The sequence below is a fragment of the Mustela nivalis genome (assembly GCF_964662115.1).
Source record: "Mustela nivalis genome assembly, chromosome: 13".
Taxonomy (NCBI): Eukaryota; Metazoa; Chordata; class Mammalia; order Carnivora; family Mustelidae; genus Mustela; species Mustela nivalis.
In genome coordinates, this window is record NC_139032.1 from 63,844,330 (window position 1) to 64,304,734 (window position 460,405).

Here is a 460,405-nt window from a genome sequence, read left to right on the forward strand (position 1 = left end):
AACTGGCATGTTCCTGAATCACATGTTTTAGATCTCTGCAAGCTTTACAGAATGCAAAGTGTGTGTTACCTAGCGCATAATCTATACAATCACTAAAACAAACAAACAAACAAACAAACAAACAAAAAACCTTAAAAGTGTAGTGTAGTTTCTAAAGGAAACATTCCCCAAATGTGGAGAATTTCAGGTGGCATCCACGTTCTTTGATAATCTCTGAGATATTCATCATATAGAGGACTTCATTAGTTTCAGAGTGTTAGCTGGAAATAATTCATAAACATAGTATTTTCTATCACAGTCTTATTTTTATATTGGTATTTCCATTATCTACTTGCTGTTTTCCTTGGTCAGAATCCTCCTTAATGTTGACTAATGGCACCAAAGGGGCAGAAAATGGAGACATTGAAAGAGCATGTATATATTTTCAGCTATAAAATTCTCACCAAAAGAGTTGAATGTTTGAAATAGAGCGCAAATATAATTGGATGCTTAAAGCCGAACACAAGCATAATTAGTGCTAGAGTGGATTTGGTTCCCAATAAAAATGTAAATGATTTAGTTTAAAATATTTGGGATAAAAATTCTAATTCTAGGTTGTGAATTTAAGAATGTATTTGATAACAACTATTGAACAGATAAAAGTATAGTTCACATAAGGTGTAAATATTCTATATGTGTGCTTAAAAGCAAGTAGTTTTGGTAATGTTTAATATTTGTGTTACAATTCAAATTAACCAAGAAATGTATCACATTTTTTATGAAATACATGAAACTACTATGGTTTTAAAATTAACTAGAGTTTAATGGCAAAATTTAGTAACAATTATAATTGTGAGTTAGACTTAAAATATGAAAATAATATATTTACTGGACATGAACCTAAGTAATTTTGAGAATCACCTAGCCCTTGAGCATCTAGCAGAGGTAGAGATGCTGATAGCATTTGATAAGGACTTGATGAATAAGTAAATATTTAAATATATATGTTTTCAGATTATTTTTCTTATATCTGAAATCTTTCTTTCCAAAGAACCCCAAACAAACCTAATTAAGGGATGTTCCTTTTCCCCCACTTACACATTTTCCCCCCATAAATCAAGTTGAGTTCTGCATATTGATAGCAAAGAAGATTATGACCATTTTTATTTTAGAAATTCAAGACACACGTTTCTGGATGCCAGAAAGAGGAAATAGTTAGATAAAAGGGGTAGAGCTTTGTGAACAAAATATATTTATTAAGCACAACTGGGAGTAGTTGCTTTGTGCCAGAGACTACTCTTAGCTGTCTGAATTATACTAATAATTTCCCATGTAACCAGCAACCTGCATTCTAATAATTTGAAAAAAAAAACACTCTCTAGCCGTAAACATGCATAAGACTTAAAATTTAACAAATTTGAATCATTATATCTTTAAAATTACTTTATATCTCATAGTTGGGTGAAAACAATCATTGTTCTGGTTGAGTAGATCAATGAAATAGAACAGAGATCCCAGAAATAGATGCACATAAATATAGCTGACTGATCCTTGACAAAGGAACAAAGGAAATGCAATGGAGCCAAGATAGTCTTTTCAACAAATGGTGCTGGAACATCCAAACACAAGAAAATGAATCTAGACTCAGACTTTATGCCCTTCACAGAAATTAGCTCAAAATGGATCTCAGAACTAAATGTAAATTTCAAAACTCTAAGACCCCTAGACAGTAGGGGCCTTGGGTTTGGTGATGACATTTTAGATAAACCACCAAAAGCTTGATTCATGAAAGAATGAACTGTTACATAAGCTAGACTTCATTAAAATTAGAAACTTCTGCTCTGTGAAAGATAACATCAAGGGATGGACAAGACAAGACACAATCTGGGAGAAAATATTTGCAAAATATTTGATAAATATTTGATAAATAACTGTTACCCAAAATATACAAAGAACTCTTAAAACTCCACAATAAGAAAACAAACCCCCAAATGGACCAAAGACCTTAACAGACACCTTGCCAAAGAAGATACATAGATGGAAAATAAGCATATGAAAAGATGCTTCACCTTATATGTCATCAAGGTAATGTAAATTAAAACAAGATACCACTACACATTTATTAGAATGGCCAAAATCTGGAACACTGACATTACCAGATGCTGGTGAAAATATGAAGCGACAGAAACTCTCATGTATTGCTGGTGAGAAGGGAAAATGGTATAGCCAATTTGGAAGAGTTTGGTGGTTACAAAACTAAACATATTCTTACCATACAGTTCCAGTAATCATGTTCCTTGGTATCTATCCAAAAGAGTTGAAAATTTATGTTCATACAAAAACTGGCACATGGGGGCACTCATCCCAATGTTTGTAGCAGCTATGTCCACAATAGCCAAACTACGGAAAGAGCCCAGATGTCTATCAACAACTGAATGGATAAAGAAGTTGTGGTATATATACAATGGAATACCATGCAGCCATCAAAAATGAAATCTTGCCATTTGCAATGACATGGATGGAAATAGGGGGTATTATACTGAGCAAAATAAATCAGAGGAAGATAAATACTCTATGGTTTCACTCATATGTGGAATTTAAGAAACAAAACAGATGAACATAGGGGATGGGAAGGAAAAATAAAATAAGATGAAAATAGAGAGTGAGGAAAACCACAAGAGACTCTTAACTCTGGGAAACAAACTGAGGGTTTCTTGGGTGGGGTGGGAGGCAGGTGGACATTAAGGAGGGCATATGATGTAATGAGCACTGGGTGTTATATAAGACTGATGAATCACTGACCTCTACTCTGAAACCAATAACACACTATATGTTAATTAATTGAATTTAAATTTTAAAAAGAGTAGTACACATTGGAAAAAAAACCTGCACATGGACGTTTGTAGAAGCTTTATTCATAATTTTAAATACTTGGAAGCAACAAAGGTGCCCTTCATTAGGTGAATGGATAAATAAAATGTTACATCCAGACAATGAAATACTATTTGGTGCCAAAAAGAAATGAACTCTCATGCTATGAAAAGACACTAAAGAATCTTAAATGCACATTACTAAGTGGAAGGAGACAAACCATAAGTGACTCTTAATCTCACAAAACAAACTGAGGGTTGCTGGGGGGAGGGGGTTTGGGAGAAAGGGGTGGGATTATGGACATTGGGGAGGGTGTGTGCTTTGGTGAGTGCTGTGAAGTGTGTAAACCTGGTGATTCACAGACCTGTACCCCTGGGGATAAAAATATATGCTTATAAAAAATTAAAAATTAAAAAAAAGAAACCAATTTAAAGGCTGTATAATGTATTATTCCAACTATATGACATGCTAGAAAAGGCAAAACTATGGAGACAGGGAAAAAAAAAATCACTGGTTGCCAGGGATTGGGAGTTGGGGAGGGGTATGTAGGTAGAATACAGAGGACTTTTAGAGGACTCCATTTGATACTGTAAGGATGGATAGATGTCATTATGCATTTGGCCAAACCCATAGAATGTACAACAGCCAAGAGTGAACCCTAAGGTAAACTATGGATTTGGGTAATTATGATGTGTCAGTATTTGTCCATGAGTTGTAACAAGTGTACCATTCTGGTTGGGAATATTGATAACGGGGGAAGTATGCAAGTGTGCAGGCAGGTGGATATGGGGAATCTCTGTATATTCTTCCTAATTTTGCTGTGAACCTAAAACTGCTCTAAAAAACAAAGTTAAAAAAAAAAACCATTATAATCTTATTCCTACTGTCCTCCCCATATTCTGGTTTTCTGCTCCCCATCACCCCCAGTCAGTATCTTTACTATGACAAAAGAATTATGGCTTTTTCTTAAAAGTAATTGTTCTATAAGATGTTACTCTATATTATATCACAGCAAAAAATATATTCTTCAGGTGTCTTATGGCCAGTACATACAATTTTCTGACTCAGATTTGCAGTGTAAAAAGGTGAGAATGTCCTGAAATTTTTGTATGTGATTCGATGTTTGCTCCATGAATTCTTCTAAAGTCCAAATGCAGAAGGAATGCAGCACAGTCATTCTCAGATCTCATCTGGTATCTCACACAAATACACTGCTTTATGTGACACATTGCGTTCTAGAGGATTTGGTCAGTAGAGCATTAGAACAATAACTGTGTTTACCATGTCAAGATATCATTTCAAGTATGTAAAGTATCTAAGTGGCCTACATAAGTTAACTCAGAATGACTTAATAGGGAAGAGACTATTACAGCTATTTTCCTCTCTGTTTTAAAGATGAATAAATGGAGGCACAGCAAAGTTAAATAGATGTCTCCGGATCAGAAAACTACCAAGAGCAACATGCAAAAAAAAAAAAAACAACATGCAGAATGCTAAACGGAGGTAGTCTAGATCCTGAGTGGGGGCTTCATCTGCCCAGCGGCCTGCACCCCAGGACTCCATCGGTGACAGACACTGGAGGTAGGTGGGCATCTGTATTGTTAGCCAGCTCTGTAGTTGATTTTGATGGATATTTCTGAGTCAGATAAACTAGGGTTTGAATTCTGGCTCCCATATTTATTGGCTGTATGAAGTTGGGCAAGTTTTTTAATCTTTCTGAGTCTCAATTTCCTTACAAATAAAATGGGAAGTTATTTACTTTAGAGTTATGGGTGAATTAAATGAGTTATCATATGTGAAGCCCTAATACAGAATACATTTTTAGGCAAGAGAAGGTATTGTTATTGTTCTGGAGAGTTTACCAGATCTTTTTATGCTCAAGTAATATTCTTTAAGAAGCATTCTTTGGCATGAATAGAGCAGGTATTTTATCTATAGTTTTTTGTTTAGGGCCTACTTTCAAATTATGCTTTTTCATTAAGTCAAGAAGAAATAGATTTACTGTCCATGTTTTGTCATAACTTCCAAGAAGCACTTTGACATATTTCAGAAGAACTCTTAAAACAGTGTCTCACAGAAATATATTGCTTAATGGGACACATTGTGTTATAGAGGAACTGGCTCCATGCCAGTGAGTATCCTGGCTTTCTTTGGGTCCCTTGATGAATGGGAAGCAGCTGCTTAGTATATGGGACAAGTCCTTGGGCATAAAAGATAAAAATCCAAACAAGACCACATTATTTGGGCCTGTCATCTCTTAGGAAAGACACCAGAGAGCACTGACTGATGTAAGGAGATAATATATTGGAATATGCCAGTGCCCTTATGTTTTATACACCACCTTTTCCCATTTCAGCTGAAGACACTCATGACTTTAAGAATGATTGGATTATTATAAAAGAGAAACTGTTTAATTTTTGTCTTCTAAATTTAGCAGCCCAATTCAGAGAAATACTTGTGAAAGCCAACTCTTCTGATGTGCAAGATCTAGGCTGTTTGAGAGGAGAAAAGCATTTCAGAAATCCAAAGGTAAAACCCTGAGGGAGCAGTGCATAAAGTTAATTGATACACAATAGAACTTAAGAGGCTGGGTGACCCGTCAGAAGTCCCCAGGCTGGGATTGACAGTGAAGAAAGGACGGACCCTGGGGAAGAAGCCAGTGGGCTCCGGCTTGGAGAGTCTTCATTGTAGGAGAAGGTCTGATGGAAAGCCCAGTCTCTGCTGAAATGAGCACTTTCCAAGGCCAGAGCCATGAGGTTGTGGGGTATCAGCTTTACCAGCAGACTGTTCATCACAGTTTGAGGAGTGGCAACTGCAACAGTTCCAGCAGGAGTAATTCTCTCTGTGCCCTGACATTTCACTTGGCCCATCTAAAGGAACTTATGTGGCTAATCTACTTTGACAGCACAGAACACTCATAGCCCCTATGAACAAAAGAGTAGAGCCCCAGATTTATCACTGGAAATGTGCAGTGAAGGGCCTTCCCAACATTTGGATCTAAGCAGCTGAACAGAAACAACTTTGTTTTTCCCCAGTTGGGAAAATAGCCAAACATAGTATTACACAAAAACAAAGTTTTTGAATGTACAAATTATAACCATCATACCCGGTGAAGAACAGACATAATGTACTTTGTAAGAATGATTTATGTCCTGTTTTTGACAGTAAAGTTAGTCGCCTTATTAGCTTACGAGTAAATAGTAGGAAAACGGTTGAGCAGCAGAGTAAGAGGCAGCTGACTCTTAAGTGAGAGGAAAAGCAAAGGTAATAATGGGTGCATTATTTGATTTTCCACTGCAGAAATCATTTTGTGGCAAATTCTGCCTGCAGGGAGATCATCCTTCCTATTTAACTTGTAGGAGATCATTTAGAAGGTTTGCTGGACTTGGCTGTATGGATCCTTCAGCTCCCAAGTACTTTTACAGGTATTGTTCCATTTCTTCCTCCTTATACCCTCATGAAGAAGAAAGCAGATATTTGTAAATCCTACATTACAAAGGCTGAAGAGTAATTTGTAGGGTAGGGAAACTGAGGAGCAGAGGAACTAAATGGCCTTGGCAAAAGCTATTGCCATGGATCCCTTTTGACACCAAAAAGGAGGTATTTATAATCATTTGATAAATGCATGTATGAAGAATGTAGATTGTTCTGAAATCAATGGCTTTGAAGTTCTCTGAGAATGTTGCCGAATTTGAATTTCTCCAGGAAATCAAATATACTATTCCCATGCAATTTAGGGATTTTGGAAGGAAAACAGCAGCTTTGATTTTATAATAAAATTATTAGTTACTCATTTTTCTTGGAGGGGACTTCAGTTGGAATTTGAAGGGCTTTTATGCCTAAGTCAAAGCTACTGGGGTAAATAATTCTTACTTAACACTTCCAAGCAATAGTCAGTCACTGCTTCAGTCCTTTCTGTCTTTTGAACTTTTTATCATCACCTTTCTTGGCATAGACATGTAAGACTTAAGTAACTTTATAGTTGTCTGATTTGCTGATGCTGGATTCTTAGAAGGGTCTTGGCACAAAAAGGTAATGAAAGCCAGGATCCCTCTTGAGACTTTTATATGTTCTCTGTCATGTGATGAATGAAGAAGATAGGACATAGATCAGGACAAACGTCTCTGATTTGGGAGTGAAGATTGCATGAGTAGACATATTCCTCCAGTAAGTAGCCCCAGTGTTTGTCACAGGTTTTGAGTGGTTATGGTGATGTGGGTAGAGGTGAATGGCAGACTAAAAAGGGTTTTAGTGGATGATGTGATTTTGTGACACACGTAAATCTATGTAAAAAAGGTATCCTTTGAGTCTTATAGTATTATATGAAATAAGTAGGGAAGGTATTATTTCTATTTTATGAAGAAACTGTGGCTCAGGAAGGTAAAATGACTTGCCCAATGTCATACACCCAACCATCCATATTTCTCCTTGTTGGAAAAAAATATAACATGGGATTCAATATGAGAATTCTCCAAGAGAAAGTTGAAGGTTTTCATAACACTTATCTGTAACTCAATTCATTGCATGGTTATGGGGGAGGCAATACTCAAGGGTTCCTTTAATTGCTGGGGCAATGGGAGTCTCCAGTGATATTTTGGACTATGAGTTCAATTGGGAAGGCACCTCAAACTCAAGGTTAAAGCCCAGTGTTGTAACTAACATTAACAGTAAATGGCCTGGGTAGGAGATATCAGCTGGTGCATTTTCATGTTGACATAAACAGCTAGAAAAGACTCACTGAATCAGCTGTGGTCCAAGAGAGATGGGGCACAATGAACTCAGCAATCTCTGAGAATTTGTAGAAAAGTCAACTCAGCAGGATTTCAGGTAGAATTAAGCAGAGGAAGTCCTCAGGTCTGAGGGCCATTTTTCATCCCTCCCCTTGCCAGGCTGCCAAAATACCTCCTTTGCAAACACTCCTGAAATTATTTCAGCAGCATTTATCTCTTTGATTTCGGGAGAGGGTCTGTGCCTGGAGTTGGCAAACACGGCTGTGGGCCAGATGTAACCCACTGCCCGCTATTGTAAGTGCAGTTTTTTTTTTTTTAAGATTTTATTTATTTATTTGACAAAGACACAAGCAGGGGGAGTGGGAGAGGGAGAAGCAGGCTTCCCACTGAGCAGGCTTCCCACTGAGCAGGGAACTCGATCCTAGGACCCTGGGATCATGACCTGAGAAGGGAGACGCCCAGTGACTGAGCCACCCAGGCACCCCTGTAAGTGCAGTTTCATTGGAACACAGCCACTCCCGTTTGTTTACATACCGTCTGTGGTTGCTTTCATACTGGGAAGGCAAAGCGGAGAATCTGCAACAGAGACCATATGGCACAAAAATTTTAAAAACATATATGTATATATATATTCACTCTGGCTCATTATGGAAAAATGTGCTGATCTTTGTCCTGTACTATTACTGGCAAAATGCCTTAATCTCAATGTTAGTTCTGATTACACAGGAGCCTGAACTACTGTGTTGAAAACTCTGAAACCATTTCTCTGGCCAATGAGAAAGAGTGCTCAATCAATGAGTAGGATCTGGTGTAGAAGCGGAAGTCGGGATTGATGGCCCTTGTGCCAAGTTTTTGCCATTCCCTACTGTAGGCTTTCAGCTCCCCGCACTGCTGACAGACCACCCTCAGCCAAGAAAGTCCCCGATGCCTTGAGGGTTGTTTTTCATAAAAGGCAGAGGCAGGTGACTTCTAATGCAAGGCAAGTCCAGCATCTTGCCAAATAGATGAGTTAAGATAACTAATCACATATATGATTTAAACGCCATTAACTTCATTCCGTGATTTATAAGTGCTACCTTATCTGTTCCTACAGATCTGGGGAGATACTTGTTTTATTTTGTGGCAAAGGAAATGAACTTAAGGAAAGTTTGGCTCTTTCTAGTATTTAACCCAAATATGGTTCCAAAGCCAGTAATTTTCTAGGTCTGCTGGTTTAATTAATTTTGAGAGGAATCATAATGTCATTATCAGCCTTTCTCACTACATAAAATTTAACAATCAGAAATTAAAACTGTAGATCTAAGAGAAATATCTCTGGGAGGCTTAAACTATGGGGCATTCATACTTCAGTGTGTATGTAATACCTTAATAAGATCACTTTCTCTCATAAGAGAGAACTCTAGTTTTGAACATTGTATAAATATAATAGGAAGTAATTTAGTGGATTTTTTTGGCTTGATTTTTGTTTTAGCAAAGCAAGTTAGGAAAGCAATGTTGGAGCATGATGTTCGTATGGGAAACCAGTATATTCAGAGATCTAATGTTAGCAAAGGAGAGGATTTCAAACATATCTGGGGTCCAATAGGTAGATATGAGACAAATTATGTCTGGCTGGTGTTTCATTCTATGTTGTTTTGAATGCAACTAAAAGAAATTTTTCAGCAATAATTTATGTTGAGGGGTATTTTGTTCAAAAAATGGATGTTTTTCTTATGGAACTGAAGGACAGAACAGTATCGCTATCTTCAAAAGGAGCTTGTTCTAACTGGGAATTCCCTCTTTCTTTCTCTCTCTCTCTCTCTCTCTCTCACACACACACACACACACACACACACACCCATAACTACCTACTTCATTCTTCCATTTCTGTTTCTCTACATTTGTGTTGGAAAAATTATATCCCCAGATAAGCAGCATTACCTTTCAGAATCGATCACAGATTTAGCATGAAGAATTACATAATAGGTCAGGACTTTAATTTTCAAAACATGATCAAAGATAAGAAGGGCCAGCAACTTATTCAAAGCAGTTTTAAATAGTCCCATGTCCCTCTGAAGGGGAACAATTTCTATGGAATCTGAGACGGGACTAAAATTTTTTTAAAAAACAATTCTTTGGGGCTCAACATTTTGAAAGTGAGTTCAGTGTCTTGGAGTTGGTGAGGGAATGAGGATTAGTGTGGCAAGAGCCAACCTTTTCACAGATCTGCCTAATCAAGTCTTGCTGGTTCCTTCCTGAGATAAAGGGAGAAGTTTCTTGTATTACCTATCTTAGGAGAAATGAAGAACTTAGTTTCTTAGGCTTAGTTTCCTTTGCTAGATCAAAGCTTCTTTGGGACTCAGAAATTTACTTCCAGTTATTCTCTGCTTCACACAGTCCTGAGATTAAAGGGTAATATAAAAGCTATTATTCCAGCCAACAAGTCAAGATCCTCAGGATGGATAATATGAAAAACAAAATAGAGGCAGACTGGCCAGTGACTTGTTCACGGAAACATTTTTACTTTTTTCTCTTAAGGTGTTTTTGTTTTTGTTTTTGTTCCTTTTTGGTGGGGGGAGGTGGTGAAATAAGTTTTATTATTTTTCTTTTATTTGTTATTTTTTAAGATTCTAGTATAATTAACATACAGTGTTATATTAGTTTTAGGTGTACAATATAGTGATTGAACAATTCTGGACATTACTCAGTGCTCATGGTGATAAGTATACTCTTAATCCAGCTCACTTATTTCACTCGTCCCCCGGTGACCTACCTATGGCCAAGGAATGCAGGAAAAGATGCTCAATGGCACGGATCATCAGGGAAATGCCAACCTAAACTACAATGAGGTATCACTCATACCTGTCAGAACAGCTAAATTCAAAAACACAAGAAACAGCCAGTGCCAGCAAGGATGTGAAGAAAAGGAACCCCTGACCTACCTCCCCTATGGTAACCATCAGTTTGTTCTCTATAGTTAAGTGTCTGGTTTATGGTTTGTCTCTTTTTAAAAATTCATTTGTTTTGTTTCTTAAATTCTACATATGAGGGGCATCATATGGTGTTTGTCTTTCTCTGACTGACTTATTTTACTTAGCCTTGTATCGTCTAGCTCTGTTCATGGTATTGCAAATGGCAAGATTTGGTTCTTTTTTTATAACTTTTTTAATAATACTCCATTGTGTGTGTACACACACACACACACACACACACACACACACACACACACACATATACACACACCACTCTTCTTTATCCATTCATTTGTCAAAAGATATTGGGCTGCTTATATTTGGCTATTGTAAATAAGGCTGCAATGAACATAAGTGTGCATATATCCTTTTCTTTTAAAAGATTTACTTATTTGAGAGAGAGGGAGAGTGAGAGAGTACAGGTGAGGGACAGAAGGAAAGAGAGAGAGAGAACCTCCAGCATCCTCCCCGCTGACCCCAGAGCTCCAGCTCACAGCCACAAGATCACGACCTGAGCCAAAATCAAGAGTCAGACACTTAACTGATGGAGCGCCTCAGGTGCCCCACATATAGCCTTTTTAATTAATGTTCTTGTTTTCTTTGGATAAATACCCAGAAGTAGAATTGCTAGATCATATGGTGGATCTACGTTCAATTTTTTGAGGAGTCTCTGCACTGTTTTCCACAGTGGCTACCCCAGTTTGTGTTCCCACCAGCAGTGCGAAAGGGTTCCTTTTCTTCACATCCTTGCTGGCACTGGCTGTTTCTTGTGTTTTTGAATTTAGCTGTTCTGACAGGTATGAGTGATAACCTCATTGTAGTTTCAGTTGGCATTTCCCTGATGATCCGTGCCATTGAGCATCTTTTCCTGCATTCCTTGGCCATCTGCATGTCTTCTTTGGAGTGTCTGTTCATGTCTTCTGCCCATTTTTAATTGGTATATTTGGGGGGTTTCTTGGTATTGAGTTGTACAAATTCTTTGTGTATTTTGAATACTAACCCTTTATTGGGTATGTCATTTGCAAATATCTTCTTCCATGCTGTAGATTGTCTTTTAGTTTTGCTGGTTGTTTCCTTAGCTATGCAGGACATTTTTATTTTGATGTTTTCCCAATAATTTATTTTTGCTTTTGTTTCCCTTGCCTCAGGAGACATATCTAGAAAAATATTGCTGTGGTTGTTGTTAGAGAAATTACTGCCTGTGCTCTCTTCTAAGATATTTATGCTTTCAGGTCTTGCACTTAGGTAGTCTATTTTGAGTTTATTTTTATGTATGATGTAACAAAGTAGTCCAGTTTCATTCTTTTGCATGTAGTTGTCAAGTTTTCCCAACATTTTTTATTGAAGAGACTGTCTTTTTCCTATTGCATATTCTTGTCTCCTTTGTTGAAGATTAATTGACCACATAATCTTGGGTTTATTTCTGGCTTCTCTATTCTGTTCCATTAATCTATGTTTCTGTTTTTGTGCCAGTACCATACTGTTTTGATTACTGCAGTTTTGTACTCTATCTTGAAATCTGGGATTGTGATATCTTTGTTTTTGTTTTTCTTGTTTAAGATTGCTTTGGCTATTCAGTGTCTTTTATGGTTCCATACACATTTTAGGATTGTTTGTTCTGGCTCTGTGAAAAATGCTATTGATATTTTGATAAGGATTGCACAAATCCATAGATTGCTTTTGTTGGTATGGACATTTTTACAATATTTGTTCTTCCAGTCCATGAACAAGGAGTATCTTTCCATTTGTTTGTGTCATCTTTAATATCTTTTATCAATGTTTTATAGTTTTGAAAATACATGTCTTTTATCTTTTGATTAAGTTTATTCCTAGGCATTTTATTATTTTTGGCATAATTATAAATGGGATTTGTAATTTCTATTCTGTTGATTCATTATTAGTGGATAGAAAGGTAACAGATTTCTACACGTTTTTGTATCCCGCAACTTTACTGAAATCATTTATCAGTTCTAGTAGTTTTTTTGATGGAATCTTCTGGGTTTTCTTTCTTTCTTTTTTTTTTAAATTTATCTTACATGGTGTTGTATTGTATGTATGTTTGAATTTATGTTATATAAATTCAAGTTAGTTAACATATATTGTAATATTGTTTCAAAAGTATAATTTAGTGATTCATTACTTACATATAACAGCCAGTGCCCATCCCAACAAATGTCCTCTTTAATGCCCATCAACCATTTAGCCTGCCCCCACCCACCTCCTCTATAGTACCCTCAGTTTGTTCCCTTATAGATTGCCTCCCTCTCTGTTTTTATCTTATTTTTTAAGGTTAATTATGGATCTCTTATGGATTGGCTTCTTCTCTGTTTTTATCTTATTTTATTTTTCCTTCCCTTCCCCTATGTTCATTTGTTTTGTTTCTAAATTCCACATATGAGTGAAATCATATGATATTTGGCTTTCTCTGACTGATTTATTTTGCTTTGCATAACACCCTTTAGGTCCATCCATGTCGCAAATGGCAAGATTTTGTTATTTTTGATGGTTGAGTAATATTCCATTATCCATATATGTCATATTTGCTTTATGCATTCCTCAGTCAATGGACAGTTGGATTCTTTACATAATTTGTCTATTGTTGATAGTGCTGCTCTAAACATTGGAGTATGTGTGCCCCTTTGAATTAGCACTTTAGTATCCTTTGGATAAATACCTAGTAGTACAATTGCTGGGTCATAGGGTAGTTCATTTTTAACTTTTTAAGGCACCTCCATACTGTTTTCCAGAGTGACTATACCAGTTTGCATTCCCATCAACAATGCAGTAGGGTTCCCCTTTTTCTGCATCCTATCCAATGTGTTGTTTCCTGAATTGTGAATTTTTGCCATTCTTTCTTGTGTGAGGTAGTATCTTACTGTGATTTTGATTTGTATTTCTTTGATGATGAGTGATACTGAGCATTTTTTCATGTGTCTGTTAGTCATTTGTAAGTTCTTTATTGATTCTGGATACTAGACCTTTATCCAATATATCATTTGCAAATATCTTCTCCCATTCTGTTGGTTGCCTTTTAGTTTTGTTGATTGTTTCCTTCATTGTTCAGATGAAGTCCCAGTAGTTCATTTTTTGCTTTTGTTTCCCTTGCCTCCATAGACATGTCTAGTAAGAAGTTTCTGCAACTGAGGTCAAAGAAGTTTTTTCCTGTTTTCTCCTCTAGTATTTTGATGGTTTCCTGTTTTGCATTTAGGTCCTTTATCCATTTTGAATTTATTTTTTTGTATGGTGTAAGAAGGTTGTCCTGTTTCATTCTTCTGCACATCACTGTCCATTTTTCCAACACTATTTGTTGAAGAGAGTGTATTTTCCTCTTGGATATTCTTTCCTGCTTTTTTGAAGATTAATTGACCATATAGCTGTGGATCCATTTCTGGGTTCTCTGCTCTGTTTCATTGATCTATGTGTCTGTTTTTGTGGTAGTACCATACCGTCCTGATGATTACAGCTTTGTAATACAGCTTGAAGTCTGGGATTGTGATGCTTCCCGCTTTGCTTTTCTTTGTCAACATTACTTTGACTATTTGACTATTCAGGGTCTTTCCTGGTTCCATAAAAATTTTAGGATTATTTCTCCTAGTTCTATGAAAAATCCTGGTGTTATTTGGGTAGGGATTACATTGAATGCATAGATTGCTTTAGGTAGTATAGACATTTTGACAATATTTGTTCTTCTAATCCATGAGCATGAAATGTTTTCCCATTTCTTTGTGTCTTCAGTTTCTTCCATAAGTGTTCTATAGTTTTCAGCTTATAGATCTTTTACTTATCTGGTTAGGTTTATTCCTAGGTATCATTTGCTTTTTGGTGCAATTGTAAATGGGATCAATTCCTTGATTTCTCTTTCTGTTCCTTCATTATTGGAGTATAGAAATGCAACAGATTTAAGCAAGTTGATTTTATATCCTGCAACTTTGCCAAATTCATGTATCAGTTCTAGGAATTTTTTTTTTGTGGAGTCTTTGGGTTTTCTACATAGAATATCATGTCATCTGTGAAGAGTAAAAGTTTGACTTCTTCTTTGCTGATTTGGATGCCTTTTATTTCTTTTTGTTGTCTGAATCCTGAGGCTAGGACTGTGTGAACAACAGTGGTGAGACTTGTTCCTGATCTTAGGAGAAAAGCTCTCAGTTTTTTCCCATTGAGGATGATATTAGCTATAGGTTCTTGATACATATCCTTTATAATGTTGAGGTATGTTTCTTCTATTCCTGTTTTCTTGAGAGTTTTTAAAAATTTTTTATTTCTTTTCAGCGTAATAGTATTCATTGTTTTTGCACCACACCCAGCGCTCCATGCAATCCGTGCCCTCTATAATACCCACCACCTGGTTTCCCCAACCTCCTACCCCCTGCCCCTTCAAAACCCTCAGATTGTTTTTCAGAGTCCATAGTCTCTCATGGTTCATCTCCCCTTCCAATTTCCTTCAACTCCCTTCTCCTCTCTATCTCCCCTTGTCCTCCATGCTATTTGTTATGCTCCACAAATAAGTGAAACCATATGATAATTGACTCTCTCTGCTTGACTTATTTCACTCAGCATAATCTCTTCCAGTCCTGTCCATGTTGCTACAAAAGTTGGGTATTCATCCTTTCTGATGGAGGCATAATACTCCATAGTGTATATGGACCACATCTTCCTTATCCATTCGTCTTGAGAGTTTTTAATCAAGAAAGGTTGTTGTATTTTGTCAAATGCTTTTTCTGCATCTATTGAGAGGATCATATGCTTCTTATCCTTTCTTTTATTAATGTGATGTGTCACGTAGATTGATTTGTGGATATTGAACCACCCCTGCATCCCAGGAATAAATCCCACTTGATCGTTGTGAATAACCCTTTTAATATACTATTGGACCTTATTGGCTAGTATCTTGGTGAGAACTTTGGCATCCATATTTATCAGGGATAGTGGTCTGTAATTCTCCTTTTTGGTGGGGTCTTTGGTTTTTGGAATCAAGGTAATTCTGGCCTCAAAGAATGAGTTTAGAGGTTTTCTGTCCATTTCTATTTTTTTGGAACAGCTTCAGAAGAATAGGTACTAATTCTTCTTTAAATGTCTGGTAGAATTCCGCTGTGAAGCCATCCAGCCCTGGACTCTTATTTGTTGGAAGATTTTTGATTGCCAGTTTAATTTCTTTGCTGGTTATGGATCTGTTCAAATTTTTATTTCTTTCTGTTTCAGATTTGGTAGTTTATATGTTTCTAGGAATTTATCTATTTCTTCCAGATTGCTCAATTTGTTGGCATATAATTGCTTGTAATATTTTCTTTTTTTAAGATTTTATTTATTTATTTGACAGATAGAGATCACAAGTAGGCAGAGAGGCAGACAGAGAGAGAGGAAGGGAAGCAGACTCCTAGCTGAACAGAGAGCCCAATGTGGGGCTCGATCCCAGGACCCTGGGATCATGAGCCGAGCCGAAGGCAGAGGCTTTAAACCACTGAGCCACCCAGGTGCCCCAATATTTTCTTATAATTGTTTGGATTTCTGTGATGTTGGTTGTGCAATATACCCTCTTTCAGATGTACTCTAGGAAGGGGAGCATTCTCCCCCAGTACAACCTAGGGGATCCCCATACCATGATATTTTGTGCAAACCCTACCATGCTGCTTCCTCCCTCTCTCCCTGATTTCTCTTCATGAAAAGGGCTCCCTCCCCTTCTTGGCACTGCAGCTTTTCTCTCCCCCAGTTTACATCTCTGAACCTCACATCTGTCATGTTCTCTCCCTACAAGTATGCAGATTGTTTTCTTAACCATCAGATTGATTTCCTGGTCATTCAAAATGATTTGATGTTGATCTAGCTGTGTTTGAAGGGTGAGACAAGCTCAGAGTCCCCCTACTATCCATCTTAATTCCTCCTCAATGTTCACAAAATTTTAAGTAAAAAGAGAAAATTGTTAAATGAAACTGAATATACAATATGACCAAATTTTGTAAAATATATATATGGGTAGATGTATATATAGACAAAATTTAAAATATTGATTAAGCAACAGTTATTTCCAGATATTAAGATTATGATTATTTTTCTCTTGTTATATTCTTCTATACTTTATAATTATTTTAAATCTTTACCATATATACTTTGGTGTCCTAGAGAACTATTCAGTAACAAATAACAAAAAATAAAAATGGTTAACAGTAAGGATTTCTCAACAGTAATCATTTTATTTGAAGGCTGAAATGCGTATTCCATGTGTACATGATGAAATTTACGAGGTAATAGAGGAATCAGAAGTTTTTATTGCTAATTGTCATAACTATAACACTCCAGCTAAGCAAGCTTATAACCACAAATGCTAGTAAAAACTGAGTAAAGATTTACAAATCTTTTTCTAATTAAAGACAATTTCTCACACTTTTTGACAGAATGGGGTTACACTACATTTCAAAAGAGCATATTATAAATGAATTTATATTTGAAACAATCCACTTACTATGAATTTCACAATGCTATGAGAAGAAATCAATGCAGTCCCCTTCAGTTTTGATGCCATCAAACCATACAACAGCAGCTCTTTCAGGACTACCCTCCTCCCTTTTTTCAGTGTATGCATATTATCGAAGTTTTGCTCCTGAGTCAATGATATTTCTTTCTGACAGACATTCAGAAAAATCTCTAATTCTAGCAAACTAATCTTCCTGTGTAGTCTGTTCTGCTGTTTTACAAGGAACTGTATTTTCAGAGTTGAGTCTTTTTCCTTGGCAGTAAGAATGTATGTTTCCAATTCTCCCATAGGGAGGAAAAAAGAAAGAAAGAAAGAAATCCCTGACATACCATGAGGCCTAGCATGAAATTCCCTTGAATACAACTGAAAGTGAAAATCTGAAATTGATTTCTTATGGTATTGTTCTTGGTAGATTTTGTTTTTTCCTGTTTGTATTTTGGTTTTTTGTTTTTAACCTTAATATCTTGGTCTGAGCTTCCTCCGAGTTGCTTGAAGAATCAGAATGGACCTAATACACCTGAGAGATATGCTTGCTGTTGTCAGATATGTCACTAGGGGAGGGGAGGATGCATTTACCTTTAAAAATTGAACTAGCTTGGGGCTCTTGGGTGGCTCAGTCTTTTAAGCATCTGACTCTTGTATGAAGTCACAATCTCAGGGTTGGGAGATTGAGCCCCGTATCAGGCTAGGTGTAGAACCTGCTTAAGATATTCTCTTTTTCCTTCTTCTTCTGCCCATCCACTAAAAAAAACAAAAACTAAAACAAACAAAAAAACAAACAAACACCAAAACAAACAAAACTTAAACTAGCTTTATCATTCCTAGGCTGTTTACCCTGGAACACTTGTCATCATATAGAAAATAAACATAGATTTTCTATGTCAATCTTGGGGTGAGTGAACAATTAGAGATTAACAGGAATATTTGTTATTCAGATTTAACCTTCATTCTGAAATAGTTTAAACAATGAGTATAACTTAAACAGGTCTTAATAACATACTAAGTTCTTCCACATCTTACCTCAACTCATTTTCTTAATGAACAAGTGAAGTAGGTATCATTACCATCATTCCTATTTTATGAAAGAGGAGAGGTTCAGAGATAGGTACATTGCTCAAGGTCAAACAGTTGAGTTCTCCAAGAAAGGATTCAAATCCAGATCTTCACTGTTTATTTCTTAGACACCAAATATCCAAATGCAATTGCTTAAAGCAGAAAATGTCCACTGTGACTTTTTTGTAACTCATTATTAGTTCTTGTAAAAGAAGAAGAAATCATTGACTATTCCAAATCCCTTAATACTCAAACTATGGAAAGAGCCAAGATGCCCTTCAACAGACAAATGGACAAAGAAGGTATGGTCCATATATACAATGGAGTATGATCTCTCCATCAGAAAGGATGAATACCAAACTTTTGTAGCAATGTGGACAGGACTGGAGGAGATTATGCTGAGTGAAATAAGTCAAGCAGAGAGAGTCAATTATCATATGATTTCACTTACTGCTGGAACATAAGGAATAACATGGAGGACATTAGGAGAAGGAAAGCAAAAGTGGGGGAAATTGGAGGGGGAGATGAAACATGAGATACTGTGGACTCTGAGAAAAAACTTTAGGGTTTTAGAGGGGAGGGGGTAGGGGGATAGGTGAGACTGCCTGGTGGGTATTAAGGAGGGCACATATTGCATGGAGCACTGAGTGTGGTGCATAAACAATGAATCTTGGAACACTGAAAAAATTAAATTAAATTAAAAAAAAACAAACTAAAAAAAAATCCCTTAATAGCAAATTACAAATCAGTAATTTTTAAGAAAAAGCCCAATTTATGCCAAGTAATTATGTTGATATCAATTTGTATTTTGTGACTTATTTTATAAGCCATTTCATCCTTATGAATCTGGAAAGCCTAAGAAGAATATTTATGAAAATATGTATCTGTGCAGAATCAAAAGAATGGTCCAGCCCCTGGATAACTGCTGGATTCAATTCTGCAGAACTGTTACTGGTAGTAGACTGACCTTTAATTCACAGTTCTCAAATATAGGATCCCAAAATAGGAATATGAATATAAAAAATAACTTTTAAGGCAATAACAAAAACTAAGATTCTTGAGGAATGTAGTACAGGAATATGAGGGAAAGCTCCTCTAAGGAAGACAGAGCAGATTGGAGAAAGAGCTTATTTAGGCTTCACCTCTTGAAACAGATCCAATCTGAGAAGTTAAGAAAGAACTTTGCACTTCTCCTTCTATCTGTCTCCTAAACTAGAGGACCAGCAACTATACCAGTGAAATGGGAAACTTACCAGTTGTTCTGATATAGATGCTTCCCATGAGATGGTTAAGATACCCTACCTCACTTTTGTGTATTCAGAAAAAAATAACTTGATAAATATAAGAAGTGAACTTTAATTGCAGTAAATGCTCTAAAAGGAATTTTTAAAGAATTCTTTCAGTTCAGAATAAGTAACAATGAAACAGTAGGGATAGAGTATTTCGTATGAACAGAACAAAGATGCATCAGAAGATAGAAGAAACTGCTGGAAAATTTGACCGTGGAGTGCAAATTATGCATCAATGTGCCCTCTAGTTGAGGACAAACCTAATTAGCAGATTATTTGTTTATCTGAGATACAGGGTTAAGAGCAACCAATTTACTGTCAAGTCTGGATAGAATATACCTGGTTGGATGATAAATAAAGAGATAGAAACAAAACTAAACAATAGAGGGCTGTAGTAAATTAATACAAAACAAGGGGAAGGGATATTATTCTGAAGGGTCAAGGATAAATTTGTTCAAGAAAGTAATTAGCTGTAGGATTCAGAAAAATGTTTCATAAAACCTGACTTCTTTATCAGAAAGGAAGAAGCAGGGCGCCTGGGTGGCTCAGTGGGTTAAGCTGCTGCCTTCGGCTCAGGTCATGATCTCAGGGTCCTGGGATCAAGTCCCGCATCAGGCTCTCTGCTCAGCAGGAGCCTGCTTCCTCCTCTCTCTCTCTCTCTGCCTGCCTCTCTGCCTACTCGTGATCTCTCTCTGTCAAATAAATAAATAAAATATTAAAAAAAAAAAAGAAAGCAAGAAGCAAAATCCTTAAGAGACAGAGTACTATAAGAAAGCTATAAAGAAACTATAAGCTATAAAGAAATCACAAACTAAACACAAAAGAAAACAGAACAAAATGTAAAGGAATATGGATAATACAACAAAGATTTGGAGGCAACAAAAATGCAATAATGGCACTAAAAATATCCTCTGGTAATGGTGGACCAGATTACTTGGATTGATTTCCTTACCGAAAACAACTAGGAAAGCTGGACAAAACATAAACAATATTTCTTTGAAGGCACTAGAGAGCTACTAACATAGAAGACATTTGCAAGAAACAAGATGCAGGAAAAGAAACAAATCTTACATATGACACTGCTTTTCTCTTCAAGAAAGCTGCTGATTCTGAATGTGTCAACCTAGAGGTTGAGAAATTAGTCAGAATTTATGGCTGACTAAACAGGGCCAGTGGTGTGACAAATGAAGTTGAGTCCACCAAAGTAGGGAAGCTATAGTTCACATACTTGGCTTTCAGGAGGAACCATGAAAGGCTATGAACTAGGAGTAAGAATACAGCAGAGGGAGGAAGAGAGCAGCCATCTATATTGTGGTTCAGCAAACTTCTTTTCAGGGCCAGATGATAAATATTTTAGACTCTTTCAGGCCATACAGTCTCTGTTGTAACTATTTAACTCTGCTGTTGTGGCATGAGAACAGATACAGACAATAAGTAAATGCATGGGCATGACTGTGTATTCCAGTAAAATTGTATTCACAAAAACTGGCCTAGAATCCTGTTCTTCATTAGCATCTGGGATTAGTGAGTAGATACTGGTCATGATGCCAGGGCCAAACAGGCAATCAGAGCGATAGACACTGGCTTCCTGAATGGGAGGGAAAGACAAGGTGGGATTCAGAAAATCTCTGTTGCAGTTTGGGATTACTCTGTGTAGTAGACAGAATAATGCTCCGTGCAAAGGTGTCACAGTTCTAATCCCTGGAATCTGGGAATGTGTTAGCTTACATGGCAAAGGGGAATTAAGGTTGTGATGGAATTAAGGTTGCTAACCAGCTGATCTGAAGATAAGTAGAGTATCTTGAATTACTCAGGACAGCCCAGTGTAATCACAAGGGTCTTTAAAAGTGGAAGCAGACAGGCAGGAGAGTCAGAGTGAGAGAAGGGGATGTGACTATGGAAGCAGAAATCTATAATTATGATATAAGAAAGATTTGATGGGTCCTTTTGGCTTTGAAGCTCGTAGATAGCCATGAGATAAGGAAGAAGGCAGCTTCTAGAAGTGGAAGATGCAAGAAAATGGATTTTCCCTTAGGTCTTCCAGACAGGAATATAGCCTTGATTTTACCCATTGAGACCAATTTTGGACTTCTGACCTTTAGGCTTATAAAAGAATAAATTTGTGTTGTTTTAAGTCACTGATTTTATGGAAATTAGTAACCGCAGCAATAGGAAATGAATACACTCCTTGTACCTGGGAGTGGGGCTGACAGAGCATGGGGGTGAAGCACCCCTATGCACCAGGAGATTCAGTGCAGAGTTAGAGAATGAGGCTGAGGCTAGCCAATCGCTTTCTTTGTAGTTGAGCTATGCAAACTAACGAGGTATCAGTTCTCTAAGCTCCATACTCTGGGAATTAAGATCAGGAACAATTACCCAGCTATTCATAATCCTTCATGATTTAATGTTTCTTTAAAATGAGCAAGTCCATAATTAACTCAGTTATTTATTTATCCAGCCCTTTTATTTCCATCCCTGCTGTTTGTTTGATTAGAGCACAACTGATGAGATTGTGACTTAGAAAATTCACAAATGAATATTGCTTTTTATGAAAAAAGACCTTTCTCTGCATGACCTGAAGCTAAATAAGTCTCATTACATATAAATTCATAAAAGACAATAGTGGTAGGATTTTATCTTTGTGGGTACAAAATGGTGACATGAAGGACAAGAGGGAGAAAGATGAAGGTTAACCCATAAAGTTCTAATTTAAAAAATAGGATATAAACATGGGATGTCTTAGCTTTTGATCAAGACTTAAAGGTAGAAGATAGCATGTTCCAAAGTGAGTGGTTTTATAGAGCTAAACAACTCACACATATTGAGACTAGACAAGGGTAAGTTTATTGGAGACCAGAAAGGATTTTGTGAAAATGTCTTCATATAGAGCTACATTCTCTAATGCCTAACCCATTCAAGGAGTGTGGGCAGCATGGGAGGAATGTACTTCCTTTGCCTCAGTTCCAGTGAAGGGGGGAAGATTTCTCTCCTAGCATTTGGCAGACAGTTGATTGATGGCTGATTCATGCCTGAGAGTACCGAAGAGGGAGATGCTATCTGAAGCTGCTCATGGAAGCAGAGGAAGCTGCATCTGGAGAGCGGTGCATTTCCTTCCAACAGTGGGCCAAAGGTACCTCGGTCCTGAGGAACAAGCATGGAATTCATGTCCATCATAAGAATGTTGGCCTGGGGTCACTTAAAAAGACATTCTGATCATTCTGCTCTGACAGAGGGTAATTACAGTGGAGAAGTTGATGGTGAACCATGGAGTACAAAAAATGAAGAATATTTGTGATGGCCTGCTAAAGGAGAACCCCCACATGGCCAAGAAATGTGTGGTCAGGAAAATGCAGCAGGAAATAATCAATAGAGCAGAAAAGGACCCCAAGAGTTGGAGTCATTTTTAAACATCTGCCAGGTCCTAGACAGGATTGTATCAGCAGTTAATAAGACCTTAACTACCTTCTTCTCACCCTGTCCCCAGACTGCTTCTTTTTCCTCTCCCTGCTCTGAACTCAGAAGGCCAGGAAAAGGAGTAGTGGCTGCTCCTTAAGTCTTCTGAGAGAGTCTTCAGAGGGACAGTCAGCCCTATATGGTTCCTTGTCTGAGTAATGTAAAGGTGAGAGGCTATGTCTATTGGTCTGAAACAGGAGAAGGAGAGGGAGAAGATAAAAGGCTGGGATGAAGATGGAATTATGTATTTGAAGGTCATGGGACATAGCTGAATGCATGGGACTGTGCAAAATTCCCCAGGGAAACTTCTCCCTACCCGCCAAAATAGGAATATGGAGAATGAATCTGTGAGAAACACCATCAGTTAAGCGGTGGGAAGTAGAGTAGGAGTTTGTTTTAAAAACTAAGAACAGCTCTTCATCTAGCTCTTCTTTTGGTCAAAGGCCCCCATTTATGAGATGTTTTCCATCAGGGCTTCAGTCTGTGATGTAAAAGGTCATGAGTAAAAGGTCACCTAGGAATTAAATCCATAAGCTTGATGTTACCAGTCTGTAGAAGTAATGAATGGAGCCATTTAGCCAGAGATGTAAAAGGGAATAGAACTACTATGGAATGAACTTGGGGTTATTTATTAGTCCTTTGAATCACACTCTTATTTGCTTTTATATATGAATAATAATACTGCCAGTAGTGTCTTCTAGAATGCAACTAAATGATAATAACTTTAGTAGCAATAACTGCGATTTACTGAGCTACACTCTTCCAGGCCCTGACTTATATTGCACAATATTGTTAATCTTCCCTGGAACAAAGACGGGAAATTGTATTGACCAAGGACACGAATTAGGTCATGATAGAGAATTCTTATTTCCCATGCATAGCATCAGTGAATGGTTTGTTCCAGTCTATTAATTATTTAAATAGTTATTATCTATGTTTGTCCTTCTTGCTTGAAATGAAAACTGCTGATCTAAGCTTATCTGCGTAACATCTTGTAGCAATACAGAGAGTGTGTGTAGCATCTTTTTTTAGCAGAGAAAAAAGAGAAGGAGGAATTTCACTATGAGCCAGTCAGCATTCCAGTCATTTTTACAGACATTATCTCATTTCATTATGACAACAAACTTGTGAAATAGGTAGTTTACCTTCCCTTTATAAATGAAAAGTCCAGGTCACTAAGTTAATAAGCAGCTGAGTTCAGGTTATAGTCCCAGTGTCTGATTCCAGAGCCTAGAAGGTAGAATTAGGCCCTTATTCTTTCCATAATATCATTCAGAAAGTTATTTTATGTCATATTTAATTCTGTTTCTCTACATGCCCTTGAAGTAGGCAAAAATGAAATGATACGATGCTGATTTTACAGACTGAACATTTGTAGAACTGAGCGTAAGAACCAGACTAGGTAATCTAATGAGTCAATGTGTTTTATGCTGGAGAGCCTGCTATTTTCAACTATGATTGCCTTGTGATGGTAAGCTGAAAAAAAATGCCCTCCCCCTAAAAAAAAAATAGATTCTAATTCTAAATTAGATAAATAAATAATTCTAATTCTAAAAAAGGTTCTAATTTTCAGAACCTTTGAATATCACCTTATTGGGCAGATTGACTATTACCTCATGTGGCAAAAGATATAATTAAGTGAAGGACATTGACAGACAAGAGTTTATCCTGGATCACCTGGGCCCTGAATACAATCACAAATATTATTTTTTAAAAAAATATATTGATTTATCTTAGAGAAAGTGCATGTAGGTGTGCACATGAGCAGGGGTAAGGGGGTGGGGAGGGGAAGGAGCAGAGGGAGAGGAAAAAAAGCAGGAGAGAAGCAGACTCCCCACTAAGTGTGGACCTCTACAGGCTCAATCCCATGACCCCAAGATCATGACCTGAGCTAAAATCGAGCTGGATTTTTAACTGACTGAGCCACCCAGGCAAACTGAGTCATATACAGTTTTACAAAAGAGAGGCAGAGGGAGATTTGAGACAGAATGTAGAAGAGACTTATGCACAGAGAAGGTGATATGAAGATGGACCAGAGATAGATGCTACTATAAGCTAAGGAATGTCAACAGCATTGGAAGATGAAAGGAATAGATTCTATCCTAGAGCCTAAGGGATTGCAGCCCTGCTCACACTTTGATTTCTGATTTCCAATCTATGGAAATATGAGAGAGTAAATTTCCATTCTCTTAATCCACTGAATTCATGGTAATTTTTTTAAGGCAGCCTTAGGAACCCAATACACACCTGTTATTCACTCTTACTTGGGAGATAATATATTCAGTAAGTAGTTTTCCTAAATCCTTGGACGATGCTGGGAGGAAAAATAGTATTGTGATTATATGTTTCTGAAATCATAAAAATATTGGTTTAAATTCAAACTTTATCACTTATGATCTTGGGTAATATATTCAATGCTTCTCAGTATCATTTTCCTTATTTATAAAATTGGGAGGCTTATAATATCTACAAAGTAGAATGGTTTAAAGAATTAAATGAGATAATGCAATAATAATGTAAAGTACTTAGCACAACACTTGATATAGGAAAAATATTCAGTAAATGCTAAAAATAACAAGAAGAATATGAACCCAAGGGACATTTTTGAAAATATAAAAAGTAAGAAAATTATCTTGATATGTTATACTTGTAAGATAGAGTTACAAGAAAATGCAGAAAAATAAAAATAAAAATAAAAAGGAATGATTCTTCTGAAACCTTATTTAGGTGATTTTGAGTTTTCTAAATTAACATTTACCATGAATATAGATGAAAAAAATAATAAAATGCTAGTAAATTCAATCTGGAAATACTTTTAAGAAGATAATATATCATGAGATTGCGGTACTTATTCCAGTAATGCAAAGTTGGTCTTATATTAAAAATTCAACCAATGTAATATGCCACATGAAAAGAATAAAAGATAAAAAAAGATAAAGATAAATAAAAGATGCCTTAAAATTAGCTTAGTAGATACAAAAGAAAAACTATTTTACCAAATTTAACACTCTACAGGCTAAAATTCTTAGTGAACTAGGAATGGAAGAAATTCTTAAGCTGATAAAGAGTATCTTAGAACATGTCTACAGATAACAGTGTACTTAATTGTGAAACATTAAACCTTAATTTCTTTTAAAATTTGAAACAAGAAAAGGATGTTCACTCTAACCACATCTATTCAGCATTGTATAAGAGCTCCTAGACAATGCAATAAGGCAATTAAAAGAAATGAATGGTATAAATATAAAGAAAGAAATTAAACTGTTGTTTGTAGAAAAACAACTAACTAAAACTAATAAATTTAGCATGGTTACAGAATACAATTTCAAGATGAAGAGAGTATATTTCTACAACTCAGAAGTAAAAAATTGGAGCTTTTATTACTTGACTTTAAGACTTATCATTACCAGAAATTTAGACTAATTAAGACAACATGATATTGGTATAAAAAGAGTTAGAGTCTAAAAATAACCTTACACAAAGATAGTTCATTGATTTTTGACCAAGGTGTCAAGTCAATTCAGTGGAAATTATTTATTCATTTAAAAGTAAAAACCAGAGTGCTAAATCTTCTAAAAGAAAGCACAAGAGAATATAATTGCAAGGTAGGCAAAATTTTTTGAAAAAAAAATCATAAAAACACTGATATTACAAAACTTTGATCAATTTGATTTTGCTTAATCAAAAATTTTTGTTCATCAAAAGATACATTAAGGGGGGTACTTGGGTGGCTCAGTTGGTTAAGCATCTGACTCTTGATTTAGGCTCAGGTTATGATCTCAGGGTTGTGATATCAAGCCCCAAGTTGGGCTCCATGATGGGCATGGAGCCTACTTACGATTCTCTGTCTTCCTCCCCCTCTCCTTGCTTTCTCTCTCTCTCTTAAAAAAGAAAAAAAGATACCATTAAGGAAATAAATATACAAACAATTAATTGGGAAAAAATACAGTATATATGTCCAACAAAGGGGTTGTATCTAGTATATATATATAAAGAACTCCTATATATCAAAAATAACTAGATGAACAACCCAATTAGGAAGGCTTGAGCAGATACTCCCCAAAAGAAGATATATAATAGCCAATAATGAAAATGGCCATGAGAAAAGGACTTTAATATCATTAGTTGCCACACAAATGCAAATTAAAAATACAACAAAACATCATTCACACCCACTGTAATGACTAAAATATGAAGAACTGACAACTTCAAATGTTGGTGACAATGTAGAGCACTGAAATATTTGCTAGTAAGAACATAAAGTGGTAGAAACAATTTTGGAGACTTGTTGGGCATTTTCTAGTGAAACTAAACATATATATCTTCTAGGATTCAGCAACTTCATTTGTAGGAATTTACTTAAGAGAAATGAAAATAAATGTTCACAAAAGACCTATACAAGATTGTCTATAGAAATAAATTTTTTGACAGCTCCAGACCAGACACGAACCAACTGTCCATCTAAGAAAGTGGATAAATACATTACAATATATTTACTTAATTGACTTATATTCAGCAATTAAAAATAAACTATAAGACATTCAATTATTTGGATAAATTCCCAAATCATTATATTAAGCAAAAGAAGTCAGTCACATAAAAGTACATAATGATTCCATTTATATGACATCTAAAAACTGGTGAAACTAATCTGTAGAAGTGGGATGGGGGTTTGGGGTAGATTGCAAAAGGCCATAAGGAATGTCCTGAGGATTATGGAAATATATCTGATTTGGGGTGATGATTATGTGGGTGTAAGAAGTTGTCAAAATTTATTGAACTAAACCTATAATATCTATGCATTTTTATTTTAATTACACCTAAATAAAAATACAAAAACCAAATATTTACTGGGCTTCGTATTTTAAAAATTTCACAGAAATGTAACTATTCCAGTTTGCTATGCTTTCACTAAGAGAAGGGCAGAATATTTAAGAAATACATATTGAAGCACACAGATTCTTTTTCATTCTGTAATAGAAATGTAGTCTGCATCTATTGCTGTAGTGTGAAGGGACAATTCAAAACCAGTATACAAAAATAAAAGTGGATGTTTAATTCCCTTAGATGTTGGAATTTTAATTTGCCAGTATTCCATTGTCAGATCTATTGTGTGGGTAGAACAGTCAGGATCACTAAAAGATAGGTTTCTGGGGACCTACACCATGAAACTGGACTAAGCTCAGGCACAGGTATATATTCCCTACCCAAAACTATAGAATAATTGAAATGGATGTTTAAAAAATAATAATAAATCCACAGAATGCTAACAAACAGGAAAATGTGTCACTAGACTAGAGATAATTAATAAGAAAATACGGTTCTGAATTGATGGAGAAAGTGCAGCTCAAAACACACAAGAGAAGGAAGACTTGTGTGCTTCTGGGGGTACTCCAAACTTAGAAACAATGGGCAAAAGGAATTGGAGGACTCCTGGGTGACTGGGGAACAGTGTTCAGAGCTCCCTAGCAAGCTGGTCTTTGTCCAACTTCCAATTTAAGGTTGAGCAAGGGAAGCAGATGTATTTATCTACCCGTTCAATTAGAAAATGTGGATAGCTGGGCTAGTGACAGAGCATCACCCCAGTAGCTAGGGAAACCCAGAAGAAATGCTGTTGACACATTGCATCCTGAAGTATATTTTTCCCCTTCAACATCATTACAAGAAGCAGGCACTATACATGAAGAATAGCCATAAATGAAAGAGTAAAGATGATAAATTATGTAGAAATCACACAACCAAGAATCACTAAATATTTGAGAAAAACAATACCATAAAAGATACACATTAAATTCAACCAAAGAAAAATACCAAAGAAATAAGAACAATGGAGAAAATACTTTTACATATGTATAATTAATATTTTCATAAAGATACTTATAAGAACAGGTAATTTAAAATGACCCAATTAGAGATTTTAAAAATGAGTAACATGATCAAAATTAAAAAAGTAAAGTCAACCAAAAATTAAAATCAATGGACTAGGAGAATGGATTTAGCTAGAATGAATCAGCTAGATCTGAATGTATTAGCTGAGAAATTCTCCTAGAGTTTTTTTTATCAAATTAGAAAGCATGAGAAAGTTAACTGAAGGGGAATATTACATAGAATTTCTAATCTGTACCTATATGAGGCAATAGAATAGAGATCAATTAATAAAAGAAAGATTAAAGAGCATGCTATATAGCTGAACAAAAACAAAATTTTAAGTAGAAAAATCTCTAAGAGAGATAAGTAGTATTAAAAACAAAAGAACAACTTGTTTCAGGACAATAATTTTTAAAAAAGTTTAATTTCAGGGGCACCTGGGTGGCTCAGTTGGTTAAGCCGCTGCCTTCGGCTCAGGTCATGATCTCAGGGTCCTGGGATCGAGTCCCACATCGGCTCTCTGCTCAGCAGGGGGCCTGCTTCCCTTCCTCTCTCTGTGATCTCTTCCCTTCCTCTCTCCTACTGTGATCTCTCTCTGTCAAATAAATAAATAAAATCTTTAAAAAAAAAGTTTAATTTCATTTAATAGTAAATATATTTCCTACAGAGGCATAACAATTGGATTTATACCAGACTATTCTAGATTCCAGAAGCCAGTGAAGCAAGCCTTAAAAATTCTTAGATAACATTATTTTGAGCCATGAATTAAGATAATACGGACACTTTAACGTCAATAAATTTGAAATTTCAGTGAAATAAAAATTCAACATAAAAATTCAACTTAGCTAAAACTGACACAATAAGAAGTAGAAAGCATAAATTGTCTTTTTATTGCTTTCTTTAGGGGTAATGTTTAGAAATGAATTATCAGACATTCTCTCCTTTATCTATGCATATAGCAGCTCCATGAGGGGACTATTTCTATGAAACCCAGTATGGTTCTGTACAGTGAAAAATTGAAGATCCTTTCCCTTCCCTTTCCTTTCAGACTACATTTAAGAAACTTTCCCATCATGCCTGTTACACCTGTACATAATGTGGACATTAACTGCTCCTTGCCACCTATCCTATATAAATAGATGCTGATGGCAGTCTGGGTCCAGGCAGAGTTATATAAGCCTTGGCTGGAACAAGAGAGTGGGAACATTCCTCCATATAAATACTTAAATAGATCTTATTCTTCCTATTTTCCACAGATTGGTGCTAAGGCAAAGTGGTAACTTTTTAAGCATTATCACAGAAGGAGATCATGGTGATAATTTGTTTAAAACAAATTAATTTCTGATTCTATATGCTAACACTGTATATAAAATATATTTTGCCTAGGGGAGGATGGGTGAAATAAGTGGAGGGACTAAGAGTATACTTACTGTGATGAGCACTGGGAATGCATAGAATTGGTAAGTCATTGTATTGTACACCTGAAACTAATATAGCAGTGTATGTTAACTATACTGAAATTAAAATTAAAAAAATAATAAAATACGTACCAGTTAAAAAGAAAATAAATGTATTTTGTGTACATTTTTAGGTATTTGTATTAATTTAAGAATCAAGTTAATTAAATGAATATTGTCAAAACTGAACAGACAGTTAAGTAGGACAGATTCATGGATTATAAAAGTTCACTGAGAAATAGCTAAGTGGGCAGAAGGTCCTCATAGGTTATACATGGGATTAAGTATATAATCCACAGTGGGATTTCTTTACTAAAAAATGGCATGAGCTATGCTTTACCTAGTAAGTAAAAACTACTGCTTGGTTCTTTATTTTTAGTGCTCATCTAATCATTTTGGTAATAGAAGTAATAGTAATAAATTATAAAATAATGAAATATCAACTAAAAAAACCCTTGTGTTTCTGAGAAACTGGTAAACTTTCTTTTTTCTGTAGTGTGATTCTTCCATGTTCTGCATTTTGCTTAGGCTGTGAGAAAGCACCCAGAGTGCACCCGGGTGGCTCCGTTGGTTAAATGTCTGCTTTCAGCTCCGATCATGATCCCAGGATCCTGAGAGGAGCCCTGCATCAGGCTCCCTGCCCACTGGGGAGCCTGCTTCTCCCTCTGCCTGCTGCTCCCCCAGCTTATGCTCTCTCTCTCTCAACAAATAAATAAATAAAATCTTAATTAAAAAAAAAAAAAGAAAAAAGAAAGCACCCAGGAAAGTTGGAGACTCAGTTGCATAAATTCCATTAATCCATGTGGGTAGTATATGACCTTCTTTCTATCTTCTATGATATTGGTGTTCTCTTTCCATTTGTATTTTATTAACATTTTTATGATTGTCTTTCAACATGAATGTATATATATAAATGTATAACAAAATGATACAAATTATGGCATTATGGGAGAAACTTTATGGGTAGTCTCAAGTAACTTCTTTTATTTACCCAATTTCCCATTGTGTTCCCTTGGTCAAAATCTAATCTAATTGGTTTATTGATGTATTAGTTTGCTAGAGCTGTCATAACAAAGTACCACAAACTGAATGGCTTAGAACAACAGAAATTTATTGTCTTAAGAGTTCTAAGGCTAGAGGTCTGAAATCAAGATGTTATAGGTCCATATTCCTGAGGGCACTAAAGAAGGATCTGTTTCAGACTTCTCTCCTAGCTTCTGGTACCTCCTTGGCTTGTTACAGCATAATACCAGTCTTCATACGGTGTTCCATCTGTGTGGGCTTCTCTGAATCTAAATTTCCTCATTGCATAAGGACATCAGTCATACTGAATAGAGGCTCACTCTACCCCAGTATGACCTTATCTTAGCTAATTAATTCTGCAATGACCCTATTTCCAAATGAAGTCACCTTCTGAGGTACTGGAAATTAGAACTTCCATGTATGAACTTTCAATTTAATCAATAACATTCAGTTTCTACCTATCCTCCAAAGAAGCCTTCCATTACTATGTTCAATTGTAAGTTGTATCCCCTAGAATGGAAAGCTAAATTTCAATATTTGTCAAAACTTAGATGGGAAGAAATCTATTATTTCATTCCCCAAAATATGTCTTTTCATTGACAACTCCTATAGTTCTTGGCACAGTCATCCAGATGTCTGCAGTGAGGTGATAAGAAATGAGCACCTTATCAAATGTTGCCTATTAGGCTAGTTCATTCCCCTTGATGAATACATAGGGCTGGTGGCCATAAGGAATTGTCTCTTGTTTTAATTTTTATTTGCAGACATTTATGTGTGTTGCCCATTTTAAGATAGCTCATCTATATACACCAGTCATTCAGGTAGACCAGCGTTAAAGATTGACAGGAAATATGAGTAAATGCACATTGAAATTGACAGGTGGATAGGCTGACAAATTCAGAGCTGCTCCAAAGCAGCTTCCGTCTACTCAGCTGGAGCCAATCAGACCCCAGATACACATCAGAATCCTTTAGAAAATGTCATTAAGTGTTTGTTTCTACATTTTTACAAAGATCTTGTTCAGACAGTGGGGAAGTTTCTACATTTTTACAAAGATCTTGTTCAGACAGTGGGGATGATAAAAAATGGTGATAGCCTAATTTTTCTGCTGAATTTTGCACTATGGAAAGGACTTAGTTATTGGCAAAAGGCTCTGCTACTGAAGAGCTACCTGCTGCTCCTCACTCCCACCCAGTGGAGAATGATGAGAGAAGGTGCAGGAGGCAAAAGTACAACTGAATTTTCCAAACTACTCTTCTCAGATTCCAATGACCTTTTCTTTGTTAGCAATGTGCAAAGCCCATGGAACCAACCACCACAGATAACATTTGTGAGGGTACAACACTTTGAGTCTGTTAAGTGGTATGAAGTGTATATTAAAGGGAAAGTCTATGTCTGCATGGGGCTTACCTTCAATAATAATAATAATAATAATAATGGAATATACTATCTGCTAGACACTATGCCAGCTGCCTAACATATATCTTTGAATCCTCTGAATTTCTTACAAAGAGAGAGGATTATTTTCATCACTACTTTAACAGATGAGAAAGCCAAGCTAAGTGAATTGCTGTTATTAGGGAGTCTGTTTCCTAGCACAATGCTCTTTCCATTCTCTATTGAGTTCATTGCATATGTTTTTATGTATATAATCCATCTAGATCTCATCTTTTGGTGTGTGTGTGTGTGTGTGTGTGTGTATGTGTGTGTGTGCGTGTGTACATGCTTCTGAACTCATTGAGCTTCATAGGAAAGATTTTACCCCCTCACTCGCCTTACTGCCCCTGCTTCATAAGAAATCAAACCGTACAACATCACTGCTCCTTTCCTATAGGTCATAATGTACCTCATAGTTTCCTGGTGACTGTAGCATAATTGAGTCATTACATGCTCTAGGATGTGCTTTTGTGTAGCCTATGACCCCTGGTAAAGTAAGAAATCTCTGAAGAGGGACAGAAAAGTTCTAGGTTGGAAGATGCACACTGGCTGACCAAGGATTGAAACCTGCTCACAGAGGTCATTTCTTGGTCAACACAGGATTTCATTGTTTGTATTTCCAAAGAGGTTTCAACTTTAAAAAAATCAAAGATGCCATGTAAAACTGGATTTGCTGCTTCCCTTGAAAATCAGAGAAATTAATTAATCAATTAATTAATTTTTAAAAAGGGGTGGGGTGCGTGGGTGGTTTAGTCATTAGGCATCTGCCTTCAGCTCAGGTCATGATCCCAGGGTCCTGGGATCCAGCCCCACATCAGCTCCTGGCTCAGTGGGAAACCTGTTTCTCCCTCTCCTACCTCCCTGCTTGTGTTCCCTCTTTTGCTCTCTCTCTCTGTCAAATAAATAAATGAAATCTTTTAAAAAAGCAAAATAAAGAAAACCAGAAAACTGATAACACTTTGCCCCTTTCCTGTATGACAACCCCTTTCCTGTCCTTTAGAAGGACACACTCTGATCCACCCCAGGGATGTCCACTAGGAGTCTTGGGACTGCAACCATGCTCAGATTTCCTCAACTACTCTTATTGGTTACTTGACAGACTCTTTGAGTTTGCCAAGTACTGTTTTACTTAAATCATGACTACCGGCACTGCTAGCAAGGCATCTGTTGAGGACTAACTAGCTAAGACTGCCCCTTTTCGTTGATGGTGGGTTTCGAAGCTGTGTGTGGCTTTTATTTAGTAGTCCTTAATCGTGCTGACTGCCTCCATCACTCACAACGAGAAAAATTTTCTGCTGCTAAGCAGTCAAGGGAGAATCCAACTAACCCCTCCCTGCAGCTTCGTCACCCTCCTTCCTCAGGGTGCATGAAGCAGAGCTCTGTGGGACTGTGGGAACCTCTGAGGAGATCCAGGAACTGTGACTGCTGCTTCAGGAATTTGAGGGCATCTTTTTCATGGACATGAAGACTCAGATCCTCTATATTTCTCCCACCCAGCTACAAACCATCTAGAGATTTCACTCCCTTCCTTCAAACTGAGGAGAATGACATGAAGTGGAGAAAGTAAGGATTTATCAATTTATCCTGGCAACATTTTAGTGCTGTGTTCAGAGCTAGAGCTAGCTCTCTTGTATTTTGATTCGACACATATTTCCCGAGCAGCTTCTGTGTTGAAAGCACCATGCTGGGCAGAGTGGCTGCTGGTCCCACTCCACTTTTACAGAGCACTGACACACATGATCTTATCTAACCCAATGGGTGGGGGGAGGACTTTATTGTGCCTGTTTTTTCTTTAGATGATATAACCCTGAGGCTGAGGAGGACCTTATCCAATGCCAGTGTGAAAAATAAATGAAGAGCACAATCAAGACTTGAACTCAGGGTTTCAGAGTCCATTCCAATGTCGTCCATAGACTCTGTAATGTTAATTTAGGCCATGCCATTTTAGAGGAAATGGTCTCATTGAAACAAACTGTGTTCCTCTGGCTTCTTTCTGTTTACTAAGGTTTATCAAATGGGATCACAAGTGTAGATAAAAAGATCTTCTCCTCTACCATATAGAAGCGACCATTTTCCTATTTAATTCTGGCTCCTGGCAAAGGAAAACTGTTATACTAGAAGAGGGAGCCATCATTGCAAATGCTGCTGATGTCCACCATTATTGGCACAGATGCTGATCTTTAGGACAAAACCAACATACCGAGCCAACATTGCAGGTGGCGTGGAAGTCCACTGCCCACGCTACTGCTAATACTCATTAACGTAGGCATGAGGGGGCACAGCAGCCACTGGACATTTGAGGGTATAGGCACCACTGATGTGCCAAAACAGAGCTGTGTTCCTATGTGCACACCCATGATATACTGCTGTTTGAGGAGTGGACACAGAGCTAAAAGTGATTTAGTTCAGTGGAAGTGGTGATGGGATGCCCCAGAGCCAAGAGTTCCTTTTCTATTAGACCTAGTAACAAGTGGAGAAAAAGTGGTGAGAGTCCTGCTTTCTTGGTGTCCAGGCAAGCACAGTCCACATTCACTTTGAATCAGGCACTCTGATGGGTGAGCAGAAGAAGGCAGTAACATTTTTCCTGGGATGAGACATCCTTAAGAATCGCATTTACTGTCACATTTTATGCCCCGATTCTAGTAGGAAAGCACAGGTAGTCACATGCCATTTATTAATTCAACAAACATAAACTAAGCACCCATCATATGCCAGGCAAAAGACCTACCTCCTTCATCTTCAGATCGCTCCCAGGTTAGAAAGAGGGTCACAAGATAAATGTCATTACAATGCAGTATGGTGAGTGCAGGCTAGAGATAAACCACAGGCACTATGAGAACATAGAGGAGGATCCTTGGCACACTTAGCACACTGGGAATGGAATGGCGGAGACAAGGTTTGGGTGGGTTGTGCTAAGATTTGGGCCTGATCTATATGAAGTCTTTGTCAAGCTCATGAAGGACCTTAAGGATCAGGCCAGGGAAAAGGTTAAACCAGTGAGTGACATGGTCAGATTGCATTTTAGATAACTTCTAGATTCAGAGCAAAAATTGGACTGGGGAGGGGAACAAATAAGAACATTCCACATTCTCTGGGAAGGCAACGCTTGTGAACTGAACAACTTTGGGCGCTGTATGGAAGGCGGGAACACCCACCACGCCAGTCAGATCAGCCTGGCAGTCAGAGGGGTGACAGCTGTTCCAGACAGTTTCCCTGACCACCCTGTGGTGCAGGAGCCTCTTGGGGCGGGAGGGCAGCTTCATCCTGCCTCACCGCCAATGGACACCTGTCTGACCACACAACACAGTGCTTGGCACGTGTACCCACTAGACCTTGGCAAAGCAAGGAGCTTCCAACACCACTCTCATCTTCAGGAGCCTAGAGAAGCTGACAGTAAGGAGACCTCAGACCAGCCTTAGTTGGATATTGACAGCAGCGGTGGTTATAGAGTAGGGCTGGGCCTGAGGCCAAATGAGTTGGCAGGGTCTGCCTGGCCTCTGCCTTGCCCCCTTCAGCTCCATCTGTCTAATAGTGGATGTCAGCCTTGAAGGGTGCCAGCCTTTGAATCTGGCAATTGAGAAAAGGAGAAGAGGACATACAAGATGTATGCTTATGGGTGGAAGACTGCCTATAACGTTCAGAGGTAGGAATCAGTCACAGTGTGACCAGAGATATCTTTAAACCCTGTTCCCATCCTTTGCTAGTTTCCCCTTTTGTCTGCCATTATCATTCTTAAAGAGATTCCCAAATCAGTGTATCCCTAAAGACATTTGCGACAGGGGCCAGGGAATGAAAACCTAATTCAAAACGACTTAAAAGATGAATTATTTGCTCAAGTTACTGAAAAATCCTTGAAAAATGATACCTTAAGGTATGGCTAGGTTCAAGGGTTCAAAATCATGCAAAGGCCTCTCTCCTGGCATTCGTATGCTTAGAGCATTTTAAATGCTTAGAATGCCAGGAAAAGGAGGTATTTTCTTTCCTATGAATAAAAGTCCTGGGTTTTAATTTACTTTTCCTGGTTTGGATCTTCTTCCATCTCTGAGACACCACAAGGCTAGGGCGATGGGAGTTTCTGATTAACTAGGCTGGGTCTATGCCCATGCTTGGAAGTGGGAGAGATTTTATATCCCCAAAATACAAGGATTAGTGGTTGAAGAATGGTGGTGTGTTAGAGGAAATATAGATACCATTACTGGTCAAAGAGAGAAAACTGCAAGCCAAAATAACAGAGGCTAACCTCATTAAATCTTTGGCTTACCAAGATGTGTAGACTAAGGGCAAATAATTCTGATGAAGATTATCTGCTGATGATAATGATGGTGATGTTAATTATTATTGGTATTTTATGAAAAGATAACATAGTATAGTTATATAGTTTGGTATATAGTTCAGTAATTTTCCTGGTTTTCCTAGTCAGAAGAGTGGTTCAGGCATTTTGCTGAGTTAACATACCACTTACTGGTTTTAAGGGCTATGGAATGAACCAACATCTAGGAGGCATACTCTTCAAAAGTTTCCTTGAGCCTCATGTCACAAGTCTAACCAACATCAAAATTAGATGGTTAAAATAAAATTTCCGTGATTATACTATTCCAGTAACACCTTAAGGTTGTTTTTAATAAGCCCTCAAGACATTTCTCTTATACCTTTCATGGAACTGTTATTTTATCAAATACATTTATAAATTAAAAAGAACATGAGTACACACTCAGAATATTAGACATAAGTTCCTCAGAGTCCTATCTGGAATTCTTGATATCAAATTCTCCAATTACATTGGCACCAAATATTTAACACATATTGGCTAAATAGAAGAAAGACTGAATGAATGACTTCTTACCTGATATGTTACCCAGCTATCCATAGCTGGGTATGCATAGCTGGGTATGCATAGCTGGGTAACATACCTAGCTATGGATAACTAGGATAGATAACTCAGGATAACATACCTAGATATAGCCCTAAAGGTGGAATTGCTGGATCATATGGTCATTTTATTTTTAATTTTTTGTGGACCTGCCATACCGTTTTCCATCATGGCTGCGCCATTTTACATTCCCACCAGTAGTGTACAGGGCTCTAATTTTTCCACATCCAGAGTGCCTGGGTGGCTCAGTGGGTTAAAGCCTGTGCCTTTGGCTCAGGTCATCGTCCCAGGATCCTGGGATCAAGCCCTGCATTGGGCTCTCTGCTCAGGAGGGACACTGCTTCCTCTCCTCTCTCTCTTTCTGCCTGCCTCTCTGCCTACTTGAGATCTCTGTCAAATAAATAAATAAGATTTTTTTTTTTTAAAAAAGGATACTCAAAAATACTCAAAAAAGGATAATATGGGCACCTGGGTGGCTCAGTGTGTTAAGCCTCTGCCTCAGGTCGCGATCCCAGGGTCCTGGGGTCGAGCCCCGTGTCGGGCTCTCTGCTCTGCAGGGAGTCTGCTTCCCTCTCTCTCTCTGCCTGTCTCTCTGCCTACTTGTGATCGTTGTCTGTCAAATAAATTAATAAACTCTTTAATTTCTCCACACCATGTCTGTGGCCCTAGCAAACTAATACAGGGAGGAATTACACTGAATTTGTAAGTTGCGTTGAGGGAGGGACATTTTTAGATAGGCTGAATTTTGTAACTTTAGGCTGAATGTATAAAAATGCTCAGCCAGCAGCCAAATGTATACGAGTTCAAGTTAGTAGAGGCATTGCTCCTATATTGGGATCTATGTAAAAATGTGTTCTTTTTTTATTGGAATTGAGTTTATCTTTAGAGTGGCAGTTTTCTTACAATGCTGGTTATAATTAGAATATATTTACCTGCCCTACTTTAACATGGAGGAATATTGTGCTCACACTATTTTTTTCCATTTTCCTTTAAAATATTCCTCTCATTAAACTTCTAGGGCTGTACAAGTCAGTTTTAGGCTAAAAATAGTATTGTTGCTATTGCTGCCACAATTCATGTGGAAAAAAACATAGCCAACTTTTTTACAGGAAAGGAAAAAATAATTTCCTGAAAAATAATTTTTTTGAATTCTTAAGAAAGCATGAAAGCCACACTGACAAGGAGTTCCTAAACTGGCAATGGATTAAGATTTCCTGCACCAATTTAATGGTTTTTATTATTTTCCTATAGGCAGTACAGAAGGCAGGATTCTTCAGTTTCTTTCTAACAAACGCATTGCTGGGGACAGAGGTGAAGAACAGAAAATGAAGAATTAGACTCATGGTTGGGAAATGACAACTAGTGGGCCAAATCCAGCACACGACCTGTTTTTGTAAAAGAGAAAGAAATTGGAACACAGCCATTCTCTTTCTTTTATGCATTGTCTGTGGCGACAGAGTTGAGTAGCTGTGACAGAGACCGCATGGTCCACAAAGCCTAAAATAGATGCTATTATGAAATAGCTTGTTGATCTTTACAAAATCAGCTTGTTGATCCCAGAGCTAGACTCTTAATAAGTGGTGACGGAGTAATTTAAAAGTAATTTTAAAGATGAGAAAAATGAGAACATTAATATTATTGAGAGCAAAGGGTTCCATGTTGGCAGCACGGGACAGACTGAAGAAGAGAAATAGATGGGCTCTGGCAGACTAGCCTTTCCTGGATTCTGTAGAGTCAGCAGACAGAAGATCCTAGCCATGGAATGTTTACAACATGTGACGTACGAGGCAGGCAGAATCATGATTCTCACAATTCCTGGTGATGTCTCCAAGAAAAGGTAAGAATAGCACCAGAGGTGAAACCAAACAGTAGGGGAGTCAATGATAGGTGTCTGGGTCTCACTTGTGGGGTTGTGGAGCGCTAGGTGGGATTTCCAGCAACAAATATGCATGGATCCTGGGGGCTGGGCCCTAGGAGGTAGTCACCTAGAATACAAATCATGGTATGTGGGGGAACCCAGGAATCAGAGCAGATGCAATAGCAACCAGCATTTAGTTTCGTGTGAGTGAGACGAGTCCATAAATAAGAAAAGATTCTTGAAAATTTCTATCAGTCAGGGTCCCAGGAAGAAACACAGGGCACCCTCAAATGAAGATAACCTGAAAAGGGCACCAGGGCTGGTCTGTGTGACTGATAGAATGTGGCAGAAGTGATGGCATGTTACTTTAACATGTTTAACATGTTACATGTTAGTTTACAAAGGACTGCAGCTTCTGTCTTGGGATCTCTCCTTCTCCCTCTCTGTGATCATTCCTAAGAAACTCTTTTACTGTGTGCATGAATGAAAGAGGAGACATAATCTTGACACCAATCACCTGGTCCTTCCATTCTCCCGCCCTGGCCTCAGGGTGGTTGTGATTGGAGCTGAGACCTTTTATAGTTTAATCTACCTCTCCCTCCTATTCCCCATCCCCAAATTCCTATCCATGAATGCAACACAGTTGCATTATCACCCAACACAGTAATAATAGAAGTGTTGTAAGTGAAATTGTGGGGGTGGTCCTTTTCACTTTTTGAATGATTTCTTTTGAAGAGAAAAGAAGTTCTAACCATTATTGCCTTAACTATTCATCCTACTTATGGGGAAGTTAAATAAATTAGAACATTATCATTATTCTGGCTGGATTAGGAAACTGCCCTTTGAATAATACTGTACTTTGAGCCAAAGTGCATTCTCTTTCTGAACCAGAAACATTAGAATGGGCTTGATTTATGTTTTCAAAGGGGTAAAAGGTATCTGCAGAACCCTGTTTTGCCTTTCTCAGTCAATGTCCAGTTTTAGATAATTACATACACAAAACCTTAAAAAACAGTGCCTCGTGTCATGATAGAGTACCAAGTGTCATGATATTTGGGAGACTTTTTCAGAGGAGATCGGGCACGTTCAGGGTGGTATGGCCGTAGACTGGGAGACTTTTTCAAAGTGAACATGTCACCAGGGGAAATTTATTTTTGGCTATGTATTTATTCATTCAGTCTTTAAACATTTACTGAACATATAGCACTTGCTAAATTTCATGAGGTACCAGGACCATAAAAAAGAAATAAACCTCTGCCCTTGAATGGCTCACAACCAGCCTAAGTGGGGTTTAGTCAGAAGTAAAAAGAGGGTTTACTGTGTTGGGAAGATTATGGAGATATTTTTATAATTGTTTTTTAACCTTAAACATATACAACTTTCATTTGTTAATTATACACCAATAAAGCTAAAAAATTTTTCTTTTTTTTTTTTTTTTTTTTTTTTGCATATGGTTGTCACACACTGTTATATTAGTTTCAGGTGTACCATATATATATAATGGAATATTTCTCAGCCATGAAAAATAATGAGTGCTTGCCCTTTGTGATGACATGGATTGTCCTAGAGGGTATTATGCTAAGTGAAATAAGTAAGATAGATAAAGACAAATACCATATGATTCATTTGTATGTAGAATCTAAAAGGTAAAGCAAATGAATAAACAAACAAAAAGCAGAAATAAATGCATAAATACAGAGAACAAATGGATGGTTGCCAGAAGGACTAGAGTGGGGGGTAGGCAAAATGGGTGGAGGGGAGTGGGAGATACAGGCTTCCAGTTATGGAATGAACAAGTCACGGGAATAAAAGGTATAGCCTAGGGAATATAATCAATGGTTACATAACAGTGTTGTATGGTGACAGACAGTAGCTATACTTGTGGTGAGCAGAGCATAATGTATAAACTTGTTGAGTCCCTAAGTTTGTAACGGTTTTTAGCATTCATAGGAATGTTTTTATCCTTTTTAATAATAAATTGCTAGTTTAGGGGCACCTGGGTGGCTCAGTGGGTTAAGCCTCTGCCTTCGGCTGGGGTCATGATCTCAGGGTCCTGGGATCGAGCCCCGCATCTGGCTCTCTGCTCTGCAAGGAGCCTGCTTTCCCCTCTCTCTTTTCCTGCCTTTGCCTACTTGTGCTCTGTCATATAAATAAATAAAATCTAAAAAAATTTAAATAAATTGCTAGTTTAGCCCTTATCTGAAAAATTTTTGGCATTTTTACCAAACAAGAAAAGATGGTCATATATATGAAATGTCTACAAGAAGAAAACATTATAAATCTATTTGTCTCATTAGGGTGGTATTTGAAAATAATAAAAATTATAGGTAGAACAATTCAAATGGAAATAGTGTGTTTCGTAATTATTATAAAATATTAGAGAATTTATGCATATACTGCATCACCACAGAGTTGTTATATTATTTCAGCATATATAACCTAATGGAATTGTTTTCATATAATTTTTTAAGAACTGAGACATCACTATAACGTCTCTAACTTTGGAGAGTTTTATGTTCAAACATTGTATCTACTAATGGTTTTTATTGATTCTAAAATTTTTTTGTATTGAAACTATGCTTTGAACAGCTAGTTCTATTTAAAATTTAATAACTAGGTCTTCTTAAAAAATATAAATTCCTATACAGTTGGGCGACAATACTGGGTTTTGCTGATATACAAGGTGAGGCAATTAGATGTGTTTATTTGTGGGTGGAGAGAGGTGCAAAGTTTAGGGATTGTCCACTAGGTAAGGGGATGAATTCTAAGTCTGAAATCTGAATTTAAGGGACATTGAAAATACCTGAATACATGAGCCCCTGGAAATCTTAGCATTAATTTCTCTCAAAACCATCTGCAGATGTGTGCATATTAATTGGCTTCGGGCATTCTGTTACCTAGGAGGAGTAACACATTAGATTGCTAAAATTAGAAGGAAGGCAAAAAAAAAAAGTGAAAATGCAAAGCTTGATGAGCCAATGTAGGTGGGGTGATGCAACAAGAGACCCTGACTGCTAAGTGGGAAGGGTCCTTAATCTCAGAGAGATGGGAGTGCCAAAAAGTGCTTGAGGCTTTTACTGGAAAACAATGCTACCCCACGCTTAAGTCTAGTTCAGAGTGTGGAGGGGTGAGGCTTGGGGTTAGTCCCCATTCACACCATTCACACCATCCACACATTTTTTACAGCGTGCTTTTCATTTCATGGATTTGAATACATCAGTGATGTGTGAGGGGGCGATGGAGGAAGCCAGAAGGAAAATTGGAAGGCAGTTGGCTTTCATCTGTTTTATTTGTTTAAGCTTAGGGGAAAAAATATTCTCAGCCTTTTTTGAAAAAAAAAAAAAAAAAAGAAATCACAAGAATGAAAATGTTAAAACCACAATAATAAAAGAGCTGTAAGTTACAGAGAGCTCATTGTACACTCAGCACTATTAAGTGTTTTATGTGCGTCATCTCATTTAATGTCCCCTGTACTTCCCCTTCTTTCCTCAAACAGTAAAACGCTCTTCCAGAACTTCTAGTTGAGCCTCTCCTAGCTGCACCATAAAAGGATTCCATTTTATTTGCAATCCAAATTTGTAAAGTCTCCTTCACCCTTGACCTTGTTGGAGCTTTGAGATTGTGAACGGGGTATCCCTGAGCAGCAAAGGGAGTAGTATCCCTTGCCTCCTTATCCAAGGCCAGCCTCAGACAAAACAGTGTGTGTTTCTTGGCCAGGCAGCCCTGGACACTTATCATTGTAGAAAATATTGTCTCAGAACCATCCCTATTGATAGAACTGCCACGTTGAGACCTGCAACTACCCCAGCCCTGCCTGTAGGCTCCAGGTCCTACCTACTTACTGGATTCAGAGCCCTCACTCACCTGGTGCTTATGTGTACAGTGCCAGGGCAGGGAGAATGGCTTTCCTGCCTCAGGGCCCTGCCAGTGCTAACATCCTGGAATTCAAGTGAACGCTATTCATTGCTCTGGGGGAATCATCTATCTTAGATGTCTTCCAAGAAGCCTGGTGCTAAGGGGAAGACCTGAGAAAAGAGGCAAAGAAGGAAGGGGCCCCAAATATTGTGAGTGGTGCATTATAAAGACTTTGCTGCTTCTTGGGAGAACCCCTGATCTCCTCCCCCTCCCTGGTGGATAGAGACTCAGACACACTTTAGCAAAGAGATGCTGCAGTTCTATTCCCCTCAAAGAGCTACTGAGAGAATGAAGCAGCCACTAACAGTGCACTTTTGCTTTTAAAGAGCTTTCTCTTTCTCTTGTCCCCTCCCTTCCTTCCTTCGTGTCTTTTCTCCTAAACTTTGCTTTTGTTGGTGGTATCTTGACATGCTGTTTTCTCTCCTCCGGGTGTGCTCTAGGGTTAGGTCTAATTGTCCTGCTGTTCTAGTGTCACTTGGCATTATTATGGGGAAGATGAATGGGATAGGGGTCAGAGTTCAGCAAGTAGGCATCTGCTCGCTCGCACTGCATAGAAATGCTCAGAGGTGATCTTTAATGAAAGCTTGGAAAAGATTTGCACAGAGTAGACTGTCTTCTGTCTCTCCAGAGCTGGGATGATCAAGAGGCAGTCCTTCTCTGGAGGGACCAAAAACGAATAAACAGAACATAATAATATATTTACAAGGAGTTCCCGACTTGGGATGTCTTTTCTTCTGTTGGAGAGGAAATGGAGGGGAAAACAGGGTGAAACAGAAAGGAGGTTGCAGATAGAGGCTCTTCAATGGGTCCTAACCACTGGCTTGTTTTGCTCTTAGAACAATCTCACCAAAGAGTTTCCACTCCACTGGTGAAGCCTCTCAGCTAGCCTCTCCTGCGGCCTCAGGTTACTGTGTCATCGCCAATGCGGGCTCAGGTTCTCCCACTGGACTCTCTTCGTCTTGACAGTTCTTCCACTCTACCAAGCAGCCAGAATCCCCACTCAGGAAGAACTGCTTTGGCACTGTAGGCAAGGGGGACAATGGATCTATTGTTCTTTTGGCCTTCTTGAATAGGGCAAATGTCTCCCCCATCTAACCTTGTCATCAAAAGAGGCTGAATATGGAGCCCTAGGAGACTCCTCTTCCTTCTACTCCTGCTTTGTTCTTTGAAAGAGGGGTTCTGTGTACCTTCCCCGCCCTCGCCCCATCAAACCTGTTTTGGGACTCAAATAGACAGTTGCCTTTTTCAGCTCTTCACAGAGTGGAAGTTGAGAGGGGAAGAAAGAGGCACAGACCAGGAAACTCATTTCAGTTTAAGTACGACCTGCTGCCTGTGATTCCTTCCGGACCGGGGGAGACCACCACGGGCCCCCGCAGCACAGAGGCAAGAGATCGCGGCCAGGAATCCCGGCGCAAGCGCTACAAATACACCCAGAGGAGAACCCGGCGTTACCCAGACTCGCAGCCGAAGCGGTCTCCTAGCATGGGTCGGGATCCCATCACCGGCTTCCCGCACCGCAGGCGCAGGGAGTCCCCGCGCAGGGCGCACCTTTGCGGGTGGGTCTCCCTGCTGCCTTCCGGGAACCCGGCCGAACCCCTTGCTACTGGGTGGGCGCAGTCTTGCCAGCCTCAACCCGCAGCTCGCCCTCCTCCCTCTGCCAGCGCTCCGGAGTGAGCGCTCGGTGTCCCTCTCTGAGCATGCGCAGCCTGGCGCTCTCCCCGCCTCCCCCCCCCCCGCTCCCCCCTCCCCGCCAGCCTTTTGCTCCTTCCTTTCATTAAACAAACAGGAGCTCCTGAAACCTGGACCCTGTGCTAGCGGCAGCGCGAAGAGGAGGCGGAGGAGCAGCCAGAGCGCGGGATGTGCGCCGACAGGGATCTGTGATCCCGCGCCTCCCCCCGCACCCGCCCCACGCGCGCGCGCGCACACACACTCACACACACCCGCACTCACATATACACACACTCGCACAAACACACTCTCGTACACGCCCGCGCCGCGCGCTCGCCGGCTCGCTCTCCCACGCAGGCGGAATGCAGCAGAGCCTGGGGAGCGAGTCTCCGGCCGCCGCGTGAATGCACCTCGCCCCCGGCAGCCCGACGACCCAGTAGGGCGCGCGGGAGGACGCTCCGCCACCAGAGGTGAGTGGGGCTCCCGCAACCGCGGGCGGCTCCGGGACACCCGGGCAGCTGGAGGGGTGGGCAGGCTCTCGGCCGGACGCGGCGGAGCAGGTGGCCCAAACCCAGCTTGCGGGTTTCCAGGTGCAGATGAAGGCGGCGCCCGGGCGATGCAGGGGGAGAGGGCGATCCCAGGGAGGGTCGCCTCCTGCGAGGTGTCAGATGGACCCAGCAGAAAGCTACACCCTCCCTGCTCGTAAACTTTCCTTCCCTGTCATTTGGGAAACGTGGAGACAAAGGGGGCGTGGAGGCTCCCTCCGTCCGGTTCCACCCTCCTGGCTGCATTCGGGGCTGCGACGGGAGCCGGCGTGCGGGCGGGGGCGCCCTGCAGGTAGCTGGTGCCAAGTCCTCCCGCCCGGGCAGGGGTTTGGGATTCTCACCCGGGCTGAAAGCGTCGCCTTTGATTTCCCCTCAGGCGTGGGCACCTGTCATCCCGCCCCAACTGCACACCCTAGGCGCGTCGTAGTGTGTGTGTGTGTGTGTGTGTGTGTGTGTGTGTGTGTGTGTCTGGGGGGTGTCACCTGGAGAATTGGAAGGGCAGCTTTTGGCTTTCTCATTCAGCGCTAGTGCCTGAGGCGTCGGGGTGAGGCTCGGGTCAGTGCGGGGATGAATGATGAGTTACTGAAAGGCTTCCCATAATCACCTCCTGGAAACGTTGGGCGCCGGGATCTCTCCTCCCCCGAGAAGGTGCTGTCTTCCCGCACACCAAGGCGGCAGCACTGGGAGCTGGGTTGGGGCTGCTGTGGCGGTGGCTGCAGCTGGGAGAAGCTGGGGCTTTATTTTTGCCCTGGGGTTTTATGACACACACAGGTGGAATATGTGGAGGATTCTGGGTTATTTTTCTTTGTGGGGATATTGTTTTCCCTTTTAACCTCTTTCGCGGGAGGGACTCTTTGCATCTAGGTATCTAGGTGGTGGGCAGGCACCGTTCTGAATATCTCCTAGGTCCCAGGGAAGAGGTCCCCAGGAAAGGATTTCCTAAAATGCCAGCCCCATTGGGGCGGGGCCTCAGAGTGCGGAGCGCCTCCCGGCACCTGGGAATCGCCTCGAATCTAATGGCTCTTTGAAACAGCAGAGACTGAGTCAACGTTTGAGGAGTCCAGGACTGGGACAAAGGGGACTGGAAGAGGGACAGACGGTGGCCATTTAGGATAGGAGTGACTAGAAGCTGATTAGGCAGGAGGAGGTTGAGTGTGAGGCAAAGTACCCTGCAGGTTTCACTGAATTCATATACCCCTTCTACTTCTGTGTGGTGGCTTTTATTCGTGGATGGGACTCTAATATGGAGATTTCTGGAATGTCACATCTGGGGTAGAAAAGACTTGATTATTCCTGGGCTAACCTTTAATACAGTTACAAATTAGTTCTTTAACTCTAGAGAGTGCCATGTGCCAAAGTTTCTCCATCTTGACCGTTTTGTTCTCTGGGATGTGCAGACAGGTATATCTTTGGCTTTTCTGTATCTCAGGACCTTGGAAGAGGGGAGTGTGGGGAACCTGGAAACCAAGCTGATGCTGACGGAAGAAAACACTAGAAGCTCAGATCCAGAACTTGTGGCTATGGGTTGTCAGAGCGTTTCCTTCATTTTAAGATGATAGGTAGAGAACCTCTCTTTGCTGCTCTGGGGACCTTTTTAAATTTTAATTTTTAACATTTTGTAACCTCTTTGAGGCGGGAAAGAGCATAATATACATGAAGCTAATTGAGAAAGGTCACAGATAAAGAAGACTTTGACTCACAAGTCAACATAGCCAAAGGTGAAAAAGTTTTTGGGAAAGAAAAAAAAAAAAAAAAAAAAAAAGAAGGGGAGGAGGACTGGGAAAGGAATGCGTATTATTAAAACAGCTTAATTTATATGATTTTTTAAAGTTTTTATTCAAATTCCAGTTAGTTAACACACAGCATAATATTAGTTTTGGATGTATAATATAGTACACTCCATAATACAGTTTTTATTCTTTTTAAAAGCATCTAGTAAGATAGAAATCTGAAAGGTTTTTTTCTTTTTTAAAAAAACTAGTGAAGACCTTTCCACATATATTTTCAAGTTGATATTGGTATGAGGGGGCTTAAATATAATTATCAGCGTTTGTCCTTTTTATTTCATGGTGAAATTCTCATCATTTGTTTTGTAAAACTTAACAAGGAAAGATTTTATTTTATTTTATTTTATTTTTTTGCTTTTTAGTAGAACTCTGTTTTCTCTCTTTATGACATATTTCCTCTTCCTACATTTGCATTATGTTCAGAGTCTATTTACTGAGTATTTAAGTATTTAAGTATTTATCCCACAGTTAGCATTGGAAGTCATATAAAAATAGGTAACATAGTTCTGGGCCTCAAAGATTTTATGATCTAGTTGTAGATACAAGATTAACACACAGGAAATAATTAGAGAGTAGGATAGCTCTGTACTGCACAGTGAGTTTATAACATGTATTCTATATACTCCAACGTCTTTCTTGGCTTTTCTCAACATTCAGAAAACACACATCAGCACTTATTATGTGTTGGAGGCTGGGGGAGAACAACAACAACAAAAAACCCATAAGTAAGTGGCTTTCAAGGTGGGGGAAATGGGTATTTACCTAACTATGGTGCAGTCTGTTTAACTGTTATAATTATAGGTTAAATCAAAGGTCAGTAGTACAAACATGGTTTGTGTGTTTTTCTTCCCCTGGGGCTTTGAGATACTCTTGAAAAATGAATAGTCTTTTACCAGGTAGGGAAGGATAGAAAGGACAGTCCAAGCAGAGGAAATGTGTGAAAGTGTTCAATGAGGTAGGGTAAGCCATCCCGTGTGGCTAGAACACAGGGTGCTGGAGTATAGATACAGAGGTGAACAGCAACTGGGTAACATTAATTGACAACTAATATTGTGGAGTTTGCATTTGCATAGAGATATGCCCAGGATGCTGTAAAAGCATGAAGGGAGGGCATCCACCTAAAGGAGGGTGAGAAGATCAAGAAGCTTTCTTAGGGAGGTTGAGGTGAGAGGAGTCTTGAAGGACAAGGAGAAGAGGAGGGCTTTCCAGCCAAAAAAACAAAACAAAACAAAAACAAAACAAAACAAAAAAACAACTGCATAAGAACTGGAAGCAGTTTTGTGTGGCTACAGTGAGAAAAGTAGGTTCTTAGCCCCATGGAATAACTAACTATCATGGCAGAGGTCAAGTGTGAATGGAAATATCCCAAGCAAAAGAGCTTTATCCAGAAGACTTGGAAAGAGTTTGAATGAAAGTTTGAGACATGATCAGATTTGCATTCAAGAAAGATGACTGCGACCCCAGTGTGGACGATGGATTGGAGGTGGGGAGAAGGAAGGCAGGGAGCTTATTGTGGAAATGTAGGTGTGAAATGATGAGGATGGTGGCAGTAGCATGGAGAGGAAGAGATGTGTCTGGGAAACGAGGGGAAAAAGGAAAGCCTGCTCATCTAAGAAGGGCCTCCTGCCTGTGCCCCATCCTACCTCCTTCTTCCTCAGCATTCACTTGTGTGGTTCTACTTCCTGTATTTTGAAGCTGAATCTCCAGCCTTCATCATGGTCTTGGTACAGAGCAGGAACTCAATAGATATTTGTTGAATCAAAGACTAAATCAGTGATTGGGAAATCCAGTCACGAGGTGACGATCTCTCCGCTAGAATAGTAGGAGCTAAATCATGACTTCATTTCTCCAGGGTGATCACCCTTGGGAGGTCAGTGATGAAATGATCCAGGGGGAACTACCTCTATGAAGAGCTTTCCTATGAAGTGCCAATAAGAAGCATCATTGTGGCATCACACTTTTTATATTTAAAAATTATCATCAGCCCATTGTGGAAGCAACAGCACTTAGCACGGTTCCTGATTGATAGCAGGCTGGCAATAAATGTGAATTCCTCTTTCTTTCCCCCTCGTCAGAATATCCTGATTTCATGTGCTTTGCTCAAACTTTCAAGAGAGTCTGGAGGTAGGGAGTTTGTAAGCCACAGCGTCTCATTTGAAGAGCTCATGGTATCTTGGCATCCTGGAATGAGGGCCAGACAACCCATGTTCCAACCACGCAGTCCTGGGAACTGGGTTCCTTACTGAACCAAACCAAATCAGTTCCAATCTGAAAACTTCCAAGCAGTTCCCATCTTGAGTTCCAGTCTTAAAATCCCACAGGAGATGTCAGAACAGATAAGAAACATGAGAATTTCTTTTCAGGTTGACTACAGAAGATGAAAGAGACCAAGTGTCAAAGATAGCATTTTGGGTTTGACCTTTGGATGGGTGGCAGCAGAGCAGCGGGGAGGAAAGTTAGCTCAGAAAAGTGAAAGGCTCAACACCATGTTGTGGACATTGATTCTGAGGTGACAACTGACTCGTTTTGGAAAGCGCATAGTACAGATCCCAGGGTGGAGTGGTTTCACAGTAAATGGCAACTATTGCTCTTATTAAGGGGAGATGGAGAGAGCAGGAGTTCACAGAGCAAAAAACTAAATCTCAGCATTTAGCAAAATTTTGGGATGTGGGAGAGCAACATGTATCAAAGAAAGTTCCAATAGCTTGTCTCAAGTTAGCAAGACAGTAAGTGGCAGAATCAGATCTCAATTTTAATAATCCTGTCAACTGTCTCTCCTTGTCAAGTGTGTAGATTACCAGGTTGATTTTAAATACGGAGAAGTTGAAAAGATTGAAAATAGGGCACTGAAAAAAGACAGTGAAAAGGGGTTCACTGTGACCATTAGGAAAGCAGCGTTTGTACAGCAGTTTGCTCAGAAGCCGTATTTCCAGGGGTTGAGTGGGAAATGGGAGGTAAGAAAATCCAGGCAAGGCGAACCCATCAATCATTTATGAAGTCTGGTGGGGGAAGAGTTACGGGGCCATAGGGAGAAGAAGGTACAGTGAAACTCCTAACAGTTTTTATCAAGGGGGAGCTGGTGGAGAGAGCACGTGTCTCAGGGGAACAAAAGGTGTGGGAATTGAGAGCAAGAGAGAGGAGACAGAGGCGGACGGACACCTCTTTGCAAGAGCATAAAAGGGTGGATTTGAGAAAAGATGTGGAGTGTGCTCCTCTTTCCCATAACTAAATAACTAAGGTGCTTGCTACAGCCAGATCCTTGAGTGTCCTGGAAATTCAAGGAGCCTCTGAGTGCCGTACTCTAAGGGTGTCACTTGGGCATACAGGATGATGAACCTTGTTCAGACAGTATGGTGGCCAAGAGCACAGACTCTGGAGTGACACAGACTGTATTTGAATTTTGGCTCCACCACTCAGCTGTGCAACTTTGGGCACATGGTTTACTTCTCTCTGCTTCAAATTACTCTTGGCTGTAATAAGGTGATAACCATCTTATCCCATCAGCTAGACCTGTGACAACTGGTTAATATATGGAAAGCTCAGCACAGAGTAAGTGCTCATTATATGGTAGGTATTCTGTGTGACAACAGTGAGGTCCCAGACAGAAAGTTCTGACGTTATGCTCAGGACCCCCATGATTGTGTGCTTTGGTGTTCATTTAAAAAAATTAATTTGGTTGGTTATAAAAAGCTGGCTCTCATCCTGTCTTCCCAACTGTAGGAATTAAATCAGCACACAAATATGGCAGGGGCAAAGCGGCACCACCATCATACGCCTAAGTGGCGTGGCTAAGTGCTGGGTGTGTCTGCTTAACACATTTGCCTTGTTGCCTCCTTCTCGTGCCTTTCTGGGGAAGGTGCAAGTTTGTTTGCCTGAGGCTGGTCCTGGCATTCTCCAGGCTCATAGGTGTCACAGAGCAGCTACTTAGCTGTTGAGCAAATTGTTTGCAGGGAAGTGACTACGTGTATTAATTATAGCACATCTCCAGTACTGAAGGACATAAACTCTCAGTATCTCAGATGTGAGATTTGCAATACTTCTTGGGAAGTGAGAGCCTTCCATCTTATTGGCTAAGTGTGCGGTATGTTCTAAAATCACATTCCAGTGGAAATGGAAGCCCTACCATCTAGCTAATTGGCAACAGAGTAGTGAGTGGAACCCAGGTCTGACCATGACCCAGTGCTCTTTGCCTTATACTCTCCAAATACTTTCGTTACTGTTCTGTAATCAAAGACTGGTTTTGCTTGTTTGTTTCATCTACCCCACTTATACTAAGTACCGCCCATACTACACTTACTGAGGTTCCCAACTGAGAATTTTGTTGCCTCTGGGTCTTTGGTCATGCTGTTCTCCATTTGTGGAACTCCATTCTTGCCTTCCCTGACTCCTTTAGTCCTTTAGGCCAAAGTGTCTTCCTGGGGAAGATTGTCCTGGCCTTTTAACTAGGGTTGGCTTTTCTTTCTGTGTGTTTCTGTAGTCCTTAACTTTGTATTTTCAACACCTCACAGAACAATTGTCACATAGTAACTTCTCAGTAAACACCGTGTGTTGAATGGTTGGCTCAGTGAATGAATCTTGTCCTTTTGAGTCATCACTGATGTTCTAATAATGCAGCTTCACATTGTAGAAAATCATAGACTTTGCAAGTGCACAGGGTGGCTGGAAGATTTCTAATAAGACTTCTAACTGAAGCAAGATGTGGAGACTGAGAACCAGAAAGGTTCAGTGACTCATCTGAGAGCATGTAACCAAGTAATGTGAGGACTGGGACCAGATGCCAGTTACTGATTTCAGATGTAGGCTCTACCCAAGGCCTGGATCAGGGTGAGCTGAAGGAGGAAGGGTTATGCAAACACATGGTTAATTCCCCTCTTTGTTTAAAATGTTGACATTTTGTTCATCATGGATTTTTGGCAATAATTTTGATTTTTTAAAAAAATTTACATTAAAATATTGTTTATCTTGATTGCTGAATTTCTTTTGGCTCCTTTCTCAATTTGCCTCCAATGCAAGTGCCCCATTGGCCTCACTCTGGTTCCAGCTGTGCCCTTCCGCAAAGTAAGAGGGAGAATATTTCATAGCCTCCCAACACTAGTGTAAGAATGCAGTTACACTACGTATGACATAGACCCAAATTAGAAATATCAAAGGAAACACCATTCAACATAGTGGTGGGAGCTGTTAATAAATATTTCATTACCTGGCTGCTCTGCTAATTAGTTATCATTACATTCACAGTATAAAGCAAGGCCAAAAGAAAAAAACGAAGTTGAATAAAAGCTCTGTCTACCTATAATCTATCTATCTCAGGTCTAAGGACAGTGTAAAGATAATCTTCATCTGTAAATTTTTATGTCTGTATATTTGAGTTTTTTGAAGACCTAAGATGGAAAAAAGAGAAAATTATTCTACCCACCAACTTGGCTGGTTTGGACTTGTGTTACTGCTGGCCTGTTTTGAAGATTTGTGGCCAGAAATTTAAAACAAACAAACAAAAAAACCTTGGCTATTTCTACCAAAAAATTAGGAAAGGAAGGAAAAGGACTGTTAATAGAGATGAGAAGAAAAGTAAAAGGGAGGGAATTTTGAGGGGGCATCTACTACACACCATCCACAGCATTATTATGGAGTGTAGAAGAGGCTTGCATATTATTTCCTTAATTTCTCCAGCATGTGGGAACAGACATTAATATCTCATTCGACAGCTGAACAAAGGTCAGTTAGCTCTCCCAAGCTTTCAAAGCTAGAGCTGGATTCCCACCTCGGTCTGAGTTCAAGGCCTGTGCTCATCCCCCTTCATCCTTCTGACTCTCAAAGGATAGGGGTGACAGATCACCCCATCACCTTCTGATGCCCTCAGAGCCCTAGGTACAGGGTGTCAGCAGCTTGTCTGAGTCCACTAGATGGAAAGTCAGCAGTCAGCCCCCCTCCCTGCCATTATTCCCACCTTCTTTGCTTCATTTATCTTTTCCCATTCATCAATAACAGCAGAAAGCAGAGAAGCATACACATAGGAAATAAATACCCCTCTTTGTGTGAATGTCATAAATTTTTCCATGACGTGAAAGCACATATTTTATCTTGCCTCCATTATGTCAGAAAGGGCTTTTTCTTTGGGCATTATGGCATCAAGTGTTCTAGAAATGCTCACAGACACAGACTGAAGAAAAGGTGATCATAATTACTGGAGCAAATCCATCACAATGAGGGGTAATGGATTTGCACGGCTGATGGTCAAGGGTTTCCGGGTGCTCTTTTTATGGATGTTTCTGATGAATAGCAGGGAGAAGTGACCCCCCACTCCCAACCTTTTAAATTCAATGAAATCCATAATCAAGTGAAATCGGATCTAATTAACAAGAAATAAAATCTGGTCGAGAGCAATGCTGTTGAGCCCAGAGCTCTAGCAGCTGAGCAGGCTTTATCATTAGTCCCATCTTCAGCCTTTGCGAGCTGTTGCTTCCAGGCAAACCCACACACTCAAATGCTCTAATAACCAGCCCACAGCCTTCTCTCCTGGGGGTCACAGAAACTGAAAGAAAAAAAAAAAAGTAAGACCATTTCATTCACACTTGTATTAACTGGAGAAAACATTATCTCTGTGTGGTTCCCCCTTGCCCCTGCAGTGTAAAAAGCAAGGCAGTATCTTTAGGTTTGAGAAAATCTTTTGGGTTTCGTTTTTTTATATATAGGCTGACAGGTAACATGTCAGACAAGCAATTCCTGGCCAGACTAGTTTGGAACAATTAGAGTATTTTAGCCATCAAACCCCTCAACAATGGTATAGGTACCACAGTGTGATAGAAAATGCATGTAATGAAGTACGGGGAGTAGAAAGTAAAAGTCAGTCCTGTTTCTGCTCCAAACTCTTCCGTAGAAAACCACTGTCAATTGCTTTGTGTATGAGCCTCCGACCTTTTTGGTTCATTAACATTTACATATGTTGTTCTTTTTTTCTTTTTCATGGTGAGATTATACTTTACATACTATCTTACCATTTACTTTGAGTTACAATTTCAAATGAAAGCGATTTTTAGGGTAATAAGCGTCTGGTAAATATTACTGTTGTATGAGAAGGGTGAGAGCTGCTTTCTATCCTAAAATAGGGCTCCGCTGACATATGCTACGGTTCTTTGGCCATTTGTCCCCATGTATATTTTGTAGATATGGTCAATGAGCACATATTTTCTGAGCTTCTTCCAGGGACCACCTACCACCATGTGTTTTCCAGGAGCTTACCTTCTATCTAACAAGAGATAAAATAATTAGGTGACTTAATTCGAACTTAATGAATGGCAACAGCTGTAAATTCTCCTTGACTCACACAATTGCTGGAAGGGAGAGTCTAGTCAATTGTCTTATTTCTTTTAGATGAGAAAAGGGTCCATTGAGGTTAACTGACTTCTCCAGGGTCCCCCAGTGATTGGAGACGCTGGGATGACAGGCTGGTTTCCAGCTTTGGAAGGCAACGCTGCTTCCAACCTGGGAAGACAAGGCTACAGCCTCGGAGGGCACCACCAAACAGCCCTCACATCTGGAAGAGGAATCAAGGGTACTCACTTCACAAACACTGGTTTGAGCAACGAATCCCTAGCAAATTGAGACTCATGCTTTATGTAAATATTCCCACCACAAGCTGCTGCTGAGACTGTCTCCCCATCCTTACTCCCCTCCCTGCCTTTCTAACCACTCCCCAAGGTCTACCTTCTCCTCCCTGGCCTGATACTGTCCCACTTTACTAAGACTCTGAAGTTAAGCAATAGCCTGACCCTAACGTTGAGATGAGAGGGTGCCTTCCTTACCCAGGGAGGGTGTTTTTCTGTAAACAGACTGGCAGCGATTCATTTTTTAGTTTCCCTTCTAGCCATCTTGAACCTTAAGAAATGAGTACCAAAATAGCTGAATTTTACCTGCCAACTTCAATCAAGGCAGGAGCTCTTTTTTTATATTAACTGATGATTTTTTTCTTCGTGGTGAGAGCATAAGCAATGCTCTGATTCCTAAATGCTCTAATTATCTTTCACTGCTATGCAGGCGAGATCCTGTGGTGGGCTAATGGCTTGGGCTGTGGAGACAGATGGAGCTGGGTTCTAGCCCCAGCTCTGCCTTTCACTGGCATTGCAATGTCAGGCCGGGCCCTTTGCTGTTTGAAGACTCAGCTCTCTCATCTGGGAGACGGAGATAATAAAAGTATCTTCCTTCCCTGGAAGAGGTTTTGTAAGGAATAAATAAATTACTTGCCATTAATAGAGAGTTTAGAACATAATAAGGACTAAGGACATTGTAGCTACTATTACTCACTATTTATTACACATATATGATGAGCAGCCCTCAGAACAACTTAAATGTCAAGCTTTTAAATGCCCAGTTGTCACATTTTCTTCCATAAAACTTTAACACTTTTTGTTTGTTTTTTGTTTTTTGTGTTTTTTTTTTTTTTTTTTTGGAAATTAAGACTTAAAGCAGGAAGCTGAAAATATGCATCGTTAACTTTGGTAACCCCAAAACTTTGTCAGGTCTATGTCAGAATATCACCATCAGCTAGTCCTAATGCATGAGCCATGGAATTCAGAAGCTTGGCCGGGGTGGGAAAATAGAGGGGTTTTTCAGTACATCAAAGCTCTGCTTTAAGAGTAAATCTCAGCCCTCATCCTTTGCTTCTTTCTACTTGGATGGACTTGCTTGGGAATTGATGAAAATGTATGCCTTTCTCAAATATGAAGACAACCTTATGAAACACTCCTGGTGAAATACGTACCATAGCTCCAATTTTCCTTAGTTTACTGGTAGGTTATCCAGTCACTCATTCAGTGCTCAGGTCTCCCCTTTTGCTCCAGGTAACGAGAAGCTATCCAGCTTCTCCTTTCCAGCCTTTCTTCTTGTGGGTGGTCATAATGGATGTACCCAACATTGAGGCTTACCGGATCTGAGCTGTCATTGGCCAGGATCCAGAGAGCTGGGATAGAGAATGTTACCTTGATGTGCATCAAAAATGCAAACATTCTTTTACCTCAGGACTTCCCACTTGCTGTCAGCACAGTCTAGGAGTCCTGCTTTGCAAAATGCTACATCTTTCATGCTCTTACCACTGTATACATCATGTCTTCATCAGACAGAGAGCTCTTCTCTGGTCACTCACCCAGCCCATTCATCTTTTCTCTACTCTTTTCTTTTCTCTTCTTCCTTCCTCCCTCTTTCCCTCCCTCCCTTCCTTTCTTTTCCAGAGAGAGTGGGAACAGGGGGAGGGGAGAGGGGCAGAGAAAGAGGGAGACAGAGAAACAATCTTAAGAGGGCTCCGTGCCCAGCACAGAACCTGATGCGGGCTCCATCTCATGACCTGAGCCAAAATCAAGAGTCAGACTGAGCCACCCAGATGCCCCATCTTAAGCTCTTTACTCTGCTTTACATTTCTTCATTAATATTGACTACCACCTTACTTTCCATATATATGCTTATTATCTATTTGTGACCTGTCTCCTCCTACTAAAATGTAAAAAAGATGACAGACTCTATATGTCTTGTCCCTTTTTACATCCCTAAGACCTAGAAGAGTGCCTGTTACATTTTGTAACTTTAATTGAAATTTATTGAATAAATGAATTAAAATGTAAAAATAATTGTAGGAAACCAGTAGAAATCACTTAATATAAAAGACTGAAGATGAGACAACATCTAAAAATGTGAGATAGCTCCAGAGTTCTGCTCAGCAGATCTGGGAATGCAGACTGGGAATGAGGCCCAAGGTAGGACATGGTCACAGAGGATTGCTTGAAATGAGCCAGAAGGTCTCAGTTAAGCGGCTGTCACATGGGGTGCTGGTGGGTGGTGCACATGCCAGCAAACTTATTTTTGTATAAGAATCCATTTTACTGTGTACAACTTGAAACATTAAAATATTCTTCCTGATTGAGCCAAATTATCCTCTCTCTAGCCTCATGGGGTCAGATGACCAGATTTAGGGGTGCAACTTGCATGAAGAAGGTAAAATTAAATGGTGCCCAAAGAAATAAAATTTTATTTTATAAAAAGACTCCTTTATATAGTGCTCCAATAAAATGAGCTAATAGGGCACAGATTAATAACTCATTAATTAATCACAGATTAATTAGCAGATTAATCACACATTAATTAACTCACAGATTAATAACTTTGGAAAACTAAAAACACTTAGCATGCATACCGTCTTATCTTTGTATGTCACCCACAATTAAAGAAATGTATATTTGTACAGGAAATCTAGCTATCATGGGATCTTTAAATATGAGGTTATACCTGGTTTCTAGGTTTGGCTTGGGGTGCAGTGTTGACAGGTGTTCCGTGTGGTTTGTTGCTTTTTTGTGATCAGGGACACAGCAACTGGAGGCAGCTCTGTGAAGGGCTGGACTGCCCCACAGTTGTCCCAGAGTTTCTCCTGGAGGAGCTGTACAAGGCGTGGCAGCCTTGCCTGAACACTTGAACCTGAGTCTTGATCTCTGTGAATTTCCTTGGAGAACAGTTATTAGTTTTTTTTCTAAAGATTTACTTATTTATTTGAGACATAGAGTATGTGATGTGGGAGGCCCTCAGGCCATGGGGGGCGTGAAGGGGAAGGGCAGAGGGAAAGGAGAGTGAGAAGCCTCAAGGGACTCCCACTGAGTGTGGAGCCCAACACGGGACTCGATCCCAAGACCCTGAGATCATGACCTGAGCCAATTGAGCCACCCAGGTGCCCCTAGTTATTAGATTTTTTTTTTTTTATGGTTCTTTTGCTTTGAGCAAAAGGTTCCACTCTCTTAAACATCAGCTACACAGAAGAAACTTACCAAAACTCATCGAAGGGAAATGTAAAAATTTTGGAGGTTAGCTATGTTAAAAAGAGAATATGGTATAGTTGTTCTTAGTCAGCCTTCCTAAGAGTCATCAGGAAAAGCCAGTCTGGCAAGTGATGAAAAACTAAGCTAAATCTTTATACATGAAGAGAACAGAATTTATAGGAAAAGAACTGAAAGAAATCTAAACATTCAGAACTGGTGAATTGATTGCCTAGTGTTACTGGAAGGATGAAATCACTAGAGAATAAATCAGAATTTATCAGTTCATAAATACCTTTTCCAATAAGGCATCTGGCAGATACAATGTCCTATAATCTTTCACCAGAGGGTGATCCCCAAGAGGGGCTCTTCCTCCTCTCTTCCTCCCAGATCTCAGTTTTGCTATAAACCTTTGTTCTTCTTCCTTTTCCTCAAATTCAAGATCATTTGTTGTTAGGGGACAATTCGTGGAACGAGGGTTTCTTTTTTCTCTTGTTTCTCCAGAAAGCCTGTGGGGACCATCCCAAGGATACTTATTGTCAAGATTTTTTCCGGCTTTTTAGTAGCAAAGAGAAATATCTACCCACCTACAGTTTCTCTCATGTTCCCCTCCCAGGTGCTAGATTCCCGCCCCTCCTCCCGACCTGTTTCCTAAAAATAATGCTAAGTTGCCTTGAAGGTAGATTCAACATCCAAGTAAACCTGTTTCTGAAAATGCAGAACCACAGGAAGAAGCTTGAGGACTTTTCTTTGTCTTCAAAAGTGATTTTGATTCATTTCTTGATTTGAGTTTAGGAAATGGCTGTAACTTAAGAGATTATATTTTGGATCAAAAGGAAATTTTAGGGACGCCTGGGTGGCTCAGTTGGTTAAGCAGCTGCCTTCGGCTCAGGTCATGATCCCAGCGTCCTGGGATCGAGTCCCACATCGGGCTCCTTGCTCGGCAGGGAGCCTGCTTCTCCCTCTGCCTCTGCCTGCCATTTTGTCTGCCTGTGCTTGCTCTCTCGCCCTCTCTCTCTGATAAATAAATAAAATCTTAAAAAAAAAAAAGGAAATTTTATTGAATTCTAATTCCCTGGATGATACTTTACAAATGAAGATGATTTAAATATTATTAAATTGTGAATTAAAAAGAATAATTGTTCCATTATTATAGGAGATAAAACACATTGTTCACCTAAACAATTTTTCTGTATGAGCTTCACCCAGTATAATTTATCCTCTGGTATTTTCCCCAGTCTTAAACCCCTTTTCTTTTCTTAAAGAGTTAAGAAACATTTTTCTTTTTTTAAAGATTTTATTTATTCATTTGACAGACAGAGATCACAAGTAGGCAAGAGAGGCAGGCAGAGAGAGAGGAAGGGAAGAAGACTCCCTGCCAAGCAGAGAGCCTGACATGGGGCTCGATCCCAGAACCCTGGGATCATAACCTGAGCCGAAGGCAGAGGCCTTAACCCACTGAGCCACCCAGGTACCGCTTAAGGAACTTTTTAAAAAATATATATTTTATTTTTTTGAGAGAGAGCACAAGAGGAGGGAGGGTCAGAGGGAGAAGCAGTATAATTTCTCCTCTGATATTTTCCCAGTCTTCAACCCCTTTTCTTTTCTCTCTTTTCTTTCCTTTCCTTTTTTAAAAGAGTTAATGAACTTTTTTTTTAAGAGTTAATGAACTTTTTAAAAAGATTTTATTTATTGAGTTTTTTTTTAAAAGAGTTAATGAACTTTTTAAAAAGATTTTATTTATTTTTTTTTGAGAATGAGCACAAGAGTGGGGAGGGTCAGAGGGAGAAGCAGGCTCCCCACTGGGCAGGGAGCCTGATTCAGGACTCAATCCTGGGACTCCAGGATCGTGACTTGAGCCAAAGGCAGACGTTTAACCAACTGAGCCACCTAGGCACCCTTCAAACCCTTTTCTACAGAGCTACCTATTCCTTGCATTTGTCTTTGTCTATGCTTTTACCCATTTTATTTTATTTTATTTTAAGATTGTGTGTGTGTGTGTGTGTGTGTGTGTGTGGGCACAGGTGCACACATGAGCATGTGCTTGGGGGAAGGGCAGAGGGAGAGGAAGAGAGAAAGAACCCCCAGCGGTCTCCACACTGAGCATGGAGCCCAGCCAGCAGGGACTGGTCCCAGGACCCCAAATCACAACTTGAGCCCAAACCAAAAGTTGGCTGCTTAGCCAACTGAGCCACCCAGGCGCCCACTCCTGCCCATTTTAGACAACTCTTGCTGCTAATCCTTAATGTATGACTCCCATCCCTTCCCCCCTGACAACTTTGCAGCCCATACCCATCCCAGCCCCTGAAAGAGAACATAAAGATCACTTGGAAGTGGTGCTGTGTAGGGAAAAGTATGAGATTTCCATCAAAAGATCTGAGTTTGAGCCTTGATACAACTGAGGTTGAGCCTTTTCTCAACCTCTCTAGATTTCATTGCTTCATTTATAAAACGAAGACAAGGGTAACTCATAAAGAATTGTTTTGAAAATGATGAATGAGAGGGTAAACTGAACAATTCTACAGAAGTGTTCATTTATTCATATAATATTACTAATTCAGCACCATCATTTTATAGAGAATGGAGAAGAGGTAACTCTTCCAGAAATGCAAGGCTCGCACTTTCACTGTTCATTTGGCATTTGAAACCAAATCATGTAGTATGAATCAGAGGGAAGTATATGTGTTGGCTGAGGATATAAATCACCCAAGGATCAGATGTGTTTCTCTTTAATATGACTTGGAGGTGTTCTGTGGTAAACAGAGTTTATGTTTGGCATTTATACAGGGGACCACTTTACCCAAAACTTCTTTTGTTTTGCCCAAAACTTCTTACCTAAAGCTATTAAATTTTTTGCTTACTGTGTTCCCATTTTAATATGATGTGTGTCAGAGGGGTTGGGAAGATAATCATCCTTGTTTTAAAACCTGTAGGTAGGGGGTGCCTGGGTGGCTCAGTTGTTAAGCGTCTGCCTTCGGCTCGAGTCATAATCCCAGGATCCTAGGATCAAGCCCCACATCAGGCTCCCTGTTCAGTGGAGAGTCTGCTTCTCCCTCTCCCACTCCCCCTGCTTGTGCACTCTCTCCCTCTCTCTCTCGCTCTCTCTTTCTCACTGTGTGTCTCTCTCTCTGTCAAATAAATAAATACAATCCTTTTAAAAAAACTGTAGGGGGGGGGGTGTTGCTTACAGAAGAAGAAAATGGAGAGGACAGAGAGAGGGAGGGTGACTCCAGAAGGAGGCAACTATTTCAGATGAACCTAAACTAAAAGCAGAAGCCTTACCAGATAGGGCTGTGGGGACTGAACGCATCAACTGCAGTAACAAGGGTCTCATGTCCTTAACCTCTGTAGAGCTGGAGAAAACAAAACTCTTGTGATGAAAATCATCAGGAAGAGTCAGCTGCATGAGTAGGCAGGTAGATTGAAGTTTTAATGACAAGCTAAAGTTGAAACTGGACACATTCCTTTGATTATTAGAAATCTGAGTTATGTGGTAAATGTTTGTTGAATAGGTGAATAAACGAAGAGCAGTGGATAAGTAAGTGAACCCAAAGAGTCATGAATGAATGGGATTCTGATGCCAACTTCATGCTAGATGCCCAGTGGAGCAACTTAGTTGGGCAATGGATAGGGAGAGTGTGAGCCAAAAATGTTCTGGGTTAGAGCTTCCCAATGCCTTCTCCTTTCCTTACTGTTGGACAAAATATCAGCAAAACCTTCAGATACAGACACGCTAAAAATAAAATTTAGAATCATATTAACTAACAAACACTGGTTTTCTCCTACAAAATCCAGTGTATACATTCCTTTTTTTTTTTTTTAAAGATTTTATTTATTTATTTGACAGACAGAGATCACAAGTAGGCAGAGAGGCAGGCAGAGAGACAGGGGGAGGCAGGCTCCCTGCTGAGCAGAGAGCCCAATGTGATCCCAGGACCCTGAGATCATGACCTGAGCGGAAGTCAGAAACTTAACCCACTGAGCCACCTAGGCGCCCCCAGTGTATATATTCTTAAGCGAGTTTGTGTCTATAAGTGCCCTACACCGAGGGGCTGCTAAACACAAACTTCACTTTCTCAGTTGTTCCATGGGGACTTTACCAAAGATAGTTGCTTTTGTGACCTTTTCCTGGTTTCCTGCCCTATTCTCTGAGCTCCCTTTCCCTTGCATGTCTTTTTTTTAAAATTTTTTATTTTTTATAAACATATATTTTTATCCCCAGGGGTATAGGTCTGTGAATCACCAGGTTTACACACTTCACAGCACTCACCCAAGCACATTCCCTCCCCAATGTCCATAATCCCACCCCTTTCTCCCAAACCCCCTCCCCCCAGCAACCCTCAGTTTGTTTTGTGAGATTAAGAGTCACTTATGGTTTGTCTCCCTCCCAATACCATCTTGTTTCATTGATTCTTCTCCTACCCACTTAAGCCCCCATGTTGCATCACCACTTCCTCATATCAGGGAGATCATATGATAGTTGTCTTTCTCTGCTTGACTTATTTCGCTAAGCATGATACACTCTAGTTCCATCCATGTTGTCGCAAATGGCAAGATTTCATTTCTTTTGATGGCTGCATAGTATTCCATTGTGTATATATACCACATCTTCTTGATCCATTCATCTGTTGATGGACATCTAGGTTCTTTTCATAGTTTGGCTATTGTGGACATTGCTGCTATAAACATTCGGGTGCACGTGCCCCTTTGGATCACTACGTTTGTATCTTTAGGGTAAATACCCAATAGTGCAATTGCTGGGTCATAGGGCAGTTCTATTTTCAACATTTTGAGGAACCTCCATGCTGTTTTCCAGAGTGGCTGCACCAGCTTGCATTCCCACCAACAGTGTAGGAGGGTTCCCCTTTCTCCGCATCCTCGCCAGCATCTGTCACTTCCTGACTTGTTAATTTTAGCCATTCTGACTGGTGTGAGGTGATATCTCATTGTGGTTTTGATTTGTATTTCCCTGATGCCGAGTGATATGGAGCACTTTTTCATGTGTCTGTTGGCCATCTGGATGTCTTCTTTGCAGAAATGTCTGTTCATGTCCTCTGCCCATTTCTTGATTGGATTATTTGTTCTTTGGGTGTTGAGTTTGCTAAGTTCTTTATAGATTCTGGACACTAGTCCTTTATCTGATATGTCGTTTGCAAATATCTTCTCCCATTCTGTCAGTTGTCTTTTGATTTTGTTAACTGTTTCCTTTGCTGTGCAAAAGCTTTTGATCTTGATGAAATCCCAATAGTTCATTTTTTCCCTTGCTTCCCTTGCCTTTGGCGTTGTTCCTAGGAAGATGTTGCTGCGGCAGAGGTCGAAGAGGTTGCTGCCTGTGTTCTCCTCAAGGATTTTGATGGATTCCTTTCGCACATTGAGGTCCTTCATCCATTTTGAGTCTATTTTTGTGTGTGGTGTAAGGAAATGGTCCAATTTCATTTTTCTGCATGTGGCTGTCCAATTTTCCCAGCACCATTTATTGAAGAGGCTGTCTTTTTTCCATTGGACATTCTTTCCTGCTTTGTCGAAGATTAGTTGACCGTAGAGTTGAGGGTCTATTTCTGGGCTCTCTATTCTGTTCCATTGATCTATGTGTCTGTTTTTGTGCCAGTACCATGCTGTCTTGATGATGACAGCTTTGTAATAGAGCTTGAAGTCCGGAATTGTGATGCCACCAACGTTGGCTTTCTTTTACAATATCCCTTTGGCTATTCGAGGTCTTTTCTGGTTCCATATAAATTTTAGAATTATTTGTTCCATTTCTTTGAAAAAGATGGATGGTCCTTTGATAGGAATCCTTGCATGTCTTTTGATCTATGCTCTTGACCATTGTAGAAAGCCTTTGTTGCTGATCCCTAATGAATGACTCCCATCCCCTTCCTCAGACAACTCTAAAGTCCAGACTTCCTCCCAGGGCAGCAGGGGAATTACCACGTTCCACGTTTTTCTTTTCCAGCATCTACCCTGATTCATCGCGTCTCTTATTCTTTACCAATGTCAGTGCCCCCGTTTCATCGTTTAACTTTTTCTCAACCATTAATTCCTTTCATTTATTCTTTGTGTTACCATCCTCTCAAATCTTGCATGTGTTTTAACGTCTTTATCTTCTTTTTATGTCCCTATTAGTATATAGTGTTTATAGCGAAGCTTACTGAAATCCAACCTCATGTAGTCACACTGGTCTTTCTAGATAACTTAACTTTCCTTCCCCAGCGGAGTTGTTGATACCTTTCCCCAGTTATACTTTTACCCTTGAGACTCCTCCCACATGACACCAAGCACTTTTAACCCTTTCTAGAATTTTAGATTAGGGAGTTCTGTTCCTTTATTCCCCGGAGTTCTTAAAATACTCCTTGGCTATCATGAGCTCGCACATTCCTGTTTCCCTCATTCTGCATTACTATCGCTGAGAATAAGTTACAGCCTAGTCTACCTAATGACCTCATCCGCTCTGAGAAATGATATCACAAAACAATGTTAGGTCTGTGCCTGAGCGCCGGGTCAGTCAAGTTCTGTTTTAGCCAGTAGGTGAATATTTGTCTTTTATTCCTGATCTTCCTCACTGTGGTGTCAGTTCTGTCATTTGCGTCAGGAACACACCATTCCTTTCCTTGATTAGTCCAGAGGTCTCCACGGCACTCCTACAGTGGTGTCACTTCAGTTTCTCGTCCCTTTCATTTCTAACCTCCAGTGTAGATTGTAACTGGTGTGAATCCATCCTCAGGTCTGAACCATGTGGTTTCCTCACCATCTGATGCTCTTTGTTTGTAAATTGAAACTATATGTTTATCATGGTCATGGTATAGGTTATTTCTTCCTCCAAATACACCTGTGACTAGTTTATTTTGAGTAGTATCCCATCTTTGAGCAGCCCTTTCATTTCTTTTACTTGTTGGCCCATTTGATTATGGTCATGTGTTTCTTTTTCTGAGGCTGCTGATTTTGTCTAAGATCTTACTAAGAATTTTAGGAAGTGAATCTTTATTGCTGGTGGAGGTGTTTTAGCTTAGTGAAGTACGTCTTGTCATTTTCCTCAAATTGTACCATACTGGTAGGTGGGCACCCAGCCTGTTCCATAGAAGAGGCTCAATTAATATTTGTCAGTTGACTGACTGAGTGAATCATCTGCTTCTTTATCCAATCTGCCATGCTCAGGAGCTGTTTGGCCCTACTTCATTCCTTTTTTCTCTGTGTCTTAAGAACTATGTCAAGAGAACTGTGTCAGAAAAACAGGTCCATAAATAGATCATTACTTACAGGGAGAAATTCCAAATAGCCTTGTTCTGTGTCCAAGAAAACATCAGGGCTCCTGAAAAGCAATGCAAAAAATCACAACTAAGCTCACTATATCATTGGGAAGACAAAAGACACAGACATGAGACAGCGTGATCCTTGATCTACTGAGTGTTCGAGGTAAGATGCACCAGGCCTTCCATGAACTGATTAAAAACCACAGAGATCCTAGAGCCCTTAGTGTAATCTTGGTACCAAGTCTCATATATTCCTGTAAAGTAGGAGAGAAGAACACAGTGTTTGGGGATGCAAGACCGTCCCAGAGAAATGGGGCTCCCAGTGAGTTAGTAAATGAACCAGACATTCCTTTTCAGGAAGAGGTTTATTTTTTTAAGGTAAAGTATGAAGATTGATGTGATGCTGTCTCACTTCAGGGAGATTCTTAGAAGCATTGATTTTATAATAGGAAACATGCGCATCTCCTAATGCATCTGCATTGAATGCTCATGCTTCAATAGCCACAAATCCTCAGAGGCCAGGAAAAATTCTGTTTCAGAGCCATTGGCTAAAGAGTGGCTATTCACTGATACACAGACGAGAACTTGAAAGGTAGGGGAAAATACTAGCGGTACATATGGCATGTAATAGGTTAATGAACATACTATCAAAGAGCACCACAAAATGATAAGAAATAGACAATAGTAAAATGAGCAAATGTACAAACAAGAAACTCATAAAAGGTAAAATGCAAATGTCCATTAATTACATCAAATTTATTAATATTCAGAGAAAAGCAAATAAAGACTCTAAATACCATTTTGCTACCATTAGATTATTAAAAAAATTTGTAAATATTGTTTTTATTCAGTGGTGACAGGTATGTGCATATGTATGTATATGTGAAACAGACACTTTATAGACTGCTAATGGTTGTGTGAATTATTACAACAGTTTTAGCACTTAATTGGCAAATATTTTCAAAACTGAAAATGCACATACCTTTTCACTCAGTACTCTGATGTTGGGGGAAGATATCCTGAGGAAATGAGATATCCATGAGTTTTTAAGGATATATATATAGATAGATACTGATATAGATATAGATATAGATATATATCTCTACTAATGCAGCATTTAGTCATAAAATATGGAAAAATATCTGAATAGTTTATTAGTAGGGCACTGAATAAATTATGGAATACTAAATAAATTGTTATATTGTGCCATTTTGAAAAATGTGACTTAATGTTTACTTACCTGGAGGGATGTCTGTTATTCTTTGGGAAATGGAAAAAGAAAATTAATAATAGTAATGTGTGTGTGTGTGTGTGTGTGTGTGTGTGCACGTGTGTGTGTATGGCTTACCATGTGCCTGGTAACTATTCTAAGTTGCATATATTACTATATTACTTCATTTAAATATTATAGTAGCAATTTACAATTGAGAAAATAAAGCAGAGAGGCCAAATGACTTCCAAGTCCACACAAATGCTTAGTGATAGAATTTCAACCCTATGGATTGGCTCCAAAGTTACATTCGTTTTTGGTTTTTTTTTTTAATGCAAATGCCATTTTATTTTTATTGAGTGAAAGTAGCTATTGCATTTTAATGAAAAAAACCTCAGTAATAACATAGATTTGGAAATTGTGTCTTCTAAATACATTAATCAGTTTTCAATTCCCAAGCGAATTATTTACTCGGTATCTATACAGAAATAAAATTTAAGAAGACCAAACTCTTTCGTCAAAATTATAACAAAAATTGTTTCTAAAACTTTACAGTTATAACTTAAGAAAATACACAATGAATTAAACTCATCCCAAATGCTGTGTTTTATTAGATGTAATTTACCTTTGTAAAATTATAGATTGTCAATAAAATGGCTAAATGGTATAGCAGAAACAAATATCAAATGCCAGAAGTAAATAAGAAATTTACATACATTTAAAATAATATGGCATATCTATAAGTGATCATAACCCCGTATCTGACACTCTAAGTCCTGTTACTATTCAGCGCTATCTTTGGGGATCATAGCTTACGATACTTCTTTTAAAGTGTGTGTGTCCAAAATTGCAGAAGTGCCTCTTTATAAGGGAGATAAGATCTACAGTGCTACATAAGCCAATCAAAACTGACCAAAAAAAAGGTGAAATGTACTAATCACAACCATAGGTTATAGTGTAGAATGCAAATCATGAAAATAAAAATGGTAGGTAAGGAAAGAGAAATCTTTAGTGTCGTATTCCTTTCTGCTTTTTACATTTCTACTTTCTTAGGTCTTCTCTACTCTTCTTAGTGAAGTTTTTTTCCTATTTGTTTTCTTCTAAAAACAAATCAAAACTTAATCTGTTTTTCCCTCCTACCTTCTTCCTTCCATCCTGCCTTTCCTCCCTCCCTCCTGTCTGTTTAGATGTTTCTCCGTAGAATCAGTCTGCCGAAGGGACTGACGTTTGTATCTCCATGAAAATAACAGGTTGGGGGTAAATATTGTCTTATATAATAAGCAGAGTACAATGTGTTAGTTAAATAATACATTGCCAAAACAAAAGAGTAAATAAACGTTAAGTAAGTGGATTGGGTTTTTATATCATGCTACATAATATTGTGTCATGTAATTAATGAATAGAAATAATTATTCTCCTTGTAGCTTTAAAATTGAAATTATATGGCTGCCTATATTTTTCATTTCCTGACCACATTATAATGATAAGACTTTCTTCTTCTTCTTCTTTCTTTTACTCTTCATTTGTATTTCTGACTTTATTAAAAATCCATTACTTATGGTGATCCAAGCAAAAATTGCCTTCTGAATCCTTCATCTCATTTGTAATTTGTAGCCACTATCTGAGGGAAGTCCTCTCTTAGTTTGGTTTTCAGTCTCTTCGGATCTGTCTTTCCTAGTTTGGGAGGCTAGAAATCCAAGATCAAGACCCCAACAGATTTAGTGTATGGTGAAGACACTTCCTGGTTCACAGATGATCAACTTCGTCCTCAATGCTGAAAGGGCCAAAGTTGGCACTCTCATGACCACAGAGTACTTTGTCCTAAATGATAGTATCATAAGATACTTTTTTGTGTTAAAAAAAACAAATAATCATATATATGTACATATCTATGCATATGTATGTTAAAAAGTGATGCTTCTAATAAGAGACTTATTTTAAAAAACAAGTTGCCTAATCTATAACATAGAGCTATTAATAACATCTGCTTCACAGGCTTACAGTAAGGATTAAATGACATAACCCACATAAAATATTTATCATAGTACATATGACATAATAAGCATATAATTAATGGTATTTGCTATTCTTATAAACACTATACCTTGAATATGATGATGAGTATGGGCTAGACTAGTGGTTCTCAAATGGTGGTGATTTTGTCTCCCAGTCCCAGGGCACATGTGGCAATGTCTGGAGACATTTTCGGCTAACACAATGTAGGAGAGACAGAGCTATTGGCATCTAATGGGTGGAGGCTAGAGCTCCTGCTAGACATCTTGCAATGCACAAGATAACCTTCCACAGTAAAGAATGGTTTCATCCCAGATGTCAATACTGGCAAGTTTCAGAAACCATGATCTAGGGTGTTCAAGGCCTCAGTTGGTGCAGCTGAGGTGGCTGAGATGACAGGGTGATTGTGGCTTCTTTCTACACTTTCTCCCTGTAGGAAGCTAGGCTGGGCTTGTTCACAGGATGGTGTAAGGTTTCCCAGCAATAAAGGAGGGCAAACCCCAATGGGTAAATACTCTGTAGTCCTTTTTAGTCATGTTTTCTAATGTCCCATTGACCAAACAAGTTCTGTAGCCAAGCTCAGATTCCAGGGGTAGAAAAGCAGTCTCAACTTTTTGATGGGAGGAGCTGCAAACCACTGTGGCTTTTTTTTTTTTTTTCTTCTTTTTTTAATCTACCACTGAAGGGAGGCACTTTTAACTGAGACTCATTCTGCTAAACTGCCCTCCAGGAAGACTGTACCAATTTACTCACCCAACAGTTGCCTGTATTTCATTATCTCACAAACACTTCTAAGTCGGTGTTAAAAAGATATTAGCACTTAGAGTCTTTGATCAGTCAGGTGAAAGTAAAAGGGCAAAATAGAAATAGAACAAAATAGAAACTTTATATTAATTCTTTTTTGATGTTTCCACTCAGAAGAGACCAGATTCACATGTTAAAGAAGCTAATAGCATCTCAACTTGGATGTCAGATAGTACCTAAGCCAGGAGACATGAAAGGATTTATTTTCTCTCACACACCTGCTTCTCCTACACTTTCCATTTCAGTTAACGATACCACCATAATCCAGTCACTTGAGGCAGAAACCCAGGTCTCCTCTGGCTACCTCCCTCTTCCTCACATATATTTCAGTCAGTCACCTGGGCTTCTATCACTTTACCTCCTACATGTCTCCCATGTAATTCCATGTTTCCCCATTCCCATCACCATAAGGTTAGTTTATACTCTTATTATACCTTGCTTGGATCATTGCAATATCCTCTGTGTCCACTATCAATTCCCACACCACACCCCACCTACTCTAATGCCTCCAGAGTTATCTTTCCAAAACAAAAATCAGACCAAGTTAATCCATGACAGATATCCCTCTAATCTCCATGTACTTTGTGGAATTTTCATGTCCACTAAGAATTAAGTTCAGATGCCTTAGTAGAGCATTCACATCCCTGCTCTAGGAAAAATGATCATACTCTACCCATCTCACAAGGTTGTTTAGATAAATAAATGAGATGCTTAATGTATGTATGTTGGATGAATGAATGAGTATGTGAATCAACAAATGAGTCAGTAGATAAAAGGGAAGTACTTTTTGTGTGGCTAGAGTAAAGGATTTGGAAGTTGTAGGGAAGAGATGTAGCTTGAAGGGTAGTCTGGCACTGGATTATAAATGGCCTTGCATATCAGGCTTATAAGACAGAGTTTTATTGTTTAAGAAACCAGAGCACATGATAATCTTGGCTACTTCAAATATTCTCTAGAAAGGGAAATATCAAACCCTTTTAATAGTGTATCTCAATGTCAAAAATTATTAGTTTGAATGTTCTTGTCCATATTGAATCACAATTTCCTGATGAAGTGCAATCCTCTTTGGTAGCCTAAATTCTATAACCTGACTTTTGCCAAGTCTTCCAATTCACAAGATAATTTCCAGATCTTCTTTTATGCATTCACTTCTTTGGATACAACCTTTGACCTATATCAGAAAATAATCCCAACCACATTTCTGAAGTATGTGTATGACAGTCAATTGGAACAGAATCCAAAATGGCTTTGGTATACTGGAGCCAAGGTATAATATTTCTGTTAGGCTCTCCCACCTGTTTTTCCCTGTGCTTTGCACAAACCCAGTAGCTCTCTTTCAGATAGAATTATTATTCAGTACCTTGTGATCTCTGAGGTTACTGACAATTGATTTCTTCTAGTGCCTGTCCCTGGTGTCAGTCACTGAAATCCTTGATCATCAATGGATGGTCAGAATTGCAGACAAATAAATGAATAAGGAAAAAATAAATTAATTGAAGGACACTTCTTTGTCTCCAGTCTCTGACTCTTGCCATGCTGCAAACCTCTTCTGTATGCATTTGCTGTGTCAGCCCAAAGTGAAGCAGACAGAATGGGAATTGAGGAAGGCCATTAGGAGCTGAACCAGCAGGAACCCGATAAGGAGAGCCCCTGGCCCTGCTTCGAGGATGAAGGCAGGCATGGTCTGTGGCAGGAGTGGAATGGAAGCACTTTTTTCTGTGCTCCTTGGTAACAGCATGGCCATTTGATAAACAAAAGGCTCCATGTGGACTGCTTAACCTGAGCTCATCAGTTCAGTGTCTAGGACTGGGAGTCCCTTTTACTTGAAGCTGGTGACTGGATAAAGAGCCTATCAATGAAATGGGGTTTTTGCAGTTTTAATAAGATCAAGTTCTATTTCCCTTGGAGGATCTGTGTTCTGTATAGAATCCTCTGTAACATTAATTTGTTTTTGAATTCTTATGCTAACAATGAACAACATCTACCTTTATTAGTCCTTTCCTGTGCTGATCCAAGAAGCATCCTTTTGTTGATACACATCTAATAAAGACAATCTCTAAAACCAAATAATAGACTGAAATGTGTCATTTCATTCAAGACTGGGCTCACCTTTAATTCACCAGCAGAGACTATTGTATTTGTCTTTGTGAAAGCAATTTCGTAAGTGTTCAAGTAAATCAAAAGATCAGCTAATTAATTCCTTATAGAATTGGATTAGATGCTCACATTTCGAATGGCAGCTTTATGCTTACTCATTGTCTTGAGTAACCTTAAATATTGTTGCTATCTTCCTGTTCCATTATTTATGTAATCACTAGCCCTTGGTATTCTGCTTCAGGTCATATAAAATCACTTACAGATATTTTCAACATATAACATACACACAGAGACCCTTTATGTCATAATCCGATTTGTTGGGTTTTTTTTCCCCCCTGCATGACCTCATGTGGGAATTCTTGCTTAAACTTTATTGATCTGTCTGTTTTATTGTGCTAGGCTATCTAGTTCCACATCACATGGGTCAGATGGAGAGGTACAGTGAACAGACATACGTATTTTGAATCTTCTCTTGCTAGTGGGCACAATTAACTTCATCTCTTTTGAGCTGAGCTGTCCATTTAAAGTCATTGTTTGCTTAGAATGCATTTGCTTAGAAACAAACATAGTTTACATGATATAAATTCCCAAAGCTAACTATCTTCTCCATCTGTATTTGGCAGTTTCTACTTCATGCTGGTTAGTAACACAAAAGCAGTAGCACAAAAAGCTTCCATTTATTGAGTCTTCTTAACCGTCAGATTCTGTGTAAGTGCTTTTCTTTTTTTTTTTTTTTTTTTTTTTTACATTATGTCATTAATCCTTCAATATTTCAGGGAAGTGTGCCCTATTATTATCCATAGTCTTTAGGTGAGAAACAAGAGACCCAAAGAAGCTGAGTAACAATGAGTGTATATTAAACATCAGGATTCAGATCCAGTTTTCTGACTCTCAAACCTATGCTCTTAATCTTTTTATTGTATAGGCTCCAAAGGTAATCTGTTCCATCTTTCAGTTGTTAAATGTTTTATTTTGAATGTCTTTGAAATATATCTTCCCATAGCTTCTACTTGTTGGTCTTATTTTGACAGTTTTGGCTAAGTGAAGTGGCTTTCACTTCTCTCCGTGCAGTATTTTTTATAGGAGAAACATAACTAATTCCCTCCAGAGATATGTATTGGGCACTTGACCTAAAGGATTATATATCAGCATGAAAGTGTCATTCATTCCTCAGGAACGCATATAACTTTTATAGAGACTATTCTCAATGTCCCTTTTTCATCTTGGTATTTCAGGAACCCCGTCTTGGGTGTTTTCTGTCCCCTGGTTCCTTTTTCTGGTCACACATCTATATCATATCTGGACCATGCTGCACCCACAACATCCTCTCCTACTAAGACAAAGACACCTTCAAGTTTCAACCATTCCCAGGTCTTCTGCAGATTCTGAGGTCATTTTATGGGTCTGCACAACTCAGTGAAGAGGAAAGGGATCCAGTTTCATTCACGAAATCAGGTCCCCTCACTGTTAAATGGAGCCAAGATCTTATACCTACCTCATAACACACCTACACATCCCAACCAGGATTAAATTAACATCAAATCAAGAGTTTCAGTCCTTGGCCCTAAGGACTACCTAAATGTAACCCATAATACCAAAAAAAAAAAAAAAAAAAAAAAAAAGTCCACCTTCCACATACTGTGATAGATTCTTATATGTCTCTAGTCTCCTTTTGAGTTTGAAGATTTCTAAGGCTGGTAAAATTTTATTTTGACAGATAGCTTGGGATCCATTAAAATCTCTTAGTGCAGTCATGAACGGCCATTTGTCTCTTGGTGAGGTGATTCAGTACCCAGCTGCAGAAGCCACAGACAACGATGCTGTCCTCTATTACTTTCTGGGCTCAGTTACCCCTAGGATTTGTTGTCAGTTAAAGGAAACAGCTAAAGATTTTATTTATTTATTTGACAGAGAGAAATCACAAGTAGACAGAGAGGCAGGCAGAGAGAGAGAGGAGGAAGCAGGCTCCCTGCCGAGCAGAGAGCCCGATGCGGGACTCGATCCCAGGACCCTGAGATCGTGACCTGAGCCGAAGGCAGCGGCTTAACCACTGAGCCACCCAGGCGCCCTTAATCAGATATATTTTAAAAGATTTTATTTATTTATTTATTTGAGAGCGAGAGAGTATGTGTGTGCCTGTGAGTAGGGGTGGGGAGGAGCAGAGCAGAAGGGACAGACTCCATGGTGAGCACAAAGCCCACTGTGGGGCTCTATCCCAGGACCCTAAGATCAGGACCTGAGCTGAAATCAAGAGCTGGTCGCTTAACCAACTGAACCACCCAGGTGCCCCCAACTTTATAATCATATTAATAATGACAACTAATTAAGTCTCAGGTACTAAGCTAAGAAAGTTACGGGTCCTCTCTTATTTAATTCCTAAAATTGCTTTCTGAAATGGGTATTGTTATTGTTATTATTGGTGAATAAATGAAGGTTCAAACAAGTCAAGTAATTCCCTCAAAGTCATAGAGCTAAGGAATAGCTGAGTCAGGGTTAAATCAAATCCTACCCCCCCACCGCGGCCCCAACCACCCTGCCTCAAAGTCCACGCTCCTAGCCATTTGCAGGGAGACACTCCTACTTTGTGATTAACCACGAAATAGCCTTTCTGTCTGTTTTACCTGCAAGGGAGTTTTTCATTATTGTAAAGTAAATACCCTCTCAAATAACGTGTGTGTGTGTGTGAGCTTTTCATTAATATGCATCAAATGGAAGCATATGATTTTCAGATGGATTCATTTCTCGTTTTGACTGCTTTTATTAATTTGAATATCAAAGCACTTGCTTGTTTATACACATTGAAGAATGAGCACTCTAAAAAGAGACAAAAGCAACTCTCTGAAAAGGTTTTGGCATGTTTTTATGAGTAAAAAATAGTTTGTATGAATCACTCAGGGTTTGTGTGTATTATGCACAATAAACCAAATGAGTGTAACAAGTTAAATTTATGAATTAAAGATCTGGTAATTCATCAACCACCTGTCTGCGAAAGACTTTGGAATTCAGTGTATATAAAATGTTTCCTATGATCGCATGGAGGGAGTGTGCAGTATCACTACAGAGTAATGAGATTTAACATATACAAGAATTTAGATAATCCTTATCACATATTTTCTTTAAAATGCATTAAAAATAACATATTGAGAGCAAGCTCGCCACTCTATAGCAACCTTGGAGGGACTTTATATATCTCAGTGTATGTTTTCCTCCCTAAAGTTCTTATTTTAGAGGGTATGTATATATACTTATTCCAATAATACTGTCATTTCTTGAAACACTTTTAAAAATTCCCTGGGTAAAGAATTTCCCCCAGAGCCAGTTTATAAGGTGTTGAAAAGTAATTTGCTTCAATTTATAACCTCCCTCCCTTCTTTAACAAAATGTGGTGATTCTTCATCCTGTAATCCATCTGATTTATCAAACCAAGCTCTGAACTGTTTTTGACTGTTTCTCAAAATGAAGCCCACTGTCCCAGTTTTGCCACTGAAGAAATCGAAAGCACTATGGAGGAAGTCCCCAAAATGCTGGAAATAATTTAGTTACCTCCCCAAGGTAGATAATACCCTGACTGGGTCTACATATCTTCGGGTGGACCGATTCAGGTCTGCCCTTAAAAAAAAAAAAATCACATTGCTCTGAACACATTTGTACATTTTTAGCTCTGTGATCTCATTTTGCCATTCCAATGTCTTGAATCTTCAATGAAACTAGAAGCAAATTTCTAGCCATTGTGAGGCAATCTTTTGACCTCTTCTTCCAATTAACTTTCATTTATGGTATCTTTTTTTTTTTTTAATAACATGTTAGTCAGGATATAACTTGCAAGACACTTTACAGTTTTTTCTGAGGGAGGCTTTCAATAATTTAAGAACTTGACTGTGGGATATACTTCCCAACACCTGATTAAAAAACAGCTCAGCCAGACATTTGATTATAAAGCACAAGTTACTCTTTTTTTTTTTTTTTTTTTTTTCTGTTTTTGCTTTTGGTACCTTGTTTTTGTTTAGTGAGATAGAAATAAATACCACTGAAATACATATAAGCAATTACACAATTTTTCTTATACTGTGCCTTTTATTACTGTGACTTATTATTCTGTAATAGGAAGCCTGTATCTAAATACCATTGACTTTTAAAAGTATTCATAATCGTCAGCATGCTAAGCGACATGGAGAAAAGGAGGAGTTGTTTTGTCCTGTAAAGAGGGAGCATATGTAGGGTCCTCAATACAGTAGTGTAAGTGTCCCATAATGAAGACTCCTTACTGTTGTGGAACAGACAAATGGATGATTGGCCAGGGTCTCTAGAATCAGTCGGAAATACTTTAGAGTGATAACCCAAAATCAGAGCAAAGTCTTCTGGGTGAGAAAAATCAAGAAATACTGTATGTCTGGCTTGAGTCTAGACTCTTCAGAAGAGACAAGAACTGTCATGCCCTTTGGGAATCACTTTGAGTATTTGTAAATAGCTATATTTTTGTCCTTCAGGTCATGTAATTGCATGGGTCAAACTGAAAGTAGATAAAAACTAGAAATTGTTAATGGGTACAGTTTCTATCTTTCAATCAAATTTTGCCTTCTTCAAGTATTTCTGGGGCATTCACAGTTAGGACAAGTTTTGATGTGTGTGTTGGGTATGATTTCCCTCATAAAACATGAGGATTTCATGGAGATAAAATAGACCATATTAAAAAGCACTCACCACCACAATACAGCAACAAAAACTTCAGGCTGATAGATATTCTCTGAAAGAAGACAATTAAATATATATATATGTATTTTCTAGAGAATAAATGTGCTGATACCTGGATGTATTTCAGTTAGCATTCCTGAGGCCATTTATAGGCTTCTCTTCCTTTAATATTGGTAGCCCTGAGTTTTGCAGAATAAGATGCCTTTTGATAGACTTTATATTTAAACATAAAAAAGCTACAAACACCCTTATAGTGTTAGATTGTAGGCATAAATATTTTATGTATTTTAGACTCTATTGTTTCAGATTTAACCCATTGCATTTTGGGGAACATGTCTAGAATATCTTTTAACAAAATGTAACAGGGCATTGAAAATATTAACTCATGGAAGATGACTAAAATTGCCTGAACTTCGTGTTTAGCTAAAGATTCTTTCTCAGAAAAGACTCTCTAATGAAAGTTAGATTAGTAGGTAACAATTGCAAGATAAAGCAAAGAAATAACAGACCCTATATTATCCTATGACATAACGCTGCTGCTTCTTTTTCCTTTTTTCTTTTCTTTTCTTTTTTTTTTCTTTTTAGTGGGCAGCAAAGCAAGGTTATTGAATGATAGCAAAGTGATAATACAGAGTTCCTGAGGAGGGAGGGGACCAGAGAGGGTTGCCATCTGAATTGCTAAGTCAAGGAGTTTTTATGGGTGTGGTGGTGGACTGTTTTCATCTGACCAACCCAACCAATCCAATCAGGGTTTTCTCATATGCCATAATGCTTCTTTCCTGGATAAACTTGTGCTCGAACACCTCATCCTCTGACTGTACCCACCTACCTCCCACAATTATACACCGTTCTGGGCAGGGAAAGTGTTGTGTCTCCTGTATTCCCCCGGGTTTGTGTTTGGCAGGGTGGTTTGCTTTGGACTAGTTCCTCATTGTGTCCACCTGAGTTCTTTAATCCTAACGGTGATAATATCTTAATTTGCTATAGAGTCTCAGGTCCTGCTCAGAGCTTGGTTTTTGAAGCAGGAAGATGGTGCTCGCCTTAATACAGCTCACACTGCCTTTGTAGGATTTCAGCCAACTGTTTTACATGTATCTCAAGTGGTGAGAAACTTGATGTAAACTTTCCTTGACATAGCTAGGGTGAGGTGATATATACGTTAGATTATGTTTTCTAAAACATATGAAGTGTTTATTAAGAGTTTCAGAAAATCTAAAAGCTACCGGATAATATACATTTCACTCTCTTGAACCAGGTGATTATTCCTTTTCATTTAAAAGAAACTCTGATTCTGTGAACTTTGCTTTTCTGGACCAAGCTGCAAGTCCCCAGTTGACAGACCATAGGACTTCCATTCCTTTACTTCATGTTGACCCTTTGTAATAATCCAACATGATACCTTTACTCTTTCACTTTCCAATCCCATCTCTACAGAGACCATAGTGATCTTGAAATGTCAATCAGATCATCTCACTTCTCTGCCTGCAATAATGGGTTCTCAGTGCTCTTAGAGTAAAAATCAAATTTCTTACCATTTGATCCAGCCCCTCATTATAAATTCCAGCAGAATCTTGTCTCTCTCTCCCTTGTTTCAATTAAGGTAATACGAACTGCTATAAAAGCTTAGCTCTGAAATCTCATGGCCTAACACCCATGGAGGTTTTTTTCTTACTCACGTTGCTGGGAAGAAGAAGGGAGCCTGGGCCTTTGCTTCATGTGGTCATCTGGGGGCTTCGATGTGACAGTTTAGCCTGCCACTCCCACCCCCATTCTTTTGGCCAGGATTCAGTCACATGACTATGCTTGTATGCAGAGGGTAGGGTGAGAAATAAAATCTTTTATTGGAAAACCATCTCCCCCAAACAACACTCTAACACTGAAGGGGCATTCTTTGTTGGAACTGCTTCTTCCCCATGACCCTGACACATGGACCTTCAGCCACATGAGTTTCACTGTGGCGTATTTCTACCTCCAGGGCCTTTGCCCATGTTCTTACTCTTCCAGGAACATTTCTGCTGCTCTTTTTTTTTTTTTTTTTAAAGATTTTATTTATTTATTTGACAGAGAGAGATCACAAGTAGGCAGAGAGGCAGGCAGAGAGAGAGGAGGAAGCAGGCTCCCTGCCGAGCAGAGAGCCCGATGTGGGACCCGATCCCAGGACCTGAGATCATGACCCGAGCCGAAGGCAGCAGCTTAACCCACTGAGCCACCCAGGCACCCCCATTTCTGCTGCTCTTAACATGAGGGGTTATTCCTTCACTTTTTGCTCCTGTCTTAAGCGTCATCTTCTCAGAGATACCCTGCTTGCTTACTGTCTTATATTCTGAAATGTTTTCTATATTTATTTCTCAATTTATATTCATTGAAGTTTAGTTGACATAGTGTCGTATTAATTTCAGGTGTATAATGTGGTAATTTGACAATTCTATACATTAGGCTCACTATAGTAAGGATAGCTTCCAGTAGTCTGTTACCATGCAGTCTTTCTTAACCACCTGTCAAAAGTAAGATGTTTCCAAGCAGCTTGTGGGTTTCCATTATGGCACTTATCATAATTAATGATCATTTGAATTGTTTATTTGTTTTTGTCTGTTTCTCCTACTAGAGTGTAAGCGCCACGAAACTAAAGATCTATTTGTCTTTTATAGCATTGAATTCCTAATGCCTGTCCTGGTGCCTTACACATAGTAGATGCTTAGTAATGTTTGTTTTCTAAATTAAGGTAGAAATAAAATAAGACTAAAATAAAATACTGGGGCGCCTGGGTGGCTCAGTGGGTTAAGCCGCTGCCTTCGGCTCAGGTCATGATCTCGGAGTCCTGGGATCGAGTCCCGCATCGGGCTCTCTGCTCAGCGGAGAGCCTGCTTCCCTCTCTCTCTCTCTGCCTGCCTCTCCATCTACTTGTGATTTCTCTCTGTCAAATAAATAAATAAAATCTTTAAAAAAAAATACTGTAGGGGCGCCTCCCTGCTTGTGCTCTCTCTTTCTCTGTCTCAAATAAATAGATAAAATCTTATTTTTAAAAGATTTTATTTATATATTTGACAGAAATCACAAGTAGGCAGAGAGGCAGGCAGAGAGAGAGGAAGAGAAGCAGGCTCCCTGCTGAGCAGAGAGCCTGATGCGGGGCTCGATCCCAGGACCCTGGGTTCATGGGTTCATGATCTGAGCCGAAGGCAGAGGCTTTAACCCACTGAGCCACCCACGTGCCCCAATAAATAAAATCTTTTTAAAAATACTACTACTTACCATTAATATGAATTTACAAATTTATGGTTCTATGACCAGGTTTAACACAGTACAGTCAACAAATCGTGATACTGTGTACTGACACTTCATGTTAGCCCAGCATTTTTTTGAACAATCATAAACTGACTATTCCACTTAGCTCTTGTTGCACAATACCTCACCTCAAAATTTAGTGAATTAAAATAGCAATAATATGCACCTAAAACTGATGTAGCATTGTGTGTCAACTATATGTTAATAAACAAAACAAAAACAAACTTAACAAATCAAATTCCCATCAAAAGATGGCTAATGTAACTTTTATTTTTTTTTAAAGGTTTTATTTATTTATTTATTTGTCAGAGAGAGGGAGAGAGAGAGCACAACCAGAGGAAGCAGCAGGCAAAGGGAGAGGGGGAAGCAGGCTCTCCATGGAGCAGGGAGTCCAAAGTGGGTCTCGATTCCAGGACCCTGGGATCATGACCTGAAAAGAAGGCAGGCACTTAACTGAATGAGCCACCCAGGCACTCTATATTGCAACTTTAAAAATATAATTATTTTTTTAAAATTTAAATTCAATTAGCCAATGTATAGTATACCATTAGCTTTTAATATAATGTTCTGGGGTGCCTGGGTGGCTCAGTGGTTTAAAGCCTCTGCTTCGGCGTGGGTCATGATCCCAGGGTCCTGGGATTGAGCCCCACATTGGGCTCTCTGCTCAGCAGGGAGCCTGCTTCTCCCTCTCTCTCTGCCTGCCTCTCTGCCTACTTGTGATCTCTCTCTCTGTCAAATAAATAAATAAAATCTTTTAAAAAAAGATATAATGTTCAATGATTCATTAGTTGCATATAACACCCAGTGCTCATCACATCGCATGCTAATGCAACTTTTAAAAAAGAAAATAAGTCTGCTGGAAACAGAATTCGTACATACACATGGAATCGATGATGAGGAAACACTATTTTAAAAAAACAACAACAATAATTTTACCATCTCCCAAAGATTTTCGTGGGTCAAGAATTCAGTCAGTATTTGACTCAGATAAGTGTTGGCTTATTCAATAAGTATTCAATAAGCATTTGGCTCAGAGATTTTCACGTGGTATGGTCAAACAGTGGCCAGTTCTCGACCAACAATGGGGCCAGAGTAGACACAGAGGCTAGAGGTTTCCAGACCAATTATTCCTGTGAGCAAAGCAGAAGCACATGCATTTTTATGACCTACCTTTGGAAGCATTATTTCACATCTGCTCTGTGCTGTTGGTTGAAGTCTACAGTTTCAAGTGTACAGGACATAGCATTGGATAGGAGGCGTGTCAGAGGATTTGTGGACAAATTTTTAAATTATCACATTGACCAGTAAGGAAGGAATCCTTGAATTTTGCTAAGTGTTTGAAGGAATTGTTACTAGGAGCCTTTTTCTCTCCCCTATTTTTTATATACTGCACCAAGGAATTCCATGACATTTTTTATTTTTTAATATTTAATTTATTTATTTGACAGAGATCATAAGTAGGCAGAGAGGCAGGCAGAGAGAGGAGGAAGCAGGCTCCCTGCTGAGCAGAGAGCCCGATGCGGGGCTCGAACCCAGAACGCTGGGATCATGACCTGAGCCGAAGGCAGAGGCCTTAATCCACTGAGCCACCCAGGTGCCCCAAATTCCATGACATTTAACTTTGTCCCTGCACAAACGTCTTTAAGTAGCCCACATATGTATGTATTCAGGACTTCCTATTTGAAAAGTGCCTCCTCTGCAGGGTACTGTAGATATCATATCATGAGCAACCTGACCTTGAACTGAGTGCTCTCTCCTTTTCGTACCATTGGAATGAGGCTGCACTGATCCTTAATGTCGCTTTGGCACATTTGTGGAAACGAGCTTTTTGCAGCCTAATGAATTTGGATTCCCAGCCTTAATATCCTACATAACACTTTCTCTGTTTTCATTAAAGTAGGGTTTTGTTATTGTTGTTGTTGTCTTGTTTTTTTTTTTTTTTTAAACAATGGCACAAATATTCGTTACTCTGGTCAGAGTTTCAGAGGAAGACTTTACCACCAATTCTGGGATCCTGCTGTATAACCATTTTATATTTAATGAGGTGTTTTAGAAGGTGGATAATTTGGTTTAGAAAACTCACAAATGGCCATAATGTTCCAAGCTCCAAAATGCACGTTAATCAGTGCAGTCCTCTGGGGTTTGCTTTGTTTGTTTTGTTTGTTTGTTTGTTTGTTTACTGAAATGTTATAGTTAGACATATTATACTATTCCAAGTATGACCTTGAACAAGGATTCAGTGACTTTTAAAAAAGGACACTTTCTCTTTAAGAAGAGTTTTTTGTATTTACAGAAAAGTGGCAAGAATGTTAGAAAGTTCTTGTGTAATTTGTGCTGTTTCCCATATCAATAACATTACTGTGCTACATTTGTCAAAATTGAGGAACCATCTGAGGGTTTTGAAGGGGCAGGGGGTGGGAGGTTGGGGGAACCAGGTGGTGGGTATTAGAGAAGGCACGGATTGCATGGAGCACTGGGTATGGTGCAAAAACAATGAATACTGTTAAGCTGAAAAGAAAATAAAAGCTGAAATGAATACTGTTAAGCTGAAATAAAAAATTAAAAAAAATTAAGGAACCAATACTGACACATTATTATTATTAACCAACTTTGTTTAGATTCCTTCAGTTTTAACCTAACGTTTGTTTTCTGTTCCAAGATCCCACAAGGACACCACATTACATTTAGTTGTCATGTCTCCTTAGACTCTTCTAGACTGTTATGAACTTTACTTGTCTCTGACCACCTTGACAGTTTTGAGTTGCAAACAGCAAAAATGGATAGGGAGGACCAACATTATATTGTTCCATTAGGAAGTTGAATATCAAGACTGCGAGAGCAAATTAAGGGCAAAGTAGCTGTGTGTTTGAATCCTGGCGGTAGCATTTCTAAGCTGTGTGACTTCAACTCAGTTCCTTAACCTAGCTGAGCTTCCGTTTCTTTATTGTTCAGGCAAGAAATAATAGTACGATCTTTATAGAGCTGTTGTGAATTAACTGAGCTAAAGTATATATTGCACTTAGCATAATACTTAATGCTTAGATGACCCTCAACTGTTATTAAAAAGTGTCTAAAAGGGCTCTTGGGTGGCTCAGTGGGTTAAGCCGCTGCCTTTGGCTCAGGTCATGATCTCAGGGTCCTGGGATCGAGTCCCGCATTGGGCTCTCTGCTCAGCAGGGAGCCTGCTTCCTCCTATCTCTCTCTGCCTACTTGTAATCTCTCTCTGTCAAATAAATAAATAAAATCTTAAAAAAAAAAAGTGTCTAAAATATAGGCCGGTCCTCAAGATTATTTCAAGTATAAGACAGCTGACCTTGTATTATAATGGCAGTGATAGCAATTATCTTAGTGCCACTTGTTGGGCACCTACCATGTACCAGTCACTATTCCGAGCTCTCTTCATGTATTAACTGAATTAATTGTACTGAAAACATTACTAAATCCAACCAATCTTAATAACTTATTTCTAGGAAAAATGGCGTCTGAAATTTTAGATGTACAAGAAAAGAAAGAGGAGAGTCCAGTGTAATAAATTCATGAGACTAGGGTAGAAATGTAAGTCAGCATATTGATGAAAGCTGGGGGAAATGAGCAGAGCCGAGGTCTGGGTGTGGGTTTTAAACAGAGGTATCTTGGAGCAGGGTTTTCAACCATCCTTGAATTTATGATAAAATTTTCCATATCTTCTTTCTGAGGACTTGCTAGCCAGGCTTGGGGGTGCGGTGGTGGGGAAGGGGCAGGATTTGAGGCCTGTCCTAATGCTCAAATATTTGGTGTGGGTGAAAACTCACTATCAAAAAAGTATGGAAAATGCTCTCACTTCTCAGGGTGCCAGTGGCTTAGAAGAAATGGAAACCTGGCCTCACTGGTTCCATGATCCCTTCCCAAATACCCAGAGACAAACGTGCGTGTGGCTTACTAATTAGGTGGAACCACCCTAATGATTTGATTGCTGTTGTGGCTTCTACCAAGAGAGTGTTTGATTCATGTAAAGCAATCAGAACTATAGCCCAGTACTAGCAAGTGAAGACTGGCAAGAATGTCAGTGCCAGGGAGTACATCCCCTTTGCTCACTGTGTACAGGGGTGATCAGGATAGGAAGGAGGGTCTGTTGGCCAAAAGACTGCTTAGAATTACTGTCTATTATTGTGGGCAAATGTTTCATAAAGTAAAACAGTGACTTCCTCCCAGGATAGCTTTGGGAGCTGAGGACAGAGGAGGAAATTAACTATTGAAAAGAGTTCCCTTGATGGTGCTTAAGCTGATCCAGGCTTCCCTAGGGGCTGTTGTTACTTTCCATGTGGATGCTCTTCAGGAGGAAAGAGAGAGAACAGGTAAGCATCTTTGTTTAAACAACAACAACAAACAACAACAACAACAACAAAAGCAGCAATGCTGCAAAATCCCATACTTAATTTCAACAGCAGCCTCAAATTGGTGGCTATCAGCAAAGTGCTGGGTGTAATTACTTTTTTAAAATTCTTAAATAGACAAAATGTTAGATATAATGATTTAATACTAGAGATGAAATTGAGGCTGAGGAAGGTAAAGCAACCTGCCCAAAGTTCAGCAATGGGATGTGACCCCATTCCTGTCATTTCTACAATCTGTGATTAGAGCCATTGTGCTGTAGCTCTGAGTCCTGAATACCATGGCAGGCCCAAGCAGTGTCGAGGACGTTCTTTCTGTGTGGAAAGGCCTGGCCATCCCAGTGACAGCTTCCTGACTTAGAAGAGACTGTAGAGACGCCACAGGTTCTCAGCCTGCCTGCACAGTGAAATCACCTGGAGACTTGAAAACATACTGATGCCTGAACCCCACTCTCAGAACCTCTGATTTCACTGGGCTGATGTAGCATTGTTGTGGAGATGGGAGGTATTTATAAGGTTCCCCAGTGGTTCCAGGATGATCCGAGGCTGAGCACCACTGACCTAGATCAGCTCTGACTGCCTACTCTTGTGACCCACAGACTAGCCAGGCTCAGCATCCCCTGGGAGTTTGTTAGAAATGTAGACTGCTAGGACCCACCGCCCATGATCTTTCTGCATACTAAGGTTTAAGAGTGGCAGTGCCCAGCTGAAGGATGGAGGAGTTACACAGCAAACGAAGGAAGGGAAGGGTGTTCTGGATAGATGGGTTAATATGCAAATGCTCAGAAGAGAATTATTCAGGAACTAGAAATAGGTCTTTGTGACTGAAGCACGGATTACTGAAGGATTATAGGATCCAACTTCGCATGCAGGCTAGACGTGCTTCTGCCCCAGGACTTCGCACTGCTTACTCCCTCTGTCTGCAGGGTTCCTTCTCTGTCACCTCAAATGATATCTTCTTGATAAGGTCCTACCCTGATGACCTCCTTTAAATTGTAAACTTTCCTCCAAATCTTCACTCCCAGATTCCATTCTCTGCTCAGTTTTATACAAAACTTGTTACCTTCTAACATGCTAAATGATGTACCATTTCGTCTTCATCGTCGTCGTCGTCGTCTTCTTCTTCTTCTTCTTTTTTTTTTTTTTTTTTTTGGTCTCTGCATGTCTAAGAGGGAAGCTCAGCGAATGCTCAGATTTGGTTTGATTTTCTTGCATGCAGTCTCCAGCGCTGAGAGCAGCACCTGGCATTTAGAAAGGATGCTTACTATATATTCGTTGTGTTAATGAATTAAGTTATGAAGAGCTAAGGAAGAGGTCATGCTTAATTTACCTAGAACTTGATTATGAAGCCCTTCAAGAGCCTCTTCAGGACTTCAAGTGAATAAAGAACAAGAAGAGATATGCGTTTGATTTTAGGAAGTCCGTCTGGCTGCCATTTAGCTACTGGACTTCAGGTGTGGGCAAATTAAGAGACAGACAAAAGGCAGAAAAGCCTGCTGGGTGACAGTCGCAGCCCCAGGCGAGGGGCTGGAAAAGCTGCAATGCAGTAGGGGCCCCTTAGGGGGCAGCATCAGTGGGGGCTGGGGAAGCGGGGGAAGAGGAGAGAAAAGTCATCCAGGGTTTCTGCTTTAGGCAACTAGAGGGATGGAAAGCCATCACTGAGCTGAAGAGGGTTGAGGAAGAACGGATATGTGGAGAGGAAAAGTAAAGCTACTTCCATGTATGAAACTCTAAACAGATAGAACCTGAAGGGAACTTGAATTTCACATTCTTTAAGCAACAATATATATTTAACGGCTGACCCTGTGGTAAGTCCCAATGAGTAAGTGATATTGGTTCCGAAAAGTAACTACTATGGGCTAGAGATACAATGTGAACAGGGCAGATAGGGAGCCATTGGTCTGCACTTGAAGAATTCATAAAGGGAAATCAAATGTTGTGGGAATCAGAGCAAGAATGAGAGAGACCAAAAGAGAGATTACTTTCAGCTGGGAGTCAAGGAAATGAAACTTTCTGGTAATGGTAGCATTTACATGGCAGCTTCAAGGAAATGTCAGGTTTAGAAACATTGAGAAGACAGAGGAATCAAGGGCACAAAGGCCAAAAAAAATCTAAATCATACGTCAGGAATAGCAAGTAACCTAGCCTGTCAGGAATTTAGACATGGGGTAAGGGTGTGCAATGAGAGGCAAACACAGAGATCCCAGAAAGCCAGGTACAAAATTGTCAACTATAAGATTCTCTAAAAAATTAGCCCCAAACCTAATAAGTGATCAGTAGGTGTCCATTTAGTAGGTCTGTGGATCATTTTTTAATGGGAGTGATGGTTCCAAAGTGCTGTTTTAGGAAGATAAAAAGATTTCAGTAAAGATGGATTCGTCATTAAGTTAAGGCAAAAAGCTGGGCAACAAGGATATTTTAGTAGTATACTAGTCAGATAGGCTATCTACTGTCAAATAATCCTTCTATTTTAGTGTCAGCACCATAAAAGTATCCCTCTGGCTTTTCCAGCAGTCCACTGCAGGGGTTCCTGGTCGGGCGGCTCCTAGAGACACACAGCTCTCCTCCAAATTGCAACTCAAGCCTCAGCCTCCTTCTATGTTTGGCTTAGTCATCCTTTAGTTCTATGGAGTCTACTCCACTCAGCTCATAGAATGCAGAGGAGAAAGAGAAGGTGAGCAAACACGCACACCCATTCCATTAGCTAGAATGCAGTCACATGGCTGGGACATCATCCCATGGGATCATCCCATGGGACATGTCCCATGGATGGGACAGCCATCTCCCATGGCTGGGAGGCTGGGACATCATCTAGCTGTGTGCCCAGAGAAAAAGGGAACCGGTAGTGTGTAAACTGGTCAGGCTCCGCGACAGTCATGAAGGTGAAAGATAATGAAAATGAACTGAAGGAATAGAGAAGAAGATATGTGTTCAGTAAATATGAGGAAAGTAGAATTGGCAGTAAATTGCTACTGAATAATTGGGCAGGAGAGGGGAGGGTGGGCAAATGACACTGTTTGCAAATGTAATTCCCATCAAAAAGAGATGTTTACATCACAGGCCATTGAAATTATAGGTAAATATCTCTCCGATGCTTTCTATTTGAGAGAGTGACAATATTGTAGCAACTCACGGGAAGATTCCCAGGGACGTTTACAAGCTCTTGCGTCAATATGGAAGCTTTTAGTTCTATGTTTGTTTGTTTTTAAAAGAAAGTAACTTCACTGTTCATGTGTTCTATTAGTTAAAAGTTTAAGAAAGCATGAATCCACATTTGTGAGGCTTAGGAATACTTTCTGCTTTGCTAAGGGATAAACAATGAATGAACACAATGGGAAAAACCTGGTATTTGCTTTATGTATCTACCTTGACGGATTGTTCTGAGGATTGTGCAGGCAATATAGGTAACATAACTAGCATAATGTTTAGCTCCTAGAAAATAAAAAGTAGCTACTATTATTGTGTGGATATAACAAAGACAATTATGGAGGAATGGGTCTAGGTTAGGTGAGCTAGCCACTAAGTCATAAATCATGGCATGTTTACGTAGCATGCTGATACTTTAAAAGTCTAATTTTGCTGGGTTATTTCTCAAAGGAACGTCCAATTCAATAGCAGCTCCCCAATACAGAGTTCTCAGCTGAAATTTGTTTTGCAGCAGCTCTATTGCACAAATTGAGGCAGCTGTGCACAGCATGTGTTTCATTTCAATGACTATATAGTGAAGGGTGTTATGCAAAAGGCCACTAATCAGGGAAAAGGCTCTCTTCAATTGGCAACTTCTCAGGGCCACATGCAAAGGGAAATTTGCATGTTTCATTAAGAAAGAACCACCCTATTGGTTTGTGTACAACGTGGATCATTTACATTTTCTGTTTTTAAAAAAATGCTTAGATGGTTATTTCCAATCCCATGCCTTCCCTCAGTTCATTAGCCTGAATAAACTAAGTTCCCTTGGTGGAGAAATTGATTGTAGAACCGTGGGTTTCTCGGGGCTGGTTTTTGCTGCATACCCAGATAACCTTAATAAGATTAGCCTTGTCTTTTCCTATGGGCATTGATGATGGCAATCTACCATATTCTCCAATTAAAATCTTTGTCACACTTGACTTTTGTTTTGCTTAATTTTTACATTGTGTTCAGCTTGAAGAATAAAAGTAGATTGATCTGTTTTACTTCTTCTGAGTTAAGTGGTTCCTTGCACAGATTTCCATACCCTGGCTCATGTTTGTGAATCTGCACTGAAGCAGACGGTGCTAATCTATATGAATCTATTTTATGGAGAAAGAGGATGAAACCATGAATATTAATATCCTATTATCATGTGATGATATTCTAAACACATACAACCATAAAAAATTCTCAAAATATGAAAGGAAAGGATCACGGGGTCACCTGTATAATTTCTGTCCCAAAGAAACAAAGCTAGGAAAGAACATGAAAACAAAATGTGATTCCAAGCTTTGCCATAGTAACAAACTCGTTCTGAGGCTTCAATTCTTAGTTAAAGGGTGAAGTCCTAGGTGGTGCCAGAAAAGTAAACATGGCATCCTATGTGGTTTTGGATCAATAAGATGCAAAACATTCACTTGATGAGTTTGTGAATGTTCACATATATTTTAGTTTAGGTGATAAGCTATTAGAGAAATCAAGTATGGGGTTGGGATGTAGCATTTTTTCTTTTCCCTGGGAGGAGTTCTTAGAAATGGCTCCAGGATTTGAGCATGGAATTTTGGATTTCGTTAATCATGTTAACTCCCTAATTTTTCTCCAAAAGTAAGGTCCAGAGAGAGGAAACTGCTTGCCTAAGAAACTGCTTGGCCCCATCATAGGTAGGCCATATTTGTAATAATAGGACCACACATGCTCCTCTCTTTGAATAAACATCAAGGCTCTGCTTATTCTTAAAGAAAATATTTTCTCAGAGGTCATGGGGCAGTACAGACCATGGTACAAACAGGTTTCCTTTCTTTAGATGTGACTTCATCTCCTAATCTCTTTGTTTGCTATATTGGTCATTCATTCACTGCTGAACATCTCTATGTGGTAGGTTTTCTGCCAGATTTAACAGGACAGACAGCAAAAAGGGTGAGGGAAGCTCACCGAGTATTGGGCCAATTACCAAGTGATTTTTCCCGGAAAACAGTCTGTATAGTAGAAATGCATTTGGTACAATGACTGTGTGGGTGGAGAATTATAGATACAAGTTTATGAAGTGCCATTAAAACCCTCCAGCAGTGATCTGATTCTAACATGCAGTGTTTACTTCCCTTCCCAACCCAAAGAAATTAAGGAGATCACTTACTGTGAGCCACAGAATAGGAACCAAACATTAAGCATTTCCTGAAAATAAACTCTCTTGGCCAACAATTGTGAGAAACCACTCAAATGAATACTGAAAAAATGAAGATTTTTGTAAGAGCTGGAGAACAGACAGTTGTTAAATAACCCAGTGTCTAAGAGAAGTGATTTTTAAATGTTGACGCTTAGTTTCAAAACCAAGTTATTTAAAGGGCTCTAACAACACATTAAAAAAATCTTGAAAATCAGCATTTTCTTTTACAGATTTGCAGTTTTGGTGCTTTATCAAGGGCAGATGCCCGAGATCATAGATGGGATCACAACTTTACATCAAAATAAATTTTAATCTGCTTAATTTTGAAATAGTTTGCTTACAACATCAATCCCCCTCTTTTTTTTTTTTTTAATAAAATAGCTTGATTTTCTTTGTTAGAACAGGCTAATATTACTCTATCCCTGCATAGCAGAACTGACATTCCACCAACTTTGTACGAAATTATACCTCCTGGTCTAATTTTCTAATTACAAATGACATGTGGAATAAATTTTCTAATTACAGTTGACATGGGGAACAAAAGGTTCTTGGATGAGAGTCCGGGAAAGAGACCAGTTAATGTAGAGCTGCTAGGTGCCTGTCTGGCTAGCGATGGAAGTCCTCTCGTGACTAGAAAACTCAAGCCACAGATCTGGTCTCCACAGAGTTGTTTGTTCATCCAAAAATTATTTATGATTTGCCTCCCAGAACTACGAATAAACCAGAGAGGCAGAGGAAGTCCCTGCGAAGGGAAGTTATTCTCTGTAGGGGAGACAAGGAATGAGCAAATCATTACAGCATACCTTCAGACAGAGTAAATGCTGGTGATAGGAAAATGACATAGGACAATGGTATAACCTGGAAGTGGTACCGGTCCCCTTAGTGAGGGTGGTTAAGAAGGCCCTTCTGAGAAATTGAAGATCAAGGGGAGAACAGATTTAGGCAGAGGGAACCATAAATGCAAAGCCTGACTTGGAGCAAGCATGAGGCACGGAGGGTCAGAAAGGCGGCCAGTGAGGTTAAGTATATTGAGTAAGAAGGTAAGTATTAGGGTATGAAGGTAGAGATTTGATAGGGGCCTGAGCAGGAAGAGTAGGAGTTCTCCAAGAGGAGTCCCTAGACCAGCAGAGGCAGCAGCAGCATCCCTAGGGTATATGCAAATGATGTACATTCTCGGGCCCCATCCTAGACCTCTGAATCAGAGGCTCAGGAGAGTGGCCTGGCAGTCTAAATTTTAACCAGCCCTCTCAGTGATGTGTACCTCGAGACCCACTGAGCTACATATAGACTTGTTTGCCATGATAGGGAATTTGAGTCTTAGTCTTCACTGGAGAGTTGTAAGCAGAAAAGTGAAAAAATGTGATTTAGAGGTCGAGAAGGTAACTTTGGCCTTTGTGAGAAGACTGGACAGATTGGCACTTCGTCTTTTATGTATGTATTCTGAGTAAAAATTATAGCTCAGTAGGAAAGAACAATTAGCAGATTCATGCCGAGCTCTGTTTACTTTTATTGTGAGGAATAATTGTGTTCAATCTCATGCCTGAATTCCAGATGTCAGTACCTGAAAATGCAAATAGTAATTCCCTACTGTGCCATGTCAGATAACTGAAATTCAAACACACTTGTGGAAATGCAAACCCATTATCAATTGGTTTTGGGTACTAATGTCTTAAGTGAGGCAGATTTTCTAATTGAAACAAACAATTGACTTTAGCAATGAAATGTAATTAGGACAGTTATAAATTAATAAGTTAGTTGTCCATTTTAATCTGAATATCAGCCCAAATTTGGAAGGGTGTGTGTGTGTGTGTGTGTGTGTGTGTGTGTGTGTGTGTAAAATGTGCTTCCTAGACTGGGAACTTACCTTCCTACCATAAAATTCTTCTGGATATTTATGGAGTCTCCAAGGGATGATACTAGAGTGTTCTAGAACAGATCTTCTCAACCACCCCTTATTATCTGCCATTTTCCCTTTGCTTCTTCTCCACTTCCTTCACTTCCTATAATATGCCTAGTAAGGTTAAATGAGGGTATGTTATTTGTGCCTTAACTACCACAGGTATACTTACAGCACCTCCCCTTACTAGAAGTGCTGCCTTTTGTTGTATGTCCTCTACCTCTGTGCCAAAATCCCAGTAGGCTAATGCTAAGGCATTGAAGAGGGAAATCCTGCACACCCTGCTGGTGCAACAGAAAGATGAAGCCTAAGGAAGTGCTGCCTCTGCTTCTCCAGATCTTACATTGTGAGACAGACCTACTCTTTCTATTCCTGCCTGTGCCCCTGTTCTCCGTGGGACTCCAACAGGATGCCTGCCACTTCTGCTTCCTCAAACACATCCACTTTATGTGCTTTGGAGTAAATTTCCTCTCAGTACTTTCTCATTTGGCAAGCTTTACATCTTATGCTCTTGTAAAATCTAGAGTCTTGTGACCTACTGCAGTCTGGTCTGGTGACCGTGTAGGCAGATATTTTATCCCACTGTCATTGCTCATTCTCATCCTGAGTATTCTCTTCTCTGTTTCCTTTGTAAGATCTTCTGTTTCCCGAATTTCAGGAGACTTGAATTTTGGCCACTCCTTGCTTTTGTGGGTGGGGAGTTGAATTTGAAAGGACAGCACTGATACAATACATACAGTCCTTATTTTGGCCACGGCTTTCTAATCTTGTGTTTCTAGAGGCAGTGTTCACAAGAGTAAAGAGTATGAGAGTGAGACACACCGGGGACCACGTGTGTGAGTGACTTTGATCAAGTTCTTCTCTCTCTAGCTTTGCTCCTTTGTTTTGCTGGAGCACATCCTTCATTTCCCAAGAAATGGTGCATGAGAGGTAAGGTTAATTTTTTTAGAATTTTTTTTTTTTAGAATTTTCATGTCTGAAATTATCTTTCTCTTATTCTCACATTAAATAATGATATTTGGAAATATAAAGCCCTTCAGCTTAAAAACCACATTTTCCTTAACATATTTAAGGCATTGTTCCATTGTCTTTTCATTTCCAGTGCCATTCAGATTCTTCATTCTTTGTGTGAAATCATTCTCCCCACTCTGGAAGTCTCTTGCAGCTTTCCTTTCTCCCTAGGATTTTGAGATTTCCCTGTGAAATGCCTTGGTGTGGGTTTATTTTTACCCATTTTGTCAAACGATCATGCTGGTCAGACTTGAAATCTGAGATTCATGGTTCACATATAGGAAATTTTCTCTAATTATTTTAAGGACGGTTCCTTCTCTGTTTTCTCTATCTCGTTGCTCAAAAAAATTTTTTTAATGTGACACAATTTGAAATCTCTGGGTACTAGAGGTTTGTTGACTCTGGTCTTCTCTGTAGGGTGATTGGATGGATTCTGTTCTTGGGAAACTTATGGCATCAATATCCTTAGAATTTTCTTTTTGTTTACAGTCCCCAGATAAGACTCTTCTAACTGTCTGCTTGACTGCCAACTTCTGGAAGCTGAATGGATGTGGAAAAAAGCTGAGGTCGGAACATTCAGTCTATAAATGCTCTATAATTACATTTTTCTCGGTGTGGGGCCCACCTCACAACTGTGCCTGGTGTCTCCCAGTTCAGAGATCCTCTGTTTCCTTTCCCCAGAATAAAGCTCCAAGCTCCTGCCAAGATGGAGCAAGAATAAGGGGGAAAGACTTTGTGGGAGCCAACTGCTTCTTAAGCATTCCTTCTACAGATCTTGCAATTGTGAGCTGCATCTTCTCTACCCCTTCTAGAAGTATTTGGTGCCATTGATTTTTGAGCCTGCTGGGAGTTCTGCAACATAAAGCAGATTGCTTCTTGCCTTTCCCTGCTGCTGGTTTAGAAGTTTGCCTTCTGAGCCTACAAAGTTACTCACCACCCATCTATCTACTTTCTAGCCCGCAACCTTTTGGTTTATTGTCTTCCCCTCCCATTTTGGCCTGTAAGTTCATGCAATTAAAAAAAAAAATAGCTTACTTGAAATTTAATGGGGTTTGAGAGAGAACAGGATTAAATGCACGTGTTTAATTCACCCTTTGAAATCAGAAGTGCTTTCGAACTTATTTCCTCCCCTCTAGTCTCTGAATTGGGTTGGAAGGAATGGAGAGTTTTATGAATTATGGCATCTCTATCCCTACACTTCCCCATTAGAAAGCAGAAATAGCTACAGTAAGTTTTGATTTAATTTTTTCCCCTCTGTGTTAACGTATGGACATGGTCCAATTCTATTTCTGTGTAAGATAAGATGAGCAGGATGTATTTAAATTTAAGAAAGAGGAATGGAGATTAGGTAATGGCAGAAATCTCCTGACTGTGGGATGTTGAAGTGCGTTATCAGGGGAATCCGCTGAAGCTTGTGAGTAGCTGAACTGACAAAGAGCTTAGAGCAGAGGCAGGGATTTTAACTTGGCTGGCGTTGCCTTTTAAGTGAGGCGCGGCAATTAGCACAGGAGCAGGGACACTCTTCTCTTTGTCTGGATTAAGAAATATCTGCAGTTTTAAGCAAATGCAATGCTCATTGATGGCTGTTTGCATATTGCGGAGTTGTCCCCAAGATCAAGTCCCTCATATCCAATTAGGGCCTGGGCATCATTTCTGAGAGGGGTGGGACTAGTGCTGGCAGATGGGCAGTGACTCCGTGAGGGTGTTGGAGGGATGGAGGGGGGTCCAGCAGCTGCTATGAAAAACACTGAGCATGTAACCACCTACCCATTACTAGTATACCTTCCAATTTCTTGTCAGAGAAGTGGCAGCTGATTACTCCTCTGCTTCTACAGAGTCCTTATGTTTACCTGCTCTCCCTTCTATTTTTCTTCTCTGTTATTTGTCATGTCTAGTTGCAACATAATTTCATCTGGAGGTGTTTTTTGTTGTGGTGGGGTTTTTTTGTTTTGTTTTGTTTTGTTTTGGTGGCTTTTTTCTTTCTTATGTTGAGGGCTGGGGTGTTGGGGTGAGCAAGAAAGCTTTTGTTTTTTTCAAGGAGGGGATTACGATTCTTTTAGTGTGGTTCACCATGAGCTTCCTTTAATTGTGCGTCTGCTCCCTCCTATCCTGAGGCCGGTGCTGCCGGGAGAGCACTGTCCTTGCTGTGCCAGGAAATCGGGTTGGATTTATGGTTAACTGCAAAATCAAACTCAAGGAAATAAAATTGGCGTTGACTTCTCTGCACCCGAAGCCTGGACACCCCTTCCTTGCCTTTTTGGGTTTTGATTTGGAAAGACAGCACACTTATTTCTTCATCGTCTTCATCATCATCATCAACAACAAACAGGCAGTTTCTTCCTTCTGCATATGCAGCCTTGTCAAACGGGTACCACACTCTGCCTACGCTACAAAATGTATACATACAGTGTACCAAGTACAAAATGGGAGCCATTGAAAAGAGCTTAATAACCACTTCTAGGAGAGAGTCAAGTCTGGAGTACTGATGGATCTTTGAAGAGATTTAGAAACAACAGAGAAACTCAAACGTAGTAAAACGTAGTAAAATGTTTTACTTGGGAAGGTCAAACAGGGAACTTTTTATGTGCTACTAAAGGGTTTTCTAAGTTGCTTCAAGGTTACTTTCTTTCTGCTATTATCTTTAAATATTGCAAAGTATTGTGACAGGTCTCACAGACATAGGTAAGATAAAATGCTTACTTGGGGTGCCTGGGTGGCTCAGTTGTTAAGCATCTGCCTTCGGCGCAGGTCATGATCCCAGGGTCTTGGGATCGAGCCCTGCATGGAGCCCTGCATTGGGCTCTCTGCTCAGCAGGAAGCCTGCTTCTCCCTCTCTCACTCCCTCTGCTTGTGTTCCCTCTCTCTTTACCAAATAAATAAATAAAATCTTTAAAAGAATAAAAATTAAAATGCTTACTTATTTGGCCAGGGTTTTCAAATCCCACTAGAGGCAGTGTGGCACAGGACTACAGAGCATGCGTTTTGGAGGAAGATAGGCCTGGGGCCAAATGCGTGTGAGCGATTTTGATCAAACTGTGAAACTCTCTAAATTTCAGGCTCCTTATTTGTAGACTGGGAATGCTGTTAGTGCTTCTCTAAGGATTGTGGTGAAGCTGAAATGAACAAATAAAAGGAAACTGCCCAGGATGTATCAATGTGGGGCTGCTACTGTCATCAATGTGACTGGTAGTGGAGTTATTATTATTCAAACAGCAGGATTGTTGGCATAGGGAAAAGGAGGGAGGAGGCACTAGAGAAGTGGTTTGGGTGTGAGCAAAGATGAGTGAGCCCAGCCTGCTTCTCCTGTAGGATTTGGTGGAATATCTGTATAAACTTGGTCCCAAGGTACAGACTAGAAAATGATGGAATTTGTACTAGTTCTCCCTAGAATTTCTTGTATTACATGCCAGACCTCCTTGATAGGTATAGCTGTTAGTCTCATTCACAAGAGCATGTCTTCCTTATCTGTATCTAATCTCAACTGGTCTGCAGACTCAACCAGCAGTGAACATTGATACTGTGGAGAGAATTCCAACAGAACAATAAAAAGCATGAAACATATTGTTTTAAACTAAACTATTTTATTTATTTATTTTTTAAAGATTTTATTTATTTTTGCGAGAGAGAGAGACAGAGAGCAAGCACAAGTATGAACAGGGGGAGAGGCAGAGGGAGAAGCAGGCTCCGCACTGAGCAGGGAGCCCAATGCAGGGCTCAGTTCCAAGACCCTGGGATCATGACCTGAGCCAAATGCAGCTGCTTAACTGACTGAGCTACTCAGACACCCTAAGTAAACTATTTTAAAATGTCCCAATATTCAGAAGAATAGTTGGAGAAAGTAATAAGGACAAGGAAAATTATCAGAATTTTCATACCTTCTAGCTGATAACATTTTTTAAACCTGGAGAGAGTATTTAAAAAAAAAAAAAAGTTAAGCTAAGAAAATAAACAGGATTTAAAGGATCGGTGATTCACAACTGGGTTTCTGGGATTTAAAACAAACAAACAAAAAAGGTAATGCACAATCGGCGGTGAAGAGAATTAACACTTAGTAAATGAAGCCTTTTCTTTTTCCTATGTGTCAAATCGAGTGTATTTCATAAAGGAGCAGAACCTCTTCAAATAGATGCAATGAAGCCTCCTATAAGCATTTCCTCCAGGGACTAACAAAAATCAATTGCCTACTCAAGGTAGATCTTTAATAAAAGATTGAATCAAAATGGTATTGAAAACTGCATCAGCTATAAAGGAGTGTCCCTTAAGACAGGTGATTTCCCACCATACATACTCTTCCCGACAGGTTCCATTATCTACTTAAAAGGAGAAAGTTTGATTGAGGAATGCCATGTTGAATACAAAGATCTATTCTTTCATCTGTTTACTTATTAATGGTCAGATACATTATCTTAAATAACAAAGAAAGGATATCTCTAAGCCTTGTAATAAGAGTGAATATATTTATGTGTGTATCTCAAGAGAATTCCACTTGGCTGATGATGCCTAATTAATCTTTATAGTTTGTTTGTAAGGAGGATGCAGTTTTAATGTCCTCTAATCTGTAGATCTAATAACTGAGGAGCATAGAAGATAAATTGTGTCTGCCTTGACTGGATGGCTTTAAAGGGGTTCTCTACAGTCTAAATAATGGAGCCCATGCTAAGCTTTGTCCATGAGGAGATTTTGACTCACGGCTTCATGTGTGGTCAGACCAGAAGCTGCTTAAATAGGGAAAAATCTATGAGAAATGTTCAGGTGGTCCCACTTCTTGGAGGAACAAACAATTTGTGCTATCCCTTTGGGACCTACTATTTGGGGCCTATCCTCTTTTCTAAATCCTAGGATCTGGATGGGTTGGGGATGCTGTGCCCAGCAAGGCACATGGTGACAATTCTTCCCAATGGGACAGAGGACTAAAATTTGTTATATGGCACTAGATCCCATGTGGTTGGGGTGTATGAAGAGTGAAAGCAGAGTGGCAATGATGACGATGACAATGGTGACTTATTTTATTGACTGTCACTCTGTGCCAAGTGTTCTATTTGCTTTATTTAATCAACATAGTAATCTGTTAGGTTAGTGTCATTACTATACCCAGTTTAAAGGGCAGTAAGTAAAGCATATGACTTTTATTAGTAAAGAAAAAAGTGGAAAATCCGAGGTTCAGAGGGATTATTTATTTTTTTTCTAATGCAGGATAAGGCAGTTCACCCTACAAGGCTCCTTTGGCCTTCTTACAATTCAATTTTTGACTCAAGGATTTCTTTGAAACACTGCATGCAGGTATTGGACTAGATAATGCAGGGAAATGAAAATGGCCAGCTGTCTGTCTTTAAGAAATTCAGTCTGGTTTGGGCTACAAACTCAGATACCTTCAGGGACAGCCATGAAGCACAACATCAGTGAGCATGAGAGGGTGAGGGCCCAATGGAGAAGACATATCCTATCTAAGATGGTCTGATTATACAGCATTAACACCAAGAATCCCTACCACAAAGGCAGAACTCTCTGGGCTAGATTAGGTCTGGAATTACTCTGCATTTCATGCAGATTAGGTATTCTGATTTCTTGGCCAATAAGATGTTTTCTCTGTGATTTTTCATATTTAAATAAAAATGTAGGATCTTTACTTCTGGGATATGGAAACCTTGATATGGAGACTTAGGAACTTGCGATGGCCATCAACTCCTGCTTTGAAGGAAGCCCCTGTAAGTGAGAATGGAATAGGCTCATGGAGAGAAGCAGAGATAAGAGATGGGGTGAGCAAAAGTCTAAATGGCATTCATAGCCCCAGTCCCAGTTGTTGTTAAGGCTCAACAGTACCTTTCCTACAGTAGCTCTTCAACTATTTCTTCAGTAACAGAAAATGATACTCTAGAATATCCTTTTAGGATATTTCTCTTTCTCTTTTATTTCAGCCAAACTAGCTTAAATTGCATTTCTGCCACTTGTAAAATGGCTTGATTAATTCCCAGGGCTGTCTATGAGTCCAGTTAAGAAGATGGGAGACAGAGGAGAGGATGGGATCCGCCCACAAAGCAGAGGGCCATATGGAGCCATCCATGTCTCTAAACCTAAATAGAGAGGCATGTGTACTCAAAACCAAACAGTTGGGGTCAAAATGAGAAGACAAAAGGAGACTTCAATTCCTGTTGGAAGTGACACCAAAACCATAAATAATGAACCTTTGCCAGAAAGCTGCATGGAATGGGATTCTGATATGCTGCCGTAGATCAAAGACAGGACCCTTAAAGGAGGGGGTGCTGGGACTACTTTTCAGAAGGAGGAAGTGATACTGGGGTACTGGGACAATATGTAAAGTGGACTCACTCCTTTAGATTGCCCTCAGGACTTACTCTGGTCTCTTAGGATCCTCTTCTCTTACTATAGGTGGACCAGGATAGCTCCCCTGGTCCATCTTAATCTGGATATGAACTCTGAAAGTATCACTACTTTTCTTGGTGTCTGGGAACATATAATGCATCCTACACATATTTTGTGAACATATTCCATGCTTTACAGAACCAGCTCTGTTTAAAAAACAAACAAAAACAGCTACATTGTGATATAATTCAGATGCCAGACGTATAAAGTATATAAAAAGTGACTTTCAGTGTATTCACAGAGTTGTGCAGCCATCACAATATATCGTAGAACATTATCACCAACCCCAAAAGAATCCATGTCCCCTTGAGCAGTTACTTCTTGTGTTTTCCCCAATTGTCCCACTCAGCCCTGGTAAGCTCTGACCTGGTTCTCTTTCGAATTGCCTATTCTGGTCATTTCACACAAATAACATCCTATAATATGTGTCTTTTGTGACTGGCTTTCACTTAGGAAAATGTCTTCAAGGACCATTTATATTGTAGATATATGAATACTTCATTTCTCTTTATTGCCCAATAATAGGCATTATGTGGATATACCACATTTTATTTTTCCATTCACTGAGTGATGGACGTTTGGATTATTTTTAGTTTTTTGGCTATTATGAATAATGGTGCTATGAACATTTTTTGTGTAAATATGATTTCATTTCTTTTGCATATATACCGAGGAATGGGATTGTTGGGTCACATGGAAACTTTTTATTCAACCTTTTGAGGAACCTTCAATGTGTTTTCCAAAGAAGTCACACCACTTTACATTTCCAGTAGCAAAGTAGGAAGATTCCAATTTCTCTGTCTCCTCACTAATACTTGTTTTATTAAATGTTTTGTGACTGTAGGCATCTAATGGTTATGAAGGTGTATCTTATTTGGGTTGTAATTGGCATTTCCTTAATGGCTAATAACATTTTGTATCTTTTCTTGTGCTTATTGGCCATTTGTTTATTTTTTTGTGATGATATCTATTCAGATCATTTGTCTGTTTTTAAATTAAGTAGTATTTTTATTAAATGTTTTTATATGCTCTAAGCACAAGTTCCTTATAAGTTACATGATTTATAAATATTTTCTCCCATTCACTGAGTTGTCTTTTCATTTTCTCATTCTTGAAAGGACAATCTTATCATTTTGGAGGTGCCCAATTTATTTTTTCTTCTGATGCTTGTGTTTTTGGTGTTTTATCTAAGAAAAGATTGCCAAATCCAAGATCATGAAGATGAAGAATACTCCATATTCTCTTCTAAAAAGTTTTAGAAATTTATCTCTTGCATTTAGGTCTATGATTCATCTTCATGAATTAATTAATTTTTGGTATTATGTGAAGAAGGGCACTAACTAGTCTTTGTGTGTGGATTTTGAGTTGCCCCAGCACCATTTGTTGAAAACACTATTCTGTTTTCATTGAACAGTCTTAGCACTCTTGTTCACAATCAACTGATCATAAATGTAAGGGCTTATTATCTGGACTCTTCATTTTATTCTTCTGATCTATGGGTTCATCCTTATGCCATTACCATGCTATCTTGATTTCTGTATCTTTGTAGTAAGTTTTAAAATCAGGAAGTCTGTGTATCCTCCAACATATTTTTTTTTTCCTTTTTGAAGATTGTTCTGGATAATTCTCTGTGTCCTTTACATTTTTTATTTGAATCTTAAGATCAGCTTGTACATTTCTGTGAAGAAGCCACCTGGGATTTTGGGAGTGATTGCATTGAATTATTTTGCTTAGTGATTAAATTTTGATAGTATTTGATAAAGACTGCATTAAATCAGTTTGGGGAGTATTGCCATCTTAACAAGATGATTGATAAATATGGTTGATAAATAGAGGAATATCTTTCCATTCATTTAGGTCTTCCTTAATTTCTTTCAATAATATTTTTTAGTTTCCAGATTATAAATTTCTCACTTATTTTGTTAAATTTATTCTTTTTTAAAAAAGATTTATTTTACAGAAAGTGCAGGCACAAGTAGGGGGAGGAGCAAAGGGAGAGGAAGAAAGAATCTTAAGCAGACTTCCCGTTGACTGCAGAACCCAACATGGGGCTCGATTTCACAACCCTGAGATCATGACTTGAACTAAAATCAAGAGTAGGACACTTAAAGACTGAGCCACCCATGTGCCCCTTAAATTTATTCTTAAATATATTATTGATTCTACTGAAAATTGAATTGTTTTCTTAATTATAATTTTGGATAGTTCATTTCTAATATATAGAAACAGTATATTTTTGTATATTGCTCTTGTACTCTGCAACCTTGTTGAATTTATTGATTAGTAGTTACGATAGTATTTTTGTGGATCCCTTAGGATTTTCTGTGTACAAGACCCTGTCATCTGCCCATAGAGTTTTACTCCTTTCTAACTTCAGTGCCTTTATTTCATTTTCTTTTCTTTTTTCTTTTTTTCAGATTTATTTATTTATTTGAGAGAGAGAAAGAGTGTGTGTGAGCAGGGGGCAGAGGGAGAGGGAGAGAGAAAATCTCCAGCAGACTCCCTGCTGAGAGCACAGTCAGACTGGGGGCTCTATCTCACCATCCAGAGATCACACCTGAGCTGAAATCAAGATTCAGATGCTCAACTGACTGAGCCACCCAGGTGCCCCTTCATTTTCTTTTCTAATTATCCTGGCTAGAACCTTCCAATACAATGTTAAATAAAAGCAGTTAGACTAGACATCTTTGTCTTGTTCCTGATCTAAGGGAGAAAACTTCGTCACCATTGAATATGATGTCACTCAGTGATTGAGTTGAGGAAATTCATTTCTATTTCTGTTTTCTTGAGTGTGTTTATTATGAAACGGTTGGTTTTTTGGAAACTCTGATCATGTAGCTTTTGTGTTTTAATCAATTAATATGATATATTAATTTGTTTACTTTTTTATTAGAGCTTTCTTGCTATCTGAAAATATTTACTTTTACCTACTCAACCTATGTCATCACTTAGGTTCTCTGGAAACAGACATTAAGAAAGATTGGGAGCCACCAAATTGTTCCCTGTATTTATGAGTCAATTTCTGTTTTATGGTTTTGGGTGGTTGCCAAAGGGTTGTAGGGCAGGCCAGTGGGTGAAATAGGTGAAGAGGATTATGAGGTACAAATTTCTAATTGTAAAATAAGTAAGTCTTGGGTACGAAAAGTACAGAATAGCAAATATAGCCAATAATATTGTAATAACTTTTTATGGTGACAGATGGTAATTACATTTATTATGGTGAACATTTTGTAATGTATCTAATTGCTGGATCACTATGTTATACACCTGAAGTGAATATAATATTGTAGATCAACTATATTTCAATTTAAAAAGATAGAATTTGAGGTATAAGATGTTTATTAGGGATCAACACCTACGAAAGTGTTGAGAGAAAGCAAGATTGGGCAGAGGAGAAAGTCAGACTGCCATATATATCTGACAAAGTCTTAACCAATCCTGTAGGGAGCTCTTAGACAGGTATGTCTCATCAAGTCATCCTATGGCAGGTCAAAATAGCCAGGCCTTTTTGCCCTATCTTGGTCAGTATCCAGATGTGGGCTACTTCATGAAAGGTAAACCTCAGAGCCAGGTAGCTTTCTATAGCTAAAGCAACCCTAGAGATGCTTACAACTGAAGATTGCCTGCGGATCCCTTGGGCAATAAACCCACCCCTTGAAGGGTGATCTGGGCCATGCATCAGCCTGTCAGCCACACTGTCTCTTACAGAAATCTTAGACTCTGATTCAGGGTTTGCTGCTGTTATCTAAAGGTTGAGTTACAGAGTAGAACAGAAGTGTGTGGTTAGCCCTCATACTCTTTGTTCAGAGTCACACACACAAGGCCAATAGCCACAAAACCACAATCAGAGTACTATACTTTTTCTTGGACTACTTAGCATCTCAAAAAAGTCTAACCTATAGTGTAAAGGAGATTTGGTGACTCATCTAAATATTATCTCATGAGAAATAGGGCTTCCTCAAATCAAAAGCCATTCAAGAATAGGTTCTTATTATTTATGATGACAAATAATACCTATAAACTATAAGGTTTCACTGATACTTCTTTCATTTGAGAACAGGAAGTTGTTTGCGAAGGCGTTTTAATATGCCTATTCTGTGTTTATTCATTCTGCTAGTCTTTTCTCATTCTTGTGTCCATTTTCCTACCAAAAGTCTCCATACATGTAAGTCAGGAGGTCCAATAACCATATAAACCATGAGAAAGAAAGAAAAAGAGATTAAAAAGTCACATCTATTTCTATCAAAAGAAGTGCTGCTTGTAAATTTAGAATATGTATTTGTTTTAATCCAGGTTTCACTTTTTATTTACTCTGGCTTTGTTACCCTTGTCTCACTTCAGTGGCCCTCTTAAATCAACTTAGACTGGGTTGAACTGAATTGTTTTTTGTTTTGAGAAAATGTGGTATAACGAACAGTAAACCATATTTATACTCATGTGGAGTGTCAATACATTTTATGTAAATAATTCTCTCTGGTCTTACATACTAGATTATCTGGGAAGTGGGGAGGAGAAAATTAACTCATTCAATGTTCCAAAACAGTGACTCTGATCTATTCTGAAGGTGAGAGTAACCATTTGATACTATTTTCATCAGAACTATCTAGTTATTGTTCTTTGAGGCAAATGGTTCTTCCATAAATGAAATAACTTGTCACTCCTGTAATCTGGAATTTGAATCATCAATAACATGTGTCTGATTCATCTCTGTCTCTCTGAAATGCCAGCACTAAGAAGAGAGAACAGTGCATGGCAGAGGCTTTGTCAACCCTGAATGAATAAAATGCTTAGGCTTTTTCAAGGAAAAATTAGAAGAGGACCCTTACTAATAAAATTTGGAATGAGAGTAGAAACATCCAAGTTTCCTCTACCTTCTATTCTACCATCCCAATCCCCATGGAAGGAACTGAGAGACTTTAGGGACAGCAAGGAACTTCAAAGACTTTGTGCTAGAATACCATGTGCAGCCAGTTCAAGAAGATGACTTTGAGGACCAATAAAGTGTTTATTTGCTTGTGAAATTACTGTCTGCTCTCTACTTGCAGGAGTCAGGCCACAGTTTAGGCAAGTGAAATGAGCAGAAGGATAGAGTAGAAGTGAAAGTAACCCAAATATCCACTTCTTGTGTTTTATCCCTCTACCCCCTTTTTACTAAAACATCGCATTTTGGTCTAAAACATTGAACGACTGCTAATTTTCACAATGATTGTATCAGACCATCTTAAGTAATCAGCAATGCAATTTACCATCATTGAGCTCTATATGAAAAGAAGACATTTTGCATTGCACTCACCCTGTAAAATGCTTTGAGGAAATTAAAGCCGGGGTTACAATAGGAAATGGTTGCAATGATATTTCTGCTGTCATTTATCTTACTGTAATCAAATAATTTTAACCTGCTTAGCCTTTTATTATTCCTTCTCTAGGAATTTCTTTATACTGAAATTATAACTTTTATAGAAAATCATAGTAGGAACACAAAAGAGCTGCTCGAATTTGCTGTGCTGGATCACTGATCCCTGAATGTTAGCACTCAGATAATTAAATAAATATTTTGACACCTTACAGTAATTCCAAATGGTGAACATGTAAAACCCACAGGGATCTGTGGCTAGCAAGCTGGCCTGGATCTCTGATTCCTCATACACTAATCTTAAGAGACAAACATGTAACTTTCATTGACTGTTTAGTATTTGCCAAGCATTGTGCTAATATGTATGATATCAAAGATCTCTTCAATCCTCACAACACCCAAATGAGAAAGGTTTTTTTTTTTTTTTTTTAAGTTTTATTTAAGTTCTTATTAGATAACATACAGTGCATTATTGGTTCAGGAGTAAAATTCATTGATTCATTGCACCTAGTGCTCATCAAAACAAGTGCCCTCAGAAAATTGTTAGTCCTATTTTATAGATCATTTTATAGAGGCTTAAAAAGTCAAGGGACTTGCCCAAGAACACATAGTAAGTCATGGAGCTGAAAGACAGATAGAAGGAATATTATTACTAACCAAATTGTTATTAATGAAGTTAGCTTAATTTTATATATATATATATATATATATATAAAGTTAGTATTTTCATGATTATGTTTACTGCACAATAATCAGAAAAACAAACATTAAAATGAAAACAAAAATCACCAATGTTCCTGTAGGGGAGGAAAAATATTTTCTCTCTACTTTTCTAAGTTGTTGGCTGAGTCTCCCTATCCTCCTACCCCATAACACAAGACAGATTAGCAGTAGAGAAAGCAAACGGAAATTGAGTGAATGATAACCCAGGAAAACTGAGTAACTCCCTGAAATGGTCCAAACCACCACCTTAAATACCATCTTCAGCTAATGACAAAAGAAAACTGTTGGGGTGGAGGAAAGCCTGCTAATGGGAGGTTACCAGGAAAAGCACACTAAACAAGGGAGGTTGCTATGCAGATCAAAGTCATTGTCTTTTCCATTGAGAAGAGTTTCCAGAGACTTAGTCATCCTGCTCTTCCTGGTACAGAGAGGGACACGTCCTTACAAATGGGAATTTTCCTTATAGATGGAAGAGTGTCTTCCGAAAGGGTAACTTCTACTCAGTTTTCTTAATTTTCCCAGCTGTTTCTTAAAAATAACCAGTCTAAAATAATCCTCATGTGGAGAAGGCACATATCAGGGTGAAAAAGTCTGCTCCCCTTCACTGTCCTCTAATCCTTGCCAAGATCATTTATATACATGAAGTACCAAGTTGGAATAGTATTGTACCAAATGTAATGTGAACATTATTTCCACATCATTAGTTTCCTTCTAAAAGATCACTTTAATAGTGTTTAATCCATGGCCTCCTATTCCACGTTATAAACCCATGCTTTAGTCAGCTAAATTCTTATTTTTGATTAATTTGTCACTAATTTTCCCTTATTAATGTCTATTGCAATGAACTTTCCTGTTTAAACAGTCTCTTGTTATTTTATTTGTAAAATTACTAGCAACTGAGTCAAAAATCAGTATTTTTAAGGTATTTGATACATATTTCTAAAGTTCCCTTGGAGAAGGTTGTTGCAAATGTATTAGTTTGCTAGAGATACTATAATTAAGTACAAGAAACTTTTTTTAGAACAAGAGAAATGTATCATCACAGTCTGGAGGCTAATCAGGGTGTTGGCAGGGCCATGCTCCCTCTGAAACCTGTAGAAGAAGGATCCTTCCTTGACTCTTTTGGCTTCTAGTACCCCAAGACATTCCTTCATTTGTACCTGCCTAATTCCAGTCCGTACATGGCGTTCTCCCATAGTCTTCCTGTATGTCTGTGTGCAGACTTCCTCTTTTCATAAGGACACCAGTCATTGGATTAGAGCCCATCCTAATGCCTTCATATTAACTTGGTGAAATCTGCAAAGACCCTGTTACTAGATAAGATCACATTCTGAGGAACTGGGGGTTAAGACCTCAACTTACCTTTTTTTGTAGAGGGCACAACTCAACACATAATGCAGGGTGTACAATATTCTAAACCACTTCCAAACTTCTTTCATCCTCCTTCAACACAGGGTACTCTTTCTTACCTCTGGGCCTGCATACCTGCTCCTTAAAACTAGAATGTACTTTGTTTCAATGTTAGCTAGAGTTTACTTCTCTTTCAGGTCTCACTTTAAATGTCACTTTCTTTTGGAAGACTTTGCTGATCTCCATCCTCTAGAATGTTAGATGTCCCTCTGTCCCTACGTTAGCACTTAGTATTTTGCACTGTGATTTGTTTAACTGTTTTTCTAATTCTCTTGACTCTAAATTCCATGAACACCAAGAGTCCTGTCTGTCTTCCTTACCATCCATGGTATATTTTTGGTGCCTAGCTGGTGCTTGAGTAAATTCTCAGTATAAATTTGTTGAATAAGAGAAAGGATCTTTACAGTTGAAACCCTTTATCAAATAAAGTGGCCCAGCTTGGTACAACCCTGCTTACTCTTGAGTTTCACCCTCCCTCTGTGTCACTTTTCTCCTCGTGCTCTGGACACACTGGCCTCTCAGTGCTGCCAAGAACCCCTTTTCCCTCATGCTCTAGGAGCATTGTCCATGTTGTACCCCCTCTCTGGAATGAATTTCTGTGCTCATACTCATACCTATCCTTCAGATCTCAGCTCAGAATTCACGTCTTCTTCTTCTTCTTCTTTTTTTTTTTTTTTTAAGATTTTATTTATTTATTTAACTGAGAGAAAGAGGGAGAGAGAACACAAGCAGGGAGAGTGGGAAGCAGAGGGAGAGGGAGAAGCAGGCTCTCCATTGAGTAGAAAGCCCAGTGTGGGGGCTCAAACCCAGGACCCTGGGATCATGACCTGAGCTGAAGGCAGATGCTTAACTGACTGGGCAACCCCCAGGGCTCACTTCTCTCGGGAAACTTTCCTTGGCTCTCCCCCTGTTATGGGATGAAAGATTGTGTCATCCACCACCCAACCCCGTCCTACCCCCACTCCACTGCTGCAAAATTCCTGTGTTGAAGCCCTAAACTATAATGTGATGATACATGAAGATTGGGACTTTGGGAGGTAATTAGGTTTGGGTGAGTTCATGAGGGTGGAGCCCCATGATGGCATTTAGTGACCTTATAGGAAGCGGAAGAGATCAGAGCCCTCAATCTCTTTCTCCATGTGAAGACAGAGAAAGCAGCCATCTGCAGTTAGGAAGAGGGCTCTACCAGACAGTGAATTGGCCGGTACTTTGATCTTGGACTTCCCAGCCTCCAGGATGGTGAGAAATAAATGTCTGTTGTTTGAGCCACCTAGTCTATGGTACTTTATTATGGCAGCCTGAGGTGACTAAGACACACCCCATCCCCTTTCCCAGTCAAGCTCTCTTGTTATATATTTTTCAGAAACACTTGTCTTAGGGTCATTATCTCAGTTGGCATTTATGCATTCATTAAAGGGGATATTAATTAATATTTGTCTTGCTAATAGATGGTAAGTTCCATGAGAACAGAACTATCTAATTTGACCACAAGTAAGTAGTTGTTGAATTAAAAAAAAAAGAATGAGAAATAAATGAATTAGTTTCCTTTTATCCTGTCGTTCCCCCCCCCCCCCCTTTCTATCCCTTCTTCCTTTCCTCCACTTTCCACTGTGCTAGCTAGGGCAACTCATCAAAAACACATGAGCTCAGGAAGCTGGAGAGGATGTCTACAGTGGAATAGTTATGGTAAGGATCAGGAGATCTTCTGGGCCAATCCCCATACCAGGCAGAAGTTCATTCAACAGTCCTGAGGCTTGAGCAGACAACTCAGGAACTTTTTCAGTCACTGGAAGCTCATGATATGCCGACTCAATACCCTTTGGAGTAGTTCCAATGGTTTGAAAACTCCCTTTACCAGACCAACAACCATCTCCTTAAATGCCTTCTATTTATCTGGTCCCTCAAACCTAACAACTCTCAGCCCTCTGTAGCCGTACAAGCTAGAAGTATTTTCTCTTTTACAGGACCCCCTTCTAGTATTTAAAGTTGTTATTAGCGACCTTTCTTCCTCGAACAAGATTCTGTTCCTAGTTCCATTCCTTTCAATAATTACTATCCTCTGTGTTTTGGGGTTCATGTCTTGCTCGTCTACCTATCTCCTTCCCTCTCTTCCTCCTTCTTCCCTCTTCTCATTTTCTATCTTCTTTCTTTCCTCCCTTTCTCCTCCTTCCTGTTCACATCATTTTTGTTTGTTTCCCTCTGCCCTTTCCTTCCCATCTTTCCTTCCCTTTCCCTGATTAGTTTTCCCAAGAACATAAATCAACTAGAGGACCTTTCGCTCTTATTTTCTTTTTAAAGATCAGACCCGCCCTGAACATCACAGAAGTTGGCGAAGGAGGAAGAGAAGGATATCACCAGCTTTGAGTCATTTGGATCTTAGAATGACAGTTGTACTTTTTTTTAAATTTTATTTTTTCAATTTTTCAATTTTTATTTTTTTTAATTTTTTATTTTTTATAAACATAAATTTTTATCCCCAGGGGTACAGGTCTGTGAATCACCAGGTTTACACACTTCACAGCACTCACCAAAGCACATACCCTCCCCAATGTCCATAATCCCACCCCCCTTCTCCCAACCCCCCTCCCCCCAGCAACCCTCAGTTTGTTTTGTGAGATTAAGAGTCACTTATGGTTTGTCTCCCTCCCAATTCCATCTTGTTTCATTGATTCTTCTCCTACCCACTTAAGCCCCCATGTTGCATCACCACTTCCTCATATCAGGGAGATCATATGATAGTTGTCTTTCTCTGCTTGACTTATTTTGCTAAGCATGATACGCTCTAGTTCCATCCATCCAAACCTTAGACAAAAGTGCTGAACAGGATCGAGCTGTTTACAGAAACCTGGGAAGGCTACGAAAACTCCCCATCAAGTTAATACTGATCCATTAATCAGCATGCTCAGTTATTAATATGCCATCACCAAGCTCCTGTGGAAGAGGTGAACGATAATGTAATCACCAGGGAATCATGAAAGCTAGATTTAATATTTCAGAGAAACCCATTCATTTATTCACTCAATTGAGTGCCCACTTAATATGTAACCCTGACATTTTTAACTGAATATTTTGGTTGAGGCAGCGGTAATAGAGCTTTGAATTTCAGAATGTCAAACTTCTGTCCATTCAGAAGTCATATAATTAGTTTCCTGTCTATTTTGATGCATCCAGCAAATATACCATAGCTGCTGACCAATTTTGCATTCAATCAGTCCTTCTGTTTTAACTTTAGAATTCCCATTCATTGGCTCAGCTGACACAGAAGTGCATCGCTATGGCAGCTGCTTCTGCCTTCTTTGCTAAATGAAATGGAGATTGTGACTATCTCTTTTCATTAGATCAGCTACACTGCTTTATCATTCCAGAAGAAGCAGTCAAGGCCCCAGAATGCATGACCGACCAGTATCCATGAATCATTGCCAGGATTCTTTGATCCTTCACCAAGGGAGTGGCCCTGTATGAGAGCCAGATATCAGAGCAAATCATGGTTCCCAGCTCTGCTGGGATACATGGCTTAAAATGTGCAGTTTTTCTGAAGGTAGGATAGAACATATTTCTCTCTCTCTCTCTCCAACCCCTTGTTCAAGTGATGGACAAATCCTGTCATTTCTACCTCTCACCTCTCTCTGGAGTTTTTCCTCCCATCTTCATTTTTTCCTGTAACTACTTCATCCAGACCATCATCATCTTCCATCTGAATTATAGCCAGAATGCCATTCTAGCAGGGCTCCTGTTTTACTGCCTTGCCTTTCTCCACATACTATTCACACTGTAGCCAGAGTGATGTTCCTAAAAGATAAATCAACTCAAATCATTTCCTGCTCAGAAAACTTTGGTGGCTCCCTTTTGCCTATAGATATAGGCCTATGAGGATATTTAAGGCCATTTGTGATTTTTTTTGTCTAACCTTCCTCCATAGCCTGACCCATCCCATTCCCTGTGTATTACCCTTGGTTCCCTCCATTTCCCTGAATGTATTACCTTATTATGTCTTTGTCCTTGCTGGTCTGTCTCAATAACCCCCTTTCTCTGTCTTCTTGCCCAATATTCCAGTCCATTCGAATACATCAGAGAAGCTCTCTGGGATACCCTTGCCTCACCACACCCAGGAAGAATTAGACATTCTTTTCTTATGTTGTTGTGATTATTTGAATTAGATTATAGAAACATGTTATTGATCCCTTGAGGTTAGGGATTTTGATTTTACTTTTCTTTATTCTTGACTACTAAAACACAGCAGGTGCAGATTATATAGTTGCCGAATTAATTAATAAATATGATTACACTAGGAAACATTTGGTCCTTATTCTATGTCAGGGCACTGTTCTAAGCACTCCACATATGCTACCTATCTAACATACAGCCAGATGACCCTTCTAGTTAGTAGGCACTGCTCTGTGCCTTCAATGTCCCAGAAATGTGAAACCAACTCTAACAGTCACTCTGTCACCAACCCACACCTCTATTTCCTTGCTTCTGCATTTTTCGCTTACTAATGACATCCCTGCAAGCTTCAGTCTATCTCAGTTCTACACACAATATTCTCTTAAGGAGTTTCAGGAAACCTCAGCCCTTCACCCTGGTTAGTGGTGGTGTCAAGTCCAAGTGCTGACCACAGGTTCCAGTCTCTGTTGTTAGTGGCCGGGCAGCCTGTCAGACAGGGAGTGTAGTGTCTGAGCAGTGACCCTATATTTTGTGTTTAGCTAGTTCTCCATCCCTTTCTTAGGCCTTAAAATCACCCATTCATGAATTGTCTACTTGTGCCCAGTTTTCTGAGCTCAATATTCCTTCTTCCTCTCTCCTCATGCACTTCGATCAGTAGTACTAGACTTCTGGCATAAGCCCCATTCCAAGATTTTATTTTAGTAACACTTGAGATTTTGGGGACTCTTGCATTTCCCACTGTTCCTCTGTTCCTCCTGGGGGTTGCCTAATACCTATGGGTGGATTCATAGTAGCTGATGGTTTGCTTGGATGCTGGGACCTCAGAGCATTGTCTTGACTTGTATCTTGTGGGTCCTTGGTCTGGATCTTTCTTGAGACTGTAATGGGTTTGCCTGTGTAGTAGAGCTTGCCTCTCAATCCCAACCTTACTTACAAGTGTTGTGGAATCTCCAATGTGAGAAAAAATAATTCTTGCCTTTATTTGACTTATAATACAGTTTTTCTAAAAGCTAGCTTACCCTGATCACATGCTGTGTGCCAGACATAAAACTTTCACATAAAAGCTGCAGGGTAAACGTCATTATTCCCATTATACAGTTGAGGAAACTATGCCTATGAAATAGTAAATGATTCTCTCAAGGTCATCTGGCCAGTAAGTGATAAAACCAAGATTCAAATTAGTATCAGTCTGCCTCTAAAAATCTAGCTTCTTCTCTGCAAATTACAGGAGGAAACAACTGGGACAAGCAGAAAGTATTTCTGGCCCCTGAAGAGGTTGAGTTCATAATAAGTGCTCAGTCAATACTCTTTGCTTTGATGTTGACCCAGTATCACTGTACAAGCCTCTCTTATTGATTGTGGCCAAGGCAATTGTAGAATTATGAAGTAGAGCCAATCAAAAGTGTCCCTGAAATGAATGAATATGGAGTGCCTCAGAGGTATATAACTGTGGGTTGCCAAAGATGACAGAAGATGTGGTTAAAAGCACATTCAGACACAGTGAAAGGCTTATAGTTGCTGCAACAGCTTTCCCCAAGCAGATGAGGGTATTTTAATTTGGCAAACTGATATAAATTCTGTGTAAACAATGGCATTCTTGGGCTACCCCAAAGATCACAAAAAGCAGTGAGGCAGCTGGTGGGCCAGCACATTCTGCAAAAAGAGTGATACACCAACAGCATCTGGAGAGGCCAGGTGCCATAGAAGACCAAACAGAGAGAGGCCTTTCTAAAGAGAACACCACAGTCAAGATGGGAAATAGCCAGAGCAGTAGATGCCCCTTCATCTTTAGCAAAGGTTGGTTAACAGTACATATAGGGTATGGAATGTTATATCTGAGCAAAGGAGCATGTAGCTGACTAATCCCATGGATGTCTAGTTCAGGGTGTGTGATCTGGATAAGCACACATAACATCAGAGTGGGTTTGTGAAACACCTGTGGGTGCTCTGAGACACATACGAACATGTGAAGATCCAAGTGGGCATGAGCATTTTCTGAAAAAGGATGAGTCACGTCTAACACACATGGCTGTGGAAGAGCAAAGTAAATGGATAACATACATAAGATGTAAGTAAACATTTTCAACAACCCGGGGAATGTGAGTCATCTCAGCGTGCATGTGTATTGTCTGATGAGGGTTTGTGATGTTTCAAGTGCGACTCTTGAATAAGCACAAGCACACCTAAATATCGGTGTGTAATGTTTGAACTGCTTACTATCTAAGGGAATACACTTTTTCAAAAAAGCGAATATGTGTCACATTTTAGTGAACATGTGTATCACCTGCATTAGGAAGGATGTGATGATCTGAGCCAACAGGTAAAACATCTGAATGAGTACATGTAACATTTAAGTCCGTCAATCTCAAACTTGACCCTGTCTCATAATCACCCACAGGATTTGTTAAAACACAGATTGTTGGGAGCTTACCCCAGAGTTTCTGAATCAGAAGATCTGGGGTCAAGCTTAAGAATATGGCATTCTCGTGATATTGATGTTACTACTCTGGGAGCCACATCTTGAGATCGACTGTTTTAAGTATGAGTAAAAACTGTGTGTAACAGTTAAGTGCCCTGATTAACATATACATGAACACATATGTGATCTCTAAGTGAATACATGTAACATTTAAGGGGCACTTAACATCAACCGAATAAATATTATGACCTCTACACAAGTATATATAGCATTGACTGATGTGTGTAGGATGTCAGTGAATCGGATCTTTGTGAAAATAACTGAACAAGCATGCATAAAATCTGAGGGTATGTGGAATTGCTGAATGAGTGTGAGCACCACCTGAGCAGATAAAACATCTAAAAGATGTGTATGTGTTTTATACCTAAAGGGACTCATTGTCTATAGGACTACATAGACATCTATACAAATAATTACCATACATTGTGGGATACAAAGAAATGAGTGTACAAGGAACAAGGATGCACAAGCAACAATAGTGCATCAGGAACAGAAGAGAGGCTCCCAGAGGAGGACATGTGGATGGAAGAGATGATGTGTGAGGTCTGTTTGAAAGCTGTTGAGGAGCATTCTGGGATGACAGGAAGAGGTCGATGGAGGATGTATTTCTATAAGAGGATCCAGAATAGGCAAAAACATAAAATATTAAATGGTTTGACATGTTTGGAGAACCACAAGTAGTTTGGGATTTCTAGAATAGAATATGAAGTGGGAGCAGAGGGTTGAGGCTGGAGTGTTCTGAGAGAGCAAGATCGTGGTGACGCTTCTGGGCCATGATACAGAACACGGTGGTGCTTTTCGTTTTTTTCCTCTCTCTCCCAGTCAGGATAGAGAATCAATACATGGTTTAAAGCAGGGAATGAATGTGATCAGTGTATATTTAGAGATATCCCTCTGAAGACTGAGTGGAAGATAGGTCACAAATGGAGCAGAAGTCTACTGCAGCATCTGTGCATGACTGCTATGGTGGTATCTATGTATCTGTGTATCTATGTATGTAGATCTATGTATGACTAGATCTATGTCATACTATGTAGTATGTCATCTCTGACCCAGGTGTGGTAACACTGGGCATTACCTAGTATATGACTATCTATGTATACATAGGTCTATGTATATGTAGATCTATGTATCTATGTATGATCTATGTATGACTATCTATGTATGACATAGTATACATAGTTATATCTATGTATGACATAGTATGACATAGTATGACATACATAAGCTATGTATGACATAGTCATACGTAGTCATACATCTATGACTATCTATGTACGTATGTATGACTATGATAGGCATATCTATGTATGACTAGATACATACTATGTACATAGATACATAGTATGTATCTAGTCATACATAGTCATATGTATCTAGTCATACATAGATACATACATAGATACATAATCATACATATCTATGTATGACCGATGGTGAGATCTTATACCGTAACAAATGCAGTGGAAAGTAAGGGACAAACAGAAGCTATTTGAGGGGATAAATACCGACAGGACTTGTGGACCTGTGCACTGGTAGGTCATGAGCATCAGATGGAACGACTGCGAGAGACTGGGTAGAAGAGGAGGAAGGATTAAGAGGAAGAACTTGGTATTGGACACCATCCGTTTAGGCACTCCCTAAACATTCAGAAGGGGATTGTTGTATTTGGGTCTGGAGCTCTAGGGACAGTTCAAACCTCAGACAGAAATTTGGAGATGACTGGTCAGTGATTACTACACTCAAGGTAATGAGGCAGATTTGGGTGAGAAGAGGGATGAGCACAGAGGTTAAGGAGGAAGAACCCCAGGGATCAACATTTGAGAAATGGGCAGAAGAAGAGACTCAAACGAAGGGCAGTTAGGTGGAACCATCAGAAAGGGAGGGGGATACAGAAGCACGAGACCTCAGGACACCGCGCGTCCCTTCTAAAGTAGGGGAAAATCAACTTAACTTGAATGATTAACAGATGGTCCTGAATGGAGTGTGATTCAAGAGGGAGTCCTGCGTTCCATCCTGGCTGTGCCACTGGGTACTTCTGTGGCCTTGGCTCATGAACTTGAGTCTCTAGGCAGTTTTTAAATATGAGACAGGAGAAGACAATCTTGATGATGAGACAACAGAAGTTTGGTAGTTTCTGTTTTGCCTGTGAATGAGGGTTTAAAAACCTTCTTGACCATACTTGCTCCAAGGCAGAATCTGCATTTCTCGGCCATGGGTTAAAACCCTAAAGGCATTGTTCACTAGTTCTTTGGCCCTGGGCAAATTACTTAATTTCTCCAAGCCTCAGTTTCCTATAAAATGAGTCTAACAGTAGTAGCTTTGGGATTTCTTGTAAGTATTAAAAGAGATAAGCCGCAGAGTGCTTAACATAATGCGTAGGACAGAGTAGGTAGTCAAACAAACGGAAAACCTTTAACAGCAACAGTCAAACCCCTGTGAAAACTATCATGAGGAGGAAGTTGAATTAGATCCTCTGAAGTCCCTCCCAGACTGATGCCCTTTGCATTCGCTTCTCTTTTTGTCTGTGACCTTGTGATGGGCTGCTAAGTAGACATTTATGGCCTAAATATTGACTAAGAATAAGGATTTGGTTTTCTGATTTCTGACATATATTACACAGTCAAGAGAAAGTAGTTCTGATGGGGGGGAAAAATGAAGCAGCAATAAATGCAAATACCCAGAAAGTACCCCCCTCCCCCATTTCCCTTGACACAGTTGCAGAGCCTGGGTGCACAGAATAGAACGAGCATCTCCCACTCATGACCCATAATAAATTGTTTCTTTGACCCAGTCACTGGGACTGGTGATTATTTCTTTCTCAGAACAGTGCAGGAAAATAAGAGAGTTACGCTGGGGAAAATGTGGCTGATGCCTCCTCTCCCTGTTACCACACCTGGGCAGAGTGCCTCTTTCCTTCCTTTACAACAGTCACATTGTAGGTATTTTTCATATGTGCAATATCTAAAAATAGATTTGCAAAAAGTGGGTTATTAAATGGATCGCTGAAGAAATTGAGGACCCAGCAAGGTAGAAAGGTAAAGAAATCCAGCTTCATGCACGGTGCGCATGGAAAGTGAGGTGAGATCTCACCTCTGTGGTGACAGTGACCGTTTTGCAGTGCAAAACCATTCTCACCTCCAAACCATGGCAGGCTAAGGGGACCAGGAAGGATGAAGGCGGGACCTAAGAAGGGAATAAAAATTAGGTTTACCTTTTAATCACTTATTTTCTTTTTATTTGTGGGAAAAAAAAAAAAAAACCCAGGATGGCATTTTCTAGGTAGTATTTGAACTGCTCACCCTGTAGAAATTTTCCACTCTCAACTCTTCACGCTCCACTCAGCTCATCGGGTTGAAATACTTCATTACTTCCAATCCCCAGAAATACTACGATTATTATGGGAATGAATTTGGAGCACGCATTTTTATATGCTAGCATTAAGGAATTTTAAGGAGTTATATTCCAATAATCTATGGGATAAATGCTAAGACAGATTGTTAGAAATAATTTACTCTGTTCTCTGTGTGTGTGTGTGTGGTTGTAATGGTAGCTCACGTTTATTGAGCACTTTGAATAGTAGATGCTTTTCTAAGTTCTTTATCATTTAACCCTTAGAATTAGAATCACACTATTAGGACTACAGGGACACTGCTAAAGCCCAGTGAAGACCATTATTTCCCCATTTTATAGCCAAGAGTATTGTGTTTAGTGATGCAAAGTAATTCACCCAAATTTAGCCAATTCACATGGCTAAATAGTGGTAAAGGAAGATTTAAACACAGGTCTGCCTGATCCTCAAACCTGTATTTTGAGGCCCTATGCAATACTGTGTGTACAAAAAAATACATTGAAGTAAGCGAAACCTTAAGAAATACACATTCTCTTATCCATCACCACTTGTGTCTTGCCTTGCTTGCAGCTGGAACTTCATGCATTCCTTTATTATAATAGTTACTGATTTGTGTTATAGTTGTGTGTGTGTGTGTGTGTGTGTGTGTGTGTGTGTTTAATTCTTTACCAATGGTTCTTGACTTTTTTTTTTTTGTATGGTGTGAGATGGTGATGGCAGTCATGAACTCCTTTGAAGATTTATCAAAGTTAAGACTCTTCTGAGGAAAAATGTGCATGCATTTAGATTGGGTTAATGCTTCAGTGATTACTTCTATAATGTCATGCATCTCTCCCATCAAAATATAATTTGAGGGGCACCTGGGTAGCTTAGTTAGTTAGGTGTCCTACCCTTGATTTTGGCTCAGGTCATGATTTCAGAGTCCTGAGATAAAGCCTCACCATGGGTTCTGCATTCATCAGGGAGTCTACTTGGGAGTCTCTCTTTCTCTGCCCCTCCTCTCTCTCTCTCTGTGTCTCAAATAAATAAATCATATATATATATATATATATATATATATATATATATATATTTAGTATATAATTAATAATCATTATAATATAATAATTATATTTTTATATATTTATAAAATTTGAGTATCCTTAGATTTTTCAGACCCGTGAGATCACTCTTTTATGTAGTATCTTAATACTAAGTATTTCCTAAAGGAAACTCAGGGCCCCTCTGCAAACATCTGACTGCTAGGGGCGCCTGGGTGGCTCAGTGGGTTAAAGCCTCTGCCTTCAGCTCAGGTCATGATCTCAGGGTCCTGGGATCAAGCCCCGCATCGGGCTCTCTGCTCAGCAGGGAGCCTGCTTCCCTTCCTCTCTCTGCCTGCATCTCTGCCTACTTGTGATCTCTCTCTGTCAAATAAATAAATAAAATCTTAAAAAACAAAAACAAAACAAAAAAAATCTGACTGCTATAAATACTTCTGAGTCTGTGTTGCCATATGTTACCTCTGAGTCCAGATGCAGATTCAAACCCAGCCCTGGACAGTGGTTGACATACTTAGTGAGGATCTGAGGATAACTTGATGTAATTCAAGAGGGAGAAAGGGAAAAAAACAAAACAAAACAAAACAAACACTAACAATTGGGCATCAGATGTAACTTTTCTTAAAGTTTCCTGTTAGACATTTACCCAGTGTGTGACTATCTTGTTGAATAAGCAGATGAATGAAAGAATAAATCTGTAGACCCTTTAGGTATTCATCAACCAGGTAGCTTAAACCCTACACAAGACTGTAAGCTCATTATGGGCAAAGATTTCTTTTTGCATCCTTCACCATTCTATATCTAGAGGCTGATGCTCAATAACCATTTCTTGGGATATATTTAAAGAATAAATCCATGAACCCAAGAAAGACAACCCTTATACAAAGGTACACTACAACGAATAGCTCCTCTTTTTTAAAACTTCCATTAAAGCCAGGCTAGAATCCCTATAAAAAGTATTTCTAGGGGCGCCTGGGTGACTCAGAGGGTTTAAAGCCTCTGCCTTTGGCTCAGGTCATGGCTCCAGGGTCCTGGGATTGAGCCCCGCACCCGGCTCTCTGCTCAGCAGGGAGCCTGCTTCTTCCTCTCTCCTTGCCTGCCTCTCTGCCTACTTGTGATCTCTGTCAAATGAATAAATAAAATCTTTAAAGAAAAAAAGTATTTCTAAATACAACAGCAATATTCTCCCAAAAGAGAATTCTACCATCACCTCTTCAGGGCTGTTTACAGAATACTACGCTTTCCCATTTACCACATTTCTAGTTATTTTCATGTAATTGTCTATCTTTTCCATTAGTCTCAAAACTTCTAAACTTCATGAAGGTAGGAACCGTTTTCATCTACATAGCACGGTATTCCCAGGTTTTAGGTGAAGCTAATAAACTTTGTTAAAGAAGACCAGTTGCTTCAATGAATGAATGATTAATTCAATTGATTGTTCCATTCATGGATTATGGGTTGCCTTAGATTGTAAATATCTTGCAAGGGTCTTTCCCACTTTGTAGTCCTGACCTATAACATAGATTCTGGTACACGGTAGGTGTTCAGTAGGTGGTTGTTGAGTGACATAAAGACACATGTAAATGATGGTCTTGGATAAATAGTGTGATTAATTTATTGTCCAATTTGGGCCTCTTTGACTGGGAAGGCAGGCACGATTAGTAATTATGGCAGAATAGCAGGAATAGACCAGAACTGCCAGGGACAGAGTGGGAAATTTGATCAGCCTTCAGATAAAGATGACACCAAAAGAAGTAGTTCTTTGTTTAGGGAAAATAAAAGCCAAGGTCATTGTAATGCAGTTTCCCCTAACACTTTTTTTTTTTTTAATCTTACCCATGCTATAAATTAACTCTAAATAATTAAGCATACCTGTTATTTACTTTGGAGACCCCAAGGTCCTTTCTGTCTCTGAAAGGTCCTAAAATCTGGGAGACAGGCTCAAAATATCCCAGAGACAATTGCACATTTGTCTGTTAGCCTGAGAAATAAACTGTTGTAATGATATGCGTTTCTGTTTCTTTGACATAGGGAAAGAGAATCAGGACCTCCGGGGAATACTGCCCTAACACTCATGCTTACTGAAAATGTTCCCAGATGGCTTTGGTCTAAAGATTGTTCTCAGGGCTTCTCTGGGTCAGAGTGCAGCCTTCCCCACTATGCACCACAGGACTAGATCTACGTATTTAGCTCTGATGAGAACTAGTGGGTCTCCTGAGCCAGTGGTGTTGGAAGAGAACTGGGACTGTCATTGCTTCCAGTGTAAGGGCCTCATCCCCTATTTGTGGATGGCAAATCCCTTTGTCAAACTAAGATTCTGGCAGCTTAGTAAAGGGGACTTCAGAGTTAGAAGACAGAGTCTGAAGGATACTCAGCCACTCAGATGGCTCTGTGAGCCTGATTCATGTCACGTTTCTAGCCTCTTGTTAGTCATCTATAAAGAGGTATGATGTTGTGAAGATCACTTCATGTAAAGGTACTTTATAAACTGTAAGGGACAGTACAGAAACTATGAAGAACTGAACAGACAAGCATCTTGTAGCTGCTCTGGACATCATTAATGATGGCCAACATTAGGATGCTACCAGGTTTAAGCCACTGTTTGTCCTTTCTTTAGAAAAGGATTAATGTCAGTGAAGTCCAATAGCCATAAACTAATTTTACCTGTGTTTGAACTTGATATAAATGGAATTATATTCTACATATTTTTAGATTTTATTTCTTCTGACTGTGGTGTTCCTGTAATTTTCTTATGCTCCATATTGCTCTGTATAGCTAACATTCACCCCGTCTTCAATGCTATTTATTATTCCATTGCTTTGCTTTCATTTTTTTTTTAAGATTTTATTTATTTATTTGAGAGAGAGAGAGAGAGCACACAAGCAGGGGGAGCAGCAGGCAGAGGGAGAGAGAGAAGCAGGCTCCCTGCTCATCAGGGAGCCCGATGTGGGACTCAACCCCTGTTTTCATTTCTTTGTTATTATAAACATTTCTGTGTACGTGTGTTCTTATGTAAACGTGAAAGAGTTTAAGGGAAGATTTTAAGTTATAAGTAATTTATATCTTCAGTTTTATATCTTATGTCTATTGTCTTCAGTGGATAAAATGAATTTATATACCCACTAGGAGCATGTGAGTTTTCTGATTGCATTTCCTGGCCAACATTTGATATGGTTAACCTTTTAAATATTTGCCAGTCTGGTGGTTGTAAAATGGTATTATGCTATGGTTTAGATTTGAGTTTTCCCGCATTTACAAAAGATTAAATTATTATTTAATATACTTTCCTACTATTTGGATTCCCCACTCTGAAGTGCCCAGTCATGTCTTTTGCCTATTTTTCAACTTGATTGTTTTTTTTCTTATTGTTTTCTTAGTATTCTTTAAAGTATCTGGATACTAATGAATTGTGTTATATGTGTGGCAAATATCCTCTCCCAAGTTACAATCTGAGTTTCTGTGTTTGTTTATGTTGGAAGAAGTTTTTGTTTTTACTGTGGGCAAATGTAATAATTTCCTTTGATGGTTAACTGTTTTTGTGTCTTATTTAAGAAGTAATTTACTACCCTGGGCTCACAAAATGTCCTCCTATATTGTCTTCTAAAAGCTATAGAATGTTGCCATTTGTGTTTTAGTTTGTAATCTACTTGAAATTAGTTTTGGTGTATGAGAGGAGATGGAGCAAATTTGTTTTTTCTAGGGATAATCAGCTGTCCCTATGCCAGTTTGGGGAAAGGCCATCCTTTCCTGTTGATCTGTAGTGTTAGCTCAGTCATGCATCAAATTCCCTTGTATCTGTGTTGTGTGGCTCTGTATTCCAAGAAACATTTTAAAATGAGAACCATCATTATCATTCTTGCAACATTCATTTATAGAGAACTTAGTTTAAGCTAGGAACTATGCTAAAAAAAAAATCTTTTTTTTTAATAAAGATTTTATTTATTTATTTTGACAGACAGAGATCACAAGCAGGCAGAGAGGCAGGCGGAGAGAGAGGAAGGGAAGCAGGCTCCTCACTGAGCGGAGAGACTGATGCAGGGCTCCATCCCAGGACCCTGGGATCATGACCTGAGCCGAAGGCAGAGGCTTTAATCCACTGAGCCACCCCGGCGCCCCTATGCTCAAAAATTTTCATGTATTGTTTAATTAACCCTCAAATAGTCCTGTTGAGGTTGGTGGGTGCTATTCATTTTACCCCCATTTTACTGATGAGTAAACTGAATCAAATATATAAATTAGATAGATAAAGTAAGTATTGTTTTTCCTTTTTTTTTTTTTTTAAAGATTTTATTTATTAATTTGACAGAGAGAAATCACAAGTAGACAGAGAGGCAGCCAAAGAGAGAGAGAGAGGGAAGCAGGCTCTCCACTGAGCAGAGAGCCCGATGCGGGACTTGATCCCAGGACTCTGAGATCATGACCTGAGCCGAAGGCAGCGGCTTAACCCACTGAGCCACCCAGGCGCCCCAGTATTGTTTTTCCTAATAAAAGGTAGAGACTGGCAATGAACTCTATGTCAAAGATGTGTTTATTCTGCAAGACATCATTTTGGCTTAAGAAATCAGAATGTATCTTTAAAGCCTGGAGCTTTTTAAATGCCTTTTTAAAGCTTTAAAGTTTATTTCAAATATACTGTCCGTTGGGAAAATGGATATAAGCATACTTCCTGCCCCCTTTCTGCCCTTGCCATGTCACATATGAAAGCTTTTTATAGAGTATTTTGTTAGAATCTACTTATTTAATACGGATTAATGAGTTCATCCCACTGTGTAAACAGACAGTTCTCTGATGTAAATTCATATAAGAAATGAAGTAAAACTCACTATTATTAATCACAGATGCATTAAATGAATGTGCTTCTTCATACCTGCATTTGGGTTATGTAGTCAGTTTTTTAGGGCCTTCCTGTTATTTTTTTTAAATTTTTTTAAATTTATTTTCAGCATAACAGTATTCATTATTTTGCACCACACCCAGTGCTCCATGCAATCCGTGCTCTCTCTAATATCCACTACCTGGTTCCCCCAACCTCCCCCCCCCCCGCCACTTCCTGTTATTTTTAACCTAGGCAAAGATCAGGAAATATAAAATGTATTCATTTCAACCTATCGCTAATATATTCAATTTTACCCATGTCTAAAAACCCTCCTAGAGACTAGAATTCCTTTATTAGAAATTCCAGCCATAAAGGAAATACCAGAACACTAGGATCATTTGCTAGTCTAGAGGGAGAGCTCACCTTTTTATGAAATGACTAAATGTGCACTATAAATAAAACCCAAATATTCATATTTCTATACACATGCATACACACATGTGCATACATACACAGACACGCACACAAAAAATTCATGCCTCTAGTTCAAATATTAGGTCTAATGAAAATTTTCTTCTGCCTTTTATACACCCTATCCCACCCATGGAAACATGTCGAATAAAACTAAATCTTACTTGGCCACTAAACTGGAGATTTGTCACCTATGCAAAAATAAAATAATATGTCTGATAAATTGAAAATAAGAATTCTCTGAGAAACTTATGAGTTCTTGAAACTTCCAAAGTGATGTTTCTATGCAATCTAATGACACAAATGAATTCCTGCTAAGAAATTTTTTTTTTAAAGAAATTCTTTTAAATCTTAAAATCGTTGTTTAAATTTTCTTTTTCTCATGGAAGGCCAGAACAAATTCTGGCAGTCCAAAGCTTAGAGAACTCTTTCCTATTTCTGCTATGTCTTCCCTGTTAGACATTCGTTTGCTGTGTTCTTTTGTGTTTTCCATTCTGGTATGATTTTTTTTTTTTTAGTGGAGAGAATCAGACATTCATAACATGTCAGAATTGAATGAGACCTTAGATATCATGTAGTTTAGAGAGAACTTCCAAGTGTAGTTCATGGATCTGTAAGACTATTGCAAAATTATTTTCATAGTAATACTAAGAAGATAGCTTTCTCGTCATTCTTCCTTTCTCACTTGTGTACAGTGAGTTTCCCAGAGGGTATGCAACATGTGTTACTGCAACAGATTGAATGTAGAAGTAGACAGGAAAATCCAGCTGTCTTCTATTTACTAGACATGATAAAGATAGGCAAAGTGTAAGAACGCTACTCTTTTTATAATTGCTATCTGTTTTAGAAAATACTGTTATTTTTCATAAAGTGGTTTTTTTGATGTTAGCCTGCAGTGGGTTTAGTAATGTTGTCCTTGAATTAATAAATATTTTTAAAATGTCTCAGTTTATGACTAATACAGTAAAGATTGATTGATACAACCCATATAAGCAAACACTCTTCTGGGTGATCAGTGACTTTTAAGGGTATAATTAGATCCTGAAACAAAAAAGTTAGAGAACTTCTCATCTGCTTGAGTTTAACTCCCATCATTCTGCAGTTAAGAAACTAAGACTTACACTTCCCCAGGGAGATGGTCGTTGCATTAACTTCTCTTCTCTTTCCGGCATTGCCAGTCATTTTTTGTGTACCTCCAAAACTGTGGGATCCGAGAGAGCCAGGGCAGTGCCCTATACCTCTGTCTTGAGCACATTCTTACTGGCCTAGAAAGTAGCCAAATACACTCTATGACTGAATAGTTATTATTGTTATGAATTTTACAAAATCATCCTAGTATGTTTTCCAGGGGATATAGGTAGCAGGTAGCACAAAGCACTTGGTGTAGATTTTATACCATTCCCACAGAAAAAAAAAAAAGGCAAGATAATTTGGTAATCTGCAATCCTACTACTTAGAGATAATACTGTTGATGTTTTTGGCTATATTCTAATTTTTTAAAAATATGGTTTTGAAAATTTGAGTACTACTCTATATTTTAATGAATTTTAATCATAATTAATGAACCATATGTAATATCTGCCACTACGTGGTTTATTCATGACTCAGCACATTCAAAGTTATTTTGAATTCTTGGCACATACAAGTAGCTCATTATGTGGCTCTGAGTGACTGACTCTGCTTTGGGTGGGAAAGGTGGGAAGACTTTACATTCAATAATGATCCTGGGGGCACCTGAGTGGCTCAGTGGGTTAAGCCTCTGCCTTCGGCTCAAGTCATGGTCTCAGGGTCCTGGGATCGAGCCCCGCATCGGGCTCCCTGCTCAGCAGGGAGACTTCTTCCCTTCCTCTCTCTCTCTCTCTGCCTGCCTCTCTGCGTACTTGTGATTTCTGTCTGTCAAATAAATAAATAAAATCTTAAAAAAAAAAAATGATCCCAGTAAAGTATCCCAAACATGTAAATAGCCTGGCCATGGTTAATAACACCAAAGCAGAACAGCTCTTGCTAATGTTTTAAATTTTCGTCTATAAAAGCAAGAGAATATAAATGTGACATGAAGGCTATAAATCACAAAATGGATTTTTACTTAGTAAATCAGTTGAAGAGTAACAGGGGTAAGATTTCCCCCAGTCTTCAGAATTTATATGATGATTCACTTGAAGATTTGAATTTGAATTGAGTAGGTGATTAGACTCACTCATTATAAAAGAAATACAAATAAAAATAACAAAAAGAATACAATGTTTAAATTTCATAGTGTCAAGGATTAAAAAGTTACATACTACCCTGGTTAAGAAATACAAATAAATGTAACCACTTAGAATACAATATGGTAATATCTAACAAAATTAAAAGGCATATATCCATTTACTTAGCATATTCCCTTTATACCAATATGTTTATGGAAGTTTGAAAAACATGTAGAACATTATATCATTGTTTATAATATCAAAAATGGGTGAAACCTACAATCCAGCAATAGTAGGCCATTTGCATAAGTTCTGATATATGCACACAATCGAATCTACTTAAATAATTTAAAACATTGGGATAGAGATAGATGTACTGATGTTGAAGAATCTCCAAGATATATTGTTGAGATATAGCATGCTGGCACTTGTATAAATGTGCAGGATACATATATAAATTGCATATATGCCTGTCTATGCATAGAAAACTTCCAGAAGAATAAAAAAGGTATTATTAACAGGGGTCACATATAAAGACTGGACTTTAAGCTGAGGTAGAGGTAGAAGGAAAAAGAGACTTACTTTTTAAAAAATTTTTAATTAATCATTTTTATTAACATATAATGTGTCATTTGCCCTTTTTTATAGACTATGCTTATGAGTTACTTCTGTGATTAAAAATGTTTTATTTACTTATTTTTTGTTATAATTTTTATTATTATGTTATGTTAGTCACCATACAGTACCTCATTAGTTTTTGATACAGTGTTCCATGATTCCTTGTTTGCACATAATACCCAGTGCTCCATGCAATCTGTCCCCTCCTTAATACCCATCACTGGACTCACCCAATATTAGAGCACCTAAATATACTAGAAAATTATTAAAGATCTAAAGGCAGAACTGCAATAAAGATAACAATGCCAAAAAAAAAAGATCTAAATGTGATATATAAGTGATCAGCCTCAGAAAGTGGGGTAGACACCCATCACTCCCCAAAACCCTCAGTTTGATGCCCAGAGCTCATAGTCTCAGTTTGTCTCTCCATCTGATTTCTCCCCATTCATTTTCCCCTTCCTTTCCTAAAAAACAAAAAACAACAAACAAACAAACAAACAAAAAAACCTTTAAAATCCGTATGCTTTTTGATCCAACAATAAAGCTGAATTAATTTTATGGAAATAATTATGTATATCTGAAAAGCCTTGGTCTTAAGATGTTCTTTTGGTATTGTTAACAATTGTGAAGATCTAAATGTGATATATAAGTGATCAGCCTCAGAAGGTGGGGTAGACAAATTCCAGTGCACTAGTAAAAATCATGTGAAGAGAGAATATTCGTGCTATATTGTTAAGTGGTGCCTCCCCAAAAGTGTGTGTAGCGTGACTCAAATATCTGAAGTGTGCTATAATGATGGGATAATAGATGAATTTTATTTTCTCCTTTTTAAAATCTGTATTTCCTGAATGCTCTTCAAAGAACAGGTATCACTGTTACTTAAAATGAATGAATGAGGGGTACCTGGGTGGCTCAGTCAGTTAAGCGACTACCTCTTCGTTTCAACTCAGGTTATGATCTCAGCCTCGTGGAAATAGCCCTGTGCCAGGCTCTGTGCTTGGAGTCTGCTTCAGATTCTCTTTCCCTCTCTCTCTGCTGCTCATATTCTCTCTCTCTTTCTCTCTCTTAAATAAAAAATAAAATAAAATCTTCTTTAAAAAAGAACATCTGATACAATAGTTTTGTAACTCAGTTTTTCTATTTTCTTGGTTCAGTAATGCTACTAATTCTTGGCTTATACATACTAGATCTCCTGTATAATTGATGCATTTATAAGAACCTGTATTGAGCAGTCAGTGCTTTTAATAAAAACTATTTTTGAGATTGTACGAAAATTTGGAGGACAATATTTTTCTGCTAATACCTGGTTTTATACCCAAATAATGATAAATTATCAATGTAATTTGATATAGTTTGACAATATTCTGTTGGTGCTAGTCTGGCATTTTGTAGATTTTACTTATTTTGATAAAATAGATGAAACTGAAGCAATGTCAATTACTTAGTGAAACTTTCAGATATCAGGTGGTAAAACCTTAATTGCACAATTGTAAAGACTGTACAGTATGGTTTTCTGACTCTCACCACAGAGCATTGCTGATGTATGAGTCTCTGCAACCATGTCATCGGAGGCATTCACCACCCTGACCTACCACTGTTAAGGAGACATTTAGAAGGGCATCCAAATATTCGAAAGCCTTTATAGTAGAGAAATGGAATTTATTCTCTCACATACCAATACTTCAAAATAAATACAGCTTGGCTTCATAGCTTCTCCCTCCCCAGCTTCCAAATGTGTACTTTATTTAAACAGATTTGAGCTCACAGGATCATTTAGCATTTCTCTTCCCTGCACATGCTATCAGCAGGCACTCATGTTGATGGATAATCGCACTTGAAGACAATGCAGTTTTCCAGTCCTATTTCAACCCCCTTCCTGTTTGTTAAGCTTAATGCTGAGTTTATCCATCATACCCCAGAAGCATTCAGGCTGGTAAGGACAACTTTTCAGATGCTGTCATTTTTGTATTATGCTGTGAAACATATACATAAATGTCTTTATATAGATTTAACTCCACACTTAGACTTAACTCCACACACAGACTTCAAAAGGGAATAGACACTGAAGTAAAAGCCTGCCTTCATCAATAACACATGTAGCCGTGATTGCTCATTTATACAGTTCTTTTTTAAAAAGATTTTATTTATTTAACAGAGACACAGTGACAGAGGGAACAGAACACAAGCAGGGGGAGTGGGAGACAGAGAGGGAGAAGCAGGCTCCCTGCTGAGCAGAGAGCCTGATCCCAGCTCGATCCCAGGACCCTGGCATCATGACCTGAGCCAAAGACGCTTAACTGACTGAGCCACTCAGGCGCCCCATTTATGCTGCTCTTACCCACTTCTTATTGGGTTCATATTCCCAGAGATGCGATCTTGGATTTAGAGTCTGGCTGCAGTTCCCATCTAAAAATAGCCCAGATCAACAGCTTCAAATGCGAACAGTGTGGTTAGCAGCGATTTGAGTGCATTAGGACAGATACCCTCTTCCTGCCCTGAATCATTGCCTCTCTCTGGTGTGTGGAACCTGCGAATCGCTACCTGGTCCCTGAGCAGTGCAGAGTTTCCCTAGGGTGCTGCACACTGCGGGGGGCGGGGAGTGGGAGCAAGGAATGCCAAGGTGGCACTTCTCTTCTTCCTCATGGAGGCAGGAAGAGGTGCCAGCAGCTGCCTGACGGTGGAACATCTGAGTGGGAGTGTGAACACTTCCTCCTCTCCCTAGTCCATGCCAGGTGCTGGCACATGCTTATTTATTTATCTTTCTTGTTGAAATAAACTCAGCAGAAACAAGTCCATGTTGGTTCACATGGGACGATGCAGAGAACTGACCTTGCCATTCAGACGTCTGCCTCAAATATTTAGGTATCTGCAGTGAACCCAGTTTGGGGCTTGGAAGATGGATGATTTTCTCTAGATTTTTTCTTCTTCTTCTGGGAGCTGATAAATCCAGAGAGTGAAGACTAAATATTTGTTGGGACAGTTATGTATGTCTGGGAACCTCAAGCTTGACGGTCTTTTAGATAGAGACATTCAAGTTCAGGAGATGCTAGAGTGAGAGTCGGAAGTAGGAAAGGAGGTGATAAGGATTTTATTCTTTTGCTGAAACCGTAAGCATTTTACGGTTTGCTCCTTTCTGTGGAGAATATTTTAATAGCCTCTGGTGAGAATCCTGAGTTTTGGTTCTGATTTACTCAAAACTGTACTTACAAAACCAAACCTGAACAAAACATAAAGAAACCAGGTCACTGTTTTTGTACATTTTTGCCTCCATATTCTAGAAGTGATGTTGGATCTTTAGAGAAAGCACAAGAAAGTGAATGAGTAAGGGATGTGTGACTATTATTAATGTTTTTAATTTTTCTGTAGGAAATGGATCACTCACTTTCCTTTAAGATGAACTAATAAATTTATGATCCCAAGATCTTTACAAATCAGAATTCAAATGTATCTATGGGACCCCAATTTGCATTCCTCGAGGGAATTTTTTATAACTTCTCATATATGCCAGTATTCAGTATGCTTGGGGGGAAATTTGGTGCTGTTAAGAAAGAACAGCAAAAAATCAGACTCCAACTTTATGCTGACACCAAAGCTTTTTTTTATAGGCAAAAAAAGAAAAAAGCAAAACGAAAAAAAAAAAAAAAAGAAAAAAGAATATAAAACCAGTCAAACGCTGTTGACAGACAAATGCCTTTTTAAAAAAAACTTTTATAAAAGTAATTTGCATATTTCTGCAGAAACTCCAGCGTCTCTGGCCCTTTGTTTCTGTGGCAGAATTGCAGAGAGGTCTCTGCCCAGCGACAGTAGAAGGCAGATACAGAGGGATGAGCTTCCGAGGCTTTGGAAGAGAGCAGGTCCTGGAACCTGGGGGAGATCTCTTAAGAAGGGGGGACGAGGCCCAGCTGGAGGAGAAGGGAGAGGTAGGCAGCAGGGGAGGGAAGAGAAATGACAGACATAGGGGGCTGTTTGGGTGGCCACCACAGGGGGTCAGATAAGGAGCAATGGAGGTGTCCTAAGAAGTGGACAGGTGTCTGAAAATAGGAATTTTGATAAAATCAGCATGGCAAACAGCAGCATCGAAACCCGGGGTTCAGAATCTGACAATGGCTTTCTATGCACACATGATAAAATCTAAATCCTTACCAAGGCCTGCAGAGTCCTGCAAAATCTGGCTCTAGCTTTCCCCTTTTGCCCCATCCCTCTGTATACTTCTCATTGCTTGCTACACTCCAGCAAATTCACCTGCCTCTGGTTCTTCCAATATTCCAAACATTTTTCTGACTCAGAGCCCTTCTATATGCTGTTTCCTCTGCCTGGAATCCTATCTTCCCACCCCTGATCCCTGCTACCTCCTATCCACTGGCCCCAGATCCTAATTCCCCTTCAAGTTTCAGCTCTAATGTAAACTTCAGAGAGGCTTTTCTTGGCTTTCTAATTTATCTGAGCGTAACCTCTGGCCAGTTACACTTTTCATAGTCTTCTTGGACCCTCTGTACCCATGTGACCTAGTTCCCACCATCATCTCCAACATAAACAGCAGTCTGAGACGCAGAGAGGTAAAGTAACTGGCCCAGGTCACACATGAATAAAGGGTGTATTGGTTGGGACACATAAACAGGGATCAATAGTGTGCTTGGTATTAAACCCGAAGATCCAGGAAAGAAGCAGGAACTTTGTGAAGAGGGACACCTGTAAAAGACTGAAACCTTTGGGTAAGGCATGTAGCTGGACCACGATGACCCAGGGAGAGGGACCAGACCACACTCTCCTTTCTCCCTCAGTCTCCTGCTAGTGCTCCCCATCAGGAAGCAGGAAGGGAAGGGAGACAGTTGATGTGGTCCCCACAGATCAGCCCAAAGGGCACCAAGCAGGGTGAGACAGGTAGATCTGGGGCAAGCCGCAGTGGAACAGGGATTTGAACTTAATTTGGTTCCGGCACAGAATATTAACAAGGATACATGTCTGCCTCTCTAGTACAAAGTGCTTAGCTAGGGCTGGTTCCTATTTAAAGAAGAGCTGATGGCCAGTAAGGGGTTACTGTTTCTCCTGTGCTTGCTAGAAAGCCTCGTAGGTGGCAGGTGCTAAACATGTTTCTCCGTAGAGGAGCGCTAAGGACGATTTATTAACTTACTCAATACTTTCGAGAGGTGATGGAGAAGACTTTTTATTTTACTACTTCTTGTAACTAATTATGTTTTCCAGAATAGTCTGAGCCTTGCAGCTGCTGGAGGTGACTCCCCAGGGAACCTAGCATCACATGCGGGGCCCGCCTGTGTTGTATCCTGCTGCCTTGTCATTGCCTTCTGTCCAATTTCAGCAGCACAGAAAGGCCCTTGCCTGAGACAGGACACCTCAGTGCATCCTTAGACCAGAGCCCCAGTGAAATGAAGTGCCCTATGCACTCCTAGAAGGTGGTTTTCTTCTTCCCAAATGAAGCTTCAGGAGCCTAAACATTTACATATATCCAGGCTGCAAGGCTGATTCACACAGAGAATCAGCAATCCACATACATTTAGCCTACGAGGGCGGGTGTGACAGTTGTGGGAATGGTGACTGATTTCACTTATGCAATTATTTATCAAGTGCTTTTCCATGGGCCAAATATTTGGGGCTACAGTGATAAACAAAATAGACATGGTCTCATCCTACTTGCACATTTTACTGTTCAAAAAAATTGTCCATTGAGGTTGAAGGATGTATCTTTTCCTCCCTTAGAAATAAAAGACAGGGCAAAGAATCCAAATTAGAAAAATCATAGATGCAAGAGACATAGAAAAAAATATTGCATAAGAGCCTTTTTAACAACCATCGCTTAAGACCCAATGGTGAGATATGCATTTATGCCATATGGTATGCGTACATTAGGCTTCTTATCATAGATGGTGGATGTACACTTAGCTGCATCTCATCTTAAAGAGAGGGATTTCTTGCTTCCTTTATGCTTGTAGAATTCCCTCAGATTTAGCTAGGAGAGATAATAACAGTGACAATAACAGTAAGTCATTCTGGTAAGGATGTTCACTTTTTGCTGAGTTCCTCTTACTACTTACCAAGACTCTTGGACTTTATTCAAGTCCTTCCAGTCTTCCAGAGAACAAGAAGGAAGTTTCCGCAGAAGCATTCAACTTTGAAGATTGTCGAGGAATGAGCACAAACCCCAATGTGGCTTTGTGGCTATATGTCAGTATTATCTAGACAATCCAATAGAAAGCTCTGGAACACTTCCTATCTGTAAGGCAGGCAGGCAAGAAGAAACGTGTTTAAGAGTGCAGACTCTGAAAGGAGATGCGTGAAAACATTAGGCAGGTTATTTAATCTCTAAAGCGTCAGTTTCCTTTTCTTTAAGTGGAGATGATATGAACACCCAGTTCCATAGTTTGTTGTGAGGATCAAAAGGCGTCACGTACCTGCACGGAACCTCGTCCATCATGAGCACTCAATAAACATGACCTAATCTTACAAGAATTCTCACTCTCATATTAGTAGTGTCTGAGTCCCTCTTCTTAAGTAAGTGGGGCCCTAGAATATTGGGGTTCTCCTGCTCAAAGGCTGTTTGTCCACTGCTGTCGAGACCAATGTTATGTCAGCAGTGGTTTCCATGGGGAATTTTTGAAAAGCAATCTAGATGGCAGCCAACGGGCAAAAGATCAAATGTTCAGAGTACAAGGTAGAAGCTCATCCAGAGAAATTACCTAAGTAATTTCACAATGCAGCTCTAACAGTTTTGATCTGTTACTAACATTGTAGGACATAGATGGGCAAGAAGCCAGGAAAGGCAAGCACGACCTGCCCTGGGCACTAGCATTCAAGAATCTCAACTGCTGCTTCACAGATGGGACAAAGGTGCTCCTGGTTGGGTTCTGGGGATCCGGGTTTAGTGGGGCTGATATGAAGATGCTAAAGAGGAAGAATATAACTGTCTGAGATAGAATGTGGCTGATGTCACACTTTAGAGGCCAAATTGGCTTTCCTGGAAGCAGGGTTGAAAAGGGAAGCTGACTAAATGGTACAAGAGATGAAGAAAAGTTGAGGAGAGCAAAGCATAGCCCGTGAACTGGGAACTGCATAGCCTGGAACTGTCTCCTGTGGAGTCTGCCTATATAGTCTTTGAGATAAAGATGCTCCTTCTGCTGGACCAGCGGATGACTGAGAGCAATGAGCAAGGTTGTGAGGAAAGTAAGGGAAAGGCCATGAAGCCCGCTCCAGACCAGGTAAAGGGATTCAAGCCTACAGACAATGGAAAGCCATAAAACTCTTATTCTCTTTAAGTAAGCAAGCATCATGGTGAGACTTCTGTCTCAAGAAGATCACCCTTCAAAGCTGATTTTTGTCCCCCCAGTCTTAATTAATTTCTTCCCCTTCATCCCCACACAGCTTGGCTCTCGTCACATCACTATATTAATTTTTTCTGTTACTGTCTTCACCTTCCAATTGTGAAATCCCTGGAAGACAGACCCTATGTCTTAGACTTTGCCTTCAAAAAAGAAAAAAAAAAAAAGAGGGTAAGGACATGAATATAAAGTGCAGATTTGGATGACATCCCATGAAAAGTTTGTTTCCAGAAACTCCTGAAGGGGCTGGGCGCTCAGGTATTGAGTTACTTCTCTTCGTCTGCATTAGAACAGTGCCCCCCCTCACCCCGCACCCAGGAAAGGGTCAGCTGTAATTTGCCATGAAGTACCAGAAGCCTCCTGAGAGTCCTTTTTTCTGAGCTTTCTCATCTCTGTCTTTCCAGGCTTGCCGTGTGCTTGTACATAACACCTAGCATGCGCTTAGTTTAAAAAAAAGTCTGGTACCTCTTTTTTGAAGGATGACCTTAGGTGAGGCATTCAGAGTGGTGCTTTCCTCGTATTATGTATCTTTGGTGGTATGGGCTTTGGCAATGTGGAAACCCACCTGGTCTCCAGGGAGATGTTTATAGTAAAACTGTTTCCTATTGCAACTGCCCAGAGCTGAAGAGCAAGCCCTGGCCAGCAGAGGGTAGCAGAGGGCTGCAGAGCCAGGTCAGCTTCTCCTAAAGGAACTTCCTTCTGGAGGTCATTGAGCTACGAGATGTTTCTGGAAGAACTTAAGAGTACAGGGTTGACAGGGAGAGTTCATAGGCAACCAAGAGCCAGTAGCCCCTTGGGGAAAGGTTGGGCTGTAGAGAAATTGAGGAGCTGACCCCCAGACAGGCCTGACATAGTTTGGGGACCACCAGTAGGAAACTAGGAACTTTGGCTGAGGGTATGGAGAAAGGACCAGCCTAGCACCATGACACAATCCCTTTGCTTTCTGCAGAACACCAGAGTTTTTGATGAGCTGGATGAGACATGGTTTCTAGAGGATCTCAAGGTAAACCCCAGACAGTCTCTAAGACTTAAACTTGCTAGAGAATATGGTGGCCCTGGGTTCTGGAAAAAGCCCTTGTTCATCCTCTTTTCCACATCCGTTTCCATGTAAATCAACCATTTTTGTCTCAGCTGTTTGTTCTACAATCAGCTGTGGAGGTAAAGACTCAGGTTGTCACTGATGACGCAGTAGTCTCACTGTGGCCATCCAGCCTCATTTTACTATCATGACTAACGGAATTTAAGAGTTATCCCTCCCTACTTTGAGCCTTTGCTTTATTGAGTTTTCACTTAGTGGCTAAGAGAGCTCTCTGAGGTCTTCCTGGTGACAAATTTAAGTCCCACCTCTTCACATCTAAGGTAGAAGTCCAGCCTCCTCTTATATGGCTTCCCAGGACAAAAGGATATCTTTACACATATGATAATAAAAATAATTGTTTGCAAAGTATGAGAAAGAGATGTGGAATGAGATGTACTCAATCTCTCACAATTTCCCTTTTTTTTTTTTTCCACCCTACCTATAATAACCAATGGAATCAATTGTTGTGAGTTCCTAGTGTTGGCCTTGGTGGTTAGGATTACTGGCAGAATTTGTTGACTTATTTAAAAGAGAGAATGTTTGGATGTTCTATTTATTTTTCCCCAAGTTAATTGACCAGTGTATCTTATCAATGTCTTTGTGTTTTTATCATCGAAGTGTACTGTTCCTCAAAGAAACACCATGAATATCCTTATTGGCTAGAACCTCATTGTCTGGTACGTTGTCTTCCTAAATGACTTACCCTTGACCTTCTTTCCAAAGTCAGTCAGCGGCACGTGCTAATAAATGAAGGGAGGGGCGAATGCCTATTACGTAATCAGCACCATCCCTTCTTTTATCCTAGGACCACTCCATTTCTTCAGCTGAACCAAGGAAATAGTTACCATCCTATTCCCTCTTTCACTAGTTGTAAGTGTGGGATCATCACCGAAGGAAAGGTTTGAGGATCAATTAGAGCTCAACAACCAAGCCACGTTGGCTTCAGAATCTCTGAGCCCTGGAAGAGACTATGACCCAACGAGGCCCTCCCTGTTCTGTCATATACAGGACTTAGTGGCTCTTTCATCTCATCATCCCAATCACATCCCTGGTGTTGGGCACACTGGAATTATTCTCGGTGGCTTAGAGGACAGAATCGGAATCCCTCCGTTGGTGATTATTACAGTGGGACACCATTTGGGCTCCATTTAAAGAGGCATTTTCTAAGACAGATGAGGTAGATTCGCAAGGGGAGAACTCCAGTCAATGAGGTTTAGGTGAGAGGCTGGAAAGCCACTCGTCAACACTGGTTCTCTCTGATACTCAGGTTGTTTTTTAAAGTCTTGTATAGCATTCGGGATATGATGATTGTGACCTTCTAGAATGGGATTCTTACAAGTCCTCGGTGATGTCTGAGCTTTAGCCAGAGGAATAGTGCAATACATCTTAGAAACAGTATTTAGCTTCGTTTTATCTGATGAAGAATAAATTTGCACTTATACTGAACTCCCGTATGCCAGATTCTGGGCCAGGCATTCTGTGTCCTTTTAATTCTCACAACAACCCCACCAGGCAAGGTGTATTCTTCTTATTCCACAGGTAAGGCAGCTGAAACTCAGAGGGCTTAAGTCACCTGTCTAAGTTCACATCATAGCTGAGCCCAAATTTAGAGCCAGATCTGTCTGAAGCTCTGTCTTTTCAACATACCAAGCCACCTTTAATAAAGAAAGCTGAACTTACCAGGGCTCTGTCCTTCTGACTATACCATGCATTTCAGTCACAAGTAACAACATTTACAACAGTAATTTGTGATCAAAGAACAGTTTGTCATTTTTTTTTAATGCATGACGACAGGGTACACATAGCTCAGCTTCATTTTCCATTCACCTCGGGACATGTGTTCAGCCTGTGTCAGCAAGTGGAATGAATGGGGTGCTCAGGGAAGGTGAAATATAATAGACTATCTCAGATTTATGGGAGTCACAAGATTTGTATAACTGGTTAGGCTGTGAGGATTGAGAATGGGCCAATGCAAACAGTCAGTTCTTCTAGTAGGTAGCCGCTCATACCCTTGCTAATACTAGCAAAGTCTATCTCTTCTTTAGATACAGGATAATACACACTAGGCAAGCTATTTGAAGAATGATCGCAAATGCGACCATCACAGTGTGGCTAAATAATTCCACTAATTTGTACTTTGAAGAGCCAAGAGCCCAGAGTCATCCCAAGGAACATGGACATAGCATTTCCCAGTGCTATCTGAAAAGCTGGAGTGAATCCAAACAGTCAGCCTTTTGATATTTATTGCCTTTATATAAAAACAGACATTGGAACTTGCTTTATATTCATTTGTTTTCCAGGTTAGCTCTTGCAATTTGCTTTGAATGTGCATGGAGGGATTTTTCAGAAGTAGCATCTGAGCCATAACAAGGAATCTTATCTGGCAGTCTTCCCTGTTCTGTCACCAAAGGCTAATCTCACCCCAGGAACACTGTCGTACATCATAAAGATGTACACCCTTTCCAGGCATTTTAAAACCTGTTCGTCTTCTCTTTGTTGTACAAACACCGACATTGTCTACAACTGTTAGTTTTCATAATATTACTAGCAATCAGTTCATTGCACTCCCTGTATGCCCAGCACTGTTCTAAGAGCTTTTCATCTCAAAACAACTTTGCGATGATTCTCATTTCACAGAGGTAGAAACTACATCAAGTTCATTTTTCCTTCCTTTATAGGCTAGGGAAAAAAATGACAAGTCGAAATAAATATACCTGCAAGCTTGAAAGTGAATATTCAATTTAAAACACAACACAAACAGGGGTACCTGGGTGGCTCAGTCAGTTAGCATCTGACTCTTGATTTCAGCCCAGTTCATGATCTCAGGGTCATGAGATCAAGCTCTGTACTGGGTGTGAGGCCTGCTTGGGATTCTCTCTCTCTCACTCTCCCTCAGTTCCTACCCCTTCCCCTATGCGTGTGTGCCTGCCAGCTCTCTCTCTAAAAAATTAAATAAATAAAAAAAAAACAACACGACAAAACAGTTTCGAGGAAATATATTCTAGAAGTTATTTGTAGGGTCCTGTCTTCTATTCACCATAGTTTCAATCTTGTTTAATAATTTCTGTAGCTAATCAGAACAAACAGATCCAGGGTACCTGGGTGGCTCAGTGGGTTAAGTGTCTGCCTTTGAGTCAGGTCATCATCCTGGGATAGAGCCCTGCATCGGGCTGTCTGCTATGCGGGGAGCCTGCTTCCCCCCCACCCCCGCCTGCCTTTCTGCCTACTTGTGATATCCGTCTGTCAAATAAATAAATAAAATCTTAAAAAAAAAAAAAGAACAGATCCTCTTAATTAAATATATTATGAGACAGTCAGTGTCCCCATGAAAAAATAACCTGTTTGAGAACTGACCCAGGGTAAAGTCTGAATTGGAGTTGCTGCCTTTTGTGTGCTCCTTCCATCCTCATGAACCCCTAGCCCCTGTTCATTTTAGTACCTAGTTAGCACATGGTTACCCTCAAAGACTGCTGGCTTTCAGGTCTGTCTGTAGATGCTGCACCAGTATTTCCTATATCTGTTTCTAGAATTGCAGATAGTGACATTTAATATAATTGGCTTTGTCTTAAGTGCAGTTTTTTTGGCCTCGTAATAGCATTCTTTCCCATAAACCTGAATTTAGCTTTGGTATGGTAGATTCACCTGGGCTTATGTCAAGGAATTGGTGTTCTTGAAGCCCCTCAAAGACTATGTTACAGCTGGTTCCCTCTGTGAGTCCTATAAGCAAAATGAATGTATCTGTATATTTCCAAAACTCTAAATAGGTTTCCATGCTCTAAAACCAAGGCCAAACATTATAAATCTGAAAGTCCTTCCAATGAGGAATGCTTAAGTTGGTTGGTTCTAAGACCCTAAGAAGTAGAACATCTTTACAGTGAGGCTTCCAAGATTTGAGATCAGACAGCCTCGGTCTGGTCTTGCTAATAAGGGCAGATGTGGTTTGCCATCAATGTCGCATGCCCAGTGATAGCCGGGTGCTCAGGGAAAAGCGGGGAGTCCTCGGGGAGGGGTGGGTATGAGTGGAGAGATTTCAAATCGATAGTTGAAGGATCATTTCAAGATGGTCAGCAAAAAGTAGGGAGAGAAAGAAGAATGGAGCCACATCAGACATGTTGCAGGGGATCCTGTGCTGGGGTGCAGATAGTGATTAAGGTTGGCAGAATGTCTAGAAAGAGTAGTTCAGGGATTTTTATAGGGATCTAGAAAAGATAAGCACTTCAGGATAGTGAGACGTTTCTCTGAGAACCTGGGGGCTGTGTCAGGAGATACATTTAAAGAAAACCTGGGACTTCTAGTATTGAAGAACAGAAAGGTCTGTGGCTTACACGGAGCAACAATCAGAATATCCAGTTGTAGAGAAAGTCCAAAGAAGAAAAACCTCGCTGGAATCACAATTCTTGCCAGCCTATCCTTACAGCTTTTTGTTTATAAAGTCAGAGAAGCTCTTTTTTTTTTTTTTTTGAATGCTTTAAGTGAATAGAAATCATTTTTCCTTTAAGATCTAATTACGATCTTAGCTACTCTTTCCAAATCCTTGTATCATCTGAGTCGATCTGTGGTAGACAGTTTACTAAGTGCCAAACTCTGTTTCCAGAAATTGCAGCTCTGAAGGCACGGTAAACCTACACTTCCTTAAAAGCAGCAATTGGATATTGCATTTGGCACTCAGTGGAGTCCAAGGCTGGCATTTGCTCTGTTGATATGCCCAAATTAATAGGGGCAAATCTTCAAAATATGTAGGTAATTTCATTTATTTAACTCAATCCATACCATTTAGAGTGTTGATATACTTCTCTGATGAAAACCTGGGGAGGAGATGATTTCATGGAACTCTACCTTATGGTTGGATGTGACCATTGACATTATTACCCCCGTTATGAGGAACAGAGAGCTACATAACTGACCCAAATCAATCCAGTCAAGAGAAGGCTCTGAAACACCATCTCTTTTCTTCTAACAACACAGATCCTATTGTTCTTTCAAGGTTGCTATAAAATTTATCTGTTCCCAGAAGCTAAATCTGACTATACTTAATGCTATATTCTTATAGTACCCCTTTAACTCATTTTTATCCTACTTAGGAATCTTAGCCTATCTTACCATATGAATCCTTCTTATATTTTCCTATTTCATAGGTACAGATCTGCAGCTGTACTGGGGTAACTACTATACTAAGCCGTAACTACTTCACTGGTTTCCACAGGGAAACTTAGATCTCTGCAGCCTAGAGACCCTCATCCTCCAAGTCTTCAATGTCCCATGCCCTTTTGCACAGTGTACAACATGCTGTAGGGGCCCAAGAAATCTTTGTTGCAAATTAAAAAGACGGACTATATTAAATGTTGCCCAAGACGTGGAGCAGCTGGAACTCTCATTTGTTGCTGGCGAGAATATAAAATGGTTTCATGGAAGAAAACAGTTTGGAAGTTTTTTTAAAAAAAATTTTAAGTTAAACATACATCTAGCATTTGATCCAACCATTCCATTCCTAGTTATTTATCCAAGAGAAATGAAAAGCATATCTTCACACAAAGACTTGTACACAAATGTTCATAGCAACTTTATTTGTAATAGCCCAGAACTTTGAAACAACCCAAATATTTACAGGCAAATTGATAAGTAAATCATGGTATAGCCATATAATGGAGTACCACTTGCCATTAAAAAGAACAAACTATGGATAAAAGCAATGAATAAATTTCAAAATAATTATACTGAATGCAAAGCCAGACCAAAAAAGGAGTACCTACTGTATAGTTCCACTTATATAAAATTCTAGGAAATATAAACTCATGTATAGTGACAACATATCATGTAGCTGCCTAAGGATGGGAAGGCAAGAGAGGTAGGTTTTAAAAGCCACGAGGAAACTGTTTGGAGTGATGGAGATGCTCATTATTTTGATTATGGTGATGGTTTCATGGGTATATACATGTCTAAAGTCATCAAATTTGCATTTTAGATATGTTCCATTTATTGTCGATTATACATCACAAAGCTGAAAAAATAACAAAAAAATACTGAAATTATTCTGTTAGGTCAGTTATTAAACGAAACGAGACTGAGACAAAGTGAAAGTTACTTAAAGCTTTATTTTATGATAAGTATTAGAAGTTAGACTGATTGGCCAGGGGAACGAGACTGAGACAAGGTGAAAGTTATGCAAAGCTCTATTCTATGCTAAGCATTATAAGTCAGACTGACCAGCCAGGGCCATCTCCGAAGAGAGTGACCCCTCCCAATCTTACAGGCTACCTTTTATTGGGTGAAAGTGCAACCCGTATCTTGGTATCTCAACCCACCAGGTTTGTGTGTCTCTTGTCTATTGGCTAGTTTCATCCGGTCTGGTGACCGTGTTATTCAAGATTACTCCATACTAGGACAGTTACAAACAGTACTTTCTGGGAAGGCTTAGTCAGTTAACATATTCATTGTGAATAATAAGATCGTTGTCCTTCCCAAGATGGAGTCATTTAGGTTTGGGCAAGACCTTCTCACTGTTACAAACAGTACTTCGTACTGATTAGATGTCTCCATCTGGCCTGACTCGTCCTTGTTTTCTGGGCTCTGCTATCAGGAACTAGCCGACTACATATTACTGCTTTCCCAGACTTGTTTCTAGGTAAGTTTCTCTGTGCTGGGAGAGTCAATTTAAGTTTACTGCACAAACAACAAAGTGGCTGTTTGCCCAAGATGGAGTCGCTCTGGCTAAATATGTCCTTACACTACATACACCATTTTCCCTTCAGTATCCCACTGCCTCCATGTTTCCATGGCGAGAAGCTTCCTCTCTGAGATCAGCATGCAGGACCCTGCGCAGACAAGGAGCACTTACTTTAGGCAGAGCTGATGTGATTCAAGCTACTTAGCAGCTACATAACCCTTGGGCACGTTTCTCTGTGTCCCTATACCTTAGTTTCCTCTTCTATAAAATGGAACTAATAATATACCAACCTCATGGGAATGTTATAAAAATTAAATTAGATAAAAGATTGGCATAATTGTAGACGTTATAGGTTCCATATTGTTAAGGACCTTTTGTTTTGCTTTGTTTTAATGAGATGGGCACACATTTATTGAGAATTTTCAGGGCTTGGTTTAATTCTTGCTAATTCTCAACCAATTACTGAGAATAAAGCAATTAGCAAAGAGAGAGCAGACTATGCTTGAAAATATAAATAATACAAAATCACTTCTGGGCATCTATCCACTTAATTCTCCATCATTTGTGCTCAACTGAATTAATAGCATATGTGTGTGCTGAGATGTTCTAAGTGGAGAATAGGATAATACAGAGCACGTATATCGGGGGCAAAGTGGGAATTGATATTGAACAGCACTGAAAAGTACTTGAAAGTGTGAGTTTCGGTTTAGACAGTCTGACTTTAAATGGGAGTTTAGCCACATATTGTTTATACGTGAAGCCCTGGATGTGTTAAACTTCTAAAGTCCTCTGTTTATATATCTACAAAATGTAGGTGCCTGGGTGGCTCAGTAGGTTAAAGCCTCTGCCTTTGGCTCAGGTCATGATCTCAGGGTCCTAGAGTCGAGCCCCTGATCATGCTCTCTGCTCAGTGGGGAGCCTGCTTCCTCCTCTCTCTCTCTCTGCCTGTCTCTCTGCGTACTTGTGATCTCTGTCAAATAAATGTTTTTAAATGTAGATAACACTTCATGCATCATAAGTTTATTGTGACACATATTCATATTAATTTTGGAAATAATTTCAAGGATTACTACACAGGTAATGGCTCCCATTCTCCTTCTTATCTCGGGTAAGACCAACTGTGTGTGTGCTAATGATAAACACATTATTTGACCAGAACCTCATGGTATTAAAAAAAAAAAAAAACGATTGAAATGCTCTTGTAAACTCATTCTGGAATAACTGTGTGTTTCTGTATGTGAGACGATCTGATCTCTCCAATCCTTCCATTGGTATTTCAAGGAGAATATTTTGTCACATTGAAAACTAAGTGCAGGAAGACAGTTAAAGCAATAACCTTGCTTCAGAGCAATGAAAGCAGGTGTGGAAACCCAGCTTCTAATTCCTAAGGCAAGCACTGGCCCCTGGCCCCAGTGTATCTGTTCAGGGCCACAAGCTTTTAAAGGGACCACCTGAAGGGTACGGGACTCAGAAGCTCTGGTAGAAAGGGGAGGGCCGAGGGCCGGCCAGAGGGAGCAAGGCTGGGGCCTCTTCTCTAGACGGAGAAGCCACTTCACCAGTTCTGTTAAATGTTCTTTCTGTTTCTCTCTCTCTGATGCTGCCATCAGCTCGTGGCTATGAAAGCTTTGCTGCTGCTTGCCTTCTTTTGCTTTGCTCACTTTCCATGGAGTCTTGCAAGTCTGAGAAAGGCACACATTCTAAGCTGATTTTGTAGATGGGGAACCGAGCCCTAGAGAAACAGGTAGTGAAGAACTGGCTTTGAAAGAAACTTTTAGCAAAGAGACTAAAGCTATGGACTCGATACTCAGATTATCCGGGCTCCAGCTTTATCTCTGCCACTTACTAGCTGTGTGATCTGGGACACTTAACCTCACTTTATGTTAGTTTCCCCATTATAAAATGCTGATAAGAATAGTACCTTCTGGGGCACCTGGGTGGCTCAGTGGGTTAAGCCTCTGCCTTCGGTTCAGGTCATGATCTCAGGGTCCTGGGATCGAGCCCCACATTGGGCTCTCTGCTCAGCGGGGAGCCTGCTTCCCCATCTCTCTCTCTGTCTACTTGTTACCTCGGTTAAGCATGTAAATAAATAAATAAATAAATAAATAAATAAATAAATAAAAGCCAGTACCTACCTCATAGGGTTGTTGACAGAATGCTGAGTTAAAGCAAAGTGCTCAGAACAGAACCTTGCTGATAAGAAGTACTATGCCTATGTTGATTATTGGTTTTGAACCTTTACCTGGAAGGTTTCATAAGAAAATATTTAGCATAATGAGATTATTCTGACTCTCCATAACCATATCCCTTCTAGACTATTTGGCTAGTAGTGTCTTATGCCCTTGTAATGGCTTTTAAAACAGATAAAGGTTAATCAACACTGCCCTAAATGCGACCAGGACACAAGTTTCTAAAGGATGCACCAGAGAATTCTAGTACTTAGAGGTGGTTTGGGGTCCTTCCCCAAAGTCTGTAACTGTCTTAAGTCTCGAATGATTAAGCAAGGATTATGGTACATGTTACTTCCTGTCTCTAAGTTTGGCCACCAGATAGACGCAAACATACTACAAATTATACAGCTGAACTCGAGTTCGGCTGTGATGTAAATCCCTTGGGGTCAGGCCTCAATTAGAAAACCTCTAGAAAGATAAGCTTGAGTTACAGTCTTAGCAGTGACAAGAGTTTTTCTTTCTTATCAGTTTTTCTTCACGCTTTGATCCACTTCTGAACTCCCTTCGCTGCACATGGAAACTGTCCCCTTATACAGGCTTTTGAAATCTCTCTTACGCTTTAATACCATTTTCCTTTTAATAAGTATAGTATTCAACTGCTGGGTAGAACAGACTTAATTCTTTCCCCCTGAGTTTTTCCATTATAAAAGAGCATTTGCTAATAATTAAATCATATAAGCACTGTAATAGTATGAGAAGGCAGGATAGCATGTATGCTGAGTGTGGCTTCCAGTATAAGATGAAACCGAATTTGAATGCTAGGTTCACCACTTAAAAACTTTTCACTTTGGATAAATTATTTAACTTAAGCTCCAATCACTTTATCTGTTTGTGTGTGTTTTTTTTTAAGGAATAACTGGTATGTATATGATATTTACATGACTAATTTTAGGCAGTCATGAGGATGAAATGCTCTAACATATGCAGATGCTTACATTAGTGCCAGACGTAGGGTGACCACTAAATAAACATTAAACTCTTGTTTAATGTTTCTGCTTAAAAATTATGGAGTTTTCATACTAGAAGAAGGATGCCTGTGTTGTATGACCGCTATCCTTGGCTTTATCCCTGTAGGGAAGTGAAGGGAACCACAGCAAAGTTAGGCCATATGACCATACTTAAGTCCGATAGTAGGATCGTATGATAGTTATAACCAAGGCTCTGAATTTGGACAACCTGAGTTCAAGTCCCAGCTCTCCCTTTTACGCTGCGAGCTTGAATAAGCTGTGAACCTGACTGGGCCTACATTTTCTACATCTGCAACATGGGGTCAATGATACCATCCACTGGGGAGCGGTGAGAATTAAGAGAGCTCATACTTCTAAGGCACCTGGAACATAAAATGGCACATTAAATCATTCAAGTATTTGAATTGCTAATAGGCAACAACAGTCAAGGAAATTGCAGATTATAAACAAGAATTTAACCCAAGTTTCGGTTTTGAGTTCTAGGAAATGCATCGTTTTGTTCTCTACATAAATGAGGTCGACATCCTTAATAGTCTCTACTTGTCCTCAAACCAAATAGACTACATTTCTATGCATTAAGCCTTTAGTGACTGTTGAGGCACCATACAGAATATACATGTTTAAGACTTAAGGGGTTTGCTTTTAAGTCAAAGAGACCAGCCTTAGTCATAGAAAATAATTTGACTGGGGCGCCTGGGTGGCTCAGTGGGTTAAGCCTCTACCTTCGGCTCAGGTCATGGTCTCAGGGTCCTGGGATGGAGCCCCAATCGGGCTCTCTGCTCAGCAGGGAAACTGCTTTCTCTCTCTCTCTCTCTCTCTCTCTCTCTGCCTGCCTCTCTGCCTACTTGTAATCTCTGTCAAATAAAGAAATAAAATTAAAAAAAATTATTTGACAACAGGATTAGTTCATACGGTCAAGTTCTAAGGGATATGTTGTCATCTATAAGAAAAGAAATGGCAAAAAAATGATGAGACTCATGAGCTGGTAGTACCTTATCGACAGTATAGGATACAACTAAGAGTTTTTGGAGGGAGCAAGAGTGGATTCAAGCTCTGGTTCAAGAGACCAAGAAAAGCAAAGGGGAGGTAGTAGGACTAGACATGGTGTTTGTGGAGGAAAGCAGCAGAGGAATGATAAACCCCAGGATTTATCAGAGGGTATTTTGAGCAGATAATGGGAATTGAGACTCTGAATGGCACACAAGGTAACAGAAGACCTCTGAAGAGTCAAGTTTATGGCTTAACTCACATCTCATTTTATAGATGAGGGGATAAGCATAAAGAATTACTTCCAAGTCGCACTTACACTGCAAGACCCCATCAGCCCTGGCTCCTTGGCCAGTGAATTTTGTGGGGTCAGATCACAGAGAACACGGATTAGAAAAATTCCTTTGCCTCCCACATGGTCATGATTTAAATCTTATAGATCACTCAATGCTCTCTTTTATCCATACTGAAATAAACAAATATTGATTCATAGGCTACTCAGAGAAGGGCCTCATCAGCCCCCACTTGGGAGCACCCAGCCCCTGGTAGGTAGCTTGATTACTGGAGCACTGGCTTAGAACCCAGCTCTCATTCCCAGGGCAAAGCGTTCCCACTGCAGCACACCACCCCCACTTATTTACTGTGATTTCAAACTCTTCCCTGAAGGATCTTCCGCCTCTCCTTGCCAGGCTCACAGACTCCGGCTTTTTCCCCCTACGGTGTGTGTGTGTTTGTTCTTTTTTTTTTTAAGATTTATTTATTTGACAGAGAGAAATCACAAGTAGACAGAGAGGCAGCCAGAGAGAGAGAGAGAGAGGGAAGCAAGCTCCCTGCTGAGCAGAGAGCCCGACGCGGGACCCGATCCCAGGACCCTGAGATCATGACCCAAGCCGAAGGCAGCGGCTTAATCCACTGAGCCACCCAGGCGCCCCGGTGTGTGTTTCTTCTTATCTCTCACTTTTACCAACTCCCTCAGGATCAATGAAAGGGTATCGTCCGCTTAAATGCAGCTTCCAGGATTGCTCTCCCTGTGACTCCCAAAGATCTGTCAATCTGGAGTTTTTGTCTGATTCTGTCGGACTGTGCTCCGGAATCAATGGAAGTCGTTAGATGACAAAGGTCTATCTGTCCCTCCTACCCTGGGTCCCCTCTGGCTTACAGGTCCCAGACCCTGTAACCTGAGCCCTTTCTTGATAAAAGCCAGACCCTCGCATCCTCTGGAGATCCCCGTGTGCCCTTAACCTTCTGGGGCAGTTGTTCTCACCTTCACGTTTTTCCGTTTTCCCCTCCTGCCACTGTGTGCCGACAGGTTCTCGGTGAGGAAGGGAGCAGCAGGGGAGTCTGGGAAAGCCTGTGCATTAGCACAGCCGTGGGTCATTTCAGCAGCTGTGCTGGGAAGAGCAGGCAGGCCAGAAACTGCGGCGAAACGTGCGAAAGCACACAGCAGGCGCTTGACTGAGGTGGCAGGGATTTCTTGACGGTTCTCTGTTTTATCCCATCAGCTTTGACTCTTCTTCTTCACCCGTGAGTGGGTGTCAGTGACTCCAGCGTTCCTTCCCCACCCTCGCCTCCTCCTCCTCCTCTTCCCTCTGCTTCCCCTCACAGCCCTCAGTGGCAGCCGAATCAGAATTAGGAGGGCAGTAATGATCCAATGATCCCACCGTTCCCTCTTCACCATTTATCACCAGCCCACTTCCCTTTCAAACCGGAGACACTGCTTGCGTATGGCGAGGTGCCCAGCAGACCCTGAAGAAACCTTGCTGCCAGGGCTGGCAGCGTTAGGGTTGAGAGAATTAGCACAGGGTCGTCATCCGGCCAGAGACAGTACGTTGGATGGGTTGAACTCCAGTAACAAAATAGACTTCTGCATTCTCCTTTGCTTGATGTTGTCCAGCATGGGTTGCAGGACAGTGTTCCCTTTTCCTCCAGCTTACGTTGTTTCCATTTCACCACCTTTACTTGTTATAACTGAATATTTCATGAATCTTCTCCTCCTCCTTCAATGTCCCATCATCAAGGCGTATGTGTCTTTACAAATTGCACTTATCCTGTTATGCTGCTTGCTTTTAAGGGCCTTATGTGATTTTGTGTCTAAATACGTTGCACGGGGACTCGAAACCATACCTGCGTGGTGGGCCCTTGCTTGCGGTTCCATGGTTTGTTAGTGACAGCACCTGGCTCCTCCGATGTATGGTCCAGCAGGAACTTTGAGACATAAGGGCAACCTGAGAGGTGACCTTCTTTGGCAGACTGCGTGGCAGGTCTGGATGGAAGGATGTTCTGCACATCGGGCTTGGGAAGTACACACAGGCAAGAAAAGAGACAGCTGGCAGGGAGAGGTACCATGTTGGTCTGAACAAGCTGTTGGAAAAGCTGCCAGGTGAGAAGAATCAAGGAGAGGCAAGAGGAGAACAAGCCAGAAGGAATGGAAGTGTAAGAGATAAGAATGAGGGGCACCTGGGTGGTTCAGTCACCCTTCGGCTCAGGTGAGGATTTCCAGGTCCTGGGATCAAGCCCCATGTTGGGCTCCCAGCTCAGCGAACAGTCTGTTTCTCCCTGTGCCTCTCCCTCTGCTTGTGCTCACTCTGTCTCTCTCTCAAATGAATAAATAAAATCTTTTAAAAAAGAAGACTTAACTAAACAGAAATAGATGGTAGAAGATTAAAGAAGCGCACAAAGTATAATTAGGGACATTCCTAGCCTGTACTCTGCCTTTGGACAAATTAGAAAAACATGCCAGTTTCTCTGGGCGGGCGGGGGGGGGGATGTGATGTGGGGAGGCGGTCCTGTGTTTGGGCGCACAGCTTGGTGCACAGGAAGTAGGCTCCTGTCTGCTTCCCTGGTTGGTGCCCTTCCGTGAGGCCCAGCCTGCGTGCTGTGCACGTTGGCTGTGTGTGTGTACCGACCGAGAATATGCTCTGAAGAGCAGTGGCCCAACTTTTAGTATGTCTTACCTCTGGGAAAAAAGCCTGCCTCCAAAATGTTCATATTATAGCATTCCTTTCCATAATGTAGTAGGCTTTACGGAGTTCCTAAGCGTCCAGGCCTGTTTGATTCCCCCAAGAGGTCCTGTGAGTGCACTGTTATGCCCAATGTGTAGATGAACAGACAAGTTCAAGAGATCAAGTTGTTCACAGAGGACACAGGAGATCAACTGAGTGGCAGGCGTGATTTAAATCTAGATCCTCCGGCTGGAAGCCCTGAGCTTTTCTGCTGTATCAGTCTACCCACAGTGACAGTACACAGAGAATAAATGAGGCTGTGTTTGTGAATTGCCATTACCACTCCTCATGCATATGCATAATTAAGTTATGCATATGTGATAATTAAGACAACTGTGTCATCTTGTCTGTACCAGCATAACGGGTGGGTTTCTGCCACCAAGACCATTTGGAGAAATGAATTTCTGCGCCTCTTCCTCCCAGGTAAACAGTGGTCAGTGATATCGTCCTCATAACTCATTGTTAATAATCATCCTATTTCTGAATATTAAACTCCACAGGACAGGGCTTCTGTTTCCTATATCACAGCTCCAAAAACAAGAACAATACTTGGCACAAGCAGCGGCTCATACATATTTGTCGAATGTTTACTGCACGCTGAGTGCCAGGCTAAGAACTTTACACACGTTATTTCATTTATTCCTCACCACAGAGCTGCAGGCTGGGTGCAAGAACCTCCATTTTAAGGTTGAGGAAATCAAGAGCCAGAGAGGGAAGTAACTCAGCAGAGGTCACACAGCTAGTAGGAGGCAGGGCTGGCATTCAAACGCAAGGTGGATCCTAAAGCTTATTCTCTTAGGAGCTAGAATTGTCGCAAGGGTTAAATAAAATTAAGTACAGGGCCCAGCACCGCATGTAGCACAGAGATGTTTGATTAATGAGGATCTCTCTGCCCATAAATCCAAAATTCATGATCACTTTTAAAATGTCATAAGATTAAACAAATACAGATGTCTTTGCTGATAAATAACTAGAAGCTTGATTTCTGAACACGGAGTAGCCAGATTTTTCTCTCCCCATCAGGCTTCCTACGATGACAATTTCTTGGGGTACCAACTGATGACTTCTTCTCCTTTAAACACATACCCCTCATTAGCTCCAACAATGCATGTTCTCACGGGTCTCACAGCCCAGGCGACAATGACACTGGCTTCTGTCCAGGGATGTAGAGGAGAAGCCAAAAGTGACTAACGTCCCATATGGTGATAAACACAGTTCTGTCTTTATAATGTATTCATCTCCAGAGGCCTCACGGCAAAGCAATTAATACTGCGGTTGGGAGGGTTCCCCTACCCACCCCCCCCCCCGCATCTATTTGTTGTGAAATAAACTATATTTCTTCACCTTTTGAAAACGGAGGAAAAAATGACACTTAGAAAACATTCAGTAAATAGTTACGATGAAGTCTGATAAAAACAGTTGCTGGAGCATACCTCCCCTCCCCCACCTTAATATGCAAGATGACCCAGTACGGGCGATAGAATGGGCCCACGGAAGGGGCTGCTGTTCCTAGAGAGCCACCGGATATTACCAAACTCCATCTGCGGAGATAACCTGGGAAATAGGAACTTTGAAATCAAAATAAATACTTGGGTTTGGATCCTAGCTCTGCCTCCTCCTAGTTTTGCCATTCTTTTTTTTTTTTCTTTTTTAAATATTTTATTTATTTGAGAGAGAGAGACAGTGAGGGAGAGTATGAGTGAGAAGAAGGTCAGAGGGAGAAGCAGACTCCCTGTGGAGCTGGGAGCCTGATGCAGGACTCGATCCTGGGACTCCAGGATCATGACCTGAACTAAAGGCAGTTGCTTAACCAACTGAGCTACCCAGGCACCCCTAGTTTTGCCATTCTAAATGAGCTCTTCTCCTGTGCTGTAGCCGCCCTCTCTCTTATGAGGATGATCATGCCTGCTTCGAAGCCACCCTGCTAGGACTCCGATGTAGCCGACCTAGGGAGTCCCCGGCCCCAGGGGAGCTCCCTGTGCCTGTTTCCTTCAGGGCTGACAGTGTGGAAGGCTGAGCCATAAGGGGCAGGAGAAGGCTGAGCGATGAGGGGCAGGAGGTGACTGCAAAGAGAATGCACAGTCCATGTGCTGCACTCCTGGCAGGAGGAGGGTCATTTTGACAGGAAATGTAAGACAACAGTGACATACAATTCTTACTGGTCAATAGATTGGCCATTTTGAAGGAAAAGATGCAAAAGACTGTGGGGCCAGCGTCAAGGGCTGAGGGCCCAGCATTGATCCACACGGCTTCAGAGCTTTTCCCTACTCTGTGCCTCAACAGCTCCCTGAAAATGTAAACCTCTACCACACCTGTGCCACTTGATAGGATTAGTGAGATGAAACTTGTAAATCTGTAGTATCTTCAAAAGAGGAGATGATGGGAATTCAAAAGCAGCTAGGAAGCCTCAGCCACCCCCCCTCTCCCACTCCCCTCCTTTAGGGCTATGGCTGTGCCAGCGTTCTCCTAAAAATGACTGTTGATGAATGGGTTTGGCTTTTCCTGGAGACACAGAAAACAAATTAAATAAGTAAGAAAAAATACATTTCCTTCATGGACTGAAGCAAAGTTTAAATTTCATTTATTCAAGTGTTTGTTGAGGTCTACTCTCCCTTTCCTTCTCTCTCTCTCTCTCTGTGTGTGTATATATATTATATATAAAATCTTATAATCTGTGATTGGTATTGCCCAGGAAAGAACACCCTACATATTTACCGAATAGCCTCTTTCTCCAGGGACTTTCCGCATTTAAATAGCTCCCCATTCTCTCATCTGTTGTACAAGGATGAATGGCCCCTTCTAGAGGGTACAATATGGCAGCTGTTTAATGACACATAATAACATGATGTAATAGAAGAAGCCAACAAAACCCCTTAGAAACAGTGAGGGAGAAGGCAGTAAGAAGTTAGTAGCCAATTACCTGTAGTAGAATTTGCCTGTTGTGTTGTGGGAAGGATTGTTTTGGTGGAATGTGTAGTAAGACGTCTAGAACTCCCACCATTTGTGATATGTACTCTGCCTAGCTAACAAGAATAACATTACAGAGTTTAGGACGAAAGACTAAAATAGGTAACAGCAACAAGACACAAGGCAGAAGTGAGAAAGAGGTGGAGAGTGTGTTCCACAGATGAATGACCTCAAGGTCGTAGGTAACACTGTCTGCTTAGCGGTATCACAGGGACACCTGGCAGGAATCTCATGAGAAAAGGATCCAAATATGCAAGTTTCAGTCTGAAAGAAAATGACATTCCTGTATCCCTGCATAGGACTGTCCTGAGGAATGAAGAATTCTTTGAATAGAAAATAAGCATTACCAACTACAAAAGACATGGCATTCTCTTAGATATTGTGAAGAAACATGGGTCTCCTAGGAAAACCTATGGGAATTTGCTCAAGCAACAGATTCTAGTCTGAAAGGATTGGCTCTTCTGTCTCATGTTATTGAAATAATTAGCATCATCAGTTCTTAGGCACTGTGGGGGTTGATAAAACCAATACAGTCGTCATGTATTGATGATCTACTCTATGCCAATCACTGGGGTAAACCTTTTGTGTGAGTTACCTTATTTAATTCTCATGATTTATGAAGTAGATATTAACGCCAGTTTTCAGATTAGAAAATTGAGGATCAGAGAGATTAAGTACCTGCCAAAAATGACACTAAGTGACAAATCTCACTACTTCTTGTTAGACAGAACTGAACTCAGGTCAAAGTCTAAGTTCTTAACCATGATGGGTTTTTCATAGCACAGAGTGAGCAAGAGGATTGCAGGTTGCATACGGATGAATATTTCTTTAAAGATTTTATTTTAGAGAGCGATAGAGAGTGTCCATGAGCAGTGGTTGGGGCAGTGGTAAGTTGGGGAGAGGGAGAGGCAGACTCCCAGCTAAGCAGGGAGCCCGATGCGGGGCTCCATCCCAGGATGCTGAGATCATGACCTGAGCTGAAAGTAGATATTTAACTGACTGAGACACCCAGGCAACCCCATGGATGAGCATTTAAAAACTTAATATCTATTGAATGAGGATTAGACAAGAATAAAGAACTTTGTAGCAAGGGGATGGAAGTGGGACAGCCACAAATAAGTATGTAAATACCCGAAATTGGGAAATTACATCAGGACACATATGCTTACATGATTCTTGAGCTTCTGTCACCAGCACGCTCTGTTGCTATGCTCTCTGGAATTTTAGTCCCTTTGCCCACTTAGTGGTGCCACACACCAAATCAGTCCCATTGTTGACTTTCTCTGTTGCTATTCCTTTGATGCCTAATAGTGTGGGGGAAGGAGCACAGTCCTGCTAATTGGCCACATCGCTACACATTGATAATTCCCAGCCCTAATTTGGTTCTCCCTATTGGTCAGCATTTCTATTCCCTATCCCGCAGTGGCTGTTCTAAACCCTTACCATTCTCTCAATCCGATTCTATCCGAACATCTCTCTCATTAGAGGATCCAGGCTTCCTCTTTAACCAATAAAACACCTCATTAGAGATTCTCATATATATAAGTAAACTGAAGCACAGAAAAGCTGAAGTAACTTGTCCAAAGTCTCCCTGCTAATAATGGTAGAACTGGGATTGAAACCTTGTCAATCAGGCTATAGACTTTGCCCTATTAACCACGATGCCATATTGCCTCTCTGGTCAAACATTTTGAATGAGTTAACCATTGGATGGGTTAAAGAAAGACTGGAATTTGAAACTTGGGATGCCCCTGACCCAGCTCAACTCTGCTTATACTTCTGAAGCTAGTGACAAAGTTAACTCCTATATTAGGACCCACAAAATGGAGGCTCCCCCAGTGGCCCAGCACAGGTCACAAAAGTAAACCTAAATCAGCCAGCACTTAGGTTTCTTTGGCAAGAGTTCTCCATAACATACACCAATCCCGATCTTCCAACTCCCTTTAGCTAGTTCACCTTACCCTAGAAAATAGGACCCGCGAGCCCTCTAAGGAACTCTACCTCCTAGCCAATCATGCTCTGTTTCTGTGTTGCCCCTTCTAACATTTTATAAAACCCACTCTTGCCCAAAACCTCTTGGGTAGAGTGTTGCACTGCTTCTGAGGCACTGTGATCCCCTAATCCATAGCTTGCTCTCCTTTGCCTACGGGACATCACCTTACTGAGTTTTTTTGGTTTTGTCATTTGACACTAGGCTTGTCCTTGTATGTGGCCCTAATCCACATGCTTTAGGACTTGGCTTTACTTGATTGGTTCCTTCCCCAGAGTCCACAGGAACTTGCTCCATGACTTAGTTTTCCCTTTGCATCCACCAGAATAGTTGATCCACCAACCCTTCCCTAGCTCCAGCGAGCTTTTCTATAAACCCTCTTTTTTTTTTTTTTTTTTTTAACCCTCTTGTTCTTAAGAACAGTCTCCCAGATCAGAGTCCAAGAATAGTCTAAAATCCTCCCCATCCTCTCCCAAAACTTTGTCTCTTGAATCTGTCTATTTTCTCATTTACTATTGTCACTTCCTTAATTCCTTCATATAGGACATTTTTTGGCATTAAGAATTCAGTGAGAAACAAAACCAGAACCCTGTCCTCCAACTCCCATTGGAAGGAAGGAGACAGGCTCTAACTGAGATCCAGATTATCCTACCTGAAGAGAATCAAACATAAATGGGAAAAGCAAACCTGAGTTTGGGGGGGTATAGTGGGGTGACCTGACAGTATAGAACGCTTCTGCGAAGTGGGTACTCATGAGTTTATTAAGAAAACAGAGATCACTCAAACTAGTTGGGTGATGTGTGTGTGTGTATGTGTGTGTAACTTTTGCTGGATTAGATAAGGCAAGGAAAAAGTAGGTGGATGACTTTCTGCATTTCCTCATTAACTCTTTTTTTTTTTAAAAGATTTTTATTTTTATTTATTTGACAGAGATCACAGGTAGACAGAGAGGCAGGCAGAGAGAAAGAAGGAAGCAGGCTCCCTGCTGAGCAGAGAGCCCGATGTGGGACTCAATCCCAGGACCCTGGGATCATGACCTGAGCCGAAGGCAGAGGTTTTAACCCACTGAGCCACCCAGGTGCCCCTCCTCATTAACTCTTATACAGGTCACTGCAAAAGCCAAGTAAGTGGTCCCCTTACCTTCAGTACCCACCTTTTTACCACTCCATATCGATGGAGTTCTCTGTAAGACACAGTTGTGTTATACTGTTGCTCTGCCTAGATACCTCTAATGCCTTCCTTGCCTGCAGCAGTGGTTCTCAAACCTTAGTATATCAAAATCACCTGAAGAGGGGCACCTGGGTGGCTCAATCATTAAATGTCTGCCTTCAGCTGAGGTCATGATCCCAGGGTCCTGAAATCGAGCCCCGCATCGGGCTCCTTGCTCTGCAGGAAGCCTGCTTCTCCCTCTCCCACTTCCCCTGCTTGTGTTCTCTTTCTTCCTGTCTCTCTGTCAAATAAATGAAATCTTTTTTTTTTTAATCACCTGGAGAGATTACCAAACTGCTGTTCCTTCCCTCATTCTCCTCAACTCACTACCCCTACTTTCTGATGCAGTCGGTCAGGGGTGGAGCCTGAGAATCTGCATTTCTAACAAGTTTCCTGTTGATGCCCATGGTCTGGAGACCACACTTTGAGAACCCTGCTCTGATGAACACTGTGCTAACTCCTTCATAAACTGAGCCAGCCTATTTCCAATTTCACTTGTCCACCCTCTCATAAAGCACTTACAGAAACAGTGTGCTAGCCAATCCACCCACCTGTAGCATTTTCAACATGCCAAGTACCTTCTCATCAGTTACCTCTGCTCAGGCCCTTTCCCTTGTCATGAATACCCTTCCTTTCTCTCCCGCAGTGACATCCTTTCCCTTTGAGCCCCTGCCTGAACAACCACCTCTGGCAATCCTTCCTTCAACCCACCATTTGGGAAAAATTAATTACTGCTTCCTCTGGGCTCCCAAAGCACTTTATACCTCTTGATTTCTCACAGCATAACATAATTCTTTGTCCCTTGCTTTGAGGAAATATGATTTATTCATCTCTGTACCCCCCAGTGACCAGCACAGGCCGTGGTGCCTAACAGATGCTCGATAAATGTTTATTGACCCATGACTAGTTAGGTACCTGGATGCTAATGATAGTCAGAGAAGGCCCCTCGGGGCAGTCAGGAATAAAGGAGTAGAAAGAATACCTGATAATGTGTCTTGTTGGACAGGAGTCCCTGGGGCAGAAAGCGGAAGTCCCTCAGAAGAACTGCCCACCTACACTGTCCACCAACCCAGACCGATTTTAGAGATCTGTTCATTTTGCAGAAAGGGAGAAGTCTTGAAACTCTGGGTGTTCTATATCCTGACTTCTCTTGGATCACCTGAGAATTTCAGAAACCAGAAAAGCATTGTCAGTAAAACCGTATCTAAATAACCTGGTGAAATTTTCCAAGTGTGAGGCTCAGAGTTCTTTTAAACCATTACCAAAATGATCTCTCCCTAATCTTTCCCTCCTCAAAACGAGCATATTGTGAGCTCTGAGCGCCCAGTGATGACAGACCTAGGGTCACCAGGAAATATCCCTCCCTCCAAAATGCTGCCAAAACACATGTTATTAGCATGTGCTTTGTTTGTTGACATTGATATTTTGTGATTTTTTTTTCCCCAAGCCTTGTTTCATCTCCACCTGGCATTAAGAATTTTTCAAAAGACTTCTGTTTCTGATTTACATTCTTGAGAAATGACTGGATATTGTAAGATCATGTTGGACAAAACCCCTGCTCAGCAGTTCTGACACTGTGGTCACGGCCCAGCCACCTGATACCTTTAGAACTAAATGGGAGCTGCCCAGGGAGCTGGGAGTCGCTTCAAGCCTCACCCCACAAAAGAGGTGCTGGGCTTGGAATTACCTACCAGTCGGTTTAATGACCTCATGTGAACTTCTCTCAAAAGTTGTTCTCTGTGTGTCCAAGCAGAATCTTACCCAGTGCCTAGTGGTCTAGTATATTTCCAATGTCTGTATATTTATAGTTTGTGAGGAATGTCTTTTATTCCTCCACAGTGAGGGCTTTCTGTGGGAATTACCATGGTTTTCTGTCTCTGGGCGGGCTTTAGAGTAATAGTCACTTTTGGCACCCATTTCTTCATCATACGAGGGTGAAATATTCAGGGCTGCTCTACAGATCAAGAAGGAGTTTTGTCCTAAGTGCCTTTTTGCCTCCATCTGAGTCATTTTCCTTCTAACTCCTGAAGAGGGAGGAGCAGAATAGGAATAGGAAAAAGCATAAAGAGAATGACACTTGATGACAACAAGGAATGAAAAGCAAAATTTACAAGAGCCTGAGTTCCCAGGAAGCAGGACAAAGAGGAGCTCCAGGGAAGGAAGGGTTGAGAAAGGAGGATATAGAGCGAACAGACAGAAGATGTAGCTTCGGAAACTGGAGGTGATTTTGCAGGAAACCAGCAGCTGGGACAGCAGGTACAGTGGGAGTGTGGGGTGAGGGCCACCAGGTACCCCATTGGCTGAGCGTTTGTGTCACAGGCGCTTTGTTATCCACTTTACTCACTACCTTGTGAAATCCCCACCAGAACCGTGTGAGACATGAATATCCAAGCCTAGCTCAGGGAAGTTACATCCCTTGCTTAGTGTCACTCGATAAGTGACAGAAATGGAATTCAAGCCCAGATATGTTTTGACCCCAAAGCCCATTCTTTCTTTCTTTCTTTCTTTTTTTCTTTATTTATTTATTTATTTATTTATTTATTTATTTGACAGAGAGAAATCACAAGTAGATGGAGAGGCAGGCAGAGAGAGAGAGAGAGGGAAGCAGACTCCCTGCTGAGCAGAGAGCCCTGCGGGACTCGATCCCAGGACCCTGAGATCATGACCTGAGCCGAAGGCAGCGGCCTAACCCACTGAGCCACCCAGGCGCCCCCAAAGCCCATTCTTAAGATGGCCAAATCTGAGCCACCAGCTTTTTCTTGGCTCAGAACATTCTGCAGTCAGGTTGGGAGGCCTATTAAGCCGGCAGTGGGTATTAAGAGAGGGTTCTACACCTGTGTGACAACCCACCTTGAAATCTCTAAGTGACCTCTGCTTGGAGTGTACGGGACAGAGTCTGAGGTTCCCAGGGTCCCACCTTTGGTATAACTATGAAGAGGGTAGTGTGTCTTCCATTCTCACCAGGGACTTCCCTTGGGCCCTCAGTCAGTAAAGGCCTCTGCTCTTTTCTCCTCTCCTGTATTTCATTGCCCGAGGACTCTGCTGTAGATTAGGAGATTCTCAGGAGCTCTTGGTTGTCTGACCTTCAGCCTTTCCCTGGGTTCATTTTCCTCATTAATGAAACGATTTGCATGTACAGTGCTAAAAAGCATTTAAAGAATGAGGAAACTGCCAGTAACAACCAACTAACCACCTGAAGTTAGGATTCTACCCCTCCACCCCCACTTTCTCTCCTTATTTTCATTTTTAGCCATTTGCCAAAGTCCGTTCTCTATTGCGTCTCCCCCAGGAATGGATTCTCCAATTCCCCTTTTCTACTTCCATTATGTCAGGCCAAGCCCTGCCAGGCTTTTGCTAAACCCTTTATTCACCTTGTAAATGGTACCCTTCCTGCGGCCCATACTCTTCTTAAAGATTTTCTGCCAGATTAATCTTCCCTAAGCACAATGCTGATTTTGCTCTATGCTGACTAAATAACACCTCACTGATCACAGAATAAAACTCCACCTCCTTATTCTTACCGGCCATGGGTCCCACAGAGACTCCTCCTACCCTACTTTCTAGATGCCCTACCCAACATTCTCTATTCCAGGACACATCCAGAACTTTACCCACTTCTGTGCTTCCTCCCTACAAGTCCCCCTGCGTGGCATGCATTCTCTCTTCATCCCCAAATGTCCAAGTCTATCTGTAACTCAAAGCCTGGCTCAAGTGCCAGTTACCACAGAGGACTTTTTTTTTAATCTTTGGAGTTCCACTTCACCAGTACTTTATTAGGTGTTCTTAGGAAAGGGTATGTCTTTTTTACCTGCAGTTTCAAATCTTTAATCCAGGATTGTTTTCTTCTGTTATATCTTTGACTATTTTTACTCTGGGTTGTTTTTGTTTTGTTTTGTTTTGTTTTTTCGTTCCTGTTCCCTCTTTCAGGAACATCAGTTGTAGGTATGGCAGATGTCCTTTGCCTTTATCTCTCATCTTCCTTATAATCATGTTAATATCTTTGTCCTTTCTGACCTTGTCTTATGTCATTTCAAGCCTCTCCACTATATCTGTCTCTTTTTTCAGCTGTATTTATTTTATATTTTTGCTTTTAATAAGGCTTTAGTTTGTCAAGATTTTATTTTTCTTTTGCATTTCTTTGAGTGCTGCCAACTTTTTTTTACCTCCGGTGGTCTCAATAATAATTGCCTATTTAAAATCCTATATCTCCTCTTCAAGCTCTTTCTACAGCTGTCTGTGATATTTGCACATCTACTGAGATTTGTCCAAATCCTTCCTTTTTTATTGGGTTGTTCTCTTCCTATTACATGTTGTTGATCTAATTTTTTTCTTTTGTGGGGTTTGGATTTTTGGTTTTATAGCTCTTATGCTATAAAAGGCCAGTGGGTGACTTTTTGATTATCAGTTATCCTTGATTTGGGCTGCTAGTTTCAGAAGATTATTTGAGTGGACTGAAAGGCTGTGAATTGGGAACATTACACAGTTTTGGTTGAGCTTTGTTGTCTTAAACACATTTCCACACAATCTGTTGTTTTGTGTTTATCTTGCAAATCAAGCACCTGACTTCAGTTTTTGTTATCCAGAAAGCTGGTATGGTTCTCAGCAAAATATAAGTCAAAGGTTGTTGGAGTCATGATCTGAGGATCGCTGGTTCTTATCCATCCATCACCTGTTCTTTTTATTTTTTTTTTAATTTTTTAAAAAGATTATTTATTTATATATTTGACAGACAGAGATCACAAGTAGGCAGAGAAGCAGGGAGAGAGAGGGGGAAGCAGGCTCCCCACTGAGCAGAAAGCCTGATGTGGGGCTCGATCCCAGGACCCCGAGATCATGACCTGAGCCAAAGCAGAGGCTCAACCCACTGAGCCACCCAGGCGCCCCCATCACCCTATTCTTTTGACCGTTTCTATCAACTTGATGGTTGTGTTGTGGACCATAGCAAGAACCACTAAACTTTAGTTCCTTTTCAGATCCCCATGCTTGCAGATCTGTAGGGACATCCTTGCTTTCTTTTTTCTTTTTTTTTTTTTTTAAGATTTTATTTATTTATTTGACAGAGAGAGATCACAAGTAGGCAGAGAGGCAGGCAGAGAGAGGGGGAAGCAGGCTCCCTGCTGAGCAGAGAGCCCAATGTGGGACTTGATCCCAGGACCCTGAGATCATGACCTGAGCCCAAGGCAGAGGCTTTAACCCACTTAGCCACCCAGGCGCCCCCATCCCTGCTTTCTTTATGACCTGCCTGTGCCCCCATATCTCATTGCCTCAAACACAGTAACTTTTCAATAGACCTTCAGGGCAGTGGCTCCTGCTTTTGGTAAAATCTGCCTCCCACGTGAGTTCTGAGGATTTCACTGTACTGGTGACCTGGTGCTTCATAGTTGGCTCAGTATTGCCATTTCCAACTAAATGGAATTTTTCTTCTTTAATAGGTTTGTGTGTGTGTGTGTGTGTGTAGTATTTGAGAGAATAGAGTAAAATGGAAACACCTTTACATTTTAAGCAAAGGTTCAGATGGTATATTTTGAAAGGTCAAATTAGATGAAAAGGAAGCCACGTGTGGCTAATAGAAAATATTCTATGAATTAGATAACACCAAGGTAATAGGTATTTGTTACTATTATGAGTTGGTTGTGTAATTCTGGAACAATGTGGAACAATGGATGTGAAATAATTTTAAGAATATAAGACTGCAGAGTGCCTGGGTGGCTAAGTCAGTAAACCTCTGCCTTTGGCTCAGGTCATGATCCCAGGATCCTGGGATTGAGCCCTCATTGGGCTTCCTACTCAGCGGGAAGTCTGCTTCTCTCTCTCCCACTCCCCCAGTTATGCTTCCTCTCTCGCTGTCTCTCTCTCTGTGTCAAATAAATAGATGAGTCTTAAAAAAAAAAATAAAAAGAATATAAGACCATATTTAAATGTCAGGTGGTAATATTCACTACAGAACAGAATTTACATGAATCTGAGTCATCCTAAAAAACTTACTGGCTGGAATACCCAAAAGCCTTTTTATTTATTTGGTTTCAAATGTTTTTACTCCTTTTAAAAGGAAAAGTATGTTCATGTTCTTTAATCAGAGGAAGATATTAACTGTTGGAGAAATAAGAGTTAAGGACTTGTTGCTTTAAAATATTCTACAGTCAGACCATCTAGCAGAGCAACGTTCTAATAAGTAATCAGCTAACTGTCAGGTTCCCAGACACTGTGGATGAGTGTTTGACCATGTAAGAGGGAGGCCTTTTGTGTGACTGTACTATTTGTCAGCTCCCTGCTTGGTTTACAAAGGAATGGCAACTATGTAGCACATATGCTGCTATTCCTTCCTTGCTGAGTCCATGATTGAGTGCTAATTCATCTTTGTATATTTTATGGTGAAATCACACATGGCCTCAGAATCTTTCCCAAAATAAAACTTAAAGCATCTACTGTAAATGTACTGAAGATGGCACGACTAAAACAATCTGCTTGCCAACCCTGATTTAACTCACCACTGGATTTCTTGATTTAATGATATGTCCAAAATAATGATAAACAGGAAGAAATGCAAAATTATGTTAAGATGAGATTTTCTAACTGTCAGAAAGTACTCTATTTGCTTATTTTCTATGCTGTTTGGCAAGGCAACTGGCATTCAGATCAACATTTATTGGTATCTCTTCTGGGCACTGTTATGAACTAGGGTAAGAAGATGACTAAAACGAGGACTCTGTCTTCAAAGAGTAAGCAAGTTAGTCCAAAAATATTAAATACTTCTGACAGACACAATGTTTGGTACTGGGGTTCTAGCAGTGAACAAAAGGACACTGACCTTGACCTCCTGGGACAGATAGTCTAGAAGGGAACGTAGGATTTCAAAACATAATGGTCACTAATGAAAAGCACATAAAGTATTTCAAAATTGTAAATAGGCCCTACTATTAGCATTTTGATGAGAGCTCTGAGTTTGTTGTGGGTGGACAGGTTTGCTATCCGTAACAGAGATAGCCATAGAAATAAGATAGAGTGAACAAGAACTTGGTATGACACACACATGCAAAAGAGGGGTTATGTACAAGAAACGTAAGTAGTGCCAAAGACTTAATGATTAATTCTGTCTTTCAGAGTCTGGGAAGCACACACAGGGAACACCGAATGGAAGTTTCATTGAATGAATAGGCTGTCAGTGGGCAGATAAGGAGAGAGTAAGGCTTTCCAGACAGACCAACAGCTGGAGTTCAAAAAACAAAAGAGAACCACTGCCTAGTATTAGCAGACAACTGACAGTGACTCTGAATGGCAAGCAATAGCCTTTAAGATAATAAGGGTCCCTTAGAGACAACTAAAGAAGCTTAAACTGTTGTTTGCACTGATGAGCCTGATGTTATTGACATGGTCCCACTTACTACAGAAAGATCACTTGGTGGCAGTCTTAAGGATGGATTGATGGGTAAAATAAAGCCTGGAGATAAGGAGCCCAATGATAAAATAAAATGCCAAAATTTAACTACCTAATCCAATCCACACTTTTGGTCCTCACCTTACTTGATTTTTTTTTTTCCTGTGATAATGGAGAAGGAAAGGAGAGAATGTATTTGAGAAATATTTAAGAGACAGAACCCCCAGGACTTGTTAATTGCTAGGTCATAGTCCCCAAGAAAAAGAATGGGGTGATTGAGCATATGGAGCTTTCACTAAGATGCAGATTATAGGAGATTTGAGTTAAATTCATGAGTTCAGTATTGGGTGCATGAAATTTAGATGCCTGTGAACATTCAGCAGATGTCCAGTGGAGTGGAGAATATGTGGCTAAGTTCAGAAGAGTGGTCAATCCTGAAAATGTGGGTTTGAGCATTATTAGCATATTTCGATGGCGAAGACCATGAGGATAAATGAAATTACCCCCTAAAAAAGCGTATGTGGTGAAAAGAGAAATCTGAGAAGAGAATTCTAGGAAGCATCAACATTTAAGTAGAAGTTTAGCAGAAGAGTAGAGTTCAGGAAAGCAGACTGAAAAGGGATAATCAGAAATATAGGAGGAAAATCAAGAGGGTGATGTCCCAGAAGTCAAGGTAAATGAAATTTAAAGAAGGTGGTTTCTGCAATTCAGAGAAATAAAAGTCAGGACAGAAACTTGTTAGGTTTGGCATTTAGAAAGTCACTGTTGACATTTGGTGAAAAGAGCATCAGTAGAGACAGAGATGGATAAAAATCCAGGTTATAAATGATCAAGATGAGAAAATTAAAACCTATAGAGCATTCTTTAGGCTGGGTGAGAAGGAACAGGGAAGGGAGAGTTAGGAAGATAACTAGTTAGGAAGATAACCTAACTAGAGTTAGGTTGCAAGAGGGTTTCTTCATAGATCAAGAGAAGGTTGGCTTCTAGAAAGAAGAGGAAACCAGTGGAGGAGAGGTGGGAGAGGATAGGTCCAGAACGCAAGTGAAGGAACTGGCTTTCATCTTAGTTTGGATGTCTTTAGAAACATGCTGTGAGATAAGAAGGCAAGTACAAGTGGTTGCTTTGGGAAGCACAGAAAATATTAGTAGGGGAGTATGGAAGTGGGACAGGGGAGGAAAATAGCCAATAAAGGATAAACCCAAGTCAACTACCCTTGGGTGACTAGAGCTTAACTCTGTGGGGAAAGCCTGGGAAACTGTAAATGTATGCCTAAGTTTTTTCATCGAAGGGAGCTAGGCTTTTTTTATCCTAGCTACCATCAGACATTGGTTGAGGGTGGCTTCTGAGACTCATTTTTGGTTTTGTTTTTGGTTTTTCGCATGTTAGCTTAACTTTATTTTTTTTTTATCATGTTAGTCACCGTACAGTACACCATTAGTTTTTGATGTAGTGTTGTTCCATGATTCATTGTTTGTGTATAACACCCAGTGCTCCATGCAATACATGACCTCCTTAATACCCATCAGTGGGCTAACACATCCCCTAAACCCTCCTCTCTCCAAAAACCCTCAGTTTGTTTCCCAGAGTCCACAGTCTCACATGGTTCATCTCCTTCTCTGATTCCCCCCTTCATTTTTCCCTTCCTTCTCCTAATGTCCTCCATCGTATTCCTTATGTTCCACACATAAGCGAAACCATATGATAATTGACATTCTCTGACTTATTTCATGCAGCATAATCTCCTCCAGTCCTATCCATGTTGATGCAAAAGTTGGGTATTCATCCTTTCTGATGGAAGCATAATATCCCATTGTATATATGGACCATTCATCTGTTGAAGGGCATCTCAGCTCTTCCCACAGTTTGGCAACTGTGACCATTGCTGTTATGAACATTGGGGTACAGTTGACCCTTCTTTTCACTACATCTGCATCTTTGGGGTAAATACCCAATAGTGCAATTGCAGGGTCATAGGATAGCTCTATTTTTAATTTCTTAAGGAAGCTCCACACTGTTTTCCAAAGTGGATGCACCAACTTGCATTCCCACCAACAATGTAAGAGGGTTCCCCTTTTTCCACATCCTCTCCAACACTTGTTGCTTACTGTCTTGTTAATTTTGGTCATTCTAACTGGTGTAAGGTGATATCTCAATGTGGTTTTGATTTCAATCTCCCTGATGGCTAATGATGATGAACATTTTTTCACGGTCTGTTAGCCACTTGTATGTCTTCTTAGGAGAAGTGTCTGTTCCCACCTTCTAACCTTTTTTTGACGTGGTTATCTGTTTTTTTTGTTTGTTTGTTTTTTGTTTTTTGTTTTAAGATTTTATTTATTTATTTGAGAGAGAGACAGTGAGAGAGAACATGAGCGAGGAGAAGGTCAGAGGGAGAAGCAGACTCCCCATGAAGCTGGGAGCCCGATGTGGAACTCGATCCCGGGACTCCAGGATCATGACCTGAGCCGAAGGCAGTCGTCCAACCAACTGAGCCACCCAGGCGCCCGGTTATCTGTTTTTTGAATGTTGAGTTGAGGAGTTCTTTATAGATCTTGGGTATCAGCCCTTTGTCTGTAGTATCATTCGTGAATATCTTCTCCCATTCCATCAGTTGCCTCTTTGTTTTGTTGACTATTTCCTTTGCTGTGCAAAACCTTTGATCTTGATGAAGTCCCAAAAGTTCATTTTCGCTTTTGTTTACCTTGCCTTTGGAGACATGTCTTGAAAGCAGTTGCTGTGGCTGATGTCAAAGAGGTTACTGCCTATGTTCAACTCTAGGTTTTAGATGTATTCCTGTCTCCCATTGAGATATTTCATCCATTTTGAGTTTATCTTTACATATGGTATAAGAGAATGGTCCAGTTTCATTCTTCTGTATATAGCTGTCCAATTTTCCCAGCACCACTTACTGACGAGACTGTCTTTTTTCTCTTGGATATTTTTTCCTGCTTTGTCAAAGATTAGTTGACCACAGAGTTGAGGGCCCATATTTGGGCTCTCTATTCTGTTCTGTTGGTCTATTTGTTTATTTTTGTGCCAGTACCATGTGTCTTGGTGATCACAGCTTTGTAATATAGCTTGAAATCAGGCAACATGATGTCTCCAGCTTTGTTTTTCTTTGTCCACATTTTCTTGGCAATTTGGGTCTTTCTGGTTCCATCCAAATTTTAGGATTGTTTGTTCCAGCAATTGAAAAATGCTATTGGCATTTTGATTGGGTTGACATAGAAAGCATAGATTGTTCTGGGTAGCATAGACATTTTAATAGTGTTTATTCTTCTGATCCATGAGCATGGTATGTTTTTCCATCTTTTTGTGTCTTCAATTTCTTTCATAAGTGTTCTGTAGTTTCTACAGTATAGAGCCTTCACCTCTTTTATTAGGTTTATTTCAAGGTATCTTGTGGTTTTTGGTGCTATTGTAAATGCAACCAATTCCTTAATTTCTCTTTCTACAGTTACATTGTTAGTGTATAGGAAAGCAACTAATTTCTGTGCATTGATTTTTGTATCCTGCCACATTACTGAATTGCTGTATGAGTTCTAGTAATTTAGGGGTAGAGCCTTTGGGATTTTCCACATAATGTATCATGTCATCTGTGAAGAGAGGGAGTTTGACTTCTTTGCCACTCTGAATACTTTTTATTTCTTTTTGTTGTCTGATGGCTGTTGCTACAACTTCTAGTACTATGTTGAACAATAGTGGTGAGAGTGGGCATCCTTGTGGTGATCTTAAGGGAAAGACTCTCAGCTTTTCCCCATTGAGAATGATATTTGCTGTTTGCTTTTCATAGATGGCTTTTATGAAATTGAGGAATGTTCCCTTTATCCCTACACTTTGAAGAGTTTTAATCAGGTAAGGATGTTGTATTTTGTCAAATGCTTTTTCTGCATCAAGATGACCATGTGTTCTTCCCTCTCCTTTTATTCTATCACATTGATTTGCAAATGTTGAACCACCCTTGCATCCCAGGGATAAATCCCACTTGGTCATGATGGATAATCCTTTTAATTACTGTTGGATCTTATTAGCTAGGATCTTGTGAGAAATTTGGCATCCATATTCATCAGGAATATTGGTCTGAAATTCTCCATTTTGTTGGGGTCTTTGCCTGGTTTAAGGATCAAGGTAATGCTGACCTTATAGAAAGAGTCTGGAAGTGTTCCTTCTGCTTCCATTTTTTTAAAATAGCTTCAGGAGAATAAAAGTTATTTCTTCTTTGGATGTTTGGTAGAATTCCCAGAGTGCATCAGGTCTTGTTTTGGGGGAGGTTTTGCTCACTGCTTCAATCTTGTTGCTGGTTATTGGTCTATTCATGTCTGTTTCTTCCTGGTTTCAGTCTTGGTAATTTATACATTTCCAGGAATGCATCCATTTCATCTAGGTTTCTTATCTTATTGTTATATAGCTGTTGATAATAATTTCTGATGATTGTTTCTATTTCCTTGGTGTTAGTCATGATCTCTCCCCTTTCATTCATATTTTCATTATTTTGGGCCCTTTCTCTTTTCTTTTGGATAAGTCTGGCCAGTGGTTTATTGATCTTATTAATTCTTTCAAAGAACTAACTTCTAGTTTTTTGATCTGCTCTACTATATTTCTGGTTTCTAATTTATCAATCTTTGCTCTAATCTTAATTATTTCTCTTCTCATGCATGGCTTGGGCATCATTTGTTGTTCTTTTTCTCCAGTTCTTTAAGGTGTAAAGTTGGTGAATTGGGGATTTTTCAATTTTGTGAGTGAGGCTTAAATGGCTATGTATTTACCCTTCAGGACTACCTTTTCAGTATCCCACAGGTTTTAGACCAATGTGTTTTCGTTCTCCTTGGTTTCCATGAATTGTTTAAGTTCTTTTATTTCCTGGTTGACCCAAACATTCTTAAGCAGAAAGGTCTTTAGATTCCAAGTGTTTGAATTTCTTCCTTTTTCTTTTTTTTTTTTCTTTCTTTTTTTTTTTTTTTTTTTTGGTAATTGAGTTCCATTTTCAAAACACTGTGGCCTGAGAATATGCAGGGAATAATCTCAGTCTTTTGGTATTGGTCAAGACCTAATTTGTGACCCAGTATGTGGTCTATTCTGGAGAAAGTTCCATGTGTACTTGAGAAGAATGAGTATTCTGATGCTTTAGGGTGGAATGTTCTGTATGTATCTATGAGGTCCATCTGGTCCAGTGTGTCATTCAAAGCTCTTGTTTTGTTTTGTGTTTTTCTACTTAGATGATCTGTCTATTGCTCATATTGGAGTGTTGAGGTCTCCTACTATTAATGTATTATTATCAATATGTCTACTTTGGCTAACAGTTGGCTTATGTAGTTGGCTACTTCCATGTTGGGGACATAGGTTTATAGTTTTTGGAGTCTTTTTTGGATAGACCCTTTAGGAATGATATAGTGTCCTTTTATATCTCTAACTACAGTCTTTAGCTTGAAATCTAATTTGTCCAATATGAGAATTGCTACCCCAGCTTTCTTGTGAGGTTCGTTGACATGGAAAATGGTTCTCCATCCCTTCACTTTCAGTCTGGATATATCTTTACTTTCAAAATGAGTCTCTTACAGACACCATATGGATAGGTCCTGTCTTTTTATCCAATCCATAACCTGTGCCATTTCATGGGAGCATATAGGCCATTCACACTGAGAGATTATTGAAAGATAGGATTTCATTGTCATCATGTTGCCTGTGAAGCCCTTGTTTCTATAGATTGTATCTGTAAATTTCTGTTCTATATCACTCTTGGGGTCTTTCTCCTTTTATAGAACCCCCCTTAATATTTCTTGCAGGGCCAGCTTAGTGGTCACATATTCTTTCCAATTCTGCTGGTCCTGGAAACTCTTTATCTCACCATCCATTCTGAATGATAGCCTTGCTCGACAAAGTATTCTGGGCTGCATATTCTTCTCATTTAGTACCCTGAATGTGTCTTGCCAGCCCTTTATGTTTTGCCAGGTCTCTGTGGACAGGGCTGACATTATTCTGATTTTGCTTCCCCTGTACATAAGGAATTTCTTCTCCCTAACTGCCCTTAAGATGGGTTCCTTGGTTCTGAGATTTGCGAGTTTTATTATTACATGCCAAGGCATTGGTCTGTTCTTCTTGCTCTTGGGAGGGACCCTCTCTGCCTCTGGTTTCTTTGTTTCCTTCCCCAGATTGGGGACGTTCTTGGCTACAGTTTGCTCAAATATATTGTGTAGACATCTGTCTCTCTCCACCCCCTCAGGGGTCCCAATAATTCTGACATTGAAATGTTTCAATGTTTTTACCTCTCAACTGATGATCCTCTGACGCCATAGAGATCCAGACATAAAATCTTAGGCTAATTTCATGGGTGTTCAGAGTGGCTTGGTAGATATCTAGCTAAATTCAGGAAACTGGTTGAAACAGAGTCCTCCACTCTTCTGCCATCTTGCCTAGATCCCCTTGCTTTGGTTTTTATTTTTCTTTTGAAATTATCATGTTTTACTTTGTTATGATAAAAACATATTTTGAGAATAAAAGTAAAGGGCCTGGATCTACTAAGTATTATGGAAATAAATGAATGAACTAAAGGTTAATGTCCAATTTCCCCCCACATGAGAGTGTGTGCTATTATGATATGTGATCAAAAAAAATTATTTTTTTGAAGTAGGCTTCACACTCAGCATGGAGCCCAATGTGGGGCTTAAACTCATAACTCGGAGATCAAGACCTGAGCTGAAATCAAGAGCTGAATGTTTAACCAACTGAGCCACCCAGGCACCCCCATAAAAATGTTTAATAGCATACTTCACACTGTATTTGATTTATCTGTTTGCTTATCTGCCTCCCCTTTAGCCAAAGCTCTTCTAGGACTGGGATGATTATTATTCATCTTTATATCCTTAGCACACAGGTCAGGAATCTAGTAGGCGATGAGTAAATGTTGAATAACTGAGTAAACAGCACACTGCAGAGTGTTGAAAGGTTTTCACTTTAGTTTCAAGGCATTGATGTTGACAGTCACCACACCATTCATCTTGCTCTAACCTAGGAATTAAGTCAATATATTTATATTAAAATAACTTTAATTTGGAAAAGGCAGTGGTTCTCAAACCTAGCTGATGATCAAAAATATCTGGGAGCTCTACTCCCAAACAATAAAGTCTGAACCTAATATAAAGTATCTCTAGCTGTAAATAACACTAGCAAAAATCTAGTACACCAGAGGAAGTCTTTGAGACAGAGTAAAGGTAAAAGGCCAGGGGCCAAGAGTTTTGATTTCCTGGTACTTCCAGGCTGCATTACAGATGCCTGAGCCATTATTCTTTGCTTCAGGTAAAATGTTCCCAGGTAAAGGGATGCTGTAGGTACTGCAGAGTTGGGAGTTTGGCTAGATTGGTTGAAGGCTCAAGTGATGTGTGCTGAGCAGGAACAGCTACTTTAGCTTGGAGATTGACTCTCTTGTTGAGTGAATGGAAGCATGGAATTGAATGGACTCTTCCTCCATTGCCTTTCATGCAGTGGGTGTGTGAATGTTAAACTTGGCTTACCTTTGTCATATATCCTCAATTTAAGAGTTAAAAATGTGTCTACATAGGAATCTATAAGGTAAAAACATTATTTTCCCCATCTTACACTTATAATTGATAACCTTGATGATGCCTGACTGCATTATTGATAGAAGTAGAAGGTCTTACTTGTCTTCTCATAAGTGATTTTGTAAGAACACCTAGAAGTGGAATTTTACTGGGAAAAATCAAGTTTATATAACTAAGTACATAGAAATTCAAAATCATTAATGAAATAATTTAGGTAATCTAGATAATTAAGGAATTAAATTAAAGGTGTTAACCACCCCCCCAACACACACAGAATTCATATCCTTAATATAGGCTAATACAATATTTGGGCTTTCATTATAAAAACTTAAACCAACACCTATTTTGTGTTGTCTTGGTGTGAAAGATTTGAGTGGCAGTTCAGGTGTGCTAATGTAAGTTTTTTCTGGATGGACCTCTCTGGGATTTTGACAAAATTGAAGACAATTTTTCTCCCCATTCGTAATGACACTGATCAGTTTCTTTTTCCTTTAATGTGCGAATCTGGTTACTAAATATCACTAGAAGTGATTGCCTCTGAAGAGTGGGACATGGAGATGTGGAAAGGTGAAATGAGAGCCTTCTGGTGGGATCATAAACTCATCGTTGTCTTTAACCTCAACACATAGGTTATTTTATATATTTTTGAACGTTCTATGAAGAAATAATGGTTTGTGGAACAGAAGAGAAAGTCTGAGAGAGACAGAGGGAAAGAGGTGGTGAGTCTATAGCGCAAAAGTGCAAAGAGCTTGGGGGGGGGGGTGGCATGTGAAGATGATAAAGTGGCCACTTCCATGATCAGGCTCCAGGTAGAACTCCTTCATGATGGGAAGGGGGCATTGTTAGGGATTGAACTGACTAGCACAAACAGCCATCATGTTCCAAGCTCTGTGTTGATAGTTGAGCCTTTCTGTCTTCCTTTCTGGGTACTGAGAGCCAGACCCTCAAGACTAAGTAACTTCTACAAGGAGAAATTATTTTGCCTATTGGGACAGGAACTTGAATTTACTAGACAAAATGCTGGTCTTTCTGTACCACGAAAAACCTGGTGGTAGTGATAGCATTATCTTGAGGGATAAGAAGTTGGAGTGAAGGTGCTAAAGGTAAATGGAAAGGCCTCTAGAGTACCTACAGATGAGGTTCCTAAAGTGTACACCTGGGGAGAGATAGAGCCTTCTAGAAATGGACAGAACAAGAACAGTGTGGTTCATTCCCCTCTGGAAGGTTGTGAGCTAGCTCTCCTCTATAACTAAAGAGTGCTGTTGCATCTGAGGACCTGGCTTGGGAACTGCTTTTGCTGTAGCTGTGGGATAAAGAACAGGTTTCTTAACCTCAGTACTCCTTAGTTTCTTTCACAGTAAAATAGTATGGTAATCTCCACGTCTGAGAGTGGTTATAGGGATCATGTGAAGACAGCTGTGTAAAAGGCTGCCTGGCTGATGATACCAAGTGTTAATTTTGGGTTTTTTGTTTTTTGTTTTGGGAGCATTTGGTACTGCCTTACTCTTTGATAAGAATAAAAGCTTTCACATGAGAAATCTATTTTATCACGGGATTTGAGTCTTCGAACTTTTGTCCAAAAATGAGGATTATAAATCCCATGATGCAGTATGCATAACAAATGTGAGAATTTAAAATGTAGCCTTTAAGGCTGTTAAAACAATTGCTTATTTAACATGGACCAAACCAAGATCAGCAAAGAGCTCAGGTTTCATGAAGAGCATAAAATTGGACAAGTTCCTGGATAAAAGGCTTATAATCTAATTAGCCAACAGGATTTCATAAATATTTATGCAAAAATCATAGGACTGGAAAAAAGTTTCAAGTTAAATGCAAATGTGATTTCTAAAAAAAAAATCCTTAACTTCCTTGTTCACCCTAACCTCTTACATGCTTTCAAAGTGTCATTGAAATATTTTTTTTTTTTTAATTTTTAACCACTTCAGTGTGACTGGTTGTCTGTAGCTGAATGGTTGACTGGATATAAAACATTCCCCTTCAGCTATTAAGACTGTCCTTGAAAAAGAATGTTTCTCAATTTCCTTTAAGATCACTTATGCTACAATGAATAGCATTAAACCACTTTGGTTTTGGTGCTATCACTTCATCAGCATGATTTTTTGCCCTTGACCTACAAGAGATATGAGTGGGAGGTTTCTAACTGGATTGCATCGTCAGCTGCATATAAGTAGGATTTTCTGATCATCAGCATTGTCCACAAATGGAATAAGCTGTAAGAGTGTTTTCTTTCATTACAGATGTTCAAAAACAGACTCAATACATGGCAGTCAGCATGTTACCTCAGTTGCCCTAAGATGTTCTGATTCTGGGAAACCAGAGTCATGCCTTGGATTAAGGAAAGTATTGAATTATTGGATGACTTTCCACAAACTTGCAAATAAACACAACTGTCCACTGATGTCAAGCCAGTATTACGTATTATGTTTACTTATTATATTTCACTCTTTGTGTCCATGTACCTTAAAGACTACTGTGTTTGTATCCTTGTACTAAGGTTCAGCTGTGTAATTTCTGACAAGTTTGCAACCTAAACCTCAATGTCCTTATCTATAAAATGGGGATATTAATAGTACCTGCCTTATAAGATTATGGGCATTCCTAGACAATGCTGAAGAACTCAGCAAAGCCTGGCACTTGAGAAGCATTTATAAAGAAAGAAAAATAATGTTTCCTCTATCTTTATGGTGGGGACCATAATAAAAGACAGATTTAAGGGAGAAAACAAACACAAGTTTAATAACCCCAGGGTGGTGGGTGGTGCAGTCAGTTAAGCATCTGACTATTGGTTTCGGCTTTGGTCTATTCCCATGGTTGTGAGATAGAACCCTCCATTGTGCTCCACACTCAGCACAGTCTGCTTGAGATTTTCTCTCCCTCTCTGCTCCTCTGACTGTATTTATTTTCTCTCTCTCTCTCTCTCTCTCTTTAAAATAAATATATCTTGTTTTTAAAAAGGAGTTCTTTTTTAAAATATTTTACTTGTCAGAGAGAGAGAGAGAGGGGGAGAGCTCATGCAAACAGGGGGAGTAGTAGGCAGAGGGAGAAGGGGACTCCCCGCTGTACAAGGAGCCCAATGTGGGACTCCATCCCAGGATCCTGGGATCGTGACCTGAGCCGAAGGCAGATGCTTAGCCAACTGAGTCACCCAGGTGCCCTTAAAAAAAGAAAAGAAAAAGTTTAATAACCTGTTTTCCTCCTGTATATATGAGAAAGACTCAGATAAACTCCCTGAAATGACCCAAGCCACTACCTTAAATACCATTTTCAGCTAAAGACCAAAGAAAGATGTAGGGGGCAAGAGGGGTGCAGTTATGGGAGGTACCCAGGACCCTGCAGTAAATAAGGTTAAGGTTATTAAGCACATTGAAGTCCTTGCCTTCTCCATTGATAAGAGTTTCTTTAAATTTAGTCCTCCTTCTCTTCCCGTATAGAGAGGAAGACAACCTTACAAACAGAGAGTTCCCTTATAAATGTAAACATCCCTTGCAAAAGGGTGATTTCTACTTGGTCTCCCGAGCTTCCCCTATATTTGCTATTTCTTAAAAAAAGCAAGCACAGGATAATCCTTATGCCAAAAACGTCATATTTGGAGTAGCAAATTCTCCCCTTCACATTCAAAAATATAAATTACTTATTAAATAGAAAAGAGAAGAATGTCTGATGAGGGGATTTTCCCAGATGCCAAGATTGTCTCTTTGGGAAATTATTACCTTCTTTCAAACTGTATAGAGTCATTTTCTGAAACTTTAAGGATAGAATGGGTCCTTGCACTAGATGACTCATGGGCTAGTTTCCTACCCTGAGACCCCATTATTATGAACATTTAATGCATACTAATCCTTTAGGGTAAATAGTTCAATATCTATTCTCCCAAAATAGCAATAACCTGGCTCTCCTGGGTAAGCACTGTGTAGGATGAGGAACCAACATGGTGGCATGGAGTCCAGTGGACCTTGTTTATGTTCTAGCTTTAGTACCTGTTAACCTCGTAGCCATCCTGAGGCAAGTTACCTAACCTCACTGAGCCTTAATATCCTCAACTATAAAATGAGGTTAAAAGAATATCTTCCTTAAAGAACTGGAATGAGGATATAAAAAGTTAGTCCATGTTCTAGCATATGGTACTGGGTACCCAGTAAACAATCTTTCTGTTGGTTGCAATTTTCGTTTTCACCCAGGTGTGTTTGCATGATTAAACACAGGCCAACTGTATTCTCTACTTTCAAGCTGCAGGACTGCCTCCTGCCTTGCCTTTGTGCTAACACAAAATTGATGTAAGATTTTGGATTGCACCCAGATGTGCTAATATAAAGGCCTTAAATAAAATACTTTTGGTTAGAAACTGTTTGGGCTCAGCTACAGAGCAGTGACAGAAGTGCCTGGCTTCCAGTAGGGGGCGGGAGGGAGAAATGCAAATGAAATTGTAGTTGGCTTTATTTAAGGAAGAAGTTGAGAGTTTTGTGCTAACAGCATGGGTGCACATCTCTTCCCCTCTTCTAGAGCTATTGTGGCAAAGTTTTCTTCGTCTGCCATGTTAAACTTGAGGAAATTAGATTCACTTGTTTATTAAGTTTAGGAGTTTAGGGCATTCTGGCTTCAGGCTCACCAGGGCTTTTGATTTTTGCTTTGGGGGCTTCTAGAATATTTGGGGCTTGACAGTACTTGGCCAGCATTGACTCATCACTGAACTCTACATGCTCTTGTATTTTCCTGGTTGCCCAAATAGCTTGGCTCTGTGTTGTGGAGAATGTAGTTAATTAAGGGCTTCAGGCAGAACCCACAAGTGCCTTTTAATTTTTCTTGTTGTTTGGTTCATCACTCCCTTTATCTCATTATCCACATTTCTCCTCCAATCTCAAGAATGAATTTCCTCCTTCTAAAGCCCCAAAAGCCAACACGTAGCCTGCATACTGCTACCTCCTTGACTGCTTTGTGATTTCTCTGGGGGGGGGGGGGAATGTGAAGTCAACTCCTTTTTGAACCTAAAAGCTTTTCTGAAAATAGATAGGAACAAATTATGTGTCCTGGGAACTAGCCACAGCTGAGTAATTAATAATATTTTTATCTATATGAGTAAGGAAAATGTTTAAGTATTGCTCATGTTCTCTACAAATGGTCCCTCCTTGTTAAGCAGAATAGCCTAGTTTCCCCATAATCAGTCATGTCTGAAGGGCAAAGACAGAAGCTGGCACTATAAGTGTGAGTGTAAAAGGCTTTCATTCAACAGATGTTTACAGAACAACCTGGCACATTCTAAACACTATGTACATTGTGTACTTCACCCCTCACAACAATTACCCCAATACACCCACACCAGTGCGAAAGGATAGGCAAACATAGCAAGTCATGGGGACTTAACCTACTGACTTGTTTCCATACCATAGAGCCATACCTGCCAGACTCTAAAACTAGCACTCCAGTCCATGGAAATGGGGCTTCTTCATCTAGATGTAAAATTACACTGATGCAGGTGATACAAGTTGATGCTGACCCAGGGAGGAAATCCTGCCACCCTGCTGGCATTATAGTAACATCAGGCTGATGCATTAGGTGGGCAGCAAACCTCTCCAGACTCTGTGGGTCACAAGCTAACAAACCGCAGAGAGAAACGATATTGTGTTAGAACCCTGGAACAAGTGTTAACTTCATCCCAAAGTTTGTTCATAGATATCAGCATGGTCCTTCCATGAACGTGTGCCTTTTGCAGGGTTAACTTAGACTAACCAATTCCTGATTGGGCCAAAATAACATCAGATCCCTGGAATGATTTTACAGTCCTATGAAGTATGGAGTTTCAGCGGGATAGAAAAGAATGAGAGGTCTCCCAAGCATAGTCACTGAATGTATCTTGATTCACGACTTGTGGAAGTTCCCTTAAAATTAGGGAAAACTGAGGGTTATATCAGGGAATCACAATCCCTGGATCTTTATTAGACTCTAAAAAGCTCCAGTGCATCAGAGAGTGAGCTATCCATTAGCCAGAAGGCTGATGACCAGGGAAGTGGATTAAGCCCTTTGCTTCTTTTTTCGTTTTTCTGGAGGAGAAATTGACATACTAAATGCACAGACTTTGCGTCAGACGCCTAGATTTTAAATCTCAACTTTGACACTTACCAGCTGTGTGATCCTGGGCACTCTGCTTAAACTTTTTGTAACTGTCTGCTTTTGTATCAAAATACAGTTCATAATCAAATTTATTTCACAGGGTTGTTGTCCATACTTAATGAGTAAGTCAATGCTGTATAAACTTAGCTTTTGTCTTCCTCCCTTTGATCCTGGCCCTTTGACACCTTTATAAATGTTCCCACTAAAAATAGGAAGAGAAGAAGAAAAGAAAAACTCAAGTACTTTGTGTTTTGGGTTGGTTTTTTGTTTGTTTTTTAGTAAGTTTTGTTTTGTTAGTAATTTTAGGAAAAGGACAGGTAAAACTCTTGATCTGCAATTGGGTGAGTACTTTGATTTTTCATTCATTTTCCTTCTGGTAACACTGTGAATTGGCTATGCTTTAATTACAGGGTCTTTTAAAGACATGACAACACTACTATAGCTAGTTTTTGCTGACTCTCTACTCAATGCCCAGTGGGACTTGGCTGTAGAGAGCGGGAAGGGAGAGGGGGGAGGTGGAACTGAGGCAAACTCAGCCACCTTTCCACATTCTCTTTGGAACAGCCATAACTATTTCCATTCATTGTCATTTGGCACTGTGCCAGCTGCTGTGGGCGTTACAAAGACTTAAAGTCCCATTGCTCTTACAGTTGATAATCTGGAATAAAGACAACCCACCTGCCCATAGAAAGTTAATTGAAAACGTTAGAGTCTGAGAGACAACATGTGAACACAAAAGGCTCATGGACTAGAAAGGGTCTAAGATTGCCTTGTCCCATCCTGTCATTGATGATTTAATGTCCCTTGTGATTAAACACCAAATCAATGCTCAGATAGTAAATATGCATGGCTGATTGGTGGATCAAAGCATGACTGTTGTGAATGGCTGACTGACTAAACTAGGAAGTCTTCCTAGAAGAGGCTAACACTGAATTGTGTCTTGATGGATATGTAGGAGCTAGAAAGGCAAATAAATAAATAAATAGAAAGAAAGAAAGAGAAAAAAAAACGGAAGGGCATTTGTTAAAATTTAGGAATCCCAACTTATTTGGGGAATACATTTGTAATAAGGTATTGGTTTTGTTGTTCTTTAAGTGTGGCATTTTAAAAGGAGGCATTGTGAGGCGATTCTCAAGAACAGCCTGTCTGATTCTGGGCCACATGAAGGCTCAGAGAACACAATGGGGTTCACGAGGGAAGGCTAAAGAGGAGGCTGCAGGTGACTGGACAGGAGGGTAAACAGAAAACTATTCATCACTACTAGAGATGGCAAGAGAAAGATGAGTATTTTAGTTTGAGGGATTTAAACATAGTTAAAAAAAGCATTTCAACATTCCCAGCACTCTCACTTTAACTGATTACTAAATCTTAGTTACTCTTCTGATTATCCCTTGACTTCACTCACCTGTGTGTCTCTAGCGCCGCAGGCTACCCCACACCACCCTCTCCTCCTGTCCATATAGATGACAGCAGGTGACCACTGACCACTTCACCATATGCATTCTTGTCCTGTTCTCCCACACCACTCCGTGTACCCTGAACAACCTTCAGTGCACACAAATCAGGACCTGGCAGCTTTCTTGCTTAAGACCTTTTAAATGTTTGCTATTATTCTTAGAACTAATTGTAAACTTTCTAACATGGCCTATCTGGCTCTTCCCTTCCCTAGTCTCACTACATGTCCCCTTGCCTGTGCTCTTTCTGTTTCAGCCATATGGCTGTGCCTTCTCTCATCCTGGGACCTCCCTGTAGGCTATCCCCCTCCAACGGGAGTGTGGTTCCTGCCTACCCTCTTCACTGCTCTGCATCCAGAGATACCCCTCTTCGGGGGAGATTTTCCTGGCCCCCATTACAGGTCCCATGTTTTTAAATCTCACTTGTAATTATTTAACATTGTCTTGGCAAGAGACAACGTGGGGTATAAAATTAGGCAAGGAGTTGTGAAAGTTATATTCTGGCAAGTGGAGAAAAACAATAAATCAACACAATAAATAAATTCCATCCTCTGTGAGGTAGTAAGTGATAAAAGAGAAAGTAGATACAGGGTAAGGACGATCAGGAATATGCTAGATGGGTCTACAGCCATGCCCACCCTGAATGCACCTGATCTCTTCTGAGCTCGGAAGCTAAGCAGGGTTGGGCCCAGTTAGTACCTGGAGGGGAGGAATGCTTGAAGAGGCAGGTGGGCTGCAATATAAAAGAATGGTCAGCCTATCTCCATATCATGTGCAAATTACTCAAGAAGTAGTATAGTGTTAATTATAAAAAATAAAACGATAATGTTATTAACTATATAAAACCTGGCATGGAATGGTAAGTTCCCAATAGATGTTTATCAAGGAGACTAATGGGCAGTATTATCATTATTATTATACTCATTCAAAATTCTAAGGCTGGTTCAGTCACTGATTAAATGCAATCCTCCCCAGACTGCTCAGATCCTCCCCTGACTGTGGGCAAATCAAGGCTCACACCAGTGTTTTCTAATCCTCCTCTGAAACCTCCCTTGGTGAGAGGGAATTCCTCTTGCTTCTATTTCCTGTCTCCTGTGAGAACCAACAGGATCCAACAGAGCTAATTAATTACCCTGTCATGAGGGCATAGGGACTTCTGGCAGTGATTTCTGAGGGTGCCCAAGCATTGAAAATCTAATGACAAAAATAAAAACCACTCTGTTCCAGAGAGTTGGCATGAGGATAGATCTGGTATCTTAACTCATGGATCCCTCTGTCTTTCTGTTTCTTTGTCTCTGTCTCTCACACGCACATTCGTATTCTCTCTCTCTGTCTCTGTCTGTCTCTGTCTCTCTTTCTGTCTTCTCTTCTGAAAAACAAACAGCTTGGCTCCTGGGTTGCTTAGCTTTAAATTGGAAAATGCAGCCTTGCTTGGCAGAACAACGGAATCACAGACTCCCCACTGCTCAGAACAGTTTGTGACATACATCCTTGCAGGCAAGACCATAAAGTGTTGTCTAATATCCTGGAAACACCACACCCCAAAAAGACTTTCCTGTGCTTCTTTAGAATTCTAGTCTATAGGAGTATTTCCTCTCTTCTCCAAGAAGTTTACACTTTGGTCTTGATCTTCTTCTTTTCTCTCCACTTAATTAGTGATGCCATTGGTTGGAACATTAGAAACCACTGTAGCCCAGGAGAGGCGAACCAGAACAGAATTCAAAGAGGAATGTTGAGGAACCAGTGACTATGAAGTCTGAAAGTGCACTCTGGTCCCTCTGACCCTAATATTTAACAAATTCTCTTCTAGGCTACTGTAGAGAAGCCCACATACCAACATACCAAAAGGGGCTCCTATTTCCCTCTCCTTCCTGATCATCTGGGAAGTCTAAAACCTAGATTAAAGCCAGCTCTTGCATGGTTCTAATCCCATCCCAACTAGAAGACAGTGGTCTCTAACAGGTCTTCCTAACTCCAGCGTTCACCCACCACTGTCCGTCTCACATCCTATACGCCAAAGGGTATGTGAAGACTCTAAAATCTTCAGCTTCACATTCAGCAAACCAGCCCCAATCTTCTAGCTCTGCCCAGTGATCCAGGGTACCCCTTCTAATCAACCATTTAGACATTAGCATGCTCTCTGCTTTCCTCCCAACTGCTTCAGTTCACCCGCTGAGCTCGGTGCTTGACATCACCCTTGTGCTCCTTGTTATTTGTAAAAGCCTAGTCTCTAACTGAGATGGTTTGCTTCTAGGTGGACTTTGGCTCCCTCTCTTTTCAATTCAACTTTTAACTCTTGTATATTTAATTAAGGCATACACCTTTAAAGCAGCAGTCTAAAATGATTTTATTTTCAAGTTTTTTGGTTTTTTTTAACAACCAAAGACTCAGAAGTAGAATTCAGTGGAATAATTTCCCCCTTTCCATTTTACATGGTGAGATGTTTTCTTGTTTACATTTTGATTTCTAGGACTTCAAAATCACTATTTTTCATCGTTCTTTGGGAATAAGTATAGTGAGTCTTAACTAGTTAGTGGGAGAAGGGGATTGACCCAAAACCTACAGTAGTAGTACCATATTGCTGAGTTCATGCAAAACCTAAAAAGGACAGACCCGAGACCTAGTTAGGATGAGGAGCTAAAGAACTGACCCCGGGCAGATGTGAAATCAGTCACGGGAGCCGGGCAGTTTGGCCATATAGTCAGTGTTAACATTTACTGTGCAGCCTTGTGCCATGTCCCGTACAAGGTACTAAGGTTACAGTTGAGCAAGACTGGCAAACATGGCCTTGGCCACATGAAGCAAAGCTGATCAACAGTCTGGAGAAGGGACAGACATAAAAGAATTGCCCAATAAATACTACAAAGGAACCTGAAAAAAGTACGTAATAGAACTGAACCCATCAGCGCAGTTAAGGAAACGTTCCCATTGAAAATGGCATTTAATTAATTAGATCTGAAGGAGGGGCAGACATTTACTAGGCAAATATGGAAGAAGGAAGAATGCTCTGTGAGGCAGTGTGTGAGGAGACCCAGAGGTGAGAAAGGGCTCGGCATGTGGTGGAAACGGAGTGACTGGAGTATAGAAAGGCTAGGGGTGGGCAAAGGGTGGAGATTGTTGCAAAATGGGACTGGAGAGGTTTGACAGAATCAAAAGGCTAGAGCCAGCTGAGACATCAGCCAGGCAGCCTTCGCTTCAGTTGTGATAGGTCCAGCAGCAGAGAACCCTGCACGTCCAATGATACTCTGGTGACAAGGGGCAGCGGCTGTCTTGCAGACTATCCATTCAGGCTTATGGCTGAAGGGTGAACCAGGCATCCTGGCAGGTTCAGAGGACCCACCAAGATAAATGGGGCAATTGAGTCACTGAGTGAGGTCCAGGCAGGAATGCAGGCCTGGAGAGAGACTGAGGTACCAGGAGGGTGAGTCATCAGATTTAAGCAGTAGGGACAAAGTTGACGACTGGTTATATGGACCAGGCCATGTAGCATAGGAGCCCAGAGGGAACCTGGAATTATTCCTGGGTCTGAAAAGTTATCAAGAACGATGTGAGGGCCCAGATATTTTGTAAATATTTGACTCTCATCTAGATTTCCCTGGTTTGTGGGTTTTATGCACTTTGTATTTCCCTGCCTTATTATGGGATAGTTCAAGGGCTGGACTGTGGCTCTAGCTGGGAGACATTGTGCGGAGAAGAGCCTGGAGGAAAAAGGGAGTGCCAAAGCCACTCTCCTATTATGTAGGGACTTTACATGGTCACACCTCACAAGCTTTGAAAAGCATCTCTAAAATTGAACAGAGTAAAGAATTTCTCTTGAAAGGCTAAGAAGTGTATTCCTAAATCACATACCATCTTATGATGAAATCTACAACCCATTCAGTTTGTTCCTATCCCTTCATGTCTTTGTTGCTCTAAAAAGAAAGAGAAGGAGGAGATGGTAGAGGGGGAGGGGGACAGAGAAAGAACTGAAAAAAAAAAGAAATAGGTTTCCAGCTTTGGGAAATTAAATTCAAACTGTGATCCTGATTGGAGATAATGTACTAAACAGAAATGATCCAGAACAGTGAGGGGTAGTTCAGTGCTACCAAGGAAGTAAAAGACTATTTTAACATGTGTTAAAGATGAGCTGGATTGGGCTCACCCTGAGTACTGTGGAATCAAATGAAATTCTCACAACTCACTGTTTCTGACCCCTTAATTTCTCCTCTTCTGCATTCGCCCTTACCTCTCATTAATAGTTGGGGTACATACAATTATTTCTATGTATTTTCCTATTGTTCTCCCTTTGTAAACAAACCTAATCTTATTTTAATCTTACACAAACTTAATTTTGAGTAATTTCTAGAAAGTTCCATTATGTTCAATGTGGTAAAACTCATGTCCGAGATGCCTTTGAATGACCTGAGTTACAGATTGTGCTGGCACGTATTCTTGGCTCTGTGACCCCTGATATCTGGGGAAAGCCTACCCACTCAGTGGCCTAGGCTCTCAATAAGTATTTAGTATTCTGTGGCTAAAATTAACAAGTCAGGAAATGACAGATGCTGGTGAGGATGTGGAGAAAGGGGAACCCTCCTACACTGTTGGTGGGAATGCAAGCTGGTGCAGCCACTCTGGAAAACAGCATGGAGGTTCCTCAAAAAGTTGAAAATAGAACTACCCTATGACCCAGCAACTGCACTACTGGGTGTTTACCCTAAAGATACAAACATAGTGATCCAAAGGGGCACGTGCACCCAAATATTTATAGCAGCAATGTCTACAATAGCCAAACTATGGAAAGAACCTAGATGTCCATCAACAGATGAATGGATCAAGAAGATGTGGTATATATACACAATGGAATACTATGCAGCCATCAAAAGAAATGAAATCTTGCCATTTGCGACAACGTGGATGGAACTAGAGGGTATCATGCTTAGTGAAATAAGTCAATCGGAGAAAGACAACTATCCCATGATCTTCCTGATATGAGGAAGTGGAGATGCAACATGGGGGGTTTGAGGGGTAGGAGAAGAATAAATGAAACAAGATGGGATCGGGAGGGAGACAAACCATAAGTGACTCTTAATCTCACAAAACAAACTGAGGGTTGCTGGGGGGAGGGGGGTCGGGAGAAGGGGGGTGGGGTTATGGACATTGGGGAGGGTATGTGCTATGGTGAATGCTGTGAAGTGTGTAAACCTGGAGATGCACAAACCTGTACCCCTGGGGATAAAAATACATTATATGTTTATTAAAAATAATAATAATAAATTTAAAAATTAAAAAAATAAAAATAAAATATTTAGTATTCTGTAAAAGACACATGAAAGAAAGGGAAAAAAAACCAATAATACTCTACAAGGAGTACTTCCGGTGCCACTTGTGATTCCTGGATGAGAAACGTTTTCATACTGCTTATTAATTAACCAACAGTGAAGTCCCTCTACTTGCTGTCTAGTGAGTTGAGAGTCTGAATGGTGGGAACAGAAAGTATTCTTGGCCATGTATGAGCCCTGGTGATTATTTGTTCTAATCCCTCTGGATGGTTTCTCTTGGGCCTTGGGTACTTTCCATTTATGCTCACCGGAAGTCTGCTGAAGACTCAAAAGGGACCCTCTGCAGAGCAACTGCTCTCTCTCTGCACTGTTCTCTTCTCTGTCCTCTGCCTTGTGAACTCCTGTTGCCTGGGCTCCCTCCTCATTCTCATCTCTGCCTATTCCGGGAAACCACTGGCCGCTTTTCTAGGTTCCTCTTCTCCACCATGGCCTGAAGACTCTCCAGGCAATAAGCTAGGGCAGTCATAGGGCTCACCTCTGTTCTCATCTTTCAGGGATCACTGCCCTGTATTGCCCTATGTCCAATGCCTTGAATATGATTGTCTATTTATTTTTGTCTGTATGTTTTAGTTGTCAGGTGTGAAATCCAGTCTCAGTTGCTTTCTCTTAGTTAGTTGGAAACAAAATCCCTCCAGAGCTATTTTAAGGTTGTTTAAGCTTGTTTTCAACACTCCTTTTTTGAGATCCCACACCATATGGTAATAAGCAAAAAAAAAAAAAAAAAAAAAAAATTACAAAATTCTTCTGTTGGGTACTAGGCAGGAATAGGTTTGTCCCCTTGTGCAAAACTATGTCCTTTATCGCAGGTGAAGCAAGTTCCTCATGAGCCCCAAAATTCTCATGTTCTAGGAACTCTGCAGTCAAGCCTCCTAAATTAGTGTTTCTCTCTCCCAGAGGCCATCACTCCCCATACTTTACTTCCCTCTGGAAGGGGATGTTTGGCAATGTCTGTAAACCTTTTTGTTGTCAATCATTTGGGAAGGGGGTTGCTACTGTTGACATCTCATGGCTCGAAGCCACGATGTAACTAAACATATTAACTAAACAATGCTCAGGACAGCCCTGCACAACAAAGAATTATCTGACCTACAATATCAATATTGACAGGGTTCACAAACACTGTCCTAAATAATTGTGTCCTCAGAGTGAAGAATTCTTGGCTTCCTCAGAAAGGCACCATTTTTGGTGTCCTTATTGTTGTTCCCTATGTGAACGTCATTAATTCACATTATCCTCACTTTGATGGGAGCCATGACATTTTTCAGCAAAATTAGCCCAAAATGATCTCCAAAAGAGAAAACTCTCGCTTCCCTAAAATAATGGACTCGAGGCTACTGAGAATGACCACAGGCTATGTCTTTGGTCCCTGGCCACTGGCAATTTTAGATTCTCATCATAGCTGGGCAGAAAGGCCCACTGAGTCATGGTGCCTATTTCTCAAGGACATTTTTTGTCCTTTGTAGCTTCCTTGCCTGGTCAGCTGGAGCCAATTTTGCAAACCTTAAAAGTCAAGTTTATCCCCATCTGACTGTTACCATGTTCCATCACCATCCACTTTCAGAATCACTAAAACAGATACTCTGTAATCAGTAATTATTTTTGTATTTGTCCTGGGTTGATTAGGAATTGTAACACTTCTCATAAACAAGAGGAAATTACGTGGAAAAACCAGTGAAAACATATGAGAAGGCATTGATCCCTTCATTGGACAACTCTGATTTATGATATACTTAGCTGCCTAGAAATAGGAGCCCTGTCTGAATGTATTACCAGGACACAGTGTTGTCTGTCAATATTCCCCTTTTCCCCTATGTTCCTATCTAATATGGAAATGGGCCATCTTGTATTTCTTGTTCTTGAGGTACTCTGCTGGCAACAGTTTGTCATAATACAGAGTTACAAATACATACATTTTGGTAGCTCATCCTGGTTTTCATACATTTGACCCAGTCTTTGTTTTTAGTTTCTCAACTGTTAGGCTGATTCATATCTTTGGAAACTTTGTTCCTGCTGCTCCCTTTAGCTTAAATGCTTCTCTTATCCTCCTACGTTTATTTTAATCAACTTGAACAGCCATCTCTTCTAGGAAATCTTTCCTTAACTTTGTCTCAACTAGGGCTGGATTATTAGTTCTTTGGACTCTAAGCAAGTTTCCTCTGGAGACCCCTTTCTCTATTTAAAATTTTTTTTTAATTTATATTTTACAATTAGATGGTATAAAACTGAATTTAATAATATATATTAATTTTTTTTCTGACTACAAGTCCATTTGCTGGTTTTAGAAGAAATTAAAATCTTTGCATAAGCCCCTCAAAGTATTGTGGATCCTAGGTGCCGTGACTACTGTGCCTAATGTATAAAAATTAATGTACATTATAACTAATGTATAAGAGACCCCTGATCCCATGAGTTAGAATTGATTATTCATTTGTGCTGCCATTATCTCTCTTATTTCCCTTTTTTTTTTTTTTTTGAGAAGGACAGTGAGAGCTTGCGTGTATGAGTAGGGGAGAAGCCATGTGACACTCCTTCAAAAGATTCTGATGACTTCTGCTTGAGGGAGCATGGAATAAGATGTACTTTTCATTGTTCCTCACTAAAAACAACTGGAAATCTTAGATGTTATATATAAAACAGACATAAGGGGGCGCCTGGGTGGTTCAGTTGGTTAAGTGACTGCCTCTGGCTCAGGTCATGATCCTAGAGTCCCAGATTGGGATGGAGTCCCACATCGGACTCCCTGCTCAGCAGAGAGTCTGCTTCTTCCTCTGACCCTCTCCCCTCTCATGCTTTCTCTCTCTCAAGTAAATAAATAAAATCTTTTTAAATAAATTAAAAAAATAAATAGAAATTTAAAAATAAAACAGACAAGGAAATAGAGAGGTAGAAGGGAAAGGTAGACTGTCTAGGGATCTCAGCATGCAAGAAACAACACAATAGTGAGTTCCCAGGATTTTCATTTTGCTTCCTCTCTGACTGGATGTTGGAGACTCTGGCAACTGTGAGAACACCAGTTCTCGCAGACAAAAATAGTCCCAAGCAAAGCTCTAGCCAAGGGGTCAAGAAAACAGCAGCCTAGGAAGCCAAAAACTTTCAGAAAAATCCCCTTGACTCCAGGTGAATACCACAGAAAAAAAATTACAGTCTCATCCCTACTGCTGGGCTGGTGAAGGCCAAGGGCAGATCTTGGACTTCTACCTTAGGAGTCTGGGGGAGCCTCTTTATAGCCTGCTATTAGAGTCATGTCAGAGAAGGCCAAGGGGGAGCCAGAAATTTATTTCATGCTGGACAGTAATGAGTAGTCTCCCTACTTCCCAGTATCAGGGAAGAACATGTGGGGAGCCTGGACTTTCATCCCTACCAGGCGGTACTGAGATAGTCCTACTTCCCCCTCATGGGGGTGGTATCAGAGAGGGCTAGTGGAAAGTCAGCAATCACAAGGCCACCTTCCCACAGTGTCCACAGAGGCCACATGGGGAGCTCTAAAGAAAGAGGTACCTTGCCCCTTCCCAGCCAGGATATCAGTGGAGTCCTCCTTGAGGCCCTGAATTCCATTTCTGTCTAGCAGAGGGGCCCCTCCTCAACCAGGCGTCACAGAAGACCAAGTAAAGGACCTGGGCTTCCTCCTTCACATGATAGTAACAAGGGGATATTCCCCATACCTCCTGGAGGAATAGCAGAGGAAGTATGATAAAAACACAAGATCTAAACAAGATCTTAAGGCTTCTAATGTAACAATCCAAGGTTTCAATCCAAAATCACTCTTCATACCAAGAACAGGGAAGATCTCAAATTAAATAAGACCAACAAACACCAATACCCAGATGACGTAGATGCTAGAATTAACTGACAAGAATTTTTAAGCAGTCATCATAAAAATTCTTCAATAAACAATTATAAATATGCCAAAGCAAATGAAAAAATAATCTCAGCAAAAAAAGAGATAATGTAAAGAAAAAGCAAATGAAAATTTTAGAGTTAAAAAATATAACTGTTTGGGAGAAGGGGGTGGGATTATGGACATTGGGGAGGGTATGTGCTTTGGTGAGTGCTGTGAAGTGTGTAAACCTGGTGATTCACAGACCTGTACCCCTGGGGATAAAAATATATGTTTATAAAAAATAAAAAATTAATTGAATATGAAAAAAAAATACAACTGAAATTAAAAACTCAGTAGGTGGACATAACTCAATGCCATAAGGAAGACTGACAGAGGAAAGAATTCATGAACTTGAAGATAGTATAGTAGAAAATACCTAATATGAAAAACAGAGAAAAGAGACTGAGGAGGGGAAATCAGTCTCAGAGACATGATGGACTAAAACAAAAGATATAATATTCATGTCACTGGAATCCCAGGAAATAAGAGAGCATGTTGAAAAGTATTCCAGGAATGAGAGTTAAAAATTTTCCCAAACTTGGAAAAAAACATAAACCTAAAGATTCAAGTAGTAAGAAATCTCCAAGCAGAATAAACCAAAGACTCTATGACTCTATGCCAAGATGCATTAGTAGTCCAAAGACAAAATACATATCTGATAAGAGATTTGTATTCAGAATATAAAAGAACCCTTGTACCTTGAAAGTAATAAGATAAAAAAGCCAATCAAAAAACCTGAAGGATTTGAATAGATGCTTCACAAAAGAAGATATAAGAATAACTAATAAGCATATGAAAAGATGCTCAATATCATTTGTTATTATGAAATGAAAACCACAATGAGATATCATCTCATAACCACTAGAGTGACTATAATAAAAGAGATGGGCAATAAAAATGTTAGGATGTGGAGAAATGGGAGTTCTCCTACGGTGCTGTATCAATGTAAAATGACACAACCACTTTGGAAAACACTTTTGCAGTTCACTTTAACATAATTTAGTGTATGACCCAGCAATTATACTCTTGATATCTAACCGTGAGAAATGAAAACATAGAGCTATGTAAGACTCACACACAGATGTTTTTAGCATCATGACCCACAACATTGGACACTACCTAATATTGGATTCAGCAAAAATCAGAAACAATCTACATTTCCACCAATTGGGTGAAGATGCTAGAGATATACAATGGAATACTATTAAGCAATAAAGAGGAAAAAATTACTGATACGTGTACTATGCCATGAATCAACCTCAAAAGCATTGTGCTAAGTCAAGGAATTCAGGTCAAGAAACTATATATTGTATAATTCTATTTATTTGAATCCAGAAAAGGCAAACCTATAGAGACAGAAAGTAAATTAGTGGTTGACTTGCTGGAGGAGTATGTAGGGAGCTGATGGTGAGGAAAAGGATTCTTTTTGGGGTGAGAAAAAGTGCTAAAATTGTTTTATTGTGACAACTGCACAGCTTGGTAAATTAACTAAAATAACATTGAATTGTATACTTGAGATGGGTGAATTATATTTAAAGTATGCCTCAATATAGTTAATGATCATATCTGTATATATAAAATCTCTGTATGCATGTAATAAGCTAGGTTGTGTTTTGAGCCAGAAGAGTGAAGATAGAGGAGGATTTTGTCTGATACCTCAAAGCTTGTCTTGTATTCTCCATTTCATTGCTACTTTTTATTAATCATCTGGAGAAACCATCTAAAATACTAGGTGTCTGATGCTTTTTCTTGTTCTGGTGCCCATGCTTACTTTGAGGAGATTAAAAGTTAATTTTCTTTTCCAGTATATGGCACCGTATTTAGTTGATGCAAACAGAAGGACTCTAAGTCATAAACGCTGATAAGTAAATTTTCAGGTATTTGGGTTAAGTGAGGGTAAAACGTAAAGGAATGGTTGCCAGATCAACTCAATGTGTATCTCACATATGGATTTTTTCTAATTATAAAAAAAATTAATTCTTCCTAAATCCCAAAATAAAATGGAGATATAGATTTATTTTAGTAATTATTATAGTATATATTATAGTATATACTTATATATAAATATATACTTACATACTTATAGTATATACTTAAGTATATACTTAATAATATATTATTATAGTATAGTATTATTTTATAACTGATAATATCCAATTTTAATTGAAAAAATTAAGTTGCCTAAAACTTAAATAATACAAATACTGTGATTTGTGTGGACTTAATACTTTAATCAAGTGAGAAAGTTGTATCTGAAAAAGAGAAGGAAATGTGAAGTTTCGTTCTAGAAAAGGTAAGGAAGACTTAAAGCTAAAATTAAGTTAAAAACATCAGTTCATGACTTTAGAGGAAAGAGCAGTTGGCCATTTACACGGACTGTCAGTCCCTGTGTCGCTGTTCACACCACAGCCGGTAACAACTACGAGGAAGGATGACATGGGAACAGAACAGACAAAAGATGATAACTATCAAGATCAATACTGGAGACCCAGTAAGTGCTACCTTAGAGAGAGAATAAAATGTGTACTGGAAAATTCTTTTCATCTGGCCTTGGAAGTTTTATAAAAGTCTGAAACCTCTACTTGCTTGTTCAGTTCATTTTTATTCTTTTTTAAAAAAAAATCTAATGCAAGAATATTTTTGGTTCAAAGTCAGACAGATATTCTAACAAATACTTAAAATAACCCTCTGTTGCCTAGCTACTCCATTCTTGTAAAATGAGAGATTTTATTATGGTGTCAGTGTTTTGTGGTTGGGATACACGCACACACACACACACACACACACACACACACACAGCTGAGGGAACTCAGCGAGAGGGATCAGTGATGTATTAATCCAAAATAGTTAATAGCTGTATAGTCAAGGGAGCAAGGGCAAGAGTAGAGTAGGCAGAGAAAGAAGCCAGGATTAGTGCCTCAATACTAAATGTCAACTCCAAAGGCAGAGGCAAGGGCAGAAACAAACAAAATAGGCAAATTAAAGAATCAGGCACAGACCAAGGAGATCCATGCAAGATGGACAACAGACGTGTTGTAGCAAAAACTGCCTTTTGTGGCATGAGGGCTGGGGTAGAGCACCACGCAGTTCCAAACAATTAGAATTCTGTCCATAGAGTAGACATAGCTTTGTGCATAGGCAGCTTCCTACCTGTCCTGTAGACTCTAAGACTGTTCATGGCTAGTATTTATATTTCTTTTCCCTAGAATGATGACTACTCCGTCTAGACTGTATTATAGATCACTATTTGCATTGTTTATCCACAGCTTGTTTATCTGGAGGGCAGCTAATATTTTTATGTAAAGACCCAAGGGACTGTTAAACACGTGGTTCTTACACCATGTTACCTATTTCTTTTGCAGCCTGGAGACAGTTGCAGAGGGTGCCATCTTGCTACATGGTGTAAGAAATGGCTGTAGGAAACAACACTCAACGAAGTTATTCCATCATCCCATGTTTTATATTTGTCGAGGTATGTGTATTTCTTGCCTTTATGGACAAACTGGAATAATAGTAGTTTTGAGGCTGAGAACTTGGGTTATGTTGTTATTTGACAAATTTTGATAGCACAAATATTGGTAAAGAATAAATTATGCAAAGTGTTCCTTGAATTGGAAGCCATAGAACAAGAAGGTTTATCTGTGGGGTACAAAATAATTTTGTTTTATTATATCCTTTTTATTTTCAGTGGTGACTTGAAAGTATTAATTACGATCAGTTTTTAAAATAAATATCATATTTCAGGAATCAACAAGCCAGTTGGTTTACAGATGATGTTAGTTGGACTTTTGCCTTGCAGCCCAAATAAAGAAAAGGAAATCTTAGAATTGACTATTTCCACTGGGCATTTTTATTTAGTGGATTATTGAGAGCTTATGTAATGTGCAGTTTCTTTCGGTCATGAATGATTTTGTTGAGTTGCTCCAAGTTTGTACCAACAAGCAGTTCTCCAGCATCTTCTTGGTTAAACTCGTTACACCCCTTTCCCACTGTACTTCCCTTTCTATAGAGTTTGCTATAGAGGAGACAAAACATGGAAATTTTAGGAAGTCTGGAATTATCTGATGCAAAAGCAGAAAAAGCTAGTTACTCCAGGTTGTCTCAAAATAAGATATCCAAGACCAGCTGTAACATATTCTTATGGGATCTTTTTGGCTGAGTGTGGGAGGAATGTGCATGTTGATGCACTTAATTACCTATGTGAAAATAATCAACACTTGAGGTAAACCACTAATTATATTAGCAAAATGGTACCTTTAGTACCTATGTGTTTAAACATTTCCTATGAATCAGTGCAACAATATTTTTATTTTCTACCTCTTGAAGTAACCTTAGCTATTTATACAGTCTGTTGGGTAACTGAACATTCTGATTTTAGGCCAAATACATGTTTTGCTGATCCTTGAGTTTCCCTTTACAGAAATCGCTTGGTAGTTTAGATGAACAAATAGTACTTGATTTATTTTCTGGTGATATTTGTGGACCTCTTCGTATTGGAGAATTAGGTGGAAATAGGACATTAACTTGGGACAGAGATGTTAATGTAAGTCAGGATACTTAAAGACTCAAACTATGTTACATCTGAAAGGGTAAACAAAGAACTCCTTTCTCAACAGAAACGCATATTTTTTCATACTCTAACTTGACCCTAACTTGTTACACCTAAAACTCTAACTCCTTTATTCTTGCTTCTAAGGCCAAGAATAACTCCATTCGGACAATAACTATACCTTATGTATATTGTGGGCTCATATTGTTCATATTGAAAGTTTAATGAGGGAAAAGGTGTCTCATGCAGTTTATGGGGAAAAGAGAAGAAGGCTGTGGCACCATATCTGTCTTGCAATGTTAAAATCTTTTTTCTTTTGTTGTAAGAAAAATAAATTTATAAAGTAAGCTGGGGGACATTAGAGAATAGGTCATCTGTCATTATCTTTATCCTCCTGGTAGCAATTTTATTTTAAATTTTCCTAGAAACCAAACAAGAACCAAACCAAAGTAAGAGGTTTAATTTATTGCTGGAAAGTGTATCTCTGAAAATTTTCAGCCCCCTAACGAATGAACGATGAGCTGACTGGTAGAGCAAGCAGGAAGAGACATAAATCTGTCTTTCTCTGCCTTAACCTGGCACAAACATAAATACAAATCAAAAAATCTGGGAAAGGAAAGATAGTTTATTCTTTTTCTTGTTGCATTGTCGTTCTTATTCTGCATGGAAGCTTAAGGTACATCAGGTGTGTAATTTATGATTCAACACTTAACAACACCTGGTACTCATCACAGGTGCACTCCCTAATATTGCACTGTCTGTTAACTATCTGGAATTGAAATAAAAACATTAAAAAAAAAAGAGTGACTTCTCTCTGATACAGGCAGGAGAAGGAAAAAGAGGAAGTAAAGCAAAGTAGATCTTAAGAGGGGAGGAGGTACATTTCAAAGTGGCTTTCATGATTTTGCTGTATTTCTTCTGTTAAACACTGTTGTATGGACCCCAATATTCGTTGCAGCATTATTTACAATAGCCACAATATGGTAAAAACCCAAGTGTCCACCCAAGGATGAAGGGATAGGGAAATTGTGGAGTGGACACACAATGCAATATTATTCAGCCATTGGAATGAAATCTTGCAATATATGACAATATGGATGGAACTTAAGGGCATTAGCTGAGGGAAATAAGTCTGAGAAGACAAATACTGTATGATCTCTCTTATATGTGGAATTAAAGGAAAAAAATCCACCAAGTTCATAGAAAGAACAGATTAGTGGTTGGTGGGGTAGGAAAAATAGGTGAAGGGGGTCAAAAGGTGAAAAAAGGAAAAAATTGGGTGGGAAGGGGCAGAGGGAAAAGGAAAGAAAGAATCCTAAGTAGATTCCACACCCAGTGGGGAGCCTGAGGCCAAGCTTGAATTTAGAAACCTATTATGACCTAAACTGAAATTAAGAGTTGGACATTTAACTGACTGAACCACCCAGCCACCTCCAATTTTTTTTAATTTTAATTTTTATTATTTATTTGACAGACAGAGATCACAAGTAGGCTAGAGACAGGCAGAGAGAGAGGAGGAATCAGGCTCCCCACTGAGCAGAAAGCCTGATCCTAGGACCCTGGGATTATGACCTGAGCCTAAGACAGAGGTTTAACACACTGAGCCACCCAGGTGCCCCCCCCCCAATTTTGTTTTAATTAAGAAAACATTTTTTAAATATTTCTTCTGAGATTGGGCAACAAAACTTTGAGTAAGATCCAGTTGGGGGTGTAGGGAAGAAACAAACAAACAAAAAAATCCTACTCTTTACCGATATTATGACAAGTATTGTTACAGGAATATCGAAAAACTTGGTCAAGAATAACTTGGTTAAAATATCAATTTGATCAATGAATGTCTTTTCACTATTGCTTCTTAATTATAAAATAATTCAAACAGAGAAAATATAACAGACACTCCTGCACCCACCATCAAAACCAAATCTTAGGGGCGCCTGGGTGGCTCAGTGGGTTAAGCCGCTGCCTTCGGCTCAGGTCATGATCTCGGTGTCCTGGGATCGAGTCCCACGTCGGGCTCTCTGCTCAGCGGGGAGCCTGCTTCCCTCTCTCTCTCTCTGCCTGCCTCTCCATCTACTTGTGATTTCTCTCTGTCAAAGAAATAAATGGAATCTTTAAAAAAAAAAAAAAAAAAAATCTTAAAATTTTGCCATAAATGCTTCAAGCATTTTTTTCAGGGAAAATAAAATATTACAAATATGACAGAAATCCTCCCGTCCTGGACCTAGAAGGAAAGGTATCTGTGAAGTTGGAGACTTTATTGTCCTGCATGATTCTCATCCATATTTTCATATTTTCCTATATGTCCACATATTCATAATTAATATCTTAGGGAGATTTTACATAAATGATATCATATTGAACTTTGCTTTCACAACTTGCCTTTTCATACAGCATTAGGTTTCTTAAATTTGCCCAGATCAGCAATCCATTCCCTTTAAATTTGCATTTTATCTCATTGTGTAAATACACCTAGTGAGGGACAGCTTGCTTCGTTCTTTTTTGTTTTCTTAATACCTGTTTTACTCTTGCAACTTTCTTTTGTGGAAAAGGTCCTTTTTTCCAGTCTCCAGATCCTTGCAAGAGCTTCCCTTGGACTGACACTTAGCAGTGGAATTGCTGGGGTATGATTACATTTTCCAGTTGTTCGCTTCAGTTTAAGAACAATATTAGTATTTTTATATCTGTTTCCTTGAGGAAACTTTGTTAAACTTTTTGTTTTAGGATGTGTATATTCATTTTTGTTCAGATAGTTATATCACCTGCAATTAGTAGCAGATTTGTTTCTTCTTTTCTGATTATGACTTTTTCTTATCTTTTTGCTTTGGGTAAGACATCCAATGTAATGTTGGATGGAGGCAGATGTAAAAGACATCCACGCCTCATTACTGACTTGAAAGAGACTACATCAGGTGCTCCAGCATTAAACTATAATAAATATGGACTTTCATTCCTTTTTCTTTTTTTTTTCTGTTCCCTGCCTTCTAGAGTAGATTACTTCATTTGTTTTAATCCCTCCTTCATGTTGTAAATTACAGATTCTATTTTTTTTGTTTGTTTCAAGTTTTCATTTTAATTCCTATTAGTTAACATACAGCGTAATATTAATTTCAGGAGGAGAATGCCGTGATTCCTGACTTACTTACAAAGCCCAGTGCTCAACGCAAATGCCCTTCTTAATTCCTGTCACCCATTTAACCCATCCCAAGTCCACCTTTCCTCCAGCAACCCTCAGTTTGTTCTTTATAGTTAAGAGTCTCTCTTATGGTTTGCCTGTTATTGTTGGTTTTTTCCCTATGTTCATCTGTTTTGTTTCTTAAATTGCACATGTAAGTAAAATCATATGGTATTCATCTTTCTCCCACTCACTTCTATTCTTTTAAAACTTCCTCTCCTTTTAAATATATAAACATAACAAACAATAAGATTAACCAATAGCTCTTGGCTTTTCTTTTTTTTAAGATTTTTTTTTTTTTTAATTTGACAGAGGGAGAGAGAGATCACAGGCAGGCAGAGCAGCAGGCAGAGAGAAAGAGGGAGAAGCAGGTTCTCTGCTGAGCAGAGAGCCCAATGCGGGGCTTGATCCCAGGACCCTGAGATCATGACCTGAGCCGAAGGCAGAGGTTTAACCCACTGAGCCACCCAGGTGCCCTGCTCTTGGCTTTTCTTAAACAGTGATGATGTTAAGCCAATTTGAGATCTTGGGTGTCATTCTTGATTTTTATATCTTCCTTATATTTTTTCGCTAATGTTTCAGTCGTGGTTCCTTTGAATTTACCCACATACTCATTTTCTTTGCTCACCATTCCTCCCTTTATTCCTCTCCTTCCCTTTGGGTTTAATTTCCTCCTGGAACTTTCAGCACGAGTCTAGTGAATTGCAAGCATTTGTAATAGTTATCTGAGACTGTCTTTATATTGTAATTAACCCTGCCTTCCTCCACCCTTACCTCCTTCTCTCCCCCTGTTCTCTCAATATATTCTGGATCCCCTCTCCTGTCTTCCTGCTTCCTTTTCCTCCCCTGTTCTTTCTGTCATTTCAGCGCCATTTCTCCCCCTTGAGGATCAACAAAAGAGGATTTCCCTCAGGGGAAAACACACTCAAATGGGTGACTGAAGTGTAATTTTTTCCCTAAAAATAAGGACATGTGCTAAGATCCCTCAAGCTCCCCTCAATCAGTACCAGTGTATTTTTTTTGTCAAAATATGGAGGTATTGGGGGACTGAGATATTCCTCTTGACAAATCCTTCCAGCTACCAGTGGATTCTTCTCAAGACAGTTACATTGCATTCTCTGTAAAATCATGAATAACTCAAACAGTCAAATCTCTTTCAAATATATTCATGCTAACAGCAAAACTCTAAATGGAGCTTAGCTTCCTCGACAGACAATATTAAGTACCAGGAGTTTGGACATAATGAATGCAGTTGTTGCTTGATATGTACAGATGTGACAGTTTTATCATTTTGATGGTTGCTTGTACTTGAGACTTTTATTGCCTGTTTTTGACAACTCATTTTTCTCAGCTGGAACCTACCAGGTGATTGTTATAAATGCCAGCCTGCAGATAAATAATCTCATGAAGTTTTGCAAGAACTTGCTGGCTCTGAGCGTCTTTCTTCTCTGGGGCCAAAAGTGAAGGCATTGCTCATTATCATTTTGGGACGATGAGCGCTGTTTCCAAGCCTCTCTTATTTTGTGTGCCTGGGACTTAACAGTGAGTCTTCTTAGCCTTGCTCTCTGCTATTTGCTTACAGGAGCTAAGATTTAGGAGATCTGACCCCCTTGTTCCTGAGACTCAGATTGCAAAAAAGATTTTTGTATTTAAGTCACACCTGGGAATTGCCAAGGAGAAAGTACCAAAAACCATATCCTTGGGCATAGGTAGGGTACAAAGAGAAAATAAGTTGTTATCAAAGGCAGTGGGTTCAAATCTCAGCTCTTCCATTTACTGCTGCTGTAGACTCGGATAGCTTCTTTGGACCTCAGCTGCTTCATCTGTGAAATGAAAACAAAATAACAAAAAAAAAACAAAAAAAACAAAAAACTTCCTCTTGGGCATTTATTTGAGAAATAAATGAGGTAATGCACCTGAAAGTATTTGCCAAGTAGGAAGTGTTTAATAAATAGTAGCATAAAAATAATCAAAAGTAATAGCTCCTACCCAATATAAAAGACATACAAAACCAACAAAGATGAAAAATAAAACTAACCGTACACACACACACACACAGACACCAAAACCCTCAGTCTTAGAGAGTTTAATATGGCAGTTTAATCCCCAGATATGCAACATTACTGGCCTTAAGGGGATGATGTTTTTAGAATATATATTAAGATTTTATTAGATAAGGTTTCAAACAAAGCAATGAAAAATCCGTTGGTCTTTTAAATTGCAATGACAAATATAAGTTATAAAGTCCTTTCCTGTGTCTTTTCTTATGTAACCCCCACTTTGACTAGCGTTTGCCACATGGAGCAAAAGGACAATGCCAACATTTAGGTATCTATTATTTTTCACAGTATCAAAATGCCAGTGTTGATTTTAAAAAGAAGACACGGCTGCTGTCACCCTTCATCTTTGTCCTCAGATGCTCTTCCCACTGAGTGAGGTTCCTCGGTTCTTCAGTACTGAGTTTCTTCAAGTTGGATGTTTGGGGATGAAGGGCCCCATTAAAATAAACCACCATCTGGGAAAGAGAAGTTTGGACTAAGAAACTAGATCTGGTCCTGAAGGACAAAAGATCAAGAGAGGAGAACCGATGGGTGGGGGAGGGTGGGGAATGAGATGGTTGGACTCCAAGGGATGGACTAGGAGCTGGGCCTGGGACTCTTCAAGTCCTCTCTTTCTGAAATCATTCCCACCACACCCTCCTGCTATTTTCCTTACTGGTTCTACTCTGTTACTCACCTGCCCTTGCAAAGTTAATAAAATACCCAACCTGACCCTGGGGGAAAATACAAATCTCTAATATGTGTAAGAAAAGATGTGCAGTGTCGCTGGTGATCTAAAAATGGTAATGCTACTAAGTATAAAATGCCATGGATTTTGAACAGGGCGGGGACACGGTCAGAATGAGAACCACTTTGCTCATATCCGCATTCTCTCTCTTTTTTTTTTTAAAGATTTTATTTTATTCATTTGACAGAGAGAGATCACAAGTAGGCAGAGAGGCAGGCAGAGAGAGAGAGGAGGAAGCAGAGAGCCCGATGCGGGACTCGATCCCAGGACCCTGAGATCATGACCTGAGCCGAAGGCAGCGGCTTAACCCACTGAGCCACCCAGGCGCCCCTCGTATCCGCATTCTAATGAAATACATAACTCTCTGCATATATCTCAGAATCTAAGTGACCCAGATTTCATTTTTTTAAATCTGAAAATACTGGTATGACACCATTAAATACACCATATTTGACATTTGCATGGTGTTCTATTACGGAACTGGAGTACTATCAAGGCTATCAGTACCAATAGAATAATATCAACCCTATGCAATAGGAGTAGGTCTTCACATTTTAAATATCAGATGAAGAAACCGAGGTCCAGAGAAGTTAATAGACTTGCTCAAGGCCACACTGCCAATAGGTGTTAAAGTTGGGATTTTAATTTAACATAAATTTACCTTCTGTCCCTTCCACTGCATCGATGTAGGCATAATGATTGGTTTCCTAGTCACACAGAAGAAGTGAACTTTCTACAGTGGAGAGCTAACCTGGTTAGTGCCATCTGATAAGTTCAGAGGCCAGAATTACAAATATACAGTAATGTTGAAATGTGAATTTCCCTTTCTACAATCTGCCATTCTTTCAGAGCTTGAAGAATACTACAGAGGGTCCCTGATTTACAGTGGTTTGGCTTAGGCAGAGTGCGAGATGATCCTATCTCACAGCACATAAAAATATAATTTATAGGAATGCTCACTTACAGGAGCTGGAAGTATAAATAAGCAGTCTGTAGGGAGAGTGGCTTGGCACTGTGCACCAAAGCTTTAAGATTTTGTATTCCCCTTGGGACCCCCAAAAGCACACTCTTCATCTGTGCTACCGAAGTAATCATGGATGTGACAGATTTTGCTGCAAGATGATTTACTATTAAAATTGTGAATGGTGAAAAAGGAAAAAGCCCCTACTGTTAAACTTACAGGGGGATTTAAAAATTCTTGTCCATTCAAAAAGTATAACACTGCATCCATAAAAATGATATTATAGAAGAGTATTTAATGCCATGAAGAGACATTCAGAGTAGATAAGGAAATGGGTGAAAGGGGAATGGGTTCAAAACGGTATAGAGTCAGAGTCTACCTGGGCTTCTCCAGACTGTGAGTGTAGATGAGAGGGACATTATCAGTAAGAACCAAAAATCTCACTGTCTGGTGCTCCCAGCTGGTCACCGCAGATTCCAGCAGCCCCAGTCTTCCTGGGTAAGCCCGGGATTACCAGCTGTGCTCACAAAGCAGGCTTCCTGCTCTTGTTACCCAGAGAACTAGAGAATTTACATCCAGTCCAGCCAATACATATCCATTTCCTTAAGCAAAGGAGCCTCATAACCTCGCCCTGCCGTGGTTAACACTGTTCATACTGGGGAATGCCGGCCATCAGAGCTGCTGTTCTCTACACTGAGGCTGGGAAGGAGCCCTGCTCTCAAACTCACCATCTCACTTCATCACCAGAGCATTAGTGGGGTGCTGCTAGGTCTTACGTTTTGGGCTACAGCCTTCTGTTTGCAGGACTCAGACATGAATCCATGTACTTGCGGAAGGGCCAATACCTACGCGGACATACCTGTCTCTTTGACCCTAATTGGCCTTCTGTTTTCTGCATGCAGATTAGTTCAGGGAAATTATTTTGGGGGGGACCATCAGCCTCAGCAACTTCTCAGACATGCCAGGTATGGTAGGGTCATGGCCCAAGGCAGTGAACTTCCAGCCACATAATCTTTCCATTCAAATCTGTAGTCCAGATGCAAAATACGATGCTTTTTTGGAAATACGTGTGGGTGTCTATACAGTTGTATGGCCAGAAAACAAAGGTGTATGCATAAAAATCAGTGTTCATTTCTGGGCGTTGGGGTTAAAGTTATATTTTTTGCATGGAACCTATGTACTTTTTCCATCAGGAGAAATTAAATAACTGCTTTTTAAGATTGTGCTAAGTTATTGATGCCTGTAGTATAAAGTACAGAATTCTTTATACAAAGATAGAAACTGATTACTACATCTGTAATTTGAAAACCCCTTATATTCACAAAAAGTCCAAGTCTTACATCATTTCTCAGAGTGGAATTAATTGAAACAATAGTGAGAGTGGCTCTTCCTAACAACTGATTATTTTTTACAACATACACTATGTGGATTTCACGAACACCAAGCTTTAGGGAGCATTATATAAATAATTATAATCATGCTTTAATTATTGGTTTTGTTTAGGAGAATATATATGAGTTCTTTGAATTTCTTCTCTCTGATATATGAAATTGTTCATTACGTAAAATAATGATCTTATTTTCAGTTTTAAAACTCTTTTCTATACATCTTTATGGAACTGGCTTTTTCTACTCAACTGGCAGCTCTGGCCAGAGTGTCTTCCCATGGTCCTCAAGCTCTTTTGGTGCATGTTTTATCAGTGAAGTAAATATATGCCCCACTTCCCCCCTTCCCCCCACCCCCCGCCAGGCACCACCACCTAAAACATCTCTCCACACAGTTAATGATAAACATATAAACTCTTAGTGCTAAACAGGGATTTAGATCATTTATGCAAATGTCTCTTGTTTTAGAAAAGATAACTGAGATTCAGAGAGGTGAATTGACTTGTCTGAGATCACACAGCTGGCTATTGACTGAGTTCTGACCCTGTCATAATCATAATCAGCAGTGAATTAGTTATTCACTGCTGAATAATCTCAAAAGCAGAAGCTATAAACATTTGGAAATAATGTTTATAACAAGAACAGTTTTCCTCCCACGTTCACACCTGCTCATCACACCATGTGTTGGAAAAGTATGATCACTCTCGTGTAAAGCTGTCTGATCATTTTGCTCTGGTCCATGGTCACTTCGAGTAACCACATTTAAAGTAATTTTTCCAGAATTAGACCTACAAAGCGCTAACCCATCCACACACTCATTATAATCTCTTTATGAACAACAGCTTATATTTGGAAAAATGGAACATAGGAAAATAAAGTCCATCTAAAGCCAAGTAAGAGATTTTTCTCTCCGAGACCATGGTTAGCCCACATGGGATGGCTTCACTAGCACAGTATCTTCACAGTGTAGCCTGAGGACCACCTGCTTTGAAATGATTGGCGTGCTAGTTAAAATTCAGGTTCCTGAACCCAGCCACTGATCTTAATCAAAATGGGGGAAGGAGGTGAAAGATACCCATTTTTCTCAGTTTTTCAGGTCATTCTTATGTACAGTCAAGTTTGAGAACTAAATAAAGCCAGTTGTACCTCCACACCAATAGACCCAGCTTAGCAGATGCTGACAGTGCCCTGCCCATTTGCTCTTGATCCATCCTAGCATACAGCCCTGAACAAACTCACAGTTCCTCTGTTGTCTGTCCTCTAGATGAGGCCATTTTCTGCCCGTAGACGTACGTTATACCTAACAAGCCGAGGAGGCCATGACTGCCAAGTTACTCCCACTTACCCTTGACCCATGAAGAAGGAGTGAGGGTGGATAAACTGTCCTCAGTGGGACCATTTTGAAAGGAGTTTGATATAGTCTTTGAGAGGTCCCCATCAAGGTAAAAATGCCTTGCCTATAGTAATAACCTACCCATTAATGTACCTTTATTGGCTTTCCTCCCTTCCCTGGCTTTCATCTCTCCACCCCCTTCCACCCCCCCCACCCTGCTGGCTCCCTCCCCCAACTTCCTCCCCATTCTTCCTTCCCTGTTCCCTTCCCCAATTCTGCGACTGCTTCCTGAGATCATTTCACAACTACTCTGCTTGCATTGACATCATTGTCTTGAGATCCAGTTTGGGGGGTGGGGAGATGCAAACTAAGGCAGAGAATACATATGAAGTAGAAAATCTTTATTCCAAATTAGAGGTTAAGACTTGAAGAATGGGGACGCCTGGGTGGCTCAGTTGGTTAAGCAGCTGCCTTCAGCTCAGGTCATGATCCCAGCGTCCTGGGATCGAGTCCCACATCAGGCTACTTGCTCTGCGGGGAGCCTGCTTCTCCCTCTGACTCTGCCTGCCACTCTGTCTGCTTGTGCTCGCGCTTGCTCTACCTCTCTCTCTGACAAATAAATAAATAAAAATAAAATCTTAAAAAAAAAAAAAAGACTTGAAGAATGGAGAGCTAAAAAATTTTTAAAAGAGATTTGATGAAGGTAATTTTATTAAATCTGCCCAATTAAAATTGAGTCAATTTAGGCCATTTTTCCCACATTGTCTGCTGTCATTTCTCTGTGGGTTGTTCATCCTTTTCAGAAATCTAACGTGTTCAACATCCTTCCCAAAGGATGCCAATCACTTGATATTAAATCCTACAGCTTTTCCTTGAGGAAAAAAAATCTTCAGATTTTCTGGAGATGAATATTAATTTTGTATATACACATGGAATTTAGATAACTTGGGAATTAATTTTCTTTTGATAATAGACAAAAGCTTGGTTAGCCAAAAAAAAGGATGGGGGCATTTTAAACATTCATTTTCCCAGGAACTACACGTTATTACATGAAGAATTTCAACTGTATGTTACTAAAGTATAAGTTCCTCTCACCTGCAGTTGTTGAAATGTGTCTTTAGCATCTCCTAAGCCAATTTGAGGCTGAAATTTGGTGTCTTTCTTTTCAGCTCCAAAAGAAGACAGCATGGTATTTTGGGGAAAGGTTAGGATTTGAGGGTTTGACAAAACATCTGTGTCACCTTCAGCAAATTACTGAACATCTCCAAGTTTCAGTTTTCCCATCTACTAAAGGGTAATAATAATAATAATAATACCTGCTTCACTAGGTTGTTTCGAGGATTAAATAGCATTTTTAAGGAGCGTGGCACACAGCAGGTAGATCACCCCTCATTAGCTCACATGACAACTCTGCTAGAAGCATGCACATGACGAAGCCAGGATTTTATCAGCTCAAGAATGCCCTCAAGGTTGTTTTTTTTTTTTCATATATTTTTATTTAACTTTCTCTGTTCTGTCATTTTTGTTCCATAAGTGTCTTGAGCTGAAGGAGCTTTATTTATAGAAATCTACGTAGTCGCTGTCTCTGACCTGTGAACATTCGGCTGACTTTGGCACAGCCACTAGCTCAAGTGAAAACTCAAATGACTGACCTGTCAACCTAATGACATAGACAAAATTCAACTGTTTAATTTATTTGCTTTCTACAGAAATTAGTCTGTTTTGACAGAACTGAGTAAAAAGACAAATCGTTTTGACCTTCAAAGCAAGATGCAAGATAGCCAATGAATCTTGTTCAACCAGTCTGGGAGTTTATGTGCTGCCCCCCGGCCACAAAAAACAGGCTGGGTTATATGAACGTTTTCCTTTTGGACTGATCCTTCAAGCTTGCACTGTATGAACAAAGGCAAGTTCTCTGACACCTGTTTCTAAGTGAACTCAGGACTTCGGTTGATTCAATGTGCATAATGTAACGACTTAGGCTGTGACCCCTTCGTGCTATAGAGAATTCCATGCCGAGTTTTCAATGGCAAATTCTACTCTTCATTGTGCAGATATTTTATTAGTGAACAGACTTTTATTGGGTATATATTTCTAGTTTCCTCCCAAAGTACTGTCCTCTCTTATCTTTCCTGTGGGGTTATGTACGCAGAAGTCTTACCGCCCTCTGGCTTCAACCTTTGGCAGGCGAGGATGATATCTTTTTTACATATCTATTATAGAAAAATAATTTGTACAGAATATATGCTTCTCTCAGGTTGGTTTCCTCCAGAAACAGACTCAAAGACAAAAATTGGAGTGCAAGTAATTTGAAAGTACTTGTAGAGAGCAGGGAAATGGCAAAGGAGAGAAGCTAATAGAGGGTGCACTGAAGAGCAGGTGCCATTGTGGAGATCCGGGGCTCAGTGTGGTTGGAAACTTCTGGAAGATTGCCTGGACTATGCCTCAGGGTTTCCATAAGGAGTGAGGAAGTTGCAGTATTCATGCTATGATAGCTGCATCGTTTGAGGTTTACTGCAAGGGGCATCAATTCCTGGGCGGTTTAGCCAGCACTGCGCACAGCCAGTGCTCTCGTGCACCTGAGAAAACCCTCAGGCAGGGAGTGACTTTCTAAGAAAACAGTGAGGGCTGAAGGACAGTGGGAAGGGCTCTGGCCACCTCTGCTGTAATGCTTAATAAACTCTTACTGCGCAGAATTGAATGAAATTTGCCAAGAGCTCCCAGAAATGTCAAATGACCATAAAACTCGAAATCATTGATTTTTGCTCAGCTCCTGCAGATACAGATTTTCAGCAGCAGCAGCTTTGTCAGGACCAAATGGCTTGGGAGTAGTGCCATTTCCAAAAGCAGCAGCAGGGCAGTTTTTCTTCTAACTTTGTCACACTGTTGGTATGTCTTCCATATCCAGGCTGTGTTACAGATGGAGCAATAAACGTACTCTTTATACTTCTTGAACTGAACTGTATGGGATCTCAGCGGAGACTCAGAGCATAAAGGCTCCATGGTCCTTTGGAAGCAGTGCTGGTCCAGAAGTCAGGGAGCTGGGGTTTTCTTCTTCCTTCTAGTGTGACTTCGAAGCCCTGTGGCCTTGCTGAAATCCCTTTGAACCTTCTAGGCTTCATTTTGCATCTGTAAAACACACAGATTGAACGGTAAGGTTGCTTCTAGCTTCGAATAAGATTATCCTCTGAAATAAGGCAATGAGACTTGTCATTTGTTATGTGGATCAAGTAGGGATTAAGGGAAAAAAATACAGACTTACATATAAGTGCAAATATACATATTTATTTTTGTAACATTCGTAGGTATCTATTTATTCTGTAGTTATTTTTACTCCAGAAATGTAAACACAGATTTTTATGGCAGAATATATCCTTTCCAAATGATTGTATTCCCCCGAAAGCACAGGTTTCCTACTTCCACTCACAAAGGAGAATATATTTTCCATGTAGAATCAGAACAGGGGAAGGAATTTGATAAAGAGAATTATGTCTTGTTTTTCTTGTGGCTGACTTGATTAAGTGGTCTATAGAGATGAACGTCCATTGAAAATGTGTGCAAATAACCCAAGGGTGCTTCCCCATGTGTTGCAAGTTTCTCTTAATTTCCCGTTGGTCTTCATAAATTCAGCAGGACTGTGCTCATATAAAAAGACTCCCTATGTCTTAATATTTTTAAAAAATCAAGCTTGCAGGACTCGTTTTGTTTTTGTTTTTTTGCTGATTCAGCTTGAGTGTTGGTTTTATATCGTAATAAATGTAAGGTTTTTATCATTTGTTCCCAAGAGGTAGAGTATTGCGTGAGGGGTAGTAGCAACTAGCTCAAACCCACGGGGAATTTGTGGGCTCACCAGCTCCAACCCCTATCTCTTTCAGGACTTTACATCACACTGCAAATAAGGAAAATGAGGTATTCAAAGATAAAAATCATGTTTTGATAGCTATGACAAAGGGAAGAAAGATTCACATTCTAGACTAGCACGACTCCTAATTCTCCCTGGCTCTGATCTTCCCACTTGTGTGGAAAATGCCTAGGCTTGGTGATGTTCAGCCGAGGATACAGAGTGTTATTAGCTCCAATTTTGAGTTCCAGCCAAGTTTATGGGCACTCAGCAGCTGCTGCTCCCATGTACCAAGGAAGCAAAGCCAAGGCCAGGCCCTTCTGTTAGTGCCTTGCCCTTGTATGGACCTGTTCATCTCCCTGGAGACCAGCCTCACTCCAGACTGGGTCTTCAGGACCCTCCAAGTATAGAACAGCTTTATGAGGCTCTCTACCTTCTCTAAAAGACTCAACATTTTCTTATTGTGCTAATAGGAATGTCTGAGATCCCAATAGATCTTTGAGTCAAATCCAACTTTGGAACTTTTTAATAACTGGGGTGACATCTAGGTGTCACCCCCACCCCCACTTCACCCCCACCCAGTTCACCAGTGTAGCAAAAATCACAAATCAGGTAATGTTCAGTTTTATCAGGGTCTCAGAAAGAAGTTTAGGTTCTGCCTTTTGGAGAGAAGGTCTGTGTGTATAAGTGCTGGGGGTAGGAAAAAGTGTGGTAAAAAACTTGAGCATCCTATGGATTCTTGTGGATTTTATTTTAATTATTACAGTGCCAATTTGTAACCTTTAAGGTACTTATGTTTCCCAAACTTTTATTACCCCGTTGTCTGTCTGTCTGTCTCCCTCTCGAAAGATAGATAAGGAGATGTCCATATATATCCATAGTTCTATTATTGTTTCTTCTTGGAAATTATCTTTCCTGACCCTCAAGGTTTTTGTATTTCTTGAACTTGAACTTCTGTGGTTCTAAAACTTTTCACTAGAAGGGTTAGAAATGTAGATTCCTAGCTCCTTGAAGATTAGATTTGGGAAGATAGTTAATTAGGAGACTACATTCTAAACAGTTACTCCCTGTGATTCTACATGCAGTTGGCAGGTGGGTCTTCTTTTGAGAAAAACTGTTTTAGAGAAGCTCATCTGATAAATGTATTGGAAAAATCTCTTCCAAAAAGAGGTCTTGTCAATGCCAGAAATTGTTTGTAAATAGAAGTAAATCACAGATAATTCTCTGTCATCTACAGGAAAACAGCCAATAGATACGAAATGTACACCCAAAGGTCATTGTTATTTGGGACAGGTATTCATTTAAGCATTTTATTTTATATTTTCATCTATTTTCTGATGCTTAAGTTCACATTGACAATTCCCTTTGGACATGACAAATACAGCCACATAAAAGGACTATAATGTTGTGGACTAGACTTTGACCTTAAAAGTGTTCAATCAGGTATTTTACTTAACTGTCATCTGTTAAGTACATATTTATTGACATTTTCCTATGTGCTGGGCCTTCCGCCTGCATGGAAGTGATGTCACATGTGAACTCTCCCATAAATGTCATAGGAGGCTCCTGTACTACTGGGCTGGTGTGAGATACACAGGCTCAGACAAAAAGAAGTTTTACTTAAAGAGGTGCAGTGTACTTAGCTTTACTCAGTTTAGGAATCACAAACCCAGGGAAACGCTCTGTTACCTGGCAGAGAATATTAGCTGGTGGTTGGAAGTGGGTAGGATAGTCATGGGGGTAGAGACAGTGTGCCCACAAATTACACCAGCATTTCCCCAGGGGTTCTGGAAAATGTGAGTTTTAAGGTCACAGTGACTGCAGATGTGTAGGAGCTGGACTATTTCTCCAAAGTGACAAGGTGGAAGAAAGGTTTAAAAACTACTGATCCTGCTTGCCTGCCTGCCAAACCTGGGAACAAATAAAAACTACTGATTTATAATGATTTTCTGGAGGCCTTTTAACTTAATCTTTTGTCAGTACCACAAAAGACTACCTGCGAATGTCTAAATCCATGCTCTGGGAAGGAAGGTAGTGGACCAGACTGGGCTACACTTCACACACACACACACACACACACACACACTCACTCACTCACATGTGACTTCAAGGCCGCACCCTTACCCTTCTGATTAACCTTCTAGAAGTTCAGTTTGAGGACAGTCCTTACCCAATGATTTTTGAGGTAGTAAACCTGAGGCTGTTCAGTAAAGCACCTGCTGCTTTGACATATTAAACTGCACTTTCTCCTTGAGCCTGTGCTCTCTGCTTAGGTAACTTTTTCATTCAGTACTTTTGTGAGCAAGCAGATTGTCCAAGGTTCTCTTGCTCTATAGCAAAGGGTCAAAAGTGGGGGTAGGGAAAAGATAGGTGTAAACTGGGACTCTTTGCCAGCAGATAATCTTCTTGAAGGGATTGAACAGGAACATTGATTCAGCTCCCAGCTATGACACCTAGGTCTTCCTGCTAAATTGTCACCTGTCTAACTGTACACGGGCTAATTATATTCTCCTTGTAACTACTGCTGATACCTGGAGTTATTCTTTCCTCTAAGAACTCAGAGCTGCTCCAGGAACTCGCCAGGGAAGAAGAGGGTCCCGGCATCACTAGGTCTACACTGTGGGGTTTGACATCCCCAGTAAAGGCACAAAGTGGACCACCAGAGCAGCCCCTCCAGCGCCTACCCAGGACTTCGAGTATACACAGCCCCTCCTGATTCGAATACCTCGGAAAGGGGCATCGCTTATCCTCTTATACTTAGGTCGAGAGTGTGGACATGGAACAAATGCCTGTGTGCTGAAAGAGTTTTCTTCTGGGATTATGTGCATGATCTTGGTTATTTGCGAGACTATACTTTTTATGATCTATAATTATCTTAATTTTTGTTTGTCTTTTTTATTATGTATCACTCAATAGACTGTAAGCTCCATGTATAACAAATATAATAAATATTGGTTCAGTGAATGATTAAACCCTCAAGAAAAACCTAAATAGCCAAACCCCCCCTCACTTGTTCCTTTTTATAAGAAATGAAGAAGAATGGAAAAGAGAAGGCACTAGAAGCATTGGACCACACTGACCTGCAGTATTATTAAAAGGGCTGCCTTCTATCCTTTATTGATACCTGGATTGGGAGAACTGAGGACAGTTGTCTTCATATCCTCTAATTCTTTGATCCAGGTTGGTTTGTTGTTGTTGTTGTTGTTTTTCAGTGCTGTGGTTTCTGTCAGCTGTGGTTTGATAATCCTCATACTCTGAACAACTGGGCAGCACGCTTTATTTCTTGGAACGTGCATACATTTTCAGAAGGTTGTTCCAGGGGCCTGAGATGGAAGGATGGGTGGTGAGGAGAAAGTGCGAGTAAACATGGGTGGGTAGGACCAAGCTTCTACCCCTGATGCCAGCTTCAGCCTGTGTGGTATCAGGCTATTCCCACTAACCACCAATGGCAAGTCCATCACTAATGGACCATATCTTGATATAGGAAGTAATCGAAGAATTCCTGAAGGAACCATCATCAACCTGGTTTATCCTTCAGGATTAGAAGAAGAATTCTGAGCCTGTAAGTTTGAAAACAGAAGCGGTGCTCTTCAAAGTAGGAGGACAAAATACATATCCAGAAATCAGTAGTGACAGAACTAAGAAACAGTGAGGACCAGGGAAGGACTTGCTCAGGTCTAAGGAGAGGTCCCAAATGGAAGGCTAATGACCCTGTTCTATCTCCAAACATATTTTCTTTGGGTCACACATGATTTTAACAGTCCAGAAACCTTGCTTGAAAATTCAAGTTCTGTTAGCTCTTGAAAAATCGGAACAATGGCTAACACTGGGATCACATCCTATAATGCAACAATCTCCTGGAGCTGGGAAACAGCTTCCCCTTTAAAACAGAGCATGGAAAATCAATTGGAGAAAGACAACTATCATATGATCTCCCTGATATGAGGAAGTGGAGATGCAACATGGGGGGTTAAGGGGGTAGGAGAAGAATCAATGAAACTAGATGGGATTGGGAGGGAGACAAACCATAAGTGACTCTTAATCTCACAAAACAAACTGAGGGTTGATGAGGGGAGAGGGGGTTGGGAGAGGGGAGTGGGGTGATGGACATTGGGGAGGGTATGTGCTATGTATGGTGAGTCCTGTGAAATGTGTAAACCTGGCGAGTCACAGACCTGTACCCCTGGGGATAAAAATATATTATATGTTTATAAAAAATTTAAATATATATATATATATATTTATTGATATAAAAAAAATAAAACAGATCATGAAGTTTTTGGTTAACAAGTCCTGTTACTGCCTATTACCTTATGTTCTCCCAATTTCATTTATTTATATTGCTCCGGGTAAGCTGCAAGATTCCAACTCTGGCCTGTGGGATAGATTTAAGATTTTTAAAGGGTCACTATGTACTGGAGATTTCATGCACAGAATGGAAGCAAATGGACAGTCAATGCCTGATTCCACAGGAGAAAACTAGGGGCTCAGAGAAGGCATGGTTGGGGCTCAGGCACCTTTGGGAGACACCTGTGACCTGTGGAGAATGCCCCTTACCCCCGAGCATTAGCCAGGGGTTGAGCATTTTTTGCAAGTGGTTGGAATGGGCTTTCCACCCCCTTGCGATGGTTTTCTTTGTCAGCACGCATTTAGCTTGCATTTTATTTTTATTTTATTTTATTTTTTAAATTTTTTTATTAGCTTGCATTTTAGTCCGTTTGTGGTGCTCTCTCTGTCAACGCTGGGACCTCTTTTGGACATTATAGCTATTCTTTAATCTTTATATCTCAACCTTCATTTGTTCCAAGTGGCTAAGTATCTCTCCACTGGAAAATTTGCTTAGTCTCAGTAAATGCGCGTCTGTTATTAGTTCAGATTAGTTTTGCCAAATCACTGAATATAATATCCTCGGGGTAGAATAAATTAATACATTTATAAAGGTAATTCCATTAAGTATTTTTCCACGGCGGTCAGAAAAAGGATATAGAAAATTTCTAATGAATCCTTTGGAGTGGTTTTCTAAAAGACCCCCTCCAAGTCTAATTAGTTGTAAACTGTAATTTGGTACCTTTCACATTTACAATGATAGATCTCTCTGACCACTACACCTCCTATAATAGCTCCCCCTTTGGCAAGCTAAAAAAAAAGTTAATAAATTAAAAAAAAAAAACAAGGGAGGACTATCCAGGTTGGGCTTGCCATTTAGTCTCTCTGTGCCTTTGTTTCTTCATTATAAAGCACACCTGTCAGAGCCTTGGGCAAGGGAGGAGGCTGCTCTCGGAGAGCTCAGAAACTATTCAAGAGTCAGGTTTGGGGGTGCCTGGGTGGCTCAATGGGTTAAGCCTCTGCATTCGGCTCAGGTCATGATCTCAGGGTCCTGGGATCGAGCTGTCTGTCAAATAAATAAATAAATAAATAATCTTTTAAAAAAAAAAAGAGGTCTGTGGTTCTCAAAGGTTAGTCTCCAGCCAGTAGCGTCAGCATCACGAGGAACTTGTTAGAAATGCAAAATCACAACTTGCACTCCAGATCAAACGAGTCCGAACATTGAGGGGTGCGCCCTGTAATCCCTTTAGCAAGCCCTCAGGTGGTTTTGGCACATTAACGTTTGAGAGCCCACGTTCCATCGTTCCCAGCATTCTGTTTATAACAATTGTACTGCAAATTTCTTCACAAGGCTTCCCAGTAAGCGAAGGCATGAGGTTCGAAGAGTCAGACTCTTTTCCTCGGTGAGTTTTTTCTATCAAGTAGATACATGTTCTTTGTGGGTGATGCAGCACAGGTATGTGATAGAACCAACCTTTAAGGTAATTTTGGAGACGAAGAAACATCGGCTCATTGTCTACCTCCCTGTTTAGGATTCTTTCTCAGATTTAACGTGCATGTTCAGTCCACAGGCAAGCCCCTCCACAGCCCGATAATCTGTGCTTTTCCCTTTACACAATCTCCTTTCCATCATCTGTTGACCAGAAAAGTAAGATCAACCAATTCCCAATGAAGAATTTAGGTTCGGTCCAAACCATGAAGACGCATGAGGTAAAACGAGCAGCACCTTGGGAGCAGTTGGCAGTGCAATTTTCTTCATTTCCACATCAAATGAATGTAAAGGAACCTGACCATTTCAGGGTTGTTCATTTTTCAGCTACCAAGATAGTCCCTCTAAGGAATTTCTATAAATGTGATTATCTTAACCAGTGAGACGTTTTAAAAATAGCACATCAATTCTCTTCTGGACCATGGCCTTGCTGATCTCATCATTGGCTTTGTCTTCAAGATGAACACTGATTCCTGCAGACCGTTTGATCGTGTGGTGATTGTTAACCCAGCTATGAGCCCAGGAATAGCAGAGCCTTAGTTAGGTGTGAAGAATGAGCAGGACTTCCTGGGAGGATATCGGTTCATTTCAGAACCACTGGAGCTTCCTTCAGTTGTAGGATTAATTTTTGAATTAAAACAGCCAAATGTTATGTACATTTGCTATGTCCTGATAATTGCTCTGATTTGCCATCATTAGCCATGCTTTGCGAACACCATAAACAATGGTTAGTGCTGCAATGAAATATACGATGGCATTCTGCAATAAGCAGAAGTACCACTGGCTTGGGAATAGGAGGTATGAATAGTATGCCCCTAACAGAAATTCATGTCACCTACCGGTGCTACTTCAGAGCGCTAAGGGGATCACCTAGGGAAAGACCAAGACGTGTAGATGATGCCACCAGTTGCTCAGAAGCCTCTAGATCTTTAGTCCAGGGGCACAGGAGTTCCCTGGGTTCTGTGGGGTTGGTGTGGAAAATAACCAATGGTTAGGAACAGAAAGGGAGGACCAGTCTTCATCTCTACCCCTCTCTCTGGAGCCCTTTGCAGGGGATCACGTGACTTTGCTTCTTTCCTCCTCTTGTTCTTTATAATGGGTTTTGAGTATAAGAGGATTTATAGTCTCCCCTAATTTTTTCCCCCAAATTTAACCTTGTATCATAAGACTGTTGTGAAATTTACATGTTTCTATTGGTCAGTGTTGTTTATAAAAAAAAAAAAAAGGTATTTAAAACCTAGAATTTGGAAGAAGAATGCAATTTTCTTCATCTTTACAATGGAAGTTGGGCATCCTTCCATTTTTAACCTTAATTAAATTTAATTTTATACTCGTTCTGTAATTACAATTATGACTTTATGAGCCCCTGGTTAATTTCAGAATTCTGATGTTGCTGCTGAAAGTAATAATCGAAAAGATAGGACTAGAGATTTCACAAGGGGTCACACAGCTAAACAGAGATGAGCTTCATGAAGACAGAACGAGAAAGCAGCCCTGATGCCCAGAAGCTAGCTCAGTACTGTCAGCTGTTCTCTTCTTGAACACAGTCAATTTCATAGGATATCAACATTAGACATGGCCATTACGGATCAAGACCAAAACAAGACCACTCTGAAATCACATCTGAACACAGGTAAAATATGAACTTTGCCCAAGCCACAAAATCCCAAATATCCCCTCTCAGCTAATGGGAGGAACTGCTGTTTCTTTACCAGTTATAGCTTTAGTCTCCCTCTACTCTACCCTAGATAAGATTTATTGAGATAGGGGCTCCTAGGTGGCTCAGTGGGTTAAAGCCTCTGCCTTCGGCTCAGGTCATGATCCCAGGGTCCTGGAATCGAGCCCCGCATCGGGCTCTCTGCTCTGCAGGGAGCCTGCTTCCTCCTCTCTCTCTGCCTGCTTCTCTGTGATCTCCGTCTGTCAAATAAATAAATAAAATCTTTAAAAAAAAAAAGAAAAGATTTATTGAGATAATCATACAATTATGCTTTCTGAAAGTACCCACTCCAGAGAGAAGCCTGCTTCCTTGGACACTCCACAAGTTACTCACTCAAAACCCCAGTTCTGTAAGTCTTTGCTCATACCCTTTTCCTGAGACACCCCACAGTTACCCATGGTATGCATTCTCCCTCTCTGCAACGGGCCACAGACCCAGCTTATTCGACGACAGGTGTGTTCCTGGTGGTTGTTAGCTAGAGAATATTCTATGAGTGGTTTGCTTATTTGGTTTATCCGTTCTGAATAACAAATCTGAATTGCGCTAGTTGTGCCCACTTCCTTCACCCTGTCCCTCTCTGTCCCTCTCTGACCTCAATTCTTCTGGGAGATATCTTCTTTTTTTTTTTTTTTTTAAGATTTCATTTATTTATTTGAGAGATTGAGAATGAGAAAGAGAGCATGAGGTGGGGGAGGGCCAGAGGGAGAAGCAGACTCCCTGCTGAGCAGGGAGCCTGATGTGGGACTCGATTCTGGGACTCCAGGATCATGACCTGAGCCAAAGGCAGTTGCTTAACCAACTGAGCCACCCAGGCACCCTGGGAGATATCTTCTTAATGGAGTCCTATGCTGAAAGATTTTAGTCTTTGGGACAGAAAGAGTCACCTGAGAATCCACACTGAAAATGTATATTAGGGTTTCCCAGAGAAACAAAACCAACAGGGAGGAAGGGTAGGTGGGTGGATGGTGGATGAATAGGTGCACAGATAGATGGGGTAGATAGTATTATATTAAAAGCCCAATACTTATTGCATGTCAGGAACTGTCCTAAGTGATTTACATAATTAACTTGTTTTAATTCTCATGACAAGCCTATGAGGTAGATATTGTAACCCCCAAAACAGAAGAGAGAGGTTAATTAACTTACCCAAGATTACACAGCTAGGGTTCAAATTCAAGTTATCTAACTCTACGTTCTTTGCTCTTAACTCTTACATTCTACTGCCTTTCCTAGGATCTAAATGGTAGTAATTCAGAGTGCCAACTATACCCAGAGTAATAGAAGTCATTCTAGGAGATCATGATGGTTATTAAAATGTTTGTGTATTGTATTTTAGAATTAATGTAATTATCAACCTCATTCTTCTGAGTACAATGATCAGAACTCTTGGGAGAGCCGTATACTATTATCAGTATATAATGATGGATTTCAGATTGTATACACAACTAATATCAAAAATATATTCCTCTTAGTTATCACAGCTCATTGTAAAATGAAAACATATGGGAAACTGTCTTCTCTGTGGCAGGAGGAGTGAGAGATGTATGTAACATGAAGACTGAGTACAAGTGCATTATGGTCTTGTCCGGCGTATTGCGCGTTTGCCCGGTAGCTCTCTTCTTCGTTGATAACAGCTTGTTGGGTATTTATACCTGGGAACACTATTCGATTTCCTAGGGTGTTTCTCTTTTCTCCACTCATTATTCTCAATCCTCTGTGTTCTCTGTCCATCTTAGTCACAGTGGGTATTTCCTTTCCTGTGATCTACAGATCACTTCTTAATGCTGACTTGCCATTTTCCTCTACAGTTTGTCAGAATTTCTGTAATAGTTTAGCCGTGTTTACACCTCTTCTAACCTGTAAATATATTGGTAATGTTAGTTAACAAATCAGGAGCTTATTAAAATACCCAAAAATGCATAAAATATTTTGAGTAAGCGCTCAGAGAAAGATACAATTCTTACTTTTAATAAGCACTACATGAAATTTAAAATAAGGCATATGTTTAACATTATATGTACATCATAGAACATTTTTTGTGTTATTTTAATTCCAGTATAATTAACATACAGTGTTATATTAGTTTTGGGTGTACCATATAGTGACTCAACAATTTGATACATTACTCATGTTCATCAGTTTCACTACCCCCACCTCCACTGTGCTATATGCATTTTAAAAATATTAAAGTTATTATTTTTTAATCAAAAAAAGGCTTTTATTTAAGCAAAAAACATATGAAAAGTTTCCCCAAATCATGTGTCATTAGGGAGCTGCCTATCAAAACACTAATGAGCTACCACTACACTCCCTTAGAATGGCTAAAATCCAAAAGGCTGGCAAGGATGTACAGCAACAGGGGCTCTCATTCATTTTTTAAAAATTATTTTTATTAAGATATAATGTATTATTTGCCCCAGGAGTACAGGTCTGTGAATCATCAGGCTTACACAGTTCACAGCACTCACCATAACACACACCCTCTCCAGTGTCCATAACCCAACCACCCTCTCCCTACCCCTCCAGCCCCCCAGCAACCCTCTGTTTGTTTCCTGAAATTAAGAGTCTCTTAAGGTTTGTCTCCCTCCCAATCCCACAATAACCTTGTTTAAGGTTAATATTAAAATAGTAAATGTGCAGGAACATAAAAATTTATAAATAGATACGACCTTCCTGAAACTTATCACTGCCAACTTATTAAAAGTCATGATTTAGACATGATTACAGTACAGTGTCCTGTTCATTGTCTGAAGCAACCATAGGAAAACCTATACACTCCTAAAACTTGGGGAAATACCTCTTAGCATTTTATATATAGAATATTCATTATCCATTTTTACCTTATGCTGTTTGGGTTGCAATTCATTTTCATAACCCTTCCATTGCCTCTTGTTCCAGTCAGATTCTAGGTGGAATGCCTGATCCTTGAAAAGGGAAGCACACTGAAAAAGCAAAGGGAGTTAGTGTAGTCAAGAGCTCCTCAAATGCAAATGTGCCACTGTTTTACTGGCATTCGTAGGAGGTTAAATACTGACAGAAAAAAAGTGTGTGATACTTGGACTAAATAATATATTTCATCAGTATTGTATCTCTTTCTCCAAACTTCTGTGAGTCCATATGTTCATGGAGAGGACCAGAACTTGAGAGTCAGTTTGGAGAGAAGTATTTGTCTGCAGTTGTGATCTGAGAAGGGAAGGTGTAGCTCAGTCACTCTTGATGGCCCTGTGAGGCTTCCAGAAAAATCTGTAAAGAGAGGGGTGAGGTGACAAACAGATCCTGGTAAAGAGGGGTTTTACGGATTGCTATCACTGAAAGAATAAAAACTAGGTCAGAAATATTTTTGTTCAACTCCATTCAAGAATCAATCACATTATTCTGCAGGGATGCTGGAGGAAATTACTATTTGACCTGCTGCAGAGGGACCTTTTTACCCTGATGGCTTCCAAATAGCTTCTTATACTTCAAGGAGCTCAAGCACACCATTGCACTGCCAACACATCCTAACCTCACTAGCACCTTGGCGCTTGGCCTTGTCACATTAATTTTTTTAGAGGTCTATTATATGCATGTATGTGTAAATGTGAATATACACATGCATGTGCATAGATACACATATATTTTGTAATAAAAATAAAAAAAAAACAGATCTTCAAACAAAGATCTGGAACTTAAATTTTTCATATAGAGGATCCTTTCAGGTTGTTATTTTTAACTTCAAGTGATAAATATTCAAAGTCAAGAACGTTTTACTTAATTGAGAAATATTCTACATTTTAATTCTATCAACATTACTTAGAAAATTAGTTTGGAAGTCCAAGCCCGTGTGGTAAGAACAAAGCAGGATAAACACAGGGTGAAATGGGTTCAGCGGATTGGGAGTACAAGTATTACGATGAGCACAGAGTGATGTATGAAGTTGTTGGGTCACTATATTGCACACCTGAGAGTAATAAAACACCATATGTTGATTATATTTGAATTAAAAAATAAGTGACAAGAATTTTTAAAAAGATAAACACTGGGGGGAAATCTGCAAATTGCATTACTTTATGGCTTAATGAGCTACAGAAACCAGCCAGTCACCAAATAATCAGTTTCAGTAAAGTTGTTTGAAATAAAAAGTGGTATCCAGAAATAGCCATTTAATAATAAAGAGATCCCATTTTAGAGCAAGAAACGTGGGAAATACCTAGGAAGAAACGTGTGAGATGTTTATGACAAAGTAAAGCGAACTAGAAAATTTGAGAATTGTGCTTGGTAGAGACTGACTCACAACGTGCAGCTGGAAGTTTGCTGAAGGAGTGGGCGCAGAAGGCTGACTGGGAAGAGGAGTTAACTCCTAGCACTTGTTCAGTTCTGGTCAAAATCTGATTTTTTTTTTTTTTTTTTTGACAGAAGTTACTCTAAAATTCACTTGTAGGGGCACGTGGGTGGCTCAGTTGGTTAAGTGTCTGCTTTCGGCTCAGGTCATGATCCCAGGGTCCTGGGATCCAGCCCCACATCAGGCTCTCTGCTCTGCAGGAAGCCTGCTTCTCCCTCCCCCACTTCCCTTTCTTGTGTTCCCTCTCTTGCTCTGTGTCTCTCTCTGTCAAAAAAAAATAATAAAATCTTTTTTAAAAATAATAAAATTAAATGAACACGATGAGTAGAATGAAATATAAGAAATCCCATCATTTAAAGGATCTCATGAAAAATAGGTTTAACTACATACTTGGTCTTTGGAGACATGATTATTAAAGGAAACTAAATATTCTATCATATAGAAAACCAAGTACAGCATTTTGACATACATGGCACTTTTTTAGAAAAAGGAAAAATAACCGGCAAGGAAAAATATTTAAACCTATTATGGCAGACTTGGGATTAATATGTATACTAGGGATAACACAAAGGGGGAGATAATAGTTGTTTTGGGCTTTGTGGGGCAGGGCCAGCCTTATGGGCATGTAACTTTCACTTGATTTAATGCTTTGGTGTTGCCATTTTGAAGTTCTTACTAATTATTGAACTCTGCATTTAAAACTAATGATGTACTATGTGTTGGCTCATTGAATTTAAATTAAAACTTTTTTAAAAAAGAAAGAAATTCTTTTTTTTTTTTTTAAAGATTTTATTTATTTATTTGACAGAGAGAAATTACAAGTACACTGAGAGGCAGGCAGAGAGAGAGAGAGAGAGAAGGAAGCAGGCTCCCTGCTGAGCAGAGAGCCCGATGCGGGACTCCATCCCAGGACCCTGAGATCATGACTTGAGCCGAAGGCAGCGGCCTAACCCACTGAGCCACCCAGGCGCCCCAAAAGAAAGAAATTCTTAATAGTTGTATAACAAAGGGCTCTACATTTTTATTTTTTTCCTGGCCTCTGCAAATTGTGTAGCTAGTTCTGTTTGTGGGCCATACTATCTCTGCTGAATCTACTCAACTCTGCAATCATAGCATAAAAGCAACCACAGAGGGGCGCCTGCGTGGCTCAGTGGGTTAAAGCCTCTGCCTTGGGCTCAGGTCATGATCCCAGGGTTCTGGGATCAAGCCCTACATAGGGCTCTCTGCTCAGCAGGGAGCCTGCTTCCCTTCCTCTCTCTCTGCCTGCCTCTCTGCCTACCTGTAATCTCTGTCTGTCAAATAAATAAATAAAATCTTTAAAAAAAAAAAAAAAAAGCAACCATAGATAATACATAAATGAATGAATGAATGTGGCTGTGTTTGAATAAAACTTTATAAAAACAGGCAGTGGACCACATTTGGCCCATGAGCCTTAGTTTGCCTTTGTCTGTACTATAGAGAAAGTTTATAGAAATTGATAAAAAAAAAAAAACCCATATAAAAAAATGTCCTACCTCGGGCGCCTGGGTGGCTCAGTGGGTTAAGCCTCTGTCTTCCACTCAGGTCATGATCTCAGAGTCCTGGGATCGAGTCCCGCATCGGGCTCTCTGCTCAGCGGGGAGCCCGCTTCTCCCCTCTTTTCTATCTCTGCCTGCCTTTCTGCCTACTTGTGATCGCTCTCTGTCAAATTAAAAAAAAAAAAAAGTCCTACCTCAACAATTTTCAGAGAAATGCCTATTAACAGAAAACAACTGTTGAATTAAAGCAATAAATGCATTAAATAATGATAAATAAATGATAAATAATTAAATTATGATAAATAATTAAATTATCATTAAATAATGATAAATTATTGATAAATGCATAAATAATGATAAATAAATGCATTAAAATAATGATGAACTTCCACACTGATGAAATCATGGTAAATATGGCCTCAAATAGCACTCACAGGAGCATAACTCAGAAAATTTTTTCAGGCATATATTTGAAGAATTATAAAATGGCATGTCACCTTTGACTTAGTGTCTCCTCTCCTAGAAATTCATCCCAAGAAATAGGTCAAAATTGGAAAACACTGCATGTACAAAGAAGTTGCCTAGATTTATTGCCAGATGAGAAACTGAAAACTGTAAATGTGCTACATTGGAAGTACACTCAAGTCAACTATGATCTATTGGTTTTATGAAAAAATATACCATCAATAAAAGTCATCCCTTTTGTGGATACGGTTTAAAACCTGGAAAAGTGTTTTTAGTGTTCTGCTAAGTGAAAAGATCAGATAAAGCCTGTCAATGCTGTGTTTTCAGAAATGCAGAAAGTATGCAGGCAGAGAGGCAAATACTGGAAGGAACCAAAGGGGAAGCAACTAGAGCACAACCTTTGGAGTCCCAGCTCTGACGTCAGTCTACGCCCGAGGGAGATTCCTGGCCTTGACCTATTGACATAACCCTGAGCAGGTTGCTTAACACTCTGTAAGATTCAGTTTCCTTTTCTACAAAATAGATAACAATAACATTGTACTGCTTATCTCATAAGGGTATTGTGAGGTGTAAATGAAAAAGTATGGATGGCATAGCACAGTGCTCTTAAATGTTACCTATTATTATTATTATTTATTATGAGCCAAGAATGGGAAGTTAAAACTATTTCATTTTTAGTCCAGTTGTTTTGGCATTATTTGTGCAGTTCAGGAAACTTCTAACAGCTATCTTTTAAAACGTAGTGGTTAAGACCGCAGCAATCTCAGCAGGTAGCAAAGGAAAACGATTAAAGCAGGGATAATAAAAAGACGATTTTGAAGATTTCACCCACAGAAGAGAGGCAAGAATTGCTGAAATCAGTTGCTAAGCAAAGCCACAAAGACAATTAGAAGGAGCACAGAGAAGGGTAATGAGCAGTGATAATTAAAGCTGCCACCAGATACACTCACACACACCGATTCACACACATCTATGGGTCCTTCAGGGAAGCTGATGGAGTCAGCCGCAGAGAAGAGGAAAGGGTGGTTATTAAACCAGTCATGTAGTGAACACTCGCCTTCACCCAGCTTCTCCCCCGCGGTAAAAATGGGAAGAGAAGCCGCATCATCAGCGTTATGCCAGGACGTTGTGCTGTTCTCGCCTGGTCCTCATCCTTGTCCTTGTCCTCATCCTCACCTCTCACTGTGGGCCAGTGGGGCTCCTGGACATAGCCGGATGGTGGGGAGTCCCTTGTCTGGGAGATTGGGTTCCCAACGCTGAATTCGTTTTAGCCATTTGCTGCCAAGAAGCTTTGTGAGGAAAGAAGCAGAGAATGCAGAAATCTGGGCGTGTTCTCCAGCCTCATGATGATGGTCACTGCCCTGGAGAGCCAGATCCTGCGTGTAGGACCCTCCCACCTTTGTTCTCTGGGTTACACCTGGGATTATCTGACAGACTGAACAGGGCAGTGTTCTGTTGCCTCACCGTGCCAAACCCAGCAAACCCCCTCAGCATCAGTGCAAACAGAATAGAGTAGAACGGGCTGAAACAAAATAGGGTAGGATAAAATAAATAGAAGTGAAAAAACCCAAAACACTAGAAATCTTAGAGGAGGTCAGTAGCTGGTGAACGATTTTCCTTTGGGCGCGTTCTTGCGAGCTCACTCATCTGTGATTTTTGCCTCCTTCGTTTCCCTGGGTGTTCTGCAGAAATCATGTTGTTCCGGGCCCATTTTGAGCACTCCACTGACCTCAAGTAATGTGTCCCCTTGCCTGTGTTTCTTAACCTCAGCACCAGTGACAGTTTGGGCTGGATGATTCTTTGTGATGAGGGTTATGCTGTGAAATGTAAGACGCTTAGAAGCTCCCTCTGGCCTTTACCCACTAAAGGCCAGTAGCAGTTTCTCTCCAGCTGTGACAACCAAAAATGTTTCCAGACAAGGTCAAGTGTCCACAGGAGGGCGGGAGATACCAAAGTCACTCCCAGGGAAGAACCTCTCTTCTAGATGGTACTTCTGAAGGACCTCATAGTCACTTTTATGTTAAAAATGCCATTCAAATGGGCATGGTGACTTAAATGTATTGCTCATCATCTCAGATTTAAAAGGGAGTTATTATTAAACTCATATTTCAGGTGAGAAAATTGAGGTTCTGTTGGCCAAATGTTACATAGATAATAAGTTGTAATATTTGGATCTGAATCTAGATTTCTCTGACTACAATTCATCTTTTTTCTACCTCTTGACAAACTAGAGTATTCTTTAACTATATGTGTCCAGGCTGCTAGGACAATAATACCATGGAGTTGGTGACTCAAAAAACAAACTTATTTCTCACAATTCTGGGGTCTGGAAAGTTCAGAATGAAGGTACTGGCCAATTCGGTGTCTTGTTCATAGAACAACTGGTGCGGGACAACTTGTTCATAGAACGCCTGTCTTCTCCCTGTGTCATCTAGTGGCAGAAGAGCACGAGAGCTCTCTGAGGCCTCTTTTCTAAAGGCTCTAATCTTGTTCATCAGGCCTGTCTCCACTCTCATGACCTGTTCACCACCCAAAGGCCTACCTTCCTAACACTATTCTACTGGGAGTTAGGATTTCAACGCGAATTTGAGGATGACAAAAACTCCAGTTCAAAACAATATCTATATTGCATACGGAGCAATAAAGTAAGGGTAAAGTAGCAAAGAAAAACATGAAAGAGTAGTATCAGTTCAGCTACCATTACATTATTAAAGTGCCAGTACCTTTTAGAACACAAATGTTATTATAATTCTGTTCTCTACCTAAATGGAAGTAATTTATCTTTGAGAGTAATTAGAGTCACAGAATTTTCTTTTTTCCAAGTATATTGGGTCTCTCAATTGAAACTCTGTAAAACAGACTTCAAACTGGTTTATATAACTGAAAAGCTCAGATATATTATTGGCTTCAGGTATGGCTTGATCCAGAAGTTCAAAGACTTTCACCAAGGACTTTCTCTCCTCCATCTTTTAACTGCCTCTATTAATGCCAGCTTCATCCCCAGATTAACACTATGAGCCAGCATTCACATGACACCATCAAAAAGAAAAGAGTTTTGTTTTGTTTTGTTTTTTGGTAGCTCCACAAAAGAAAGAGTCCACTCCTTTCTCTCTTAAGCCCCAGAAAATATTGCATTTGGCACTCCTGCACCATATGCCCATCCCTGGACCAATAATTGAAGACAGATGCCTGGATGTATGACTCACTTTAGCCGATCAAGGCACAACTCTCGACTATGCATGGAGGAGAAGTGGTTTCTGAAGGGAAATTAGGAATATGATCTCAGAAGATGGGGTAATGGAAGCTAATGGGCTGGGAAGGGGTATGACAAATAACATGCTTCTTCACCAGTTCTGAGAACCTACTTCCTACAGTTGGTAGTTTCCATTATTTAACACCTACACTGTGACCACCTTGTTCTGTCACAGAGCTTTTACCACAGACCTGTTTGCTTTACCTGGCATCGCTGGAAACTCCTTGGCAAGTGCCCAACTACAGTCACTAGACAGGTATGCTTCTTGGCCAGGCCTCCCAGCTGGCCCCTGTCCTTCCATCAGAACCTCTCTCAATCACAGGGACTCTAGTGCCAGACTCTCCTCACTGCAAGTAGCACAGCAGTTTGTTCTTCGAGTCCAAAGGAAAGGGACTTCCTATTTCTGAGCTCCTACTGTATACCACGCAAGTCACATACCCTCTATCATGTCTTCCTACACCCCACCCACTCTGTGAGGTATGTATTGTTACTGAACTTTACAGATGAGGATATAGGCGCTCAGAGAGGTAAAGTAGCTTGCCCAAATTCCTGTCACCTCTAAGAAACAAAACATGGATTCAAACTGGCACATGTTTCATTCTCAAGTCTGTGGTTGTCTCCAAAAGTGAACCCCCTAAGTTCAGTCAAGCAATATATATTTATTGAGAATCTATTTATCAAGAAATATCCTCAATCCTATTTATAGAAAGAGAATATAAAAGCATTCTCTTCTTTTCCCTCACAAGTGAATAAAAGGAAGAAGGAAATAGAGAAAACGGGAAAGACAGACCCCTTGTGTAAAGTGAAGGTCTGTAGCCATCAGAGTGGTACAGACGGCGCCTGGGAAATTAGCACCAACACGTAAAGCCAGAGCAAGCACAGCCAGGGTGAGGCAGGTTCTTTAGCTGACGTGCAGTGAGCGGCTTCAGGCAGTGACATCAAGTCCCCAGAGGGATCAGCAGCAGCGGGGGCAGCCCTGCAGGGATGTGGGGATCTAAGCAGCACTTGAGAAGGAGGTCAAGCCCACGGTCTGTGTGGCAGGCCCCTTACAAAGCACTTCAGCTCTGCCCCCACGTTGCCCTGCCCTCGGGGGATTCCTGTTAGAGAAAGATGGCACACTAATACCCAGGAGCTTCGGTTTTGCTAAAATTCAAATTCCATGGTCCAGAATAGAACAAATAGGAAGAGTGTTTGTCTTAAAAAGCCAACTTGGGTAAAAAGTTATGCTTGCTCGTCACCTGATACGGTAGTGTGTGGATTTCTTTCAGCCCTAGCAAGAATATGGTTTTGAGCTGTACCAAAATGGATCAAAATAGCCTCCCCAACTCAGTCTCTGTGTACCTCATACCTGCCCCCCGAAAGCCATGGAAACCTTTGAAGGGTGTGAGTTAAGCTGAGTCCTTTGCCTGTGATTCGTAATATACAGTTAGGATGGCACAGACGTAAGTAGCCGCTTCCCCAGTATATGTCTCCGAGAGTTTGGGCAGTCATACATGATTTGGCTTGCTCTGCCTATAGCCTAGAGCAGGAGCCCTCGAACTGGGTTCTGCAGAGAGCTGGGCTTCTGATAGAGAGTCATTCACCTGCAGCCAACAAGGACCTACAACGCTAAGTTCCAAGAAAGGACCAGGGCCTCAGGGCTTTGGATGTCCAACCCAACAAGTAGGCCAGCAAAAGGAGGCTAGAGACTATTTTCCGCCTGACCTGCTACCTGAGAGTATTAGGAAATGCACTGAAGACACTGGTTGGGAAAATTATGCTGTAATTTGGGGGAAATGATAACAATTTCAGTATAAAATGAAATGCCTAGTTAGCTAGAGTCCATCAATTTATAGAAAATGCCATATGAACATGGATGTTAAACCTATACCTGTAATATCTAATTATGTATAACCAACCTATACTTCATTACTGTGGACAAAAAATTATCAGTTTTTAGATTGTACTTTTTAAAACTTCTCAATAAGCTATGTTCAAGAGGAAACCTCTGTCCGAGTTCCTCTCCCGTTTCCCGTTAATGTGCTGGATCTGAGTATGTGGTCCCCCACCTTATAAAGATGGAATCACAAAGCCTCTCACCTCCCTAGAGGGACAGCTATGAGGAATGCCACTGTGCTTTAGCCTCTGACAATTGACAGTGTAAGAAGCCGAAGAAAATGGAAACATTCTGCAAAAAGAATTTTCTTTACAAGTCAAGTGGTGAGTGTCTTTGCTGTTGTTGATGGTTATCACCAACAATGGTATAAAAGGCTCCGCTAGAAAAACATTCCAAGACCACACCCAGAAAGACACAACCCACTGTTGAGTTTTGAACATTCCTTACAGTCCATAATGGGGAATATAATGAAGCTGTCGTTTGGATGACTGAATGGTTTTTTCCCTGCTCACTGAACCCAAAGTTATACTGGTGTTCAGGCCTCTGTTGACTGAGTCTTTGAGAGAGGGCATCCTGGTGGTGGTAGCTTTACTTGGGATGAGAGAGTGCACTGTGTGCTCTTTCCAAGCGTCTGTAGATGGCCCAGTGTGGGCATTTGTAGACACCAGAGAAGATTGCTGGACATAAAAGACTTGTTAACATGCTGGGCCTGAATTCGTGCCTGTTCAGGAATCTGTCAGTAGAGAAATGAGTTTTACCAGTGACTCCTTCTTAAGGGAAAAGAATCATTAAGTCAATTCCTTACAGGCTGTCTGTGGGGAGATCATGTGGTCACTGCTCACACTGCAGCTTCTGGAAAATGGAAAGCACCACTGACAGAGCTAAGGAGGGCCATGCCTCACGTCGCTGGGCAGGGCCCGTTTGTTCATTCTGGTCCCACACGGCTCAACCAAAGCAGGAGCCAGACCGCGACCAGATAAGGACTCTCCCACACACTCCCAAGTTTCTGGAACTTCCCATCCCAATTGCAAAATGTTCCTGTGCGGTTGACCACAAAGAAGGAGCCTACGGTGCAGATAGCTGGGACTGAGCAATCAGAGAAGACCCCACAGCAGCCAGTGTGTGTGGAATGCTCGGACACAACCATCTGTCATACCCCATCTCATGTGCCACAACCGGCTTTGGAGGGGTCGGATCCCCTCACTTAGCATGACTCTCCCGCGGTCCCCTCATCTGCGAAGCTAAATGCTAAGACTTCAAAGTGTTAAATACTAGAGCCAGTTTGGTGATTATGAAGATGCTTTTGGAAAAATGATAGAATCCACTCCTGTTATACCAAACCAGATACAAATATTGGTGCTGGAATGGACCCTTAGAATCAACCCATTGATACCATTTATTTTGCAGCTGGAGAAACTGAGGCCCAGAGAGATCAAGTCCCTTGCCCGGGGTCACTCGGTAAGTTTAGTAAGAGAAAGAGGACCTGCCCCCTTGTCTCCTGACCCCAAGTTTAGTGCTCTTTCTCCAAGACCAAAGAGCCCATGGCTGCTTTTCATCTTTGATGGCCTCTTTTCCTGAGTTTGCTCTCTGACCTGATGGCTCAACTGCTTGTGCTCTGGGCCGGTGCCATAGAAGCTTTCTCCAGAGGTGGACCTCCTGGCAAAATGTCACCTCTGTGGCAGAACGATATATTGAGATATTAATTTGTTTTCATGTGTGGGTTTTTATTTCCTGCCTTCCCACACATCCTCTATTTTGTTTCAATGCCAAGCAAGTGCCCAGGGGTCAGGGTACTTTTTAATCCCAGGGATGTAAGTCAGGAACAACAGCAAAATTTACTTAAATTTACTGACTTTTCTTGTCCTTGATGAGAGCTTATACTCCTTAAAGTGATTATCCTAGGAGCCCTGGGAACAGGGGGGAAATGCAGGTGTCCCCGAGGACCAGGAGGGAGAGAGACGGAGGCGTATTTCCCCAAATTAGAGAAAAGAAACAAAATGGGTGGATCTTTCAATTAATGAGACCTGTGTCTGGCTGGGTGTCAGAACTTCTGTAAGGTGGCAAGACTCAAAGGTGACATCCACATGGGACACCATAGAAGGCTGGGGTTGAGCCCTGGGGCTCTGAGCCCCAGCAAAGCTGTGTGTGCCCTGATTGTGGCTCAGAAGCAGGAGCCCCTGGAACCGGAGGAAGTGCGTGAGCTGGATACCAAGGATTTCAGGACCACTGGTAGAGACCAACACCCAGGGGCCTCTCTGATGTGCTGTTCAGATCCTGCAGGGGAGTCCCAGTAATTATGGCAGAATAAACTTCTTGTGGCCCAGTGTGATAGTGGCTCAAGCCCAGCTGGAAATTGACTTAAAAATAAAATTAAAGGGCTTTCTTTTTTTTTAATACACGAATTCATAGCAGATTTTTACCTGCTACGTTTGTCTTAAAATTTTTATCAAAGTGTGGCTCTTACATTTGCCTCAACAACCGAAATCCTACCCACGTGTTTTTCAGTGTATAAAAAGGCCCAACTTCAAAGCTAATGATTTGTCCCTGAGAAGGTTTGTGGTATGGTGGAGGTATTTTGTCTGCTCTGTGAAGCCTTTGCTGACCACATACCCTCCCCTGGGCTACTACTGTATCTTGTGAGTGCATCAATAATTGCACTTGACCCTCTGCATTATAATTATTTGTGTACAGGACTGTCTCCCCTGCTAGACTGCGAGCTCATTAAATGTAAGGTTCGTGCCTTACTCTTGAGCGCATTCCCCCAGGACCCAGCACAGATGCGAGCATGTGGGAGACCATCAGTAAATCCATGTATTATGCTGTAGTGTGAGCTGTGGCTTTTCCTGTAGCATCTTTCCTCCGAGTTTCAGAACAATATGTGGTCCAGCAGCTCAGGCTGCACATAATTTTATTTTGAGATTAAAAAAAAAAACCACAAAACACAAACCCTGTGCGTTCTTCATTTGACCTAATGAAAACAGGAGAGCCCAGAGTTCCTTAAACAGCAGAAGTTTCTAGATTTCCAATGTTGTCACTGCTTTTTCTTTCAACCTAGGTCAATTCAGCAAACTCAAGGAGAACACCTAGTGTTTTCAGGGCGCTTTGCTTGATGCTGTGTGAAAGCATGCCCCCACACGTGCTCAGCTGAGAGGTCCAGCCTACTGGGGAGTGTAAGCAAAGCCATTATTGAAGAGAGTTAGTTGACTGGGGAGAAACAATAGGAAGTTAATACAGTTTGGAGGAGAGAAGTAGAAAATACATGAGCTGGAAGAAGCAAATGAAGAATACTTCCTTCTCTCCAAATCACTGTATTATCTACCCAGGAATCGATATAAAATGTTTTGAGCTGCAACCCCCAAAGAGATTCAGGTGACCAAACTGGCCATGTCCATGGCCTGCCTTGTCAGAATCAGCCAGTTCTTAATTCCGAATGAAAAATGATTAAGTCTGTTTGCAGAGATTTGTGTTTGTTACTGGATCAGAAGTTTGATACTGGATCAAAGCCACAATGATACATAAGTTCTTAAGCATAATTTTATATTGAAATGAAAATAGAGTGTATTTGTGATTATTCAGTCCAAAAAGTGCAGTGTGAGATTTAAATGTTACCTGTATTTATTATTTTCTAGGTAGTATAAGTGCCTTACAAGCAATTTTGGGGGCACTGGTTAGTTCTTCCCTAAGAATAAGCAGACCTTTAGAGATTAAAGCTCCTTTTTTTTTTCTATTTATAAAAGCAACGCCTATAAAATGCAGAAAAGAAGAAAAAACCTTCCATTGTTCAATCATTCAAAGAAATCCACTGCTGGGCGCCTGGGTGGCTCAGGGGGTTAAAGCCTCTGCCTTCGGCTCAGGTCATGATCCCAGGGTCCTGGGATCGAGCCCCACATCAGGCTCTCTGCTCTGCAGGGAGCCTGCTTCCTCCTTTCTCTCTGCCTGCCTCTCTGCCTACCTGTGATCTCTGTCTGTCAAATAAATAAATAAAAACTTAAAAAAAAAAAAAAAGAAATCCACTGCTAATAATTTGTTGTATGTCTTTCCAATATTTTCTATGCATGTTTTATATCATAGTTTGGGATCATGTTGTTTCATATATGGCGTCTCCTACTTGTCCTTATAATAAAAAAGAGCATTTAAAAATACCTTTTAATTCTTAATCTCACAAAATGAACTGAGGGTTTCTGGGGGAAGGGGGGTAGGGAGAGGGTGGTGGGGTTATGGACACTGGGGAGAGTACCTGTACCCTTGGGGCTAATAATACATTCTATGTTGATAGAAAAATAAAAATAATACATTTAAAAATACCTTTTAAAAATAAGATGCCTAACTCTAAAATGCCATGCATTTGAAAGCTTTTATCTCTCAGTCTCCACAATTAGACCTTAACAAAATCTTTACCAGGAAGTAAAATTCATCAAAACTGGCCATAAATTTAGAGAACCCATTGGAGGGTCACAGCCAGCAAAGTCAGCAGATTCTGAAACCTCTCCAATTTCTGTGCCTTGCCAAGTGACTGAAGTGGAGAGGCAATTTGACTATTGCCTTCTGACTTTAATTAATGTTTAATACTCGGTGGCAAAAGCGCACTTCCTCTTGTAAGTTCTCATTAAGTTCCTTTTGAATCAGTTAACACCCTGTTTATAAAGATGTGGATATTTTCTCTAATTACTGTAATTCTGGCTACTGTTGTAAAAAATCAGTGCTCCGTATCCCACTGTCAGAGATCATTACAGATGCGTACATACTTCTCCCCTCCCTCCCCTGGAAACGATCCAACCGTCTCTGGAAATCAAATGCATTAAAAGGTTTAATAAAGGGAAGGGAAATCCAGACAACTCACGTCTCATTTCAAGCCATTCCAGAACAAAACAGGGATGTAGTCATCAGGGCGATGAAATATGGTCTGTTTCAACGTTCAGGATATGGATGCAGAGTTGTGTTACTTATAATACATTTCATTATTGTAAAATTCAATTCATTCTGCAGAACGAGAATGAACTGAGGTGATTTATGCACTCAGAAGCACATTTCGCACTCCTGGTATTTCCTTTCCTGTGGAGAGATACCAGGGAGGGTCTAAACCCTGGCCTTTCTCCACCCTTTCAGTTGGCCCTCCCCTGGGGTGGAAGGACTGTGTCACTGGCAAGTTTGGGAGGACTGGGCCTGCGTGCCTCTGCTGCTTCTTCCTTTCTTCCCTGTGGGAGCCAGACATCACAAGAAGCATGTATTCTAGTCTGTTCTTTCTGTGTGGGGAAGGACGGTGGTTTTCTAGCACTGTTTATGACCGACTAGGTAAGTCCATTTAATTCTGTGGTTCCATTTAAGAGATCTGTCTAGGGGGTGCCTGGGTGGCTCAGTGGGTTAAGCCACTGCCTTCGGCTCAGGTCATGATCTCAGGGTCCTGGGATCGAGTCCTGCATCGGGCTCTCTGCTCAGCAGGGAGCCTGGCTTCCCCCTCTCTCTCTGCCTGTTGCTCTGCCTACGTGGGATCTCCATTTCTCAAATAAATAAATAAACTCTTAAAAAAAAAAAAAAAGGTCTGTCTAGGCCCCATCCCCTAACCCAGTCTCTAGAAGTAATGAGGCCCTATCTTGATTTCCCTTATACCTTCTCACTCTCCTAACTGATTCAAAACACTTGGTAGGTGAAACATGTGCTGTTTACCAGCTCCATTCAAAAAGTCACCACCCCAAACACAAGGCAGGTAATTCAAAAACAAGGCAAAATAACACTCTTTTTTTTAAATGTGTTTTTCAAGGAGTTGGTTTTGTTTTTTGTTGTTGTTGTTGTTGTTGTTTTAATCAGTCACTCTCTGTTCTCAATTTTCCCTGTAAATTCTGCTATAGCCTCAGCCTTTTAGGGTTTACCTAATTATGGATCTATTTAATAAAAAGGAGGCTTGGGGGAGGAGACCTAGCTGTCAACGGTCAGAATTTTCCCTGGCAGGAGGCTGTTATTCTTCATGCCTGATATTTTCTTCTGTTGTATTAGAAATTATCTTCCCCATTTTACTGAGACTGGGTGAAGCTGGGCAACTTGCCCATATTGACAGGCTGGTTTGTAGCAGAGCAGGGAATTGAACTGTCCAGCTCCCAGGCTAGAGCTGCTTCTTCAGGAAAGCTTTCACTACCTCTCTCCGCAATCGCTACGCTGACATTCTATCCTTTTGCTGCTTAGGCCATTAGGAGAATAAGAGGAGGGAATAAGGGAAGAGAAAATGGCACTTATACAAAGAATTTGTAGGGAGTTGGAAAACGCCATGGATTGCTTGGGGGCCATCTATAACCTAAGTCTCCTGCTATCAACCAAGACTTCTTTTTTTTTTAGTTTTTTTTCCTGCCCCCAAACAGGATTCTACATTGTTGTGTTCTTTTTTTTAAGATTGTATTTATTTGAGGGGTGCCTGGGTGGCTCAATGGGTTAAGCCTCTGCCTTCGGCTCAGGTCATGATCTCAGGGTCCTGGGATCAAGCCCCACATTGGGCTCTCTGCCCAGCAGGGAGCTTGCTTCCCTCTCTTTCTCTGCCTGCTGCTCTGCCTACTTGTGATCTCTTTCTCTCTGTCAAATAAATAAATATCTTAAAAAAAAAAGATTGTATTTATTGAGAGTATAAAAGCAGGGGGAGGGGCAGAGAGAGATGGGGAAGCAGGCTCCCCGCAGAGCAGAAAGCCTGACTTGGGGCTCAGTCTGAGGACGCCAGGATCATGACCAGAGCCCACAACAGAAGCTTACCTGACTGAGCCACCCAGGCTCGCCTGCTGGCCTGTGTTCTTGTCTTTTTGTTTTAAGCTACTCCGTTTGTGGTAATTTAGTCCAACAGCAATAAGAAACTAAAGCACTTACCTAAGAAACTTTCTTTTTTTTTCTTTAGTCTAGTTGACACATGTTACATTAGCTTCAGGTGTACAGCATAGTGATTCCACAAGTTTATATTATGTAACTCACCACAGGTGTAGCTGCCATCCGTCCTGATATGTTGTTCTTACGGTATCATGGACTATCTTCCCTGTGCGGTGCCTTTGATTCCTGTGACTCATTCTGATCATTCCATAACTGGAAGCCTATGCTTCTGGCTCCTCTTCACCCATTTTCCCAATACCCCACCCTCCCTCCCCTCTTCCACCGCATTAAGATGTCTTATTTGATTATGTTTTTGATTGTTTTGGTCTAATCAAAATTCTTTCTTATTGGAAGGCAATCTTGTTGACTTTTTTCTTCCAAATTCATTCAGTGCTTTGAAAATGTCAATACAAAAGGCAAATTTTCTTGAGTTATTACTCAGGGAATTCTCCCCTCTGAGAAGATTAAGATTCATTTATGTCACCACAGTAACTAAACTCATCTTTTACATCTAAGTGTACCCTATTTTTGTAAGCAAACTCTGCTTGCTGTTGATTCAAATGTTGTAAAGAGAATAGTGCTATTTTCCCTCCTACTGCTGTAGCCAACATCAGGGAGAAGGACTATCCTATTAAGCTGAGAAAAATTTCACCCAACTAGAAATTCATGTTGCAGAAGTTGAGTAATTGTTCCAGAGGTCAAGGCAAGTTTCGTAGAGGGGTACCTAACCCGTGTTTGCCACTTACCTAAAAGGGACTTAATCAGTGTGTAAAGTAAATGAAAGTAATAATCTGGATGGGCCTTAAGGGTGGGTGGGAATCAGACTTCTCATGCATCTAATAGACTTGAATCAAATCAGAGAAACCTATGAGTACGTGTGTGTATGTGTGTTTTGATATAGCCTTCCTTGTGTTGTTCCCTGAGTCTCAAATTGTAAGTCCCAGAATTCTAACTTGTAAGATAGACCACTAACAGTATTTTTGAGGATAGAGAGTAAAAAAGCTGGGATATCAAAATTTTCTATAAAATGTAATCATCTGGGGTGCCTGGGTGGCTCAGTTGGTAAGCAGTTGCCTTCGGCTCAAGTCATGATGCTGAGGTTCTGGGATTGAGCCCCATGCCAGGCACTTCCCCTTCTGCCCCTCCCCCGATCATGCTCTCTCTCTCTCTCTCTCTCTCTCTCTCTCTCTCAAACAAATAGAAAAAAAAAACTTAAAAAAATGTAATCATTCATAAGTAATTAGATCCACCACCTAGCATTTGTCATAGCAGGTGTGGAAATTTTGCGTTTATTTTTATTGGTATTTAATCATCTTTATCTCCTGACAAATTTCGGGGCTTGTGTGTGTTCCAGAGTGAGGAAGTGCAGCTCTTTATCTCACAGAAGTGCCTTCCAAATCCACATATTCTCCCTTTCTTCCCCAGTTCCTTTCACGATTGTGTGCCTTTGCCCGCACCAGAGGAAGGGAAGGGAGAAAAACAGACCAGTGTTTGTTGCATCAGAGGAGTTTCTAACACAGAGAGAACTGTCTGATTTCACTCTCATTCCAGCAACCTGGGAGCTAGAAGCATCAGGGAGGCTTTGCACCGGGATGCAAATTGAGCTCGCCTCTCATTTGCCAGGACGCGGAAATGCTGACTCTGCAGCTGCTGCGAGATTTTTTTCTCTCGCGAAAAATTTTTATTTCAGGCCTCCAGCATTTTTCATTTATCTTGGAAAAACCAAATAGGTACATGCTGTACTTTTATTTCCTTAAGTTTCATTTAGAAGAGACGACATTTCTCTGTGGGTTTTTCTGAGAAAGTAGTTTCCTATCTGCTTTGATTTGTTCATCATTTTCAAGTGCTACCAATTACCAAGTGCACTTAGTCCCCGAGTCAAGTTCTCCAGCTGATAGAACACCAATGCCCCCTACTGATAAATTCCCCATAACCTTTCTTTAGAAAAATGAGAACCTCACCGCCCCTCTTAAAAAGGCGTGGTATTCCCCAGCCCTGTCTGAAAAGGGCATATGCTTCTAGGGTCACCCTAGTCTGCTTTATTAGCCTCTCATTAGGGTAATTTCATCTATTAGTCTTTACTAAAGCAGCTAGAAGTTATTTCATGCTTGGCTGGCTTTATTAGAAAAACAATTTTAAAGGTATCAGCGGAGCTTTATACCTGACAAAATGAGAACCAGAACTAACATTTGATTATGGTAATGTAATTCCTGTTACATTGTATTTGTCTTTAATGAGAAAAGTCCCTCAGAATGCCTTTATATTTGTCTTTCTGTTTCTTCAGTATTTATAGAATTTCTAACATAAAGAGACTTTAAAAGCTTAATGCTTCAGATTTACTTGCATCCTATCTGATGTCATCTCCATCAAGTAATTGCTTGGTTTCTCCTAAAAACAGAGAACACATCAGCTATCAGAGCAACCCACTGCACCTTTGACCAGTTCTGACAAAAAGATCATGCAAAATTTTTTCTGTTCTGCTTCCAAATATTAGGCCAATTTCTACCCTTTGGTTGCTGTAACAAATTTTTGCTATAACAAATCTAATTCCTATTAATTATTCAAATATTTGAACAGAAAGATCATGCCCTTCTCCTGGCATTCCTCTCTTCCCCAGGAAGAGCACTATAAACTTTCAGAGAAGAGGCAAAATTCTGTAAATGTGAAACCGAGGGGACAAGGACTTAGGACCAAAAGCCTGAAGGATATAAAATTCCAATTTTCAAATGATGTCCTAATTATTAGTTTCTCTCTCTCTCTTTCACACACACACACACACACACACGGACTTTTCATGGTTACAACATACACACTTTAAAAATGGCCGTCTATGATCTTAGTAAAGGGACAGGAACCAAGTGTAAAAGTATGATTTGAATGTTGCCACAAAGATCCAACCTCAGGGCTCCTTCATGAATTCCCGAAAATTGTTAGACCTTCCTGTTCGGCTCACATAGTCTTAAGCAAACAGTGTCAGAGGAGGATTTCTGACAAGGTTGAGAAAAGAGTGAACCTGGACAGAGGTTTTTTAATCAGCAAATGTCTCCCAAGGCCATTTGGATCTTCATAAAATGCTTCTCATTCCATGAGTTCTGCCATTTCTCTTCAGGCAGATGCAAAATCAAGACTCCTGCTGCTCTCTGAGTTACCCACTCCTCCGCTACTTTTATTTGCAATCTTAATTTTGCTGTCTAGGTGGCCTGTCACCAAGGCCATTGCAGTGTTTTACTTAGAAAGGCAAAGAATGACCTTAAGCCAAGAACCAGCAGCCATATTTGTTAACTGGTCTTGTTCCCAGTTGAGTCTTAAGAGTTGCTCTTCGATATCTTAATTTTCTTAAGATAATGCAGGATGGTTTTACATGCTGTGTTCTCTGGGAAGCAGACACAATTGGAATAGGAGTGCAAAAGGTTCACTGGGGAGTAACATCTGTGAAAAGTGCGTGAGGCTGTATTGGGCAGATGGAGGTAACAGTCCATGGTACAGACCAAAGGAGATCTCTGCCAGCCACTGGGGAGCTCTAGTGCAACCTTTGTTCATTTAAGGAGCCCCCAGTTGGACAAAAGTGGCTAGATGTTTGAAACACATCTTGTTTAGCTGTTGACTGGAGAAACTTCGAGAAGAACTTGGCATGGCCTTGGCTAGCACTGCCTTGCTTAGTCATTGGCTGGAGCTGCCCTGAAAAAAGGAAGACCGCTCGGAATGTGAGGTAAACCAGAAGGAGCTAACAGCTGGAGGCTGCCAGCCAGCTGCCTTCGTTGCAGCTGGGCAGCAAGTTCCTTTCTTGAAGGGAGGGATCTGGCTTAGTACATCTCTGGTTTTGCCACCATGGTTGGTTTATTGTTACCAAATCCATCTCCAGTCAGTCCACATTTGTAGCTGCTGTTTTTGTGTCCATGGCTGTGTAACCAACCGTGCCATGTTAATCATTTGAAACTCCAGATTTAATGGTTAAGAGCAGTGTTACTTTGTACTCCAGTTGGTGGATCAGGAGTTAGAAAAGGGTCTGGCTGTCTGGCCCTGCCTTAGATTTCTTTTGGTGCGTCCAGTTTGATGTTGGCGGAGGCTGCATTTATCTGCAGGCTGTGTCGGGTGTTCGGGACGGTTCACTAATTGATGGCAGCTGAAGCGGGCTGTCCCCCAGGAGTTCCGCAGGTGCTCTCGAATAGAGCACCTACGTGCCTTGGGCTTCTTGCCGCACGGTGACTGAATTTACAGCGGGAGCACCCCAAGATTAAATGATCTCGGAGACCAAAGTGGAGCTTCAAGGCTTCCTCTGACCTAGTTTTAGAAGTTGTGCAGCGTCCCTTTCATCCCATGCCATTTGGTCACACAAACCGCCTTCACAGGGAGAATTGGACTCCACCTCTCAATGAGAGAAACAGCAAGTCATCTGCTGTGTGTGACTTATCCTTAATCCCTGCTACACTACTGTTAATTTTCTTTTCACTCCATGATACTTCACACAAATATTTCCCATTTGTCAATCACTGTTCCTTCAATGTGATGTCAGAGTCCTTCTGGCTCTTCTTTAATGTTTTCTTACTTTATATCTGCCTCAATTTAAGGGGAGCATCAGAGCAGAATATTCTAAATGTCGACTGATCAGCCCAGAGAAAAAGCAGAACTCTCCCTGTCCGTAAATTCTGGAACTGTTAATAGAGCAGGGGGAGAACAGACTTTTATGAACATGACACGGCAGTATTCATGCACATTGACCTAATTTATTAAGTAAACCTGATTTTAGTGTTCACTGTGTTCCAGGAACTATGCTAAGTGCTGGGGCTACAGAAATTTAGTCATGTCCTTGTGGAGCTCCCAGTTTAGTGGTGAAGATTGTCATGCAAAACAAGTGATTACTGCTGTGTTAGGCACTGTAATAAGAAAATGAGGCTTTATGTGAATACAGAAGGGAAAGTTTCAAATGCTGCTAGGAGAGAAAACAAGGCATTATGCCTTAAGGAAATTCATCAGGCCAAGAAATGGAAGAAAGAACAATTGAAGCAAACGGTAAACGGTAAAATGTATGAATAGGCACAAAGATATTAAAAAAAAAAAAAAAGGACAAATGTAGGTAACCTACTTTTAGTAGAAATGTATGCTTAGTTCTTTAGCTACTTCTAGGGAAGAGCTTTGAGATGAGATTGGAAAGCCACAGTAGACTGAGCCTCAGCTCGTCAGGATCTTGGGTGGCATGCTAAGGAGTTGGGATTTTGATCCCCTTGAAAAAGGAAATCAACAGACTTGTATTTTTAAGAAAGTATTTAGTGGCAGTATGACTTGGAGTCTGCCTTAATGTGAAATAGAAAGTAGCAGGAAGACAGGCACCTGGGTGTCTCAGGCATTTAAGCATCGGACTCTTGATTTCCACTCAGGTCACGATCTCGGGGTCATGGGATCCATCTTTTCGCTGGGTTCTGCGCACGGAGTCTGGTTGGGATTCTTTTTCTCCCTCTCCCTCTGCACCCCTGCATGCTCACGTTCTCAAATAAATAAAAAGAGCTTTTAAAAAGAAAGAAAAAGTCAGGGACAAGTCTTCATTTTCTGGCGTACGTGACTTTATGGTTGTGGGGGCACAATTTTCAGAGAAGAAAATACCATAAGAGGAGGTTTCCAGAGAAGGAGCGTGGGTGATGATTAATAGCGAAAATCTTGAGTAGGAGATGGCTCAGAAACATCTAGAGGAAGCTGTTGAGTATGGATTTAGAAATAAAGGTTTGGAGTTCAACAAACTCTGCTAAAATACGTATCTGTGAATAATTAAATACAGGTGGAGATTGAAGCCATGGGAGAAGTTCAGTAGAAAGTAAAGTCTAGGGGCGCCTGGGTGGCTCAATGGGTTAGGCCTTTGCCTTCAGCTCAGGTCATGATCTCAGGGTCCTGGGATCGAGTCCCATATCAGACTCTCTGCTCAGCAGGGAGCCCGCTTCTCCCTCTCTCTCTGCCTGCCTTTCTGCCTACTTCTGATCTCTGTCAAATAAATAAAATAAAAATCTTAAAAAAAAAAAAAAAGATGAAGTCTAGAGCTCAAGAAAGGGGTTCATACAAGAAATAAAGGTTTCAACATACAAGAGGCAGTTGAAACCCTGGGACGATGTGAGATCTCACCCAGCACAGACGGTCAAAAGAAAGCACAGAATTAATGGTAGAATGGGATGTGTGCATGAGGAGAGTTGAGACAAGACGGAATTCTGAGACTAGGAAATTAACCACAAAAGAAAGGAAGCCAAGGGAAGAGAAAAGTTCAAGAACAAAAATGTGACCAGGAGTATCGAATCCTGCTGAGGCATCACATAAACTGAGGATTGAAAAATGTTTAACAAATTTTTCGATTAGGAGGTCACTGATGACTTAATGAGAGTAGATGAAGTTAACCCATGAGTAGCTTTGCAGTGTGGGAAAGTGAAAGAGTGGGCTCGAGGTAGAAATAAAATCCAGGGAGAGTTTTAATTTATGTTTTGTGCTTTGTTTTATTTTAAATGTTTAAGATATGCTCAGAAACAGTGAAGATGGAGAGGTTCAAGAGTCTGAAAGAGGAAAAGTCATGGAGAGTAGCGTTTCCAAGAAACAAAAATTAGTTAACATCTGAGAGTGAACAGGATTCACCCCCAAGTTGTTCCTTTACACTGATGCCCCTCTCCCCACCACCAGCCAATATTTAAGCAACAGAATATTTTAGGTCCAGGTGTTAGGGCTTCTGTTATCTCTGTGAAATGTCTTTAAGTTGCATTCAGTCTTTCATTCCAGACTGTTGAGAACTTTCTGGATTCTGATTTTGTCTTTCAATATATATGCTATCCTTCCATGGTTCACATCAGTTAGAGATTTGATAAAGCTGACTTCTAACTCATTGACATGAAACTGAGAAATGCACACCCCTGGATTTCCCCATTACTATTACTACTGATTCATTAATGAAATCACATTGAGTTCACCCAATATTCAGTATACCTGTCACCCAGTCTACGTTTCTATCTTGTCCACATGGTTCTCTAACTCACCTTTTGCCAGAATCCTGGATGCAATCTAAATGGACCACAAATAACCCATCTGCCTACTCTGCCAATCTTGTACACCATTAAAAAAATGAGACATAAGATGAAGTGATTCATGCTGAACCCATCCTGGCTCAAAGATCAATACTTCCTCTTCTAAGATCAAGAAAAGTTGCCCTGCCTGTGACATCCATTCAGCAATCATGCCCAGAATAAATGTGAAATCCAATCATCATCATCAGTAATGCTTTTAATTCTGTATACTTCCCTTTTAGAAATTGGGAAATATGTTTGCCCGTCTCCAACCTTCCTCTTTCTCTTCTCAATAGTTTCTTAAAACTCTCATTTGCAGGGTGCCTGGGTGGCTCAGTGGGTTAAAGCCTCTGCCTTTGGCTCAGGTCATGATACCTGGGTCCTGGGATTGAGCCCCACATTGGGCTCACTGTTCGGCAGAGAGCCTGCTTCCCTGCCCCCGCTCTGCCTGCCTCTCTGCCTACTTGTCGTCTCTGTCTTTCAAATAAATAAATAAATAGGGACGCCTGGGTGGCTCAGTTGGTTAAGCAGCTGCCTTCGGCTCAGGTCATGATCCCAGCGTCCTGGGATCGAGTCCCACATCGGGCTCCTTGCTCAGCAGGGAGTCTGCTTCTCCCTCTGCCTCTGCCTGCCGTTCTGTCTGCCTGTGTTCATGCTCTCTCTCTCTCTGACAAATAAATTAAAAAATCTTTAAAAATAAATAAATAAATAAATAAAATCTTAAGGGAAAAAAAACCCCTCTCATTTTCACGTTTTTGGTTTCCTGGATGTGATTTCTGTTATAAAGCATATATACACCAATTTAAAGCAACTCTGTTCTTTCTTTGATCACTCCTTAGATTTGGGATAAATGCCATTCTAACTTTATAAATCTAAAGATCTTTTCTCTACACAGGGAAGATAGCCATCCAATAAATACTGGAGAATTCTGCTTTCTCCATATCTTCCTTTAACATCATATTAGCATTTTATCTTGTTGCACCAAATATAACTGTAGCATTTTTGTTAGCCACAATTTACTTTGGATTTTAGAAGTGTGAACACATATTGAAGAGGTCCACTGTCTTAGGTTGATCTCAGCTCTATTCCCTTTAATCTTTTATATATTCAGTCTCAACAAAAAAAAAAATTGGTCTCAACAAAAGCTCCCCATAACAACCCAAAGAATTTCTTTCAAGTTGTTTCTCCTCCTCTTCTGAATAATTAGAACTTCATTTTTGAGAATTTTAACCATCCAGGCCAATTTCTTTTTTTAGGTTCTCGAGCATTAGACCCATTGCCAGGTAAATCTCAGAATCTTTTGAATTCTGCTTTCATGAGTTCTGGAGTTCACGTCCCACTAAACTCAATCTTTCCATTCTTAGATATACTTCAACAAGAGAGAGAAAAACATGGGGAAGAGCAACACAAAGGCAACTCCAACACTTTTTCTCCTCCTCTTTCAGACTTGCAGACAAGATAACTAGGTACTTAACATCCACTCCTCCTTCATCTATAATGTCTGAGAAAAGGAGTTTTATAGCCATCATCAGGAAAGAGAAACTAAAGAGGTATTTATAAGGAAAAGTGTTTTCAGTTTCTAATGCGGTTTAGATTTACCGCCTGGCAATTTACAGAGTATTGCTTATTGTATGGTTGTCAGGATGCACTTGAGAGAACATGGGCCATAGGCTCAGTGGTCTGTGTATTGGCACCCCTCTGGCTGGTGTCTGGATCTTGCAGCTCTACCCTTTCATCCATTTACTGAACATGCACGCATAGCACCAACCACATACCAGGATCTTAGTCTGGTGCACTGCTTTTTCATGATCTCCCAAAATAATATTTTTTCCAGAACCAGGGTACTCATAGGAACATTTTTTAGGGATTACAGTGGCATGATTGTTGCTATTCTATCTTTCATACCTCTAAGTCTTTGAACATGTTGGGCGAATGTAACCTGTTCTTAAACGTATCTAGCTAAAAATATTTTTTCCTGATTCCCAGGAAATAGAGTTCTTCCCCTCCTTCATATAAAATAAAGGAGCCTGTGCCTAGGAAGGACTTGAACTCAGCCTGGGTTAGCTCATACAGCAATACTAACAGTTTTCAGTATCTGTTGTAGAGACAGTAAGAGAGTGATGATGTGAGATAAAGTGTCAGTTGATGGGGCTTGGACCAGCACCTTGACCACATACCCTAGTTATGACAATTGTGACATTAAAGATGACATATAAATGTGAAGACACCATTGGAGTGATCTTTTCCATACTGGATTCCCTGCCCTCTGGTGACCTTTGCCAGAGGTCAAAAGGCAGAAGCCACAGTCGAGAATGAAAAGGTACCCATGATGAATGATTATTAACTATGTAGAATATAATTCACTCCCTGAACCTTTTCAGCTCAACATGCCTGGCTTAAATCAATGCTCTAAATATGTCTTCTAAAGTAATTTCACATTTCATTGAATAAATTTCCAGTGACAAGGCATGCTCAGTCATAAGAACCCTAGTATAATGGCAGAGTATTTAGAGTGCTAAATGATACAGATTATGCATTGTGCCATGTTCAGAAAGTTTCAAAAGGGAACAATTGTTTTCAAAGAAACAAAAATCAATCCAAAAGGATGAAAGTGAGAAAAGAAGGCTTACGTTACTTTGCAGAACCTCCAGTCAAGCATGGATATCCAGAGAGTGACAGTTTTTCATAAGAATCCGGAGATTATGGGCTCTGAGAGCCTTTCTGCTATCATGTGTATTAAAATAATTGTTCCACTAATTCAAATCTCTAAGCAGCTTAATGCCTGTTCTTATCTTCGTTCAATTTAGACAGAACATAACAAAAATGCTGTATCTGTTCAGTTTCTGCTCCTCTAAATGAAACTGTTCAGATCTCTGAGCATATGTGATTGACCACACAGTTGGACATTCCTTTCAAAGACAAGGTGAAGAAAGCCTCTTCCAGGCCAAGGTCAAAATGAGAGGTGGTCTTAAGATAGTAGAGAAGTGGGGGGTATAATAACACCTTCCTAATGGAATGCACTTGAGGACAACTTAACCTGAGACTAGGAGAAGGAATATTTGCTCCACTTAATGCTCTGAATTTAGTAGAATCACCATGATTGTGTCAATTTCCATGCCAAATTCCATGATGGAGTAAAATGGTCAGCTTATAATATTGGAGCCTTACCTGAAGATAAGAAGGTAGTAGCTTTTACTAAAGCTACTGCCTTCCTCCAAGATCAAAGTAAGCCATTGAGGAGCAAATGTCTGGCAATTCTCCATGCTAGATTACTTATGTTCTTCTCTGAAGAAGATACTTTGGAAACAAAGTTCTTTCTTAGGAACGTGGAGTACTTCGCGAGAACACAGGATTCACTCAAGCATGTCCTGAAAACCTGCTGGTATTTATCGGATTTCAGGACCCACTTTGTATACCTGAAAAGGTGGTATTCCTTATGTCATCAGGGGTGGCCTAATTCTAGTCAATTGGTAACAACTATCTGGAGTACCATGTCGAAAATTATTGGAGACCTAACTGGGTTCAACAGGAGAGTCCCAAAAATTACCAGTGCTGTTATCATTGTACAGCATGGCACATTTGATATGTGTTTGTCATTTCTAATTATGATGACTTCAAACTACTTTTTTGTTTCATTTCTTTAAAAACACAATGGAAAAAGAAGCCTGGTTGGGTGTGCGGGATAGGTTTAGGTTTTCTGCACACTGAACAATGAAGGCATTGGTCCTATATTTATCTCATTCTCCGATAGTTTATTAGTGCTAGAGGTCATAAAAATGGTATAGACATTTCTGAGCCACAGATATCCAGCCTAGGAGTACTTGGAGAAGTGGATATCTGGCCCCGAGCTCTAGACAGAGTAGAAGATACACCTTCTGGAATTACAAAAACCAAGAAAAGTTTTTAAAACTTCCAGCTCTCTCCTATCACCTGCTAGATAACAGGCATAGATGCATTTGAGGACTTAATGCTTCCTAGAAATGACTGCTTTTCTTTCTCTCCATCCTTTTTCATGCATAGAATAACAGTAGATAATCAACACATGTTTATCATAATAAAGGTGGAATCCATGCTGCCTAGGGATACCTAGTGCTGAACTGCCGCAACTTAGGAAACAGTTCACCATAAGAAAAAATTTTAAAGGTCACATTCCTACACTAGCACCAAAAGATTCCTATTTTGTTAATTCACAACACAACGTGAAAGAGCTCTGTGTCTCGTCCCTCCTCCATACAGGCCCACTAACCTGCTGCCCAGAACCTTGGAGCTAATTCTGTCGCACCCCTTGTCCTTGTCTGTATTAACACAGTTGAGGAACAAGGACTCCAGGTCCTCTCTCTCGTGCTCCACACAGCTCCACACAACGCTAATTGATCCAGTCTCCCAACATCCTCAACCCCTAAGCTGCTGCCCTAGGAAATGTAAAACTCACACATGTGTCACCACTAAAGTCCTTCACTTTCTTAACCTTGTCTGAACAGTGCCTTCCTCTTACTATGAACTTGGCCTCTTAATTATACTGCTTCCCTAGAGCTCTCCTGGTAGCTTTGCTTTATCTCCCACAGTCTTCGTGCTATTTTACTTGAAGATAGGATAAGTGCTGTCCTTGCTCCTTATTGCCTCTTCTAGACTGTTGCCCTATTCCCCTCAGAAACAACTGGTTTCCCTGTCAAGGGCCTGTGCTCCCATCTAAGACTGATTACTACCAAGGTCACTCTCTTCAATGACAGGCTTGATGGTGCTACTTCCCTGCTCATAACCCTTGGTATTTCCTTTTGAGTCTATGATAAAATGTTAATTTCCTCTGCCTGGAATCTAGCGCTCTCCTCTTTGGAGTTCGTACCTACTTCTTTTATTCTCAGATGGCTAGGGCCCTTGATACACCCAATCCGATAACCCAAAAGGTGAATCTAGTCCCTGGACATGCCTGTGTTAATCAGAACTCCTTGATTACAAATGACAAAAATGAGACTGAGCAAAGAAGGGAACCTACCGGCTTGTGTAACTATAAAGTTCTCTATGTACCAATATAGAAAGGTGGTCAAAACATGTTAAAAGATGGGGCACCTGGGTGGCTCCGTGGGTTAAAGCCTCTGCCTTCGGCTCAGGTCATGTTCTCAGGGTCCTGGGATTGAGTCCTGTGTTGGGCTCTCTGCTCAGCGGGGAGCCTGCTTCCTCCTCTCTCTCTGCCTGCCTCTCTGCCTATTTGTGATCTCTGTCAAATAAATTTTAAAATCTTAAAAAAAAAAATTTTTTTGTGGAACAGCATGTTCCACATGCTTGTAGTTGTGTGTTGTGGAACAGCATGTATAGTGTTGTTCTACTTCATATATTTTTTTAATCTACTTATGAGTGTGTATGTTTATATCCCTGGAGAGAAAGAAAACATCTAAAAGAATAAATACACCTCATATATTAACAGTGATTAATTTCTAGTGGGTAAAACGCTGATGACACATTTTTCAATTTATACCCTTATGTATTAGAGTGTTTTATAATTTTTTAAAGGTTCAGATTTATGCTTGATTAATGGTACCACCATGCTAATGCATAGCCATCACATACCATCCAATATGCAGCCACTAGCCATGGATAGGTATTAAATTTAAATAAATTAAGATGAGATAAAATTTTTAAGTTCTGTTCTTCAGTTGCAGTCACCATATCTCAAGGGTTTGATAGCCACATATCCTTAAGTGGCTAACATATTGGGAGTACAGATATAGAACATTTCCATCAATGCAAAACATTTCTCCATGATGGGAAGCATCTGGTAAGCTAGATGAACCTAGATGCTCACCTGATTGCTTTCACTAGGATAAGTGGCTTCACTGAGATGCAGCCAGAGGGAAGCAGGTGCAGCCCAGTGCACCTGTGTGTGATCTGACAGCCACCAGGAGTTTGAGTGAAGGTCCAAGTCTGTGTTCGTTTATGCAAGATCTTGTAATGTCTTTGGGAGAGGCACTCTGTTAGAGGCAATTTATTCATTAATTTTAAGGGAGACAAGGAAAATCCCTACCCAGTAAGTTTTAAAGGAAAATGAGAATCTCTAAATCTTTTGCCATGTTGAGATTTACCTGTTTTAATTAGAAAGAAAAACAAACTGGTTGATTTAAGAGTGTTTTTCCTTTTCTTCTCATTTGCCTAATTCCCAAGTAACTTAGCACTGCATATGGAGAAAGAAGAATCATGTTCCTTTCTGGTAGGGAAATTAAAATGGTATCTTAATTACTTTGGTTTAAAATTATTTGAAAGCAAACATAGGAAGCTCTACTTTCCTTAGTTGTTTTTTTTTTCCTAGTTGGAATCTTCAATATTTGTTTTACATAATATGCAGGAAATTCAGTGTTAGTGTCTTGTTTCTATTCTGCTTTAACCTCATAAAATCATTTTCCAGTGCCTTTTTTTCCCAAGTAGATCCAGAATTTAAATAACAAACAGGAATTCACAATAATCTTTTTTATTTAAAAAAATAGTGTGATTTTATTTAAGATGTTACAGATTACAGTATGATTTTAACATTTAAGTAGCAACTTATTATATCTCTGCCATCCTTTTAAAACCATGAAAACAAAAAGTCCATGAAAATCTTTTTTTTAGAGCAAAGTAATTATTTGACCAACAACTTTATTTGACCACAGATCTCCTACCTTTCCTCCATCTTTCCAAAGTACTTATTAACACCTTCCATATCAGAGATCACTGTTCAGAGCACATTAATTTATATCAAAAACTTATTTTAACCAATATACTAATAAACCATCCCAAACAGATTCAGGTGATATGTTCCTTGAACAAATGACAGGGTTGCTATGAGTAAAACCAACTATAGAATTTTATCCATTCAGTCAAATGACATCTTTTAAATACCTATTATATCCCTGTGCTAAGCTGGGGCTACCTTTCCCTTAGGACTTCACGGCTTGGTGGCAGAGACACAGGGAAACAGAGGATGACCATGCAGTGTCCTAAGTGTTAGGATCGTATGAGATCTGCACAGGAGCAATCTCATCACACTGCAGAGGTGGTCAAGGAGGACTTCCAGAGCAATTTCAGGAGTTTTTGTGTGGACTGTCCATCCACTTCTGGGTTCTTTATAAAGCCCTCTACACCTAACACCCTACATCAAAGTAGTCCTGATGATGAAAAACATATTCCATGCCTCCATCCCCCAATATAGAAAAGTACAGAATCTGAATCTACCATGAAGACCCATAGAAGCCAATGCTATTATAGAAGGATCCATAATGTCTGGGCAAATTTCTTTTGTTGGGCTTAAATCCTACCCTATTTTCCTGAGATTAAATGGATTCTGTTGTTGAAGCCCCTAAGTAAGTCACCTTTACTTGAAACATCATACATTAGGATTTTGATGTTATTATGGTACGGATAGACCAAAGGAAGTAAGAAAAAAGTCCTCTTTTTTTCTTAAGAGGAGGTCCAAGACTCAAGATGATTAGTTAGGACAAATTAGAAAGCTATTCTCTAGGCCGAATGTCAACCAGTCTCCCCAAGGCCAAGTCCGTGCTTACTGAGAAAGCAAAGGCTGCCATGATGGTGATTCAGATACTGGGTGCGTGCATACACCTGTGACACCAGGTTTTGCTCCTACAGTGGCTATGCCTGCTGATCAAGTCCATATCTCTTTTACCAAAAACTTCTGTTGATTATTAATGAGAGAAGTATTAAAGATGGCAAGAAAATTACTTTTCCTTTTGAAATTATAGTATGAGTGTAGTTTATTCAGTTGGCTCTTTAAAAATTAAGAAGTTCTCATCCTCACAGATTAATAAGATTTTCTTCCCCTACTTCCACTCACACTCCCTTAGTATTAGGGAATACTAATAACTGAATAAGTATTAGACATACTTATTCAGTTAATAAGTCTGCTTCATGTGCTCGACCATCAGAAATGACCTAAGCCTTCATTCCGTTGAGAAGGGCTCACTTTATTGATGCTTGAACAATCATATTTCCAAAGATTTTCTTCAGTGTTTTTGACTGTAGTAGAAAGCACATGAAAGACTCTTATAATTTCTTCTCAATTCTGCACCATTCTCCCCTTCCCCCACAAGAAGAAAGTAATGCCTTCAGTATCTAAAGACTGGCATTCTAATAGACCACTTCTTATTCTTGTAGCTTACCCAGTGGTGCTCATTCCTATAATGAAGTCAGGAACTGAGACTGTTGAATCCAAAAATATTTGTGGCCTTGGAGCAGAAGCTCCATTCCTTTCACAACAGGGTAGGTTGTTTTGGCCCTGACTCTTTGGAGTCCTATAACTCCAAACTCCATAACTTTCCCATAACAGAAAACCAATTGCTCTATGGGAAGCCATAAACAAAATTTTTAATAAGGATTAACGTGAATCCTATGAAACTCAGGAGGCATAGACTGGCCTCAGCATAAACTAAAATAAGAAACTAAAAAACCTGTTTTTCAAAAAGCTTGAGTAGAAGTGAAATATACATTTATCCATGTTAAGCCTCAAAGGAATAACTAAAATATCTGTTTTTTTCTGGCTTGAGATAAAATCACAAATTGATTTGGTTACTCTGTTCATTTCATGTCAGTCAGAAGAATCTCTACACTTATATTTAATTCAAGAGCAATTACTTAATTAAAATTAGAAATCAAATTAATTACTCCAGAGTAAATATATGCAATCTATTAAATAAACAACATATTTCAATTTTAGGGCCCATAGGAGGAAAATACTTAGAGGACCCTGGTGTGGAGAAGCTCAGGAACTTCTGCCTTAGCAGAAGAAAGGCAGCTCCAGGTTCTGGGGTTTATGAAGGAGATTCAGTGAAAGCAAAAAGCTTCAATTCTGTTCATCTGCTAGAACATCCCCCATGGGGCTGACCTGTTCATAGTGGTTCCTAGAGAACTTCCCCCTTATTTTACTTTTCTGTGCTATGTAACAAATTGCCACACACATAGCCACTTAAAAGCACACGAATTTATCTCGTGCTTTCTGTGGGTTAGAGTCTGTGTGTGAGTTTAGTAGGGGGTCTTCTGCTCAGTATTTTATTAGGTGGAAGTCAAGGTGTCAGCAGGGACTGTAATCTCATCTGAGGCCTATGGTCTTCTTTCAGGCTCACTAGTTGCTGGCAGAATTCAGTTCCTGTAGGACTGAGACCTTCAGTCCCTAGAGTCAGCCCATCATTCCTGGCTACGTGGTCCTCTCCACAATATGGTAGTTTGCCAACAAGGTGTTTCTACTGCTTCAAATCTCATAATTGCATTTAAAGGTCTCAAGTGATTAGTAGGTCAGGTCTTCCCAGGATAATCTCTCTCTTTTATTAACCTAAAGTTAATAATCAGGGACCTTAATCATATCATTATAGTTCCTACACCTTTGCTACGTAATATACTGTAATCAAGGAATGGCATTCCTATTCATAGGTCTTACCCACACCAAAGAGGATCATACCAAGCATGAACACTAGGGGGCAGAAGTCTCAGCAGAATTCTGCCTGCTGCAATAAAATGAAGAGAAAGAAGAGTGAGGATTGATCTTGGTTCAGCCTCTCCCAGGCTTAAAGTCACCATCCTTGGGCATAAAGCAGAATTAGGCTGTGGGCATAAGTATGATCAAACTGAAGGAAATCTCAATAATATAAGCATTTGTACCCCTTAAGCCTAGTTTTGACTGTTTATCTCTTATATTGGCCTGATTTATTTTTGCTGACTTAATCATTTATTATATATTTGCATAGTATGTCTAATATTATAAGGTCCTTTATATATTGGATAATCCTTTGCCATCTGCAAAGAGCTTCTCCAGGTCTTCTCATTTGATCCCATTTCTCATGTTTTCTCATTCCCATTAGGGTATTTCCCCTCATGCGGGTCAGAGGATTAGAGAATCTAGAGCCATGCATCTAGGACTACAAAGTCAGTGACAACAAACACCAAACGTTAGGTCTTCATCTCCAAATTATGGTCCCTGCTCCTTTTTGATCCTCTTTTGTATCATGAGGATATGATGGCTTCCAGTGCCACCTCCCTTTGGTTCTCAACTGAGAAGAGGTTGAACATAGTTTCTGTCTCCTTTCTCCAATCTTCTGTGTCATCTTTGAGAACTAAGCAGACCAAGATTTTGTTTGCCTACCCTTCTCCTACAGGACTGTAGGCCCCCTGCATATTGATATGCTGGGTAACAGTTTAAATTTTGTTGAGTTTCTGATTGGCCAGTTGATTTTATGTAACTCTTTATATATTAGGTTTTCCAGACAACAGGTTCTGTTGTTTATTCTGTTTTGGGAAGGCTGAGGAGAGCCAAGAACTCCCCTTTTATCAGCAAGTACCTTGTAAGCCATGAGTTAAAACAGTATTTTTTACATATATTACTTTTCACATTTAAGTGTTTTATATCATTACGATATCCATTTTACATATGAGGGAACTGAGATTCAGAGAGATTTTATATAATACCTGAAGCCATACAGGTAGCAAATGTGCATTTAGTACTACATCTGAGTCTTTAAGCTCCAAAGGCCATAGACTTCTGTAATACCATATAACTAACTAGGACATCACTGATGACACAATCCTTCCCTGTCTCATTCTGTGTCTGTCATAGTCAATATTCTCTTCTTGATTTCATCATAACATCCACCCACCCTCCCTTCCATCCCTCCACACATTTATCCTTCCATCCGTCCACCCATCCATCTGCCCTCCAATTAGAACAACTAACCAGTGTTAAACACCTGTCATTGGGCCACTTGCTCCTATCCTGGTAAAATGAAGAACTCCTTCCTTCCTACATTCCTACCACTAGCTGACAGATTTAGCCCATGGTTGGTACTCAGTAGTTGTCTGCTGACTTACAATGCTTCTGCTGAGAAGCTTGAGACTAGCACTCAAATCAACTTAGTTCACTTTAACAAAGGAGGCAGTAGGACTGTAGAGTTTTACACCATAGAGACCATTTATACACTGCTTCCATCTACCTCTTACCTACTTCTCTTAAGTAGGTAATAAATAAAATGCAGATCAAAGTCATCCAGAACTTTCTCCTCGAAGCCTTCTCTTGACTCCTCAGGTCATCACTCTCACTTACTTACACATTTCACATCACTGAATTTTGGCCTCCTCCCCGCCCCCCACCCCCGCCACCCCAACCCAGAGGCCTGAGGCAGCCTGGGGAAGTGCAGGGCCAGTAAAGGGCAAGGTTGGTGAGCTCCTCGGGCCAGAGTCCTGAGCCTTCCCCTCCACCAGCCCCTGGAGTCATTCAAAGCCTTGCTGGAGAACTTCACATTCATCGCTAATGAATGTTCTCAAATGACAAAATCATTTTGAATTTTTATTCCGCTTTCTCTGATATTAGCTGTGCTTGCCAATTTTGTGTTGTTATACTCATCCGTGTCATTGAATTTTTAAAAATCCCTAATGGCAGAAGATCAAAGAGAAAATTCTGTGGCCCAATTTAGCTTAACTTAGACTTAATAATTATCCTTTCCTTAGTGTAATTGTGTATCGACCGAGAATATTATACACTTGACATTTCTCCATACTATTCACCAATAAATAACAAATTTGATGCTAGAGGATAGAAATGGGGGGGACAAAAAGACAAGACTGTTATATTTATATCTGTTCTTTAAAGAGTCGCCAGGCAGGAAGGCCTAAGCCGCCCGGACTGAGAGGAAGACCTCTGTATTTTCTCCTAACTGAGGAGTAATGCCTGATGAGGTTTACTGGCTTGTTCTCTAGTCAAATGATAAACTTTTTCTCTCCATTACCAAAACCTGAGTAGGACAAAGCCTAAGGTGTACGACAGAGAGAAAATTGCTTAATTTACCTGAAATAGCTATCACTGAAGATTTGGGAGGAGTAGCAAGACACAATCATATGTGTCTTAGGATCATAACTCTTTAGCAGCAAAGTAGGTGATGGCACGAAGGGGCTGAGATCCCAAAGGCAACATGAGCAGGTGGGACAAGATTTCAGAAGTATACTTGGCAGAGTATGGGATCCTGAATAAGAACATGGCAGCTGGCAGAACAAAAATACGACAAATAGGAGGGGCAGTGTGGTCAGAGAGAACCGACAACTCACCAGGGATGGCATGAGGAGGAGTGAAAAGGGTGAAGGAAGAATGGTCTGGAATGACATTGAGAATTCCAATGCGGGTGACTGAGAAGGTATTGATTAGATTTACCAGGATAGAGAAACTCAAGAAAAGTGGCAGGTGAAGGGGAGGAGAAATGCCAAACTCCAAACGACATTTGGACTATCTGTGGACCACAAGGTTGGTGGTCAGGGGAGTGTGCAGGGGGTCCAAGAGTGGTGATAGGAAGGGTCGACAGAATCAATATAAGAGTAGAATCCAAGGAGGGGCGCCTGAGTGGCTCCGTGGGGTAAAGCCTCTGCCTTCGGCTCAGGTCATGATCCCAGGGTCCTGGGATTGAGCCCCACATCAGGCTCTCTGCTCGGCAGGGGGCCTGCTCCCGCCCCCCCACCTGCTTCTCTGTCTACTTGTGATCTCTGTCTGTCAAATAAATAAATAAAGAGTAGAATCCATAGAAAGACATGTGGTCTCCCAAGAAGAGAGCAGGGAGAGGAGGGGCAAGGATAAATCCTAGGAAGGTACTACTGTTTATCAACCAAGCACAGTAAAAAGGAAGTAAAAGCAGTCCAGGAAAAAAATGGTCAGAGGCAGGAGAAAGTAGTGGTTTTAAATACTAAGAAAGGAAAAAGGTGGTTATGGGGGGGAGGGCTCAGGTAACCCCCATCTTACCCCAAAGCCATGTAAAAAAGCATTGAAAAGAACAAGCATGTTGTATGAAAGTGAGTCACTGTATCGTACACATGAGACTAATATACCGTATGTTAACTAACTGGAGTTTAAATAAAAACTCTTTTAAAAAAGGAAAGAACAGGGCCGCCTGGGTGGCTCAGTGGGTTAAGCCGCTGCCTTCGGCTCAGGTCATGATCTCAGGGACCTGGGATCGAGCCCCGCATCAGGCTCTCTGCTCAGTGGGGAGCCTGCTTCCCTCTCTCTCTCTGCCTGCCTCTCTGTCTACTTGTGATCTCTCTCTGTCAAATAAATAAATAAAATATAATAAATAAATAAATAAGGAAAGAACAAACCTATAGCACTCAAAGAACAAGAGAAAGGATTAAACACTTACCATGTGCTAAGCATTTTACAGACATTATCTCATTATGCTAACTCAGGTTTGAAGTATAAAAGAATGGTTACATGGCACCAGAGGTTCAAATCCTGACTCCACCATTCACTAGGTCTGTGAGCTTTAATTATTTTTCTTCCTTTTTTTTTTTTAATTTTCTCATCTTTTAATGAGGGTAACCCAGTATCCTACGGTGAGGTATGAGTATAATGTAAATAAATGCATTTCAAGTTATATAGCTTGTTATGTGGCTAATCAATGAGTCTTTACTATCCTTTATTTGGGATTGCCTCTGTAATATCTGTCGCCGCCACAGAAAGCCCCAGAGATTATGTCTGTTTGGTTAACAGTTTTATTATTGGTGATTCAATTTTGTTAGCAGGTGAATGCCCCCAATGCCTGCACATAGTAGGCACTCAATAAATATTAGTTGAATGACTGAACAATCTCATTTCATCCACATATTCTTGCCTATGGGTATACCTTTGTTCTTGTTAAAGAAGGGAGGCGAGTTCTCCTACATACACTGATCTATTATTGTAAGTTTTCCAGATTTCACAAGAGAATGTTATTCTTAACCACAGCTTAATTGCCTATTAATTAAAAGACACAGGTCTGAGGAGGGAAATGGAGAATTATTAATCAAAAGGCATAGTTTCAGTTTCAGTTAAGTAAGTTGAATAAGCTAAAAAAAAATCTGAGGTACATTGCACCTGTGACCAGTAATACCATATAGTATGCTTATGTATTTGTCAAGGGGGTTGATCTCATCTTGTGTTCTTACCACAGTAAAATAAATTTTTCAAAAACTGTCTCAGAAAATATGATTTATAAAGGGCAAATAAGGATCAAATATACTGACAAAGGAGAATTAACTAATGGCTTAATAATTTTATTTTTACCCCTTCATATCTTGAGAGATAGTATTGTTTGCAAATAACAAACTGAGAATAGTTACATGGCTCTTAAAAACTTGTATGTGTAGAAATACAATATTTATCAAGAAGCATTATTTTGTAGATGGAAAAACTATCGGATTATTCAGTCCTGGCTAATGTGATGATTTTATATTCTCTTACATACTTTGGTGCATGTGGTATTTGTTGCTTATCAGAAAAAAATTTATATTCTACTCAAGTTTTAATTTAAAAAATAGCTAACAGTTGTTGAGTACCTGATAAGTGGTTTCGATATCCTAAATCATCATATAGTTCTCATACCATTCCAATGAGAATTCATTTCTCATGTAAGGAGTTACCCATTTCACAGGTGAGGAAAGTAAGGAATAGATAGGTTATGTAATTGATTCAAAGTCATACAGTGATAATTAGTGGATTTGGGATTTGAACCTGTGTGTATTAGTCACTTATATGTATAAGGAACTTGCACACTATGAGATAAGTATCAAATAAAATAATGCCTCATTGAAGGATTTTTGTTTTACTCTCAGTAAGAAATAATTTCATACTATATTATACACACTTCCTCTGCCTGTATGTTATATACTAAACATATTTCACATAAAAAACTTGCTCTTACTATGTGTGAAACTCTCTGATATATGCAATTCTATTCTGTTCTCTTCCACTAAAAGAATTCTAGTTGAACTCTGATGTTGTGTACATGCGTTTCATAACTCAATAATGGTTTCAGACCTGCAGTTTGGAAAACCACCATACTAAGGGACATATTAAGAGTCAATGATAGTAAATGAGTATAATAATAAGTAGAGATACCGTTTACTAAGCATTTACTATGTCCCGAAATAGGGTTGTTGATGTTTATGTATAATATCCTCAATTCTCATTACAACTTTGAAAAGTAGCTCAAACTTTTCTCATGTAAGAACTGGGACGTGGAGAAGTTAAGGGACTTGTCCTACAGAGATGAGCCTGATTAAAGTTCTTCCACTAGTCTAGTAATAACATGTAAGTATATTCAACAATTAAATCAGTAAAAAAAATACAGGTCTGTATTTCACTAGCAGGTTACTTACTAGAAAATAGTCTCTAATTGACTGCCACCTAATAGTTTCTTAAAAATCTAAGCCGAGAGAAACAATACCTGGGAAGAAGTATTTGAAGTATATATAGTCTGGCTCATTCTTCCTAGTCAGACAATGCTTTAAATACACAGTTAATGTACAGTTTACTATACCATTCTTGTGCTACCCCATTTTTCAAATGGAGAAACTGAAGCACAAGATTTTAAATCCCATGCCTAATAAGCAGCAGAGTGAATTTCCAACTCAGGAAATGTGTCCCACACTCTAAGCCTTTCATCGTGCTATCTCTCTAGTTCAACCTAGACTGACCGTAATACCCGCCTCCTCAAGTCTGTCCCACAGTATTGCTTTTGTGCATTTTGCTTTGATGTGATGTTATCAGCCTATGTTAAGAATTGACAGGGGAAGGGACTCGTGGGTGGCTCAGTCAGTTAAGCCTCTTGACTCTTGATTTCGCGCTCAGGTCGTGGTCTTGGGGCCGTGAGGTTGGTGCCACATCAGGCTTTGAGCTCAGGAGGGGTATCTGCTTGAGATCCCCTCTCTCTCCTTCTGCCCCTCCCCATACTCTCACGCCCCCCAATAAATAAATACATCTTAAAAAAAAAATTGACATGGAGTCCCATATGATGAAAAACAGCACCATCGTATTCCACATTGAGCCCTTCTTTATCAGACTTTTTATAAGAACCTAGGAAGAATTCCAGTCCAGTTACTATATTAGAAAGATTCTACTTATCTTTATCCATTGGTTAGTTTTATCTTACAGATACTGTGAAATGTGCAACTGACCAGCATTTCCCTATTGTGTTGACTATTAGAAAACTTTTACTCCAGGTTGGAATTCTGTCTCCTTACTTATGTCCTTTCTTCTTTTGTTCCAAATTCTCACCAATGCTCACTTACTTTATTTAATGGAGGTTGTTAAAACTCCTTTTTGGAACAAAATGAGAATATACAAACATGCCTCATTGCATATTTATGAGTTATTTATTAACTTTCCTACAAATAAGGAAACTGACACTAGGAAACATTTGAATAAACCACTCAAGTTGGTAGTATCCAGTCTACCACTCAATGTCATGCTGACATATTTGTGACCTGATTTTCCGCAGGCCACAAAAGTTTGGGGAGAGAAATGCATCATATTTAGTCATCATCCTGGGTCCACCCCATGAGTTGTGTGACATTATACAAGTCATGTAGTCTCTCTGTGCCTCTATTTCATCACCTGAAAAATGGAAATAATAATATACCTGCCATGCAGGGTCATTGGGCAGAAGCAGAGTTAATGTATGTAAAGTTTTTAGAGAGTACCTGGGATGTATGCATCATATATATCCTGACCCTTATTGGCACCATCTCTTCCTCCTCTTTCTTGGCTCTTTCCTCTGTTGTTTATGTGGAGAACTTCCAACTCCTCTCAGAGGGTCACACTTACTTCTAAAGGTGCCCCTGGAGGTCTCACAACAGCTCATGATCCATTTTCTTATGTTTTCCCTCCTGCTTACGACCTTGGTTCACACTTCCATTAGCACCCTACCTGTGGGTTTCCCACCCCAGCCCTTGTGTGCAGCTACAGACACTCGTGCTTAGCTGGCTCTATCTTAATATGAAAAGCATGCAAGTCCTTCATGTGTATGATTTCCGGAAGTCCTCACTAAGACATCACCTCTGCATCACAACCACACTGAATCTTACTATCTAAGCTCTGATACAGTTCGCCTTCTGCTGAGTTTCTTTTATCCCTGCTGACTTTGAACTGATCATATACCCCTGGGGCTTAGTTCAAACCAGTCTCCTAAACAGACCCCATGCTGTCCTCTCCATCCCCTTTACTCCCTTCTCTTCCATCCTTCAGCCCTTTACCTATTCTTCTGTCAACTCCCTCCCTACCAGTTCACAGGCAGCCATGTATGAACCCCAGCTGGGGATCAGCTGACACCCTCCTACAGATCTACCAACCATCGCCTGGTTCTTGTGTTGATGAGCACTCCCCAGCCGGATCACAAATTCTGCATCTTCACAGCACTTAGTTTGGGACTGAACACAGAGGCAGTTACCACAACCAGTTGTTGTTGTCTGATTAATTTGCAGTGGGCTTGATAGTTGCTGGCAAAACCAGAATGAGAAAACCCTTTGGGGAGGAAAACATTCATTGCCTCAGGCAGAGTGACCTAGCACACCAGTTAGTTTGGGATGATCTCAGTTTGAGTACTGAAAGGTCCCATGTTCCAGGAACCCCTCAGTCTTGAGCAAACAGAGATAGTTCATCACCTAGACTGGGCTTCCCAGTTTCACATATGCCCCTAACACTCCAGACCAGATACCAGTCCTCTCATGTCTGCTTCCAGGCTCCTGGATGAGTGCACACACGTGTCCACACACACACATTCTCGTATTCACTTGCTGTCGTGAGTCATACCATCATTACCCATTCCCCCACTCTTTGAGCTTATATCAAGTCATATAAATTAATGTCCACAATTGCTCCAGACTTTACAGACCCAAGGAAAGTGTACTGTCATCTCCGCCCTTTCCCTCAGCTTTGTGACCGCCCCCATTATCACTCATTGTGACCTTCACTTTTCTCTCATCACTGGAGGGTAGTGATCTCAACCCTGAGAGGCACAATTTTGGATATTGCTGGCTTCTGCCTTCTGAATCCTTGTGGAACAGTCGGGATTTAATGTGTTTTTATATACCAGATTGTCATTCTTAGGAAGTGAAGCTGAGGAAAAACCGTGGTACATAAGGCCCTTCCCCCCGCCCCAACAGCCATAATTGCTCCTTTCACACGGGTATCATCAACCCTCCACTAGCGCTTGGGTCCGGCACAGCCTCACCATCTGCTCATGTGACACCAACATTATGGCCTCCCTCCATGCATCTCTAAATGGCGCTGGAGAAGGCAACAGAGATGGCAAGTGTGCCAGCTGGCACTAACGACACAGACCTAGACAGTGATGGATCACGGCCCAGGACCGAGAGGAAGGAGGGAGGACTCTGATGGCTAATCGTGCGTTGTCATCAGAGTGGCAAGGCGGACCTCTTCTGCTCATGGAAGCAGAACCACTGCAGTGTTTCTGTTCCTGCAGTAAATGCAAAGCTGCTTTTTAATCTGTGGTCCCAAGAGAATGTTCCATAGAAAAGAAACCTAGAAATCAAGATCTGAATCATTCTGGCTTTGCTTCTGTACGTGTCTAACTGGCATTACAGGAGACTCTCCAGGGAGTTTGAGCATTACTTGAAGACGGCAGGCAGGAGTTTCTGGCTGATCAGGGAGAATGATCAGGGTCAGTAGACTTATGCTTCCGGGTCAGTTCTGTCCACCAGGCTGCACAAGTTCCCACGTTCCCATACCACCCTGAGTCTCCGAGGCTCTCTGTTCCTTAATGCCCCGCAACTGACTAATTCACGCATTCATTCCATTCTCTTTCAGTGCTGCTTCCAGGATTGAACTGACCAGGCAGCTGTTCGAGATTTATTCTATAGATTTCAAATTTAGGCATACTGGCCTTGGCTTTTTTGTTGGCATTAGTGTTGATTTTGATGTATTTGAAGTTAAGATGGTTCTATGTTCTAAAAGTTTCTAGCCTACGTTTTTCTAGTGAGTCTTTTTACCTGTGTACATTTTTGCTTTTGTGGACTTCACTTTCATCCCGCCCATTTTAAAATGAAAGTGGTAGCACAGGGGTGTCCAGGAAAATCTGATACTTGTCCTCTGTGGAGGAAGCTAGATGCCATTTTTGTTTTTTTTTTCTTCAAAAGCTCCTGTAGATCCCGCCTGTTCTCCAAGTAGCTGTTTCCTGCCTGTTTTCCAAGTAGTTGTTTCCCAAGGGCTGATGAAGCCACGGGACAGAAATATGTTTCCAGCCACAAGGAGGAGATGTCTAGAAATCCCAGATCAGGCCTGTGCAGGAGACACAGACAGCCGTAGAGGGAAAGCCCCCCAAACTGTGGGCATCATAGTGTTTCCTCAGCTCCGAAACATTCAGGTCACCTGACTAGGCTCCTTCCCATTAGGTCAGCTCAGTTGACCAGTGAAACAAGAAAGGAAGAGAAACTTCATGACCGCGACGAGATCTACTAGCTTCCAGCAGGAGCACCCATTAGCAGGGGCAGCTTTGGAGCACCTCTCTCTCATACTTACCCATATCTCCTCTCTGGGGCTCAAAGAAAAGAAAGCAGAGAGGGCTGACCCGAGCCCTGGTGATTTACACGTGGCAAATTCACCCAGAAATACCGTCAGGCACGGAGAAACACACGGGAGTATCCAGAGATGACTAGATGGTCAGAAGTTGTGACAGAAGGTCCACTGGGGGAGAGAGGAAGGAAAGGCCAGAGAGCAGAATATAGCCCTTGTAGAACCAGAGATAAGTCGTGTCTGAAGGGCGGTGCATGGGAAGTATGGTTTGTGACCTACCTGGAAATCAAGAAAGGAGGCAATGGTTGAGATCAAGGACAAAGACCCTTCTAGCAGAATTGTTAGGAGTTCACGTTTAAGACACACTACAGCTCAAAGCTCCTGAATGCTTTCAGCTGTAACGAGGAGGCACTGCAGGGATAAGATCACAAGTAGAGGCTGTGTCGGGTTTCAGAGAGTGTCCAGAGTATAGAGCTTCTCTGTAATGCTGGGACTAAAGAAATGGATAGGAAACAGGTAAAAAAGAAGCCTCTCTGCACTAGAGTTGAGCCTCTGCTCCCCCCCATAACTCTGCAGGCTTTTGTGGAGGGTGAAATTTTGATCCCATGATACAGGTGGGGTTTTTTTGGGGGGGGAGGTTGTTTTGTTTTGTTTTTTTCTCCTGGGGATCAGAAAAATGTGGGTTTCTAGTCCCAGACTTACACTAACTATCTATGTCATGACATTGGGTTAGTCATTCCAAGGCTGGCATAAGAACTTCTTACTTTTTAGCCTTCCTAAACCCTTCTTTTCTCCTCATTGCCCCATATGTACTTCCAAACAAAAAAAATTTTAAGCCATAAACGATGTACAAAGACATCCTCCCAAGATCTGATTTTTTTTTCCGTAATGATTACTTTGATACTTAAAAAAAAAAAAAAAAATCAACACTTAAAAAAATTTTTTCCCCTCCATTTTAGTTTCCCTGCTTTGCTGATTCTCAACCTAAGTACCTATTTAGATAACCTGTTGGATAATTTAGCAGTGCTCAGTTCCCCTTGCTGGGCCTCTGCCTTCTCATCTAGGAATTAAAGGTTTAGATGGGAAGATCTCCAGAACCTCTTCCAGCTTAATTTTCTGTAATTTCATAACCTCAAAAACCTGTCTCCTATCTACCTTTATCACCATCTTATTTGGCATTTTAGTGTTTCTAAATATGAATAAGAAAACTAATGTTGACTTTTTCATATTCCCTCAACTTCTCATACCCAAAAGCTACATCTAAACCTCAGTGAGTACCTGGGACATTTGTGAGTCGAAATGAAAGGTTAAGTGTGTCCCCTTTTATATCTAAACCTTATGAAGGATCTGTGTCTATGATAAGATGTTACCAGGAAAGCCCTGCATTTACTGGTGGAAAGCATTTTGGAATAAAGGCACCTTTTTGGAGAAGGTGACAGCTGTGCCTGGTCTAGGATTCTTGGACCATGTGTTCGGCTAGTAATTTAGGGTGTGGTTCTAGGCTTTTAACGTTTCTAGGCTTCAGCTTTCCTGTTTGTTCATTCATTCATGATTTACCTGCCTCTAATATTTTGTAAGAAGGTAAGTCTATCTCTAATACTTTACAAAATTTCTCACATCTACATCTTGCCAGTTCTTATGCCACTGCCCCTTGACTTTTCACCACTGTCCCGATTGGAAATACTGCCTTGGCTCCCAAGCATCCTCTGAGAGGGTGGCCAGCAGAAGCGGGGTCTCCCTCCAAGCCTTGCCGTGGTCTGCCTTTCCGATGGGAGCTGTTCATTATTTTCTGGAAGGTTTCTATAACAGATGTTACGAGGCAGACAAGCAAGCACACACTCCCCGAGCCCAGAGCGTGCTGAGGCAGGCACGCACACACTTGCCAATACCAAAAGGAGGAGAGCGGCTGGGGTGATGGAGGGAGTGTGTTCTGCGGGGCGAGCGCTGCTCCGAAGTCCTGCTAATGTCTCTGTGTGGCCATGCTGTATTTTCAGCTTGTCATCATGGCTGGGACAGTGCTGCTTGCCTACTACTTCGAATGCACTGACACTTTTCAGGTGCATATCCAAGGATTCTTCTGTCAGGACGGAGACTTAATGAAGCCTTACCCGGGGACAGAGGAAGAAAGCTTCATCACCCCTCTGGTGCTCTATTGTGTGCTGGCTGCCACCCCAACTGCTATTGTAAGTACAGAATACACTTCCTTCACTACTGTCAGATCCGAAATAATATTTCCTGTCTTCCTTTTCTCCTTTTTCCTCCCTTCCTGGGCATTCACCCAGCCTTACTGGGGTGTTCTGTTCCAGCCAAAGCCTTGAATGTAACTCTGCATTAAAAAAAAAAAAAAAATCTTATTAAAATAGGCCTTGTCTTTTATAGGTGGCTTTTGTTTTTGGCGTCTGAATGTATATAAATATATGCATTTTGTAAGTAAGTGGGAATGTTCTAAATCAACAGGCTTGATTGGCTAGTACTTTAGTGAAGAGTAGCTGCTGTGCTCTGGGGGGGGGGGGGGATATGCTGTGGGTGGTATTCAAGAGAGGTCTCGAATGTAAATGCTGGCGCTGATTTAAAGACTCAGATCGGAGTGGAACAGATTCCCCAGGGCCTTCGTCTCCTGCTGTTCTGATTGAACTTCCAGACTGGGCTGTCGCTTGACCTGAAGTTTGCTGTGATTCCTCCTTGGTGACTCTGGCTGTGTTCACATTACATCACGTTCAATTCAGCTACAACTTTACCTTCATTTATTTCATTCTTCTCTCTCAGGAGGCAAAAGAATTGGCTGGACCCTTCTCAGAAGAAACTGTTTCAAAAGCCTAAACTCAATAGATCTGTGTTATCCCGTAAAGGGCTTGAACCCTTAGACATTTTAATTTCAATTTTAAAAATGACTTTGTGAGTGTTTTAAGATAAACCTTTCTGTGTCTGAACAGGCTACAAGGTCAGATTGGTTGGGATGTAATCTCTGCTGTCATTTCCCCGTATCTCTTCTAAGAGCTGCCTCCCCCCAGCTCTGACCCCTTCTCCTCCCTACCCTCTTCCTCTCCCCTCTTTTGGTAATAAAAATATTGACTGCCATGCTGAGAAATATTCCGATGGCTCAGACATGCAGTTCAAGTTTTTTCTATGTCCATGTTTTGCTTGCTTTAAGATGAGTAATGGAATAGAATGTTGAGGAGAAAGAATATGGGCATAATGAGTCATAGTACTTTAATTTCATTTTGATCATTGATCCTTGGCTCTACAAGCCCCCCCCCCACCCCACCCCGCCATGCCTTTAAATGATAAGACGATGCTGTAGCAATTAAGGTCAGCTGTGATAAAACTGCGGTGTGTTGCGGTAGTTAAAAATACAAGCTCTGCCGAATAACACACCTGGATTCCCATCCTGTCTATGTGACTTTCGGTGAGTCACTCTGTTGCCCCCTCTCCCCCCACCATAAAACAGGGATAACAGGACTCCCTACTTCATGGAGCTCTCATGAGATTTTAATAAGACGGTTCGTACAAATAACTCCGCACAGTGTCTGGCATGTACTAAGTGTTTAGAAGTAGGGGAACAAAGAACCTGGCTAGAAACTGTTTTTCACCCTCTTCAGGATCACAGACCAACTTCCTGTACCTGAAGAGAATGAGATTCCACTTAAAAACCCAGGAACAGCAATAGATTTATTCCGGAATCATGTCCTGATGTCTTTTTGTCTCAGAAGCGTATCATTTTCTTATGTATTCAGACATCTCTCTGAGTGATATGTTGACTTACTAATGTATTTTCCTCTCTTCTTCCTAGTCCCAGGATATATATCATTGCCTAGGTTCTCCTGTAATTACTTAGTGGAATTAGAGAGTTTTTTTCCATCCAAAAAAAAAAAAAACAAAAAAACCTAAATAAAGCAAGGGAAACTGATTAGGAAAAATTAGGGCCAAAAAAAAAAAAAAAATAGTGAATCAGAAAAAAATAGAATTAACAAATAAAATCAGGAGCTGATTCTTTGAAAAGTAAAATGTTCAACCCCCTAGATAGTCTAATATAAGAAAAGCAGAAGTAAAAAAAAAGTTAAAACATATACATATATATGTATAAGCAAAAATACATGAACCTTTAAAAGTCTATATTGTATTTACAGGGCAGCTGGGTGGCTCATGCAGTTAAGCGTTTGTCTTTGGCTCAGGTCATGATCCCAGAGACCTGGGTTCAAGTCCCACATCAGGCTCCCTTCTCAGTGGGGAGTCTGCTGCTCCCTCTGCCCCTCCCTGGCTCATGTGCATTCTCTCTTGCTCGATCACTCACTCTCTCTCTCAGATACATAAAACCTTAAAAAAATAAATTGTATTTACAAGTCTCTGCCAGTAAATGCTTTCTTCTCAATAAAACTGGTAATATTTTATGAAAAGATAATTTACTAACAATGCCCTAAAAAGATGTAGAAAAGCGAAATAGTGAATAAAAACAGAATAAATTTTTAAACATATCTAAAATTTATCTCGTAAAATGGTACTGAGGACATGTAGCTGTAAAAATTCCTTCAAACTCTCAAGGAATAGAAAATCCATAATTCTATAAAATGTCCCAGAGCCTAAAAACAAATGGAAGGCTTTTTAGTGCACATTACAAAGCAAGAAAAATATGGATTTTAAACACTTAAAAAGTCTGCATGCACACCCACAAAATCACTCGGTAGCAAAAACAATCTCCCTTACGAAAGTTGATGCAAGCATATAGAAAAGGATTGATACACTTGTCTACCTAAAAATAAGCATTTCTAACCAAGGAAAAAGACCACAGAAAGTTTATAGGATATATGACTCAAATGTAAATATCCTTAATATTTACTTTTCCTTAAAAAAATGAGCTTCCCAAATAAAAACAGAAGACAAGAATAGACAAGTAACAAAACAGTAAATTGACTGTGTGCCTGAACATTTCTATACTTATCCATTATCAAAGAGAAGTAATTTTGACAAGGACAGTATTTCCCCCTTTCTGTAAAATTGGCAAATGTTTTAAAGAAACACCGTGTTGTTGAAGGTACAGAAACTTTCACACAGTTCTCATTGAAGTAAGATATATTAAAAGTTTGTAAACTTCAGACTCAGTCATTAATTCCAGTCCCTGAATTCACGTTAAGGAAATAATCAGTTTTACATAAATATAAGGATTTGTGTTTAGGGATGTTCATGTCAACAGTAGTTTCATTGGAAACCTTGGAACTAGCTAAATACACAGTCCTAGAGGATTGTGTAAATACATTAGGAGACAGCTGTGTTTTTGAAACACCTTTAATAGCAATGAAACAGGCTTTTGATATAATGTTAAGATTTTTTTAAGGGCTAAAAAAATGTGGCAGTATTGCATGTAAAATCTTTCTCCCTTTCACAAGAGAATCTGACTTTCTTTTAATTTTCTGGGTCCACTTCCCTAGAAAAGGGAAAAGTGGTATGTATCCACTGTGTTGCTAGGCAAGATTAACCCCTGATTGGTGAATTGCACCCGGACTCCGAGGACTATAACTACCCAAGGAGGTGCCGTGCTATGACTTCTAAGTGCAATGACTCTGGAAATTTGGCACAGCCATTGTAGGACCCTGAAGGCTATGCCTGTGGAGTTGCTGCACCATATGTTGACTTCTATAGGGTGTGGGGCTTGTAAGCCCCAGTGGCTCTTGCATCCTTTGATGTGTCTATGGTCTCTTGCACCTGAGCTCCACGGCTCTGCTGGACCACTGTGAAGACACGTGCTGAAGAGGAGCATGTGATGCTTCCCTGTTGGCAAGCTATGGTTCCTTCCAAGTAGACCAGTGCCAAATGTGGCATGTGGTTGTCTGTGGGTCTATTTAATGACCCTAAGAAGATACCTTCTGTGTGTTGCAAGATAATCCCACATTTATAATAATATATAAAAAGACTAGTACAAAATAACTAAAAATTCATAGCTATTATCTATGAGTGCTAATGGTACAGTTAATTTTTTCTTCTCTTTTATACTTATATATTCATTTCCAAATTCTACATGAATGTGTAATATTTTCAAATCAAAAGATACATTTTTAAAACATTGTATACTCTAGTTCTTCTGGCAGTAGTTGTGAAATGACCAATCTCTAATTAGACTTGAAACTCTCAATTCTAATAAAGAAAAACACACAGCAAAAACAAAAACAAAAACAAAACAAAACAAAAATAGGAAAACAGAACTTAGTGAAGAATGTTCTCCCTGGCCAATAATGATAGCTTTTGATGATGAATCTCCCCGGGCAAAAATGGTAGTTCTTTCATTCTAGGATTTTCAGCAGAAACTGTTCTGTTTGCAAAGTTTGATCCTGTCTCTTCCATTGATTACTTTTCCCCAAATGACACAAATTTACATGGGGGTCAATTGCTCCACTGGGAAGTCAAAGGGTGTGGTCAAGAAGCAGTGAACTGAGGACTAAGAACTCGCAGTTCTACTCTGGCTCTCAGGTGTGGAACCCTCTCCATTTCTTTGCTTCCCTGGGTGAACAATGTGACCAATAATGCTAGCAGGTCCCTAAGATATAAGCTGAGGAATATTCCATAAGTGAGGGCTATAAGCATGACATCTTTATTTATATTCTGTAGATTTTTGCCTAACTTGTCCTTCCAACATCCCAGCAAAATAGAAAAGACACCCCAAAGAGCATAGAGAAAGGATGTGGTCCAGTTCCCTTCATTTCTGAGTTGAGAACCTTGAGACTTAACTAGGTTAAATGGCTCACTGAAGGTCCAGCTAGTTCTGTAGGTGACTGAACAGATAGCCGCCCATTTGGTTCCACTTTCCTTTGGCTCCCAAATGAGGGGCATTGCTAGAAGCCAAGGCTGATTGCAGCTGACAGGTTAATAGCAGAGAGCCGCATGGCTTTGGAACCCTGCCGACAGTGCTTGATCGTCCCCCAGGACCTGAAAATAAGTGAGTAGCGTCAGGGTACAGAGCAGAACTCTTCTGATACCCAGGTACATTTCCTGGGAGGAAGGAACTGTATTCAATTCTTCTGTCCCATCCTTGGGAGGTATGGCTTGTCCAAGAGCAGCCTTTATTGGGCCATGGGGATCAAGATCCCAAGTCTCTAACTTCGTACAGCCCGTTTCTGTGTGTGCGTTCCCTGTTCCCTTCACGCTGCAGTCAGCGGGTCTCAGGTGGATATCAGGATATCAGGAGAGGCAAGGATCCCAGTCATGGCTCTGCCTCCGATAATTGTGTGACCTCTGGTGAGTCATGTTCCCTCTAGAGGCTCCGTTTCTCATCTGTAAATAAAAGGAGGGGTTGGGCTAATGATCTCCAAGATCTTTCCATTTCTAACATTCCATGAAAGCTATTAAAAAAAAAAAAAAGATATTCTGGTTGGAAAGCTCCACATGTCATGTTCCCAAGCCCTAAGTCTCAACTTTCTTTCTGGAGTTTGATTTTTACACTCTGTGGCTGGTCAGGTTTTCGCAGAACAGCATAGAGTTTTCGTTATCGTTGTTTATTCCTTCCTTAGACCCATTTCCTGTTTTCGCTGGAAGAGAGGGAAGGCAAGACCCTCTGGGGTGACTTGTATGATATTAACTAATGTCAGTTTTCAAAGAAGTAGCTCAACCTGCATGCCGGTTTTCTGTGCATTCTCAAGCACGTTAGCCATAGGAAAGCCCAGCACCTTCCACTGCTGTTTGTCCCTGGGGATGGGCATTAACAGCCCCATTCACTGCTGCGGGGACGCACAGGAAAAGCACAAGGGAAAAGACTCTGCCGAGTGTTTGCCCTGTCATTTCCTATTTCTCCTTTTGTGCGCTGCTGTCAGAAGAGATCAGCATCATGTTGAGGCAAAGCCTCCTGGGATAAACTGCACAGGGACAGGCCATGGCTGTCTCAGATCTTCAGGAAAGGTTAGAGCTTGGGGGATTTATTGTGTCCAGAACTGTTCAGCCAAAAGCAGTAGCCCGCACTTCCAAGAAATCTGCGGAGTGCATACTAACCAGTGTGGAAACCCTGGGTGCCTGCTGCCTCTGGCCTCCTGAGGAAACTTGTACACTCAGAGTCCAGGGCAGAGAGTCTGTTTGGATAAGAGGATTTAACTCAGTGGAGAATCTGATTTACCTCTATCTTACCTCAGTGCCAGCCCCGCAAGGCATGAGAAAATGGCTATGAAACCTTTTCCTTGGCCTCCCAACAAAGTGACAAGGGGAGTATTTAGTATTGAAGCAACAGTACTTTCGATGTCTAGCGTGCGAGCCCTGAAACAGCTCACAGTTTGCATGCAGCCGTGCACGCATGCATATATAAGACTAATCTCGAATTTCCTAGGAAAGGAAGAGACAAACACAATTTGATAGAAAGGCACAATTTGGAGGAAATTGTGACTCTTCATTTGGGGGGGGTTTCCGGGCTGTCAGCTCTTGAAGTGAGTATAAAAGCCCAAAGCACAGTGTGGAACAGAGTGGGCTCTCACTGCGTGCAAGTCTGTTGGCTGGCTGACGTGGGTCGCAGCTGCTGAGACAAAGGACACATTGTGGTCCCTTGCGCTGCCTCTGAACCTGCTCTTCCAGGCTCTGAACAATCTCATCCGTTGAAGCCCCTTTTAGCACTTCATAATTCACATCTTTTTCCCTTTCGTACATGATCACATGACTTCCTTTTTGTTTTTGATTGTTTGCTTTTTTAAATCATGAGACATGATTTTGCTGCTGTTGATGCTAATGCCCTCAGTCTTTAAAATGACATTTTTTTCCTGGGAAAGATTTATAGGTACCCATTAATGGTTGTGGATTGTTTTTTTAACTTAAAAAAAAAAATGTGTTTCCCCCCTCTTCTATCTACGCTGCACATGAGTGCTCTAAATTCTCTCACAGATTGTCTCTTCCCCTCACATCATCCTGAAGGGAGACTTGCTTACCGTCTTTGAGATGCCGCTTCTAATGATTGCTGATCATTGTTAAGGAGCTTTGATAATTTGCTTCTTGAAAAGACTCTTTGCCTAAAAATACATGCTGGTCAATTTCCTTATGCATTTTACTTTTCACTGAGAGCAGTATACTACCTAACCCATTTTAAATTCCAATTTCTCTGATATCCACTGTCCAGGAAAAAAGGGATAAGAGATTACTGTGCTTCGGAAATATAGCATACCACTTTTTTGGTACTACGTTTTATAACAGGTGTCAACTGAAGACTGCCTTCTGAATGGGTAGATGTGGCGCCTGGAGTCACACCAGTAGGGAGCCTCCAATCCATAAACACTTATTATCCCAGTTGCTGAACAGTTTTCAAAATGCCATCATGCAGATGGCCTTGACTCCACTGAAGGCGTGATTTGAAAAAGGCATAGGAAGTCCCTAGAGCTGAATTCCTTACTTACACTTAGATGTAATTAAAGCAGAAATCAAGGGCTCTTGAACCAACCAGAGCTCAGCACCTGAGAGGACCAGAATGCCTCTGCAGATTTGGGTTGTCCGTGGCCTTCACTGGGGAAGATTAGAGCAGAACATGAAGATGCTGGCAGTCAGAATTGGCAGCACAGTCTGTACATGTTAAATTTCCTGGGTCACTAAACAAAATCTACTGCAAAGGCCATGCCTGCCTTTCCTGCAAATGCTCAGGACTATATAGAAGCCTCTCAGGAGAATACTGGAAGCATCCAAAAATCCCTGGGACTGAAAGCCCTGAAGATATTTAGACACTAATATTGGGAAGTATACAAAGAACCCTTTCCTCTTCCTGAGTATAATACCCAGAAATCCCAGAGAGGAGGCCTCCAGCCTCTGCCGTCCTTTAGGAACCCAGGTGACAGAGGTATCAGGCAACAGGATGACTCTGGAGTGGGTTGCATCCACTTTGCTGAAGGGAAGATGACTTGGTGAGGGCAAAGTGAAATAAGGCCCTGGAGAGTTTAACCAATGGAACTGAGATTACAACCCAATTATATGACTTCAGTTTCCCTTAATCAGCACTCTCTTGTCAGTTCCTATCATAAAGGCAAAAATGTTGGAGCTGGATAAGCACAGGAGAGGTCTTCTAGTCCTACAGATGAGAAACTGAGGCCCAGGGAGGTCCAGCAATTGGTCCAAGGTCAAATACCTGGTTAGGGGCAGAGCAGAGCTAGAGTCATACCATGTTTCCTTACTCCAGGACTAGAGACAGTGATTTTTTTTTTTTTTAAACCATTCTCAACAGACATTCTTGTCTAGATAGACCAGGAAGTAAAGACAACAAACATTCCTTGAGCACCTACAGATGCTTTGACGTACATTTTTAGTACTCACAACTGTTTTCAGGTATAACTATTACCCTCCTTTTCAAGGTCATGAAAAAAAGAAAAACTGGGGCTCCGAAATTTCAATTACTTGCCCAAAATCACACATCAAAGGAGGAGAGAGCTGAGATTTCAACACTACAGCCCACATTCAAGAAACAGCAATGATTTTGATCTTGCCAAGTACCAGAGCCACAGCTAGCATGTGTGTGAGCTCAAAACATAAATTCCAGAGTTTCTAGATGCTCTTTTTAGTGACAGCCACATATAACATGCATGAATCCCCCTTATAATATGAGATTGTAATACATCTTCCAGTGACGACTATTTCCTGCAAACTCTTTTTATTTTGAAATATAAAAACTGTCCCCTAAATATTTTGCATTTATATCACTTATTTATCACTTATCAGATCTCCTTGAAGAAGTGAAGTCTATAAGATAACACACTGTGGGGTGCCTGGGTGGCTCAGTCATTTAAACATCTGTCTTCAGCTCAGGTCAGGATCCCAGGGTCATGGGATCGAGCCCCATGTCAGGCTCCCTGCTCAGCGGGAAGCCTGCTTCTCCCTCTGTCCCTCCCCACAGCTCATGCTCTGTCTCGTTCTCTAGCTTTTGCTTTCTCTCAAATAAATAAATAAAATGTTTAAAAAAAAATAAACTAAAACACACCAAACTGATGAACTACATTCCAGGATTATTTACTTATTTGCCATTTGGGTTTATATACAATTTTATCAACAAAGAACAGTTATCCTCATTACTTAAAGTATATTTACTGTTCTCTAAATGTCTTATGTCACGTGGGGTTGTAGCCAGCATAGCTGGGGGATAAGAAATGCACCAATGAAATTCATTTGCAGTTCATCCACTGCCAGATCTAGAACTTGGCCTTGGTCATTTCTCGCCAGAGGGTATTCTCATTTGCTGTGAGTGATATAATGTTTGTCAGCCAACAGTCAGAAAGGCCATAATAAGACAGCCAGGGCCAAACACCTGGAGAGTCCCACATGTCCCAGTCGCTCTCTGAACAGAGGGATAGGAGGCAGAGTGTGTGGCAGAGACAGAGATGGAGGAACCCAGCCACTCCCAAAACCAGAGTCATAAACCTGCCGCCTTGTACAAAATGGTGTTCAGTGTGGGTTGGAGGCCTAGCAGGAAAGAAGAGAGACCTTTTCCTTTATCAAGCAGAATTCTTTCACTCTCTCCAAGCATAATCAGGCCCTAAATGAGACTAGGGGATCCAGTAGATGGACAAATAACACCTTAGGTATGGTCGGTAAAATACAGAGAAATGAAATCCACAAAGCCTACTCACTGCAGCCTGAGCGCTGAGCTGCTTCTTCAGCAACCTTTATGTCCATCACAGTCTTAACTGAAGACCAGGAATATGTTCCTACCTGGTAGTTATAAAAGGATCCCTTTCCCCCCTCTCCTTCTTCCTTTCCTTCCTTTCTTCCTTATGTAAACATTTATTATCACTGAACATACTCCCAGTATTGTATATAGTATAGTAAGTGTCCTTGCTCTGTTTTTTTCTTTTATGCTTTATACCTTAATTGGAATTTTAATAATGTTGCCAATAGGAACAATTCTTGTATTGCTTATTACCTTTGATGTGAGGGTCTTAGGATTTGTGGACATTTTATTTGAGCCCCATGCCCTTTTGCATGACAAGTTTGGTTTGGTTTGGTACGACTTGGAGTGATTTTGTTGAGATTTTTATGTGGGTATGTGTGTATGCACATGTGTATCTTTAAGAAGAATAGGGTGTATATAGATTCTCTCACACATTTTCTTGCTTTCTTTGCCCTCATGTGTGAGTAGTAGAAAGCGTCACTAAATGGAGAATTTCTAGAATACGCACATCTCTTTCCTATAGAAAAAGAATGTTTTGGGCTTCTTAAATGGCTAAGGCAAGCAATGTTCATTTCTTCTCACGCGTATCCTTATGTGGTTATCACCCTCTATCTCATTTCCCTGTCGCTTTGTAATCATATGTCGTTCCATGACATTACATGATGTATTTATTAGTATTCTGTGCCCTCCCTACATACTCATACACACCAGATATATGTTCACGTCTCTGCCTCCAGTGCTAAAACAGTTCCTGGCAGAGTGGGTGCTCCCTCTCCAGAACTATCAGATGCAAAAAGAGTGTACGAGTGAATTTAGTTTGAAGAGATCATTCACTTTGGATTACTTAGCCCTTGGTTTTTATTTCATCTTAAGCAATACACCGAGAATTGTGTGCTTTCTTGTCCATATTGTCAATTTCCTGCATTGTTCATCTTCAGAGAAATTAAGGTCAGAGGATTCTCTAAGTAGGTCTCCTAAAGATTCAACCTTTTATTCATTCAACAAATATCGATTGAGCCTACTATGTATCAGTCCCTGTTCTAAGCACCATACACGGAATGGCAGAAGTCCTTCCTATAAGGACAACATAGCCAAACGAAGAAGGACATACAAACAATCATTACAGTTAATGGGATAGATGTCGGGATAGAGATCTTTATAATGTGTTGTGGAGACAATGACAAGACAGGGTCCCTCTTTTCCTGAGGGGACTGGCAAAGGCTTTGGGAAGGGTAGTGACCTTTTCACTAGGTCTGGAAGGATCCATGGCGGATATTGTTTTGTGTTCTTTATAATCTACCTCATTCAACTTGTATTCCAAAAGACCTTCATTAATCTGATATGCTTCATTCATTCAGCATTGAATAACTACTTTGTACCTTACACTTGGCTAAGCCCTGGGAGAGTATAACCAAAAATAAGACAGACAGGACATCCCATGACAAAGAACAACAACAATAATAATATGTAACCATTTCTGGTAAGAAATAGAAAAGAGAAACACAAGGTAAGAAATCCATGTATAACAAGAATGTTGGAGCTAGTCTGTGGAATCAGAGAAAGCTCCCTCAAGGAAATACTGTTTCACGTATTCAAGCATGCGTGAATTTTTCCCCATCTGTTCACAAAGATAAAGAACGGCAGTGCAGTTCCATCATGTGTAGTCAGGACAAACAAAACCCCTCGGCACCTTATTTTAGCAGAGATAGGTGTTCCTAGAAAAGAGGGCGGGCTGAGTTCTTAAAGCTATTGAAATATTTGTCCGTGGCAGAGCATCAGTGCATTGTTAATTCCAAGGGACATTAGGCACAAAAAAGTGCAAGGTCTGAACAGCCATCCTTAGCATCTGCCAGCATGATACGCGCCATTGTGCACCCGTCAGACCCCGAGTCCCGTCTCTTCCTGCCAGTGTCCTGTCCCATTCTGACTGGCCTCCAGTTCTATGTCCACAACACCATTCTGTCCTGTATTTTAATAGCATCTGAGTTTTTCAGTATTTGAAACACACTCCACTTGACTTGTGTTGACTTCTCTGTTCAACTATTTTTCTTGAGTCACTTCCAAGTAAAAGCGTAAGTCGTGAACATGAAGGCTCTGGAACCAGGTCTTCTTGGCTTCAGAGCTGGGGTTTGTGACTTATGAGCCCTGACCTTGGACAGATTATTTAACCCGTCTGAGCCACAGATGTTATATTTGTGCAACCAGATAACATGGGCACATGGGGTGATGGTAACAGCTACATTTCAGGGATGCCTCTGTTATTGTCCGACCATGTGTGGCCACGTCCCCAAGTCCTTCAGTTTCCTTGCTTGTAAAGCAGAAAATACCTGTAAATGACACCAGTTTTACAATTCTACAGTTCAATTTCCACACCCATGTGCCACTCATGATGTTGTCGTCTTTATCCATCTAAACAGATATTCCGTAATGACAGGAGGAATGTGAGGGAAAGGGGAACTCTTACACAGTGATAAAGTTTATCTAACACCATAAGCGTGTGCCTGGCAAAAAACATCTCTAAGGTCACATTCTTCTGGGGGAATGTCAAAGTTGGGATGAGAAAAATAAAAATGGCATATGATGCGGTGGAAGGTGTGAACTTTGGAATTTAGGCGTCATGGAAACCAGTCCCAGTGATTCCACATGCTAGCTGGATGCTCTGGGGGAGTCCTGAACTTTCTTCACCAGTGAAAGAAGGGTAATAATGCCTACACTAGAGACCTGCTGAGCATGAAAAATACTATGATGAAGCACCTGACACCTAGTTACCAATAGATGGTGGTGATTACTAACTTTATTCTTTGCTGATGATTCTCAGTTGATGATGAGTTGGTGGTAAGTTGATGACAGCTTACTGATGGTAAGTTGGTGACAACTTACCTCCTTATTTTAAATAGGAATACACCACCCTGAGTGCAAGAAGCGTAATCAAGAAACGATCTACACAAAGGCATTGTGATTAATGTGGTACTACATACATATTAGTTCCAGATAATGAGAGAAATGCCAATTATAAAGAAGGGATGGTCAGCCAGTTCACAGCATGAGAAGTATAGCTCAGACCAACATGTTCAAATAAAGATTTATCAGGTAAATAATGTATTGCCACATAACAAAGTCAAAATTTATCATGATGTGTACTTTTAATGCCTTGTTGGGCATACGACTGTCCCAGTCATTTCTCAGCATTGCAGCTCACCCATTCAGTTAAAAGAATTTATTCCCAGCAGGAGTGAGCCTTATCATGGATTCTATTATAATTTATTATGGCAACTTGTGTTTTTATAAGAATTTAGAATTTGATAGAATTGCCTGAAACCTCACCAAAATGATCAGTTATTGCCATCTCTAATTCTTTTGAAGAAGTAAATATAAACTAATAATTAAACCCCACTCCCTACAGCATGACATCTTTTAAAAGGATCTGGAGCCTCAAAAGTTTGGGTTTTGCTCTTGGTTTTTTAAAGTCACTGGTCTCCTTTATCAGACCATTCTCTCCAACATGATATTTCTTAAACATTCCTTCTCCAGATTTTTATTGGTGAGATATCCATGTATTTCATAAAGTCAACCAGAGAATCTTTGATTGCCCAGGAGAAAACCATACTGACCGGAGAATGCTGTTACCTGAACCCCTTACTCCGAAGGATCATAAGATTCATAGGTGAGTACAAGAGCTTGCCGAACCGACCCCTCGCTTATAGGTCCAATCTGCTGAACTTACTACAGATGAACACGCTTGATGGAATAGACTAAGCTATGGGAGCATCAACTTTAAAAGCAAAGTTTCTTTAGGGGTTTTCCAGGAAGTGGAGCCATTGAGCCTGATCATGATGCCAAGTCCAATTTTTCATCCTTGAAGTGAAGCAGGACTTACTCAATTCTCTTACAAATGATTTCAGCTTGTTTTTTTTCCCCCTACACAATATTTATCTGAGATACTCTCTAGACATATATTTTAATATTGACCAGATATTGTCATATACCATTTAACTGAGTCTGGTGGGGGGGGGGCACAGCGGGGGACACAAATAAAATGAATTTAGAAATAATCAAATTTCCTGACAAAGATTTCCCATCCAGTATAATTTTGTTATGCAGTGAACTCTACTCAAAGTATGGGAAATGTAACCCATCAGAATCTGGAGAATGGTGCCTTTCCAAGGTTGGAAAACAAATAGCTTTATTAGTGTTCATGATAAGAGGTAACTAAAGCGTGTTCTATATCTCTCCTCCTAGGACTTTTATAAAAACATCTGAGGTGATGTGGATAATGGTTATAGAGTGGGAATGAATATGTATATGGGAATACGTAGGAATTAGATTTTGCAGAGTTCCTAAACAGTAAATACTCAATAAATAACTGGTACAGTGTTCAAATGAGCTCCTACAAGTATCTACTGACCAGATGTTCATGGGAGCCAGGATAAAGCTCCCAAAGTGTGAACATTGCTGGTATAAAAACAAGCTGTGATACTCTTTAAAACCTACAGGGGTGCCTGGGTGGCTCAATGGGTTAAACCTCTGCCTTCGGCACAGGTCATAATCTCAGGGTCCTGGAATCGAGCCCTGCATCGGGCTCCCTGCTCGAGAGCCTGCCATCCCCTCCTCTCTCTAAATAAATAAAATCGTTAAAAATTAATTAATTAATTAATTAATTAAAACCTATAGAACTGACAGCTGGGAAAGTGAAGGCCAGAATATAACATCCTCTCAACTCTTTTGGTTATCCTTAATCCTCTTTTTTTCCTATTGTAGAAAAGGGTTGGAGTACTTCAAGTCATAAGCAAATGACCACATTAAAATAAAAAATGCAAGAACTTTTGTGATTGGAGTGGGAATGAGGGAAGTGGTAGCCGTGAGAAGCCTAAGAAAATCTAACTTAAAAGAAGCAACTGTTAACATTAAAATAGTCTTCACAGCTACCTATGTGGCTCAGTCAGTTGAGCTTCTGCTCAGATCATGATCTGGGGTCCTGGGATCCAGCTCCCGCCCATGCCCATGTCCTGTATGGCTCCCTGCTCGCTTGGTAGGAGTCTACTCCCTCTCCCTCTACTGCAACCCCTACCCTGACTTGTGCATGCTTGTGCATGCCCGCTCTCTCTCTCTCTCAAATAAATAAGTAGAATCTTAAATTTTAAAAATGGTCTTCAAAAAAAGTTGTCTTCAGCATCTACTGATGGGATCGGCACAATGACCTGTGGAAGTCTCCAGTGAGCTCACTGGGTAATCCCTGGTCAATATGATGTCACTGTCTGTGAGTTCACTCATGCCAAACAGTGGTGCCTTTCAAAGATGTCCAAAGTTTGGTCACTTCCCACCAAAGTGGCGAGGTAACAAATCATCAAGGAGAAAATAAAGGAGGGAAGAGAATCTTTATTATACAGGACAGTGGGCTAGACACTTTATGAGCATTATTTCATTTAATCCATCCAAGGCCCTGTAAGGTAATTTATAATCTTAATTGTACAGATGAAGAATCTGCTATAGAATGGCGTAAAGTCACTTTTCCCGAGCAGTGTGAGAGTGTATATGTCTATACACGCATTTGCGTAATTTGATTCAGAGAAGATTTTATGATCACTGCCTGATCATATAATTAGAGCAAGTTATTTAAAGCAGAAGGTTATTTACAGTTAACTGGAGATTTTTTAAAAAGTCACTGTTGTTCTTTCTTGGCAAAGATAAGGAAAGAATCTGGAGCAAAGTCCAAAAAACAGAAATTATAACCGGCGTCTATCATGTATATCCGCCTGTCTCAGTGCATTGTCGGGGCAAGATTTGTTCAATGAGGGATAGCAACAGCACCCCCCCCCCCAACTATCCAGGAATGAATCCTGCAGATTGCCTGTGGTAGTACCTGAAATTCCTACTGGAGTCAGTGCATTGAGCGGAGGCGTGGTTTCAGGAGGATGATTAAAGTAGAAATGTCTCACCCAAGAGAAGCATCAAACTCCCATTTTCATAATTGGTGACATTGTCCATTGAAGTCTATCATAAGCTAACAGAGATGCTGCTCACGGGGAAGGGTGTGGAGACAGGCAGCAGGTAACTTGCAAATCTTGGAGAACTGGAGGAAAAGCATCAAGAAGGAAGGGAGGTTGCTGGGTATGGAAGCACTTGCTTCATGCTTTCCCTCCTCTGTTTTATGGCACCAGCATCTGCTCAGTTACTTAAATCAAGATCCTAGAGGTCACCTCAAGCCATCTGAGAACTTCTTAGAAATGTACATTCTTAGGCGTCATCCCATACCTACCAAATCAGAAAGTCTGGGAATGGAGCCTGATGATCTGTATTTCATGACTGGTCATCCAGGTGATTCCAAATCACTCTGAAGGTGGGGAGCCCTGCGTGTAGGCCAGTGAAATACCTTGCCCTCTCAGTGGTCCCCCTGCATCCTATCCTGCAACATGGCTCCGGGAGCCCCAGGTGCACAAAAATATCTTCCATTGACCATTTTGCAGATCTTTCTGGATCCAAACTATGATCAAGTCATTTCCCTGCTTCCCAGAGCATTCCTGGTGTTTTGAACAGTGTGACGCCTATCTCTGGTTCCTGTTCATGAGCTGTTCCTCTGTCGGCAGAACCCCATTGCCATCCTCTCGCCCTTCAGGCTGACAGTCCTCCTCAGCCTCCAGAACACTGCTAACACATTACCTCTTGACCATGCCAGACAGGTAGCTCCCAGGCCCCCACTGAGCCTGCGTCTTTTATAGGCACTTACTATATCCCTGTAACTATGCAAGGCTGTTACTCCTATTACTTTGTGATCCTTTGGAGAGCAGGGATTGTATCTTTTCACTTTTTATCAACAGCATATTGCAAAATGCCTGGCACATAGTAGGTTTTCAATAATTTTTTTTAATAAGTAAAGAACAATGATTAACGTTATTAAATCACAGATTTGCCTGAAATTGCTTCCATAAATGCTGGCAAATATTCATTTGCCTCCTGTTTAATTAACTTTATTACCACTCTTCAGCTTAGTTTTAGGAAATTAAAGTACATAAGTTAGGCAATTTCTAAGACAAACTCAAAGAAGTCTGTCCTAACTTCATATAGGAGAGTTGGAGGTGGGGTAGGGGTCTGTGTATCGTAAGAAGGGCAACTTACTTTTTTTGAGTATCTGGATGAATGTTTTTTATAAGAGGAAAAAAACATACTACTTAAAGATCCTTTAAATGAGGAGGTTTTCCTTTGAAAAAATTGAAGTAAGATAGTAATCAAATGTATTAGAAATGTTATTGTAAAGAGCTTAACAGCCCTTTTGTTGTGCTTAAGAGTCACCAAAAATCATCAGAAAATGACAACTGTTTTACCTAACTGTTCTAACTAAGTTGAAATTGCATGATTTTCTCTTGCAGTTTATGTAATTATTCTAGAATCCATTACAAATAGTATTTCCCAACAAATATGATTAGCTTCTCACTGCAAAATGACCAGGGAATTAGCAAAATATTTTTAAACGAAGTAATGCTTTATGCTGTCAAGGGTAAGGAGAAGCTTGGGATTCAAATACATTTCTGGAAAGACTGTATCTATATACTTTCTGTATAGCAGTTTGACAGTGTATTTCAATAGTCTTAAAAATAAGACTGGGTGGCTCAGTGGGTTAAGCCCCTTCCTTCCGCTCAGGTCATGGTCTCAGGGTCCTGGAAGCCTGCTTCCACCTCTCTCTCTCTCTCTGCCTGCCTCTCTGCCTACTTAGGATCTCACTCTGTCAAATAAATAAATAAAATATTTTTTAAAAAATAGCTATCCTTTTTAACCCAAAATTCCACTTCAAATAATTTATCCCAAGGAGATGGTCATTGATGTAAATTAATTTTTATGTACTAAAATTCTTTTCATAACATTAATGATAAATATCTAATGATACACTTTTTTCAAAATAATGCTAACACCGTAAGTTACAACCTCAGAAGATGTTATATTTAAGAATTTTTAATGAGGGCCGCCTGGGTGGCTCAGTGGGTTAAGCCGCTGCCTTCGGCTCAGGTCATGATCTCAGGGTCCTGGGATCGAGTCCCGCATCGGGCTCTCTGCTCAGCGGGGAGCCTGCTTCCTCCTCTCTCTCTCTCTCTCTCTCTCTGCCTGCCTCTCTGCCTACTTGTAATCTCTGTCTGTCAAATAAAATAAATAAAATCTTTAAAAAAAAAGAATTTTTAATGAAAGGGGAAATATTCATGATATAATGTTATTTGAAAAAGTCAAGACACTATGAATCTATAATTATTTCAAAATAAGGATACATCATAGGGGTGTGTGTGTGTGTATGTGTATCACGATGAAGAAAGATTGAAGGGAAATACACTCATAGTCAACCTATATCATTTCTGAGTTGTAGGAGAATGGTTGAATAATTTTTACCTTTTGCTTTCTATTCTATAATTTCCAATTTTTATCATGAATATCTATAATTTTAAAGTCAGAAAAAGAGTTAAACATTTTTTTAAGGGGGCAAAGGGAAGGAAAAATAGGGGCTAGTGAGAGGCTATTCAGAAGGTTGGGCAAGTCTTTTAACAAGACCTTCAGCGTGGGAAGCAGAGCTGAGAGTGGTAACTTGCCTCTCAGTCTTCTCTAGGCTGGCTGGTGTGGACTTGAACGTATCCCCTCAGTCTACCCCAGAGTTCCAACATAAATGTTCAGTGAGAAAATGGCAAAAATAGTGAAGTCAGATGGAAAATATTAAATGAAGAAGATAATAGCTGCGTTGACCTTGACAGAGAGGATGGAATTGCTGTGATTCACAGATCCAATAATAAATTGGTTTTCCCAAAGTGGTCGTTAGAAGAAAGATGCCCAGCCTCCCGAATGTAGGTTGTACCCACCTCTGAACGGTTTAATTTCTCAAGTTGTTTCCATGATGTGGGAAGGGAGGAAAAGAATTGACTGAACTAACACATTTCACCAACATTTTATAAAAACAAATGCAGTCAAATTAGTAACACAGACTTGGACTTCTCCATCTCCTCAACATTTTCCTCTGCATTCCTTTCCCTTCTTATAGCATCTCTTTTGTTGTTGCACTAAATTGAACAGCAAAAACACATAGATCTAAGTTCTCAAAAGAGATAAACCCTTGCATTCTCTTTGCAGCAGCAAGGACAAAATAAGGAAGTCACATTTTCAAAAAAATTCATGAAGAGAAGTTTGGTTACATTTATTACTAATATACTTGAGTAAATGTAGCCTTGTAAACACCAATTATTCAATAGTAAACTTTTGGTTTAATATTAAAAAGTAATGAATAAAAAGCATTAGAATTTGATGAGGGTTTTGAGGTTTTTTTGCCATATAGAAGGAAAACTAAATTAACTTTCCCTTCTTGAATAACTAATTTCTTTTGGGTTAAAGGGAAAAATTCATCCAAATACATCAGGATTAAACTATCTATTTACAACTAGAATAGCCTGTCACCCAGAAGCTATTTATTACGGGTTTTCCATTTAGGATCACATAGTTGTTCCATGATTACTTATAATAAAAATTTAATTAAATACCAAGCGAGTCTTATGCCATTTAGGTCAGGTCTGAGGATTAGGTAGCACTGGACAGAATAGAAAGCACCCTGGTAAACTGTTAATCGTGTAACACTAATTAATTGCCATAAATTAAGTGTGATCTAAATGGAGCATGAATATTTTAAATGCAGCTTCAAAGGTCACAGTGTTTTATGGTCATAAGAATTGGTACCCTGAGACAAGCTTAATGTCAGCCTTTTTTGAGAACTAGAAAATCCTTCTCAATTTTGAAAGTCACTTAAATGTACTTTATCTAAAAAGAGACTTAACTGGATTCAGGAAGCCCATTCTATGTACATTCAGTATTTATACTGATTATACAATTTATATATAATACATTATTTATATTTATAAATTAGAGGACTGATCATATTCATTCAACCTTCAGCAAATGATTTAGGTGGGCATCTACCATATGGTAAGCACTGATGAAGTTGCTGAGGACATATTAGTGAACCAAAGAGAGATTTATTTGCCCTCACCGAGTTTTTATTCTAGTAGGGGAAGCCAAGCATTAAACAAAATAAATAAGTAAATTGTAGTGTTCATGAGAAGATAAGTGTCATGTGGAAAAATAACATAGAAAAAGGAAATGGGCAGTTTGTAGGGGCAGATATGCAATTTTAAGTGGGGAGGGAGAGGCTGTCCTTCAAGGAGAATTGTCTAGACTTGGCAGTGACTTCCTAGCAGGACAGTGACCATTCCAGGAAAGTAGGTGCCCCTTGTACCAAGTGAAAAAAGTTAAGGTTCCGGTTTTTTCCTAAAAAAAACTTGCAGTGCCCAGGCACCCAACTTTCATCATCTGGACAGAAAAATGCCAAAGGCAAAGCAAGGCATGAGCCTATAAGCCAATGGAGATATTTCTGGAACTCAGCGATAGAAACCAAAGTTGAAGCTCCAGGATATACATCAGGAGGAGAAAGCCAGTATAGATCTTCGGGGGAAAATGGAGCCTCCATTTCTGGAACCTCTGTCTCTGGGCTTCATAAGCAGTGAAGCCACCAGACTTTGAGACGGACATGTTTGGTACTTCCTTCTAGGGAGCAAAGATGCCTGGGACATTTGGAGGGGTGAGGAGGTGCTGGAACTGGGAGCCCTGAATGACTAAAAGGCAAAGCCAGATCTCTGCTTAGGTCTCCAGAAGTTGTGATGAGTCTGCCTATGGTTCAGAACAAATCTGTTCTTCTTTGAGTGTCATCCTCCATGAATGAGAACAAGTCTCCTTATCCAGAACTCTGTAGGTTACTCTCATTATCAAGAGAAGAGTTATTTAGTCATATGAGACTCTAGTGATCTTCCCTGAGCGCTCTCCCTGTGTTTAAAAGACTGGACTCTAATAAAAGGAACAAGTAGATAGCCACTTTCTCAACACTTTGCAGAAGAGCCGACGCAAATTCATGGCACTTCATTGGTAGCACCCCTGTCCCAATAGTGACAATCAAAATGGTCTCTAAACACTGCAACGCGTTCCCTGGGAACAAGATCACCCTCAGTTTTAAAGATTTAAGAAAACACATAGACTTCACATTTTTGCTTAAAACATTATATGAATACTTTTGCTATGAAGATATTACATCATCACAAAATTAGGCACAGTGAGATGCAAGAATACTGTCTGAATATTGGCAATGACTCCCAACAGTTGATAAAGGGTGCTTTCAAAAGTTTTATGTGAAAAATAAAATTTACACTATCTACAAATACCGAACCATTATATTGCACACCTGAAATATGTCAGTTACACCTCAATAAAGAAAGAAGTAGTGTTTTGTAAATAATTTAAATTATTACATACGTACATAATAACTCTAACTAAAAAATGCATCAGGCAGAGACACTAGGTCAGTATCTATCAGTCACTAACAGGATGTGGTGCTGGTCGGTGCTAGCAATGGAGAGGATTCAGATCACCAGCTTCGCTTCAGAAATTTAGGAACATGATCAGAAAGGGCAGAACTCCAGGGCTGTTACTTGGAAGTCCTCCAGAATTTGATATGCCCGTTGTTAACATTCCTTGGTAGGTAAGGAATCTAAAATCTTCCCTTTCCACATTTAGTTTGTATCTAGGGCATGCTTCCTAGAATTATTTGCATCTAGTTTCTCCATTTTATTGTACTATTCCACTGCCAACGTGCCTGGGTGGCTCAGTTGGCTCACCGTAGGACTCCTGATTTCAGCTCAGGTCATGTTCTTGGAGTCCTGAAACCAAGTCCCATGTGGGGCTCTATGCTCAGCATAGAGTCTGCTTAAGATTCTCCTTTCCCTCTGCCTCGGCTCCCCGCACTCCCCCACCCCTGCCCCCACACATGCGCACTCTAAATCAAGCATTCAATCCATAAACTCTTTAAAAACATTTCACAGCCTCTGGCAAACTTTTAGTATCTTTGTCTCTGTCAACCAGGCTTTGGATCCACACTGTCTAGGGGAACTGAGGAGCAAATATTTAAGGCCAGCAGGAGTAAGGGAGAAGTCAGACATTTGAAAGAGGAAAAACCCTGAGGAATTGTCCTCGGAAAGGAGGGCTAAAGAAGACATCCCTGTTGAGATGTCCACTGAGGAAACTGAACGTAAGAGTTCCTTAGGTGTTCCCCTTCCACTGAGGAATATGGCACTGGTGAACCCCCGTATTTGTACTTGCTGGTGTGGAATACCCATTTTCCTACTAAAATGAAGGCTAGGAACTGATGTATTCTGTTTCTTGAACATCATAGTAGGAAAGCGAAGGCAAAAGATTCACAAAGCTGGTTAAATTTTGAACACAAGAAAATGTTCAAGCATTCTCAATGTCACACAGCACAGTAGTTCTTCAGTCCTCTCTTTTAGTGCATTGTTTTGCTCAACATAGACAAAAGAGCAGCCCTCTTTTAGAAAAGTTTGATAAGAAGCTGGGAACTTGTGTTGAGGGAGAAATGGGATTCCCTCCCCCTCTTCAGAGATACTGCTACCAAACTAACCCGGATAAGTCATTTTTGTGTCTTTTTCAATATCCTATTCTTTTTGAAAGTTCTAGATGTTAGCTTTTTCATATGAAAATAGGCAGGAGTCATGTACTCCTGTGTTCATATTTAAACTGACAACCATTGCAAGTTCTCAGGATCAGAAAGGGAGACATTTCTCTCGAAGATGTCTAAGTATAAAGTTGTCCCCAAACTGATCGTGATTTCCAGACTCCTTGTGCTTCACAGCTCTCCTCGGTAGGAAGTCTCTCCTGTTGGGTACAGCACGGATCCCCAGATTCCAATTTAAGGTGCTTTTTTTCACTCTCGTTGCACTGAAAATTTCCAAATGATGATTTACAAGTTTTCCTGACTTATGAGACACTTAGAAAGTCCCAGTTTCCAATTATCCTCTTTATTCCCTAAGTGCCTCTGCTGAATTTGGGGGAAGTTTATAAAAAAGAGACACAGTCCCTACGATTTACATGCTAAATGGTTAGACGTCAACCCTGTGTTCAATGGAATCGGGATATGAGACACTTACCTGAGCTAGAAAGTCTGGACACGTTCCTATGCTTTTTCCATTCTCTTCTCCTGTTCTTATTCTGATGTTTCTTTAGCAGTCTATTAATTGATTCACAAATAAATATTAAATGTTTACTCAATCACATTTGATACTGGGTGCTTAGGACACAACGTTATAATAGATGTTCTCCGTGCTCTTAGAGGGCTTGTATATTCTGCAATTCCAACGGGAGAGTTGGCCATCACTAGAAAATCACACACATGTAAAATTCTCACTGGGACAACAGGTAGGAAAAAGTAAAACAATATCATACTAGTCTAATATAGGAATTTTTTTCCAAAACCCCATGTGATAGGTGATTGTTTCTTTCACCCTATCCACTCAGGCGAGGCAAACCCACCCATAGTATTGATCAGCAGACAGAAGTGTGGCTTGCTCTTGGCCTGCTCTTCAGAGCTACAGCTGCAGAGCAGGCTGGTGTGCACAGCGCGAGCCGGCCCCCAGTCAGCAGGCTTTCTGCCGGAGCTCCTCCACTCCTCGCACCCCCACTGCCACACACAACTGCAGGGCCCAGCAGGCGCTTGTCTCTAGAGCCTGTGGGTCTGTTCCCTGAAGAGGCCGCTGCCTGTGCCTCTGCCGCCTCCCCCCTAGCTCTTGCCCAGGAGTGTGTCCCTGAATACGCTGAGAAAACTGAAGAAGGAGAGAGGACAGTTCCAGGCAAATTCAAAGAGCAGAACTCATCCAGTAGGGTGACCACGGCCATATTTTCTGAGGAATCTCCATCCCCGAACCTCTGAGTCAGGGGCCAGATGGTAGGAGAGAAACGAAATCTCGCCCTTGGTTTTCTCCCCTCATCTCTGTCTTCTAAGGAGAAGTTCGAGTTTTCCTGAAGTAAAAGTCCGTGTGTTTGTGTGTGTGTGTGTGTGAGAGAGAGAGATTGAGAGAGAGAGAGAAAGAGAGAGAGAGAGAGAGAACGCACTCCATGTCTCTTACTGATAATGGAAACCCCTTCCTGACTCTCCCCTCAGGTTGGCTCTGGGAGTTTCCCTCTTTTTCCACAGGCGTCGGTCGTGGATGCTTCAGTGGATCACTGAGAGCTGCTCTACCAGGGCCAGTCAAGCAAGGTGCCATTTTAAACTAGAAATTACACATTTATAATTTAATATAGAATAGTTGGCCTTCAATGTAGAGGTTCCCCTTCAGGTCACAGGACCTTTGTGGCTGAAAGGAATTTAGTCCTTCCCTCACCTCACCAATGCCCCCTCACCCCATTACCACCCTGCTCTCTGGGGCTAGGCTTCCTAATGAGAGTCACCTGTGTGGAAAGCAGTACCATCCTCCTTGGCACCAGGAAGTCTGGTTATGTATTTTGACCAATTTTGTTTTTTGTTTTTTGTTTGTTTGTTTGTTTTGGAAGGCCTAAAGGTATCCTGCTCTGAGTCCTAGTATCTTTTTCTAGCATGCCAGTTATGTGTGGCTTTGCTAGTACTCCTAGTGTACATTTCCTGGTTATGTCACTGCTCCTGCTACGTTCACATTTGAGTAAAAGGGTAGTTTACTGCACCGATTCTATAGCACGGACCAAATCGCGGAGTTGCACCTCCACGCCCTACATTGTTAGTGATCAAAGATCCCAACTTGTCCTGAGACAGACTGAGATCAGACGAACCCATATGGAATCCTGAGGGGAAAAAATAAGGACTTTTTAATATCTTTGGCTTCCTCTCTCTTCATCCTTCCTCCTTCTTCGTGCCTGACAGGTGTCCTCTTTAGGCCACAAAGAAGCATGCTCAGGTTCCCTTGGCTGATCTGTGTCATCCTGACAAGGACAATAGACATCATCATCGATTTTTTTGTCCTAATTCCAGGCCCCTCTAGCCTCTTGTCCTCTCGGCATTCTAATGCCCGTCATCCCTTAGAGTGTGGCAGTTTACAAGCCCTTATCCCATACCACACTAGGGTGTCTGAGCTTTGTGAGGTGTCCCTTGGGCTCTACTATTTTTCTCCTCCCTCTGCCCTTGCTAATAGAGGCCCACCATTCTGATACCATGCTGGTTGTGAAGCTTCTCCAAAAAGCTGCAGTGCTCCTGAGATGGGATGGAACAACTAGATTTCCAAAAATCATCCTGGAGGTTTCTGTTGCCCTGTCCCTGGGTTTGACAGCCAGTGTGAGGCCGAGTGAATGGGAATGCCTCTTCACGCCCTCAACCAGGATTCCAGCTCCTCCTTGTGTGTCCTCCCCAGCCACATCCTCTCCTACGTTAGTTTGATTTTAGAAACTCAGTGGTCAGACCATGGCTCTTAGTCTTCCGAGCCAAGCCTTTTTGGAATTCCAAACAAAGCAACAATATCTACATGCGTCTCGAGCACGGAGCTCTGGCAAACCAAAAGTGCTTTACTTTTAGACTATTTTGTTGGTGGTTAATTCATTCATAAATGTGATCAGCTCCCCCCAAGCAAGGAGTACTATTGGGAGCAGATTCAGAAGATAAATAGAGGAATGAAAAACCGTATCTGTTAAAATTTCAAAAATATGACCTTACTGAAAGAATCTTTGACCCCAAGGTAGGTTCTATAGACATGTTAAAAACATCTCCTTCAAATCATACGTTGCAATACAGGAGACCATAAATGGTGTTCCACCTGATTCTAAGGACAAAAGTAGCTATTGTGAGCTTCTGAGACTGGGAAAAGACACACAAGGAGCTCAGGGTTCAGAGCGATGGCTGGAGTGTCTCACAAAAGCCCTGTAGGATCCAACATTCTCTGTGATTCGCTGCTGTGGGGTCCACCGCCCTTTGTTGTCGCTGCCCATGTCAGGCAGGTGGATTCCCCGGGGCTGCCACAGGGCCCTTCTGAAGCTAGATCAAATGCACCAGAATGAACTGTTTGGAAAGCAGACGCTTGTTAAGCCATCAGGAAAAGCAGAGGTGATCCTAAGGAAGCAGAGAGGAAGAGGGGAAGGCCCACTTTCTGCAAAAATATCCCGGAACAATAAAGAGCAGAGCTGCCACGGCAGCACCGCCACGAGACACCTGAGACACCAAGCCGAGGAGCCTGGAAATCCCATCTCAGAAAGATCAAACCTGCCCTGATGGGAAGCACTTCTGACAAATAAAATGCCAGAGGAAAGTGATGCCACTTTCCCTTTTTCATAAATCATAAATTACCCTAGTTTCCTGGAAAAGTATGCCGAGACAGACTTATTGCCCTCTTGAAAAAGCCAGGGAGACCTGGTCTTTAACAATCTCGCTGGAAGGTGTTAAAAAAAGTCTAACCATTCAGACTTCCAGAACCTGGGGGTGAAAATTGCCATGAATGATCAATGATTGCCTACTCTCAGAGGTCAGACCTTCTGAGAGTGAGCCGGCCAAAGCTATTAAAAGAGCCAGTTCTCATTGTGATAAAGCACATCCTGGCAGAGCCACAAAAAGGAAAATTACAGCAATCAATACAGATCAAAATGAAAACCGGATGAAGGTTTCAGCCAAACTTGCCTTCATTTCTGCGATAATGGATTAACTTTTGGGTGCTGATATCAGCACAATTTGCAGATCGAGGACATCGTATGGGAATCCGAGTTGGGTAGACATTTAACTGAAACTATAGCAGATCCTTGACATTTACAAGGGTTAACACTCCCTCTCTCTTGCACTTGCCAACTTCTCCCATAATTGAGCCACGTTTCAGAAATCTTTATCCCTTCCAACAACTTGTATGTAGCTCGGTGCTGCAGCACCTCTTGGTGTACCGAAGAAACAGCAGTCCATTGAGAAGCTATCGCTGTACTGTATAGGCTTTGAAAGAGTTCACAGTGAAGCTTCCAGTAAGGAATTCTGCTTTATCATGTTCAATCTTATTGGGACTAATCCCGTGGAATTTGCCAGAGGACAGATAAAATCCAGAAAAGATAGGAAAGATAGCCTCCCCACAGGATTCTCGGCCAAACAGCAAAGTCAGTGTGGCAGGAAGAACCATGCCCTCCTCTCCCCGAATGGCTGTATCCTAATCCCTAGAAACTGTGTAGATTTGATACCTTATATGACAAGAGGGAATTTACCGGTGTGACTAATGCAGGAGCTTGAGATGAGATTATCCTGAATTAGTCAAGTGGACTCAATGTAATCTAAGCGTCTTTTTAAGAGGGAGGCAGGAGAATCGGAGTCAAAGGAGGAAGTATGACAGTTGAAGCAGAGGTCGTGACGGTATGATTGCTGGAAGGGAAGGGGTCCAAGACAAGGAATGAAGGCAGCTTAGATGCTAGAAAAGGCAAAGTATGAATTCTACTCTCAAGCTTCTGGAAAGAACACAGCTTGTTAAGACTTTGATTTTACCCCAGTGAAACCTATTTTGGACGTCAGACCTCTAGAACTGTAAGAGGGTACACTTGTGTTGTTCTCAGCAGCTCAGTTTGTGGAAGGCCGTCAGAGCAGCAGTCAGGAATGCGGTCTTTAACACCCGTCCCTTGTCATTTTCTCTGTCCAACATCAAGTGAAACATCCAGTTCAATCAAGGTTTCTGGAATGACCTTTTTTTCTCTCTTTTAGGGTGAATTCCTACACAACCTCATTCACTCTCAGCTGCCGTTGATTTCATAGATATCCCTTCGGAGTACTTGCATTTCCAAACAGGACCAGGGAGAATATGTTTTCTATGGGAAAAAAGGGAACGAACTGCTGTTGAATAGCTATTGAAACCAGGCACTGTAGTGGGTATTTTGGACCTATCCCCTGTCATCTTTCCAACCTCTTTGTGAGGCATCACTGCCCCCAACCTTGTTGTGACTGAGGGTCCCAAGGTTCAGAGAAGGCAAATAGCTTACACACAGTGAGTGAATCAGCAACGCTGGGGCTCGATGGAGGCAGATCAGTAGGACTCCAAAATTCTAGTTCCTTCCATTTGAACGTGTTGCTTCCGCCTTACTTATACAAAACGATAACATGCAAACATGTTAGGTCGGCATCAGTTTAGAGGAAAAAATGGTTGGGGAAGCAGGCACCAGTCCCTGCAAAGACAAAAGTCAGGGGACCATCTGACTCCGGTGAGGTCCTCTTTGGCGGTTGTTGTGGACTCTCACTGCTCCGTCTTCTCTCGGGGACAAAACTGTATCGGTGTCATCATTCCTGATCATTTCCACTCTCCTTGTAGGGGTATTCGCCTTCGGACTTTTTGCTACTGACATTTTTGTAAATGCCGGGCAGGTGGTCACAGGGCACCTTACGCCATACTTCCTGACAGTGTGCAAGCCGAACTACACCAGTGCAGACTGCCGGGCACACCAGCAGTTCATCAACAATGGGAACATTTGCACTGGGGACGTGGAAGTGATAGAAAAGGCTCGGAGATCCTTTCCCTCCAAACATGCTGCTCTGAGCATTTACTCCGCCTTATATGCCACGGTGAGTACTGAAGTCCTGTTGTCACTCCCAAGACCAAGTCGAGTGTTTGGCTGGGACAGGAGTCTCTCTCGCCTCCTCACCTTCTTTCTCTTATCGCTGTCACTTAAGAGTGTTACAGGAAACACGTGACAGCGTGTTTCTCCTGTACGGCATCACACTGTTGCCCCTACCCCCCTCCCCAACATCCCAGGGTAATATACTGACCTGCCAGAGGCTATTAATTTGGCAGGGTTGATTATCTCTTAGTCAGATCTTCCCATTTTACAGATGCAGAAACTGAGGCCCAGAAAATAGCTGAGAGCCCCCAGGTTGGATCTGGGACCTATGCTCCTGGCACCATGTCCAGGATTCTTCCACTTGCCCACAACAACATTCTTTGCCAAAGTTTTCATTGGTCCCAGAGCAGCACACATTTCACATACCTGCCTACAAATTTGCAGGTGTGGGCCTTCAAACACATGGTTGCCTGGGTAGTACAGCAGACCTGAGAGAAAACCACAGTTTCCCTCTGCTCCCCCTGACACTCTTCCTCTTTATTTAGCCAGAATATATGGACAATACTACATGAGCCCCAACACCCAAAAGTTCACTTCTCGCTGCTCTACAAATCAGACAGGGTTCGACTGCCCCCGCTAGGGTGTAACATTCTCTTTACACTTTTTGCTTTCATTACCGAAAAAACCTGAAATGTGTCTCGTGTCTTAAAATACAAGACGAAACAATTGGTGTCCCTTTTCTTTTCCTCCTCTTTCATTGTGTCCATTTTGGGTTGACTTCATCTCCCCTTTCTCTGGCCTGTGCTTCCTTAGAACCAGGAGTGTATGGAAGCAAGTAAAGAAGGGATCAGCTCAAAAGCTGGGTACCCCTTGCCTTTACCTGTGGAAGAGCAACTATTGGTCAAAAACACACCTTTTCCCTACTTGAACTTACGTTCCAGGAATGACTAGTCTAGTGATTCTCAATGAAAGGGAAAAAAAAAAAAGAAAGCAGAAGAAAGACCCCCTTAAGATAATCCATTCTTCCCAGAGGTTCTGAGCAAGACTCACCCTACCCCCAGGGGAGCAGGTTCCCACAGTCTCCAGGGAGAGTAACTGTGCTCTCTGCTGAGAGCTTGCCTCTGATGGGATGTCTCTGACATCCCTGGAGACAAATTCAGGGTGGAGAGAAGGTGACTGACTACACGTCCGGACTATTGAGCACAGTGTAAAATAAATTGCTGAATATTCTCTTTAAAACAATGGTTCCTTTGTGTCGAGCTCACAGGATCACATCTGTAGGATGAATCACCCAAAATGAGCTTTCCTAGTTATTCCTTTTAGGTCTACCTTTTAATGAGTATGTGATAAAAATTATTTCAGTTGCCGCTCATTAAGGAAACATGCATGTAGATAATAGAGAACCCTCAACTTACAAAACAGATCAGTTGTAGCTTGTAAGACTTCTTTGCTTTATGATAGATCGATCGATTGATCGATCAATCAATTGGCAGGCCACATATTTTTTAAACAAAAAATATCCTCTCAGGCAGTCAGCATATTTTTCCACTTTCAAAATATCCATTTGTTTGGAATTATCTAGAACCAAATTTTATATGAAGCAATGTACTCTTGAACCCTTTTCTGTATATTGATCCAACTCAGGTCATTGCTGTGTGAAATTTGTGTAATACCACTATAAAAATTAATCTGTTACTCATAATAACGGTCTCATCAGATGAGATATAAATTTCTTTTGAGTAAAAAGAAGTCTGTTCACTCAGAAAAGATGCTGCTGTAGCACTTGTTTTCGAGGATTCAGATATAATCCAATCCAAATCATGCCCACAGATGGACTATAATCAGATAAACCCTGATACAAGATTCCAACTGTGTGAACTCCTTTTGAGCCCCTACTATGTGTGAAGGACTTTCAGAAATTACTCAACAAGGATGTCCTAAGTACTGGTTAATACTGTGAAGAATACTAACCATAAGCCCATGCTCTTGATAGTTTGTAATCTTATAGGAAGGATTTATAAAGTGTATACCTAAACAAAACAAAACACCACAAAAATATTAAATACTCAAGTTAAACATACCTGGTATGGGTGTTAAGTAACGTTTCCTATACAGGGTCAGAATGGTGTCATGATGTGTTCTCATTTGTGTAGCTGATCGGACCACAGTTTTCCATAGCACATCTGTCACCAGTAATAGAGGATCCTGTCTGCCTGTATTCACACCACTGTTGTGAACAGTAAACTTAGGAAATTAAGTTTCCATGGTCATATTGTAGAATGTATTCATTTGAACTTGTCTGTGCTCAGGCCATAAAAATACACTAGAGACCATGAGTATTAGCGAACTATTTCTCAGAATTGCAAACTCACTTGTCAAATTTTTAAAGAAATTATGGGATGGATCAGTAATGCCCTCTAGTGGCTTCTTGTAACCATTACCAAAGGTGATTAACAACTTCTTTGGAAGAGGCTCTAGCCCACAAGACATACATTTAAGAACCGAGCCTCTGAAACTTGAAGAGTCTTGCCCGACTCCCCACAATGAACAAGAACAGTCTACATCTCAGGTATCATAAATTGCATCATCCTTTCCTCAGGTCAGATCTTCCCAATCTTTCAGATGTTGTGGAACCCTTAGAAAGACTCGGTATTTTAAAGCACGCCAGAGTAAATGCACGGACAGAGCCCATCACAGCTGTTCCAAGGACTGTGAGAATCCATTTCCCAGCGCAGCTAAAATCTGTTTGTGTGACGCACTCATCCGAAATTCTATTTCCGTCAATCTACTAACCAGTCAATGCTTTCATATTTCTTGCCTACAAGTGTGAAGAATCAGCTAGAACTGTGGGGGACACCAAAAGGGAAATGTATGGCCACTCGCCTACCTGGTCTTCTCTTCCATAAAATTCATTCTCACAGAAGGTTAATTTGGTCTCTGAGATTCGATATGGGTTTCCCAATACCCCCCAAGTGAATCTTGAATTTGTTGCATAAAAGGTGCCTGTTCTAAAGCTGATCTTTATTCTGCAGCGGGTTTATGGGCCCCTAGAACACAGAGCAACACCACACATGTGTGGCTGTGTGTAGTTCTTGCTGCACTGGTTTCCGACCCAGATTCTAACCTAAGTGACTTGGTGGGATGTTCAAGCAGTCAGCACGCCCGCCTTGGCACGGCCCTGTTCACCTCCGTTTGCGCGTGTGTGTACGCGTGTGTGGGTTTGCGCCCCGCACAGGCTGCCTCGCACTCACAGGTCCCCATCCTGTTCCAGATGTACATCACAAGCACAATCAAGACAAAGAGCAGTCGTCTGGCCAAACCCGTGCTGTGCCTGGGGACCCTCTGCTCAGCCTTCCTGACGGGCCTCAATCGGGTCTCCGAGTACCGGAACCACGGCTCCGACGTGATTGCCGGCTTCATCCTGGGCACCGCTGTAGCCCTGTTTCTGGTAGGTTGGCTTCCCTCCTTCTGTTTCCCCCGAAAGTCTGTCCAGGGTCACGGCGAGTCGGATTAGCCAGACCCGGAGCAAGTCCATGCCCCAGCCTCGTAAATTGCCATTTTTCCCCCTAAGGACTAGGCATCCTATTGCCACAAAAAGGACTTCTAAAGTACATTTTCTTCCAGGAATCTGATTGCATATTCCCCATGGCGGTCAGGAAGAGGAATGCCTGGGGCCAGTGGCTTGTCCCCCTTTCTCCAGCCCCTCCTGGGCTAAGAAGTGAGGCCTGGCAGACTAGTAATTCAAAGCAGTGTTCTTTTTTTTTTTAAGATTTTATTTATTTATGACACAGAGAGAGAGATAGCAAGAGAAGGAACACAAACAGGGGGAGTGGGAGAGGGAACAGCAGGCTTCCCCATGGAGCAGGGAGCCCAACACACAGGGCTCCATCCCAGGACCCTGGGATCATGACCTGAGCAGAAGGCAGATGCTTAACGACTGAGCCATCCAGAAATCCACAGAGCATTGTTCTTTAGATATTTGTGCAGTAGGTATTGAGAGCAGAGGCTAAGTGTTGCTTGAGGGAAGAACGGAAAACAAAGACCATGGGTGGAAGTAGGACAGCCCCTTCGTAGGCACCCCAGAAGTTCAGCTCTGGTCCATACTTGCATATCCCACTCAGCACTATTAAAAAAAAAAAAAAAAAAAAAAAAAAAAAAAAAAGGCACTATGAAAACCCTCTTCTAGTGCGCCTGGGTGGCTCAGTGGGTTAAGCCTCTGCCTTCGGCTCAGGTCATGATCTCAGAGTCCTGGGATCAAGTCCCACATTGGGCTCTCTGCTCAGCAGGGAGCCTGCTTCCTCCTCTCTCTCTCTGCCTGCCTCTCTGCCTACTCATGATCTCTCTGTCAAATAAATAAATAAAATCTTAAAAAAAAAAAAAGAAAGAAAGAAAGAAAACCCTCCTCTAGCCACACCCAGATTTTCTAAAAGGCTTCTATTACCATCTAAACGTGGCTCTTGGGCAACTTGTTTCCACTCCAGTTGGCTTCTCAACTACATATAATAACCTTTCTGGAGAAGAGTTTGGGGTAATACAGTTTTCTCCATCTCTTGACATTTCCAATAATTTTAGTTCTTCAAATAGATGGGGACCTTGCCACCTGCTCAGCTAGGAAATCTTTTCATCCGAGTTGGATTGGAAGTGAAGAGGTTAATTTTTATTGTTTTTGTCTTATTACAATTTTATTGAAGCATGCTAGGCAGATCATAAATGGCACAAAAAGTGTACAATTTGATAAAATTTTTTAAAAGATTTTATTTATTTATTTGACAAATAGAGACCACAAGTAGGCAGAGAGGACTACTCTCTGGTAGCCACTTAACTGACTGAGCCACAAAGGCACCCAAACCTATATCCATATAGATAGATATATATATGTATATATATATTTGTTTTTTGCTATCTTTCACCTGGCATAATTATTTTGAGATTCATCTATTATAACATGTAGCAATAATTCACTTCTCTTTCTTGCTGTGGAATATTTTGTTTTGTGGGCATACCACAGAAGTATAATTTTTAAATACTCTTCAGGGATTTAAAATATACCAGGAGGATTTATAGTAAATCAGTGGGCTTGGAGAGTCATATGTTGTGCAGAAAATGAGTCCTCTGGTCATATTCAACAAACTATCCCTAAAACGCAAAAGCCATCACAGCCTTAATGCCCCTCCTACCTCCTGCCTACTCTGGTCCAAAGCCTCCATTAAGACTGGCATCACGGGGTGCCTGGGTGGCTCAGTGGGTTAAAGCCTCTGCCTTCGACTCAGGTCAAGATCCCAGGGTCCTGGGATCGAGCCCCGCATCAGGCTCTCTGCTCAGCATGGAGCCTGCTTCCTCTCTTTCTGCCTGCCTCTCTACCTACTTGTGATCTCTGCCTGTCAAATAAATAAATAAAATCTTTAAAAAAAAAAAAATACTGGCATTGCACATAGATGCACTTCACAGTCCTGGGACCTAATTCTTTCTTGTCCTATCCTTCCTCCTTGCACTACTTAATGTACAAAATAGACATATGCCTCTCCCCATCTTTAACTTGGAGTTTTCCAATTTTTTTACCTGCTGAGTTACAGAAAATGCTTACATTTAGTCAGAACACCGATCTCCCTGGGGAGATTAGGAAGCTCCATTTTAATTCAAAATTATTTTTAATGGATCCAAGCTTTCTTTCTAAAGTAAAAGACAGAGGACTTCAGTGCAAATGGTCTGTATGAAGCTGTAGGAAAAACAGAGCTGAGACAGTCCTCAGATGTTGATATCCCCTAAGGAGTATTTTCCAATGACTGCTCTTTAAAAGAAGGAAAGAGTATAGGAGGCTTCAAGAGAAGAGATGGTTCTCAAAGACAGATAAGCAGTTCAAAAATGAAGGCTTGGTCTCAAAAGCCAAACAGTTCTGCTGCCCCTCAGTCCTGGAGCCAGCATCCCCAGCTAGAGAGAAAGAGCAGTGCTCACTGTCCCAAGCTACTGCCTAAGGTTTTATGGGATGAATCTGGGAAATCCTTTGCATTTTCTAAGGAGCCATATACAAATTCTGCTTTGGTATTAAACTCGATTTTTCTGAGTAACTTGCAGCCCTGTTTCCTACTGCTCAGTTACTGTTTGCTCTGTTACTGGCTTCCAGTGGATGGAAAATATCAGACTTTTTTTTTCTTTCCCACAGTCTTTATGTAAGACCCAGAACTGCTACTGAATCGCTCTGGCAGGAGAGAGACCCCACAATCTCCCACTATTTTCTGTGTGTGCCCACATACACACCTCACGTGTACTCACACTGAGCTTGGAAATGGGTCTTAGAGGAGACTAGAAGCTCTCCAAACTGGAGACTTGGAGAGGACACAGGGAAAGAAGAGTCCAAGAACTGCAGCCTACGTGCATTCTTGTTTTGTGTTTTCTGTGAAGAGGAAATGGAGGGGAGGGGACTATTAAGTGAGCAGTCACACTACATGTTCTACCCTTTGTATACACCAAGTCACGTGCTCGCAGGACAAGCCTAATTATATTCTTATCCTCATTTTATAGATGAGGAAAGTTAGGCTCAAAAATAAGTAACTTGCCCAATGACCACTCAACCAAGAAAGCCATAAATCTGACCTGGGTCTTCCCAGCTCCAGAGCTCCTAGACTTCCCATTTCTCCCATGTCTTTAATGGAGGCGGTTTAATCAGACCTGGAGAGTGGGGCGGAAGAAAGCCAAGTAGAGAGTATTTACATAAATGTTCTGCTGGGTTTGAAGAGTGACAGGAAAGATTCAAAAGATACTGGGTGATTGTGTGGCTCAGTCGATTAAGTGTCTGCCTTTGGCTTGGGTCATGATCTCAAGGTCCTGGGATTGAGCCCCCATTGAGCTCTCTGCTCCCAGGAAACGTGCTTCTCCCTGCTTGTGCTCTCTCTCGTTATCTCTGTCTCTCTCTCTCAAATAAATAAAAAAGATCTTTTTTAAAAAGCTAAAATTTCCTTTAAAGAAAGATTCAGGAATACTGGATATAGAAACAAAGATTCAAACAAGGGGAGAGAGAGCACAGAAAGAGACAGATAAACTCTATGAGGGCAAAAGAAACAGAGAAGGTGGTAAAGACAGACTCCGTTATGAAGGGGGCCTAAGTAGGAAATAAAGAAAAGTGAGTAGTAGTTTAGAGGGAGAGTATTTTAATGGAAGCAATAGAGGAAATGTGCCGCTGCATTATTTAATCTCAAGCAAACAGTAGTCACATAATTTAAGGACGATCATCTCGGGCAGGAGGTGAAGACTAGCTCCCGCTGATGATTTGCCATGAGTTTGGCACTTGTGAAGAGGCAGGAGAGTATGGTGGTATGATCGAGAGGCTATGGAGTTAAAATCTCTCTGTGACCTTGGACAAGTTATCTAACGTCACCATGCCTCCTTGCCTAAGTTGGAGATGATAATCGTACCTCCCTTGTAAGATCGTTGGGTGGGTTACATGCAGGAAGGGAAAATTCTCAGCACAATGCCAGCCATGGAGTGGCCCTCAGTAAATGTCAGCTGTTATTATGAGGTAGTTTACACTCATTGTGTCTTTTAATCACTACAGATCTATGAAAGAGGTGTTGTTATTTCCATTTTACAGGTGGGGAAACAGGCTTAATGGGGAAGGTTGATTATCACTGACCTCATGGTGATTGGTCAGATGGTTCTTCAGCCCTTAGAGGTGCTCAGCAACCACCTAGATTGTGCCCAAGGTCTTTGTGTGGTCCCTACCCACTGGCTCAAAGGGAAAAAACGTCACGGTGGCAAAGACATTCTAGGGGAAAGGCCTGCCACCCTTCGAGAGGGCCAGGCATTGATGGCTGCAGTCTGACCCTGGTCTTTTGTCCCCTCCCCCTGCAGGGCATGTGTGTGGTCCATAACTTTAAAGGAACACAAGGATCTCCTTCCAAACCCAAACCTGAGGATCCCCGCGGAGTACCCCTCATGGCTTTTCCAAGGATAGAAAGCCCTCTGGAAACCTTAAGTGCACAGGTATAGTAAAGTAGTTTTAGCAAACCAAACCCACAGGCTTGAGGCCTATTAGCTTGGGAGGTAAATGAATCAGTTCCTCTACTAGAAGCAGGCGAATACCACTGAATCCACTCAGCACTAACAAAAATCTAAGGTAAAGCCTCCAAGAACTTCAGGTTTCTCTCAGTTAGTCTGGGGCTTGGCAATCATGAATCCTCAGGAAGTCCTTAGGCATGTCTAACTTAAACCCCAGCTACTTCAAGACACCTTGACCGACTACATAATACCATATTTAGGAAATTCATACCAATTATGAGAGAGGTCAATTTGATTAAGTAACTGGACAGTATTTGGAAAGAGAAAGTTTTTATTATATTCAGTGATAGATGTAGACTAGAAGCACTTTCAAAAGATGATGACGAAGTATTCTTTGGGATCCATTTTGATGACCACAATCAAAAAATTCAATGCAACCCTACTTACTTATTTTTGCCTCAGTCGGTTGCTAGGTGCTTCACAAATACATCCTTATTTGAACAAACACCTTTTGAATTGATAGGAGAATTCCCATTTCACAGATAAAACGGGGGTCTGAAAATGGCAATGTTCATTTAACTCGCCCAAGGCCGCATCCCTTGCCAGTGGGAGAGCTGAGTTGAGTGGTTCTTTAAGCAGTCAGAGAATAAGAATAACCAATAACAAAACAGGGTTTTTACTGCCTTTTCACTGCTTTTAGCAGGACTCAGCCAACTGAGTCAGCCAACTGACTCAGTTGGCTGAGTCCTGCTAAAATGTTCTTCTGTAATAATCTATTTATCTTGAAACCTCCTTTATACTTATATTCTTACAAAACCGTTTTTATAGACAGTACAATGGAGAAGGAAATCACCTCCCATTAGGATTATCATGTACTTCATAGAGTACAAAATAGTATTTTTCCCTTTTATCAAACATCTCTCTGAGATGAACGGTCCTATTTCCTTTCACATTTAATGAAGTCTTTCTAATTTTATTAATAAGAAAAACAAAACAGTAAAGCCATTTCTATTTGGGTAAGGTTGAGCCCTCCATTAAACCCAGTGCCAAGTATTTTGTTTGTTTTCCCTTAACCTGTATTAAGGTGAAATTTTTGACTTGGTTTAATGAGAAAGAACATACTGAAAAATGTCTTACTGGTTTATTGATATTTGGCCTGTTGATGAGGGTTGAATGATAAAGTGATCCCTTGCAATGAGACCGTGAGACAGACTCTCTCTGGTCTTCCCTATCAAATTATATTACTGTACCTGATAAGATCAGAGTGGTTCCCCCTACTTTTGAGGTGAAGCAACTGAAGTCAAAGGTGAGTTTTAAAAGCAAACAAATATTTACTGAGTTCCACAAACATGGCAATGTCTGTGTTCTTTTAAATGCTGCCTACTTTGCCTTGAACATCCTGGTTTGAGGACACCACCTTTCACCCCAGCCTTCTGCACACATTGCTCAGGCACTACCCTCTGTTGGAAACCACCTCCAGACTTCTGCCTTCTCCCTCAGAACAATTAATAGTTGACCATCCAGATCACAGAGACATCTAGGCCATATTTTGGGGGGTTCCACTTACCTTGAAAAATAAAGTGCCAAACAGAGTTTCAAAAACTGATCTTCCACAAGATAGATAAAAGATTCCTTCAACTATATGTTATTATTCACTACAGGCCATAGTTGAACTTCTTTCAAATCTGTCCATGTATCTTTATTTCCATGTCTATCACCCTATCTGGTTAACAATGAGGTCTTTTCTGAATACACAGCCCTTCATGTGATTGTCTTGCCCAATGGAGGCCAAAGTGTCCCTTCTTATCTGCCCCTCCCCCCAAGAACTTGGAGATCTTTGAGGATCTGAATGCTGTGAACCATATCTTATGTACTGTCCATATTTCCTGGCATTCACTAGGTGTGAAACAAATGTTTGATGGATAGAGGCAAGCCAGAACCAAAACCTGAACTAAACACTTCAGACAAAACCAAGAACCTAAAATCAGACCATGGGCAGTCATTATCTGAATCTCCAAAGAAAATAGAAATTAATAAGGAATACCAGGACTTCTGTAGGCCAGGCAAAGCAAAGCTACAGGATGCTGGATAGAGAGATTACTTCTCAAGTGATGCCTTCCACACCAACTGTAGAAGACTCAAGTAACAAAGCAGCTGCTTTTAATATCAAATGTTTCTACATGTAGTTAGGATGATTATATTCTTTATTTGTTGGCCAAGAAAAGAAAATTAGCATTTATTGCAAGCGATCACATTGAGTCCTCACAACAATTCTGCAATTGCTAATGTTAATTCTGTTTTGTAGATGAAGTAAGTGAAGCACAAGGAATTTAAGAAACATGCCCAAGGTCACCAAGTCAAAATTAAAACAGGCCCATCTAAGTCTTAAAGTTCCAACTCAATGTATGATACCCCCAGCCTGGCATTCCCTTCAAGGAAAATTCCATTTGGAAATCGGCATCTCTTAGCATTCAAAGGAAATATGCAGTAGGGATGTGTGTGTTTGAACTGAGCTACCACTCTTCCAAAATAAATATACCTGTATTTTCTCCTGGGGGCAAGAACTCTCTGTGAGACACCTAGACACCTAGGTTTTCTATTAGAAGCTGGCTCCTTTGTAATTTCTGGGATAGAACCATCTTCCCAGGAAGAACTTTGGGGGTCTGAGAGAACATATGAACCTTTCTTCAGAACATGCATTCATACATGTGAAATCCATCCCACTGTTCAAGATACTTCAAGAAGACTGGATAGAGAGGGGACCTGGTCACTCACCCAACTTTTCTTCCTCCCAAAACCTTTCTTTCTCTTTTGCCACATGGAGCCTCCCCGGCTCCAGTGCTTTTTCTTCCTCCCTAAAACATCAACTCAGATTTGCATATTTGTCTCCTGTGATTTCCCCGTAGCATAGTTGATTGAGACAAGGTACATTTTCCAAGATCTTTCCCAAGTACTGAAGAAAAACCAAAAGATAAGTAATTACAGAATCCAACAAACCAGAAATGGTCAGGTTTCCAAAGCATGATTTTGTGGTCCTATAGAGTGAGTGTGATCTCACGGAGGCCCCATCCCAGGAACCCACAGAGTGATTTTGATCCTAAAGAGACAGGTGTGGAATGATCCATATTCGGCACCCCTGTGCCTACATGTACCCAAGCAGTCACCCTTAGTGTTGAGCAATCGTGGACCTGTCAAACATAGTTTGTATTAACAAAGAAATGAAGTTAAAGAGGAAACGGTTATATTAACCTACTCTGGGTTGGTATAAAGTTTCTCAATGTCTTCAGATTTGGGGAGGGGGAGCCATTTTTTTTCTTCAGCAGAAAAAGAATCCAATTTATGCTGATGCCCAGATTCCTGGAACCTTACTCCAAGAAGTTCTAATTCAGCAATTCTGAAGTAAAATAATTTATATTTAAGAAAATATTCCCAGAGGAATCAAATGGCCCCCTTAATTTGAAACTTGTGATAGAAATTTGTATTAAATAGAAAAAAAGACCTGGAAAGTTAAAAGAGATCTGCCCAAATTCACCCATTTAGTTACCTTCAACTGTTGGATTACTTCATCTTTACCACTTAGTCTCAACTAGAATCTTATACACAAATAAATGACCAAAGTATTGACCCCAGAAGTTTTTTTCAAAAAGGAAGCGTCTTATAAAAGTAAAAACACAAAAGGAAAAGTTATTTTTCACACTGTGGCAAGAAATGCATCAAGCTCTAGTTCTCACAAATACAGCAGATAAAAGTACTTTGAAAAATAAAATACTCCATTTCTAAAATATGTAGTTGAGCTCTCAGGAATATACTCTAAGTCTCTAGTGTCCTAAAAACAAACAGAAATCAAGAAACCCCCATAATAATCAATCAGATCTAACACCACAGTTTCTTTTATTTCCCATCCCCACGGACTAGGGGTTTTAAGTTCAAGCAAGAGGAAGTGTTGGGTCTGCAAAAAGGGGGTCCTGTATATATAAGTTATATAAAGAAGAGGTAGGGGTTGTATAAACGTGGTGTATATGCAAAAATTGGTAGAGTTACAAGGAAAAAAGACAAATCTACAATCATAGTATAGATTGTAACACATTTCTAATTAATAAGCAAACAAAATACGGTGAAGACACAGATGATTAGTAAGGTAGATCTAATGTGCATTGTATAGAGCCCTCAAAACACATGAAACATGAAAATAAACCACAGAGAAGTCTCAAGAAATTGTACAGTGTCAGTATCACAGATTACATTCTCTAGAAAAAAAATTCAAAGATATCTACATCTAAAAACAAAAACCCTACACATTTGAAAATATTAAACTCATTTCTATATAGCTCATGACTCAAAGAATAAATCATAAAGAAATTTTTCAAACATTAGAACACATTAAAAATGTGGGATACAGGGAAATTTACTTTGCGATCCTTAGATGTTCTTATTAGAATATAACCAAATAAATATAATATAAGATAGTTCTATAGAGACAAAGTTTAGTTGAACAAATTATTCTATTTTGGTTGAAAAATCAGGGAAGGTTTAGGGGCACCAGACTGGCTTAGTCGGTAAAGCATTCGACTCTTGTTCTCGGGGTGATGAGTTCCAGTCCCACATGGGGTGTAGAGATTACTTAAATTTAAATAAATAAGTAAATAAATAAATAAATTTTTAAAAAATGTATCAGGGAAGATGTAATAGAGGAGGTGACAATTTAAGGGGCCCTGGAAGAGCATTTCAGGGAGAGGGAACAGCCTGTGCAAAGCCGGGAGACAAGAGCGCAAGGGCACAGCCTAGGAAGAGTGAGTGTGCACATAAGTCAGTCAGCCCACGCTGAGTCTGCATCTGCTTGTCTTTGCAGAATCACTCTGCCTCCATGACCGAAGTCACCTGAGACAGCTGAGGTGTCACAAGCTGTTTTTTTTTAATCACCCTCCAATTCAATACTTCAAGACACACAGTTACTCGATGTCAAACTGTGAAGACAAGTATTATGTTTATCTAGTTAGAGGCTAATGTTTTGTACATTTTTTGGTATGAGGAAGTGATGTAGCTTGCCCTCGTTTTTTTTTTGTTTTGTTTTGTTTTGTTTTTTTGGTCAGCTTTAATATATTTATGCCAGAATTTTAAACCAACGAAATTTTCTCCTTGTTCCAGTGTGCATTGAAGAACCACATTGATTCAATGATTGATGTTGTTTTGTGAAATTTGTACACGAACCTTCTTTTCTCAGTTTTATAGGCACAGAAATAAAATGAATATAACAGTCCACTTTAACCCTTTATTACTGTACTTACTGCCTCCTCCAGAACTTTTGAATTTTAATGAAAGTTAACTTTTGAGTTGCAGGGAGGATGATGTTGGCTAATGGTGAATCTCAAAATCAATTGCTCAGAAAGAAATGTTTCTTTCAAAAAGAACTTTTTGTCCTTGTCTCTTAATCTGTTTTGTATTCTAAGGTAAAGCAATCTATTAATGAAGTCACTTACTTCCATAAACAAGTGGCAGAGACTCCTGGATTTGAGGGGTGTTGGGGCTACATGGGTCCCTCTTCAATAATGGTTTCTCCTAGCTCAGAGATTCAAGGTCTTTCTGGAACCATGTCCTTGGGCTGGCAAGTGACACTGCAGCCTTCCTTCCAAAAAGCAACCTGTACCAGTCTCCCCTGTCAACTCAACAGTTTTATATCTCACATTGTATGGACTTTATATGAAAATGAATATTTTACACTTTGCACAGTATTATTTTACAGAAAGGGTATCAGAGCATCTACAACCTAGAGCCCCAGAGCAACAGCTTGACTTTGTGGCTTTTAATTGTTTTAGAATTTTAACTGCATCTCATTTTTCTAGCATGGTAATAACTAATGTGTAACTCCTTTGAGAGAAGGAGCTCCCTTGTCTGTACCTATCAGAATGTTTTCTTGACACCTTCCATGTTGGCTCTTCTTAGCTTTTTTTTGTACATATTTTTTTTTTCTAAAGAGAAGAAAAAAAATTATCACAAAATGTATTCTGGCTCATGTTGTTTGTTTTAAGCTTCATCCACTGGGCAAAAGTATTAGAAGAGTCACGATCAAGTGAACTCAAGGAATGTTTATACCTTTTAATTCCGTGTCTGCTCAAATAAGCCTTTCTAGAGGCATGATGGGTAGATCCTTCCATGGGGGAGTACGTGAGTGAGTGAGTGGGTGAGTAAGTGTGAGGAGGGGGTCTGTGGGTGTGTGTAGGCAAAATTTAAAAATTCTTGAAATTATTAGAGCACTTGCAAACACAACTGGTTGCCTAACAAGCTACCTTGGTTTTCAGCCTGCCCATATTTAAGTGGTCAATAAAAAGTTAGTCATTTTTAGGAAAAAAGCTTACCTCTGCTAAATAAAACTTTGCCTGATCTCTCATCTCATTCTGGCCTAAAGTGGTTTACATTTCCACACTCAAACGTTCACGTGCATCTTCTGAATGCTGTCTGACTGATGACGTTGGGTAAGCAGGCAAGGAAAGAAAGAATGCTGAAAGTCTATTCATCCCAGATGCGGTGCCCCCCTGCTTTCACCAAGGAAATCTGGTTGTTCCTGAGACAGTCCAGGGAAGCTGGGACGACCCGAAGGCAGTGCTGTACCTGTCAGCGCTGGTATTAGAATCCCAGTCTTCCTGACCTCACTACAGGAAGGCGCCTTTGAACCAAGGTTGCGTCTTTTCAAAGATTTTTCAACCTGATCTGCTTGCTTAGATGGCTCAGGGGATAGTGTCGGTCAGAAAAGCGCAGCATGAGAAAGATGCATTCTGTTACAAGAAGGAATAATCTGCAGGCTCAGAGCTCTCCACTTTGTATAAGCTACCTCAGCATAATGTTGCCCAATTTCTGAGTGATTCATTTTCTAAAGAGATTTTAGGATTTTTTTTTTAAGTAACAACAATGAAGTCTTGATTTTATTTTCATGTTCATGGTAAGACATTCTGAAAAATGCCGGCAGACTTTATTGATTTTATATTATCCATTTCTCATCACAGTGAGAGGCCATGTAAATGTGTGACTCCCAGACGGTATTTCCAAGAACGTAAGTCAAGTTGACTTATGAGTGAGTGTTATCCTTCTTCTTTCCATTCTGGTTTCCATCTAGAAGGCCTTTTCAAGTGTTACAAGAGCTCTAGCCACAGACTCTAGTTTCCTAGTCTTGGGCTTGGGAGTATTGGTACATAACTGAGTCAAGCTCTGGAGGACACCACACTGTGACACTTGGAAATAAGGGACATCTCTGGGCTCACATCCCTGGGACCAGTGAGCTAATCGGATTCTTTCCATTATGCCATGGCAACCTTAGCATTGCCTCTAATTAGCCCCCAAGTCACTTCACAGACCTCAAGTTGATCTTTCAAGCCTGCCACTTGAGTTTCATTTCTTAGAGCTAGGGACTCCTCCACACTGGGCCTTCTACAAAGACAAAGCCCTCCGGCTAACTAGGATGAGTGGTCACGATAGCCTCAGAATGAATCCTGTAATAAGCATTTCCTCTTTTTAAGGACAGCCCAGAGGAGCCTGTGAAGTCTGACCCCCTGTGAGAGGGAGGAGGGGAAGAGCAAAAGAAAGGCTAAGGAAGCCTGTTGACCTGAACAGCTTTATAGAGCAAATAACTAAAGTTTGTCAAATAGATGGATTCCAAACATCCTCCTAATTTGGCTAAAGGAGACAATGACTCATTTGGAAGTAAAGAGAATTTGAATGGAGCCTGTAGGTAGTTAAACAATAAGTCTATTTAGATAAGGGAATGATAAGGATGAGGAAAAGCACTCATGAACGTGTGGGTGCCTCTCCTGGCAAATTCTAAAGAGCTCCCTATCAAGCCATGATAGAAGGGCTGTATGTTGCTCCTCTGACTCAGAGAATGCAAACGGGCATGAAACCACACTCCCAGAGGGAGTAGGTAAAATGGGGTGATTTAGAGAGCACAAGAGGCAGGAGTAGCCTTTTTGTTTCAAAATATTGGCTTCATTTCTGTGTTTTATGCAACTACTCTCTCAAGGGCGCTGTGTATCTTGGACATGCAATACCGGATTTCCCCAGTTTGTTCTAAGGAGTAGGGTTGCAGTAATTCTGCAACCTGTCCTGCCGAATTCAAGATGTGTACCAGAACCAGTCTGCCATTCCCTGCCATCCCCGGAACCGCCACGGCAGCCTCGTAGTGAGCACCAAGCCCCTTGCTCGCATCTAGTTCTTGATCCAGATGGCTGGATCAGTCATGGATACATTCATGGATATCCCGGAATCAATTGACATATTGATACTCTATTCTCTAGCCCGTTGCCCCTGTGGAGCCCTTAACCGCACACACAATTCTAAAATTAGAAATGACTCTGGGCGCCTGAGTGGCTCAGTGGGTTAAGCCTCTGCCTTCCACTCAGGTCATGGTCTCAGGGTCCTGGGATCGAGCCCCGCCTTGGGCTCTCTGCTCAGCAGGAAGCCTGCTTCCCTTCCTCTCTCTCTCTCTGCCTGCCTCTCTGCCTACTTGTGATCTCTGTCTGTCAAATAAATAAATAAAATCTTTAAAAAAAAAATGACTCTGCCTGGGAAAGCAGCCTTTGTACTGCTCAAGACTGGTGCCTCTGTCCTCAGTCGGGCTTGTGCATTTCAGTATCCTATGTGTATCAGCATCTATAAAAGGTCTAGGGGCTTCCCATGAAACCCAGTAAACCTATGTGCAGAGCAAAGAATGAGGTGAATGTGAAGCTCTTTTTCTTAAAGACAGTCTCTTTAAAAAAAGAGATGTACTTACTTTGCACATAGCTCTACTCTGATGGCCAGAATGGTTTTTTATAATCGACTAAACTAGATTTTTTTTCTGTTAATGGGTTTTCCTCTTTGTCCCAGTTTTTTTCATTCAGGGCAATGCTGGACAACATTCACTGAACCTTTCTTCCCGAGGCCAGAACACACCTCTGCTTGGTCTGCTCTTTCTTACTGTATGTGTAGTAATCTCAGTCCAGTGTTCTAGGCCTTGTGTCTATGGACCAGGAGAAAGTCTGTCTTTTACTATTATGTGTTGAGCTAATCAAACTGAAGAATTATGAGGACCCTTACCACATCTGACCTCAATTATAGTGGAAGCTATAACAGATAAGAAAGATAAGAAAGGTAAGCTATAACAGATAAGGAAGGTAAGAAAGGATTGAATTACTTAATCCCTAGCAACAGAAACTTGTGTAGCTTCTGTTGTCAAGTGTCAAAACTAGTTGTCAATAATAGCTACATGAATTTGAAGGAAGACAGTGAATTCTTCTGTATGGTAAAGGCATCTCTACTTCTGTGACCTTGGGTAAGTTAACCTCTCCAAAGCTTAGCATACTTATCTACAAAATGGAAATAATTTAGAGACTACCTATGTGGTGATAGTTAATTTTATGTACCAACTTGACTGAACTACAGGGTGCCCAGACATTTGGTCAAACATTATTCTGGATATGTCTATGAGGGAAATTTTTTGGATGACATGAACCTTCTAATCAGTAGACTGAGTAAAGACGATTGCCCTCTCTAGGATGGGTGGCCCTCATCAAATCAACTAAAAGCTGAATGGAACAAAAAGGCTGATCTTCCCTGAAGTGAGAGGGAACTCCTCTCCCTTGACTCTGTGAGCTAAGACATTGTTCTTTTCCTGCTTTCAGATTCATACTGAAACATCAGGTCTTTTTGGATCTCAAGCCTGTTAGCTTTCAGACTAGAACTTACACTATTGTGGGCTCTCATGGTGCTCAGGCCTTTTAGACTCAGGTTAGAAGTATACCATCAGCTCTCTTGTTTGTTTGATTTGTTGATTACAGATCCTGGGACTTCTCAGCCTCCATAATTGCATGAGCCAATTCCTTGTAATAAGTGTCTTTATATACATTATGTTGGTTCTCTTTCTCTGAAGAACCCTAATACAGATTTTGCTCGTGAGAACATTCTAAAGAAACAGAATTTTAAGGATGAGTTTTCTGCATGGGTTTTGGGGTTTCTGGAATTGGTTCTTTATTCTGATTAGATTCAAAGATGCTAATGACTCTATTTCAAGTAGTAAAGAGAACACTAATAGCCCATGGCACAATCTGGCAATAGGGACATACAAAATATCACTACTAAATACACAATCACTAATAAGAAGCAAGGGGCTGAGTGGCATTGTATATGATCTCTAAACATTTTGGCAAACTAATGAATATAATGAGAGCAGCTAGCTGTTCCTAATGTCCCTGGACAAAGTAGGGAGAAAATTTTGAACTTAGGGATTTAAATTCCTAATGTATGTGCCTTGTCAATGATCTGAAAGTTTTTCTGGGCTCTCTGAAGAAGATCCTCATCTTCAGTCATAGGGCTGAGATTGCTAAAAATCCAGCACAGAATCTTATCTGGTGACTTGCTCAATCGCAATGAAAGCCAAACTCCCAGCCTCATAGCTTTCTATGATTAAAGTGAGGGCATTAGTGAGGAAAGCATGCCATAAAGATTGTGAGGATTCAATTAATTGTCTCGTGAAATTCAAGATGGTTTTTAATTTTTAGTCCACCTTGCCCACCTTTCTTTAAAAAAAAAAAAAATTGGGTTGTGCAATTTGTCCTTCTATACTGCCTCAGGCCAAATCCAAAAGAGGGTGGGCTGCTGTGATGAGGGAAGTGTCCATGAGGATGATAGTCTTCAGCAGCAAAGAACAGAAAATTCCAATGTAAATGGATTTAACAAAGGAGGAAATTTATTTAATCCAATAACAAGAAATCCAAGGTCGAACTTCCATGATACCACATAATTAGAACCTCAGTTCCATTTCTCTGCAACTCATTTGGCTTAGACTGTGTGTGTTGGTTTTGTCCTCAGGCTGGCCTCAGCATATCCTCAGCATTAAGATAAAGCAACATCCAAAGGGAAGAGTTGTGTTTCTTTGCTTTTTAAGATAAGAAAAATTGCCCCCAAATTTCCAGAATGTCTCTTTCAGGCAATCTTCATTCTCTTCAGATGTCTCTGACATCCTATTGGCAAAAATTATGTCACAAGTCTGTGTCTACACTACTCACTGGATGAAGGGAAAAAAAACAAACACTGTGATTGGTCTACACCACTTAGCACTCACCTGTGAGGGCTGGAATAAGTCTAGAATCACTGACGCACAAGGACACGCTTGGGTACTATTAGAAAAGAAAGGAAGAACTTTAGGCTACTGAGAATACTTGCCGCAGAGTTTTGAAACCAATGTAACTTTCTGCGAAAAGCAACTGTAATCCACAAAGAGCACATTAAAAAAAGATAAGATGGGGGCACCTGGGTGGCTCAGTGGGTTTAAGCCTCTGCCTTCTGCTCAGGTCATGATCCCAGGGTTCTGGGATTGAGCCTCGCATCGGGCTCTCTGCTCAGCAGGGAGCCTGCTTCCTCCTCTCTCTGCCTGCCTCTCTGCCTACTTGTGATCTCCATCTGTCAAATAGATAAATAAAACCTTTTTTTAAAAAATGAGATAAAAATGTTTGGTCATTGTATAATAACGAAACGGTAGAGTGGCAAGCCTTAGGGATAAAGAAACCCAGAGACTGAGGCACTGCCATGTCCTGTATCATGTCCTGTATTACAAATTACACATATTCAAAGGCACATAAATCTTTGCCTTTGAGGTAGACTGCCTAAACATCCTAGAAAGAGAATACTATAGAGTGAAAATATTGGGACTCCTAATTACATGTAAATCAGAAGGTATGTAGTGTCTTACATATTTATTTGAACCAGAGGGACATCTGCAGTATGCCAAAAGACACAAGAAAGGACAGTGTAGCTTAGAGAATCAAAATACCTGGACGAGTCAAATCAAGAGCAATCTTGGTCCACACGTTCAAGAAAACATTCAGAATGCTTCAGAAACCATAAAAGCACCTCCCCCAACTCACAATTTCCATTTCTTGCAAACATAGTAGAGGGAATAGGAAACACACCTGGGACAAACTGTGCTGACTGGAGAGTCAGTAGACCTTGCCAATAATGAATTTCATTTTTGTTCACCATCTGCCAAGTGGGCATGTTCTTCAGTGATGTTGGGCATATAAGGTCAAGTCTTGACCATCTAAGCTGTCATGGTGGTCTCCCTCCCCTGGCTTGTGGTTGCTTTAGGCAGGAACATGTGATCCAGTTTTGACCACTGACACATGGGGAAATCTAAGGGAGATCTTCTTCATGAGATACTGGGACAGTTGATCAACATCTTAGAACAATAGGGGGGGGGGGGGCTAGCCTAAGAGAATAAGTTAACGTGGTAAGGATGGCAGAGCAGAAAGATAGAAGGAATTTGGTTCATCATGACGCTGCTGAACTGGTCAATAAACCAAAGCCATCCTTCCTTTGGGTTTCTTTGTAGAAGAGACAATAATTAGCCCATTGTTTAAACCAATTTTAGTCAGATTTTTCTAACCAAATAACAGGGGGAAACTAAATAATGGAAATGGAAGCTGAGATGCTAGGAAAGCCTTGATAGAAGACCATGAAGGAGATAGGTTTCATTTTGCTGAAATCAGATCCCTAGAAAGTAATATCTATGTAGTGCTAGGATGAGTGGGTTTTCTTAATCCCAATGATTTATACTGCTTTTTAAATATAATGACAAAAAATAAATAAATAAATATAATGACGGTATCCTGTACCGACTGTGGGTGTGTTCATGAAGGCCACGGGTAAAACCGGGAATAAGAAAGGATGTTCTACTGATCTATCTGTAAAATGAAAACAAGATAATGCACAGCATGGTGACCATAGTTACTAACACTGCATTGTATACCTGAAATTTCCTGTGAGAATAGATGCTCTCACCACACACACACACACACACACACACACAATTTGGTAAGTATGTAAGGTGATGGATGGATGTGTTAATTAACCTACGTGTGTAATCATTTCATAATATATGTATATCACATCATCAAGTTGTACACCTTAAAATTTATTCAGTGTTATTTGTCAATTATAACTCAGTAAAGCTGAGGGGAAAAATGAGAACAGGCTTTAAGGAATCAAACCCAATTGCAGACTGGGAAAATTAAAAATAATGATCATCAAAATAACACCCAAGAGATGAACTAGATAGCAATTTGGACACGGCTGAAGCACAAATTAGTGAGGTGAACAATTCAACTGTAACGTTCTCAAAGAATACAGGGAGCTCGGGACAGCAGGCAGAGGGACAAAAATATATATATATGAGAAAAATTTAATACTCATGGAAGTTATATCCAGAAACTCCAAAATTCTCCTAATTGGAGTTCCAGAAGGAGAGAGTAGAAAAAACGTAAAGATTAAAATGATCATAAGAGTAATAGAAGCAAATATCTAAAGCTGAAGTCAGGTCGCCTAGGTGGCTCAGTTTTTTAAGCCCCTGCCTTTGGCTCAGGTAATGATCTCAGGGTCCTGGTATAGAGCCCTACATAGGGTTCCCTACTCAGGGGGGAGCCTGCTTCTTCTCACTCTGCCCTTCCTCCCACTCATGATCTATTTCTCTCTCTCTCAAATAAATAAATGAAATCTTGAAAAAAATAAGTAAATAAAGTGGAAGACAACCATGTCTTGAATTTGGAATGGACTATACAGTACCAAGTAAAATGAATTAACATAGTAATGATAAACCCACCCACCCCTACTTATATCTTGAAGAAATTTCAGAACACTAGGAACGAGAAAATTGTAAAAAATTTTCAGATACAGAATTAAAAAAAAAATAGAATTGGGAAAATCTGAACCAAAGGAGAAAAAAATCCGATGAAGTAAGAAGACTCACTGACAACAGTGGATGCCAAAATAAAAAAGTCAAAGTCTATTAACATCAAATTCTTCAAGTATAAAATTCATTATTGCAAAGCGAACAAAATAGAGACATTTTTTAATTTGTTAAGATTCAGGTGAATAGGAATCTTTTAAAATAATTACTTGAGTTTGTCCTTTAGGAAATGACCAAATGAAAGATAAAGCCAAGAATTTAAAAGACAGGCTGTAAGGAACTATAAGTAGGAAGGACATGTTGAAGCATAGGTGTATATTAAATATGTATTTATTGTGAAACGAATCAGTAATCTGAAATTAATGGAGCTGCCATGGAGAAAAAGATTCAATACCTGCCAAAATTCTTGCCTTTGGGGTAAGAAAGGTAAATATATTGATTGTATCTTTTATTTTTTAGCTTTTTATATGAAAAATTACAACCACTCATAAAAAATATTGTAACAAACTTCATTATAGCCACAATCTAGAAGTAATAATTATTCACATTTTGCCATATTTCTATAGTATTTTTGAACAATTCCCAGATATCACAACCCTTCACCTTTAAATATGTTGGTATCTTTACTACATCTTTATCTAAAAGTGACTTTTTACATAACCACAATACCATTTTGACAGCTAACAAGATAATAGCAATTTCATAGTATCTTTTAATATTCAGTCCATATTCAGATTTTTCTAATTATCCCCAAAATGTTTTTTTTACAGTTATTTTGCTCAAACCAAACCCACAAACAGCATTTGGTTGATTATGTCTCTTAAGTCTTTTTTTAATGCTTGATAGTTCCATAGTTCACTCCAATGCCAAAAGAAAAAAAGGGGGGGGGATTGCACAAAGGAAAAATCCCCAACTTTTTCTTGAAACCAGCTTCTGAAAAAAACCAAGTCAATTGCTAATTAACTTATGGTGAGACCAGATTATACAATGACCCACAACCTGAATTTGTTTGTCTCTTCGTTAAGATGGTTTAACTGGTCTCTAGGCACTATATCAATAAGAAGTTTGATCTAAAGGTTTGATTAGGTTCAAGTTTAGTAGCGTTGTTTGAAGTAATCTAAGTAGTGCTAGGCACTCCACCATACATCTTGTCATGAAGCAGATTATGTAAAAATGACCATTTTAAGAGATGTTAAGTTTGATCCGTGGGTTCAGGTGGTAACAGTCTAATCCTCAACTGCAAATTTCCTGACCCCTTCCCCTTAGCTGATACCTTGTACTCTGGTAAAGTTATTCTTGGGTTTAAAGGTGGGGGGGTAGTAAATCAGGAACTATCTAGAAATTAACAAAATGAGAACACTGCCAGAAAAATAAACACAAAATAATTGGATATGGAATGAATTTATTTTAAAACAACAGAAATCAAGGAATCAGGAAAAAAAGACTTCACCAAGAAACAAACCAAAAATTGTTCTTGGAAAAGATCCACAAAATAGAAAAATATTTGGTAAGTCAGGTTGAGAGGAAAAAAAGAGAAAAAATGCAAATAATAGGGGATATGTGCAAAATTGTAAGTGAAATATGTGTTCTAGAAAATATGGGTAAAATTCTGAGAAAATAGGAATGACCAGGTTGGCTCCAAAAGAAACTTTAAAATCCATATTAGTCAATATGAGAAAAATCATCTAGTAAAATCAGACAAAAAAAGAAACGTGAGTCCATTAATGAATATAATTCACCACATTAACAGAATGAAGGAAGAACGCATTATGAAAATAATTAATTCTGATACACTAATTGCTACAAACCTGGGCTATTCTAATTGCTTTAAATTTATTAACTAACTTCAATAACTAATTTCAATAAATGCTATAAAATCACATGATTAAATTCAATCCCACTCCTGATTAAAATTAGAAAAAGGAATATATTTTATGGATAAAAAGAAACATCGCTATTCTGAGGAAAAAAAATAGAGTATCTATTGGAAATCAATAACGAGAATTACATGTGATGTTGACATTAGAACTTTTCATATCAAATGTCAGAAACTCAATCTTAAACAGAAGTGACTTGTTTTTCCACAAGTAACTTGGAAGTTCCAGGGAATTAATCTAGATCGGCAATCCCTGGATCCAAGGTATCCCTACCTAGGAAACAAAAGATGATTCAATTTGCTAGGGCATCACAGTTTTGAGACAGCAATGTACCCTGGTGCATAGAAACTAAGATTCAGTTTACAAAAAGTTCAAATTCCATACAAATTTGTCAGATATTGATCTTGTGCCATTAGCCCTTGATTTTTGCCCTACTTCGTAACAACTGATTCAGGAGAACTGTGAACCTAGAGAAGTCAGGAGAACCTCCTCTTCCCATCCTATCCCTGCCTTAGTCTTATTTTTTTGTCTCCCCACTTCATCGTCACCTGGGCCCTGGCTCAGAGTTTGCTTCTGGCTTGAATAAGGTGTTGCCTGAAGAATTTCAGGATCTCTCCCCAGGAGTGCTCCTGAGCTGCGGCATGGGCAGTGGGCTCCCCTCCCCAGAGCAGGGGCGAAGAAAGTTTCATGTTTGGGGAAGCGTAACACAGGGGTGAGTAGGGCGGCTCGATGAGATGGCCCGCCCCCGGGTACACCAGCATCCTTCCATTGTTTCTGCCGTGGTTCTGCAGCCGGTGCAGAGCCTGCTCAGCGTACTCCCTGCTCTTCATGCATTCGTCGTTCTCTCCAACAATGAAGAGGATCGAACCCTGGGCCTTTTCAACCGGAAGCACGCTCCGCTGATTCACCTTATCCCGGGGGTCCCCCCTGTAGTGGAGGAGGCGTACAGCCCCGGAGATGTCAAACTGCAAGCGCTCCATAAACATGGGGATGGGTGCTATCACCAGATCTTTGTACCTGAGTGGAAATTCACAGATGGCAGTGGTCCCATTGATGCAGATGGTGGCTACCACCTGCTTCAGGAAGCAGGCCATGGCCAGCCCGATCTCTGCACCTTTGCTCACGGAGATCACTCCAATTCCTGGCGTTTGGACCTGAGGCACAAAATGAAGCGAACCCATCACAGGCCATACTTGAAGGAGCTGCCCTGCTCGCCAGTAAGCTAGTGTCATGGAAACAGTCAGACATCCAATATATGGGATGGTAGTCCTAGCTCTGGGGTTTACCAGTTTCTGTGACTGAAAACATTGCCCCCTTGCCTTCTGGAAGCCTTATTGTCTTACGGGGGTGGGGATAATATTCTCTACCCTACGGGATTGTTGTTGTACGGATTTAGTGAAACAATAGAAATAAAAACTCTTCATCAGAGGGAATGTTCCAGAAAAGCAAAAAGAGTTTAAATTCACGAGCAACATTCAACATCACCTGTAGAAGCAGGTAACCTTAGGAATCCAATTCTTCTCCCCAGCTAGTTAAAGAGGTTCCTGGGTCCTTTCGAATATTATGTAGGTATTGTTCATATTTAAATAGCAATTTACAGCTACAGAGGTTTTGCGCCTCCATTAATCCAAGAGCTAATCATGAAAGCGCTGGAAGGGTAAAAATGCAAGACTTGAATTCTATAAAGAGTTGAATCCTGGCGCCCCATCTAATAGGAAAAGTAGTAAGTCATAGGATGGGGTCCTTAATTCTGTGAAAGGCTGAGGGAGCAGAGGGTTTGGGAGATGAGTAGGGAAAGGAAGAGCATTTTGGACAGACAGAGGCAAACACGTGGCAACCTGATACATTTACTTTGTTTAGAGTTGTATGCCCAGGCCCTGTCATCGGTTCATCTAAAAAAAAAAAAAAAAAAATTTTTTTTTTTTTTTTGCTTTAATTACAGCTTTCTGAGATCCCATTTTCAAGTTTCTACTTCAATAGGTCTGAGTGGGCCCAAGAATCTCATCCTAGAGCATATCCCTTCCAGGAAATCCAGTGCGTTTCTACATTTGGGAACCACTCCTAAGAGGAACAGACTGGGGAGGGAGGGAGGAGACCCTCATCACGATGGCGATGGCGGCAGCACAGGGGAGCAGCGAGGAGGGAGCAAACCACAACAGTGGGTGGCAGGGAGGGTGAAGAGGCTGTGCCGTAGGAGAACGATTGGGGAACAGCCCCTGAAGCCCTTTGGGACTGGTTGAGGATGTAGGGAAGGGAGAGAGGGAAAAACAGATGGGCACGGATGACAAGGTGGATTCATCAAGAGTTTACTGGGTGCTGGGTCCTCAGCTAAGTGCTTTACACACCAGTGGTCTCAGCTTGCCTTTCCAATAAGAGCCCAGAGATCAGGAAGTCTACAAGTCTTGCTTAAGGTTACAACAGTATCAAGGGGCCAAGGTGGGAACTGAATCTCTTCGGATGATACTGAATCTGAATGCTGCCAATTGCCCTTCCTCCTCAGCTAAAGTCACAATTAGTGACAATTGAAAGGAAAAAAAAAAATTTTTTTTTTCACTTGAAAACATTTTATCTGGGATTTAATTCCTGCTAGACAATCCTTTAAAGAGAGCCAAATATGCTTGGAAAAATCACACGTGGCCCCTGGGTGGCTCAGTGGGTTAAGCCTCTGCCTTCGCCTCAGGTCATGATCTCAGGGTCCTGGGATCGAGCCCCACATCGGGCTCTCTGCTCAGCGGGGAGCCTGCTTCCCCCTGTCTCTCTGCCTGCCTCTCTGCCTACTTGTGATCTCTGTCAAATAAATAAATAAAATATTTGGGGAAAAAAATAAGAAAGATCACATGTATGTTTGGTGATAATGACGGCAGTTTCACTGAAGGTGAAGATACTGATAATACTTCAATAGGAGACAAGACCTCGTGTCTCCTAAAGAGTCAAGGCTCTCCAGGGAGAGAGCAGTATGAGTCATGGAGACAGGATAACCAAAGAGTTTGGAGCAAAGGCACTGCCATAAGGGCTGTCTAGTTTTGACACATGACTTAATCTGAGGGTGCCTTCGTATCTGAAAAACGAGGCTGTCAACAGGACTCACATCACGAAGTAATTGTGAGTGATCAATAAGAGTGCTTTAAAAAAAAAAAAAAGATCTTATTTATTTGACAGAGAGAGACAGAGCGAGGGAGGGAACACAGCAGGGGGAGTGGGAAAGGGAGAAGCGGGTTGCCCTCTGAGCAGGGAGCCCGATGTGGGGCTCAATTCCAGGACCCTGGGATCATGACCTGACCCGAAGGCAGACAGTTAACCAACTGAGCCACCCAGGTGCCCCTTAAGTAAGAGTGATTTTTGAGTATTTAGCATAGAGTCAAACAGAGAGCTGTTTAGTAACTGTTACCTGGTATGATCGTTTTATCATGACAGGCTGAACCATAAAACATAGCTGATACTCAAACATTTTCAAACTGAAAAACCAGAATTATTATGTTTCAACTTAACAGAATGTCAACCCAGGCACCTGACCACGTGATATTTATTCCTATTATTCTGTTTTTAGTTACCAACACAAACATCAGTGCTTCGAGACCTCTTCAAGAGGTCTAGATTATAATTCATCTGATATTTAATTCCTAGAAAAAAAGCTGGATTATGAGACATACTAGTTCAGTCTTTCTCATACCTGAATGTGTATCTGAGTCACCGGGGGATCTTGTTAAAATGCAGATGCTGACCAGGCTGTGTCCTGAGAGTCTGCATTCAAACAGCTCTCTGGTCTTACCAAGGCCTCTGGACTGTGGACCACATTTTGCACAGTACAACAATACTTGACAGAGTTCTAAAATGATCCTTCCTTTCTAGATTCCTTTCCTGGCTTTGGGCTTTGCACACTTACTTGGGGCTCAGTTCTGCCCCTAGATCTGATAATAACTGATGAGCTAATTCAGCTAATCAGATGGTGTGGCCACAGCCATTCTGCTGATAATTCTGCTCTCCTTCTGTGGCCCAGCTCTGAAACTGAACTTCTGCGCAGTCTGAGTCTCAGGACTTTTGAGGGGGGCTTAACTTCAGCACTGCCCATGTAGAGACAATCACTGAAGTCTGAAACCATGTCAAGCCGGAGAATTCATCATTTGAGATCAGCAGCTGATAAAAATGGAAGAGTTACTGATGCATGAATCACATAAGGAGTCTTGGCCTTTTTTTTTTTTTTTCCATTGAGGATAACCATAACACACCCACCATTTACTGTCCTCTGTGCCAGTAAGCTGATCAGCAACCCAGCAATCCCACAAGGTCAACATCATCATCCCCATTTTAAGGGCAAACAGTGCTATGCCCAAATCAAAACAGATTGGTAAAATAGGCAAAACAGGCATTTCTGATTTGGGGAGGGGGGGAGGACTATAGTGTTACAAGCTAGAATGAAAAGTATTCTTAATTACCTTGGGATGAGCTAGTAGCAAGTTAGCGGCTTCCTCAAAATATTCCAGGTCGATCTCCTGCAGTAACTTGGGCAGATCTTCATAGGCAAAATACGCTAAGGCCAACACGGCAAAGCCGTGCGCAGCCAGAAGACTGGCCCGAAATTCAACCAGACCCCCTCGGCCCCCAAACAAATCAATGACTCCTGGGAAAGGACCTTCCCCTGAAAGCAACAAAAAGAAAAGAGAATGGAATCAGAAAGAGTGGAAAGAGGTTCAAGTGGCTAAGAGGGGGAGTACACGGTGAGAACATAAATTCCACTTTCACACACACACACACACACACACACACACACACACACACACACACACAATGGCATGTTGGTTGTAAACGACTGTGGGAAATACTTGTTCTCCAAGAATGTGATTGCTTTTGTTCTTATATTCATCAACAACATTTCCTGTATCACCAAAAATTAGTCTTACCTGGAGGCAGAAAAAGGGCTCCCCGCACCCGACCTTCTCGGACCTGCACCCGCTGTACCCCAGGAGCCGAAAACCAGCGCTGGACCACCTGGCTGGCTATGGGCTCTTCTGTGCTGAAATCCTGGAGACCAACTGTGTCGTAGAGGTTCAGAGTGACCCAGAAGGGGCTGTTCATCACATCTTGCTTAAGTAGCCTCCTGAAAGCCTTCTGACACTTCAGAGACCAGAAGAGACCCATTGGGTGGACCCCCACGTAGTCGCCTCCAAATGCAGGAGCCTTCATTAGGTCCAGCTCACCAACCTCGTCCGTCTTGTAGAAGGCCTTGGACCGGAACACGTTCCCCTTCTCATCCTTCAGAGATGCTGTTAGGGTCACCAGCTGCAACGGGGGCAGGCCAGTCACTCGGATGTGCACCGGCTCATCTGCAAGGGCACTTGCTGGGGTGGCTGTCAGCTGGAACATTGGCAAATCGCAAAGGGACAGAGTGGTATTCCCTGCCCTGGAGGGTAAGAGGAGACTTGAAGTTGGAGACCGAAATCCCAGGAGAAAGACTGGGACAAGGTGTGCGTTAGGTCTGGCCAAGCTCTGCTTCTAGAGACCTCAGGCAAAATATACAGAATGTTCAGAGGAAGGAAATGAAGACGTGCAAGAAAACTCATTATTCTCATTTTACATATGAGGAAACAGGTTGAGTGACATGCTCAAAGCCTCATGAATAATTAGCAGTAGAACTGGAAATTCAAGCTAAGGCTGATACCGCAGCCTCCTGTCTTCTCCGTTGTTAACACTATAGAAAACCTTCATTTCATGGTTTGGGGTAAGTTGAACTTTAATTCTTCAGTTGAGATAATACCCATTTGACCTACTTCACGGGGTGTATTTTAGGATCTGAGGAGGTAATGCATGGAAAAGCCCTTACAGGAAGGATCAGTGTTGCTTTTTAAGCCCCACACCTACCTGGGGTCGAGTTACAGGGACAAGAAATATACTATGGTGTTGTTTGTCTCTAATCCCTCCCTGTCATTATAAGACCAAATTCCAGCTCTTTTTTTCTGTATTCCCATTATTTATTCCTTTTAAGGGAAAATAGAACTCTATGATGTTTTGGAGGGGGGGGGTTGAAGATTTCGTTTATTTATTTGACAAAGAGAAACAGTGAGGATGAGAACACAATCAGGGGGAGTGGGAGAGGGAGAAGCAGGCTTCCAGCCAAGCAGGGAGCCTGATGCAAGGGCTCGATCCCAGGACCCTGGGATTATGAGCCAAGCTGAAGGCAGACACTTAATGACTGAACCACCCAGTGCCCCAAAACTCCATGATCTTGTCTCTGCTTTTACGCCTTTCTGATGGACTGATAAATGTCAAAATGTCAGCAGTGGTAGAGACTGTAATAGACATTGGGCCAGCTATTTTGTGCTCTGCTCCATTAATGAGAGAAATTTGGGCTATTTCCTCCTTCCTTATCTCTTTTCTCCTTTCCTTTCTTCTCTCTCCTCCCTTTCCTCCTTTCTTCCATACCTCATACTCACACACACACAAAAAAAACCTATTTATAGATAACAGATGCAGAGTAAAATAAAAATAAAATAGAACTGAGAAAATATGAACCAAAATCAGGCATTGGTCAAAGAAAACCTAGAGCATGAAAAATAAAGCTTTTCATGTGCTGTAAGTTTGGCACCGAATTAGTGACAGCCAAAGGAGAAAAGGTAATTTGGTCAGTTCCAATTATTATCATAGAAAAAGTTACCAGGTCCTCAAGGGAAAGGAAAAAGAGAGGTCTTTCCAGTATTTAGCTCTGTAAGAAATTTCTTGTATGAAACTTTGACATAGCATGTGTCATTTTGGGGGGACAAAATCTTGATAGACGTTGTAATGATAGAAAAGCCCCCTAAAGCCCAGGGATGGAGATTCAGTAGCTATGCTGACACCATGTGACCTCAACCTTAGGCCACGGCAGGTTGGATCAGGGTTGAATTCCTGATTCAAGATGTGCCAGGGATATTTTCCCCTTGCCTATTTAGAATGGGGACTAAGAGATCACCAGTCATTCTGATTTGTCAGAAATTCCCCATGGTGGTCACTCTTACTCTATGTGTACATATTTGCTATTTCCACCAAAGAGTATGCTGGAGATTAGATGAGAGTGACATTTCCTACAAGAAACAGTTCTTTCAAGAGAATGATATGGATCAGACAAAAACAAAACCATGAAACAAATAAGCGAGAGAGAGAGAGAGAGACACCACTTGTCAGGCCATCCGTGTGTGCTTGTGAACCCTGTCTCAGGTTTCCCCATCGAAGACAAGGAAAGGACCAGATGATCAGTAACTCCATAGTCATTGCCCCTTGCAATATGGGTTAAATAATGTCGGTGTCTTTCATACCTTGAATCTTGGGATGGGTGTACCTTTGCAAGGATTTGGTAGGGATCCAAGGCAAAGTTTGACAGACTGCCTTCCCAGCAGTTGGCTGTGAATCTAACAGATCTCAGACTTATGAAGCCTACATGTCATCACTCCCTTATAGTCAAGAAACAAGAAGAGTCCAGAACTAAAATACACACATACACAACACATACACGTGTGTGCATGCATACACACATGAATGAAGACTCAGTACTGATACACCTGGGGTTCTGAGGACCCCTGAGGTTTCATGAAATGTAATTAGGGGTTTCCACTAGGGTTCTTTTTTTTTTTTTTTTTTTTTTAGATTTTATTTATTTATTTGACAGACAGAGATCACAAGTAGGCAGAGAGGCAGGCAGAGAGAGGGGGAAGCAGGCTCCCTGCTGAGCAGAGAGCCCAATGCAGGGCTCAATCCCAGGAGCCTGGAATCATGACCTGAGCTGAAGGCAGAGGCTTTAACCCACTGAGCCACCCAGTTGCCCCTCCACTAGGATTCTTAACTGAGAAAAAAAAGGAACTGTTTTTGAACTTCAAGTGTCGTGTGGTTATGGTACACATCATGACAGATAGTGATTGAGTGGTCTCATTAGTGATTTCCTTACAAGTTTTTCATCCCATGAGGGCCATGTGCAAAAGGGGGTCATGTTCATTTTCAGTTTTGGGTACAAGACAGAAGGGGCTCTTTTTTTTTTTTTTTTAATTATTTTATTTATTTATTTATTTGACAGAAATCACAAGTAGGCAGAGAGAGAGGAGGAAGCAGGCTCCCCGCTGAGCAGAGAGCCTGCCATGGGGCTCGATCCCAGAACCCTGGGATCATGACCTGAGCCGAAGACAGGGGCTTTAACCAATGAGCCACTCAGGTGCCCCCAAGGGGGTTCTTGATGGTCAGTGAGCACTCTATTGCAAGGGGAGGAGGGTGGTAGGCTGATCATGTCTGCCCCTCCTTCCTAAATTACCTACCCCAAACTCCCTTTACACCTCAAGAAATGAGTTAAGGGAGTAAACAAACCTTCCTGGTATAAAGGAAAATGAAAGGGAAATCTGCATTCCGAAAAATGAATCCTTACACAGCGCAACTCCGCTACGTAACGACACTTGGCTATTATTTGTAAGCATTGAAAAGTGTGGACAGAGTAAGAAAGGCATAAAGTAGAGGCAGTATAAGAAGAATATTGTAACAAGGAATCGTGTTTTCTAGAATTTTTCTCACTTTGGGACACCTGGGACATCAGGCTCCCTGCTCAGCAGGGAGTCGGCTTCTTCCTCTGCCTGTCACTCCCCCTGCTCATGCCTTCCACCCTCCCTGATCTGGCAGGTGCATAAACAATGAATTTGGAACACTGAAAAAAATTTAAATTTAATTTAAAAAATAAAAATAAAATTTTAAAAAATCTTAAAAAAAGAAGAATTTTCCCCCTTTATTTATTATTCCACTTTTTTTAAATTTTGGTAAGCGTTTGCCTTTTATAAACATATCTGAAATGGGTGCCTGGGTGGCTCAGTAGGTTGAAGCCTCTTTCTTCAGCTCAGGTCATGGTCCCGAAGTCCTGGGATCCAGCCCTGCATGGGGCTCTCTGCTCAGCGGGGAGCCTGCTTCCCCCTCTCTCTCTGCCTGCCTCTCTGCCTACTTGTGATCTCTGTCAAATAAATAAATAAAATCTTAAAAAAAAAAATCCGATGGTCCAATAGGCTGATTTTTGAAGATAAATTGAAAGTGGAAGAGGAGGACTGAAGGACTGGAGACATGCCTCATGAGATGAGAAATGGAGAATTACCGTCTTCTGAGTCAATTCACAAGAGAGGACTCGCTGTCAAGTCTGTCTAGACAATGAAGCTACTAACCGATGGGATTTATACTAGCTGGTGATATAAGTTGTCCTGTCCCATGAGCATTATCTTTAACAAATAATTTTAAAATGCAGCCACAGCTCCAGGAAAATTGAAAAGGCAATCATACACAACAATCCTCTGACAAGGAAAGGGCCTGGTTCTTTTAAATGACTACTGGAATTCTATCCTCTCTTTGGTCCTGTTTTTTTTCTCTAACAGAAAAAATGTATTGAGCACTTACTAAAAGCTAGCCACTGGGTAATATTAATTCCCATAATTAAGCCTTTCCACTTTTCAAGGTCCTTTCATGGTCATTATAAGTCAGGAGATTGAACTCACGTGACTTAGCCAAGTTTGTCTGTGTTAATGGTGCAAAAAGAATTTTAACCCATGTCATCTGATCCTTCACTTAAATCTTATTTATGGGGCTCCTGGGGTGGCTCAGTGGCCAGGGAGCCTGTTTCCTCCTCTCTCTCTGCCTGCCCCTCTGACTACTTGTGATCTCTGCCTGTCAAATAAATAAATAAAATCTTTAGGAAAAAAAATCTTATTTATTTTCTGTAAATGACAGTAAGAATGTGAACATGCATTTTTTTTTTTCCTGGCCTCTCCCACCCTTGTTTCTTTTTTACTACGTTCTTATCTTTAGTTTTTTCTTTTCCTTTCCCTGACTCTGAAGCTTTTAATGACTGATACAGCCTGATGCATTGTACAGCAGGATAGATAATGGAATAGTAGGGTTGAATTTTATAGTCCACAAACCCACATGTGCACAAAATGCAATGTTTTCCTATTATCCTAGCTTCAGCATAATTTCTCTTTTCAGTCCTTGTTCCTCCAGGAGACAGAGATACACGCACAGAATTCAGAGCACTCTGCTTTTCCTTGCAGTCCAAGTAAGTCCCAGTGACGTGTACGGTGCTAAAAGACTTGGCCGGAACACCATGCTCCTATATTTTTATGCATTCTTCCAAACCCATTTTGCAATATATGCCGGGGGTCCAAATTCAGATACCTGGAGGGGTGGGTAATATAAGTTCGCAGGGAAAGGTCAGAAAGAATGCAATATAAGACGGTAATGAAATAAAGATCTGCCCAGTCTAAAGGCATTCAGATGTATTCTCCTAGAAACAAAACAACACAAAATAACACAGACACACAACAGAAACCCCAGGGTGGATACCAAACAAAACGCACCTATTTGTGACTTTGGGAATTCACATCCTCCTATTAGGGTTTTTGTAACTCAAAAAAATACTTTCCTGGCCTTTGTTTTTGTGTCATTCTTTCCTGAAGCTCGGAGCGCCAACTGACCTCTCTCGGGTAGAAGAACAAGGTGAAATGGAAATACCAAAATATGGTGGTGGGAAGTGGGAGGTAAGGACTCGTACAATATTTTTCCACTGGTGCATGGCAATTTAGCCCTGCCCCCAATATCCAAAGCCCTCCAACTCTCTCCTTATTACCTCTTACCACACTTAACGTTCGTGACTTTTTCCTGCTTTCCCTGTATTTGAATTCTGTTGGCTTATTCTCAACTAGATCCCAACTAATCCATATACTGTGATAGGAATTAATACCTTTGTTAATAAGGCTTTTGGCTCTCAAAACCAGTCTGTCACAGATTTTCTAGAATAAGTCATAAGAAGCCTTAAAGCTTATCCTATCCAATGCTGTATTGTCAACATCGATAAAGCACCTACTGTATAGGAATGACTTTCTGTCCTCTGGGCTCTCCACAATGCCACCCAGAGCACATAATATGTTACTGAAACGTGCACTAGAGCCATTTATGCTGTGTTTTTGCTTTCCTGTGAATCTGTACATTTCTTGAGGGCAGGATCCAGTCTGATGTGTCTTGGTCACATTCACTGCACAGGGAGCCCTTCATTTCCTGGTCGTCAACTGATTATTCAAAATGACTATTGATTGTGCTCTCCACTTCATTCCCCTAAGCTCTCATCCATTTACCTAAGTCTGCCTTCCTGTTTACAGTCTTTTTCACTTCCCAGTCTAATCTCTGCAATCTAGTCAGACACATCTCAACACAAAAATAATCGAATCACTCTCCTGCTTTAAACTTTGATGGCCGCAGGGTGAAGGGTGAAGTCTAAATCCTCTGGCCTAGCATTAAGACCCTTTGCAGGAGAATGGTTCCACCACAGCACCCTGGAGGGTTCCCCGTGACCACAGGCAGAACTTGAACCCCCAGGACCTAAATCAGGATGGGATGCCTTGTGATCACGGGGCCATGGCAAGTTAGGCAATCTTCACAGGAGGCTTCACAAGAGTGTTTTCTCACCTGTCCCTCTTATCCTTTTTTTTAATTGAAATATATTTGACATATGAGATTAGTTTCAGGCGTACAACATTCGACAACTAATACACATTACCAAACAATCAGTGAAAGGTTTAGTTACCATGTGTCATCATACAAGGTTCTTACATTGTTATTGGCTCTATATTCCCTATGCTGTACTCCACACCCCGATGACTTATTTACTTTATAAGTAGAAGTTTGTATCTCTTCATTGTCTCTCCCTATCTTACAGGAGGCTGCCATGAGACAGTTTTCCCATCACTTCCCTGGTTGCAGAGAGGTGTACGACTTTGGGGCACGGCTGCAGGCCCTGTGACAGTTTTGCTGCAGTCTGGAGTTGGCTCCCCAGCAACTGTGTTGAGGTCATGGGGCCCCGTTTGTCTCAGCGCCATTGTTTCAGGGTGTAAGACAAGGACTCAGACAGCTGGAGCCTGTGGCTTCTCTGGCCTTCACTATCTATGTAAATGATAAACTGTCTGAATCTAACAGGGGTTCATTATTTCTTTACCAGCTGAATCTGTCAGTCTTAGACTCGGACTTCCCTTTGTGTTTGGCGCCCTTTATAATAATCGGATTCAATCAAAACCTTTTCCAACTAACCCCAGCCTACTTACTAGTCCAACCAACCATCTCATTATAACATGTAGCATATGATGTTATAAAAATCTGCTTCATCTCCCTCCCTTTCTGCCCTAGCAATGTAGTAGCCTCTAGCCACCTACAGCTAATGAAATTTCAGTTTATTAAAAACAAATAAAATTTTAATTCCTTGGCCACAATAACCACATTTTAATTGTTCAGTAGCCACACATGACTAGTGGCTACTACACTGGGCAATTCTGATAGAGAATATTTCCATCGTCCTAGAATATTCTATTGAACAGCACGTGCCTGGATTGTTAATTATTCCTCGGGGGCAAGAATTACACCTTGCTTGACACTCTATTCCTCAGTTTCTAGAATACCCTCAGGCACGTAGTGATGCTCAGTAAGTATTAGAGTAATTAAATGAAAGAATAAATGATAAGTGGAAAGGTTAAAAAAATAATAATAACATTTCTCAGACAGTACAAAGAAGAAAGAACAGAAGCCCAACAGAATTCTCAGAGGCTACTTCTGAAGATGTGAGACTCTTCCAAATCCGATGGAGTAAAGTCTCCAGGCTTCTTCTCATCTCTGCAGCAGAAGCCTAAACACTGCACCTCGCTCAGTGTCCGTGAAACTGAAGCCACAAAGCAGCCAGAGGGCGAGAAACAAGCTCCCCCACACAGGATTAGCCTCCCAGTGGCTGCAGAGAGAGCCCTCGGCAATATAGGAGCCTCTTGGGCTAAAAGCCCAAAGCCCTGCGGTGAAGCAGACTCCGGACTCCCAGGCTGAAGGGTATCAAGGTTATGTACGCCACTGGGTGACCTTGACTCATCTGGAGTAGACAGCCAGGAGCTGCTAAGACGCTAGCGCCCCAAGTGGCAGGAAACAAAGAATAAAAGAAAGCAAAAAGTCACCCATAGAAGTTAAACTTCCTAATCAAGAAACAAAAGTCCATTCCCTTTAGGGGCTTTTCTTCCTTCATCACAGGTATTTCCTACTCCTCTTCCCAAGCCGTAAGTCCCAGAGAAAAATTTCTTGAGTCAAGAAACAGTCTCTCCATAAGTTCACGTGAGTGGGAGGACCCTGACTGTGCAGCCACAATCAGTCTCTAAATGACCTCTTGTTAAGTGGATGCTTCTAACAATAGATCTGCGTGGCCAAGCAATCGGCCACCCACCCATACCCCACCCCACCCCCGGGGTGCGGAAGGACATTGCAGTTCTCCCAGAGAGCTGCGCTAGCCCTGGAGATGAGGAAGGCACACAGCTGAATGAAAGCCGGCTTCCTGGGTGCCCAGTCAAAACACTGAGCAGTTCCCGACCAGGCCAGGCCGTGACAGCCCGACTCCCCCCACACTCACCCTGAATTCTGCTGCTGCGAGCAGTCTGGAGTAGGACGGCTTGCTGGGCCCACTAGAGACACTGGAAGCTTCCCCAGCCTCTTCTTCCAACTGAGCTAGCCAGGCCCTCGCTAGCCTACTCTCCCTCACAAAACGGTCAGCGTCTTCTTCCTCTTACGTATGTTCCCAGTGATGGGACTGTGGGCCCTGCTGGGACAGGGTCAGAGCAGACTCTCAGGCCGGCAGCTGTACCTCTCAGTCCAAGTGTTTCACAACGGAATCTCAGGTTTCATCACAGGACTTCGGTTTCTAAGCACTTCCCTGACTCCTCCTCCCCACTGCTGGCTCTGGTCTCCTTGGGGATTTCCTCCTCTGAGTCCCTGGTCTCAGCGTCTAACACGGTAAGTCCCAAACGTCTGACGCAGTAAATCCGCACCAGGAGATTCTAACCGGAATAAGGTCCTGGGGTCTGTATGTTCAACAGGGGATTGCTAAGGCATAGCTGAGTTTTGAACTGCTCTTCCAAGGGACAGCGGAAACCCTCCTGATGCAAAAACGCCTCCTCCAGACCAGAACCTCTGAAACCTGCCTCACTGTTAATGCCCTCAGTCCAAGTCCATGGTCAAAATGCAGGAATGATCAGGTTTTCAGATTGCGCCTCCAGACTTGCTTGGGGGAGGGCACTGTGTCTTTTCATTACTGTACCTTTCATTTCCGTACCGGGGAGACCACCGGTCCCTGGAATCAGAGAGACCTAGATTGGAACCCGGACTCTTTAACTGGCCGTGTGATCTGACCTCAGGCAGATTGTTTTACTTCCCTTGGGCTTTGATTTCTTCTTCTCCTCCTCCTCCTCCTCCTCCTCCTCCTTCTTCTTCTTCTTCTTCTTCTTCTTCTTCTTCTTTTAAGATTTTACTTATTTATTTGGCAGAGAGAGACACAGCGAGAAAGGGAACTCAAGCAGGGGAGGTGGCAGAGGAAGAAGCAAGCCTCCCTCGGAGCAGGAAGTCTGATGCAGGGCTTCATCCCAGAACCCCGGGATCATGACCCGAGCTGAAGGCAGATGCCTAACAACTGAGCCACCCAGGTGCCCCTGTGCTTTGACTTCTTAAATAAGAGTGATATATAAATGCACTGAAAGTGAAATATTAGCCTGGGGGGAAAGGACTGATCTTGGAAGTCATGGGCAGATTGGAAGTACTGAGGAAAGAGAATGGTGTCTCAGCACACAGCTCTCATAGCAGGTGAGAGGTATCTTGGCAGAATAGCAAGGCTCCCAGATGAGGGACTAATTCTCAAGATCAGGTCCCAGGGTGGGATCAGTGTCATTTTTATGAAGATTCTAAGAGCAGTGCAGGAAAGGGTGGGCAAGACAGGATGCTGTGGCACCCAGGAAATAAAGTGGGGGCAGGTTGGCAAAGAGTCAGATCTTTTCCACTCCGCTTGCCCAGAACAGAAAACATCGGGGAACCTAGCTGTCCATGGGCCCCTAAAGGCTATAGCATATGAGGAGTGGGGACACCGGGTAGTGAAGTGATGACTGCGTACAGAAGAGACTTGGGGAGTTATCAATAGCAGGCATGAACCATGCAGAAAGGACTGACGTCCTCTCGGGCAGAAGGATATCTACCTGCAGTCTGCCTTCAGAACCACGACTGCGACATCAATTCTTCTGGCCTTCTGGCCTGTCCTGAAGGTTTGAGACCCTGCGATCACATAAGCCAATTCCTTAACATCAATCAATCTCTCTCCCTCTCTCTCCATGCACACCTTCTTAAGGTATATTTACTGGGCCTGGGAACGTAACCAACATAAGACAGATTAAGAGGTGAGAAGTACATAAAAGTTTTTAATGTAAGTTTCATGTGGCACAGGAGCCCTCATGAGGAATGAGCCCCAAAGAAAAGCAAATACTTGCTTTTATATTAGCTTGAACAAAGAGAGAGACCATTGTGGAAAAGTAACTATGTGGGCAGTCAGAAGGAGGATAATCATTCAAACAAGGTCTATTTGTATAGAATTCTCTCAATCTCAATTTCTGTCTTTGGTGGTAAGAATTTTACTTTCCTTCTGGTTGTGGGGAGGACACCTTCTGTCTGGGAGTTTCCTCCTGCTTTGAGGAGGGAAAAAGGAAGGGTCAGAGGGCCCTTCTTGTATCTGCCTTTTTAACTGCTGATTTTTGTTAAAGAGACATATTTTGGGGTGATGTATTCTGGTTGCCTTCAAAGGAGACAGAAGAAAAGCATGAAAATTAGTGCCTATGGAATGAAGACTATTCTAATGGGGGTAAATATGAATGCACTTGGGGTTCACTGGGCTTCCACACAGCTACAACACAATCAGTGGAAAACTGACTCCTCCTCAACGGTAGACCCAGCCATGGCCCTGATCATCTTTAGAAGCTAAAAAATTTCTCCCTAGTAAGAGTAAATATAGAACTTGTCGTGTCCCTAGATCTCCTAAGCCAAAAACAGCGAAAACAATGCGTTAATGTATAGACCCAAATTTATTTCAAATTTCCAGAGACTGGAGATTAACAGGCCATTGGGGAAAATCTCAACACAGTGTAACAGAGAAAATTTAGGTCTGAGTCCCTGGGTTCTGATTCTAGCCCTGCTATTAATTCATCGTGTAAGTTTCTCTGCACCTCTACTACTCAGTACGAGAAGGCTGACATAGATCAGTACCCCCCAAAAAAGCCTGTCATTAAGTAGCACCTTTATGATTTAGCTATATCTGTGTCCTCTGGCCTATTTCTTGTAAGGCAAAGATGATCTTTACTAATGCCTCTCTGACAGCAGTGATGTTCTTAGTAATTGCTTTATTCTTCCTCAGAAGCTTTATTCCATTAAGTCTGGGTCCTGGGGCTTGTCTTTTAGAAGAGTTCTGCCTAGAGAGAAGGTCTGAGCCTTGACCAAGGTGGGAATGGATTGTGAGAAGCTAGGAAAAAAAAAAGAAGAAGAAGAAGAAAAGAAAAGTAAGAAACTGAAATCTATAGAAGAAGGTTTTGTCCTGCTTCCGGTTTAGAGTTCTGGAAAGCAGAGTGAAACAGGACATCGTGTGCATAGGCAAAAGGAGATAGCGCATGCAAGTCTCCTTTTGCACTCCTAGCATGTGAAAGAGTTTAGCAAGCTCCCAGATTCTCATGGTGATGGGCATGGAAGGCAGCTGAGAGTTGAAGGTCAGCAAGTCTGCCCTGATTGTTGCGGCCACGTGCGAGCCGACCTTTTAGCAGAGGAGATGCGGTATATGCATCTGTCAGGGGCCTGCCTGACAGAAGACACAACTCACATTTAGAGAATTTGCAAGGACAGTAAAAGCCAAGTGGACCAAATGCAGAAGATGAGAGTGGGTTTACCAGCTGGCCTGGACCATGCTATGAGTTAACCAGGTGCAGATACTTTATGGGTGCACACAAGAAGTAAACCCTGAAAAGCAGACCAGTTACATTTCCAAGAGGTCAGAGAAGCTGGCCAAGAATGGTTTTTTGATCTGCCTTCCTGTCAATATTTGTAGTAGTGATACAGAACAGAATATATGAAAAAAAATTTTTAAGACCTTCTTGGTTCTGAAAATCCACAAAATGTAAATCAAGGGATATAAAACATAAACATCGTATCTCATAAACGTGTGATTCTTCCTGAAGTCTGGAAGAGGAAACAAAAATCATTATACCCATTAAACCCACTATGTTAGCTATTATATAGCATATGGCATATATAACTAATGATGTAGCATCTAATCTATATAGTTATTTTGTAGCATATACCATAAGCGGTATTAGCCATTGCAATTACATGATTATTAGAGTCAAAGAAGTGACGTAGTCTGATTGACTGGGTGTGGGAAATGTAAAAACTTCTCTGAGTGAGAAAGGTGGGAGGCTAATAGCCTCGCTCATCCTGAATGGAATGATTTCACTCTAAACAGAGGGAGTATCAGAAAGCAGAGGAAAAAAAAGGAGTTTAGGCAGATACCGTGAAGCGCCTGTGTATTACTTCTGTCCCTCTAACTCTTTGTCGGCTCTTCCACCACACCTACAAAATCATTCAAAACACCCTTTTACTGGCTCTTCTTCACTTGATTATCTACCTTCCACATTGCAATTCAGTAGCTCAGGATATGTGGATTGTGACTTGCCCGTTAGAGGAAAAACGTCAAATTTGACCTTGGACAAAGTAATTTGGATCGTTCTACACCCAAGGTCATCAGACTATGCCCTGTGAACTAAATCTAGCCAACATCCTGTTTTTCTACTGCCCACAAGCTACGCGTGGCTTTTACATTGGCCAATGCTTAGAAAAAAAAGAAAAAGAAAATTACTATTCTGTTACATGTAAAAATTATATGAAATGCAAATGTCAGTTTCCATAAATAAAGTTTAAATGGAACACAGCCATGAACATTCATTATGGCCTGTCTATGCTGCTTTGGTGTTTGAATGGCAGACCTCAACAACAGTGACAGAGACTTAATGGCCCACAAAGCCGAAAATATTTGCCATGTAGAACCTTAGAGAAATAGTTTGCCAGCCCATAAGGTATACAACCCACAGTATCATGACTCCTTCCCTAAAGTGTAATTCTGGGAACCTCAGATTGTTTCTTTTTCAAAATGCTATACATTTTGACACAAATATTACTTTATTCTCTTCTCTTAGCCTTTGTTAAATTATTGATTTTAGGTTGACTCAATCGTGTTACCCCCATAACAGTTTCCATATTGCCTCAAAATAATAAATGTTTCTTAAGCTCTAGTTTTTCAATGGCAATGAAGTAACCATGAGCCATGAGCATATTTTCATATATGAGAAATCTAAACATATTTCATTTGAGTTTTAAGAAATCAACAAATATCAACACCTGATCCTACTCATGTCTGTTTTTAAAACCAGGGGATTCTGTCATTTATTTTGGTTATTTTTCTTTCCCACAAGACAATTGCTGTAATAATAAACCAGAATATTTTAGGGCAGATAGAGCCCTAAATGTATTCTTTTTTCCTAAATGTACTTTTTAAAATATAAAACTCTCCATGTATGATATTGGATTAAACGGAAACCGTTCTCCCTTTCCAAAGTCAAGACATGAACATTGTCAGTCACCCTCCTGCTTTCTCTTAGTATAACGTACCACAATAAGAAATCAAAGATGTTGCTCTATGAAAATCAAGTGAAGTATTGATTGATTGATCACGTGAAGTATTGCTGCTCTGTTCCTCGTGAATATCTTCTCAGAGTTGACTGGTCACAACTGGAACAAGATGCTTCCTGAGAAACTTCTGGATCTCCTTCCAAGAATGCTCCTGGGCAGCGGCATGTAGGGTCACCTCTCCACCCCAGTGAATGGACAGGTGGAGGCTGGAGATCTTTGAAGCACAGCACAGTGGGGAATAGGGAGGCTCTAACAGGTGGCCTGCCCCAGGGTAAGATAGCAGGGTCCAGTTGTTCTTCCCGTATCTGCTCAGCTGTTGGGTGGCTTGCTCAGCATACACTTTGCTGTTGAGATTCTTATCATCTTCTCCCACAATGAAAAGGAAATGTCCCTGGGCCTTTTCAATGGGGAGAAGAGACGTCTCACTGGCTTCACGTCTAGCTTCCTCAAAGCTGTGCTGAAACTCTGCTAACCCCAAGGCATTGATGGACAGCGATTGTGGAGAGACGGCTAAGGGCTTACTTATCTGACCATGATATACCTGTGGAATGCTCAATATGAAGTTGGGCCCATTAATAAGCACAGTAGCTGTGACTTGTTTTAGGTGTATAGCCATGGAGAGTCCAATCTCTGCACCTTTGCTTATGGAAACTATGCCAATGCCTGGGCCGAGGACCTAAAAATAATGGAAATGAGATGTTGATTTTGTCTACCATTTAGCAAAATGCTACCACCTCAAATAACCAAAGAACTTGAACAACCAGTAGGAACCAAGCAAGGACTAACCCCACCCACATGCCCAGTTCTAGAGTTCTGGAATACATGATGAACGTTCAAAGGAAATACTCCTTCAAAAACATACCAGGCCTTCCAAATTAAATACTATGGATTCAGCGTGGTGTTAGGCACTGAGTTTAAAATGCCCTAAAGAAATACCAATGTAGTAGGAAAAAGAAGAAAAAGGCCCGTAACTCATGTGAATAACAGAAGTCAAGTTACAGTTGATCGGTCAACGCCGTTGTACCAATTCTAGGGTCTCTAGAAGTCCAGAGGAAAGGGTACTCTATAGGAAAAGACTGAGAAAAAAGATGAGTTTAGTAGAACAGAGAATGGAAACGTGAGCAGAGGATTCTAGCTCTGCCGTGGTTGCCCTGGAAGGTTTCTCCTTTAGAGAAAGGTTTCATAAAGGAAGCCTGGCTCAGCTTCCTCTTCCGCCTTCAGTCATCAAGCAGGCATTTTTTAAAAAAGATGTATTTATTTGGCAGAGACAGAGAGAAAGAGCATACACAAGCAGGCAGAGAAGTAGGCAGAGGGAGAGAGAGAAGCAGATTTCTCTGCTGAGCAGGAACGCGTGATGGGCTCAATCCCGGGACCCTGGGATCATGACCTAAGATCATGACTCAATGACTGAGCCACCCAGGTGCCCCTAAGCAAGCGAGTTTAGATTGTCCACCCTGTACTAACCGCCGGAGGACACAGAGGGGAAAAAAGGCGTAAGTCATCTTTTATCATCAAGGAACTCACTGCCCGATGGAGAGACAGGAGGGAAAAAACCAGACAATTAGAATAGCTTACAAATTCTGCGATATAAGAATGCACATAGGCAAGGCTGCCAACCCAGATTACCAGGGAATAAAGCAGGATCAGGGAAAGATTCTCAGAGGAAATGGGCTACAATTTGGACCTTTATACAAAAAAAAAGTGAGGCGGGGGCGACAAACAAGAAGGAAAGTTATTGTATGCTGTGTAGTGGACACCAATAAGAACTATTCTCTTTTTCTTTTATGGGGCATGTATATTGCCCCAGGGGGTAGATTCTGATGGATCTGAACCTATTCCCCTATGCAATATATATATATTTTTTCAGCCTCTTTGGAAGGCCAATACATTCTACCTGAGGTCCTATCCTGTATATTAAGAGGGGTGACCGGAATCATCTCCTTTTGAATTAAAAAGACCTTTCAAGCTCTGAAGTTCCACGTCTTAATATGAAAGATACAGAGTCACAGTTACAGCAATGAAAGGTGAGAACTCAGAATGGATTTGGCCAGGGAAGACAGAGTAAAAGGAAGTACAACACGGATCAACAACAACAGCAACAAGTGACTCAGTTGTGTGCAGACATTTGGCAGAACACCAGCTCTTGTTATAACTTCTGCCACCAAATTTGGGATCAGGGAATTTAGAATGCTTAGAAGACACTTAAAATCAACAGATGGAGAAATAAGATCTATAAGGAATTGAAAGGTGGGTGGTCTCTCTTCTCACAGAAGAGAGAGCATGAAGCAGGCTTAGTGGAAGTAGTAAGAGCCTAGGAGAGAAATCTGGTTTCCAAGTCTCATTAGTCATTGACTAACTTTGGGAAGTCATTAGTCATTGGCTGACTTTGGGAAGAACGCTGAGGGAAAAGTCATGCAGCAAGTATAAGGGAAAGCAGGCTAAGAAAGTGAACAGCAGAATCACGGAACCTCATTTCTCATCTAAGCCAAGCAGAAAACGCAGCACAATATAGCTATTTAAAAATTCAATGCATCAGTAGATTGTTAGTGATTATTGCTCATCTTATTACTGTAATTCTGATCATATTTTGGATGATCCTTTATATGAAATAGGGTGTGTACAGAGACTTAATTTTACTTGGATCAGTTCTTTTATTTTTTGGACTTTATTTATTTATTTGTTTGGGGGGGGGGGGATAAGCATGAACAAGAAAAGTGCTGAGCAGGGAGTCCGATGTGGGACTCCACTCTACAACCCCGGGGTCATGATCTGAGCTGAAGGCAGACATTTAACCAACTGAGCTACCCAGCTACCCATAGAGCAATTTTTTTGTTTTAAAGGTTTTATTTATTTGACAGAGACACAGCAAGAGATGGAACACAGCAGGGGAGTGGGAGAAGCAGGCTTCCCATAAGCAGGGATCCCAATGTGGGGCTAGATCCCAGGACCCTGGGACCCTCTGGGATCATGACCGGGGCTGAAGACAGCTTAAGCAGCTGAGGCACCCAGGCATCCAAGACGCAATGGCTTTAGATTCAGATGGAACTGAGTTGCATTTCTGTCTCTACCCCATCCGGTTGTGGGAATTTGGACAAGCTTCTAACCCTTTCTAACCCTGAATCTCTTCATCTATTAAATACTATGGTGGTGATGCTATTTCGTAAGGTTCTTGTGAGAAGTAAAGGGGATAATACAAGTGAAGAGCTTACTAGAGTAATTAGCAATACACATCCTCAATAAATGTAATTCTTATTATTATCACCTTCTCTGATTATTATTAAGTCACCAGATTGTACAAGACAGATAATATTCCTTTGAGGAGTGAGTCTGATTTTTAGCTATTGGAGAGGACTTAATTATAATGCTGTAGGACTTCCCAATCCATACCTTCTTTAAGTTCTAAAATGTGCTTTTCCTGCTATATTAGGGTCGCTGCATATTATCCCTTGTTAATTGCTGATATTTTTTCTTAGTGAGAATTGCTTAGGGCACCTGGGCAAATAAATAAAAACTTTAAAATAATTAAATGAAGCCATTCCATCATGGACACAGGCTAACTTCCCGTTTTGTCTTTCTGAGCAAAAGACATTGGGTGGGAAAGAAATCATGTGAATAAGATGGCTATGTCATAGAACTTCCAGTTCACTGAGGAGAATCATACTTGGAAGTTACGGGAAGCCACAGGGTGTAATGGCTATTTGAAAACAGGGACTAAGAGGCACCTGGGTGGCTCAGTCGTTAAGCGACTGTCTTTGGCTTGGGTCATGGTTCCAGAGTCCAGGGATCGGGCCGTGTTGGGCTCCCTGCTTGGCAGGAAGCCTGCTTCTCCCTCTCCCACTCCCTCTGCTTCTGTTCCCTAACTCGCTGTGTCTCTGTCTGTCAAAAAAATAAACACAATCTTTAAAACAAACAAACAAACAAACAAGGACTAAAAGAAAAGGCAAAAATTACCTTAGGATGTCTCAGGAGAAAGTTGACAGCTTCCTCAAAATAATCTAATTCTATCTTTTCTGGTTGGGCAGGCAAATCTTCATAGTTAAAGTAAGCCAAAGCCAAGGAGGCAAAGCCACGACTGGCCAGGAGACTGGCCCGGTACTCAATCAGCCCACCAATACCACCAAACAAGTCAATTATCCCTGGGAAACGGCCCTCTCCTGAGAAACAAAAAACAAAACAAAGCTGAGGTAAAGGGGAAGGGAAGGAAATGAGAAGAAAAATACGACAACACAAAGAAATGCATCACAAATTCTGGAATTGAAGCATAAATTTTCAGTAGAATCCCCAAGTTTTCAGCTTTGTATCTGGGGCAGAACTAAAGCTGATTGAATACATTAATGGAACATAGTATCAGGAAGGCTGATTGGGAGCCATGTTCACTGACAAGTTTAATCTCTGTAGCCAAGGGGTCCTGAGGACTCACAGTGGTTCATTTCTGTGGTATTGGAGTACAGAAAGCCATTGAAATTAGGCAAGCACTTTTTAACCTATGAAAAGGTACACAATTGGGCTTTAGGAAATCAGTGAAGGTCCTGAAATTATATGCAAAATATAGGTTTAAGTGGGTCTTTCTTTCTTTTCTTCTCTTCTCTTTTTTTTTTTTAAGAGAGAAAGCATGCAAGCTGGGATGGGGTGGCACGGGGGAGGGGCAGAGGGAAAGGGAGAACTCTTAAGCAGCCTCCTTGCTCAGCCGGGAGCCTAACAGGGGTCTCAGTCTCAGGATCCTAAGATATGACCTGAGCCTAAACCAAGAGTAGGACGATTAACCAACTGAGCCACTCAGGGACCGCTATGTGTGCATTTTACTAATGAAAGCCTCTACAGATTTAATTGAGTTCTCAAAGTATATATAACTCAAAATATATTACTTCAAAGAAAGCTATTGAAATGACTGTTAGCTAAAATCTGGACTTCACACTGCTCTATTCCACTCATCTGACAACAGTGACAAAATCTTACAGTCAAGCAGGTGTAAATGGTAAGACCTTCCATGTGACAACAATCTGTTTATTCCCCGAAACTTAACACTGGTAAAGAGTAGGGATGGTCAGAGTGTCATTCTACACACGCTCTGTGTAGGCAGCTAGTTTTCTAAATAAAGCAAAAACAAATTTATGATGCACTTCTTGGAGGCACTCTAGTCTCCAGTAAGTGATTTTAATGGAGGTAGACTTGTCCCATCTATGGAGGCACCTGGCTGGCTAAGTCAGTAGCGCATGTGACTCTTGATCTTGGGGTTGAGTTCAAGCCCCATGTTAGTACTTAAAGAGATAAGTAAGTGAGATGTTACTTAAAAATAAAAATGTTTTTAAAAAAGTGTGACTTGATTTAAAGGATATTGGGAGTTTTCAAAACAAAACATTGCTATGTTTTCTCATCTTGAGAAAGGGAGCAATAAAATGGTACTAAATATATCTTCACTTTAAAATACCACTTCAAGGAACGCCTGGGTGACTCAATTGCTTAAGCGACTGTTTTCGGCTCAGGTCATGATCCCAGGGTCCTGGCATCGAGCCCCATGTCAGGCTCCTTGCTTGGCAGGGAGCCTGCTTCTCCCTCTCCCTCTGCCTGCTACTCTGCCTGCTTGTGCTCTCTCTCTCTCCTCTCCTCTGTCAAATAAACAAATAAAATAAAATACATTTTAAAAAATACTGCTTCAATAAATGAATAAAGTTGCTTTTCATCTCCTGATTGCCAGGAGGAGGGAGGACTTAAGAGTAACGAGCCTCGGGGCGCCTGGGTGGCTCAGTGGGTTGAGCCGCTGCCTTCGGCTCGGGTCATGGTCTCAGGGTCCTGGGATCGAGTCCCGCATCGGGCTCTCTGCTCGGCGGGGAGCCTGCTTCCCTCTCTCTCTCTGCCTGCCTCTCCGACTACTTGTGATTTCTCTCTGTCAAATAAATAAATAAAATCTTAAAAAAATAAGAGTAACGAGCCTCTGATCATGGAAGAATGTTGTAGTTGAGAATTGTTTTGAGACCTGACTCAATCCTCTTTTCGCCCCACACAGCTCAATGCTCTTTTGTATCTATCCCCACAGAACAAGCAGGACACACAGAACATGCAGTATCCTCGAGGATTCACCAAAAGTACCCTCTAACCCAGCACATCACCCAGGTGATGGGGATATCACTGATATGTAGATTTTTAACTGAGGTGGAATAGGAGAGGCACAGACATTTGTGCCACTTACTTTCCCATCCCTACACACAATGATGTTGTCTCTATGCTAATTACTAGGTGTACAAATACTGAGATTTATGACTGTACGTGTCAGGATGATTGTGGAAAGGGAAGCTTTTTTTTTTTTTTTAAAGATTTTATTTATTTATTTTCAGACAGAGATCACAAGTAGGCAAAGAGGCAGAGAGAGAGGAAGGGAAGCAGGCTCCTGCCTAGCAGAGGGCCTGATGCGGGGCTTGATCCCAGGACCCTGAGATCATGATCTGAGCCGAAGGCAGAGGCCTTAATCTACTGAGCCACCCAGCCACCCCGAAAGGGAAGCTTTTATTCCTTCTACATCATCTATAACTCTATGCTGTCAAGAACCACCTTGAACACTTCAGGCTTCCTTTACCAATCTCACTTCTACATGTTTCTGTTTCTGAAAGCAGAGAGAGAGGCAGTACATTCTGATGATACGATGGCTGTGTCCCAGAAAGAAGCTCATGCTTAAAGAAGGGGCTCTCAGACACACCTGAGACCCGGACCTGTTGAGGGCTACTTCTGGGAAATTGACTTTGCTTCACTCAGTCCCACAATAAAACCTGAGAAATGTACCAGTACACGTTTTGAACCACTTACAGATATGTGGAAATCACTGCGGGAAACTGACTTTTCTGGTAGGGACCATGTTGTGTATCTGCGGATGTATGGAATGTCCTATAAATACGCAATATTTATGGAACTAGAGAGTATAGAGTCTCTTTGCATCCTCTGTATTTGTTGCAACATTTCAGTCCGTTGTATCACCAGCTTATTTGATTCAATGACCTACACCTAAGTTGAAACTCAGGCAAGACAGAACTCCCAAAAGAAGCTGGGACACAATCAATATCAGGAGGTGAATCTTCAGGGAGTTGCCTTTAACACAGATGGATTTCACATAAATCCAAAGCTATGAAGACCCATAATTCAGGGACTCCATAAACTACATATAGTCATATCCTTAGACAAACTCCAGAACTGTTGAGATCCAACTTGAGTTGGAATGTGGCCTCACCATATTCTTGTTCTGACCCAGAGTTAGCCCTGATTCTAAGGCTGGAAAGGATTATACTATGTACTATCCATATGCAAGTTAAACCTCTAGAAGGATTAGGCACTGGAAAGAGGAAGCACAAGGATGACAATAACCAGGTTAATTTTACTCACCAGGAGGGAGGAAGAGGGTTCCCCGAAGGGGGCCTTCCCGAACTTGGATTCGTTTGACACCAGGTGCTACATACCACCTCTCCAAAGTCAGGCTGACTTTTGGAGCAGTGGTGGCGATGTCGGATAATTGCAAATTTGAATCATAAAGTTTTATTTGGACCAGGAAGGGGCTATTCACCACATCTTTTTTCATCAATTTCATTAAAAGTTTTTCAGGTTTCAGGGACCAGAAGAGACCCATAGGGTGGACTCCGATGTAGTCACCTCCCAGCGAAGGGGCCTGCTGCAGGTCTACCTCCCCAGCTTCATTGGCCTTATAGTAGGCTTGAGAATGAAACAGGTTCCCCTTCTCATCTGCCAGGGAGGCCTGAAGAATCACTACTTGAAAAGGAGACAGGCCAGTAGCACGAATGTGCACGGGTTCATCAACAAGCGCACTTGCAGGGGTAGCTGTCAGCTGAATCATTGTTACAATGAGGCACCTAGGATGATTCTCAGTAATGTTTGTAGTAAGACCTGGATGTAAAAAAATATATACATGGGAAAATTAAATAAGACAGTGATAAGATTAAGGAAAGGTGAACTGGACCAGGAACCTGGCTGCTTGGGATTCAGCTCTAAAAATATCCTGATATAGGGGCGTCTCAGTGGCTCAGTCCTTAGATGTCTGCCTTCAGCTGGGGTCGTCATCCCAGGGTCCTGGGATCAAGCCCTGCATCAAACTCCCTGCTCAGTAGGGAGCCTGCTTCTTCCCCGACCCCCAATCTCCCTGCTTGTGCTCTCTCTCTTTCTGTCAAATAAACAAATACAGGGGCCCCTAGGTGGCTCAGTGGGTTAAAGCCTCAGCCTTCAGCTCAGGTCGTGATCCCAGGGTCCTGGGATCGAGCCCCGCGTCGGGCTCTCTGCTCAGTAGGGTGCCTGCTTTCCCCTCTCTCTCTGCCTGCCTCTCTGCTTACTTGTGATCTCTCTCAAAACAAACAAACAAATAAATAAATAAACAAACAAGTAAATACAAACAAATAAATAAACAAACAAGTAAATACAAACAAATAAATAAATAAACAAACAAGTAAATACAATAAAATAAATAAATAATAAATAAAAATATCCTGATATTATCTGCAAGTGCAAGATACCGGAGAGCTTTTAGCAAATATGTGGAAGACATAAAACAAGTAGATGCCTTTTATAGTAATTATGAACCAGGGTGGAGGAAGCAGCAGCCAAATAGGCACAAATGATATCAGCACATCCAAGGACGATCTCACAATTGGCCATCCAGAGCCATTGAAAAGTTAGATGCAGTAGAGGACAAGAGTGAGATGTGCGGCTGAAAATTGGGTTTGTTGGGGTGCCTGCGTGACTCTGTCGGTTAAAGTTCTGAGTCTTGATTTCAACTCAGGTCATGTTCGTAGGGTCCTGGGATTGAGCCCCATGTCGGGCTCCCTGCTCAGCACAGAGTCTGCTTGTCCCTTGCCCTCTGCTCACCTCACTTGCAGTCTCTTCCTCACTCTCTCAAATAATTAAATAAATAAATACGCTTCTTAAAGAAAAAAGAAAAGAGGGGATTTGTTAAACATCTACATATATGGAGCTGGTGACTCTGCTACTAAGAGAGCATGAAAACCAGACAAATCTTCCCAAAAGAATGAGGACAAAATCTTTGGGGAGAACAAGGAGGTTGACGTACGTGTTACTCCCTAAAGAAAAAATACTCACAGCTTCGTAGTTAGGCTTCTCCAGTCATAAGCAAAACCAGATGTTGACAGAACCTTCAGGTACAGAAAAATTTGCTAAGCTTTTCATAATCTTTGTCTTAAAGATTAAGGAATGCCTTTCCCCTTCGGGTTAGTGTGAAGAAAGTCACAAAAATGGCCATTGTTTTCATTCTAATAACCTAAACTTACCTAGATAAAGACAAAATGAAAATTTTTTTGTTTTCTTAAACTCATTAGATTGCCAAGAATCTAAATGAATTAAATTCCAGTGAGTGATAGGTTCCTCCTACGAGAGAGGAAACTTTCTCTTCTACAGAGTGATTTCATCTATGATAAAACAGCAAAAAAGAATCCCCCATAAAGAAAAATGAGGAGAAATGAACAGAACATTTAATGCAATTTTAATGGATGTGTGCAGGCTGTTTTGATAGATTAGAATTATGAGAGATCCTAGCCAGAGTCCTTCTCCAAGGACTTGGAGATTTGGCCACATACTCTAGGACAATACATCAAAGAAAGATAGCAGAGGCATGAATAGGGAGAAATCTGTCAGAGGCATTGCAAGTCTTTCGTATAAAGCAAAGCAGCTAACTTCCAAAGGAAGGGGGAAATAGCCAAATAGAGAGATTTCCCTGGAAAGCCAGGAGTGGGACTACAGAGCAAAGAAATTTCCTTAGTGATCCTTTTTCTAGAATAATTCTAAACCAGAGAGAAATATCCTACAGTTAGAAAAGCTAGCAACATGGCCATAAAAAGCCAAAGATATCTCAAGAAGTTCACCAATGCTTAGCCCGCAGTTTCTTCTAATGAGGAAGGCCTAATCCCATACCCAGAAATATCTGAAGGCAGTGGTGCCCCGACTCAGGTGGGGCACCTGGGTGGCTCAGTGGGTTAAAGCCTCTGCCTTCGGCTCAGGTCATGATCTCAGGGTCCTGGGATTGAACCCAGCCTCCCCTTCTCTCTCTGCCTGCTTGTGATCTCTGTCTGTCAAATAAATAAAATCTTAAAAAAAAAAAAAGCAGCAGCAAGCCCAGACCCAGGTCAGATGGGTTCAGCCTTTAATTCTTTTTTTTTTTTTTAATTTTTTTAATTTTTTAAGATTTTATTTATTTGACAGACAGTTCACAAGTAGGCAGAGAGGTAGGCAGAGAGAGAAGAGGAAGCAGGCTCCCCACTGAGCAGAGAGCTCGATGCTAGGGTGATCCCAGGACTGAAGGCAGACACTTTAACCCACTGAGCCACCCAGGTGCCCCTCGGCCTTTAATTCTAACATCCTGACACTGTAGGGCTTTGCTCTTTTCTTGAGGTAAATATTACTTATTCTGGTCACTTCTTTTATATGAAATATCTGGAGTATGATTGTAAATATTATAAGACAGAAGAGAATCAAGAAAATTGATCCATGATGATGAGAGCAAACAGTCCATAACAAGAGGCACAGAAATAGCCCAGAGAGTGGAATGATTAGAAAGGAACTTTGTTGTGGTGTTTTTTTAATTCGTTTTTTGGGGGGTGGGGGTGGGGCTCAGCGGGGAGCCTGCTTCCTCCTCTCTCTCTGCCTACCTCTCTGCCTACTTGTGAAGACAAAGAGAGCACAACTTTGCCTTGTCTGTGCTCTCTCTGTCTCTCTCTCTCTCTTAAATAAATGAAATCTTTTTAAAAAATGTCTTTAATATGTATACACACATACTCATGTGTGTATTTAAATGCACTTAAAAGACTTTAAAATAAAAATAATAATGTCCGCTCGCCTCCCGCCCACGGAGCTGAGCTGCGAAGCCGGCGGGGCTGGCGCCGAGGGCGTCCCCCAACGGGCACGTGCGCAGACGCGCGCGTTCCTGGGGCTCCGCGGTCAGGTGGGTGTCCCTGCGGGGTCAGGCCTGCTGCTTCTAGCTCGCTGCCAGAGAATCTTCCTCGCAATTACTGAAGTTGACTGCATCTTTTCTCCTAGTCTTTTCCCTAAGATGAAGACAAAGAAGTAATAATTCCTACAAAAGAGAGAAGAGCAATATCTTAAAGCTATCTCTGCCATCTGGTCCTTTGGTCGGACGGCCGCCTCCACGAACAAAATGTCTTTAAGATTCCCTGGCTCGTTTGGAAAGACTGACGACATTAAGAAAAATTAATGAACCTCAAGAACTGTCTGGTTACCTGAGGTCAACCACTATCAGAAAGCAGATGATCCTTCTAATATATCATCAAAGGGACAATAGTGGCCTAATGCTATGTCACAATGCCTGTGTCATTCACTTCACTTCATCTCATCACTAGGCATTTTATCCTCTCACATCAAAAGAAGAAGGGTTCAACGAATAAACAAAGAGAAAAATTGTCTTACCCCGAACACAAAATCTCGGATTTACACAACTCTGAACAGACCTAGTTACTTAACAACCGCTAAAGTGAATTAAAAAAAATAAATAAATGCAGACATATGTTAAAAATAATAATAATAATAATAATGTCTTCTGGGGTTTAAAGAACACATAGAAATATAACAACAAAAAGGTGGGAATGCAGTTAATAGAATTATATTGTTTAAGATTATTATCTTATTATTATTATTTTTTAAAGATTTTATTTATTTATTTGACAGAGAGACACCACAAGTAGGCAGAGAGGCAGGCAGAGAGAGAGAGAGGAGGAAACAGGCTCCCTGCTGAGCAGAGAGCCCGATGCGGGACTCAATCCCAGGACCCCGAGACCATGACCTGAGCCGAAGGCAGCGGCTCAACCCACTGAGCCACCCAGGTGCCCCTATCTTATTATTTTTCAAGCAGTACAAGAATATTTGCAGGCAGACTAACAATTTAAAGGCACTATTAGGAGCTCAGCCCACGAAGACAGAGAAAGCTGAGCAGCTTAGGTGTTAAGAGTAGCTGATGAAAGCAGCAAGCTGAAAACAAGAGTCAAGCTTTTAATCACTTACTGTGAGGGAGAAAGTGCCTGATCAAGATAAGGATGAAGGGTCTGAAGTCGGCAGGTCAGCCAGATGTGGGAGCCCCAAACCAAGGATCCAGCAGTTCTGAAGTCAGGGTAGAGTGAGCGGAAGGGCTAGAAGTAGAAAAGAACTGGTTGCTGAATGAGAGTGAATGAAAATGTCTTCCAGCCTTCTTGCATAAAGAAGTCTCCTTCTTGCATAAAGAGGCCTCAGCACACATAACTGAAGACTTTGGACCTTGAACGAAGGTCTGATGATAAACAGATCTACCATGAAAGATCCTGGGCAGGAAAGGCAAATATGAGGGTCCAACCAGCCTGTGTGACTAGTGACTAGGGAGACCAGTAAGTACCAAGTGTCCAGAGTCCTTGCCTCCAACTTTTTTCAGAGATTGACATGCACTGGTTGTACCCCAAGTCTTGTGCTGGAAGAGCAGCATTCCACCATGATACCTGACAATTAAAGCCTTTGTAATTGCCTATGGTCAGTTCTGGAAAATCACACATGAGTTTTTAACCAAGAGCTAGACTTCTCAGGTACCTATTATATTCTCTAGAATAACACACACACACACAAAATATTTGAATAACCCCAAAAGAAACAGGTGTTCCAGTTACTAGGCTGTGTAATAAACCCCTCAAAAACTTAAAGGTGTACAACAGCTGTTTATTGTGCTCCTATGTTCTGCAGGACACCAGGACACCAGGAAAAGGCTCAGTGAGATCAGCCATCAGTTGCAAAGACAAAAAGCTTTTGGAGACTACTAAACCAGTTCTCACAATTGTGTAAGAGTGAAGGAAGCTGAAAGAAAGACGACTGCCAATTGATAATTTAGGCAAGTTCAAATCTGGAACTGCTATTTGCTATACTATGTGTAAATCCTCCTGCATTTTTAGAGAGAGGACACTGCCTGGTAAGAGTAGGGATGAGAATGAATATGACAGCTGAATTATTCCAGATTAAGAAGGGAAATAGAGTGGTAGTTGAAGTATGGGCCAAGAGTTTGCTTTGTGGCCCACCTCACATTCCTCGAGAACCCTACTTTGCATTAAGAACTCAAAAGCAAGTAGTGTACTTTGAGGGGTTTCCAGGAAACATAAGCACCGAGGAACAATGGAAGTATCTAATAAATTGTTGGTTGAGGGCTGACTGGTGGGGGAAGAAGGAGCCTTACTTTCCCACCACTTCCATCCTGCCATGCTGAGAGGTAAAATGGACTCTGGAGGCCCCAAAAAACTGTCAGGCACAGGAATCCAAGGTCTGATATTGTGAGTCAGGCTTGTGCACTAATACCACTAGGAGAAGTCTATACAGACAAGGTATTGACAGTATCTGCTAACATTGTGTTCTGTTTTTAATGTGTGTGTGTGTGTGTGTGCACGCGCGCACGCACATGTGCATTCAGAGGGAGAGAGCAAGAGATGGGGTAGACACGGGCATGAATACATGCTGATGAGAATAAGCCAACTAATGAGAGACAAGTGCTGAGAATGAAAATCTAATGGTGAATAAGACATTTTCCCCCGAGAAGCTTAAAAACAAGTGATTTTATAGCCCCAAAGTACTCTATTTCCCTTGTAAATTTATTCAAGAAATTGAGTATACATAAGGCACACAGAAATACATGGCAGTCAGGAATGGAATTTATATCTCCAACTCTTAGTAAAACTGATTAGTAGTTCAATAAGAATTTATCAAGGGTCTACACTATGATAATCATGGAGAGATTAGACACAGTCCGACTTTAAATAAGCCTAAAGGTGGGGCGCCTGGGTGGCTCAGTGGGTTAAAGCCTCTGCTTTCGGCTCAGGTCATGGTCTCAGGGTCCTGGGATCGAGCCCTGCATCGGGCTCTCCGTTCAGCAGGGAGCCTGCTTCCTCCTCTCTCTCTGCCTGCCTCTCTGCCTACTTGTGATCTCTGTCTGTCAAATAAATAAATAAAATCTAAAAAAAAAAAAAAAAAGCCTAAAGGTGTAGACTTCCTTCCATACATTATCCATTAAGTTTCTACTTAAATATCACATGGATCAACCAGTTTTCCTGAACAGAAAGAAAGTAAATGAAAAGTCATTAGCCTTAGTTCAACTTGTAATTCTTTTCAAACATCATCACTTTTTCCTTCATATCCTCAGTTTATTACATTTCACTACCAGAAAGTATTCTTGAATTGCATAAATATGTAAGACCTTTAAGAAATATCCTCGCATAATGTAATTCTAACAAACCATTCATCTGACATTAAATCACCCTTCAAATAATATAAAAAGAAGACCACAATTCAAAATCCCAGACTAAGAGAGTTTCTTCTACAATATTCTAGGAAACAGTTTTAGAAGTAGGGAAAAATATTAATGGAGATGGGGGAAGAAAGAATAAATAAAGGTTAACAAATAATTTCAGAGTCATTCTTCCCCAGAAATATAAATCCTGGCTTGATATCTTCATAATCACAAATCCCTGTTGGTATCTTCTGTAAACAAACTCCAACAGAGTTTGTGCCCTTATCTGAGCACTCTTTGAACTCCATAGCTGAGGTTGTAAAATGGGCGAAAAGATTATTTGTCTGCATGAACTGCTAAATTCCAAACACTAAAATTAAGAATCTGACTTTACTTCTCATTCAAGACCTGAGACTTTAACACATTTCCAATCAGCCCAGAGGAGATAGCCCTGATTACAAGTTAAAAAGTACCTGACATATTTCCCTCGAACCTTTCTTTTCCTCAATAAAGAAGAATGGCACTATCTAGAGTCATCTTATAAGTCAAAACCTCAAATATGTCTTTGCAGTCTAACCAAACTAATGAAGCACTGTCTCCCTCTCTAAATAAATAAATAAATAAATAAATAAATGTGGGGTGCTTGTGTGGCTCAGTCTTTGAGCCTCTGTCTTAGGCTCAGGATCAAGCCCACACTGGATTTCCTACTCGGCGGGAAGCCTGCTTCTCCATCTCCCATTCCCTCTGCTTGTATTCCCTCTCTCACTGAGTCTCTCTCTGCCAAATAAATAAATAAAATCTTAAAAAAAAAAAAGAGGAAAGTAAACCCAAATTAGAAGAAAGGAAGTAAGAAAAGTGTATTAGCAATGAAACAGAAAATAAACAATAGAAAGAAATTAACAAAGACGAATCCGGTTCTTTGAGGAGGCCGACAAAATTGATGAACTACAAGCCAGAATGATCAAATAAAAAGAATAAAATTTAAATGCCCAAAATGAAAGGGGGTTATCATTGCAGATACAATAGACCATGAAGAGGAAAATAAGAGAATATTATGAACAACTTTATGCCAACTAATTTGACAACTTAGATGGAGTGAATAAATTCCTTGTAAAATACAATTTAATAAAGAACTGTTTCAAAGTAAAGGAGAGCAAGTGAAGATGATAACAAAAATGTAAAGCATGAACCACGATTAGATCCTCTATCAGGAGGTAAAATTACTATAAAGGTCATTTCTGGGGCATCAGTGAAAATTGAATATGAGCAATGTATGATTAGTATTGCTTCAGTGTTAAATATCTTGAATTTAATATTTCCTGATGGAAAATAAATTTCATGGTAGCTGCAGTTTGCTACTATTCAACTAACATTGGAATTCTGATGAATCAGAAGTTAATTTTAGAGACTACTTTTGAACCTAGAAATCATACAAGTAAAAAAAAACTTTAGGACTTTTGCACTGTGAAATAACCTAATAAAAATAAGATAGAAAAGTGACTGCAGATAAGATAAGCTCATGTTTGCAGGTATGACTGAGTTCAAGGTACCTGTCATTTAATCTCTTAGGATATACAGAACACATGTTAATGGGATTACAAATCAAAGAAGTAGGACAGGGGTGTCTGGCTGTCTCAGTCAGGACAGTATGTGAATCTTAATCTTGGCATCATGAATTCAAGCTCCACTTTGGGTGTAGAGCTTACTTTAAAAAAATACTGCCAAGGGCGCCTGGGTGGCTCAGTGGGTTCAAGCCTCTGCCTTCGGCCCAGGTCATGGTCCCAGGGTCCTGGGATCGAGGCCTGCATCCGGCTCTCTGCTCAGCAAGGAGCCTGTTTCCTCCTCTCTCTCTGCTGCCTCTCTGCCTACTTGTGATATCTCTTTCTCTGTCAAATAAATAAATAAAATCTTAAAAAAAATACTGCCAAAAGGATGACTTATACATATTTATAAACAAACAAACAAGACCACGTTGCCCATTCCTAGGTTCAAAGTCAAGAAACTTAGTGGAATGACTTCCACTTCTGAGTAAAAGGGAGTTTTATGGCAGACCAATACACAAAGAACTAAAAAAGTTGTATTTTAAAAAATAGATAAAAATAAAAGCAAAAAACTGGCAATAACTTAAATATCCAGTAATAGCATGGTTGAAAGATTACAGTGGTCCTCCCCACCCTTAGCTACATTCACTTTCCAATTTGATTTACCTTTGGTCAACCCCAATCAGGAAGCAAACAATCCTTCTGATGTAAATTAGGTCAATAGCAGCCTACCTAATTCTACATCACAACACCTGGGTTATTCACCTCACTTCATCTCATCACAAACAGGCATTTTATCATCTCACCTCATCCTAAGAAGGGTGAGTATAGTACAATATATATTTTTTAAAGATTTTATTTATTTATTTGACAGAGAGAAAGAGATCACAAGTAGGCAGAGAGGGGAGGAAACAGGCTCCCCACAGAGCAGAGAGCCTCTGAGATCTAAGCCAAAGGCAGAGGCTTAACCCATTGAGCCACCCAGGTGCCCCCAGTTTAGCCCAATATTTTGAAAGACCACCTTCACATAACTTTCATTACAGCATATTGTAATTCTTCTATTTAATATTAGTTATGGCTAATTTCTTGCAGTACCTAATTATAAACTCTCATAGGTCTGAATGTATAGGAAAAAATATAGCATATATAGGGTTAAATACTATCCAGGGTTTCAGCATCCATTGGGGGCCTTGAAATGTATCCCTCAATGGTTAAGAAAGGTCTACTGTACCTAACATTCAGTTACAGAGGTTATTAGTCAAATTTATTACTCTTAAGGCTATCTTAAAATAAGCAGAAATGATCATAGAGTGAAGGGAACAGGACAATGTGACAGTAAGTTTTAAAATATAGGAAAAAAGTTTTTCATTTGGAAATACACCAGTATGTTAGTGATTATCTGAGTAGCAAGACCAAAATGGTATTTGCTTTCCCAAATGTTTAAAAATGTGCTTTTTCTAATCAGAAAAATGACGTTAAAATAAAAAAGAACAGGAGAGGGAGAAGTCTATTTATGTGGCTTGAAATACAACTGTCTGTGCAAATCTATTTCTATTAACACTGAATATTTTACTACCAGGTTTTATGTAAATATATTTACTGAGTTGAAAGGCCCAGCTAACTATAATTGAGAACTCTTTTATACAGCAATTACTTAATTTTTAAAAATGTAAACCGTATGTAATTATATCATGCTTGGTGACCTCAGTAAACAAGTTAGCAAATCTAATTTAAACTTTTCAGGAAAACCAAAGGTCATCATTGATAGATTTATTGCATTGGACTGTCGAAAGGTGACACCTTCTGGTGTTATTAATGGATGTGGTTTATCTTATCTATTAGCTCAACGTTTCAGGACCACTGCTTCAATTCTAGGGTCTAGGATCATGTTACTCAAAACATGAACAGCATTCTGTAGGTTTTTAGACATACAGAAGCTCAGGACCCACTCTTGATCTATGTAACCAGAATCTGCATTTTAAAAAGATCTCCAATTCATATGCACGTTAAATTTTGAGAAACACTGCTCCAGGTTACAAATAAGTCCCTCTGCCTTTACACCCATACACAGCTGGGTTTTGCAGTTCTCCAGGTAAAACCAAGTGTTTTTTCCACACTCCCTTTACTATTACTTCCGTCATGCCCTTTGCACATTTTTCTCTATCTCCAGAAGTAAAAGATGTGCAGGAAATAAGATAATCAAATCCTGTAAGTTAAATTCAACTATTTCCATACGGAAAACTTTCTCACATAGAAGGAATTTATCAGCTCTGATATTTAAGCTCCAGGGCTTCAGAAACTTCTGATGTTCTTTAATGTATAGATTATTAAAAATCTCATTGTCCGCTGATGACATTTATGGGTATGACCATAATGGAACCAATTTTATTAATATGCCAGAATTTATATAACCATCTGACTTTTGCCCACTTCAAAGAAGTTACCCTTGGAAAAGAGAATATATGCAATTTCCTTCATATAAAAATTATCACTTTTCTTTCAGAACTATTAGTGGTCAAGGTAAAATACATGAAATTCCTTCTCTGTCTTATTACTGACTAGCCATATCTGAAGTCTAAACAAAAATAATTCCTAATTTAATCACTTCCTCACTTAACATCTGTAGTTCAGAACTATATGGTAATTAGCTACTTGAGTATTTCCACAAATTGAGTACCTACACCAAAGTCTGCAAAGACCACCCTAGTGGACATAGGCAGGTACTCAAAGCCAATTTTAAAGTTACAGAAAAGGGGGCACCTGGGTTACTTACTTAAGTGGCCAACTCTGGATTTCAGCTCAGGTCATCAGATGAAGCCCTACATCATGGCTCCATGCTGGGTATGAAGACTGCTCAAGATTCTCTCTCCCACTCCCTGCCCTGCTAAAGTGCATGCCCCTTCTCTGTCAGAAAAACGGGACAGAAAAGCTAAAAAGATTTGACATAAGTATCATCTCCTTTTAAGAGAATATTCACTTAGATATAGAATCTGGCATCTCTCTTATTTTTAAAAAAGTTATAGCATTTCCTAGTTGGTATATACTCTAATTTTTTCATTCATAATACTTAAATTAAGGAAATGACTAGACAGAGAAGCAACTTTCACCTTTAAAAAAATTTAAAACACACAACACTCTTCAAAAAATGTACTTTAATTCCAAGAGCTTAATCTAGAATGAACACTATCATTTTCTATTTCTATTTGTGAAGTAAAGCAGTGAAAGAAACAACTTACTAAAATAAACAACATAGATTTTTTTTTTTTTTAAAGATTTTATTTATTTATTTGACAGACAGAGATCACAAGTAGGCAGAGAGGCAGGCAGAGAGAGAGAGGAGGAGGAAGCAGGCTCTCCGCAGAGCAGACAGCCCGATGCGGGGCTCGATCCCAGGACCCTGGGCCGAAAGCAGAGGCTTTAACCCACTGAGCCACCCAGGCGCCCCAACAACATAGATTTTTACATTTCTTTTACAAATATCCAAGTTTCCTTATTTGCATTTATCCTATACATAATACCACCTTAGATTTAAGAGTCCTAACAGGATTAAAACATGTTATTTTAAAACACATTTTTGCATAAAACATGTTTTATGCCTATGAAGAATAAACATCATGTCTGAACATATAATAGCCTCACATCGTAGGAACAAGTTTAATTACTGTGTCCTCCAGAGAAGGAAATTTTCATACACAATTGATGATTTGATTCCACTAAAAAAAATTTTTTTCCAGCGAATGTGAAAAAAGAAAATCCTGCTATTAATTCATGACATGAGGAAAAAAAGAGGTAATTCATTCTTCCACAGAAAAAGTGGGTTTAGAAAACAGTTCTGACAGCATTTTACATGGTAAAGTATCAAGGCTAATAACCAACCCCTTGCTCAGGACAAAATGATTTCAACATGCTTCTCTTCTGAATTGCTCAGTAATCCCAAGTGATTTTTAAATTGGGAGGCAGGTTACTGGCAATAAGTTCATCAAATTTAGATCTATCATGAATAGGCACATTATAGAAATCAAGAACATCTCTGACCCTACACATCTGGTGAAGCCTGGAGTTGGGCACTGCATGGCCCAGGTCATCAGCTAAACGTGCCAACAAACCGAATTTCAGATGACCATCTTCCAGGGACACATCCTGCCAATTACTAGGTATAGATGAGCCAAAAATTTCTTTGACACAAGATTCCACACGACTCTGGAGATCTTCAGGTGGTATGTATGTTCGGCTTCGTAAGGGCGGACACACCAAAATAGGTTCTTTCTTCACCTCTTCCACTGTCTCAGCCACCACTGGCTTTGTTTCTTTTCTGGAATGATCAAAAGCAAATATGTGAATCTTTGGTTACAAGCTGATGAACACCAGACCCAATCTTATCTATCTATCTAAATCAATAAATAATATGCACACTTACTACTCTCTCGGGCCCTGTGGAGAGAGTAAGATAGGTAGTAGGTACCTGCCTTCGGAAGCTTGTAACTGAACTCGTCTGATACACACAGAAAAAAAAATTATAGATTTTACATGCTCTAAGAATTCCAAAAACAGGTAAGGAGGTTTCACATGCTCTAAGAATTCCAAGAACAGGTAAAGAGGTAAATCATTTGCCTGGGATTCCCAGTTTCTAAACCCAATCTACCTCTCTAACCTCATCTCTAATCTCCTATATACATTCTGTGCCCTACCCAAACTAAACTACTACATTGTTTCCCTCTTTCCTGGTGTCATGTGTTACCTTAAGTTATATCCTATTGGAAATGGCTATCTTTCATCTTCACCTATAGAATCTTACTTTAAGTCCTAGAACAGAACTGTTCTCTTCCAAGAAGCTTTACTTGGTTTGCCCAAATACAACTACAAATTCCTCTGATCTACTGTAGCATATTATATTGCTTTAACAGTATATCGCATCCTACCTGAGTTTTAATTTTTTTACATTCTATTTCTCTTATCAGGTCAGGGTTTCTGAGCTCAAATACTGACATTTTAGACCAGATAATTCTTTGTTGTAGGGTGCTATCATGTTCATTGTCAGAGTCCAGCAGCATCCCTAGCCTCTGTCCAGGATAGGGTAAATGCCATAGCATTCCTGTCCTCTAGTCATAACCAAATGACACTGCCAAATGTCCAGATGGGTAACTTATCCCTGGATAAAAATCACTGTACCAAATTATAAACTCCTGTTTTATTTATCATAAAGACCTGTTTTATTGATCTGCAGTCCTTTGAAAACTGCATGAATAACTGTTACCGAGTACATGAGCCCATGTCAGGAAATCTGCCCGATACACTACTTCAGTGCTTAATGAAATACTAGCTGATCTGACTCTTGTTTTCCATGGAGTTGGTAACAGACTGGGATGGGTCATCCTTACAGAAATGGGAAGCAGCAGAAAAAAAGATGTCTGGGGGGAAAAAAGAGAGAAGAAAGAAAGAGAGAGAGAGAGGAAGGTACAGAGGGAAGGAAGGAAGGAAGGAAGGAAGGATGGATGGATGGATGGATGTCTGGCCAAGATGGATGGATGGATGGATGGATGGATGGATAGATGTCTGGCCAAGAATATGGTTTGTTGCACTATTTTCCTTTGCCTACTTAAAGATTCTTCCAACAATTTAGCCCTCATTCTGCATCAACTCTTTATCATTTTCTTCTACCTACTACAGAGTTTCCAAGGCACACAATAAGCTGTTAAAAAATCTCCCATCTTCAAAGAAAAACAAAAATACTCCTTAGACTCCGTGTTCTTACCAATCTCCCGGAGTTGTCTATACTTTCAGTGTCTACTTCATCACCTCCCGTTTTCTCCTCAAACTACGCCAGTAGTACCATCAGAATGAAATGTAATCCATTCTTCCCATCTCTGTAATCTAGTATACTGCTCTAGTTTTCTCCATAATTTACCATTTTTTCAAAATTATATCCCACGTTTGTGTTTTTGCCTCCATCAGAATATATGCTCTATGAAGACAAATATTTAGTCGGACTTATTAACAACTGTATCCCTAACACCGAAACATCTGGCAGAGAGTAGACACTCTATGAATTTGTGATGACTGAAACAAACCTGAAGATCTGAGATACTACTACTCACCAAAAAAGAGGGGAAGCTAATAAATCCATAAACAGATGACAAAAATCCTTCCGGATGGAAAGAGTTTTTGCTTGAACCCTGACGGCATAAATGGTTCCCTGAAGTTCCCACAAGTTTTGAGGTCCTAACACTGTGAGTCAAAACAGATTTACCTTCAAAATATTCCACAGGGTGCTGTGGGAGAAGCAGCAGACGGGGAATCAGAGACCTGGGTTCTGGTCCCAGCTCTGCCATTAACCCGCTTTTGGCAAAATACTTCCTCTCCATGGGGCCTCAGTTTCCCCATACGTCCGAGCTCTGAGAAGGGGCGTTGTGTCGCTACTGTAAACTCCTTAGGGAAATGTTGACCCACACCTGACGTTTAGTAACTGTCTGTTGAGTGAATCAATGAATACACAAACGAACAATAAGAGGAGGCCACACTTCCCTTCTGAATCTGGCGCGTGAAGGAGGACACCGCGCAAATGAACTTCGTTTCCCGAGCGCTTTCACGTTCATGTTCCGGATTGCTCGTTCCAAGCGAACCATGTTTCCGGACACCGCACGCGGGGCCTGGAACAAGTGGTCCGCGCTGTTTGCTTAATAAATGAATGAGCGACGTGGGAGGGAAAGAGAGCGGTGTCTCCGCGATCAGATGACAAAACAGGCAACACTGGGCCCCAGCCTTCCAGGAGACCCGCGCTTTCGCTTCTGGACTCCTAACCCTAACCCAAGCGGAGGACTAGGGTCGCGTCTCAATAGCATGGCACTCACTTTTGAATTCGTGCTTTTATCCTCCTCAGTTCCTCTCCTTACTTTCCCTGAACGAGACCCACCATCCAAACTTCCGCTTTACCTGAGTCGAGACCAAAATTCTCTGCGTGGTGCCCCTAAGACGATCCACGTGAGGCCTCTTCTGGTAACACCAGACGCGGACAGCGCGGCCATCTCGGAATAAAGCCGCTTGCTAGCGCTCCGCTCTCAGGGGGCAGTGACGCGCCAAGACCAGCCAGTCACACGTAAGCTTAGTGGTAGGTGTTCCCTTTTTCCTGTGAAGCGCCACTAGTTTCTCCCGCCCCCTTTGCACGCCGGGAAATGTAGTCCGGTGGCCATTGCCCGCAGAGGCTGGACCGAGGCGTTCTCTCAGAGCATGACGGGAGTTGTAGTTGGGGGGCGTCCCGGAAGGTTCCGGGTGACGCCTTCTGGTCCGGGGGCGGGCGGTCATAGCGCTCCTTGGCTGAAAGGAGGAGGAACTGGCAACTGGGAGGAGGCTCTAGCGAGGCCTGGAAGTCTGCGCAGCTAGGCGGGGAGGGAATTGGGGGTTGGGGGACGGCCAAGGAGCGCGTGTGATATGCTGCTGGGGTCGTGACCGCTCGGGGACCAAGGCAGGACCTGGCCATACCCAGCCTGGAGGCCTCGCCTTCGTTGGGCCTAATTTCTGAAGGCTGGGTAGGCCTTAACGAGAGGCTTCTTTCCGTGCGACCGCCGCGGATTCCTGCCCTGATTCTCTGTCCAGGAGATGGCCTCCCCGAGCCCCCCGCCCGAGCCAAAGGTAAGTCCCCCTCTGGGTATCACCGTTCTCTCGCTATAACCGGAGCTAGGCCGCGCCTCCGCCTCCCCACCTCCCTGACCATGGTCTTTAGGGCCAGCGATGTGTGCAGGGAGGTACCCCGTAGTGCTCCCACTTGGCCTTTTTTTTTTTTTTTCCAAGAGCGACTTGGTAAATCCGGTGAAGAAAATTAGTAATGTTCCACACATGCGCCCTCATTTGTGAGTTCTTCCAAATGAGGCACCATTTTTAAACCTCCCCCGTGTTTTATGCGCCTGTCACGATGCTTGGACCCAAGGTAGATGCTTAGAGAAGTTCATGGAATTGAACAGGGTCCCAAGCCAGTGGGGTAGAGTTGGAGCTGGGCAATTCGTGCAGGACACTTGGGGAGTTTGGGGACAGCTTGCTAGAATGAAAATGTTAGTGTATAATTATTAAACCAGAAAAGCTCTATCTTTAGGACCAGCACTACTGACGACAAGGATCCAGTTCAGTTATCATCTAGTTTGAGGTGCTTGTCTGTTACAAAATTGGGCCCCATTTGGAACTCTTGGTTATCATGTTCCTCCTAGCCTACCTGGCCCTGATAAGTGATTTCGTCTACTTTCAGTGGTAGAATTGTCCTTGAGACAACAGGAACTGACTACAGAAATCGTGCTATTTCAGGGGTTGCTGACATTTGAGGATGTGGCTGTGTTTTTTACCCAGGAGGAGTGGGACTATCTGGATCCAGCTCAGAGAAGCCTGTATAAAGATGTCATGATGGAGAATTATGGAAACCTGGTCTCACTGGGTAAGAATCTTTTCTTTCTCTGGTTAAAATATCTGAGAGGCTATAAGAAATCAGACTCTGCGAACACTTGGACCAGAACCAGTACCAAAACTGCGTTGTTCCAAAGTTCTGATTCAAATCTTTCAGCCATTAATTGTTTCCATGCCTGTCATCCCTAGCTTCCTTGCAATAACCAAAATACATGCCTTTCTGGCTTCTTATCTTCATAATCTCATTCCCATATTGCTCTGTACTTTCCCTCCTGGCTCATCCTCCCACTGATTTCCTCCCACCCCTTTTCACTCTGCCTTCTGGAGCCCCTGTTCTTCTTCACATAATGTTCCTTACCCCTCCTGGCCTTAACTGAAAACTGGCACTTTCCCAAGGACACCATTTCCCTGGCAGAGGCTGCTTATTTTCCTGCATTTTCTTTTTTTCCCCTATCCTTTGTCTCAAGGCTTGAAGGGAGAAGTTATGTTCTCCTACCTTTTCAGGGCTGTTCCTGAAGCATTGGTTTAACTCTTCAAGCAAAATTTCTCTTCTTGCCTCAGCAGTCTTGCTCTACCCACTCAATTCCTTCTCACTGTCATCTGTCGACATGTCTTGGTCCCTCACACACAGATTTTGTCACATTTCAGAATCTTCTGTATGCTCACCTATGCAATCAGTGATGTAGTCATCACTTAACCCTCACTATATTCCCTGACCTTATTTGCTTCAGGGACCTGGCTTTCCTTTTTTGTTCAGTTCACATCAATGATCAAACCCTCAGTTTTGTCAAAACAGGCAAATCTTAAACCCTGATATCTTACTCTTTTGAAAATTTTGCAGACATTATTATTATTTTAGATTAACTAAACAGGGGTGACCAAAACAGACATCATCTCTGCCCAGTGGAGTTTACTCTAACTTCTTACCTTTCTACCTCTCCTACTCCTTTCCTCCTACACCTGGTTATTCTTTATTTTTTTTTTTAAAGATTTTATTTATTTATTTGACAGAGAGAGATCACAAGTAGGCAGAGAGGCAGGCAGAGAGAGAGAGACTGGGAAGCAGCTGCTGAGCAGAGAGCCTGCTGCGGGACTCGATCTCAGGACCCTGAGATCATGACCCGAGCCGAAGGCAGAGGCTTAACCCACTGAGCCACCCAGGCGCCCCTACACCTGGTTATTCTTAATCATGTTTGCTGTTCTTGACTTCTCCCTTTCTCCCCGCCAGACTATCAGTCCTGTCCTAACTTCATCTCCTCATCTAATCCATGGACCTACATATAAATTATCACCAGCAAGCTCTCTCACCACCTTGTCATTGTGCTCTTTGCATTCTGCAGACTTCAGATTCTGTGTTGGTTATAAAATCTGCCCCTTCTCCTACCAGGGTTGCTAAATACAGCAAGAGAAGTTCTTTAACTGAAAAGACTGATGCCCTGTGTATATGTATGCATGGCTTTTCTTCTAGTCTGCAGTGGGTTTTTACATCTCAGCCAGTTTTTTATCATTGATTGCTCTTTCCCTTCTTCTTTTTAATGACTATTACAAAAACTAAAGAAGTTTTCCTTGGGTCCATCACCCAGTGGTGGCTTCACTTTCTGTGGCAAAGATAAGATAGAGGCTACTAAACGTGAACTCCCACCTTCTCTGCTCTTCATGTGCATGCTTAAGACTACTCCTGTTTCCTCGCTTCTCCAAGAGTTTATCCATCTGTCATCTTTTCTTTTTTTTCCCCTTTACAACTTTAGTCTCTTTTCCTACTCCACTGGTACCTTTATTTTGATAATAGGTATGTTTATGACTCTTCCAGTTGGGGAAGGAAGGGAGTGGGTGGTGATCCTTTGAGTCACAGTCTCCTTGCTGCTCCATGTCACCTCCTCATTCACTTCATAGCCAAGTTTTTGTAAGAGTGGTTAATGTGTGTTTTGTACTTTACCTTCCATTATCTCTAAGCCCCTTTTCTTGCCTCTGCCATTTTCCTTGAATTGTTTAACATTGGTCTGTAATAATCCAGTCGTCAAATGCAATAGACATTTTTTGGACACTGTTTTATTTCACCTCTCTATAGATATTTGAAACTGTTGCTACCTTCTGTTGCCTTGCATTCTCACACTTCCTCTCAATTTATATGCTTTCTTTGGCAAAGCTTATCTATACTCAGATCATCACCTACTTCTATGTGATAAGTCCCAAATCTTACTTTCACCTAAGAGAAGTTCCAGAAAGCATCTGGAACTTACCTGCCTAAGTAAAAATCCTGGTTCAGCCACTTACAAGCCTTGTGACCTTGGGTGAATTACATAATCTTTCCATGCCTGTTTCTTTTTTACCAAGTGGCAATAATAATAGCACTTACCTCTTTGGGTTACTGTGAGCATTAACAGTTAATATATGTAACGTACTTAGGACCTTGAGTAGCATGTAGTAAGTATAATATAAATGTTGATGGCTGTCACTGTACTCTTTATCCTCTCTAAGAGTGCTAAAATCTTTGTCATCTTCTTTTGAAGACCATGTAAATGACTCACACCTGGCAAATCTCAAATAACCCATTCAGATCTCAAGGGCCTTCTCTTTGGAATTAAGTACTCCTTTTTCTGTGTTACTGTATACACTTCTGTTGAATTTATCACACTGTACTCTAATCATTCTTTATGTTATTTTTCTAACCAGGTTTCCATGAGGACAGTAACTATATTTTTTTCATTTGATTTCTCCAGCACTTAGCGCAGAACCATATATAGAGTCTACTAAACATTGACTCTATTATATGCTCAGCACAGAAGCATATATATTATATGCTTCTAAGTATTTGTGTAATAGAATGAATGAATATTCTCAAGATTCAGTATCTCTTGACCAGTTACTGCATTAGTCCATAAACTAGCCTCTTGCCTCCAATTTCCCTTTCTTTTAATATATTCTATTTACTGCCACCAAAGTGATTTTGTTAGTTAACTGCTTATAACTTACAATTCCTGGTAGCCTAAAGGATAAAAATCTTAATTTCTTGTACCTGCTAGGGCCTCTCTAAATAGCCCTCCTGGGTTTCTAGCGTCATATATTATTTTTGCACACCACTTCAATCTCCAGTCATATCAGCTGCTGATTTTTTTCCCCAATATGCCATGGTGTCTCTGAGTCATTGCCAGCTTTATCCACACATATGGTATCCTGGCTGATAGAACCAGACATATGCCCAGCCTTGCCTGCCCCTACTACTGTTAGATGTGAGTACCATATGGACGAAGGCATGGCAGTGAGCCCATCTGTGATCTCCTACTTTCAGGTTCCCATTTTAGCTGAACTACAGCTTTTTATCTGTTATTATTTCTCCCTCTGCAATCTTTTCATCTACAGATTCTGTCACCATTCCTTTGATAAGAGTTCCCTTGGTGAAAGATCACAATTACTTGATTTTTTTCTAACATAGTGTTTTACTGCACATCATCTTGCTTCTTTAGTTAGTACAGCTCTCTTCCAAATTTAATTTTGGTCTTTTATTCGTACCTTTCCTTTCTATGATGATTTTTCTTTAAACACTTTGGTAACTATGTTAATACAACTGACAGCTTGATCTCAATTCTCAGTCTTCCAGTTCTTTCTTTCTTTTTTTTTTAAATATTTTATTTATTTATTTGACAGAGACAGTAAGATCACAGGTAAGCAGAGAGGCAGGCAGAGAGAGAGGAGGAAGCAGATTCCCTGCTGAGCAGAGAGTCCGATGTGGGGCTCAATCCCAGGACCCTGAGATCATAACCTGAGCCGAAGGGAGAGGCTTAACCCACTGAGCCACCCAGGCCCCAGGTCTTCCAGTTCTTTCAACTGAAATGGACGTCTTCAGTTTTAATGACTTTTTTCTAGTCTGCTTGAGCCGTATTGGACCTTGACAGAATTGGGAATTGCTGTTCCTGTAAGACCTTAAACTCATTGATTCTCTTCTTAGATTATATATATACTTAGAATATATATATTATGTATTCTTTCCTCAATTGTTTGTTCAACTACTCATCCTTTCAATAAATAGTTAATCAAGCATTGTGCTAGTGCTAGGAATGCAGATTCTTCCCCATTCTCGCATTCTTTTACCAAAAAAACTGTTCTTCCTATACACTTTCGGATTCTAGGATTGGCAGCTGTGGTCAGTCCACAGGCCAGATCTGGCACACTGTCCATTTTTATGAATAAAGTGCCTATTTTGGGGGCGCCTGGGTGACTCAGTAGGTTAAATCCTTTGCCTTTGGCTCAGGTCATGATCCCAGGGTCTGGGGATCGAGCCCCACATCGGGCTCTCTGCTCAGCAGGGAGCCGGCTTCCCTTCCTCTCTCTCTGCCTACTTGTGATCTCTGTCTGTCAAATAAATAAATAAAATCTTAAAAAAAAAAAGTGCCCATTTTATGTATTATCTGTTACTATTATCATGCTGTAATGGCAGAGTTGAACATTTGCAATAGAGCCTATATGGCTCTCAAAGCCAAAAATATTTATTGTCTGGCCCTTTTTGGAAAATGTATGGTAACTCTTGTTATGGCCTAAAGCTTAGCCACTTCCACTTCACCATTTCCTTGCCATTTCTCTCTGCAGCTACCATAGTATTAAAACTAATTAAAGATTATAGAAATTAACTCAAACTAGCTTAAGTCAGCAAGAGAACTTATTATAGGGACAGAGGTGGCACACACAATATATGAGCACGACTGCAACTGGATGTCAGAAAAGGACTAAACCTAGGGGCTTCTGGGTGGCTCAGTTGGTTAAGCATCTGACTCTTGACCTTGGCTCAGGTCTTGATCCCAAGGTCATGTGTTCAAGCTCCACATCTACTGTGGAGCCTACTTTAAAAACAAAAACAAGGGGTGCCTGGGTGACTCAGTGGGTTAAGCCTCTACCTTTAGCTCAGGTCATGATCCCAGGGTCTGGGGATCAAGCAACACATCGGGCTCTCTGCTCAGTGAGGAGCCTGCTTCCCCCTCTCTGCCTGCTTCTCTGCTTACTTGTGATCTCTGTCTGTCAAATAAATAAATAAAAATCTGGGACGCCTAGGTGGCTCAGTCCGTTAAGCCACTGCCTTCGGCTCAGATCATGATCCCGGGGTTCTGGGATTGAGTTCCGCATTGGACTCCTTCCTCGGCAGGGAGCCTGCTTCTCTCTCCGCCTCTGCCTGCCACTCTGCCCACTTTGTGCGCGCGCTCTCTCTCTCTGACAAATAAAATCTTAAAAATAAATAAATAAATAAAAATCTTTAAAACAAAATGAAACACAGAAATTGGATTGCTCAGGAAGGAACTCTGTCTTTGCATTCTGTTTCTTCTTGGTAGACTGGTCTTTCCTCCTCATAACCACATGCTTCTGTCGCTATAGCTTCTGAGTTGATAGATTATAATTCTAGTCGTGTTCAGAATAACTGCCTATTTCAGTTTTAATTCCTGGTAGAGATGCACTTTGAGTCAATTCTCTGCAAATTAGCTATATGATCACAGGATGGGAGCATAGACTAAAAGCATGGCAGAGACCTCAGAAGGTGATTATAGCTACCAAGCCCAGATCTAATGGATAGTCCTTTCTGTACTACTCTGTGTGGAAGTCAAAACTCACTTGTTTTCTTTACCTGTCTCTTTGACGTATTTATTTTCATTCCAGTGTCTCTCTGTCTAATTTACTTAAGCAGAGTATTACATTTTATGTCTGATATGATAAATCATTCTTTTATGTTCTTTTTTAGGATACACTTGTTTTCTTTATTCTTCCAGTTGAAATTTAGATTCATTGAGATTTTTTATTCATTTATAAGATTTTGATTGGCGGGGGTGCCTGGGTGGCTCAGTGGGTTAAGCATCTGCCTTCGGCTCAGGTCACGGTCCCAGGGTCCTGGGATTGAGCCCCACATCGGGCTCTCTGCTCGGCGTGGAGTCTGCCTCTCTTTCTCCCTCTGCCTGTCTCCCTGCTTGTGCTCTCTCTCTCAAATGAATAAATAAAATATTTAAAAAAAAAAAAAGATTTTGATTGGAATATAGTTGGGTTCATAAATTGGTTTGGAAAGAATTAAGATCCTTATAACATTGAATCTCTTTAGCAATTTGCTTGACTCTATTTATCTGTCTTACGTCCTTCAGAAAATTTTTATGGCTTATTTTCAAAGCTCTCATTCAATTCTTATGAGACTTATTCCTGGTTTTATGGTTTTTATTACCGTATAAGACATTTTATTTTTCTATAACATTTACTAATTTTTTATTCTTGGCAGTAAGTACTTACCACTATTTATTTTACATCTTAGTTTTCTTGTTACTATTATATTTAACTTAATTTTTTTTAGAAATTATACATGGACATTATATTGTCTGCAAATAACAACAATTTTATCTGATTCCTTTGAGTAAAACCCTAGAACAACAACACTGGGTAAACATTATAAAGAGACTTTCCCTTCTCACAAGGAATTTACAGTCCCATGGAGGAGGTAAATACAGCGCAATAACAGTGCATATAATAGCTATAATGCAGCTGTGGATGAGGGCTGGTAATAAAAAACAGAACATCTAAGTCTGCCACTTGGGCTTAGTGAAGGCTTTGTAGAGGAACTGTTACTTGAATTGAATCTTAAAGAGAAACCGGGAGTTTGCCAGGTAAACAATGTTGGGGGACATTTAGTAAAATGAGATGTTCGAAGAAATGGCATAGAAGATTAGCATAAGCGGGGCGCCTGGGTGGCTCAGTAGGTTAGGGCCTCTGCCTTCAGCTCAGGTCATGATCTGAGGGTACTGGGATCGAGCCCCGCATTGGGCTCTCTGCTCAGCAGGGAGCCTGCTACCTCCTCTCTGCTTGCTTCTCTGCTTACTTGTGATCTCTGTCTGTCAAATCAATAAATAAAATCTTAAAAAAAAAAAAAAGATTAGCATAAGCAATTTGCCCACTTTGCAGTGTGAGAGAGTGGGTAGGAGGGTGACTTGAGATTTAGAGAACCTTTTGTGAAGTGCTGAGTATCATGGTGGAAAGAGCTTTGATTTGCTCTCATAAGTGATGGAGTACTAGTGAATCTACAGGTGGTGATGCGACTGGAATTCCATTTCATGCACATCTCTCTGGATGCAGTGGAGTAGATGTAGTATGGAGACAATTTATTGGATGGCTTTTGCATAATCCAGGAAGACATGGAAAGAAGGTAGATACTAGAGAGCTGAATCTTTGATTTTGGTGATTGTTTACCAATAGGAAAAATGGAAAAATCTAGGGTGATTTTCTGCTTTGGGTAATGGATGAAGATGCCTGTCAAGAGAAGATGATTGGAGGTAGAGTCATACATGACAGCAAATGATGATGATCATGTTAATTGTAAGCCCTTTTTGAGACAGGTAAATAGACTATATAGAGAGAGCAAGGTAAGAATGTAAATATGGGTAACAGTAACCTTCAACAGTTAATGAAGGAAGAGAAATACATGAAGGAAATTTATTAGAAAAGGCCAAAGAAGAAATAGGGAACTAAAAGAATATAATGGCATAGAAATCAAAGCCAGATAGTGTCAAAATGGAACTAGTCAACAGTGTCAGATGCTGCTGAATAAGGACTAAAGATGTTTATTGTATTTATTATTCAAGAGTCATTGGTGATTTAGAAGAAGCTTTTCAAGATTCTGGAAACAGAAGCCATATTTCACAGTAGGTTGTAGGGGAAGAGGTGGGCATGGGAAACATACCTAGGAACAGGAGACCTACAGAGTTAAGATTTTATTTCAAAACTTAGCTTTCATTAAGAGAGGGGTTTCAGGTTTGAGATAAAGTTGGGCGTATTTGTATGCTGAGCATATGTAAATATGTTGGCAATGGAGAACAGATGGAAGAATGAGGAAACAATGGTAGTAGTTAGGTACTCAAGAGACATGGGAGATCAAGAGAAGGTAGGTGAATTAGCTTTGGATAGGAATGGAATATATCTTCATATACCATTGCAGATAACTTTATAGGCAGGGGGCAGAAAGTTCAGGGAGTTCTCTCATCCTTTTTCATTGTGTGAAAGAAAGCAGACCTCTCAAGTGAATTTAAGATATAATACTATTAGTAGCATAAAGAGAAATAAAGTTTCTACTGATTTTTTAGAGGAATAAGAGAAGTGTTTTTGGAATAAAGTAACTTAATGACTGGTTTGAACTAAGTGAAAAGAAAACTCAGAGATGACTCCAAAGAAAATTAGAAAATTGAGAGAAAAGAGGAAGTCTAAAAAAGGAAATTGTTTAGGGCCAAATGTATATATCTGTTACCAATCAGTTCTTCTAGTGGAATTATCCAGCAGAGAGCAAGAGAGGGAAAATCGGGGAGAAAGTCAGAGGCAGACTTGAGTTCTGTATGCCACTCTGTTTCATCTTACATGAAAATGTAAGATTTTCATTTCTCAGATGTCTTAGAGACTCTCAGTTGGAACTAAATGGCTCCAACTTGGCTCTTACATTAGAAGGGTAAGAAACCTATGTACTTGAAGAATGTGGTAGGATTTGCGGTAGGGGAGGGCGTAAGTTACCACAGACTGCATTTTCTCTGTTTCTTTCATTAACTGTGACCATGTTCCTTTTGTATTTATTTTATTATGTCTTTCTGTATCATAGACTCCTTGTCACTCCAATGCATTTTTTTTTCATTTTTTAAAAATTTTATTAACATATAATGTATTATTTGCTTCAGGCGTGCAGGTCTGTGAATCATCAGTCTTACACAAATCACAGCACTCACCATAGCACATACCCTCCCCAGTGTCCATAATCCATTATTTTATATTAAAGGGCATTTTGTCTCAGTAGAGGAGTGCTTTAGTTAAGTATTTTATCATGTTTTCTCTCCCCAGTGTACTAGTCATTCATTTTATTAGCTGGGGAACTTCATGTCTTATCTTTGAATCCTGAATCCTTACACACACCTGGAATGCTTTTGTTTGCAATAAGTAAATTCTTGTAAATGAATGAATTGTTGCTTCCCCTGTTTTGTTTTTTGTTTTTGTCTTTTACCCTTTTCAACATTTTGTGTTCATTTCTGTCAGTTATTTGGTCTACTCATGGTTCAGTAATGCTGTCTTACTCATATTTTCCTGAACCTACGTTTTTTTATTCCTGCATCATCCTTTCTTCCTTGATAGAATACTTCATTATACTACTACTTGTTCTATTTCATTGTTTCCCCATCTTACCTTGCCTAATTGTTGATTTACCAGGACTTCTTCCCAATTCTGCTTGCCCTACTAACTCATCATTTTACTTATAAAAACACCCTTTTAGTGTGCCTGGCTGACTCAGTTAGAGGAGCATGTGACTCTTGATCTCAGGTTTGTGAGTTCAAGCCCCATGTTGGGTGTAGAGATTACTAAAAAAAATAAAAACTTAGGGGCACCTGGGTGGTTCAGGGGGTTAAGATTCTGCCTTCAGCTTGGGTCATGATCTCAGGGTCCTGAGATTGAGCCCTGCATCTGGCTTTCTGTTTGGTGGGGAGCTGCTTCCCCCCCCCCCCCGCCTACTTGTGATCTTTCTGTCAGATAAATAAGTAAAATCTTTAAAAAAATAAAAAATAAAAACTTAAAAGCTTGCTTCTTTAAAAACACACATACACACTCACACACTCACTCTTTTCATACCCCTTCTCCAAGAAAAATATTTTATCAGATAACTAATATTATTTATATAGCTTGTATTCTTTGCCAGGCATTGTCCTAAATGCTTTGTATATATAAACTAATTTAATCTTCACTATACTCTGGAGTAGTCATTCACATTTTATAGATGTAGTGGATTAATTTGTATTAATAATACTTTCCTAAGCATTTCTCCTTGCTAACAAGAGAGCCCAGCTGATCTATTTTCTATTTATTATTCCAGATGTTTTGAACAGAGATAAGGATGAGGAGCCAACTGTGAAACAAGAAATTGAGGAGATTGAGGAAGAAGTGGAACCACAGGGTGTAATAGTTACAAGAATCAAAAGTGAAATTGACCAAGATCCCATAGGTAGGGAAACCTTTGAACTTGTTGGTAGGTTAGATAAACAGAGAGGTATCTTTTTATGGGAAATACCAAGGGAATCTTTGGCTCAGGACCAGAGAATGTTCAGAGGAAACAGTAATATTATTCGTAAGAGATCAAACTCAGAAGAGAAATGCCATAAATGTGAAGAATGTGGAAAAGGTTTTGTCCGGAAGGCCCATTTCATTCAACATCAAAGGGTACATACTGGTGAGAAGCCTTTTCAATGCAACGAATGTGGAAAAAGTTTTAGTCGCAGTTCATTTGTTATTGAACATCAGAGAATTCACACTGGGGAAAGGCCGTATGAGTGTAATTATTGTGGAAAAACCTTTAGTGTGAGCTCAACCCTTATTAGACATCAGAGAATCCACACTGGAGAGAGACCCTATCAGTGTAATCAGTGTAAACAGAGCTTCAGCCAGAGAAGGAGCCTTGTTAAACATCAAAGGATTCACACAGGTGAGAAACCCCATAAATGTAGTGACTGTGGGAAAGCCTTCAGTTGGAAGTCACACCTTATTGAACATCAGAGAACTCACACTGGTGAGAAACCCTATCACTGTACCAAATGTAAGAAAAGCTTTAGTCGAAATTCATTACTTGTTGAACATCAGAGAATTCACACTGGGGAAAGACCTCATAAATGTGGAGAATGTGGGAAAGCTTTTAGATTAAGTACATACCTTATACAACACCAAAAAATCCACACTGGTGAGAAGCCTTTTCTTTGTATCGAATGTGGAAAAAGCTTCAGTCGGAGCTCATTCCTTATTGAGCATCAGAGGATCCATACAGGTGAAAGACCTTATCAGTGCAAAGAGTGCGGGAAAAGCTTCAGTCAGCTGTGCAACCTTACTCGTCATCAGAGAATTCACACAGGAGACAAACCCCATAAATGTGAGGAATGTGGAAAAGCCTTTAGCAGAAGCTCAGGTCTTATTCAGCATCAGAGAATCCACACCAGAGAGAAGACTTATTCATACAATGAAACCAAGGAAAGTTTTGATCCAAATTGCAGTCTTGTTATACAGCAGGAAGTCTACCCCAAGGAAAAATCTTATAAATGTGATGAATGTGGAAAAACTTTCAGTGTCAGTGCACACCTTGTACAACATCAAAGAATCCACACTGGTGAAAAGCCCTACCTGTGTACTGTATGCGGGAAAAGCTTCAGTCGGAGCTCATTTCTTATTGAACATCAAAGAATCCACACTGGTGAGAGACCTTATCTGTGCAGACAGTGTGGCAAAAGCTTTAGTCAGCTTTGTAATCTTATCCGACATCAGGGTGTTCACACAGGTAATAAACCCCATAAATGTGATGAATGCGGGAAGGCCTTTAGCCGGAACTCGGGCCTAATTCAGCATCAGAGAATACACACAGGAGAGAAACCTTACAAGTGTGAGAAGTGTGACAAAAGTTTTAGTCAACAGCGCAGCCTTGTCAACCATCAGAAGATCCACACAGAGGCAAAAACCCAAGAAACCCATGAATGTGATGCTTGTGGCGAAGCCTTCAATTGCCGCATATCTCTTATTCAGCATCAGAAATTGCACACTACATGGATGCAGTAAATGTAGAGACATATTCAAGCTCAGTTTGACTTGAGACTAGCTACCCAAGTGCAGTTTCAGTATGGCTCACTGTGAGTCAGTTTCAGTGACAAAGCAGATTGTCCTTGGCCTCAGGCAAATGGTTTCTAAAGATTCTGTGAAAGGTGGACAGCTGCCCACAGGCAGCTGAAGACTTCCATTACTCTTTGTTTGGATGATCCTAGAGAAGGACTCAGTAATTTATTTAAGCATCTTTTTTTCTCACGCATCTTTTAGGAGAGAGGTCAAACCCAGGTTCAGAGCACTTGGTATTATAATTAATAAAGGGACAAGGACAAAGTTGCATTGGTACAAGGGAGCAGAAATGAGAAAACTAGAGTAATTAATTATTCAGGAGTGTCCCTTGCCACCATCATATGATGGTTCGTTCAGTTCCATAATATGTTTGGCAGTGCATGCCAAAGCCTAGTAATGAAGCATATGATTAAGTTTTCAAGGAAACAGCCCCATTTTTTTTTTTTTTCCAAACTGATACCCAAAGGTTTTCTGGGTCATTGTTTAAGAAAGCCAGTTGTTTGGCATGGAGTTAAAGAAACAGTTCCAATGCCTTGTGGTTCCCAGATCTGTGAAATGAGTGGACCATTAATCTTACGTGTAAAGATTATATGAGTAATTAATAAGCCTAGCAAAGGTGTTACCAAGGAACCTTTGGGAGTGCCTTTTTTCAAGATGGGCCTGAAAAAGTGGAGGAAGACACTTCTTTTTGTGCCCTCCCATCTGTGAAACATAACTGTAGTCCTATACAAATAATCTTATTCCTCCACTACCAGTAGCATGCGAAAGTGTACATATTTTGATTACCAAGAGTTGGAAATAAAAAGACCTGGAGTCTATACTAGGAAACATATTTTGGTATTGCTTTGGTTTTTATGGTAACTAGACTTTGCATGCAATTTTAAAATCCTTATTTCTGGTTCTAGGGCTTCCATTAGTTGATGGTTATATAAACCTATTAATTCATCTGTTTTAATAATTAAACCTGTTTTGTTTTTTGCTTTGTGTAAGAGTTCTTTGTTATTTTCATTCAAAATCTATCCTGTCAAATAAATACTGCACTTAAAAATTTAGGATTTAAAAGAAATTGCTCTCACTTGTTGTACCTGTGACTACAGGCATACCATGGAGATAGTGTTTGGTTCCAGAGCACTGCAATGAAGCAGATATTGCAATAAAGCAATATAATTTTTTTATTTCTTACTGCATATAAAAGTTATATTTACACTTTACATAGTAGTCTAGTAACTGTTCAATAGTATTATGTCTATGAAAGCAATGTACATGCTTTAATTTTAAAATACCTAAATACCTATTGCTAACCATCATTCGGAGCTTTCAGTGAGTCATAATCACTAATCAGATTAGGATAACAGATAAAATAGTAATGAAGATGTTTGAAATATTGCAAGAATTACCAAAATGTGACACAAAGACACAAAATAAGCAAATGCTCTTAGAGAAGTGGAATCGAGATTTGCCTGATGCTAGTTTGCTGCAAACCTTCCATTTGTGAAAACACGCAGTATCTGCAGAGCACAATAAAGCAAACCACAGTAGAACAAGGTGTGCCTGTAGTGACCTTTTCTGGGATAGTTCCCTTAAGGGCTAAATCCAGATTCTTTAGAATTCCAGATCACCTGGAACTCTATAATTCTACCTATCTAATAGTTTGAGCAAAACACCTCCCTTCTATATTACAGACATTCTGAACATCCCCTCCACACTTTTTTCATCTTCCCCTGGAAATATTTGTGTGTGCACATGTGAACATGAAGGTGTATGTATAGAAATTGTACTCTCTGCATTCAGATTAAGTAGTCAACATCAGTTAACTGTCAAAACAGAGTTTGTAGCCCAGTGAAAAGCAGAAAAAGTAACTGGAAATGCACTTAAGACCTCAATTATCCTCATGCTGGAAATCTCCCCAGATTTACTTATTCTACACAAATCGTTCTCTGGCCAGTGTTTCAACTAATAATAAGGTTCTCAGACCTGTTCTCAGTATTTTGGAAACCCTAATGCAAAGTATTTTCCGTATGTCATAGTTGCATGCACACTTAAGCATTGTGCTTTTTGCTGGAGTCACATCTATTTCATGTATGGATTTCTTGCTTAGCAGAAGCTGTGACTGTTGACTTCATCATAATGTGGGGACATGGTCATAGGAGATACTCCTACTAAAATTACATCATTTTTAACATCCTTGGTTGTAAACCTGGAGTGATAGCTCAAAATTCCAGTCGCCATGAAACAATTCTTGATCGTATATTCAGTTCATTGCTTATATAAAGCATAGCCCAAAAGATTAATTTTTTAAAGCAAGGTTATTGCAGTGTTCACAGTTGTTTTCTGAGAGGATGATAAAAGAACTGGGAGGCACATGAAGAAGAGAAAGAAAAAAATCTTTCAAGAGGAGATGATGCTTAAGATGAGATTAAAAGATGAGTACCAAGAAAAAAGAACAGTGTCTGAAGACAGAATTATCAGAGGACTGCTAGCTATGGAGTGAGCCTTCCGTTGTGTGGTGATGGGAAAGTGGCAGGTAGCTAAGGCTGCCTGTGAACAGGGGCAGGGGAGAGTTGCCATGCTAAAGAAATAGGACTTTATGCTGCCAAAAATTCTGTAATAACATTTTCCTTGTATTTAAGCTGTGTGTGTGCGAAAGAGAAAGGGGCACATATTTTAAGTGTGCAGCTCTGAATTTTACAACTAAATCTATTTAACTAGCACTCAGCTTAAGAAATATTACTGGTACACCTGATATTCACCTGGCTACCTTTCCAAAATCTACACACACAGCACATCTTGTGGTGCCTCTGTTTTAGTTTAAGAGAGAACGCAGAAGTGAATAGGAGGAGAAAGATGAGTTCATGTACTTAACAAAGGCCAAGAAATCTCGTGCCAGCTATAAACAAGAACCACCGAAGCCAGTGGTGTAATTCAGTCCCAGCCCAAAAGACCCAAGAACCAGGAGCACTGATGTCCAAGGACAGAAGAAGATGGATGCCCCAGCTTAGGTGGAGAGCAAATTTGCCTTTCCTCTGCCTTTTTGTTCAGTTCACACCCTCAGTGAACTAGATGATACCCACCAACATTGGTGTAGTCGGTCTTGACTTAGCCTACAGATGCCAGTGCACTTCTCTTCCAGAAACCCTCACAAACACAAGAGGTAGTATTTTATCAGCATCCCTTAGCCCAGTCAAATTTAAACAAAAAGTTAACCATCACAGTAGACAACATTTTAAAACAAGCGGGCAAAAGGAGTCTTTGGTGGAAAAAAAAAATTGAAAATCACTGCAATGCTCCATTTCTCTAACTCTGTTAAGTGAGGCATTTCATTTTCATCTGTCTTCCTAAAGGAGGATGTCATCAGCAGATCTAGGGGCATACAGAGCATACCCAGCTGAGCATAGTATTTGTAGAGTATATTTCAACTTTAAAAAAAAAATCTAGTCCAAATATTAAAAGCTTTTTTGTTTTGTTTTGTTTTGAAGTCATTGTTCCTAATCAGTATTTAATACCCGTCACCTGCCTTCTCTCCTTCAAATGTGATCTGTGGCCTTGGGTGGTTGGCAGGAGTGGGTTGATTGATTTCTTTTTAATTAAGGCCAACTCTATAACCATAATGTATGGAAAATAGAAGGATAGTTGCATTTACTTGCACAAATAGTACAATTTCCATTAACGTGTGTTTTAAAATACACGTTGGGTGCTATGTTAATACTGTATTCTTTGATAGTTGCTTCAAGGAGTCCTTTATCCTCAAGGAGACTTTGAGAAGTGAATAGTAAGCCGTATGTACTCTACAGTGTAAAGAATGGGGGAAAATCATGTAAGTTTCCAAAATGCTGAGTCTTGATATATTTTGCAGGAATAAACAGAGCATATCTCTAGCTGTGCTATTTCCTGTCCAGGAGCCATGTTCTCAAGAATGTGCATCTCATGTTCCATGGTTAAGGTAACCTACATGGTTAAGGTAACCTACATCATATGACGGTCATTGCATCCCTGGGACCAAGAAGTACACTCTGACTTCTTTAGCCTATGAAATGCTCCAGGGTAAACCAGGGAAGGACAAGGAAAAGTTGGAAGTGGCTGCCAAAAGATGTTTGACCTTGGACTTTTTAAGAGGGCAGGATAGATTTCTCTGACATCTGAGACCTCGGCTACAGCCTAGTTCTGGTTGTTCTGAGTGGCCAGAATTAGTGCTCTGTTTAGAGCACTAAAGATCTCATGTCTGCTCACCCACCACCACCAAGACTCTAAGCTGTATGCTTAATTTGCTATGCTACACACCAAGCTACTCCCAGCTTCCCAAACTTCTCCCAGTCCACTACCTTCCAAGAAAGTAATTTTCAACACTACTCTTTTATTTTCTGCTCAAAAATTACTCACTGGTCTCAATTTGTTGTTACTCCAAGGCAAGACTTCCCATAATAACCCTGCCTAATCTCCCCTTCCCCTTCCCTGTGCTGTTCTACTTGCCCTCACCCTTCTAGTCTAAGTTCCAACAGTGACCTCAACATATATAATCTGTATTCTAAAGTTAGTTCATCTTCACACTCACTCAAGTGCCTTTACCATTCTCCAAGAGCCAACTGACAGGGAAAAAACATAATATTTATTTACAATTTATGTATCCAACACTCTACGTAAAATATTTCTAACCTCACAGCAACCTGTCTTACAGACAACGAAACTGAGGCTCAAGATCTCAAGATCATATAACTAGCAATAAACTGTAATTCATCCTACTGTCTTTATACAGCCCCTTTGGTCTCAGCACCTCGCCTGTGCCATTGTTAATTTAGCACAATGTTGTGTACCATTTTGTTTCCTTGTCTTCCTCATCTCAGTGGTCAGGACCATGTAGTATCTTCACATCACAGAGCATACAGTAGGTGCTAAATGAATACTTGTTGACTGATTTTATAAATGTTCACAGAGACTGATACCCAGTATTGAGCGTTTGACCATTTCTGGAGGCTTAGGACAGGAAAATGTATTTATTCGAGGAGTGAAAAAAGAGCTAGGACTGGCTGTGTTGAGCTTTGCCATCACTCCTGTGTCTTCACTTGTCCTCTCTAGAAAATGGGCTCAGGGAATTGGTAGCACTACGTGAGCCCTCTGGGCTCTACTGAGCATGGGTTATTCATTTTTATCCCATATGTGAGATAGCTGTTGTTCTAAAGACATGTCCACACTCCTTTATCTGATAGCCTTGAGGGTGTATGTGTTTTAGAAATGAGAACTTTTCAGATTTTAGAGATTAAATAGAGTGCTTATGCTATATATTGTATAACTCCCTCTGCAGAGTATGAGTCAGCACCTAAAATCAGACACATTAGCTCTGCATCCCATCAAGTGGAATAAAGATGACAGCCTCAAGTCAGGTTTTGCCACCAAATAATTTGCTGCAAGCTTAGGAGAAAACTTGGTTTTCAGACCTTTTTGGATTTCAGGATTGTGAAAATTGTGATAAGGGATGTGAACTTGTTATTGAGATGTAGTGACTCATTTAATCTCTCAGTAGTTTGCAATGCTAGACTTTTTTTTCTTTCTTTTTCTTTTCTTTTTTTTGGGGGGGGGGGGCTATGAAGAACAAGAGAAAGGCTATGAAGAACAAGAACGTGCCCAAGGTCACATGACTAATAAGTGGCAGAGCCAGCATTTGAGCTTAGACTGTCTGACACTAGAACAACTGCTTTTTACCACCCCAAGTACTGCCTTCCAAGAGGAACTTTGCAGGCTTCACAGACTGGTGATGTGACCTTGGACAACTGCCTTAGTGCCCTGGCCCCCAGGTTCCTCTGCTATTGTTGCGAGGAAATGTAGATGTCAGCTGGAGGCTTCTACCCCATGAGAGCTAAATCAGATGGACTGGAAGTCCCAGCCTGCATTGCAGAAAGCCTGCTCCAAGATTTCTGCAAAGTTCTGGAGGCTTGTATTCTCACTGTCACAGTTGGCTTCAGCTTCTGCTAAATTAATTCACATTATGAATCATTATGAATCATCTCAGGACCTTGTTTTTGAATAGCAGGATGTAAACTCATGTGTGAAACTCAGCTCTTCCTCTCAAGCAGACAAATGTCTTTAGATTGCTTGAGATTTCTCCACCTTCTTAAAAGTGCTTTATTTAGTCCCCTCTCCCACTTCCAGATTGCCCTGGCTTCTCCCTGCCTGCTCCCTTTCCCCTCCTTTTTCCTTTCTTCCTTTGTCCTGCTCATTTCCCTGCCTCTTCTCTCCCTTCTCTCCTTCTTCCTCCTCAGAGCAAAACTGAATTCCTCTTTTTAGTCCTTCCTACAACTCCTTCCTGCATTTACTCATTTTTTGTGATCTTGGTTTTTGCTACTTATGCCTTCAAGGTATCGTCTTCTCCCATTAAATTTTCTTACACAATGGCAGTTCTGAGTTCCTTGTCTTTTGCCCTCCGTGGATGTCCACCCTAAATGCTATCTCCTCCCTCTTCCTAACCCCCAGTCAATGGCATGTGTTTCTTGCTTAGCTACTTATGCTTCATTGTGTGGTATGCAAATGTCATGCCTACTCTAAAGCTGAAACTTGTCTTAATTACCTTCAGTGCCTAGTCCCAAATTTTATTTTTAGTAGGTGTTCAGTAACTACTAGAGTAAATGTGACGGGTTTACCAAAAGGTAGGAAGCCACTAACAGTTAATAGAAATTAAAGTCTATAGCCATATAATATTTGTCTTCATATTACCCTGAGTGGAGTTAAGTACTGGGGTTGACACTAAGACAACTGTAGTGCCTTAGTTGGGAAAATATATCTGATGATAGCCAGGAAAATGCATTATATAAATTCTCATCCCCAGTGAAATGTAATTCAGCCTAGATCAAAATACTTAAATAACTCAACCTTGATTATAAATTCTCGCTAAACCCATAAATGAGAATCTAGGAGGTTTTTTCACAACATAGGGTCAGGGGTGCTGAGTAAGCTCTAGATAAAAATTTTCTGGCAGAAGAATTTTGTCACACCAGATATTACCTGCTTTAGGAAGTTTAACACATGGTAGGATCTCAACTATTTGCCGAATGAATGAATGCAGTAAAAAATATGGAGCACCTGGGTGGCTCAGTGGGTTAAAGCCTCTGTCTTCAGCTCCAGTCATGATCTCAGGGTCCTAGGATCGAGCCCCATATCGGGCTTTCTAATCGGTGGGGAGCCTGCTTCCCCACCTCTCTCTACCTGCTGCTCTGTCTACTTGTGATCTCTCTCTCTCTCTCTTTCAAATAAATAAATAAAATCTTAAAAAAAAAAATGTAGAAGACCGGGGCTCCTGGGTGTCTCAGTCAGGTAAGTGTCCAGGTCTTGATTTTGGCTCAGGTCATGATCTCAGGGCTGTGGGATGGAGCCCCACATTGGGCTCTGCACTCAGTGCAAAGTCTGGTCATCCCTCTTTCTCTGCACCTCCCCCCCTACTCACACACACTCTTTCTTTACGTAAATACATACATAAAATCCTAAAAAAAAAAAAAGAAAAGAAAAGAAAAAAGGACATGTAAAAGACCTACACCCCTGGTGACACAGGTTTTGAATACTACCTGTTGCCCTGTCTTTACCTTTCTCCCTGGTCACAAGCCCATTATAGGAGAAGGAGACCTGAGAGCTGAATTCTCTCAGCTCTCAACCCCTAAACCCCTATATGTGTGACCGTCAGCAAGTAACTTAACTGTTCTAGGCTTCGTTATATTATCCTAGTAAAAGTGAAAGCCTCGGGCCAAATGAATACGGTTGTCTTGGGGCACCTGGGTGGCTCAGTGGGTTAAGCTGCTGCCTTCGGCTCGAGTCATGGTCTCGGGGTCCTGGGATCGAGTCCCGCATCGGGCTCTCTGCTCAGCGGGGACCCCCCCCCCCCGCCTGCCTCTCTGCCTGCTTGTGATCTTTCTCTGTCAAATAAATAAATAAATAAAATCTTAAAAAAAAAAATACGGTTGTCTTACAGAAGTAGTACAGGTGTATGGAAACAAATACTCAAATTGTGGTAGAGACGCATGACTAAAAATTCTCCCTGTCTCCCAGGTCGATCTTCTCAAATAAAGTCCCTTTGGACCAATTCTGTCTTATTCCTCTAAATGCTATGTGTATGCCTCTAGTTCTTAATTTATCTATTCTAAGAAATACCATTTATCTTTGCACCCTTCAAGACAAAGAATTTAGTTTACTACTTTTCTCCTATATTAATTATATGTGTGAATATTTTAATGATTTATATCCATTCCCTTGAATAGACTAAAAGCACTATTTCTTTTTTTAACCACTGTTTCTTAATCTGGCAGTTTTAAGTAGTATCCTGACTCCCCACTAAGTGAATTAATGTTCCCTCGCTTCCTTCCACCTCTCCTGTTCCTTTAATTTCCTAGCTTGTCAGTGAAATCATTATTTTTTTTCACCAAAATCATAATTTTTATAATGTACGAAATTATATTTAAATTCTTTTGTAACTATAGTTGTCTTTAATGCTTGTACTGTAGGTTATTTCTGAAAATTGAAAGCTACAATAAAGTATAATCATGTGAATTGTATTTGCTGCAGACTGAGGCAGTGTGCTTAGATGTGCACAGGGAGTGGAGTGTGTGTCACCAAACCTGGGTGACTTCAAGAGGAATGCGAGCGTCAAAGCCATGCTGATTTTCCCATTACACTCTGCATGTTCCTTGAAATCATTTTACAGTGTAGCTTGCTTCCTATTATGAAAGGCTTTCCTTTTAAAATATCCTCAGTGGGGTGCCTGGGTGGCTCAGTAGGTTAAGCCTCTGCCTTGGGCTCGGGTCATGATCTCAGGGATCTGGGATTGAGCCCCGCATTGGGCTCTCTGCTTGGCAGGGGCCTGCTTCCCCTCTCTCTTTGCCTCCCTCTCTGCCTACTTGTGATCTCTGCCTGTCAAATAAATAAATAAAATCTTTAATAAAATAAAATAAAATATCCTCAGAATTGAAACTTAGTGTGGTGGTTCTCAAATGTGGTTATACTTTGGAATCATCAAAGAAGCTGTTAAGAAACCCTGACATTTAGAGGATCCCACATCCAGCGTTTCTGATTTAACTGGGCTTAAGATGGCCTGAACATCTGGGTTTTTACATTTTGGGCAGATGATTTCAGTGAGTAGCCCAAGTTGAGGACCCTGACCATTAATGACAGTCAAATCGTGTGGAGGCAAAGGTCAGGAACTATACTGAGCCCTTTGGAAGCAGGAGCAGAAAGTAAAACCCGATACCAGCTGGAGGCTTCTAGAACATTTTATTTCCTTGTCGGTTGCAGTTGCCTCCTTCATAACCTACCACTGCTATGACTGTTAAATAAGACACACTTCTCCACACTCAGCTTCTCAGGTGTTGTATCTGGGGGTCATTATTCAAATGGAGAGCTGGTTTGTTTTCAAGTCTGTTCTTTTCTTAGGTGGATACCCTGGGGCCTGGGGAGCTGGAGCTGTTGCAAGGAAATTGCATGAAATTTCATCAGATCCTTGATATTCACACCTACATTTCAGGAACTGATTTTTTTTTTTTTCCCATTGTGTCTAAGAATTTAGCATGCATGGTGTTTCCAGTAGTTCCGATCTGATTTTGTCTAATTTCCAGGGACAGTAGAAAAGTTGTTCTCTTTCAGATCTCCCACCAAGGCACCCAGAAGAGCTGGAGGCAGGCTGGTGGGCATGGAGGTCTAGTAGGTGTAGCTGGCTGTGAAGAGGGACTGAGTAGAAGCAGTGCCAGAAGAGCCTGTGTGAACATACTGTCCTTGGGCTGCCTGGCAGTTAGCCTAAAAAACAAGCGTGAGAGAGGACATGGGGTTAGAGCAAAAGCAACCCTGTACTTGACCCTCCGGCTCTCATTTGAAACCAGCTCCACCTGCGTCTGGATTTCTCTCTCCTTATAGTGGTTTTGCTAAATATTGGTGCTGATAGCCTCCCTTGCCTTCTCTAATACATCATCTCCTTTTTTATCCCAGTTTTCTGAGGATCTCTCCAAGCTAAAGTCTGCGTCCGTTACTGAGAAAGTTTCTTTTTAGTACCAACAATATTGCAACAACAGTATTAGAGACTGAAATTGAGAAACTTCTCATTGATACAGTGATAAGGGAATGGATGTTTCAAGTGGAGAAGCTTGCAGTTTGTTAGGAAATGGACCGGACTTCATGCCGAAGGATCGGGCAAGGTGCAGCCAGAGGTACAACACAGCAAATTTTAAAAATTCTTTTCTAAAAAATTTCCATTTTCCACCTATACTTGCCCACAGGATTATATCATTTTTTTGTTGTTGTAATCATACTATCTTGGATTCCTTGTATAAATTCCAATTAAAGGGGAGTTCAGAATTATAAAGCCCACCGTAATAATAGCTGAGTGCCAGTCAATGGTACCATGTCTTCAAGTCCCTGTTACTCTTGTCTTGCTCTCTCTGGGATTTATTTCTATATCTACAGTGATTTTCAAAGCATGTTACATGGTCCTCAGCACTTCTTAGAAATGGAAATTCTCTGGTTTGACCCCAAACCGTCTCAATTAGAAACTCAGCATCTGGGACCCAGAATCTGTTATCACATGCCATCCAGGTGATTCAGACACATACTCAAGCTTGAAAACCACCATCCTAAATGACCTCAGCTTCCCTTCTTTTGTGTGGATGACTCTTTCAACCTTATTTTCACAATCCCTCCCATCATATTAGCCACATCTAGCCACCCCTCATCAGCTACATCCACACCCAGCGCAGCCACACCCAGCTCTCCATTCCAACAAAGTTAAGACACTACCTCTAATATATTACACCTCTCTTATCCCCCTGAGATGGATTCTAAGCTTCTCTGGGGTCTGCCTTCCCTTTAGTGCCTCATTGCCAAACTTCTGGCTACACTTGACTCCTCACCCAGCCTCCTCTGTCATCAGCAAGCCGAATATGGAGATAGCTCAAATTCAAATTCAAATTCAAATTCTTCTGTCTCCCTCTTGAACTTTTACACTTCTATTCTATTTCCCTTTCAGATTGCTGTAGATCTTCCTGCATGATTAAGAGAGCTATTAGGAAAATTCAGGATCTAAGTTAATGCATCTCAAACTCACTCTCATTTCAGCTGCCCCTTGCCTGATACTTGGCCATTCTGTCTAGTGAGTCTCCTAGTGGACCAATGCAATAACTATCCCGGGCTTCCCTGCTGTAAAGATGGAAATCTCCACTCCCTTATCCCCCTCAACAGATGCCCTTGACTGTAATCAACTGCCAAATCCCTTCACCTCTTCAGACCTGAGTCCAAACCCAACTTTTTTTTCTTCTTTGCTCTTCCCTCCTTTCCGAGATCAGCTGCCACCTGCAGTTAATAGTCTCACACAATCCTTCTTCTAACTCCTTGTCCTCTCAATTATCCCTACTGTCCTCATCTTTAATCTCTCCTCTGGCTCCTTTTGCTTTACGTTTAATTTCTTTATTTTTTTGTTATGTTCAATTAGCCAACATATATTACATCATTGGTTTTTGATGTAGTGCTCAACGACTCGTTAGCTGCGTATAACACCCAGTGCTCTTCACCACACGTGCCCTCCTCAATACCCATCACCCATTTGCTTTACATTTGAACATGCCTGGCTATCTCCTGTTTGGCTAAACTCTAAGCTTCCTGAAGGCAGCATCTGCGTCTCTTTGTTCACCCCAGTCCTTGAGGTGATATTCAAAAAGGAATGGTTACTGACTAAATAAAATCCTGTTCTGTCCTCATTTCTCCTGGTTCTCTTTCTGGGCCTTTTCCTGACAGCCTTCATGAATGGGCATCTTTCCTCTTCTCTCTCTGTGGAAACTGTTGTGTTGAGGGTCATCAGTAGGTTCCCACATGCCCATCTCATCTTTTTTCTCAGCCTTTGTTCTGAATCTCTCTACAGTGTGTTATGACTGGCCCCCTTGAAACTTGTTTCTATTTGTTCCCTGGATCCATGGCACATCCTGTCTTATTACTGCTGCTTGTTCTAGTTGCTTTCTTCTACTTCTTCCTAAAATGAAAAGTGCTTCTCTTCCCTCTCAAGTGTCTCTGTGGAGATTGTCTACTGCCTACTGTCATCAACCATTCTTCCAGTGTAGATCATTTACAACTCTCCCCAGCCTCTACCTTTCTACTGAGCTCTCATGACAGCTTTTCAAATTATCTAGTAGACACTATCTTGAGATACCATCATGGCCTGAAGAAAACAATGCTTCTCCAGGTAAGAAAGCCAGGCTCCTACTATCCCCTTGATCAAGTAGGTAAGAAGTAGTAGCATCTTAGAGCTCCCGGGTAGCTCAGTCAGTTAAGTGTCTGACTCCTGATTTTGGCTCAGATCATGATTTCATGTCATGGGATCCAGCCTAGCACTCAATTCTGTGCTCGCCAGGGAGTCTGCTGGATATCCTCTCTCTCCCTCTCCCACTGCCCCTCTCCATACCTGCTCTTGTGCTCTCTCTCTTTCTCTCGCAAATAAATAAATAAAATCTTAAAAAAAAAAGGGGGGGGGGAGTAGTATCTTACCACGGCCCGCTTCATGAAAGCCTCCTGGGTTGCCTTCTTGTTAGCAGCCTTGCCACCCCAGGCAGCCAGTGCACTGGCCTGCAGGGCCCGTCCATAGGAGAAACTCAGTTTCCAAGGCTTTGGTAGAGGGCAAAGGTTGATAGCATTGAGGTTGAGTGTAGCATCCTCTTCACTCATGCCACCAGACAAGAAACAGATGCCTGGAAGAAGAGAAGCCATTGCACTCTACTAGTCCCAGCTTCGCTACCCAGCTTGAGAAAGCAAGCCAGAGCCTAAAAGAAATGGAATGCCTCCATTCTTTCTCTACTCAATTTGCATGGAACTGGGTTAGAAAAACTAGTTTTCTTTTGCCAAGGTTAGCTGGGCTAAGGAGGGAAGGGCTTTAATAAATAAGTAGTGTGGTGAACTATTGAGAAAATCAATGGATTGTGTGCATTTGGACAGACTCAGGCAATGTGGTGTCATGGAGTGTGAGGGAAGCGCTGGCCGCCTGTGAGATACAGAGGTCTGTTTCCTGGATACAAGACTCCCAGGCCAACACCAATGCTGGTGGAACTCCTTCACGGGATAAGGGCTAAGACCTCAAGTCAGAGAAGAAAGAAAGCCTTACCGGGAACAGCTGCAGGAACGGTCCGGTGGAGAGCTGTGACCGTGGCCATAGCCACTTGTTCCGGAGTATACTTTTTGGTGCAGGCGTGTCCAGCAGTCACCATGTTGGGCTTCAGCAAGGTGCCCTCCAGGTAAACATGATGGTCATTCAGGGCCTTGTAGACAGCAGCCAGGACCTGAGGGACAAGACAACCAAAAGGTGAAACCCAGAGCCAATCTGACAGTCACCTGACCTTAGCACTTCTAGGTTGCAGGGATGAGAGACAAAGGAATCCTCCTATGGGCTTGGCCAAAGTTTCCTAATCAGCCCCCAGTCCTCATCAGGACAACACACAGGCACCTGCAAGCCACAGCCATTGAGCACAGCCACACTGGCCTAGCCCCACCTCCCCTACTCTAAGTGCTCACTGCAGGGACAGATGGCATGGGTCTGCTTCCAGGAGCCCCTTCACTCCTCCCTTCCCATCACTCCCTTTGGGCAATTGAGCCTGCCTTGATTTAGCTAGCCGGGGACATCTCAATTGGCCTCTACTCTCCATCCCCATAGAAACTTGAGTAGTCATAAAACTTGAGTAGTCATAAAAACAGACATTTTAGAGACGGAAGCACTTTCAGACCTCATCTCAGTCCACCTACTTGTGCAAGTGGAGAACATGAAATCAGGTTGCATTGCAAATATGAACAAAGTACCTTCTAATGACATTTTGTCATGTGAGTCTCATCTTACTTTTAAATTTCTTTGTTTACATATAATGTAAGTGATCCCAAAAGATAACCACAACCCCACAGCTGGGAATAAGGATTATCAAATCCAAGTCTCGGTACTGCAAATCCCGTGCTTTTTCCATAGGAAAATCCCATCATGCTGAAAGAGTAGAAGGTTTGATAAGTATCCCTTTACCTTCTCATTGCTACATAATGATTCCAACTGAAGAATATTTCAATATAACAGCTGATACATGTTAAGTAACAGCTCTTACCTAAAAATAAGATATTTCAACTGGAATCGGGACCTTTTTATTCAAGACTTTACCTTCTCAGTAACATACTGGCAGTGTTCCAAGTCATGGTCTCCATCAGGAATGACCTCTGGTTCAACAATGGGTACCAGCCCATTCTAAAAAGGAAAAAAGAGGAGATAAAATGTGGCTCTGCTCACTGTGATCCTTTCCTTAAGAAGATACTTGACAGTTGCAATTGGGATAAAATGAAACCCTTATAGAGGAATGCCATTCACTAACTTAAAGGCAGTGCAAAGAAATTTTTTTTTTTTAAAGTGAAAGTACATTCTTTTTTTTTTTTTTTTTTTTTTTTTTTTTTTTTTTTTATCAGAGAGAGAGAGGGAGAGAGAGTGAGCACAGGCAGACAGAATGGCAGGCAGAGGCAGAGGGAGAAGTAGGCTCCCTGCTGAGCAAGGAGCCCGATGTGGGACTCGATCCCAGGACACTGGGATCATGACCTGAGCCGAAGGCAGCTGCTTAACCAACTGAGCCACCCAGGCGTCCCAGTGCAAAGAAATTTAATGGCATCTCTACTGAGCATTTTGTAGCTTAGCCAAAAAAGAGCTGTGAGGTTTAAAAAATAAGAAGAAAAAGTTCTCCTGGGAGTACGTAAAATAACGAAATCCTTAATTTCTATAGAAACAGATTCTTTTAGAGACTATTCTAGCTACCTTAGAACCCAACTGTCATCCTTTTGGGGCAGTTAAACTTAAATCACTAAGAAGGATACCCCTTGTGTGGGTTAATTAAGGAATTAAGCACTGTGTACAGTTCTAATTGGGACTCTCCAGGTGCCTACATCTCAGGTAACCTCAACATAGTACCCACACAAGCAAATCAGACTTAACTGGGATCCCAGAGACACTGTGTTGGAAATTAGTGTCAGGTCACCATCCTCCAAGATATTCTTTGGGTTGGGGCTAAATCAGAGCTATCACTCTCAAGCTAGGGATCTAAAAGTATCGTGTTTTAGATGTGATAGAGCATAGGTAAGCAATCACCTGGCCATATGGGGCTGGACCACTCTTAAGACCCAGCTGGTAGAACTTTGACAGAGGACAGCCATTGATGGCATTGGCCTTATGGGCTCATAGCTGACTTGTGGGACCAAATCTTTCCCTACCACACTTGGCTATAGCAAAAGTGGTAGAAAATGGCAGCAGGATATATTGGTGAGATAAGGCTCATGTACTTATAGTAACATTGGAAAGACAGGTATAGTAAAATTGGAAAGAAGAAAGTTCTTTCTGACTGCTTTTCAGCACAAGGAGAAGGCAGAGCACCTGCTGACAGATGCTGGCATAGCGGGCCAGGGCGTTGGCATTTTCCTGGATGGCAAGGCTGGATGGACACTGGTTGTCAATCCTCAGCACAGCACGCCATTTCCCAAAGTCAGCACCGTCTCTTTTGTACTGAGCACAGCGCTGAGAGAGGCCATCAAGTCCTGCAAGTCAGAAAAGAGTGATAGGGCCACTGTTAAAGTGAAGTTCTTCCTTGCCTTACTTTTCAGTTAGCAGAGCTTAAGTATTGAAAATATCCGGGTAAGTAAACATTAATCCCAACACGAAGCCCAAACTGGGGCTTTACACTTAAGGAGAAGAACAGAGGGAATTAATATTTGTTTAACATTTGCTATGTTCCAGGCATAATTCTAGGCATTTTGCATACTTTATCTCATTTAATTATCAGAATGATTCTAATAGTTGATGTTACACTTGTTCTACAGATGTGAAAACAGGGGCTCCAAGGCGTTACATGACTTTACCATGTTTGTATGGCTAAGAAGTGACAGAGCTGGAATTCAAACTCTGCTTGACTAATCTAATGCTGTGGTTCACACTTGTCTACTTGGGCAGTGAAGGACCTTGCAAAATTGTCTAATTAGTAAATGACAGAACCAGAAGTCAAACTCTGGTGAGTCCGATCCCAAAGCTTGGGACCTTTCCTCTTTTCTGCTGCTGGATTTTTCTCTAAAAATTATACTCTCAGGTACAGAATATCTTCTCTGTGCAAAGCACTGTGGTAAGCATGTTATATACACTGTCTAATTAATCCCCATGACTACTCTGCAGAGTAGATATTGTCATCCTATTCTGACTCAGAACATGTACATAACATGACTAGACTAAGGTCACACAGCTACTGAATAAAGAAGTGAGGGTTGAAAAGCAGATGTATGTGGCTCTAAAACCAGGGTGAGATTCATGCTTTGTTTTCCTTTGCTCACTTCTTTGTTTGCTTGCATTTCTAGCATTTCTTACCATGATTCATATCAGCAGGTGATAGCCTTACCTTGAATGGTGGTTTCTTTGTTGGTTCCTGCAAGGGGAGCAGCTCCCTGGTCTAACTGTGAAAATAAATAATTAACAAGTAATTAGCAGGTGTCAGGGGGCCCAGGAAAACAAAAGCAGAGCCCCTGGTATTAATAGTTCTCATCTTTCACAAGCTAAGGAGTTGCATTAGGAAGGTGTATGAGTCATGGGGGTGGGGGTGGGGGGACACAATTAAATCCACAGCAGAAGGCAAGGACCTAGAAGGAACAATGCAAGAGTGTCAACACTAGGAAGATGGAAAGGATGGAAAGCACAGGCCTGGAGCTTGGGGAGTAAGTAATCAGACAGTACCTGGAATGCAGAGGGGCCATATAAGAGCAGCTTCTCTTAGCTTATTTGTTCAAAAGACATTTAGGGAGCACTGACACATACTGAGCAAAACATTATTCCAGGAAATCAAAAGAGTAAAGATGCAACCTCAACTCCCAGCATAGCAAAGGCTGAGGTCATGAGTCCAAGAGGTAGACAGGCTGACTCTGGCTTTGCCTTGTTGTGGGCAAACGCCTTGTAAGTCTGTTTTATTGCCTCATCTCTTAAACAAGGATAAGAACTGAATCGACCACCAGAGGTTACAAGGAAGATTAAATGAGCGCTTGGAGTTGTAAGCACTCAACAGATACTAGTTTTCACTCCTGAGAAGTTCATGTAGTTTCGGAAGACTGAGTTACACCTGAAAATAGTTTAGTCACACTAATGATTGTGAACTAAATAATAATTATGCAACGGAACTGTTTTAAAAACTCCTTTCATCCTTGTAGGAGCCTTATGAGGTAGGCACTACAATTCCCCTTTTAGAAGTGAGAAAATTGAGACACCAGGAGATTGAATACCTTGTAGAAAACTTGGTTGAAAGAAGAAAGCACTGGCAGAAAAATCTAGAAAAGGATCTGGCTCTCAGGGGGAGGCTGATGAAGGAAAAGAGAGTGAATGGCAACTAGACAATGAGAGTGTTCATAGCCTCTGCCCAGCGACTGGGCTGGGAGTTTGGCCGGGATGAGGCAGAAGGGAGATGGGAATGGAAGTGTTCACCTTGATTCCCACCACGATCCCCTTTTCCTTGAGGATGTTTCTGAACAGCTTTCCCTGGCTGTCCTTCTGGTAGAGGGTCTCATGGAACAGGATCACACCCCCGATGCTCTGGTTGATGGAGGTATCCACAGTGAAAAGGATTTCTCGGAACTGTCGGCGATTCTCCTCTGTGTTCTCCACCTTGATCCTCTGCAGGCGGTTTCCCATGGTGCCTAGGGTGGGCGGGCCAAAGTCAGCTTGAGGAGCCAGCCAGGGCTCTGTGGCCAGCCTCCTCCCCTTTAGGGACCCTCAGCAGGATGGTTGGCAAGACTTTCTTTTTTATCTAGATCTTTAAGACTCCTGTCTCCTTTTTCCGTTCCAGGGGAAAGACCTTGGCTGCTGCCAGGATGCTGGCTAGGAAGCGTATAGACTGGATGTGTCAAGGTCAGGGTGAAGACTACCATTGGGTCCAAGTGTGTATGTCAGGCCCTCAGGCCTCTCCAGCCACCACCACCCTGACCCAGGTCCAGCCATCAATCTGACTAGATGTACGTACAACAGAAGGAGGGATAAGGTGGGCTCTTGACTTCCCTGGCTTCTACCATTTTATGGTGGGCCAGACAGGCCTGCCACAACTCTCCCTTGTGCCATCCTGGGCTTCTTTCGGCCACGAGCCCTTCCCTATCCTAGATATGGGCATTTCCCTGCCCTCCCTGCCCTTCGCTAGCTAACCTTACACTGACTTCTCATTAGCAGCAGAGGTCTATGTATCTGATCTCAATCTGGTTCCTGAGTTCTTGGCCTTTCTACAGTCTAGATTCAAATGATCCCTGGCGAGGGGCCTTGAAATGGAGGCCTTGAGCCTTTTCCCTTGGTTTTCAGAAATCTGCCTACCAGAACTACAGGACTCAAAATGTCAATGCTTGCTGGGTCTTCTGCTCCCACTCCTGTGTACCTTTACTCCTCTGAGAGGAAAAAGAGTGCAATTGTTGCTTGCTTTGGCTAAGTTGTAGAAATAAGAATACGCTTGCTGTAGGACAAGACTTGCACTCACCTACAGACTCATCTGCAGCCAGGATCCCCTTCCCATGGGCAACAATGCGCTGTGCAATTTCGGAGAGCTCCTTCTTCTGTTCTGAGGTGAGGGCTGGAAATTGGTAGGCCATGGTGACTGGTCTGGAAAAGAATGCAGAAGTGTCCTGAACAGAACTGCAGGCAGCTCAGACAGGTTCATGACCGAGGCAGAGAAGGGGTACAAACAAACCCTCTCTAGGCTCCTTTGACACTTCTGGCCCACTTCCATAACTGGATGAACAACTGAGTTCTGGGCTCATCCCCCTGTTAGCTTAAGTGGTTGCAATTAGCCATAGTGGATGAAGGTGGGCTGTCAGATTTCCTGGTCATCCTAAAGAGAATGTCTTCCAGGAGACCTTTGGGTTCACTGAACCAGAGACTGGGCCAGCTCATTCGTGACCCACTTGCACCTGATGAATGGATGGCACTGTGATACTTGACCATGTCTCTGTGGATTTCTGGTCCCTTTGTGTGCTCTGGGTGTCTTGAGGCCAGGACACTGAGACTTTTAGCTTCTAGGGTCATCTCCCATTTTGTTCTGTTAGCCTGTGTTATTCTCTGGGTAGCAAGCTTGCAGTTAACCTCTCTTAGCTTTGGGACATAGAGGGTATGGGGTATAAGGCTGGACTATGACTATGACACCATTTGGGTAGAGAGGGATTTTCCCTTAATGCCTCTGGGCTGGAGGCTCCCACGGACTCTAAGGTGCCAAAGTCATATGGCGATCCCTGCCCCAGGAATTCTTAGCTTCACTGCTCTAGCAAGGAAGGACTCTGGTTTGAAGACCCCCTATCCAAGCACCCACCTCAGTGGTGGTCCTCTGAAAGGGATCATTGTTCTCGTTGGGCTGGTACTTTGGGCCAATCTTAAAAATGCAAAGTCATGGGGCACCTCGGTGGTTCAGTGGGTTAAAGCCTCTGCCTTTGACTCTGGTCATGATCTCAGGGTCCTGGGATTGAGCCCCACATGGGGCTCTCTGCTCAGCAGGGAGCCTGCTTCCCCATCTCTCTCTGCCTGCCTCTCTGCCTACTTGTGATCTCTGTCTGTCAAATAAATAAAATCTTTTTTAAAAAAGGCAAATGCACAGGGCTCTCATCTTGAATGTTAGAAAGAGTAATTTTGCATATGTTGGACTATGAAAGAAAAAAATGGTAGTAAAGACTATCTTGAGTGTTTTCCTATCCAGTCCTATGACCTACTCCTTTCCCTGGTCTCCCCCCCTTCATACACTCATCCGTAGGGTAGACATCCCATGTCTGCTTTCTACTTCCTGCAAGCCCAGGATACCTCAGTTCTCATTTGATCCACTCAGCAATGAGGTAACCAGGCCAACTAGTATCTCCATTAATTAATGAGCAAGCTGAGACTTAAAGAAGTTAACTGACTTGTCCAAAGTCTCAGCTATAGTGAGGCAGAGCTCCCCACCCAGTCCTGACCCTGATGGCAAATCAGTTTCTTCACATTTTCTGCACTGCTTCAAGGCAGGCTTGATATAAGAAGTGGATGGGGCTATGGAACTAATTCTTGAAAAAATATTGTTGGTGTCACGGATGCCATTGCCACTTCAACAAGAGTCCTCATCTTAACCCAAAATCCTGGAACTACAGTGCTGTCCCTGAGGACAGGACAGGCTAGTAGTGGCCAATGATCTCTAGAGAAGATATTCTTCCTAGGCCACTCCTGTCCCAGCCATGTGAAGATCATGTTTCCCCTTGGTTACACATGAGTTCGCAATATCATAGTCTGGGATTACTTGCTGTAAATCTGGTCACTAGATCTTTATGTGGAAAAAAAACAACCTGAAGTTGGTGACCTTCAGGCCAAAGTGCAAATTTTCTCTCTTAGTTTAGGTAATTGCACAAAAGAATTCACAAATACGAAATAAAGATGTTTCCTTAATGAAACAAAAGGAAAACATAGCCCAGTGATAGCAAATCACCATTAATGCCAAGTACTCTGCTAATTGCTTTACAAGTACTATATAATTCAGTACTCATAAAAATAACCTCAAAAGGCAGCTGGGCTTCGCCCACCACTACCACAAAACATATAAGGAAAAAACATGAGAGAGTTTAATTATTTTTCCAAGGACAATTAACTAATAAGGCATAGAGTTGGGATAAGGGGTAATACTCCCCCCCCCTCTGGAAAAGAGTGAGCCTGGTGAAAGGTATCCGTCTTTGGGTGACTCTTGATAACACCCCCAGAATACTTGTTGAGGATACCCCCAGAGTACCCAAAGTCCATGGGCTGTGGCTCATCGTCCATATACCATGGACCTCGTCAATTCATAAACATCTCACACATTCACACAGTTTTTAGCTACTAGATCAGACAGACCTGGGTTCAAGGACCAGCTCTGCTTCCTCCTCACTTAGACCATGGACAAGTCAGTAACTTCTCAGAGTCTTAGTTTACTGTGGAATAAATGGCACTAATATCTGCTCTGGGTGTCTCATTGCCGAGTGGATCTACTATGACCTGTGACCACCCTACTCATTGTAGTTGCTCAAAATATATTTGTTGAGTCAATTGCATGATAAATATGAAGATGTTTTATAATGCATTATGAAAAAGTTGGGTATTGAGGCGCCTGGGTGGCTCAGTCATTAAGCATCTGCCTTCAGCTCAGTTTATAATCCCAGGGTCCTGGGATCAAGCCCTGCATCAGGTTCCCTGCACAGTGGGAAGTCTGCTTCTCCCTCTCCCACTCCCCCTGCTTGTGTTCCCTCTCTCTCTGTGTCTCTATCTCTGTCAAATAAACAAAATCTTAAAAGAAAGAAAAGAAAATGTTGGGTGTCATCATTTCTCTCTTTTTAAATTTGTTAAAAAATAGTTACCTGAAATTCCATGTTTCTATTTACTACCAAGTTATTTTTTTCCATCGAGACAGTGCGCTGACTCGACCAGAAAAAAATACAGAGAAAAGGTCAAATCGAACCAATCCTGTTTACGGGAAGTTAAACTTCTACAGAGGGATTAAAGGTCTATACCACATCAGCACAAATGTTGCCCCTCTGTTAATCATAAAACAGGGTCACAGACCAATGTTCATCCCCAGGAGACAGGAGGCCAGCTGGGAGTAGGTAACTGTACAGAATGGTTTCATGCTCCTATAAGCCTCTGCTCACCGTGGTCTCAAGCCAATTTGATTTTAAAATGTGATGGGAAGTTGTTCACATCATATTACTTAATAAAAGGGGAAAAAGCAAATTTCAGAGAAGTATGTAATACATAATATCATACTTTTTTAATTTAAAAAATGCTGTACCACATACTATTTGTGGATCTATACAAGCAGAGAATAACCACCCTGGGATTCCCTGTGGGGCTTGGGATGGGTGGACCAACTCTCACGTTTTACTTTATAAATTTTTTGTAATGTTGATTTCTCAAATAGGCTTATATATGACATTATGTATTATACATTAACAGGTGATACATACACAAATCTTGGAAGAGGTTGTGAGTATGAAAATATGAGAATAGAAAGCAATCACGGAAAAAACAGCTGCAAAAGACCTCAGGGATATCTATAGCAACCCTGCCAACTTTGAAGATGGGGGAACTGAGGCTCAGAAAGACTATGTCTGGTGGCCCCTTCCAAATTGTGATGCTCTAGAATTATAAACCACATCCTACTGGCTTATGACTCAGAATCCTTTTTCCAATCCTTTTTAGCAAAATAGCACATGAAACCTACAGTATGGTTAATTCTGCCTTTCTTCTAGAGGTTCTGTGAAAGGAGAATGCCTTGTAAAATATGAGTATTTAACTCTTGAAGAAATATCAGAAAGTAGAGAGTCCATTCACTTCTCCAACAGGCAAGGTGGATGGGTTTTCAAGAGGACATGAGGGGCTTATGCGTTGAAAGCCTATGATCTGCAGGTACTGTGAGCAAGGTTTCTATATACAGACGTGTGAGGATGCCCACAGCTTCATTACCCTCCTCAGTGTCACAGTGACAAATGCAAGGAGATGCCTTAGGACAGCCTGGTGCCTTTGAGCCCATGTGAGGTAGCACAGAAAAGAGAACTGAGTGGCTCCCTTTCTTTTAGGATTACAACAGCTATACTGCACTTAGCACCTGGCGCTCTAGCGCAGGCCTGGGTGGTGCCCAGAGGCACCTTCATGTAAGGTGGCCGGAGTTCAAGCCCCAACCAGGTCCAAACTGGCTAATGGAGCCGTAGGTAACTATTTAGAGAGAAGTTTATTCTAAAAGGCACAACATTTCTATCCGCCCAACATGTCTATTTTTCAGAGAGTAGAGCAAATGTCCCAAAGGACATCAGCCTGCTTTTGACTCCGAAAAACTTAAGCTGTAGGATTTCCAAAGTAGGAAATGTTACAGGAACTGTTAAATGAGTGGAAGTTGTACGATTCATAATCCAATGACTGCGGGGCTCTGTGGCCGTTCGAGGCCCGTTCCGCACTTTCTCATCTGAGCAGTGGGATCAGGCAAGGGCAACACACACTAGGAGTCCATTTGTGTGACCAAAAAACTTAAGTGCCAACACTAGTGGGTGTAGGAAGAGAATAAAGAAAATGACATAGGACAACAGGTCTGTAAATAAATCATCAAAATAAACAGTTGTTACGGGGAGAAAAGGAATGAGGGGGAATCTTGATAAGTGATTAGAACCTAACCAAGAAAGTGTGTTGAAGTCAGAGACAGAAGAGCCTTCATACGAGTAACACCGGCAACGGTCTCAAACACTCTGCCTCAGCTCAGAGGGTCAGCAAAGCTGTGGATGAGCATTTATTTCCGCTTAGGGAGTAAAACAACCATTTCAGCACACCCACACATCTTGGCCACCACTGAGTTTTTCCTGAAAATAAAAGCAAGCAGACTTTCTCTGCTACATGTGTAGGACCATCAGTGACCCTCACTCCCTAGTGCAGTCCAGGCAGACAAAGGAAGTTCTGTTACTTACAGTTTGGGAGAGGAGAGGCCTCTTAGGGATCAGAAGCTGTGGACGAGGCAGCAGCTGCCAAATAGGACGAACCTTTGGGAACACGCAGTTTTTATAGACCTCCTATCAGAGTTTGTTTGTTGGTTTTGGATTGCCTTTTTTTTTTCTTTTCTTTCTTTCTTCTTCTTTTTTTTTTTTTTTTTCAACTTTCACCCTCCCCTTGCCACCTTGGCCTGATAGGGAGGTGTTTAACCAGTGCCTGATTGGCTCATAAACACCCAATCCCGATCACGTTCACACACTCACCGGACTCAAGGAATGTTAAAGCTATAGGGGAGACCATGTAGTTCTTAATGCAGTTTGTTTTTTCCAGGTGAGGAAACAGGCACAGAGGATTAGGGGATTCCCCTAAGTCACAGAGTTAGTAAATGACAGAGCTCTAGAGCCACCAACAGAACCTGGGAAGAATGTCACCTTAGCTCTAGCACTTAATAAATGACCTTGGCCAAGCTTTCCTTTCCTTTCCTTTCCTTTTCTCTTTTCTTTCCCTTTCTTTCTTTCTTTCTTGCCTGCCTTCCTTCCTTCCTTCCTTCTTTTCTTTCTTCTTTGTCTTCTTTTTCTCCTTTCCTCCCAACTTCTCTGGGCCGTAAATATCCTCCTCTATAAAGTGGGATCTCAACTTCACAAGAGCATTGAATGAGGCTGTAGAGTGCCTGTACGCAATAGGCATGAGCTCCTTCCTTGTCCTCCAAAATCAAGCTGGGCCCCCTGATGTTTTTAATACCGGAACACACTGTAATTACCCCATTCTCGTTCTTTCTTACCCCTTACGCATTTGTCTTTAACGTTTGTAAAAAACTAGAATACAACCCAAAGTGATTGGTGTAAGCCACTACCAGCTTCCCTCATTATGGCACTGTCTGCGTAAGGGTTCATTTTTTTTTTTTCCTGAGTACTAAACTACTATCTAGTTCAAGAGAAAGCAAATAAAATTGTCTTCCTGAGGCAAATAAAAGTTCTGGGGAAATCTAAAAATAATGAAGGACCATGATGACAGGAAAGCATAGAAGTCTCAGGACTAGATTCCTTCGAAATAACTCATAAAATGGAAGGGGGAGAAAAACCCTAAAAACCAAAGTGCTCAATGGCATAGGGTGTGGTGCTCTAGTAAGTGAACTATCAATGGAATGAAGGAAAATGAAGCTGAGAATTAGGTTGTCTTCATAGAGTTTAGGCTCAGACAGCTTCTAAAAGTGGGGGAGCATTAGACATTGAACATGAGACTTAAAGGCAATTGAAATGTTTGAAACACAAAACTGAGGTTCATTTGGCTGGGAAGTTTTGGCCAAGGCCTGTCCTAAGGAGAGCAAAGGGCCAGGCCACGTAAAGGTCATCAGCATTCTTGACTCCACGTGCCCCCTGAAGGCACACTTTCTGGTTTCCCAATCTCCACCTGATGCTCATGCAAGCCCCTGCTGCCTGATTCATCAGACCAAGATGACCTGATCTGGGGATATGTGAGTTTCATCAGATCTGATTTTTGCCAAAGGAGAATGGAGGATGAAAGTGGGGGATAGCGAAGACAGAACAGAGAGCAGGGTTAGTGACAGCTGTTGTGGGGGTCAGGGCTAGAGTGTCAGAATCGTGATTAAAACACGCCACCTGCCAAGAGATGCAGGGTAGAAATGATTTAACTTAAGCCACCCACATGAATTATTCTTGTTATAACAATGATAGCGATAGTAATAATAACTATTTTTTTAAGGTGTTAGGATGCATCTGGTTCTTTTTATACATAATCTGCTGTCTCAGCACTCCTCTAAGGAGAGGTTTCTTACTCCTATTCTCTGGATAGGGAAACTCTCATTCGGAGAGGGTAGTAACTTGCCTAGAATCACAGGACAGCTACATGAGCACTCCTGTTTCCTCCAAGCCAGCGATCTAAAGCAAAGCTCCTTACCTTTTGGCAACCGCAGACAGCATAGATGTCTGCCCTCTCCCCCTCCCAGCAGTTTTTAACCTTGGACATTAAACCTGCATTCATCAGAGAAGAATGCCTTGCGTCGGCAGACCCAGGTGGCCCTGCTCTGGCTGGGCATCACTTCACGTGGACAGCAGCCTGGCCAGGCGTGGCAGAGGAGCGTGGACGCATTCACCCCTGATGGGTGCCACCTGCTGCTGCTTCCGTGGCATCAGCATTTGGCCGCCTCCAGGCTTGGATGCCCAGCTGAAACTCAAAGTTCAGGAAAGCAAGGGCAAGGCTTCCTGGAGCTCAGAGGGACAGCAGGGCCTGAGCAACACAGACTGCCGGCAAGGTTGTTTTGTTTTGTTTTTTAAGTCTCTTAACTTAGTCAATTGCTCAAAACTGAGATAGGACATGATATGTGGAAAGAGCATGGGACTTGGGAGCTGTGAAACCCTGGCGAAGCCTCCAACCTCTCCGATCCTCATTGTTGCCATTGGTAAAATGGGCTGGTGACGCCTCCACCCAAAACTGCTTCAGAGGCAGGAATGAAATGACATCTGGTGGGGGGTGTAGCACAGAGGACATTTTTATTAAATGGCCTGATCTGAATGCGTACTTCTGGCTTAAAGGTTTCCAAGTGCAGACTCTCCTACAGGCAAAAATCAGATGTCATCCATGAGCATTTCTGTCACTACCTCCAATAACTGCCTTGTTTATTCTCCAGTCCCCACCCCACCCCAGATAGTTCTGATTTGAGTATGATGGGCCACGAATTCAACATATTCAACATTCAATAGAATGTTAGTAATATTATAGGGGAAGAACTTTCATAAAAAGGGGCCACATCTACATGTTGCAAGGAAGACCCATGATTGGGTCAATAAAGCATCTTACGATCTCTTTTCCAACCTGTGGTGCAGATGTTTCCTTACTGTCTTGCGATCTGCTGTGGGAGTGGGAATGGTGTCAGCAACCTGAAAGCAGCAGTCATTGTTTTGGTCCCAGGGATGGAGCTAGTGTTATTTCAGCATGATTCCCAAAGTGTGTATTGAGGTTCTCTGTATAAGGCATTTGGTTAGCTCCAGAGGCATTTCGCAGAGAGGATACTTTTGTAGAGAATACCCGACGAGGAAGGCAGGCCTGTTGTCAAGACACTTCTAATCTAAGGAGTGGGAAGAGAAAGTTGAGGTGAGAATCAAATAAAATCAAACCAAATAAGAGAATGCATATTAAAGAAAGTACCAAGTTGTGGTGGTGGTGATTTGTTACTGAGGGTTCAATGAAGGCTCCATGAAGTAACATGAAAGAAAAGTCTAGATATTCCAGACTGCCACATGGCTAAGCCGCACTCCATACCATCTGATCCAGTGCGTCAGACTAGAAGACCTATGTGCAGAAGGACAGTGAGAATGTAAAATGACCTAAATTCTAGGGCTTAGAAATACCATCCCCTTGAGACTAGAAACAGCTAAAGCTTGAACGTGATAAAGAACAAGGTTTGTCTTGTCTGAGGAAACATGCAGGCAGTTAGGACGCTGGAGAGATGGAGTCAGAAAGACGGGGCTGCAGAATTTCAAGATTAGGGTGACCAGTAGTTATCTGACAGGAAAGAGTTACACTGGGGTCAGCCGTGACCACCAGCCCCCACTGTCCCAGATTCCCTCCGAATGAGTTGTTTACTGCCGTGTCGGTGTTCTCTCTTTGCCTTTTGCTCAATCATATCAAAGTTCAATTCTTCCCTATCTAATCAGGACTCTCAGTCACTTATGTCATTTATGACCCCCCACATGTATTTTTTTCACTATTCCTTATCTCTTTGGTGGAACTGTCTGGCCTTCAGGATGGGAAGGCATTGCGCACCAGTAGAAAGAGGTAGAGCTAGGGAGGCAAAAGATGTGGGTGGTGGTCTAGTTCTGCCCCAGGCTAGCCAAGGGACTGAAGGAAACCATGTTCTCTTGGCCTCTCATTCCTGACGTGCAAAGTGGGCTTAGGAATACCACCCCTGTATAACGTTTCCGTGTGGTCCCCGAGTGAGCGATAGCATCTAAGTGAGTGCTTTGGAAACAATAAAGCCCTACCTAATTACAGGATGACTAGAGTGAGCTACTCCAGGGAAGCAAACGCTACCAGTGCTCCTGTGATATGCGTGTACATGTGTACACACACACACACACACACACACACACAGGAGAATCAGAAAACAAGGTTCTGGCCCTAGTTCTATGCTGAACAATGGAACGTATTGCCCAAGGGAAGGCAGTACCATTTGTTGACCACTTACTCCTCCCAGGACTTTTTGTGGGCACTTCACATAGAATACATCATTTAGCTGGGTAGGTGTTGTTTTGGGGAGGAAGGAATTGATCCTATCTCTGGCTCAAGATCACATCATTAGTAAGTATTGGGGAAAGGACTTAAATATCAATCTGTGATTTTAAAGCCATCTTAGGGCCTTGGACTCATCATCTTTGCAGTGAAGGAGGGATTGCTTCTAGCAGCAATATTCTGTGGTCTTCTCCACTGAAATTGCATGTTTTTAACACACATGGTTGTCCTAAAAAAAGTAAATGATTTTAAACAACAGTAAAAGAAACTTAGATTAGACTGTGAAATGTTTTGTTTTGGGAAGTATTGTTAAAATAGATTATTTATTAACTAGAAATCTTCAAAATACTGGGGCACCTGGGTGACCCAGTTGGTTGGGCGTCTGACTCTTGATTTCAGCTCAAGTCGTGATCTCAGGGTCCTGGGATTGAGCTGGCATTAGGCATCAGGCTCTGTGCTCAGCAGGGAGTCTGCTTGAAGGAGTCTCTCTCCCTCTGTCCTTCCCCCAGCTTGCGCTCCTACTCGTAATCTCTTTCTCTAAAATAAAGAAATAAAGCTTGGGGGGAGGAGGAAAGAAATCTTCAAAATACTGGTATGTATGAAAGAACATGGGTCGTTCTAACTCCCTGTCTCATATTCCCCTTCCCTTTGGGTTGCTCCGTCCCACAGGAATGAAGGGTGCCAAGCTGACCAGATCCTGGAAAGCTGGACGAAGAGCCCAGACTCTGAGAGGCAGCCAGTCAGCCAGCATCTGCAAATAGTGGACCAGTCCATTGCTTAGTGACCACCTCAGTGCCGTCTACTCTCCCACAAAGTGAAGAACAGGATCATTCAGCCTCCCAGGTAATTAAATTTCAAACTCAACCTTGTGCCTTTCTGAATATCCAGACATAAATTATTTTGTGGCATGTCAATATCCTTTCATCATTAAGAATCTGAACTTTGAAGTCATATAGAACTTAAATTCTGACTCAGAGCTTCCTTGCTGTGTTATTTTGGGTAAGTCCTCTAAGCTCTTTGAGCCTCAGTTGCTTCAGCAGCAAAAGGATAATAGTCAAATGTAAGCTACAACATTGTTGGAGGATTGGCTTGAATGATGATGAACAAAAAGGGTTTTGCATAATGCCTGGTAAAGATTAATTACCAGATAAATAACAGTTGCTATCATCTTCTTCATCATCATCCCCTTCTTCTACATTCTCCAAATTCCCTTTTGCCTCTCAATTACCAAAGAAGAGTCACTAAAACTTTTGTTCCCACAACACCCAACCTCATCATGTCCTGTGTCCTTCATCCTGAATCCTCACACCTCACTCCCACCCTCAGAAGCTTTCTTCATTTAATAAGCAGAAAAATTAAGCTGGATCCTGAGTTCATCTCAAAAGTGGCATACCCACACCCAAGAAAATGAACACTCCCCCCACAAGAAGGTAGTGGGGATTTTTAGATGAGGAAGGATTTTTTTTCACCCATTAGGGTATCCAAAGTTTGAAAGGGTGACTTATACTTTGAAAAGGATGAAGAGAGAGGTAGAAGCAGGTCTGAGGAGATGGAAGAAAATGGCAGTGTGATTTGTAGAAAGTGTAAAGAAGCATGAAGGAGGAGAGATGAATAAAGGGATGTCCATGTATTAGGGACTTAAAAGTGAGACAGAAAACCATTAGAATCCTAGAGGAGAAAACAGGCAGGAACCTCTTCGACATTGGCCATAAGAACTTCTTACTAGATGCTTCTCCTGAGGCAAGGGGAACAAAAGCAAAAATAACTATTGGGACTTCATCAAAAAAAGAAGGTTCTGCACAATGAAGGAAACAATCAATGAAATCCAAAGGCAGCCTGTGGATTGGGAGAAGATATTTTGCAAGTGACATTTGTGATAAAGGGCTAATATCCAAAATCTCTAAAGAACTTATAAAACTCAACACCCAAAAAAAACCCAAGACCCAGTTAGAAAATGGGCAGAAGACGTTTTCCAAAGAAGATATACAGATGGTCAACAGACACATGAAAAGATGTTCAAAAGCACTCATCATCAGGGAAATACAAATCAAAAGTACAAGAAGATACCACCCCACATCTGTCAAAATGGCGAAAATTAACAACACAATAACAATAGGTGTTGGTGTGGGTCTGGAGAAAGGGGAACCCTCTTGCACTGTTGGTGGAAATGCAAACTGGTGCAGCCACTCTGGAAAACAATAGGGAGGATCAAAAAGTTAAAAATAGAGCTACCCTATGACCCAGCAATTGCTCTACTAGGCATTTATCCAAAGGATACACAAATACAGATTCAAAGGGACACATGCACCCCAATGTTTATAGCAGCATTATCAGCAATAGCCAAATTATCGAGAGAGTCCAAATGTGCATTGACTGATGAATAGATAATGAAAGTGTGATATATCTATATAATGGAATATTACTTGGCCATAAAAATGAATGAAATCTTGCCATTTGCAGCAACCTGGATGGAGCTAGAGAGTGTAATGTATAGAGAAAGACAAATACCATATGACTTCACTCTTATGGGGAATTTGGAATTTAAGAAACAAAAGAAACAAACATAGAAAAAAGAGAGGAAAACCAAGAAACAGACTCTCAACCACAGAGAATGCACTGATGGTCACCAGCGGGGAGGGCGACATAGGTGACGGGGACTAAGGAGGGCACTTGTGGTGATGACACCAGCTGTTGTACAGAAGTGCTGAAGCACTAAATTCTACACCCAAAACAATATTACCCTGTACGTTATCTAACTAGAATTTAAACAAAAACCTGAGGAAGGAAAAACAGAGAGCGAGCTGGCCATGCAGCCACTCTTCCAGAGTTAAAAAAGCAGGTGGAGCTGCAGGAATGGCCACCACGCCAGGCGGGCAGGAGCCGATTTCCTCAGCACGCCTGTGCCCACCATTCTGGAAACATGGCTGAGCTGCACCTCTGCAGGCCAGTTCCCTGTGGCAGAGCTGACTCCCGGCTGTGCTGGGTCCCACTGCACAGCCACACAGAGGTGTAACTATGAGGCTGGAACAAGTCATCTCTGAGGCAGGGAGCCCAGGGAGGTCCGCATCCAATTATTGGCACCTCCACGAAGGAGGCTGTGGGCAGACGGACCCTGTTAGGCAACTGCTGGTTCCCCTGAGGCAGGAGAGGGGAGAATTCACCCTCTTTAAATCTGTTTCCTGCCCTGGGCCTGCTCTCTTCTGCCAGAGGCTCTCCTTTGGGCCCGTTGTCTAGGGAAAACAAAGACCTTTGATCCTGGTGGGGCAGTGGTAGGGGTGGGGGGTGTAAAAACCACCACTTTAGAAAGTGGGGAGACAAAAGGCAATCACTTATTATTACAAGTAACTATATTCTGGAATGTCATGGTCAAGGAGCATGGTTTCCTCTTGCTAGAGCTCTTGTCCATGCGGTGTGTGGTCAAACCGGCCAATCTTTTTTCCAGCGCTCCCTCCTCTCCTCCAGCTCCCAGAGACACTGTCCCTGGGATCTTTTCTGTCATGCATTCTGGAATTTTAAGGTTAGCTGACAGTAGTGGTTCTGCAAAAGTGAAGGTCCCTTTTGGGTCTAGGAGGGCAAGAAGGCAAGATCGCAAAGAGCTATGGTTAACTCACACCTCTGCTTGGCTTTCTTTGCCCTTGTAGATCCAGATAGAATTGGCTCAAACCTCTGTTCGACAACCTCCAGAAAGCCCAAGCCTTCCCCCAGCTTTGAGGGAGATTCTGGGGGTTAAGGTCACTCTGGCTCAGCGCTTCTCATTTCACTGAATCAGTCAAGCACACCGGTCATGCCCCAAGCAAGGATAGAGTCCTGTCCCTACCTTGGTGACCCAGAGGGTAACTTGACTCCTTCATTAGATTTCCATAAAAAAGCAAAAACAAACAAAGCCTTTTCATAATGTTAAAAGTTTAAATGAGTCATATTAAAACCCTAAGAACTTATTTGAGTAACACCAAGTGGTTAGAAGCATTCCTTTCAGGAGAGTTGAAGAAAGACTTCTAGTTAAAAGGCAGAAACTGAGAAAAGAAATTACTGATTAGCTACAGCTTAAAACCTAGTTGGCTCTTAGGGATTGGCTGTCCTTCGGTTTCCATTTCGTAACCTTGAGGCATTTACCAGCTTAGATTTTGGCTTGCTTAGGTAGGCTCTCTGGCATTCGCGACACCTCTGTCTAACGGCCTCCTTGTATAATTGATTTAACCATAGACATAGCTAATGGTCTGTGGAGAGGAAGGGTATTACATGATGGCCATAGAACAATTTAAAACGGAACTTTAGTCATCCCTGTTCCTAAAAGTCCTTCGAAACAGCCCCCCTCACCCAGGTGGGGTGGTCCAGTCACTATTAGAGGCTCTACTTCTCTCCTCTGCCATGTCCCCTGTTCATTTCTTCCCTCTCAGTTTGTCCTTAGAAGTCCGAATTGTTTGTACTCAACCAGTAGGCTGAGGCATTACCCCACCACACACCTCCAGACCTTTGTATCTCCAAACAAATCAATGTTCTGGGCTGTCAGAAAGAGCCCTGTGCTCTGCTCTGATAGGCCACTCAGAAAACCTGAAGCTTCGCCAACCTGCCCCACCTTCCTTCAGGGGTATTTGGTATTACATCACAATTTTGGTTTCTCTCGTAAGCATATTCCAAGGTTGTGTGGTGAGGGCCACGAGAGAGGCAAGCCCCCTTGTGAGTTCAAAGGAGGATCATCTCTTTCTCTGAGATGGTCAGGGAAGAATCCAAACGCAGACCCACTGACCAGAAGCGAGAGGGTTGAGGTTTTCCTGCTCTGAGGTAGAAGTTCAGGTACGTGTTTTAGAGGGAGGTGGGTGCCAGGCTTCGAGGAGGAACAATCCTCCTATGGGCCTGTTTTCCCCTTGCCCTACTGCTCTGAATGTGGGAGTGGAACAGAACCAGAAAACACCAGAGAAGAATGAACAAAGGACAAGTATTCCTTTGTACCCAGATAATGTAATTTCACTTTCTTGAGCTAGACATGGCAAGGATAGACTGTGACTCTGTTAGCTAATCATGGCCTGGAAGAAAGGCAAGGGAAGATCTGCGTAATTCGGAACTTTAAATTATTTGTTCCTAGATGTTTACCTCCTTTAAAGGGGGTCTTCAAAGTCAAGCCCACAACTGGTGTGACATTTTTACACAATTGCTTATAAAGCCAGCAACAGGGCTGTTTTCATTAGGTATGTATCAAAGAAGTTTTTCATCTTGGCCAAGAAGGGCATCTAGCCAACGCTGGAACTACTTGGCTATTAACATACAGACTATTTAAATTTGGGGCATTTAACTTTAACCATGACCAACACATGAAGATAGGAAGATCTGCGCTTCACATTTAAGAAAGGACTCAAATTTGGTTTCGACATTATCACCAAATGAGTTATACACAAAATTATTGTTAGATGTGTATATTCAGAGCATTAACATGTTAAATGTATGCACCCAAAATAATCCTGGTTTTGCCATTTCTTCATTTTTAACATATTTACTGGAAGCTGAAAATTAGGGGAGTAGCTTAGATCTCCTGTGGCCTCTGAAAGGCCCTGTCCCATGTCTCTTGATTATGTAGAAAGAGAGATATCTTTGTTCTACAGCAAAGGACTGTAAACCTGGGCTTAAGTCCCTTAATTATTGGGAAGATCGCCTGAAAGAAACATCAGGAGAGGATCCCTGGACGAATATGCAGTCGGTCCAGTCCGTCAGAGGTGCAGAGAATGGACACGTTGCCTACCCAGGCCCACACCTTTCCTGCTGGAACTGTTTCCGGTGAATAACACTGATATGCTTTTGGTATGCTATGCTCTGACTTGCCTGCGGGCCAAAAGCAAAAACTGGTCTGCGCTACTCACGCTCAGGACATTGTCCAATAATCCCCTCACAGAGCGTGCTCGGTATGAAGTACACAGACAAAAATTCTTGCCTGGACTGAGAATTATGAAGAGGTGTGCAACTCCTGGACCGTCGGTTTAATTGTATCTTCTAATGTCATGAAACCACTTAGCTGACCACATTTCCATTTCTCATTGTCTGCTAGTTCATCCAGAGACATATTTTTGATCTACTCATACCATTGTTATTAGTCTGGCTAGTGCTGTTTTGGTTTATCTCTGGGTTTTTGTTTTTTGGTGTTTTAGTGTATGTTCGGTTTTGTGTGTGTGTGTGTGTGTTCTTACATTTTATTCATTAATCCAGATGTTTTTTATTTTTAATGAATAGTTTGAAACAGGAATTTAAATGTATTTTTCCCAAATAGTAAAGTATGTGAGGCATGCATGTTCTTTTTTTTTTTTTTAAATATGATTTTATTTACTTATTTTTCAGAGAGAGAACACAAGCAGGGAGAGCCATAGGCAGAGGGAGAAGCAGGCTCCTCACTGAGCAGGGAGCCCTACCCAGGACTCAGTCCCAGGACCCTGGGATCATGACCTGAACCAAGGGCAGACATTTAACCAATTGAGCCACCCAGATGTCCCAGCCATGCTGTTCTTAACCTTCTTCATGCATGTTCTTAAGTGCAAATAACAGACTCAACTTGTCTTAGCTTGGGCTGCTCTACCCAAATACCATAGACTGGGTGGCTTAAACAACAAACATTTATATTCTCACAGTTCTGGAGGCTGTGAAGTCCAAGATCAAGGTGCTGGCAGAACCAGGGTGTGGTGAGGACATGTCTCCTGGTTTGCAGATGACTGTCTTCTCATTGTATCCTCACAGGGCCAAGCAGAGAGAAAGGAAACAAGCTCTCCCCTGTCTCTTCTTATAAAGGCACTAATCTCATCCATGAAGGCTCCCCAAAAGCTCCCCAAAGGCTTCCCAGAGGCCCCACCTCCTAGTACCATTACATCAGGGGTTAGGAATATGAATTTTGTGAGGACACATTCAGTCCATTACTAGCTTAAGCAGAGAAGGATTTGTTAAAGGGTATTTGGTAACTCATAGACCTCTGTGAGAGCCAAAGAACTAGGATTGTAGGGTATAATACGCAGCCAAGAACAAGACAGTCATGGTCAGCACATCTGACCATACCACAGGATGGTTCTAACGAAAAGAACTTTTTAAAAAATGGACTCAGGGGGACATCTACAACTCTAACACAACTGCCCCAAAACACTCGTGACACCACATGTCCCAGAGGAATAGCCTCCCTGAATATGCCCCCTCATGTGGCTCTTCTCCACATCAGGTGTCATGGGGGCAGAGTAACGGGGAGTGTAGACCTAAGTCATAGAACTGATTTATGGATTCTCCTGGGAAAGCAGGACTTGTTTACAAAGTGAGAAAGGTCCGAGGGTGTTCAAAAGATATTGGACCACCATGATGAAGTGTTCTGTTACCATAATCACAACACTATTTCTAAAACAATTCAGCGTTCTTCTGAGATATTGCCCATAATATACTTGATTAATACATATATGTAGGGGCACCTGGGTAGCTCAGTGGGTTAAGTGTCTGCCTTCAGCTCAGGTCATGATCCCAGGGGTCTGGGATAGAGCCCGGCATTGAGCCCTGAGTTGGGCTCCCTGCTCAGCAGAGAGTCTGCTTCTCCCTTTCTCCATCCCTCTGCCTCCCCTCCTCCTTATGCTCACTCCCTCTCTCTCAAATAAATAATAAAATCTTTTTAAAAAATAATACATACATGTATATGCGCCTATAGCACACACATGCATATTATGCTTTCTCTTTTTCTATGAATGCATTTTACTTTTTCCTCGTAGTACTCAATTTTGTTTTAATTACTTTAACTTTATGATACATGTAAATATCTAGATGACCTCCCCAACAATCTTCTTCAAAGATTTCTTGACTCCTCTTATCTTTTAATCTTCCAAGTGAACTTTGAAAGGGTTTTGTGAAATTTTCAATTTGACATTCTGATTGAAATTATAGGAAATAATTGCTGTGTTGTTAGAACTTAGCACCAAGAAAGATAAAAATGGCACCCCATTTACATTTTCATTTTCATAATTCACTAAATGATCACAGTTCTTGTGATAATCGGCTCTATGCATTTCTTGAGAAGTTTATGCTAGGAGCTTTTTTGTTGTTGCTGTGTTAAGTGAGATATTTTTCCTTTATATTTTTAACGTATTACTGCTATTAGAAAATCTACTTCTTTCATTATATAAAATCTCTTTAGTAACTTACCTTCTTTTTGACATTCATAACTAGTTCTGTTTTTCACTCGATGTCCTTCCATCTTGAATATCCTACTCTTAAGAGAAATGATCTCTTGTACGATTAATAAAGTTTTGCCATAGTCCTTTTCAATAGCCTCTTACCATTACAAAGGCTAAAATTTTGTGATAATAGTGAACTTCTTTATTTCTAAATTATTTTTCATGGTAATCTACTAGGGTTCTCTTGTTAAGCGTGATATTGCTTTTAAGTTTGAGGTATTTGTTCTTAGAAAATTGTCTGTCTTCACATAACAAGAAGGAACACTGAAGCTCTAGTTCTGGCTGCGGGCAGGCATCAGCGCGGGGCTCCTGCAGGAGGAGCTGGCGGGGCCGGGCGGCGGGTGCGGGGTCGGCATGCAGGGACCTGTGGCACCCAGAGGGGGGTCGAGGTGGGGGTCTCCGTCCCCGCAGGTCGCGCTCTTGCTGGGGAGGGGGTGCTATCGCCGTGGCAGGCGGAGTCGGGGTAGCGTAGCGGCAGGGAAGGGGAAGCGAATGGGACAGTCCAGGCCGTCTGCAGGGAGCGCGCGGCCCCTCTGCGCGTCCCCGTTGCCTGCGCGCAGATGGCCGGACGACCTGCAGGGGGCGCACGAGCAGGCGGTGGCCCCGGCGGAGGCAGAGGCTGCGGAGTTGGACGCGAGAGGCAGCGAGCGCCAACGCTTTGGGGGGCAACGGAAAGCGGAGCCACCCAACGACTCGGCCTGGGAATGAAGCCCGTCTGACCGTCTACGAGCCGGCAGTATTGACCTGAGCGAATCTCGACATCCCTGCGAGAGGAGAGGAGGAGAAACCACATAAACCGTGTGCTGGCCCGAGGATATAAATGTAGATGAAGATCCAGATGCGCATCATCCTTTCTGACTTCCAAAACAAATTGAACAGGTGCTTCAAGAATAAAGGAGAATAAATAAAATCTTAAAAAAAAAAAAAAAAAGAATAAAGGAGAAAAGACGCATTCCACCCCAAAAAGGCAACAAAGGAGAGTGAAACAGAAATGGAAGAAGAGATAGTGCAAAATAAGATGGTAGAAATAAATTAAAAAATCTCAATTATGACAAATATGAATAGATTAAAGTCACCAGGGGCGCCTGGGTGGCTCAGTGGGTTAAGCCGCTGCCTTCGGCTCAGGTCATGATCTCAGGGTCCTGGGATCGAGTCCCACATTGGGCTCTCTGCTCAGCAGGGAGCCTGCTTCCCTCTCTCTCTCTCTGCCTGCCTCTCCATCTACTTGTGATTTCTCTCTGTCAAATAAATAAATAAATTCTTTAAAAAAAAAAAGAAATATTTTTATTTATTTATTTGACAGAGAGAGATAGTGAGAGCAGAAACACAAGCAGGGGGAGTGGGAGAGGGAAAAACCGGCTTCCCACAGAACAGGGAGCCTGAGGCTGGGCTTGATCCCAGGACGCTGGGATCATGACCTGAGCTGAAGGCAGACTGAAGGCTTAATGACTGAGCCACCCAGGCGCCCTTGGATTTTTTTTTTTTTTTTAAATCAGTAGATGCTCTTTATAAGTGACACAGTAGAAATGTAGATTCAGAAAATTTTAAATAAAAAACATTTTTTTTTGTTCTAAATGCTTATATCACAATAGCAAAGAGACTAAAAATTAAGCTGAGCTACTTAAGTTGAAAGAAAAAATAGACCCAAAGAAAAGATAAGAGTGGAAACAAATGAAACAAAATAGAGGTAAGATTCTTTTAAAAGTGAATGAATGACACACCCTTTGCCAAGAGTGTTTACTTGTCTTCTTTTTTTCCTTTATCAATGTTAAGAATAAAAGGAAGGGTACTTAACAGGCAATAAGAATCTCAAAATATTTGTTAGCAGGGTGCGTGGGTGGCTCAGTGGGTTAAGCCTCAGCCAAATAGCCTACCATTTCCTCATTTCCTCATTTAAATATTTTGGCATCTCATAGACACCATTTAATTTGACTCATGTACGTTTTCTTCATGTCTGATCCATGTCTATAGTAGCACTTCCTGAAGGTTCTTGTAAAAATGAGTTATTGTTTATAAAATAGAATCTATCTTAAAAAAAAGACCCCAAAATGTATTTCCAGATTGCATAACAGAGAATACGTCTGGTTAATCCCCCCGTAGGCTATGTGTGACTGACTATACACACTTCACTCTGCTCTTGGTTCATCCCCATTTTGAGGTTCCACCACCTCAAACTTAAAGGGCCCCAAAGTGAACTCACATCCCTTCCACTATCAACCACAGACGCAAGAACCGCTAGCATTGATTCAGCCTTTAATGTGAACCAAGCATGTTACATACATCTTTCAATTGATAGGTGTTGACCTCGACCTCACCATTTTCCAGGTAAGCAAGTGGAGAGCTTATGTAATTTGCCCAAGGTCATACTGAGCTAAGACATGACCCCAGCAGATTCGACTCCCAAGCCCTGGTGCTTAACCACTTCTTTCTACCCAAGCTTTCTGTGATGGCAAGAGATAATTCCTAAAACAATGGCTGGTGGAATGATTGGCAAAAGAAATGTTTTCCTTTACATTTCATAGCAAATCAATGTCTATGATAAATCCAGAGCTCTGGCATCCTCTGAGATCATTCAGTCCCTGTGATTCCTGCCTTTGCCAACAAACACCCCTGAAAATGAGTGTGTTCAGCCAAGTAGATTCTGCTCAGAGAAACTGTGGTCTTTTATCCCTTAGTGACCTCTTCTGGTTTGCCGACTGCCTGCTGGGACATCCACCTTGGAATACCCCTGGCTTCCTGCCTCCTGCATACTTGTCCTTGGGCGACAGAGAAAAGGCCATAGGGGAGCTGCCTGATTCTGGGACCTTCAACTACTCATTTCACCAGTATGAATGTCAGTTTTCTCATTTAGTAAAGCCAAGCACAGACATACGCCCCCAACAGAGCTGTAAGAATTAAATGAAATATGGCCTATGCAGGGGCCATAAGAATGTTAATTATAGGGACGCCTGGGTGGCTCAGTAGGGTGAGCCACTGCCTTCGGCTCAGGCCATGATCCTGGGGTGCTGGGATCGAGTTCTGCATCAGGTTCCTTGCTCTGCAGGGAGCCTGCTTCTCTCTCCGCCTCTGCCTGCTTATGTGTGCGTGCTCTCTCTCTCTCTCTCTCTCTAACAAATAAATAAATAAAATCTTAAAAAAAAAAAAAAAGAATGCTAGGGGCATCTGGGTGGCTCAGTGGGTTAGAGCCTCTGCCTTCGGCTCAGGTCATGATCTCAGAGTCCTGGGATCAAGTCCCGCATCGGGCTCTCTGCTCAGCGGGAAGCCTGCTTCCTCTTCACTCTCTGCCTGCCTCTCTGCCTACTTGTCATCTCTGTTTGTCAAATAAATAAATAAAATTTTTTTTAAAAAAAAGAATGTTAATTATAATATGTGACAGAGATAGAAGAACAGAAGAGAAAGTAGAAAAAGAACTGAACATTACAAGATAGGAATGTGGTCAGTTTTTGTTTCTTTCTTATAGATGCTTTCATTCCTCCAATGGGTACCATTGCTGAGGGCTGCCTGTGTTCCAGGCACTGTTACAAATGATGGAGAAGACTTCCCTCAGGGGCTGAAGGGGAGGAGAAACTTGACCTCTCCCCTGGTAGGGTCTCCTCAGCTGGGCCTGAAAATTGAATCAACATAAAACAGGTTAACAGGAGAAAAGCAAACAGATTTTCACATGTACGTGGCCCCACAAGAAAATGAAGACCCAGGGAAGCAGTTAGAGCTGAACGTCTATATTCTAAATCAGGCAAAAGTAGTAAATTGGGGAAACATGAAAAGACCAAGCTTTGGGACAGTCACTGGTGGAGAGGTGACTGAGATGGAAGGGTTAGTTGAACGAGGTTGGTTTGTACAGATTTCTCTCAGCATAGTCTCCCACCTCTGGTGATAAGAACTTTTCTGCCCTTCTGTTATAGGGGAGGCATCTTTCACACAGGACTTTCATCTTCTGCTTTCAGGAATAAAAAGGAAGGTCAGAGTGTCCTTTTTGCCTCTGCTGCCCTTTAGATGGCAAAACAATCTTGATGTCAAAGTGACGTTTTTGGAGATGACATATTCTGGTTTCCTTCAGGGTTCACACCTGCAGGAGAGAGATGGGCTGTAACAGATAACGCCACATGATAAGTACGGTAAGAGAGGTATGCTCAAAGCAGTGAAGGAGTCTCACATGCCTTTTCTGGAAAAGGGAAGTAAAATCCCAGGTAAGTTTATTGGGGGCATCAAATGGGGACCTGCCGGCTTGCACTCTGTCCTCTAGAGGGAGCTCATGCTCTTTCTCTGAGATCTGAGAAGCCTTCTTTCTAATCAGGGGATCTCTTCAATAGAGCTGGGTTAAGATAAATGCTCAGGTGCCTTTTGGTCTTTTTAGATATTCCCTGTTGAATTGCTTCCCACCTTGCTCCTCTTCACAGCTGGTACCATAGGGGGAGGCTGAGTCCTCCTCCCACTCGAAAACTTTGCTTCCTTCGATTGGAAGACAAAGCCAGAACCAGAGTGAAGTCTCCCCAGGCAAAAGAATGACTCATCTGGGCACAATTCCTATTTCATAGCACAATCTAAGAAGACAGATGACATCAAGATTTGGGGATGATTTTCCCATAATAGTCACTTGTGCACAGACTCTAAGGGGGTGGCCTTTGCCAAGGTATTGAAAGGAGGGGTCAAGACAGGGTTCAGAAATTTGGGACCCAGACATATTTATCACTCACCACAACTAACAGATAAATTTAGATATTTCCATTTTATTTTTTATTAATGTTTTCTTTGTCATTTCATGACTACATGATTTGTTGAATCAGGGTTCTCTTGAGAATTTGGCAAAAACCCAATTCAGAAATTTTCTAGAATTTATTTATTGCAACAACTATATTTCATAGGAATATATATCTCTATTTCCTCGATTGATTCCCTTCTTTTCATCATGTATATTTTTATAATCTATCAATGTTTCCATATGCATACTCTTACATAAGGAAGCCTAAAATAGTCTCTGATTGTCTCACATGGAAAATTAAGATAGAGTCTCTCAGTTTGTATGATATCCAAAAGAAGAGAGATATGGACAATTTTTTCACTTAATTTTAATTTTGTTTATTTAATGTATACCACTTGATGAGTTAGAGATAAATATACACTCAGGAAACCAACAGGGTATATACCAGATACATCTATCACCTCCAAAAGTTTCCTCTCACCCTCTTTAATTATTATTATTTTTACTATGTGATAACATTTAACGTAAGATCTTAGCAAAGGTTTAACCGAAGATTTAATATAAGATCCTATCAAGTTTTAAAGTGTACAATTGCTATAGGCTTCTTGTTAGCTGAAACTTTACCATTTGGTTAATACTTTTCAGTTTCCCTCTCCCCCAACCCCCAGATGCTAGAAGCCACCATTCTACTCTCTGTTCAATGAGTTTGACTATTTTAGATTCCTCATATAAATGGTATGTTGTATTTGTCTGTGTTTAGCTTATTTTACACTCTCTCAGCTTATCCATGTCATCAGAATTGGCAAGACTTCCTTTTTTCAGGCGCCTGGGTGGCTCAGTGGTTAAACCGCTGCCTTCAGCTCAGGTCATGATCTCAGGGTCCTGGGATCGAGGCCTGCATCAGGCTCTCTGCTCAGCAGGGAGCCTGCTTCCTCCTCTCTCTCTGCCTGCCTCTCTGCCTGCTTGTGATCTCTCTCTGTCAAATAATCTTTAAAAAAAAAAAAAAAGACTTCTTTTTTTCTTAAGGCTGACTAATATTTTATCGTATGTGTACAACACATTTTCTGTATCCATTCATCTGTTGATGGACATTTAGGTTGCTTCCGTGTCTTGGCTACTGTAAATAATGCTGCAATGGCTACAGGAGTGCAGAGCATTTCTTTTAGATTCTGATCTCAATCCTTTGGTTATATACCCAGAAATGAAATTGCTGCCTCATATGGTGGTTCTAGTTTTAATTTTCTGAGGAACCTCTGTACTGTTTTCCATAGTGGCTGCACCAATTTTTTCTACCAACAGTGCATGAGGGTTCCCTTTTCTCTGCATCCTTGCAACATTTGTGATCTCTTGTCTTTTTGATAATAGCCATTTAATAGGTGTGAGGTGATACCTTATTGTGGTTTTGATTTGCATTTCCGTGGTGATTTGTGATCCAATTCACATTTTTAAAAAATAAGATGGGTTCTGGATATAACCCTAATATCGGGGCTTCTACAGATTCTGAAAAAAGAGGAAACTTATGCTAAATATGAAGCTTGGGGAGTTAGTGCGCTGGTTCTTCTCTGAGAGACTGTGTCTGAGACTAGCTTCAGTGCTGAGACCACACACGGGCACGTTGAGCTCATGAAGGTGGGCCCTACACATCCCTCCTGACAGCCTTGGGACAATTTGTTACAAAGACTTTCTAATATTTTTGAAGCTGGAGGGAATCTTATAAGGAGTGTACTTTTATTACTTTTGCTTTATTTCCCCCTAAAAAACTGTTAAAGATTCCAGATATGGCATGTCTTTTATAATTGAGGGCATCTTCAAATCAAAGGGACAGTATATGGAATTCATTTATAGAAATTTAGATTCATAAAATGTTATAACTAGTGGGCATTAAAGATTAGATGATCCAGCAAATTTTAAAGGCTTTTTGCATTGTTTCTTAAATCTGGACTTTTTGATATAAGTCTTTAGAGAAGCTCTGCAGAAACCAATAGATCAAAGCACGGTGAGCTGGGGCGCCTGGGTGGTTCAGTGGGTTAAGCCTCTGCCTTTGGCTCAGGTCATGATCTCAGTGTCCTGGGATTGAGCCCCACACTGGGCTCTCTGCTCAGCAGAGATCCTGCTTCCCCCTCTCTGCCTGTCTCTCTGCCTACTTACAATTTCTGTCTGTCAAATAAATAAATAAAAATTCTTAAAACAAAAACAAAAACAAAAACACAGTGAGCTGATAGATAACCCAGCACACTCACCCTCCTCTCTGCTGACCTACAGTCCTGAAAAGAGCTTATCAAGAGCAGTTTGAAATGTAACGAAAAGATGCAGCCAGCTCTTGTATCTTTGGCACAAAAACCACTATGTGAATCTTTTCAAAATAACAATTTTACGGAGATAGAATTGACATAATAAACTGCACATTTGTAAAGTGTAACCTCTGATGTTTGGGCACATATACACCCATGAGACCTTCACTGCAATCAAGATACTGAATTTACCCATCACCCCTAACAGTTTCTTCATGTACCTTTATAAACCCTTCCTCTCTACCTCACCCCACCTCATCTTCAAGCAACACTGATGTGCTTCCTGTCCCTGTGGGGTTAGTTTTTATCTTCTAGAGTTTTACAGAAATGACATCATCCAACACATGCTTCTGTTCGTGTGTTTGCTCCGGCTTCTTTCACTCAGCGTCATTATTTTGAGATTCGCCCATATTCAAGCCTTTCATTGCCGACTAGTATTCCAGTAGTTGGATGTCCCTCTGGTTTATCCACTTGCTGCCGACGGACATTTGAGTGGTTTTCAGGTTTTAACTATTATAAATAAAGCTCTGTGAATATCCATGGGCAAGTCTTCATGGAGACATATATTTTCACTGTTCTTGGGATAAATACCTAGGAGTGGGATGGCTGGAGCTGATCAAACGGTAGGTGTGTATCGAACTTTTCTAGAAACGAGCCACCTGTTTTTCACAATGGCTGTACCACTTTATGTTCCCACCAGCTGTGTGTGAGAGTCTGGCTGTTCCACATCCTCGCCAACACTTGGTATGGTCACTCAAAAATAATTTTTTAGCCACTTTAGTGCATGTGTAGGGGTATGTCATTGTGGTTTTAATTCGCATTTGCCTAATGACTAATCTCGCTGGGCATCTTTTCACGTGCTTGTTTTGCCATTTTTTTTTTTTTAGATTTTATTTATTTATTTGACAGAGAGAGATCACAAGTAGGCAGAGAGACAGGCAGAGAGAGCGGAGGAAGCAGGCTCCCTGCTGAGCAGAGAGCCTGATGCGGGGCTTGATCCCAGGATCCTGGGACCATGACCTGCACTGAAGGCAGAGGCTTCAACCCACTGAGCCACCCAAGCGCCCCTGTCTGTACATTCTTGTCTTTCAGCTGCTTCAGTTTTTTTTTTTTTTTCTCTTGAAAAGTTTCTGCAGTTTTGAGAATGCTTTGAGGCATTTTGCTCTCTATTTTTCTATTCTAAAATTTTATTGACGGGACTATTAGATAAGCCACACAATCAGATGGAAACCAAGTTAGATCGATGTTAACTAACAGCTACCTAAGTAGGTTAGTGCTTACGGCACACTCAGGCTGGCAGAAGCGAAGGCGAAATGAATGAGGGAAATCATGGCATATGGTTGGGAGAGGGTGGGAGAGGTTGAGAGAAAGAAGCCAGGCAGGCAAGAACTAACTCTGCCCCATCCAGAGTCTTTCCCGTCGTTCTGCCTCTATCATGGCCAAACTTTCACGGTCTTTTTTCCCCAAAGTTACTTTTTTAAATTATGATGATGGGAGAACTTTTTATTATTTTCGTGGCAAACATGTTAAGGAGGTGGGGCCCTTAGCTCAGCTGCAGAATCTAGCTGCAGGCTATTCCGTGTGGCCAAGGCTCCCGAGAACTTTCATGGCGAGCTGCTTGATCGGAAATCCATGTACAGGCAAAAGAAGGTGTATGCATGGGATGCCTGGGTGGCTCAGTCATTAAGTGTCTGCCTTCAGCTCAGGTCATGGTGGATCAAGTCCCTCATCAGGCTCCTTGCTCAGCGGGGAGCCTGCTTCTCCTTCTGCCTGCTGCTCCCCCTGCTTGTGCTCTCTCTCTCTCTGGAAAATAAATTTAAAGATATGTTAAAAAAAAAAAAAAAAAGGAAAGGAAAGTGTATCCATAGACCAGTGTTAATGTATAGTAAATTTTGTTTTGGTTTTGGTTTTTGGTTTTAAAGGACTTGACCAAAAACGCAGTAATAAGCCTATACTTTGCATTTGTCTCTCTCACAAACAGGTGTAGTAGAGTGAGGACATTAGCCTAGACTGGAGTTCTGGAGACAGTCTCTCGTGAGGGGAATGGATGTGATCTCCTTAAGGGTTTGGGCAAAGGGGAAAGCGAAGCTGGCATTCAAAAGAGGAAAGAGCTAAGCATGGAAGGGGCGGGGGAGGCGACGGAATATCTCCAGCCAGCTCTCCTCCCTCTTCCTCATTGGCCTGTGGGGGAGGGGCCATTTCCGCCGCTCCCACACCTTCTGTCCACTCTTCTTACCAGCCGCTTCCAGAGGGAAAAGGAATTGCTCATGCACTCCAAGTCCAGGGTCATTACCAAGCCCCGTCCTACTAGGGAGTAGAGTGTCCGAGCTGATAGATTCCCTCTTTTGCAAACAGTCTCCTCACTGCAGTGCACTGGGTTGGCCATTCACCCTTCTACCTAAGCGCTTCGGCATCAATTGCATCTGGTCTGTTCCCGACCTTTCCATCCCTCTTGAGTGATAGAAGGGATGCAGGCCTTCCTTAGATTCCAGGCCTAAACAGCATTATCTAATTTGGCTTAACCAAGATGTCTGCCCGGGCAGACAATTGGGTGCTCACTCATCAGTTAATAAAAAGGTATTTCATTCTCCATCTGGTTATTGTTCCCACGTGCACATTCCTTAATTAGGAATCCCTGAAGTTGTCCGAGTGCTAGGATTTCAGCCACTAAACTGAAACGCTCACACTCCCATAGCTAATCCTAAAAAAGGTCTCAGTCCGAAGGGAACCCCCAAGAAGAGGCAAAAATGGTGTCTAAGGTAGAAGGCCTGCAACTAGGGTCGAAGTGCCAGAGGTTCTGAAGGTAAATAAAAAGCTGTAACAGGCCCCCTTGGAGCTTCCTCTCTGGATAGAGACGAAACCATCATTCACTGATAGCCCCGCTCTTCCGTCCCTCCAACCATGCGATCATTAACACGCTTTGGAGTTCTAGGTACTGGGCCGTGACTTATGGTACAGCAGTGAACATGCCTGACGCTGTCTGAAGGATTAGAAACAAAAGGCTGTATGTCGATTTGTCATGAAAAAGGAAGAGGGAGAGATGGCACAGCCTTGTGCCTCCATTCTTGGACTATGTTGGAACACTTGGGGCGCCCAGGGGACTCAGTTGGTTAAACTTCCTCCGGCTCAGGTCATGATCTCAGGGTCTTGGGATGGAGCCTCACATCGGGCTCCCTGCTCAGTGGGGACACTGCTTCCCCCTCTCCCTCTGCTCACCACTCCCCCTGCCTGTGCTCTTTCTCTCTCTCTCAAAATAAATAAATAAATAAATAAAATCAGAAAAAAAAAAAAAAAGAAAGAGACTCCTAATAGAGAAAAAAATGATGGATTAAACAATGACAATGGGCTTCCTCCTGAGAAAGTTTCTGGGACTCTGGACATAAGCAGTACTGATTTGAGGATCAGGGGACAAAACAGAGCACAGAACTGGATTGAGAGGAGCCCCTGGGTAGCTCAGTCAGTTAAACATCCAACTCTTGATTTTGGCTCAGGTTGTGATCTCAGGGTCCTGAAATTGAACCCTGTGTAAGGCTCTGTGCTCAGTGGGGTCTACTTGAGACTCTTTCTCCCTCTGCCTCTGCCCCTCCCCCTGCTTGCACCCTCTCTCTCTCCCTTTCTCTAAATAAATACATAAATAAAATCTTAAAAACAAAAACAAAAACAGAGAGTCATTGTTTCCACTTTTTCCCAGAACCCAGCACTGACCTGTAAAGTAGGTATTACTAATATTCACCAAATACTGTTTCACTACTGTTCTCCCCTTTCATATGCACCGAGGACCTCTCTGTACTTTTCAGCCCTCTTGCAGCAACACGAGGCCACGGCTCTGGCTGTTTGCAGCCTGACACCAAGAGCTGCTAAGTAACCAGTAAGCCTTTTCTTCATCTTTCTTTAAGCCTGCTTGACCAGGGAGGTTTCCCACTCTTGCTGGGGCAGCTACAGGACTGTGAAACCTCTCTCGGCCTCAACTGTTGAGTTGCTGTGTGGAAAATAGTTGTCCTACAGGGTTTCCTGGATCTTTATTAGATCTTACGGAAGTGAGAAATCAACCTCTGTCCCCAAGACGTTAGCATTTGTTCTTGTCACGCCGAAGTCTGGCTTAGCCTCCAGAACTGATGGTTCGGTAAGCATTCAGAAATAGTAACCTTGGTACAGACTATCACAGCAGGGGAAAGAGAGAGACCCTTTTAGGCAGTGTAGGGCCAGAATAGGAGAGGAAAGAGAAGGTAGGTGCTGTGTGATAGTTGGGGCCAGCGAATGCTATGTGATATGTTCACCTAAGGTACCTTTTTGGAGGTTCTCAAGAAATATTCGAGTGAGGATTTTAAGGGGTGGGGAAGAGTGTGTCAACAAAGGAAACCGCATTACTTAGTATTAATATGACCTTCACGCTGATACTCACAGGCTGGTGAGGCTACTGTCTCTAGTCTAAATTGTGTTGTGGGATGTCTTCTGTGGGGGAGAGTCTGCAATTCTAGAACTGACTGTAGTTCTTATCTTCATCTTTATTCCCTTCTTAAAGAGGGAACTGCCAAACCCTGCTCAAGAAATTGCTGGAAATTTCAGGATCTCCCTAGAATTCATGTCAGACCTACCTCTAAACTTCCAGGAACGTGGAGTTTTCTCGGTGAACATAATTTCAATGATTTCAACTGAAACATGATTTCAATTTCATAGTTTTCTCATGAAACTGAATACACACAGGAAAATACTTTCTGATGTAGACATAATAAGATTAGCCTGTTTCAGAAATTTATAGCACAGTTCATACTATACATCAACATTCATGTGACCATTTTCTAAAACTGTGAATTTGGAAAAAAAATAAAAGGCTCTTCGTGTGCCCCAAATCAGTAATTCAGAACAGTTCAACAATAGGTAGAAAGCCTGATCTTCAGTTGTCAACTGGTCAATCCCCTTGTCCAATTTGAGTCTGAATATCTATACTTCCTTGAAACTAGCAACAATGATCTTACTGCTTCCATGATGTTTCCTATGCAGCAGCTCAGATAGATGCCCTATCATACTGGGAAGAAACTAAAGTCTTACAGGCCTCTAAGAATCAGACAAGTTAAACTTCTCACAGCTTTTGACACTCTAAAACAATCTGGTAGCAGTATCTTTTTTAAAAGGCTCCTATGACATAACTCTGTGACTTTTTGGTTAAATACATCTCATCTAAGTAAAATAACCTCCATGTTGCTTCGATTTCTAAATATCATATAAAGTGGCAAGAGCAGGAAATAATACTAAAAGTCTTGACCACTCCCTCCAGAAACTGGGCAGTCACGGTTCACATTTCACCCCTCAGCTTTCCACACCCATCTTTCTGGCTAACAAAAGCCCGTTTAGGTGATGGGTAGAGAGTGCTTGAGGTCAAGAAAGATAAGCCTCCACCCAAGTAAAAGGGAGGGATTTGGGATTGGGATTTGAGATTGGGTTTCCCTTGGCCTGGGACTGGTCAAAGAGAGGGCCTGGCCCTTTTCTGGCCAATGAAATAAAAGGAGAGGACTCGGGGAGATTTCCTTAAATCGTTCTTCCTGGAAAAGAAACACAGAACTTCACAAGGAGGAAGTTTTTCCCTACCCCATTCTCTTCCATCTTTGAATGTAACCCTGTGAGGACTTCATATTCGAAGCGGGGATAGCCAATGGCAAAAGACGGCAGATAAGGAGAGACAGAATCTGGGTCCTGAATGGCACCATTGCACTATAGAGCCTGGCCCCTCCAGACTGTTTATTAGGTGATAAAAATCAAACATCACTATTGCCTGAGGCCCTCGGAGACTGGATTCTGCTATTTGCAGCTAAATTCATCTGCTATAACCGTCTCCCGCACTGAAACCAACCCGCCAAATTTGCAGCACACCTTCCTGATGTAGACGTGATTGTGAATTTTAATGTGTGTCTCTGCCTTAGTGTGAAGATTCATGTTTAAGTGCGACTGTAGGGGTTAATTTGGCTAGAACGGTTTTCTTCCTCTGGTGTTAACCAGTAAAATGAAAAATAATGTGATCCCAATCTCTTCAAAGCTTTCTCTGTTTCAAATACGGGAGTGTGTTTCTGCAAAGTGGGGTGTTTCAGCTAATAGGTCAGTGAAATTATAAAAAAGAAAATCATCACAAGGAAAAAATGTTTTTTTTTCTTGTCTTTTTTTTTTCTTTTTATTGTGCCTATATGACAAGATGGATGTTAGCTGAACCTATGGTGGTACTTATTTCATAATATATGTAAAGCAATCCAGCATGCTGTATGCCTTAAACTTATACAGTGATATACGTCAATTATTTCTCAGTAAAACTGGGAAAACATTCTAAAATAAAACAACTTGAGTCATCTGAATGAATATTGCTTATGTGATTTAGGCATTTATTAAGATGGAGATAAAACGCTATATTTAAGATTTACATGATTACTTTGCTTGACGTAATTCCTTGCAGAATAATATATGAACTATGTTTGTGAATGTGATAGACACACACCATTCTTTTTTTATTTTTAATAGCTTTCAAAATTTAGTTGTTTTTTTCCCTCTTTTTCAAAAGGAGAGCACCCCACGGGTAGATTCCTGGAACCCTGCCTCCTTTATCATAAACTCCCTTGCAGGAGGAGTTAGATAGAAGCCAACCTTTGTCTGGTAAACCCTAGCTGGCTATGGATTGTGGAGGTATTAGGGCTAGCAAAGTATGGTTGAGAAGGATAAGAGGAATTGCCCAAACATGGTGCCAGAAAGAAATTCACACAGACTAGTTGACTTGGGATTTCTAAACTATGGGCCTCTAGGGGGACCTGGGTGGCTCAGTTGGTTAAGGGTCTCCCTTTGGCTCAGGCTATGATCAAACCCCATGTCGGGCTCTCTGCTCAGCAGGGAGTCTGCTTCTCCCTCTGCTGTTCGCTCTGCTTGTGCTCTCACTCTCCGTCAAGTAAATAAATAAAATCTTTAAAAAAATAAAGTATAAGCTGATAACTGTATAAGCAACTAGGTCTTAGGGTCACAACAATGCCAGAACTTATATCATTTTCTGAATAAAACCATTCTTTGTTTAAAATGTTGCCAGCTTATTAGTTTTGCAGAGGACTCGTTTTTTGTGGAGAATTCCCATTTAAACAAAGCCATGCTAATACAACATAAAATAACCCAAAAGTCACGTACCAAAAAAATGATCCTCTAGGAGTGGCCTGTTCCTTACATTTCAACTCTGGGAAGGTTTACGTCTCTGTTCTTGGTTTGTGTTAAATCATGTAACATTTTGCCAAGGGCCACTCCTACCACCCAGAGCCACTGACCCCCTCTAACCTGAGTTCACCCATACAGTGTGGAGATTGTTCTGTCACTTTCTTTCCAGCCTCTTGGCCTAAATGTCCTAGAAGAGGCCGTGGACCCACCACACATGGTATTCCTGTCTCGATTCCTGAAGATGTGGCAGTTGCGGCCTGAAAGGAAAATCCCCAGCCTTCACCTGATGGTAACACGCAGGACCTCCCTGCACAGAACCCCCAATGCACACACTAGAAATAAAACCATAAAAACCCCAAAAAGCAATCGTGCAGTGATGTAAAAAAGTTCCTTTTCATGCTCGTCATTCCCTCTGCCCGGAATGCACGTAAAAAGCTTCTTTTCACTGGGTTCAGAATTGTACATCATAACCAACCCTCACTATCTGGACTGCACTCTCTCTCCCCTAAATTTTCTTCCCTAGCCCCTTTTCTCTTCTACTAGTATTCCTCTTTTCCACAGGCAGTTCCACTGTGGATGCCTCTACCCTTTCAACCCTTCTTTTTCTTCCCTTCCTTCCTTCCTGCTCGCCTTCCCCCCCCCTTTTCCTTCCTTCCTTCCTTCTTCATTCATTCATTTCCTACTATGCGTCTGGTATTGTTCCAGGATCTGGGTGTACAGCAATAAATGAAAAAGAAGATTCCAGATACTGGGAAGTTCGTATCCTGTGGGAGGGGGAAGGAGGGGGAAATATCCCAAAATAATAAGGGAATTTCAGGTCACGACAAGAGCTTTGAAGAGAATCAAACTGGGTAAGTGATAGATGGGCCTGGGGGTCGGGAAGGGGGAAGACTGCTTTAGAGAGGATGGAAAGTCTCTTGGGAAGGATTAAAATTGAGACCTGAATTCTAGGAAAGATTCAGCCAAAGGAAAAGTGTTCCATATAGAGAGGATGGCCATGCAAGGGCCTTGCAGTAAGAGTCAGGGCAGCAAGTCTAAGCAAATGAGTGCAAGCTGGCATGGTTAGAGCCTGGACGACACACAGAGGAGTAGTAATAAGACATGAAGTCAGACAGTCTACAGGGGCAAGATTCCATCTGGCCTGGGAGGTAATGTAGGGGGTCTGAAATTTATTCTAAATGCAGTAGGAAGGCAGGTCCTAGCAAAGTAATGAATTCTCTAGAACAGTGACTATTCATTATTTAGTTCTTATGCATTCTCCATAGGCTGGTCCTATAAAGATTCCGTGACAGTGGGACACACAGGAAGAATTAATTACAGGAGCCGCTGGCTGGCTCCAACAGTGGAGCATGTGACTCTTGATCTCGGGGTTTTGAGTTTGAGCCCCATGTTGGGTGTAGAGAGTACTTAAAAATAAAATCTTTTTTTTTTTTTTTAAAGAATTTATTACATACGGAGTCTGGGACACAGAGAACAGGGGACAAATGAGAGATCCTCTGCGTTACTCTACATCTTTGTCTTCCTCTCCCATCTCTTGGACATCCTAAAGCTACCCCATTCCTACATACTTAGGCCATCTGTTCCTTGCTTCTTTTGGATAAAGTCATCATTTGGCTTTGGATTTCCATCTGTTTTTACACCGAATTATTAAAAGAGATGCCTCTTTTGAATCAGTTCATTCATCCACATTTGTGTGTAGGATGTTAGGGGAAAGATCAAGAAAATCTGTTAAGATCTAAGCCAAAAATCCCCACTCTTAAGAGTGATGACTCACAAAACCCAAGTCCTGGAGTGAGCTGGAAGCCACTAGCACATTTCCACTGCAGTTCTAATATATATATTAAGTACTTTTTAATTACATTTTCAATCATCTTTGACATAGCCCCCAAAGGTTTTCCAAATAAAATCCAACCTAAAAACAAAACCAAAAACCAGTGCCAGTTAATGAACATTTCTCAGCAAATTCATTATAGTTGGGATAAAAACATTCAAGTGGTTCATGTGACTTAAAATTAGCCAACTTCATATCATGTATTACTGTAACTCACAATGTAACATAGCGCATATAAAAATCCCACAGTAATCAATTCCAATTAGAATGACTCTCTACCCGAACTAAGTTACCAATTAAATAAGTCCTACCAAATAAGGAGTGTATCCAAGATAAATTAGATTAAGCCTCTCATCATATTAATCTGATTTATATTCTCCAGCTACACAGTTGTATTCTCTCCCTTTTTTCTTTAAACAACAATAAAAAAGAATGCACAATTCAAATGTTTCCACTTAATACAACAAAATCATGGGGCGTCTGGGCGGCTCAGTTGGTTAAGCATCTGCTTTTAGCTCAGGTCATCATCCCAGTGTCCTGGGACTGAGCCCCACATTGGGTTCCCTTCTTGACAGGGAGACTGCTTATCCCTCTGCCCCTCCCCCTGTTGTGCTCTTGTTCTCTGTCTTCCTCTCAAATAAATAAATAAAATATTTTTAAAAATACAACAAAATCAGTTATGAATTTTTAAACAAACAGCCCATAACTGTGAATGGTTACCTTGGGACTCCAAAATGGGGTGTGTGTGTGTTTGTAGTTTTGATACCATTCACACTAGAAAAATCCATCCAGGGGCGCCTGGGTGGCTCAGTGGGTTAAAGCCTCTGCCTTTGGCTCAGGTCATGATCCCAGGGTCCTGGGATCGAGCCCCACATTGGGCTCTCTGCTCAGCAGGGAGCCTGATCCCCCCTCTCCCCCCCCGTCTCTCTGCCTGCCTCTGCCTGCTTGGGATCTCTCTCTGTCAAATAAATAAATAAAATCTTTTAAAAAAATTAAAAAAAAAAAAGTTCATCCATTGAAATAAGTGAGAATGACAAAAGTCTTCTCAGGATGCCTCAGTGGAACAGGTGCTTTTATTTGAACTGATATGTCTCTGCAAATATATCCAGTCACAATAAAAAACTTCTTAGGCCTGACAATTATTTAAACCCTGAAGGGTGTGCAGGGTCTGTTAGAGACCTTCACCTTTCTGGTGACCAGTGTCCTTTGTAATGAAAAGGGGACTTTAGTTCTCCTCCAGCCCCCTTGCTTAGGATTAAATGAGACTTCAGCTTTGGTGTAAAGCTGTCAGCTGTCCTGATCGAAGACTGCATACAAAAACTGGACTCTAGGAACGAGGGACAAGAGGGAGGGAGATCTGGAAGAGGATAGGGATGAAATAGCAGAACTGAGCCTGCATCTCTTGCATATGTCCAAAGACAGCAGACTCTAGTTAAGATCTCTGGGGGAAAGCGTCTTCATGGAAAGGGGGAGAAATTAGACAAGACCAGGATAGCTTTTGCCATCCTGGGTGAAAAAGTCAAGGAAGAGATATGTGCATGCAGTAGACCACTGAATCCAAAAAAGCACAGATATAACTAGCAATGATTCCCCATCTTCTGCCTGGCTAGCTTGGATGTGACTCTCCTGCTGCTGGGCAAAAAACATTCCCGAGGAGATCTGATTGTTACTGCAACAGGCTCTAATGAGGTATAGGCCAGGGGTGGTTCTGTTCCCGAACACGGGATGAGCCAGTGACCGGGAGAGGTTGAGTGGAGCAGCGGCATCTGAACATCCTGCCACGTCAGCCAGCAGCTCCGTTCACTTTGGACATTCCTGAGTGACACATGACATCTCACGGTAACAACACACACATAGACCTGTTTGTTCCCCAAGACCAACAGGACAAAGAGTTTGTACCATGGCAGCTTACAGAGACATTGTTCCATCCAGGTGACAATCAGATTCTACAAAAGAGACATTGACTACACAGATACTTAGAAAGTGAATGTGGTTAAGGGAAAAGGGCAGGAGCTGGAAGTCATGGGAGCCAAGTGCCCACCCCAGCTCTGCCGCTGTCCAGCCGGGCGAACCTGGGAAGGCTGTTTCACCTCCCTTGATCTCAGTTTGTCCACCTGCAAAGCATGGCGTGGAACTCCAGGCACCATGAGCTACTCTCTCAGTGCTTTCAAGGGGATCTCCGGATGGAAGCTCATTGGAAATTTAAAAAAAGCCAACAAACATGGCGCTGAAACAACCCGTCAACGCTTCAACTCCCATGTAGACATCCAGCTTCACGAAGGGACTCGTTGGCCTCTGGTTTGATCACTATCGGCAAAGGACATTTAAGTGTCACTTTGGAGGAGAGTAGTTTTCAGACCTCGTCTTGGAATAAGTTCAAGAGGAGTCTCAGATCATTTCCAGTTGTAACAAACCATTATTTTTGGCTTGGTTGGGGATGGCGCCACGTGATGGCTGAGCTACATCTCCTTCACGAATTACAGTGACAAGTCAGCCTTCATTCTAGCAGTTTGGTCCAGAATGGCTGCTCCCCGGGTGGGAGCCCTACACCCTGTGGCATACTTGAAACTACACCATTAATATCTCCATCCAAAATACACTTGAGTGTTATAAGCTTATCACAGAAAAGAAAAAGAACTGGTATTTACCAAGTGCCTTCCCTGGGCTAAGCACTTGCTGAGTGTTTTACAAACATTCTGTCTCTTAATCTTCAAGGCAACCTTCAAAGGTAGGTATCACCATCCCTGTTTTATAGGTGAAGAAACTGAGACTCAGAGTGGTCATGACTTGCCCAAGGGCACATCACTGGGACATGGCAGAGATCTGAAATAAGAATTCAGGCCCTTCCCACATCACAGTCTATGCGTTTGCCTTCTCTAACATCATGATACCCAGAAGGAGGGAAAACAAATGAGGGTGAACAGTCAGCCAGCAAAATTCAGAAAAAGGCTATGCTGTTAGTAAAGAGCTCACCCATTTTACATCATTCTGCAACGTCCAATTTTCAAAGAATCAGAATATGATGGAAATATTCGATAAGAAATCACTACTGAACATAAGCAATCTGACCTTGATGACCCAGAAGGCGCTTGCAGACCTTGCTGTGCCTCAAAGTTCTCACTAACAATACCGACCATCAGCACACTACAGATGAATGGAAAAGAAACACCACATAAGGGAAGTAAGATCGTCTGCCTTCAAGTCGCCAGGCACCACGACAGCCTTTACCGACCAGGTCAAAGAAACAAACAGAACCTGTCAATATGGTCCTGCCTCTTCAGACTTATATTCTAGACATAAATCCGTTCTCATGCCCAGTGAGAGAGAAACCAATTTGAACGTATCTTGCCTTTCACCAAATTCTACCCTTAAAATCCTAAAACGGTCATATCTTTGTGCACAATATTTTTGGCAGTTACGAGCGCTTTCACAAAGCAGAGCTGAGGACGACTGCAGAATACGTCTGGTACTGAAGTGCCAGCGTGGCTCTGTGGAGGGAGAGGGCTCCCGCCGTGGGGCGGACAACCGCTCCTGCCAGAGCTACCAAAGCCAAGTTTCTTGACAGGCGTGTTCTCGGCCGTCTCAGTGCCTAGATCCCTAACAACATGAAACAACATAATAATTGCAAGCAACCACGTCCAAATAAAGAACTCGATATTGGAATCATCGAGAAGCGGCCACGTTCAGAAAGGCATTTCCTGGCACGCTAGAGCAGACTGGGATGAAAGTTGTACCGAAGGCTGGAGAAGAGCCCAATGTGCTTCACGAGGTTGGGCTCCACCACGTAGGCCCGCTCCCCCTTGGCCCTCAACAGGGAGTAGAGCGCCATGTCCTTGCCGAAGCCCTTGTGGCAATACACCTGGGACAGGTAGGTGAGGGTCCGGCGGGCCGCAGGGGCCGGGAAGAGCATGGCTGGGGTGCAACACTGGGAGGCAGGGACCACGCTGTACAGGGAAGGACTCAGCCGCCGCAGTTCCAGGAAATAGTGCCGGCCCACCAGTTCCACCAGACCCATGCTATACAGGGAGAAGAAGAGCATGACGGGCCAGCTGAACCCGGGGCGGCTGGCAAACCGCATGTATATCCAGGTCAGCAAGGGCCCCAGCAACATGCCCACACCGACCCACTCCAGGATCCGCATGGGCTCCGGGTTGACGTAGTGCTGCAGCCTCTCGGGATGGTAGAGCTTCAGATAAAGCGCATCTCGGAGGTGCGGCTCCGAGAAGCGAGCCCGCAGAAGGTGCTCCAAGACCGGGAAGATCTGCTCCTCCGGAACGGCGTCGTCTTCCACCATCAGGACGTAGTCTGGGTTGTAGGTCTGCAGGGAGGACTCCAGGCAGTAGACATAGTCCTGCTTCTCCTTCTCAAACGAGTTGGTCGAAGGGTCATCACCATAATCATCCTCAGTGCCCTCATAGCGGTTGGCCACGGGGACATACTTAGACAGCAGCTTGGCGTCGAAATGGCTCACGCTACGTTCCACGTTGCACAGGAAGAGCTGGTGGCCCTCACACTGGGGGCCGCATTGCTGCAGAAGCCGGTGAAACTGGGACACCACCTGCAAGACATAGTGGAAGCCAGGCTGCCTGTCGACAGTGATGATGGTGATGACCAGCCAGGGGCGGGGGGTGGCCTGCCAGACGATGGGCACCGAGCCATTGGCAGACGGCAGCTCCTCAAAGTAGTGGAGGGCAGCTTCGCCTTCTTTCAAACTTTGCTGCAGGAACTCCTGACTCATTTGGTTCAGGTGCCATTGGCGTAGATAGAAGTAAGAGTGCAGGAGGCGGTGACAGGCTAGGGGGGCCAGCAAGCCGAACGTCACCACCGTTAAGATCAAGAGCTGGACAGCGGTGCTGCCCCAGGAGAGCCGTCTCAGCCTCCGGAGGAGCATGGCAGCGGGAGGGGCTGATGCACTCATGAGGTCAACTTCTGGTCAGGTCTGGTCCCGAGAACAAACCATCCTGGAATGCAGGCCCAAATCAGCGCAAGTCAAACCTAGACAGAGACAAGTAGAGGATGGTGAGAGACCTTAAACAAAACAAAACAAAACCTGGGCACAGAACGCAGCACATATCAACCCAGAAATTCTACCTCTAGGCTGTAGCTACTAGAGACTTCAAAGTATTTTCTCTAGCACGCTCCTCTCTGGTTGTGTCCGTCAGTGATCCCCAAGATTCTTTCATTATTTCTATGAGTGAGGATATCCTGGTGTATCCAAGCAAGTTGCCACACCCACAGATGGTAGGTTGGGTTTACAATGTGCCAGAAAGTCACGGGGTAGGCTAGTACGATCCTTATTTCAATGCAGCATCTACAGACACCTGCCTTCTTAAAATGGATGAAAAAGGAAGACTTGACACAAAGCAAATACACTTCTAAAGTAAATTCCAAAGTTAAGTTGTGTATTGATAGACTATGCAAACTATATTTTCTGCACATCCCAAACAAGAAAAGGACTCTTTAGGATTCTCTAAGATGTCTTTGTCAAGATCTTCCATTCTAATTTCTCTAATCTCATACAACTAAAAACTGCACCTTGGGGCACCCGGGTGGTTCAGTCAGTTAAGACAGTGAAGTGTCTCCCTTCACATGATCCCGGGATCCTGAGATCCTGGGCTCCTGGGATCAAGTCCCTCGATGGGTTCTCTACTCAGCGGGGAACCAGCTCCTCCCTCCTCCCCCTGCTCCTGTGTGCGCTCTCTCTCTAATAAATAAAATCTTTAAACATTTTTTTTTAAAAATTTAAAATTAAAATTTTAAAAAATTAAATTTAAAAATTAAAAAAAAATTTTTTTAAAGATTTTATTTATTAGACAGAGCGATCATAAGTAGGCAGAGAGGCAGGCAGAGAGAGAGAGGAGGAAGTAGGGTCCCTACTGAGCAGAAAGCCCGATGTGGGGCTCGATCCTAGGACCCTGGGACCACGACCCAAGCTGAAGGCAGAGGTTTTAACTACTGAGCCACCGAAGTGCCCCTCAAATAAATAAAATCCTTTAAAAAACCCTGCATCTTAGTTTAATCCTGATTGTTCTCCCATTTTATTTTTTATAGCACTAACCCAGGGACCAGTATCTCCCATATGCACATGAACTCCAGAGCCCCAGACCTGGGAGGGGAGGAAATATCTGAAGAACGGTCCATGAGCAGCTCTGCAATGAGGCAGGGAGGGATAGACAGAAATGAAGATGGGGGGCGCCTGGGTGGCTCAGTGGGTTAAGCCGCTGCCTTCGGCTCAGGTCATGATTTCAGGGTCCTGGGATCGAGTCCCGCATCGGGCTCTCTGCTCAGCGGGGAGCCTGCTTCCCTCTCTCTCTCTCTGCCTGCCTCTCCATCTACTTGTGATTTCTCTCTGTCAAATAAATAAATAAAATCTTAAAAAAAAAAAAAAAGCATCATTAAAAAAAAAAGATCTTTAAAAAAAAGAAAAAAGAAATGAAGATGGAAGAGACAGCTGCGCCCAGCTTGGTCCAGAAAGGATGTTGCAGGCAGTGATGGTTCACAGTGCAGGCTGGAGGTCAGGCACAGGTGACTCCCAACTCAGGGGGTGAAAAGTCGCCTCTCCACAGCTGTGGGGCACCTGGCTGGCTCAGTCGGAAGCGCCAGTGACTCTTGATCTCGGGGTCCTCACTTGGAGCCCCGTGTTGGGCGTAGAGATTACTTAAGTAAAACTTTTTTTTTTTTTTTAAGGTTTTATTTATTTATTTATCAGAGAAAGAGAGAGCACAAGCAGGGGAGCAGCAAGCAGAGGTAATGAGAGAAGCAGGCTCCCCGCTGAGCAAGGAGGCTGATTGATGTGAGACTTGATCCTGCACGACCTGAGCTGAAGGCAGACACTTAACCGACTGAGCCCACTCAGGTGCCTCCAAATAAAACTTTTAAAAATGTATCCATATAGGGGCACCTGAATGGCTCAGACGGTTTAGCATCTGACTCTTGGTTGCAGCTCAGGTCATGGTCTCAGGGTTGTGGGATCGAACCCAGCATCGGGCTCCGTACTACTGCACTGTCTGAGATTCTCTCTCCCTCTGCGCCTCCCCCCAACTCTCACACATGCTCTCTCTCACCCTCTCTAAAAAATAAACAAATAATATCTTTTTAAAAAATGTATCTATACAGGGGTGCCTGAGAGGCTCGGTTAGTTAAGCATCTCCTTCGGCCCAGGTCATGATCCTGGGGTCCTGGGATCAAGCCCCACATCAGGCTCCCTGCTCAGTTCAAGGCGGATAAGAAAGCGGCCCAGGAGAAGATGATCCAGCAGGAGCATGAGCGGCAGGAACGGGAGGACGAGCTTCGAGCCATGGCCAGCCAGATCTGCATGAAGGAGCGGGAACGTAGAGAGAAGGAGCGAGAAGAATGGGAACGCCAGTATAGCCGACAGAGCCGCTCACCCTCCCCCCGTTATAGTCGAGAATACAGCTCTTCCCGAAGGCGCTCAAGGTCCCGATCTCGAAGTCCCCATTATCAACATTAGGCTGAAGTGTGGGGGGCAGGGAGATGGGGGGGTGAGGGCTCAGGCTGTGATGCTGCCGGTTTGATCTCTAATGAAATAAAATCACTCATTATTTAATTCCAAATAAATATTTAATCGCTCAAATAAATAAATAAAATCTTTAAAAATAAAGAAATAAAAAAGTATCCATACAAACTCAAGTAATACCTCCTTGGGAGTAAGCAGGCCTAATGATCTGAGGGAAAACAGACTCAGACCGAGAAACAGAATTCAAAGGACAAAGCCAGTGTAACAGCAGTAATGTGAATGCAAAACTAAGCGGTGTCTAAAGAACAGAAGGTAAACCTTCTTATGTCAGAAGCATAATAAAGTGTGTACACATTTAGAAGAAACCGCCTAGCTTGTGAGTTATCTTGAAGGAAGGGCCGCCCAGGCACCATATGAAGTTATGGTACAGCGTCCCGGGCTGTCACTTCCGTGTCCTCCCCTTCTTGGGCACACAGAATGACCATATTCCCTAGCCCATCTTCTTCAGGTGGAATCCGGTGACTAGGACTTGCCAGGAAAATATGAGCAAAGTGGCAGGTGTGACTCTAGGGCCAAAGCGGTTGAGAGCAGATGTGCCTACCCGACTTGCTCATTCTCCATTTGCCAACTTTGCAGGGGGCGGGTGGGGGTCTGGAGGAGTGTCGAGCCACCAGATGGCAGGAGCCTGAGGTCCTGAATGACTGCATAGAAGAGTGGTGCTTCCCGCTGCTCACCTCCCAGGAGCTTCCCAATCTAGAGTGGGCTGGTGGGGAGTCACGTGTAATCCACCATGTCAAGTCACTAATGATTTCTGGACTTTTCACTGCCCCAATAACCTGTCCAGCCCAGTAGAACCATGTACAATACCACACTTCTCTCTATAGGATGATGACATAATAATTCATCAAAGGTCTCATTTAAGCTTCAGCGGCCCATTATACTGCGGGACCCAGAGGTGAGCCGGACTACCCCAGTACTAGTAAGAGATCTGGCTGGTACCGGAAGGGGGGAATAGCAGGGAGAGGTTTGGAAAGCACACAACCCCAGGCCCACGGGTCTGAGGTCGTTCAGAGTACGGTAGATGGGATGCTTCTCCCTGTTGGCTCAGGCCAACGGAGTGAATAAACCACGTGGACACACATCACTCCTAGCGGGAGCCAAGGACCAAAACTGGATTGAGCTTATATTCCTGGTAAGGAATGGAGTCTTTCAGGTGGTTTCCGCTCACCTTGTTCTCCCTGCGTCTGCTGTCACCCAAGAGAGCTGCACCCACTTGGAAGAAGGAACGAAATACAGTCAGTGGGATAAGGCATGCAGCTTGGAGAATGCCAGGCACACGGTGAGCGCAAACATGACACCATGATGATGATGAGAACGCAGAGCTCTGTGTTTGGTGCAAAATCCCCACCCACACTCCTTCGACACGATCTTCTAGTGACAGTTTCTGGTAAGGCAAGAATGTGACGCTCTTTAGCTCCGATCAGTCCCAGGGGTGGGATGTTTAAGGGCTCTGTGTGTGTGTGTGTGTGTGTGTGTGTGTGTGCGCGCACGCGCATAGTTACGATTTAAAAATATAAATGTGATGCTATCGCTCTCCTGCTTAAAGCCCTTCTTTAGCTTCCCACTGCTCTGGTAATAAAATCCTCATTTCCTATTATCGTCCACGAGACCCTTTATGATCTGGACTGTGCCCTTACCTGTCATCTTGTTCGACTGGCCTTTTCTCAAGTTACTCAAAATCAGAGGCTGGCAATATTTTTCTGTAAAGGGCTAGAAATATTTTAGAAAATATGTTTTAAAAATTTAATTTTAATTTAATTAAAAAATATTTTAGATTTCATAGGCCACATATTGTCTCTGTTGCATATTCTTTCTAGACATTTTCTTCCATAAAACTCTTTAAAAATATAAAAACTATTTTTAATGCTCCAGCCACATAAAAACAAGCTGGAAGCCAAATCTGGCCAGCAGCCCATAGTTCATCAATCCCTGTTCTAGACCAGTACTCTCCAATAGAAATACGATGCAAGAGCCACAGAGATAGTTAAAATTTTCTAGCGGCCACAGTAAAAAAGTAAAAAAGGTAAAAAGTAAAGTAAAAAAGTAAAAAGAAACAGTTGAAATTAATTTTAATAACAGATCTTAAGTACAATACTCCAGAACTATTATTTCAACATGAAACCAATATGAAAAATTATAAATGAGGAATTGTATATCTCAATTCAGACTGGTCGCATTTCAAGTAACCAATAGCCACATAACACCAACTAGCAGGGTGGCTCTAGACACACTGATCTTTCCAAACACTGACTGTGCTACACTCCTATCCAACTCCTGGCCTTTGCTCTCACAACTCCCACACCTTGGAATAGTTCATTCCCCCACCTTCCCTGCTTCTTCACATTGATAGCTTTTTCTCATCCTTTAATACACTCTCTCCGGCCCATGCAAAGTAGGACCTATGAAACTGGCAATCACGTATTTTCCTAATGGGAATTAGCTCTGTAGAATTAATTTGGGAATACCTAAGAAATCCACTAATGACTCAGCAATTCCATTTCTAACATTCCTTCCTAGATATGTATTCTCATGTGTCAGAAATGACTTGCAGCATCATTTGTAAGAGCAAAATACTGCCAAGTGCTCATTAATTGAGAGTGAGTCCAATAAATTATGATCCATCCAAAGACAGGAATACAAAGTACCCATTAAAAGCAAGCAAACTTGGAAGAGACAAGATAGCAACATAGAAGGCTCCTGAACTTCTCTTCTCCCAGGGATGCATCAAATGTACAGCTAGGGCACCTGGGTGGCTCGGTGGGTTGAGCTGCTGCCTTCGGCTCAGGTCAAGATCTCAGGGTCCTGGGATCGAGTCCCGCATCGGGGTCTCTGCTCAGCGGGGAGCCTGTTTCCTCCTCTCTCTCTCTGCCTGCCTCTCTGCCTACTTGTGATCTCTCTCTGTCAGATAAATAAATAAAATCTTAAAAAAAAAAATGTACAGCTACACCATGAGAAGTTGCCTGAGAGAAATCCAGAACCTAGCTGAGGAACCCCTATGCATAGGGGAATGAGATAATACCCACATTGAAACACGTAGGAAAGAAAGGCTGAGACACACTCCAGCCATAAACCCCACCCCAATACAGTGTCCTACAACCGGGGTGGGCTCCCAAAAGATCTAGCTGTGAATGCCACTGGGGCTTGCATCCATGAGACCATAGGATCACAGCAAACAAAGAAGGTATTCTTTGTGGGTGCATGAACACTTCCCAACTCTATCCCCTCTGGGCCCAGCATGTTGGAAGCAGGCAAAAATGATCATCCCCAGTTTTTCTGTGGAAGGGTTTAGATTGCATACTTTTCAAGTTCCTGCCAGGGGGTAGAGCTTCTCACTTAGCCTGTACCTAGGAGCTGGCTGAGATTCTCCCCAGAACCCAGGGGAAGCGATAGGCACTTCTCCCATCTTCTCCCTTGGGCTCACTCCAATGATAAAACCAGGTCACCAGCATCTCTCTGGAAGGAGCTTTACACAGGCCTCATGTCCCAGCTTTTGCAGCAACACCTGAGTGATGGGCCCCTGGGTCACCTGGCCCCAAGTCACCAATGGTATATGACTCAAAACACTGAGAACCAGTAGATGAATTCAGTAAAGTTGCAGGATATGAGATCAACATATAAAAATCAGTTGCATATCTATATACTAACAAGGAGAAATTAAGAAAACAATCCCATTTATAACACCATCAAAAAGAATAGACCACTTAGGAATAAATTTAACCAAGGGGGTGAACAATCTGTATGCTCAAAACTATAAGACATTGTTGAAAGAACTAAAAATGACACAAATAAATGGAAAGATATTCTGTGGTCGTGGATTAGAAGAATTCATATTAAAATGTCCATATTACCCAAAATGATCTACAGATTCAATGCAATCTCTATTAAAATTCCAATGGCATTTTCCACAGAAACAGGAAAAACAATCTTAAAATTAGTATGTAACTACAAAAGACCTCAGATAGCCAAGGCAATTTAGAAAAACATAGGTGGTAAGCTTCTTGACATTGGTATTGGCAATGATTTTTTTTTACACCAAAAGTACAGGCAGCAAAAGCAAAAATAACTAAATGGGACTATATCAAGCTAAGGGTTTCACACAGCAACGGAAACCATCAATAAAATGAAAAGGTAACCTACAAAATAGAAGAAAATATTTGCAAACCACTTATTAGACAAGGAGTTCATATCCAAAATATACAAAGAATTCACACAACTCAACACCAATAATAAAAATCAACTTGTTAGAAGAAGCAATTTATTAGAAGCAGTGCTCCCAAAGATCTAGCTGTGAATGCCACTGGGGCTTGCATCCATGAGACCAACAAGACCACGGCAAACAAAGAAGGTGTTCTTTGTGGTTGTATGAGCACTTGCCGACTCTATCCCCTCCGGGCCCAGCAAGCAGGGAGCAGGCAAAAATGATCATCCCCAATTTAATAATAATAACCAACTTATTTCAGCAGGCAAAGAAGGATCTGCATAGACATTTTTCCAAAGACATAAACAGCCAACAAATCTACTTGAAAAGGTGCTCAACATCACTATTCATCATGGAAACACACATCGAAACTACAATAAAATATCACTCCTCTATCTCACCCTTCAAGTGGGAGTCTTAAAGTTCAGGGTGCTAGATATGTGGCCCAAACCCTTTATTCCTCAGGAAGAAGCCGGACATGGGGTGTTCCCTCCAGGTTGTAGGGCACTGTATTGGGGTGGGGTTTATGGCTGGATTGTGTCTCAGCCTTTCTTTCCTACATGTTTCAACGTGGATATTATCTCATTTTTCCTGTGAGTAGGGGTTCCTCAGCTAGCTAGGTTCTGGATTTCTCTCAGAACTTTAACAGACACCTTAACAGACCTTAAGATGTCTATTATCAACAAGGCACGAGATAACAAATGCTAGCACAGATGTGGAAAAAGGAAACACTGTATACTGTTGGCTGAAACATACACTGGTAGAGCCACTACGGAGATATGGAGGAAGAAAGTATGGAGGTTCCTCAAGAAATTAAAAACACAACTACCAAATGATCCAGCAATCCCCCATCTGGGTATTTATCCAAAGGAAATAAAAATCCCTCCCTTGAAGAGAGATCCAGGACTGCAGCCTTATTCAAAATCCATATAGCTTTCACAGAAGCTCTACGGAAACAAACCCCGTGTCCACTGATGGAAGGATGAATGGATGAAGACTATGTGGTGTATCTATGCAATGGAATAGTATTCAGCCTTGAAAAAAAGGAAGGACATGATGCCATTTGGGACAGCAGGGATGAACACAGAGGGCATTATGTTAAGTGAAATAAAACAGAGAAATACAGATACTGCACAGTACCTTCTGTATGTGGAATCTAAAAAAAAAAAGTCAAAGCAGAATAGACAGTTGGTTACCGAGTACTAAGAGGAGGACTATGGGAGTCGGGAGAGGCTGGGCAAAGACTATAAACTTTTCGTTAAAGATGAATAAGGTCTGGGCGCCTGGGTGGCTCAGTGGGTTAAGCTGCTGCCTTCGGCTCAGGTCATGATCTCAGGTTCCTGGGATCGAGTCCCGCATTGGGCTCTCTGCTCAGCAGGGAGCCTGCTTCCTTCTCTCTCTCTCTCTGCCTGCCTCTCAGTGTACTTGTAATTTCTCTCTGTCAAATAAATAAATAAAATCCTTAAAAAAAAAAAAAGATGAATAAGGTCTGGGGGCGCCTGGGTGGCTCAGTGGGTTAAAGCCTCTGCCTTCGGCTCGGGTCATGATCCCACGGTCATGGGATTGAGCCCCACATTGGGCTCTCTGCTCAGCAGGGAGCCTGCTTCCTCCTCTCTCTCTGCCTGCTTGTGATCTCTGTCTGTCAAATAAATAAATAAAATCTTAAAAAAAAAAAAAAGATGAATAAGGTCTGAGGATCTAATGCATAATCCGGCGACTACAGCTGCCGATACTGTGCTGGCTAAGACACAATACTGACATTAGCTGGGCGCCTGGGTGGCTCAGTGGGTTAAGCCACTGCCTTCAGCTCAGGTCATGATCTCAGGGTCCTGGGATAGAGTCCCACATTGGGCTCTCTGCTCAGCAGGGAGCCTGCTTCCCTCTCTCTCTCTGCCTGCCTCTCCATCTACTTGTGATTTCTCTCTGTCAAATAAATAAATAAAATCTTTAAAAAAAAATACTGACATTAGCTAAGAGAGAACTTAAGTGTCCTCACCACAAAAAAAAAAAAAAAAAAATAGAAAGAAAGAAAAAGTTCAAAAAAGCAAACTCTTCATATACAGATATGGAAAAATTTTAAGATATATTTTCAGTGAAAGGAGAGCTAGATTTGAAAACAAAAAAAACAAAAACAAAGACAGGGGCTCCTGGGTGGCTCAGTCATTAAGCGTCTGCCTTGACTCGGGTTATGATCCGAGGGTCCTGGGATTGAGTCCACATCGGCTCCTTGCTCTGCAGGAAGCCTACTTCTCTCTTTCCCACTCCCACTGATTGTGTTTCTTTTCTCCCTGTGTCTCACTCTGCCAAATAAATAAATGAAACCTTAAAAAAAAAAAGACCTAGAAAAGTATGTATTTATGTATATATTTATATATATGTGTATTTTATGTGTGTGTGTGTATATGTGTATTTTATGTGTGTGTGTGTGTATATATATATATATGCTACCATTTGTGTAGTGGATCATTTGTGCAGCCAAAGGAGGAAAATGTGCTCAAAGGGCACACTTTTAAATCCACATATGACTGGAGGGGACCTAAAAGCACCCAGTCTTCCCAGGTCCTTGGCTTCCTGTTTTATTTTCTTGGATCTTGCTAAGGGGCCTGACGTGCATGCAGGGCTGGCTTCAAATTTGCTGCATAAAAGAGGCTTGTATGTTCCAGGTGGATACAAGAGGAGAAAATTTTCTTGAGGCTGTTTTTCAAGCAAGCATGATGATCTTCCTTCGATTTTGTTATTTGTGTGGCGCAGGAGAAATTAAGGAGATATGAGTCTCCTCCGAGCCCCCACTGTGCTGCTGTTCTCAGGCTCTCTCCTGCCCCCTGAGACCCCAGGCTCCTGATTCTCCTCTCTGGCAGGTGGGTCAGGAACTGCAGCACCTGGTGTTGACATCAAGGGGACCTTTAATCCCAGGCAGTTTCCCCACTGGGGGCAATAAAATCATTAACATCTCAGAAATAGCTTACTTTAAAAATATAGTGTGAGGGACACCTGGGTGGCTCAGTTGGTTAAGCAGCTGCCTTCGGCTCGGGTCATGATCCCAGCGTCCTGGGATCGAGTCCCACATTGGGCTCCAAGCTCGGCGGGGAGCCTGCTTCTCCCTCTGCCTCTGCCTGCCATTCTGTCTGTGCTCACTCGCTCTCCCTCTCTCTCTCTCTGATAAATAAATAAAATAAAATTAAAAAAAAATATAGTGTGAGAGAGCTGTTCTCCTGACCATCAGGGAAGGAATGGGATTCATTCAGTTCAGAGGGCACATGGTCTCTGCCTACACTGATAAGTTTCTGCTGGGGTGACGAACAACCCCAGACCTTCAGAGCTTATGATAACGACATGCACTTCTTGCTCCCGAGTCTGTGGATTGCTGTGCTTCAGCCGGGTTCAGCTCTGGACTGCGGGTCAGAATCAGACTGCTCCATGTACCTCTTGTTCCAGGTCACGTTGCAGAAGGAACAGCCATCTGAGCACGCTCTTTTGGTGGATACAAGAGGTACACAAGAGTCAAAACACGAAACTACATTCATAGCCTCACTTAACCATGCCATAGATTAAGTCCACTCACCATGCACCAGCCAAAGCAATGGGGCAGGGAAATTTACTCCTCTGGCAGAGCACAGGAAGGGGAAAATGAAGGTTCAGTGGGAAGCAAAAGCAGCAGGCCAATTTCTAAGCCCGCAGCAAAAAAGAGAAAGGCTCTAGCAATCTGCTCAGAGTCTGGGACATTTCTGAAACACTCACAAGACATCTGGCCCCATATCACTATACACAGAATGAGTCAGGACAAATGAGAGCAATGACCCCTAAATCTCAGGAGTTCATAAGAAAAGAGGTTTAATTCTTGCTCATGTTACTTGTCCGTTATGGATCACTGAAGACTCTGCTCCCTGTCATTCGCACTCCGGGACCCACGTAGATGGCACTGCCTCTTTTCCAGACACTGCTGGGTTTGTGGCAGAGGAGAAAGAGACGGATATTGGACCACAGCTGGCTCTTAAAGTCACAGCTCAAAAATGACACACATCACGTCCACTTACCTTTCATTGACCAGCGCAAGTTACACAACAACTCTTGAGTTCAAGATAACAGAGTTATGTAATTTTTCTGCAAGAAGGGGTACTGAAAGACATATAGCCAAACCTGAAGCTAATGATTAGAGAAATACACGTCTCTCTAGGGAGTGGCAGAAAGTATCCGGAACAATGATGCAATCTAGCACACCCATCGTGGGCTCTGAGAGGTGGGATCGGATCCTTCAATGATCAGATGACTGACTAGTAGGCCTGAAATCCAGCCACGTGGAGTTAGGTAGGCCTTCAAGACAATGTTCTTGTTTGCTTTTTATTTAAGATTCTATTGATTTAAAAAAAAAAAAAAGATTCTATTGATTTATTTGACAGAGAACACAATAGGTACAGAGGCGGGCAGAGAGAGAGGGTGAAGCAGGCTGCCTGCTGACAAGAGACAACCCCCCCCCCCCATGCAGGGCTTGATCCCAGGACCCTGAGATCATGACCTGAGCCGAAGGCAGAGGCTTTAACCCCCTGAGCCACCCAGGCACCCCTTGTTTGCTTTTTAAAACATCTTCTTAAAGGATTTAACCAATTGCTGCACTATGGGGTGTGGTATTCAGGACCTCCTATAATTTATTTCAGTTTACTGATTTGGTTTTAGGATAATTTACCTGAAAACAGGATTTTGCATTGGTAGTTTGAGGGAAGGAAGTCTCTACTCCCAGCCCAATATGGGGGTGGGACAGAAGTAGGACCACGTGTGCATTATCACTGTCTGTTTCCAGAATTCCATAGTTACCCATGGCATCACCAGCTCGGGACCACATCCAGGAATGCTGGGGACTGACTGGGATCTGTGAGGTTGCCCGGAAACAACGACACCATTACAGTCCTGATTCTACTGTGTAATGATTACTGAGTTCTTATCTATACCGTACTGGTGCACTTTGAAACACAACCATTTTCTAAATTGGATGATGTCTGTTACTGTGTCTCGGATGGAGGGCTCAGAAAAGACAATAAAAGACAAAGACGAAGACATGAACATGAAATAGGGCTAGAATGAATAAATGGAGTGACAATGACAATTGCATTTTACTGCAGCTTTTAAAAATTAAGCTGGGGACACTTGGGTGGCTCAGTCGGTTAAGCAGCTGACTCTTGATTTAGGCCCAGGTCATGATCTCAGGGTCATGGGATCAGCCCCACCTGGGGCTCCGCGCTCAGCAGGGAATCTGCTAGAGAGTCTCTCTCTCTCTCTCAAATAAATAAATCTTTAAAAAATAAAATAAAATAAAAATTAAGCTGAAGGAGTTGCAGAGGCATGTGAAGCAGTACACTAGGCTGAGTGTCAGGAGAGAAGCTGTCAAGAACACGGTTTCCCAAGTCTTCTCTCCTACATGAATGGCAACACCACTTCCCAGGAACCTTGAGTCCAAAGGATCAGTACGCACTGACTTCTCACCCTTATGCAGTCACTTCCCACCCCCTAGCAATGCCACTGCATGGCCTCTTGATGCCTCTCTTCTCTCCTGTCCTCCCACAGCCATGCCCCTCTTCACTGCCTCGCCCTAGTTACTCCTCATCACCCCCCAGCCAACTGACGGCAACCGGCTCCTAACTAGGCCTCCAGCTTCCAGAAGGAGCAGCGGATGGATCTCGGTCCAGGTCTGGTCCCAACACTCACTCATTAGGTCCATTTGTAAAGAAATCATTTCTCTGAGACTATTCTGCCTCTGTCAAACAGGAAAGTGAAAAAATACCTCATTTATGGAGGCATTGTGGGGATGAAATGAGACAATGGCTATGAGAGCCCTTTGTCAGACAGAAGACACTGCAAATGATGGTAATGTTTCACATTATATTCATCTGATGCTCTTTTCTGTGGAACCGTTCAGGATTCCCCAATGACTACAGAATGAAGTCCAACTTCTTTGCCAAGATTCCTCACGACCCAGCTTCAACTGTCTCTCCAGTCATTTCTTCTCCTCGCACAGGCTACTTAACGCCCAAGAATGAGCTCAGAAGGCACCTCTTAAAAACCAACCCTCATCTGCCCCAACCAGAAATAAACTCTTGTTTCTCAAGTGCTTGGCCCCTTTACATAATTTTTCCCCCAGAACATTCATTTATCACTTGCTATGTTAGACTGTATCTATGTATAGCTACCACTTATTAAGCTCCTACTACATATCCAAGTTCTGTAACAGACTCTTACATCTATTTGATTTAACCAGAATAGCAACTCTTGAATAGCAATGGAATTAAAATAAATGCTAGCGAGTCGAAAGCAGGAAATTAAAACAGGGGAGAAATTCCAAAGCCCATATTTTGTTCACAATGCCTGCTGCCCTCCATGGCTTTATTTCTGACCCCTGACTTATGCCCTAGTTAGACTGATAAATCCTTTGTTAGTGGATTCGGTCTGATTTATCTTCGGTATCCCTTGTAGGCTCATCAGAGTACTACTCTATGCATAGGAGAGGCTCAATGTTTGTCAAGCAAATAAATGCCCATAATTAAGTCATTTGACCTCTGTGGGTCTCAATGCTTCAGCGAAGAGCATGGCCTTAAAATGTGCAGAGATCAACTTATTTGTACATGTCTATTGAGCACGTATTGTGTGCTAGGCAATGTTCTAAGCATCTCATCGATCCTCACCAGAAGCCTATGAGAAATACTATTATTCAGCCCATTTTATACCTGCAAAAACTGAAGACAGAATTAAATTGTACCAGAGGTTAACAAAGCTTTTAAGTGGGTGGGAAAACTGAAACCTAGGCAGACAGACTCCGGAACCCATGTTCTCAACCAATATGCAATACTATCTCTGCAGAGATTGGAAACCCAAGAAAATCAGCTGAAACATCATTAGAAATGGTAACAGCATTTCAGGATGCAAATGTAAATATTAATATATAAAAATAATAATGTAAAAATATTTAAAAATAATATACAGTATTACACACACACACACACACACACACACATTGCTTCACCTTATCAGACAATGACCAAATTAATTAATGGGGTAAAAGAGCCCCATGAAAATGGGGTAAAAGACCTAGGAATAGGGCGCCTGGGTGGCTCAGTGGGTTAAAGCCTCTGCCTTCGGGTCGGGTCATGATCCCAGGGTCCTGGGATCGAACCCCGCGTCGGACTCTCTGCTCAGCAGGGAGGCTGCTTCTCTTCCTCTCTCTCTGCCTGCCTCTCTGCCTCCTTGTGATCTCTGTCTGTCAAATAAATAAATAAAATCATAAAAAAAAAGACCTAGGAATAAATTTTTTAAATAGGCAGAATATACACACATAAAATTCTACTGAAAGATATTTAAAAAGTCTTTGGTATGTAGAGAAACAGAACACTTTCCCAGCTGAAAAGCCTCACTAATGAAAGATGATAGAAATCTCTTTCTCCAGAATTAATCTGTACATTTAACATAAAGTCAGTTCAATTTACTTTAAGAGGGAGTGGCCCAGTTCAACAAACGGGCACTTGATAAAAATTGGTGCAACCTTTGGAAGGAAAGTTGAACCAGTATCTATAAAAATTTTATATGTGCATTCCCCTTGACATAGAAATTCGTTCTAGGAATCTATCCCACAGAAATACCAACACTTGCTTCCAAAGATGGACAAAGAATGCTCATGGCAGTTTTATTTGCAATAATATGAAAAAGATAAAGAGGGGAAAGGGAGGAGGGACAGGGGAGGAGGAGCGGAGAGAAAGAAGGAAGGAGGAACTGCAGGGAAAGAAAATGCGCAGCAACAGGAAACACTTTTACATAATTACACAAAGGGACCACAGGAGCCATTAAAAAGGAAGTGAAAGCTTTCAATATACTAACATTTTAAAAGTTTTAGCTAGGTCTCCGCTAGGGACTGAATGCATTCCCCCCAAATTCATGTATTAAAACGCTAATCCTCGGGGAACCTGGGTGGCTAAGTGGGTTAAGCCTCTGCCTCTGGCTCAACTCATGATCTCAGGGTCCTGGGATCCAGCCCCGCATCAGGCTCTCTGCTCAGCGGGGAGCCTGCTTCCCCCATTCTCTCTGCCTTGCCTCTCTGCCTGCTTGTGATCTCTCTCTCTGTCAAATAAATAAATAAATTTATTTAAATTTATTTAAAAAGAAAATGCTAATGCTCAATGTGATGATATGTGGATATGGGGTCTTTGGGAAGTAATTAGGTCTTGGTGATGGAACTCTCATGTTGGGATTAGTGCCCTCATAAGAAGAGGTAGGAGAGCACTGGCTTGCTCTCTCTGCTCTCTGCCAGTGAGAAGACAGGGAGTAGGTAGCAGCCCTACACTGGGAAGAGGGCCCTCAGCAGGGCACCCTGATCTCAAACTTTCAGCCTCCAGAAAGAAATGTTTTGCTGTTTCCACCACCCTATCTATATTAACTTGTTACAATTTGAGCAGATTTTAAGTGTCTAAAGGAAAAATAAGGCAAACTATGTCAATGCAATTGCAAAAAAAATGTACAGAGTATGGTCATTCTTTTTTTTTTTTTTAAGATTTTATTTATTTATTTGACAGACAGAGATCACAAGGAGGCAGAGAGGCAAGCAGAGAGAGAGGAAGAGAAGCAGCCTCCCTGCTGAGCAGAGAGTCCGATGCGGGGTTCGATCCCAGGACCCTGGGATCATGACCCGACCCGAAGGCAGAGGCTTTAACCCACTGAGCCACCCAGGCGCCCCTGGTCATTCTATTTTCAATATGGAGCATAATTCAATGAAAGAGAGATGAAGGTGTGGAGGAATGGAAGCTTCCTGTTTTGCTTCAACACCCCCCACCCCCGTTTTTAAAAGATGTTATTTATTTATTTGACAGACAGAGATCACAAGTAGGCAGAGAGGCAGGCAGAGAGAAAGGGGGGTGGGAAGCAGGCTTCCCACTGAACAGAGAGCCCGATGCAAGGCTCGATCCCAGGCCCCTGAGATCATGACCTGAGCTGAAGGCAGAGGCTTAATCCCCTGAGTCACCCCTGGACACTTTTTTTTTTCTTTTAAGATTTTACTTATTTCAGAGAGAGAGCATGTGCACAAGCATGAGCAGGGGGAGGGGAAAGGGCAGAGGGAGAAGCAGACTTCTGCTCAGTAAGGAGCCCAACATGGGGCTCTATCCCAGGACTTTGAGATCATGACCTGAGCAAGGCAGATGCTTAAATGACTGACTGACTGAGCCACCCAGGCTCCCCTTTCAACACTTTTGTAAAGAGTTATGTATTACTTTTATGATCATTATTTTAAATGTTCATTCAACAAATACTGAGTCTTGTGCCGGGCACTGGGTTAGTGACATGACATTCAGGGCCCCTATACTCTGAGGACCCTTGTTATCAAAATCCGACAGAAATCCGAACAGGATTTTGTCTGTTTCTTTTGGTGGCACAGGGAGGGAGAGGTTAGTTAACTTGACCAAAGTATTCTAAAGATTTTCTGGGATTAATACTAAGAAAAACTACTAGGAAATGCTCGCTTTGCTGGCATATACACTAAAATTGGGAGGATGTATCAAAAATTAGCATGGCTCCTGGGCAATGATGACATCAATTTTGCACTTCAGAATTTTTTATTGTGATGGTGGTTACATTTGATAAAATTCATGAAAATATACATTGAAATGTGTTTTACTGCATGAAAACTGTACTTCAATAAAACTGATTTTTCTAGGGGTGCCTGGGTGGCTCAGTAGGTTAAGCCACTGCCTTCGGCTCGGGTCATGATCTCAGGGTCCTGGGATCGAGTCCCACATTGGGCTCTCTGCTCAGCAGGGAGCCTGCTTCCCTTCCCCTCTCTCTGCCTGCCTCTCTGCCTACTTGTGATCTCTCTCTGTCAAATAAATAAGTAAAATCTTAAAAAAAAAAAACTGATTTTTCTAAAAGCTGGGAAAATGATAATACAGAGTAGTAAGAGAGAATCTGCCTAACCAGATTTTAAATCTATCATAAAACTTCAGTAATTTAAATAACAAGGCACCAGCACCAAAATATGCTGATAAAAAGAAGCGAAAATCCACAAAGATACAAACATGTAATAACTCAATCTACCGTAATGAAGCAATTTAAATCCGGGGTGAAAAACAGACTTAATAGTTTTGTGGCAACTGGTTAACTCTTCAGGAAAAGTAAATTAGCTCTCCACTTTATAACTTTAGAATAAATGTCACATTAAAACTTTCAAACAAAAGCTTAAAGGTACCTGAAGAAAATAAAGAAGATTAGTTATATATTTTAGGAAAGGCCCATAGGTTTAGGAAAGCCCCTTCTCAACAAGGTCTGCAAGCAGAAACCATTAAAAGAAAAAAAAAAAACGTGCTATAGTGAGCGCTGTAAACTGTGTAAGACTGATGAATCACAGACCTGTACCCCTGAAACAAATAATACATTATATATTAATTCAAAAAATGACTAAATGGGGTGCCTGGGTGGCTCAGTGGGTTAAAGCCTCTGTCTTAGGCTGGGGTCGTGATCCCAGGATCCTGGGATGGAGTCCCGCATCGGGCTCTCTGTTGAGCGGGGAGCCTGCTTCCCCCCTCTCTCTCTGCCTGCTTCTCTGCCTACCTGTGATCTCTGTCAAATAAATAAATAAAATCTTTTTTAAAAAATGACTAAATGAAAAAGTTAAATTTGTGTATGGTCAAAGATGAAAAACTGATAAAACAATCAAGCAGAGTGGGAAAGACTATGCAACATAAATGACAGAATTATTTCTTTAATGCATAATATATAAGGAGTGCTTAAAAAATGAGAAACAGAAAGACACTCCAATTGAAAAGGAGGCAAAAGAGGGGCACCTGGCTGGCTCAGACGGTGGAGTGTGCAACGGGTGATCTTAGGGTGGCGAGAGCCCCACGTTGGGCACAGAAATTCCTTTTAAAAGGGTGGTGGGGCCAAAGAAATAAGACAGTTCACCCCTGCAAATGCAAACAGCCAGTACACAGAGGAAAAGGTATCGGTGGCCCCTGCGCAATCAGACGTGCAAATTAAAACAAGATACTAATTTTGTCCACCTTATTTAGATGTTTGTATGCAGAGAAAGCTTTAAGACGATATCCATAAAATCTCAACAAACTAGAAGAAGTTTTAAGTTATCTTTATTTTCTCCTTTACATTTTTCTGTTTCCTAAATGCTCTGTAATACACTAATCCTTCAAAAAAAAAAAAATTCCAGTAATTTTAATAATGCTAGGTGTTAGGCACCCATAGTTTTCTCTTGTCACCTCCCAAAGTACCTGATAGAAATGCACACCTAAAAAATCTATCCCCCTTACCAGGTTCTGTTCTCCTGGGGAAATACACGTGCGCACAGGCACACGCACCTGCAGATTCTGCTAATGGGCCGCTCAGTGAGATCATCACTGGAGCGGCCCTGCGCTTCTCCCGGGGGCAGCACGGGACCAGCAGGGGATGCCAGGGTCACACCCGCCCTGCAGGAGCTCTCGCTCCGGGGCACTTCGGGCGCAGTGCGGCACCGGCAACGCCCGCGCCCAGACGCCAGGAAGAGGATATGACTAGCGGGGGTGGTCCTCTCCACTCCTCCAGGAAAGAGAACGGGAGCGGAAGACCACAGTCCCGGATCTAGCGTCTGCTGCTGACCTTGGGCAGTCGCCATCGCGCTCGGGCCTCAGTTTCCCGGCCCGTAGGTCGGTGCTAACGGTTCCGATCGCCGCGCTGGCTCCCTTCGGCTGGTCTTTCCGGGAGCTGGGAGGGACGCCTTCCTCTGCCGGATCGCCCTTTCTCGGTTCCCGGGCGCCGAGGTCGCCCGCAGAAACCCCACGCCGCAGCAGCGCTTTGGCGAGCCCGGCTGGCCGGAGGGGAGAACGCGCGAGGGGCCCTCGCAGCGTGTCGGCGGCCATTAGGCGATGCGATGCGATGCGATGCGCCCTTTGGCTGCGCAGCCCGGCGGGGCTGGCCGGGAGCGGGGTCTTACCTGGGCTCGCACGCGCCCGGCTCGCGCCTTCCTGTCGGCCTCGCGGCGCGGCCGAAGCGGGCGAAGGGTGCAGAGACGCCCTCGCCGCGACACTCATTCATCCCTGCCGTGACACCGGCCCTGGCCGCGCGGGGGATGCCTTTGTGGGGTCCCCGCGGTCCTCCGGCAGGAAGCGGCCGGCGCCCCGGGCCGGGCCTCAGCGAAGCTCGCCTGGCCGGAGCGCACGGCCGGGAGCGCAGGCCCTCCGGAGCGGCGCCAGCACCCGCCGCGGCTCTTCCCGCGCTAGCGGCAGCTCCGGCCGCGACGCCCGAGGGACTGGGCAGATCGCACGCAGGGAAAACCTACCCGGTGGGGGCGGTCAGCTGGTGTGCCGAGGGCCGCCTCTGGTGTCGCCTAGGCGGGTGGACTCATCGCCACAGAGGAACCATCGCCCAACCCGGAGGCCCAGGCGGAGAGGGCACAGCGCGGTTCGGGTGCGCGCCGGAGCCTCACCTCCTCCCGCGGCGCAGCTCCCGCGCCGGGTCCCCTCGCTCCGGCAGGCCATGTGACCTGCGAGCTGCGGAGCGACCGCAGCCCCCAAAACCAGCTTGAGGGAAAAAAAGGGGGGGATGGCAAAAGAGGCGCCAACTGATGGGCAGAAAGGGAAAAGCAGGCTCAGGGCTAAGGAAATTGAAATGCTGGAAGATGAGGTCTCTGCGCTTTTCAGAGCCCCAGCCAACCTGCAAGCGTGTTCTCCGCGGGAGGGAATTGGTTTTGCCCATAATAAAAATAATAGCCGACAACACCTCCGCCCCAAATCCCTATGGCACCTAGCCTTATACCAGGCGCCTTAAGAACGTTCCTCTAGATCTCAGTTCACTCCTGGACATTACAGATGATCATCCCCAATTTGCAAACGGCGAAAGATTTGAGAAGATGATTGCCAAGTGCAAACCCTTCCTTATTACAAAAGCCGGAAATGTAAACATGTATTAAAAAATCAGAAAGGTTTGGTTTAACTAGGTCACCTAGCCAGGCAGGGGATTTAGGTCTGTGACCCTTTCCCCTTACCTGTCAGTCTCCCGGGAGTGGCTTCTGTGGTTCAGGACCCATCTCCAACCCTTCATTTAGGCAGATGTTTATCGACAAATTGTTCTGACGTCGTACCAGCACCATAGATGATGAGAATAAGGTAAGAATAACCGCCTACTTCCAGACTTCTTGTACATGAGGTTAAAAATTTTGCACAGAACCTCTAGAAGAGAGAGCCGAGCAAAGGGAGAAGAGACTCAGGAAAGAAATTAATGAAAAGTGGCTCTTATTACTGGAAGGGCTTTCATGCATTGAGAGAGGTCATTTCTGAGCTTCCTCTCTCGGAAATCATTTCGTTAACAGGCCACAGAGGTTTAATAAGAGATCCAAAAATAACTAGGTGAGAGCTGAAGGAGATAACTTAGTGCTCATTGTCAAAGTGTCAAGTATTCCCTAAGTATATAACAAATGCTCATTTAAGTGGCGATGTGATCTGTCATACATTGCAACCTTTATTTTAGTCACATATCACGAAGGAAACTACCTAAAATCTAGGCACTTCTGAAAAGAGTAGTGAGGTCTCCACATACTGCAGAATATTTTTTTCCCTTCAGATAGGTTGTCACTACTCGTTCCAGCATAGGTATGTACATCTGTACATCTGTTTCTGCCTTCAGGGGTGCCCCAAGTCAGTCAAGCAGGAAGCATGTTCCTTTTGTGAGAAGAATGGAAGCCAGCACGATATTCATCATGGGGGCACATAGAGATGTATTCGTATTAATGAAATGACGCTTCTCAGTGCATGGAAGCCGTTCATTAGAAAGCCATTCCTTTGAGTTTCGAATGTTCTTTGGTCTTCCAGAATCCTATTTTAAGCAAGTATTGTTCTGAAGAATATAACATTGGAGGTATGAAGAAATGGGCACACTGGTTGAAAACAAGTACTGAGCAGCCCAGGAAAGCAAAGTGGAATAACCCTGGGGAGGAAAAAGGAAAGCCAAAGGAAAATGAAAGCCAGCTAGATTCCACTCTGGCTTCCTAGGGTTTCCACCTCATGGTTTATTGCCTTTCTTAGCGCTTCTAATTCTAGGTCAGCTTGCCTTTCTAGGCTGGGGGTTAGCAAATTAAAGCTCACTGCCATTTTTTTGTGCAGCTCGAAAACTAAGAATAGCTTTTTGTTTTTCTTTTTTTAAAGATTTTGTTTTATTTGACAGAGAGAGTACAAGCAGGGGAAGTGGCAGGCAGAGGGAGAGAGAGAAACAGCCTCCCGGAGGAGCAGGGAGCCTGATGTGGGGCTCGATCCCATGACCCTGAGATCATAACCTGAGTCAAAGGCGGTCGGTTAACCAAGTGAGCCACCCAGGAGCCTCAAGAATGGTTTTTATAATACTGGATGGTTAAAAAAATAAAAAGAAGAATATTTTGGTACATGTGAAAATTATATGAAATCCAAATTTCAGTGTTATTGGTGCATAGTCATTCATTTACTTGTGTCTGTGGCTATCGTGAGTGGAATAGTGGTGACAGAGACCTTATGACTCACAAAGCCTCAAATATTTACTGTCTGGTTTGCAGACACCTACTCTAAAAGGTCTGTTCAGTGGCCCACCAGATAAGGCAGTAAAGCCAATAAATGTTATGTAATTTTTCTTATGTCAGCACAGTTGGTACTAGATATTAAGTTCCATTAGAATCTTACACCCATCCACCAGGCCGTCGGTCTGTCCTCTATCTTACAACCAATATTGACTGAAGAATTGTTCTGGCATAGTGCCAACACCATGGATGAGAACGAGATAAGAATTGGTTGTGTGGGGGCGCCTGGGTGGTTCAGTGGGTTAAAGCCTCTGCCTTCGGCTCAGGTCATGATCCTGGAGTCCTGGGATCGAGCCCCGCATCGGGCTCTCTGCTCGGTGGGGAGCCTGCTTCCCCCTCTCTCTCTCCCTGCCTCTCTGCCTACTTGTGATCTCTCTCTGTCAAATAAATAAATAAATCCTAAAAAAAAAAAAAAAAAGAATTGGTTGTGTGTCACACTCTCAAGGAGTGTGTCTTTAGGAATGTCTGGAAGTGTAGGAAAGACTGCCTCGGATGACAGCTGGATCTGGCACAGAGCTTGGGAAGCCAGTCCTGTTCCCTCGACCAGTCCCCCAGACCTCCTCCCTCCAGACTTCTTCTACCTGAGACGCATCCAGTGGGAAGAGAGGTACACAATGATTTGAGGTTGTTTCATATTCCATTTGTAAAATCATAGGGGATGTTTCTAATTTCCATGTTGGGTAACAGTTTTAAGGGTATTTATTATTATTTTATGGGATTATCATTATGCATAGGTAATAAAAACTGCATTTTTCTAACATAAGAGGAATGGGAGGCCAGTTTTTCAGATTAAAGCCCAAAGTTGAACGATTATCAAGATATTTTATGAGAGGGACGCCTGGGTGGCTCAGTGGGTTAAGCCACTGCCTTCAGCTCAGATCATGATTCCAGGGTCCTGGATCGAGTCCCCCATCGGGCTCCTTGCTTGGCAGGGAGCCTGCTTCTCTCTCCACCTCTGCCTGCCACTCTGCCTGCTTGTGTGCTTGCCGTCTCTCTCTCTCCGTGACAAATAAATAAATAAATAAATAAATAAAATATTTTTAAAAATATATTTTATGAAACATAATAAATTGAGGGATTCATGAGAGAGGTAGGAGGAGTGGTAACCTAGGAAAAACTGGGGAAATTATTGGAAAGACAAGATTTAAAGATTCTGGTTCTCGTTTGATAAGCCCCCGTCTTTATTCTACATTAGCTACCTTCCCTCCCTTGTGGTTGGGAGGATATTTTTTCTTTTTTTTTTTTTTTTCCTTCTCTTTTTATAAGACTGGACTTTGGGATCACAGAGAGAGAGTAATTATAATTCTCATTACATGTCTATGTAAGAAATTCTATTAATAATAATAATAATAATAATAATATAAGAAATGCCCTTGAAATCACCACCCAACGTGGAGGTGTACCTCCATGGGTGGCTCAGTTGGTTAAGTGGCTGACTCTTCATTTCAGCTCAGGTCATGATCTCAGGATCCTGAGATCAAGCCCTTCATCAGGCTTCAACCTGGGTGTGGAGCCTCCTTGAGATTCTCCCTCTCCCTCTCCTTTTGCCCCTCCCACTTACTCACTCTCTCTCTGTCTCTCTCTGTCTCTCTCATAAATAAATAAATAAAATATAAAAAAAAGAAAAAGAAAAAGAAATCACCACCTAACAGGGAAACCAGAAATCTGACAACAGCTTCCGTCTGCCTGTATGATCCTTACTTGTTCATCCTCTTGCATATGAAAGAAAAAATTAATCAATGGCACTTATTGAAGATGGTAAAGCATCAAAGGGGGCCATGATGGTAGGTATAGGAACCCCTGAAATGGGGTCTTACAGAAGGGAATTAGACTCAACTCCAAAGATAGTGTGAGCAAGGGGGACTGTATAGACAAGGAACAGGATAGGGATTGTTGTAACGCAAATCACTAAGGTGAAGGAAGCATCGGGTGTAAAGGGTGATTCTGGCTAAAGGTACTGCGTAGGATTCTTGCTGAAGATCAGCCACAATGATCAGATCTCCAGGGTGAGGTTTCTTGCTAAACTGATTTAGCCGGGTTCTGGCTGATACTGTTTACAAGAAAGTATACAGAAGGGGCCCAAGAGAAGATTCAGGAGCCTGACTAAAGTTTCGTCAAGCAAAGAATCTTTGTGAGTTGTGAAGAAAAACTTTTTTTCCTTAAGATTTATTGATTTATTTATTTGAGAGAGAGAGAGAGCAGAGCAAGTGAGAGAGAATATGAGTGGGGAGGTGAGGGAGAATGTGGGACTTGATCCCAGGATGGCAGTATCAGGACCTGAGTCAAAGGCAGAGAGGCTTAACTGACTGAGCCACCCAGGCGCCCCCATGAGGAAAAGCTTTATTGAAACTGTTACTTTACCAAAACACCATAAACATTTTATTAAAGATGTACTGCAGGCTGTCCCAGGACGTGCCTGCAACTTACCTGAACACTCTTGGTTTCCTTCTTCATCCACCATGAGAAGGCTCTCCAGCCACTCACCGCCCTCAGCATTGGAAATGGCGTCATGGTAACCTCTAACCCTCCCCTCATACTGAGATGCTTTCCGTTTCACAAAAGAGGTAAAAAACCCAAAGCAGAGACCTTCTGGGGCTAAGTCCCAAATTAGACATTCTGAACTATTTTTATTGCAGTAAAACTTGGATTAGCCGAAATACTATCATTGCGCATCTCTGAATAGTCAGACACCTCACTCCGCTCACCTGACTTTGACAGCAGAGACATCCTCTCTTCCGGGTTAAATCTCCTGTTCAATCTTGGCCTCTGTAGTCTTTGGCTTCTTAACAAACCTCTGAAGGGCTAACCCAATGAATTTTCTAAAAATATAAACCAGATCAGGTTTCTCTCCAGGTTAAAACACCCCACCAGGCCAGAAGTTCAAGCTCATTTGCATGACAGTCAAAGCCATTGATAATCTGGCCTTGGTTCATAGCCCCTGCCCTAGAGCGGGTTACCTGTCTGGAAAATGAGCTCCTTGGAGGCATCGAGCAGTCTTGTCATACACCAGTTGGTTATAACGGGTATTTTTGGAATGAACTAACGGACGTAGGAATGAATGAATAAGGAAATGAAGGAAACAGTGGTGAGTAGGTCTGGATACTGCCTGTGTTATTCTTTGAGATAGCTTCGATCAGATGGAAACTATAGTTGATCCTTGATATCTACAAGCAATAGTTGCTTAATGAAATACAATATAATATTTTTACTGTGACTCTGATTCAAATTGTGCTTATTTTTACTGTCTGATATCCAATTTATTTTATTTTAGACCCAGAGTTCACAAGTGACAAGTTATCCAAATTTCTAGAGAGATGTCAAACTAACTTTTTATTTGATTGGCCTGTATTTTTTTTTAATTTCCTATTTAAATATAATATACGTATCATCAGATTTTTTTAAACCTGAGATTTTGTTTTCTTCTATTGTTATAAGTATTTAGTTATGATAATGAGTTTGTGTTTTTTAATGCCAGGGGAATTGTTTTTTCTGCTTTTTAAGGAATACCTACAGTTACATGGATTGAAAATTAAGTGACTATATTAATGTGGAAATTCTTACAAATTACTTTTTTTCTAACTCTGCAAGTTTATTTTATTTTTATTTTTTTACAGGTTATTTATTTATTTGTCAGAGAGAGAGAGAGAGAGAGAGAGCAGTGCACAAGCAGGGGGAGCAGAAGGCAGAGAGAGAAGCAGGCTCCCCGCGGAGCACGGAGCCCAGTGCAGGACTTGATTCCAGGACCCTGGGAACATGACCTGAGCCAAAGGCAGATTAACCGACTGAGCCACTTAGGCATCCCAACTATGTAAGTTTAATTTATAAATCTGTTTTTATTTTTATAAATCTGATAATTTTATATGTAAATAAATACTTTTCCTTTTTTAATTAATTAATTTGAAATTACCTTTGTATATTTAAATGCATTTGATTTTCTAACTCCTGACAGTAAACTCAATACTTTTGTAAACAAAAGCTTACTATTTAAACAACTTTTGAACATTTAATACACTTTTATATAGAATACTTCTTAAATCTTATAACATTCAAAGCAGTTTCTACAATCAAATTCTCCTTTCAACCTAAAATAATAAGACTGTCAGAGTCTCCTAAACATTGTAATCAAACACAGCTTTTCCTGAATTAAGTGAAAGTATTAATTCTATGTGCTTTTTTAAAAAAGATTTTATTTATTTATTTGAGAAAAAGGGAGCACAGAGGGAGAGGGACTGGGAGAAGCAGACTCCCCGCTGAGCGGAGAGCCCAGAGCTCAACATAGGGCTTGATCCCAGGGTCCTGTGATCAGGGCCTGAGGTAAGGACAGATGTTTAACCGACTGAGCCAGCCAGGTGCCCCAACACCATGTGTTTAACTCAATTCATTTTCTCTGTACTTAATTATAATCTTCCCAGGATTGAAAAGCCACTCACCTAACTAAGGAGAAATGTTTTAGCTTCTGAAGGAAGGAGAAGATACTGGGTCAAAGACTCAGGAATGGGAATCAGATGCTTGTCTGACAGACACGTCAAGCTGTCTGTTACCATCACAGTATCACTCTGTGTGTTGGGGATTCACTCGCCCATGCCTCTTAGAAGCGATTTTGGTTGCCTGATTTATTTTTTAAAAGATTTTATTTATTTATTTGACACAGAGAGAGAGACATAGTGAGAGAGGGAACACAAGCAGGGGGAGTGGGAAAGGGAGAAGCAGGCTTCCCACTGAGCAGGGAGCGCAATGAGGGGTTCCATCCCAGGACTCTGGGATCATGACCCAAGTCGAAGGCAGACACTTAAGGACTGAGCCACCTCAGCGCTAACTTCTATCACCTGATTGTGTTAGGCTCTTGGCTGCAGTCCTAGCAATTTGTATCCCCCCTCCTCTTATTTTAAAGAGAGAGAGCTGGGTAGGGAGGGGGCTGGAGCAGAGGGAAAAGGAGAAAGAATCCCAAGCAGGCCCCATGCCCAGCGCGGAGCCCAATGTGGAGCTGGATCTCACCACCCTGAGATCATGACCTAAGCCAAAATCAAGAGTCGTGTGTTTAAGTAGCTGAGCCGCCCAGACGCCCCTCCCATATTTTTGTCAAGCTCTTGGCAACAACTCCACAGTAATTTTGTTCTTTCTTTTTTTTTTTCTTTTCCTCCCCAGAGGGCTAGAGAGAAAGGGAAAGCGAGAAGGAGAGAGAGAGGGAAGGGACAGGGGAGGAGCAGAGGGAGAGAAAGAACCTCAAGCAGGCTCCACACCGGTGCGGAGCCCAAAGTGGGGCTTGATCTCACAAACTTTGAGATCACGACCTGAGCCGAAATCAGGAGTCAGATGTTTAACCAACTGAGCCACTCAGGCACCCCAACCCCACAGTGATTCTAAAAATAGATGATACCTAATTAATACAGTTTCCTTTTTAAAGTTTACTTATTTTATAAATAGTTTATGCTCATCGTGAGAGATTTGCAAATATAGTCAGATAAAAAGAAAATCAGGGGCACCAGAGTGCTCGGTAGGTTAAGGCCCTTGCCTTTGGCTCGGGTCATGATTCTGGGGTCCGGCTTCGCTTGAGCTCTCTGCTGGGGCAGGGGGCCTGCTTGCCCCTCCCCGCACACTGCCCTACCCCGCCTGCCTTTCTGCCTACTTGTGATCTCTGTCAAATAAATAAATAAAATCTTAAAAAAAAAAAAAAGAAAGAAAATCAAGATTTCCTGAGAGTAAAATCAAAATCTAATCCAAATTCCTATCTTTATGGGCTCTCATCTCTCATTCTGTGGTGTGTATGTGTGTGTGTAACAGGATACTTCTGGCTGTTTGAGGCCAGCAGGGACCTCACTGCAGTTTCCCACCATTGTGTATTTGCGTGCATTGCAGTGCTGAGGCTTTTATTTTGGAACTAGAGAACATTTGGGTCGGAGGCAGGGTGAACAAAGAGAAGGAAAAACTAAAGGGAACAGGATGGCGCGTGTCTCATCCTACCCGCTGAATGGGGAAGAGACTGATTGGAGTCAGAAATAGAACAGACCATTTGTACTGAAGTCAGGTCTCCACAATTTCCCTCATCACTTTTCACTAATGGGGGCATATAAACAACTCCAGTTGGAAAATCAGTCCCTAAAATATCCCGGGAATACGTCCACTGGGACTGTTTCTGCTTTGTGGAGGGGTGGCTCAGAGATACCATATTTGGACATACATATGAAATGATGATATTTTAAATTCATTCAGTCCTCCAACCGAATCTTTGAATGCTGTATCAGTTTCCTACTGTAACAAATTACCACAAACCTAAAACAACACAAGCGTATTCTCTTACAGTCCTGGAGGTCAGAAGCCTGTTCTAGGGACTAAAATCAAGATGTCAGCAGGGCTGGTTCTTCCTGGAGGCTTTAAGGTAGAATCTGCTTCCTGATCTTTCCTAGGTTCTAGAGGCTGAGCATATTCTTGGCTCATGGCCACATATCACATCACCTTTGCTTTCCCTTCTTGCATCAGCCCATCATTTTCTTCCTCCTTTAAACTTCCTGCCTCCCTCTTTTTTTTTTTTTTTAAGATTTTATTTATTTATTTGACAGAGAGAGACACAGTGAGAGAGGGAATGGAAGCAGGGGGAGTGGGAGAGGGAGAAGCAGGCTCTCCCACAGAGCAGGGAACCTGATGCAGGGCTCGTTGCAGAGCTCTCGATTCAGGGCTCGATCCCAGAACTCTGGGCAGGGCTCGATGTAGGGCTCAATGCAGGGCTCGATTCCAGGACTCTGGGATCATGACCCAAGCCAAAGGCAGACGCTTAACGACTGTGCCACCCAGGCACCCCCTGCCTCTGTCTTATTAAGGACCCTCGTGATCTGGGGCGCCTGGGGGGCTCAGTGGGTTAAAGCCTCTGCCTTCGGCTCAGTTCATGATCCCAGGGTCCTGGGATCGAGCCCCACATGGGGCTCTCTGCTCAGCAGGGAGCCTGCTTTCTTCTCTCTCTCTGCCTGCCTCTCTGCCTACTTGTGATCTCTGCCTGTCAAATAAATAAATAAAATCTTTAAAAAAAAAAAAAAAGGACCCTTGTGATCACATTCTGGGCTCACCTGGTTAATCCAGGATAATCCCCCCGTTCTGGTCTATTGGGGCTGCTATAAGAGAATGTGGCTTTTAACCAGCAAACATTTATTTCTGACAGTTCTGGAGGCTGGGGGGGTGGTGTCCAACATCATGGTGCTGGCAAATTTGGTGTCTGGTGAGGGCCAGTTTCCTCATTGATGGCTGTCTTTTCACTGTGGCCTCGGACAGCGGAGGGCCAAGCCAGCTCTCTGCTGTCTCTTTGATAAGGGCACAAATCCCAATCACAAAGATTCTGCCCTCATGACCTAATCACTTCCCAAATGCCCCACTTCCTAATACCATCACCTTGGGGGTTAGGATTTCAACATATGAATTCTGGGAGCCCACAAACATTCAGATATCCCAATCTCAAGATCCTTAAATTAATCATATCTTTGCAATATAAAGTAACATAGTTACAGGTTCCAGAGATTAGGATGTAGCCGTCAATGGGGGCCATTACTCAGCCTACTACACATGCCTACTATTTGCCAGGCACTACTGTTTAAGTTCCAGAGAAATAGCAGTGATTAAAATAAGAGAGCTCTGAACCTGAACAGAGTTGGGGCTTAATGAATAGGTGGGAAAAGTGATCAGACCAACAAATCTTACAAGCCATAGCCACATGATTAGATTTTATTCCAAGTGCAACAGGAAGCCAGAAGGTAGCATTATTCCGTTTGTGCTTTTAAAAGATCACTCTAGGGGCACCTGGGTAGCTCAGTCAGTTAAGTGTCCCACTTCTGATTTTGGCTCAGGTGATGATCTCAGTGTCCTGAGATAGAGTCCCCCTTCGGGCTAGGTGCTGAGCATGGAGCCTGCTTAAGATTCTCTCCCTCCCTCTCTCTGGTGCCTTTCCCCCCACTCACCTATGTGCACACACTCTCTTTCTCTTTAAAAAAATTAAAAAATAAAAAGAAAAGATCACTGTAATTGCTATAGAGTGAATGAAAGTTACTGGAAGGGGCCCCTTCATTATCTACCCTTTACGGCCAGCTAAGTGCTTAGGGCCCTCTAACATTTAAGGGTTGGGTGGTGGTGGAGGAAGCAAGCAAGTGAGCGTGAAAAGAATGAGTCTGTGAGGCAGGAAGAAAACTAGGACACTGCGATGGTATCACAGAAACCAAGAGAACGTTCTTCAAGAAGGGATTAATCAGTTGTGTCAAAGTGTTAGAGACGAGGACACAGAATGGATGAGCAACAAGGCTGGAGTCTATGAGGTGCTGAATACAGTGGTTTCTCGGTGGAGTGTTGAGGGCAGAAGCCAGACTGGAGAAGGTTAAAGAGCAAGTGGAATAAAGGCAAAGCCAGTAAAGGGAGTGGGTGAGGAGGTAAGAGGGACTGAATGTTGGAGAATGGAAAGCAGCAGGAGGGAGGGGACGGTGGAGGTGGACTGGCTGTAGGTTCTGCTCTGGTTTAATTTCTTTGTAAAGAAAATCTCAAAAAGTAGTTGGATTAGTGCTTACCTTTTTCTTGTCTTCGTATAAATTATGATATAAGGGAGTTCATCTGTCTTCAACTCTTGGTTGGCCACTTTGAGATTTTCTGTCTTCCCTCACTTCAATTTTGATGGTGTTGTCTTTGAGAAAGGTTTTCCTCATCAACAAATACTATGGGATCATCATCATCATAACCACCTGGGTGTCCTGATTTCCTGACTCTGACCTTCAGCAAAATTTAAGGTTTCTAGGAAGCATGACCACACAGCTTCCTAGCAAGTCAGCCACAAACAAGTGAATTTATGCAGTGAAATGAAAGTTTCCAGTAGCCAATCATAACTGAAAACAATGTACTCTCTCATTCATGCTTCATAAACTGAGCTGTACCTACTGAGAGCTGAGCTTCTTAACACCTTCCCTAGAAATTCTTCTTGTTCTGGAACAATCTGTTTCTTGCTCAATAAAATAGTCATATTAAGCAAAGTTCTCTGAATGTTCTTTTGGCAAAGAAATGAGTGCGATGGTGGGGGCCTGGGGGGGGCAGCATGTGGTTGAGTGTGAAGTTCTTGTTGAGATTCTCGTTCTTCTTGGGGAAGTTTGGTGTCCAGCCCAATGAAGGTCCTGACCATTCCCGGGTCTCACCTCTAACTCTCCCTGAAGCTGTTAAATTAATTAAATGAAGAGGCTGCTAGAGTGGTGTGACTCTCCTGCTACGGTGGCTGGTGGCCGACTGAAGCAAACCAAGACCTCCGCCTGAAAATGCCCCAAGCTCTGGAACTCAAAAAGCTAAGGGCAATTGATCACCCACAGCCAATTAAGCTAGTAATCTCCTTGCTTTGCTTGCTCCTTTTCTCTACAGATATCTTTCTGCCAGCTCCTCTTGGGAGAGCACTCTTAACTGCTTACAGTTTGACACTGCCTGATTGGAAGAGATTTTTGCTCAAATAAACTCTTGTAGTTGTTTTTTTTTTTTTTTAAAGATTTGTTAATTTAAGAGAGAGAGAAAGAGAGAGTACACAGGGTGGGGGTGCAGAGGGGAGGTGGGAAGAGAGAGAACGAGTCTTAAATTGACTCCACACTGAGTGTAGAGCTGGAAGCAAGGACTTGATCTCATGATCCTGAGATCTTGACCTTAGCCGAAACCAAGGGTTTGATGCTTAACCCAGTGCACCACTAAGTGCCCTACTCTTACAGTTTTTAATATGCCTCAGTTTCATTCAACAAAGCTTAAGCCAGGCTTTATTCAGCTTCTTGTTCTAGGAGGAGAGAAAGTCTTTAAACAAAGACAACAATGCTCTCTCTTTGAATAGCTAAGTTTGTGCATGCTCAGTTTCCGCATTAAAACCCTTTCATATTATCTGTATGTAAATAGTTGATAAATAAAATATTCAATTAAGAAAATAGAGTGGGAAGAGGAAGTGGTGTAACTCCTCACCTGGTAGCCCGTTGGTTTTAAATGTTTCTCATTTCTTATAAAAATGGATGCTCTACATGTATTCCTGTGATCTGCTTACTCCGCTCAGCTGAGCACGTTTTACGCTTACTTCATATTAAGAAACACAGCTCTATATCACAATATTAATGGCTGTAGAAAATTCTATATGATGGACATCCCATCATGTATTTAGATTCATTCTGAAAATTTTAAAATTATAAATAATGTGGTGATAAGCATTTTTGTATGGTCATATTTAAACAATGATTTGTTTTTGTTTTTCTAATTATTTTTTAATTAATTATTTAAAAGATTTTATTTATTTATTTGAGAGAGAGAGTGAGAGAGCGATCATGAACAAGCAAGGGTGAGGGGTAGAGGGAGAAGCAGACGTCCCACTGAGCAGGGATCCCAATGTGGGGAGAGTCCTGATTCCAGGACTCTGCGATCATGACCTGAGCCAAAGGCAGATGCCTAACCAACTGAGCCCCCTGTTTTCTTTTTAATATACATTATTAGAACTATGTGTACTAACTGTTGGGTCACTGGGTAGGACTTATATTTTAATTAATTAATTAATTTTTTTTTTAGATTTTTATTTATTTATTTGACAGACAGAGATCACAAGTAGGCAGAGAGGCAGAGAGAGAGAGAAGGAGGGGAAGCAGGCTCCCCGATGAGCAGAGAGCCCGATGTGGGGCTCGATCCCAGGACCCTGGGATCATGACCCGAGCGAAAGGCAGAGGCTTTAACCCACTGAGCCACCCAGGCGCCCCAGGACTTATATTTTAAACTTTTACTATAAGTTGACAGATTGGTAATCATTTTAAAAAGTAGGACTGTCTTCACAAGAACGACAACAAAAAATAAAACAAAGATGTTCAGTACTTCAGATATTTTAGCATTTAATAGCAGCTTGAAACCACACATCTCTGCTGGTATTCTACATGCTAAGGCAACATTTCAAATAACCTGATTAAAATAGGCTTGGTGATCACTTGGGGTAAATGTCCACACACACATCCTTATTAGCTTAATAAAAATAAACACAAGCCAAAAAGAGACCATACCATGCAGGTTTTGGAGGAACTAGTTTTCAAAGTCAACTGACATCTGAAATGTCAATACAATGTCAAAAAGTTCGTGGCTTGGACATGTTCAAGGATCAGTATCTTTATCGCTGTACTTTTGAAATGCCTATTAGTCTGGCATCCAATTACTTTTCAAAACCTTATGCAATTACAGGCTGCAAGTAAATCCAGCTTCTAGGCTGGTGCATTAATTGTAATTTGAGGTTTTGGTTCAATAACAAAAGCATAGCGACTTAATCTATTGTGAAGGGAAAACGCTACCAGCCAGGATGATGCTTCAGAGAAAACGTAGGGAAGGGATGTTGCCTGAACATCCAAGTGAGATCACGTGTCTCTTGCTTTATGAATCTCTTCAGTAGGAAATGATATTGCCATCCTGCAGTAAAGATCCAGCTAGCGTCAGATTCTAAGAGCTACCTGTGATAGGTAACACATCAACTTAAATTCACTGTGTGTGTGTGTGTGTGTGTGTGTGTATAAGGTCAGAGTGTTTTCAGAGGTTCTGAGAGTGACAGAGGGGGAGTTGGCAGAGTGTCAAAAGTCTCAGGATGTCATGTGGCTGATGTTGGTTGGGAGGACTTGATGTGGGTTGAGGTGCTTGGGGCATTCTCTGGTGACTTCACAGCTGTAGAGAACTGTTAACTGCACTAGTGATCAATGCCGTCAGCCTTATTATTCCTCAGAGGTGGGGAGGTGGTGCTCAAAGGCAAGATTGGAAACATATAGTTCTTTGGCAAGACCTCCTTTTTTTTTGTTAAAGTAGGCTCCGAAAGGGATCTTGAACTCACCACCCTGAGATCAAGAGTCCCATGCTTAACTGAATGAGCCACCCAGGCCCCCCAAGACCTCCTTGTAACTGGATGGGCTGCTCTGCCTTCAGGCACTAGAAATTCATAACTGAATGTATTATAATAAAGCTAAAGCTATTATAATATGTGAGTAACATCTTAATACATGCAGTTTGTTAGCGTCAATGAAAGTTTAAATTGATACATTGTGTCAGTTATAGTGATATGAATTCTTTATTGATCTCAGAGTTATTTAAAAGCTAGACATAGATCATCATCATGAGCCACACAGGACAGCACATATAAAATTAATAAATACATTTTTCAAACTTAAGTAATGTACAGGTCCCTCTCTAAAGGAAAACAAATTTCTCATGGACCACCCAGTAATTACCTAAATTATTTTTATTATAATGTTAGTTAAAACATGCATAAACATCATCCCGGTACAAATGCCTGTGCTTATCTAGTTACACAGATCAAAACATATACAAATTAAATATAAAGAAAATAAAATAAGCTTCACAGGAACAACATTTAACATGACGCTTGATGTCGTTTTGCTGAAATTAAGACCATACTTGGACTGTGAACATGGCATGGTATAGATTCTTGGGAGTTTAGTGATCTAGCTCACCACTCTTGACCACTTCTGGGGAAGATGCCTGGTCTCTGTTCACGCGCATTCTTTTGAGATGTCTGTAAATTCCAAGGGTGAGAGGTAGTGTGCCTGGAAACCTGACTGTCCAAATTTGTGCTCTGAGGCGTTGAACTGGACACATAAAATTATCCTGGCCTGGGAAAGGGTTATTTTTGTGTGTGCATAAGAAATTTTTTGTGGAGGTGTTATCAATAGAGGTGTTAAAAGAATTTAAGTTCCGTGGTTAGCTTTAGACCAATCCTAAAGGCCCTCCTCCTTGGCAGCCCTGTTGGGACCCATCTCACTCTTGAGAGCTTTTTCTGTATCTCTGCTTAATAGACTTCTATTGCTTTACTAAGAAAAAAAAAATTGGTGAGAAATGAATTTTTGTGTGTGAGAGCATTTAAGTTCTGCTTCTCTTAGCAAATTTTGATCGTACAATATAGTTTAATTTTAAAAATGGAAATGAGAGCATACTATTCGTAATGTCATGGTGTTCATGTAAAGTTAGACACATTTTTCATTGTGAAGCTGTCCCATAACTTAAGTCAGCTCTTCTTGATAGCTCCCATCAGTATTAAAATAATATATCTCATTTTGCTTGTTTAGATTCTGGATTTGCTAAGCAGCCTTCTGATTATTTATAAATGTGGCTTCATGTACAGACCAGCTACAAGGAATATAAATGTCTGGTCTTGTTGAAATAATTAACAAATCGGCATTTGGGTTATAACATTGCACATAAGTTTGGATAATGAATGTTTTATTTAGTCCCTGATCGCCCTTGGGAGCTCCTAAAATTGTAATCAGCTCTGTGTGTTTGCCCTGGAGTGGGAAATAAGTGACGTCACCTATATAAAACCACTTGCGGAGGAAACAGTATAAACTGAGCAGCCAGCCTTCTCTAGGGAGACCTCTACCTTCCATTGTATCCCAAGTTTGTTTTTTTTTTTTTTTTAAGATTTTATTTATTTATTTGACAGGCAGAGATCACAAGTAGGCAGAGAGGCAGGCAGAGAGAGAGGAGGAAGCAGGCTCCCTGCTGAGCAGGGAGCGCGATGTGGGGCTCTATCCCAGGACCCTGGGATCATGACCTGAGCTGAAGGCAGAGGCTTTAACCCACTGAGCCACCCAGGCGCCCCTGTATCCCAAGTTTTAACATTGCCTTCATTTTCAAAGCTGGTGGGTTTGATCAGCAAGAGCTGGGACATAGTCTGGAAAGTCTTAGTCAACGGAATAGAGATTTGAATTGGACTTTAAAAGACAGAGATGATTTAGATGGTTGACCTAGGTGGATCAGTGAGCTGTTCACTTTGGAAAGACATGATTATAAGATGCTACTCAGCAACAACCATCAGGAAACTGAAAAAATAAAGGTTTATTTCTTCCGGAACCTGGAAATTACACAGCATTCCTGGAGCTACACAGTGAGCTTGGGGGGTAGGGTGGTGGCAGGGTTGGAAGGGGCAAGTGCACACAAGGACCTGGGGTTCTGCCTCTGTTGGGGTTGAGTGTAGGGTCCTAGAGTTCCCCCAGACTCACTATTGGTGAATCTAAATTTAAGAGTGGGAATTTAAAGTGATAGCAGAGAGAAAACAACAAAACAAACCAGTGGCCTAAATGGTCAATTATCAAATCCAACATCTCTAAAACAAAGGAGCCTAGGGGTTGGGGAAGTGGTTTGATTCTTTATCTGATCTTGTGCTTATTCAAGATAGTACTCTTTCAAGTGGAGGTTTCAGCATTCAAAGCTTAAATCAGGGGGTGCCTGGGTGGCTCAGTCGTTAAGCATCTGCCTTCGGCTCCGGTCATGATCCCAGGCTTCTGGGATTGAGCCTCGCATCGCATCCTCTCTCTGCTCAGCGGGAAGTCTGCTTCTCCCTCTTGGACTCCCTCTGGTTGTGTTTCCTCTCTTGCTGTGTCTCTCTCTGTTAAATAAATAAATAAAATCTTTTTTAAAAAAGGGGCACCTGGGTGGCTCAGTGGGTTAAAGCCTCTGCCTTTGGCTCAGGTCATGATCCCAGGATCCTGAGATTGAGCCCAGCATCGGGCTCTCTGCTCAGCAGGGAGCCTGCTTCCCTTTCTCTCTCTCTGCCTGCCCCTCTGTCTACTTGTAATCTCTGTCAAATAAATAAATAAAATCTTAAAAAAAAAAAAAGCTTAAAAAAAAAAAGCTTAAAAAAAAAAGCTTAAATCAGGTACTTGTATTACAAAAAGAAACCCAAGGGCTGGTGATGGGTTCTCTGCAACATATAGGAAAGGCAGCAAAAAACAATAACAAAACAAAACAAAACAAACACTATCCTTATTTGCAGATGCTATGATTGCTCTCCATCCTCTGCCCCTCCCCCATATCCAAGAGACTCATCACACACTTTTCTAAGATAATAAGTCAAATACAAAAAAATATATAGTTGTCCTATATAGCACTTATAAACAATTGGAAAAATACAATGTAAAAAGTCTTACTAATGAAAGCAACAAAACCTTGCACTATCTAGATATAAACTTGATAAGTGACTTGAAAGACTTATAAGAAGAAAACCATGAAATCTTACATACATAAGAAATCTTAAAACATACATAAAGACTTAAGATAATGGAAAGATATGATGTGTTTCTGGTTGGGAAGATTAAATACTAGAAAATTTCTCCTTTAATTAGTCTATAAATAGAACGCAATATATCATCATCTCAATGAAATTTTGTTTGTTGTACAAATTGTTTGGATACTTCCTTACCCCAAATACCATCACAATTGTTGGGAGGAGTCCTCTGAGTTTTGGGGGAACACGATTCAGTCCATAGCACTAGGTTGTTAAAAGTGTTGGGAAATGGGCTCTTCTTCCCTTCTCTCCCCTCTGCAGGAATAAACACAGCCCGTAACTTTGGAGTAAATTACAAGAATCTCTTTACAAATCACTATTTGAGGTATCAAGAGGGTCCCTGTGTGCTGGGAACAGGACCACTTTCCATCAAAACTCAGCATTCATTTGCAGGAGTCAGATGGGAGCCCAGACCTCTGTGTCTCTTAAAAAGACTCCAAAGAGACATTCTTTGAACTCTCATTGTTTTGGGATCTCCATCACGGTTTATCGCTATCCTTGGGTCATCCAGTGGATGCTTTGGTTTGCTGTCAACATAATGGAAATTAAAATCATGAAAATATTAGTAACCTAAACATAGCATAAAAATGTAAATGATTGGGACGCCTGGGTGGCTCAGTGGGTTAAGCAGCTGCCTTCGGCTCAGGTCATGATCCCAGCGTCCTGGGATCGAGTCCTTGCTCTGCAGGGAGTCTGCTTCTCCCTCCGACTCTGCCTTCCACTCTGTCTGCCTGTGCTCGCTCTCGCTCGCTCTCTTTGACAAATAAATAATTAAAATCTTTTAAAAAAATGTAAATGATCAATTCTATGACTATACCATAGACACAACGTAGCTTTTTAGGAGAGCATTAAATGAAGGGTGACTTCTTTGACAGTTTGTGACTCTATCAGCTCTCATGCTTCCTGCCTCCCTGGACTAAAGCCACAAGCACAATTTGCAGAAATCACACCAAGAGGGTATAACATAGTGGACCTGGTGATCTGGGGAGAAGGAGGAAGGGGAAGAAGAAAGATGTGTGGCGATGGTGAATGTCTGTGAGTGAGGGGAAGCTGAGAACAAGAGCAGGGAGCTGGGTTCGACAGAATGCTCTCAATCAGGCAGAGCTGGATATCATCACTCAGAGCAGTGCTCCTCAAACGTGTCCGAAAGGGGAGGGCAGAATTAACAAAAGCAAGAATTTGCATTTCCAGAGAGTTTTCCTTTGGAGATTCTGATTCACTAAGTCTGGAGCTGGGGCCATGGAACCTGTATCTTTATATTTAACAAGTAATGTCGGGCTAGATAAAATACAACTTGACTAAAAGTAAGAATAAATAAGGAATAAATAGGAGAAGGAATAAGAAAGAAATAAGAAAGAATAAATAAGAAAGAATAAATAGAGGAATTGTGTTTAGCACACAGACAGTCCAATCTAGAGTTCTAGGAATATTTGAATGCATGGAGATGTAACAGTAATGTTACAGCAGAACATTTGTAAGGTGCATAGACGAAATGGTAAACAAAAATCCAAAGCATCTTAACTTTGTCCGTTAGGAGAGCATTGAGGCCCGCCCCCCTCCAAATAGTTGGCCAGATTTCTGAGGTAATTTAAGACCGGACCAAAGGGCAATGCAGGGCAGTACTTGGCAATCAAAGCTTTAGGAGTGGAACTGGGGATGGAAGCATGTCGCCTGCTGCCACCTCGTGGCAGAATTGTGTAGTTAATGAAGACTGGTCAGAAACCAGAATAGCAAATGCTGGTCTGCTACTGATGAGGGCCAAATTTCTTTTTCTAGGGCTATCCTTTTTTCTCTGGATAACGATGTTGAACAGAAGGTGGCTGGTCAGAAATAGGGAATATGTTCAATGAGAGAGGTCTCTGTCATCCTTCCCTTCTTTTCCATTTCCACAATATTTAGGGTGAGGCCACCTCTTTGAACCAGACAGGTTATGTCAGAGGTAATGTGAAAAGTCTCATTCTCAAAGTGTCAGATGGCTGACTGAGGCTTTCAGAAAAGACAGATCTCACCAGTAGCTGGAGAACATAGTTTTCTACATGATGAGAACCGAAGGGTTCTATAAAGATGTGCTGTCTTTTCACAATTTTTGTCTGAGTGTGGATTGAAGTTAGGGGTGAAGTTAGCACTCCAAGGTGTGACATTCTCTGAGACTCTTAGTTCTGCCCACCTCTGTGTTGGCTTTATTATCAAGCTGGTTGGCAAGAAGTTTCCAGCAGTTTCAGAGTCCTCACATAAAAAATTTAGGAGATAAGTAAATCGTTTCTATTGTATTTCAAGCAATTAACCCCAATCAAATGGTCCATTGTTAAGACCAGAACTTTGCTTGGGGAATGAGGCTTACTATTTTTATTAAGACGATTTTTAGAGATGAAATTGAAGTTAGCTTCCCCTAAGACATAGGGAATAAAGGGGGCTAGATGGATACTTGAATAAAATCCTCGTTGTGTTCTGTTCAGAAAGTGAGGGGAGGGGGGGATGGATGCTGGGTAGGCAACGAACAATGTTCATCTAGTATCAGTGATTGGTTTGTCACAGTTCAACACTCAGGTGATGATACTCAAATGAAACTCAATTAATGTGAGGGAACTGGTATTGGTGGGGATTATAGTAAACAGAAAAAGAAGAGGAAGCACTACGCAACTCTAGACAATGTGACAATGCAAGAATACAAGAATATACAAACATGTTAGAGTTTCAGCATTTTCAAGAGGAATTGATAATCTGAATTTGTATGTCAAATATCCTATTTTATTTTTATTTTGTTTTAAATATTTTATTTATTTATTTATTTGTCAGAGAGAAAGAGCGAGCCTAAGCAGGGGCAGCAGCAGGCAGAGGGAGATGCAGGCTCCCTACTGAGCTGGGAGCCTAAGGCAGGACTCAATCCCAGGATCCTGGGATCGTGACCTGAGCTGAAGGCAGGGGTTTTCCAGACTGAGCCACCCAGGTGTCCCTCAAATATCCTATTTTAAATGTTGGAAATTAAGTTTGTTTTTGTTTCTAACCACAAAAGGCAACAAGTACTGTCTAAAATAAACAAAGCTTATCTGTTGACAACATATAGCCTGTGAAACTCTAGTTTACCAATTTTGGATAGAAGAACCATTGCCTGTCATTCAGTGGTCCTGAGTATGCAAGGCTTATCAAGAACTGAGCAGCCAAAGGAGGGAGATCAGAGAGTTAGTGTCATTCTTATGCAATACACTTCAGCAGGTGTGTCTGATGCCAGGATCAGCCAAGAGGAAATCTTGGCTTCGTGAGGATTGAAATCCACCTCGAGCCAGCAGTGAGTGAGAGCAGAATTTATTGAGGAGAGCAGATACAGACAGAGCTTCCAGGAAACTCAGAAGGGAAAGGAACATGAATCTTGTCTTTGTTTGGGGTCTGGTGTATGTGTCCTCTCGCGGCATCCAGGTACTGATTAGAACAAAGACAAGGGCCCCGGTATTATTCCTTGGAACCAGGGGGTCCTGGTGTTTAGTCTAGCTCTGGTGGTCTGGAGCACTCTAATAATAGCTTCCTCCAGTCATTCTCACCGGGTCCTTCCTTAGATGTTATCTATACTAGAGAAATCATTAACTCCTTGTCCCTTCTGAAGAGGACATAATGCTATTTGTATTACAATATGTAAAGTGGAGTAGGGTGCAGATCCTAGCAAGAATAGAAGCAGGGAAAAAACAAAAAGCGGATCTCTATGGAGTCCTTCAGCTTCCCTATTCTCAGGTTCCCAAACACAGTTCTCAGGCTTATGCTTCACTCAACAAAATCTGAATTCCACGGGAGCCAGTTACTCCTTTCCTGACTAGAAAAACTACTCTGCTACCCCAAACCACAAGCACTTGTTTATTTTCTTACTTCATGCACAGGTAAAACCCTGTAGGTATAGGGACCAAAGTCTTCATACTATCAGAAATCCAGCGTGGCCTAGGTTTGATCCATATTTCAAAGCTGCCTGGATTCCTTTGGTTCATTTCCTTTTCTTTTGCTAATACAGCTAT

At 41.2% G+C, this 460,405-nt stretch overlaps 6 protein-coding genes and 1 long non-coding RNA gene across 16 annotated transcripts; 2 read left to right on the forward strand and 5 right to left on the reverse strand.

Annotated features, from left to right (window-relative positions):
* Positions 1 to 43,766: 43,766 nt before the first annotated feature.
* On the reverse strand, positions 43,767 to 44,903 carry LOC309847061. Its single transcript, XR_014302282.1, has 2 exons — positions 44,772 to 44,903; positions 43,767 to 44,244 (listed from the first exon to the last, which is right to left on the reverse strand). It is a non-coding gene; the product is annotated as an uncharacterized lncRNA (long non-coding RNA).
* A 92-nt stretch (positions 44,904 to 44,995) lies between these two features.
* Positions 44,996 to 299,226, forward strand: PLPPR1 (phospholipid phosphatase related 1). Of its 2 annotated transcripts, XM_082696793.1 has the most exons (8): positions 44,996 to 45,361; positions 188,460 to 188,569; positions 257,246 to 257,434; positions 270,385 to 270,517; positions 284,988 to 285,238; positions 288,506 to 288,682; positions 293,080 to 293,211; positions 298,076 to 299,226. In XM_082696793.1, exons 2-8 carry the CDS (start codon positions 188,507 to 188,509, stop codon positions 298,106 to 298,108), a joined length of 978 nt encoding a protein of 325 aa, XP_082552919.1. In that variant the 5' UTR covers positions 44,996 to 45,361; positions 188,460 to 188,506; the 3' UTR covers positions 298,109 to 299,226. The 2 variants fall into 2 exon arrangements, with proteins under 2 accessions (XP_082552919.1, XP_082552920.1); XM_082696794.1 differs by lacking the exons at positions 44,996 to 45,361; positions 188,460 to 188,569 and adding an exon at positions 227,314 to 227,381.
* A 4,689-nt stretch (positions 299,227 to 303,915) lies between these two features.
* BAAT (bile acid-CoA:amino acid N-acyltransferase) lies at positions 303,916 to 335,200 on the reverse strand. 5 transcript variants are annotated; one of them, XM_082696785.1, is made up of 6 exons: positions 318,718 to 318,734; positions 313,707 to 314,206; positions 313,242 to 313,444; positions 309,826 to 309,962; positions 304,313 to 304,367; positions 303,916 to 304,211 (listed from the first exon to the last, which is right to left on the reverse strand). In XM_082696785.1, coding segments are annotated over exons 1-6 (915 nt in total). In that variant the 5' UTR covers positions 318,720 to 318,734; the 3' UTR covers positions 303,916 to 304,193. The 5 variants fall into 5 exon arrangements, with proteins under 5 accessions (XP_082552911.1, XP_082552912.1, XP_082552910.1 ...); XM_082696786.1 differs by lacking the exons at positions 303,916 to 304,211; positions 304,313 to 304,367; positions 318,718 to 318,734 and adding an exon at positions 334,931 to 335,200 and having other exon boundaries at positions 307,244 to 309,962; positions 313,707 to 313,914; XM_082696784.1 differs by lacking the exons at positions 303,916 to 304,211; positions 304,313 to 304,367; positions 318,718 to 318,734 and adding an exon at positions 322,220 to 322,477 and having other exon boundaries at positions 307,244 to 309,962; positions 313,707 to 314,085.
* Positions 335,201 to 346,780: 11,580 nt separating this feature from the next.
* MRPL50 (mitochondrial ribosomal protein L50) lies at positions 346,781 to 350,204 on the reverse strand. Its single transcript, XM_082696805.1, has 2 exons — positions 350,068 to 350,204; positions 346,781 to 347,449 (listed from the first exon to the last, which is right to left on the reverse strand). The coding sequence occupies exons 1-2, from the start codon at positions 350,157 to 350,159 to the stop codon at positions 347,062 to 347,064; spliced, it is 480 nt and encodes a 159-aa protein (XP_082552931.1). The 5' UTR covers positions 350,160 to 350,204; the 3' UTR covers positions 346,781 to 347,061.
* A 167-nt stretch (positions 350,205 to 350,371) lies between these two features.
* On the forward strand, positions 350,372 to 364,137 carry ZNF189 (zinc finger protein 189). Of its 3 annotated transcripts, none has more exons than XM_082696779.1 (3): positions 350,372 to 350,763; positions 351,469 to 351,553; positions 361,379 to 364,137. In XM_082696779.1, exons 1-3 carry the CDS (start codon positions 350,731 to 350,733, stop codon positions 363,097 to 363,099), a joined length of 1,839 nt encoding a protein of 612 aa, XP_082552905.1. In that variant the 5' UTR covers positions 350,372 to 350,730; the 3' UTR covers positions 363,100 to 364,137. The 3 variants fall into 3 exon arrangements, with proteins under 3 accessions (XP_082552905.1, XP_082552904.1, XP_082552906.1); XM_082696778.1 differs by having other exon boundaries at positions 350,385 to 350,763; positions 351,427 to 351,553; XM_082696780.1 differs by having other exon boundaries at positions 350,432 to 350,763; positions 351,472 to 351,553.
* An 8,240-nt stretch (positions 364,138 to 372,377) lies between these two features.
* ALDOB (aldolase, fructose-bisphosphate B) lies at positions 372,378 to 386,762 on the reverse strand. Its single transcript, XM_082696791.1, has 9 exons — positions 386,605 to 386,762; positions 381,651 to 381,772; positions 380,618 to 380,829; positions 379,548 to 379,602; positions 378,539 to 378,699; positions 377,288 to 377,371; positions 376,256 to 376,430; positions 375,646 to 375,845; positions 372,378 to 372,915 (listed from the first exon to the last, which is right to left on the reverse strand). Exons 2-9 carry the CDS (start codon positions 381,760 to 381,762, stop codon positions 372,820 to 372,822), a joined length of 1,095 nt encoding a protein of 364 aa, XP_082552917.1. The 5' UTR covers positions 381,763 to 381,772; positions 386,605 to 386,762; the 3' UTR covers positions 372,378 to 372,819.
* A 25,623-nt stretch (positions 386,763 to 412,385) lies between these two features.
* PGAP4 (post-GPI attachment to proteins GalNAc transferase 4) lies at positions 412,386 to 438,817 on the reverse strand. 3 transcript variants are annotated; one of them, XM_082696788.1, is made up of 2 exons: positions 438,731 to 438,817; positions 412,386 to 420,046 (listed from the first exon to the last, which is right to left on the reverse strand). In XM_082696788.1, the coding sequence occupies exon 2, from the start codon at positions 419,967 to 419,969 to the stop codon at positions 418,758 to 418,760; it is 1,212 nt and encodes a 403-aa protein (XP_082552914.1). In that variant the 5' UTR covers positions 419,970 to 420,046; positions 438,731 to 438,817; the 3' UTR covers positions 412,386 to 418,757. The 3 variants fall into 3 exon arrangements, with proteins under 3 accessions (XP_082552914.1, XP_082552915.1, XP_082552913.1); XM_082696789.1 differs by having other exon boundaries at positions 438,072 to 438,732; XM_082696787.1 differs by lacking the exon at positions 438,731 to 438,817 and adding an exon at positions 438,397 to 438,724.
* Positions 438,818 to 460,405: the final 21,588 nt, after the last annotated feature.

Excerpts from the sequence above, each read along its gene's own strand:
- MRPL50 (XM_082696805.1), bottom strand. The coding sequence starts at position 350,159 with ATGGCCGCGCTGTCCGCGTCTGGTGTTACCAGAAGAGGCCTCACGTGG. Across the intron at positions 347,450-350,067 it reads GAATTTTGGTCTCGACTCAG|AAAAGAAACAAAGCCAGTGG; the intron begins GTAAAGCGGAAG and ends TGATCATTCCAG.
- PGAP4 (XM_082696788.1), bottom strand. The coding sequence starts at position 419,969 with ATGAGTGCATCAGCCCCTCCCGCTGCCATGCTCCTCCGGAGGCTGAGA.
- ALDOB (XM_082696791.1), bottom strand. The coding sequence starts at position 381,762 with ATGGCCTACCAATTTCCAGCCCTCACCTCAGAACAGAAGAAGGAGCTC. Across the intron at positions 375,846-376,255 it reads CGTTCCTGCAGCTGTTCCCG|GCATCTGTTTCTTGTCTGGT; the intron begins GTAAGGCTTTCT and ends CTCTTCTTCCAG. Across the intron at positions 372,916-375,645 it reads CTTTCATGAAGCGGGCCGTG|GCTAACTGCCAGGCAGCCCA; the intron begins GTAAGATACTAC and ends CTTGTTTTTTAG.
- BAAT (XM_082696782.1), bottom strand. Across the intron at positions 313,445-313,706 it reads AGCCCTTTTTCTGCCTCCAG|GGGAAGGTCCTTTCCCAGGA; the intron begins GTAAGACTAATT and ends TGTTGCTTTCAG. Across the intron at positions 309,963-313,241 it reads TGCTACTAGCTCATCCCAAG|GTCCAAACGCCAGGAATTGG; the intron begins GTAATTAAGAAT and ends TTTGTGCCTCAG.
- ZNF189 (XM_082696778.1), top strand. The coding sequence starts at position 350,731 with ATGGCCTCCCCGAGCCCCCCGCCCGAGCCAAAG. Across the intron at positions 350,764-351,426 it reads GCCCCCCGCCCGAGCCAAAG|GGGTTGCTGACATTTGAGGA; the intron begins GTAAGTCCCCCT and ends GTGCTATTTCAG. Across the intron at positions 351,554-361,378 it reads TGGAAACCTGGTCTCACTGG|ATGTTTTGAACAGAGATAAG; the intron begins GTAAGAATCTTT and ends TTATTATTCCAG.
- PLPPR1 (XM_082696793.1), top strand. The coding sequence starts at position 188,507 with ATGGCTGTAGGAAACAACACTCAACGAAGTTATTCCATCATCCCATGT. Across the intron at positions 270,518-284,987 it reads AAGGATCATAAGATTCATAG|GGGTATTCGCCTTCGGACTT; the intron begins GTGAGTACAAGA and ends CTCTCCTTGTAG. Across the intron at positions 288,683-293,079 it reads CCGCTGTAGCCCTGTTTCTG|GGCATGTGTGTGGTCCATAA; the intron begins GTAGGTTGGCTT and ends CTCCCCCTGCAG.